Genomic DNA, 526,951 nt, shown 5'->3' with positions numbered 1-526,951 from the left:
GGGGTGCAGGTGGTATTAGTAAATGTGTATGTGCCAAATTGGGATGATGTGGAGTTTATAAAGAGGATGCTGGGGAAAATACCGGACCTGGACTCGCACAGGTTGGCATGGGAGGGGACTTCAACACAGTTATGGACCCTGGCTTGGACCGGTCAAGCTCGAAAATGGGCAGGGTGCCAGCGATGGCAAAGGAACTAAGAGGGTGCATGGAGCTGATGGGGGGCTGGGGGGGGGGGGGGGGATCCATGGAGATTTGGGCAGCCGAGGATGAAGGAGTTCTCCTTCTCACACGTGCATAAAGTGTACTCCCGGATTGATTTCTTTATTTTGGAGCAGGGCCTTACTGGCAGGGGTGGTGGACACGGGGTACTCGGCGATCACAATCTCAGACCATGCTCCGCACTGGGTTGACCTGCAGGTTCGTATAAACAGTAACCAGCGCCCGCACTAGAGGTTGGATGTGGGACTTCTGCCGGATGAAGGGGTGTGCGAGCGGCTGAGGAAATGTATTCAGAGCTACCTGCAGGTCAATGACACGGGGGATATTTCAGTAGTGGTGGTGTGGGAAGCACTGAAGGCGGTGGACAGGGGGGAGCTGATCTCGATCCGGGCCCATAGGAAGAAGGTGGACAGGGCAGAGGCGGACCGACTGGTAAAGGAGATACTACAAATCGATAGGAGGTATGCGGAGACCCCAGAGGCAGGGCTTTTAAGGGAAAGGCGGAGGCTACAGCGGAGTTTGGCTTGTTAACCACAGGGAGAGCGGTGGAGCAGCTGAGAAAGGTGAGGGGGGCGATCTATGAACATGGAGAGAAGGCCAGCAGAATGCTTGCACAGCAGCTTAGGAAGAGGGAGGCAGCTAGGGAGATAGGGAAAGTAAAGGACGGAGATGGGAACCTGGTTGGTGATTCAGTCGGGGTGAATAAGGCGTTTAGGGATTTCTACAGCAGGCTGTACAGATCGGAACCTCCTGCGGGGCCGGAGTGGATGAGGCACTTCTTGGAGGGGTTGAATTTCCCAAAAGTAGATGGGAAGCGGGTAGAAGGGCTGGGGGCCCCAATCGAGTTGGAAGAGGTAGTGGAGGGTCTGAAGGCCATGCAGGCGGGTAAAGCCCCGGGGCTAGACGGGTACCCAGTGGAATTCTATAAAAGGTCCTCTGGGATATTGGGGCCGGTGTTGATGAGGATGTTCAATGAGGCAAGGGAAAGAGGGGCGTTGCCCCCAACGATGTCACAGGCAACGATTTCGCTGCAAAGAAGTCGACGAATGGTTGCCACCTCCGTGTGAACACGGAGCTGTGTGGGTCCTACAGGCCGATATCCCTGTTGAATGTAGATGCCAAGTTGCTGGCCAAAATCTTGTCCTCCAGGACTGAGGATTGTGTTCCAGACGTTATTGGGGAGGACCAGACGGGGTTTGTTAAGGGCAGGCAGATGGTGGCTAATGTAAGAAGGTTGTTAAATGTGATCATGAAGGTAGGGGAGGTGGAGGTAGTGATCTCAATGGATGCGGAAAAGGTTTTTGATCGGGTAGAATGGGACTATCTGTGGGAGATACTGGGACGGTTCGGATTCGGGTGGGGCTTTATTGACTGGGTCAGGTTACTGTATCAGGCTCCTGTGGCAAGTGTATGGATGAATAGGACAACATCGGACTATTTTAGACTGCACCGGGGGACGAGACAGGGATACCCCCTCTCCCCACTGTTGTTTGCGCTGGCTATAGAACCGTTGGCAATTGCTCTGAGAGCCTCGAGGGGCTGGAGAGGACTGGTGTGGGGATGGGGGGAGGGGGGGGGGAGCACAGGGTTTCGCTCTATGCGGATGACCTGCTTCTGTACGTTTCAAACCCAATAGAGTGGATGGAAGAAATCACGAAGGCTCTAGGGGAATTTCGCCGGTTTTCGGGGTATAAGCTTAATATGGGAAAGAGTGAGATGTTTGTGGTCCAGACGAGGGGACAGGAGAGGCGACTGGGAGAGCTGCCGTTTAGGTTAGTAGAGGGAAGCTTTAGGTACTTCGGCATCCAAGTGGCACGGGAATGGGACCGGCTACATAAATTGAATCTGGCCCGGCTGGTGGACCAAATGAAGGACGATTTTCGGAGATGGGACGTGCTTCCATTGTCTCTGGCTGGGAGGGTGCAAACGGTGAAGATGACGGTTCTCCCGAGATTCCTATTTGTATTTCAGCGTCTCCCCATCTTTATTCCGCGGTCGTTTTTTAAGCGGGTCAACAGAGTGATCACGGGCTTCGTCTGGGCGGGCAAGACCCCGTGAGTAAGGAAGGTAATGCTTGAGTGGAGTCGGGGAAGGGGCGGGCTGGCGCTGCCAAATTTTAGCAACTATTACTGGGCTATATATTACTATAGCCATGATCAGGAAGTGGGTGGTGGGGGTGGGGTCAGCATGGGTGCGTATGGAAGCAGCTTCATGTAAGGGCACCAGTTTGGCGGTGTTGGTAACTGCGCCTCTGCCGCTCCCACCGGCACGGTATCCACCAGCCCAGTGGTGGTGGCATCCCTGAGAGTTTGGGGCCAGTAGAGGCGGCATGTGGGAGCAGTGGGAGCATCGGTCTGGGCCCCAATCTGTGATAATCACAGGTTTTCCCCGGGGAATATGGACGGGGGTTCCGGTTATGGCGGAGAGCGGGGATTGAGAGGATGGGGGACATGTTCATAGAGGGGAGCTTTCCGAGTATGAGGGCGTTGGAGGAAAAGTTTGGGTTGGCGAGAGGAAACAAATTCAGGTATCTGCAGGTGCGGGACTTCCTTCGTAAACAGGGATCAACCCTCTCGCTAAGGGGGATTCAGGACAGGGTAGTTTCCAGAGGGTGGGTAGGAGAAGGGAGTGTCTCGGACATTTATAAGGAGCTTATGGAGTCGGAGGAGATGCAGACCGAGGAGCTGAAGTGCAAATGGGAGGAGGAGCTGGGAGGTGAGATAGAGGATGGTCTATGGGCAGATGCGTTGAGCAGAGTCAATGCGTCCGCAACATGTGCCAGGCTCGGACTGATACAATTTAAGGTTGTACACCGGGCTCACATGTCAGTGGCCCGGATGAGCAGATTCTTTGGGGTGGAGGACAGGTGCGCAAAATATGCGGGAGGACCGGCGAACCATGTCCACATGTTTTGGACATGTCCAAAGCTTAGGGGATTTTGGCAGGGGTTTGCGGACGTCATGTCCACGGTGTTAAAAACAAGGGTGGTGCGGAGTCCAGAGATGGCGTTTTTCAGGATGTCAGAAGACCCTGGAATCCAGGAGGAGAAAGAGGCAGACGTTCTGGCCTTTGCTTCCCTGGTAGCCCGGAGACGCATACTATTAGCATGGAGGGACTCAAATTCCCTAAGTCGGAGACCTTGCTTTTGGACATGGCTAGCTTTCTCTGTTTGGAGAAAATCAAGTTCGCCTTGAGAGGGTCACTGTTAGGGTTCACCCGGAGGTGGCAACCGTTCGTCGACTTCTTTGCGGGAAATTAATCGTCAGCAGACGGGGTGGGGGAGTAGTTTAGATTAGAGTAGGGGGTCAATAAGGGTGGGTCCTGTACGAGAGGTAAATGACTTTTGCACTATGTTTATGGTTTCATGTATATTGTTTATTTTGTTGTTACTGTACCAAAAATGCCTCAATAAAATGTTTATTAAAAAAAAGTATGAGAATTGCAGGGAGCATAAAAAAACGACTGTAAAGCTTCTGTAAATATGTGAAGGCAAAAAGATTAGTTAAGACAAATGTCGGTCCCTTACAGTCAGAAGCCAGATAAATTATAATGGGGAACAAAGAAATGGCAAAAAATTGAAAAACTACTTTGGTCTGTCTTTACAGTCGACCGCCAAATAACCTCTCAGAAATGTTAGGGAACCAAGGGTCTAGTGAGCGGCACAATAGCACAGTGATTAGCACTGTTGCTTCACAGTGCGAGGGTCCCAGGTTTGATTCCCGGCTTGGGTCACCATCTGTGCAGAGTCTGCATGGGTTTCCTCTGGGTGCTCCGGTTTCCGACAAGCCCCAAAAGACGCGCTTGTTCGGTGAATTAGACATTCTGAAATCTCCCTCTGTGTACCCGAACAGGTGCCAGAATGTGGGACTAGGGGTTTTTCGCAGTAACTTCGTTGCAGTGTTAATGTAAGCCTACTTGTAACAATAAAGTTTATTTTTTAAAAAAGGACGGAATAGAAGAAAATCAGTATTAGTAAGAAAATGGTGTTGGGCAAATTCGGGATTAAAGGCTGGCAAATCATCCGGGCCTGATTATCTACATCCCAGAGTACTGAAGGAAGTGGCCCTGGAAATATTGGATGCATTGGTGGTCATCTTCCAAAATTCTATTGACTCTAAAGTAGTTCCTAAAGATTGGAGGGTGGCAAATAGCCCCACTATTTGAAAGGGAAGGAGAGAAAAAAAGGAGAATTACAGACCGGCTTACCTGACCTCCGTAGTGGTGAAGATGCTGAAATCTATTCTCAAATATGTAATAACAGAATATTAGGAAATAATTAACAAGTTTGGATGAAGTGTTACAACACCGTGGGCTAGTGCACGGTCAGTTCCAACCCCACAGACCCGGAGTCCCAACATAAGTGGATTAACCAATAATTCGTGTTTTTCTGAGATTTTTTTTTTTCTTTGAAAATTTAGAGTATCCAATTCTTTTTTTTCCAATTAAGGGGCAATGTAACGTGGCTAATGCACCTGTCCTGCACATTGTTTTGGGCTGTGGGGGTGAGACCTACGCAAATACTGGGTGAATGTGCAAACTCCATATGGACAGTGATCCAGATCAAACCCAGGTTCTCAGCGCTGTGAGGCAGCATTGCTAACCACCGTGCCACCTTTCCCCGGGATCGTTAACCCTTTTACTACTCTAGTGTGTTAGACACCAGATTTATAAGTAAAACATTAACAAACTGTTTATCAATAATAGAAGAGCAGCACGGTGGCACAGTGGTTAGCACTGCTGCTTCACATTGCCAGGGACCCGGGTTCAATTCTGGCCTTGGGTGACTGTGTGGTGTTTTCACTGTCTCCCCGTGTCGGTGTGGGTTCTATTCGGATGCTCCGGTTTCTCCCCACAATCCAAAGATGTGCAGGTTAGGTTGATTAGCTATGCTAAGCTGCCTTTGGTGTCCAAAAGGTTAGGTGGGGTTACTTGATTACGGGGATAGGGTTGGGGCTTGGGCTTAGGTAGGGTACTCTTTCCCAGGGTCGGTGCAGACGCAATGGGTCAGATGGCCTTCTTCTGCATTGTAAAGGTTCTATGTTCTATGAATATACATATCAAGAAATAACAGAGCAATATCTACAAATTCCCCAAACCCGGTCCCACCCTCCACCCACAAGACAAATGCAAGGTCATGGTTGGTGTAGATCAACAACAAAAACCGGGGATTAAAAGGAAAGGTTTCAGATGACTCTTCGCTGTTGCGGTTGCGGCCCTGGGGAATAGATTCAATCAAGTGTGTTTCAGGTTGGCACAGTTCCAATTTTCGACCACCAGATGTTCCAAGCCGGTGCAATTATGCCCTTCTACCACTAGATGGAGTTTTACACAGGATTCAGGTTGATGCGCTGCCACCCTTCTATCACCATATGGAGCTTCTGCCTCCTTGAGATATAACTGGACTTTAAATTTGAGTTTGGAGGCATTTTGTTTGCCTGATCACTATGGTAATTTAAAGAATTCTCTTCCCAGAGAGAGGTTTAAAAGGTTACAGACCTTGTAAGTGTTTCCTTACTCCAGAAGCCTTCCAAAAGCTGTTGGCCTTCTCACTAGGAGAGCCTCACAGAACTGGCTTGGAGATTTTAGATAGCGCTGGGCCAAAAGAGAGCAAGAGCAGCAGAGAGAGATGGCCTTCCAGCTGCGACCTGGCTGAAACCTTCTCAGAACTGAAAAAAAAGAGACGGAACTCTGCAGAAGACCTGCCTTCTTTCCTGAAAGTTTCTGACTGGTTTCACCAATCACAGGCAACAATAGGAGAGCTGGCTGAGAATCCTATATATACTGATTTGCTGCTTGCCAAGTCTATCAAACCAACATCACAGATTTTGCCACCGAACCTAGAGGGGACGGCTTGGCCTGGTCCAACAAGTGTCCCAAGACTGTATTTGAAACAGAAATCCCAAAGGGTGCAGTAATGTAACAGCTAACCAGAAGACTGTAGATCAAAGCAGGCAGGACAGGGGGAAAAAGGGGGACACAGGACAGACAAAAGGTTTTACAACAAAAGCCATGCATGGGTTTATGGAAGGCAAATCATGCTTAACAAATCTTCTGAAATTTTCTGAGGATGTAACTAACAGAATCAGTGGATGTGGTGTATTTGGACTTTGCTAAGGTGTGGCGGTATCCACTCTATATTAAAAACTGATCAGAACTGACTTTATATTAAATCATGTATTAACTCTATATTAAAAACTGATGACTGATGAAGTCATGTATCTCTTGCAAACCATTACTTATCGCAATAATGTTTTTTAACAAGTACTACAAACATTACCTTTGTAAAAGCCCAGCTGCAGTGAGCTCATTAAGTTTAGTGGCGTCGTCTAGAAATAAGCCTTACCAACTAAGGGAGGCGACTGCTTGTCTAGTGACCTTGGCAACTAAGGGAGGCTACTGTTTGTCTAGAAATAACTGTTGGGAGTTGATCTAGCATCTTCAGGAGCAGGTGCTCTGCTAAAACTCCCTTCGGCTCCCTAAGTAAGAAAACCTTATAAATGTTTAAGCAAAGGTTGCGAAAAGGAATTTGCTTCAAGAGCTGTTTAGGAGATTGCTGAGTGTTTACCTGACCAAACCGCTGCCTTTATCTCGACTCGTAGAATTCTGCTCTTAATTGAGTATTGAACTCCGAGGCTACTAGCCGTTGTAAGTATGAATTGTTTATAGCTTAAGCAATTATGTAGTTAGGGAGTTCAAAGGCTAACTCATCACATATCCTGTATTTGCCGAACTGTATCATTTATTAAAAACTTGTATTACCCTTATTCTTTAAATAAATTGCGTATATATTTTACCATACAGATCCGTGTCTATTTTCATAAATAAATGTGACATTTAACTAAGGCTCATCATATTCTCACCTCTGAGCCTACTGGAGGATGACTTACCCATACCCGGCTCTGAGAATAAGAAAGATTTAGCTGCAGTTAAGGATAAAGTAGCTCCCTAAGTGATAGTCTATCTCGTATATCAAAGGTAGTGAAAGCGAGGAACATTGTTGATACTATAATTAGACATCCCAAACAGCGAGTCTTACTTTAGATATTGACAAGACCTTGTCTAGTAGCTTACAACCTCAACTAATCGGGAAGATCTTAGGTAGAATACTCCTCGACTGTCACAAAGGTCCCTCATAAGAGATTGATGGGCAAATTAAAGCTCATGGAATAGGGTAATGTGTTGGCATGGGTCAAAAATTTGTTGACAGCATAGGGTCACCTCCACCTCCACATGCGCAAGGCTCAGCCTGACGCAATTAAAAGTAGTACATAGAGCCCACTTAACAAGAACTCGTATGAGTAGGTTTTTCCCCGAAGGTGGAGGTCAGCACGGTAGCATTGTGGATAGCACAATTGCTTCACAGCTCCAGGGTCCCAGGTTCGATTCCGGCTTGGATCACTGTTCTGCGGAGTCTGCACATCCTCCCCGTGTGTGCGTGGGTTTCCTCCGGGTGCTCCGGTTTCCTCCCACAATGCAAAGATGTTCAGGTTAGGTGGATTGGCCATGATAAATTGCCCTTGGTGTCCAAAATTGCCCTTAGTGTTGGGTGGGGTTACTGGGTTATGGGGATAGGGTGGAGGTGCCCAAGCACCTTGGGTAGGGTGCTCTTTCCAAGAGCCGGTGCAGACTCGATGGGCCGAATGGCCTTCTTCTGCACTGTAAATTCTATGAAATGTGAACGATGCCAAGGAGGCCCAGCCAACCACGCCCACATGTTCTGGTCTTGCCCCAGACTTACAGGGTACTGGACAATCTTCTTCGAGGCAATGTCCAAAGTGGTGGGGATAAGGGTGGAGCCATGCCCGAAAGTGACGGTCTTCGGGGTATCAGACCAGCCAGATCTATTCCTGGGGAGGAGGGCAGATGCCTTTGCCTCCCTGATCGCCCGCCGTAGAATACTGTTTGGCTGGCGGTCAGCAGCACCACCAAAGCTGCAGACTGGCTGTCCGACCTCTCGGAATCTCTCCAAATGGAGAAAATCAAATTCGCCATCCAAGGGCCAGGCGACGGCTTCCACAGAATGTGGCAGCCATTCACCCAATTATTCCAGGACCTGTTTGTGGCCAACGAACAGGCAGAAGAATAGCCAGGTAGCCAAGAATCAGGGGAAAGTAGCCGAGGCAGGGGAGGGAGGGATAGACCCGGGGGATAGCAGCTAAACCTAAGAGAAAAGAAAGGCGAATCTCAGAAGAGGAGGGGGTGGAAGAGGGAGGAGACAGGGAACAATAGAGGGGAACCGGGGGGGGGGGGGGGGGGGGGGAGGCAAGGGAATGGCAGCCAGAAGGAGGGCATGGGAAACAATAACAAACTTGGCATCTACAGGAGCAGAGAACAAGGAAAATCCGGGCGAAAGAACGAACGGCTGAAGCGGAGGTGATCGCGAGACAACGGCAGCGAAAACCGTCCGGGAGAAGCAAGCGACAACACCAACACCAGATCCATTCACGTATTGCCCTCTGTAATTATTTCCCCGGCGCCCAAATGTATATGTACCCCCTCCAGTTCCCCCCCTCCCCCCACAAACAGATGCCTACTTATGTGCTAAAAACAATACTGCCAATTGTACAGAGCTGCTGTTGTTGAGCCAGCACATAATACCCTACCAGTTATTTTGTTCTAACTTTTTTTATTTGTTGGTTTGCTGTTTAGCACAGGGCTACATCGCTGGCTTTGAAAGCAGACCAAGGCAGGCCAGCAGCACGGTTCAATTCCCGTAACAGCCTCCGTAATGTGGCGACTAGGGGCTTTTCACAGTAACTTCATTGAAGCCTACTTGTGACAATAAGCAATTTTCGTTTTTCATTTGTTGCTTGTTTTGTTTTTTGTGCGTGTTCCCTTCTCTTCTATGTATATATATGTATTCTATTCTGTGTACATAACGGTAAATATACTTTATTCAAAAACCCAATAAAAATCATTTATAATAAAAAGAATTCGTTGACAGACAGGAAACAGAGTGGGGAAAAATGGGTCTTTTTCCAAGCAGGCAATGTCTAGTGGGCACCCCAGAAATCAGTATCAGGGCCCTAGCTGTTCATAACACGTATAAATGACCAGGATGCGGGAACCAAATGTAACATTTCCAAGTTTACTGATGATAAAACTTGGTGGAATTGAGAGTTGTGAGGAGGATGCAAGGTGATTAAGATAAATTGAGTGAGTGGGCAATCACATGACAGATGCAGTACAATATGGCTAAATGTGAATTTTTACACTTTAGTGTGAAAACTGAAGAGTATTAATTAAATAGTGATATATTGGGAAGTGTAGATTGTTATGAAGCACGCTGATGTCATCTGCGAGGGTATTCCAACTTGGAACACCGGTTCTTGTGGATGTATAGTTTTGTTTTATTTGTTGTGAGGAGACAAGTGCAACCCCAGTGAGAATAAGCAGCCAAGTCATTGTGTAACAATTATTTAAGACTTTATTAAAGTAAAGACAAATACACATGAACAGGACTACTCTATCAAACAATTACGGTATATGAATTACTAAACAGTTTTATGTAGAATGTACCCCTTATTCCAAAGTACACCTACAGTACGTGAACTCCATAAACTTCCCCTGTTCTCCGAACCACCACCAAATTAAATAACCAGCTTATAGTTACTGCAAAATACAGGGATAATACTAGAGTCTGGGAAACGTCTTTTCCTCAACCATCAAGATATTTCAACTGCCTTTACGAAGGTTTTCTGCACTGCTTCGGCTCTGAGAATGAGGGGCACGATTGATGTAAACTTTACCTCTAGGCTGCTAGCTGGAAAACCAGCTTGTCCATTTTCTGGGAATACTGGGTGTGAACTGCTTCCCTGGCTTCTGATCTTCTGGCCAATTACACCTTTGTTCTTCTTTGATTATGCCTTGTGTATTCGGCTATCTGCCCCTATCAACCACCTTGAATATATATTAATATATGTATAGTTCATTGAGCTTCCCAAACATCTATGAGCTATTTATCCTCATAAGCCATTCACATTTGATCTTTATCTAAACAGCCTTCTAACTCGTTACTGAGGAGAAACACATTCATTAAGGCGATTTGAATACTGGCTACTGCTTATCTCTAGGCAAATTTCTACCTGTTGTTAGACATCTCGCATCCTATTTTGTTTATTTAAATTTGTTTTACTGCTTTTGCTCGGCACATTCATGACAGGATACACAAAGGATTCTGGGTGTCCTTGAACATCAGTCAATGAAAATGGAGAGGTAAGCATTAGGAAGGCAAGTGGTATGTTGGCCTTCAATACAAGAGGATTTGAGTTCAGAAGTAGGGATGTCTTACTGCAGTTATACAGGGCCTTGGTGAGACCACCCTTGGGGGTATTGCATGCAGTTTTAGCCTCCCTATCCATAACGGATATACTTGCCCTTGAGGGAGTGAAGCAGAGGTTCATGAGGCTGATAGCAGGGTTGGTGGGACCTTCCCATGAGGAAATATTGGTTCAACTGGGCCTGTATTCACTGGAATTTAAAAGGGTGAAAGGAGATCTGATTGAAACGAATAAAGTTCACACAGTGGTGGTCAGACTTAATGCAAGGAAGATGCTTTCCCTGGTTGGGAATCTAGAACCAGGGTACACAGTCTCTGAATACAGGGTAGACCATTTAGGAGAGATGAGGAAGTATTTCCTCATTCAAAGGGCAGTGAACCTGTGGAACTCTCTACCACAAATGGCTGTGGAGGCCATGTCACTCAATGTATTCAAAAAAATATTTTAATAGCATCAAAGGGGTATGGGGAGAAAGTGGGAATATGGCATTGAGATAGTGGATAACTATCGTCACATTGAATGGTGGAGCAGGCTCGAAGGGCCGAATGGCTTACTCTTGCTCCTAGTTTCTATGCAAGGCCAGTACTCTTTGCTCAACAAACTGATTAATTTTAAAAAGGATTACTTGAACAATGAAAGCCAATTTATTAACTTCACCACTGTTTAAATTCCTAAAGAAACCAGCAAACACAATAGCAAGGATTTTTAATTTTTTTCTTAAAAAAAAGAGTCCTGTTGAAGATTAAGTGTATCATCTGAAAAGGTCTTTAACACAGGAAACTGACAAAATCAAGCTTTAGAAACAACTTAAACCAAGGAAATATTTTTTAAAAATAGACATTTTCAAAAGTGTGATAAATAGACTTTAATTACATTCATATTACACATGCATTTTTCAACAAGAGCTGGGACAATACTCTAACAACTGAATGGTGCATGGTTGATTTATGCTGTGGTCTGTACATTCTTAAGTGCAACATATTCATTCTTCCCCAGAAAAAAGTATGTTTATATATTAAACCACCGATCAGAATGTTTCACAACAAAAAGCAGAGCTGGAAAGGAGCTTTCTTATTCCAAGAGGAATTCCAAGATAAATTCTCCAGCACAAAACAAAGTAACATTGAGCTGCTTATAGCCAAACATTTATTTTCATACCAGTAATTTTACATACCAATAAATTACAACTGGCAAAACATGACACTTGTATTTGTATTCCACCTCCCAGCCAACATTACACAACTGATAATTCCCTTCCCATTAAGGAAATATATACATATCCCCTCCCATCACTTTATAATCAACTCAAATATAAGGGGTTTTTAAACAACAGACTTCAAGAGTTACAACTGCTAAGGATATACCTCAGTGGTTTAAACACTCACAGTTACTCCCTTCTCAACAAACTTCTTGTGTACTCTACTGAAACACATCTACTCCTAGTTTTACCATCTGCAGATAGGTTGGTTGGTCTAGAAAAGGTACTACAATAATATTGGGTATAGGGGCTTTGGGAAATCAGCATAACTTGGAAGCTGCTTTACAGTATAAAATAATTTTGTAATATTTTGCATTGAAATATTAAGTTAATTTCAGTTCTGATCCTCAGCCTTAATTTCCAATTAGTTACTTATTTTTGATGTAATGTGAATGAATTCGATAAGGACAGTAAACAAAATAATTGCAAACTTTCATTCCCACGCCAAAGGGCAAACAGTTATCTCAGAGAACTAATTACCCATCATATGCATTTGCGTCTTACCGAACAATAACCTGAACTGGCGAATTTGTTAATGGTGTGTGGGGAAATACTCACTATATGTACAGGAAAGGACGTAGGTCTCCCTAGATCCTTAGCTGAACTTGCAGTCCACTGACAATTTCTGGTTGGCAAGTAAAAGCAAAAGTGCATTCATTTTACCACTGCTTAGGAAACATTAAAAGCGATTTATACCTCCAAGAATATTAACATCCATATGCACAGAAATTAAAATTTATAGCCATTAGCATTGATTGTAAAAAAAAAAACCAAACAATTCTGCACTACACTGCTTCACCTGCAAATCAAAAGGTTCTGAGCATACTTGAGAAGACAATCAAACACTGACAATGCACTGAAGACACAGCCAAATCTCATTTGTATAATAACTGATGTGGCTGTCTAAGATTTTCCTAAAGCTTCATCACACATCAGTACTCTGGATGGATGCACATGCAGTTAGTCTGTTGCAAAGATGCTATTAATTAGGAATGTCAGCACTGGTGTTGCGGTTCCCATATTTGTGGTGGATGATCAGTAGTACAACTCCCAGAAAGAAGCAGATGGAGCCAACAGTAATGTAAGCGATTCCAAGGAATGGATTCTTTCCTCCCATCCAGGAAATGGTGCTCAAGATCATTCTTTTTCGCCCATCAAAGCTGAGCACAGGATAATCTGAACACAGTATAGGAAGACTATGGATTGCATTTAACTTGAAACTTATACTTCTTCAACACTGGTTTATTTACTGGCTTTGGTTTTAAGAATACTATTTTTAAAATCAAACTTGAATTCAATTAACATTTGACCAAATTAAATCCCTCTTATAGGTTAAAATTTAATTTTTAAAATCTCTCACTCTACATCGTTCTGTGCTATGTTTCTATGCTGATAGTACACAGGGAACTGCTCAATTTTCTTTTGTGTTTCATTTTAAAAGATATACAGATAAAGTATGGGGAATACGCCATCCGACTTTCTATCATTCCCCCCTGGGAAGTACCTAACCTCTGCAATTTGACCATCAAAGTCATTAAATCTGAACCTAATCCAGATTTCCTCAAGAGGCACTTTCCAGCAGTGATCATGTCTTTCAGGACTTGAGAGAGGAAACCCACACAGACATGGGAGAACGTACAGACTCCACACAGTGACCCAAGCGGGAATCGAACCTGGGACCCTTGCGCTATGAAGCAACGGTGCTAACCACCATGCGATTCAAGGGTTACAAGTTTCAACTAAAACTCTCAAATTTAGTTCAGCTAACGCTCCCATAATGTGCCCACAATCACGACCTAGCACACATTTTTTAGTTTACAAAATTGATGCTGGGGCTTTGCACCACTGTATTTATTCATATTCAAAAGTAACAACTTGCATTTATAAAGCACCTTAGTGTAATAGAATATTCAGTGCTTCAAAATTGAACATCAAACCACATGAGATGAGGAAACTTGGTCAAAGTAGGTTTTCTGTGATGTTTTAACGGAAGAGAGGTAGAGAGACTTATGGAAGGAATTCCAGAGTTTTGGCCTAGATAGCTAAAGACACAGCTGCCAATAGTGGGTTGATGAAAATCTGGGATGCAGAAGAGGCCAAAATTGAAAGAGCACAGCGATCTCTAAAAGCTAGCGATAATTACAGGGACAAAGATTTCAGAGATTTAAAAACAATTATGAGAAACCTGCAACTAGCCAACAATATGTTCCCTAAAGAACCCTCTGAGGAAGGACAACCATAATACTGCAGTGCACGGAGAGTTGCAATCTACTTGCAGGATCTACCTACCGTGCAATCTATCATGCAGGATATCCAAACTTAAACAGCTGTTAAGATAGCAGTCAACAAAGACCAAATTAGTGATCATTTGTTTGCCAACTCGAAACAGAGGTGAGGGGAAAATATATGCAACTTTGTCATTTGTCACAAAATGTCAGGGACAAAATTATTAATGGAAGAGAAAAATGCAAACTAATATTTTCTTGTTTCCACAATTCAGATGTGCAACAAGGAACTATTTTGATAGTCAATACAGTAACTTACAAAATTGGTAAGTTTGTGATTTAATGGTTGAGATTAAGTCACAGCAAAAGCTTTTTGGATTACACTAGGACAAAGACCCATTTGCAAGTACAAAATGCAATAAAAATATTGCAACTTCAAATGGGCTGACTTTCAAAATTCCTACTCATACCAGCGCTGATGACCAGTTTCCTTTCCACTACACACTTAATCTGATATTTGTATCAATAATAGTCGATACAACGTTTTTATTCCTTTACTTTCCCATTTATTACTGCAAAGTAATTAGAACAGTGAAATAATAAGCACCAAGATGAGCCAATATGTTGCAACAATTCAGCATAAGCAGGTTTTTTCTAACGTGGTGCTGCAAACCTTTGGTCGTTGGAAGAATGTACGCCCATATGTACGAGATTGCTATTTAAACCAATGTGGTTCAGTATTGCAAACACACTCATCCTCAATAGAACTTAATGAAAATGAGAAACAGATAGAATCTTTATTTTATACAAAAAAGGATACTGTAGGTAACGTGCAATGTATAATTTCCTTGCTGCAGTGTCGGGGTCAATGAGTCCGTCTTCATAATAAGCCTGTACAGCTTGCGAAAAGTGGGTAAAGCTGCAGTACGCATCCACACAATGAAATCTTCGTTGATAAATCCATTGTTGTGTGGGTCAGTTGGATCCAGGTCATACACTGGCTTTGGCCAGTTCAAAGGTTTTGCAGTGTCTGTAACATATTCCCAAAACAATTTTATATTGTATATAACTTGACCAATTCCACAAGAGGAACTTTTTGAATTTGGACGTTCATTCTGGAAAATTTTGATTTAAGTGGTCAAAAATTGTAAGATAGCTATGGGTGGATAATTTATTCTTACACAATCTGAATAATAAACTAATAGATCCATATTATCTGTGTTTATTTTGCAACTGGTTTTAGGATTTCTATATCTATTATTCTATTAGGAAGCTCATTCCTCATGCTGATCATACACTGAGGAAACTGAATTTGACTTGCGCCTTACTGTCATGACTCGGGGGGGGGGGGGGGGGGGGGGGGGGGGGGGGGAGAGAAATCATGTTCCACAACTTCCCTATTCAGAGGGTTGATTTTTTTCACCTCTTTTCAAGACTGAATGGCCACATTTCTCCAGTCTTTCAACCCTATTACAATATGAATCAACCTACTGGCCATCAACAGACGGTACAATGATTAATGCTTTTCAACATGCTGAACCACCTTCAACTCAGATTGATTTCTAATTCTTCTCAGCTTCAGGAATAAGTGTGATATTCATTTTTCCCATCGTTGCTAATTTCCTATTTAGTGAATATTTTTTGCAGTGAATTCACACCTACTAAAAATTGGGTCAAGACCAACTAATTTACTGCTAACAGATACCAAGCTACATTCCATTAGATCCAAAACCAGAAAGGTAAAATAAATTGTGCTTGCCCCACTGTATCATTCGACCCTTGATTTCTTAATTATAGGTGAAACATAATTATTCCTAAAAAAACAATTTTGCAAATCATATTTAAGTTAGCTTTCAAGAAATTTCACTATAAAACAGTAATATGGATCAAGTTTACACTAATTTGAAATAATTTTCACAAAAACTTTATATCGAATCAAGAATACACCAAGTTTTGACGTAAAATTACCTTTAAAAATGGTTGATAAATTGCCATCCCCAGTTGGGTTTCTGAACTTGACATTCTTGTCTGTCCACCACGCAATACCATTACTCGTCAGTTGAATCTCTTTTCGAGTGCCATTGTCCATGTAGTACAGTACCAAAGTATCTAGCAATCAAAAATCAAAGATCTGAGGACTATACTACAAAGAATTAATAGGTAGACGTCAAAGCTTAATGCAACTGTATGCTGTCAGAGCATTAATTAAAGTACCCAACAGTATTTCAGCAAACAAATAATGCAAACAACAAAAATATTTTATGGAAATTTGGAAAACATAAAATAGAATCAAGACAGCACAAAATAATTTGCCCTCGGTAACTTTGTAGGTCAGGCAGTTTTACTAGGTAGATCCTATGTTCAGCCACTAGCAGATGCTGAGGCTGTGGAGGGAGCATTGCTGTTGCTGCCCCATGGGCATCAAAACAAGTCAGCCAGAGATTATGGACATTTATGGATGTTAATCTGAGTAATGTCACTATTTGGCTTCACTGTGATGATGTTGGTTAAATTTTCAGTAACACTCCCCGTCTCATGAATCAACAATGATATTCTCAGGTAGATACCAAATATAGTCCAGCGAATCATAACATTCAGCGAGATGAGGAGGAAATAAAATTAGATCTACTTATTTGAACATGTTGTAGTCTGTAAATCTATTCATCGCTGAGACTGCAAGATTGCTGATTTATCCATGTATATCATCTAGCACTGCCGAGCAATCAGATCTCAACAGTGGTCCGAGTGATTCAGGTTATCAGATAACTTTATAAAAAAACTATTTGTTCCCCAATCCTGGTAAAGCTACAACCCAGCATTCTGTTTATTCCACTGACAAAGAGTTTATGGACTCGAAATGTTAACTGTTTCTTTCCTCATAGATGCTGGCAGATCTGCTGAACTTATCCGCCATCCTCTGTTCTTGCTTCAGATTAAAGCTTCTGCTGTATTTTACTTACTTTTTCTTTTTACGCCACCTGGCCTCTGCCCCCTCCCTAATCAATTTCAAGGCCTCTGCTAAACGATGCTGCTCAAGTCTCTCATGTACCGGTTTCACCACCAGGGCATCAGTTCCAATTCAGCTTCTTTCCAATCTGGTCCCAGATCTCTACTGTGCTCACTCCCAGGCTTGAACTTCCCCCAGTACTCATTTCATTTCAGCTACCACCAAACCATGTACTCTCTTAGACTTATACATCTTGTAGCATCAGGGAATCTGGAAGTCAGGGTTGCCAACAGGCTGTGGTTTTCAGTTCGGCAGGCAGCATGCCGATAGAGGTCAAATGTCAAGGTAGGCTTGCACTGGGTGTGGGGTTTGCAATACCTCGGTTGGATAGGTGTGGCTGGAGGAGCAGGGAGAACTGAAGGCCTGGAAAGGAATGAGACACTAGAAAAGGAGGTCCAAGTTCTGGGGGAAGAGGGCAGTGTGTCTTGGGGGCCGAAGATTTGTGGAGATGAGTTAGTAGCCTTGGTGATGGAGGGAGTGATGCCCAGTTGCAGGTGGGTACCCAGGCAGACATACTGGGTACAGCAAATAGTGAAAAGGCACTTAAGGACCTTCCTGGACCCAGTATTTTCCACTTTGATATACCTGGCGTTATAGAGGCTCGGGAAACCCTTGGAATGGGATACTCACCTGTCCAACTTCCTGCCTCCATTAAAGGCAGAAGTGAATGTGTTGGAGTCCGGGGTTGAATTTTAAGAATTTAACACCCCATTAGACCCAAACCCACTTACTTTGTTTAAGAATCGCCCCTGCCCCTTAACTCAATTTGTCTCTCCATAGATGCTGCCTAGGCTTGCTGAATATTCCAGTACTTTGTTTTTATTTAAGATTTTCAACATCTGCATTCCTATTCTTTTAACAAAACGGTACGCTTTCCTCTCTTACGGCTTTCAAAAAGTTGAAATATGTAAGTATATTAAACCAATAATATATAGAAACAGAATGAGAAATATACTGACAGAAAATGAGACAAAGAATGAATGTACGATTAATTGGCAACAGGTGCAATAAAATGGGGAGAGAGAAAGATACACACAGAGAAAAGAATTAAAGAGAAGCAGACATATGGGAACACTTGAGCAACCCAGAGGAATTGAATTGTTTACTACTTTTTGATAGTCAACATTCTGAAGAGCACTGCCTATTTCCGGGTGGCCTACTGGAGTATTGGTTGGGATAGTTCAATACAGCATTCACCATGTAGCAAAAATGTAACATGATGAGTAAAGTACCTTCACTTATGTTTAAATTAACTGGGAATCCACTCTCTCTATTATTTTGATACGGGTTTCTGACATAAATCCTCAACTTAAGTGTTTACCAGCAATTTGCTCCTGTGTTCTGTAAAAGGCCATGGAGAAGTGCACATGTGGGATGCACCCTTGCTGACCCTCGACTTTAATTCAAAGTGGATCACTTCTACAGGTAGGGTAAGTAAGTCTGAATCTTCCTTTGTCTTAGCATGCTGTACCAGCAGGACATCAAGTGTTTTTGTAATATAATATATTAATCTTGCTTTTTAACGGAAGTGATGTACATTCACAGGTTCTTCTATCACTAAGCATATGACATATACAAACTATAGAATCCAATTTTTATTTGAGTTTACAGAAAATATCTTGTGCACTTACATACCATTAAACAGACTGTTTGCAATAGCTCCACAAGGGGCAATAGGTCGTCCATTAGACATACGATATGGCTCACATTCCTTACTTGGATCCTGGTGGGGTGGGGAAAGGTGATTTAAGATTAAAAGGCAAAAGATATTGCAAAACCAAAGACCATACTATACAATAGATGCTAAAGATGTCTCGCCTAGAATTCAGTTATAAATTGATACTGAAGTCAAATAATAGGGTCCATTTTCTTTTCCATGTTTGCATCAAGTGGAGTATTTCCTTTTGGAGTTTAAATGTTAAAAAATATTCTCAACCATTTCACTATTGAAAGGTGTTAGTGAACAGATGCCAGGCTGTGGATGAAAAGATAAGTAAGATGGGGGGGGGGGGGGGGGGGGGGTGGACAGACAAGAAATCAAACAAGTTTAAATATAAATAAAATGGGAACGGAGAGCATTGGACAAACAAAACCAAGTGAAGATATAAAAGTCCAAAGAATAAATAGATTTTTAAATGTATGTAGAAATAAAGGTTAAAAATAAAGTGAGAGGACCTGCTATTAACTGCACAGGAATGCAGTGTCTGTAGTAAATCCTGGGAACGTGATGTCCTATAAGGAACCAAATGATAGGGATAAATTCAGAACTGGGAATTAAAACATCACAAGGTATAACATATTTTGAAAAGATAGCGAGGGAAAAGGGGAGGTAGAACAGCTGTACATTAGAGATAACATAAATGGCAGTACAAAAACGTAATGCAACCACCAGTTAGACAGAAACAAAATGCATGTAGTTAGAAAAGATCTGAAACAATCAATCACACTAATAGGGGTAATCTGATCACCCGAACAGAACCATGCAAACAAATTAGAGTAATGAATAAAAGGCAGGAAATAATTGAGGAATTTTGATTATCCTGAAATTAATTGGTCAGAAGAGTTAGGTAAAGGAGACAAGGGAATGGATTGTTACAATGTATACAGGACTACTTTCTAACCGACTATGCAGGAATCCCAACCAAGGGAAGATTCATTGCAGGATTTAGTCATGGGGAATGAAGTAGGGCAGCTGGAGAGAAGCAAAAGGGGACATCAAGGTAACAGTGACCAGAACATAGTAAAATTTAGGAGAACAACTGAAGAACACACGCATTTCAAAAATTTGAGTAATAAATTGGAGAAAATCTGATTTTGAGGGGCGAGAGTAGAACCTGGGAAAATAAACAAAGAAATTGGCAAACAATGTACTAGAACTGTGGGAAACACTTAGAACAGTGTTGAATAGAGTCTTGGAAAAGGATACTCCATCAAAGAACACAAACAGACTAAACACTGCCATGGATAAGTAACAACATAAAAGAAATTGAAGATAATCAAGGAACATAAAAATATTAATATATTCTATATTCACAAATATAACAAGGGAAATTAGGATGGGAATAGGACCACTAAAACAAGTAGCAGAGGTGAAATAGCAAAAATATTAAATAATATTGTTTTGGTATTTACCAACTGAAGGATCAGATGGATACAAGATTAGACAAGGGTAATGTAGTGGATGTAATATATTTAGATTCCTAAAGGCCTTCAATAAGGTAGCACATAATACTGATGAAAATGCTCCTCTAATTATGGATGCTTTGACAAGTAGCAGAATGGTAGCGAGCTGGCTGCAAGACAGAAGTGATTAGAGATATAGGGAAGCTATTCAAAGTGGCAAAAAGTGGAACATGGGCCCTACAAGAATCAATGCTGGGACCACTGTTGTTCACAATTTGTATTTGTAAAGTTCCGAGCGAGTGACCACATGGAAGCGATAACTGTAAGAAAAACTCCAAGTTTATTTTATCTATTATATTACAACTCCTACTCCCCAAAGGGTCTCCCGTGTCTGGCTCACACTTGGGCCAGGGTATTTATGTCCCATGGGGCCCCTGGTTTAAGAGTGTAGCTCCGCCCCCTCTTATAGGGAGATGAGATTCAGGCGAGGCCACAGAGACTCTGAGGTTGCAGACCCAGTGGCCTCCGGTCGGGAGTTTAGTTCAGACCTTGAAATCAAAAATAGAATTTCTGAATTTGCAGATAACACCGAATTGGTAATAGTCAGTAATGAGGAGGACTTGACTGCAACAAATTACAAGTTGACATCAATAAATTTGAAGAACGGGCATACAATTGGGGAATTAATTTCAACATGAGGTATTGCATTTTTGTGAGTAAAGTACATGTCACATATTTCTTAGATAATAAGAATTTAAATTTAAACAAGCAAAGAGATCTGGTAGTACAAAGTAGTGACACAGGTCACTAAGGACAAAGCAAAAGTAGATGGCAAAAGGTGATTGCAGGGTAAAGCAGTAAGCAGTGCAGAGAGTCAGGGGCGAAACAATTATATAATTATAACTATATAATGCCTTTGAAGAGAAAAGGTACAGCAACCTAAATGCACCCTGCATGAAGAGGTTCCCAAGTTATTTAAATAGATAAGTAAGCAACAGTATTATCTTCTTCAGAGGCCATACTTGAAGAACTAAGATGCAAGTCAAGAATTCAGAAGTAAAATGAATCATGACAGAAAAGACAATAGATGTGCTGAAAGTAGTAGCGCAGCTTGAGTGAATATTAGCTGTTACTTGATAAGAAGCACCTACACATTGATATCAATACATTAAAGGAAATACTGTATTTAAGCCAAAAGGTTTCAGGTTGAGTGTTATGGGCCAGGGTTTAGAGAACCCCAAAATGTATCATGGAGTTCACCTGACCCACAACTTTTATTAGATTGTGGTTATGGGGAGCACATGGGCCTACTTTACAGGTTTAGTGCAACAGAGAGTTAAAGTACTTTTAAATTAAAACAATGTTTATTTATGAAACCAGCAAACACTTTATAAACCCACAGTAAACATCTTAACAACTATCAACACCAATCATCCCCACATATACAATATTCTATAAGTAACCCTTAATCTTTCCTTGCAACATGCATAAGACAAAATACCCTTTTTAAACAGAGATCAGGTTTAAATTCTCTACTGAGAGCAGTTATCACTTTGAAATCACCCAAATGATCTGGACACAGTCTTCAGATTGCAGAAGATACTTATACAGCTGCTTGCTTTTCCTGCAGCTATCCAGCTCTCAAAACAAAACTAAAAACACCCTGTAGCACACACTGTAGCTGCCTGTTCAAAAACGAAAGTGAAAGACAGACAGTCCAGCTCCACCCACACACTGACATCACTGCAGCTATTCGATAAACACCCATTTCTTAAAGGTTCTCTCACATGACACGAGTAATATCCTTAATTAATCTATTCCCAAACTATCACCCACTGGTACCTCAGTCTAGTGTTACACAATTTAAAACAGGTTTGCAAGACTTGTCTGAAAGCACAAAATTGTTAATTATCCCATTGAACAATAAACATCGTTCAAGTAGACGTAAAACATTAAAATTTAACACCATTACTTTTCACATAATACTGGATATTTTAGTCAAGGACTCGTCACCTAGTAGTATATGAATTGTCTCTTGCACTGTTTCCTCAATGATTGTACAGGGTAGTGTTAGCATTGTCATCACCTGTCACAGCAACTTCATGCGGTTTATCAATGCCCAGCAAAATTTTCAGATTTGCTAAGACCAGTTGCCAGAGTGTCCCAATGAAAAATAAAACTTTGCAAATGCGAGAAGTTTACATTGGGATTGTGGTTAGGATTGTATTGGCCTTGTAAGACCCAACACTGAGAACTCGAGCACTATCACTCAAACTAATAACTAAGCAGTTTAAACTGAAATTGGAATGATATATACAGAAACAGTGGGTCGAGTAGTTGCAGTGGTCTGAAATATTTTATAACAAGGAATCATGTCATTATAGCACTTCTTAAGGTCTGTAGTGAAATGCAAATAATTCTAGATCACTTCAAATGGGTGGAATTATTAGACTTCATGTGGTCAAAAACATTTTTGTTTACCTTCTATTGCCATCAAGACTGCAGACGAGTACACTTGTGTAAATCAGCAAAGTGATTTCAACATTCATTGTAGTTTGTGCATGTAATACAGGATCCATACGGACTAGTCCATACTAACAACAGAACATGGGGTGGCACAGTGATGCAGTGGTTAGCACTGCTGTCTACAGCGCTGAGGACCGGGGTTTTGATCCCAGCCCTGGGTACCTGTCCGTGTGAAGTTTGCACAGTCTCCCCGTGTCTGCATGGGTTTCACCCCCACAACCCAAAGATGTGCATGGTAGGTGGATTGGCCATGCTAAATTGCCCCTTAATTGAAAAAAAAATGTAATTGGGTGCTCTAAATTTAAAAACAAAACAACAGAAATGACCTTGCTTACATACACACAAAGCAAAGCATAGGGCTACAGCAGCGCTTCGCAAACTATTTTCCAATGTGATCCAATTTTATCTCACAACCACTTTCTCTTTTTTTTTATAAAATATTTTATTGAAAATTTTTGGTCAACCAACACAGTACATTGTGCATCCTTTACACAATATTATAACAACACAAATAACAATGACCTATTTTATAAACAAAAAATGAATAAATAATAAATAACAAAAATAAAAACTAGCCCTAATTGGCAACTGCCTTGTCACAAGTAACACTCTCCAAAAATATAATTTAACAGTCCAATATATAATTATCTGTAGCAACAACCTATACATACTATACAGTATATATTAACAACCCTGAGAGTCCTTCTGGTTTCCCCCCCGCCCCCGATCCTGGGCTGCTGCTGCTGCCTTCTTTTTCCCATTCCGTCTATCTTTCTGCAAGGTATTCGACGAACGGTTGCCACCGCCTGGTGAACCCTTGAGCCGACCCCCTTAGGACGAACTTAATCCGCTCTAGCTTTATAAACCCCGCCATGTCATTTATCCAGGTCTCCACCCCCGGGGGCTTGGCTTCTTTCCACATTAGCAATATCCTGCGCCAGGCTACTAGGGACGCAAAGGCCAAAACATCGGCCTCTCTCGCCTCCTGCACTCCCGGCTCTTGTGCAACCCCAAATATAGCCAACCCCCAGCTTGGTTCGACCCGGACTCCTACTACTTTTGAAAGCACCTTTGTCACCCCCATCCAAAACCCCTGTAGTGCCGGGCATGACCAAAACATATGGGTATGATTCGCTGGGCTTCTCGAGCACCTCGCACACCTATCCTCCACCCCAAAAAATTTACTGAGCCGTGCTCCAGTCATATGTGCCCTGTGTAATACCTTAAACTGAATCAGGCTTAGCCTGGCACACAAGGACGACGAGTTTACCCTGCTTAGGGCATCTGCCCACAGCCCCTCCTCGATCTCCTCCCCCAGCTCTTCTTCCCATTTCCCTTTTAGTTCATCTACCATAGTCTCCCCTTCGTCCCTCATTTCCCTATATATATCTGACACCTTACCATCCCCCACCCATGGCTTTGAGATCACTCTGTCCTGCATCTCTTGTATCGGGAGCTGCGGGAATTCCCTCACCTGTTGCCTCGCAAAAGCCCTCAGTTGCATATACCTGAATGCATTCCCTTGGGGCAACCCATATTTCTCGGTCAGCGCTCCCAGACTCGCGAACTTCCCATCAACAAACAGATCTTTCAGTTGCGTTATTCCTGCTCTTTGCCACATTCCATATCCCCCATCCATTCCCCCCGGGGCAAACCTATGGTTGTTTCTTATCGGGGACCCCACCAAGGCTCCAGTCTTTCCCCTATGCCGTCTCCACTGTCCCCAAATCTTCAGTGTAGCCACCATCACCGGGCTTGTGGTGTAGTTCCTCGGTGAGAACGGCAATGGGGCTGTCACCATAGCCTGTAGGCTAGTCCCCCTACAGGACGCCCTCTCTAATCTCTTCCACGCCGCTCCCTCTTCCTCTCCCATCCACTTACTCACCATTGAAATATTAGCGGCCCAATAATACTCACTTAGGCTCGGTAGTGCCAGCACCCCCCCATCCCCGCTACGCTGTAAGAATCCCTTCCTCACTCTCGGGGTCTTCCCGGCCCACACAAAACCCATGATGCTCTTTTCAATCCTTTTAAAAAAAGCCTTCGTGATCACCACCGGGAGGCACTGAAACACAAAGAGGAATCTCGGGAGGACCACCATCTTAGCCACCTGCACCCTCCCTGCCATTGACAGGGATACCATATCCCATCTCTTGAAATCCTCCTCCATCTGTTCCACCAACCGCGTTAAATTTAACCTATGCAATGTGCCCCAATTCTTAGCTATCTGGATCCCCAGGTAACGAAAGTCCCTTGTTACCTTCCTCAACGGTAGGTCCTCTATTTCTCTACTCTGCTGCCCTGGATGCACCACAAACAACTCACTTTTCCCCATGTTCAATTTATACCCTGAAAAATCCCCAAACTCCCCAAGTATCCGCATTATTTCTGGCATCCCCTCCGCCGGGTCCGCCACGTATAGTAGCAAATCGTCCGCATACAAAGATACCCGGTGCTCTTCTCCTCCCCTAAGTACTCCCCTCCACTTCTTGGAACCCCTCAACGCTATCGCCAGGGGCTCAATCGCCAGTGCAAACAATAATGGGGACAGAGGGCATCCCTGCCTTGTCCCTCTATGGAGCCGAAAATATGCAGATCCCCGTCCATTCGTGACCACGCTCGCCACTGGGGCCCTATACAACAGCTGCACCCATCTAACATACCCCTCTCCAAAACCAAATCTCCTCAACACCTCCCACAAATAATCCCACTCCACTCTATCAAATGCTTTCTCGGCATCCATCGCCACTACTATCTCCGTTTCTCCCTCTGGTGGGGCCATCATCATTACCCCTAACAACCTCCGTATATTCGTGTTCAGCTGTCTCCCCTTCACAAACCCAGTTTGGTCCTCGTGGACCACCCCCGGGACACATTCCTCTATTCTCAATGCCATTACCTTGGCCAGGACCTTGGCATCTACATTTAGGAGGGAAATAGGTCTATAGGACCCGCATTGTAGCGGGTCCTTTTCCTTCTTTAAGAGAAGCGATATCGTTGCTTCAGACATAGTCGGGGGCAGTTGTCCCCTTTCCTTTGCCTCATTAAAGGTCCTCGTTAGTACCGGGGCGAGCAAGTCCACATATTTTCTATAGAATTCGACTGGGAATCCATCCGGTCCCGGGGCCTTTCCCGCCTGCATGCTCCTAATTCCTTTCACCACTTCTTCTACCTCGATCTGTGCTCCCAGTCCCACCCTTTCCTGCTCTTCCACCTTGGGAAATTCCAGCCGATCCAAGAAGCCCATCATTCTCTCCCTCCCATCCGGGGGTTGAGCTTCATATAATTTTTTATAAAATGTCTTGAACACTCCATTCACTCTCTCCGCTCCCCGCTCCATCTCTCCTTCCTCATCCCTCACTCCCCCTATTTCCCTCACTGCTCCCCTTTTCCTCAATTGGTGTGCCAGCAACCTGCTCGCCTTCTCCCCATATTCGTACTGTACACCCTGTGCCTTCCTCCATTGTGCCTCTGCAGTGCCTGTAGTCAGCAAGTCAAATTCTACATGTAGCCTTTGCCTTTCCCTGTACAGTCCCTCCTCCGGTGCCTCCGCATATTGCCTATCCACCCTCAGAAGTTCTTGCAGCAACCGCTCCCGTTCCCTACTCTCCTGCTTTCCTTTATGTGCCCTTATTGATATCAGCTCCCCTCTAACCACTGCCTTCAGCGCCTCCCAGACCACTCCCACCTGGACCTCCCCATTATCATTGAGTTCCAAGTACTTTTCAATGCACCCCCTCACCCTTAGACACACACCCTCATCTGCCATTAGTCCCATGTCCATTCTCCAGGGTGGGCGCCCTCCTGTTTCCTCCCCTATCTCCAAGTCCACCCAGTGTGGAGCGTGATCCGAAATGGCTATAGCCGTATACTCCGTTCCCCTCACCTTCGGGATCAATGCCCTACCCAGCACAAAAAAGTCTATTCGCGAGTAGACTTTATGGACATAGGAGAAAAACGAGAACTCCTTACTCCTAGGTCTGCTAAATCTCCACGGGTCTACACCTCCCATCTGCTCCATAAAATCTTTAAGTACCTTGGCTGCTGCCGGCCTCCTTCCAGTCCTGGACTTCGACCTATCCAGCCCTGGTTCCAACACCGTATTAAAATCTCCCCCCATTATCAGCTTTCCCATCTCTAGGTCCGGAATGCGTCCTAGCATCCGCCTCATAAAATTGGCATCATCCCAGTTCGGGGCATATAAGTTTACCAAAACCACCGTCTCCCCCTGTAGTTTGCCACTCACCATCACGTATCTGCCCCCGTTATCCGCCACTATAGTCTTTGCCTCGAACATTACCCGCTTCCCCACTAATATAGCCACCCCCCTGTTTTTCGCATCTAGCCCCGAATGGAACACCTGCTCCACCCATCCTTTGCGTAGCCTAACCTGGTCTATCAGTTTCAGGTGCGTTTCCTGTAACATAACCACATCTGCCTTAAGTTTCTTAAGGTGTGCGAGTACCCGTGCCCTCTTTATCGGCCCGTTCAGCCCTCTCACGTTCCACGTGATCAGCCGAGTTGGGGGGCTTCCTACCCCCCCCCCCTGTCGATTAGCCATCACCTTTTTCCAGCTCCTTACCCGGTTCCCACGCAGCTGTATCTCTCCCAGGCGGTGCCCCCCCGCCCATCCTCTCCCATACCAGCTCCCCCCTCTCCCCAGCAGCAGCAACCCAGTAATTCCCCCCTCCCGCCCCCCCCCCCCCGCTAGATCCCCCGCTAGCGTAATTACTCCCCCCATGTTGCTCCCAGAAGTCAGCAAACTCTGGCTGACCTCGGCCTCCCCCCCGTGACCTCGGCTCGCACCGTGCGACACCCCCTCCTTCCTGCTTCTCTATTCCCGCCATGATTATCATAGCGCGGGAACCAAGCCCGCGCTTCTCCCTTGGCCCCGCCCCCAATGGCCAACGCCCCATCTCCTCCACCTCCCCTCCTCCCCCCATCACCACCTGTGGAAGAGAGAAAAGTTACCACATCGCAGGATTAGTACCCCTCTTTGCCCCCCACATTCGCCCCACCACTTTGTTCGAACGTTCTTTTTAATAACCCGCTCATTCCAGTTTTTCTTCCACAATAAAAGTCCACGCTTCATCCGCCGTCTCAAAGTAGTGGTGCCTCCCTCGATATGTGACCCACAGTCTTGCCGGTTGCAGCATTCCAAATTTTATATTCTTTTTATGAAGCACCGCCTTGGCCCGATTAAAGCTCGCCCTCCTTCTCGCCACCTCCGCACTCCAGTCTTGATAAACGCGGATCACCGCGTTCTCCCATTTACTGCTCCGAGTTTTCTTCGCCCATCTAAGGACCATTTCTCTATCCTTAAAACGGAGGAATCTCACCATTATGGCTCTGGGAATCTCTCCTGCTCTCGGTCCTCGCGCCATCACTCGGTATGCTCCCTCCAACCTTTCCACACATCGTTTCTGATGTGCCTCCTGCGTCTCCGTCTTCACCACCAGGCCCTGTATATCGTCCTCATTCTCGGCTGCCTTTGCCTTCACGACCCGAAGCTCCCGCTCCTGGGTCTTTTGTTCCTCCTTTAGCCCTTCGATCGCCTGTAGTATCGGGGCCAACAGTTCTTTCTTCATTTCCTTTTTGATCTCTTCCACACAGCATTTCAAGAACTCTTGTTGTTCAGGGCCCCATGTTAAACTGCCACCTTCCGACGCCATCTTGGTTTTTGCTTGCCTTCCTTGCCGCTGTTCTAAAGGATCCACTGCAATCTGGCCACTCTCTCCTCCTTTTTCCATCCGTATCCAGGGGGGATTCCCTTCTGGTTTACCGCACAGTGTTTTTAGCTGTCAAAATTGCCGTTGGGGCTCCTATCAAGAGCCCAAAAGTCCGTTTCACAGGGAGCTGCCGAAACGTGCGACTCAGCTGGTCATCGCCGCACCCGGAAGTCCACAACCACTTTCTCAAGGGCAGTTAGGGTTGGGCAACAAAGGCTGGCCTTGCCAGCAATGCCCACATTCCATAAGGAATATATTATATATATATAAATATATATATATACATATATATATATATATATATATATATATATAGAGAGAGAGAGAGAGATTTTATATATATATATATATATATATATAAAATATACATATATATATTGAAGCACAGTAAAATATAAAAATGTGTTTTTGAAGTATTTTGTGAACATTTTAGTCTATGTACTATGTAGGTTTCGGCTAAGCTCTTCATATTCCATGTTGACAGAAAACTCAATGAAGCTCCCCACATCTACATATCAGCTCCTCTCCCCACCACTACTCATTCCCCTCCCTATACAAGGAAGAGCAAGTCATCTCCCAATATCGCTAGGATCTCAGGCCCCAGGGATCAGACTCTAATGGGCCAGGGAGTGCAGATTATTCCATCACAGTGCTGAATTGAACCAGAGTCCTCAGTCAGAGCAGACACAAAGAGGTAACTGCTGCCGAAGGCGAGATGTGGTTGAGACACCAACTGGCTGGAATCTCCCTCCCTCCCAGTGCCGTAGTTAGAGTCAAGCAGTGGACTGTAGTTGAGCTGAGGCAGAGTTATTCTATAGGTAATGGGGCCTCAAATTCGGCAAGCAGGCGCAGCCATCTCCGCAAGAGATAGTGACTCCCACAGCAGAGACAGGTGACCCAGCACATGAAGACACTCTGCAGGCTGTGCATGGCAGCAGTAGCTACTGGGGGTAGGGCCTTTGCGGCTCCCAATCACAGCAAGTTAAAACCTGGTCAGAATTGGCGCTGGATTAATGAAATGGAAAGGAGTGATAGCAGCTTATACGAAGCAGAGGTCAGAAAGAAGATTAAAGGGGTGGAATTCTATGATCCAAATGTTGTAGTTCCAAACAGTGGAAATGTTCCATTCTTGCGGAAAACATTAATTGGTGATAATCAGCGATATTACAAGTCAGTTTACCCGAGGGTAAGCTGGGTGGAGAAAAGAACTAAGTAGTACTGAACGTGGCCAGAAGCACAAGAGAACTATTAAATAGTATCAAGAGACGACAAGTGGGGGTCTTCAGACATGTTATCCACGCAGAAGTGTTGAAACGCCCAATCACCACCAGAAAGATTCATGGAAGAACAGCAACTAGCCGACAGCAAATAAAGCAGCTAGACAACATTAAGCATGAGTTTAACCAGAACTCCAACAAGCACATCCACTATTGTGATTAGAAAGTTTGGAAGACAATGATCATCTGCTCCACTTGGCATGGCATTTAGAGGACGACAGGTTATTACTACCATTCCTGCCACCAAAAATATACATTAATGGAATTAACTCCAGCTAACTTTCACTATAGTCATACGAAATGAATAGATAAATTGGGAGTGATAACAAGGCAGAAATTTAATTTCATGGCTGAAATGACAGGAGGTAAAAATTGTTCCAGCCTTGCTCGTATGCCAAAATGAATGAACTGCCATGATTTCTCTATGTAACTTTACTCAGTAAATCTAACAGGGTGAAAAGAAAACAAGTCAGGGAGGTAGGAAGAAATTTTTTAAGATGGTGCTTAATTCTTCCATTCCATTTTGTGCTTGAATGATGCCAGAATCATTATTGTAGTTTTTTTGTAATGTTACTTACAGAATGAAATCCATTGTATAAATATAAACAGCTACCATTATATTCCAGGAGCAATTCCACTTATCTTACTTTTAAAGAGCTCTTATCACCATTAAGCTGACTGTCATCTCTTGATTTGACGTATCGTCTATGATTCTGGTAGAAATTTGATAATCCATAATACATGAAAACATTGCCCTGCAAAATACAAAAAGTATAAACAAGGGTTCAGTCACAAACTTAAAAAAAGAAAGCTTACATTTTTAAGAAAAGTGCACAGGACATCACGGAGGTAAATATTACAATCCATCTTGATTCAGTATAAAGGTATAATACCTGTACTATGTCCAGGGTGCAGTGACCAACAAACTGCACTACAATGAAAGAATGGTTGAGCTTTACCTGGTCTATCTCCAAGGCTAATGTTCTTTCCTTTTCTCAGACATCCATTGAGTAACTGAGAGTTAGGTTTTAAAAATAATTCAGTGGAGCTCCCCTTATCCCTCTTGCTTTATGTAACAATTTTTTTTTTTATTGAACATGCGGTGTCAAAATTCAGATTTTTTTTGACTCATGTCACTCTCGTCAATCATTCAGATTTAATATTACTTCTGGCTATGATGCCAAAACATCAGCACATAGAAAAAGGGCCTGAAATTATGGGAGGCCCAAGAGATAAGATTAAAACTGATTTATTTCCTCCACTGAATTTATTGCATAGAGCCAATTACTATTGCTGCTTCCTACTGCGCAATTTAAACAATTACTGCAACAAAAAAGCATCCAGCTTCTACTGTCGCTAAAATCATGTGAAAAGACTGTGCTGCTGAATCTATCAAGAGACAAGAATTTGAAGATCCATCACGTTATGTTAATAATCCTCAACAATCCCTGCTCTGTCTCCTCCTAAAAAAAAATTTAACGTTGGGTTATTCCCTGAAGGCTCTTGGGTTTGGTGTATAAATATGTTCACTACTCTGAAAAACATTCCCATGAACAATGAATTTTGGACAACGGCATTCTTCACACCGATATTTCCATTGTTATTTTATCTAATTACTGCAGCAACATTTTTCACATAAACTGTTTTCAAGGTCCAAATCAGCAATATTGTGTCATGCTGCTGTCAACATATTTAGTTGTTCCTTCACCACATCTTGCTTTTGCAGGAACAAGGGCATCAATCACAGTCTCGTACACCTGCCATTCTCTTCAATCAGAAAGATGAAAACTCAAACATAACCTACATACACCCAGTTTCAGCATCAGGCCACAGATCTAACTTCACATCAGGGCTTAGATCTTCCAGTTAACATAGGCGAGGGTGTGTATGATACGGACTGTGATTTAATCTGCCCACTTGACATTTTACACTACAACCTTTGCACCTTACAATGCAGGGATGAACAGAGTTGGGCGGCCAATTGCCAAGAGTAATTCCTGCTCATCCACATCCCCATTTCTCATCATGAACTGAAGACATATCCCTTCTGCCGGTCTTCAGTTCATTGACATACACTGTTTGAATGAACTATCAACCCCAACACAGCACAACCTCCCCTCACTGACAATGCTACCTCCCCTTCACCCCCGATAATGCTCACTCCAACATCGTTCAACCCTACTTCACCCCACCTCACAACGCTGACTCTTTCCATATCGGCTGCACAGGAGCCAAGGATTTCAGAAGGTGAGAAGATGTAGGAGGGGCTGTGGCCGGAGAAGTGTTCATTGCCGGGTTTCTTGGAGGTGTGCGTGTGTGTGAGGGGGGTTGTCACAGGTGGAGGTGGTTGTGACGGTCATCTGCATGTTTCTGGCCATCTGACCCCACTGTCGCAGGGATTCGTGGACCAACTGGGCAGGATAAAGCCGGTAATCGGAAGTTTAAAATTCCCGCACAAGTACTGTCAACGTGCGTGCTTTGGGACCTCCAGAGTCCTGACGTGTATTACCAATGTAAGTGTGTCGCAAGGTTTGGGCTCAGATTTTAATTCTCACTTCCTGTTGACAACCTCAAAATAATTCTGAAGGGCATGAACCCTGATCATCTGCTGCATGACTAACCAAAATTGAAATCAGGCCAACCATTCTCTTCACACCAGCAAAAGGAACCAGTTAAGAGTATTAAAAATCTCAGTCTTCAATTATCTAGTTTAATTTGAATTAGATTAAATTAGATCTCTAGTCTGTACTTTGAGTGCATGTTAAAGTAGTTTCCTTACATCTATATTATTAATTCCACCCAATCTTTATTTCAATTAAAACCAAATCAGCTTTGTAAAACGCTCTTAACCAAGTCTTTAAACCAACTCATGTTCAACACAAATGCCATCTTGAAGACAGATTGCTTGCTCAAAATGGCCTTCTAAGTATTTCAAATCTGGCTTTACCAGCATCCTAAAAAGTAATGAAAACCAATTAAATTTCTGTGCAACAATCAATAAATCGTAATACAAAGGTTTTCTACAGCTCTTAATATTTCAGTCTACTCTCGTGCTGTTTGCTATATTTAAGAGACAGAAATATTACAGGAAGAACACATTTCATTTATCTATTATGTGCAACAAAACTATTACTCAGGGACAGGGTCTCAATAAAATTAGTGTAAGCAAGATTACAGTAATGGAGAAATTAATGACACTGAAGAGCAACACATCCTCAGGACCAGATAGTTTCCACCCCACAGTTTTAAAAGTAGGCGGCAAGAATATTGGAATATTATAAATAGGACAACTGCAAAGTTATTTTGATTTGAGAACCGCTCTTTAGATTGGAAAATTGTGCATGTTGCTTTGCTATTTAAGGTGACAAGAGGGAAATCGGGGAATTATAGATCAGTTCACCTAACGGCTGTTGTCTGGAAATTGCAAGTCGATAATTGAATAGGTTTCTCACTATTACTTTCTCAAGGGCAATCAGGAATGGGCAACAAGATCTTGCCAACTATGCTCACATCCCATAAACAAATAAACATTTTTTTTCAAATTTAGAGTATCCAATTCTATTTTTCTAATCAAGGGGCAATTTAGCTTGGCCAATCCACCTAACCTATGAACAAATAAATATAAGGTTGCTCAACACCTTGAAAATTAACATGATCAGAGAGAGCCAGCAAGAGACCGTTAGCTAAAGCTGAGGCTCATGAAATTAAAAGCAAATTAATGACCGGTTACGAAATTGGCTGAATGACAAGAAACAGATATTAGAGATAATAAGTAAGTACTCTAATTGGCAGAATGTGATCTTTTGCAAGGGTCTGTGTTGGAACTCAATTATTCACTGTATTCATTGATGACTTAGCTGATAGAATGGAAATGATACAGGAAGAATGGAGAAAATGGCATAAGAGATAGATGATCAGCCGTGATGTTTGAATGGTAGAGCAGGTCCGATGGGCCAAATGACCTATTGCTGCTCCTATTTCCTTTGTTCCAAATCTACCAATCACAAAGATTTATAGTATTGTAAGCAGTGTAGATAGAAGTCTAAAATTACAAAAAGATATGGACAGATTAAGTGAATGGGCAAAATGGTGACAAAATGGATTTCAAAGTAGACAAATGTGAAGTCATCCACTTGGAACCTACAAAGGATAGATTATACAGGGTACTATCTAAATGGTGAAAAGTTAGAAACAGTGAAAATCCAAAAAGACTTGGGGCCTAGGTACATTAACCATTAAGATGTCATGGTAAAGAAAATAATCAAAAAGGCCAATGGAATGCTGGCCTTTACATCTAGTGGAACAAAATACAAGGGGGTAGAAGGCATGCTTTAGCTATATAAAATTCTGATCAGACCACAGCTTGCTTACTGAGCATCATAGCTGAGGAAGGATATACTGGCCTTGGAGAGTGTGCAGTTATATCTCGACGAGAAGGGTTAAGTCGCAGGGAGAAATTAAAACAAACTAGGGTTGTATTCCCTTGAATGTACAAGATCATGGGGTGATTTAACCAAAGTTTAAGTTATTTAAGGAGAACAAATAGAACAGACTGGGAAAAAAAATTAAGCTAGGCCTTTCCAGAGTGCAATTTTGTGCAATAACTGCCACGAGGTTAGTTATTGGCCGTCATTGAACGTTTGGCATGTATGGGGTTAAGTCCTTGTCAGATAATCAGCAGACCCCAGGAGCTCCCCCAACGGTGTGGAGAGCCAGCACATTAAAAAAAGGTAAAGTACAATGCCACCTTTATTCTAATCACTATGTGGACACACCTCACAGGGAACAGGCCCAGTTAAGAGGTGCACCGCATTCCTCTTCACAGCAGAGAGTGTTCCCTAGATATATGAACGTCTCATAATTGACCAATAGATACAGAGTTAATAAATCCAAACCTCGAACGGTTGATCCAGCCGGAAGTGAACTTCACATGTACACGTCGTATTCCAAGTACCGTTGTTAGCACAGATACCACACGGAGAATTCGGCTCAATACCAGTATAATCAATCTGGAAAGACATTTTAAAATTGTGTTAATGTAAAGAAAAGGAAATAGCACAATACCTCAAACATCATCTACAAAATTGGGAGGGGGGGAATGGAGGTGAGGCAGTTGGAAAAGCATTTATACTTAGGTCAAACCAAGACTACAAAATGGACCCAAAAGACAAAGAACTCACTAAACAAAGAAACTGACAGACAAATCTGAGGTAACAACCACAACTTTTCGATACTGCACATTTTTGTCGGGCAATATTGAGCAGAATATCCAAGCTGTACATAAAATGTAAATTTCATTTTCTGTTTCACTGTTAACTGGAACGTGCTTTCAAGCTTGAAGTTCGATCAAATAGCGCACTACCCCTGTAATTTCATCCTTAGATTTTGTATGGCCCGACTCAGCTCAAAGTGTATGTCCAGCATGCTGATCACTGGATAGGACACGAGGCTTCACTCTCCAATTCTTCCCTAATGCAACGTAGGCCAGGTTGCTGAGCCCCGAAAAATATTATTCAAGGCAAACTACAGCACCCTTACACACCATCTCCCAACCTGTCTCAGAAACGATTGGAGAGCAAGTTGCCATCCCACAATCCCAGTCAAAGAAAAGAACCAAACACAACAAATCAAAGTGAGGGCTTGTATCTTAGGGGAATCAAAAGTCTCAGAACTGTTTTCAATGCCTTACATGAAAATAATTTATTGAACATAATACTCAACAATCATTACATCACAATCTTTTGATGACATAATAGCATTCACACCTTGAATAAAGAATAGCCCAGACAAATATTACTTCACCTACAATTACAAATTAAAGCAAAATAACTGGTACAGTATTGATGATGCTGTGGCCCAATTGAATTGCACAGGATTTGATGTAACATTATGCCGGTTTTATTCCATTATAAAATGTTAACCTAGCGTTAAAAAGTTTTTTTACATCTCTGGATGGTCAGTCTTGAGAGTCAGTAGCGCCTTCTGACTAATAATAAATTCTTATTTTGAAACACTGGAACTTCCAACTATTCATTAAATTTTCCATGCAAACAAAATGTCATATTCAGGTGAACATCATAGCACATACATATATGATGGACAGATCAACGGACGAATCAACACACAACACGACAGCCAATCACAGACAAGAGCATACACAGTACAAAACAGGGAACACAACACTTCCTGGGCACTGGAGCAGGAGACAGCTCAGGGCACAGACCTCATTGCCAGCCACTCAGACATTCAACATGTGCTGAGTACCAGAGTTTACTATGTTAATAGTTGATTGAAATAAAACTGTGTTGTACCATTCGCATCAGTGTTGGTTCATCTGTGTATCAGAGTACCCAACACTTCACAAAACACAGAAAATAGTTATCAAAAACCCTTCACTCAACAAACTCAGTGGATGTATGCACACACGGAACAGCATGTTCCTAGGATGGGTCACTGTAGCTAGTTTGTTTTTCTCATTCTGGGCAGCTTCCATTGGTCTTAGCATCTATAGAACAGGAAGGTGAAAAATTGATCAGGCTTCTCATTTGTGGCATTTATCCAGATAAGCTGAGTAACAACTCCCCAGGGAATTTGATGTATGCGCAAGGGTTACAATATCTCTTCCCAAATTCCAATCTTTTAATCTCTCATCTGACATACAATGCTTGCTTTTCAATTATTCCAAGGTGTGTCTTTGTAAGGTACTCTAAGCCAGCACGTTTTTCCATCATTAACTTGCCAGGTTCCTTCAATTTTGAACAGTAAAGAAGAAATTCAAGTAAAAGACAGATTACAAATTTGTGTTCTACACAACATAAAAAGCCGATTTATGAAGTGGCTTCTTACGTCAGAATTCCCAAAATGATCCACAATAATATTGTTATGTATGCAGGGGGCAGAAGCCATTATGTACCCAGCAACACTGCACAAACAGTAGAAAGAAAGAACAGTTAATCTGTTTGTATTGATACCATGTAATTCTGCTGAGGTAATAGCTTCCTGTACGTTTCCAAAATGTGTGCCAAGCTAATTGTTGGCATTTCAGTTAAAATCTTGCTATTTAATAAATTTTAGATGATGCAGACAGCAGAAAAGCTTGATAAGGCTATCTTGCAAAATCCATTCTGACAGATACGAAAGGTCCAACATTCAAGTTTAATTCCTTTTGCTAGCTCCTCTTTCATGGTGACAATACTTTAAAAGGGTTGCATGCCTGTAGCATAACTTTCAATTGTTCATTTATTTTTGGTTCTCCTTTATTTTAAGCAATTTCACATTCACACTCAACCAGAAAGGTACCATAAAACTCCAGCACATTCCGCTAAGTGGCTAATAATCTATTCTACTCACTAGAAAATAGATATTACATTTTCACTATAATTTTGGTAAAGCATAATTGTACACCAGAAGGCTGATCTGCAGCATTTGTATTTATTCATTCCTACAATTCTGTGCATGTGATGTGACTGCAATAAAAATGAAACAGAATGGAAATTTTCAGGTGGTGCTCAATGCAATCTTGAATGTGTATTCAAAAGCAAGCAAGTACATGGTAATGATAAAGGGGAACAGGCACAGGAAGCGTACAAAACCAAAACACTGAAATTAATAAAAGTTAGAGGGAAGAATTAATATTAATGGCTATAACATATAAAAGTTGACAGGAATATCAATAATTGAAAGCCGTAGGGCATCTGCCACAAGTGCACCAACTTTTAATGTTACAGATGAAAAATATGCACAATTCGATATATAATCATTCTCAGCGTACTTTTCTTTAGTGACAATGCTGGATAGGTAGAACATCACGGCGCATTCTGTTCGCACTTATGATTAACTGCAATTTCATAGAATAAATTCACATGAGAATACTTCAAACTGTCTGGTTTGAAGAGTTGCAGAAAGGAGGTTTTTGCAAACAATTCTCTTCAACATCAAGAAATGTTTATCTTTAAGGATTGGCGCAAAAGTGATTATTTTCATAAGCATATGTTAGTACAAAACGAAAACCCTTTAGAGTTTACACAAAACACCGAACAAAATAACAGTGGCACACAACTGGACTTAGACACACCTTGAATAAACAGAACATTCCATTATTTAGAGCATACAGAGTTCATTAAACATCAATTTAGTCATCAAAATAGTCCAAGCTTCTCTGCATTTCCTACAAATTAACTTGTCTTTCTTTCAGTCAAAATAACCTTGGTTAAATTATACTCAAGGCAACCAGTTATAAACTATGCTGAAACTGCTCTGGGAATGACCCAAACCCTTAAATTATAGTTGTTATAATTGCTGCCAACTCTATGCAAACACACCAGCACAACTGATCTCTCCCAGTCAATTCAGAAGGCCTGTGTGTTCCATCTGTTTAACAGTCACATTTTCTATCATATATTCAGCGGTTTTAGGATTGTGGTCACTGTCTATATTTAAGGTGGTAATTAGTTCAAATCAACTTCAAACTGGGAAGTGTGGTTTTAAGCTGTATTTTGTAAACAAACATTTGTGAATTACCACTCATTTTGGCAGTTAGAATATGGTTCAGCCATACATAGAATATAGAACGATACAGCGCAGTACAGGCCCTTCGGCCCACAATGTTGCACCGAAACAAAAGCCATCTAACCTACACTATGCCATTATCATCCATATGCTTATCCAATAAACTTTTAAATGCCCTCAATGTTGGCGAGTTCACTACTGTTGCAGGTAGGGCATTCCACGGCTTCACCACTCTTTGCGTAAAGAACCTACCTCTGACCTCTGTCCTATATCTATTACCCCCTCAGTTTAAAGCCATGTCCCCTCGTGCCAGCCATTTCCATCCGCGGGAGAAGGCTCTCACTGTCCACCCTATCTAACCCCCTGATCATTTTGTATGCCTCTATTAAGTCTCCTCTTAACCTTCTTCTCTCCAACAAAAACAACCTCAAGTCCATCAGCCTTTCCTCATAAGATTTTCCCTCCACACCAGGCAACATCCTCTGCACCCGCTCCAAAGCCTCCACGTCCTTCCTATAATGCGGTGACCAGAACTGTACGCAATACTCCAAATGCGGCCGTACCAGAGTTTTGTACAGCTGCAACATGACCTCCTGACTCCGGAACTCAATCCCTCTACCAATAAAGGCCAACACTCCATAGGCCTTCTTCACAACCCTATCAACCTGGGTGGCAACTTTCAGGGATCTATGTACATGGACACCTAGATCCCTCTGCTCATCCACACTTCCAAGAACTTTACCATTAGTCAAATATTCCACATTCCTGTTCTTCCTTCCAAAGTGAATCACCTCACACTTCTCTACATTAAACTGCATTTGCCAGCTCTGCAGCTTATCTATGTCCCTCTGTAACCTGCTACATCCTTCCACACTGTCGACACCACCGACTTTAGTGTCGTCTGCAAATTTACTCACCCACCCTTCTGTGCCTTCCTCTAGGTCATTGATAAAAATGACAAACAGCAACGGCCCCAGAACAGATCCTTGTGGTACGCCACTTGTAACTGAACTCCATTCTGAACATTTCCCATCAACCACCACCCTCTGTCTTCTTTCAGCTAGCCAATTTCTGATCCACATCTCAAAATCACCCTCAATCCCCAGCCTCCGTATTTTCTGCAATAGCCTACCGTGGGGAACCTTATCAAACGCTTTACTGAAATCCATATACACATCAACTGCTCTACCCTCGTCTACCTGTTCAGTCACCTTCTCAAAGAACTCGATAAGGTTTGTGAGGCATGACCTACCCTTTACAAAGCCATGCTGACTATCCCTGATCATATTATTCCTATCTAGATGATTATAAATCTTGTCTCTTATAATCCCCTCCAAGACTTTACCCACTACAGATGTGATGCTCACCAGTCTATAGTTGCCGGGGTTGTCTCTGCTCCCCTTTTTGAACAAAGGGACCACATTTGCTATCCTCCAGTCCTCTGGCACTATTCCTGTAGCCAATGATGACATAAAAATCAAAGCCAAAGGTCCAGCAATCTCTTCCCTGGCCTCCCAGAGAATTCTAGGATAAATCCCATCAGGCCCCGGGGACTTATCTATTTTCAGCCTGTCCAGAATTGCCAACACCTCTTCCCTACGTACCTCAATGCCATCTATTCTAATAGCCTGGGTCTCAGCATTCTCCTCCACAACATTATCTTTTTCCTGAGTGAATGCTGACGAAAAATATTCATTTAGTATCTCGCCTATCTCTTCAGACTCCACACACAACTTCCCATCCCTGTCCTTGACTGGTCCTACTCTTACCCTAGTCATTCGCTTATTCCTGACATACCTATAGAAAGCTTTTGGGTTTTCCTTGATCCTACCTGCCAAATACTTCTCATGTCCCCACCTTGCTCGTCTTAGCTCTCTCTTTAGATCCTTCCTCGCTACCTTGTAACTATCCATCGCCCCAACTGAAACTTCACACCTCATCTTCACATAGGCCTCCTTCTTCCTCTTAACAAGAGATTCCACTTCTTTGGTAAACCACGGTTCCCTCGCTCTACGCCTTCCTCCCTGCGTGACCGGTACGTACTTATCAAGAACACGCAGTAGCTGATCCTTGAACAAGCTCCACTTATCCAGTGTGTCCAACACTTGCAGCCTACTTCTCCAACCTATCCCCCCCAAGTCACGTCTAATGGCATCATAATTGCCCTTCTCCCAGCTATAACTCTTGCCCTGCGGTGTATACTTATCCCTTTCCACCACTAACGTAAACGTCACCGAATTGTGGTCACTGTCCCCAAAGTGCCCTCCTACCTCCAAATCCAACACCTGGCCAGGTTCATTACCCAAAACCAAATCCAACGTGGCCTCGCCTCTTGTTGGCCTGTCAACATATTGTGTCAGGAAACCCTCCTGCACACACTGTACAAAAAACGACCCATCTAATGTACTCGAACTATATCTTTTCCAGTCAATATTTGGAAAGTTAAAGTCTCCCATAATAACTACCCTGTTACTTTCGCTCTTATCCAGGATCATCCTCGCCATCCTTTCCTCTACATCCCTAGAACTATTTGGAGGCCTATAGAAAACTCCCAACAGGGTGACCTCGCCTTTCCTGTTTCTAACCTCAGCCCATACTACCTCGGAAGATGAGTCCCCATCTAGCATCCTCTCCGCCACCGTAATACTGCTCTTGACTAGCAGCGCCGCACCTCCCCCTCTTTTGCCTCCTTCTCTGAGCTTACTAAAACACCTAAACCCCGGAACCTGCAACATCCATTCCTGTCCCTGCTCTATCCATGTTTCCGAAATGGCCACAACATCGAAGTCCCAGGTACCAATCCATGCTGTCAGTTCCCCTACCTTATTTCGTATACTCCTGGCATTGAAGTAGACACACTTCAAACCACCTACCTGAACACTGGCCCCCTCCTGCGACGTCAAATCTGTGCTCCTGACCTCTATACTCTCATTCTCCCGTACCCTAAAACTACAATCCAGGTTCCCATGCCCCTGCTGCATTAGTTTAAACCCCCCAAAGAGCACTAAAAAAATCTCCCCCCCAGGATATTTGTGCCCCTCAGGTTCAGATGTAGACCATCCTGTCTGTAGAGGTCCCACCTTCCCCAGAAAGAGCCCCAGTTATCCAGAAATCTGAATCCCTCCCGCCTGCACCATCCCTGTAGCCACGTGTTTAATTGCTCTCTCTCCCTATTCCTCATCATATTATCACGTGGCACGGGCAACCACCCAGAGATAACAACTCTGTTTGTTCTAGTTCTGAGCTTCCATCCTAGCTCCCTGAAAGCCTGCCTGACATCCTTGTCCCCTTTCCTACCTATGTCGTTAGTGCCAATGTGGACCACGACTTGGGGCTGCACCGCCTCCCCCTTAAGGACCCGGAAAACACGATCCGAGACATCACGTACCCTTGCACCTGGGAGGCAACATACCAAACATGAGTCTCTCACGCTCCCACAAAATCTCCTATCTGTGCCCCTGACTATCGAGTCCCCAATTACTAATGCTCTGCTCCTCTTCCCCCCTTCCCTTCTGAGCAACAGAGACAGACTCCGTGCCAGAGGCCCGTACCCCATGGCTTACCCCTGGTAAGTCCCCCCCCCACAAGTATCCAAAGCGGTATACTTGTTTCTCAGGGGAACGACCGAAGGGGATCCCTGCACTGACTGCTTCTTCCCAGTCCCTCTTACAGTTACCCATCTATCTCCAATCTTTGGTGTAACTAATTCCCTGAAGCTGCTATCTATGACCCCCCTCTGCCTCACGAATGATCCGAAGTTCTTCCAACTCCAGTTCCCTAACTCGGTCTTGGAGGAGCTGGAGATGGCAGCACTTCCTGCAGGTAAAATCAGCAGGGACACTAACGGCATCCCTCACCTCAAACATCCTGCAGGACCCATACCCAAAAGATGTTTTATTAACCCACAATACGTTTCGAAATTTACTTATCCAGGGGAACCCACTCTTCTGGTGGCTACCAGCATATTTGTTTGTCTGTCTGGCCTCTTAGTAGATTTTTTCTTTTTGATGTAGGAAAGCAAGTCAAAGATTAAATGATCTGTCATATCGATCGAGTTCCTTGTGTTTGGTAGAATCATAGCCCAAAAACGCCTGATCCTCTCCATATCCGGCACTAGTCTTTCTTAATTCTTATAGATCCCATACATCCAAAACAGATTGGGAAGCTTAGCAGCGTCCAATGAAAGCAAAAACAAGGAAAAATTGAAGAGTAAACAAAAAACAGTGGAATACAACAACTGGCCTTTCACAATTACTGCAACGGTGTTCATATTACTATTGAATCATAGAATTCCTACAGTACAGGTGACCATTCAGCCCATCGGGTCTGCACCGACCCTCTGAAAGAGCACCATACCCAGTCTCACTCCCCTGCCCTATCCCCGTAATCCCACTGAACCCGCACATCTTTGGATATTAAGGAGCAATTTAGCATGGCCAATCCACCTAGCCTTTTTTTTTCATTTATTCATGGGATGTGGGCGTCGCAGGCTGTGCAAGCATTGATTGCCCATCCCTAACTGCCTTTGAGGGGGCAGTTAAGAGTCAACCACGTTGCTGTGGATCTGGAGTCACATATAGGCCAGACCGGCCGGGCAAGGATGGCAGATTTCCTTGCCTAAAGGACATTAGTGAACCAGATGATTCATTACACGGCAGCGTGGTAGCACAAGTGGACAGCACTGTGGCTTCACAGCGCCATGGTCCCAGGTTTGATTCCCCGCTTGGTCACTGTCTGTGCGGATTTGCAAGCTCTCCCCGTGTCTGAGTGGGTTTCCTCCGGGTGCTCCGGTTTCCTCCCGCAGTCCCAAGACGTGCAGGTTAAGTGGATTGGCCATGATCAATTGCCCTTAGTGACCAAAAAAGATTAGATGGGGTATTGGGTTACGGGGATAGGATAGAAGTGAGGGCTTAAGTGGGTCGGTGCAGACTCAATGGGCCGAATGGCCTCCTTCTGCACTGTACGTTCTATTACAAGAGTCAACAATGGTTTAATAGTCATCATTAAACTTTTAATTCCAGATTTTTATTGAATTCAAATTTCACCATCTGCAGTGGCGGGATTTGAACTTGAGTCCTCTGTGCAATACTCTGGGTCCCCGATTTACTAGTCTTGCGACAATACCACTACGCCACCACCTCCCCTGCACATCTTTGGACTATGGGAGAAAGCCGGAGCACCCGAGGAAACCCACGCAGACAAGAGGAGAAAGTGCAAACTCCACACAGAGTTACCCGAGACCAGAATTGAACCCGGGTCCTTGGAGCTGTGATGTAGCAGTGCTAACCACTGTGCCACCATGCCGCCGCCCGGTATACTGGGAATAGAGACAGAAAAAAAGCTTGGTTTAAATTTAGAAAATGCTAATACAGGTAAGATATGATACGACCAAAAATTTTTTTAAAACAGGACAGGAGGGGGGATAAAAAGAAAGGAAACATTATAACGTGAGGCATTAAAGAGTTATATCTGATGTTTGAGAACTTCGCCAACATTAGATTGACTTCAGCATCACAATATACATGAACTAAAAACAAACAAGGGGGCTGGAATTACTCTTGGCTTTCAGTTAAAAGGCTTACCTCAAACTCTCTGCAGCTCATTTTTATGTAATTTAATATGCATCATTGTTTTTTGATAATGCCTCAAAAAAAATAATAGCTATAATGAAAGATATTCTTCAGAGTTAACAAGGGCAATTCAAACTGAATGATTGTAGAATCTTACACATCAGTCACAAAACAGATCCTGCACCTTGCATTTGGCTTTCAAGGGCCAACACAAATCATTTTTTGGTGGGATTATTTCAGTTACTCAGGAGTCCTAAATGTGACCATCAAGACTTCCCAGACAGCCCCATGTGGAAGAACACATGTATTTTTCTCTCTGTCTATTCTTGCTCCATATTTGTCTTGGGGATAAAAACTCTTGGAAAATGAGGCAATTTGCTACTGGAATATGCCCAACGTCATAACTGATTCTTTCCTAAGTAATTAAACCTTCTTCCCTTTAAGGGTGGGAGGAAAAGAATCTGCTGTGTGGAAATTACTTTTCCATAATGGCATGACAGTAATTATCTCTGTCATGGATGCATGCATCTTCATGCTTGACATTATAAGTCATAGAGCTCCAACAATGGGTAGCACTATATCACTCAATTTGATTCTGAATTCTCAAAGTTTATCTGCAATGCATTTACATACTGAATGAGACATACAATTTGACACCTGGTAAATACTTACATTTATTACACTGTCTTTATGTGAAATAGATCATTTCCTTCATTTATCAAAATCTACTCAGTTTTTGTCTATCCATATTGTTTTGATTGGTCTGTTGAAGGGGACCATCTGTTGGTGGATGGGTTCCTGGAGCAGTAAAGACTGGAGCACGTGACGCACATTCAACTACCAATGATTGGTAATGGCAAGACAGGGAGTTGGTGGAGAACAAAAGTAGTGGAAATCCAACAATCCAACAACAAAGTTACCAGAGCTGGAGTGATTGTTCCTATGAGGAATAGATGGAAATGATAGGAGGGATAGGGATGTCAACAGTAGGATGAAGGTGGTATGGGAGAGACGGAAGGAATGGGATAGGAATGGTATGAAGGGCACAATTATTTAATACAACTTATTATTCGGAAGCTATTATTTGTGCTAAAAATTAAGATTCACTAGATTTGAATGAAAAAGGTTTTCGAAAAGCTGTCAGGTGAATTAAAAGAATATATCGGCATTGACACTGCAGATAGGGACAATAACACACTTTATCCAAAGGCTACCCATACGAACTCTAATGAGTATGCCACTACACAAACAGACTCAAGCAGTTATAATGTTGCTATGAAACTTGAATCCTAAACAAAGATTGGGTCACGGAACAAGACCAGTAGTTAGAATGCTCTTTTCAATGGTAGGTTGAAATTATAACAAGCAAATTTTAAGAAAATAGAGAGTTCCTTTAATAATATTGAACCCATCAAGAGAATAAGATTTCCCAATTAACCTTTCAGATTCTATGATTCTAAATAAGTCACAGACAAAAGAAATAGATTGCAGACAGAATTTTTACTTATATTCCTAAACCTGCAAATGTTTTACAGGTCTCTTGTTAGGATGAAGATTATTGCATTTAACATCTATGCAGATTATGGCAAACGATAGGATATGGGGTTGATGTCTCTAATTATTACAAAAAGTGATTTTGAATCAGAGGCAATGATCAATCTCTGAAGGGAACCTTCTCCCCCCTCCCTCACGGGGGTTAATCCTGACACCCCAAATACCAACTGCTGGCCCTCTATATGGTACACCTTGCCCGTACCGATTGCCTTTTTGAACTTGCTAACAAAAGTGCAAAAAGTCAATATAAATGGATACAGTAAAAATAATTAATGTATAGTTTGTAAACGTGTGTGTGGGGAACTTTCAGATTGTTCCTGGATTATACAAAGGAGGCAATTCCATGAAGGAAATAGCTTCCAAATTGGATCCCAAATAGATTCAAGGTCTACAATTTAAGTTATCGGTCCCAAAGGATAGGTTGAAAGTGCTCACAGCCAATCCTTTAATAGGCAGCATAATCTACACAGATTACAGTCTGCATAAACAAGGCCAAATTCAGAAGCAGGGTGTCACCCAGCACGGACTAAAAATGTTCCCGGGAAAACATATCATTTGATGTGCTGTATGACATTTCAAAATGCCTGTGCCTAGTTTACAGTATATGGACCCTAAATATAATTCAGAGTTTTAATTCGGGGGCAAAACGGCATTCCCACAAAAGACTACATGCCAGTGGAATGTCATTTGGCAGATGAATTTACCATCTCAAATTTGCCAGTATGATTTTGCATTTGAAGGTGGAATATTACAACTTTAACTACTGACAAACTACAATACGGACATATGTATATGTGCCACACTGGCAGGGGAAAGGGGCATTTTAAGAGCAGCTGGCAGCGCTAAGGGAGGGGGGTGGGGGGGTGTTCTGGGCTAAATCCCACATTGGTGGAGAATTAACAGCTCCCCCTCCTTTGCCCCTTCCCCCAGCGCCCGGCCTGACACAAAGCTCGAGTTGCTCCCAGCGCGGCCTTTACCTCGAATTCCTTGATGTTGTTGGAGGTGACGAAGAGGCCGATGCCAATGGGGATGAAAACGAGGCCGATGATAAAGAAGGCAGGCAGGACGGTGCCGGCGGTGAGGATGGGCTGCCAGGCGGGCAGGCGCTGCTGCTTGAACGCGGTGTTGTCCGGCTTCCTGCTTTTGTGCTGCTCACCGTCATCGTCTTTGGGAGAATAATTGGTCGCCATTTCGACTCGGACACCCCCCCCTCTCCGTCACACACGCGCCCAGACCAAGCTTCACCAACCCCTCCGGGCCCGCTCGGCCCCAACACCGAGAGACACACACACACCCAGACCCCGGAAACCCCAACCCAGTCACGCATCCACGTGACGGAGTGACGCCATCGCGTCGCTACGTGCAAACCGACGTCGCCTTCGACGGACGTCATGGCGTCCTCCAGCGTTCGGCGCCGCTCCGTTTCCATGACGACCTCAACGGCTTTGTTTTGACAGGTGATTTGATATCAATTATGAACTGTCAACAGCTGAAGAATTGTTCGGACCGGCACTTAAGATGCCTGCGCAGCATTGGGACTTGACTGCTCCTGGCAAATGACATTCAATACTGGAATATACGACTGAAGTCGAAACAGAAAGTCACAGCCACGCTGGCAGGCACAGGTCAGCTGACCCTGGTGCACCATGCACGCCAAGTTCGCTCACCTTTAATGTGAACGTGGAACCTGCTTGGTCCTCACAATCTCACTCCAATCAGGTTCACAGGAGCAGAGGGCAACGCACATATCAGCTGCAGAGTGCAGCCGGTTCCTTTGTGCCAAATGTAACCTCACACATGTAGGTAGGTCGGCGTGAAGGGCAATAGCAACAAAATGCTTGTTTTACTCAGCACTGGATACTCCTGGGAAATGCTGCACCAGAATGCTGACAGCCTAATGAACTTCTGGTGTGTTTTTAATGTGCTATGATAGGTCAGGTACAGCAACTAAATCTTTTCATTTAAAGTCAGCTGTAAGTTAATAACTGACTCTGGTGCCTCAACCTCAAAAGGAACATTTTCACCCACCACCTCTCTTTCAAAATCTGAAACTTCTCCTCTCATTTGCCAATACTTCCCTGCATATAAACACATGTGGGCTTTATATCCTTATTTGCATTGGCACAATTGACAAACCCATACCTCAAGAAATCATCTTTATACTGCTTTGTTCCCGAGTTAAGTTTCTTCTTTGGAGGATGTAAACTAGAGGCCCTGGAGCTCTGTACAGAGCTAATACTAACACTGCTCTGTCCTGCCATGGAATATCCTGAGCGACTCTCTCCAGCAGATTCAGACGTGAGATCCTGACCAGTAGGTACACTGCCTAATTGTGTCTCTGGCTGTCTCTTACATGTAACAAAGCAATTCATCTGCACAGTCTTCTTGCCTTGCTTGCCAGCAGCTAGAAATTGGAAGACGTTCTCCTCCATGATTGGCGCCAAAAACACGTCCGTCAGGGTGCTTGACATCAAGTGTACATGCAGGGTGTGTGACCTGTTCAGTGCTGCTGTTTCTGGCTGGTAGACTACACACAGCATTATTTCCTTCTCATTTAAAAAGTGGCAGCAATTGCCATTCTCTTTTTTAAAGGGGCAATTTAGTGTGGCCAATCCATCTACCCTGCACATCTTTGGGTTGTGGGGGTGAGACCCACGCAGACATGGGAGAATGTGAAAACTTCTTAGGGTCAGTGACCCGGGACCGGGATCAAATCTGGGTCCTTGGCGCTGTGAGGCAGAAGTACTAACCACTGCGCCACCGTGCCACCCCTTGGCTGCAATTCTCAATACAATGTTGGTAGCAGCTGTTGGGCACGTTTACCTCGATTGGGAACACTGTGGAATGCTGCAACTGATCGCTCCTTGACCCTCCCAAAACCCACCTGTGGGTCGGGGCCTGCACTTTGAAAAACCCTGCTCTTTGAAAAACCCTGCTCTATGGGGCAGCAACAACGCAAGTGTCCTCAATTATATTACTTTTGCAGAGAACTATATATAATCTAAAGCACTGAAATATGCCATGCAGACAGATGTTTGTTCTCCAGCCAAGCCTCTTCATTCAGCCTGGTAAACACAGCCTTCTATTTCTTTCTCCCTCGTGTATTTATTATCTAGTTTCAAGTAAATGCGCCTGGGCTATTTACCTCAACTACTCCATGTGTAAGTAAGCAAGTTATACATTTTAAATACTATCTGGGATTGGTTTTACTGGTGGCAATCTTATATATTTCATGGATGCCAATTATTTTTGAACGCTCCTATATTTCCATCTACCTGATCAGACCAGAAGGGACAGTCTTATACATTATGACTGGACTTCTACGGCGGTTGGAATTCTCTGATCCCGCCAGCAGTGCACCCCCGCCCACAGGTTTCCTGGCGGCGAGGGATGGCTTCAATGGGCAATCCCATTGATAAGCTGCGAGAGTAGAGAATTCCACCTCCTGCTGAGAATCACGTGGCTGGGCGCAGAGAATACAGTACTATAATTGGCAACGTGGTAGCACAGTGGTTAGCACTGTTGCTTCAAAACATCAGGGACCCGGGTTTGATTCCCATCTTGGGTCACTGTGCGGCGTCTGCACGTTATCCCCGTGTTTCGTTAAAAAAAATTTTTTAGAGTACCCAATTCATTTTTTTCCAATTAAGGGGCAATTTAGCGTGTTCAATCCACCTACCTTGCACATCTTTGGGTTGTGGGGGCGAAACCCACGCAAACACGGGGAGAATGTGCAAACTCCACATGGATAGTGACCCAGAGACGGGATCGAACCTGGGACCTCGGCGCCGTGAGACTGCAGTGGTACCACTGCACCACCGTGCTGCCCTAGCCCCGTGTTTCTGTGGGTTTCCTCCGGGTGCTACGGTTTCCTCCCACAAGTCCCAAAAGACGTGCTTGTTTGGTGAATTGGACATTGTAGATTCTCCTTCAGTGAACTCGAACAGGTGCCGGAATGTGGCAACTAAGGGATTTTCACAGTAACTTCATTGCAGTGTTAATGTAAGCCTACTTGTGACACTAATAAAGATTATTATTATTATTTTATGTTTGTTTCTGAATCATTTTCAAAGATTTCGACATATGTTTTGATCCTCTTCATCAGTTGCTGAAAGGGTTGAAAATCATTGACTGCAACTGAATTCCTGGCAAACTGCTAGACCTGCAGTCCACAGGTACAATAACAATGGACAAGGGAGTTTTGATAGCCTAAGAGAGGGCTGTAAGCACATATCACTGCTTTCCAGATAACAACCCAGTAACAATAATTCACTCCACAGGGTCCAGACACTCAAGGACCATAAACATGTGTTTACTGATAGTGTGAGATTGGCATTAGCCTTGTTAACTATTGGATATTGTAATTAGGCAAGCATAGATTTTCTGTAAAACCGATGAAGTAATTAAGACTATTATTTATGATTGGATATTGATTATCTCCGAATAAGCACACAATTTTGATCGGTGTATGCAAATTACTTGTACCTGAAGCTAAAGGTATAATTGCTGCTGTATTCTTTTGTTCAGGGAGCTTGTGGGCCACATGTTGGCAAACAGGCAGCAGAATTCTCAATTCCTGAGATTGTGTTGTTGCCAGGGCAGGATTCGTGGACTTCTATGACAGAAAACCTGGCACAGCACCTGGACCGCCGGGGTATTCAGCGGCCATTGAGCTAGCACTGGCGCCACGTGGAACACAATCGATTCCAATGAGAAATGGTGTGGGATTTGCCGCATTTGTGATTGACACTCAGGAGGCTGACAAGCTGTAGCCACACACACACACACACTTCACTCTCCATAACAACAAGATGCAGCAAGGAGAGTGGCACCCCGTTTTATGGATGCCGAGCTTGAGTCCCTGCTAGACACAGTGGAGGAGAAGTGGGTGACCCATCCCTGCTGCCAGGGATACCGTCCCCTGTGGTATGCTCCGCAGCCCCCACCTGGCGCTCCCCTGCAGAGGCTACTGTGGACGTTGCCCTTGGGTGGCCCCGGCAGGTGGCAGCCGGTTGGGGGGGTGGTATGGTGGAGGGTGAGGTACGGGGGCTGGTGGGGAGGGAGCACCCATATGGCCAGTGGCACTCTGCAGAACCAAGGTCAAGGCGGGTGGTCAGTGGGGTACGCAGCAGGATGACTGCCTTGCCGGTCGCGGCAATGCGGTTTGTGCCTGGAAACCGCCCCAGTCCCATGTGTGTGTGTGTGGGAGGGGGGGGGCGGGGGGGAGTTCACCGTGCCACCTCCCCCCCCACAACCCTGGAAGACCCCCCACCCCAGCCAGTGTCAGCATCGGAAGCCCATGGTCGCGGCCTCTCCATATCCTACCTCCTCTCCCTCATCAGCCATAGTGCCTTATTCTCAATATTTAAAAGCACAAGTGAATATCGCTGTTGGGAATTCCCCCACTGGATGCGGAGCATTGCGGAGGCCCCTGAAAATACCTGGTCAAGCCCGCTGATGATATGCAAACAGTGTTTACTGTACGTGCTGAGTGGACCACATTGATGCCGCTGTTGAGGCACCGGAGAATTGCGAATTTGGCTTGAAACCAGCCCCCACCACGATTTCGGCATCAGAACCGATTCTCCGCCCAATCGCGTTTCCCGATTAAGACGTCAGCCGGCGAGAATCCCGCCCAAGATCTCTTGCCATAGCTTGAATAAAGATCTTGTGGTATTATTGGCATTACGGTACCTGATAGGCTAAAGCACCATTGGTGGAAACTGCATGCTTTCTATTGGCTAGAGTGTATGATAGCTCCGCCCTGATAGGTGGGGTATAAGAACCCGTGCCACCCCAGTAGCCCTCATTCTGTACCTGAGCCCCACGCGGCGAACTCAGCAGCAATCTTTAAGCACTGGCTGGCGTGCTTTAAAGGGTATCTCGAGACGGCCGAAAACGCACCCATGGGAGAGCAGAAACTGCACGTCCTGCACTCAAGGGTGAGCCCGGAGATTTACACCCTAATCGAGGAAGCGGAAGACTTCAATGCAGCAATAGAGCTGCTAAAAGGACACTATATTCACCCGATAAACCAGGTCTATGCCCAGCACCTGCTTGCAACACGGGGACAAACCCCTGGGGAATCGCTGGAGGAATTCTACCGGGCACTCCTAGTGTTGGGCAGAAGCTGCGGCTGCCCGCAAGGTTTGGCGAGCGAACACACGGAACTCTTAGTCCGGGGACGCTTTTGTGGCAGGTATGCTATCATCACAAATCCGCCAGCGCCTGTTAGAAAAGGACACCCTGGGTCTCAGGGAGGCACGGGCCATTGCAGGCTCCCTGGACGTGGCCTCCAGGAACGCCCGTGCTTACATTCCCGACCGCGCGGCAGCCCCCTGGGCAGCGTGGAACCCCTCCGCGGCCGACCCCGAGACTTCCCTCATTCCCGCACAGGCCTGCGCTGCAAGGCAGCCTGGCAACCCCGAGAGGCCCCGTTGCTACTTTTGCGGGCAGGCCAAGCACCCCCGCCAGCGCTGCCCGGCCCGCGCATCCACCTGCAAGGGATGCGGCAAAAAGGGCTATTTCGTGGGGGTATGCCAGGCCCGGGCGGTGGCCGCGGTCTCCAGCGGCGAATGCGGACCGCAACCACAAACTTCTCCACGGGCCCCGTGAGGCCAGCGGTCACCACCACCTCCATATCCCAGCGTCATGTGCGGACCCGCCATCTTGTTCCGCGGACGCCACGTTGGAGGGATGGGCGTCACCATTTTGTGCACCCCCAGCCATGTGCGACCAATGGGAGACGCCATCTTGGATGAACCCCCAGGACCCCAGCTCGGCTGACCACACACTGCACGAACAGAACTCTCAACTGCTGCGATTGGCCTCGGTGACTCTGGATCAGTCTCAGCCTCGAACACTCTCAACTGCTACGACGGCCGTATTCATCAACGGGCACGAGACATCCTGCCTAATCGACTCTGGGAGCACGGAGAGCTTCATACACCCTGACACGGTAATACGCTGTTCTCTCCTCACCCACCCCATTAATCAAAAAATCTCATTGGCCTCCAGTTCATACTCAGTGGAGATAAAGGGGTTTTGTGTAGCAAACCTCACAGTCCAGGGAAGGGAGTTTAAAAACTTCCGTTTCTACGTCCTTCCCCACCTCTGCACGGCTACACTCCTGGGTTTAGACTGCCAGTGTAACCTTCAAAGTCTGACCTTCCAATTCGGCGGCCCTACACCCCTTACTGTCTGCGGCCTCGCGACCCTTAAGGTCGACCCGCCTTTCCTGTTTACGAACCTCACCCTGGATTGCAAACCCGTTGCCACCAGGACAGACGTTACAGTGCCCAGGACCGGATCTTTATTAGGTCTGAGGTCCAAAGGCTACTGAGGGAAGGGGTCATTGAAGCCAGTAACAGCCGCTGGAGAACTCAAGTAGTGGTGGTAAAGACCGGGGAGAGGAATAGAATGGTCATCGACTACAGTCAGACCATCAACAGGTTTATGCAGCTGGACACGTACCCTCTCCCCCGCATATCCGACCTGGTAAACAGGATCGCGCATTATAAGGTCTTCTCCACGGTGGATCTCAAGTCTGCCTACCACCAGCTCCCCATCCGTACTAGTGACCGCAAATACACTGCCTTCGAGGCAGGTGGGCGGCTCTATCACTTCTTAAGGGTTCCCTTCGGTGTCACCAACGGGGTCTCGGTCTTCCAGTGCAAGATGGACCGAATGGTTGACCGGTACGGGTTATGGGCAACATTCCCGTATCTCGATAATGTCACCATCTGCGGCCACGACCAGCAGGACCACGACACCAACCTCCGAAAACTCCTCCAGACCGCAAAAATCCTTAATCATACATACAACAAGGATAAATGCGTGTTTAGCACCGACCATCTAGCCATCCTCGGCTATGTAGTGCGAAATGGAGTTATAGGCCATAACCCTGAACGCATGCGCCCCCTTATGGAGTTCCCCCTCCCTCACTGCTCCAAGGCCCTGAAGCGATGCCTAGGGTTTTTCAGCTACTACGCCCAGTGGATCCCCAACTATGTGGACAAGGCCCGCCTCCTCATCTAATCCACAGTTTTTCCCCTGTCGATAGAGGCCCGCCAGGCCTTCAGCCGCATCAAAGCAGACATTGCAAAGGCCACGATGCACGCCATCGATGAGTCCCTCCCCTTCCAGTCGAGAGCGATGCGTCCGACGTGGCTCTGGCAGCCACCCTCAACCAAGCGGGCAGACCCGTGGTCTTCTTCTCCCGTACCCTCCATGCTTCCGAAATCCGCCACTCCTCAGTCGAAAAGGAGGCCCAGGCCATAGTAGAAGCTGTGCGACATTGGAGGCATTACCTAGCCGACAGGAGATTCACTCTCCTCACTGACCAACGGTCGGTGGCTTTCATGTTTGATAATGCACAGCGGGGCAAGATAAAAAACGAGAAAATCTTGCGGTGGAGAATCGAACTCTCCACCTACAACTACGAGATCTTGTATCGTCCCGGGAAGCTAAACGAGCCTCCTGACGCCCTGTCCCGTGGCACATGTGCCACCGCACAAGTGGACCGCCTCCGAGCCATCCACGAGGACCTCTGCCGCCCGAGGGTCACTCGCATTTTCCATTTTGTCAAGACCCGCAACCTGCCCTACTCCATTGAGGAGGTCAGGACAGCCACCAGGGACTGCCAAATCTGCGCGGAGTGCAAACTGCACTTCTACCGGCAAGAGAAAGCGCACCTGACAAAGGCTTCCCGTCCCTTTGAACGCCTCAGCATGGACTTCAAAGGCCCCCTCCCCTCCACCGACCTCAACACGTATTTCCTGAACGTGATTGACGAGTACTCCCGGTTCCCATTCGCCATCCCCTGCCCCGACATGACCGCAACCACCGTCATCAAGGCCCTCCATAGCATCTTTGCACTGTTCGGGTTCCCCGCTTACATACACAGTGATAGGGGGTCCTCCTTTATGAGCGACGAACTGCGTCAATTCCTGCTCAGCAAGGGCATTGCCTCGAGCAGGACGACCAGTTACAATCCCCGGGGTAACGGACAGGAAGAGAGGGAGAGCGGAACGGTCTGGAAGACCATCCTACTGGCCCTACGGTGCAGGAATCTCCCAGTCTCCCGCTGGCAAGAAGTCCTCCCGGATGCCCTCCACTCCATCCGGTCACTGCTTCGTATGACCATCAATCAGACACCCCATGAACGTCTCCTTGTCTTCCCCAGGAAGTCCTCCTCTGGGACCTCGCTCCCGACCTGGCTGGCAGCACCCAGACCCATCCTGCTCCGAAAACACGTGCGGGCGCACAAGTCGGACCCGTTGGTCGACAGGGTCCATCTGCTCCATGCTAACCCCCAGTACGCCTACGTGGCGTACCCCGACGGCCGACAAGATACGGTCTCCCTACGGGACCTGGCGCCCGCCGGAACCCCACGCTCATTCCAACCACCAGTCCCACCCTCCCGTCCACCGCAGCACCTTACAGGAGGATCAGTCCTTCCGCCGCCCCCGTCTAGGCCCCCCCACCCACTGACGCCCCCCGCAGGCGCTCCCTTCCCAGGTCAGCCGTTTTCCCCACCAGCACCGTCTAGGGGTGACGAAGCTGCCATGGAGATCGAAGCCACGCTCCCGGCGTCACAGACGCCCGAGCCTCCACTGGAGTCACCACTGAAGCTCCGACGATCACAGAGGACGACCAGGGCCCCCGATCGACTGATTGCTTCATTTTAACGGTAATCTGTAAATATAAACCATCAAATGTACATAGCTACCAGACTTGTAAATAGTTACTAAACACTGTACGGAGGTATTACGGTACCTCCATAACTAATTATACCATGTTGTTATGTTTTGTAGTTTCTGGCCACCACCCCCGCCGGACTCTTTTTTTTTTAACAGGGGGTGAATGTGGTATTATAGGCATTACGGTACCTGATAGGCTAAAGCACCATTGGTGGAAACTGTATGCTTTCTATTGGTTAGAGTGTATGATAGCTCCGCCCTGATAGGCGGGGTATAAGAACCCGTGCCGCCCCAGCAGCCCTCATTCTGTATCTGAGCTGCTGGGGGAAACATCTAGCTTATTAAAGCATTCAGTTGGACTACAACCTCGCTTTAGTGGTCATTGATCGTGCATCAGATCGTAAACTAGAACTCTGTGTCATTTCAAGGGTCGTGAGGGACACTATATCCAAATAGCTGTGAAAGCCCCCTCAACAAAACCCCTTTATAATTTTTGAAGATCTCTATCAGGTCACCCCATAGCTCTTTTACGAGAGTCATTTTTCCATGTAAGTTAAGGCTAAATTAGAGATTGGGCTTCAGTTGTACGTTTCCTAATTTTGATTCTATCTTGACTGCTGTGTAATTTTAGTCAACAACCCATAAGGCAAACATCCAACCATGGAAGGCGTGGTACATAGAAGAGGCTCAGTCATCAGATTCATACCAGGGTATAGTTCCACACACATCAGTAACTTCCCAGTGAGGTAACGCAGGAACCTCATTTAAATCCATTTTAATTGATTTACACATGCCATATGTCCCCCCCGTGCCATATGTACCCCCCACATAAAGAATTTCCCCCTCACCGATGTCACATCAGCGAGGTTTACAATAGGTATTGAAAAACGTGAAGTAATCGAGGGGAATCACCAGGGGCGCAAAGCTAAGTATAGCCCCCAGGAGAGAGAGATATGCCCTGGCACTAAACAGGCAGTGCCAACCTCATGTGAGGGGTGGGTTGCCCTAGTGCTTGTGGGGGGTGGGGGTTGCCCTTTACCATGGCTGGAGATTTACCGGTGCTTGGTGCTTGTGGGGTGGAGGGTGCTGCTCTAGTGCTTGTTGCTCCTGTGCTTGTTGGGGGGTGGGGGGGGGGGGGAAGAGGGATTGCCATGTGCTTGTTGGGGAGGGGTTTGCCCGGTGCCTGTTGGTTGGGGTTGAGGGTGTTCCCACGGTGCTTGATGGGGATGAGTGGAGGGAGTTGCCCCAGTGCTTGTCAGGGGTGGGGGTTCGGTTACCCCGGTGCTTGTTGGGGGGGGTTCCTCATGAAGGGCAGTTGCCCAGGTCCTTGTTGGGGGGGGGTTTCTCCGGTGCTTGTTAAGAGCAAGGCTTGTTCCGGTGCTTGTTGGAGAGGTGGGGGGGGGGGCGGATTTGGGAGTTGCCCTGGTGTGCTTTGGGAGAGGGTGGCTGCGGTGCATTTTGGAGTGCAGGGGCTTTTCCAGTGCTTGTTGGGGAGGGGAGAAGGGCTGTTCAGTGCTTGTTTGGAGGTGGGGGAGGTTTGCTCCGGTGATTGCTGGGGAGGGGGTGATAGTTGCCTCGATGCATGTTGCAGCTTTGGCCAGAAGAGTTCGAGGAATCCCCCAAATATTTTGTGGTACATGGTTTTCGAAATGGAGCCGCCGTCAGGACGGGTGGGTTGGGGGGAACTGCAAGGCTTATAGGAAATCTGACAAATAACAGCTCCCACTAGGGGAGAATTGACATTTTAGGCAGGATTTTCCTGCAGACTTCTGAATGCGGATTTGGAAAACTCTGCATTAGCAGCTGCTGGATTCAGAACACTGTGACCCTTAGTTCTGCGACCCATCTGACACCCACCCACGACCCACCCGTGGGTCGCGACTCCCACTTTGAAAAACCCTGCCATAGAAAGTGAGTCTGAGGAATTAATAAGGAGATGGCAGATGAATTGAACAGGTATTTTGCATCAGTGTTCACTACAGAGGATACAATTAACATTCCAGATATAGCTGTGAATCATGAAATGGAAGGGAGTGAAGAACTCAAGAAAATTACAATCACCAGTGAGCAAATTGTTGGAGCTGCGGGTTGACAGGTCACTAGGTACTGATCGTCTAAGACCCTAGGATGAAGTCTGAGTAGCTACTGAGGTAGCCATTCCCACCGGCAGGATCGTCTGGTCCCACCAATTGTGATCCCTGCATCGGGTTTCCTAGTGGCACACCCAGCAAACAAGGCAAAATGGATAGGCATCAAAACCAGATGAACCCGCCACCAGTGGAAAACACATTGTGGTGAATGGGTGGGGGGATTCCCACCCATAGTTTATGCATTGGTTCTAATTTTTCAAAATTTCCTAGATTTGGGGAGGGTTCCATAGATTGGAAAATAATGTAACTCCTTTATTCAAAAGGGGAGGGAGACAAAAAACAAGAAACTACAGGACAGTAAGCTTAATATCTGTCATAGGGAAAATGTAGGAAGCTATTATTAAATACTTTATAGCAGTGTGCTTAGAAAAATTCAAGATAATCAGGCAGAGTCAACATAGTTTTGTGAAAGGAAATCACGGTTAACCAATTTGTTGTAGTTCCTTGAAGAAGTAATATGTGCTGTGGATAAAGGCGGTGTACTGCATTTGGATTTTGGGAAGATTTTTGAGATGATGCCACATCAAAGGCTATTGAGAAAATAAAAGCTCATGGTCTAGGAGGTAACATATTAGCATGGATAGGATATTGGCTAGCTACCAGGAAAAAGAGAATTGGCATATATGAATCCTTTTCTGGCTGGAAAGATGTAGGGGGCGATTCTCCAATATTGAGGCCAAGTGTTTGCGCCGTCGTGCACGCTGTCGTGTTTCACGACGGCGCAAACAGGACCCGGACACGACCTATTCTGGCCCCCATAGGGGGCCAGCACGGCGCTGGAGCGGTTCACACCACTCCAGCGTCCTTACGTGGCGCCAAATGTGCGCCGCGCCAACCCGCGCATGCGCAGTTGGGGCAGCCCAATCCTGCGCATGCGCAATTGGGCCGCGTCATCCTGCGCATGCACGGGGAACGTCTTACGCACGCCGGCCCCTCACCAACATGGAGCCGGTATTCTGGGGCCGCGCGCGGAAGGAGATAGGCCCGGGGGGGGGAGGCCGGCCCGCCATTCGGTGGGCCCCGATCGCGGGCCAGACCCCATCGGAGGCCACCCCGGTGAAGGAGACCCCCTCCCTCCACCACAGGCCACCTTCCCAGCGTTCCCGCAGAGTTCCCGCCGGCAGCGACCAGGGGTGGACGGCGCCGGCGGGAATCTGTCGTGTCGTAGCGACCGCTCAGCCCATCCGGGCCGGAGAATCGCCGCTCGCCGGTTCTCCAAGCGGCCCGGTGCGAATTGCGTGCCGCTGGTTTCTGGGGGGTGGGAGAATCGCGTGCAGGGGTCGGGGCCGCGTGGCGCGATTCGCGCAGCGCCCCGGCGATTCTCCCACCCGGCATGGGGGGGGGGGGGGGGGAGAATAGCACCTGTAATGAGTAGTGTGCCATAAGGATCAGTGCTGGGGTGTCAACTTTTACAATTAATATAAATTGAAAGGGACCGAAGGTATCGTTGCTAAATTTGCAGATGACTGTGTTACATGCCGCCCATAATCACCAATTAAATAATCACCATTAAAGTCAATCTCCAAACAATTAACAAGAATGGTCCCTGTCTCAGGGTTTTTCAAACTCAGGGTCGAGACCTGCAGGTGGGTCGTGGACGGATGTTGGGAGGGTGATCGGACGCGGCAATCCCGAAGCGGGAAGAACGTCTAATGGCCAACCATCCTGCACATGTGTGCCCCCTCAGCCAGATCTGGCAGTGCACAGGCCTGGAGCCCAGCACGGCTGTCTGCCTCCTCCAGATATCAGCACGCTATTCCAAGGCCAGTTTTTTAATGCAAACAACAGCATCCTCCCACTGGAAGCGGCAGTAGAGAGTAGATCACAAGCCCCATTCACTGACTTCAGGTGTTCTGGGTGGGAAAGCACCAAGCAGAGATTCCTCTATTTTGTAGCTGCCAGCACTGAAGAATTGAAAATAGATCATTTTGTAAGAAGGAAGAGAGGACCAGGGAGACAAACAAGCCAGGATCTCACAACTAAAATATGCTGGAGAGAGCAGCTCAGGAGTATACACAGCAGGATAAAGCAATGCTGGTGTGAGCTCCAGGGCCATTGGTGAGAAATCTCTTAAGAACAAGTTGAAATCAGGAACAAAGCCGCATAAAGATTATTTTTTTTTAAGGTATGGCTTTATTAATTGTGCCAATGCGAAACCCATGTATATTATATGCAGGGAAGTACAGGCAAATAGAAGTTTAAAACCCTCAAAACTTCAAAGGCATTTGAAGGCATGGCAAGTTTGAGGACAAACCTCTTGATTTTTTTCAAAAGATGCAACGAGAACTTAAATTGTCAGCTAAAGAGAAAATGCCCCACACTGTAGCAGAGAGATTAATTCTCCCTGCAGCAATAGACATAATTCATCTTAGATGAGAGGTGAGCTGAAAAAGTGAAATGCATCCAATACAGTGGCTCGCCGAATTGTGATATTGCTGAGAATTTAGAGACCCACCTTATTCCTCATTTAAAATCAGCACAGGAGTTAATAACAATAATAACCTTTTATTGTGACAAGTATGAAGTTACTGTGAAAAGTCCCTAGTCGCCACATTCCAGCGCCTGTTCGGGTAAACTGGTACAGGAATTGAACCCGTGCTGCTGGCCTTGTTCTGTATCACAAACCAGCTGTCTAGCCTACTGAGCTAAACCAGCCCAGTTGTCAATACAACTGGATCAAAGTACAGACCGTTCAGGTTGTGCAAACTTGCTACTTTATGTTAGGTATACTTGGCACAGTTAATTTGTTGAGGATTTGCTGTGCTGCCTGACATTACCAACCCGTACGACTGATGCAGAGATTAATGAAGCATTGAATAGTTGGGTAGTTGCAAAATGCGGGCTCAACTGGGTTCATTGCGGAGGAATCACAAGCAATGGAGCAGTCAACATGACTATGAAAAATATGGGAGTTATAATAAGGAATAAGGAGGCAGATGGCCAGGACATTGTTTGGAATCATTGTTTTATTCACCGTGAGGCATTGGCATCGAAAGGAATTCCATCTGATCTTGAAATGGTGTTGAAAGGAATAGTGAAAGTTGTGAATTTCATTAAACGTAGCGCACTCAATGCCAGGCTTTTTGAGACTTTGTGTTCCGATATTTATTGTTCCACACAGAAGTACGATGGCTGTCAAGGCATTGGGTGCTACTCAGATTTTACGAATGGAAGTATCAAATCCATGCTTTCGTCCTCGAGAAATTATCCTCTCTGGCTGAGTCGTTTGCTGATAAAACTTGGATGCTGATAAAACTTGGATGCTAATTATGTCTTACCTTGCAGACATCTTTTCAATTCTAAATGAACTGAACCTTAAATTGCAAGGCAAGGATGAGGATTGCTTTCGGCACCGTGAAGAAATCTATTCTTTCCAAAAGTCATTGAACGTTTGGCAAGTGCGAGTAGAAAGCTAAAACTACTACATGTTCCCCACACTACTACGACACATCGAAGAAAACAGTGTTAGTAAGGGGACTGTCAATAGACCATCAAGCCTTATTCAATCGCATCTAGGTGTGCTGATCAATAGTTTTTGTCCCTACGTTCCAGAGAAGTTCCAGATTTTGAGAGAGAAGAGGTGGGTGAAAAATCTCTTTTGAGTTTGAGATCCCAGAATCAATTATGAACTTACAGCTAATTCCAAATGAAAAAAACTGAACTTCTGTGTCTCACCTGTGACAGCACATTAAAACACACTACAAGTCACCCCCACACCCCAAAGATGTGCAAGTTAGGTGGATTGGCTATGCTAAATTGCCCCTTAATTGGGAAAAAAAACACACTTCAACTCAATGAGGTTGTCAGCATTCTAGAGTAGCGTCTCCGAGGAGTATCTAGTGCCGAGTAAAACAAGCATTTTGTTGCTTTTGCCCTTCACAATGACCGACATGTGCGAGGTTGGATTTTCTGTCCTCACAAAGTTGAAGACAGTACAAAGGAACCGGCTGAACTCTGCTCCTGATATGCGCATTACCCTCTCCTCATGGGAACCTGATTGGAGTGAGATCATGAGGACCAAGCAAGCTCACCGTCACATTAAAGGTAAGACAAAATGGTGGGTCATGAAGGTCAGCTGGCATGGGTCGTGAAGGTCACCCGGTGTGCATCGCGAAGGCCGCCTGGCGTGGGTCGCAAAGGTTGGCTGGTGTGATTTCCAAAGGATGATCGGTTGGTAAAAATGGATCCTAGGCAAAAAAGTTTGAAAAACACTGCCCTATCTAACGGTCTCCTGTGATCTAACCACCTCACCAATAAGCAGTCACATGGGTGCCGATTAGTGCACCTTTTAACAACGTGAAGCTGGCAGAGGAGCTGCTGTGGGGATCCAAGGAGATGAGTAACCATTTTCCAAGTCAGGCAATCAGCCTGGAAGCACTGGGTTGGCCCAGTGCTCGGGGTGGTCCCGAGTGGGACCCCAGGGATGGCCTCAGTTGGGGGGGGTGCAATGCCATGGGTCGGGGGAGGTCGATCTTGGGCTGGTGGGTGCCCCAGCACCCGCGGGTCCGCCATGCCATCTACTGGATCATTTGTACCCATAACGGGCAGATCCGACTATGGCCTATCTGTCCCCCCGGCCACCCATGATCCACACTGACCGTGGTGGCCTCCGGACACACAGCTGAAGGCCATTGCTAATAGGGAATTGGCAATTGTAGTAATGTGAGCACTTCACAGCCTCCAAGTGGATTTCCGTGGGTACACGTGCCATGTCGCAGGTGAGAGTGGCTGCCTCGCATCCCAACTAGACCATGAGCCCTGAACACTCTACCTGAACACCGGAGGTTTCAACACCACAGAGACAGAAGGCAACATCCTAACACCCAAGAGTTGGGCTCCAGCACTGGAAACATGCCCGCAACCAGAGGGTGGGTGTGTGTACCGGGGAGAGAACCAGCGCTCAGTCCAGGTAGCATTACCAGGGGGTGTCTGAGGTACAGGCTCTGGTGCCTAGGGGCTTTCACTGCAGCCGGGTTGCGGGTGTGTTGGGCAGCCTCCTGAGAGATGGCGGGGGGGGGCATGGGGGACTGGAGGGTACCAAGCTGGAGGCCATCGCTGATTGAATGTCCCTCCCTCACCTTTGTCAGTTCCTTACAGGTATTACACAGGATGGGTGATATCTTGGACCTCGTGGAGGCTGCCCTCGTGGTGCTGCTGGCAGGCCACGCGGCCAGACGTCGGAGCAGTCAGAGGCAGTCGAAGGCAGAGGCAGCAGCATCGACAGAGGCTCAAGGCGGTGAGTACAGAGATGCCCATCAGGCCAGCAAGGGACGCTGAGGGGGAGGCCAGTGACTGCCCAAGGTGTAAAGGCGTCGCTGGTCGTTCGAATAGATGACGGACAGTATGTGCCGCAGAAGGCTCCGCCTCAACAAGGCATCTGTGCTATGTCGAAAGAGAAAATGCTAGAAAATCTCAGCATGTCTGGCAGCATCTGTAGGGAGAGAAAAGAGCTAATGTTTAGAGTCTGATGACTCTTTGTCAAAGCTAACAGACAGAGAAAGTAGGAAATACTTATACTGAGAATGAAAGATGAGTCATAGCCACAGAAATCCAGGGAAACTGGGTGCTAATGGGCACAGAAACCAAGGGGGAAGAGTGCTAATGGCAGTCCCCAGAGAGAACAAAAGCTGTGAAAGGCCAAACAAGGGTCGATGCAGACTTCATGGGTCGAATGACATTCTATGATTCTATTCAAGTTAGTGATCTTGAGGACCAAAATGAAGAGATAGTATCACTGAGAGGTTACATCACAGTTAAGGTTGAGCTAAGTGAGCGTGGATCTCACCCCCACAACCCAAAGATGTGCAGGGTAGGTGAATTGACCACGCTAAATTGACCCTTAAGTGGGAAAAAATAATTGGGTACTCTAAATTTATTGAAAAAGAAAAAAAAGGTTGAGCTAAGTGGATAAACTGCAGAGTTACCACTCCATGTGCGGGATTCTCCAATCCCGCGGCAGAGTGTCCACGCCATCGTAAACGCTGTCACGACGGCATGGACGGGCCACTCCCACTACTAATTCTGGCGCCTCCAGGGGGCCAGCACGGCGCTGGAGTGGTTCGCGCTGCTCCAGCTGCATATCCCGGCACGAACTGTGTGCGGCGGGATCCGCGCATGCGCAGTTGTGTTGGTGCCAATGAGGACATGCACAATGGCACCCGTGCCAACGCGCACATGCGCAGTGGCCTCCTTCCAAGCGCCGTCCCCGACGCAACATGGCGCAGGACTACAAGGGCCTGCGCGTTGGAAAGGAGGCCCTCAGCCACAGAGGCTGGCCCGCCGATTGGTGGGTCCCGATTGTGGGCCAGGCCACATCGGAGGCCCCCCCAGGGTCGGACTCCCCCTCCCCCACAAAGGCCGCCACCCGACCCTTACACGCCGAGGTCCCGCCGGCCCAGAGCAGGTTAGAATGCCGCCGGCGGGACTCGGCTTTTTTCTTACGGACGCTCGGCCCATTTGGGCCGGAGAAACGGTGGGCCGGCCGCGCCAACCACGCCGGCGCCAATTCTCCGTTCTGCGGAGAATGCGTGCCGGCATCGGGGCGGCGTGGCCCGATTCCACGGCCTGCCGCCAATTCTCCGACCCGGCGTGGGGTCGGGAATCCCGCCCCATGTGTTCCGAGGAAGTTTTCCAGCTTTCTTTGGGTGCTCTTGGCTGGAAAGGATTAAACTGAATCGTAGCACTGTCAAAACCTTAGTTGAATCAAAGTCAGACTTACAGACTAGTATGGAAAAATACAGCAGTGTGTTTGAAGACAGAGTACGGTCCATGAAAGGTGTTCAAGCATCCCTAAGATTAAGGAAAATAGCAAGCTGAAATGTCTCAGGGCTAGAGCTGAACCCATGCAATACGTCCAAAGGTTAAAGCAGAACTACTGAATCTTGTGGAAAGAAGGTTTTTAGGACCCATCAATAGTAGTGACTAGGCAACCCTTATTGTACCTGTCATGAAGCGGGCAGCACAGCTGCTTCACAACACCGAGGAACCGGATTCGATCCCAGCCCCAACTCACTATTAGTGTGGAGTTTGCACATTCTCCCCTTGCTTGCATGGGTCTCACCCCCACAACCCAAAGATATGCAGGGTAGGTGGATTGGCCACGCTAAATTGCCCCTTAATTGGCAAAAAATGAATTGGATACTTCAAAATAATTTTTTTAAGTTCCTGTCATGAAATAGGATGGTACAATTCATACCTGCAGAGATTTTAAGACAACAGCCAATCCAATACTACATGCAGATAAATACCCGCTACCATTGATTGAAGATTTTATTACAAGCCGAGCAGGGGGATAGAGTTCAGCAAGATTGACCATCTCAGGCTTACCACCAAATGAATGTGACAACTTATTCTCAACACCTGCTCACTATCCTCACTCACAAAGGCCTATTCTGCTACAAGAGATTACCTTTTGGAATAACATCAGAACCAGCTTTATTTCAAAGCTCAATGGGCCAGATCCTTAGTGGTTTACAGGGGGTACATGTTACCTAGATGCTATATTACTCACCAGCACAAATGAGCAAGAACATTTACAACACTTAGGATCAACACTGAAATGATTTCAAATGCAAGGGTTGTGTGTCAGGAAAGATAAATGTGATTTCTTCCAGATATCTATACAATATCTTGGATATGTAATTGACAGTAAGGATCTGCATAAAGCGCCACAAAAGTGGAAGCCATTATGGAGGCTCCAAGACTAATGAACATCACTTACTTGGGTAATTCCGGACTTCCGGTGACAAGGATGTGCTGAGTAGTCGTGCATCAGGTGGCTCTCCTCCATAAGTCAACTAAATAGGCACTTTTGACCAAATTTAGCTCAAAATCCCACCCACCTCCTCCGGCGAGGCGATGGATGGAACACGTTCCTAACCAGGGAACTAAAAGCAATGAGGGACGACATCAAGGTCAAGATAAAGGCTGCAGTCAAGATGGTGGTGGTGGTAGCAGAGGCGCTAGCCGCCATGCCAGAAAAGGCATCGAAGAACCAAAGCGACCGAATCATCGCCCTGGAGGCCGAGATCAAGAGGTTGGTGGTGACCCAGGGAGTGTGAAAGGGAAGGTCGAGAACCAGGAGAATCGGTCGAGGTGGCAGAATATCCAAATAGTGGACCTGCCCGATGGAATCCAGGGCAGGGACCCAACTGACTATGTGGCCCAAATGGTGGGCAGCCTAGTTGGGAGAGATAGCTTCCCCAAGCCGCCAAAGATCAACAGGGCTCATAGGTCGCACCGACCAAAGCCCAAGGCCAGGGAGCAGCTGAAGCCAATAATAGTTCAGCTGCACAAATATCAGGACCGGGAGAGGCTCCTTCACTGGGCTCAACAGACAAAGCCATGCACTTGGGAGAGACTAAATTCAGAGTCTGCTAGGACATTGGTCGGGCCTGGCAAAGTGCAGGGCAGAATTTAATCAGGCAAAGTTAGCCTTATATAAGAACAAAGTCAGATTCAGGATGGTATTCCCAGCCGGGCTCTGGGTAACATCAGGCAAGGAACATTATTTTACTGCCCCTGCAGGGACGGTCAAGTTCATCCATAAGAATGGTTTGTACAGGCAGCAAGAGAGGCAGCGATGAAGAAGGCACAGAGGAGGTGAAGAGAATCGATGGTCAATTTTGCACGGGACTGCATCGCCTTGCTATAAACAGGGGAACCAGCTCATAGGAAGGAGGGCACGACAGCAGCAGAGCACAGGAGAGGGTGAGGAGGAGGTTGAAGGGACACTAGTCGAGTATGTGTAAGAGGGGGTTGGATTGACCCTGGGAGGGAGGACCACCACACTAGCAGGAAAGCTCGCCCCACGGGATATAAGTGAGAGGGGGGCCGCGGCACATCTCCCACCGGGGAGAGAGTGTCTGGCGGGGGGTGCAAAATGACAAGGTGTGGGGGAAGAGCTCTAGACTGGCTTCAGCAGGTCACTCTTGGAAACTTGGAACATGAGCAGACAGCTTGGAGGGTCCTAAATAAAGGGAAACCCCGGAATACAGGGGCTCACCCAAATGGCATACACACAGTTGGTGGCCATGTTGGGTGGCTCCTGGACAAAGGGAAATCCCAGAGTGCAGGGCCGTATCCACAAGGTAAGTATGGTTGACCCCACAGGATGGGGGTGGGTGGGTGGAGAGACCAAAAAAACCCACCAGGATAGTCACCTGGAACATCAGGGAACTTAACGGCCCAGTGAAAAGAGCCAGAGTCTTCGCCCATCTGAAAAGTCTGAAAGCTAGCACAGTCTTCCTTCAAGAGACGCATGTGAGGGAGGAGGACCGACTGCGGGTAAGGAAGGGCTTGGCGGGACAGACCTACCATTCCTGCTACGGGGCGAGAGCCAGGGTGGTAGCCACATTGATAAGTGTTTACGGCGATGAAGACAGTTACGGACAAACGGGGATGGTAAGTCATGGCCAGCAGTGTCCTAGACGGGGCATCGGTAGTCCTCGTCAACGAGTACGTGCCAACACGGAATTTGTAAAGAAGACCATGGCGGAAGTACCCGACATAGATACGTACCAACTGATCATTGGGGAAAGACATTAACTGTGTACAGATCAGACCAGCCAGATCTACTTATGGGGAGGAGGGCGGACGCCCCTGCCTTTGCCTCCCTGATCGCCCACCGTAGAATCCTGTTCGGCTGGCGGTCAGCAGCACCACCCAAAGATGCAGACTGGCTGTCCGACCTCTCAGAATCTCTCCAAATGGAGAAAATCTAATTCGCCATCCGAGGGTCGGACGACGGCTTCCACAGAACGTGGGAGCCATTCACCCCATTGTTTCGGGACCTGTTTGTGGGCAACGATCAAGCAGAAGAATAGCCAAGTAGCCAAGAATCTGGGGAAAGTAGCCAAGGCGTGAGATGGAGGGAAAGACCCGGGGGGGGTTAGCTAAACCTAAGAGAAAAGAAAGGTGAACCACAGGCGAAGGGGGTGGGAACTACCTCTGCTCCATTGGATGTGAGCTTCTCGTTCATCTACAGAAGAGATTGCACCAGAAATGCCTTCTACCACTTCCCTTGGTAAAAGAGACAGTAATATCTTCCAGAGTAGAGACATCTAAAGAACTTGAAAATATATCTAAGGTCAAGATGACAAAGCCTCGGACGTGCCCCGGCAACTAGCAAGAAATAGACAATAAGATTGTCTATCTTATTGACTGTGTTATTACAATGTATTATTATAATGCCTGCACTTGTATACAGATATAAGCAAGACCATAAGACATAGGAGCAGAATTAGGCCATTCGGCCCATCGAATCTGCTCGCCATTCAATCATGGCTGATATTTTTCTCATCCCCATTCTCCTGCCTTCTCCCCATAACCCCTGATCCTCTTACTAATCAAGAATCTACCTATCTCTGTCTTAAAGACACTCAGTGATATGGACTCCACAGCCTTCTGCGGCAAAAAGTTCCACAGATTCACCACCCTCTCTCTGGCTGAAAAAATACCTCCTCATCTCTGTTTTAAAGGACCATCCCTTTAGTCTGAGATTGTGTCCTCTGGTTCTAGTTTTTCCTACAAGTGGAAACATCCTCTCCACATCTACTCTATCCAGGCCTCGCAGTATCCTGTAAGTCTCAATAAGGTCTCCCTTATCCTTCAAAACTTTGTTAATATCCTAGTCATTCGTGACAGTAAAGGGGGAGGGATGTTATACGTGGGTTGTTGTACTTGTGTGCAATGTCTCTTTAAGATCCGAGTCACATGACTTACGTGATGTTACCAGCTGCTTTGCAGGCTTTTGGGGAGTCTAGCATGTACAGTGAAAACCTATTCAATGACCCCTCTGTTAATCTTGCGTCAAACCCATGTGCTTCGGCAATTCTATTTCTTTTGTACTGTTAGTCTAAAGATACAACACTCAGTAATCAATCTTTACCAATTAGTCTACAACAGACCCTGTTGCAAAAAAACCTAGTCATAAAAAGCATACACTATGTATCATTTCATGTCTCAAATTACTTATACACTGTATCCCAAGATATTATTTTCTGAAAGAAATCAATCTAATTTGTATTTAAATGAATCAATACTAACGATTGCCACCATCTCTCTTGACAGCCTGTTCTATAAATTAACCACTTTCTTCCTGAAATATCGGCTGGGATTTTACCAGGCTTAGGGAGATAGGTTAGCTAAAATGCTGGGTAATTGCATGGAGACCGTTTCCCAAAGCTATGCTGCTGTCTAAGTTTCCCAATGGTGGAAACAGAAATGGTTCAACTGCCCACCGACCAGACACAGGCGGCCATTTTGACAAATTAAAGGCCAGTATCCTGGGTTTTGGCATTTTGTCGACGGCTGAGCAGCCCCATTTCACGAGGCAGCTGTCAGTTGCATGGAGGTGGCCTCCAAGCAAGGGGCAGATATAGAAGGAAACTTCATGGCCCAACTAGAGGGGCAGGATGGGGGGTGGGGTGGTCACACGTACCACTGCTGGGGAAGATTTCCCTCTGAACACTTGGGGCCAGCTTGCTGGGTCCTGTCATGATATCCACATCAGCATATCATGGTGCAATCACACACACTGATGGACAGGCAGTTGGACCAACCAGCACACACATAATATTGCAGCCAATCACCAGTGAGAGCACACGCACTATAAAACAGGGAACACCACAGTTCCCGCTCATTCTACCAGGAGATAGCTCAGAGCACAATAGTTAAATGAATGTCGTGTTGGGTGTTCTGATGCACAAATGATTCAACACGGCTGTAGATGGTACAACTCAGTTTTGTCTAAACAACTGTAACATTTAACTACTGGCTTGGGTACGTGTTTCACCAGCTAACCTGTGGACCCAGCCCTATCACTATCTTAGTGAGGCACTCAGCACATGGTCTATGTCTGAGTGGCGCGCTGTGAGCTCTGGTTGGTCCAACTGCCTGTCCATCAGTGTGTGTGTGATTGCACCATGATATGCTGATGTGGATATCATGACAGGTCCCAGCAGAAAAATCAGCAACACTCCCCTACCCCTAAAATGGAGCAGCCCTCATGCTTCCACAGCCGTGATGTCACCCCTCTCACTGGTGCTGCCAAGGCTGCAGAGCTGCCAGCCCTCTGATTGGGCCAGTAGCATAGAAGACTGCCGAACTTCGGAAATTGGCTGCCTCCTTCATCTGCCATCTATTGTTTGCCTAATTCTGACAATATCCCAGGAGAAAGCAGCCTCCCACTCGAGCATGCTGGCCATCTGAGAAACTGATGTTAGGACAACATCTACATCCCTTCCAGAAAGATCTCACCTATTGTTTCCACAAATTACCTTTGAATTTGCCCCTCTTCAAGAGCAGACGGTGTCCTCGGGTTCTACATTCTGGACAAGGTGAAATAGCTCGTCATGGTCTATAATTACCTAACCGCTTTAAAATAAAACTCTGGTGAATTAACAGCACTTAACAACAGCACAAATCAAACAGATTGGCTCACCTGATTCAAAAATGTGTTCCATTTTATGCAGATAACACTCATGGAGTCTTCATTCGTTGTCTATCCTGCAAACCAATGGGTGGTGGTAGGCGTGCATGTTATCTGTTTTGTAGACAAGGCACTTCTTTGCCTACAAGGGAGTAATGATTTCAAGTTTGATTTTGTTGAAATGCTGGAAGGGTATTGTTGACTGTCAGAATGCTAGCAAATGTGAAGACTTGACTCCAGAGTCATGACTCATGTTCATGCAACAATTTCCATTGCTTGGCCAATATCAATACAATATTTTCAAAGAGATAGGAGAAGATTCACTGTAAAAGTAATTCAAGCGTATTCTTCCATTCCCAGTGTGTCTGCATGTGTGGGGAAAGTATACAATGGGCGGGATTCTTCAGAAATCGGCGGGGCGGGCAACTCTGGCGCGAAGGAGTGGCATGAACCACCCCGGCATCGGGCCATCCCGAAGGTGCACAATCCTCTGCACCTTCAGGGGCTAGGCCGATGCTGGAGTGGTTTGCGCCGCGCCGGCCGGCGCGGAAGAGCCTCCGCTGGCCGGCACATGCTTGGGAGCGCCAGCGTGTGCTGGCGTCATCCCAGCGCATGCGCAGGGGGGGGTTCATCTCCGCGCCGGCCATCAAGGACTGTTACACCAGCCGGCGCAGAGGAATAGAGTGCCCCCATGGCACAGGCCCGCCTGCAGATCGGTGGGCGCCGATCGCAGGCCAGGCCACCATGGGGGCACCCCCCGGGGCCAGATCCCCCCCCCCCTCCCCTTCACCGAGGACCCTAGAGGCTGCCTGCAGAGCTAGGTACCGCCGGCAAATACCTGTCGTAACATACGCAGGCGGGACACGCCAAAAACGGGCGGCCACTTGGCCCATTGCGGGCCGGAGAATCGCCAGGAGGGCCGCTGCCAGCGGCCGCCAACCGGCGGGGCGCGATTCCCACCCCCGCCAAATCCCCGGCCCCGGAGAATTCGACAGCCGGCGGGGGCAGGATTCACACCACCCCCCGGCGATTCTCCGACCCGGCGGGGGATGGGGGTGTTGGAGAATCCCGCCCAATGTGTGTCAGTGAAGTCTTAGCTGCAAGTAAGACAAAATGATGGTATGGACAGATAAACCAGCTATGTACCCCCCCTCTTGTTAACAATACATTTGAACTCAGTCACCTGATTCAGTGGTTCTCAACTTATGTTAGGCTGGGTCCCAGCAGGAACTCTCAGCCACTCAAGCTACAAGGTACTGGCAAGACTACTTAGTTGTTCTTTTGTGTCTCCGTAATTTCCATTTCTGTCCTTTCTCGTCACTTATTGCACTTTTTTTTTTGTCTTCTCTTTATTTCCAACATCATTGGATCACCTGTATGGGGAGACTGGGATGCTTTTTGGAAAGATAATAGAATCTTATAGGTTTCTCAACCAGCCAGCGAGTGGAGCTTTCAAAGCTTCCTGGGTGGGTTGGTCAGTACGTTTATTGTTTATATTTCACAACCAATTCCACCTGTATCATAAATGCATTACTCATTTAAACATAAAGGCAAATAAAACACATTTTTAAATAGGAGCTCACTTTAAGGAGGCAATATTATTACATAGACACATGGGGCGAAATTCTCCGTTATCGGCGGAAAGTCCGCCGATCGGCGCAAAAAACGGCGCAAATCCGACTTGCGTCACGTCGGAAAAATGGGTCGAAAGTCTCCGGCCCGAAATGGGCTAGCAGCGACGTAACGGGATCCGCGCTTGCGCAGTGGTTCACGCCGTGCAGCGTCATACGCGCCGCACGGCGTGACGGCTCATAAGGCCGCGCTGCTCCCCCCACCCGACCGGAACACCCGACCGGAACACCCGGCTGGATGGCTGGCCGCCGCTCAGCCCCGAGGTTCGAGTCACGGGATGTGGAGGCGCTCCTGGACGCGGTGGAGCAGAGGAGGGACGCCCTGTATCCCGGGCACGGCCGCAGAGTTGCCACATCCCCCCCTCCCCCATATCCCCCCCTCCCCCATATCTCCCCCATATCTCCCCCATATCTCCCCCCCTCCCCCATATCTCCCCCCTCCCCCATATCTCCCCCCCTCCCCCATATCTCCCCCCCTCCCCCATATCTCCCCCATATCTCCCCCCCTCCCCCATATCTCCCCCCATCCCCCCCTCCCCCCTATCCCCCCTCCCCCATATCCCCAAGTGAATCCAGCCCTAACCTTAACCTCTGCAATGCACGCGCAACCGATGGCGTGCATTCATATACCTGCCTAACAGTGTTGCCTTTTACCCCTGCCACCCCCCACCCCCCCCCCACAGGATAAGCGCGCACACACCAATAGGGAGCATGTGAGGACTGGAGGAGGCCCCGCTGATGAGAGGCCACTGACTGAACACGAGGAAAGGGCCCTGGAACTGGCTGGCGGACCTGACGACCGGGAGTTTGCTGATGCAGAGGTCGGGGGCGTAGTAGCAAGTGAGCCACCGACAGCCCGTCCCCATATCCCCCCTCCCCTATATCCCCCTCCCCCATATCACCTGATCACTGCCTGATGTCTAACCATGCATGCTTCATTGTGTATCGCAGGACCAAACGTCCAGGCACCCATCCCCGCAGATGCAGACCGCCCGCAGGATGCCCCTCGGAGGCCATGGGAGACGGAGAGACACTGACCCTCCAGCATGCGACGCCCGCAGGATGCCTCTCGGAGGCCACGGGAGACGGAGAGACCCGGACCCTCCAGCATGCGACGCCCGCAGGATGCCCCTCGCACACCACGGGAGACGGAGAGACCCGCACCCTCCAGCATGCGACGCCCGCAGGATGCCCCTCGCACACCACGGGAGACGGAGAGACACGGACCCTCCAGCATGCGACGCCCGCAGGATGCCCCTCGGAGGCCACGGGAGACGGAGAGACCCGGACCCTCCAGCATGCCACGCCCGCAGGATGCCCCTCGCACACCACAGGAGACGGAGAGACCTGGAGCAACAGGGAGACGACACCCCGTCACGTGCGGGAGCGACCACCCAGCGACGAGGGGGGCAGCCACAGGCCCCCGTCACATCCGAGCCAGGACACCACTACCCAGGACACCACTACCCAGGACACCACTACCCGGGACACCACTACCCGGGACACCACTACCCGGGACACCACTACCCGGGACACCACTACCCGGGACAGCACTGCCCAGGACACCCCTACCCGGAACAGCACTACCCAGGAAGACGAAATACCGGACAGTGACTCAGAGTGGATGGGTGGAGACGAACCCCCACCCCAAAGTGCCAAGGACTCAGTGTGGGACGAAGAGCACGACAAAACGCCACTGCTGTCACCAACACCCTCCACCATCGCAGAAACACTCACCTCGGTTGGGCACTTTAGTGATGAGGCGTCTGGTACACTCACTGGTGCGCACAACACAGCCGTCCCGGTACAGCAGGTGGAGGTAGGAGCAGCAGAGGGGCCGGGCGGTCGGAGGGCAGCCCAGCCCAAGCGAACATCTGCCGCCCAGATGGATCCCGGGTTCCTGGAGTTACCACACCCACACATAGATCCGATGTAACCACCGACCCGGAGACGAGCGAAGAGGATGACGGGCGGCTTGCGGCGGCTGCAGTCGCAGGTGGAGGAGTCCACCGCGTCCAGGAGCTGGGAGTGGTGCCGGTCATGCGTGCCACCCAGGCCGACATCGCACAGGTGGCGTCCGCGGTGGAGGCAATGGGTGCGATGGTGTCAGACATGGGGAACGGTTTGCGAGGCCTGGGGCTTTCCGTGCAGGCGGCATCTGTGGCCCAGGACATGGCTGCCCTCTCACAGGAGGCCATGAGCCAGTGCCAGCGCCAGGTGGCAGAGGCGCTCAACGCCATAGCCCAGTCTCTGCAGGCCATGGCCCAGTCTCAGCAGGCCATGGCCCAGTCTCTGCAGGCCATCGCTGAGGGCATCGGCGCCAGTGGACATGTGCGAGCCGGCGTCGCACTGTCACAGACAGGGTTTGCCAACCCCCTGGGCTCCATGGCTGCAAACCTGCAGACCCCTGTCGATACCAGCACGGGCCTCCAGGACTGGCAGCGCCAGATGTCGGGGGGGCGTCGGATGGCCAGTCCGTTCGCATCCCCTACCCATGTAGAGGCCTGGGGGCCATTGGGCACCCCGAGGGAGGAGGAGGTGGTGTGGTCCGTCCCGGCTCCCCCTGTAGGGGAGGTCCCGGTACACCGCGACACCTCGGACTCCCCCCCCGCCCCCCTTCCGTCCCAGGTGCATCGGGTGGGCAACGGGCAGGACAGGCTGGCAGCTCGCCATCCCAGTCGCCCGGGCCGCAGCCTGGCCCATCTCGGCCAGGACGCCACAGGAAACGGCCGCCAAAGGGATCCAGTGTCAGAGGGCAGGAATCACAGGAGTCCACCTCCAGTTCTGCTGTACCGTCTGGGGAACCACGTAGACGTAGTCAAAGGGCCCGTAAGGCCAAACAATTAGACACTGAGTAAGTTGGCACGGGTGCAGGGCACAAATGAGTTTTAGGGGCTAGGGCACGTGCATGAACTCCTTTGGTTATTAAAGTCAATGTTACACCTACAGAAGCTGCCTTTGTGCTCTGTCCAAAGCGTGCGGGGGGTGTCATGTACGTTGAGCGCAAGTGTGTGTGTGAGGGGTGGTCTTACCTCAGCCCCAGGTGAGTCTGCCCCCTTCCCCCTGGGCCGCCATCAACATCCCCCGGGCAGAGGACGGGACCGTGCGCTGCAGTGTCACAGCCGCATGCAGGGATGGTCCGGGTGGATGGTGGTACTGTGGCCATGGGTCAGACATAGTCCAACGATGTAGAGCCAGGAGCTCACCGCAGGGTGGGTTGTCATCATCCTCCATGGCCTGCAATAGACACGCGTCCACCCGCAACTGTGTGAGCCCGGCCCGTTGTGCCGCAGGTGGATCGGCAATGGGGGGGGGGGGGGGGGGGGGGGTGGTGTGCATGCGGGTGGGGTGGGTGGGGTTGGGGAGGGGGGTGAGGATGCTGGGTGGGTGGATGGGTGGGGGGTGTGGGTGGTCGGCTGTTGCCATGGTGTGCGGTCTGTGGCCATACTACCCGATTCCCACACCCATCTAGTCAGTGAAGCGGGCGGCTATCAGTCTGTCCCGTGCCCGCTGGGCCAGCCGGTAACAGTGGACAGCCACCCGCCTGTGTCTACCCCGTCTGCCCTGACCATTACCCCCATCCCCCTCATCTGGGGAGGACTGCGCCTCTTCCTGCTGCTCCTCCACTCCGCTCTCCTCTGCCTGCGGCACATCGCCCCTCTGCTGGGCTATGTTGTGCAGGACGCAGCACACCACAATGATGCGGCCGACCCTATCTGACCGATACTGGAGGGCGCCCCCAGAGAGGTCCAGGCACCTGAAACGCATCTTCAGCACGCTAAAGCACCTCTCTATCACTCCCCTTGTCGCTACATGGGCATCATTGTAGCGGTTCTCCGCCTCATTGCGTGGCCTCCGTATAGGCGTCATCAGCCACGATCGCAATGGGTAGCCCCTGTCGCCCAGCAACCAGCCCCTCAGCCGGGGATGGCGTCCCTCGTACATGCCGGGGATGGATGACCGCGACAACACGTATGAGTCGTGTACACTGCCTGGGTAACGGGCGCAGACGTGCAAGATCATCATGCGGTGGTCGCAGACCACCTGTATGTTCATCGAATAGGTCCCCTTCCTATTGGTGAACACAGCCCTGTTATCTGCAGGTGGCCGCACGGCGACGTGCATCCCATCGATCGCGCCCTGGACCATGGGGAACCCGGCCACGGCAGAGAAGCCCACGGCCCGGGCATCTTGGCTGGCCCGGTCCACGGGGAAGCGGATGTAGCGGTGCGCCATGGCATATAGGGCATCTGTCACTTCCCGGATGCACCGATGTCTGCGATATGCCGGACAGGTCCCCATTTGGTGCCTGGAATGACCCCGTTGCATAAAGGTTCAGGGCCACCGTAACCTTGATGGACACAGGGAGAGGGTGTCCCCCGCCAGTGCCACGCGGTGACAGGTGTGCCAGCAGGTGGCAGATGTGTGCCACGGTTTCCCGCTTCATCCGGAGTCTCCTCCTGCATTCCCGGTCCGTGAGGTCATGGTATGACTGCCGGGGCCGGGGCACACGGGGCGCCCTCGGGTGCCTCCGTTGCCGCGGGGCCGCGACGTCCTCCTCCCCTTCCTCATCCTGTCGGTCAGGTGTCCCTCCAGCCTGGGCGGCTGCCGCCTGTCCCTCTGCGGCAGCCTGCGCCGTCTCTCTGGCACGCTCCTCCTCCTCCTCATCCAGGGCAACATTGACATTAGCGGCTGCCGCCACGGCGGCCAACATCACTGGATGATCGGAAAACATGACGGCGGGGGGGGGGGGGGGGGGGGGGGGGGGGGGGACACGGACCCCAACCTCCACCCCAGCACGGACCTCCCCCCCCCCCCCCCCCCAACCTCCACCCCGGCACGGACCCCCCCCCCAACCTCCACCCCGGCACGGACCCCCCCCCCCAACCTCCACCCCGGCACGGACCCCCCCCCAACCTCCACCCCGGCACGGACCCCCCCCCCCCCCCCAACCTCCACCCCGGCACGGACCCCCCCCCCCCCCCAACCTCCACCCCGGCACGGACCCCCCCCCCCCCCCAACCTCCACCCCGGCACGGACCCCCCCCCCCAACCCCCCAACCTCCACCCCGGCACGGACCCCCCCCCCCAACCTCCACCCCGGCACGGACCCCCCCCCCCAACCTCCACGGACCCCCCCCCCCCCAACCTCCACCCCGGCACGGACCCCCCATCCCCCTCCCAGGCACTCCCCCGGAGCCCAGCCCACTCTAACCACACACACACACACACAGGAGGATATCGGCAGGCCGAAAATCGGCTGCCTTGCGCAGACCCGTGACATTCTCCGACGGCAGCGATGACATTAACACCCCGCCGACTTTTCTCCCTTCGGAGACTTCGGCAACCGGCGGGATTCACGGCGGCCAACGGCCATTCTCCGACCCGCTGGGGGGGTCGGAGAATGACACCCAAGATGTTCGAGGATGTTTAAAATATTGAGAATGCAATTATACTGAATGGTAGTATTTTCTTCAGTCTGTTTTTTCCATGCATCATCCTTAGCTTAGGAGACAATGAACTAATCTCAGGTCCTCTGCCAACAGTTTTTTTTAAAGCAACTGTTGGAAGCTGTTTAGAGGTAACCCCCGTCAGATTTTTTTTGTCTTTTGTGTAGGTAATTAGCTGGTCTCTTGTTAAGGCAACTGCCCAAAGTCCTATAGCTATCATCAGGAATACCCCAAGCACATTGAGAAAGAGAGAAGATAGCGGATGAAGGCCAACACCTTACCAGTCCTCGGTACAATGTATGAGGGCTTAACTGTCGACCTTTAAAAAAAATACCCATCAGCCTCAGCATTTTGTTGTAATATGTGCATTTATATATTGCCTGATCATGTTAAAATGTTTCAAACCACTTAAACGCTTCATGTGCATTGTTTTATGCAGGCAACTAAACGGTCAGTTAACTTGATTCTTTTGATGCCACTGAGTTCTGATGTGCACATCATCATTTTCTACTCTTCTCAAAAATAAGAATTTTTAAAAACACACTTGAAAAGGACTGTAGTTTAACAACATTAATTTAAATGGAGCTGCACCAGCATGGGTACAAAGAAAATGGCAGATTCGGCAGTTTTCCCAAAATGATCCATTTCCAGAGTAGCTTTGCCTCCACATCCCCTCAAAAATCTACGAGTCATTAGCCTTCCATTAGATTTTTATTTTCAAGTCTGTTTTTTACATAGGCAGTCATCTTGAGGCAAAAGAGAACAGTAAATTGTAATAAAAATAAAGTTAATCTTTAACCACTATCATTTAGACCAAAGGATAATCAAACACCTGTTGCAATCAAGAAATAAAGAAAAGGACCAGTGTGCAGAATTAAATATACAGGCTTTAATTATTTAAAACTTGGAATTGCAATCAGACACAATGTGCTGTAGATTTGTCAAACAAGATTGTTAGATGTGCAACATATTCATAAACAATTCCTCATAATAAGGCAGCGCCATGGCTTGGAGTACAAGGGACACTTTAAAATGACATCTTTTCAGTGTAAATCTGCTATAGGAACGAAACCAGGTGGGACAGTGCTGACCTAGTTAATCTGACCACAACCCGAAGTCCAGAAACACCACTGCAACTAGGAAATATGATTTTTTTTTTCCAAAAATAAAAAAGTTATTAAAATCAACAACCTTGTTGTAAAATTTCAAATTCAAAAGGAATTCCAGAATTTATGGGCAGAAGAAAATTTCAGTATACTTTTTCTTTTTAAAGGTAGAGACTGAGGCGTCACGGCAGAATTAAAATGGTTCACGCTGAATGCCAGAAATAAAAGGTAAATTATAAATCAATTTACACAGAGAATAATTTTAATTGCTTCTGAACGAGATTAGATCAGATTAACAGACCTGCCATTTATTCCTACACGCATGAGTTTTAAAGTGGTGTCACTCTGCCCATTCTACAAGGAGAAGAGTTGATCAATGTGCCATGTTGACATCAACCCATGACACCGTTAGGCACGTACAAATTAAGAGGATTTATTAAAAATAAACTTCCTCTTTAATAGAGCTGATCTATTGCGGCAGACCTGGACACAGTGCCTCTGTTCCTCTTTTCTTACTCACAGGGGAGAAATGATGGGTTAGTTCCATATACATCAAGTAAAACCATAATAAAATCTCAAATTTCTTCAAAAAATATACAGGTTATGATTACAGTGTCTCTGTGGTCAGTAGCATACAAGACTAGAGTCAGAGCCTTGGAAGCTGCAATCTCAGGCAGTGCTTCATTCAGCAGGCAGTAACGCAGTGCAATAAAATCACAGGCAGCAACGGGACGTTCCCATCAGTTAGAGGGCCATCATGCTGATGTCATCTGCACCTGATGAATGACTATGCTCTCTACAAAAAGACAGAGGAATAAGTGTGATTATAGCAGAAAAGAGAGAGTGGCAACTTTGAAAAGACACAGTATTCTCTTTTTGTAGGCACCAAGTTGTTAACAAAGAAAAAATTACTGCTGGAAATTAGATATAAAAATTGAAAATGTGCAGCATAGTTAACAATCAATTTTTTAACGTGGTATTCTACTGTCCCGGGATATCACATAGCTTCAGATGAGTGGTGAGTGTTTGTATAATGATACATAAGACACTGTGACTGTATGAGAAAAGTGAGATGGATCAGGAACGCGCAACCTTTTCCCATAACCCTCAACACAATTTAAGATTCTGCACTTTCTTGCAGGTCCTTATTCACGCTTACTCCCCACTTGCCTGGATGGGTGCAGCTAGAAGTTCAACACCAACCAGGACAAAGCAGATCGCTTGATTGGCACTCCTTCCACAAACATTCACCATCGATGCACAGTAGCAACAGCGTGTACCATCTACAAGATGCACTTGCAGCAAGGCTCCTCAGACAGCACCTTCCAAACCCATGACCACTACCATCTAGAAGAACAAGGGCAGCACACACATGGGGACATCACCACCTGGAAGTTTCCCTCCAAGCAACTCACAATCCTGACTTGGAAATATTTTGCAGTTCCTTCCCGGCCACTATCAAAATCCTGGAACTCCCTCTCCAACAGCACAGTGGGTGTACCTACACCACCACATGGGCTGCATGCAGTTCAAGAAAGCAACTCACCACCACCTTCTCGAGGGCAATTAGGGATGGGCAACAAACGCTTGCCTAGCCAGCAAAGCTCACAACCCACAAAAATGAATTTTAAAAGTGCTGACTGCCATCCCACTGGTGCCAAGATCCCTCCCCATGTGAGAACCAGCAATAACCTGCATTTATATAATGCTTTTAACATAAAACTTTGAGGTATTTCACAGGTGTGTTATTGGACAATGGCTAATTAATTACAACAGTATCATAACATAGCTTGATCATGTCCTTGTGAAAACACTACTGACTCACATTGAGCAGTCACATTTAAATTGCTAATCTACTCTTCAGTTGCTGATAAATTTACTGACATTTTTAATATCTTTTTTTGAAATAAAACTAACTATCTAAAAAAAAAAAAAAGAGACATTTTGATGGGGCATTTATTTTCAACTATTTCCATTTCCATTGAAAAAAGGATTGTGTCCAAAACTTCAATGATTCTGAACTATGTACTATGTATAATTCCCCTCAGGATAGTCCAGAATTATGTGAATCTATATACAGAATTACATTACTCTATGTACAATGTTGAAATTTGAGGCAGCTTCCCACAGAACTCCACCTTCCAAACCCACAACCACTACCATCTAGAAGGACAAGAGCAGCAGATACACTCCACCACCTGGAGGTTCATCTGCAAGTCACCCCGACTTGGAAATATATCGCCTTTCTTTCATTGTCACTGGGTCAAAATCCTGGAACTCCCTTCCTAGCAGCACTGTGGATGTACCTACACCATGGACTACAACGGTTCAAGAAGGCAGCTCATCACCACCTTCTCAAGGGCAACTAGGGTTGGGCAATAAATGCTGGCATAGTCAGCGATGCCCAGATCCCGTAAATGAACTTTAAAAAATGGGAACAAACAAAATGATAGGTTTTCACACCATTGGGGCAGGATGGGAAGGAGAGCGTGTGTGTGTGTGCACGGTGATGATGGGGGTGGGGGTGGTGGTGGGAGAACTCTTGCAGAGATTATATTACGCATGATTCAGTGACCCCTTTGCACTCAGGACGGATCCGGAAATGGATGAATCACGCGAGAGTCCCAAATTGCGCTCCGTGCCAGGCGCTGGGCTAATCGCAGGTCACTTTGCCCGGCACAATCTGGATCTTGCCCTTACTGTGATCCAGATCTGAATATTTAAATGAGCGTAATAGCTCCGGATTCACCCTGCACCAGGGACTCAATGGCCATGCCTGTGAGACCTCTCCAGGGTGCAGTTTAGCACTGGTCCACATTGTAAAGGCACCTCAGGGGGTCTCACAGGACATTAGAACCCCCAGCTGGTCGGGGACAGGGTAGGGTGGTACCCTGGCACTCCCCCAGGCACCCAGACAGTGCCAGTCAGGCACCCTGGCTTTAAAGGATGTAATTATTAAAGAACACTGTTCACTTTAATTAAGTTTTGAAAAAAATATTGATTATTAAACTAGCAGTAAATTTATAATAATAATAATCACTTATTGTCACAAGTAGGCTTCAATGAAGTTACTGTGAAACGCCACTAGTAGCCACATTCCGGCACCTGTTCAGGGAGACCAGTACGGGAAGTGAACCCACGCTGCTGGCCTTGTTCTGCATTAAAAGTCAGCTGTTTAGCCCACTGTGTTAAACCAGCCCCTTTATGCAAGTTTAGCCATTTTGCCCCATTAGGAATAGAAACATCGATCTACCTCTTTACCTGTATAATTTGTTCAAAATGACAAGGGAAATAAGACTGAGTTGAAGGAAAGCAGTTTGTTTCCTTCTGAAGTATTCAGTCTTCAGGATATATTTAGTCAGCTCTGTTTCTCAATATCAAAAAACTAACCACCAAATTATAAATAAGCTATCAACTTTTAAAATTAACTTCTTTCAGCTACAAAGCCCAGGTCTCAGAGGGATAAACAGTTGACAGCTGGTCAGACAATTAAGTCAACAGTAATTCAAAGGGATATTCAAAGTTGGTACAGTCACATTTTGTTGGTTCGATGGAATCACTGGGTTGGTTGGAAGGCAACCCAGTTTTTCATATGTTGGGGGTGTGTGGGTAGGGATTTTTAATTCATCTTGGGAATATGATGTGGAATTGCAGTCGCTGGATAGAAATTTGCAGTGTTTGTCACGTTGCAACTTCCCCTACCTTTCGTCACCGAGAATGCTTTGCTTCCAAAATCCACTAGATGGCATATTTGCTACTCAAACTAGCCAAAGCTCATGGTACCAAATCCAATTGCAAAACACATTTATAGCACTGGTCTCCTGGACTAGTTTCAGATGGGAATTTTCCAAGAGTTTTGTTCTGTCCATAATTGGCCTGGATTTTTGAATGTGGTATTGTACTCTCCTGGGATAGCATATGGCTTCAGATGGGCAGGGAGTGTTTGTATCGTGATACATAAGACACTGTGACGATATGAGATAAGCTAGATGGATCAGCAATGTGCAATCTTTTCATATGTTCATATAACCCTCAACACATTTGATGACTCTGCGCTCTTGAAAGTCCTCACTTGTGCTGACTGACATCTCACAGGTGCTAAGATCTCTCTCCATGCGAGAACCAGTACAGTGAGCAAATATCAGCAACAACTTGCATTTATATAATGCTTTTAACGTAAAACTTTAGGCATGTTATTGGACAAAGGCTATTTAATTATAAGAGCATCATAACAGAGCTTGATCACCACACACACACACACAATTTCCAATGTTGCCAATAAACTATCAGGAATGAGAACCTTAATTAATTTTTCCTTCCATCCCTCAAGAGGCATTCCTGCCAATATCCCAGATGACATCAGCTAACACAGCATGGGCCACGAATCAAAGCAGCACCAATTAGCCCCATTATTGCCAACTCTTTGATCAGTGTAGCATGTAAATTGGTCATCTGTAATGAAGGGTTCTTGTGACATTGAAAAAAAAAGGTCTGAATTTGTTTGCATTAATTTACGACTTCAGTACACCATTTGCTGATCAGAAAGTTGAATTTCTATCCAGCTTAATAAATAACAAGCTGTAAAGGAAAATAAAAACAGAATCTCACTTCAAAAAGATTCCAGACTGTTTCAATTCCATTACCTCATCAACAGAAACATTGACTGCAGCCTTCAATTAGTACCGGGACCCATTTTGCCTTTAACACCCAGAATCCTGGTAAACTATATTTGATTAACATTTACCGTGTGTTTGGGCCAATAAGCAAAAGGTTAGCACATTTACCTCGTGCTTGGGCCAATAAGCAAAATTAGCATGCAGGTGCAGCAAGTAATTAGGAACACTAATAGAATGTCACTGCTTATTTCAAAGGGAATTGAATACAATAGGGAAGTTATGCTTCAGTTATAAAGGACATTGGTGATGCCACATCTGGCATACTGGGTACAGTATTGGCCTCCTTATTTAAGGAAAGATATAATTAGAAGCAGTTCAGAGCAGGTTCACTAGACTAATACCTGGAATGGGCGGGTTGTCTAATAGGAAAGGTTGGACAGGTTAGGCCAGTATCCGCTGGAGTTTAGAAGAGTAAGAGGTGACTTGTGTGGTGATGTGCATCAATGTAAATGCATGTAGGCTAGCTAGACACTAGAGGGAGCACCAAAGACATCACACACACACACACTCAACCAATAGATCGGGTAGATAGGACACGACCAATGGACATTCACGATACACACGGAGGTGACACGGCCATAGGGGTGCATTACACCAACCCATATATAAAGGACACCACACACATGATCTGCCTCTTTCCAGTGGAGACGGTCAGTGAGTAGAGGCACAGGGTTGATTCAATATTACACCCACCATGTGGATTGCAGCAACTGGTTAGTCAGTCTGGGTAGCTATAGTAGGATTAGCAGTAGTGTCGAACGCGAGTAATAGAAGTGTAAATAGTTTAATAAACGTGTTGAAGTTATCTCCACGTCTGAACCTTCCTTTGTCAAGTGCACCACAAGGAAGCCGCTTATGTTAAACCTACAACATAACAAATCAACTTGATTGAAATATATAGGGTGCAATTCTCTGGTCATGTTGTGCTTGAGCAAACGGGCTTCCTGGCAGCCTCCGCGCCTTGTGGGATTCACCAAAGCTCCGCTTGGCGTCGGAATCAGAACACTGGCAAAAGGGACGGGACCAAATGACGCTCGCAGAAGTAGGTCGTAAACCTACTTAAGGCCTTCCTACCCGGGATACATCAGCCTCCCTCGATTCTCTGGCCTCCCCAGGGAGGCTATTCACGCTGGTGTGGCCCCCAATCTTTATGCCGAGTCTATGGGCATGACTAGAATATATTTGACGCGTGAAATTTAACTTATGAAGTTTCTTTAATCTAGAAAAATTCACTGCACAAGAGATTTAATGAAACAAAAATGGATATGGAGACTGGAGAAAGAGGTAGGTTAAGATGAGAGCTAATGGGAGGTAGAGAGGGAGAGAGGTTTGTGGAGGGAAATTCCAAAGCATGAGGTCTGAAGGCATGGCCACAAATAGTGGAATGAAGGGAGGGGACATCTACAAGAAGCTAGAGGAACAAAATATTCTGGGAGATTTGTAGTGCTGGAAGAGATCAGAGAGCTGGAGATGGATGAGGCCATGAAGTGGCTTAATGAGAATGAGAACATTAAATTGGTGAAGATGGATGCCTAGCAGCCAATGTAAAATAAATAGGTTATAACAGGTATGATGGGATATGGCAATCAGATTTTGAATGAGTTGGGAGATTAGAAGGTGGAAAATGTGCTTACTTTGAAAACAAAATGTTGCACAATACCTACTCAACTTAGCTGCAGTTCTTGAGATTTTCCATCCTCCACAGTTGAGGTTTTGACACATATGCAACACATCTCAATCCTGCTCCTCCAACATTTTACTCAGCTCAATGCCTTTACTAAAGGTGCAGAAGACCACTCTGTGATATGTGAATTTTATCAGGTCTTCTGTTCACCCCCACCCTCTGCCTACATGTCTCCCCCCCCCCCCACATGTCTCTCTCCCCCCCCCCCCTACATGTCTCTCTCTCTTCCCCCCCCCCTACATGTCTCTTCTCCCTCCCTCCTCCCCTCCCCCCCCCCCAGTTGGTCCATCCTTGAGCCATAGCAAATTTCTACAAAAGCCAACATGCACGAGGAACTTGGCAGAGATTAACCAAACTGAAAAGGAAAAAAAACAGGAATTTAAAATTAATCTCAAAAGACAGACATGGCCCACTGCAACAAGGGTGTTGTAGGAAAGCTCAATGGAAGGAGGTTGGTGGGGTGGGGAACGTTTTATTTTTAAAACTTCAAATAAGAAGCTACTGACTCGAAATATTGAAAAACGACCCAGTGGTGAAAAAACTCCCAAACTGGCAGCATTTGTTTACTCAGAAGAAAAAGAACACCTAACTACATTCTGCAGAAATCAAACGGCGATATTTCCTCTGTAAAGTGGTGCGATTGCTGCCATCAGAATAAGAAATATTAAAGCAATGAACTCATGGAAACTGCTGCCAGGGTCCATACTGGAGGGCAGCGATTTGCTTGGTGACTTACCTCTCGTTAACCGCAGCCAAACAGCGTACCTCAATTTACCTTTGTTCTTTAATTACCAACATGTTTGAAAGGCTCCACAAGAGCTGGGGCACAATCTCTTTGTTAAGCAGAAGAAAGCACCAGAGCCAGTAAATCAAGTAACACTGCATGAACGATAAATGTCTTCCAGTTCAATTGTAAAAGCCGATGAAGGGAAATAAGTGCCTGGAGTACTATTGCAAAGAATCAAATTGTCATTAATCATAAGCATAGGCCTTTCAATTGGTCAGAAATGAAGGAGTTATATTCCCCTGACACATATCCTCCCCAAATGTTTGGTGGAAACATAAAAAGCTTCATAAAACTCAGCAGGACAGGGATTCCATAAGCTGGGAGCCTCTGACAAATCCTGCATTATAGAACAGCACACACCTCACACTTGACTTCTTCTTGGCGTCATTATTATTTTTTGGTAATACTTTCATTAAAGGTTGATGGCATATTCCTTGCTACTTATAAGAGTATCATCTTTCCCCCAAACTGTTCTATTCTGGATTATTTATTTTGATTTAAACACCTTAAATGTAGACCGAACCATTAATGGGGATAACATGAAATAGTTGAGGATTAGACCCAAGGAGAGGTAGGTAGAACAAGTAAGGACTTGGCTGAAGATGTATGTTTTTAAAATAAATCTAGAGTACCCAATTCATTTTTCCAATTCAGGGGCAATTTAGTGTGGCCCATCCACCTACTCTGCACAGCTTTGGGTTGTGGGGGTGAAACCCATGCAAACGGGGGGGGGATTGTGCAAACTCCACATGGACAGTGACCCAGAGGCGGGATCGAACCTGGGACCTCGGCACCGTGAAGCTGCAGTGCTGCTCACTGCACCACCATGCTGCCCAAAGATGTGTGTTTGAAGGAGGCATTTGCAGGGTTTTTGGCAGCAGCTGAGGGTTGTGGGGGCATGGTGGTTGGCATGGATGTCAAAGTGTGAGCTGAGAGTTAGCTGTTCACTGATATTTGTTAAAGTTTCTCTTCTCTCACTTCAGGTATTGCACCCTTTGCTTCAAATCCACTGGCATCACATCCCTCCTTTAAAAAAAAAACCCTTGACCCCTCTGTTGAGGAAAAAGAGGCTGGAGATGGGGCAGTGGTTTATGAGGACAAAGTCCATGACCATGCTGTCACCTCCCAATCAGTGCTCAACTTTCCATGCTCGATATTCTCAAATCACATTTCTGACCCTGCCACAATATCAAATTGCTCTCAAAGTCACAAATAACATCTTGTGACAAGAGAAATCTCTCTCTCTCCTCATCCTTCTTGACCTGTCTGTAACCTTTGGCATGGTTGACCGCACCATCCTCCTCCAATATCTCTCCACTGTCATTCTGCTGGCTCGGACTGCTCCCAGCTGGTTGTAATTTACCCATCCAGTCATAGCCAGAGAATCACCGAGAATGCCTTCTCTTCCTGCACCCTCACAGTTACCTATAGTATCCCCCAAAGATGTATCCTTGACCTCCCCCTACCCCCTCCCACCCCACCTACTTCTTACCTTCATGCTGTCCCCTGGAGATATCATGCAAAAACTTAGCGTCAGTCTCTATGTGTATGCTGATGACTTCCTCATCGAATTTACAGTGCTGAAGGAGGTCATTCGGTCCATCTAGTCTACACTGGCCCCTGAAAGAGCATCCTACCCAAGTCCACACTTCTACCCTATCCTCATAACCCTGCAACACTACCAAACCTTTCAGGACACTATGTGGTAATTTAGCGTGACTAATCCACCTAACCTGCTAGACTGTGGGAGGAAATCGGAGCACCCGGAGGAAACCCATGCAGTCACGGGGAGAACGTGCAGACTCTGCATAGACAGTGACTCAAGCCGGGAATCGAACCCGGGTCCCTTGCGCTGTGAAGCAAGAGTGCTAACCACTGTGCTACCGTGTCGCCATCCAACTCTGGTTCACCAGTCACTGTCATTCGGTCTCTGCCACAAACTATGTTCCCTAGGCATCGACTCTACCCTCTCTCTAGAAATAGCACGAGGCTGAATCAGACTGTTTGCAACTTGTGTCATGTTTGACCCCAAGATAAGCTTCCAACCACATAATTACACCATCTCGAAGACATCTATTTAGACCTCCTTAACAACATCCAACTCTGTCCCTACCTCGGCTCATCTACAGCTGAAACCTTTATGCATGCCTCTAGACCCAACTCTTTCAACATACTCCTTGGAAAGCTCCCACACTCTACTCTCTGTCAAGTTAAAGTCTTCCAAAATTCACACCAACTCCCTTCACCCGTCAGCCCTGTGCTCGCTACCCTATATTGGCCCTGACGATTTCCCGAGAGGCATTTTCACTCTGAAATTGGGCCCTATGATTTTTCGATTTCTTTTAAACGCTGACCTGCCCGAAACGCAAGAGCCGATGCAGGTCTCGTCAGTGAGCACCCAGTGCCCCCCTGCGATTGGACTGCCAGCACGGAGCACCTGCCCATCATCCTTAATTGGATAGTGGGTCTGATGACGGTCATTTAGGAGGCCATTTCTGTGCAAATTACTAATGTGGGTCTTCTATCTGCCTGTGCGGGCTTGGGACAGTCATATGGTCCCAGCCTCGAGACCTCCAACCACCCCCAGAGTTACCTCAAACTGTGATATGGTTCCACCTTTTCTGTCATGGGTGGTGGGAGAATGGCTCAGAATTCCTCCGATGATAAATTCCCAAACTTACTATTGTCAAATGAGTTAAGAAAGGAGCCCAAGGATTATGCAGAACATCCATATTTCCTGTGTTCACCACCTACTGGATGCTTTAGGGTCACAACAAAGGGAGTGCCTAGGGTTGCAGGTTATGTTGAGAATGTGACTTCATAAAAAGGAAGTAGGGGGAGGAAATAAGAATTGCAGAAAGTATTTTATTACAGCTATTTTTCATGAAAGGCGTTTCCAGTCTGGCTGATTAAAACTACAATTCAATCAGTGTTGCATTAATGGGCATTGAGAATGATATTTCATGCATCGTGGGAAATCAAAAGTTCTGATATTTTCCAAGACAAAGTCCATTAATCCTATACCACATTTGTTGACCTACATAAAACTGACATAAAAATAATTGAAAAAAAGTGTTTTATAGCAACTCTGTGTATAATGTTCCAGACCGTTTCCAATCTTTTAGACAGCACATTTTAAAAGAAACTGGAATAGCTAATGGCTGGTTGAGGCAGCTGCACCCATCCGCACAGGGGCAGAGATGAACTATTGCAGACTCTGCATGCATTGTCCATGCAGGATTTGGTCCTGAACACTACTCAATGAATTGAATTTGGCCAACTTTTAAGAAAAGACACAATGTTGGGATTTTCTATTACCCCAACTGATGGGTGATATTCTATTCAAGATTTAGAACATGGTCCACTAAACTTTGCTGAATGAAACTGGATTAACTCTTTCCTAGTGACTAGTTTTTATATTTACACGTTGTCTTCTTTTATATAACAGGCTATTGACCTGAAGTAAGAATCAAAAATAATAGTTTGCACCGTAAATGTGTCACAACTATACTCTCTGCAGTCTCTTAGTTGGCATTGTGACTGCAGATACAAATCTACCGTTTTTTCAGGAATTAAACCAAAGCAAACAGGAATCTAGGATATTATAATTGGTAGCCGATGAGCGTCTGAGTGCATTAACATTCTGTGTAGTGTGGTACTCCATCTTGGAGACTTGGGAGACCAAGGTTATACGCAGAGTTAATCCATTGAACCCAAGGTGTTAATAGAAGATTTACAATTGGCCAATTACACATCAGAGCAATGAAGTACGAAACTACCCAAGGGGTCCAAACTCCTGATCCAATAACCATGCAGAGTCATGGGGCTGGATATAAAGCATTTTAATCACTCCCTGCACCTCAGAGCCACCCTGTATTTGAAGGCACTATGGTATAGTTTTGGTAAATACAATCCCCAAATCATAGCTGCTTTCAAAAAAAGTTACACGAGTGACAGAACATTCCTGTTTGAATAAAAGAGCCATAGGCTTCAAGATTGATCAACATGCTAAAATGAGTATAAAGCACACACATGACTGAGTTAGAATGTGATGTACAAATGGTAGGAAGCTCAGCATGCCCATTCACAAACATTAAACCAATTACTGTTGACCGTAATTTTACATCAGAAACATTTGATAATTTTACGTCCAGAGAAAAGCGCAATACCAACAATCTCAAGCTGACAGAATATGCTTAAGAATTAAAACCAGCCAGAAGTTAGCAATTTTAGGGAATTTTCCGTTAGTTTATGTTGGCCTATATCATGTTTGCCAGTGCAATCTAGATTGCGAACACCTTACTTTAAATGGAAATTTATATGTTAGAAAATGTCCACAGTTCATCCTTTAGTACTTTAAAACTCAAGTCAACCCAAAATCCAACTCCACTTTCAGTTAATCTAATAACTCTGATAACACCACCTCATATGAAAATGTGCAACATTTCTGATAATTAGTTTTCCTAATATTAGTTTTGAATTGACGTTTCACCGATTTGAACTAATACCTTCTCATCTTACTGATCTTACTTGATTTGAATTAATATTCTGAGTTCACCTTATCTAACCAGAATGATTGATTGTTGTAGTGGTAGCCTCCCCACCTTGGAGCCAGAAAGAGTAGGTTTCAAACCGCACTCAAGACAGTCCTGTCAAGTGGAGACTGGGGCTCTTAATTCAATTTTGGGTTGCTATCTAGCAGCACACTCACTTTGTGAGCATGGCCAACTCCCCATCTGTGCCAGCACCCCCTTATTGTTTGGGTTGTGGGAAACAATAAACCCCTCCCACCGAATAAGGCTAACTTTGAATCAGCTAGTTTAAGGATGGTCAGTATTAAATCATATTCGTCAGACAGTTGTCATCTCACTCATCCTTCAATTATGTCTCTCCATTCTTTCCAAAGGGAAGATAGCAAAACAAGTTTTCCAAACCATTGTCTTAAGACTGTCTACTACCACCGCCGCACCCCCCCCCCCCCCACCCCCACCCCCGCCCCATTCGAGATGGCAGGCTATGTTACGGAAACCTTTCTGTTATATATTTGGTGTAGCTGCTGTGTCGTTGCATGATCACCTCAAGAGCCTAATCATGTGTTTAGTTCATGACATTAGCGGCTGCTTTCTCGTAGTCTGAATCAAACCTTTGTAGAATTAACAGTTATTCAATAAACCTGTGTTGTTTGTATTCAAACGCATGTGCTACACCTTCACCTTCTTCTGCCCTGAGAGTGCAGAACATAACTGGATAATAAGTATACTGGCGATGAGGATGGATTCGATTCTTTTCAAGCAAGAATTAAAAAAATCAAACTTTTCAACGTTGGGGCAGAATTAACAGGTCAGCCGACTGTACCCGGTATCAGACTGTAAGCTTGTGGTGCAGGAAGAAAAAAAAACATACCTAAAATTATAACTGGCACCATGAGGAGCTCAGGCTGCAGAACCCACCATGTGCACAGTTGGATTAAGGCAAGGAGGTAGGGTGAGAGAGAAAGATTTCTTGCCTCACATTAAGTCCAAGACAATCTGCTACACACCTCAAGTAAAAAAACAAAATGAACTTAACCAAAAGAACTTGCAGTTAGGAAGAGAAAAATAATAACAAAGAATCAGCCATCAAGTTAAATGTACTTTCAGTTCATCGGTTCTGGATAGTTCCAAAATTAAATGGACAGCCTATGAGCAAAAATGTAATCACGGATTAAAGCCAGCAGGTGTCATCTTCAGGACCTACACCAAGGAAATAGCGCCTCTTAAGAGGATACATCATAGTCAAAGTAAAGTGGGAAACTGTGGAGCTGCCACTCCATGTTGTCCGAGGAAGTATCTCAGGTCTTTTTGGTCACTCTTGGTTAGAGAAGATAAAGCTGAACTGAAATGCTGTAAACAGGTTAGCTGATTCTACAACAGATCTACAGAACACCCTAGAGAAAGACAGTAGTGTAGTTGAGGACACACTGGGGTCCATGAAAGGAGTACAGGTGGCACTTAAGATCAAACCAAACAGCAGCCTCTAGAGCTGTACCCTATGCTATACATCCAAAGGTAGAAGCTGAACTAATGACACTTGTGGATAAAGGAGTCTTAGATCCTGTCACTACTAGTGACTGGGCAGCCTATACTGTGCCTGTAATGAAGCAGGACAAGACTATACACACTTGAGGAGATTTCAAAACAGCCACCAATCCGATCAGTACCCACTACTGTTGATTGGAGGATTTGTTCACCGGCCCAACAGGAGGACAGAGGTTCAGCAAGATCGACCTACTGCAGGCCTACCTGTGAATGAATGTTGCAGCTGAATCTCAACACTTGCGCACCATTATAACACAAAGGCTATTCTGCTATAAATGATTACCTTTCGGTATAACGTTGGCACCCGTTTTGTTTCAACAGTCCACGTTCTGCACAGGGTACAATGTTACCATCATTACATACTGATCACTGGTACCAACGAACAGGAACACTTACGTAACCTAGAAGCTACATTGAAACACCTTCTGATGCAAGGTCTCCATGTGAGGCAAGGTCCCATGTCAGGAAAGATAAGTGTGACTTCTTTCAAACATCAGTACAATATTCAGGCAAGGAAGACCAGCTTTTCGGTCAGGTTCCTTAACAAGTGCCGAATCAAATTACACCCAGTTGGAGAAGGAGGCACTGAGTATTATTTTTGGCGTGAGAAAAGGTTTACCAATTCTTCACTTCACATTGCTGACGGACCACAGGGCCGTAACAAGTACTTTTGGGCCACATATTGTTGTCAGCAAGCAGATGTCAACGATGATCTTTAATATTATCTGCACATTCCTACAAGATCAAATACTATTCATCGGAAAGCCATGTAATGCTGATGCATTGTCACGTTTGCCTTTGCCTGCTGGTCAGGTACCACTCAGGAGTGAAAATATCTTCTATTTTTCACAGATAGAACATGTCTCAGTGACTGTAGCTCAGGGTCAACGACATACCAGAAATTATCCCGTGATGGAGAAGGTGCTGGGAATGGAGTTAAAAGACGGGACAGCAGGAACACATCCTGAATTAAAGCCATATGTTTTCAGAAAAGTAGAATTGATAGTATACATGGGGAGATGCCTGTTGTGAGGGATGAGGTAATAATTCATCCAAATTTGCAATAATTATGAGGGATACCAAGATATACTTATGGTGGTCTGAAATCAATGCCCAGATTGAGGAAAAGTGCCAGTCATGTGCACGGGTGAGGAATGCGCTGTCGTTGTGCCCATTGAATCCATGGTGTGGCTTAAATGCCTTGGCCACGTGTATGCATTGACTTTGCAGGTCCATACGAAGGACACATGTTCATCATTGTCATAGATACACACTCCAAATGGCCTGAGGTGGTCCTAATGAAGTCAACAACTGTGGAACAAGCCATTGAAAATCTCAAATGAGATTTTTGTCAGATTTGGGAAACCAGAACAAATCGTGAGTGACAACGGTCCACAGTTTAAGGCTCAGGAGTTTGAGAACTATATAAAGATGAGTGGTATCCAACACACAAAATCAGCACCTTAACACCCATCCATGAATGGTTTAGTGAAAGGTTTGTCCAGTCCTTGAAGTGTGCACTAACGGCCTCCAAGGATCAAGGTTCATTAAATCGCCATCTAATCAGTTTCTTGGTGATGTATCGCAATACCACTCATGCCTCAGATTTCCCCAGCTTTACTACTACTAAAAAGGAAGCGGAGATCTACACTTAACACAGGAGATGCCAGAGATAATAGGACATAATCAGCAGTCAGAAATCTTAAGAGAAGGTATTTCCAAAATACACTTGTTTTGACAAGGAGAGCAAGTTTTGGCATGCAGCTATCCCACCAGCAGGAAGTGGGTTTCTACAACTGATCCTGTTTGCTATACAATGCTACACGCACTAATGTACCAATACTGTATATGCCAGAACTACCCAAGGATGAACCACCATCCATACTACAAGCATCATGTGACTGCGACTTCTGGTCAATCAGCAGAAACTAGTAACAAGAAATCAATAAATAAACAATAAAAGAAAATACACAATCAGGTAATAGAAAGGAAGGAATTTAGGACAAGCATCAATAGAGAAAAGTACTGAACAAACTATTGGGATTGAAGACAGACAAGTCTTCAGGGCGTGATGGCCTACATCCTAGGGTCTTAAAGGAAGTGGCAGTGGAGGTAGTGGATCCATTGGTTATTAAATTCCAAAATTCCCTGGATGTGGAAAAGGTTCCAGTGGAACCTTGGAAAAACAGAAAGTGGAATTGAGGCCGAGATGAGATCAGCCATGATTGTATTGAATTGCGGAACAGGCTTGAGGGCCTGAATTACCTACTCCTGCTCCTAGTTCTTGGGCACGATTCTCCGAGCCCCGCGCCGGGCCGGAGAATCGCTGCAACCGTGCCACGACGCCCCGGCGCGTGATTCTCCGAGGTGCGGGGAATCGGTGCCATTTGTGCTGGCCCGTTTGGCGCATCTCCGGCCACTGGAATTGGCAGGGTCGTCGATTCCCCGGCCCAGATGGGCTGAGCGGCTGCTCCGACATGACAGAGTCCCGCCGGCGCCGTTCACCCCTGGTCACTGCTGGCGGGAACTCTGCGGGAACGCTCGGGGGGCAGCGGGGGGGGGGGGGGGGCCCGAAGGGGTCTGGCCCACGACCGGGGCCCACCAATCGGCGGGCCAGCCTCTTCCACCCCAGCCTACTTTGCGCCGCGCCGGCCTCTGAACACCGACTCCATGTTGGGTCGGGGCCGGCGCGCGTAAGAAGTTCCCCGCGCATGCGCAGGATGTAGTGGCCCAACTGCGCATGCGTGGGTTTGCGTGGCGCCCATTTGGCACCGCGTAAGGAGGCTGGAGCGGTGTGAACCAATCCAGCGCCGTGCTGGCCCCCTGTGGGGGTCTGAATAGGTTGTGTCCGGGCCCTGTTCGCACTGTCGTGAAACGCGACGGCGTTCACAACGGGGCGAACACTTGGACACAATATCGGAGAATTGCGTCCCTTATGTTCTTAAATCGAGATGGCCATAGAATCCTTTGCTGCAACTAGCCTTCCTTCTGCAAAAGAGACTGTAACACCTTCCAGGGGAGAGACATCTCTCAAGTACCTCAAAGAGATATCCTCTAAGGTATAGAACAATCAAATCCCTGAAGTGCACAGGCAAGCAGGGTGGAATAAAGACCTACCAGATCATCATTCCCATTAACTGTCTTATTACTGTGTAATGATTCATTGCCTGCCCTTAACAGCTCTTCAATAAACCAGTGTTTTTGTTTGCATTCAACATAATGTGCTACAACTTCACATTATTTTGCCCTGAGAATGCAGAACATAACACTTTCCATCTCTTTACACTTAGGATCACTCTCCTTTTCTCACCAATGCACACGTTTATATCCCTTGGTTGAGCGTTGAACTTCTAGTCAGTAATAAATATACGCTATACACAAAGCAAACCTTATGTTCCTGGTACAACACATAATCAGCGTTATGGTGATTGTAATTTTAGTAACCACTTAAAAAATATAAAGGGCTGTTAGTATAATATTAGACAAATGAGGGAGTGGTTTCATCAGGTTAGTGTGAGGTGGGGAAGTCCACCCAGAAGTGGTGATCTCCATCGTAGCAGTAACACCTCCACCTACCCCCAAGATCTCCATCCTCAGCCCTTCCCCCCAGCCTGAGAGGTAGAATTGCTGACTGGAGACTTCTTCAGTTCAATTCTCATTAATTGGCTCTCAGCACGAGATTCATATTTTGCCACACCTCCTGCTCCAACGGCTGGCACTACTGGTTTTCCTGCTTTCATACCTTTTGACATGGGGATGCGGGTAGGTGTGGGCCGCTGTGCTGACCCCTCCTGCGCTGCCTAGAAAACAAAAAGACAGAGCATTAGATGAACATTCTGCCAGCAATCATTTATGAAGTAAAGCTTTGATTGGTGCTTATTGCTTTATAGAACTGAACGATTTCTGCAATGGCAAATCCATTTGCTAAGATTGATCATCCTTGGGAATTATATCAAATGCAGCTGTCCTGCCACAAAAGTTCAAAACAGGATCACACTGAAGCCAGTAAACATGGTGCAAAATAGCAGGTTTACAGTTCAGAGTCTGCTAGCCTTCGCCTTCATTGAAAGCACCTTGAAAAATAAGATTGCAGCTCCCCTATGTGTGAATTGACCACGCTGCTCTTCCCCCAGTTGCAGAAAGCAGTAATTTACAGCTGAAAGTTCAGCTCGGCGTTCTTGGAATTGGCTTTTATAGAAGCCACTAAACAGGTAACCAGATCAAATTATACAATCTTCCACTTCCGCCTTAACCGCAATGTTTCAACCACCTGAGATTTACAGTCTCTGTTCGTGGCAACAGGATCACTTTGTTTAATAATTTCCAGATATGTAAAGTAAAACTCTCATGGCACTGTTGCTGATTATGGTGATTTACAAAATAAGGAACACTAAACTATTGTAAACTTTGGGTACAGGTCCCTTTAAGGCAATAAAACACCGGGTAATAAACACCAATTGAATTCATTCATATGGCTGTAAATGCAAAAGGTGGAAGACATCTTGTTTTATTATTTGGCAATCTAGAAGCAAGTGCAACATAATCTATTCACCAAGTGCAACATAAATGTACGTGTCTGGGAAATTCAGTGGACAGGAAAAATTTGCTGGAAAATTTACATAATTTCTTACAGTTAGTGGAAGGCTTTGTTTTATAACAATTGGGGTTTCAAGAAGGGTGATAGGGAAAGGAAAAATGTTAAGGACACGTGTCATGTACATTGTAATATAAGCCAGGAAATATATTCTAATTAGAGATAGATGTCCATAATGGACTGGGTTTTCCCCACACAGTATTCAGATCGCAGGACATATTTTTGTTCGTTTCTTTTTGAAAGCAGCCAAACTGAATACAAGGTATCAAATTTAGCAGTTTTCCAGTACTTCAGGGTTTCCCATCAAACTGTTCCCAAGGTGTAAAGGCTTCAACTATCGATGCTGTAGCCATCTGGGATGGCCACTTACAAAAGATCCCGGGAAATATGGCCACCTGCAAAGGACCATGGGAAATATGGTCAACCCAGGACTCAAGACGCTCAGAGCTTATGTATATTGCCAACTCAGATAACTAGACTCTATCGAAACCCCAGCTACTTTGCATTCTAATGGCCCATTTCCCCAGAACAAAAGACCCTGTACTCAGGTAACAGATTCAGAAACAGACTCATCGGCGCCACTCCCTTTGCTCAGGGAGCCCAAAAAGCCAAGGTTAATGACTGCTCAGGACACGCCCCGCCCCAAGGCACCCGCCCCTTTATTGGCCAAAATCGAAGGCAGTAATCGAAGCCTGCCGAATTATTGGGTCCAAAGCCAAGGATCGCCCAAAAGAGCGCAAAACCCCAGAAGGTTAAAGAGAGATACTGCCATGTGTTCAGTCTCTCTTGGCCCCGGCGCTCGGTCTCTCTTGGTCAAGATCTACACCTAAAACCAAATGTAGCATCACGACCAGAAGACAAGTTCAAGACCAACGATTGCTACCAGACGGATGAGCCCAGCAGAAACAAAGTCACTTCTCCAGACCCAGCCATGCAAAATCCAAACAAAGGCCTTGTTCCTCTGCATAAAGCCGGGTGCCTGAAGTTAAGTACAGGTTGGTGTAGTGTTAGGTGTAATTTAGCTTGTAATGTTTTATGTTGCATATCGAAGTAATTCTTGTGTGTAAATAAACTATCATTGAACTTGAACTAACTAACTGGTTGTTTGGTCTTTGATCGATATCTGGTAAAACCTTGTGGTGGTATCACTTGATACCTGGCGACTCTGAAAAGCAATATCATCATTAATAACGGTCATATCAGTATCCGGTTAAAAAGAGCAACAATGCACATTCTTGGGCACTTTGGAGGTCTTGGAAGCGTGAATAGGTGAAACCCTCAGGAACAGAAAACTGGGGTCGGATTTTCAATGTGGGAGCAGGAACTCAATACCTCGATGAATTCTGGATCCGGATCTGCGCCCAGCCTGTGCCGCATTTTCAATGTGAACTTCAAATGCAAATAGCATAATTGGCCAGGAGGCAAGGTTGGCATCCCATTAAAGATGCCAAGTGCCTCCAGATGTTGCCTGCCTGGTGCCAACAGCCATAATGGGGGATGCCACTGCTTTATTGATTAGAGAGGTAACTCCTCAAGGTGAGAGGTGGTTGCAAGTGGCCATGATCAATTGAGGAAGTTAAAAGCAACACTCATGCCAACACTCATTGGATCCACCAAATAAATTTCAAAGCAAGTTATCCAAGCCAGTGGCGAGCCCTACAGCTGTGCACTCAAGTGCGGGGAAAAATGTTCAAATCTCATTCTATTTCAGACAGACCCCTTGACAAGCTCCTTAAGAAGCTTCAGGGGCCGCTAATTGGAGGTGAGCATCTTCATCGATCTCTACCTCTTCCCTAATGGCTAACTGAAAATCCAAGGCTATCTCAGAGGTGTCAGAATCCATCTCCAGGACTGTGATTTTCAAAGGCCACCTGTTCGCTCCTGACACCGTGGCCCTTTCAAAATCCTGTCCTCCTAAGCTAGAAGGAATCCATAAGCATTCATTTCTGGCACAAAAACACAATATAGCTAACCAAAGACATTGGGTGAAATTCTCCGTTTGGGAGACTATTGACGCGATTCTCCGGAAAACCTTCTAAGTTAATTTGTGGTGGGTTTTTAAGGAGTTTCCCGCCGGGCTCTGCCGGCGAGTTCCCCACTGCTATTCAATGGCACGTAGTCATTTATTTGGGCCCTGGGGAGTTTCTCACTGGTTTAGCCCACACTCAGAATTTTTTTCGCAGTGGGTAGCCAAACTCAGATCGCGCTGTTATTTTGAAAGGGTGTCCCAATCTCAAAGTGGGCTTGTGGTTCCCCCCCGACCCCCGGGCAATGTCACCTCCCACACACATGGATGGACATTACCCCACTCCCCCAAATGTGGATACCCTATGGGGTCCCCTCTCTTCAGGCCAACCCCAAGCCACCTACATCACCCCTTCCCTTCCAGGAACCCCAACCATCACCTCCCCAATCTTCCCGAGGCCCCTACTTGCCTGCCCTGGACAACCCCACCCTTCAAACTGCCCCTCTGCCCTCATTTCATGGACATAGCTGCCCCCCCCCCCCACATAGACCCTGACCCATGGCAGTGCCACTCTGACATCTGGGCACCTTATATATTTGCACCCTGACACCTGGGCAGTGATCCTGCCAGCTTCACAATGCCACCTGGGGCACTTTGGCAGTGCCAGGATGGCATATGGGCAGTACCAAGGTGCCCACATTCCAAGGAGAGGGCCAAGGGCCACCCTCCACTTATTCTGACCACCCAGGGGTCTCCAATGGTCCGGGAGATCCCAAGGTGCAGAGTAGTGCGCCTATTAATAACATTGCCACTTCTCTAGTAGCGATAGCCTTCAGCTGTGCGGCCAGAGGCTGCCATGGTCGGTGGGGGTTAAAGGTTAAAGTGACCTTCACCATATTACCAGGGACAGGGCTCTGTCCTTGGGGTGTTCAGTGGGACGGACAAGAAGTACAGCAGCTGAAGTTGGCTTGTTAGGGGTATACTCAATCCTGGGGGTGGCATGTCGGACCTGGGGCACTGAGCCCCCTACTGCCCCCTCACTAGTGGCAGCCGACACCCCAGCACTGGGGTCACCTTGGGACAGAGGGGCAGCTGGATTGAGCTCCAGAGGCCCCTATACCTTGTGAATCTGGCGTCTCCTCATTGTTTGCACCATGATGCCGATGCCCTAGCGATGCCCCTCTGTGACCGGGCCAGGCTCTGCAGTCCCTCACCAATGTCCCCCTGCATCTGGTACACATTCCTGAGTGACTGCGACATGCTCTGGAGCACCTTGGCAATGCCCACCTGAGACTGGGACATGCTCCACAGTACCTCGACAAGGCCCACCTGTGTCTAGGACACGTGCACCTGGGACATGCTGTCGAGGTCCTCAGCCATGGCCATTACTGACTGAGCAACGCCTTGAACACCACCACTTATGCTGCTGACGTCATGCTCCAGGCTTTCCACTGCCAGCCCAGCAGTGTTGGCCTTGGTGCCATGCATTGCTGATGCCATCTCCAATGCCTGTAGCCTTTGGGACTTCTCTAATTGGCTACGTACCGGCTGGAGTGTTGCTGACATCCCCCTCTGAATCTCAAGGCTGCTCTCTAGCAACTGCATCAGCTGCAGGCATAACCTGGTCTAGAGGCTTAGATCTGACTGGGACCCAGCTGGGTCCTGGGTTCAGCAGATCACAAACTGCTGCAACCTCCTTTTGGGCGTTCCTGCCTCCACCTGCTGTGGATCAGCAACTGTGTGGTGCTCACGAGACTGCGCTCCAGCAGCCTGTCCATTACTTTCGCCCACCCAGGTGTGTGTCTCTGCGCTGGTGAAGGGTGGGGTGTCAGCTGTGAAGCCTCGATGGTGGCATCCTTGGAGCTCTCTTCTTGGGAGGCGGTGTGAGACCACACCGGATGGGCCGCCACCATCGAATAGAGATCCTGCGGGAGAATGAACATGTGGTCAGTGACAGGATCATTATGTCTGGCATGAACAACACGTGTGACAGCTCAACTGGGTGGGCTGGTGGATACTCACTTCTGCAGCGCAGGCCGATCTGGATATCGGTGACCGATCTGTCCTCGGCCATCCCCACAACCTTCAGGGCCTGTTCCTTGTACGGGGAGAGATTCTGATTTCTAGCACCTCACCGCCCGTCTGGGCCTTTTCCAGTCTGTTGTGGGCCAACTTCTTCTGCGGGAACAAAGAGAGGGCATCGTAAGCGGCAAGCTTCATGCATTGTGGGGCATGGGGGTGCCATCAACAGGGTCATATGGCCGGAGGAGAGGCAGGCAGGACCGGTGCAAGTGTGCTGATGCCAACTCACATGTGCGGTCTGGTGGAGATCGTTGAGTTTCTTGCCCTCTTGGTGACACTCGCTGACGGCCACTGCCTCCCTGTGGCTAACCCTCCGCCACCCCCTCGGGGGAACAGGGTATCCCATCTGGGCTCCACTTGTTCAAAAGTCGGGCCAAGTCGGCATCACCAAAATGTGGGGCTGGTCTGCATGGTGGCATGGCTGTGTGCTGTCTGGGGTTTCCTCTGTGGGGTGGGGTGGGGTGGGGTGGGGTACCCCCCCACCCCCCCTCGGGAGTTGTCGAGTGCCGTCCAGGCAAATCAACTGGGGGGACAACCACTTCTGGTGTGAAGCCCATGGGCATAACGTTAGTTCCAGTGACGGCCTTGCCAGTTTGGCCATCGGGAAACACCCAGCAATACCTGCTCACTCCAACACTTCCATTAGATCGCGCCCTGGATGTCCAAAACAAAAAGACCAATTCTTGCAGCAAAGATAAAAGGAAGCAGTAGCAGAAGCAGTTACTGGGAATCAAGTAAATGAATTTGTTAAACCTACAGCCTTAGTGTTAATAGATCTTTGAATTTTCCCAATGTTACTGAGCTACTAATCAAAGATGAATAAATATTGGTAAGGGGGCATTTTATCATTAACTCTGAAGTCTTGTGCATGCATGCAGTGAACCTCTTGGCGGGAGGCGGGGGGGGGGGGGGGGGGGGGGGGATTTCCTAGCCCTCTCGCGGCATGTTTCACAGCAGCAGGAGATGGTCCGCCATTGGCTGGCAGTGGGATCTTCGGGTCCTACTGCTGTCAATGGGATTTCCCATTGAGTCCACCCCCATCACCGGGAATCCAGTCCATCCGAGAATGGGAAACCAGTAAACCTATCAAGCCTTTACAAAAGTTGGACCCAAAAATTACTCTGTGGTCAGGACTTTGTCTGTCACCAGGCAATCTGAAATCACAAGAAAGAGACTTATTCTGACTTCCCAACAGTCCTTGCACAAGGAAATGTCTTAGAATCAGGTTACTATTGTGCAGAAGCAGTCTGCATCGATTAAAAAGACAGGTAAGCAGATTTAAATCTTTTTAATCCTCGTCTTTGGAATTGGTGAGACTCCACTGATTAATGTTGCCAGCACCAATGAAAATTACTAAGTTGAAGTCCCAGAGAAAATCTTCTGACCAGTGAAACAGGCCCTCCAATCGTCGACCTTACTTGTTCACTTGAACCCAGACAAACCCATAATATGACGTGTAACAAATTAAACTTTTGGCATGGGGGCGGTACCTTTCCATAAGATGGAAGACGGTGTGGAGCAGTCTGTTGCCTTGGCTTCCAGAACCTTGTCGGAGCCAAAATGAAGTATTCACATGTAGAGAGAGTTTGGCAGTCAGATATACAGTCAAGAAATTCCATCAATATGTTTATGGCCGCCACTTCACCATCGTCTCAGACCATAAGCCATTACTTAGGAGGAAGTTTGGTCTGATGAAGGGAGGGATGCAGCAGACGATCAAATTGTCTCAATCTTAGTGACCAAAAACATCAATGAGCTCCTTGTGCTTATTGTTGTGATGAGTCTTAGATGATATCATTGCCAATAATGATGATCAACAACATAATAATCTTTATTAGTGTCACATATAGGCTTACATTAACACTGCAATGAAGTTACGGTGAAAAGCCCCTAGTCGCCACATTCCGGCGCCTGTTCGGCTACACTGAGGGAGAATCCAGAATATCCAAATTACCTAACAGCACGTCTTTCGGGACTGGTGGGAGGAAACCGGAGCACCCGGAGGAAACCCATGCAGACACGGGGAGAACATGCAGCCTCCGCACAGACAGTGACCCAAGCCGAGAATCGAACCCAGGTCTTTGGCGCTGTGAAGCAACAGTGCTAGCCACTGTGCCACCCATACAGTTGGTACTACAACATCTTCATCATGATGACCTGCATATTAACCTTAAAAAAAAAAATGTTGAAAAACGTTCTGTTCTTCAATTTGAATGGAGAAGGCTTTAAAAAAAATAAAGTGGATACTTTGCAGGTGCACGCCAACATAGCACTCCAACATAGACTGTCAACCCAACACATTCGTGCCTCATACTAACCATTTTATTTTTTTAAAGTTCTAGTTGCCGATTGGTCTTTTCCAACAGCAGCAGCGCCCCATGTTGATGTACGCCACAGTTGGTGATAGGTGCGGAATTCCAGTCAGTTTACTAACCCAAGAATGATGAGTTGATGGTATATACATCCAAGATAGGATTGTTTGCAAATTGGAAGCATTGGTTATTACATTATTGCTCTTGTCCTTTTCAGTGATGGAAACTGTAGGGACAAGGATTGTTGCCAATGAAGTTTGACAAGCTGCTGCAGTACTGCAAAGATGGCACAGATTGAAGCTACATTTCTTGCTAAGTTTATTTAATAGTTATGCACCATCTACTTAACTTACTGAATAGCACAATAAGACTGCAATTTGATGCAAACTCCAGTCAAGTGACCAACATTAGTTTTTGAAGCATTATGCTATTGTCGAAGATTCTGAGGAACTAACCACAATCTAGAGCATTGGTGGGTGCAACCATACGGAAACACCAACAAAAAGGTACAGGACTGGGAACAAAATCTTTGCTTTTACTCCACAACACAGAGCTCCATTAATAAATGCAAAAATTAATCTGAAAACAATCTGAAAAAACTCAAAACTTCTCATTTTTAGAATTTCTGCCCTATTTCAGTTATAGAATCCCTATAGTGCCATTCAGCCGATCGAGTCTGCATCACCCTTCAAAAGAGAACTCTACCTAGGCCCACTCCCCCGTCCTATCCCCTCAACCCGGCGCATTGATCACAGCCAATCCACCTAACCTGCACATCTTTGGATTGTGGAAGGAAACCGGAGCTACCCAAGGCTGGAATCGAACCCGGGTCCCTGGAGCGGAGTCATCAGTGCTAACCGTTGTGCCACCTTTCTGTCCATGCCTTACTTACATGTTTTATAGTGTGCATAATATGATTCCATCTCATTCTCTTTTTCTACTGATAATTAAACTCCACCCCCACACTTTCAAAACATCTTGAAGCATTTTATAACCAAAGTACGGCTATTACATTGTAGGAAACACAGCAACCAATTAGTGAGCAACACAGTCGTACAAATAGCAATTAAGTAAATGGCCAGACTATCAGCTTTAGGTGTTGGATAACTGATGGCCAGGAAATTGGCAGAACTCTTCAGATCCTCTCCGAATAGTTCAGGGAGATATTTAAAATCCATCACAAAGTGCAGATGAGGCCATGGTTTAAGATCCTATCCAAAAGACAGCATTTCCAATAGTGCAGTATTTCTTCAGTATTGCACTGAAGATATCAACCTTGCTTTATGTGCTGAAGCTTTAGAATAGGGCACGACTTTCTAATTCAGAGGTGAGCTTACTACCAATGAACTATACTGGACACCCAGAATAAATATGAGGAGTTGTAGGGGGCATTGGGGAGCAGGTAATGGTAGTCAACAGGAGTAGAACGTGTTAATTTCGTTGCCACAATTTTTTTTTCAAAATTTAGAGTACCCAATTATTTTTTTCCAATTAAGGGGCTAAATTGGTGGCCAATCCACCAAGCCTGCACACGCAAACACAGGGAGAATGTGCAAACTCCACACAGACAGTGACCAAAGCCATGATCGAACCTGGGACCTCGGTGCCGTGAGGCAGCAGGGCTAACCCACTGCGCCACCGTGCTGCCCCCACAAATTTTAACAAATTGTGAATGTCATGTCTCAGAAAAAACTCTCCTCAATCCCTCAAGCATCAACAATGCTTATATTTACAATTTGAGCAGGATCCCAATTGTTTTTAAACAATTAAACAAAAGTGCAGCCAGTCACTGATACCTGATGATCTTTTGCTAACATATTATCATCTAGAATCAGGCACAACGTGGAACATAATGTTTACCCATTTGTCCTGCAGAACTAATTGATGGTTAAATGTTGTCAAGGAAACTCATCATAAAACTCTTCTCTGCCATTGCCGGTCTGCATTTATGGGTGCATTAAAGTCATGGCTTGCTTTTCATTAAAAAAAACAAGTCAGAACACAGAGGTTGGGAATGTGCACATCAAAGAACAGCTAGGAGAAAATCCAAATGATGAATTATGGAAGATGTGTGAAATCAGAAAACATATTGAAAGAAAATCAGAGCCAACTAAATTGCTCCAAATGTTGTTTTGAAAATAGTTTGGCTGCCATTTTGTCTTCTTCAGATAATTGAGAACTTATGTTGTTATAAACTTAAATTTCCACTCATAATAAAAGACTAAAGAGGTAGACTTTAAGATTACGTACTGCATTGGGTGTTTGAAATGTCTCTAACATGTTCATTAGAAACCTCGAAAGGCATGAGGTAAGAGGTCAAGGAGATTCCCCCAGTGATCAGTCTGTCAGCCCAAAGTAAGCAAAACAATGGAGTATTATGTAGTTTAGTGTAAGCAGCCTGAGGAGAATTCTCTGAGCATGCACTTCAGGATGACTCCCCTCTGACTCAAACGCACATCTATATTTTTTGGCGACTGACAGCAAGAGTGGTCAGAGAGCGTACCAGAACTTGCTGTTTATATGCTTCAATTATCGGTCACTTATGTATAAATCAAAATTAACTGCGACAACAATCCCCAAGGAAACTATTTTAACAGCAGAGCTTTGAGGTTTTTTGCTTACACAGATTAAAATGAGGTGGAGCATGAACTCTTCAACTTTCTCAAGGAAAAGAAATACTATAGGTTTCTCTATTCAAGGAGTTGTTTCTTTGACATGCAATAAATGAAATTTTACAAAGATAATGCTTTCTAAAATCGTTACAACCCTCTATTGCGTTCACCAAACTTAAAAGCAACTAAAGTATAAATTCTGTGATAAACCAGCTTGGAGGTCGATTTAAAAATTCTCAATTTCAACATTGAAAGCAGCATGTTTCACAAACACAAAGTATTGTTGCGCAGCTATATGGCGAAGTGAAAGATGCAAATTAGCTTAAACTTTTCATAGGCATTTTGTGAATGGTTTCCTAGAGCACTGCAAGGCCCAATAAGGCTTGGTTAGCCATGAATAATCAAGTCAACTGTGCACCAAATATGTTCAAGTCTGCACCTCTTACTATTTGAGGAAGCCATACAAGGGCAAATAACGAGGGTAGGATAGAGCAAGGGAGCAGCTGACTAGATCTTTTCCAAACATTTTTGCCTGGGACCTATTTTCCGGGCCATCCTTCGGGACCCACACCAGCCGACCTTCGTGATACACGCTGGCCGATCTTTGAGTTGCACCATTTTCACTTACCTTTAATGTGACAGGTGAGCCTGCTCAGTCCTCATGATCTCACTGGCTTTTGTTATTCAATGTTACGTTCCAGATAATAACTTCAGCTGATGGTGTAAGATCTCACAGCATCCGTTGAAAAAATAAAGAGCTTTGACCTTGAACTTGCCATGTTTAGTCTTCAAATGTCTTTGAAGTTTTGAGGATTTTAAACTTTTATTTGCCAGTCCTTCCATTCATATAACACACATAAACTTTGAATTCTGATTTGTAAGAACAAAGAACAAAGAAAAGTACAGCACAGGAACAGGCCCTTCAGCCCTCCAAGCCTGCGCCGACCATGCTGCCCGTCTAAACTAAAATCGTCTACACTTCCGAGGTCCGTATCCCTCTATTCCCATCTTATTCATGAAAAAACAAAAAGTGGCACAATTAATAACCCATACCTCAAGTAATTATCTTTATGCTGCTTTATTCCGGTTTTCAGCTTCTTCATGGGTTGGTCATCAGAGGCCCAGGAGTTCTCACGGGCACTGCTGGCAGCTACAAAATGGAGGAATCTCTCTCGTGCCCAGAATATGTGGCATCAGTGTTTGGGGCACGTGCCCTGCTTTCTGCCACCGCTCCAGGCAGGAAGACTCCAGCGATTTATAAAAAGAATTTCTACAGGGTCAGCGTGCTGATGTCAGGAGGAGTTGTTCTGCTCCGCTGGGCTCCGGACCTGCGCATTGCTGAGGGGGCACGCATGCTTGGGAACGGCCAGCTTTCTGAAAGCCAGTTGCAACCGGCATTCAAGCTGGTCGCGCTGTTGGGCACTTCTTCCCGGGCTCAGCAATGCTGACGCATGGCGCCACGACCCTTGCGACACCCACCCATGACCCACACGTGGGTGGCGACCCTGGGTTTGAAATGACTGGAGTAAATCAACATATTTAGTTGCACTGTTGAAACAAAGAACTGAAGAGACAGTTGCAAGTGAGGGCATGCGGGGTGAGCGGTCCGAATAATTATTTTCAGGTCAGAAGGATTGGAAGCTGGGGGACCAATCTGGAATTAAATTCAGGACTTGGAAGGTAAAAGTGAAAATATCCCCACAGCAATGACATTACTAGAGATATTGGAGTTTGGTAAAAGAGTAGAACCTGGTGACAGGTGGATAAGGAAAGCTTGAAAGTCTGGTTCAACATGAAATATTGGTCCTAATTGATGATTACCCATCATTTGAACTTAACTGGAGGTATGAAATCAGACATCTGCAGGCTCAGCACTCGGGCAATTTATAGATGGAATTTTCATGGAGCAGTGTGTGTGTTTCATGTATTCACTACCAATGAAAGTATGGAGTGGGCTGGCTGACAATTTCTGATTTTAGGATTGATTGGGGTTTAAGTGAGAGGACATACACGTTCTCAGACATGACACTCAAGTTCCAGGTGAAGGAGGATGGATGTCCTGTACCTGCAGTGGGGCGGAAGTGGTTGACCTCACCTTCAAGCAGCAGTTCATGTTGCTATGCCTCCTGTTATTCCACAGGAAGCCACAGAGAACTCCTAACAGGAAGCACTCCCTTATCTGGTGAACCTGACAAGGTGTCGAATAAGGTAGAGAAACAAAACAAGGTTCTTTGGGGAGATCCTCAGCTAATTTTCATAACAAATGTTGATATAATGCTAATGAAGCCTTGACAAAGTCTCCCTCCTTCAAAAGTTCTCCTCAAACCTCCAGCAAGTGAACAGTAAAAAATGTTGAAAATATCCTGCTACAACTCGTTTACTCCAATTCAGATGCTTGCAGTTCGAGGGACAGTAACATCAAGCACCATCTACCAATAAGCAAAGAAGCCTCAAATTGGTCCCAGCATGGCCATCTCGAATTGAAACTACCCTGGGGGCACATTTGAATCAGGTTTTAATGTCACCTCTTGCACATACTCGGGTAGATCTTCTCCAATTCTATTTGTCTTGGTTGCAAAAGAGGAATCCCTAATTCTGCTGTGAGCATACTAAAAGAGATCACAGTCACATCAATATCAGGACAATCTTCTGCTATAAACGTATGTTCTCCAGGAATGATGTTGAGCATGATAGTCAGTTTAGGTTTTTCCTCATTAAACCTTTCTGCCTCTACCCATTTGTCCTCATTCAAGACACTCCCTAAAACTTCCCTCTTTGACCAAACTTCCCTCCTCACTGTCCAAGGCCCCAAACAGAATTTCACTTGTGCCTCCTTCAATTTGGTCTACTGCATTCTCTGCTCACGAAGTGGTCTCCACGACACCGGGGAGACTAAATGCAGACTGGGTGACAGCTTCACTCCATCTGCAACTATGACCCAAACCTTCCCGTCACTTGCCATTTCAATGCACTGTCCTGCACTCATGTCCACATGTCCATTCTTGGCCTGCTACAATGTTCCAGTGAAGCCCAACGCAAACTGCAGGAACAGCACCTCATCTTACAATTAGTCACATTAAGCTATACATTTTGAACTCTCGCCTCCACCCTGACCCCATTTCCCTCTTTTTTTAAATCCAAAGGTTTTTTTCATCCCAAAGTAAAGCACACATCCCACCCTCCCCCACTGGTTCATCTGATCTTAAGTTTTGCTTTCATGGAGTACGGATCTTCGCCATTCTGCTAACTGACCTTAATGCCACTATCAGCACCTTCTTTAGTGCTTAAAGCTGCCATTAAGGCATCCTTTTTCCAGTGCCCTAAACATCTCTCCTAGCTCTCACCTGTCACTGACCTATTTTGCTCAAGAGTATAAAATCCATCACATTTCTCCCTCTCTGTAGCTCTGAAGAGGAGTCTTACGAACACGAAAAGTTAGCTCTGTTTCTATCTCAACAGATGCTCCCAGACCTGCTGGGTTTTTCCAGCGATTTCGGTCTATATTAAAGGCAAGGTGTTGTTCAAACACGGGTGAAATCTAACTGCCGTGCCCAAACTGGGGCATGACGCAGCTGGTAAATCTCGCAAAAGCCTCTCGCAGGATTTACCCAGCTTCCCACATTTTGCAAGATCTAACGGGATCTTGTGAGACATTGCAATCTGGATCCAGCACCCAATGGGCGGGACATAATCATGTGCACATTCAGCGAGGGCATGAACCTGATCACCATAAATTTAAATATACTTAAACAGCTTAATGATGCTTTCGGAGACGTCAGATCATCGTCCAGCAGGCCTGAAGGTGGTGAGGGGGGCCTTTACTTTCACTTTGGGATCAGGGTGCCCCGATCTCGCCAGCTCCGAGGCCCCATCCCACCAGAGTGACGGCGCACTCTGCTTTTAGTTTGACAAAGTGTCAGAAGATCGGGAGAGAAAACCTGACGAAACACAACTGTTTCGATCAGAATCTGACACTTGCCATTTTCATCCCATAACACAGTATCGCAGCAAGACTGGAAGAAGGTGGAAACAGAGTTGAAAATCCTGTTAGCTGCAGTTGCCCTTGTATGAAATGACTCATTTCAGTACCAGACTTCCCGGATGACCACCATGTGAACCAGTTCCTCATATTCGCTGGCAGGTATGCATTGGGAGATATGGTAGGCAATGCAAAGATAGACGGAGGCAATATAGAAACATAGAAAATAAGAGGAGGCCATTCAGTCCTCAAGCCTGCACGACCATTCATTATGATCATGGCTGTTCATCCACCTCAATAGCCTAATCCCATCTACTCCCCATATCCTTTTATCCTATTTGCTCCAAGTGTTATATCCAACTGCTTATTGAAAACTTACAATGTATTGGCCTCAACCATTTCCTGTGGTAACGAATTCCACAGGCTCACCACTGTCTGGGTGAAGAAATTGCTCCTCATTGTAAGGAACCATCTTGTGAATCCCCTTTGGACTCTTGTTTCCTTTTAATTCCTTCACCTGAGCATTGCTGGGGTCTACCTCTTTCATTAAAAAAACACAATTGCAGGATATACTCTGACATCACTGATGATCCATTTTGACAGGCTGAGTCAGTAGTTAATCGGCTCTCCTAGCATTCCGGAACAACCCCCTGCAGTCGTTTGCGATTGGTGGAAGCCTTCAGAAGTTTAGATAAGCAGGTTGGCGCTCAATTTCAGTTTTGTTTTGGGACAGAGCGGAAACCATTGGGTTTTCTCTCCCTGAAGGCGTGGAATTCTTTTGAAAACCCCAGTTGGAGGCTGTGTTTTCTCCTCACCTGAGCTGGTGCGCATTCTCTGTGAGACTTTCTCCAAGTCAGTAAGAAGTCTTACAACACCAGGTTAAAGTCCAACAGGTTTGTTTTGAATCACTAGCTTTTGGAGCACTGCTCCTTCCTCAGGTGAATGAAGAGGTAGGTTCCAGAAACATATATATAGACAAATTCAAAGATGCAAGACAATGCTTAGAGTGCAAGCATTTGCAGGTAATTAAGTCTTTACAGATCCAGAGATAGGGGTAACCCCAGGTTAAAGAGGTGTGAATTGTCTGAAGCCAGGACAGTTGGTAGGATTTCGCAAGCCCAGGCCAAGTGGTAGGGGGTGAATGTAATGGGACATGAATCCAAGGTCCCGGTTGAGGCCATACTCATGTGTGCGGAACTTGGCGATAGGTTTCTGCTCGGCGATTCTGCGTTGTCACGTGTCCTGAAGGCCGCCTTGGAGAACGCTTACCCGGAGATCAGAGGCTGAATGCCCTTGACTGCTGAAGTGTTCCCCGACTGGAAGGGAACATTCCTGCCTGCAGACTGTCGCGCGATGTCCGTTCATCCGGTGTCACAGAATCTGCATGGTCTCGCCAATGTACCACGCTTCGGGACATCCTTTCCTGCAGCGTATGAGGTAGAAAACGTTGGCCGAGTCACACGAGTATGTACCACGTACCTGGTGGGTGGTGTTCTCATGTGTAATGGTGGTACTGTGGTAAACACCACTGGTAACACACTACGCGTATTATGGTACTGCCACCGTATTACAGGTACCACAATAATCCCAGCCTGCTGGCTCCTCCCAGCAGGCACCATAAAAAAAGTTTATGCTCTCCTGCGCTGCTCCCATTCTGGTTCCAGCTGCAGGAGGCTCAACATCTTGTGCAATAAGCCTCAATTGTTTCACCATTCTCGTCTCGTGGTCATTGATGGTACATCAGGTACCCATGTCGATGATCTGGCACGTCTTGCAGAGATTGCCATGGCAGGGTTGTGTGGTGTCGTGGTCGCTGTTTGAAGGCTGGGTAGTTTGCTGCAAACAATGGTTCGTTTGAGGTTGTGCGGTTGTTTGAAGGCAAGTAGTGGGGGTGTGGGGATGACCTTGGCAAGATGTTCGTCTTCATCGATGACGTGTTGAAGGCTGCAAAGAAGGTGTCGTAGTTTCTCCACTCTGGGGAAGTACTGAACGACAAGGGTGTCAGCTGTGTCCCGTGTTTGTCTGCTGAGGAGCTCGGTATGGTTTTTTTGCTGTGGTGCATTGGAACTGTTGATCGATGAGTCGAGCTCCATATCCCGTTCGTACAAGGGCATCTTTCAGCGTCTGTAGATGTCTGTTACGCTCCTCCTCGTCTGAGCAGATCCTGTGTATATGGAGAGCTTGTCCACAGGGGATGGCTTCGTTTAGGGTGGAAGCTGGAGAAGTGGAGCATTGTGAGGTTATCCGTGGGCTTGCGGTAAAGCGAAGTGCTGAGGTGACCATCCTTGATGGAGAGGAGTGTGTCCGAGAATGCAACCGATTCTGGAATGTAGTCCATGGTGAGTCTGATGGTTGGATGGAACTTATTGATGTCATTGTGTAGTCGTTTCAGTGATTCTTCGCCGTGGATCCAAAGGAAAAAAATGTCATCGATGCATCTTGTGTATAACATCGGTTGAAGGTCCTGTGCGGTGAGGAGGTCTTGTTCAAACTTGTGCATGAAGAAGTTGGCATTTGAGGTGCGAATTTGGTCCCCATGGCTGTTCAGTGTGTCTGGATGAAGAACTTGTTGTCGAAGGCAAAGACCTTCGACCAAGTCAGCGTTTTGTTTGGAGCTGCAGAGCTGAGCAGAAACCTTTTTGAATCTCTCCCAGCAGGGTGAAATTTTTTTTCAAATCTTAGCTGGAACTCCCTTCAGGGTAAATAGAGCAGTTAGTGAGCATCCAAAGCCTGAAGATAGAGCTGGGGAGGGGGAACTTTCCGGATTCCTCTCCCATAAAAAGGTCTCGCAAAAATTGCTGCTCTGATATCCTGCTTAGCTGAGACGAGCGGTTGTTGAGCCTGCTGAAGCTGACCACATCAGAAACTGAGCAGACTTGAAGTGCATCTTCCAAGGGTAAGGTTCAGCTCAACACAAGTTTAAGCATGTCCCTTGAGGATAAACCACAGCTAGAGAATCCAGCCTGAGTGGTCCAGCTTGAGGATCCAAACCAACCAATGGTTTTCCAACACCTCGCATTCTGAAGCGATCTGAAGGTAGATGAGAGCTATGCCTGTTTTGTGTCTGAGGGGAAATTGCATCGACCAAAGTAGCCAGATCCATAACAATTTTAACAGACACACGGGCTACTCAAACTCTTGTGCTGGAGAAGGATTTGGTTTTCCCTCCAGAGAGCTCAGTGAAAGCGGAGGTATTTGTGATGGGATGGATGGAAGTTGTATCCTAGTTCCATTGTACAAAGTGCAGTTGGAGTGCGATTTTGTGTTAGATCCAATAGTGGCTGGACTGGTCAAAGAATTCCCAGTGGAAGGATTGTGCTTAGTTTTGGGGAACGATTTAGCGGGAGTGAAGGTTGTTGCTTCACTCATGATTAAAGAGAGTCCGAAGGAAGTACTGCAGTTAGCACCAGAAATGCCAACCGTAGGACATGCAGGAGGGTGGAAAACACATTGGGTAGCAGAAGACAGAGATGCTAATCTCATGCCAAATTGACCCAGGTCCTGAGCATTGAGGCCAAAGATGACTATAGGGATGAGGAATTAGACAAGAATCGGGACTTTTATTTTGGTTCCGATTATGATGTACGAATAAACATTTGTCATCAGAGTGTTGGTAAGGAGGAGGAGTCAGAAGAAAGTTTGGACTTCGACCCGATTATGAAGCAATGGTAGATAGTTGTTGCAAGAGAGATAGTAGGGAGGAAGAGACAAACGACAGTCTTGACTTTGATCTCTGATGCGATGATAAACGGTTGTTCCCAAATAAACTCGTCACCAATTGAACTTGGACAATTGGCAAACAATTCTTCTAAAGCTAGTGAAGGAGTTAGCCACCCAGTAGAAGTAGGTGAATTGGACTTGCCTAAAAGTAATTTATTGCTGCCTCTTGCAATAAACCCATTGCCCTTTCCTTCAAGTGAGGGACGTTCCCAGAGCAGGTTTGCTCTATAGGAAAGTTCCCCTGACTGCACGGTATTGGTATGTCAGGATGAGGACAGTAAGGACTGTGAAGTGATACCAAGAGAGCAGCTGGTTGACCCACATCCTTTTGAAAGTTTACAGTGCCTCTTTGAGGTAGCAGAAGTAGATAGCCAGGAAGGTGAAGTAGTTGGCCATTAATCCCTTTTGAACATTAAGGGGAAGGTGGATGGCGAATTCTGTGGTGGTTCTGCAACCACAGAGGCTAAGGAAACCTAAACTGTGTGTGAAGTCAGTGATGTCCCATACTCAGGTTCAGAAATTGGAGATGCAGACGGTGGCAACGAAAACTTCACCCCAGGAATAGTGCCGTTCAGTCAACCAACTCTGAGAGGACCGACCCCTCAGCTGCTCTTGTTGCTGAGAGTGGCCATATGAAGGCCAGGAGAAAATGTAAATCTGGTGGGGTTGCCAAGATTCTATTGGTCAAAAGTGCACCCACTAATTCTCTCAGTGTTGACAATCCTACTTGTAGTTTCGGTGAAGGATATCCTTGAGATTTGAGTGAACGTTCGTTGACCTGTCAGTGTTATATGATGGACCAAAAGAGACAGGTATATAGAAGGTGCAAAAGGAGTGTAGACAAAGTTGTAGGGTGCATAAGGAATCCTCTTGTAAATCCTCGTTGGACTCTTCCTGTTCTTTTGGCTGTTATACTTCCTGAACCTGGGCATTGCTGGGGTCTACCTCTTTAAATTAAAAAAAAACCCAATTGCAGCTTATGCTCTGACATCAGTGATGACCTGTTTGGACAGGCTTAGCCAACAGCCAATTGGCTCTCCTAGCATTCCGGGACAAATCCCTGCTGTCAAGTGTGATTGGTGGAACCCTTCAGAAGCTTCTAGACAAGCAGGCTGGCTCTCAAGTTTCAGTCTTTGTTCAGGACAGAGCTCTCCCTGAAGGGGTGGAATTCTTAAAAAACCCAGTTGGAGGCAGTGTTTTCCGCTCTTCTGAGCTCAGGGATTGTTTGGAGCTGCAGAGCTGAGCAGAATCCTTTTGAATCTCTCCCAGAAGGTGTGAAATTTTCTCTCAAATCTTAGCTGGAACTCCCTTCAGGTAAATAGAGCAGTTAGTGAGCATTCGATGCATGATTATGGAGCTGGAGAAGGGGAACTTTATGGATTCCTCTCCCATTAAAGGGGCCAGGCCACTGAGAGGCCTCGCAAAAACTGCTACTCTGATATTCTGTTTAACTGAGAAGCAGTTGGTGAGTCTGCTGAATCTGACCACATATCAGAAACTGAGCAGACCTGAAGGCATCTTCCGAGGTTAAGGCTCAGCCCAACACAAGTTAGAATGTGTCCCCAGAGGGGATCCCACAGCCCGAGAAACCGGCATGAGTGGCCCAGCTTGAAGATCCAAACCAACCAATTTTTCAACACCTCACATTCCGAAGAGATTGCCGCTTACAAAAACCTCAATTTCAGCGGAGAAGATCCTCAAATCTCTCATACCCTTTAATCACTGGTATTTTTGAACCTTTCCTACACCCACCTTGTGTCTGTCTTGTGTGTGTCTGGGTGGAGGGTTGGATGGGGTTTTAAAAATGATAGACTACAAGACTAGACTACAAGACTATTGTTCAATTATCTGTTCATCATTTACTCGTTATAAATAAACAGTTCAAAAAAATGTTTTACTTATAAATCAGGTGCCTGTAACACATTGGAGCAGTCAAGGGTTAAAGATCTCAGGAAAGTACACAAATTATTGGTTAATTAATGTTGGGACTCCAAGGCTGGAATTGACCACGCACTCACCCAGGGTGGCATTACATCATCTCGGTCTTGAATGGTCTCGGGTCCACCCTGCATCCTTAGAATGTGACCATTAGTTCTGGACACCCCCACCATCAGGAACATCCTTCTTGCATCTACCGGTTAGAATTTTCTAGGGGAATTTTCTATAAATTTCTATGAGGTCCTCTCCTCATTCTTCTGAACTCCAGCAAATACAATCCTAACCGAGTATACAAGTATCAGGATAAAGATTGTTGAAGGACAGCCGGAATGTGGAGGTAGTCCAAGGGGTAGACAGGGAGGAGGAGGAAGAGGAAGTCGAATGTGGTTGCTGTAGGAAATCCAATCATTGGGGTAGATAGCATTATTTGTTTGGAATATGAATGAGAGTCCAAGATAGTTTGTTGCCTATGTGGTGCCAGGGTGAGAAACAAGGGGGTAGAAGTCATGTTTCTGCTATATAATGTGTAGTCTAGATCACATCTGGAATTTGAGAGCCGTTTTGAGCACCACAACCTAGGAAGGAAATATTGTCCTTTGAGGAATGAGAGGACAGAGACTTAATATTGCATATTTTATAGATATCCTCATGGCTCTTCCTAAAAATTAAAACGACACAGACCTTTTAAAATTGTTGAATCTATGTCTGTCTGTGGCCCTTGAACAAAAAGAGCTACCTGGCAGTATCAAAGAAACTTGCATCTCGTTATCTCTGAAGAGTCACTGGCGACACATTGTGGCCTGCAGAGGCCAAACTCAAAAGGCAATCTGCATTTCCTAACCCAGGCTGACTAACTGGAGTCTACTTGTCTATTAGGACAAAAGGGCATTGCAACCTCTCTTTCAATTCTTAATGTTTAGGACATTCAACAAGGAATACGGATCCCTTGTCAAAAAATGTGTGCTGTTAGGTGAATTGGACATTCTGACTTCTCCGTCAGTACACCCGAACAGGCGCTGGTGTGTGGCGACTAGGGGCTTGTCACAGTAACTTCATTGCAGTGTAAGTAAGCCTACTTGTGACAATAATAAAGATTATTATTATGTGGAGAGATAGGGCCATGTGATGTGGACCTCTAGTGTGTGAAATCAGTAATATTGCCTTGTGGAACTGCAAGCTCAGTTTGCCATTTACCATCTAACTGGCAGCATCACAGAAAAAGGAGCTTTACTAAGATCGAACCCTAGGTCCCATCTACACTTTCTGCTTGAACTTCTATACCATTGCATGCAAGACTGATTCATCTCTGCATGCCTATCTTATCGTGTGAACTCCACCAGAAAAGTAAATTATACAGCATCGCTTTTTAGCCTGTCGACCTCCATGAATGAATACCCCATTGAACCTGGATACCCATGTGCAACACTATTTCTTTTCTCTGTGGTCTCTGAATTGTAAACTTTCTCAATCCCTCTTTTACTGTATGAATGCAAAGGGAGCAACCCCTCCCCATTTAAACAGTACACAAGTAAAATAACCTTTTGAGTTCACCCTATCTTGCAGTTTGCTGTTGGGGTATTGATAGAAATTTGATCCCACCATCACAGAGGTGTTGGGAAATATGTTATGCTTAAAGAGGGAAGCAAATCAAAACCTCTCTGTTTACAGACAGGTTGGAATTAAGGGGAGAAATTAGTGCTGTTTAGTTTAAACTTTCCCCTCTTGGCCATAACAGGGAGTACAGCATAGGTTTTACTGGAATGATACCGGAAAACCAAAGGTCCTGAAGTGATTAAACAAACTAGGGCTGTATTCACTGGAATTTAGAAGGCGGATAGGTGATTTGATTACAGCTTTGAAGATATGAGGAACAGATAGGGTAGATTGAATTACACCTTTCTGCCAGTCGGGAGTATGAGCCAGAACTTTCAAAAGTGAAATTAGGAAATAAAGGGTGGGAGAAATTTGAAACTTTTGTGACAATGGCAAATTATGCTAGATCAGCTGTTAATTTTAAAACTAATACTGGTAGAATGTTGTTATTAAAGCTGGGTATATGGAATCATACAGATCAGCCATGATCTTATGGAATGTGGCTAAATACCCTGAGCGGGATTCTCTCAGCCCCGGGTCGGGCCAGAGAATCCCCACAATCGGGCCACGCCGCACCGACAAAGTGGAGAATTGGCGCCATTGGCGCGGCGCCGGTCGCGGGCTGCTCTACGCGGCCAGCCCGCCAATTCTCGGCCCGGGATGAGCCGAGCGGCTGTAGTGAAAACACGGAGTCCCGCCGGTGCCATCCACACCTGCTCGCAGCCGGCGGGAACTCTGCGTGGAAGGGTCGGGTGGCAGCCTGTGGGGGGGGGGGGGGGCTCCGATCCCCGGGGGGGGGGGGGGGCCTCCAATGCGGCCTAGCCCATGATCGGGGCCCACCAATCGGCGGGCCGGCCTCTGTGGCTGGGGGGCTCCTTTCCTACATGCAAGCCCCTGTAGCCCTGCGCCATGTTGCGTCGGGGCCAGCGCATTGAAGGAGGCCACAGCACATGCGCGCGTTGGTGCCGGTGCCACTGCGCATGTACGGATCCCGCGGCTCCCAGTTCGCGCCGGGATCGGCAGCTGGAGCGCCGTGCTGGCCCCCTGTAGGGGCCAGAATTACTCCTGGCAGCGGCCATTTATTGCCATTCCCGCCTTTTCCCAATACCCCCATTTCTATTCAAGAATCAAACGCCTCTTGAATGCCTCGATTGAACCTGCCCCTACCACACTCCTAGGCAGTGTGTTCAGGCTCGAACCACTCACTGAAGGAAAAATATTTTTCTCGCATCACATTTGCAAATCACTTTAAATCTGTGCCCTCTCGTTATTAATCCTTTAAGGGCGGGAATGTTTCTGCCCGTCTACTCTGCCCAGTCCCCTCAGGATTCTGAGCATCTCTATCAAATTTCCTCTTAGCCTTCTTCTCTCCAAGGAGAACAGTCCCAACCTCTCCAATCTATCCACACAACTGAAGTTTCCCATCCTTAGAACCGTTCTTGTAAACCTCTTCTGCATTCTTTCCAATGCGTTCACATTCTTCTGATAGTGTGGCACCCAGAACTGTTCACAATTCTCCAGCTGAGGTTAAACTAGTGTCTTGTATGCGGTCAGCATAACCTCTTTGCTCTTGTACACTCTAAAGCCCAGAATACTATGGGCAGGATTTACAGACCAACCCACCACATGTTTTTTTGGTGGTGGAGGCAGCCCGCCAGCAGGATTGTGTGGTCCCGCCATTGTCAATGTTTTCTGTGTTGACTGTACTCCCCGTCGCCGGCAAGCATGTGCGGCAGTGGGACTCCCGGAATATCCCGCTGGCATGAACAGCCGGTAGGTTCTGTCCCAGATGTTTATTAACTGCTCTGTCCAGCTGGGAGACGGTCTCATTGGCATTGCCATAAAGGCTCCTAATAATTGTGAGAAATGTAATAGCAAAATAATACAAAATGTTTAATATTTTCTCCCAATAATCTTAAGGCAGTTACAGACAGATATACAGTTACACAGCACCCTTCAGAACCTCAGGCAGTCCCAAGCTGCTTTCGAGCCAAGGTAATACTTTATTTTTGCAGTTTAGTCTCTCGTGACAAGAAATGCAGCAGCCAAATGTTGTGCACTGCTAGCTCCTACAAACAGCACTAAGATAATGAGAAACCAAACTGGTGCTCACGGTGGGGTGACTCTCCCGCTTTACTTTGAAATAGTGCCATGGGATCTTTTATCTTCACCGGAGGGCAAGCAGGACCTCAGTTTAATGAGTCATCTAAAAGACAGCGGGGTGTATTCTGCGTTTGAGAGACTATGTTTTCCCGCCAGAGCTGAATTTCACTAGTTTTGCAATACCCTTGTGGTCGTAAAACGGGATGCAATTCAATGTTCCACGCCACGCAGATTTATGCACAATGTGAAATACAAGGGGTTCCCAGGGATCCCGCTATCCACGTGCGGCCTAATAGCGAAGTCACGTGACCAGCAGCCCACCCCACGTATTGGCGCTTGCCACATGCTCTGGCACTGCTCGGCTACCCCCCTCAAATAGGGGAGTGACCCGACCCACCTCACCCACAGGGAACCCTGTAATAGGGGGAGCGCCCTCCCACCCACAGGGAACCCTGTAATAGGGGGAGTGCCCCCCCCCCCACCCACCAGGAGCTCCTGCCTCCATAGCATCCACCCCCACCCACAAACAGACCCCCCCCCCCCCCCCCCCAAAAGGAACTCCTGTCTGGAAGCTAGAGAGCAGTCCAGACAGGGACTGTGGGAAGTAAATGGAGAGGTAAGTGCATTACACACTTGAGTGGTTGGAGTGCAGGGCACTTGCATCTCTTTGATGTGGTCAATGTTTACAAACATTGGGGCTTCACCACTTAGACCACTCAAGCGTAAAGTGATATCAATGGATCAAAGCCGCAGATAGTTTTTACGAGCTGTCAATCACAGATCACATTTAAAATCTATGAATGGCTTGCAGATAGTGGATCTGTGGGAACCAGGCATAGGCACAGCTCTCCTTTGAGGAATGGACATGTGGAGCTGCAAGGTTAGTACTACAGCTATAATGCTTCCCAATGGCCCCGTCTGAACTGCTCTCTAGCATCCAGAGAGGTGTCCTTTTTCTGTAGGGGCGGGGGGGGCATATTTTTACTAGCTCTTGGAAGTTGGTGGTAATATGATGTAGTCATATTACGAATGCTTGTTATGGTCATGTAGTTGTTTAAAAAAATGCCCTGTGTGCATTACCAACTGGCTTCTCAGATGGTTAAAAACATGTTATATTGGGGGATGGTTGATCACAGGTTGCCTAAACACTGTAGGCTCGAACATGTACATCAATGTTCATCCATCACCTACATGGTTTTTGAAGGACTTTTTTCCCCTGATAGAAACCATCTCCTCAAAGCATTTTCTTTTCATTCCCGTAGTTTAGGTCTTCCTGAATGCACAGGCTCCCAGAGATAGACCATCATTGCCAATCTGAGAGCAACTGCGAGAGTAAGTACGCGAACTACTCCAGCCATGTCTTGCCATCTCTGCAGCAAAGTAGGTGGTGATGAAGAAGCCTTGGTGAACACTTCCTTGCAGCAACTTTACCACCAGGAGTTTCAACAAGTTAAATCATTCAAAGTCATTTAAATCTTATGGGGTAATAAATTAATTAGGAATTACATTTTTGAAAAAACATTGTGTCACAGTCATTTGGTGGTAGAGAACTCGAATATTGCTGAAAAAAAAGACATGTTCTCAAAGCTTTTCATCTAACACTTATCAGGACAATTTGCAAGAATACCAAATGTAAAGGGAACAACAATTTATACTTATAAGAAGAGAATGAGAATTGGGGATGGTTAACTGTCAGTCAACAGTTAATTGGCACATTCTCCATTGGGAATGCCTCTACCAAATCAACAGTCCACTTGCCAACCAATCAGCATTTTTTTCTCATGAAGTATAAATTATTGGGTCCTTTATATTTGATATTCTTGCCAACTATCCCAAGTGTTTTAACAATGTGTCTCTTTTTCAGCAATCATCATTATGTCAATGACTTTTTAATACTTTGGAAAAAAGCCTTTCGTCTATACCGCAATTCATGCATTAGTGACTGCATTATAATTTATTACAAAAAAGACCAAAAACTTTGGACAGATAGAGCAAATGGAGGTCATCACAGATAACTTGACGCAAGGTAGCAAATGGATATCACCACATTGCGAATAAAGAACAACTGAGTGAATGAAAGTCTTAACTCACCACTGACTGCGTAGTTCTGGAGGATGTAGTACTGGCTGGAGTTATAGTGATACTGCTGGTCATTTTGTTCGGTGAGCTTTTCGGGGGACTGCAGTTGCGAGGGGAGCGGAGAACAGTCCCCACTGTCTCGGCAGTGATAGACAAAGGCCGAACAGTTATCAAAGAGCTAGCCTCCTCGGTGTAGCTGCTCCCTGGCCTTTTAAACTGGCTGCCCAGGTGGATGTGAATCTTGTTGTCCTCGGTTGTAATGATGTTTGCGTTTGGACTGTACTTTCGGGTCGGCGATGGCGCTGCGGTTTTCTCGGGAGTCATTCTGAAGACGGCCCGTCCCATGGCCAATTCCTGGGATTCTGGAGGGACTGAGTTGTCTGGGGCCGCTGTTGTGGTCACAGTCATGATATGAATGGGGGAGGCAGCTCTCTCTGGCGAGACAGCCCTGCCTCCATCCGGCGAGGACTTGGTCCTGGAGAAGGTGGTGATGGTCACAGGCGAAGCTGCACGCTCAGGTGACAGGGAACAGTCAGAGAGTTTGCCCTTTTGGGGGGCCTTTGCCGCCAAGAACGGCGTGGGCATGATAGTGATGCAGGGTTTCTGGTGGCCCAGGGTTGGAATGACTGTGGCACTGGAGAAGAAGTCCTCGGCCGCTGGGCTGGTGATCTCCAGAGTGGCCGTGCTGTTGCTGTGGTCGGGAGTGACCCGAATGTGTAGGGGCTGGCCCTGCTTCGGCGACACGATCACCCCCCGGGAGGTCCGGCTGGGGTTCCCATTGGCTTGGGCTGTCTTCTCAGGCCCATGGTGTTGGGGCAGCTCCTTCCTTTTCATCCAGGGTATCCAGGACCTCCGGAGATTCAACTCGCTGGCAGCTGGCGGATACCGCTCCAGCACGGAGGGTCGTTCCAGGGCCTTCTTCAGCCCCCCTTGGCGGAGGTTGCTCATCAGGTGGTTTTCCTCTTGGACGGATTTCTGGATGAACAAGGCGGGGTTGTCTTCTTCCCCCGGGCCACTGGCTGGAGGATCGGTCTGGACAGCAGTGGCTGTCACTGGGACATCCACCATTCTCCTGCCGTTCATGCAGGGCCGGAGGGCCCGACTGTAGCGTTTCGACAACTCTAGCTCCTGGGCCAAGCCCACCAGCTCCTGGGCCAGCTCTTTGCTCCTGCTCTCTTCCTGCTGCCACTTTTTGCGGAGTACAGAATAGTCGGCCTGCAGCTGGGAGAGCTGGTCTTCCTTGTTCATCAGGTCGTGGATCTTCTCCTTCAGGGCCTGCACCTCTGCCACCAGCTCCTGGCCTCTGGCTTCTTCGACCCTCAGGCGCCCCCAGGCCTCGGCCTCCTGGCTCAGGCTCTCACTTTTCTCCGTGGCCTTGCCTCTGCTCACCTGACTCTGCATTTCTTCCAGCTGTTGGCTCAGGAGCTTGGCCTTGTCTTGCTCACTCTTGAACTTGCGCTCCAGCTGGTCGTACTCATTCTCAGTCTTCATCAGGTCGCCTTCCACTACCTCCAGCTCCTTTAGCCGAGACCTCAGTCGCTCCATTTCCAGAGTCAGCTCTTTGGTTTTCTCCTTGTCCAGCCGCCCCGTGTCTCCTGGTTGTTTCAGCAAGCCCTCCTTGACTTTATTGTGGAGAGTATCGCTTCCCGCCTCTTCCACGCGGTCAAGCCTCCTCTTCAGCAAGCCAACTCTGAAATTCAAATCACTTGACTTTAGCTCTTCATCTTTGAGTTTCACCTTCAGTTCATCCCTTTCATTGAGAAGGGTTGACACTTTCTCCTCCATCTCAGATTTTGACTTTAGGAGCTTCTTGGTTTCTTCGATCAGTTTCCCGGTCACCTGTGTCGTTTTACTCTGTTCCTGCTTCAGTTTGCTGTTCAGCTCATTCACTTTTTGCTCTTCCTGATTCAACTTGCCCGCAACCCCTCTCCTCTCCTCCACCAACATCACTGTGAAAGATTTCAACTTGGTCAAGTCGTCTTTCAAGATGAATTCACTTTTCCCCAGTCTGGCCTCTGACGATTCCAGTTCTTTCACTCGGCCTTTTACCAATTCCAACTCATTGATCAGTTCTCTGGTCAGATTTTTCTCTTTGTCCAGACTAATGTGCAGTTGGGAACATTCCAATTTGCTCTTGTTAAAAGCACCCTCCAGTTTCTCTAGGTCCACCATTCTTCTCTGGAGTTTTTCTACCTCCAACTTTAAACTCTTACTCTGCATCTCCTCCTCCTCCAACCTCCTCCTCAGCTCTCTGCCCTGATCTTCTGCCTTGGTTATCTCCTCGTCCTTCCCCTCCATCTCCAGTACCTGTTTCCGCAGGTTTTCCACTTCCGCCATCAGGCTGGAGTTGCCAGACTCACCCTGGCCAATTTTAACCCGCAATTCCTGAAGTTCCTCCTCGGCTTTCTGCAGACTCTTGTTGGCTTCCTCCAGCTCCTCTAGCCGGCGGTTGAGAGCAGCCAGCTTTTGGCGTAACTGGCGGCTCTGAGATTCCTGGTTGGCGAGCTTGGCTGTCATCGCCTCATGCTCCTGCAAAGACTTGGCGGACTTGTACCCCAGCTCCGCCTCCAGCCGGGTCACCTTCTGAGCCTCCTCTCTGACCCTCTCCTCCACAGTTTGGAATCTCCCTTGCTCCTCCTGGAGTTTCTGCACAAGCTCCTGCACCTCCTGCGTCTGCTGGCCCAACTGCTCGATGTGTTGTTGCCGTTCATCCACCAGCATCAGTGCGAATGATTTCAGCTTTCCCAACTCCTCTCGCACTTTGCCCAGTCGCTTGGTGTTCTCCTTCTCCTTCCGGGCCTGGTAGGACTTTTCCTGTTCGAGCAGCTTCTTCAACCTAGGGAAAAGAAAGGCCACGTCAGAAAAGGGATCACAAACTCTCAAAATGAAGTTTCTCATCTCTTGGGGTGCCTTGGAATTGTAAGGACAATTTTGGATAGTTACTGTTAATGGGAATGGTGACAAGCAGTGCAAGATGTGTCAATCAGAAACTGCTCTGGTTAAGTTTTTAAAAATAAATTTAGAGTACCCAATTATATATTTTTCCAATTAAGGGGCAATTTAGCGTGGCCAATCCACCTAACCTGCACATCTTTGTGTTGTGGGGGTGAACACTCAGGCACAGGGAGAATGTGCAAACTCCACGCAGGCTGTGACCCGGGCTGGGGTTGAACCCAGGTCCTCAGTGCCATGAGGCAGCAGTGCTAACCACTGTGCCATTGTGCTGCCCCTGCTGCAGTGAATTCAATCATGTTGTGATCATTATTTGAGTTTGGCTACTAATTAAATTTGGCTCAATTCTCAAAGAAATCTAACATTGGCTGTCCCTTGTTACATCTAGAACATATTGCTGCAGGAAACTATCCGCTACCTTTTTGACAGGTGCTTGCCTGCCTCTCCCACTAATCTGCGTGCAAGTTAAATTCCCCCATTAATACTACTCTGCCTTTGCTACACACTTGCCCAATTTGTCTATTTGAGGTGGAAAATCAAATTTAGGTAAAAAATTAAGTCTGGAAAATTAATAATGCAAAGAGGTGAGTTGGACATTTAAAGATATGCATTTGAAAAAGGATATTTGATAACTACTCATTTAATTTTTTAAAAAACATATTAAGATTGTATTTTGAATAGATCAATTCTACTAACACGATCCTTCCCAGTGCATTTGTGGTTGCTGATGATACTACTTTTCAAAGCCATTCATTTTGAGTCCAAAGATATGAAGGTTAGGTGGATTAGCCATGCTAAATTGCCCCTTTCCAAAGGTTAAGTGGGGGTTTGGGGCTTGGGGCAGGGGAAATCAGCATAGGTAGGGTGTTTTTCAGAGGGTCAGTGCAGACCTGATCGGTGGACTATAGGGATTCCTTGAATAGTGGGCAGAATGAAATAGCCCGTCTTGTTGATGGATTACTAATTTCCCATTTCCTGTGTTGGGGGTATACGAGGACCAGTGTAAGTGAGTTGTGTGAAGAAGGCAGACAAAGCTTTGAGCACCTTTGTGTACATGGCCTTCATCCATTGCACCCCCCAATGGGACACACCCAGAACTTCCTCATTCTACAGTGGCCTCCTCCCTCATGAATGTTATCTCTTGCCAGCTCAACTGCGTTAGCAACCATGTCAATGGAAACAGTGTGACCCTGCAGCTGCAACCCATCCATCTCCACCTTCCCAGTCATGAGCTTTCCTCCATCATTCTACAGCTCCCAACATCTCCCTATGCCTTCCCTCAATTACCCTTTGTCAGTGACCCTCGACCTTCCAACTCTCACCTCCAACCCTCCACCTCAACCTACCTACCATCATCCTGGAGCCTCTCTCCATCTCCTTGGCCTGCCTCTGAACCCTTGATCCTCACTCGAAAGCCCTCCCCTCCACTAAGCTTTACCTCCCTCTGACTGTAGAATTGCCATGTCGGGTTCAGCTGCCCCCCTTGGACACACAGGACCAGCACTCAAACAATGGAGTCCACCTATAGACCGGAGCCTGGCTCCATTTGGACACCATCTCCTCTCTTGACCTGCAGCATGCCATCTGTCATTGGATCCCTCTTGCCAGCACAGCTGTTGCGCCGTTTGAGGAGCTAACCATGACCATACTCTCTTCGTCCTTCCCCTCATCCTTACCACTACTGGACTGTTGAACGGCTCATGGTCCCTTACTCTGTGATCCTGAATTCAACAAAGACACAATCTCACCTCGCCTAGTGCATGCCACCGCTATGCTGTCAAGAAACAGAAGGCATGGGTTTCCCCTATGCCACTGCCTTAAATCTTGATGGTAGCACAGAGTTTGGTACCACTCCCACTTCGAGTATTCATGCTGTGCAAATGCATGGTAAATAGGATCCCAGCACCGGGCAGTGTGATGCCCATTACAGCACTGATGCACTCTCGACTTTATTTCGAGAACTCAAGCCGGCATTGGGAAACTGAAATTTCAGCTTCTGCCCAATTATATTCCCCCTGCCCACCACATTTTCCCCACTCCCATAGGCCTCACTAAATTCCACTCAAGTGCTTTGACATATTTCACCGCAGAGGTGTTATAAAATGCAAATACTATTCAGCAGGCATGAAAGCGTTCCTGAAAATGTACATACTGCAGTGCATCTGCGCTAACCTGACCACTGGCTAGGAGACACATTACCCTGTCCATTCACGTGCTCACATCAGCAGAACAGAATTTTTATTGAGAGTAAGTGTGGCCACATGTATGAAGGAATTTGGCAGACTTGTTTCATTTGTGTATCGAGAATCGTGCATTGCTGGTCAGTGACATCGCTCAAACATTTTGCGAAACATCAGTACGGCGGCTGGAGTTTGTCAGCTTACAATTTTCTTCCCATATAATCTTGAGCACAGAAGTGGAAATGCCGGAATCAGATCAAAGGAAATTCAGCATGTGGACAGCACAGAATCATTATTACATTTAGTTCATTTATAACCCTGGACCTCCCGACAACTCCTAACTACTTGTTAATGATTCCTCATATTGTACACTTTGAAGGTTTGTAGTCCGAAGACCTGTTCATAAGACACCCAAAAATGAACAAAAACAGCCTGGTTTGCGGTCCATTCTCTTCGCCAGCATTCCATGAGACCAACATATCCGAGATTGTGGCACAGTCCTGTTGTCGCACTCCTACTTTTCCCAGGATGGAGGAGACAAGTAGACAAATTTGAGACTAGCGATGGACCAAACTGCCACAACAGTTCTGGGCAATTTTGATTTTTTGACAAAATGATAACATTAGACCCAACTACAAACTTCAATAGCTTTCATGTGTTGGGAACCAAACAGCACCATAATTAGAATGTAATCATCCTTTCACCATGGAGCCTTTCCATCCACATGCAAGGCGAAGAAGAAGAGTCATGAACCCAAGCCCTGAATAAGGAGGAGGTGAAGATTTCAGTTGTGGGAAGTGCAAGAAAAAGTGACCTCAGAAACAAAAATTGAATGACAAAGAACAATCCTAAGCATTATTTCAGGTTAAATCATGATTCCAGCAGAAGGGAATATAATTGGATGAGAAAAGCCAAATTGGGAAGATCATAGGAACACAGAGTTCAGTGCCTGCAATGAATCTTTGAGTAAGACAGTGCAGACTCTATGGCCTGGATTATCACCAATTTAGGTTGACAAGGGAACCCTTTAAAAATGGCAGGTGGGTCTTGATTCCAGGATTCCCAACCCCATTCCCATACTGTCAAATATTTGGGAGTGCCTTTAAAGGGTGCAGGCTGCTTCTTGTCAAAAGCCTACATCCGGCATCCCCAACCTGTCCGGCTCCATTGTTAGGATAGGCATCTCCTACTCCTCCACAATTTGTGGCACGGAAGCAGTGGTTAGCACTGTTGCTCCACAGCGCCAGGGTCCGAATCCTGCTTGGGTTACTGTCTGTGCGGAATCTGCACATTCTCCCCGTGTCTCAGTGGGTTTCCTCCGGGTGTTCCAGTTTCCTCCCAAACGTCCCTAAATACGTGCTGTTAGGTGAATTGGACATTCTGAATTCTCCCTCTGTGTACTCGAACAGATGCCAGAATGTAGCGACTAGGGGATTTTCACAGTAACTTCATTGCAGTGTTAATGTAAGCCTACTCGTGACAATAAAGATTATTATTTTCATGGAGCCGGGCCAGGTTTAAAAAAAAATGAGTTGTGGTTCATAGCCCCTTAGAAGAGTCAGAAGCCCTGGTCTGCACGAGGTAACCCTTATTTTGAAGTTCAATAGTATCCCCTCATGCCCCCATGCCAAATTACCATCCACCCACCTCATGCCCCCTATGATAAGCTCTAGCACTTCCACAGACTTTGGGAACACCATAGGATGTGTAAAAAAAAAAACTTTGAAAAAATATAATCCATTAATAACTTAATCCTATGCTTGAAGAAGAAAGGTCTTGACCAAGCTAATAAAAGTGCCAATCATCCAGCCCTATGTTTCAAAAAACTCAAACCAAGAGCCTTGAATCCACTTAACCAGTGTCCACAAATATTGTGAAATGGACCACAGATATCAGAGAGTCCGAGCTGACAATTAAATGATATTTCCCCTGGGGCACAAGTGTTATTGCAATCTCTAAATTGTATTGTGCACACTTGACCGAGCGCTCAGACAGCTACTAGAATACTAGAACAACTCCTTTTCCCCAACTCCCCCTGCCCACCTCAAGGATCAAAATCTAGGCCAAAGACTTGGGAGTCATTAAAGAGACAGTGGATGGGGGTGTGGTGTGTAAAGAAACAATAGGATGTTATGATAGAATGAGCTGGATTCATAGAATAGCCTTCCTCACCTGTACATATTCAGGTGATTCATTCTAAATGTGCATCCAGTGTGACTCTTACTTCCTAGACATAATGGAACAGAAAAGCATTGCTTTGGGTGAGCCAGGCAAGAAGCTTGATTCAAAAGACCTGTCTCCATGGAAATGATCCCAGCATACATGATTGTAGCTCAAGAGTGCGTGTGTGTGTGTGAGGTGGGGGGGGGGGGGGGGGGGGGGGGCGATGTCATGATCCCCTGCACCTGCTCAAAAGGCAATCCAGAGGTGGCCACAGAGCAGGCATGTGCTGGGGTGGACTGGTTAGAAGGCCTAACTTGGTTCTGAGATTTTAGCCCCATTGTGCAGGCCTCATACCGCTCATTGTTCACTCTTCCCCCATACAATTTCAATGCCTCTTCCATACACCTCTCCACATTCCCTCATATTGCCAATACCACATCCAGTCATCCATTACCCACAAAGGACAGACCTCAGGAGCCATGTGAAGATGGAAAAAATCTTCTAACAATCTAATAGAGCTCTTACTCATACATACTTGACATATACTGGAAGGACTCATTACACTGGAAGGACTCATTCATGAAACCCATTCAAAATTTACAATCCCCTCAAGTGGGCAATTTGTAAAATCAAATTTCTATTTACTAACCACATCAAAGACAGCAAATCCTTCCACTGCTTCTTAAAACTGTCAATCAAACTGAGCTGCAGGCACCTGCTGAGATAAGTGGGTTTTAAACTCTTTGTAACTCAATCGAGCATTCATAACAAGCGCAGGTGTAATAACCGCCCTTGGGAATTAGTGAAGTCTATTGAAGCTGAAGGAATACATGACTATTTCTTTTCTACATCAGATGCTGGTCAATGTATACCTGCGTCAGATGTCTGCTTTTTTATTCTAACTAATAGTTGCAACCTGTTTGTTTTTCATTTTTGAAGGGCTTGGGTTGAAATAATTTGAGATCACACTTAGACCTTATCCACCCTCTATACAAGTGCTTACACCTCCTTCTGTAAAACCACGATTCCCACACTGCAAGTTAAGATGGAACAGCGAAAATGGCATCCGTTAGCACAAATTTCACATGGCCCTGCCATGTTTGTATTGCCCACCAGTGTGGTCTCTGTCCCTGTCTCAGCAAAAACAGGAACTTCCTAAAATTGGGGCAGGACATTGACATTAGGGTCCCACCTGCCATTTGTACAAGGCCTCCGGAGTCTATCTGACTCTTTGAAAATCTGATTTTCAATCTGTCAAGTATAAAATGTAGCCAGTTCCTGCCAACTTGGATAACTAGGTTTCTCTTCAAGGGGAGCAGCCAACAGCTGCCTAACAATGGGGCAACTTCTTGAGCAACAGCATAGCCTCTCAACCGCAGTGTCGTGTTGGGTGCTCTGCTACACAGACGAACCAACACGGTTGCAGATGGTACAACTCTGTTTTATTACTATCATTAACAACATCTGTAAACTGGTTACTGTGGTTCGTTCATTACCCTTTAACCTGTGGACCCAGCCCTAACACTATCTTAGAGAGGCACTCAGCACATGGTGAATGTCTGAGTGGCTTGCTGTGAGCTCTGTGCCCTGAGCTGTCTCCTGCTGGAATGAGCGGGAACTGTGGTGCTCCCCGTTTTATAGTGCGTGTGCCCTTGCTTGTGATTGGCTGTGATGTTGCGTGTATGTTGATTGGTCTGTTGATCTGTCCATCAGTGTGTGTGTGTGTTTGCACCATGATGTTTATCTGAATATCATGACACGCAGGGCATACTGACAGCAATTTACCCCATGGAGTCGTTCAGCAGGAAGGAGATTTATAGCAAGGAATCAGGCTGGGTGAAACACTACTCTTGTGTCACCGATAGTCTTTTCATAAGGCAGGTTTCAATTAGGAAATAGCTATAAGATTGCAATCATTACCTCCGATATTATTTGTGTTGTACAAAGCAAAATAACTATAAAATACCACATCCTCCTTTTTACCATAAGCAATACCACAGACAATCCACCTCCAGATGTGCTCTTATATTGTTAACTTGGAGGTTCCCTAAGAAATGATGACATCTCTGGGTCATTGAACCTGGAGGAACCCTGGGAAGAATAAAGCCTGTGGTCTTACCAAAGAGAGGTGCAGAACTTAAGCAATATTTTGGTGGCAGTAGGAAAGCGGTCTCAGGGTATATTGGAAGGAGGAACTCTGAAGAAGATCATATGGACACAATGTTTCTCTCTCAAAACGAAGTCAGACCTGCTGGGATTTGCCAGCATTTTCTGCTTTTACGTCCAACTTCCAGCAGCCGCAGTATTTTGCTTTTATCCAAGGCCCTAAATGAATTATTGCAGGTTTTCAAGCTACGCACAAACCTCAGAAGCAATGTAAAATGAGAGCCATGAGATAGAGTCCGAAGCAACGAGCAAATAAAGGCAGGAAGGAAGGACTTACATTTCTATTGTGCCTCTCACACCACGAGACATCTCAAGGCCCAGTAATCAGTACTGTAATGGAGACAACATACCCCAGCCCAGCCTACATAAAACATTCAATCTAATGCAACTCACCTAGAGTCCAAGTTAAAAGCTTTTTAGAAAATGTCATGGCTGTGGCATCCTTTGTCATATGTGGCCAGCACAGTGATTAGCACTGCTGCCTCACAGCACTAGGGACCCGGGTTCATTTTCAGCCTTGGTGACTGTCTTCGTGGGTTTCCTCCAGGTGCTCCGGCTTCCTCCCATGGTCCAAAGATGTGCAGGTTAGGTCCCTTCATGTTTAAAGATGCATAGGTTAGGTTAAGTAGTTATTGGGAGATCGCTTCCGGTGGGGGCTATGGAGGAGTAAATCGCACATTTGGTGGCTCCCACTCAGGTCGGACTTTTGGACCTTTTCCCCCGATTTGAATTGTAAAACTGATGACAGAGGCAATTGTGTACTGAATTCCCACATCGGTGCATGGAGAGAAGGACTAGAAGTGCTCGTAAAGGCAGAAACAGAAAGACAGCGAAGGCTTGGGCTGAAGCTGCAGCGGGAGACAGCATGGCGGAGGACCGGACCTCTGGTTTGTCGACCCAGCGGTCAACGGAGCAGCTGATCCAAGTTATTCAGGAAGGCTTTGCTAAGCAGAAACGAGACTGCTTGGACCTGATAAAATAATCAATTGAGCGGCTGGAGCTTAGGTTGGACGCCCAGGATCGGGCAATCCAGAAGGTTGAGAAGGCGCTGGCTGCGGTGGAGCTGGAGGTGGGGATGCTGAGAGACCAGCAGAAGAAGCTCCTGGAAAAAGTGAAGGACCTAGAAAATAGGACCCGCCGGCAGAACTTGAGAATCATTGGACTCCCGGAGAGGTCCGAAGGAGCGGACGCTGGGGCATACATCGCAGACATGTTTGAGAAGCTGCTGGGGGGAATGGAGCATTCTCCCTACCCTTGGAGGTGGACAGGGCTCACAGAGCACTCGTGAAGAAGCTACAAATGGGAGACCCGAGGGCAATGGTGGTGAGATTCCACAGGTACTTGGATAAAGAGCGCATTCTACAGTGGGCCAAACAGACACGGAGCTGTAAGTGGGAAAATAGTATCCTGCGGGTCTACCAAGACCGGAGTGTGGAGGTGACCAGGAGAAGAGAAGGCTTCAACCAGATTAGGTCGTTCCTTTTTAAGAAAAAGGTGAAGTTCGGACTGTTGTATCTGGCTCGTCTCTGGATCACATACGAGGAACAGCACGTTTATTTCGAGTCGCCTGAGGATGTGCTGGACTTCGTGAAAAGGAAAGGACTGGTGGTGGACTGAGAACTTTTGAACTTTGCTGCAACGTTCATGGGGGCGGGGGGGTTGTTTTTCGGTTCTTTAAAAAAAAAAGTTTCCCGTTAAGTGGAAGCTGTTTGTAATGCCTACTGTATTGATTTGGGGCCAGTGGCAGAGCTGAGTGAGTTAAGGTTTTCATTTGCACTGTTGGGGGATGGAGGTGTGCTTGTTTAGATTTTGGTGTTTTTCTGTTGGGCAATTGTTTGATGTTAGAGTATGTTTGTGTGGTAATACCAGGTATTGCAGTACCAGAGAGGTGAATGACCATTGGCTAGACTTAGGGGTCTACCATTGGCTAATGTACATAGTCCCGCCCTGAGAGGCGGGGTAGAAGAACCAATGCCATCCCAGCAGCCTTCACTTTCTGTATCATCGCTGCTGGGTACAGTTCTAGCTGATTAAAGCCGATTAGATATGACTCCTCTTTGTCTCGAGAGTATTGATTGTGCATCAATTTAATCAGCTAGTACTTTTGAAGGATGGATCTCCACATCAAGGGGCGTGCCTTCAGCTCAGCCCCCACGGAGACAACTCCGCTGCTATTTTTAATCATTGGCTGGCGTGTTTTGAGAGCTACCTCGACATGGCTGCCGACACCCCCACGGAAAGGCAGAAGCTCCTACGCTCGCGGGTCAGCCCGGCGATCTACCCCCCGATCGAAGGGGCGGCGAACTATGCTGCAGCTATGGAGCTGCTAGAAGGACATTACATCCGTCCACTGAACCAGGTCTACGCCCGTCACCTGCTGGCAATGAGACGGCAGAGCCCAAATGAAACACTGGAAGACTTCTACCGGGCACCGATAGTGCTGGGCCAAAACTGCGGCTGCCCAGCAGTGACGGGGAATGAGCACACGGAACTTTTAATTCGGGACGCTTTCGTGGCAGGTATAGCTTCCCCCGACATCCGCCGAAGGCTCCTTGAAATGGACACACTGGGCCTTACTGAGGCACGGGCCCTGGCAGGATCCATGGACATTGCGTACAAGAACGCACTTGCTTATGCCCCCGCTCGCACTGCGCCCCCCTGGGCTGCGTGGCACCCCGCCGCGGCAGCCCCCCAGACTTACCCGCTAACCCCGCAGGCCTGCGCGGCAAGATGGCCCGCTACCCGCCGCCGGCCAACGCCGCTTCTTCTGCGGCCAGGCGAATCACCCGCGCGCGCGCTGCCCGGCCCGCACCGTCACCTGCAAAGGGAGTGGCAAGAAAGGCCACTATGCCGCGGTCTGCCTGGCCCGCGCCGTGGCCGCGGTCTCCAGCGACTACCAACAGCCTTTCTTCCAAGTCCCGGCCGTCCAAGGCCCACCGCAGCCATTCTTTCAGGCCCCGGCAGCTAAAGGCCCTCCGCAGTCTTTTTTTCAGGTCCCGCCAGCCCAAGGCCCACTACAGTCTTTCTTACAGGTCCCGGCCGTCCAACGCCCACCGCAGCCTCTCTCTCTCCAGGCAGCGTGCGACCCGCGGCCGTGGCCATTTTGCCCCCCGGCAACCACGCTGGATGGGTGGGCGCCGCCATTTTGTCCCTCGCCGCCGCCATCTTCGGAATCCCCGTCCCCGGTCTCCATGTGCGACCCATGGCCAGCGCCATCTTGGATGGGGCCTCAAGCCCCCAGCACAGCTGAATACGCGCTGCCCGACCAGAACTCCCGTTTGCTGCAGCTGGCCTCCGTTACGCTGGATCAGAGTCGGCCCCGGACGCTAGCGAAGGCCACCACAACGATCGCCATCAACGGCCACATGACGTCGTGCCTGATCGACTCCGGGAGCACGGAAAGCTTTGTCCACCCAGACACTGTAAGGCGCTGTTCTCTTGTCACCCATCCCGTCAAACAAAGGATCTCCCTGGCCTCCGGGTCACACGCAGTGCAGATAAAGGGGTTCTGCCTAGCGAACCTCACTGTCCAAGGCAGGGAATTCCGCAATTTCCGCCTGTACATGCTGCCGCACCTCTGCGCAGCCACCCTTCTCGGGCTGGATTTCCAGTGCCACCTACAAAGCCTGACTTTTAAATTTGGAGGCCCTATACCCCCCTTACTGTCTGCGGCCTCGCGACCCTTAAGGTCGACCCGCCTTCCCTGTTCGCGAACCTCACCCCGGATTGCAAACCCGTCGCCACCAGGAGCAGACGGTACAGTGACCAGGACCGGACCTTTATCAGGTCCGAGGTCCAAAGGCTGCTGAAGGAAGGGGTCATCGAAGCGAGCAACAGCCCCTGGAGGGCTCAAGTAGTGGTGGTAAAGACCGGGGAAAAACACAGAATGGTCATCGACTATAGCCAGACCATCAACCGGTTTACGCAGCTGGACGCGTACCCTCTTCCCCATATAGCCGACCTGGTAAACAGGATTGCACAATACAAGGTCTTCTCCACGGTGGATCTCATGTCCGCCTACTACCAGCTACCCCGCCGTAATAGTGACCGCCAGTACACTGCCTTCGAAGCAGATGGGCGGCTCTACCACTTTTTAAGGGTTCCCTTCGGTGTCACGAACGGGGTCTCGGTCTTCCAGCGTGAGGTGGACCGAATGGTTGACCGGTACGGCTTACGCGCAATGTTCCCGTATCTTGATAACGTCACCATCTGCGGCCATGACCAGCAGGACCACGACACCAACCTCCAAAAATTTCTCCAGACCGCGCACCTCCTTAATCTGACCTACAATAAGGAAAAATGCGTGTTTAGCACCAACAGTCTAGCCATCCTAGGCTACGTAGTGCAAAATGGGGTCATAGGCCCTGACCCTGAACGCATGCGCCCCCTCATGGAGTTCCCCCTCCCTCACTGCCCCAAGGCCCTAAAGCGTTGCCTCGGCTTTTTTTTTAAGCTATTATGCACAATGGGTCCCTAATTTCGCCGGCAAGGCTCGACCCCTGATCCAGTCCACAACCTTCCCCCTGTCGACGGAGGCCCGCCAGGCCTTCTGCCGCATCAAAGCGGACATCGCAAAAGCCACGATGCGCGCCATCGACGAGTCCCTCCCCTTCCAGGTCGAGAGCGATGCGTTCGACGTAGCTCTGGCGGCCACCCTCAACCAAGCGGGCAGGCCCGTGGCTTTCTTCTCCCGCACCCTCCATGCTTCCGAAATTCGCCACTCCTCGGTCGAAAAGGAGGCCCAGGCCATAGTAGAGGTTCTGCGACACTGGAGGCATTACCTGGCCGGCAGGAGATTCACTCTCCTCACGGACCAATGGTCGGTAGCGTTCATGTTCGATAATGCGCAGCGGGACAAGATAAAAAACGACAAGATTTTGCGGTGGAGGATCGAACTCTCCACCTACAATTTCGAGATCTTGTACCGTCTCGGGAAGCTGAACGAGCCTCCTGATGCCCTGTCCCGCGGCACTTGTGCCACCGCACAAGTAGACCGCCTCAGAGCCCTCCACGAGGACCTCTGCCACCCGGGGGTCACTCGGTTCTTTCATTTCGTTAAGACCCGAAACCTGCCCTACTCCATCGAGGAGGTCAGGACAGTCACCAGGGGCTGCCGAATCTGCGCCGAGTGCAAACCGCACTTCTACCGACCAGAGCGTCAAGTAAAGGCACCTGATAAAGGCTTCCCGTCCCTTTGAACGCCTCAGCATGGACTTCAAAGGCCCCCTCCCCTCCACCGACCGCAACACGTACTTCCTGAACGTGATTGACGAGTACTCCCGGTTCCCTTTCGCCATCTCCTGCCCGGACATGACCACAACCACCGTCATCAAGGCCCTCCAAAGTATTTTTACACTGTTCAGTTTCCCCGCATACATTCATAGTGATAGGGGGTCCATCTTTATGAGCGACGAACTGCGTCAGTTCCTGCTCAGCAAAGGCATCGCCTCGAGCAGGACGACCAGTTATAACCCCCGGGGAAACGGGCAGGTAGAAAGGGAGAATGGAACGGTCTGGAAGACCGTCCTGCTGGCCCTTCGGTCCAAGAATCTCCCAGTCTCCCGCTGGCAAGAAGTCCTCCCAGTGGCCCTTCACTCCATTCGGCCGCTGCTATGTACTACCACAAACCAGACACCTCACGAATGTCCCCTTGTTTTCCCCAGGAAGTCCTCCTCCGGGACCTTGCTCCCCACCTGGCTAGTGACACCCGGACCCATCCTGCTGCGGAAACATGTGAGGGCGCACAAGTCGGACCTGTTGGTCGAGAGGGTCCACCTGCTGCACGCTAACCCCCAGTACGCCTACGTAGCGTTCCCCGACGGCCGCCAAGACACGGTCTCCCTTCGGGACCTGGCACCCACCGGAGCCCCCACGCGCACGCCCCCCGCCCCCCCCCCCCCCTGCAGCACCTGACCGGAGGGTCAGCACTGCCGCCGAAGCCCCTACCCAGTGCCGAACAGGCACCGACACCCCTACAGGCACCCATCCCCCCTGACCACTTTTCGCCCCAACAGCGCCGCCTAGGGGTGAAGAAGCTCCCTGGGAGGAAGACACCATGTTCCCGGAACCACAACCGTCGGGGCCCCCACCAGGATCGTCGCCGAAACTCAGACGCTCCAGAAGGACGACCAGGCCACCCGATCGTCTGATTGCTGCACCATAGACTCTTCTTCTGTTACCCTCGACATCACAGTACCTCCATACCTGGTCCTACCATGCAAAAGGCGACAGTAATAGCTGGCCATCACCCCGCTGGGTTCTTTTTAACAGGGGGTGAATGTGGTAATACCAGGTATTGCAGTACCTGAGAGGTGAATGACCATTGGCTAGACCTAGGGGTCTACCATTGGCTAATGTACATAGCCCCGCCCTGAGAGGCGGGGTATATTGGTTTTTGCCATTTATAAATTATTGGATATAACATGAAATCTCAATGAAAACATTTGTTTTTTAAAAATTGGTGAGATTGTGCCATTGCTTCTTGTGCCATTGCTCCTTTTTTCCCCTTTTCTTTCTGCCTTTCCAAACACGCGAACATGAACATGCGTATAAGGTTTGGGCTGGATTTTGAGACCCCAGTAGGGCCAGAAATGGAGGCAGGGATGCCCAACTAGCAGCATTGGGTCATGTGCCAGTATACCTGTCCCTATCATGTCCCTCTGCAGCTATGTTCGCAGATCTATTTGCCTGCATTCATTGGGTAGACGACTAAAGTAAGAAATGGCCTATTAAAGCCCGTTAACAGAGGCTGACTCGGATTTTCCAGTTGGCTCCCAGAGTCCCAGAGGAAGCGAGTAATTCAGCTGGCTGAAAGCAGCCCCCCAGCAGCAAATCAGGATGCCTGCCAGCATTTCAGGCCGGGCTAAAGGCCCTCCCTACCTGTCTGGGTGCAGCAGGAGCCACAGCCTACTCTGTAGATGGGTTCCCCAACTCTCTCTGCCCCCCCCCCCCCCCCCCCCCCCCCGCTCCTCCCCCAACCCACAAGAGACGACCTGGCTGCAAAAGCCAGTTTTTACACAAAAAAGCTTTTTCAAAAGTTGGAGAGAGGGTGCCTCCATTTTGAAGCAGTCTTTCCATCACTTGTCTCCCATTCCATCCTCCTGCTGCGTTCAAGCTGGAAGGCCTCCGAAGGGTCCCCAGGCTTCCAGACCCGGCCTTAATTGGACAGAAAGCCCACCCTCTGCCATTAATGGCTGCCCCGGGAAGAGCACTGAGTGACTGTGATCCCAAACAGTGCAGACGCCTGACCCCAATACGAGTCCGACAGGTCCACAGGGAAAATCTATCCTTGTTTTGTCCTTAGATTTGAGTGTATTTTTCTATTTGTTTAATCTGAACGGTTGACATGGAAACACATTCACTTTTTCTCCCTCCCATAAGGAGGTCACATCTCGAAGGATGGCGTGGCTGCTGCAGGATAAATACCCACTGGACTGCAGGAATGAGGAGCAATCCAGGAAAAAGTTAAGTGCTCTTGGCAGTGCTGTCAGTGGCCACCATTCCCCTCCCCGCCCTGCCACCTTCCCCACCATGTCCATGCCCTCAGTCATGCACAGATTACTGCAGATTGTGGGGTGTGCCAATTTAAAGGGATGGAAGCAGGGTGGGGCAGGGAGATCAGCCTTGGACCTTCCCACCCAGAATTTACCTCCAGAGGTGTGAAAGCATTTGGAATCAGTCTCGATAGCAACTTGTCAAATTCACAGGCCCGCCCACCTCTTACAGGGGCAGAAGATTCCAGCCAAAGCCGCAGCCCTATCTCAATTGTCAATTGTAACATGCAGGCTTCAATACAACATATTTATAGAATCTCTACAGTGCAGAAGGAGGCCATTCGGCCCATCAAGTTTGCACCAACTCTCCAAAAGAACACCCTACCTAGGTTCATTACTACACCCCCCCCCCCCCCACTTTCTCCATAATCCCACCTAACCTGCACATCGTTGGACTGTGGGAGGAAACTGGAGCACCCGGCGGAAACCCATGCAGACACGGGGAGAACGTGCAGACTCCACACAGAGAGTTGCCCAAGGCAGGAATCAAAGCAGGGTCGCTGGCACTACGAAGCAGCAGTGCTAACCACTGTGTCAACCTCTTCACTTACATACAATTGGTGATAGCGGGCATGCATACCAGTAGAAGAACTGAGGTTTCTCGGTGCCAATTCTCTCCCATGTCTCAACATAAAGCACAGGAGCCAAGCAGTCTGCCACTGATTCCAACATTTGGAAAGGGAAAGTTTTCAACAGGAGTTTTACAGTCTCTCTCTCCATAAATCAGATGCCATTTAGCATAAACTAGCCACCATTTATAAAATCAACTGGTGCCAGTTTGAAAATAGATATCTCTGTCAACGATCTGGTGGCAATTTGGATACCCAAGTTGCAGCCTTCAATTGCACACAGATACCAAGTTAGATCACACTTTCAGTATTAGTATATCTTAGAATTTGGGTAATAGCAAAGCTATTATTGCAGGACAGGCACGTAGCCAACTTCAACTCATTGCTTCAAAACAAAGTCAGGGTCATGGGGCATGTTTTGTCTGGTCCATTTCCGAAATTACACAAAAAGTGTGATAGGGTCGTCCATCCATTCCATGAAACCTCTTAAATAAAGTTACCAGGACAGTATAACTCACTTCAATCTACACAGACTTAGGAGCTGCAATCTACACAGGCTTAGGAGCTGCATTTTATTCGGGGCAGGCATGGACGTGGGCAGGTATTCAGCAGTACCCCGGATCCATCCTGGGCCATTTCCCGGAGACGAGATGTGGGGGTGGGGGGTTGGAGGGGAACATGAGCCTACCAACCCGCAAGAAGTGAGCCCCCATTTCACCTTGTTAAAAGCCTAGGCTGACTGGAACATTTCCAGTCTGTCTCCAAGTCCCAGGAGACATGGGTAACAGCGTAGCTAGTTGCCCCAAGGCAGATTGGGGCCAACGCCCCAGACAAACAGAAAAGGTCCTCTTCGCCTGCCAGGCTTCAGCTGCAGCCAGAGGCCTCCCCATGGAAGCACTCCTCCCTGGGGCCATCACTTACCCTGAAAGGCCAGCTCCTGTTTCTACTGAGCTGGAGGGCCAGTAGGAAGCCCTTCCATCTTAGAGCGTCCACATTCCAGCCATTAACTGGCCAATTCAAAGAAGATCACAAATGAGTGACTATTTCCCCACACAAGAGGGATCTTCTTAACTCCATATGAACCCCAATGGCAGTGTTCTGAACCCTGTGGGGAGAATCCTGCCCTTAAGAGTCAGCAACTAACACCACCATCTTAATGATTGACTGCAACTGGGATTCCATCGACTATATTGGTCATCAAAACGTTTACAAATAAATTAAAGCTTTCATGAACACACATGATGGAGAACTTGAATTGAAAAGCATAAGCACATAGCATGAGTATCAGCAGGTATGGCACACAACTCTGCTCATTCGGCTTTGCACAAATTGATCAGCAAACCCAGTCCTATCTTTCAGAGTTATGAGGGTCTCAGTGAAGTGGCACACAAACAAACAGAGCCCCAGTATATTCGCGCAACATCCCCGCGTCATGATATTCAAACATACATCATAACACATACATAATGATAGACAGACCAATTAGCACACATAACACGACAGCCAATCACAGACAAGAGCAGACATAGTATAAGACAAGAAACACGACACCTCCTGGCCAGTCCATCTGGAGACAGCACAGGGCCAGGACCTCATTAGCAAGACACTCACACAGTCACAACATGCGGAGTACCAAGTCAGATGTGTAAATAGTTAGTTGGAATAAAACTGCGTTGTACCAATCGTAACCATGTTGGTTCGTCTGTACCTCAGAGCACCCAACACCTCATGGTACCAGTGAGTGAATCGATACCTACCGGCAAATCTGCCATCCTGAGCCATGGACACCCGCAACAAACCGCAGCCGTTGCAAGTCGCTGGGAACCTGGGCACAAATTGGAAGCTCTTCAAGCAGCGATTCGAACTGTTCATGCAAGCCAATGAAAAACAGGGCGCCTCGGACGAAACAAAGATTGCCATGCTCCTCACTACCGCAGGTCAGCACGCCATCGATGTATACAACTCCTTGGTGTTCGCGGAAGGCGAGAACAAATCTAAGTATGACACGGTCCTCCTCAAGCTCGACCAGCACTTCAACGTTGAGGTAAATGAAAGCTTTGAGAGGTATGTCTTTCAGCAGCGCCTGCAAGGTAAGGATGAGCTCTTTCAGTCCTTCCTGACGCCATCTGGAGACAGCACAGGGCCAGGACCTCATTAGCAAGACACTCACACAGTCACAACATGCTGAGGACCAAGTCAGATGTGTAAATAGTTAGTTGGAATAAAACTGCATTGTACCAATCGCAACCGTGTTGGTTCGTCTGTACCTCAGAGCACCCAACACCTCACCCCGCAGTTTACTTTAGTTGACGGCAAAGCTCCAACAAAGGTCAATTGGGAGGTGGAAGACATGCATTATTCGAGACTGAAAGCAGGGTTCGGCGGGACGTGGACACCAAACGCTCCCTCTCCAGGAACATCCGCTGGGAATAAAGTCGCTGATGATGGACAGGCAGTTCGGTCGGACAACCCCCTCAGTCGCCCGCTGTCCAGACCTGTTAATGATGTGTTTCACCCGACCCAGGTTCACAAGGAGGTCCTCCACCTTCCCCGCCCCGGATGCCCGTAGATCAGGAGAGTGGGGCTGAAGTCGTAGATCAGGAGAGTTGGGCTGAAGTCGTAGATCAGGAGAGTTGGGCTGAAGTCGTAGATCAGGAGAGTGGGGCTGAAGTCGTAGATCAGGAATGTGGGGCTGAAGTGCAAACAAAACCTCAATAAAAGATTTTTCAAGAAACCAAAAAGGGAGTGCAGCCTAGGACATTCAACATAGACATGATACATGGACTCCACAAGACCATAAAAATGTCCGGGCTCTTAAACATCCGTGAAAACAGAAACATGGAAAATAGAAGCAGGTGGAGGCCATTCAGCCCTTCAAGCCTGCTCTGCCATTCATTATGATCATGGCTGATCATCAAGTTCAATACCCTCATCCCGCCTTTTCCACATATCCCTTTAGCCCCAAGAGCTCTTGAAATTACACAATGTTTTGGCCTCAACTACTTTCTGTGGAAGCGAATTCCATAGATTCACCATTCCCTGGGTAACAGGATTTCTCCTCAGCTCAGTCCTAAAAGGTTTACCCCTAATCCTCAAACTATGACCCCTAGTTCTGGACTTCCCCACCATCGGGAACATTCTTTCTGAATCTACCCGGTTTAATCCTGTTAGAATTTTGTAAGTTTCTATGAGATCCTCCTCTCCCTCTTCTAAACTCCAATGAATATAACTCCAATGAATACAATCCTAACCAATTTAGTCTCTCCTCATACAACAGTCCCCCCGCCACCCCCCCCCCCCCCCCATCCCAGGAATCAGCCTGGTAAACCTTCACTGCACTCCCTCCATAGCAAGAACATCCTTCCTCAGATAAGGACACCAAAACTGCACACAGTAATCCAGATGTGGCTTCACCAATGCCCTATCCGATTGCAGTAAAACATCCCTATTCCTGTACTCATTTCCTCTGGCTATGAAGGCCAACATATCATTTACCTTCTTTACTGCCTGCTGTACCTGCGCGCTTACTTTCAGCGACTGATGCACGAGGACACCAAGGTCTCGCTGAGTATCTCAATTTATCAAATAATCTGCCTTCCTATTTTTGCTACCGAAGTGGATAACCTCTCATTTATCCGCATTACACTGCATCTGCCATGCATGCGCCCACTCACTCAGCCTGTCCAAATCCCCCTAAAGCACCTCTGCATCCTCCTCACAGCTCACCCTCCCACCCAACTCTGTACCATCTGCAAATTTGGAGATAATACATTTAGTTCCCTCGTCCAAATCATTAATATATAATGTGAACAGTTGGGATCCTAGCACAGATTCATGTGGTACCCCACTGGTCACTGCCTGCCAATCAGAAAAAGACCCAGTTACTCAAGCGTTTTGCTTCCTGTCTGCTAACTGGTCAACTCTACTAGTTACATCCACAAAATAATTCCAGTAGATTTGTCAAGTATGATTTTCTTTTCATAAATCCATGCTGACTTTGTCTGATTACTCCACTGCTTTCCAAATGCTGTGCTATGAAATCCTTGATAATGGACTCCAGCAACTTCCCGACGTTAGGCTCACTTGGTCTGTAGTTTCCGGTTTTCTCTCTCGATAGTGGGGTTCCATTCGCAACCCTCCAATCTGTAGAGCCATTCCAGAGTTCAAAGAATTTTGGAAGATGTCCACCAATGGATCTACTATTTCTAGGGCCACTTCCTTAAGTACTCTGGGATGAAGATCATCATGCCTTGGAGAATTGCCCACCTTTAATCCCATTAATTTCCTCAAAACCATTTCTTTACTAATACTAATTTCCTTCAGCTCCTCACTAAAACTTGTGTTTCTTAGAACTTCCAGTACGTTATTCATGTCCTCCTTTGTGCAGACAGAAGCAAAGTACACATTTAGTTCCTCAGTAATTCCTTTGTTCCCTGTTATGAACTTTTATAGTCAGTTTTTATGTTCCCTACTCGTTTACTTTCAATTTGTATTTTCCCCGTCTTAATCAATCCCTTGGTCTGCCTTTGCTGAATATTAAAAACTGTTCCCAATCCTCAGATCTATTGCTTTTTTGTATGCCTCTTCTTTGTATCTAACACTATCTCTAATTTCCCTTGTAAACTATGGTTTGGCCACAGTTCCCTTTCTACTCTTGCGACAAATAGAAATAAACAACTTTTGGAGTTCACCTATTCGTTCCTTTAATACTTGCCATTGCCTGTCTACTGTCCTTCCTTTCAGTAATGATTCCCAGTCCATCATAGCCAGCTCATGCCTCAGATCATCAAAGTTACCTTTATTAAGGTTCAGGAACCTAGTCTCAGAATCAACTACCTCATTATTCACCTTGATCAAGAATTCAACCATATCGCCGACTAATCCTTTCTCATTGCCCAACACCCAGTCCAAGATGGCCTGTTCCCTTACTGGTTCCTCAACATACTGGTCCAGAAAACCATCCCATATACACCCCAGAAATTCCTCATTTATGTACTCAAATGTACTCATTTGAGTACTCAAATGTACTCATTTGAGTCACCCAATCTATATGCAGATTAAAGTCACCCATAATCACTGATGTTCCTATATATCATTTGCATCTCTGATTTCCTGTCCATTGCTGATTCCCAACATTACCACTGGTCTATATACCACTCCTACAAATGTTTTTTCATAACTCGACCCATTCAGATTCCACATATCTGTACTAATATCTTTCCTCAATATTGTATCAATATCTTCTTTAATCAACACTGCAACTCCGCCACCTTTTCTTCTAAAAACTGAATAGCCCTCAAACGTTTAGTTCCCATTCTTGGTCACCTTGGAGCCATGTCTCCGTAATCCCAGCTATATTGCTTTACAATTACATCTATCTGCGCAACTAATTCATCAATTGTATTTTGAATGCTCCACGAGTTCAGGAACAAAACCATAAGGCTAGTTCTTTTAATGTTCCTTGTCCCATCTCTACTTTTTTTCTCCCAAATAGTGTCATTATCTGATACAGCCCTTAATTTCTCTGCCTATCACTTTTCTTATTCTCCTTTCTATCTTTTTCTTTTGTTTGTGATCCCCCCTTGTTCTGAATCATTACATAGGTTCCCAACCCCCTGCCATATTAGTTTAAATCCTCCCCAACCACCCTCACCCCCCTGTCATATTAGTTTCAACCCTCCCCAACCACTCTAGCAAGAACCCCCCCCACCTTCCACGGTCCTGCCTGGGTGTACAAGTCCCACCTCCCCAGAACCAGTCCCAAAGCCCCAGAATCTGAAACCTTCCCCTCACACCATCTCTTCAGCCATGTTTTCATCCAATACTTTTCTCTTCTGACTAGCACATGGCACTGGTAGTAATCCTGAGATCACTACCTTTTGAGGTCCGACTTCTCAACTTTCTTTCTAACTCCGTATATTCTGTTTTTAGGATCTCATCCCTTTTTTTTAAACCTATGTCGTTGGTACCGATGTGCACCATGACCACTGGCTGTTCATCCTTTCCCTCCAGAATGTCCTGTAACCAATCCGAGACATCCTAGACCCTAGCACCAGAGAGGCAACATTCTGTCCTGGAGTCTCGTTTGTGGCCACAGAAACACCTGTCTATTCCCCTTACAATCAAATCCTCTATAACTATTGCACTGGCACACTTTTTACTTCTCCCCACTGCAGCAGAACCAACCATGGTGCAATGAATTTAGCAGCTGATGCTTTCCCCAGAGGGGTCAATCCTCTCAACAGTACCCAAAATGGTATCGGTTTTGTAGAGGAATGGATACGGGAAATTCCTGCCCTGACTGCCTAACTCTCTTGCTCTGCTTGGTGGTCACCCATTCCATTCCTGCCTGTGGAGTCTGAGCCTGCAGTGTGACCACCTCCCTACACTTTCTATCCACGATACTCTCCACTTCATGGATGCTCAACAGAGTCCCCAGCTGCGCTCCAGCTCCAAAACGTGGGCTTCCAGGAGCTATAGCTGGAGGCACTTCCTGCACACATGCTGGTCCCATGCACTGGAAACATTGCCGGCCTCCCACATGGAGCAAGATGAGCAAACCAAGGCTTTGAGTTCTCCTGCTATGACTTACCCTTTTAAATAAAACCAGTACAAACGGTGATTGCATGGCACTGCTGCATGCATCATCCTCCACCCCCAGGTCCCTCAGAGTGAGGGGGAGGACACACCAAGGTGTCTCTGGGCAGCAGGCGAGGGGAGGACACGCCAAGGTGTCTCTGGGCGGTGGGCAAGGGCAAGGAGGTGGAAGGTGCGCAGCAGCAGCCCACTTTTTATTTTTTTCTTCTTTTTGGTCAGAATCCAGTTTGGTGCACTTAGCGATAATGAGACCAATTGAAATGTTGGGACGCTATCTACCCGAATGGAAACAGAGTCCTGTAGTGAGCGCGTTTAGCCAGGTGTTTCCCAGCACTTGGAGCACTGAGAAACACCACGCTATTTCACTCTCATTCGGGTAGATACGGGATCTCAGTGGGGTACACCCTGATGAGGGCGCATTTAATCCCGTTTTCTGAACTGTGGAGCTCCTCTCACCGGACCCCCTCCATGCAGAAAGAGATCGGACGCCATTTTTAAATGGTGTCCCAATCTCTCGGCCCCATGACACGATCCCCAAACATGCTGACATGGGTGTCCTCAGGACCCTCCGCAATCCCCCGCACCAGGTATCCCCAGGCATCCCCAGGCCCAATCCATCGCATGGGAAAAATGCCAGCTGGCAGTGCCACTTGGGCACATTGGCAGTGCCAGGTTGGCACTCAGGTGTCACTGCCAGGGGGCAAGCATCTGGGGGCCTCCAAACCGCTGGCAGGCCCTCATGAGTTCTGTCCCGTCTGGTCGCCATTTGTGGAAACCAGCACTGAACGGCACTCGCCCAAAATCTCCTAAGGCAAGTGGGCTAGATCCTATTGCCTTGGGTAGATCGTGGGATTGCATATTAGAGTGAGACTAGCTGTCTCCTCTAATATGCAGATTTGCCCAAAAAGTGGGTGGGATTCACATCACGATGTCTCGTGAGATTGCGTTAGATCTCGCAAGGAGTGAAGAGCTGGGTAGATCGCAGAAGACGGATCCCCCAGCATTTACCAGCCACGTTGCGCCTTCAGGCATAACGCGGCCGGTAGATCGCGCCATTTGTCTCTACCCAACCTCTGGTGGCAAGAGTTCAAGGAGTCCGGTATTGGCAGCACTCTTTCAAATGTAAAAAAAAAAGTACCTTCAATCAAAGTTTGCATTTGCACACTCCAAACTATCCAATACAAACCACCAGTAGATTTTAAAAGATTCAAAGTACAATTTCCTCAGACATGGTATTATTTGGACTCGCAGAAAACATAATGAAAAAAAAGGCAGGATTGATCAATTCACCTCAAGTGGGCATCAAGCAGTAAAACAATTGGCTCGAGGCTGCAACCTTACGTTAATCATTATTAATATTTAAGAATTACCTCACACACTCCAGGAAGTCTACTGCTTACAGTATGTACACAATCACAAACTACCACCCAACTACTTATAAAAGTACAACTTCACAAGATCAATACACTTTGGAACAACTTAAAAGCCTTCAGTTACAAGTCTCCCACCCTTGAAGCATTTTTCCTGCCTTAATTGTCAACAGAAGTTGACAACCCCACCATTTTAAAGAAAACGTCTATCAGTTGTGTATGTGTGAGAGAGGCGGGGACAAACTGGAAGAAAACATTTGACAAAGCAATAAAACACACCAGTACAATGTGAAAGCTAGAGTATTGGGCACGGCATCTAAAAACACAGAACAAAGGAGATTTTGATTAAACAAGTGCATTCTCCTCTGATCCTCAGAGTGAAGTTACCATGCTTGAGTGAGTACGGACTGTGAAAGGAAAGAGAACATCCAGAGATCTCCCACAAAAACCGAGCAGGCAAGTCAGCTGAGGACATTTACTAAACTCTCAACACAGCAACTGAACAGTCATCCCACAACAGAAAACTTGGTTCAGCTGGTACTGCATTTCCACAGAACTTCTTCACACTTGAATTCAATTGCCAGGTTAGTTTATCCACTTACACCACCACCCCCAGCTGACAGAAAAGGTAAGCTGTGCATAGCAGCTTAAACCCAAAACAAGGGAGAGAGGGGGGAAAAAAAAAGAGAAATCCTTTCTTACCTTAGAGGTAGGATACAGTTAACCCCATGCCCAAGAAGTTTTCACTGCATTAAACTGTGCTCACAGACCATGCAGGCATTGGTCCCAACCCACTGGGAATTATCCATAACATTCCAGCCATGTCATTAGACAATGAAAGGTGAATTTTACAGTATGTAGAAGTCCTGGACCAAAACTAATGATGTCATCCCTTCCTTATATGGGGCAGCATTGTACAAATTTACTTTGGTCAGTGAGAAGGCGGAGTTTTAGCTCTGAGTGCAAGCAGCTTGAACTAACAGAAGAAACCAGCTGGAACAAAGCTTAAATCCCAGGCTAGGCTACACTTAAATAAGGGGGGGGCTCTTTCAGTGTGAACTTTGCCTATCTTTAACTTCATTCATATGCTGTCAATAAAAGGTAAGCTCTGAATAACCCTATTTAGAACTTCTAAGAAAAAGCAAAATGATGTTTAGTTGTTAACTGAATGCATGTACACCTCCAGCACCAACAGACAGAGGAGGTGGAACTAATTTAGTTGCTTGATTTAGTTTAATTATGTGCTAATGGGGTGCACATTTCTCTTGCTTGTAATTGCATAATCTTTGATACCCTAACTGCCTCTCATCAAAATTCTTGCTACACACCTCAGTATTATTTGTTTAGAAGCTCAATCTGTATCAGACTATTATCACACAAAATTCAAACAGAATGAGTGAATCTGTGTTGCCACAAACACGGGAGTTTATTTTTTGAACTTTAATCTTTTTTTTAAATGGCAAAAATGTAAACATAACGTGTTTTTCAACCACATACCTTGGAGGTGCAACCACTGTCATTTTGTAGGCAAGCGTGGTAGCCAATTTATACACTGCAATATCCTTTGACAGTAAATTAAGTGAACAACCAAGTAATTGTTTTTGGCAGTGTTGGTTGAGGGATAGCGCCAGCAAAGATGCTTGGAGAACAAAAGCAAAATTCTGCAGATGCTGGAAATCTGGGTTAAAAAGAGAAAATGCTGTAAAACCTCATGAGGTCTGGCAGCATCTGTGGAGAGAGACACAGAGTTAACGGTGTGATCTACTGGCCGCGTTGCGTCTGAACAGCAGCATGGCAGTCAGGACATCCCTTTTCCAGGATCTAGTTGATTCACCAAGCCTTGCAAGATCTAATACGATCTTGCGAGATGTTGCGATCTGGCAAATCTGCATACTAGAGCGAGACAGCTAGTCTCATTCTAATATGTGCTCGCTGATCTACCAAGGCCCTGGGATCTAACCCCTTCACTTCAGCAACCTCGAGCAAGCACTGTTCAGTGATGGTCCCCACAAATGGGGACCAGACGGAATGGCACTTGGGGAGGTCTCCCAGGGGATCAGAGGCCGCAAGGTGGTTTCCCTCTGGGCAGGGTGGCACTCTGGCACTGCTGGTGCTCCCAGGTCCCCTTGGCACTGCCAGCCTGGCACTCTGACAGTGCCAGCCTGGTGCAGCCAAGGTGCCCAGGTGGCACTGCCACCTGGCAGGGGCACTGCCAGGCTGGTGGTGCCAGGCTGGCATTTTTCCCACGCCAGGAATTGGGCCCGACGGGTTCCCTGTCAATGTGAGGTCGGGTGCGGGTGCAGTGGGGGGTGGGGGGTGGGGGGGGCACCTGAAGACCCCTTTTAGGTGGGTTGAGGCTTTGGGGGTGTTCAGGGGTCCTGTCTCTTTTTATTTGGAGACCCCTCTGTTCTTCCTTCAGGAGTGCCATGCAATATTTTATATCCAATGCAACAGACAAATGGAACGCAGCTTTGACAGCTGAAAGAATGCGCCAATTTCATCTTATTGCACTGGAGTGCAGTTAAGGTTATGGGCCAGATTTCTGAGGAGTCATTTGGACTCTGGAGCCATTTAAAAGTGGCAGGCAGGACCCAATCCTTGATTCCCACCCCCATTCGCAGCACCGCCAAGTTTCAATGATGCATGATCATGAACATGAACTGGGGGACCAAAATCTCTGCTTTTCCCTCCACAATTCCGTATTTTGGAGATACCAGTTATTCAGCTTCTCAATACGTTTTCAACATCAGTAGCAGCAGAAACGTAGGTCTAGAAATGGTCTCACTCCCTATCTCAGCATTGTAGTGTGAAGTTGGCAAAATGTGGAGTCTCCTGATATTAACTACTTCTGCAATTCCTGGTTTCTAATAGGCTGGAAACTGATCTAAATTGGTTTTTTTTAGTCAATATAGAACCAGGGCCGGGATTCTCCCCCAACCGGCGGGCGGGCTGTAACGGTGCCAAAGAGTGGCGTGAACCACTCCGACGTCGGGCTGCCCGGAAGTTGCAGAATCTTCCAACTTCCGGGGGCTAGGCCGGTGCTGGAGTGGTTGGCGCTGCGCCGAAGGGCCTCCGCGGGCTGGCGCGAGTTGGTACATGCATGGGAGCGCCAGCGTGTTTCCTGCGCATGCGCAGGGGGTTTCTTCTCCACGCCAGCCGTGGCGGAGCCTTACAGAGGCTGGCGCAGAGGGAAAAAGTGCCCCCATGGCAGGCCCACCTGCGGATCGGTGGGCCCCGATCGTGGGCCAGGCCACCGAGGGGACCCCCCCTGGGCCAGGATCCCCCCGCACCCCCCCCCCCCCCGAGGACCCCACTAACCGCCCTCAGAGCCAGGTCCCGCTGGTATAGACCTTGTGTATTTGACACCAGCGGGACCGGCCGAAAACGGGCGGCCGCTCGGCCCATGGGGGCCCGGAGAATCGTCGGGGGGGGGGGGGGGGGCGACTGCCAACGACCCCCGACCGGCGCAACGCGATCCCCGCCCCTGCCAAAAAACCGGCGCCGGAGAATTCGGCAGCCGGCGTCAGAGTGGCGGGGCGGGATTCACTCCGCCCCCCCCGGCGATTCTCCGACCTGGCAGGGGATCGGAGAATCCCGCCCCAGAACTTTTAAATGTGACTTGACTATTATTTGAGGAAGCAAATTAAACTTGTGGGTCCTGAATGTCCATTTGTGTATGTGTAACAAAGCAAACATCGCTGATCTCTTCTCCTGAGGCTGTCAGCCTATCATTAGTCAGAGTACGGTCAAAACCATTTAAATTCCTTTGGTGGGCAACAACATCAAAATGTTAGACAAATGTTAGGAAATGCGGCACTGGGATGGAGTGGTGAGACCATTATGTGGCACAGAGCTCCTAGAGTGGATAATGTGATGCTGAAAAGCTATAGGAGGTCTTGGCTGTGCCCTGACCCTAGTCCAGAGTCTCCATCGGGTTACCTCTGGCTATTCAGCTGTTCCTTGTGTCCAGATCATTGGGGAGGGGGATCCCAGGTGAAAAGAAGTCCCCAGAAATGAAAATCCACCCTCTCCCATTTGGCCTGCCTCTTTTGATTTTGTTCCCTATTTTCGGAGCAGATGATAATTGCATCTAACCCAGGCGCAAATGTAAAGTGTTATCCGAGGTGAAGTGGGACATTTCCCACCACGGCTTCAGTGCATGGTATCTAGAAGATGGAATGCAGCTATTCAATTAAGCTTCTTTAACAGCACCTCTTAATTCTGCGCCTCCACCACCTAGAAGGGCAAGGGCACATGGGAACTCAGTCACCCCCAAGTTCCCCTCCAAGCCACAAAGCATTCTGGCTTGGAAATATAGCATTGTTCTTTCAAAGTTGTTGGGTAAAAATCCTGAAACTCACTCGCTCCCTAATAGCTCTGTGCGTGTACAGAAAGTAATTAGGGATGGGCAATAAATGGTGGCCTGCCTAGTGATTCCCACACCCGATAAATGAATAAAAAATAGCTGCAGGTGTATTTTGGATAAAACGTTAAACCATGGTCCTGTCAGCCCTTCCATGGTCAATACTGCAAGAGAGTTGTCTCTATTGTCCTGACCAATATTCATCCTTCAATCAAAAACTGATTAATTGGTCATTATCAAATTGCTCTTTGTGGGCATTTGCTGGGCATAAATTGGTGATCAAATTACCTAGATTACAACAATGACTACACTTGAAAAGGTATTCATTGATTGTAAAGCACGTTGAGCCATCCCATGGTAGTTAAAGTGCTCTATAAATGCAAGTCTTCTTTCTTTTTCTTTTTCTCTCTCTTTCTTTCTTTCTCTTTCTTTCTCCCTCTCTTTCTGGCACTAGGAAAGTTAACTCCAGTTCATTTTTAGTGACATGAAGAGCTTGAGCCACTTGGGTTATGAACTCTCAGGAAATGTACCTCCTTCCATGCAGCACTTAATCAGAAAGGAAACAAAATATTTTCTTCCTAGAGAATAAAGGCCACCAGTAAAACAACGGACTCTAATATTGGTAGATATATTTTAAGTGTACATTTTTAAAGGACTCATTTACGGAATGTGGGCATCACTTGCTAGGTCAGCATTTAATGCCCATCCCTAATTGTCTACGTTGGTGGTGAGCTGCCTTCTTGAACCGCTGCGGTCCCTGAGGTGTAGGTACACACACAGTGCTGTTAGGGAGAGAATTCCAGGATTTTTACCCAGAGACCGTTAGGGAACAATGATATAAACTCGATCTACAAGTTTGCTGACGACACGACTGTAGTGGGTCGGATCTCGAACAGTGATGAGTCAGAGTACAGAAGGGAGATAGAGAACCTAGTGGCGTGGTGTAATGACAACAATCTCTCCCTCAATGTCAGCAAAATTAATGAGCTGGTCATTGACTTCAGGAAGCAAAGTATCGTACACACCCCTGTCTGTATCAATAGGGCCGAGGTGAGATGGTTAGCAGTTTCAAATTCCTAGGAGTGCACATCACCAACAATCTGTCCTGGTCCACCCATGTCGACGCTATGAACAGGAAAGCACAACTGCTCCTATACCTTCTCAGGAAACTAAGGAATTTTGGCATCTCCACATTGACTGTTACCACTTTGTACAGATGCACCATAGAGGCATCCTATCTGGCGGCATTACAGCAACTGCTCGGCCCAAGACCTAACAAACTACAGGGAGTTGTGAACACCGCCCAGTCCATCACATGAACCTGCCTCCTATCCATTGATTCTGTCTACACCGCCCACTGCCTTGGGAAAGCGGGCAGCATAGTCAAAGACCCCTCCCAGCCGGGTTATTCTCTCTTCCAACATCTTCAATTGGGTAGGAGATGCAAAAGTCTGAGAACACGCACTAACAGATTCAAAAACAGCTTCTTCCCCACTGTCACCAGACTCCTGAATAACTCTCTTATGGACTGAATTGATCTTGCCACGCATCTTCTCTACTGAGTAGTACTACACTCCGTATGCTTCACCCAATGTCTGTGTCTATGTATTTACATTGTGCATTTATATATGTCCTATGTTTTTTTATGTATAGAACTATCTGTGCGCAGAACAATACTTTTCACTGTACCTCAGTACACGTGACAATAATCCAAATCTAAATATTTTCAAGTTAGGGTGGTGAGTGACTTGAAGAGGAAGCTCCAGGTGGTAGTGTTCCCAGTTATCTGCTGCTCTTGTCCTAGATGGGAGTGAGTTTGGTATCTGCTGCCTAAGGAACATTGATGAGTTCCTGAAGTGCATCTTGTAGATGGTACATATGGCTGCCACTGTCCATCGGCGGTGGAGGGATCGAATGTTTGTGGAAGGGGGTAGCAATCAAACGGGATGATTTGTCCTGGATGGAGTCATAGACTCTGAGAATCACACAGCACAGAAAAGGCCCTCAGGCCCATTGCATCTGCGTCGCTCAAAAACAACTACCTAACTATTCTAATCACATTTTCCAGCACTGGGCCTTGTATGTCCTGGGATCGCAATTGCACATCTAAATACTTCTTAAATGTTATGAGGGTCTCTGCCAACACCACCCTTTCAGGCAGAGAGTCCCAGACTCCTACCACCCTCTGGGTGAAAAAGTTTTTCCTCACATCCCCCTGCCCCTTACCTTAAATCTATGCCCCCGGTCATTGACCGCTCCACCAAGGGGAAAAGTTTGTTCCTGTTTACTCTATCTATGCCCCTCATAATTTTATACATTTCAATCATGTCCCCCCTCATTCTCCTCTGCTCCAAGGAAAACAATCCAAGTCTATCCAATCTCTCTTCATAACTAAAACTCTCCAGCCCAGGCAACATCCTGGTAAATCTCCTCTGCACCCTTTCCAGTGCTATCACATCCCTCCTATAATGTGGATTCCAGAACAGCACACAATACTCTGGCTATGGCCTAACCAACGTTTTATACAGCTCCAGCATAACCTTCCTGCTCTTAAATTCTATGAATCTGCTAATAAAGGCAAGTATGCCTATGCCTTCTTAACCACTGTATCTACCTTAAGGGTCAGGTGTACATGCATACAAAGGTCCCTCTGATGCTTGGTGCTTCCCAGGGTCCTGCCATTTATCATGTATTCTCTTGTCTTGTATGTATTCTTCTTGCCCAAATGCATCACCTCACACTCATCTGGATTGAATTCCACCAGCCCATCTGACCAGCCCGCCTATATCCTCCTGTAATTAAGGGCTATCCTCGCTATTTACCACCCTGCCAATTTTAGTATCATCCACAAACTTATTGATGAACCATCCTACATTCATATGTATATCATTTATATAAACCACAAGCATCAAGGACCCCAACACTGATCCCTGTGGGACCCCACTGGACACAGGTTTCCAGTCAGAAAAACACCCCTCGACCATCACCCTCTGCTTCCTGCCACTCAGCCAATTTTGGATCCATTTTGCCAAATTTCCTTGGATCACCTACCTGGTCATCTCTTCGAAAAGTTCAATCAAGTTGGTCAGACATGACCTCTCCTTAACAAAACCACGCTGACTGTTCTTGATTAATCCCTGTCTCTCCAAATACAGATTAATTCTGTGCCTCAGAATTGCTTCCAATAGTTTCACCACCACTGAGGTTAGACTGACCGGCCTATAGTTTCCTGGTTTATCCCTTCCTCCCTTCTTGAATAATGGGACCACATTGGCTATCCTCCAGTTCTCCAGCACCTCTCCTGTGGCCAGAGAGGAATTAAAATTTTTTGCCAGCGTCCCTGCTATTTCCTCCATTGCCTCATTCAGCAGCCTGGGATACATTTCACCTGGTCCTGGAGATTTGTCTCTTTTAAGCCTGCCAGACCACTCCGAACCTCCTCCTCCTCTCTGTCTATGTTAATCTCTTTAATTTTATTGCAGTCCTTTTCCCTGATTTTTATACCCTCAGTATCCCTCTTACGAGTGAACACCGACACAAAGTATTCACTTAGAACTCTACCTACATCCTCTGGCACCACACACAAATTACCACTGTGGTCCTTAAAAGGCCCTATTCTTTCCCTAAGCATCCTTTTCCCCTTAATGTAGTTGTAAAACAACTTCGGATTTTCCTTTATTTTACCTGACAGTATCCTTTTGTATTCCCTTTTTGCTCTCCCAATTTCCTTTTTAAGTTCCTTCTTGCACATTCTATGGGTGGAATTCTCCCTGCAACCCCCCCCCCCCCACGCCGGGTGGTAGAATCGCCCAGACACCGCACGAGTCCCGCCACGCCGTCCCGACACCCACACACGATTCTTCCACCCCCCCCCCCCAAACCGGCGCGGCGTGAATCACGGCTGGCCACTGGGAGAATCGCCGCTTGCCGTTTGTAATGGGCGAGCAGCGATCCTCTGGCCCAGATGGGCCGAGCGGCCTGCCCAACACAACAGGTTCCCGCCGGCACCATCCATACCTGGTCGCTGCCTCTGGGAACAGCGCGGGAACGCTGGGGGGGCGGCCTGTGGGGGGGGGGGGGGGGGGGCGAGGGGGGTTCCTGCACTGGGGGGGGGGCTCAAAAGGGGTCTGGCCCGCGATCGGTGCCCGCCGATCGGCGGGCTGGCCTCTCTGAAGGAGGACCTCCTTTCCTCCGCTGCCCCGCAAGATTGATCCGCCATCTTCTTGCGGGGTGGCCGCGGGGAGGACGGCAACCGCGCATGCGCGGGTGATGTCATTTACGCGCCGCCGGTCGCGTCATTTACGCGGCGCCGCTTTTATGCGGCGCTGCTCCTAGCCCCCAGGGGGCGGGAGAATAGGGGGCTGGGAACGGCCTCCGATGCCGGACTGAAACACTCCGGCGTCGGGACTTAGTCTCCCGATGGGAGAATTGCGCTCTATATGTCTCTAGGGTTTCTGATGTTTTGAGCCCTCGATAGCTGCCATAAGCCTCCCTTTTTTTCCTGATCCAATGCTGTATATCTCTTGATATCCAGGGTTCACTGGATTTGTTTGTCCCACCCTTTTTCTTGATTGGAACATGTTGACCCTGTACTCCCCCTATTTCCTTCTTGAATGCATCCCACTGTCTGTCACAGATTTACCTAAAGGTGTCTCCTCCCAGTCCACTCTGGCCAAATCATATCTGATCTTATTAAAATTTGCCTTCCCCAGTTTAGAACTTTGATCTGGTGAGCAGTACGGTGTGAAGTGACTGTTGGGCGCAGACAGTGACCAGGTGTTAGGCTGGCTGCGTATCTGCAGCGCGACCATCCCACCGGGGCACACAGGTATCCCATGCAGCCTGGCTGGCGAGGTGTGGAAGAACCTCCGTGTAACATGTCGTTTCTCTGCCCCCACCACCCTCCTGCAGGTCACCATGTATGCCAACCAGACAGCGATGTTCACTGCCGCAGCTCTGCAGGTGGCCATCCGGCAGCATAGAGTCGGACAGCCCACAGTGGCTGCAGATGCAGCGGTTGCTGCTGCAGCAGAGGGGATGGCTGCGGAGTGGCCCATCGTCGCCGCGCAGGCCACAGGCGCTCAGGACCCGAATGTCCAGGGGGATGCCGAGGGGAACATTGACCCCCCGACGGCGAGGAATGCACAGGAAACGGGCACTGATATCGAAGCACATGGGGGGAGGAGGAGGATCCACTGATGGTGGTGCCAGGGTGCCACAGGCGTCCAGCAAGGCCGAGGGTGTACCGCGACAGAATGTCGTTCGAGGCCCTACCGGACATCACATGCAGGAGGAGACTACGGTTCAGCAGGGAGACGGTCGCACATATATGCCACCTCGTGGCGCACCTCGCACCACTTGGAATGGGTGGAGGACACACTATACCAGTCTCCGTCAAGGTAACGGTGGCCCTAAACTTTTACGCTACCGGTTCCTTCCAGCGCCGGGCGGGGACCTATCCGGGATCTCTCAGGCATCGGTCCACAGGTGCATCAGGGCCGTGACCGATGCCTTGTCCGCCATCGCGGACATCGCGGAAAGGTACATTCAATTCCCCGAGGACCGAGCACAGCAGGAAGCACGGGCACGTGGATTCGCCAAGGTGGTCGGGATACCGATGGTCCAGGGTGTCATCGATGGTGTGCACGTCCCCATGCGCCCACCTGCACACAACAGGGAAGTGTTCATGAACAGGATGGGCGCGTACTCCATGTACATTCAGGTGGTGTGCGACCCCTACATGAAGATCATGCACGTGTGTGCAAGGTACCCCGGGAGTGTGCATGACGCCTACATTCTGGCACAGTCATTCATCCCCGCAATGTTCGACAGATGTCCCGCCCCCCCGGCTTAGGGGCTGGTTGCTGGGCAACAGGGGCTATCCGTTGCGGTCATGGCTGATGACGCCAATATGGAGGCCTCAGACCATCGCGGAGAGCCTATACAACGAGGCCCATGCAGCAACCAGGGGTGTGGTGGAGCGGTGCTTCGGCTGCTGAAGATGCGATTCAGATGCCTGGACCCCTCCGGAGGGACTCTGCAGTACCAGTCCGACAGGGTCGGTCGCATAGTTGTGGTCTGCTGTGCCCTGCACAACATTGCCATGCAGAGGGGAGATGCACTGGTGGAGGAGTCGGAGGGCGGACCCCAGGCAAACTAAGGGGAGGAGGAAGAGGAGGAGGAGGATGGCGTGCATCAGGGTGGGGGGAGGGGTGCAGGACACAGACACTGCCCGGGTGCTGGTTACGCGTTGGTGGCCACATGGTTCACGCACCGTGGGGGAGGGATTCGCTGAACACTGCCACTTGCACCGCCAGTCCTGCACACAGGCACCACACAGCACCCCCCCTAACCCCGCACCGCGTACACGGCACCATTTCCACATCATCTTACCACTGCGGCACTACGGGATTGCACAACATTGATGATTGTGTAAGCGGTTGTGATCAGTGCCATGTTGAATGATGACAGCCCGCTCTGCGATGAGCTGTGAGCTCAGATTCGCCAGCCAAGTTGTGACTCATGGCTATAGCTGAACCATGCACTCCGGTGGTCACAGCCTTCGTAACGGACATTTCATCACGTGCCCGTGTGGGGTAGCTGGCGTCGGAGTGCCGAGGACAACGGTGTCCGATTTTGGGAGGCGGGGGGAAAGGGACAGCACATCCGGCACCGACGTTGAACCGCTCGTTAACCACAGCGGCACTCGGTCACCCTCACGAGCCCCATGGCACCGGACATAGCACACAGTCTTACAAGTTAAGTGCAACAGTGAATTTATTTGTGACATTCACATACAGATAGATGCCTTACCCCCTCCAACTAAACTGTGCCCTGCACCCGTGCCAACTTATTATGTGCCTAACTTCTTTGCCTTACCACTACGTCTAGATGTCTCCCCAGATGGTACAGCAGGAGTGGAGGCGGACTGCTGTGAATCACGCCCTTCGACATGGCTCCCCTTCGGCACACGTTTCCTGGGGCGGCCCGGCTTCGATGGGCCAGGCTGCTCTGCGGGCGTGCTGGATGGCGTGGTGCCACCCTGACCTGCCCGCTCCCCACCAGATGCGCCAGGGATGGAACGGAGGGAGGCCGAGTGTTTTGGGACGTCCCTTGCTGGAGGTACCGGGCCGGGCCCCAGAACCTCCTCCTCCCTCGGGGAGCCCGGTGGCCCCCGGGCCTCACTGTGGGACGGAGATGCGATCAGAGACATGCCCCGTCGCACCCCCGACACCTGGCGCTGCCAGTCCTGGAGGCCTGCAGCGGTATCGGCCATGATCCAAATGTTCGCAGAGACGGAGCCCAGGGAGTGCGACATTCCTGCCATGGACTGTGCTATCTCAACCTGTGAGTGTGCTACGCCATCCATCACGTACGCCAGGCAGCCTATGCTCTCCGCGACTGACTGCTGGGACTGTGCCATCGCTTGCTGGGACCGGGCCATGGCATGGTGAGACTCAGACAGGGCCCCGAGAGCGGCGGCAATGTTGTGTTGGCTCTGTGAGATGGCTGCCTGTGAGAGGGCAGCCCTCTCCTGGGCCATGGATGACGCGTGCACGTGAAGCCCAACGCCTTGTAGAACCTAACCAATGGCCGAAACCGTTTCACCCATTGCCTCCACCGCGGACGCCAAGCGTGCAGTGTCGGCCTGGGTGGCTGCGATGAGCGGCACCACTCTCTGCTCCTGGACGTGAATGGACTCCTCCAACTGCATGTGCAGGTCCTGGAAGATGGCCCTCATCCCGTTATTCAGTCCCTCGGTGTCCACATGCATCGGTTGTCCGGGTGGGTCAAGTACATCCAGGAACCCGGGAACCGTCTGGGCAGCAGCTCTTTGCTGGGCCTGGGCTGCCCTCTGACCGTCCAACCCCTCGGCTGCTCCAAACTCTACCTGCGCACCAGACCGTGACCCGGGAGCCTCATCACTTATCTGCCTAACCGAGGTGAGTGTCTCTGCGATGGTGGATGGTGTGGGAGACAGCAGTGCCGCTAGCTTGAGGTCATCGTCCGTTAGGAGGTCTGGTGTGTACTGGTCCCCCTCATGGCCCGGCGCAAGGTGCATGCGGCCCATGTCATGTTGCCCTCCAGGTGAATCCGTGGACTGTGTGGCCGTTCTCTGTGCGTCATCGTCACTGTCCGTCATGTGCCCCTCAGTATTGTCTCTGTCCGTCGTATGTGCGTCCCCGTCCAGCATCCCAGACTGAGAGGATGGCCCTCCTGTCCGACCGACTGTCACCCTCTGGCGTGCGTCCCTGGGTGCGCTTGAGGTTGAAGATGGTCAGCTGTGTCTTGGCCGAGACGACCCTGGACGTTCGGCGGCTGGCCCTGGGGAACACAATGATACGGGATTCGTTAGACACGCTGGGCCGGGTGTATGGTGGTGGTGGGGGCAGTGTGCGAGGGGGGGCGGGGATCGAGGGTGCAGTGGCCAGAGTGTGAGGGGGGAGGGGATCGGGGGTGCAGTGGCCAGAGTGAGGGGGGAGGGGACCGGGGGTGCAGTGGCCAGAGTGTGAGGGGGGGCGATGACGGGTTGGGTGGGGGGGGTGGGGGTGAGGACATGCAGGGTTGTCTCACTTGCTTCTGCGCCTCCGACCTGGAATGTCGCGACCTCCCGGGTGGCGGATCCCCCAGCGAGGTCCAGGGCCCCCTGCTCGTGAACATTTAGGGGGTGCAGCACAGGGGAACCCCCTCCGGTTCTCATATGCTCACGTTGGTTGTGAGCTGTCTTGTCCTGGGGGGGGGGGGGGGGGGGATGGATAAAGCATCACAATTAGGCGGGTATCATCAGGGCGTGCAGATATAGGCTATATTAATGCTGGGTGAGGAGACAGTTGGAGCCACGCCATGGCATCTCTCCGGGGGGGGGGGGGGGGGTCCCGGTGCTCATGTGGGTCGAGTACAACGTTGTGCACCCTGAACTCCCCCCCTCCCCCCTCCCCCCACCCCACTTACCCCCCTCGTGCGGGGGGGGGGGGGGCGGTTGGTTGTGACCCGGGGGCACCTCATGGCACTTACCCTGGCAGCCCGAGTGAGGTCGTGCAGCTTCTTCCGACTCTGCTCCCCGGACCGGGGGGTGTACGCCACAGCACTCACAACGGTGCCAACTTCACGCCAACCGTGCCTCACCGTGCTGGACGGCTGGCGATGCCCACGTCTTCGGCAGAGGGTGGCCCTTCGGCTTTCAACCTCATCGAGGAGGGTGTCCAGGTCCGTGTCCCGGAACCTCGGTGCGGCTCGTCGGGACTCAGCCATCTCTCCTCCTTCTCCTCCTCCTGGGTCCTTCCGTGCACGGAACGCGGCATTCATGGCGCAGCGCCGCGTCATTCGGGCGTCACGCGCTTACGACGCTGCTTTCGCGCCACGCCCCCCGAGTTCCTCGCGGCCCCGCTCCTAGCCCATTTTCGGGCCCTGAATCGATCGCGATCGGGGCCGTTTCGACGGCGTTCATGACAACGTGGGCACTTAGCCGCGGGAGCGGAGAATCGCGCCCCAGATGTTTTACTGAGTTTATAATTCACCATCTGCCATGGTGGTGTTTGAACCTGGGTCCCCAGAGAAATACCCTGGGTCTCTGGATTACAAGTCCAGCGACAATACTACTTTCAAGGAAGGCGTTAGCTGCGTATTGAAAAATGTGCTATTCTGTCATAAAACAAGACTCTGAACAAACTGACATCAGTGTTATTTATTTACAGAGCATTACCTCATACACTAATAAATCATCTCAGCCTTGGAAAAAGAGACAATCATTTTGTTTTTAAACACCTAAAAAATGAGGTAATGGTGTCAGAGTGTGATTAACCTGTTGCAAAAATATAAATGTTATGTCCCAGAAGCACAAATTATCACTCCCCTATTGTTAAAGGACCCAAAGATTTTTTTTTTTTTGCAGTCTGTACGGTGACTATTTAGGTAACTCGGTTATAAAGATTAAGAAAAATGTTCAGGAAGTATTTCTGAAAGCAAAATGAACAATTGAATGCTGCTTGATTATCAGTCATTACTGATATGATTTTGTAATGGTTCAGCTGTGATTAAAACTTATGTTTGCATTTGACTTAACCCTTTAGTAACCAAGCTTTTATCCTCTCAAAATATAATGAAGGTTCCCCTGTTAGTTATAGAATAGAAGAATCGTTGAATCTCTACAGTGCCCGTCAAGTCTGCACCGACCCTCTAAAAGAGTCCCCGACCTAGGTTCATTACCCCGCCCTATCCCCGTAACCCCATAACCCTACCTAACCTGCACAGCCTTGGACTGTGGCAGGAAACCAGAGCATCTGGAGGAAGCCCACGCGGACACTGGGAGAAAGTGCAAACTCCACACAGTCACCCAAGGCCGGAATCAAACCCACGAACCTGGTGCTGTGAGGCAGCCGTGCTAACCACTGTGCCACCATGCCACCCAGTTCTCTGATCAAGGTAGTAAAGAAGCAGAGGAAGGCTTAATGTCCCCTTTTGTGCCGTTTGTTGATGGTTGGAGAGGATTTACTATTGGCCTCAGTGCTTCTGGATTAGGGAGGTGAAAACCAACGAAAGTCTTTGACTCTGATCTCTATCCAGCAATCCTTGCTGGAAATGTATGTGAAGAAAAGTTCATATTCCTCCCAAGCCAAATAGCCTACAATTTAATTGTGCAGAAAAACCACCGAGAATCGCAGAATGTTGGCCCATCGCTTCTATGCCAGCTCTTTGGTAGAGCTAACTAATGAATTCTACACTCTGCTGTTTATCCATAGTCTTGTATTTTTTTTCAAGTATTTTATCCAGTTCAGATTTGAATGTTTTATTGAATCTGTATACACCATGTTATTTCCTTAGAGTATTGACAATGGGTCTAATGCATTCAATTAATGCTTCTTTGCCACACATTTGCCCTTCAGGAAACCTCATTTTTCCTGGTCATTTGCTAATGACAGCCTGCATCTTTTTGGCTCTTATGTTCTTGGACCCCATTTACTTGTGATTCTGAAGGAGCTATAGCTACTCTTCTGATCTCATGGTATTGGGAAATCCTCACCCTCAGTGCACATTCAGAATCTTTATTCAACCATTGTTGTAAAATTTGAGTAGGTATCCAGAATGCAATCTTGTGGAAAGGAAATAATGCTGAGTCAATTAGCTTCTGTAAGAGGGATTTAATCAATATCTGGTTGTAACAATAAGCATAGGTCACGACGATTAATGCTGATGAGGGAGGTCATGTGACATATCTAGCTCATCGTGATAATATAAATATCATCTTCTAATCACACTCCTAGCTGCCTGTCAAATGTTTTTGGTGTTTTCACTTCAATTCCCTTATTTAGACGATTATTCAAAATATTAACCACTCTTGGTATGAAGAAATACTTGCCAACACAATTCTTTATAGGAGGGATGTGATAGCGCTGGAAAGGGTGGAGAGGAGATTTACCAGGATGTTGCCTGGGCTGGAGAGTTTTAGTTATGAAGTGAGATTGGATAGAATCATAGAATCCTTACAGTGCATTAGGAGGTCCATTTGGCCCATCGATTCTGCACTAACCATCCGAAAGAGCACTCAACCTAGGTCCAAATCCCTGTAAGTAACCTTTCAACACTAAGGGGCAATTTAGAATGACCAATCCGCCTAACCTACACATTTTTGAACTGTGGAAGGAAACCGGAGCACCCAGAGGAAACCCATACAGACACGGGGAGAACGTGCAAACGCCACCCAGACAGTTAGCCAAGGTCGGAATTGAACCTGGGTCCCTGGCGCTGTGAGACAGAATGTTAGCCACTGTGCCGCCATAGATTTGGATTGTTTTCCTTGGAACAGAGAAAACCAAGGGGGGACAAGATTGAGATGTATAAAATTTCCTTGGACCATAGACTTGAATTGTTTTCCTAGGAGGAGAGGAGACTGAGGGGGAACATGGTTGAGATGTATAAAATGATGAGGGTGCATAGATAGAGTAGACAAGAAGAAACGTTTTACCTTGATGGAGGGATCAATGACCAGTGGGGATAGATTTAAGGGGCAGGAGGTTTAGAGGGGATGTGAGGAAAAACATGATTACGCAGAGGGTGGTGGGAATTTGGAACTCACTGCTTGAAAGGATGGTGGCGGCAGAGACCCATATAACGTTTAAGAAGTATTTAAATGTGCACTTGCGATCCCAAGGTATACAAGGCTATGGGCCAAGTGCTGGGAAATGGATCAGATTGGTAGGAGTTTGTTTTTAACCGGCGCAGACGCGATGGGCCGAAAGGCCTTTTCTGTGCTCTATGACTCCATGCACGCGATTTTCCCAAAAGGGAACAAAATACCCTATTGAGCGTGTTTAGTCACGTATTTCTTGTGCGACTCGGGTCGAATAAGGGGCCTGCGTGGGGAATATGGGGCTGAGGTGCACATAGCCCCATTTTGTACAGTGGGGATCTCTGATCGCCGGAACTCCCCATTGTAACAAGAGATCGGGACGCCATTTTTAAATGGCATCCCGATCTCCGAGGCCCCCAAAACAATCACCGACCTCCAGCCCCAGCTGAACACAATATGGGAGGGACCACGTCCCCCCGCACCTGCCCAAAACCCATGCTGGGTTCCCCCGGCCCGATTGGCACCTGACCTGGCACCCTGGCAGTGCCCATGCCACCTTGGCAATGTCACCTGGGTTCCAGTCTGGCACTGCCAGGGTACCCAGGTGACACCAACAGTGCCAGGGCACCACCCTGCCCAAAGCGCATGCAGCTGGGGGCCTCCGATCCTATTGGAGACCCCCACGAGTGCCGTTCCGTCTGGTCTCCGTTTGTGGGTACCAGTACCAAACAGCGCTCGCCCGAGGTCTCCAAGGTGAAGGGGTTGAAACCCCTTCAGGTACCTCGAGAATCTGCACTTTACAGTGAGGCAAGCTGTCTCGCTCTAATATGCAGATTTGCTAAAATGTGATGCCGCCCATTGTGGGCAGGATTCACATCGCAACGTCTCATGCGATTATGTTGAGTCTCATGAGGCGTTGCAAGCCGGGTAGATCCTTAGAGCGGGGTCCCCCAGCTTTCAACGGCCATGCTGCACTGCGGCAAGCTGCTTTTCCGGCACAGTGTGGCCGTAGGATCGTGTCCTAAGACTTTATGACTATGGGTCCCTCGAGCTTACCTGCTGTTAACTTTGCAAAACTTTACATTGCAACAATATTCAAGATACAGCTTGCCTTTTAGAACAAAGAACAAAGAAAAGTGAGCAAAGGAATAGGCCCAATGGCCCTCCAAGCCCGTGCCGACCATGCTGCCCGTCGAAACTAAAACCTTCTACACTTCCTGGGTCCGTATCCCTCTATTCCCATCCTATTCATGTATTTGTCTAGATGCCCCTTAAACGTCACTATCCTCCCTGCTTCCACCGCCTCCTCCGGCAGCGAGTTCCAGGCACCCACTACCCTCTGTGTAAAAAAACTTGCCTCGTACATCTCCTCTAAACCTTGCCCCTCTCACCTTAAACCTATGCCTCCTAGTAATTGACCCCTCTACCCTGGGGAAAAGCCTCTGACTATCCACTCTCTCTATGCCCGTCATAATTTTGTAGACCTCTATCAGGTTGCCCCTCAACCTCCGTCGTTCCAGTGAGAACAAACCAAGTTTATTCAACCTCTCCTCATAGCTAATGCCCTCCATACCAGGCAACATCCTGGTAAATCTCTTCTGCACCCTCTCTAAAGCCTCCACATCCTTCTGTAGTGTGGCAACCAGAATTGAACACTGTACTCCAAGTATGGCTTAACTAAGGTTCTCTACAGCTGCAACATGACTTGCCAATTTTTATACTCAATGCCCCGGCCAATGAAGGCAAGCATGCCGTATGCCTTCTTGACTACCTTCTCCACCTGTGTTGCCCCTTTCAGTGATTTGTGGACCTGTACACCTAGATCTCTCTGACTGTCAATACTCTTGAGGGTTCTACCATTCACTGTATATTCCCTACCTGTATTAAACCTTCCAAAATGCATTACCTCACATTTGTCCAGATTAAACTCCATCTGCCATCTCTCCGCCCAAGGCTCCAGACAATCTAAATCCTGCTCTATCCTCTGACAGTCCTCATCACTATCCGCAATTCCACCAACCTTTTGTGTCGTCCGCAAATTTACTAATCAGACCAGTTACATTTTCCTATAAATCATTTATATATACTACGAACAGCAAAGGTCCCAGCACTGATCCCTGCGGAACACACTAGTCATAGCCCTCCAATCAGAAAAGTACCCTTCCATTGCTACTCTCTGCCTTCGATGACCGAGCCAGTTCTGTATTCATCTTGCCAGCTCACCTCTGATCCCGTGTGACTTCACCTTTTTTGCCAGTCTGCCATGAAGGACCTTGTCAAAGGCCTTACTGAAGTCCATATAGACAACATCCACTGCCCCACCTGCATCAACCATCTTTGTGACCTCCTCGAGAAATTCTATCAAGTTAGTGAAATACGACCTCCCCTTCACAAAACCGTGCTGCCTCTCGCTAATACGCCCACTTGCTTCCAAATGGGAGTAGATTCTGTCTCAAAAAATTATCTCCAGTAATTTCCCTACTGCTGACATAGGTCTCACCGGCCTGTAGTTCCCTGGATTATCCTTGCTACCCTTCTTACACAAAGGAACAACATTGGCTATTCTCCAGTCCTCCAGGATATCACCTGAAGACAGTGAGGATCCAAAGATTTCTGTCAAGGCCTCAGCAATTTCCTCTCTAGCCTCCTTCAGTATTCTGAGGTAGATCCATCAGGCCCTGGGGACTTATCCACCTTAATATTTTTCAAGATGGGCAGCACGGTGGCGCAGTGGTAGCACTGCAGTCTCATGGCACCGAGGTCCCAGGATCGATCCCGGCTCTGGGTCACTGTGTGTGTGGAGTTTGCACATTCTCCCCGTGTTTGCGTGGGTTTCGCCCCCAGAACCGAAAGATGTGCAAGGTAGGTGGATTGAACACGCTAAATTGCCCCTTAATTGGAAAAAATTAATTGAGTACACTAAATTTTTTTATTTTTAAATATATATTTTTCAAGATGCCCAACACCTCGTCTTTTTGGATCTCAATGTGACCCAGGCTATCTACACATCCTTCTCCAGACTCAACATCCCCCAATTCATTCTCTTTCATGAATACTGATGCAAAGTATTCATTTAGTACCTCACCCATTTCCTCTGGCTCCACACATAGATTCCCTCCCATGTCCTTCAGTGGGCCAACCCTTTCCCTGGCTACCCTCTTGCTTTTTATGTACGTGTAAAAAGCCTTGGGATTTTCCTTAACCCTATTTGCCAATGACGTTTTGTGGCCCCTTTTAGCCCTCCTGACTCAGAAGAAATTAAGAACTAGGAGCAGGAGTAGGCCATCTGGCCCCTCAAGCCTGCTCCGCCATTCAATGAGATCATGGCTGATCTTTTGTGGACTCAGCTCCACTTTCCAGCCCGAACACCATAACCCTTAATCCCTTTATTCTTCAAAAAACTATCTATCTTTATCTTAAAAACATTTAATGAAGGGGCCTCTACTGCTTCACTGGGCAAGGAATTCCATAGATTCACAACCCTTTGGGTGAAGAAGTTCCTCCTAAACTCAGTCCTAAATCTACTTCCCCTCATTTTGAGGCTCTGCCCCCTAGTTCTGCTTTCACCCGCCAGTGGAAACGACCTGCCCGCATCTATACTATCTATTCCCTTCATAATTTTATATGTTTCTATAAGATCCCCCCCCGCATCCTTCTAAATTCCAACGAGTACAGTCCCAGTCTACTCAACCTCTCCTCGTAATCCAATCCCTTCAGCTCTGGGATTAACCTAGTGAATCTCCTCTGCACACCCTCCAGTGCCAGTTCGTCCTTTCTCAAGTAAGGAGACCAAAACTGAACACAATACTCCAGGTGTGGCCTCACTAACACCTTATACAATTTCAGCATAACCTCCCTAGTCTTAAACTCCATCCCTCTAGCAATGAAGAAGAAAATTCCATTTGCCTTCTTAATCACCTGTTGCACCTGTAAACCAACTTTTTGCGACTCATACACTAGCACACCCAGGTCTCTCTGCACAGCAGCATGTTTTAATATTTTATCATTTAAATAATAATCCCTTTTGCTGTTATTCCTACCAAAATGGATAACTTCACATTTGTCAACATTGTATTCCATCTGCCAGACCCTAGCCCATTCACTTAGCCTATCCAAATCCCTCTGCAGGCTTCCGGTATCCTTTGCACTTTTTGCTTTACCACTCATCTTAGTGTCGTCTGCAAACTTGGACACATTGCCCTTGGTCCCCAACTCCAAATTCATCTATGTAAATTGTGAACAATTGTGAGCCCAACACTGATCCCTGAGTGACACCACTAGCTACTGATTGCCAACCAGAGAAACACCCATTAATCCCCACTCTTTGCTTTCTATTAATTAACCAATCCTCTATCCATGCTACTACTTTACCCTTAATGTCATCCATCTTTATCTTATGCAGCAACCTTTTGTGTGGCACCTTGTCAAAGGCTTTCTGGAAATCCAGATTTACCACATCCATTGGCTCCCCATTATCTACCGCACTGGTACTGTCCTCAAAAAATTCCACTAAATTAGTTAGGCATGACCTGCCCTTTATGAACCCATGCTGCGTCTGCCCAATGGGACAATTTCCATCCTTGCTTAAGTTCCTTCCTACTTTCCTTATATTCCACACAGGCTTTGTCTGTTCCCAGCCTTCTAGCCCTGACAAATGCCTCCTTTTGTTTTTGACGAGACATACAATATCTTTCGTTATCCAAGGTTCCTGAAATTTGCCATATTTATCCTTCTTCCGCACAGGAACATGCCGGTCCTGAATTCCTTTCAACTGACATTTGAAAGCCTCCCACATGTCAGATGTTGATTTACCCTCAAACATCCACCCCCAATCTAGGTTCTTCAGTTCCCGCCTAATATTGTTATAATTAGCCTTCCGCCAATTTAGCACATTCACCCTAGGACCACTCTTATCCTTGTCCACCAGCACTTTAAAACTTACTGAATTGTGGTCACTGGTCAAGAAATGTTCCTCGACTGAAACTTCTACCACCTGGCCTGGCTCATTCACCAATTCCAGGTCCAGTGTAGCCCCTTCCCGAGTTGGACTATCTACATATTGTTTTAAGAAGCCCTCCTGGATGCTCCTTACAAACTCCACCCCGTCTAAGCCCCTGGCACTAAGTGAGTCCTAGTCAATATTGGGGAATTTAAAGTCTCCCATCACAACAACCCTGTTGCTTTTACTGCTTTCCAAAATCTGTCCACCTATCTGCTCCTCTATTGCCTGCTGGCTGTTGGAGGCCTGTAGTAAACCCCCAACATTGTGATTGCACCCTTCTTATTCCTGATCTCTACCCATATAGCCTCGCTGCCCTCTGAGGTGTCCTCCCACAGTACTGCTGTGATATTCTCCCTAACCAGTAGCGCAACTCCTCCAACCCTTTTACCGCCCCCTCTATCCCTGGAACATCTAAATCCTGCAACGTTTAGCTGCCAATCCTGTCCTTCCCTCAACCAGGTCTCTGTAATGGCAACAATGTCATAGTTCCAAGTACTAATCCAAGGTCTATGTTCATCTGCCTTACCTGTTATACTTATTGCATTAAAACATATGCACTTCAGGCCACCAATCCTGCTGTTTTCAGCAACATCTCCCTGTCTGCTCTTCCTCAGAGCCATACTGGCCCTATTCCCTAGTTCTCCCTCAATTTTTTCACCTTCTGACCTATTGCTCTGGTACCTACCCCCCTGCCATACTAGAGCTTCGGCACAATAGCACAGTGGTTAGAACTGTTGCTTTACAGCACCAGGGTCCCAGGTTCGATTCCTGGCTTGGATCACTGTCTGTGCGGAGTCTGCACGTTCTCCCCCTGTCCACGTGGGTTTCCTCTGCGTGCTCCCGTTTCGTCCCACAAGTCCTGAAAGACGTGGTAATAGGTAATGTGGACATTCTGAATTTTCCTTCAGTGTACACGAACAGGCGCCAGAATGTGGCAACTTCACAGTAACTTCATTGCAGTGTCAATGTAAGCCTAATTGTGATAATAAGGATTATTATTGTTATTAGCTGGTGGCTGTGCCATGTGGTTTGCAAATAACATTGATGGGCTCTCCTTCTGCATGCAAAGGTTGCAGGCTGCATTCAGGGTGGACACCAGTGTGGGGGCTATTGGTCAATACAAGAATTATTCAGAAGAAATGGCTGCCACCGAGATTGCGAATCGTGACCCCCATGCGCGAAAAATGGGCTAACGGATTTCTCTACCCCACCCCACCCCCTCCCCAAGATGTTAGCTAAGTGTTCAGTCAACCCAAGCTTCCTGGTTCCATGGCACCAGCACTTGATTGAAGGATGATGACCATTATTGCATAAATAACTCATACAGTCACTTTTGCTACTGTTGATGCACTATGAGACTCTGAATATGGATTCCTGCTTTCTGCCATTCCAGATGTCCAGAATTCTCCTTTTATCTTTATCCAAAGGTATACAAGCAAAGTGATTCTCAACACGGACAGGTACGTTTAAAGTTGTCTGTATTTAAATTGTTGATATTGCTAAGCAGTCTGAGTTTGTTCACATCACTATAGTAACAGATTAGGATATTGAAATATATACAATGCACCCACCTTTACTCTCTTGAAGAAAATAAATGGCGCTGTCCCTTTGAATGTTGAGAAGAATGTAAAGAACTGTCAGTGACAATTTTATCCAATTGTAGCTAATTTGTTCAATCATCCTTGACACAAGCAGGAACTGGAAGATTGTGGACACAAGTGGTTCTAAATGTTGAACGCTACACAGCTTGTACCACATATAGAATCTGCATCTCCTGTTAAACCTCAATTTATTTCCGCAAGGCTCAATTTATAAACACTTTAATTAAATGCACCTTACACAGCCCACAATGTTGTTGAATGTATGATGCCTACAGAGTTATATAAGGTTTCCAAGAGTACAGAGACTGACATATGGAATTTCCTTTATGTCTCTGACTTCTCACAGGTGCAGACATTTTGTGCAATTAAATCCTTTACCTTTGAAAATGGTTACACAGTATTCTCTCGCAGCTGTGCTTTTGTACTTCGATAATCAGCCACCACTCATAACGCTGCTGAGTTATAAGCAGAGCAGCAATTTTAATATTTGATTACTAAGTAATGAACTAGGTTAATAAGTCCTTTCTGTGTTAAAACAATCATGGAAAACAGGGCCTTTTCGGTACCCAGAGGCGTTTGACCAGTGTCCCATGGCGTAAGGTTAGATAAAACCAGGCAGGAATGTTGTGGAGACATGGGCAAAGGTTCCCATGAGAGTGTGTCTGTGGGAACAAATAACATTTCTATACCATTGGTAAGTTGCCATCTCCTTCACAAGACTTGACTAGACATTGTTGTCAATAAAAGATTGAGTAATTGAAGTTTTGGCAACAATCTCACCAAAACATGTCCAATGTTTATTTTGTACTTCGTGCTCAGCGAGTTGAGGAATAAGGGTGCTGAAAAAACACTTTTTGTCTCCAATATCAGTATCAAATACTCCCAGCTCAGGTAAAGCTGCAGTTGAAAGTTCCTTTTCTGTGGCCCTGCTTTCCTTAATCCCAACCACAGGACAACAACCATTAATGGAATATTTCCCACAGCAGCCATTCTTGTAGCCTTGCTGACTGCCTAATCAAAGTCCGATTGTGGACAGCTTTCTGGTCTGGAATTACTCCCACTACATTTTGCTCAAACTTAATTTTGCATAAAACGCTTACAGTGGAAGAAGTGAAAGAAAGGCGCAAGCATTTCATTCTTCAGTCTTAGATTAATTGAAATTTAAAGTCAGAGGATCATTTCAACCCACTCTATGGCTGAAAATTTCCAACCTTTCATGTCGGCGGGTGTGATGAATGTAAGAAATTGATATATATTATAGTTCATATTTGTTGCAGTAATGCTATTAAAAACCCTGGTGTAAAATGCATACAGTCAGTATGTCTCCTAAAGCTGCAATTAAGGACTGGGATTCTCCGATCCCCCCGCCGGGTCGGAGAATCCCCGGGGGGAGGCACCCTATTCTCCGGCGCCGTTTTTCAGGTGGCGACAGGATTCCCGCCACGCTGGTCGGGGGCCGTTGACAGCCGCCCCCCCGGCGATTCTCCGGGCCCCGATGGGCCGAGCGGCCGTCCAGTTTTGGCCAGTCCCGCCGGCGTCAATTACTCACCTCACGCACGCCAGGACCCACTAATATGTGTTAGTCTGCTCATCAGGAAACTGATGGGATTGGGTACAATGCTCATTTAACACCTTGTCCAATTTACTTTCCAAAAAAGTTCATGGCCAGGGTGATTTTTTGAATCACTGAAATTGGGCAATATTGAAGAAAACAAAATTGTAGGATTGGTTCCATTATACATGGGGCTTTAAATGGACTGTGTGAGATGCTTGAGAGAGGCAAACTGGACACCCCACCCAAAGGTGGCTGGTGTTGGAATTTCCAGGAGCATGGAGCAGATGGGCACTCAAGGTTTGTCTGCAGTGACATCTGTGGGCATCATCATGACATTACAGCCAGGATCTTGGCCTGCGTATCTTTGGAAGTGTAATATTTGTAATACGTCATACTGTCACTTTACAGAAACATTTAGAAAATGCAAGTAAAATTGTTCTCTTCACTCCCCAAAACCTCCTCTTCTCAGTTACTTAAAATATTATTTCTTTGTTCAACCTTCAAACTATAATAATAATAATCTTTATTCTCACAAGTAGGCTTACATTAACACTGCAATGAAGTTACTGTGAAAAGCCCCTAGTCGCCGCATTCCAGCGCCTGTTCGGGTACACTGAGGGAGAATTCAGAATGTCCAAATGATCTAACAGCGTATCTTTCGGGACTTGTGGGAGGAAACCGGAGCACCCGGAGGAAACCCATGCAGTGACACAGGGAGAACGTGCAGACTCCACCCAGACAGTGACCCAAGCCGGGAATCAAACCTGGAACCCTGGAGCTGTGAAGTAACAGTGCTAACCACTGTGCTACTGTGCCGCCACAGTCCTGACCTTGCGATGGAAGTAATGTTCTTTAATATTATCCCTCACCATTCAAAATTCTAATTCATGTTGAAGTTTGGATGTAGGTTTTTAAATGTATAGGCCAAGAAATCAACTCACACAGTTTCATGGTAGGGAACATTGGATAGTGATGAGTTGTATAAACACTCACAGGCTTTCACCACTCTCTAGCCTAAGAAGGAAAGCTGGCATTTATATCAGTCTTATATGACCTCAGGATATCTCAAAACACATTACAACCAATTAATTACTTTTGAGGCATTGACATTAACATAAGAGACACTGAACATCCCCATAGTTGCCCAGGCTGAGATACGTTGACTCAGTATAGACTAGAATTCGATCATATCTGAATTTCTTGGTGCATGTGATTCAGCGTTGGCATCAAGTGAGGGAATCAGATACAACAATTACTTTCTCAGTATCTCTTTGACCAGCAAGCACGGCCATTGGACTCGTGGATAGTGTGCTACCGAGCTGCCATGGATTTGCAGTTTTTGCTTAAGTTGCAAATACTTTATTATTGTTCTCTCCTTTCTCCCTCATGGAACTTCCTTTATTTTTCCATTGTTTATGTAACCTAGGACAGATCTGGGCACCCCTTGGCCCCTGGGGTCATTTTTGGCTGCAGGAACTTCCAGTTCAGCCAGCAGCTGCACCAGGGGAAAGCATGCAACCAGACCAGCTAAGTGAAGAACTGACACCAATGAATGGGAGTAGATATCTATGTGAAACACAGCCACAATTGTTCCTGATGCCAGGCGAATGACCTCAGGAATTACAGTGTAAATACATTGCTGATCCTGTGTGGAGCTTTGAAGGAACTACTTCAAGACAAATGATGAAGTTCTCCTGGTTATTTTGGAATGGCCAATGATTAGAGGCCAGAGGCGGGATTTTATTGGGGAGTGTGTCGCCACGAAGGATGCAAATGCACGTGGAGACAAGATTGGAAAAGGCAGCCAGAAAATGTCAATTTAAGGACCAAAATAAAAGGCCACTAGAATAGCTAATTCGGGACTCTGCACGCCCTAAAGTACAAAAGCATTGAATTGGAAAGACAAGCTCAGAGTATCAGTCTGTTGACACTGCCAGAACACATGAAGCTAGGAGTAGACAGATGAGGACATTGGCCACCCAAATGGCTAGTTTTCAGTTAAGTCAAGAGAAAGGCAGCAGGATGGATGCAGTGAAACAGCAACAAATGAATGTACACCAACCAGAGAAAAACATCTGCAGGAGCTTTGGATGAGCGCATGGGTTCACAGGGCAGAAGAAAATGTCCTGCATATGGATCAAACTGCAGAGCTTGTGAAAAACCAAATCACTGGGAAAAGATGTGTAGAACAAAGAAAATAGAAAGGTAAATGGATTATCAGAGACAGAGCAACAGGGCAAATTATAAGGGAAAGTAACTAAACATACACACCCTCGAAGAGGACGATGTGTTTGAGGATAAAATAGGATTGGAATCAGCCAAGAACACAAGAACTAGGAGCAGGAGTAGGCCATTCAGCCCCTTGACCTTTCTCTGCCATTCGATAAGATCATGGCTGATCTCATTGTAGCCTCAACTCCACTCTTCTGCCTGCCACCCATGACCCTTGAATCTGTTGTCGGTAAGCCTAATTCAGTATTGAATATATTCAATGACCCAGCCTCCGCTGCTTTCTGGGAAGAGAATTCCACATACTAATGGCCCCTGAGAGAGAAAAGAATTCTCCTCATCTCTATCTTAAATGGGAAACCCCGAAGTTATAAACCGTGTCCCCTTGTTCTAGACTCCCCAACAAGGGAAACATCCTCTGATAATCGACCTTGTACAACTGGAGCAACACTTCCCCACTTTTATACTGGAGTTCCTTATAATAAATGCCAACATTCCATTTCCCTTCCTAATCACTTGCTACATACTAACCTTTGTGATTAATGTACCACAGCATTCAGATCCCTCTGTACCATAGAGTTCTGCAGTTTATCTCCATTTAAATAATAGTGTGTTTTTTCATTTTTCCTGCCAAACTGGACATATTCACATTTTCCACTTCTTTGAAGACGTCCACAGTACTTGTCAGCCTTTGGTTGCATTTGTTTTCCCAGTTTCTTTTGCCTTGTGATTATGATTGTTTTTAGTTTCTTCCTCTTTCACCTTCTGATTCTGAAGTATTCTTGGGATGTTTTTTGTGTTTTCTACAGTGAAGACAGACACATTTTTCTGTTCACTACTTGCCCGATTTCCTTGCTTCCCATTGCTAATTCCGCAGTCTCACCCTCAAAGGGGCCAATGCTGACTTTAGTTACTCTTTTCCTTTTTAAATACTTGTAGAAACTTTTACTATCTGTTTTTTATATTGCCAGCCCCTGGTTGGCATTAGAATGTTCTGCTCCAAGGAAATACCCTAAGTAAACACTAAAATTAAATCTTTCAGGCTTTCTTTGCCAATCAGATCCAGCCAATCAATATGAATTACAATCACCCATGCTTATTGCAGTACCTTTCTTACAAGCTCTCATTCTTTCTTCCTGCGTATTCATTCTACAGCGTACTGTGGGAGAGCCTATAACCAATCAGATCAGTAGGGGTATGGAGTTTGGAGTGATGGGAACTCCAAACTCCATACAAGGTCAGTCCGGTGCAGAGACCGGTTGTGTGAAAGGCCAGCCTCAGTTCTCGGGGAATTGTAAGAAAAAAAATAAAACATAAAACAGCCTTCTAACCCTCATGACTCATACCTCTCATCTCCCCACCCACTCCCCATCCATGTCAACTCATGCCCCTCCATCCAACCCTAATGATACCTGATAATGTCCATGCCAACCTCTGCCCTTCTATCTATCCCCATGAAATTTTATAACTCTTAATACTATCAACCTATGTCCTCACCCACCACCCTTTGTCCTGACATGATCCATGTCAACTCACCCAGTATCTACCAGGGGCCTGCAGAGATTAAATAAAATAAAGCTCTTAGTCAATATTGCAAACTTTACATTTAAACAAAACATTCTCATTCATTCATAAAAAAACATTCAATACATTTAAATTCCTTCAACAACATAATCCATTGTATAAGCAAACGTTTCTATCAACTTATTTTCCCTCATGAAAACACACATTTGTATTCATGGTCCCGAAACAAAGATTTTATAACAACTTGGAACTGTCAATCAATCTGTGAACTGACAGGCTCACTGTGATAACGATAGGTTGTGGAATCAGTCATGCAGCACTAATCCTATAATGATAACCCTCAGGCTTATGTCCACAGATAGAGTAAAATTGCAAGAACATTTTTTTTTAAAACTGCAAACTTTTAAGTTGAAATGATGGGAGATTTAAATGCCTTGACAGTTCCACATAATTTATCTTCCTTTTACACACATTTATGTCTACTCTTACAAAACCTAAAGGGCACCTTACATTTCCCAAAGGGTATCTCATGGGGAAGCAGTGGTGTAGTGGTATTATCACTCGACTCGTCATCCAGAGACCCTGGGTCTGGGGACATGGGTTTGAATCCCGCCAGGGCAAATGGTGGAATTTGAATTCAATAAAAGTCTGCAATTAAAAGGTCCAATAACGACCATGAAACCAGTGTTGATAAAGCCATCTGGTTCACTAATATCCTTTAGGGAAGGAAATCTGTCATCCTTACCTGATCTGGCCTACATGTGACCCAATGTGCTTGGGTCTTACATACCCTCTGGGATAGGCAACAAATGCTGACCCAGCCAGCGACACCCACATCCCACGAACAAATAAAGAAAAAAAACTTCTCCCAAAGTGGTTTCTGAACCTCTCCAAAAGGGCACCCAAGTTCTTCAGGTAACATTAGTTGAGCTTCTGATCACATATCCATGTCATCACTAAGACTATCCATTGTCACCTCTGTAACATCACCCAATTCAATCCCTACTTCAGCTCATCTGCTACTAAAAATCCTCATCCATGCCCCTAACACACTCCTAACCTACCTACCACATTCTATCCTCAGTAAACTCCAAACTCAGGTGCCTGTGTCCTCACTCATACAGTCCCATTTTCCTTATCACCCCTTCACTCACTGACCTACATCCCATTTAAGCATGCACCTATGTGAATCTCCAGTTAATGCCCACCACCTACATACAATTAAGCACAATTTATATACAATGAGCACTCATAACCTGCCAACACTACTCTAATTCTTGAAGATCCCTGATTTTAGTTGCTCCACCGCTGGTGGCTGTTTCTTAAGCTGTCTAGACATATTCTCTGTCATGTATTAGAGAATACATTCTTGCTGATTCTGCATCATGTGATGTCAGCAGAGTTTTTGTGTGGGCTTTGAGAAAATTACCATTTTGATTGTATTGAGCAACACCTTTAATAAAGCTTCCATTGTGTTTTACAAGAATACAAAGTGTGGGCACCTCCATAACTTTTCTCTTTGTGGCAACAAAGAAATATAACAGGAGAGAAAACTAACAATGAGAATTGTGTCATAAATTTGCTGGAAAGAAGATTTTTGTTGACTAACCGTGGGACGGCACTGGGGGCAACGGAAGATTCAGGGGACTGTACTCCATACTCGCACACACAGCATCGGGCAAAGCACTGCCACTGATGTGAAGGTTTAACAGAAGTGTTTGACAGCAACTGTGAGTAAGAAGACTGACAGTCGGGGAAGACTTGCTTGCGTTGAACTGAGTGGGGTTTGGGCTGCAGCCACCGTGCACGTGGTGAAGCGACATGGGCTGCGGGGAATGGGGATTTCGAAGTCCGCTGCCTCTGAACGGGCCACTACTTGGGCAAAAAGGCAAAATAGTCAGGCATACAAGGGGAAAGATTCCCTGGCATCTTGTTCAAGGGATTGTTTGTGCCATACTTTCCAACAGTCAGAAAGGAGGAAGTGTAGACCCTCGGAGCCAGGATCCAGAAGTGGTCGGAAGAATGGACACATTTGATGAGGATTATGAAACATGGAATTCATATATAAAAGTTTCCAATTGTTTTAATAGCTAATCAGACAACGGAGGACCAAAAGGTCGCAACATTTCTCAGCTTAGTTGGCCATAAAACATTTATGCTGCTCCAGTATCTTGTTGACCCAGCAAAACCCAAGTTCTTCAAGGAGTAATTAAAATTTTAGGGGGACATTTCTCTCCTAAACAGTTATTGAGTACAGAAAGGTTACAATTCCACCGCTGTAGTTAGGAAGAAGGTAAAACCTTTTTGACGTTTGTAACATCTTTAAGAAGATTAGCTAGATATTGTGAATTTGGTATACCATTTGATAATACTCTTCCACACAGGCTGGTTTGTGGGTTATTCAGTAAAAAAATTCAGACAGAGCTACTCTAAAAGCTACTGTAGAAGTTGTCACATCTATGGAGCTTGCAACAAGAGAAGCTTCGCAGACTGGGACTGGAGCAAAGATCCACTTAATGGATACCTCAAGGAACAGGACTGCAAAGTTGTAACCATTTCACGGTTGTACACAGGTTGGACACTCAGTGGGAGAATACTGGAGTAAATTGAATACATGCACAGACTGTGGCAAGAAGGGCCATATTGTCAAGGCTTGTTGGGCTCAGAAAACATCTATACCAAGAGAGTGCAAGAATAACAGCACAAGTAAATAATCTAGTCATGATGATAAATCAGTTGATGAAGCTAATGATCACTCAAAAGAAAATTGAAACTGAGCTACTGCAAGAGTTAAGCTAGGTGTCTTGCCAATGCAGGGAGACCAACAAGGGTTTTGGGCATATCCAAAACTTGAAGGTGATTAAATTAAAACAGAAGTGGATATGCCTCCAGCAGTATTGTTAATACCAGAGATAATTTATCATCAAAAACTGAAGCATCTGCCTTTAGAATTGTCAAATGTGATCTTAAGGACGTACACTGAAGAGGTTGCACTATTAAAAGGATGGATTATGGTGAAATAGTGATTTTGAACCACATCCGCACTATCTAGACGTGAGAATTGGTTCGGGTGAAGCGCAGAGGCCAGGGTGGAGGTTAGATTCAGGGCTTCTGGCAAAGAAAGAGTTCTGTGGGAATTATAATTATGACCCCGTCGGGGATGGGCGTTGCCAGAGGTGATTGTGTCAATGGATGTGGAGAAGGCCTTTCACTGGGTAGAGTGGAGGTATTTTTTAGAAATCATGGGAGGTTTGGGTTTGGGCTGAGGTTTGTGGCATGGGTTCGGTTGCTGTCTGCATCCGCCATGGAAAATGTGCGAACAAATGAGACAAACTTGGGGCATTTGGAGAATAAGGCAGTGGTGGCTGCTCTCCCCACTGCTATTCACACTGGCAATGGAGCCCTTGGCGATGGCACTTTGGGCCTCAGCTGAGTGGCGGAGGAATGAGAAGGGGACAGGGAGCATCAGGTGTCATTGTATGTTGATGACCCGTTGCTGTTTGTGACGGACCCGCTCGCATGGGCAGAATCATGGGTTTACTGGAGAGGTTTGGTGCCGTCTCAGGGCTGTAAATTGAATGTTGGAAAAAGCGAGGCGTTCCTGGTCAAGGCTTCAGGGGGGTACGAGCCTGGATTTTTGTCATTTAAAATGCTGACGGAGAGGTTCTGGTATCTGGGGATCCAGGTAATGCATGAGTGGACCACGATGCATACGTGGAACTTGACGGGTTGCTGGAGGAGGTTAAGAAAGACATTAAACAGTGAGCCTGACATTGGTGCGGAGGGTACAGATGGTAAAGATGAACGTACTGCCAAGATTCCTGTTTGTGTTTTAGTCCCTACTGGTTTTCCTCCTCCAGGCCTTTTCTCGGCAGGTAGATGCGTTAATCTTGGAATTTGTATGGGCCGGGAGGGTGCCGAGGGTTAATAGGACTCTGTTGCAAAGGCAGAGGCGGGAAGGGGGGCTGGCGCTCCCAACTTTGTTGCGTTATTATTGGGCAGTGAACATGATAAGGTGGGACGATGGTGGGGAGGGGCAGATTGAGTCAGTTTAGAGGAGTGGTCTTGCGAAGGGACGAGCCTGAGGCCCGTTTTAACGGCCCCGCTGCCATTCACTCCAAGGAAGTACACGGAGAGTCCGGTGGTGGAGTCATTTGGAACCAGCTGAGGAGGCACTTTAAATTGGGTCACCTGTCTGTGCTGACTCCACTGTGTGGGAATCATCGGTTTACACTGGGGATGGAGGGTGGTGGGAGGGGGGGGGGGGGGGGGGGTTGTAGAGGAGATGGAGGGAGGAAGGGTTAGTGTGGGTCAGGGACATGATTGTGGAGGACAGGTTTTCTGTGCTAGTGGCGCTGTGGGAGAAGTTTGAGCTACCACGCGGGAGAAGTTCGAGCTACCAGGGGGAGTGAGTTCAGAATCTGGCATGTGCGGATCTTTGCGCGCAAGGAGCTGCCTTCATTCCCTCAGGTACTCAAATGTACATTTCTGGGGAAAATGTTGCTCCCAGAAGAAGTGGGTGGGGGTTTGGCAGGATTGGGGACATATATGGGTGGTTGGGAGAGAAGAGCACAACCTTAGTAAAAAGGATTATGAGGAAGTGGGAGGGTGAGTTGAGGAAGGAGATAGGATGGGGGCTTTGGTGCAAAGTAATGCTGTGAGTGAACTCAACTACTTCCTGTGCAAGGATGAGTCTTATACACTTTAAGATGTGCATAGAGCCCACATGACTCGGGTCCAGATGAATGGGTTTTTCCCAGAGATAGTGGACAGGTGCGAGAGGTGTGGGAGGCGCCAGCAAACCATGATCATATGTTTCGGGGGTGTGAGGAGTTGGAGAATGTTTGGGATGCGATGTTTAGGAACCTATCGAGGATTGTAGGGTTTGAGGTGAAGCCGGACCCTATGGTGGCAACCTGTGGGGTATTGGAGGTGCTGCAGCTGCTGGAGGGTAAGGGACCGATGTCATGGCCTTTGCCTCTCTGATTCTCTGGCGACGGATACTTTTGAATTGGCTACTCTGCCAAGAGTCATGGCATGGTTGGGCGACTTATACAAGTTTCTCAGGTTGGGTTGGAGAAAATCAAATTTGCCCCAAGGGGCTCGGAGGAGGGCTGTGAGGTACGGTGGAGGCTGTTTATGGCTTTATTTGAGGGGCTGTTTGTCACGTTGTGGGGTGGGGGGGGGGGGGGGGGGGGAAGTACAAACTGTTTACGCTGTTGGCAGCATGGTGGCGCAGTGGGTTAGCCTTGCAGCCTCATGGCGCCGAGGTCCCAGGTTCGATCCCGGCTCTGGGTCACTGTCCGTGTGGAGTTTGCACATTCTCCCCGTGTTTGCGTGGGTTTCGCCCCGCAAACCAAAAATGTGCAGGATAGGTGGATTGGCTACGCTAAATTGCCCCTTAATTGGGAAAAAAAATGAATTGGGTACACTAAATTTATTTTAATAAAAGAACTATGACTGAGCAAACTTTTGAAAAACTATTCACAAATATTCACAAGATTTGGAGCAGACTGTCAATGGTATGCAGTTTCCTTTGAAGGAATTTGAGAACTACCTAAAAGGGAACGGTACACACCATATCAAGTCAGCTCCATATCATCCAGCAATGAATGGGTCGGCTGAACTTTTTGCGCAATCATTAAAGCATTCTATCAAAGTATCAAACGTCCAGGGAACATTATAAAGAAGATTAAACAAATTTCTAACATCTTATTGGAACACTGTACATGCCACCACACCAAGATCAGCAGCAATGCTGTTATTTATGAGGAAACTACGAACACTGTTTGATTTGTTAACTCCACCTGATACTTCAGAGACTGTAAAACGACAAAACAACAAGCACAAATTGCTAGGAGGGAGAAAACTTCTCAAAGACTAGTATTTAACCAGGGAGAGAGAGTTAGCTAGGAAGTACACCACTAACAAGAAATGAGTACCAGCTATGATCCCCGCGAAGACAGGTCCAATATCATACCCGTACAGATGATTAAAGAGTTTGGCGATGTCGTGCTGATCAGCTACTTGCTGCACAAAGTGAGTTTGCAGAAACTTCTGAAAGAATCATAGAATTTACAGTGCAGAAGGAGGCCATACAGCCCATCGAGTCTGCACTGGCTCTTGGAAAGAGCACCCAACCCAAACCCATACCTCCACCCTATCCCCATAACCCAGGAACCCCGCCCAACACTAAGGGCAATTTTGGACACTAAGGGCAATTTAGCATGGCCAATCCACCTAACCTGCACATCTTTGGACTGTGGGAGGAAACCAGACCACCCGGAGGAAACCCACACACACACGGGGAGAACATGCAGACTCCACACAGACATTGACCCAAGCCGGGAATCGAACCTGGGACCCTGGAGCTGTGAAGCAATTGTGCTAACCACTATGCTACCGAGCTGCCACCCTTAAAAGATCTAGAGAACAATACTTTGTTACAGAGAGCAGAGACAGTGACGAGTTCAGATCTGTTTCTGAAGACTTTTCAATGCCTATAGTGACAGACACTGAAATAACTACACAAGAAGTACCTTCTACAGAAAGGAATTAGGACACTTACAAGGTCCCAAGTAGCCGAGTTCAAGAACGCCGAATCCTACCAAAAAGGAATAGATGTCCACCACAGAGACTGTCTTATTTAATTGTGTATATTGTATAGAAATGACATAACAGGGAATCTCTTGTAAATATTAATTGTTGTTGTCGCACTAATGAAGTGGAGAGGGAGGGGTGTTGTGTATCAGGAAATACATTCCTGCTAGTTATGTGTCAAATGATGTGTAGTGATGTCAGCAGAGTGTTTGCATGGGCTTTGAGCAGATCACCATCTTGATTGTATTGAGCAACACCCTTAATAAACCTCTCATCGTGTTTTACAAGAATCCAGAGTGTGGGCACCTCCAGACCTATTTTCTTTGCGGCAACAATGAAATATAACACTTTCCCTCTTTACTTCCCTCTCATCCTTTAAGATCATCTTTATAATCCTACCTCTTTGATCAAATATTTGCCCTAATGAGTCCCTATGTGGTTCAATGTCATGATTTATTTTATAATATCCCTGCAAAGTACCTTGAGCTATTTTGCGACATCCAAGGCACTAGATGAATATAAATATAATTGTGCAGTTGCAATTTAAAGGTTGAAGGGTTATCTGATCAATGGTTTAAAATGGTGACAGAATTCAATAGCCATTTTGAAATGTTTGCAAAGTTCTTTCAGATATTTTACAAATAATGTATATTTTTGCAAATAAACGATCTATGTAAACAACCTAAATGTCATTGCACTTTTTGTAATGAACATTTTTAAATGTCTGTAATATTCTTTTGAAGCACCTCAGGGTGAAACATGATCTGTGCAGAAAACTCGAATATCTTTGCACTTTCTGTAATGGCCATTTTCTAAGGTTTGTGATGTCCTTTCAGATATTTCACAAATAAATTATATTTTTGCAACTAAAAAAGACAGGATTCAACAGAGTGGATACAGGGAAAGCATTTCCTGTTTGTGGGTTAACCCAGAAAGAGGGGCATAGACTTAAATTAAAGTTAGGCCTTTTCAGAGTGGAATTCGTGAATAGTCTTTTTTACACCAAGGACAGGAGAAATCAAACTCTCCTTTCCAAAAAGCTGTGGAAGCTCGGTGAATTGAAATTTACAAGATTGAGATTGATAGTTTATTTTGGTTAGGTAACAATATCAAGGATAATGGAGAAAAGGCAGCTAAATAGAGTTATGGGGCGGATCAATGGAGCTGGCTGAATGGCACAACAACTTTGAGGGACTGAATGGTCTACTCCTGCTCCTATTTCTGCCTTGCAACATCTTTCTCCACCTTCAGAAGTCACCATGCATCTTCGGCTGTATATTTCACCATCTCCTCCAGCTGCTTCACTACTCATGTTGTTTTCTTGCAACGCACCTTGGAACATTTTTCTATGTTTAAGCCACTATATAAATCCAAGTTGTTATGATGCCATCTCCCCCACCACGTTCCCCCCCTCCCCTATCTCTTTTGGCAAAGAATCGGATTTGTTAAGGGACTTTATAGTTGGGCATGTTTAGCTTAGATCACAAGAGAGTGACATCCATGTGCAGCCTACACAAGCAATTAAAACTGCCCCTTTAATTTGCTGCTAGAGTTGTCAACCCACTTGCACTACATAATATACAGTTCATTGCTGTGTATTTTGTTGCTTTGCATGAACTTATCGCAGTAAAATATCAGCTGGTTCATAGAACTAAGGTGGAATCTTCCCATATTTTTTCAAAAGTGTCAGGCTTGGACTGAAAACTGTTGTGTAACGCTCCCCAGTTGCACAGACCAGTTTTCTCTCCCGATCTTGAGCCTCTTTAAAGAAATAAAATGAGTAGGCGTGGTTTACACCGTCACTCTGGTGGGGCAGGGCCTGATAGAGCTGGTACCCAGCTCCACAGAGATCGGTGTGCCATCTTTAAAGGGCACTCTGATCAGAACTGATGTGGAACTCCACCCGCTTCATCACCACGTAGGTATTGGGGCTCCTCCTCTCCCGGCCTCCCCCACTGGCAATCATCCCTAACTGCCCATGACCATTTTCTTTTCTTTGAAATTTTTTTTTCCAATTAAGGGGCAATTTTAGCATGGCCAATCCACCTGCCCTGCACACCTTTAGGTTGTGGGGGTGAGACCCATGCAAACACCGGGAGAATGTACAATCTCCACATGGACAGTAACCCAAGGCCGGGATCGAACTTGGAACCTCGGTGCCGTGAGGCAACAGTGCTAACCACTGTGCCACCATGCAGTCCCGAGGCAGCAGTGGTAACCACTGCGCCAGCGTGCCACCCTTTGCTAGGCCATTTCAAGGGGCAGTTAAGAGTCAACCACATTGTCGTGGGTCTGGACCAGGTAAAGATGGCAGATTACACCTGTTGATTCCTTTATTCCCCATTTCTTTATTGTTGATGTCCATGTATATGTCCACTAAGCATCCATGGATCAAAATGATAACAGCAAAAGTAAAGAAATGGGAAATAAGGGGTGGGATTCTCCGACCCCCTGCCGGGTCGGAGAATCACGGGGGGGCGGGGTGAATCCCGCCCCCGCCGGCTGCCGAATTCTCCGGCGCCGGGGATTTGCCGAGGGCGGGAATTGCTAGCAGCGGCCCCCCCCGGCGATTCTCTGGCCCGCGATGGGCCGAGTGGCCGCCTGTTTTTGGCCAGTCCCGCCGGCGTATAATCCACCAGGTATTTGCCAGCGGGACCTGGCTGCGCGGGCGGCCTCCGGGGTCCTCGGGGGGGCGCGGGGGGATGTGGCCCCGGGAGGTGCCCCCACGGTGGCCTGGCCCGCAATCAGGGCCCACCGATCCGTGGGCGGGCCTGTGCCGTGGGGGCACTCTATTCTTCCGCGTCGGCCGCTGTGGTCCTCTGCGATGGCCGATGCGGAGATGAACTCCCTCTGCGCATGCGCTGGGATGACGTGGCGCTCCCGCACATGCGCCAACTCGCGCTTGCCGGCGGTGGCCCTTCGGCGTTGGTTGGCGTGGCGCCAAGCCCCTTCCCCGCCGGCCAGCGTGGCACAAACCACTTCGACACCGGCCTAGCCCCTGAAGCTGCGGAGGATTCTGCCGGAGTTGCCCGCCCCGCCGATTACCGCAGAATCCCGCCCAAAGGAATCAACAGGAAGGACCCTTGCAGACTTTAAGTCGAGCAGGGAAAATGAGGAACTCAAAAGTTACAAAACAGAACACTGTACTAGCAACTGGACAGCAGAACTCAGACTTTCCGGCACCTGAGAGATCGGTGGGATCTGTTCAATTTGTTGCCTGGTGGCCAATGAATTGGTTAAAAGACCGTGCTCTGCCTGGTAAAAGGCGGTGATTGGATCCTGCCTGAATGGGATGTTTTTTGTTTTAGAGAACTAAGGAAGGACAGTTGGGTCCTGGACACTCAAAGGAAAGAAGCTATTCTCTCTCTTTCTCTCTTGTCTTTCTCCAGAAAGGTGCATAGCTGCACAGAGACCTGAATGAATCTACAGTGAAAATCAATACCGATTGAAAGCAGAAACCTCAAACTGAAAGTATAAATTGAAGAAAGGTGTGCTAGAAGACAACCATCTGAAACAAAGATTATTTTCCTTTTTATTTTTATCATTATTTTCAAACCCTCTTTTCCCTCTGTGTTTGTCTGTCTTGTGTGTCTGTAGAGGGTGAGGCGAGTTTAAGTGTGGGGAGGGGGGGGGTAGGAATCAATAATAGTTAACCTAATATTTGCTGTATATTTAATTATAGTTATTGTTAACATAAAATTAATTGTGTTCAAATTTACAAACCTAGTTATTTGGCAGACAAGGGCCAAAGACTCCGAGTGTTTTTATAAGAATTATTTATTAATTTCACTTGTGTTGCGACTCTGGGTCAAGTGGGGCTGGAATTGACCGTGCATTAATCCAGGTATTGTCAAAGTCGGGGGTACGACCCGCAGGTGGGTCACGGGTGTCGGGAGTGTCGCAGAGCTGTCCGTCGCGGCGCTCCAGATCGCGCAAATCTGCGTGCAACAGCCGCAGCATCCGGCTTTTAATAATGCGGCAGAATCCTCCGCATTATTAAAATGGCCACGAACATATAAGAAAAATGCGGCCGAACTGTGCATGCGTGCCCGCTCATCGGTGCGCATGCGCAGAGTTTTGCGCATGCGCACCAATGAGCGGGCATGCATGCGCAGTGCAGCCGCATTTTTAAAAATCTGGTCGCAGGCTTTTAGAAGACTGCAGAAGCCGGCATTGTTAAAATGCGGCTGCAAAACGTTTGGGGAGAATGATGTGATTGGTTGCTTTCTGAACTTTGATGCTGATTAAGTGGAAGTCTCTTACGCCAAGAATGGTGAGTGATCCAATTATAGTTTCACCGCAGCTGTAACTTCAACCAAGAGATGTCAACTTTTAAAATCTGATTTTTAAACATTTCAGGTTGTATTTAGAAGCTTTATCAATTAATTGATTTTTAAGCGTCTTTTATTTTTTTTACATTTTTAATTGTAATGTTTGGGTGAAATTTGGTGAACCTCCAATTTCTAGAGGATGAAAACATTTTCAGTTTCTGCATTTTTTTCCTGTTAAATTTTATCAAATAAAACCCCCCTGAATTTGTATAAAAAAAGCTGGCTGCTGTGGCTGTTGCCCACAAATTTGCGCAATTGGAGACGCAGAAGATTTGAAAATAAAATTCTATGTAATTTTCCTGCCTAAAGGGAGGCAGAGAGCAGGTCACGCCCCCCGAACATTGACATCACGGGCTTTGGGCGCGATTGCGATTCCTCCATTTTGTCAACAGCAAACAAGGTAAGAGAAAATGGTGGATCGCGAAGGTCGACCGCCGTGGGTCGAGAAGGTCGGCCTGCGTGGGTCACGAAGGTCGGCCGGCCAGGTTCGCGAAGATCGGCTGGGTTGGGTCCCGAAGGTTGACCGGTTGGTAAAAATGGGTCCCCGGAAAAAAAAGTTTGAAAAATACTGCATTAACTCCCTAAAGCACATTAGTGAACCAGATGTTTTTTTAAATAATAATCAATAATAGCTGTCGGTCACCATTGCTAAGATTAGCTTTATATTCTAGATTGAATTAAAATTCCATCAGCTTCCTTGGTGGGATTTGACCCCAATTCCTGGACGTTTGGATTACTAGTCCAGTGACATTCCCACTATGTCACCATCTTCCCTGTTGTTATGGGCCAGGATTTAGAAAACTCCAAAGTATATCATAGAGTTCATCTGACTTACAGCTATTTATTAATTTTGGTTACGGAGAGCACAATGGTCTACATTTCAGGTGTTATTCAACAGAGGCCTTTTAATCAAAAACAAAGTGTATTCTATGAATTTAGTTAACATTCTTATAAACACAGACAGTAAGCATTTTTATCAACTACCAACATATATACCTCACACAGCTACAGCACCCTTGTATAACCTTTAATAAGTACCCCTTAACTGTTTCAATTTAATAACAACATCCCATAAACCAGAAAACCCTTTTACCAAAACAGTAGGTTTGAATTCCTTCCAGAAAACCGTTATCACTTTTAAGTTATCAAGTCATCTGGAGAGAGCTTTTAAACTGAAAGTAGAGAGACACTTCAAGATACTTTTCTGTCTGAATACGGCAGCTGAATGTGAAAATGGAAGCAAAAAATCTCAGGGCCACAAAACAGCTCCCAGCTCAAAAACAAAAGTAAAACCAGAGCCACAGCCCAGCTCCACCCACACAATGACATCACTGAAGCCATGTGATAAGACAAAACATTTCTTAAAGGGACACTCCCATGACACTGTCAATCTGTTTAGCTGTATCTTCTGTTGCTAACAAGTCCTGAAGTGAGACTTGAACCCAGAACCTTTGGCTCAAAGGTAGAGACAGTTTTCACTGAGCCACAAGACCTAACCTACTCTCTGGTAACTTGTCCAACTGGTCATTCCTGAGACACCAGGGCGAGTAGTGAATGCCCAATAAGTATCATGATCCTTCCTCACCTAACATCCAAATTTGTATGTCTTCCAGTTGGAGTTACTGGACAGATGAAAAGTTATGGAGATCTTGGCTTATATTTTTCCCTTTCCTAACACATCATTGTAAGATCAATTGGAGTTATTTTACTGCCAAGAACAGATTAAATCAACAGACCAAAGATTAAGCATGATATCCTCCTGATTTGCATAGCTTAATTCCACAACTAAGCTCATTCCTCACATAAACTGTTGAATAAGATTCAATCTTATTGATCTTTGTATACAAATAACACCATGTAGAAGATGTTGGGATTGTCCAAATAAATTTGAGCATGACCTTTGAATTTATTAGGATATTCAGGCCCCACCTGCCACCAGGACATTTCAGTGCCGCCAAAAAGCAATGGACTCTTCATTGGCCGCCTCACCACCCCCCCCCCCCCCCACTCCGCCCTCCGCACACCAAAGGCGGGGTCTGAAACTCTCAGCCCTTGTTTCACTCAATCAATCTGCATTCGAACCCAGGTGAGGACCAAATGTAATATTTCCACATTTGCTGATGACACAAAGCTCGGTGGGAATGTGAATTGTGAGGAGGATGCAAGGAGGCTTCAAGAGGATTTAGACAGGTTAAGTGAATGGGCAAGAACATGGGGCTTGATTTTCCAAAAATGAGACTATGTCCCATGCCGGTGCACAAAGGGTGGAGTTTTACCCCCGAAATTCCTATAAAAAAGATGAATTAATTCAATGCCCTGCAAGGGGCTAGCAGGGACCCAGAGTGAATCTCACAGCTTTAGCTGCGGATACGGGCCCCCGCACTTCCGGTTTGGAGTCCACGCATGCGCACGGCGGCCTCCAGCGGCCGCACTGGGCTCCATTGCGGACTCGGACCGCGGAGCCACACTAAGAAAAGAGACCCCCGATTAGCCGCGAGCCCAAGCCTGAAACCGCGCAGATCTAATCTCCGGCCGTTTATAAGCCCCCCCCCCTCCCGGCCTCTGCTCCCCTGGCCCCCAACCAGGGCGGCCGTGGACTGAGTCCGCAGCCGCCACGCCAGCAACCCGACCGGCAATAGGTGGTTAGTTCCACACTGTCGGGAATTTGGCAGTCCGGAGCGGAGGTTTGCTGGGCAGGCCTCTGGCAATGGCTCCCGGCGGCGCGGCGCACTCCGTGGTCACGCCGATTTTCGGGGCCCGGAGAATCGCCGGACTGGCACCGGGTCCAATTACAGCGTGAAAGTGGACTCTTCGCCCCCGCGCAGGCCGCAATTTCAGCGTGAGGCTGCGGAGAATCCAACCCATAGAAGATGGAATTTAATGTGACGAAGTGTGAAGTTATCCACTTTGGTAAGAAAATAACAGAACAACAGAATCTCCTCTGAGTTCAGTTTATATACATGGATCTGGTGTTGCCATCTAGTGGTTGTCTATCACTATGATACAGTTGTAACCCTTTACGTACCGGCAGATATACAGATCACTACACTGGTTTCTCTGTTGCTGAATTTAATGGATCCGTATTTCCTGCAGCAGGGCACCTAAAGGTCGTTAGCTAGACTTGCTCTTACATTGTTCAGATCGTAAGAACACAAAGAATAGGAGCTGGAGGAGACCACATGCCCCGTCAGCCTGCTTCATTATTTAATCACTAGCTTTCGGAGCACTGCTCCTTCCTCATTCACCCGAGGAAGGAGCAGTGCTCCGAAAGCTAGTGATTCGAAACAAACCTGTTGGTCTTTAATCTGGTGTTGTAAAACTTCTTACTGTGCTCACCCCAGTCCAATGCCGGCATCTCCACATCATCATTATTTAATATGATCATGGCTGGCCTTAGGCTTCAACTCCATTATCTCGCCAACTCCCAATATCCCTTAATTCCCCATGAGCCTCAAAATCTGTCTATCTTAGCCTTTAATATATTCAACGATGGAGCATCCACAACCATCTGGGGTAGAGAATTTCAAAGATTCACAACCCTTTGAAAGAAGTAACTTCTCCTCATCTCAGTCCTAAATGGTCACCCTCTTGTCGTGAGATTTGCCCCCGTGTTTTAGACTGCCCGATCAGCAGAAACAATCTCTCAGCACCTACCCTGTCAGAGCTTCGTATATTTCAATGAGATTGCCCCTCAGTCCCCTAAACTCCACAGAATATAATCCCAATTTACTCAGCCTCTCATCGTAGGACAACCACCTCATTCCAGGTACTAATTTAGCAAACCTTCGCTGTGCCACTTCCAATGCTTTCTTAAATATGAGACCAAAACGGCACATGGTATTGCAGATGTGGTCTCACCCAAACCCTGAGCACCTGCAGGAAGACTTCATTATTCCAATCCCCTTGCAATAAAGGCCAACATGTCATTTTGCCTACCTATTTGCTTGTTGTACCGGCATGCTAACTTTCTGTATTCCTTGTGCAAGCACACCCAAGTCTCTTTGAACAACAATACTTACTAGTTTCGCACCTTTAAAAAATATTCTGTTTTTCTATTCTTTTGACCAAAATGAATAATTTCACACTTCCCTACATTATACTCTATCTGCCATCTTGTTGCTCTCTCACTTAATCTGTGCATATCTCTTTGCAGTCTCTTTCCCAAAGCTTACCTTTATACCCAATTTTGTTTCGTCAACAAACTTAGGTGCATGGTTCTCTGCCTGTTCATCTCAGTCATTAATATAGATTGTAAATAGCTGAGGCCTCAGCACTGATACTTACGGCAATCCACTATTCACTGCCTGCCAACTTGAAAAAGCCCCATTTATGCACACTCTCTGCTCAATCCTCTATGCATGACAAAATATTACCCAACACCATGGGCGCAATCTTCCCAAAAGGGAACAAAGTAAGCACATTTAGCCATGTGGTTCCTGGCACTTGCAGTGCCAAGAAACACCTTCTCAACACAACTCTCTTTGAATAAGGGGCCTGAACAGGAATGCGTGGCCGAGGCCGCACATAGCTCTGTTTTTTACAATGGGAGCTTTGCTCGCCAGAACTCCTTGTTGTAATGAATGGCCCCCAAAAGAATCCCTGACCTCCCCAGCCCAAATGTAATATGGGAAGGTCCCCCGAGCCTCCCAACACTCACGCTGGGCAACCCCGGTCCAATCACGCGTGCGCACAAAATGCCAGCTTGGCACCTTGGCAGTGCCTCTGGCAGTGCAACCTGGGCACCAGGCTGGCACTGCCAGGGTACCCAGATGGCACCAGCAATGCCAGGGCACCACCCTGCCAATAGGGCATGCAGATGGGGGCCTCCGATCCCCTTGGAGACCCCCATGAGTGCCATTCTGTCTAGTCCCTGTTTGTGGGGACCAGTATCAAACTGCGCTTGCCCGAAGACCCTGAGGCGAAGGGATTGAATCCCAAAGCCTCAGGTACCTCGGGAATCTGCACATTAGAGTAAGGTTTACTGCCTCACTCTAATATGCAGATTTTTAAAAAAGTGATCCCGCCTATTGTGGCTGGGATTCACCTTGCAACATCTTGCGAGATTGCGTTGAATCTCGCGAGGTGTTGCGAGCCAGGTAGATCCCGGGAGCGGGGTCTCCCGGCTTTTAACGGCCACATTGTTCCACGGTGCGCTGCTTTTCCAGCACAGCGTGGCCGGAGAATCGCACCCCACGAGTCCTTACCTTGACTATTAACATTTTGTGGCACCTTATCAACTGCCTTTAGAAAATCCAGGTAAACTAGATCTACTGGCTCCCCTTTATCTACTTGTTGCATCCTCATAAAAGTGCAAGTAAATTTGTCAAACAGGATTTCCCTTTAGTAAAGTCATGCTGACTTGTTCTAATCGTGTCCACAAATATTGTTGAGAAAGCATGTGCTGACAACATTGCCGTGAGTAGAGTGCTCTCTCACAGGGTTGGTGCAGACTCAATGGGCTGAATAGCTTCTGTCTGCGCTGTAGGGATTCTGTGGGTTTGGGAATTAAACGCAGGAAGGACTGGAGACCAGGGTGAGCAAAATGGGATGAATGCAATGCCAAATTCAGAAAGAGAAATAAAGAGGGAACGAACAATTGGATTAAGAGAGTGAAACCAGAAGACAGAAAAGTACGGAAAGAATGGAACATTCAAAATTAGAAACTTGAATGAGATTTCACACTTGTAGAAGCTAATTGTTGGTGCCAGATGGGTTGATTGGCAGTCGTGAACACTTATCGTGCTGCTAAATGATGTAATGATAATTAGTAATGAAAAGACTAAAGTTTCAATGGAGAGTGTAATAGGCACGTTGTGGGTAAATACAGCAGGTACCTAAAAAAAAGGAAGGCTAAAAATGCAATGTCCTTCTCGTAAAACTAACAATAAGGTAGCATTACCCAGACAGTAATCTGTGGATATTCACATTTAACAGCACATCTGCTCCTCACCTGAAGTTGCTGTACCATTTGCCCATAAATAACAGCGAGTACCATTAGCTCTGCCATTATTTTGACAGCAATTTCTGGCCCATTACTTTTTTCTGTCACTGTGCACCAAACCGTTCTTAATACTAACATAAATGATGGAGGGGGGAAATTGAACCTCATATCTTTCAAGTCAGTCTTCTCTAAGTACAGAAAGGAGAAATATTGAATAAGTTAGAAAAAATAGCCCAGAACGAGAAATCACTTCAGACAGTGTGATAGGTGGGATGTGAGAGGTGATGGGGCTGCATTCTTGTATTACTTATGGATTAGTGTACTCTGTCTTGAGTGACCTGGTCCGAAGATTACATCATCAGAAGGGCAGCCAGAATGATGGCAGCAGAGGGGAATGTGCAATCATGCATTGCTCAGAGCCCAGCTTGTGTGTGCATTCCTGAGGGGACAGAGAATCTGCAGAGAGAATCATGAACTGCACGGGGAGAATGAGAATTTACTACCAAGGATTCTGCTGTTTCACCCTGAATAGGCATTGCTACAGCACCCAATGTAACGACAACACAATCAGACTGCAAACAAGAACACACTCTTTAAACAGACAGTGCTCCTTTACAGCACAAAACACACGTCAAAAACCTTCCCACAAGGTGCATGCTCTTCTCTGCCCATTGAGGGTCCTTTTAATCAGTTACCGCAAAGAGAATGTTAACAGAATAAATAAGCCAGAATATTTTTTGGCCCATAAAGTGCAACTTTGAATCATTATGAGTAAGTTCTAAAAGAAGCCACAAAAGGAATTACACATCTCAGAAAGAATTTACTTCTCTCGTGCAACATAATGTATAGGGCTAATTGTATATAATTTCACTCATTCATGTAACGAGCTTGGCTGCAAAAGTAAAAGTCAAATTACAGTGTATATTTTCCACCTGAGACTCAAATTTGTAAACCATACCGTCAACCTGTGATTTCCTTGGAATTTAGTCAGAAAAAAATGGGACATGGATGAAGTAACACAGCCATACACATTGTTGTCAGAATTAGTTTTGGAAATTTCATAATTCAGAACCGATGTGTCACAGCGACATGGATCATAGGAGCCAAATTTTGTAATCTCACTAATGGAAGCACAATCAGGCATGAAACTCAGAGTTCGATTCTCTCAGCTCTTAGCTTGTTGAACATTAACATGAATTTGTAAATCATGCAATAGTTATATTCTTACCTGGGAACAACAGGTATACAATGGACATCGATCATTAATATGAATAATGTTTTATGTGGATGAAGCCTTGGGCCTGGGAAAACTAGATAGTGGTTTTGGGAGTGGCACACTAGCCTGTTGAGTGTGAACAACTGAGTTGGAAGGTAAATTTTAACATTTTAGGCTAGTTGTGCAAACTTTTAATGCTTTTACATATACATAAACATGCCGATGACACTCAGCTCTACCTCACTACCACGTCTCTCGTCTCCTCCCCTGTTGTCAAATTATCAGTAAGAAGTCTTACAACACTAGGTTAAAGTCCAACAATTATTCACCTGAGGAAGGAGCTGCGCTCCGAAAGCTAGTGATTTGAATCAAACCTGTTGGACTTTAACTTGTTGTTGTACGACGTCTTACTGTGCCCACCCCAGTCCAACGCCGTCATCTCCACATCATGTCAAATTGTCAGACAGCTTATCTGACATCCAGTACTGGATGAGCTGAAATTTACTTCATTTAAATATTGGGAAGATTGGTCCCTGTTTCAACCTCTGTTCCTGACTAATCGACTCCATCCCTGTCCCTGGCAATGGTCTGAGATTAAGGCAGATTATTTACCTCCTTGGTGTCACATTTCACCCTGAAATTTTTGCCTCATACTTGTGCCATCAATAAGGCTGCCTATTTCCGTCTCTTCAACATTGCCCGACTTTGCTCCATCTCAGCTCATCTAATGCTGAAACCCTCAATTATTCCTTTGTTACCTACATATACACTCCTGGCTGGTGTCTCACATTGTACTTACTCTCTGTAACATATTGCCTTTAGCCAAGCAACTTTTGGCAACAGGATTTGAGTTTTGCCAAAGTGAAGAAAATTTGACATACAAAATATCCAGCATCTAGACATCTGAATGAAAAATATAGCACCTTAACATAAAGAAATGTCACAAGGCACTTCACAGAATTGTCATACAAAACAAAGTATGACACAGATCCAACATCGTATCCAATCCGTGAGTGCCGCCTTCAGACGTCTAAAGATGAGAGTCTTTGATGACCATGACACCCCAGAATGGCGGGGTATTATGAGGGGACAGAGGGAGCATCGGATGTCGCTCTATGCCGATGACCTCTTGCTGTATGTTTTGCATCCATTGGAGGGTATGGGAAGGATTATGGGCCCGCTGGGGAGGTTTGGAGGTTTCCCAGGGTACAAGCTGAATGTAGGGAAAAGCAAGGTTTTCCGGTGAATGAGCTGGCACAGCGGGCTAATTAGGGGGGTGCCATTTACAGTAGCGAGAGATAGGTTTAGGTATTTGGGGATTCAGGTAGCGAGGGAATGGGCAATGCTCCACAAGTGGAACTTAATGAAGCTGGTGGAGGAGGCGAGGGAGGATCTTAAGAGGTGGGATACATTGCACTTAACGTTGGCGGGGAGGGTCCAAGTGTTGAAAATGAATATTCTGCGAGGTTCTTGTTTATCTTTAAAGCTCTTCCCATCTTTATACCAAAGGCCTTTTTTCGGAAAATGGACACAATCATTTCGGACATTGTATGGGCGGGGAAGATGCCGAGGGTGGGGAGGACTCTGCTACAGAGGCAGAGGCAGCAGTGGGGGGGGGGGGGGGGTGGCGTTGCCGAACTTGCTTCATTATTATTGGGCGGCAAATGTGGACAAGGTACGGCGGTGGTGGGAAGGAGAAGGGGTAGAGTGGATGGAAGGGGAATCTTGTAAGGGGTCTAGTTTGAGGGCTATGATGACGGCAGCATTGACATTGGCTCCGAGTAGGTATTCAGGCAGCCCGGTGGTGCAGTCCACGGTGAAGTTATGGAATCAGCTGAGGAGGCATTTTAGGGTGGAAGGGATGTTGGTGCTAACGCCGCTGTGCGAGAATCATGGGTTTGAGGGGGGGGGTGAAAGTGTATACAGGAGGTGGAGGGAAGTGGGGCTGGTCAAGGTGAGGGATCTGTATTTGGAGGAAGGATTTCCCAGTCTGGAGGAGCTAAGGGAGAGGGTAGAGCTACCGAGGTGGAGTGAGTTCAGGTATCTGTGCGAAAGGTCTGGAGGAGGTTCCCTAGGTTGCCAGGATACACCCTGCTGGAGTGACTGCTGCTTTCAGATGTGGAAGGGGAGGGAAGAATTGGGGATATATACATGTGGCTGGGGGAGCAGGGAGGCGAGCGGATGCTGAAGATCAAGGAGAAATGGGAAGCGGAGTTGGGAGGGGAGATCAATTGGGGAGTAGTGAGGCACTGCGTAGGGTAAACGGGACTTCCTCTTGTGCGAGGATGAGCCTGATACAGTTTAAGGTGGTGCACAGGGTGCACATGACTCGGGCGAGAATGAGTGGATTCTTTCAGTGGGTAGCAGATGCTTGTGAGAGGTGTGGGCGGGGTCATGCGCACATGTTTTGGGGTGGCGAAAAATAGGGAAGATTCTGGGCGGAAGTGTGTGCGGTCTTAGCCAGGAAAGTGGAGGAGGAGGTGGACACGGACACTTTGGTGACGATATTTGGGGTTTCAGAGAAGCCCATGGAGAGGTGGAAGGCCAATGTCTTGGCCTTTGCCTCTCTGATTGCACGGCGGTGAATTTTGCTGGAATAGCGGTCGGCATCGCCACCAGGAGTAGTGGCTTGGTTGGGTGACCGGTACAACTTCCTGCGATTAGAGAAGATAAAGTATGAGTTAAGGGGCTCTTCAGGGGGGTTTGAAGAAAGGTGGGATGTTTGTGACCATATTTGAGGATTTGTTCATCGTGGGGGGAGCGGAGGTGGAGGTAAAAAAGGGGAAGAATCTGTACAGACTGTATAGTTGACTGTTGGCAAATATGTTTCCCGGGGTGTTTATTCGCTGTAACCGTTTTGATACATGTTTGTAATAAAATACATTTTTTTAAAAACATTCAGCATTGACTGGTGTCATGTGAGAGTATCTTTAAGAAATAGGTGCTTAAGAAAAGTACGTTTAAGAAATGGGTATTTATAAGTGATGTCAGAGTGTGGGTGGAGCTGGGCTGTCTGTCAGCTTTTTACTTTCGTTTTAGGCTGTTTGCTGCAGGGTGTGTTTTAGTTTTGTTTTCAGTGTTGGAACTGAAGCCAGACAGAGCAGGTGTACTGTTGATCTCTCTGCCATGAAAAGACTATCTCTTGATCATTTGGTGAATTCAGAATTATAAATGTTCTCAGTAGTGAATGTAAACCTGATGTGCTTCTGGTAAAAGGTGTTTCTTTTGTCTTCTGGATGTTATCTGGGAAGTTATTAAGGATTACTTAGTGTTGTATTCTTTGCGGGTTGTATTTGAATTGATGGTTGCTAAGATGTTCACTGTATGTTTTAAAAAGGTTAACTTGAGTTCATAGAATAAACATTGTTTTGCTTTAAAAAATACTTTTCCATTTCTGCTGTACCACACCTGTCGAGTGGGCCGTGTACTCCCCATACCACAATCCATTAAAAGTTGTGGGTCAGGTGAACTCCATAATACACTTTGGGGTTCTCTAAACCCTGGCCAATAACAAATTGGGGGCTCGAGGGGAATAAAAGTTTATCTATTGGATTGACTTAGTGAACCTAAAGACAGTGAGGGGTGAGCATATTGTGGTTGCTTTTCAGGTGTGGTATTCTAGTTGAAGTGGGGAGTGTGTTGTGGACAATGGCTCTTTCAGAGGCTCTGAAGTTTTTGGGGGTGGAGACGGTCACACGCAGTCCCTTATGGACAGAGACTAAAAGCAGACTGTTAGATTTGGCAAAAGCATTGCAGTTAACATTACCTGACAAAATGCGAAAAGGTGAGGTAATTATGGCGGTGGTTAAGCATTTAAAGTTGCCTGAGATTCAGTTTGACTCATGGAAATGGCAAAAAGTCAGTTACAAATTAAACAAATGGAACATGAGAAAGAATTAAAGCAACTTGAATACGAAAGAGAGAGAGAGGAAAAAAAGAGAGAGAAGAAAAGAAAGAATAGCCCTAGGAGAACAAAAAGAAAGAGAAAGAGAGATACCGATCAGTGAAAAAGATAAAGAAAGAGAGTTTGAACCTCAGAAAATGGCCATGAAACATGACAGTCAGTTAAAATTGGCAGACGTAAAGGGAAACGTACAGTTGGATGATAGTGATGAGGATAGTGAGAAAGAGCGTCATAGTCAAAGGCTTGGTGGGGATCTATTTAAATATGTCCAAGCATTGGCAAGGTTTGATGAGAAGGAGGTAGAAGCCTTTTTCATTTCATTTGAGAAGGTGGCTAAACAAATGAAATGGCCACAGGACATGTGGGTATTACTGATTCAAACAAAGCTGATAGGTAGGGCTAGTGAAGTGTTTGCATCACTACCGGAGGAGGTATCTGGGACGTATGAGGAGGTGAAAAAATCCATCTTAGGTGCATACGAACTGGTGCCTGAAGCCTACAGCCAAAGGTTTAGAAATTTTAGGAAATAATTTGGTCAAACATACATGGAGTTTGAAAGGATTAAACAGAGTAATTTTGTTAGGTGGATAAGGGCTTTGAAAATAGACCAAACGTATGAAGCTCTCAGAGAAATTCCTAATGTAGTGAGAACTCATGTGGAAGAACAGAGGGTTAAAACTGCGAGATTAGCAGCAGAAATGGCAGATGATTATGAATTAGTTCATAAATCAAAGCTTGGTTTCCGACATCAGTTTCAGCCTGTGAGGAATAGAAACTGGGGACATGAGAAATACTCAAGTGGTAAAGGTGATCTGATGGGAGATAATAAGGAGAGTGTACCTCAAACTAAAACAGAACTCCAAGAGGGTGGAAGAGACATGAAAAGTTTCAAATGTTTTCACTGTAATAAACTAGGCCATGTAAAGTTACAGTGTTGGTGGCTGAAGAAAAGCACTGGGAAGGCTAATGTGGTAAAACAGGATAAGACAGTGGAGTTTGTTAAAGTGGTAAAGGAAAGCCCAAGTGAAGCGAAGGAGGTACTAATGATTGTACAGCCTGATCAAGAGGTGATTGATAAGAAGGTGCCAGATCTCTTTAAAGAATTTACTTGTGTGGATAAAGTTTACTCATGTGTATCAGGAGGAGCAGGTAAAGAAGTCACAATTTGAAGAGATACGAGGAGCTAGTCAATCTTTAATGGTAAGAGATGAGGAGTTATGTAGTTTGGGAAGAATGTTGCCAGAAAAGGTGGTAATATGTGGAATTCAGGGTGAGAGGAGTAGTGTTCCATTATATAAGGTAAGGTTGGAAAGTCCAGTGAAGACAGGTGAAGTGATAGTAGGAGTAATAGAGAAACTATCTTGTCCAGGAATACAGTTTATCTTGGGTAATGATATAGCTGGATCACAGGTGGGAGTGATGCCTACTGTGGTTGATAAGCCAGTGGAAAATCAGACAACTGAAGTGTTTAAGGACGAATATCCTGGGATTGTTCCTGGGATTGTTCCGGATTGTGTAGTAACAAGGTCGCAAAGTCATAGGAGGAGAAATCAAAGAGTGAAGATGAAGTAGAAGTGCAATTATCAGAAACCCTTTTTGATCAGATGGTTGAAAACAAACAAGAACAGGTGGAGGATGAGGCGGATATTTTTAGTTCAGGAAAATTGGCGGAGTTACAACAGAAAGATATAGAAATAAAATGGATGTATCAGAAAGCATATACGGAAGAGAAATCTGAGTGTATACCAGAGAGTTATTACCGTAAAAGTAATGTCTTGATGAGAAAATGGAGACCTTTACATATGCAGGCAGATGAAAAGTGGGCAGAAGTTCATCAAGTAGTATTGCCGGTAGGGTATAGAAAGGAGGTGTTGCGAGTTGCACATGAGGTACCAGTGGGAGGTCATTTGGGGATAAGGAAAACTCAAGCTAAAATCCAGAAACATTTTTATTGGCCTGGACTACATAAAGATGTCATTAAATTTTGTCAATCATGTCACACATGTCAAGTGATAGGGAAACCTCAAGCAGTGATAAAACCAGCGCCCTTAAAACCCATTCCAGCATTTGAGGAACCTTTTACAAGGTTCCTAATTGATTGCGTAGGACCGCTTACTAAAACAAGAAGTGGGAATCAATATCTTTTGACTACAATGGATGTGTCTACTAGGTTTCCAGAGGCCATTCCAGTACGTAATATTACAGCTAAAAAGATTGTGGAGGAGTTACTTAAATTCTTTACTAGATATGGACTACCCACAGAAATACAATTGGATCAAGGATCAAATTTTACCTCAAGGTTATTCAAAGAAGTTATGGATAGCTTAGGAATAAAACAATTTAAATCAACTGCGTACCATGCAGAATCGCAGGGAGCGTTAGAAAGGTGGCATCAGACATTAAAGACAATGTTGAGGGCTTATTGTCATGATTATCCAGAGGATTGGATAAAAGAATTCCATTCGTACTGTTTGCAATTAGGGATGCACCTAATGAATCAACCAAATTTAGTCCTTTTGAACTAATTTTTGGTCATGAGGTAAGAGGACCACTTAAATTGATTAAGGAAAAATTGGTGAGTGAGAAATCGGAACTTATATTATTGGATTACATGTCAAATTTTAGGGTACAATTAAATAGAGCAGGTGAATTGGCTAGACAACATTTAAAAGTTGCACAACATGTGATGAAACGGGTAGCGGACAAGAAATCCAAAGTTCGTAGTTTTGCCTGTGGAGATAAAGTTTTAGTATTGTTACCAGTGGTAGGTGAACCTATAAAAGCAAGGTTTTGTGGACCTTATCAGATTGAAAGGAAATTAAGTGAGGTGAACTATGTGGTAAAAACACCAGATAGAAGGAAGACCGCGTGTGTCATGTGAATATGCTTAAAAGGTACTTTGAAAGGGAAGGAGAGAAAAAGGAGGAGGTTTTAATGATTCTAACTCAAAGTGATGAACCAAATCCAGATGACTGTGAATTTGACATACCTCAAATTAAATTGGAAAATGAGGATGTTCTTAAAAATTGGGATACATTGTTGAGTTACCTTCCAGAGAAAAAACGGACTGACCTGAAAGAGTTATTGATATCACTTGGGCAAGTTTGTGGAGATAAATTGGGAGGTACTATAATGGCTATACATGATGTAGATGTGGGAAAGGCTGTTCCAATCAAACAACATCCATACAGACTTAACCATTTAAAATTGGCACAGGTTAACAAAGAGATTGTGAGTATGCTTAAAAATGGCATAATTGAAGTAGGTTGCAGCCAATGGAGCTCACCCATAGTGATGGTACCTAAACCAGACGGTAACAAACGGTTTTGTGTGGACTATAATGCAGTTACAAGAACGGACTCTTATCCTATCCCACGGTTGGAGGACTGCATTGAGAAAGTGGGACAATCAGCTTTTATTTCTAAACTGTATTTACTTAAAGGTTACTGGCAGGTACCTTTATCCGAATGGGCGAAGGAGATTTCAGCTTTTGTGACTCCAGATGGTATATACCAATTCAAAGTTATGCCATTTGGCATGAAAAACGCCCCAGCCACATTTCAACGGTTAACTAATAAAATTGTTTCAGGATTACCCAATTGTGCGGTATACACCGACGATCTGGTAATTTTCAGCCAGACATGGACAGAACATTTAAAACATCTGATGGAGTTATTCGATCAACATCAGGAGGCGGGTTTGGTGATAAACTTAGCCAAAAGTGAATTTGGAAAAGCCCAGGTCACTTTCCTTGGCCATATTATCGGATAGGGTCGAATGGTCACACAGGATGTGAAGACACCAGATGTTGAGGAGTTTCCAATAACCTCAAGACGAAGGAAAATAATGCAATTTCTTGGCATGAGTGGATTTGATCGAACATTTGTGCAAAGGTTTTGTAGCGTGGTTGCTCCACTGATGGACTTGCTGAACAAACGTCGAAAATTTCAATGGACAGCGGAGTTTCAACAGGCATTTGACTGCCTGAAAGCTGTGATAACTAATGCTCATGTGTAGGAGAATTACAAGGGACTCTGTGATCAGATTGAACTAAAGTATCTGACTTTAAAGAGAAATGCTGAGGCGTAGAGAAATGGACGGATCGTGCAAGGACCTTCTTGCTCAAAGAGACTGTCAATCGAGAAGGATTTCAGTTGGAGGAAGAAGAACAAAAATGGACTATATTATTATACTTGTTTGCGTGAGTTGTTTTTTGAAACAAAAAAGTATATTTACTGGGGCTGGTTTAGCACACTGGGCTAAATCGTTGGCTTTTAAAGCAGACCAAGGCGGGCCAGCAGCACGGTTTGATTCCCGTACCAGCCTCCCCGGACAGGCGCCGGAATGTGGCAACTAGGGGCTTTTCACAGTAATTTCATTTTGAAGCCGACTTGTGACAATAAGCGATTTTCATTTCATTTCACTGTGTGCATTTCTTAAAGGGTAGTGAAAAGGTGAAAAATGAAACCATCTTGAAGTTGATGCTTTATTTCTTTTTCTTGGGGGGAGTTGTCATGTGAAAGTACATTTAAGAAATGGGTGCTTAAGAAATGTACCTTTAAGAAATGGGTGTTTATCAGTGATATGAGTGCGTGGGTGGAGCTGGAGCTTTTTACTTTCATTTTAGGCTGTTTGCTGCAGGGTGTGTTTTAGTTTCGTTTTCAATGTTGGTGATGAAGACAGACAGAACAGGTGTACTGTTTATCTCTCTGCCATGAGTGGGCTGTGTGCTCCCCATACCACAAACTATTAAACGTTGTGGGTCAGGTGAACTCCATGATACACTTTGGGGTTCTCTAAACACTGGCCCATAACACTGGGATACAGCTGTGGCCTATATAATGGGAAGCTTGTACAAAAGTTTGAAGTATTTCCCAGCAAGTGCCATTTGGTCTGTACAATAAATCGTCTTTCAAGGATTACAATAATGTCAACAACTCTACATTCAGGTTTTCAGCATATCTGTGACAGCTTTGGAATTTCGACAGAGCAAAATGTCACACTCATGCCTTACAAACCTATGAATTTACTAAGAACTTATGAAGTATAAACCTGAAATATTCTTTCCTGCAAAACAAAGTGGAGTTGCGAGGTCAGGTGACTTTTTATTTCTTGCCAATACAGACGGAATTACGAAGCCCTGAGTTAATCGCCACATCTGGACAAGTCTTGACAAAGTAATTAAAATGTAAATGACCTGGGGCAACATTCTCCGACCCCCCGCCGGGTCGGAGAATCGGCGGAGGCTGGCGTGAATCCCACCCCCGCCGGTTGCCGAAGTCTCCGGTACCGGATATTCGGCGGGGGCGGGAATCGCGCCGCGCCGGTTGGCGGCCCCCCCCGCTCGATTCTCCGGCCCGGATGGGCCGAAGTCCCGCCGATAAATTGCCTGTCCCGCCGGCGTAAATTAAATCACCTACCTTACCGGCGGGACAAGGCGGCGCGGGCGGGCCCCTGGGGGGGGGGGGGGGGGGCGTGGGGCGATCTGACACCGGGGGGGTGCCCCCACGGTGGCCTGGCCCACGATCGGGGCCCACCGATCCGTGGGCGGGCCTGTGCAGTGGGGGCACTCTTTCCCTTCCGCCTCCGCCACGGTCTCCACCATGGCGGAGGCAGAAGAGACTCCCTCCACTGCGCATGCGCGGGAAACTGTCAGCGGCAGCTGACGCTCCCGCGCATGCACCGCCCCGAGATGTCATTTCCGCGCCAGCTGGCGGGGCAACAAAGGCCGTTTCCGCCAGCTGGCGGGGCGGAAATTCCTCCGGCATCGGCCTAGCCCCTCAATGTTGGGGCTCGGCCCCCAAAGATGCGGACGCAATGCCCGTCTGATTGGCGCCGTTTTGGGCGCCAGTCGGCGGACATCGCGCCGTTTCCGGAGAATTTCGCCCCTTATTTTATTTCAGCTGCCTTGATAACATATTGCAGCATCAATTTTAACTATAGCCTCTCTGACCACCTTTCAAATTGAAATTTAAATTATTTCAAATTTTTTATTCTACCCCGATGTATATTTGCGTATTGAAGGCAAGCTGGATTTGCACATAAACATCGACTCTAAGCAGAGGGGACAGGATTTGTTCTTATTATCTGTCATTTGTTCTTCTATATTCACGACATGGCAGGGAATATCAAACTCAAAAGAGAGTTATGAAAAGTCAGTGATTTAATTTTTAAAATATTTCTACACAAACTATCTTGTGCCTTAAATGGAGAGTCAGGTATCCCCATCAGCAACATTACAGAATTCAATTGGTACTAATAAATTACTCAAGGTTATCTGCCATGGTGTAGAGTACCTGAAAACCTTTGCTATGTTACAGGCAATGTAAAGTCATGCCATCAATGGTTTGTTGCGAAGTTAGCTGTTCCACTTATCTTACGAAGGCAGGGCATAATGAGTGAATGCAGTGAAAGACGATGGTAATACTACTGTCCCCTTTGTCCTTACCTCTCTCGATCCTGCTCAAGAAGGTTGGTGAAGTCGTCACTCTTGTTCATGTAATCTGTGTGCTTGTGTTTTTCATTTTCCAATTCATACACAGTACGCCTGTGACACTTTTCAGCCAGAAGTAATTGCTCCAACATACGCCGATATGTCTCTCTGTGCTTCTCCACCAGCAAGTCCAACTGCGGTCACAGAGAAGAATTATTACAATCAGTCTGGACTCCCTAGTCTATTACATTACCTGTAAACGGATTCCTCCCTCAATCTTGGTTTCCAATTAACCCACAGAAAGACATTTGCAAATTCCAGTGGCTGATTTCCCACCCTCCCTCCCGAATACCTCTCCCCTCTCGCCTTTGGGTGAAGACTCATGGGTTCTAGGAGGCATCCAGCAACCCATCCAAGTGACATTTCTTAATACCTGAACTTAACTGGTTGTCAACCTCCAACTATAGCAGGCACCACAGCAAAATCTGATCCTCGCCTTCAGCAACATCCACACTGCAAACTTTCCAGCGAAGGTTCTCTGGAAGTCACCCAGGAATGACAACCCCAGCTGAGATTCTTCCTCCTTCCAGCAGTGCTGGGACCAGCTCTGACCCCTGATGAGATCAGCCACATTAGCAGAAGGCAGTCAGCTCACCAGAGATCCTCCCAAGCTCTGTGGCTCAACACCAGATGGTACATTTACACATTGCCATGGAGGTGAATCAGAAGCGGATGTGCTAAATGGAACAGATTAGACAGATTTTTACATCCCACTGAGCAGTACAGCTACGATGCCTTTAAGTTAAAACCTTGCAGTAATGTGAGCAGGTTTTTTAAAAAAACTTTCTTTTGTTTCACTTTCCATTTTACATGAATTGTGAACTGGATAATTTTTTATTTGTTCATGGGATGTGGCTGTCGCTGGCTAAGCCAGCATTTGTTGTCCATTCCAAATTGCCCTTGAACTGAGTAGCTTGCCAGGCCATTTCAGAGGTCATTTAAGAGTCATTGCTGTGCACCTGTAGTCACATGTAGGCCAGACCAGGTAAGGACGGTAAATTTCCTTCCCTAGAGGACATTTGTGAACCAGATGGATAAAACATTTTTTTTAGAGTACCCAATTATTTTTTTCCCATCAAGGGGCAATTGAGTGTGGCCAATCCACCTAACGTGTACATCTTTGTGTTGTGGGAGTGAGACCCACACAGGCATGGGAAAAATGTGCAAAGTCCACACGGACAATGACCTGGGACCGGGATCGAACCACTGCACCACCATGCCGCCCTAACTAGATGGGTTTTTATGACAATCGACAATGATTTCATGATCATCATTGGACGTTTAATTCCAGATTTTCATTGAATTCAAATTTCACTATCTGTCATGGATTTGAACCCAGGACCCCAGAGAATTACCCTGGGTCTCTGGATCACTAGTCCAGTGACAATACCACTACGCCACCACCTCCCCTTTTTCTCTCGCTACCTCGGTTTCTCTGTACGTGTGCCAACATGTGGTGCAGGGTGGGGGTTCGGAAGCCCTCCGGGTGATGGGGGGTGGGGTTACGGATGTTTGGGATGGGGGTTGGTGCCAGGGACACAGTGCTGCCTACACACACTGGCCGCCCTGAGGAGGTTGTGCAATTTCTTACGGCACTGCTGGCCGGTCCAGACTGTGTTGCTGACGGCGCTCACAGCCTCTGCTACCTGTGCCCAGGAACGACGAACAGTGGCAGCTGGTAGCCTCCTTGGCGGGGTACAGAGTCATCCGCCTCTCCTCCATAGCGTCGAGTAGGGTCTCAAACTCAGCATCCGTAAAATGGGGTGCCACGCTCCTATCTTGTTGGCTGGGATGGTGTGTGTGGGGAGTGCAGTGTGCATATGCAGCCTCAGCTTGTCAGCCTTCTGAGTGTTAATCGCGAATCCGGCAAATCCCACACCGTTTCCCATTGGAATTGATTGTGTTCCACGTGGAGCTGGTACTAGCCTCTTAACCGTCGTTGAATAGGTCCTGGGTACGGCAGCATTTTTGCTGTCATAGAAGTCTGCAAATCCTGCCCCAGCGTCAACATTTAGCCTCAAGAATTGAGGATCCTCTGCTTATATCTACTGGTTCCCCATATCTATCCTGCTTGTTACATGATGGAAAAAAGCCACAATGGTCCCAGTTCCACCCCAAATTTTACCTCCCCAACCACCCCTTGCCAAAACCCAAAAGCAGCAAATCTTATGTTGGTTTTACAGCCTTCCCCATCTCTGGAATCCTAAGGTTTTGGTTCTTTTTTATGCTGTAGATAGATTGTACATGCTTCCCATTCTTTTAGCCCAAAGATGTACAAAAACATTGCTAACTGCGAGGCTAGCCCTTCTCTGCCAGGTATTACAGAATCAGAAAGGTATTCACAAAGACAACATTTTACTGCACCAAACTCAGAGGAAACCATTTCACACATATCGATAAGAAAGCGATTTTACTCCGAATCATGAACTCTCAAGAAATCTGATACCATCGAACTGGGTGTAGATAATTTTAATTTCGCCAGTAGTGGTGAGACTTGTGTGTGTACTGAGGTGAACCAAATTGAAGTAAGATTAAGAATGGAGGCTGGATTGAGAAGCAAGCATTTTATTGATATCTATTTGAAGGTCTAACTCTACAACATTGTGCAGAAGGGCATAAGAACATAAGAACTAGGAACAGGAGTAGGCCATCTGGCTCCTCGAGCCTGCTCCGCCATTTAATGAGATCATGGCTGATCTTTGTGGACTCAGCTCCACTCTCCGGCCCGTACACCATATCCCCGAATCCCTTTATTCTTTAGAAAGGTATCTATCTTTTTCTTAAAAACGTTTAAAGAAGGAGCCTCAACTGCTTCACTGGGCAAGGAATTCCAGAGATTCACAATCCTTTGGGTGAAGAAGTTCCTCCTAAACTCGGTCCTAAATCTACTTCCCCTTATTTTGAGGCTATGCCCCCTAGTTCTGCTGTTCCGATCAGTGGAAACAACCTGCCCGCATCTATCCTATCTATTCCCTTCATAATTTTATATGTTTCAATAAGATCCCCCCGCATCCTTCTAAACTCCAATGAGTACTGTCCCAGTCTACTCAACCTCTCGTCATAATCTAATCTCCTCAACTCTGGGATCAACCTAGTGAATCTCCTCTGCACTCCCTCCAGTGCCAATATGTCCTTTCTCAGGTAAGGAGACCAAAACTGAACACAATACTCCAGATGCGGCCTCACCAACACCCTATACAATTGCAGCATAACCTCCCTAGTCTTGAACTCCATCCCTCTAGCAACGAAAGACAAAACTCGATTAGCCTTCTTAATCACCTGTTGCACCTGCACACCAACTCTTTGCGACTCGTGCACCAGCACACCCAGGTCCCTCTGCACAGCAGCATGTTTTAACATCTTACCGTTTAAATAATAATCCATTCTGCTGTTATTCCTCCCAAAATGGATAGCCTCACACTTGGCAACATTGAATTCCATCTGCCAGATCCTAGCCCATTCACCTAACCTATCCAAATCCTTCTGCAGACTTCCGGTATCCTCTGCACTTTTTGCTTTACCACTCATCTTAGTGTCGTCTGCAAACTTTGACACATTGCACTTGGTCCCCAACTCCAAATCATCTCTGTAAATTGTGAACAACTGCGGGCCCAACACTGATCCTTGAGGGACCCCACTAGTTACAGGTTGCCAACCAGAGAAACACCCATTTATCCCCACTCTCTGCTTTCTGTTAGTTAACCAATCCTCTACCCATGCTGCCACTTTACCCTCAATGCCATGCATCTTTAGTTTATGCAGCAACCTTTTGTGTGGCACCTTGTCAAAAGCTTTTTGGAAATCCAGATATACCACATCCATTGGCTCCCCGTTATCTACTGCACTGGTAACGTCCTCAAACAATTCTACCAAATTAGTCAGACACGACCTACCCTTTGTGAACCCAGGCTGCGTCTGCCCAATGGGACAATTTCCCTCCAGGTGCCCCGCTATTTCCACCTTAATGATAGATTTCAGCATTTCGGCATGAGTGTTACCCTCAGAGTGATTAGAGTGCTGCCACATGGAGCTGTTGAGGCCAACAGCATAGACATGGGGAGAACTGATCAGGGGGAAAGGGATTGAAGGACATGTTGAGATGAAGTCAGATGGCAGGTGACTCGTGTGGTGCATAAAACAACAGGCCTGTTGAGCTGAGTGGCCTGTGGCTATACTCTAAATTCTATGAAATTAGAAAATATCTATCACACAAGGTACTTGGCACAACTGAATTTGTGTTTCATCAAAGTCCTGGTGCGTAAATGGGAATTTTCCTCATTTTGTGGAACCATTGCACACAGCTGCCAGTTACATGGGTGAAGTGGCTATTTTGTTATTTGACAAAGTGCCAAAGCAGCATTCTCACACATAGGGCACGATTTAACTAAAAAAATATAGAATCAGTTTTGGGCGGGATTATCGGGGTCGTTCCTGGCGTTGTTTCTGGGCTCTGGTGGGGAACGCCCCCCTCAGTGCAGGAAGAGATCGGGGCACCATTTTAAAATGGCACTCCAATCTCTCCCCCCCGATCCGGACACCCAAGGTGCCCCAACTCACCTGTTGGGGGGTCCTCGCCTTTTGGGGGGGGGGTTCTCGATCACCCTGCACAACACCACATACTATTTGGGCACCCCTGGGCCTGGGCCCTATTCCCAGCATGGGCAAAATGCCAGCTTGGCAACTTGGCACTACCGGCATGGCACCCTGACAGTGCCCCTGCACAAGTAAATTAAAACATGATCCATGGGCTGATCGGTTGGGCAGGATACAAAACTATCAAAAGGGTAGGAAAGTCTAGCAAAGTTATTTCTAGTTCCCAACATTCCTGTAATCGCCGTGTAATATATACAATGTTCCCCAGCTAGTAAGAGGGCTTCCTGCAATCAGGTTAATCCAACCAGCTCCAGAGATGTGATGAAGTTCTGGCTTCTGTTAAAATGAAGGGAGACCCTATCTGGCCGCAGGCTGCAACTCCCCCCTGGCAATTTCACCAAAGAAGCCCAGAGAGATCATAATGAGATGTGGGGTGGGAATTTGTTCAGATTATTATAATGATAGGTTTATTTCATTGCCCATATTTTTATTTAATCTTGCATAGGAACTGACTGTTGCTCAGGTGAACCTCCATAGATAACAAGAGCCCTCCCTACACTTCACTGAATGCTGGTGGATAATTTAATCTTGGAAGCATCTCAGGTGAGCGCATACCTCTTTTACTGCAAATTCCATGGGTGCACGTACCAGCAAGGACACCTGAGGCTGGATTCTCCGGTGGCCGACGCCAAAATCCCTTTCGGCAATCGGCCGGAGAATCAAAGTTCCCGACCAAATCGAGGGCGGTGCCGCTTTTGTGATGCTCCGCCCCCTCCAAAGCAACGTACTCTAGGAGTACGCCACACCATGTATCGACGGCCTCAGGACATTGCCTGAGGCCCGCCCCCGATGCTCCACCCCCGACCTGCCGAGTTCCCGACGGCGTCGGTTGCGTGTGCTCTCATCTGTCGGGAACTCAGCGTGGCTGCTGTGGACTCAGTCCAGCGGCGCCACAGTCGGGGGAGGACCGATCCGCGGATAGGGGGGACTTCATTAGGGGCTGGGGACACTGCGGGGGAGGAGGGGGGGTCCAGAGCGCGCGAGCCAACCGAGGGGGGACGGGCCTATTTCATGGTCCGCGAGCGGCCACCGCCATGTAGCACGGCACGGCCCATGCAGACTGCCGCCGTGCGCATGCGGCTCAGCCATGGACCTGGCAATTTTCCAGGGGGTATCGGCAGCTAGAGCTTCCTGCTTCCTGCCTTCCTGCTAGCCCCCAGCAAACAGGGAATCGGTGGCCATTTTATGCCATTTTTTTCTGGCGGAAAACGCCACGGTTCCCATGCCAGCAAGGGGACATAGCCCCAGAATCGGAGGATCCAGCCCCTGGTCTCAGGGTCCTGGCCTTTAGACTATCAACTTTCATACTTGCCACTTTTACCAATGTTGAAGGTGGTACTTAAATGGCAATTGTTGCTGTTACATTATGCAGAAATTGGTGAGGAATTCGAATAAAAATATGGACGCATGAGCTTCTGATGGGATATTGTGGAGGATAATGTATGATTGTGCTCATACTTCTTCTGAATACTCAACTTTTTATATAGGTTGTGTGAAATGGAATATCCTATTCATCACAGTACTAAGCATTGTAAATCTCCACCATCTCCTTATGACCATCCACCAATATTCTGCATATGTACTACACAGGAATAAAATGGCCGCACCCTATCTCACAAAGTTTCTAAATATTGATTTTGAAACTCTGGCATCATTTAGATCTGACAGGGATGCTGTTCTACAGTGGTCCAAACTGCACAGTGTAGTTCTGATCTAAAATGGATATTGAGACATCTTTAATATTCTGATATTAAAAGTGGTTACTATTGCCCATTAACCCCATGTGAAAACAATGAAAATCAACCCCGGTGTCACTAACGTATCTGGCAGAATTGCTCAGATGTGAAGCTTCAAATCAACTGTTTCCTGAAAAGCATATACATAATGCAAACTTGAAACCTTACCTCTGCCATTGGCTTTTCATAAACATCTTCCCCTGGCTTCTTTTCCTGCGCTTGATTTGCATCCCTGTACAATGTCCGCAGAATCTTTTCGGGAACAGCCAGACCATAGTATGCCTCTAGAGACACTGGATTAATCTTGTTTGACTTCAGCAGGTGAATAACATCCTCTCGTGCCTGTGGAGATTGAGGAGAACATGCTTAAATTTACCTCACAAAATAATGCTTTATTTCAAGGGATAAGGGCAAGCAAATAAAAATAATGCAACAGATTTGGGGTTCAGTCAACTCTGTAAAATGCAGTACTTTGCACTGGATTTTCATGGAGTCTGGGAGACTCAGTGGAGAGTTGAAAATCATAGCCGGCTCTAAGTCTTGAATTCCTGGCCACATTCCTGTAGTTACCAATTTTAACAGGGTCTTTTATGGATGTGAGCTGGTTTGGTTCATGAATCTCATCATCCACACTTGGTTGTGAACCCAGGCATCCATTAGAGTACTGAAACACCAGAGCCCTAGGGAAAACATTCCTTGTCTGACTGCTCATAATCTCTGATCTCTGCTGTTAATTTCAGAATGTTTATTTACATGAGTTAAAGACCTTTCCCATGCTTTCAGTTTCAGCTGTTGATACTTTAAAGGGTATGGGTTATTAAGACTTTCGTTGGACTTTAGTATTGCTGAAAAATCAGACATGTTGAAGCTTTTCATCTTACACCCACCATGACACTTCACAAGAATACTGCCATAAGGGGAAAGGAGCAATTTATGCTCTATGAGAAGAGAGTGTTGAGAGTAGGATCTGATTAGTAGAGGCACTGCCATGGAGAATTGCACCAGGTGATTGACAGTTAACTGTCAAGCATTGTTTGAAATTTAAACTCGCCAGCTTGACCCTGATTGGTCAAGGCATTGCCTTGCAGGATTAGCCAGTGATGGCAGTCACTTATTTTGTTTAACTGAATCAAAATAAGTGACAACCATTTGCCGACTCATTCCTCAAGGCAATGCCTTAACCAATCAGGGTCAAGTTGCCTGGTCTAAATTTCAAATAATGCTTGGCTTTATATTTCTTCGTGAGTCCAACAACTCCTTATCTACATTTGTAAGCCTTACTATGCATTTATTAACACTGTGTCCATGGCAGCTGCACCTGAACAGATCCCAGACCTTCCAATTTCCCCATGTTTCTCAAACTGCTACTTCAAAGACTGTTAACGAGCTTCACAACAAGCTCTTCACTGGAGACGTCCATGTTTCTGGATCCCAGTTTCCACCCTCTTTTCGGAAATTGAGTTGCGTCACAGCGATGGTGGCATTCAGCAATGCCGTCTGAGATTACGATTTTCATGACTGATTGCTCCAACCCGGTAGGTCTCGTGTGAGTTAGAACACACTACAAACCCGTACCTCCCCTCACATAACTCCGGATGATGAGCTGGAATTTTAATCAGGGTGTGGGCACACAATGAAAATCGTAATCTCAGATGACATCGCTGAACGCTAACATCGCTGTGACGCAACTCAAGTTCCAAACAACGTTCTTACTCTAGGCAATTAATGACACAATGTCAATGGTTGTGAGGTTAAAATCATGAATTCTCATTATAACGTAGATGAAAATGAAATGAAATGAAAATGCTTATTGTCACAAGTAGGCTTCAAATGAAGTTACTGTGAAAAGCCCCTAGTCACCACATTCCGGCGCCTGTTCGGGGAGGCTGGTACGGGAAATCAGACTAGACAAAGACGCTCCTTCGCTGCCTGTGTGAAAACACATGGAATCTATGTGGTCACCCAGTATGAAACCCTCCTGTCAACTGAATGAAACATGGAAATGAGATCACTAGAAAAGGAAATGTCTTCACATGAACTGAAATGGTTGCCTGTTGAAAAATCTAAATTGGTATCACAGCATCCCTTGTTCACTATGTCTGTACCTCCCAACCTCCTTTCTGTATGGTTTATATAAAGGGCAAATGAAAGGGAGCAGGGACGCATTGAAAAATAAACAATTGAGTGGGATCAGGAAGTATATGCCATTCATAGATATGTTTTTCAGCAAACCAATCAGCTTTTGACTGAGCTGTACTTTGCACTTCTGAAACCTGGCAACAAATTGACAGGGGATTACCTTGTGTAAAAAGAAATGTCAGTAATACCTGCGATGACAAGTGAAGCAAGGTCTCACAGAAATCATAATTGTGGCAAAATTACCCACATTGTGTAAAGGTGGAAATGATTCCCAGCAGCATGTGAACACTGAATGTGTTCAGGAGAAAAACCTCCCATTGCTATTCAACAGAGTCATTAGTGAGGATGTATGAGGAGGAGGAACCATTAGGTTTCCATCAAAAGGTGGAGATACAGGGCGGAATTTTTCCATTCTCTGCACAGAGTGCCGGCGGAGGTGAGCAAACCGGCGTGCAGCTCGCATGCTGTACAGCTAACGTTTCTCGCCCGATAATCCAGCACTCTGTGCGGAGAAAATCTGCAAGTGTGGCCAACGCAATCACACTGGTGGAGTGGGCTCGAAAAAAGCCGGCAACACCGGGAATACTGAGCGATCTCATATAGAAACAACAGGAACACCCCCACACGCTCAAAGGGAACCCCGCCCACTGATAAGGGGAGCCCTACCCCTCAATGGACACCCCTGCCACTGCCGTCACGTACTGTCGCTTGGTACCCGGTTACTGTGCCCTGGCAATACCCCTGGCATTGCCCCTTGGCAGTGCCATGGGGAAGCTCTGGGATGCTGAGGGCAGTGCCAAAGTGCCAGGGGGCAGGGCCATGGGGCAGTGCCAGGTGGCAACGCCAGAGCACTGCCCGGGAATGTCCCTCTCGCCCTGGCAGGTAACCTTAGCTTGGTTTCCATTTTTAACTTGTTGCAAATCTCGCTGATGTGAAGTCACATTAGCGAGGGGGGATATCCAAATGTGGGGGGACGATACAGTGGGGAAGGCATTTAATTAGACAATCAGTTATTTGAATGACGGATGGGGACATCATTATGTCACCTGCGGGGGCAGGGAGAATCGGAAATCGAGATCTTGCCAGCGAGATTCTCATTCTCTTGATATCGTGATTTGGACTCGCCGCATATGAGAGCACAAAGTCATGGCCATGAATTTGGTACTGGAGCATGTTCCAACAGGGACACTGTCAACAGTCATTCGCAGTGTTGTGAATGGCGATCACCATTGCCCAAACCTTCCAATGAATTTTCCATTCTGCCTCGTTTGATTTCTATGTTTCCCCCTACACACACCCACACACTCTCCCCAGTGGGGAGCAGGCTCTTCGGTAGATCCATTGAGATGGTGGCATAATGGTATTGTCAATGGGCTAGTAATCCAGAGACCAGGGGCGGGATTCTTCGACCCCCCCGGCGGGTCGGAGTCCCACGATAATCTCCGGCCCCCCCAAAATCCCGTCGTCGTGAATCGCGCAGCGCGCCCCGCGCCTCGGAGAATGTAAAGGACCGGCGTGACGCATCGGGCCCCGGAGCCACCCCAATTCTCCGGGCCGGATGGGCCGAAGTCCCGCCGGCATGACCACGGGTCACGCCGGCAGAAATCAAGCCACCTATTTAACGGTGTCAACCAGTCATGATGGTTGACGCCGGCCAGCGCGGAGGTAGGGGTCGGCGTGGGGCGGCCGCTGGACAAGTGACGGCACGGCTGCAGGTGGTGGGGGTGGGGGGGTCGCAGGAGCCGTTGGAGTGTGCGTGCCGGGGGGGTAGGGGCTGGGGAGGAGGGGCTGGGGGGGAGGGGGGGCTGAAGAAAGAGGGAGGGGCTGGGGGGTGAGGGAGGTGCTGGAGGGAGGGGCTGGGGGAGGGGTGGGAGGGGCTGGGAGTGTGAGGGGGAGGGGCAGGGGGGAAGGGGCTGGGGGAGGGGAGGTTGGAGAGGGTGCGTGATGGAGAGGGTGCGTGATGGAGAGGGTGCGTGATGGAGAGGGTGCGTGATGGAGAAGGTGCGTGCTGGGGAGGCGAGGGAGGTGGGTTGGGGAGGGTACATGCCGGGGAGGAATGGGGGGGGGTGCCGAGTGATGGCGAGGGTGCGTGCTGGGGAGGAGAGGGGAGGGAGTGTTGTGGAGGGTGCGTGCAGGGGAGGAGGGGGGGGGGGCGGGGAGGGCGAGTGACGGAGAGGGTGCGTGCCGGGGAGGAGAGGGGGCGGGTGTGGGGACGGTGCGTGCCGGAGAGGGGAGGGGGGTGTCTGCCTGGCCATGTGCCAGCTGCCGACAGTCGCGACCATGCAGCCCATGGCACCTGGCTGCGGGGCGTGGGGGGGGGGGACTATGGGCAATGGTGACATGTCGTCTATCCCCCCCACCCCCACCCCAACCCCCCACCACCTGCAGGCCATTATGTTATCATCACCCAGCGACGTTGGCCACCGTGGCGGGAGCCGCACTTCTACATGTTTCCCTGGGGGAGCTGGAGCAGGAGCGTGCGAGGGAGGCGGTGGAGGCTGCCGCAGAGGAGCGTGCCACAGGGAGCCAGGTGGCAGCCACCCAGGTTGGAGAGCCGCCCGCACGGCAGGACAAGGAGGAGGTGGTGGTGGTGCCACGGCGAGGGAGACGCGCGATGAGGCCCCGTGTGTACCGGCCCCGCTCGTCCTACCAGGACCTCACAGACCCTGGATCAGCCGGGAAACCGTGGCACACATCTGCCACCTGGCACCGCGTGGCACTGGGGGCGGGCACCCTCTCCCCGTGGCCGTCAAGGTTATGGTGGCCCTGAATGTCTATGCCACGGGGTCATTCCAGGCACCGAGTGGGGACCTGTCCGGCATCTCGCAAGCATCAGTGCATCGGTGTAACCGTGCAGTGACAGACGCCCCATATGCCATTGCGGACCGCTACATCCAGTTCCCTGTGGACCGGGCCAGCCAGGATGCCCGGACAGCGGGCTTCGCTGCGGCAGCCAGGATGCCCACGGTTCAGGGGACGATCGATGGGATGCATGTCGCCATGCGGCCACCTGCGGATAACAGGGCCGTGTTCACGAATCGGAAGGCGACCTATTCCATGAACATTCAGGTGGTCTGTGACCACCGCATGAGGATCCTGCACGTCTGCGCCCGGTACCCGGGCAGTGTACATGACTCATCCGTAATGGCGCAATCTTTCATCCCCGCCATGTTCGAGGGATGCCTCCCCCGGCTGAGGGGCTGGTTGCTGGGCGACAGGGGTTACCCGTTGCGGTCGTGGCTGATGATGCCTATACGGAGGCCACAGACTATCGCGGAGAACCGCTACAACGATGCCCATGCAGCGACCAAGGGTGTGATAGAGAGGTGCTTTGGGCTGCTAAAGATGCGCTTCAGGTGCCTGGACCTCTCTGGAGGGTCCCCCCAGTTCCCGTCAGATAGGGTCGGCCGCATCATTGTGGTGTGCTGCGTCCTGCACAACATAGCCCAGCAGAGGGGCGGTGTGCCGCAGGCAGAGGAGGGCGGAGTGGAGGAGCAGCAAGGGGAGGCGCAGACCTCCCCAGATGAGGAGGATGGGGGCAATGGTCAGGGCTGGACATGGACGGGAGGCTGCCCACCATTACTGGCTTTGCCAGCGGGCACGGGACAAGCTGATAGCCGCCCGGTTCACGGACTAGGGGGGCGTGGGAATCGCCGAGTATGGGCACAGACTGCACACCACGGCACTACCTACCACCCTCACCTCACCCACCCAACAACACCAACCACCCTCACCCCACCCACCCAACACCAACCACCCTCACCCCACCCACCCAACACCAACCACCCTCACCCCATCCACCCAACACCAACCACCCTCACCCCACCCACCCAACACCAATCACCCTCACCCCACTCGCATGCACACCATCCCTCCATTTCACATCCACCTGCGGCACAACGGGCCGGGCTCACACGGTTGCCGGTGGAAGCGTGTCTATTGCAGGCCATGGAGGATGATGACAACCCGCCCTGCGATGAGCACTTGGCTCTACATCGTTGGACAATGTCTGACCCATGGCCACAGTACCACCCTCCACCCGGACCATCCCTGCATGTGGCCGTGACACTGCAGCGCACGGTCCCGTTGTCTGCCCAGAGGGATGGCGAGGGCGACCCGGGGGGAGGGGGGTGGGCACACTCGCCTGAGGCCGACGTGCTATCACCCCTCACACACACACTGGTGCTCATCTCACACCACACCCCCGCACACATCGGACAGAGCACAAAGGCAGCTTCTGTAGGTGTGAAAGTGATTTTAATAACAAACAGTTCATACACGTGCCCGAGCCCCTCTAACTAATCTGTGCCTTGCATCCGTGCCAACTTACTCAATGTCTAATGTTTTGGGCCCTTTGACTATGTCTAGGTGGTTCCCCAGACGGTACAGCAGAACTGGAGGTGGACTCCTGTGATTAGTGCCCTGTGACTAGGCACCCCTTTGGCGGCCATTTCCTGGGGGGCCCAGCCTAGATGGGACAGGCTGCGGCCCGGGTGACTGGGATGGCGAGCTGCCAGCCTGTCCTGCCCGTTGCCCACCAGATGCACCTGGAACGGAAGGGGGTGAGTCCGAGGTGTCGCGGTGTTCCGGGACCTCCCCTACAGGGGGACCCGGGACGGGCCCCAGCACCTCCTCCTCCCTCGGGGTGCCCGATGGCCCCCGGGCCTCTGCATGGGTCGGGGATGTGAACGGGCCGAGCATCCGACGCCCCCCAGACATCTGGCGCTGCCAGTCCTGGAGGCCCGCCCTGGTATCAACAAGGATCTGCAAGTTAGCAGCCACGGAGCTCAGGGAGTTGGCCATCCCTGTCTGTGTCTGGGCGATGCCGGCCAGCACCTGGGCAATGGCGCCGATGTCCTCAGCCATGGCCTGCTGAGACTGGGCCACGGCCTGCAGGGACTGGGCCATTGCCTGCTGGGACTGCGCCATGGCCTGCAGAGACTGGGCCACGGCGTTGAGCGCCTCTGTGATCTGCTGCTGGCTCTGGCTGATGGCTTCTTGTGAGAGGGCAGCAATGTCCTGGGCCACGGACGCCACCCGCACGGAACGCCCCAGGCCTTGCATTCTGGGACCCATGTCTGACACCGTCGCACCCATTGCCTCCATCGCGGACGCCACCTGTGCAGTTTCGGCCTGGGTGGCACGCATGACCGGCACCACTCCCTGCTCCTGCACGCGGGTGGACTCCTCCACCTGCGTCTGCAGCTGCCGCAAAGCGGCCGTCACCCCCTTCGATCGTCCCTTGGTCCGTGACTGCATCGGGTCTATGGGCGGGTGTGGTAACTCCAGGAACCTGGGACCCGTCTGGGCAGCAGATGGTTGCTTGCGCCAGGCTTCCCTCCGACTGCCCGGCCCCTCGGCTGCTCCTGCCTCTGCCTGCTGTAACGGGACGGCTGTGTTGTGCGCACCAGTTAGTGTCCCAGATGCCTCATCGCTAAAGGGCCCAACCGATGTGAGTGTCTCTGCAATGGTGGAGGGTGTAGGAGATAGCAGTGGCGTAGTGTCATGCTCCTCATCCGACCCAAAGTCCAGGGTCCCCAGGAGTGGTGATTCCTGTCCATCCGTCCCTTGTGTGTGGGTGTCGTGTGCGTCAGTGTCCTGGGTAGGGGTGTCCTGGATAGGGGTGTCATGGGTAGGGGTGTCCTGGGTAGGGGTGTCCTGGGTAGGGGTGTCCTGGGTAGATGTGTCCTGGGTAGGTGTGTACTGGGTAGATGTGTCCTGGGTAGGTGTGTCCTGGGTAGGTGTGTACTGGGTAGATGTGTCCTGGGTAGGTGTGTACTGGGTAGATGTGTCCTGGGTAGGTGTGTACTGGGTAGATGTGTCCTGGGTAGGTGTGTACTGGGTAGATGTGTCCTGGGTAGGTGTGTACTGGGTAGATGTGTCCTGGGTAGGTGTGTACTGGGTAGGTGTGTCCTGGGTAGTTGTGTACTGGGTCGGCTGCGGCGGGGGCCTGTTCCTGTGGCTGCCCCCCTCGTCACTGGGTCTGGCCCGCCGGCGTCGCCGCACTCGCGCTAGATGGGGGCGTCGTCTCCCTGGTGCCGTGGGTCTGTCCCTGGCTCTTGGTCGCCCTGGATCGTCCTGTGGGCGTCGTATGTCTGATGGGCCGGGTCTGTCCCTGGCTCATGACTGCCCTGGATCGTCCTGGGGGCGGTCGACATTTGGTCCTGCAATACACAATACAGCATGCATGGTTAGACACGCAGACGTGGATAGGGGGCAGGGGGGATTTGGGGGAAGAGGGGATATGGGGGAAGGAGAATATTGGGGAAGGGGAATATGGGGGAAGGGGAATATGGGGGAACTGGGATATGGGGGAAGGGGGGATATGGAGGAAGGGGGATATAGGGGGTATGAGGGAAGGGGGATAGGGGATATGGGAGATTTGGTGGATATGGGAGAAGGGGATACGGGGGATATGGGAGAAGGGGGATATGGGGATCTGGGGAAGGGAGATTTGGGGGATATGGGAGAAGGGGATACGGGGGATATGGGAGAAGGGGGATATGGGGATCTGGGGAAGGGAGATATGGGGGATATGGGGAAGGGGAATATGGGGGAAGGGGATATGGAGGAAGCGGGATATGGGGGAAGGGGATATGGGGAAGGGGGATATGGGGGAAGGGGATAGGGGGAAGAGGGATATGGGGGATATGGGGTAAGGGGGATATGGGGTAAGGGGGATATGGGGGAAGGGCATACAGGGGAAGGGGGATATGGGCAAGAGGGATATGGGGTAAGGGGGATATGGGGAAGGGGGATATGGGGGTTATGGGGAAGAGGGATATGGGGATATTGGGGAAGGGGATATGGGGGAAGGGGATATGGGGAAGGGGGATATGGGGGAAGGGGCTATGGGGGACATGGGGGCAGGGGGATATGGGCCATATTGGGGAAGGGGGATATGAGGGTTATGGGGGAAGAGGGATATGGGGATATTGGGGAAGGGGGATATGGGGGAAGGGCATATGGGGAATATGGGGGCAGGGAGATGGTTTAGCACAAGGATAAATCACTGGCTTTGAAAGCAGACCAAGGCAGGCAGCAGCACGGTTCAATTCCCGTACCAGCCTCCCGAACAGGCGCCGGAATGTGGCGACTAGGAGCTTTTCACAGTCACTTCATTTGAAACCTACTTGTGACAATAAGTGATTTTCATTTCATTTTTCATATGGGCGAAGGTGGATATGGGGGTAGGGGGATATTGGGAAGGGGGATATGAGGGAAGGGGGATATGGAGGAAGGAGGATATGGCAGAAGGGGTAAAGGGGCAGGCAGTGGGGGGTCTCACTTGGTAATGCGCCCCCCGACCTCTTGATCTTCAACCTCCCGGTCCTCGGGTCTGCCTGAAAGTTCCAGGGCCCTCTCCTCATGGATGGTGAGTGGCCGCAGTTCGGGTGGACCCCCTCCGGCCCTCTCACGCTCCCGGTTGTTGTGAGCGTGCTTCTCCTGTGGGGGGGAGGGAGGGTGGCAGGGATAAAGGGCAACAGCGTGGTGCGACCCTGCGGCCGTGTCCGAGGTACAGGGACTCCCTCCTCTGCTCCACTGCGTCTAGGAGCGCCTCGATGTCCTGCTCCTGCAACCTCGGCGCTGTGCAGCGTGCGGCCATTTTGACGCGGGTGGACGTCCTTTCTGCTGCGACGGCGTGCGCGTCCGTGATGGGTGACGCTGTCGTGAATGTTGTCACGCCGCTTCTAGCCATTCTGAGCTGGAGAATTCGCGACATTTCAGGGGGCCCGACGCCAGAGTGATTCGTGCCGTTTTTAGCGCCGGGTTCAGGCCATTGCGCCGATTCATGGAGAATCCCGCCCAAGGGGTTCCACTGCAGCAGATGGTGAAATTTGAATTCAATAAAATCTGAATTAAAAGTCTAATGATGACCATCAAATCATTGTCGATTGTCGTAAGAACCCACCTGGTTCACTAATGCCCTTTAGGGAAGGAAATTTGCACTTCTCACCTATCCAGGCCTATATGTGACTCCAGATCCACAGCAGGCTGGTTGACACTAAATTGTCCTCTGAAATAGCTCAGCAAGCCACTCAGTTGAAGAGCATTTAGGGAATGGACAAAAAATGCTGGCCCAGCCAGCGAGGCCCACATACCATGAATCAATTATAATAATTATGGACAGCCTAGGCGTGGCTGTATTTAACCTCTGTAGTGTGGTAGTCACCACTAGTTATATTACATGTATTACGGCAGTGCCCGTATAGTAGAGGTACATGGGTAAATCCCTGCCTGCTGGCTCCGCCCAGTAGGTGGCGTATAAATGTGTGTACTCACCGGTGCTGCAGCCATTCTGGTTCCAGCTCCAGGAGGCACAACATCTTGCTCAATAAAGCCTCGATTATTCCACTACTCTCGTCTTTGTGGTAATTGATAGTGCATCCTGTAGTGAAACACAGGAAGCTGGACATTGGGCCCCAGGCATCACGTTAGAGAGTTGTGGTCTCCCAACTTCTGTTGTGTCTTCAAAGGCAGCTCGTGCATTTATTTCAGGGAATATCAGCATATTTGCATCACAGCAGAGATCCAAAGGGAATTCTTGAGTGGGTAATGTAGGGAAGAGGTAGTGGAGAAACCGGGGAGGGGGGGGGGGGGGGGGTGCATGATGACAACTGTGGAAGCGGAAGCTTCCCAATTTCTGTGAGGGGACTTCAACTTGGCGTTAGGAACCACATTTACACAATGAAGGAAGCTAACATCTGTAGCGACCTAAAACCTCCCAGCTCCTTTGCCATCTTCAACCTCCCCATTGACTTGGGGCATGACCTATCCACCCTTGGTTCCATCACACAATTGAAGTCTCCACCCATAATCAATTGGTGCATATCCAGATTTGAGATCGCTCCCAGCAAGCCCCTCACAAACCCCACATCATCCCAATTTGGTGCATATACATTAGTTAGCACCAGAGGCGACCCTTTCAGCATCCACTCACTATTATATGCCCCCCCCCCCCCCGGGTCAAGTACCTCCTTAGCTCCCACAAACCCCATTCTCTTATTCAGTAGAATGGCCACTCCCTCACAACTTCGGGACAATACCTGTCCCACCCATCCCTTCCTCAGCAGAATTCGGACCTTCACTCGGAGGTGCGTCACCTATAAGATCACATCCGCCTTCAAACTCCTCAATTGTGAAAATTGGACCATTTAGCCCCTGAACATTCCACATTACAATTCTTACTGGAGGCTTACGCCTCCACTCTCCTCTATCGTCCGCCATCACCCCCTTCTGGCTCTGCCTCCTCTAAAACTGCCCTATATTGGGCCCATCCAACTAGGCTCCCCTCTTCGTCCATGACCATGCTTAGTCTCCAGCTCTGACACGTCGCAATTGTCCCTCCCTCCTCCTCCCTGCCCCTCCCTCGCTGCTCTCCATGCCCCTCCCGCGCCCCACCTCTCCCTGCCCCTCCCCCCACATCCCCTCTGGCCACCTCTCTCGGCCTCCTCCCCCACTTCACTGTTCACCAGCATAACCTGCAAGCGTGGCAGCTCCCGCTCAAATGCTCTCATCCCTTCCCCCCCCCCCCCCCCCCCACCCCGCCCCCAGCTGAAAAAACAACCAAAGTCACTATCCGCCCGGTCCAAAAAGGAAACCACAAATGCCGGGTGTGGGGAAGGGGAACAATTACCCCCATTAAAAACGTATAAACTTGGAACTCCGAAAAATACAATATGAAATAACAACAATCATCTTATTTTATTAGTGTCACAAGTAGGCTTACATTAACACTGCAATGAAGTTACTGTGAAAAGCCCCCAGTCGCCACACTACGGCGCCTGTTCAGGTACACAGGGGTAGAATTCAGAATGTCCAAAATACCGAACAAGCACGTATTTCGGGACTTGTGGGAGGAAACCAGAGCACCTGAAGGAAACCCACGCAGACACTGGGAGAACGTGGAGACTCCGCACAGACAGTGACCCAAGCCGGGAATCGAACCCGGGAACCTGGAGCTGGAGCAACTGTGCTAACCACTGTGCTACTGTGCTTTCCGGCAGCTCAACAAGCAAGACAAAAAGAGCCCCCCACCCTCCGGCAACAAACATCGACTATACCCTCCAACATTTACAGATGCAGCACGTCCATCTTGCACCAACTCTCAGTTCTCCCCCAGTTTATCTTCTCTTATAAAATCATTTGTTTCTTCTGCCGTTTCAAGATAGTACTCCTGGCCTTCAAACCTGACCCACAGTTTCGCTGGGTATAACACCCCAAACCAAATTTTCGTTCAGTACTTTACCAATTTGGCCCTGTTGAGTTCTGCACGCCTCTTCCCCAGATCCGACCCAATATCCTGGTATATTCGGATCCAGTTCCCTTCCCATTCGCAGTCTCACTTCTCCCAGGCCCATCGCAAGATCCTTTCCTTCTCCAAGAATTTGTGCATCCGGACAATCACCGCCCGCAGCAGCTCCCCCATTCTTGGCCTTTGCCTTCTGGGGCCTAGTCCAGTGGTCCCTGCTCCACCAGCCCGGCCAACATCTTGTTCCATATTTTGTCATATATTTTGTGGCGCTCGTCCCTTCCACACCTTCTAGCAGCCCTACGATTTGAAAGCTCTGCCGACTGGACCTGTTGTCATGCTCATCCACCTTCACCCTCATCGACTTACACAGGTGCCCCAGGGCCCCCACCTCCGCCTCCAGGGGCACAATCTGGTCGCTCTGGTCGGACGCCACCATCTCCATCTCACGCAACTTCGCCCCTTGTGCCTCAAGGCACTTCTCCACTCGGTCCATCACCCCTCTCAGAGGTCCTCCCTCGATGGCCTTTGACCAGTGCCCTTGCATCTCTTTCCTCTGCTGTCAAAGTTAATCTCTGATGAAGGTCATCAGCTGCTCCATCTGAACCTTTCCCACTGGCGTCGACCCTTCCCCCTCTGCCATTTGCTCAATTGTTGCTGTGCCACGGGTTCCTCCAATTCCTTAGCCAGGTTTTTGACCGATCTTTGCCGGGTCCGGTAGCCAGCAGACATACCAATCTTCGGAGAACCTCACCCTCTTCACCTTCTGCATCCCTTTCCTGCCGGAGCAACCCCACTAACGGGTATAAAGCACCCAAACCAACACCTTCGAGCCGGAACTGCCCTGTGTGTGACCACTCACTCCATGGCCGCCACTAGAAGTCTCTTATGTTCAATTCTGACAGGAAGCCACCTTGGTAAAGGCTGAATATATAAGAGATATCCCTTGGACACATCTGGAGCTGATATCGGAGTCAAGGACTTCAATACCTGGTTCAATGGCAGATCGGTGGCACAGTGGTTGGCACTGCTGCCTCCAGTGCCAGGGTCCCAGGTTCAATTTTGACGTCAGACGACTACCTGTGTTAAATTTGCACTTTCTCCCCGTGTCTGCGTTGGTTTCCTCCGGAGGCTCTGGTTTCCTCCCACAGTCCAAAGATGTTCAGGTTAGGTGGATTGGCCATGCTAAATTGCTCTTCAGCTATGCTCTTCAGATGGTGCCAGAGCGAGGCGACTCTCTGCGAGCTCTCCCCAACAGATTCACTTTTTACTTAACTTACACTCGTTCGAACCTTTTAAAATTTAAATCTAAGACTAACATTATTACTGACTGATGTGTTGGGTGCTCTGGATCCGTGGAACACATACAGGCCACCAACACTTAAAATAGTACAACACTATTTTATTAAGTTAGAAACTGTTGAACATACTATAACTGTGGGTTAACACGATGTTAGATTAAACTAAAGACCTATGCCTGTCCTAACCAGTCTATGCACTCAGCACATGGTGAAGATCTGTGCTGCAGGCTGTGAGCTCTGTCCTTGCAGGAGGCTGCATCCCGAATGAGCGGGAACTCTGATGCCCCCTGTCCTTATAGTGAGTGGGCTTTAACTGGTGATTGGCTGCGGTTTTGTGTGTGTTGATTGGCTGCGGTGTTGTGTGTGTGTTGATTGGTCTTGCTGTGTGTCCATCAGTGTGTGTGTCTGCACCATGATATACTGGTGTATATTATGGCATCGCCCCTTTTATGAAAAAATGTATGTGTGTGGCAATAAATAATGCGTGGTGAGAATGTCCCTGACTACGTGTGGGGTGCGAAGACATATTTACAGGACTATGTACATGAGAACTAAGCTATTTACATGGGAAGGTGTCTGGTACAGAGAAGCAGTATGCAACAAGAGTAATGAGATCAACACTATATACAAGCCAGGGAAATGATCAAACAAAGCAACGAAACAATTCAGAGAGTCCATAAATTCGAATAGTTCATAAATTTAGTCTCTGAGGTGGGCGACGAATTCTGGTTGACCGCCTCAAGGGTGGGTCGAGAGCCGCCGGTTCAGGAGCAGGTTGGACTGCGTCAAAGTCAAGGGGAGGCAGAGTGACAGGGAGCTCTGCATAGTCCGTGGCAGGGTCAGCAGGAGGGCGAGGCGACACTGGAGGAATACGTGGCGAGCGTGGAACGAGACGAAGGGCGCATCGATTGCGGCGCAGAATAGAACCATCCGGTAGACGAACCAGGAATGAGCGGGGGGCCACCTGCTGAAGGACAACAGCGGTTGCAGACCAGCCACCATCCGGAAGATGGATGCGGACGTTGTCATCTGGAGCCAGAGCAGGGAGATCAGCTGCACGGGAGTCATGAGCCGCCTTGTGCTGTGCACGAGACAGCTGCATCCGGCGAAGGACCGGAACGTGGTCGAGGTCTGGGACATGGATGGACGGCACCGTCGTCCTCAGGGTGCGACTCATGAGTAACTGGGCTGGCGACAGGCCAGTGGACAGTGGGGCCGAGCGATAGGCCAGCAGGGCGAGGTAGAAATCGGACCCAGCATCGGCAACCTTGCATAGGAGCCATTTGACGATATGCACTCCCTTCTCTGCTTTGCCTTTGGATTGGGGGTACAGGGGACTGGATGTCACATGGGCAAAATTGTACCGCCTAGCAAAGTTGGACCATTCTTGGCTGGCGAAGCAGGGGCCATTGTCCGACATAACCGTGAGTGGGATGCCGTGTCGAGCAAAGGTTTCTTTACATGCACGAATGACTGCAGATGAGGTGAGGTCATGCAACCATATCACCTCCGGGTAATTCAAAAAGTAGTCCACGATCAGGACATAGTCTCTACCCAGCGGGTGGAACAGGTCGATGCCCACCTTGGTCCATGGTGACGTGACCAACTCATGGGGCTGAAGGGGCTCACGTGGTTGGGCCGGCTGGAAGCGCTGTAGTTGTTCCAGGACAAGCTGGCGCATGCTATGCGGGGTGACAATGCAGTCCAATTTTAGAAGAACCCCATCTACTACTGCCAGATCATCTCTGACATTATAGAATTGAGGGCATTGGCCCTTGAGCCACCCGTCCGTTAGATGGCGCATGACACGCTGTAGCAAGGGGTCAGCCGCCATCTCGCAGCGAATTTGGACGAGGGGTTCATCCAAGGCAGATAGATTGGAGGCCGCGAATGCCTCATGGGCGTCAACCTGGCAGACAAATCCCGCTGGGTCACATGGAGTGTTGACTGCCCTGAAGAGAGCGTCAGCAATGATGAGGTCCTTGCCTGGTGTGTATACCAGCTGGAAGTCGTATCGCCGGAGCTTGAGATGAATACGCTGGAGGCGAGGCGTCATGTCGTTCAAGTCTTTCTGTATTATATTGACCAGCGGGCAATGGTCGGTCTCGACGGTGAATTGAGGAAGTCCGTAGACATAATCGTGAAACTTAACAACACTGGTCAGAAGGCCCAGGCACTCCTTTTATATCTGCGCGCAGCGCTGCTCCGTGGGGGTCATCGCACGTGACGCATATGCAACGGGGGCCCATGATGAGGCCTCATCGCGTTGCAGGAGCACTGCCCCAATGCCGGATTGACTGGCATCGGTCGAAATTTTGGTCTCCTTTGCTGGATCAAAGAAAGCTAAGACCGGGGCCATGGTCAGTTTTGCCTTGAGTTCTCTCCATTCGCGCCCGTGGGCAGGGAGCCATTAGAAGTCTGTCGTCTTCCTGACCAGGTTCCTGAGAGCCGTGGTATGAGAGGCGAGGTTAGGGATGAATTTCCCTAAAAAATTGACCATGCCCAGAAATCGGAGGACCGCCTTCTTGTCCTCTGGTGTTTTCATAGCTGTGATGGCAGCTACCTTGTCCACATCCGGCTGCACACCCAATTGGGAGATGTGGTCCCCGAGGAACTTAAGTTCTGTCTGACCAAAAGAGCATTTGGCCCTGTTGAGGTGGAGGCCTTCTCATGTATACGTCTGAATACGCGCTGGAGGCGACTAACATGCTCCTGCGGGGTGGTGGACCAAATGATTATGTCATCAACATTGACGCAAACACCTTCAATACCTTCCATCATTTGTTCCTTAATCTTATGGAACACTTCTGATGCAGAGATGATCCCAAACGGCATCCTGTTGTAACAATATCTTCCAAAGGGGGTGTTAAATGTGCAGAGTTTTTGCTGGATTTATCGAGCTGGATTTGCCAGAATCCTTTTGAGGCATCGAGTTTGGTAAAGAGCTTGGCGCGAGCCATCTCACATGTGAGCTCTTCGCGCTGGGAATTGGATAGTGCTCTCTCATAATATTGCGATTTAGATCCTTGGGATCAATGCAAATTCTCAATTCACCGGAAGGCTTTTTTACACATACCATGGAACTGACCCAGTCGGTCGGTTCTGTGACTTTGGAAATCACTCCTTGGTTCTGGAGGTCCTGCAGCTGCTGCTTGAGACGGTCCTTAAGGGGTGCTGGGACCCTGCGAGGTGCATGCACCACAGGCGTGGCATTCTGTTTTAATAAAATCTTGTAGGTGTACGGGAGTGTGCCCATGCCCTCGAAGACGTCATGGTGCTGGTTGATGATGGCGCCGAGTTGCGTCCTGAAGTTAGTGTCCTGAAAGGCAGACGCGTCAGCAGGAGAGAGAGAGTGAACTCTCTGAACTAGGTTCAACAGCTTGCATGCCTGCACGCCAAGCAGGGAGGCTTTCGAGGAGCCCACGATTTCAAAGAGAAGGATGGCTTTGCGTGACCTGTGCGTCATTTCAAGTTGGGCATGAGCCGCTGGCAGCAATGGCATTGCCATTATAATCTAATAGCTGGCAGGCTGATGGCAGGATGGCTGGTTTGACCCGAAGGCTTTGGAGATCAGACTGCACAATGAGATTGGCAGAGGCACCAGTGTCCAGGCGGAATCGTATTTGGGACCGGTTGACCGTAAGGGTGGCACACCACTCATCGTCCGGATCGATGCTGTATACCGATAGAGGCTGGATTCTTTGCTTCGGGGACACCCTGTTTTTTGTAACGATACCGACTCTAAAAGGCGCCTTTGGGTCCTTGGTGTCAATATCGGGTAGCAGGACCGAATTGGGCTCGGTGACCGTGGGTTGAATGGCCCAGGCATTCCTGCGAGGCTGGCTGGAGCGACAAGAGTTGGCAGGCTGAGCTGATCTGCATAAAGCAGCATAGTGGCCAAGTTTGCCACATCACAGGCATCGTCGGGATTTGGCAGGGCATTGCCGCTTTAAGTGGGAGGAGCCACAGTTGCCGCACGTTGTAGTGCCAGTACGTTCGCTGCGCCACCGCGCATGCGCGGTGCGGTCGTACATGGTGCACGCCTGCGCAGTACGTTCATCGACATCGCCGCCCCCTCGTTCGGTGCGCACAAGCGCGTGAGTCCGCGAAAAGCGCGCAAAATGGCCGCCCTCATCCAGGCTGAGGCCCTGGAGTTGCTCAATTGCTTGGACCCGTTCTGCCTCATGGGGACCTTGCCGCGCCGTTTCAGTCACTTGGATGTGGGAATACCGACTAGTGGCGTGTTGATGTAGCACGCAGGTTTCGATGGCGGTCGCTAGGGTGAGCTGCTTTACCTCGAGGAGCTGCTGGTGTAGGGGGTCCGACTGAACACCGAAAACGATCTGGTCGCGTATCATGGAGTCGGAGGTGGGCCCGTAATTACAGCACTGCGCAAGGATGTGGAGGTGGGTGAGAAAGGACTGGAAAGGTTCATCCTTACCCTGCAAACGCTGTTGGAATACATAGCACTCAAAACTTTCATTCACCTCTATGTTGCAGCGAGTGTCAAACGTAAGGAGGACCGTCTTGAATTTTGGTTTATCTTCACCATCAGCAAAGGTGGGAGAATTGAAAATGTGGATGGCATGTTCTCCGGCCATGGGTAGGAAGAGAGCGATCTTCCTGGTGTCTGAGGCAGCTTCCCGGTCTGTGGCTTCAAGGTAGAGCTGGAAGCGTTGTTTGAATATCTTCCAGTTGGCCCCCAGGTTACCGGTGATGCGGAGCTGCGGCAGTGGGCGGACGCTGTCCATTTTGCAGGATGGCTGTATGCTGGTGGAAGGCAGATCATTTACAGGTAGGTCTAAGAAGTTCTAACATCCCTCAACTCCTGGTACCATGATGTGTTGGGTGCTCTGGATCCGTGGAACACATACAGGCCACCAACACTTAAAATAGAACAACACTATTTTATTAAGTTAGAAACTGTTGAACATACTTTCACTGTTGTGGTAATACCAGGTATTGCAGTACCTGAGAGATGAATGACCATTGGCTAGACCGCAGGGTCTACCATTGGGTAATGTACATAGCTCCGCCCTGAGAGGCGGGGTATAAGAACCGATGTCATCCCAGCAGCCTTCACTTCTGTAACATCGCTGCTAGGTACAGTTCTATCTGATTAAAGCTGAATCGATATGACTCCACGTGGACTCAAGCGTATTGATTGTGTATCAATTTAATCAGATAAGTACTTTTGAAGGATGGATCTCCGCATCAAGCCGGCGTGCCTTCAGCTCAGCCCCCACGCAGACAACTCCGCTGCTATTTTTAATCATTGGCTGGCGTGTTTTCAGAGCTACCTCGATATGGCTGCCGACACGCCCGCGGGTCAGCCCGGCGATCTACCCCCTGATCGAAGGGGCGGCGAACTATGCTAAAGCCATGGAACTGCTGGAAGGACATTACATTCGTCCACTGAACCAGGTCTACGCCTGTCACCTGCTGGCAACGAGACGGCAGAGCCCAGATGAGACACTCGAAGACTTCTATCGGGCACTGATAGTGCTGGGCCAAAACTGCGGCTGCCCAGCGGTGACGGGGAACGAGCACACTGAACTTTTAATTCGAGACGCTTTAGTGGCAGGTATGGTTTCCCCCGACATCCGCCGAAGGCTCCTCGAAATGGACACACTGGGCCTCACCGAGGCCCGGGCCCTGGCAGGGTCCATGGACGTGGCGTACAAGAACACACTCAAGTATGAGAACTAGAGTTATCTTGAGAAGGAAGAGAGGTTAAAGTTTAGAAAAATAGTGTTCACGCTACAACCAATAGATAGAATGATGGGAGGGATTCATGATTTGGCTTATTTGGAGTGGACCATAATGGAAAAGTAGAATTTCTTCCAGGCCCACAGCCAGCAATTGACCTTCCACTTCACTGTCTCTGTTATGATGTCCTTTCCCTGAGGATTTGGAGAACTTCCTCCACATAATGAGTTAGTGGGGCTGAGGTTTGGGGGGCAGGGTGGTGTCAGCCAGTTATCAGATCTCCCTTTCAGCTATTGTGGGCATTCATGTCTTTGGGAAACACTCGGCCAGAGTGGGGAAGCATTAGGTCAGAATGGAGAAACATTAGGCCAGAATGGCCAGGGGAGGGAGGTTATGGCAGGTGCATGTAACATGCAGTACATACCATGTGAGGCTTTTATTGGAATAATGAACGTGAGGCTGTGCAGGTGGGAACACTCCCAAGTGAAAACTCAGTCTGTGGCCATTTGAGGGGAAGCCATTCAAGCATTCAAACACTGTGTGAGCTGGGGAGATGATTGCCAGTAGCACATAGGCTCTGCAACTTAAATTTTTACAATGTATGGCGGGCTTCACTTATCTTGGCATTTACTGTCTGCCTTGCAATGCATCGGATCATGAAGCTGGCAGTGACTAACCTGGCCGTCTTCTTTGATCGTTCCTTTGCCACTTTGTGCAAATAAAATCTCCCTCCTCTGCACTACATCCCTGCTGCCCTGGCTGCATCTGAAAACCCAGGGGCTCGCTGGCCTCCAGCAAACCAGCCAGAACATTATTTTTAAACTGAAATTGACGCTGTGCCACCAGTTTGCTTTATGGATGCCTTTAAGTCCTGCAGGGTCAAGCTAGCTCCTGCCCACAATGGCGACCACCCCAAATATTTTAATGAGGCTGACCCACCAGAACCTATCGATGAAGCCAGCACACTCTAGATTGAGCAGATGCTGATTACACTCTGCCCTATTTGCAGTTGTGATTTCAGCCAAGAAGTAAATTTAGTCTAATCCATCTGTTCTCCACACTCTGCCAGCCGATGAGGGTAGAAACTGCGAGAGAATGAAACATTACACGAGTGTAGTGTTATAGTATTAGGGTTGAGCCCACTATCAAAGCCGGGCAGCTCCGCACGATATTTGAGTTGGCCAACTCCTGACCCGGTAATCCGTGAAAGAATTATTAATTGGAAAGTGGAGACATTTTTCCATTCCCTGGTGGAGTCATCTGTCACCTTGATAAACGTGCTCCAAAATAACGTCTCCTTCACAACTTTCTTTTGTTCTTTAATCTCTACTTGACTATAAATGGTTTTGCACCATTTTGCATGGGCTTGTTAAGCACTTGGAGACATTTGTCTTTTTTTATAGATTTCCTGCCCACGTAGGTTTTTTCTGCTCTGCTGCCAAAGCACTCCATGGGATGATGTCACTTTTCTCAGAAGAATGTAGTCAGGCAGGGAGTTTTGCTAATGTAATTAATTATCTGCATGTTAGCCTTCTGCCAAACCATAGGCTGGTGCATAAAATGTCCCCGAAGATGAACCCTAACAGTGTGGTATTTCTGAATGAGTGACAAGCAGACTGTCTGGTCAGCAATCACAACAACTCTACTGACAGCAAGCTGTGCTACATGTTTCGTTGATGAGATTGAAGTTGGCCAATGAACATAACAGACTGTTTACATGTCACAAGCACTTTGTGTTATCAAAAGATCCAATGCGGTTTTCTGCTGGATCTCAATAATTTCTCAGATGTCTGCAGTTTGGTTACAAGAGTCATTTGGCTGGATTCCCCCAAAATGGGGCTAATAATAATTGCTTATTGTCACAAGTAGGCTTCAATGAAGTTACTGTGAAAAGCCCCTAGTCGCCATGTTCCTGCACCTGTTCGGGGAGACCGCTACGGAAATTGAACCCGCGCTGCTGGTATTGTTCTGCATTACAAGCCAGCTGTTTAGACCACTGCTAAACCAGCCCCCAATTAGGCTTGTAAACCCAAATTGTAAACCAGCTATGTTCACACGCCAGCGTAAAAACACTGGTGTTTCACACCCGAGTTTCCAATAAAAAACAACAGTCGATTCACTGACCTGCAAGGGGCTAGCAGGTATCCAAAGCGATTCACACAGCTTTAGCTGCGGATACGGGCCCCTGCACTTCCGGTCTGGAGTCCGCGCATGCGCACAACGTGGCCTCCAGCGGATGCACCGAGCGCCATGGTCAACATGGACTGCGGAGGCAGCTTCGAAATGTAGGCCCTCCCGATTGGCCATGTGCCCGAAGATCCGTCCGGCCCAATCTCTCCCCCGGCCGCCCATAAGGCCCCCCCCCCCCCCCCCCCCCCCCCCGCCGGTGCACGATCCCCCGCCCCTCACCAGGGCAGCTGCGGACAGAGTCCGCAGCCATCAGGCAAGCATCCTGACCGGCCATAGTATGTTAGTCCCGCGCCGTCGGGAACTCGGCCGGTCGGGAGCAGAGGTTCGCTGGGCGGGCCTCTGACAATGGCCCCCCAGCCGCATGGAGTACTACATGCACACGCTGATTTTGGGGGCCTGGAGAAACGGCAGAACGGCCGTGGCAGCAGAGAGCAGGTCACACGCCTGACACTATACTGGTGTCACCCGCCTTGTATGTCCATGCTTTTGCCGTAAAATCACCGAGGAGCGATTGCTCCATTCTCTATCAGCGAGCTAGCTAGGCGGTAGGACTGTGAAGAACTGAAGATGGATTGTTTTAAACAAAGAAAAACTCAAATCGGGAACAAAGCAGTATAAAGATGATTTCTTGAGGTATGGCTTTATTAATTGTGCCAATGCAAACCAGGATCCAAAGCCCACGTGAAAGGAACTACTGGCAAATGAGAGTTTAAAACCGTCAAAACTTCAAAGGCAATCAAAGACAAAGCATGTCGAGTTTGAGGACAAGCCTCTTGATTTTTTGAAAGGATTCAGTGAGAACCATCAGTTGATGTCCTTGTAGGAATGTAATATTGACTGACAAAGCAAGTGAGATCAAGAGGACCAAGCAGGCTCACCTGTCGCATTAAAGGTAAGTAAAAATGGTGTGCCGTGAAGATCTGCTGACAAGGATCGTAAAAGTCGGCTGGCGTGGATCGTGAAGGTCGGCCGATGTGGGTCGTGAAGGTCGGCCGGCTTGGGTTGCGAAGGTCGGTTGGCGTGAATCCTAAAGGTCGGCCGGTAAAAGTGGGTCCCAGTAAAAAGAAGTTTGGAAAACTAAACTTACCAATTGAGCCACAAGAGAGCGTGCAGTGACAGCTCAATTATTAATTTATAGAGCTGGAATTTCCCTACATAAGCAGGAAAAAGAAGCTGGGCCTGTGCCCTGGTGCCGAACCCGCCCCGGGTGCCAGGGTGTGGGGGCTGGGGAATTGGAGGATGGAGGGAGCAGTCACTCATTGGAATTTTCACAAAGGCGCTCCCAAATTGGGGCGGAGTCAGTTCCCTGTCCAATTAAAGGAGACGAGTGGGCTCACAAAGCTGAAAGCCAATCAAGATCTTCCATCCAGATAGGAACAGCAGGCTGTGAGGGAAGGTAAGTAACAGAGTGAGCACTTCAACATGGAGGTCACTTCTCCCAGCTTTTTAAAAATACTTTAAGTAAAAAATGGTGCTTTCAATTATTGTTGGGGAATTGGGATGTAGGAGCCCCTCAGCGAGTGCAGTGCTCCAACTGTAAGATGTGGCAGATCTGTGATGCTTCCAGTGTTCCGGTCGACTATATCTGCAGCAAGTGTAACCAATGGCAGCTCCTTACAGACCGCGTGGTTCAGTTGGAGCAGCAATTGGATGCACTTAGGAGCATGCAGGTGGCGGAAAGCGTCATAGATAGGAGTTATAGAGACGTGGTCACACCCAAGGTGCAGGCAGAGAGATGGGTGACCACCAGAAGGGGCAGGCAGTCAGTGCAGGAATCCCCTGTGGTTGTCCCCCTCTCTAACAGGTATGCCGCTTTGGATAATGTTGGGGGCTATAGCCTATCAGGGGAAAACAGCAGCAACCAGAGCAGTGGCATCACGGCTGGCTCTGATGTTCAGAAGGGAGGGTCAAAGCGCAGAAGAGCAATAGTCATAGGGGACTCTATAGTCAGGGGCACAGATAGGCGTTTCTGTGGATGTGAAAGAGACTCCAGGATGGTATGTTGCCTCCATGGTGCCAGGGTCCAGGATGTCTCAGAACGGGTAGCGGGCATCCTGAAGGGAGAGGGCAAACAGGCAGAGGTCGTTGTACATACTGGTACTAACAACATAGGCAGGAAGGGGCATGGGGTCCTGCAGCAGGAGTTCAGGGAGCTAGGCAGAAAGTTAAAAGACAGGACCTCTAGGATTGTAATCTCGGGATTACTCCCTGTGCCACGTGCCAGTGAGGCTAGAAATAGGAAGATAGAGCAGATAAACACGTGGCTAAACAGCTGGTGTAGGAGGGAGGGTTTCCGTTATCTGGACCACTGGGAGCTCTTCCGGGGCAGGTATGACCTGTATAAGAAGGACGGGTTGCATCTAAACTGGAGAGGCATAAATATCTTTGCTAGTGTCACATGGGCGGGTTTAAACTAGTATGGCAGGGGGGTGGGCACCGGAGCAGTATGTCAGAAGGTGAAAACATTGAGGGGGAACTAGGGAATAAGGCCAGTATGGCTCTGAGGAAGAGCAGACAGGGAGAAGTTGCTGAACACAGCAGGTCTGGTGGCCTGAAGTGCATATGTTTTAATGCGAGAAGCATAACGGGTAAGGCAGATGAACTTAGAGCTTGGATTAGTACTTAGAACTATGATGGTATTGCGATTACAGAGACCTGGTTGAGGGAAGGACAGGATTGGCAGTTAAACGTTCCAGGATTTAGATGTTTCAGGTGGGATAGAGGGGGATGTAAAAGGGGTGGCGGAGTTGCGCTACTGGTTCGGGAGAATATCACAGCTGTACTGTGGGAGGACACCTCAGAGGGCAGTGAGGCTATATGGGTAGAGATCAGGAATAAGAAGGGTGCAGTCACAATGTTGCGGGTTTACTACAGCCCTCCAACAGCCAACGGGATATAGAGGAGCAGATAGGTAGACAGATTTTGGAAAGGAGTAAAAGCAACAGGGTTGTTGTGATGGGAGACTTCAACTTCCCCAGTATTTACTGGGACTCACTTAGTGCTAGGGGCTTGGACGGGGCAGAGTCTATAAGGAGCATCCAGGAGGGCTTCTTAAAACAATATGTAGATAGTCCAACTAGGGAAGGAGCTATACTGGACCTGGAATTGGGGAATGAGCCCGGCCAGGTGGTAGAAGTTTCAGTAGGGGAGCATTTCGGGAACAGTGACCACAATTCAATAAGTTTTAAAGTGCTGGTGGACAAGGATAAGAGTGGTCCTAGGATGAATGTGCTAAATTGGGGGAAGGCTAATTATAACAATATTAGGCGGGAACTGAAGAACCTAGATTGGGGGCGGATGTTTGAGGGAAAATCAACATCTGACATGTGGGAGGCTTTCAAATGTCAGTTGAAAGGAATTCAGGACCGGCATGTTCCTGTGCGGAAGAAGGATAAATACGGCAAATTTTGGGAACCTTGGATAACGAGAGATATTGTAGGCCTCGTCAAAAAGAAAAAGGAGGCATTTATCAGGGCTAGAAGGCTGGGAACAGATGAAGCCTGTGTGAAATATAAGGAAAGTACGAAGAAACTTTAGCAAGGAGTCAGGAGGGCTAAAAGGGGGTCACGAAAAGTCATTGGCAAATAGGGTTAAGGAAAATCCCAAGGCTTTTTACACGTACATAAAAAGCAAGAGAGTAGCCAGGGAAAGGGTTGGCCCACTGAAGGATAGGCAAGGGAATCTATGTGTGGAGCCAGAGGAAATGGGCGAGGTACGAAATGAATACTTTGCATCAGTTTTCGCCAAAGAGAATGAATTGGTGGATGTTGAGTCTGGGGAAGGGTATGTAGATAGCCTGGGCCACGTTGAGATCCAAAAAGATGAGGTGTTGGGCGTCTTGAAAAATATTAAGGTAGATAAGTCCCCAGGGCCTGATGGAATCTACCCCAGAATACTGAAGGGGGCAAGAGAGGAAATTGCTGAGGCCTTGACAGAAATCTTTGGATCCTCACTGTCTTCAGGTGATGTCCCAGAGGACTGGAGAATAGCCAATGTTCTTCCTTTGTTTAAGAAGGGTAGCAAGGATAATCCAGGGAACTACAGGCCGGTGAGCTTTACGTCAGTGGTAGGGGAATTACTGGAGAGAATTCTTCGAGACAGGATCTACTCCCATTTGGAAGCAAGTGGACGTATTAGCAAGAGGCAGCACAGTTTTGTGAAGGAGAGGTCGTGTCTCACTAACTTAATAGAGTTTTTCGAAGAGATCACAAAGACGATTGATGCAGGTAGGGCAGTGGATGTTGGCTATATGGACTTCAGTAAGGCCTTTGACAGGGTCCCTCATGGCAGACTGGTACAAAAGGTGAAGTCACACAGGATCAGGGGTGAGCTGGCAAGATGGGTACAGAACTGGCTAGGTCATAAAAGGCAGAGAATACCAATGGGAGGATTATTTTCTGATTGGAGGGCTGTGACTAGTGGTGTTCCGCAGGGATCAGTGCTGGGACATTTGCTGTTCGGAGTATATATAAATGATTTGGAGGAAATGTAACTGGTCTGATTAGTAAGTTTGCAGATGAACCAAAGGTTGGTGGAATTGCGGATAGCGATGAGAACTGTTAGAGGATACAGCAGGATTTAGATCGTATGGAGACTTGGGCGGAGAGATGGCAGATGGAGCTTATTCCGGACAAATGTGAGGTAATGCATTTTGGAAGGTCTAATGCAGGTAGGGAATATACAGTGAATGGTAGAACCTTCAAGAGTATTGACAGTCAGAGAGATCTAGGTGTACAGGTCCAAGGTCACTGAAAGGGGCATCACAGGTGGAGAAGGTAGTCAAGAAGGCATACGGCATGCTTGCCTTCATTAGCCGGGGCATTGAGTATAAGAATTGGCAAGTCATGTTGCAGCTGCATAGAACCTTAGTTAGGCCACACTTGGAGTATAGTGTTCAATTCTGGTCACCACACTACCAGAAGGATGTGGAGGCTTTAGAGAGGGTGCAGAAGAGATTTACCAGGATGTTGCCTGGTATGGAGGGTATTAGCTATGAGGAGCGGTTGAATAAGCTCAGTTTGCTCTCACTGGAACGACGGAGGTTGAGGGGCGACCTGATAGAAGTCTACAAAATTATGAGGGGCATAAACAGAGTGGATAGTCAGAGGCTTTTTCCCAGGGTAGAAGGGTCATTTACTAGGGGGCATAGGGTTAAGGTGCGAGGGGCAAGGTTTAGAGGAGTTTTTTTACACAGAGGGTAGTGGGTGCCTGCAACTCGCTGCCGGAGGAGGTGGTGGAAGCAGGGACAATAGTGACAATAAGGGACATCTTGACAAATACATGAATAGGATGGGAATAGAGGGATACGGACCCAGGAAGTGTAGAAGATTTTAGTTTAGACGGGCAGCATGGTCGGCACATGCTTGGAGGGCCGAAGGGCCTGTTCCTGTGCTTTACTTTTCTTTGTTCTTTGTTCTCTACAGATTAGTCCGTTGCTATTCTCATACACGGGCTCGCTGAGTGGGCCCTAGACCTCTCTGGCCTGCTGCTGAGTGCCTGTCTCCAGCCACCTAAAAAGACCCTGGCCGGTGCAAGAAACTGGAAACAGACTGCAAATTTGTGTTTGGCTTAACAAGGCTTTTAACGAGCCTAATTGGCTACCTGCCACGTGGAGGCAGATAGTCCTGTTGGCCCCAATCATGACTCCTTTAGAATGGCCAGTGCTGGAAATGATATTGGGAATCTGACACACAAGCCGGCACTGGCACTTTCAGGCCCCATCCACCTCCATTGCCGCCCCCAGCAGAGGCCGGACATACTGCAGAGACCCATAGTTAGAACTTGCTGACACTCTCCAGTGGTCCAGTGAACAAAAATACCATCCAACATGCTGCTAAACTGGGGAAATCAGAAGGTCCCTGTTCTGGGCCCAGTTTGTCATTCGGCTCCTGAGGGATTAGCTAAGTCAATGTTTGGAGGAGAGAGGGAAAGTATTCGGAGGGTGGATGGGAGGGAGGTAAGATTGCTTAAATGTTTCTTTTATTTTGTCAATGGAATAATAATTTGATACAACAGATTAATCCAATGACCTGGCAATCAAAATAATGAGTTCCTCAACAAACTTGTTAACCACAAATCTGTTGTTGAACATTCCTGTAACCAGAGTCATTGGCGGAATAAAGGGTGAAATGGAGAGATTCTGAATCCAGTAAAATGAAACCGGCCAAAGGCCATTTTTATTGTTCAGGGCTGCGAGGCAGAAATGTCTGCTTTTCCCACTATATTAGTTTTCCTTTGATGTTGATGACATTACCTCATCATCAATGCTGCTGTTCAGCGAGCAGCAGATGCCCTGTGGAAAAGCCAGTCCCAGTGTAATTTTTACAATAAGAATCTATTGGGACAACTAAACAAAAAACAAATGTGAAAGTCGTATGAAAGATTTCATTGTTGAGGCTGCAAATCAAATCCATTTCTGAAAACAATGACACTTCAATTTTTCACCCTGACCCATTGCATTAACAGTTCAGATACAGCACATACATACAAGCTGTTACTACAAGATCAACCCAGTACATGCTAAGCTGCCAACAGCTAAAATGTCTTGGGAGACTCTTGTAACACCTCATTCACACTTTTGAACAGGCAACAAAAAAAAAGGCATTGTTTGATGGCTGTTCCCTCTCTTACCTTTGGCATCCACGTCTCAGTCATTTACTGCTCTTCTCTGCTGGGGTGGCACAGTAGCACAGTGGTTAGCACTGCTGCCTCACAACACCAAGGACCCTGGTTCGAGGTTTGCAATTGCTCCCCCCCGCCCCCCCCCCCCCCCCCCCCCCCACCCCGGTGGGTTTCCTCCGGGTACTCCGGTTTCCTCCAACAGTCCAAAAATGTGTAGATTAGATGGATTGGTCATGTTAAATTGCCTCTCAGGGTGGGGTGGCAGGAATAAAGTGGGGGTTTGGGCCTAGGTAGGGTGGTCTTTCACAGGGTCGGTGCAGACTCGATGGGACAAATGGCCTCCTTCTGCACTGTAGAGATTCTCTGATTCTCTTTTTTTACCAATGTTACTATTCTTCATTGCTTGTCTGAATATTGTTCATCCTTAGCACCAAATATATTGCCCTGCGCATCTTCCTGCTCCCTGCATCCTCATTGTGTTGCCTCAATTTTTATTGTACAGGATTCTACTCTAATTTATACTTTCCACAGGGCTGTGGAACCAATGCCTCTTTTAGTTTTCTTTCCTCTTATTCTCTATAAGATTGGCATCACTTATTCTTCCCTACTCTTAACCACTTTGGTGGTGCCCCGCATTGGGGGCCTTGATCCTTCCGACCCTATTTCAAGCAACCCAATGCATCGAATGTCTGTCATATGGGCAGAAGCCAAACAAAGCATAATAAACCTGTTTAATACTTATGAAGAAAAAACAATTTGTATAGAAGTCAACTTCCTGAAACTGCACCACGTTCTAACCACTTTTTTTGGCTAAAGAGGTTCCCCCTAAATTCTTTTGGGTTTATGAATGACGATAAAAGCAAATTACTGCAGATGCTGGAATCTGAAACTAAAAAGGAAAATGCTGGATATTTATACTGTCTTTCTTTATATATATATTTAACCCTCCACTGTTTCCCCCTATCTTATCCCCCCTTTCCTTACCTTTTCTCCCCTTTGCTGCCCGCTTCCTCCCCCTTTTCTCAGTTTACCTCTCTCCCACCCATGTCCCCCCTCCCCCCACATCTACATCTGTCAAAACTTACCCTCTGATTTTAGTGTCTCTGCTGTTTGGCCTTTCACATCTTTTATTTTTATCCGGCGGGACTGGCAAAGAGCAGGTGGGACTTCGGCCCATCGCGGGCCGGAGAATTCGGTCAGCCCCGGGGCCCATTGAGTCGCGCCGGACCCCGCCATTCTCCGAGGTGGGCGGCGCGACTCACGCCGGGGCAATTTTTGGGGAGAGGGATAATTAGAAGGACGGCGGGGGCGGGATTCACGCCGACCCCCAGGGATTCTCCCACCTGGCGGGGGGGGTCGGAGAATCCCGCCCCAAATCTCCCACTTTCTATGCCTTTTAGTTTTGACAAAGGGTCATCTGGACTCAAAACGTTAGCTCTTTTCTTTCAACAGTTGCTGCCAGACCTGATGTGATTTTCCAGCATTTTCTCTTTTGGTTTATGAATTATTATCTTGGACTCGATTCAACTGAATGGGAACAAAGTCCCATGGCGAGGGCATTTAGGCACATGTCTTTAAGACAGAAGTTGATAAATTCTTGATTTCTCGAGGAATTAAGGGCTATGGAGAGAGAGCGTGTAAATGGAGTTGAAATCAGCCATGATTGAATGGTGGAGTGGACTCGATGGGCCGAATGGCCTTACTTCCGCTCCTATGTCCTATGGTCTTATGCTGCTTGGCGCTCGCAGCGCCGTGAAATACATGGCTATTCAACACCACTCGCATTAAATAAAGGGCCTCAGCGGGGTTGTACAACGGTGTGCTCCCATTTTTAAATGACGTCCTGATCTCTGAGGCCCCCAAGGAGATCCCTGACGTCCCTCAAGTCCGAAAGCACTATGGGAGCATCCCTGGCCCGCCCTGCACCCACCCCAACATCGATGCAAAGCACCACGGCTCGATCATGCACAACAAATGCCATCTTGGCACCTTGGCAGTGCCCATGGCAGCTGGGTCAGGCTGGCACCCAGGTGGCACTGTTAGGGTATGAACATCGAACATACAGTGCAGAAGGAGGCCATTCGGCCCATCGAGTCTGCACCGACCTGTCATGATATTCAGATAAACATCATGGTGCAAACATACATACACACTGATGGACAGATCAACAGACCAATCAATACACACACAGCCAATCACAGGCAAGAGCATACACACTATAAAAGGGGGAACACGACACTTCCGGGTCATCCCAGCAGGAGACAGCTCAGGGCACAGAGCTCACAGCAAGCCACTCAGACATCCACCATGTGCTGAGTGCCACTCCAAGATAGTGTTAGGGCTAGGTCCACCCGTTAGAGAGTAATGAACGAACCACAGTAACCAGTTTACAGAAGTTGTTATTGTTAGTAATAAAACTGAGTTGAACCATCCGCAACTTTGTTGGTTCGTCTATGTAGCAGAGCACCCAACGCGACACGACTCATTTAAGCCCTCACTTCCACCCTATCCCTATAACTCAATGAACCCAATAATCCCTCCTAACTTTTTTGGACACGAAGAGCAATTTAGCATGGCCAATCCACCTAACCCACACGCCTTTAGACTGTGGGAGGAAACCAGAGCACCCGGAGGAAACCCACACAGATACGGGGAGAACGTGCAGACTCCGCACAGACAGTGACCCAGTGGGGCGCTGTGAAGCCACAGTGCTAGCCACTTGTGTTACCGTGCTGCCCAGGCTGGTACTACCAGGGTGGGGACCAGTACCAAACGGCACTCGTCCGAGGTCTCTGAGGCGAAGGGGATGAATCCCAAAGCCTCAGGTACCTCGGGAATCTGCACATTAGATTCTTGGACATGCCCAGAAAATATGGACATGATTCACGGGCTCCCTCACACACTGTCCCACCTATCCTTCAACCCCTCAAAAAACCTGCTCATCCTCGCCACCATCATGTGGGCCCTATGCACCACTTTAAACTGGATAAGGCTTAACCTCACACATGACGAGGACACGTTCACCCTCCGCAAGACCTCAGTCCATGTCACAGCCTCCAGCTCTTCCTTCCACTTGCGCTTAACGTCCTCCACCAGGGCACCCTCCATTCCCAACAATTCCATATAAATATCCAACACCTTCCCCTCCCCTATGTTGTCTTCTGACAAAAGCTCATCTTGCAGCACCGGAGGCAGCTGCCCCGGGAAAGACGGCATTTCTCTCCTCACAAAATCCTGAACCTGCAGGTACCTAAACCCATTCCCCTTGGGCAACTCATACAATTCCTCCAACTCCTCCAGCCCTGCAAATGTGCCCCCTATAAACACGTCCCTAAAGTACTCAATCCCCACCTGCCACCAAACCTCACTCTTTCCCATGTTCAGTTTATATCCCGAAAACCGGACAAATTCCCTCGCCTCATTATACGTCCTCACCAGCAGTGCCCCCAGCTCCACCCCAAACGTTTTATAAAACACGACAGGGGACCCATCAGGACCCAGGGCCTTCCCCGCCCCATGTCATCCATCACCTTCCACGGGACAATCAGGGCGTACAATCCCTGAACCCACCTCTCCTCCACCTTGGGAAACTCCAAAACGTCCAGGAAATGCCTCTTCACCTCCTCCCCCATCGAGGGCTCTGACTCATAGAGCCTCCTATAAAAGGCCTCAAATACCCCTTTCACCCCCTCCGGGTGCATTACCACCTTACCCCCTCCCCTATCCATCACTCTACCAAATTCCCTTGCTGCTGCTTGCTTCCTCAACTGATGGGCCAGCATCCGACTTGCCTTCTCCCCATCCTTGTAAACTGTCCGCCGGCCCCCCGCAACAGCCCCACCGTCTTCTCCGTAGACACTAATCCAAACCCCATCTGGAGCCTCTGTCTCTCCTTTAACAACGCCTCCTCCAGCGCCACAGAGTACGTCCAATCCCCCCTCAAGATCTCATTGACCAGCCTTGCCAACAGCCCCACATCTAACCTCCATTGAGGCCATTGGGCCTCCCTCTGAACCACCTGCAAATCCACCGAATACCCCAAGTCCCATACCCCCGCCAACAGTGCTTCGTCCATCACAAAGAAATTGGGATTGGGAAACACACTCGGTGCACATGGGAGAAATATGAAAACTCCTTCGCCCTCAGCCTCCCAAACCTCCACGGGTCTGCTCCCACCTCCTCCCTCACGCCCCCTCCCCCTCCCCCACTGTTATATTACTTCACGTATTACATATATTACTCTTTGAACCAGCCGAGTTGATGAAATCAACAATAGTCTTCTTTTAAAGATTAACTAATTAAAAAATATAGATATATTTATTCAAGTTTTTTAACACAATTTTTCTCCCTTACAAACAATAACCCCCCCCCCGCAACAACAAAAAAAATGGCAAAATGATATATTTACACAGCTTTGTACACTGGCCCTCACCCGTACATGCCAGTTTCCCCAACCCTTCATGTTATCTCTTGCTCATCCACCCTCTCAGGCAGTCCCCCCCCCCAGGATGTCCCCTCCACCCCCCCCCCCCCCCCCCCCCACAAGGTTGCTGCTGCTGCTGACCGACCTTCCTCTAACGCTCCGCGAGATAGTCTAGGAATGGTTGCCACCGCCTGTAGTACCCCTGCGCAGACCCTCTCAAGGTGAACTTAATCCTCTCCAACTTTATGAACCCAGCCATATGATTTATCCAGGCCTCCATGCTGGGGGGCTTCGCCTCCTTCCACATTAGCAAGATCCTTCGCCGGGCTACTAGGGACGCAAAGGCCAGAATGCCTTTTTGCCTCCTGCACTCCCGGTTTGTCCACTACTCCAAATATTGCTAGCCCCCAGCTTGGCTTGACCCGGACTTTCACCACCTGAGATATTGCTCCCGCCACTCCTCTCCAGAACCCCTCCAGTGCCGGGCATGACCAAAACATATGGACATGGTTCGCCGGGCTCCCTGAGCACCTTCCACATCAGTCCTCTACCCCAAAGAACCTACTCAACCTCACCCCCGTAAAGTGCGCTCTGTGGACCACCTTAAATTGTATCAGGCTGAGCCTGGCACACGAGGAGGAGGAATTAACGCTACCTAGGGCATCAGCCCACAGACCTTCCTCGATCTCCTCCCCCAGCTCCTCCTCCCATTTACCCTTCAACTCTTCTACCAGCGCTTCCCCCTCTTCTTTCAATTCCTGGTGTATTTCCGACACCTTGCCCTCCCCGACCCATACACCCGAGATCACCCTATCTTGAACTTCTTGAGCTGGGAGCAACGGGAATTCCCTCACCTGTCGCCTCACAAAAGCCCTCACCTGCATATATCTAAAGGCATTTCCCGGGGGTAACTCGAACTTCTCCTCCAGTGCCCCTAGACTCGCAAACGTCCCGTCGATGAACAGGTCCCCCATTCTTCCAATCCCCGCCCGATGCCAGCTCTGGAACCCCCCGTCCATCTTCCCCGGGACAAACCGGTGGTTACCCCTGATCGGGGACCACACCGATGCTCCCATTGCACCCCGGTGCCGTCTCCACTGGCCCCAGATCCTTAGCGTTGCGGCCACCACCGGGCTCGTGGTATAATTTGTCGGCGAGAGCGGCAGCGGTGCCGTCACCAACGCCCCCAGGCTCATTCCTTTACAGGCGCCATCTCCATCCTCTTCCATGCCGCCCCCTCTCCCTCCATAACCCACTTGCGGATCGTCGCCACATTTGCTGCCCAGTAGTAGCTCCCCAGGTTTGGCAGCGCCAACCCTCCTCGGTCCCTACTGCGTTCCAGGAACCCTCTCCTTACTCTCGGGGTCTTATTCGCCCACACAAACCCCATAATACTCCTGCCTACTCTCTTAAAAAAGGCCTTAGTGATCACGATGGGAAGGCACTGAAACACAAACGGAAACCTCGGAAGGACCACCATTTTGACCGACTGCACTCTATCCGCCAGCGTAACATGTCCCATCTTTTGAAATCCTCCTCCATTTGCTCCACCAACCTCGTCAGATTCAGTTTATGTAGGGTCCCCCAACTCCTGGCTATCTGGATCCCCAGATACCGAAAGCTCCCCTCCGCCCTCCTCAGCGGTAGATCCCCTATCCCCCTTTCTTGGTCCCCCGCCTGTAATACAAAGAGCTCACTCTTCCCTACATTGAGCTTATAGCCCGAAAACTCCCCAAACTCCCTTAGAGTCTGCATGACCTCCACCATCCCCTCCATTGGATCCGCCACGTACAGCAACAGGTCATCCGCATATAGCGACACCCGATGCTCTTCTCCCCCTCGGACCACCCCCTTCCATTTATTAGACTCCCTCAATGACATGGCCAATGGTTCGATCGCCAATGCGACCAACAGGGGGGACAGGGGGCACCCCTGTCTCGTCCCTCGGTACAGTCGAAAGTACTCCGACCTCCGCCGGTTCGTCACTACACTCGCCATCGGGGCTCTGTCAAGGAGCTTAACCCAATTGATAAACTCTACCCCGAACCCAAACCTGCGCAGCACCTCCCAGAGGTACTCCCACTCTACTCGGTCAAAGGCCTTCTCCGCGTCCATAGCTGCCACTATCTCCGCCTCTCCCTCCTCCGATGGCATCATTAGCACGTTTGAGAACCGCTGCACATTGGTGTTTAGTTGCCTGCCCTTTACAAATCCTGTCTGGTCCTCGTGGATTATCCCCGGGACACAGTCCTCGATCCTCGTGGCCAGCACTTTTGCCAGCAACTTTGCATCCACATTGAGGAGCGAGATCGGTCTGTACGATCCACAGTGCAGTGGGTCCTTGTCCCGCTTTAGGATCAAAGAAATTGTTGCTTCCGACATTGTTGGGGGCAGGGTCCCCTCCTCTCTTGCCTCATTAAAGGTCCTCACCAGTAGCGGGGCCAACAGGTCTGCGTACTTCCTGTAGAACTCCACCGGCAATCCGTCCGGTCCCGAGGCCTTCCCCGCCTGCATGCTCCCCAAACCCTTGCTCAGCTCCTCTAACCCAATTGGTGCCCCCAAACCAGCCACCTCTTGCTCCTCCACCCTCGGGAATCTCAGCTGATCTAGGAATCGTCTCATCCCCTCATCTCCCGCTGGGGGCTGGGATCTGTACAGCTCTTCATAAAAGGCCTTGAATACCTCGTTTATTTTCGTCGCATTCCGAACCGTGGCTCCCCTTCCATCTTTGACTCCCCCTATTTCCCTCGCTGCCATCCTCTTACGGAGCTGGTGTGCCAGCATCTGACTAGCCTTTTCCCCATACTTGTAGGTCGCCCCCTGCGCTTTCCTCCACTGTGCCTCCGCCTTCCCTGTGGTCAACAGGTCAAACTCCGTCTGGAGCCGTCGTCTTTCCCCAAGTAATCTTTCCTCCGGGGCCTCTGCGTATCTCCTGTCCACTCTCAAAATCTCCCCCACTAACCTCTCCCTTTCCATACCCTCTGTCTTCTCCCTATGAGCCCTAATGGAAATGAGCTCTCCCCTGATCACCGCCTTCAACGCCTCCCATACCACCCCCACCCGCACCTCCCCATTGTCGTTGGCCTTCAAGTACCTTTCGATACACCCCCTCACCTTCCCACACACCACCTCGTCCGCCAGCAGTCCCACATCCAGCCGCCACAACGGGCGTTGGTCCCTCTCCTCTCCCAGCTCCAGTTCCACCCAGTGTGGGGCATGGTCCGAAACGGCTATATCCGAATACTCCGTCCCCTCCACCCTCGGGATGAGCGCCCTACCCAGAACAAAGAAATCTATCCGGGAGTAGGCTTTGTGTACATGGGAGAAGAAAGAAAATTCCCTGGCCTGCGGCCTTGCAAACCGCCATGGGTCCACTCCCCCCATCTGATCCATAAACCCCCTAAGTACCTTGGCCGCCACCGGCCTGTTTCCAGTCCTTGATTTGGAGCGGTCCAGTGCTGGATCCAACACTGTATTGAAGTCCCCTCCCTTTATCAGGCCTCCTATCTCCAGGTCCGGAATGCGCCCCAACATGCGCTTCATGAATCCTGCATCATCCCAGTTCGGGGCGTATACGTTTACCAAAACCACCCACGTCCCTTGCAGCCTACCGCTCACCATTACATATCGCCCTCCATTGTCCGCTACAATAGTCTTGGCCTCAAATGACACCCGCTTTCCCACCAATATTGCCACCCCTCTATTCTTCGCGTCCATTCCCGAGTGGAATACCTGTCCTACCCATCCCTTTCTTAGCCTGACCTGGTCCGCCACCTTCAGGTGTGTCTCTTGGAGCATGGCCACGTCCGCCTTCAGTCCCTTTAAGTGCGCGAACACTCGAGCCCGCTTCACCGGCCCATTCAGGCCCCTCACATTCCACGTTATCAGCCGGATTGGAGGGGCCCTCACCCCCCCCCCCCCGCCCCGCCGACTAGCCATCTCCTTTTCTGGGCCAGTCCCGTGTACACGCCTCCCTCACCCTCCAGTCCCCCAGAGGGGGGATCCCCATCCCGACCACCTCTTCTGTGTCCCATTCCCTTTCGGCCAGTGCAGCAGCAACCCTTTTTCCTCCCCCCTTCCCCGCCTCCTCTCCCCCCCGCTAGACCCCTGTCTAGCTTTTTTGCTCCCCCCACGTCTCTCCCGTAAGTCAGCTGACGCCTGCTGACCCCAGCTTCCCCCGCTGTCCCATTGACCTCCCCGCGTGGGAGTCTCCCAATCCATATGCATTCCTTCGTTCCCCTTCCCGCCTTTCTTCCCGCTTTGGGAGTTGACTTCCAGATTTGTGTTGATGTAACCTACACGAGACCCATGGGGCCCAGGCGTTTAGGCTCCCCGTGAGTCTCGGGGAGTACGAACTTCCCCGCTGAGGGGCAGAGCTCCCTCATCAGTGGGAGAGAAAACCAGGAGATTAAACCTCTGGCCCGAGTGTGGATCTGGCGCGGGTAGCCCCTTTTGGGACCAGTTTACATAGAGTCTTCGTTCTACTGTAAAAAAATCTTTTGTTCCTTACGTTTCCTGTGTGGCTGCTTCCTTGAACTCAACACGTATGAAAAAATGCTGCTTGACACCAGCCTTGAATGGCCTCATACTAATTTCAAGGTTATGCCCCCTTGTATTGGGAAATGCATGGGGGGTTGGGGGGGGGGGGGTTGCGGGAGAAGGGAAAGAGGATAAATTTACCTCTAAACAGGCATTCCTCTGGAGCTGCTGGGCTACCTTCATCAGTCCACCCTCGTTAGGCCTCAGTTAGCAGATCTCTTGGCAGCTGAAAGCGAGTAAGAGTTCCGTTCAGAGCTTTGGAAAGGCTGCGGGAGCATCCTGGACAAAACTCTGGAGGGATTAATTATCTTTGTAACACTGGCAAATTATTCTCTTGGGGCCTACAGCTCTTAAAACTTACCTTCATCTTTATCTCGGAAAGACCTTTATGGCCTGTGTCTTCAGGCTGCTCTGAGTTACGCCAATCAACCAGGGCAGGTATTGCTGCTTCATGTTTCAAGGTGCAGCCCATCTGTCCCTGCCGCACATATAAACCAACCCCATCATTTGAGGGGAGTTCTGGATCAGCTGTGATCGGTGGACTTATGGCTTTCCCACTATACTTCTGCTGGTAGATACAAACTATCAGAAATTGGGATCTGGGATATTTAAAATATTATTGACTGCTGCCATTTGCATTCAAGTATAACAAAGAATTAAATAGCAGCAGTGTTCAATAAAATGTAAAAAAACAACTCGTCTATGAAGTTAGAAATACTTTATAAATGATTGTGCCATATCTTGGGGGGGATTTTGTTTCAAGAATGCAGGGGTATAGGAGAAACTCATCGACATTACATGTTGGAAAATCATGAGTTCATGAGGGATGTTGCTTTTGGAGCTCAGAATAACAAAAGAGATAGGTTCAGCCATAGTGCTATTAATAAAATGTGGTGAAAGCTGAAGAGAAGTTATAACGGAGAGATTGCAGACTACAGGTGAGTGATTGCCTGTCAGATGACAAACATTTTCCTCTATTATGTCCAAGGATATAAAACAGAGGTGCTAGAAGAGAGTCTCCAGATACGGGTGCATTATTTATTAATAGCAGCAGGACGTTACATTACCTGTCAAGATTAAATGCAATTGTTATCGGTATGCACAGCCCACTGTCTATGTACCAAAGCCACAAAGGACCAGACGTTTGAACGATTTATGACTTGTTTTATGACTTCTAATTCTTCCAAACTATTCATACCAGAGGTCTCTCTCACTCCAGCATTGTTCCAGTTAGAAGCTGCTCTGATGTAAATCCCTGTGCACTTTGCAAAGTTGTACTGTCATGCAAATTGCAGGCTCGTACGGAAATTGCTTAAATCCATATGAAATCCAAAATATCCACCAGGATTATACGGCGGCAGATGAGAGAGAAAATGGTATTCTTGCACAGGAAGACTGCTGAAATACTCAGTCTGAGGGTAACACATGAAAGAATTACCTGAAGGAGCAAGGCTTCGGTGGCTTTTACTGGAACCCACATCCAGGCAGGCAGAGAGAGCCTCTAGGCCTGGAAGGAACATTAACTTACTGAAAAATCAGTTTGCCTCTTTTACACCAGGTTAAAAAGTCTCTTCTTCATGAGCCTAATTGGCTGCCCACCTCGAGGGGGGGGGGGGGGGGGGGTGGAGGGAGGTGAGTGTAGCTCTGCTGACCCTGATCCCGCCTCAGCTAAAATAGCTAATGCCAGGAACAGGATGAATAAACCGGCATGCCAGCCGTTGCGGGGTATTTTGGGCCCAATCCACCTCCATTCCTGACCTTGGCAGGGTCTGAAAATTCATCCCTCTCTGTCACCTCTTCAAAAATTTCAGTAAGATTGGTCAAGCTAAATCGACGGATTTATTATTACCATTCATTATTAGAATTTTAAATTCTAGATCTTCTTTTATTCTGCCCTTTATTAAAGAATCTATTATTTTTTCTTTCATCAATGTTCTTTCATTAAATAGCATGTTAGCTATCCGCCAATCCTCGCTCTTTTTAATGAATTATTACATTTGCGTAGTAATGCCACTGCTATCTCTTGGCTGGATTGTTTTAAAGCACATGGATGCAATCCACCTGGAGCAGGTTTTTTATCCTCTTTGGGTTTGTTTAGGTTACATCCACCGATACATCCACTTTTTTATTTTATATGCATTAATCTCATTACACATCTCATTATTCAATGCAAAGTCTACCTGTTCTAACTCCCTGGTATATACCTAAGTTAAATTGATATTTAATATTTCTGCCATGTCGCTATCGTTAGCTGTGATATTATCTTGTTTATCCCTGAATTTTCCTGCTCCTATCACAGCCTTCCTTTGTTTATTGATGTGCCTGTTTTTTATGACTCTTCTTTTAATTTATTTGTATTCTCTCCTATCCTGCCCTCCCCTGCTGTCTATGCATTGCCTTTTTCCTAACCTTAAGTCCTAATTGATTCAGTTTGTCCTTTCCTTCTAGCAGAATATTTTTTTTCTGGTATCTGTTGAACACCACTTCAAATGTTTCTCATTATTATTCAGTTTTGCTCAGAGTGACCAACTTTGGGAGAAAACACTCACCTTTTCTGCAACTCTGCTTGAAGTTCTCCAATCAGGTTTCAGCTCTTGCTGGTGTAGTAAAATGGCCATTATCAAAGTCACAATGTGATTGTGAGCAAGGTAACTGACCCCTTCTCATTTTTCTCGGCCTGTCTGCGGCCTTTGACATGTTTGACTACGCCATTCTCCCCTCACTACTCTTTCGCTTTGTCCAGCTGTCTGGGACTACACCTCCCCTGGTCCAGCTGTCTGGGACTACACCTCCCCTGGTTCCACTTCTATCTTTCTAGTCACAGCTAGGGAATCATTTGCAATGGCTTCTCTTCCTGCTTCTGCACCATATTCTCTGGAGTTTCCCAAGGATTTGAAACCTTGGGCGGGATTCTCCATTTGAGAGACTAAGAGCTGACGCCGGGACTGAATCTTGAGTGTTCAGGACACATTAATGGGCTAGCACCGGCACTACATGGAGCGAGTGCAATTCCAATGCATGCCAGCGTGTGATACAACGAGGTTGGGATTGGCACTGGGGATGCTAACAAGCAGGAGCTGCAGACAAGCACTCCACTCCACATGGTGGAGAGGGTGGCCCTCGGATGGATTTTGGGGGCAATTCCCTTGAGGACTTACCCCCTTGGCCCACCACGAGATCTACCGCATCAGGCTCACGTTTCATAAGACCATTTGTAATCCTCCACCAAGCGCTCCCCAGCCCTGGGAACCCGAGAATCACGCAGGGCCAGAGAATAGGGCACCGTCCCGCTAACAGGGGCGAAATTCTCCCGAAACGGCGCGATGTCGCCCCAAAGGTGCGGAATGCTCCGCATCTTTGGGGGCCGAGCCCCAACATTGAGGGGCTAGGCCGGCGCCGGAGGGATTTCCGCCCCGCCAGCTGGCGGAAACGGCCTTTGGTGCCCCGCCAGCTGGCGCGGAAATGACATGTCGGGGCGGCGCACGCGCGGGAGCGTCAGCGGCCGCTGACAGTTTCCCGCGCATGGGCAGTGGAGGGAGTCTTTTCCGCCTCTGCCATGGTGGAGACCGTGGTGGAGGCGGAAGGGAAAGAGTGCCCCCATGGCACAGGCCCGCCCGCGGATCGGTGGGCCCCGATCACGGGCCAGGCCGCCGTGGGGGCACCCCCCCCCCGGGGCCAGATCGTCCCGCGCCCCCCCCAGGACCCTGGAGCCCGCCCACGCCACCTTGTCCCGCCGTTCAAAAGGTGGTTTAATCCACGTCGGCGGGACAGGCAATTTATCGGCGGGACTTCGGCCCATCCGGGCCGGAGAATCGAGCGGGGGGGCCCGCCAACCAGCGCGGCCCGATTCCTGCCCCCGCCGAATATCCGGTGCCGGAGACTTCGGCAACCAGCAGGGGCGGGATTCACGGCAGCCCCCGCCGATTCTCCAACCTGGCGGTGGGTCGGAGAATGACGCCCCAGGATGCAAATGGCTCATTAAGACCCATTTTCATCCTCCCGCTGCACGCGGTGGTGAACCCTGATCCCGTCACCAGCGGCCGCTGATCCCAATTTTCCCCCAACGCCCAATTCTATGTCACATCGGGAAACGTGCTTCGGGTGTCCTGGGACGGAGTATCCAGCCCCTTGTATTTTTCAACCGCATGCCATTCATTGACATCATCTGAAAAAAACAATGTCAGATTTCACATTGATGCTAATCACACTCAGCTCTACATCGGCACCACGCCTCTCGATTCTTCCATAGGCTGATTTGTGATGCTTATCACTGAGCAAAAGTATCCTCCAATTAAATATTGGAAAGATGGAACCCACATGTGGCCAGGATTTCCGAGGGGTGGCAATCACAGTCGGTTTGCCGCTCTGCTTCCTTTTTCTGAGCTTAGTCAGGAGCTGGACCATCCTCATCTGCAGCGGGATTCTCCGACCCCCCCCGCCGGGTCGGCGAATCCCTGGGGGCGGCACGAATCCTGTCCCGCCACCCCGACGCCAGCTGCCGTATTCTCCGGCGCCGGCTTTTGGGCGGTGGCGGGGTCCACGCCACGCCGGTCGGGGGCCGTTGGCCCCCTTGCAATTCTCTGGGCCCCGATGGGCCGAGCGGCCGCCCGTTTTTGGCCAGTCCCTCCGGCGTGGATTAGACATGGTCCCACATGGTGGGACCTGGCATGTAAGTCGGCTGGGGGGGTTCCTCGGGAGGGGGGGGGGGCGCGGGGTATCCGACCCCGGGGGGGGGGGGGGGCCACGGTGGCCTGGCCTGCGATTGGGGCCCACCAATCTGCGGGCGGGCCTGTGCCTTGGGGGCACTCCTTCCTTCCGCGCCAGCCCCTGTAGGGCTCCGCCATGGCCGGCGCGGAGAAGAGAGCACCCGCGTGTGCGCCAGAACACGCCGGTGGTTCCGCGCATGCGCGAGATCACGTCGGCCCTTTGGTGCATGTGTGGACTCACGCAGTCCCTTCGGCGCCGGCTGGCGCAACGCCAATCCCTCCGGCGTCCACCGAGCCCCTGGAAGTGCGGAGAATTCTGCACTTTCGGGGGCTGTTGACGCTGGAGTTTCCGCTGAGTTTGCGTTGGTTTTCCCGCCGGCGTGGGGACTTGGTCCTTGGAAAGGAGAATCCCGCCCCAGATCTTCGCCTCGGACCAGGTGTGGAAAAATGCAGTGCATCGGGTTCATGAGGCCTTCCATCTCGGGCAACAGTATCGGGGAAGTGAAGCCACGCTTCTTTAAATTACATTAGTTGCCAAGTGGGGAGTAGCCGGGAGGTTTGTCTGGGATTTTAGGGGTGGCGGTGCAGTCAGGGCGGGGAGGTTAGCTGGGGAGGTCAGGAGGGTCGCCGGGGCATGGGATAGTCAGGGGTTTTGGCAAGCTCGGGATGGGTGGGAGTATTGGGGGTGGTGGGAGTGGAATGCAATGTGGTGGGAGTGGTCAGGGTGTGGGCGTAGTTGGGTGGTGTAGTTGGGGGTCCTTGGGGGCCAGAGATGGGTAGTTACTCAAAAGTTAGAAGTTGTTTTAATTCTAACTTTTCCCAGGTAACTAATCTGCTAAGTGAGTTGGAATCATCCAAAGTCTTGAATTTAAGTTGGTGTTTGGATGGTTCCCAATGCAGGGTAATTGCCCATTAGAAGTTTAAACTCTCTAGGCAATTCCTGTGCTTTCCTTGCTTCGACATTTTCAGGGGGTCCCCAGTGCATCTTCCTGGTATGACCCATTGGAGATTAGAAGTTCTGGGCCTTGGTCCCCATTACAAACTCGCTCCTTCTCCCTGGCCATGATCTGAAGCTGAATGGGAATGTTCACAGCTTACACTGTGAGATGAGCTGCTACCTGCATGGGTGGAACCGTACCATATTTTTTCGGTGTCAGGCTCTGCCTGAAAACCAGCGTGAAGCTCTCCAGCTGCCCAGACCAATTTTATCTCCTTATCTTGAGCCTTTCTGAGAAAAAAAGAATGTGTGGGCGGAGTTTATGTTGTCACTGTGGTGAGGCGGGACCTGAGAGAGCCTGCAGCCAGTTCCACAGAGATAAGGGTCCAATCTTTAAAGGGTGCCCCGATCAAGATTGAAGTAGAACTTCACCGCCCCCATCCCATTAGTAATAAAGTAATGTTGAATCTGTCTAGCAATAATCTATAATCTAGTCATCATTAATGATATCCTCGTGTTAACTCTCTCTAATCTAAAGTATATTTTGTGCCGTGATCAGTCTCTCTCCTTTGCTAACTCTTACTAAACCACCCAGTATTCCCTGAGGTATGATATTTATATTGAGAACTGGTGGTGCCCTCTAGTGTTTGAATTACACTGAGATGTACTAATTAATCCTTCACTGGCGTACCTATAGACATATCATTGCACCCCCAGCCGGATAATTATCGGGGGTCCCCCCCGAGACACTCATTGGGTGCTCACCCCACACCACTTTGGAAGTATTGCCAGTGTTACCCCCCAGCCCATGCCTGCTCCCCCAAAGTTCCCCCCTCATAGCTCGCCCTCCCCACCAAACGTAACTGGACACCCCCATGGGGCGCCCATAAGGGCCTGCCCTTGCACTGACCCCGACACTGTCCCTTGTCACAGGTTGGCACTGTGCCAACGTATCTCCTGGGGACTATACTTATTGTGCCAGCTGGAGGGTTCCCCTCAACTGAATCTCATTTTTCAAAAACTGTTGTAACCCTCGTATGTTACACCAGTGTGATTTGAATATTCATTGAGGGGGGAATCAAGCAGCAGGGGGTGGGGGACAGGATAATGATATTTAAATTCATGCAAAACCATTAAATTGAGGTTCCAGCCCTTTGGGACGTGAACCTCATGATGTTGTTGGCAGAGGGCAGGGAAAATCGAGATCTTTCCGGAGAGAATCGCGTTTTCCGATTCTCTCTGGATTGTCCGCTCCCTTTTCCGTTCTCACTGATGGCGAATGCGGGCTGAAAGTCACGCCCCATATCTTTGCCGTTCCTAAGATTTCTTACTTCCATAACATTGTCTGTCTCTACCCCTGCCTCAGCTCCTCTGCTGCTGCCATCCTCTTTTCTCCGTCGTTGGTGGTGGTACTTTCAGCTCCCTCAGCCCAGAGATGTGGGGTGGGATTCTCCCCTACCTGGCAGGCCGGGGGGGGACCGGCGGGATGGAGTAGCGTGAACCACTCCGGCGTCGGACCGCCCCAAAGGTGCGGATTTCTCCGTGGAAGGCGTTTGGCGTCACGCCAGCTGGGGCCGAAGGGACTCTGCCGGCCGGCGGAAGTCCGCTCAGCGCGGGAGCGTCAGCGGCTGCTGATGTCATCCCCACGCATGCGCAGGGGGGGTCACCTATGTGTCGGCCATCGTGGAGACCTACACGGCCGACGCGTAGTAAAAGAGCGCACCCACATCACAGGCCCGCCCGCGGATCGGTGGGCCACGATCGTGGGCCAGGCCACCGTGGGGGCACCCCCCGGGGCCAGATCGCCCCGCACCCCCCCCAGGACCCGGAGCCCGCTCGCGCCGCCTGGTCCCGTCGGTAAGGGAGGTGGTTTAATTCATGCCGGCGGGACCGCCATTATAGCAGCGGGACTTCGGCCCTTCGCTGGCCGGAGAATCGCCGGGGAGGGCCCGCTGACTGGCGCAGCGCGATTCCCGCCCCCACCAAATCTCTGGTGCCAGAGAATTAGGCGGCCGGCGGGAGTGGGATTCACGCCACCCCCCAGCGATTCTCCGACCCGGCGGGGAGTCGGACAATCCCTCCGTGGAGTGGCGCTCCCTGAAGCTCTCCATCCCTCTGTCTCCTCCTTAATACCCAATTCTTTAAGCAGGTTTTTGATTACTTGTCCTTTCATCTCTATGTGACCCAGGGTCAAATCTTGTTTGACAATTGCTCCTATGAAGAATCTTGGAGAGATTTTACTCTGCTTAGGGTGCTATATAAATGCAAGTTGTTATTGGTCACAAGGAGTCTGCAGCACCATGGAGCTCCAGCATGCAGACAACATTCACATGGACAGAAGACTCAGAGGTAGACACCGTTTGATATTTATGTAGGTGCGTTGACCTATTTGTCTGTTCCTTCACCAGCATTTTAATGAATGTCTGTTTATTAAATTGGTTTTGTTAATTGGCTGGAAAAACTGCATATATATTTGGTGACATATTGGTTACTGATATGTGCAATTCTTATCTCCTTTTGTTTTGAAAGAGAGAGGCTACTGTTATTCTCAAAGGAATCACTCACTCAGCTCGGTCTATTCTTGGAGAATGAGATCATTCCAGTGAGAGCATTACAATAACAACAAATTATTGCAATCACCAGCAAATAAACCTCATCCTGCTCCAGTAATGATGAACCCTGACTCTCACATTCATTGGGCACCAGCAGCTTGAGGAACAGCACCTCATTTTTCAATTTACACCTCTGCCAGACACTTTTTGTGTTTTTCATTGTCGCATTACCATCTCTTTTCATCTCGCACCATCATCACTTTTCATTATCTCTCTCACCTTCTGCCCTATCACAGAGTTTCTCTTTCGTTCCTTCTTCCCTTCCCCATTTCCTATAAAATGGCCCTAATAGTCGCACTGTGTATATAGCATCAATCCTTTAATGTTACCTGGAATTTACCTACAATGTATTGTAATTGTCTGTGATCACTGCAGTGAGGTGTTAACACGCGTTTTTGATAGTAAGGAGTTAGAAACAGGTGGGCCTGTGGAAAAGCTGCTGTGAAGTTAGGGATGGAATTTAATGTGGTCCACTGGAGTGGGTTGCAAGGCTGGGGAGCCTGAGAATCTGGAGGGGAGGCTGGGGTGAAGTGCCCATTGCCTTCCCACAACATGCTGTCATCTCAGTGGTGCAGGCTGTGGACCGAGTGCTGGCAAATGGGATTATGTAGGTAGGCCAGGTGTTTTTTGTGTGTCAGTGCAGACTCAATGGGCCAAAGGACCTATGTATTTTCTGTGATTCTGGAGGAAGATGGGGGTGACCCCCCCCCCAATTAGAAGTCAATTGAGATCCTTAAGCGGTCAAGTTAGGACCGCATAAGGGTCTCTTCCGTCCACCAGGTAGGGAGACCATCCAGTAAAGTTGGTGACCTCCCTGCGGCTCTGGGGAGGGGGACCTTCTAAATGGGCACCCTGTAGCCCAAAGATGGTCTCCCCGATGGTAATGTCCACCCCCCTGGAAATACCAATCCCTGTCCTTGTCAATGACCCCCCCGCCCAACCTCGCTGCAGCCTGCCTGACTGGCCTTGCATCCCCTACCCCAGTCACCTGGCTTCCAGGGCAGTGGCCATAATGCTGTCTCAGCAGTGGCTACCACTCCCAGTGGAGGTGCTGAAACTGAGCAGCTTCCAGCCCTGCAACTGGCTGGCAGCTTTTGCAGGTAGGATCTCTGCCATTATAGTGACGGGAGCCCCGATGCCAGGCAGTTAATTACCTGTTGGACCCTGAATTGAATCAGGGCTCTTGGGAACAAGAGAGGCAGAGTTAGCACTATCTTTGCAACCTGCCATCAGGGCCACCAGCATTGTATTAAATTCGATCCTCAGATTAAGAGGTTAAAGTTTGGGGGACAAGCTTGTGAGCAGTAATTGGAAAAAGACTGAATTTGCTATATCCTAACGTGGAATTTCTTGACTATTTAACAAAACTCTAATTCAACCAGAAGTTGGTCTGATGAAAAGTAACTACCTTTTAAAATGTTCTTGTGTTGATGTTATACATAAGGATTTATTTAGTCTTCTTTATCATGTTGATCTTCCCTCAGTGAGTGGGCAGGACAGAGAGTCTCTACAACAGTGTTGTACTCCTGTCTGCTACCTACACTCCTGCCCAATCAGGCTCCCTGTTGAGTGTCAGGATCCAAACAAATAAGACTAGAAAACTAAGTCGAATCTTCCTGATATATTTTCCCTTTTGTATACAATTATAATGCTTAATATTGCTAACTAGTAATAAAGTCACTTCCTTTATTGTGCAATGCAGTGATCTTTGTGCTAATATTTGCTTCTGTAAGTGAAATTGCCCATGCAGCAAGGATATATGTTAAATCCAATAATCAAATTAGCACAAGTAGGACCATTATTGATCCCTTGGATATTCTGTAAGGACTATAGAAAGTAGATGCAGTGTATAAGGTATCAAAAGTATGCTTGGTTAGATGGCAGAGAGGGAAGATAGTGAAAGGAAAGATCATAAAGTAGGAAGACAGCAAAAAAAATGTAAGTGCAATGCATAGTTGAAGGTGAATCAAATATCTTTAATTATATAAAAAGGGAGACATCACAGTAATCAGTGGGGAATGAAGGAATGATCAGGAAAATGCTAGCGTCTGGTTTTGACTACCAACAAATGTTCCTTTTTTTGCTTTTACTTGCAGAAGGAATAAAAAGTAATTGTTGTAAATCCTCTGTTATGCTCAGTTCCCTTTTGAATAATGTTCAATCCCTTCTTTATTGTTCGGCACTGGTGCCAGATTTCTCTGAATTTACATAAGAATCCAGCATCCATTTCAATGGCCAACAACCCAAGAATCAGGTGAGATCTAGATTCTGGCTGTCCTGACCCAGTTCTGTAACTGAAAGTCCTGTTGAGTAGCATGATAGAGTTCTGCAACGGACTACTCACAACAGACAGCATGACTTAACCATGCTTACAGTAATATCTGTTAGTCAACATGCCAGACTTGGCCATCACCATCCATAGGCATGTCTGTTTAGGTGGGGAAACAGTGATATATAATCAGGTAGGCTTGGCCCTCAGTATTGACTTCAAATCTACATTACATCCTATGGCTTCAATTCAACCAAGACCAAGGAGGCCTCTTGCCTATCAACATCTACTCTCCTCCCACCTTTACCCCAGAGTGATGAATCAACATTCTAAATGGTTCTAAAATGAACAGAAGGTTTTCAGCTTTGTCCTAAAAAAAAGTTTGTCTCTCCAAGGACTCTACACAAGTAAAACCTGGTTGTTAACTTCATACAAGTGATATTTTAAATATATGGGTTTGCTTAATTTGAAGGGAGATGCAGGTTTTTTTGTTGCTAATGTGCTTACTTCTGTGTTCAAATTAAAGTTTGTTTTAGCATAAAAGCTGTCTACTGATCAGTGTTATCACTCCTGTGTTGCAGTAACATTTCCTCACAGTTTTATCAAATGCAAATAGTTGGATTCTAGTCCAGGACCTTAACTAAAATTGGGTTCTGGTCCGGACCCATAACACAGGGTAGTGTGTGAGGTACCTCAATATTCACCATCAAGGTTGGTTTGCACAGTCACTGACTAAACTAGTCAGGAACTTGAAGGAAATAACTGCTGTATTTGGCTTATTTCAGGTATTGAATAAATCAGTAGGGAATACTTACACTGGATACAGCCACAGTAACACTCAGGATTAATCCGATCCAGAGCATTGTAGTTGGCGCCTTTGTGTTGGAATACAATATCCACAACCACCACCATTTGGTGCACTGTAACTGTAGTATTTACTATCTACAGTATTGCAGTAACTCACCAAATGATTTCTGTAGTACCTATCAGCCACAAGGAAGGACAATAGCAGCAGGATTTTGAGAACATCATCAACTCCAAGATACATACCATCGTAACTTGGGCCCGAATTACAGTTGATGGGTCAATATCTTGGAATTTCATTCAAATCACCATCACTGGACTGCAGAAGTTCAAGCAGAAAGCTCACCACCACCTTCTCAGAGAAACGAGGTGAATACAACCTTGTCAGTGTTGTTCACGTTCCAAAATGATCTTTTAAAAAATGTGCTGACTTTTGAGAGTCAGCCTGTTGATGCCTTGTTTTATACATATGGCAGCTCTTCTACTGACCTCTCCCAATCATCTTGCTTTTGTATCATAGAAATTATAGAATCCCGACAGTGCAAAAGGAGGTCATTCAGGCTATCGGTTCTACATTGAACCTCTGGAAGAGCACCCCGCACAGGCCCATTCCCCCGCCCTATCCCCATGTATCCAGCCTATCTTTGGACACTAAACGACAATTTAGCATGGCCAATCCACTTAATCTGCATGTCTTTGGACTGCGGGTGGAAAGTAGCACCTGGAGCAAACCCACGCAGACACGGGGAGAACGTACAAACTCCACACTTACTGTCACCTAAGGCTGGAATTGAACCTCAGTAACTGGCGCTGTGAAGCAGCAGTGCTAACCACCGTGCCACCGTATCCCCAGGGTAGGCTTTGGTTAAGAATAAAGAGGAGAAATTATTTAAAACCCAGAATCATACAATACTCACGCACATACACATCATGTTTGCCTATCTCATGACATATACCTATTATTTTTCATTTTAACTTTGGCAGCAGTATATGCAGGAAAAACTGGAGTTTGTGCCTTTGAGTAGGTGTTAGCTGTAATGTCTTTCCCAAAAGTTAGAATGATTGGGATTTGAACAGATGATTTTCCAAACCCTCTCTCTTTTCCCTTTTCCCCCATTTTGTTTTATTCTTTCAAGAGATGTAAGTGTCGATGGCCAGGCCAGCATTTATTATCCATCTCTAATTGCCCTTCAGAAGCTGATTCCCTTGAGGAGCCACCTTTTTATATTGCTGAAGTTCATGTGGTATAGCAACACCTCACAGTGCTGTTAGGGAGGGAGTTCCAGGAATTTGACCCAGTGACAGTGAAGGAACAGCGATATAATTCCAAATCAGGATGGTGAGTGATATGGAGGGAAAAGTGCAGGTGCTGGGGTTCCCATGCATCTGTGGCATTTGTCCTTCCAGGTGGTAGAGATCACGGGTTTGGAAGGTGCTGATGAAGGAGCCTTGGTGAGTTCCAGCAGTACATCTTGTAGATGTATCTCTTTGACCAGCAAGCATGGCCATTGGGCTCATGGGTAGTGTGGGCCACAATTCGGGTTCTGTTCTACAGGAGCGATTCTGAAGTTCTTTCTATTGTATTTCTATGTTTGCTCAATAAAAACACAGGGCTGGTAAACTAAATGTAGATATGTTTTATTTGAAGATGTAGTACTGAATTGCTCATCAGACATATTTACTATAAAGATGTGACAGCTATTGTTAACAAGAAAGTACAGCTGCAATTCCTTCACATCACATGCTGCTAGCTAATCTGAAAGCTTCTCGGAACAATGTATGCTGGTCAAATGGTTTACATCCTGACTACTTACTTTTTTCTTAAATAAATTTAGAGTATCCAATTCATTTTTCCAATTAAGGGGCAATTTAGTGTGGCCAATCCACCTACCCTGCACATCTTTGGGTTGTGGGGGCAAAACCCACGCAAACACGGGGAGAATGTGCAAACTCCACACGGACAGTGACCCAGAGCCGGGATCGAACCTGGGACCTCGGCGTCGTGAGGCAGCAGTGCTAACCACTGTGCCACCGTGCTGCCATCCTGACTACTTTCTCAATAGCATATTCTGTCTTAAGACGATGTCACAACAGTTTCCTTTTCTCTTGTGTACATAGCACCTTTGAATTAGTGCATTGAGTGACATCTGTACTTCTAGGGAATGCAAGTTACCTGGAGGTGGTACTACATGCAGAGGTCGTGGACAGTCTTTTGGTAGGAGAGCTTTCATGATGTTACATTCAGCTAAATATGCTATAGTTTAAGTAGTCCTTATTTTTGCATTCACTGTAGTGATGTTTGAGGACTGCTTATCTGAGCTGTAACAATATTTGTCGAGTCTGCTAAATTGATCAGATTAAAAGAAGATAATCTTTAATAATGGGAATTTCAAGCCTTTGCTTGGGAATCAGTGAAAACATTGAAAACATGAGGAGGTCGTTCAGCCTACCATGCCTGTCCTAGCTCTATGCCGGAGCAATTCACTGAGTGCCACTGCCCTGCCTTCTCCCTACAGCCCTATACATTTTCCCTTTAAGATTATGCCATAATTCCCTTTTGAAAGCCTCTATTGATTAAGTTTAATATATTGATTAACTATAATGTCCATTATTCTGAATTATTTTTTATTTGTTTTTAAAGAAATTGAAAGCAAACATTCTTGTTTAAATTACTTTCTATTTGAGCTATTGGGGAATCCTTCCTATTCTTTAAAAAGTGGTCACTAATTGTAGAATGCCGATACTTTTAATGATTCGCATGAATGGCTGAAATGGCTTCAGATAATCTTGAGGCCTCTGAAAGATTCACATCATTAATGAGGTTGTGCAGTGCGACCCTTTTGAGATCCATGCTCGTTCAGTGGTGCTGATAAAAAAACATGAATCAAAAACCCCCTCAGCCCCACCCATCCACCTTCTCTCTTCACCTGCTGCAATTTTTCACATCCCTGGTGTTTTATTGTACCTCTGGATTGCAGCATTGAGTAACAGTAAAATTAAAAGTGTTAAATCCCAGGAGCTGCGCAACTCTGACGCCTTGTGGTTCGCTGTATGGCCAATCACAGGGAAAATTTATGCCCCAATAATGTTCTGAAGTTTGATAAAAAGCAGGTCCTGCAACTCAACATTCTCATCACATCTCCAGCAAGCCAAGTCATTTGCTCTGTGTGATTCCCAAATGTTTTCAAACAAATCACAGTCTTTTTTTCCCTCCTACATTTGAAAAGTTTCAATGGGAAAAGACAGACCCAAACTCTCCTAGCGTTCTTCACTTGGCCTTTCCAGAAAAGGCAAACCTTGTGCCCAATAAATATAGATCCAGATGGATGCGTATTGCTCATGGGAGTCAAGTATTTCGAAATGACCCTCCTTACCAAAAGGAGAAGTGATGGCTGAGGAGTTTGGTCAGAAAAAAAACTACACATTGTTTCCTGTTTCCTTTCAGGCCTCTGACCGTGGATTAATAGCTGCTGTTTGTGGAGCCTTTAGGGAGCATTTTCTTGCCAACAGAAACACTCATTTTGTCAATCTGAGGCCTGCACTTTGCAGATAGTGTTTGACCTCCATGGGAAAGACCTACGTCTACTTGAGGATGAGATCATACTCTCTTGGCGCTGAAGTTCAGCACTGTTCTCAAACTTCTACTTGGCCAGAACTATCCTTGGCTACCTCAGCACATACAACATTGTCAATAGAGTAACTCATGGAGGTAACCAAATGCAGGAGCATGTGAATGAGCCTGCAATAGATGATACGATCTTCACGATAGTAGGTGAGTCTGTGAACATTAAAATGAAGTAGTCGTGTCTACTGGGTGACTTGGGTTGTCAGCAATCAGCCAACAGAAAAACATTCACGCAACATTTTCTAATCGATTGCGCGTCATGTCGGAATTATTACGATCTGGTATTCATTGGTCTGGAATTTGCTGCGGGAATGGTAGTGAAATGTCGGTGGCCACTGTCATTCCTTCACTGGCACTGACAGCAACTTTGGAAGTTTGGGCACATGTGAGTAACTAGGCCTGAATTTTTGGGATGGTAGGAAATCATCCCAGCTGACTCCAACTGCCTTTGCTGCCACTTTACGCTTTAAAGAGCATTGATTGGCATTAGGCCGGACTTCCACCCTTCACTCGGGTGGAAGACCACCCTGGAGATGGGCCGACCAATCTAATTGGCTGGAGGTGCTCCAGTCCCTCCAGCAACAATGCCGCAGTAGCTGGAAGAGGAACCGCATGGAGCTGCCTGAGACTAGGTCCTGAGAACCGGAGACCCAGTTCTCAGGGCAGGGAGGGTAGGGAAGGCCTTGAGGGTCATGAGGGGGCAAAGAGATTTTGGGAGACAGGCCAGGGGATGTAGAGGCTCAGAGGCCTATGGGCTTTAAGGGTAAGACACCCCGGTCAGGAAGGGGCTTCTTGTGTAGGCAACCCCCCCCCCCCCGGCCCCTGCCCCCCAATCGTCTCACGTAAGATATAACTTGTTTTATATCTGGGTGTCCCCCTGGGAACAATCTGCCCACCAACCTAAAAATTGATACTGGGAGGAAAACAGTCCTTATGGCCCCACTGGTGCAAGGGTGGACCTCCCATCCAAGGCCTTGCCCACCATAGCATAAAATTGCTGCAAGGTCGGGCCGATTTACATTTATGTACAGCCTTTCACAATCTCAGCATAGATACATCAAATTTAAGTTTGAACTCACTTTTAACTCAACCTTCAGATCCATGGGACAATAGTTTATTATGGTATGTGGTAGTTATTATGGTGTCACTGCACTCTTGACACTAGCCATAATAGGATTAATAGTTTTGAAGTATATTGTCGATATGTAATGTATAGAACTGATGGACCGGCCACAACGTGAGCTAAATGGCATTTAATGAATTACTGAGCAGTACAGCAGAGAATTGTAGATTAAAGGCCCATTTCAGGACATGTTCCAGCTGCGTACTACTGGAGTGTGCTGCACTCTTATACATGGGCTATGAAACCAAGTTCTCATCTGCCTATTCAGGCAGGCATAAAAATCCCACAACAGTATTTGAAGAAGAGCAGAGTTTTTATTTTTCCCAGGGTTCTGACTACCATTATCTCTCAGTCAACAATATCCAAACAGATTAAGTGGTAATTCATCACAGTGGTGTCAATGTAATTTTACTGCATGCAAATTGTCAGAAATACAACGACCGAACATCAGAAATAATTCATTAGCAGTAAAGCATTTGTCCTAAAGGATGTGAAAGTCACCATATAAATGCAAGTCTTTTCTTAACTTTTGTAAGCTGCTTAATGCCGAGAAATTATTTTTCAAATTATATGGGTAGACCTTTGTTCAATATTGTAGCCATCTAAGATGGCCACCTGCACAGGATCATGGGAATTATGGCCAACCCAGGATACAGACAGAGACAGAGCCTATGTGTATTTGAAACGCAGGTAACCAAGCCTGATCGAAACCCCCGCTCGTTTACATTTCAATGGCCCATTTTCCCAGGACAATAGAACTCCAATCAAGCAACCGGTACAGCCACAGACTGATCGGCGCCACTCCCTTTACTCAGAAAACACAACTGCCAAGGTCAATGACCGCTAAAGACCCGCCCAGCCACCAAGGCACCCGCCCCTTTATTGGCCAAAAAGGGATAAAAGAGAGTGCAGCCATGTATTCTGTCTCTTGAATCCAGCCTGTGCCAGCCAACTGTAGCAGGAACATCCAGCCAAGTTCAAGACCAAGGATCGCTACCTGATGGATGAGCCAAGCAGAAACGCAGCCACTTTTTTCGAACTAGCCAAGTGAAATCCAGATAAAGGCCTTATCCATTTGCACAGTGCTGGTCGCCCTGAAGTTAAGTATAGGTTATTGTAGCTGATAGGTGTAGTTTAACTCGTAGTAAATATTGTGTTTGCACATCGAGGTAACTCTTGTGTATGTAAATAAACCATCTTTTGAACTAACTAACTAGTTGTGTGGTCATTTGATCGATATAAGGGAAGGCTTGTGGTTCACCAACATTATCATTAATATTAGCAACAGTATTGGTGACCTCTGACGGGACTCGATTAGGAGTGACTTCGTCACTCCGAGAGAACCCACAAACTTTGAATCCAATTGCGAGAAAGAGAAAGAACCACAAGTGCAAGTCCCATATCGACCAAATAACCGAATTTCGGAAGTGTGTACTAACCCGCATGCGTACCTCACAGGAAGAGTAAGGTAAACTCGTTAGAATTGTGTACAACTATCGAGAGATTGTGAGCCTGAAAATAGCTTAAGCCATACCCGCTGTTCAAATCGCCGCCTTATTCCCCTGTCCCAAATTAAAAGTCGACAAAGAGATATGAGAAGTAATGGCCACTAAAGCAATGGAACGATTGATGAATCCACAGGAACCCGAGGTCAGAGCGACTAACAGAGCAGAGCAATGCCCCATATGGGAGGAAGAGTTAAGGAAATACTTAAAGGGGAAAGGATGGCCCCTTTGGTCAAATTTTTGTGCTAATGATGAGTCAGGTCCAGGAAAGAGAGGACAACCTTGGTGGGAGAACCTAAGCGAGGTCCACAAGAAAAATGTAGGGAAAGTCAGAAAGCCGATGGCAATAGTGTCTTGTTTGGCACAGTTGTGAGGCACAGAGGAGGTTGTGAAGATGCTCTGTAGACAGTTAATTGAGAAGGAAGAAAAGAACGAGGGAAACAGTAACGAAAGCGAGAAGATAATTGCGCAACTCCGGGAACAGTTAGCAGCTAAGGATAAGGAAATGGCTGATGTAAAACGTGCACATCAATCTTGTCTAGTTCAGCTTAGTAGCTTCCAGACCCAGAACGATAAAGCCTACCAAGATACACAGCGCGCAGTCCTGGTAAGAGAAGAAACAGAACAATAGGTCGCCCAGCTAAGTGGCAAAAGCGCAGATTTAAAGGCAGCTTTGAGAGCGCTCTACAGCTCCACCAAGGAGTACCGTTGACCATGCTAAATGCCGTCAGCAGATAGAAAAGTTACAGTCGCTACTCTCAGTACAGAATGGCTTCAGGTCCACTTTTGGGAAGGATTTAGATGAGGAAGATGCTCCCGATTGGTAAGAGTTAAACAAAAGCGCCCAAAGATACGTAGAGGACACGGGAAATCAAAATCGAGCCCCCCATGCCCCAAAGAGAAAAGCACCCCCACCACCGACTGCACAGGCAGCACACACCCCCACTCACAATTCGACCCCCATGAATCCGGTTACCACAGAACGCAGGTCATCGGAGGATGAGCCTGATATCATTTACACCACCCCACTATCCATAACCCAATTAAGAGAGGCTTGCACGAAAATTATTCCATTCCAGCCCACCGCAGACCCGCACAGCTTCTTTGAGGATGTGCGCCAAAAAAGATTATGTACGGCCTAGATGAGAGAGAGGAAGTAAAGCTAATAATTATGAGCCTTAGGCAGTCCGTAAGATCAGCTTTGCCAGAACCCCAAAATGTAGCAGGAGGAACACTACAGGAAATGAAAACAGCCATATTAAATGCAATCGGGTATAACAAAGGAGATCCAGTCGAGGATTTAAATCACTGCAGGCAAAAAAAGGAAGAGCATCCGACCACATTCGCTGGTCGTCTATGGATTCATTTCATGGCAGTCTATGGACAATTGCACCGCGGACACCTAAATGAGGAGGACATCACTAAATGGTCCCGCACCTTACTCTCGCATGCCACAGACTCAGGTCAAAAGGCTTGTGTAAACTACGACCCCGCAGACCACACACACAATGATGTTTGGGTATTGAAACGCCTTTCCAGAGCATGGGAACAAGCCCTACACCGACAGACAGATCAGGACGAGATAGAAGCAAACATGCACCCAGTTAGGACTAGCCAGGACCCAGCATGGATAAACGAGGGTAGACACGAGGGACAGCACCCCAGAGCACAGGCACCGCGAGGTTGTTACAATTGTGGCCACATGTGATATTATGCCCGCGATTGCCGACAAAGCCCCCCGAACCAGCACCGATACCAACAACCAAACCCCCCATCTCGGAACAATGTTAGGCCCATGCATAGTGTTGGCACCCATGCAGCTGACTTAGCGTTTAACTCCAGATTGACAGTGTTCAGACTCCCCAACTTGGGTCTGTGACACACACTGTGACAAATCAGGCAGACCAGTAGGTACAGGCACAGTCCGGGGACATACAGTCAATTTCCTTTGGGACACAGTAAGATCCCATACCACTTTAAACTCCTCCACCATGTTTCAAAGTGACAAATGGCCCACCACAGACACCATCACCCTGTAGCCATGTAAAATGGCTGCGTTCCAATTAATCTGGCCAAAACCCAGTTTAAAACGGTTAACCGAAAGACTGCTGGGAAAAGCAGCCAAGAAGACACAAGCAGGCAGCTGCAGACAGGTTTGCATATTCAGCTCTGGGAACGTAGCCCAGATCGATACTCAGGGCTATCAACAGCCCATCAACCCAGGTATTCGCAGTTGCATTCAGGACTGTTTACACCTAATCTATTCAGACATCCACAGTTAAATCGGCTATCCCCGGGAACAATTGCAACATATTAGCAACTGAATACCGGGCCAGACCTGTTGGCGCCTGCAGTGGCCGAAACAAAGACAGGTGAGCGACCACCCCCCCGATCGAGGAATCGCCTCACCATTGGACACATCGACCCCAGAGATTGGGGACAGAATCCAATCACTTGGGACTCAGGGTCAAGGGCCGCCCCGGGAGGCGGGAAGCCCCTGGGCCCTATAAAAGTGAAGGTCCAAGTTCAGATCTCTCTCTCTCTCATCTTCGCCTGCTCGAGACCTTCGCAAGACCAGCCACCGTGTATCGTAAGTTTGAATCCAACGATCACTATCCGGTAGAGAAACCTAGCCACCGACTTGTAGCAGCCTTTTGAATCTCGCGGGCCAGATTTGATTGGACAAGCCATTCGTTTCCCTGACCTGGTGGGCTCTTCCTAAGTTAAGTATTGGCCAGTAGTGATAGGTTTGTTATATAGAAAGTAGTATTAGGGTATTAATATTGCTTGTTGTATATAATAAATGACCGTTGTTTTAATCCTTACTAAGCGGTGTGCTGTGTTATTAATCATAACCTGAACTTGAACCACGTGGCGGTATCATAAAGATACCTGGCGACTCATGAGCAAAGGTGACCTAAACAGAGCAAATAGAATAAAGCTAGAAAGAGCAACAACCCTGAGTGGATTCACCGGCCACATACAGCAAGGATATATCACAGCTCCCGTACCCATCCAACTAGGCACCATTAACACCAGACACCCAGTTGTTTTAGTTGACTAACCCCAAACAGCAGAGCACATTTTAGGCATTGATTTTATGAGCTCCCATAACCTTTCATTTGACCCAGTAAACAAATGTGTATGGCGAATGGCCAAAACAGCTTGGGCTCCCGCTACACTCACAGTCGGGGATTATGAAAACAAGATTTGCTCAGTAGGGGTCTATGGGTTTAATCCGCAAACAATTAGTGCAGACCAGACGATTAGAGAAGTCCTCATAAAACACAAAGCTTTGTTCGCACAACACAAACACGATTGTGGGAAGATCCCAGGTACAGTGAAGATTTCAGGTCCCGGTCCAAAGCCGCAAAAGCAATACGGTTTCCCACAGCAAGTCGAGGGTGAGAGTTTGAAGATTATTAACAGTTTATTGGACCAAGGAGTTATTCGACCCGTAGCGTCCACAAATAATGCCCCAATTTGGCACGTAAAAAAGCCCAATGGTTCATGGCGACTTACGATCGACTACCGAGAACTTTAACAAGGTAACCCTTTCAGCAGCCCCCACTGTTGCCACGAGTCCCGAGACCATGCTCAAAAAGGGAGTACAGGCAAACTATTTCAAAGCGCTGGACATCACCACTGGGTTTTGGTCCATCCCGTTAGACAGGGCCTGCCAGTATAAATTCGCATTTACGTTTCAAGGGCAGCAGTACACGTGGACATGCCTCCCACAAGGATTCCATAACTCCCCCTCCATTTTCCACCGACAATTGGCCAACGGACTTTCTAAATTTTCCCAACCCGAATGCCTCATACAATATGTAGACGATCTGCTCTTGCAAACGGACACAAAAGAGCAACACGTAGAGCTCTTATCGGAATTACTAGGTCTACTGCAATCCATCGGATGTAAGGTAAACCCCAAAAGGCCCAGATTTTAAAGGAAAAGGTTCTTTGTTTAGGCACCATCATCATCTACGGGAAGAGAGAAATTGAGCAAAAATGGATCGAGTCCATTGTTAAATTGCCCCTGCCCCAAAATGTCACTGCACTCCGGTCATTCCTAGGTTTGGTAGGATATTGCAGAAATTATATAGATGGTTTTGCCACAAAAGCAGCCCCACTCTCAGAGCTCCTTAAAAAGAACGCCCCATGGGAATGGCTTCCGCAGCACACAGACGCCATTGATGATTTAAAACGCACCCTAGGCATAGCCCCGCTTTACAAGTTCCAGACCCAGACTTGCCCTATGCCATAGAAGTAGCAACCACCGACCAAATCCTATCAGAAGTACTCCTGCAAGAACGACACAATCACATAGGACCCAGAGCCTATGCCTCAAGATTATTAGACCCCGTAGAGCAAGGATTCTCAGCCTGCAAACGGCACTTGCTGGCAGTCTTTTGGGCAGTACAGTACTTTGTGTACATAACAGGCCTCAACCCAGCCACGATCTTGACCGAGCACACCCCCATGGAACTATTACTAGACGGTAGATTAAAGGACAGTTCAGTCAGCCAAATCAGAGAAGCTCGCTAGACACTACTATTACAAGGCAGGGACATTACGGTAAAACGCACCAAAACCCACACATTTCTGGCCGATATCTCCAATATGCAGGGACCCCATATGAGTGCCAGATCATAGCAGCCCAACACCACACAGGACCCTTTATCCCAAAGTCACTACACCCACGAGCAGGCAGGAAGACACAGGATTCCCAAACCACAGGGGGTACTTAAAACATTTATGTAGACGGTTCCTCCACAATCAAAAATGGAGTTAGAATTACTGGTTGTGGAATTTACATGGCAAATGTGCAGAGACACCCACTAGAAGAGATCTCTTTAAAATTGCCCGGTCACCTAGGTTCACAAGCAGCAGAACTCACAGCCATAGCCTACGTAATTCAGCACCCCGACTCTTTTCCAACCCCCGCAGACATACACTCAGACAGCCTGTATATGTGCAACAGCTTAACAGAATTCCTGCCCCTGTGGGAATCTCGAGGTTTTGTTTCAGCCGATGGAAAACCCCTACCCTCTGCCCCGTTGTTAAAGCACATTCTCAAGACAGCCTCAGATCGCACATATGGTATTATTAAAGTAAGAGGCCATCATCGCACCTCCCCACCCGGTAATGTAAAGGCAGACGCCTTAGCTAAAGCAGGATCACGCCATGGTCACTTCTGGCAGCCACCCGAAAGTGAACCGATACACTCAGTCCAGGTTTCCCAGACCAATATTGAGGATCTTTCTCAAACCCAAAAAGCAGACAAAACCCTCAAACAGGTTTTAGACGGCAACTTCCCAGCCCCCTATGATAAATGGAAGGTCGTACTGACTGTACAGGACGGCATAGTTTTAAAAAATTTATGTGGTCCCCACCCAGGACAGAAACCTGCTCATTTACCAATTTCATGACGGACACGGACATCAGGGGATAGACAATACCATTGCCCATTTAAGACCTTTGTGTTGATGGCTCAATTTAAAAAGCGATGTAACCCATTATGTCGCGAATTGCCTTATCTGTGCACAAAACAATCCTGAACGTTACTCAAAGAAAGGACAATTACGTCACACCCGACCTGTGAATGGCCCTTGGACAAATTTGCAACTCGAGGACATAGGCCCCCTTCCCCCTTGCAGAAACGGTTTCAAGTATGTGCTGGTTGTAATCGACACCTTTACAAAATGGGTAGAAGCACTTCCCTCACGGACAAATACAGCAAAGGCCACCGCAAAGATTTTGACCCAACAGATATTCACACGCTGGGGTCTCCCCCCCAGCATTGAGTCAGACCAAGGTTCCCACTTCACCAGCAGAGTCATGCAAAATGTATTAGCAAATCTTGGGATCAGGCAGAAATTCCATATAGCATATCACCCCCAATCCAGTGGCATTGTCGAGAGAATGAATCGAACTCTAAAAGCGACCATTAGGAAGATGGTGCAACAGAACAATACCACGTGGGACACGGTCCTCCCATTTGCTCTCAAGTTTATTTGTAGCACCGTTTCCAGTTCAACAGGTTTCACCCCCCCACATTCTCATGACCGAACGGCCTATGAAAGGTATTGAATATTTATTAGGCCTCGATTTGGCAAGCCCCACAGTTACTGCCCTCATCCACGAAAAACTAGTCCAACAGGTTACAGATAACATTAAAGCAGCAAAACTCGCTGCAGCTGTCCGATTAGGCGCTAGAAAGAAGCAGAGTAAAGCCTGCTTTGACAAAACCGTCCACCCCGTAGAGTACACAGTCGGACAGCAAGTAATGGTTTCACTTTACAACCCCAGTTCTTTCCTCTCCCCTAAATTTGCAGGACCCTACTCCATTTCTGACAGAGTGAGCCCCTCCGTTTGCAAGATAACGTACCCCAACGGTAAAACTGGTTGGTTCCACATTGACCAACTCAAAGTCTACGGATCACAATGTAGCCACTCCCACCACATCTCTCTGGCAATAGGAGATGACCACGCCCCGCCATGTCGGCATTTATCCCTTGTCTATGCCCACAGACCCAAATTTGTCTCCGCCCACAGGTACGGACTTTCACCTTGAACTTGACTCCGACGACAGCGAGATCCTCCCGGATTTGATTACTATCCCTGTACACTGGCACAATCTCTCTGCCACCAGTCACCCCAGCCCCGGAACCATGACTTGATATCTTTGACCCCCTATATGCCCTTCCCCAGCCACCGCCACAGCCACTGCCCGACTACAGTAACTTGCCCTCCACTCCCACCGCTCCTACGTCTCACGACAAACAAGCCCCTCTTTGGCACCACGCCATCTCTTGCAGACTAGTAAGGCATGACGATTTGGATTATCCGACGGCCCACGCGGCCAAGGCACAGAAACGGCAGACACGGGTCTGGCAACCGGGAGATGGTGATAATTCAGATACTGACTCTCGTTTCGGTAATGCTTTTACAACACTGTTTGGTACAGAACCCTGAGGTGTCCAGATGATGAGAAAGAGACACCGCCTAAGTATTAAGGTGTCCAAGTTCTGATGGAGCCTGCCCGCTTTTTTTCTTCTTCTTTTTCTACTACATGGTTTTAATTCATGTCGCCCGACACAAAATTACTCTTCTGATTCGAGGGTACGATGCCCTATGACAGTTAAAGGCACAAGTTTGTCGAGAAACAGGTCACTGTTCTCCCAGTCTTTATGACAAGTTTCCACACAACTACAAATTCTTACCGTCCACTCAGGTCACCCAGGTAGGGAGTAACGGCACTGATCCCCGCCCTACCTGAGGACCCCAAATGCATCCGGTCAGTTAAGCTCGGGTAGTGGAGTAACGGCACTAACCCCTGCCCTACCCGGGGATTCCACCCATTCTTATCCTGCAGCGGCCCACACGCACCTCATGTTCCCGTCACTTCATACATCTGGAATGGTTCTCTACACTCTGCACTGTCTTTTTTAAAAAATATATATTTTATTGAAATTTTTCATTCACAATCTTTTCCCCTTACACATCAAACAAAAAGAAAAGTTAACAGTACAAGTAACACGATAACTACAATCTAATAAAGAGTAACTAACTAACATGGTAAACTAACCAAATAACATAAAATGAAACTTACCCCCCCCCCTCCCTCCCTTCCCCGCCCCCCCCCCCCCTGGGTTGCTGCTGCTGGTCATCTATCTTCCCTCTAATGTTCCGCTAGGTAGTCGAGGAACGGTTGCCACCGTCTGGTGAACCCTTGAGCCGATCCTCTCAGCGCAAACTTAATCTGCTCCAGTTTTATGAACCCCGCCATATCGTTTATCCAGGCCTCCAGTCCGGGGGGTTTCGCTTCCTTCCACATGAGTAAAATCCTACGCCGGGCTACGAGGGACGCAAAGGCCACGACATCGGCCTCTTTCGCCTCCTGCACTCCCGGCTCTTCCGCAACTCCAAATAGAGCTAACCCCCAGCCTGGTTTGACCCGGGCCTTCACCACCTGCAAAATCACTCCCGTCACTCCCCTCCAATACCCCTCCAATGCCGGGCACAACCAAAACATATGCATGTGGTTTGCCGGGCTTCCGCCGCACCTCCCACACTTGTCCTCCACTCCGAAGAACCTGCTCAACCTTGCTCCCGTTATGTGTGCTCTATGCAGCACCTTAAATTGAATCAGGCTAAGCCTGGCACATGAGGAAGAGGAATTTACCCTGCTTAGGGCATCAGCCCACAGACCCTCCTCTATCTCCTCCCCTAGTTCTTCTTCCCACTTTCCTTTCAGTTCGCCCACCAGCTCCTCCCCCTCTTCTCTCATCTCTCGGTATATCTCTGACACCTTGCCCTCCCCGACCCACACCCCCAGAGCATTCTATCCTGGATCCCCTGTGTCTGGAGCAATGGAAATTCCCTCACCTGTTGTCTTGTGAACGCCCTCACCTGCATATACCTAAAGAAATTTCCCCGGGGCAGCTTATACTTTTCCTCCAACGCTCCCAAGCTCGCAAACGTCCCGTCTATAAATAAATCTCCCACCCTCCTAATTCCCAACTGGTGCCAGCTCTGGAATTCTCCATCCATTCTCCCTGGGGCAAACCTATGGTTGTTCCTAATTGGGGACCCCACCAAGGCTCCCAGCACACCTCTCTGTCGCCTCAATTGCCCCCAGATATTTAATGTTGCCGCCACCACTGGGTTCGTGGTAAATTTTTTTGGTGAGAACGGTAGTGGCGCCGTCACCAGCGCCTCTAGACTCGTCCCTTTACAGGACTTCCTCTCTAATCTTTTCCATGCCGCTCCCTCTCCTTCTATCATCCATTTACGGATCATCGCCACATTGGTGGCCCAGTAGTAGTCGCCCAAATTCGGCAGCGCCAGTCCCCCTCTGTCTCTACTACGTTGTAAGAACCCCCTCCTTACCCTCGGAACTTTCCCTGCCCACACGAAGCTCGTGATGCTCCTGTCTATTTTTTTAAAGAAGGCCTTAGTGATCAGTATAGGGAGATATTGGAATACAAATAGGAACCTAGGGAGGACCATCATCTTAATTGCCTGCACTCTGCCCGCCAGTGACAGTGGCTGCATGTCCCACCTCTTGAAGTCCTCTTCCATTTGTTCCACCAGTCATGTCAGATTGAGTCTGTGCAAGGTTCCCCAGCTCCTGGCTATCTGAATCCCCAGGTATCGAAAGTTTCTTTCCACTCTCCTTAAAGGCAGGCCATCTATCCCTCTACTCTGGTCCCCAGGGTGTATCACAAAAAGTTCACTCTTTCCCATGTTAAGCCTATATCCCGAGAAATCTCCGAACTCCCTCAATGTCTGCATGACCTCTGTCATCCCCCCCACTGGGTCCGTCACATACAGCAATAGGTCATCCGCGTAGAGTGACACTCGTGTTCTTCTCCCCCTCTAATCACCCCTCTCCATTTTCTGGAGTCTCTCAGCGCCATGGCCAGTGGTTCAATTGCCAACGCGAACAGTAATGGAGATAGCGGGCATCCCTGTCTTGTTCCCCTGTATAGTCGGAAATACTCCGATCTTTGCCGACCCGTGACCACACTTGCCGTTGGGGCCCCATAGAGGAGTTTGACCCAGCTAACAAACCCGTCCCCGAACCCGAACCTCCTCAGCACCTCCCATAGATACTCCCACTCCACCCTATCAAATGCCTTCTCTGCTTCCATTGCCGCCACTATCTCTGCCTCCCCCTCTGCTAGGGGCATCATTATCACCCCTAATAGCCGTCGCACGTTGACATTTAGTTGTCTCCCCTTTACGAATCCTGTCTGGTCTTCGTGCACCACCCCCGGGACACAGTCCTCTATCCTCATTGCCAGCACCTTTGCTAGCAATTTGGCGTCCACATTTAGTAGTGAAATAGGCCTATAGGACCTGCACTGCAGCGGATCTTTATCCCGCTTCAAAATTAGCGATATCGTCGCCTCCGACATTGTCGGGGGTAGAGTCCCCCCTTCCCTGGCCTCGTTAAAAGTCCTCACCAACAGCGGGGCCAGCAAGTCCACATATTTTCTATAAAATTCCACCGGGAACCCATCTGGTCCCGGGGCCTTCCCTGCCTGCATGTTCCCCAGCCCCTTGGTAACCTCGTCCACCCCAATTGGTGCCCCCAGGCCTTCCACCTCCTGCTCCTCCACCCTCGGGAACCTTAATTGGTCCAAAAACTGCCGCATCTCCTCTTTTCCCTCCGGGGGTTGGGACCTATAAAGTCTTTCGTAAAAGGTCTTAAACACCTCGTTTATCTTCCCTGCTCTCCGCACCGTAGCTCCCTTTTCGTCTCTAATTCCCCCTATCTCCCTCGCCGCTGTCCTCTTTCGCAGCTGATGGGCCAACAGGCGACTAGCCTTTTCCCCATATTCATATCTCATCCCCTGTGCCTTCCTCCACAGCACCTCCGCCCTCCTAGTGGTCAGCAGGTCGAACTCCGTCTGGAGTCGTCGTCTCTCCCTGTATAGTCCCTCCTCCGGGGCCTCCGCATATTCTTTATCCACCCTTAAAATCTCCCCCAGTAATCTTTCCCTTTCCTTGGCCTCTGTTTTCCCTTTGTGGGCCCTGATGGAGATCAGCTCTCCTCTGACCACCACCTTTAGTGCTTCCCATACCACTCCCACTCGGACCTCCCCTTCGTCATTGGCCTCCAGGTATCTCTCGATACATCCCCGCACCCTTCCACAGACTCCCTCATCCGCCAACAATCCCACATCTAATCGCCAGAGTGCACGCTGCTCCCTCTCCTCTCCTAGTTCCAGGTCCACCCAATGTGGGGCATGATCTGGGATAGCTATGGCTGAATACTCAGTTTCTTCCACCCTCGAGATCAACGACCTTCCCAAAACAAAAAAATCTATCCGGGAGTACACCTTGTGAACATGGGAGAAGAAGGAGAACTCCCTGGCCTTCGGTCTAACAAATTGCCATGGATCCACTCCCCCCATTTGGTCCATAAACCACTTAAGCACCTTGGCCGCTGCCGGCCTTCTTCCGGTCTTAGATCTAGATCTATCTAACCCTGGGTCCAGCACGGTGTTGAAGTCTCCCCCCATTATCAAGTTTCCTACCTCCAGGTCCAGGATACGTCCCAGCATCCGCTTCATGAATCCCGCATCATCCCAATTCGGGGCATATACGTTAACCAACACGACCTCCGTTCCCTCCAGTCTGCCACTCACCATCACATATCTGCCTTCACTATCTGCTACAATGCTCCTAGCTTCGAATGATACCCGTTTCCCCACAAGTATGGCCACCCCTCTATTCTTTGCATCCAGCCCTGAATGGAACACCTGTCCCACCCATCCTTTCCTTAATCTAACTTGGTCCGCCACCTTCAGGTGCGCCTCCTGAAGCATAGCCACGTCTGCCCTCAGTCCTTTCAAGTGCGCGAACACTCGGGCCCTTTTAATCGGTCCATTTAGCCCTCTCACGTTCCACGTGATCAGCCGCACTGGGGGGCTACCTGCCCCCTTCCCGTGTCGACTAGCCATCACCCTCTCTAGGCCAGTCCCACGTCCCGATTCCGCGCTCCCACCCGTTCCCCAGGTGGCGCATTCCAGCCCCGACCACCCTTTCTTGAACCAGTTCCTCTTTGATTTCTGCAGCAGCAACCCAGTTATCCCCCCCCCCCCACTAGATCCCCATCTAGCGTGATTGCTCCCCTCATATTACTTCCGAAAGTCAGCTGACTTCAACTGACCCCGGCTTCTCCCGCTCACTCCTTGACCCCCGCGTGTGGGGAACTCCCATCTACCTTGCGCCTGTCTTCCCGCCATCACCTTTCTGGCGCGGGAACAAGGACAGTAGGCCCCATATTCTCTGTAGTTGTCCCGCCCCTTGTGGCGCAGCTCCCTCTACCGCCCCACTCCCATTCCTCATCCCCCGCCTATGTCTCTTCTTTCCCCCCACCGGCACCCACATTTCTTAGTGTCCCCCCCTTCCCAATTTACATCCCTATATACACCGATATATTTCCCCTCTAAGATCAGTCCCTCAGTTCCGATCCAGTTTCTCGTCTTTAATAAAGGTCCATGCTTCTTCCGCCGTTTCAAAGTAGTGATGTCTCTCCTGGTACGTGACCCATAGTCGCGCCGGCTGCAGCATCCCGAACTTCACCTTCTTCTTGCGTAGCACCTCCTTGGCTTGATTAAAACTCGCCCTCCTTCTCGCCACCTCCGCACTCCAGTCCTGGTACACCCGTACCACCGCATTCTCCCATCTACTACTCCGTACCTTTTTGGCCCATCTCAGAACCACTTCTCTATCATTGAAGCGATGAAATCGCACGATTGTCGCCCTAGGTGGTTCTCCCGCCTTTGGTCTCCTCGCAGGGACCCGATGAGCCCCCTCCACTTCTAAGGGGCCCGAAGGGGCCTCAGCTCCCATCAGCGAGCTTAGCATCGTGCTCACGTAAGCCCCGCAGTCCGCTCCTTCCACTCCCTCGGGGAGACCCAGGATCTGAAGGTTCTTCCTTCGAGCTGTTTTCTAGGGCCTCAATCCTTTCAATGCACTTTTTGTGGAACGTCTCGTGCGTCTGTGTTTTGACCGCCAGGCCCAGGATCTCGTCTTCATTATCCGTCACCTTCTGCGCCACCACGCGGAGCTCCGTCTCCTGGGTCCTTTGTGCCTCCTTTAGCCCCTCAATTGCCTGTAGCATCGGGGTCAGCACCTCCTTCTTAAGTAGCTCCACACACCTTCTTAAGAATTCGTCTTGATCGGGCCCCCATGTCGCCTGGGCTTTCTCCGTCGCCATCTTGCTTATTGTTTCCTCCTGTCCCTATCCTCGAGAATTCTTCGCGATGTAGCCACCGCCGCCGATATTTTTCTCTTTCGTTGGGGGGAACTCCCTGTTAACTCACCCCACACCGGGTTTCGTCCTGAAAAAATTCCCCGTTGGGGCTCTTAAAAGAGCCCGAAGGTCCGTTTGAGCTGGAGCCGCCGAAACGTGCGGCTTAGCTGGGCATTGCCGCAACCGGAAGTCACTCTGCACTGTCTTTGACAGGCCTTAGTTTCACCTTCTCTGCTCTCCCTTTGGTTGTGGTATAAATAATGCATTTTGCCACGTTCCGTACATTCACCCCTTCTTTCCTTTACCTTCCGCGACCCCCTGGTCGCTTCCCACCTGCTATTTACACATACGACACAATTGGTTGCTATACACGCTGCTAAACGCTAACTACCTCTGAACCCTGGGACGAAACTCTATAAAACCGGCCGTCCATAAATTTGTCTGGTTAAGATAAGCCTCAACCACCACTGGTTGCAAGTAAAGAAAAGACTGGTCGGAGAAATTGTCCGCCCACTCCCCGCATCGACCACAAGCTTCGAGAGTCTCTGTACTTTAAAAATTTGTATTTCTTCCCTCTCAAAATGGTATTTCAAAAAAAAAAATGAGGGAATCACACATGGTGACAATCATAACGGGTAATTGGAGTAAGGAGAGAAAGACTAATAAAACAAGATATTAACCAAAGATAATAACAGGTACTATGCTTGCACCCCCAGGATTACACGGAAAACAGAAAACACAGGATGAAGCAAGGACTGCTGACATGCGTTTGGATCATCGCTGGACTTCTGCAACTGCGCGCGCAACAAACTCTTGTTACAATCCCCACACCAGCCCCGAACACTACCACCCAACAGGCCACCACCAGCCCGGACACTACACCACACATAAAGACAGACATCGAAACCCCCACCTGGTGCGAAAACATTGCCAAATGGAACCCCCTTTCATACATAGTAGAGGCCCTTCCAGTAATTGCAAAAATCTGCAGTGTCATTCAGACACTTCCACTCCGTAAATGGCAAAAGCCTCCCGCTGCCCGATATATACAGTCCGATCCCCCTTCTTTGGAATTCAACAAATTTGAATTCATGGAGCAATCGCTGCTAAGAATAAACCATGTACCTCTTTAACTTTATTAGGATTAAGTAGAAATGTGCGGATAAATTAAATGTTTAAGAGTGATCTAAATTATAGTGACTGTTAGAGATTAATTAATTTATGAACGTATAAAACGAAATTTTAGGTAAATGTCCCAAACCATAGGATAGAGTAGAATAGAACCTTGCCTTGACCAAGGGTGACCGGGCCACCAAGGATGAACATGATCAATAGTGTGATCCACCATGTTTCACGTTCGGGATCAAGAGGATGGGATGGAGCCATCTGCAAAGGACCATGGGAATTATGGCCAACCCAGGACTCAGACAGAGACAGAGCCTATGTGTATTTGAAACGTAGGTAACCAAGCTTGATCAAAACCCCCGCTCAATTGCATTTCAATGGCCCATTTTCCCAGGACAATAGAACTCCAATCAAGAAACCGATAGAGCCACAGATTGATCGGCGCCGCTCCCTTTACTCAGAAAGCCCAACTACCAAGGTCAATGACCTCTAAGGACCCACCCAGCTACCAAGGCATCTGCCCCTTTATTGGCCGAAATCGAAGATCAGAGCCCTGTCGAACTATTGGGTCCAAGGTTAAGGACGGCCCCAAAGAGCGCAAAATCCCAGAGCGATAAAAGAGGACACAGCCATGTGTTCTGTCTCCTTTGGATCCGGCCTGTGCCAGGCAACTGTAGCAGGAACAGCCAGCCAAGTTCAAGACCAAGGATTGCTACCTGCCCAGCAGAAACACAGCCACTTTCTTTGAACCAGCCAAGTGAAATCCACATAAAGGCCTTATCCATTTGCACCGTGCTGGTTGCCCTGAAGTTAAGTATAGGTTATTGTAGCTGATAGGCGTAGTTTAACTCGTAGTAGATATTGTGTTTGCATGTCGAGGTAACTCTTGTGTATGCAAATAAACCATCTTTTGAACTAACTAACTGGTTGTGTGGTCATTTGATCGATGTAAGGGAAGGCTTCTGGTTCACCAACATTATCGTTAATATTAGCAATAGTATTGGCGACGCTGTTGGGATCAAAAACGAGCAACAGTATCCATGTATACCAGATGCTACTTAATATTCCGTTAATATGGGCAGCGCGGCCACACAGTAGTTAGCACTGCTGCCTCACGGCGCTGAGGTCCCAGATTCGATCCCGGCTCTGGGTCACCGTCCATGTGGAGTTTGCACACACTCCCCGGGTTGCGTGGGTTTCGCCCCCACAACACTAGGTGGATTGGCCACGCTAAATTGCCCCTTAATTTGAAAAAATGAATTGGGCACTCTAAATTTATTTAAAAAAAGATTCCGTTAATACTTTCTTGATGTGTTCGTGGTCAATGTTTCCAAATTGTGATAAAACTACTATCATAACTGTGAGTTATCCTGAACATTTTTAAGTGTTCCCCTGGCTGAGACTTACCTTAGGATCAGAAGGCATAGAATCTCTGTGGGTAGAGTTGAGGAATCGCAAAGGTAAAAAGACCCTGATGGGAGTTATGTACAGGCCCCCTAGCAGTAGTCAGGATGCAGGGCAGAATATAAATCAGGAGATAGAAAAGGCATGTAAAAGAGGCAATATTACAATAATCATGGGGGACTTCAATATGCAGGTGGACTGGCAAAATCAGGTTGGTAGTGGATCCCAAGAAATGGAATTTGTGGAATGTCTAAGAGATGTTTTTTTTGGAGCAGCTTGTGACAGAGCCTATTAGGGAACAGGCAATTTTGGATTTGGGAGGCAGACTTGATTAGGGAACTTAAGGTGAAGGAACCCTTAGGGAGCAGTGACCACAATATGATAGAATTTACCCTGCATTTTGAGAGGGAGAAGCTGAAATCAGATGTAACGGTATTACAATTAAATAAGGGTAACTACAAAGACATGAGGGAGGAGCTGGCCAGAATTGATTGGAAAAGGAGCCCAGCAGGAAAGACAATGGAACAGCAATGGCAGGGGCTTTTGGGGGTTATTAGGGAGGCACAACCAAAATTCATCACAAGGAGGAGGAAACATGCTAAGGGGAGGACAAGACATCCATGGTTGACGAGGGATGTCAAGGACAGCATTAAGGCTGAAGAAAAAGCATACAAAGTGGCGAGGATTAGTGGGAAACCAGAGGATTGGTAAGCCTTTAAAAGCGAGCAGAGGACAACTAAAAATGCAATAAGGGGGGAGAAGATGAAGTACGAGTGCAAACTAGCTAGTAATATAAAGGAAGGTAGGAAGAGATTTTTTTCAATATATAAAAGGCAAGAGAGAGGCAAAAATAGACATTGGACGACTAGAAAATGTGGCTGGAAAAATAATGATAGGAAACAAAGAAATGGTCGACGAACTGAATAGGTACTTTGCATCAGTCTTCACGGTGGAAGACACCAGCGGGATGCCAGAGCTGCAGGAGAACCAGGGGGCAGAGGTGAGTGCAGTGACCATTACTAAGGAGAAGGTTCTGGGGAAACTGAAAGGTCTGAAGGTGAATAAGTCACCTGGACTGGATGGATTACACCCCAGGGTCCTAAAAGAGATAGCTGAGGAAATTGTGGAGGCATTAGTGATGATCTTTCAGGAATCACTGGAGGCAGGAAGGGTCCCAGAGGACTGGAAGGTGGCTAATGTAACACCACTGTTTAAGAAGGGAGGGAGGCAGAAGACTGGAAATTATAGACCGGTTAGCCTGACTTCGGTCAATGGTAAGATTTTAGAATCTGTTATTAAAGATGAGATCGCAAAGCACTTGGAAGTGCATGGTAAAATAGGACTGAGTCAGCACGGCTTTGTCAAAGGGAGGTCGTGTCTGACAAATCTGTTAGAGTTCTTTGAGGAGGCAACAAGGAAGTTAGACAAAGGAGAACCAGTGGACATGATTTATTTAGATTTCCAGAAGGCCTTTGACAAGGTGCCGCATAGGAGGCTGGAAGTAAGTTAAGAGCTCATGGTGTTCAGGGTAAGATCCTGGCATGGATAGAGGATTGGCTGACTGGCAGAAAGCAGAGAGTGGGGATAAAGGGGTCTTTTTCAGGATGGCATCCGGTGACTAGTAGTGTGCCTCAGGGGTCTGTGCTGGGACCACAACTTTTTACAATATACATTAATGATCTGGAAGAAGGTACTGAAGGCACTGTTGCTAAGTTTGCAGATGATACAAAGATCTGTAGAGGAACGGTAGTATTGAGGAAGCAAGGGGGCTGCAGAAGGATTTGGACAGGCTAGGAGAGTGGGCAATGAAGTGGCAAATGAAATACAATGTGGAAAAGTGTGAGGTTATGCACTTTGGAAGAATTTAGGCATAGACTATTTTCTAAATGGGGAAATGCTTTGGAAAGCAGAAGCACAAAGGGACTTGGGAGTCCTTGTTCACGATTCTTAAGGTTAATGTGCAGGTTCAGTCGGCAGTGAAGAAGGCAAATGCAATGTTTGCATTCATGTCAAGAGGGCTAGAATACAAGACCAGGGATGTATTTCTGAGGCTGTATAAGGCTCTGGTCAGACCCCATTTGGAGTATTGTGAGCAGTTTTGGGTTCCGTATCTAAGGAAGGATGCGCTGGCCTTGGAAAGGGTCCAGAGGAGGTTCTCAAGAATGATCCCTGGAATGACGAACTTGTCGTATGAGGAACGTTTGATGACTCTGGGTCTGTACTCATTGGAGTTTAGAAGGATGAGATGGGATCTTATTAAAACTTACAAGATACTGCGAGGCCTGGATAGAGTGGACGTGGAGAGGATGTTTCCACTTGTACGAAAAACTAGAACCAGAGGACACCATCTCAGATTAAAAGGACGATCCTTTAAAACAGAGATGAGGAGGAATTTCTTCAGCCAGAGGGTGGTGAGTCTGTGGAACTCTTCACCGCAGAAGGCTGTGGAGGGCAATTCACTGAGTGTCTTTAAGACAGAGATAGATAAGTTCTTGATTAATAAGGGGATCAAGGGTTATGGGGAGAAGGGAAGGAATGGGGCTGAGAAAATATCAGCCATGATTGAATGGCGGAGCAGACTCGATGGGCCAAGTGGCCTAATTCTGCTCCTATTTCTTATGGTCTATGGTCTAATTATAGCAATTATTGTCACTTTAAATCTACCTTGATCTAAAAGCAGGTGGGGGAGGGGAGTCAACTCAGGCCAATTTAAAAAGAGCAACTTGTAACTTCTCCCAGTGAGTTCTCCCAGTGAGCCAGAGAAGACACAGCAGAGAGAGACAGAAAAGAGTGAGTTTGGGAATTTGAATCTAGGTGGGAATTCGAAGCTGGGTGGGGAGGAAGTGCTTTTTATCCCTGGTAAGTGATGGGTAAGTAGTTTTTCTGTTTTCTTTTTCTTTTCATTTGTATATTTATTAATTTTTTCTTCGTTGTTTATTTTTTGGGGGGGAAATTGTAGTTGCTGAAGTTAACCGAAGGTTTAAGACATGGCAGGAGATCTCAGATCCGTGTCATGCTCCTCGTGTGCAATGTGGGAGCTCAGGGACACGTCCACTGTCCCTGGCTCCTTCACGTGCAAGAGGTGTGTCCAGTTGCAGCTCCTGTTAGACCGCTTGACGGCTCTGGAACTGCGGATGGACTCACTTTGGAGTATCCGCGATGCTGAGGACGTCGTGAATAGCACATTTAGCAAGTTGGTCACACCACAGGTGAAAGGTATTGAGGGTGATAGAAAATGGGTGACCAAAAGACAGAGCAAGTGCAGGAGGGCAGTGCAGGTGTCCCCTGCTGTCATCTCCCTGCAAAACAGATATACCGCTTTGGATACTGTTGAGGGAGAAGGCTTACCAGGGGAAGGCAGCAGCAGCCAGGTTCATGGCACCGTGGGCTGGCTCTGCTGTGCAGTTGGGCAGGAACAAGAATGGCAGGGATATAGTGATAGGGGACTCAATCGTAAGGGGAACAGACAGGCAGTTCTGCGGATGCAATCGAGACTCCAGGATGGTATGTTGCCTCCCTGGTGCAAGGGTCAAGGATGTCTTGGAGCGGCTGCAGGACATTCTGGGGGGGGGGGGGTGAACAGCCAGCTGTCGTGGTGCACATAGGCACCAACAATATAGGTAAAAAACGGGACGAGGTCCTACAAGCTGAATTCAGGGAGTTAGGAGTTAAATTACAAAGTAGGACCTCATAGGTAGTAATCTCTACCAGTGGATTGCTACCAGTGCCACGAGCTAGTCAGAGTAGGAATGTCAGGATAGATAGGATGAATGCGTGGCTCGAGAGATGGTGCAAGAGGGAGGGATTCAAATTCCTGGGGCATTGGAACCTGTTCTGGGGAGGTGGGACCAATACAAACCGGACGGTCTGCACCTGGGCAGGACTGCAACCGATGTCCTAGCGGGGGTGTTTGCTAGAGCTGTTGGGGAGAGTTTAAACTCATGTGGCAGGGGGATGGGAACCGATGCAGGAAGTTGAAAGGTAGTAAAACAGGGACAGAAACAAAAGGCAGTAAGGGGGAAAGTGTAAGGCACAGAAGCCATAGTCAAAAATCAAAAAGGGCGACAGTACAACGTACAGTGACTGAGAAGAGCTCAGTGAACAGGACCAGGAATACTAAAAGGAATAAAACGGGAAGTAGAAACATTAATGGTAAGCAACGCGGCAGGTTGTTACATGAAGATATGGGTTCAACGACAAGGAAAATCAGGAGAAAAGTTAAGAGGAAATATAACTTAGGAGAGGTTACTGATCGAGGTGTTAAGATTCAGAACAGAGGTAAAAAAGCCAATAATAAGTGTACTTTACATGAATGCTCGTAGTATTCGGAATAAGGTAAATGAGTTGTTGGCGCAAATCATCGTGAACGACTATGATTTAGTGGCCATTACTGAAACATAGTTAAAGGATGGTCACGACTGGGAGTTAAATATCCAAGGGTATCAAACTATTCGGAAGGACAGAGTGGATGGTAAGGGAGGTGGTGTAGCTCTGTTATTTAAGGATGACATCCGGGCAATAGTAAGGGATGACATCGGTGCTATGGAGGATAAGGTTGAATCCATTTGGGTGGAAATCAGGAATAGTAAGGCGAAAAAGCCACTCATAGGGTTAGTCTATAGGCCACCAAATAGTAACATTATGGTGGGGCAGGCAATAAACAAAGAAATAACTGATGCATGTAGAAATGGTACAGCAGTTATCATGGGGGATTTTAATCTACATGTCGATTGGTTTAACCAGGTCGGTCAAGGCAGCCTTGAGGAGGAGTTTATAGAATGTATCCACGATAGTTTCCCAGAACAGATGTAATGGAACCTACGAGGGAACAAACGGTCCTAGATCTGGTCCTGTGAAATGAGACAGGATTGATTCAGGATCTCATAGTTAGGGATCCTCTCAGAAGGACCGATCACAATATGGTGGAATTTAAAATACAGATGGAGGGTGAGAAGGTAAAATCAAACACTCGTGTTTTGTTCTTAAACAAAGGAGATTACAATGGGATGAGAGAAGAACTAGCTAAAGTAGACTGGGAGCAAATACTTTATGGTGAAACAGTTGAGGAACAGTGGAGAACCTTACAAGCGATTTTTCACAGTGCTCAACAAAGGTTTATACCAACAAAAAGGAAGGACGGTAGAACGAGGGAAAATCAACCTTGGATATCTAAGGAAATAAGGGAGAGTATCAAATTGAAGGAAAAAGCATACACAGTAGCAAAGATTAGTGGGAGACTAGAGGACTGGGACATCTTTAGGGGGCTGCTAAAAAAGCTATAAAGAAGAGTAAGATAGATTATGAGAGTAAACTTGCTCAGAATATAAAAACAGATAGTAAAAATTTCTACAAATATATAAAACAAAAAAAGAGTGGCTAAGGTAAATATTGGTCCTTTAGAGGATGAGAAGGGAGATTTAATAATGGGAGATGAGGAAATGGCTGAGGAACTGAACAGGTTTTTTGAGTCGGTCTTCACAGTGGAAGACACAAATAACATGCCAGTGACTGATGGAAATGAGGCTATGACAGATGAGGACCTTGAGAGGATTGTTATCACTAAGGGGGTAGTGATGGGCAAGCTAATGGGGCTAAAGGTAGACAAGTCTTCTGGCCCTGATGGAATGCATCCCAGAGTGCTGAAAGAGATGGCTAGGGAAATTGCAAATGCACGAGTGATAATTTACCAAAATTCACTAGACTCTGGCTGGTCCCGGCGGATTGGAAATGAGCAAACATGACACCACTGTTTAAAAAAGGAGGTAGGCAGAAAGCGGGTAATTATAGGCCAGTGAGCTTAACTTCGGTAGTGGGGAAGATGCTGGAATCTATCATCAAGGAAGAAATAGCGAGGCATCTGGATGGAAATTGTCCCATTGGGCAGACGCAGCATGGGTTCATAAAGGGCAGGTCGTACCTAACTAATTTAGTGGAATTTTTTGAGGACATTACCAGTGTGGTAGATAACGAGGAGCCAATGGATGTGTTATATCTGGATTTCCAGAAAGCCTTTGACAAGGTGCCACACAAAAGGTTGCTGCATAAGATAAAGATGAATGGCATTAAGGGGAAAGTAGTAGCATGGATAGAGGATTGGTTAATTAATAGAAAGCAAAGAGTGGGGATTAATGGGTGTTTCTCTGGTTGGCAATCGGTAGCTAGTGGTGTCCCTCAGAGATCAGTGTTGGGCCCACAATTGTTCACAATTTACATAGATGATTTGGAGTTGGGGACCAAGGGCAATGTGTTCAAGTTTGCAGACGACACTAAGATGAGTGGTGAAGCAAAAAGTGCAGAGAATACTGGAAGTCTGCAGAGGGATTTGGATAGGCTAAGTGAATGGGCTAGGGTCTGGCAGATGGAATACAATGTTGACAAATGTGAGGTTATCCATTTTGGTAGGAATAACAGCAAAGAGATTATTATTTAAATGATAAAATATTAAAACATGCTGCTGTGCAAAGAGACCTGGGTGTGCTAGTGCATGAGTCGCAAAAAGTTGGTTTACAGGTGCAACAGGTGATTAAGAAGGCAAATGGAATTTTGTCCTTCATTGCTAGAGGGATGGAGTTTAAGACTAGGGAGGATATGCTGCAATTGTATAAGGTGTTAGTGAGGCCACACCTGGAGTATTGTGTTCAATTTTGGTCTCCTTACTTGAGAAAGGACGTACTGGCACTGGAGGGTGTGGAGAGGAGATCCACTAGGTTAATCCCAGAGCTGAAGGGGTTGGATTACGAGGAGAGGTTGAGTAGACTGGGACTGTACTCGTTGGAATTTAGAAGGATGTGGGGGGATCTTATAGAAACATATAAAATTATGAAGGGAATAGATAGGATAGATGCGGGCAGGTTGTTTCCACTGGTCGGGGAAAGCAGAACTAGGGGGCATAGCCTCAAAATAAGGGGAAGTAGATTTAGGACTGAGTTTAGGAGGAACCTTTCACCCAAAGGGTTGTGAATCTATGGAATTCCTTGCCCAGTGAAGCAGTAGAGGCTCCTGCATTAAATGTTTTCAAGATAAAGATAGATAGTTTTTTAAAGAATAAAGGGATTAAGGGTTATGGTGTCCGGGCCGGAAAATAGAGCTGAGTCCACAAAAGATCAGCCATGATCTCATTGAATGGTGGAGCAGGCTCGAGGGGCCAGGTGGCCTACTCCTGCTCCTAGTTCTTATGTTCTTATGTTCTTATAGTCTCTTAGTGGTACAGAACCTGAGTATTGCTGAAGAAAGAGACATATTGTCAATGCTTTTCAACTTGCACTCATCAGGACTAATGTGCAGTGCACCTTTTTTTAATAAACAAAAGAATGGGGACAATAGCTCCCAGGTGCATTCATCGTAGCAACACCTTGACCAATCAGAAATGGCTTGCCACCCGATCAGGACCTTATTTCTCATGCAGTGTAAGAGAAATAAGAGCCTTTGAAATTTGGCATTCTTGCATCTATCCTGATAAGTGCAAGATGAAAAGCTTCAACAGTATGTCTCTTTTTTTAAGCAGTAGTATAGTAATATGGTCATATTTTTATGGGACTTTGAATCAATTACAGTTTGTTCTTTGGGGCACATATGCCCTTCTCTTTCTTTCCAAATTATTTGCTCTCTCCTCTTTTCCAGTCTTCCAAGCCCACAATATCCGTTGCATCCAAGGGAACAAGATGGTTCCAGGTCTCTGCTCACACTGATCCTAAAAGTATGTCGCAATGATCAACTGACGACGTTCACCCTGAATTTGCTCTCTGTACAAGATTAGCATCTCAACAGGATGTCAACATACATTGCATTTCAAATGTCCTGGTTCATCATTTGACAGTAGTTTTTAACCTACAAATGAGCTTGTAAATGGTAAAGACATTGTTACATCTCACCTCTATTTCTCCTTCCATTACACTGAGCAGACGCAGAAGATCATCTTTGGAGAGCTCCAGTAACTTCTTTCTTCGCTCACTTTCTTCAAAAGGTTTCTGCTGTTTCTTTACAGGGCTGGGCACCCCTATTGACTTCTCTCCATCATTCTGACGGTGAGTTTTCTTTTTCTTTTTGCTGCCTATAGAAGTACTTTCTCCATCTTCATGATTGTTATCACCAGAAGAACGTCCATGGGACGGAGATTCTCCACTGCTTCGGGACCTCATCCCAACCTATATTGGAGAAAACATACAGAGGGATAAGTGGCCACTTCATTGTAAGTCGACAATAATTTCAAAGTCCATTTTCTGGTTAAAATCAAAACAAAAAATAATTATATTTCTAAAAATGAAGAGTCTGTAATACTTTTGCAAACGCTAATTCCATTTGCAGTCAGAAATACAACACAGCTGACTAATTTAAATGGCTTATATATTCAGCCACACTCCCTCCTACAGTGGTACTTATTTCCCCTCATCCCTTAATCTGTAACTCATGTTCTTTTAGATATGACCTGAATGGGTGTCAGTTGAAACACTCAGCACAAACCTTGTGTTTTCTAGCTGATGTAAAGCCCTGGTTTTAGTGGCAATTTAAATTTAAATGCGTTATTTATATATCAACAACGATGAGTCAGAATACAGGAGGGAGATAAAGAACCTAGTGGAGTGGTGTAACGACAACAATCTATTCCTCTATTGCCAGCAAAACTAAGGAACTGGTAATTGACTTCAGGAAGCAAAGTACTGTACACACCTCTGTCAGCATCAACGGGGCCGAGGTGGAGATGGTTAGCAGTTTCAAATTCCTAGGGGAGCACATCTCCGAAAATCTGTCCTGGTCCACCCACATCAACACTACCACCCAGAAAGCACAACAGCACCTATACTTCCTCAGGAAACTAAGGAAATTCGGCATGTCCACACTGACTCTTACCAACTTTTACAGATGCACCATAGAAAGCATCCTATCTGGCTGCATCACAGCCTGGTATGGCAACTGCTCGGCCCAAGACCCCAAGAAACTTCAGAGTCGTGGACACCGCCCAGTCCATCACAAGAACCTGCCCCCCATCCACTGACTCTATCTGCACCTCCCGCTGCCTTGGGAAAGCGGGCAGCATAATCAAAGACCCCTCCCACTCGGGTTATTCTCTCTTCCAACCTCTTCCATCGGGCAGGAGATACAGAAGTCTGAGAGCATGCACGAACAGACTCAAAAACAGCTTCTTTCCCACTGTCACCAGACTCCTAAACGACCCTCCTATGGACTTACCTGATTAATGACACCCCTATATGCTTCACCAGATACTAGTGTCTATGCATTTACATTGTAGTATAACATGTACCTTGTGTTGCCCTATTATGTATTTTCTTTTCTCTTCATGTGCTAAATCATCTGTTTGAGCTGCTCGCAGAAAAAAATCCAAATCCAATACAATCACATTTATTACTTTTTTGTATGACTGATAAGGGGCGGGATTCTCTGGTCCCCCAGATACGTGTTTTTCGGAGACGCTTCTTTTGCTGGTGGCAGGATTCTCTACTCCCACCGCTTGTCAATGGGAATTCCCATTGAAGCCACCCCACGCCACCAGGAAGCCCCTGGGCAGTGGTGTGCTGCCAGCGGGAAAAAGGAATCCCAACGGATGAAGAATTCCGACCCTCAAGATATTCACTCATACAGAGTATGATGAGCTGCCCTTGCACTAATCAGACAGCATCGGTGTCTACAAGGTTAGAAAATGTTTATTCCAAAATTTCTTTTACGTGAATTGTGTTCAAAGGAATTACATAAATCTCAGAGTAGATCTTTGTTTTATGGTTGTCTGAACACTTTGATTATAACATGTAACCAATCTACCATTTTATAATTTGAACAAATGATACAGAATTGCTCAGTGGACTGCAGGTACCATTGCTGTTTATTCACAGGCAGGGTGGTTGGGTGGAATCCAAGGTAACATGCCAACTGAAATATAACTCGGTGTCACTGCGGGACACTTTGTACAAACGTATTTGTAGGTTTCAAAATGAATTACTGTGTGATACTCACCTGGCAGGGGTGAAACCATGATTAAGAAGGTGGTTGGCCCAAGACTAGCCCATTGCACTTCAGGTGTGCTGACACTTGCGATGTCCCTAAATGCAGGATACTTGACTGCAAAATTTGTGGCATGGAGTGAGCATGTCCCAAAACCTGGCGCAATCGAATTGGCATCCGTGGCTTCCCACTGATGAGATTTAGGGTGCGATTTAACTGGAAAATTGTGTCATTTTGGGCGCAATTAGTGGGGTGTTTCTCGAAGGCTGCATTGACGAGATCATGGCCTGTATCTAACGGCTCTTACTGCTGTAAATTAGTCCCCACGAGCTTCTCGCCATTACTGGCTGTATCATCATCTGATTCGCGCCTCAGCATCTCGCCGCTAACAAAACGGAGATTGCGGGGTTGACTGAGGAGACAGCAGTCACCAACATCAAGGTTGGCCTGCGCCACAGAAGTGAGGAGCAACTGCTCCTTCACTTGGATGACCTGTTTCAAGTGAGTTGTTCCTGTCAGTCAAAATGGTTCTTCCCTCTCACTGACTATGGTAGTCACCACTGTTGTATTGTATATAATGCATACAAAGGTATTACGGTAAGGCCCCTGTACTACAGGTATGGGGATAGATCCTGCCTGCTGACTCCACCCAGTAGGCGGAGTATAAATGTGTGGGCTCTCCGAGCTGCAGCCATTTCGGCAGCAGCTGCGGGAGGCTCCACATCTCTATATAATAAAGCCTTGATTACTCTCTACTCTCGTCTCGTCGTAATTGATAGTGCATCAATTTATTACGCAGAGATTTTACAACTATGGATCTCCGCATCAATCCGGATCGCCTGCAGCTGCACCCTCAGGCAGACAATGCCAAGTCGGCCTTTGCACATTGGCCAGCTTGCTTTGAAGCCTACATTGGATCTGCGACAGACCCACCCTCAGAGGCACAGAACTCCAGATCCTCTACACGCGGCTGAGCTCCGATATTTTTCCCCTCATCCGGGACGCGCCGACCTACGCTGAGGCCATGGCACTACTGAAGGAGAACTACACTCAGAAGACCAACAAAATCTACGCCAGGCACCTCCTGTCCACGAGGCATCAACTCCCCAGTGAGTCTGTGGAAGATTTCTGGCGTACCCTGCACGTCCTGGTGAGAGTCTGCGATTGCCAGGCCGTTTCGGCCGCTGAACATTCTGACCTGCTACTTAAAGATACGTTCGTTACGGGCATAGGGTCGGCCTACATCCGCCAACGCCTCTTAGAAGGGGCTACCTTCGACCTCGCGGTGACCAAGAAACAAGCGCTCTCGCTCAGTCGCCTCACGCAATATGGAGGCGTATGCCCCCCACCGCACGGCCCACCCCTCCTGTGCATTGTAGCCCCCGCCAGTGAACACCCCACCGTGGACCCCATCAGCGACTTCCCCCAGCCAGCCCCAGGCCTGCGCGTGCGGCAGCCAACCAACCCCGGGGGACCCAAGTGCTACTTCTGCGGGCAGCCAAAACACCCCAGGCAGCGCTGCCCGGCGCGGAGCACGCTCTGCAAAGCCTGCGGGAAGAAAGGACATTTCGCTGCAGTGTGCCAGGCCCTCTCGATCGCCGCTATTGTCCCTGCACCCCCCACGTGCGACCTCTGGGCGCCGCCATCTTGCTCCCCTCACAACACGTGCGGCCCGTGTGCGCCGCCATCTTCCCCACCTCAGGACACGTGCGGCCCGTGGCCGCCGCCATCTTCCCCGCCTCAGGACCCCTGCTCGTCGGGCATCTCATCGGGCCGCTCTTCGCCTGCAACCGCCGCCGACCAGCCACGTCTGGCCTCCATCACGATCGACCAGTCCCGACCGCACAACCTCGCGACCGCGTCGACAACAGTGAAGGTCGATGGGCACAAGATAGCCTGCCTTCTGGACTCTGGGAGCACCGAGAGCTTCATCCACCCAGATACGCTGCTCCCTCACGGTACATCCCATTAACCAGAGAATCTCCCTGGCCTCCGGATCCCACTCTGTGGTGATCCAGGGGTACTGCACCGCCACCCTCACATCCAGTGCGTAGAGCTCAGCGGCTTCCGGCTCTATGTCCTCCCCAACCTCTGCGCTGCCCTGCTACTCGGCCTGGTCTTCCAGTGGAACCTCCAGAACGTTACCCTGAAATTTGGCGGGCCCCTACCACCCTTTACTGTCTGCGGTCTCATGACCCTTAAGGTCGACCCACCTTCCCTGTTTGCGGACCTCACCCCGGATTGCAAACCCGTCGCCACCAGGAGCAGACGGTACAGCGCCCAGGACAGGACCTTTATCAGGTCGGAGGTCCAGCGGCTGCTGCGGGAAGGTATTATCGAGGCCAACAAAAGCCCCTGGAGAGCCCAAGTGGTAGTGGTGAAAACTGGGGAGAAACACAGAATGGTCGTTGACTACAGTCAGACCATCAATCGGTACACGCAGCTCGGCGCGTACCCCCTTACACGCATATCTGATATGGTCAATCAGATAGCACAGTATCGGGTCTTCTCGACATTGGACCTGAAATCTCCCTACCACCAGCTCCCCATTCGCAAGGTGGACCGCCAGTACACCGCGTTTGAAGCGGCCGGCCACCTTTACCACTTCCTTAGGGTTCCCTTCGGCGTCACTAACGGGGTCTCGGTCTTCCAACGGGAGATGGACCGAATGGTTGACCGGTACGGATTGCGGGCCACTTTCCCGTACCTGGATAACATCACCATCTGCGGCCACGACCAGCAGGACCACGACGCTAACATTTCCAAATTTCTCCACACCGCCAAACTCCTCAACCTAACCTACAACAAGGAGAAGCGCGAACTGATTAGCCATCCTCGGCTATGTGGTTCAGAACGGAGTTCTAGGGCCCGACCCCGATCGCATGTGCCCCCTCATGGAACTCCCCCTTCCCCAATGCCCCAAGGCCCTCAAACGATGCCTGGGGTTCTTCTCGTACTACGCCAAGTGGGTCCCTAACTATGCGGACAAGGCCCGCCCACTCATCCACTCCACCGTTTTCCTGGTAAGAGAGGAAACAAAACAACAGCGCAGCCATGTATTCTGTCTCTTTTGGATCCGGCCTGTGCCAGCTCAATTGCAGCAGGAACAGAAAGCTAAGTTCAAGACCAAGGATTGCTACCTGATGGATGAGCCCAGCAGAAACACAGCCACTTTATTCGAACCAGCCAAGTGAAATCCAGATAAAGGTCTTATCCATTTGCACAGTGCCGGTCGCCCTGAAGTTAAGTATAGGTTATTGTAGCTGATAGGTGTAGTTTAACTCGTAGTAGATATTGTGTTTGCATGTCTAGGTAACTCTTGTGTATGTAAATAAACCATCTTTTGAACTAACTAACTGGTTGTGTGGTCATTTGATCGATATAAGGGAAGGCTTGTGGTTCATAAGATAAATAGAAATACCCACAGTATTGGCGATGCTGTTGGAACCGAAACAGAACAACATTATTGGCGACCTCTGACGGGACTCGATTAGAAGTGACTTTGTCATTCCGAGAGAACCCACAAACTTTGAATCCAATTGCGAAAAAGAGAAAGAACCACAAGTGCAAGTCCCATATCGACCAAATAACCGAATTTCGGAAGTGTGTACTCACCCGCATGTGTACTTAACAGGAAGAGTAAGGTAAACTCGTTAGAATTGTGTACAACTATCGAGGGATTGTGAGCCGGAAAATAGCTTAAGCCATACCCGCTGTTCAAATCGCCGCCTTATTCCCCTGTCCCAAATTAAAAGTAGACAAAGAGATATGAGAAGTAATGGCCACTAAAGCAATGGAACGATTGATGAATCCACAGGAACCCGAGGTCAGAACGACTAACAGAGCAGAGCAATGCTCCATATGGGAGGAAGAGTTAAGGAAATACTTAAAGGGGAAAGGATGGCCCCTTTGGTCGAATTTTTGCGCTAATGATGAGTCAGGTCCAGGAAAGAGAGGACAACCTTGGTGGGAGAACCTAAGCGAGGTCCACAAGAAAAATGTAGGGAAAATCGGAAAGCCGATGGCAATAGTGTCTTGTTTGGCACAGTTGTGAGGCACAGAGGAGGTCGTGAAGACGTTCCGTAGACAGTTAATTGAGAAGGAAGAAAAGAACGAGGGAAACAGTAACAAAATCAAGAAAATAATTGAGCAACTTTGGGAACAGTTAGCAGCTAAGGATAAGGAAATGGCCGATGTAAAACGCGCACATCAATCTTGTCTAGTTCACCTTAGTAGCTTCCAGACCCAGTACGATAAAGCCTACCAAGATACACAGCGCGCAGTCCTGGTAAGAGAGGAAACATAACTACAGGTCGCCCAGCTAACTAGCAAATGCGCAGATTTAAAGGCAGCTTTGAGAGCGCTCTACAGCTCCACTAAGGACTAGAGGCAGAGTACCGTTGACCATGCTAAATGCCGACAGAAGATAGAAAAGTTACAGTCGCTACTCTCAGTACAGAATGGCTTCAAGTCCACTTTTGGGAAGGATTTAGATGAGGAAGATGCTCCCGATTGGCAAGAGTTAATCGAAAGCGCCCAAAGATATGTAGAGGACACAGGAAATCAAAATCGAGCCCCCCACGCCCGAAAGAGAAAAGCACCCGCAGCACCGACTGCACAGGCAGCACACACCCCCACTCACAATTCGACCCCCATGAATCTGGTTACCACAGAACGCAGGTCATCGGATCAGGAGGAGCCTGATATTGTTTACACCACCCCACTATCCATAACCCAATTAAGAGAAGCTTGCACAAAAATTATTCCATTCCAGCCCCCGCGGACCCGCACAGCTTCTTTGAGGAGGTGCGCCAACAAAAAGTTATGTACGGCCTAGACGAGAGAGAGGATGTAATGTTAATAGTTATGAGCCTTAGCCAGTCTGTAAGATCAGCTTTGCCAGAACCCCAAAATGTAGCAGGAGGAACCCTACAGGAAATGAAAACGGCCATATTAGATGTCATCGGATATAACAAAGGAGATCCAGTCGAGGGTTTAAATAACTGCAGGCAAAAAAAGGGAGAAAATACGACCGCATTCGCTGGTCGCCTATGGATTCATTTAATGGCAGCTTACGGACAATTGAACCGCGGACACCTAAATGAGGAGGACACCACTAAATGGTCCCGCACCTTACTCTCGCATGCCACAGACGCAGGTCAAAAGGCTTGTGTAAACTACAACCCCGCAGACTACACACACAATGAAGTTTGGGTACCTGAACGACTTTCTAGAGCATGGGAACAAACCCTACACCGACAGACAGATCAGGACGAGATAGAAGCAAACATGCACACAGTTAGGACTAGCCAGGACCCAGCATGGATAAATGAGGGTAGACACGAGGGACAGCACCCCAGAGCACAGGCACCACGAGGTTGTGACAATTGTGGCCACAGAGGACATTATGCCCGCGATTGCCGACAAAAGCCCCCAAACCATCAACGATACCAACCAGCAAACCCCCCACCGAGGAACAATGTTAGGCCCATGCATAATGTTAGCGCCTGTTAAGACGCTTAACTCCACAGATTTACGGTGTTCGGACTCCCCAACTTGGGTCTGTGACACACGCTGGGACAAATCAGGCAGACCAATAGTTACAGGCACAGTCCGGGGACAAACAATCGATATTCTTTGGGACACAGGAGGATCCCGCACCACTTTGAACTCCTCCACCATGTTTCAACAGGACAAATGGCCCACCACAGACACCATCCCCCTGAGTGGATTCACAGGCCACATGCAACACCGATATATAACAGCTCCCGTACCCACCCAGATAGGGCACATTAGCACCAAACACCCCGTCGTTTTAGTTGACTTACCCCAAACAGCAGAGCACATTTTAGGCATTAATGTTTTGAGCTCCCATAACCTTTCTTTTGACCCAGTAAACAAATGTGTCTGGCGAATGGCCAAAACAGCTCGCGCTCCCGCTACACTCACAGTCGGGGATTATGAAAACAGGATTTGCTCAGTAGGGGTCTATGGGTTTAATCCGCAAACAATTGGTGCAGGCCAGACGATGAGAGAGGTCCTCATAAAACACAAAGCTTCATTCGCACAACACAAACATGATTGTGGGAAGATCCCAGGTACAGTGAAGATTTCAGGTCCCGATCCAAAGCCGCAAAAGCAATACGGTTTCCCACAGCAAGCCGAGGGTGATATTTCGAAGGTTATTAACAGTTTGTTTGACCAAGGAGTTATTCGACCCATAGCCTCCACAAATAATGCCACAATTTGGCCAGTAAAGAAGCCCGATGGTTCATGGCGACTAATGATCGACTACCGAGAACTTAATAAGGTAACCCCTTTCGCAGCCCTCACTGTTGCCACGAGTCCCGAGACCATGCTCAAAAAGGGAGTACAGGCAAACTATTTCAAAGTGCTGGACATCACCACTGGGTTTTGGTCCATCCCGTTAGACAGGGCCTGCCAGTATAAATTCGCATTTACGTTTCAAGGGCAGCAGTACACGTGGACATGTCTCCCACAAGGATTCCATGACTCCCCCTCCATTTTCCACCGACAATTGGCCAACGGACTTTTTAAATTTTCCCGACCTGAATGCCTCATACAATATGTAGACGATCTGCTATTGCAAACGGACACAAAAGAGGAACACGAAGAGCTCTGATCTGAATTACTAGGCCTACTGCAATCAATCAGATGTAAGGTAAACCCCAAAAAGGCCCAGATTTTAAAGGAAAAGGTTCTTTGTTGAGGCACCATCATCACCCACGGGAAGAGAGAAATTGAGCAAAAATGGATCGAGTCCATTGTTAAATTGCCCCTGCCCCAAAATGTCACTGCACTCCGGTCATTCCTAGCTTTGGTAGGATATTGCAGAAATCATACAGATGGTTTTGCCACCAAAGCAGCCCCACTGTCAGAGCTCCTTAAAAAGAACGCCCCATGGGAATGGCTGCCGCAGCACACAGACGCCATTGATGATTTAAAACGCACCCTAGGCACAGCCCCCGCTTTACAAGTTCCAGACCCAGACTTGCCCTATGCCATCGAAGTAGCAACCACCGACCAAACCCCATCAGCAGTGCTCCTGCAAGAACGACACAATCACTTAGGACCCGTAGCCTATGCCTCAAGATCATTTGACCCCGTAGAGTAAGGATTCTCAACCTGCGAACGGCACTTGGTTGCAGTCTTTTGGGCAGTACAGTACTTTGCGTACATCACAGGCTCAACCCAGCCACGATCTTGACCGAGCACACCCCCATGGAACTATTACTAGACGGTAGATTAAAGGATGGTTCAGTCAGCCAAATCAGAGAAGCTCGCTAGACACTACTATTACAAGGCAGGGACATTACGGTAAAACGCACCAAGACCCACACATTTCTGGCCGATATCTCCAATATGCAGGGACTCCACATGAGTGCCAGATCATAGCAACCCAACACCACAAACGATCCTTTTTCCCAAAGTCACTACACCCACGAGCAGGCAGGAAGACACAGAATTCCCAAACCACAGGGGATACTGTAAAAATTTATGTAGACGGTTCCTCCACAATCGAAAATGGAGTTAGAATTACTGGTTGTGGAATTTACATGGAAGACACGCAGGGACACCCACTAGAAGAGATCTCTTTAAAATTGCCCGGTCGCCTAGGTTCACAAGCAGCAGAACTCACAGCCATAGCCTAAATAATTCTTCACCCCGACTCTTTTCCAACCCTCGCAGACATGCACTCGGACAGCCTGTATGTGTGCATCAGTTTAACAGAATTCCTGCCCCTGTGGGAATCTCGAGGTTTTGTTTCAGCCGATGGAAAACCCCTACCCTCTGCCCCGTTGTTAAAGCACATTCTCAAGACAGCCTCAGGTCGCACATATGGCATTATTAAAGTAAGAAACCATTATCCCTCGTCCCCACCCGGTAGCCTTAGCCAAAGCAGGATCACGCCATGGTCACATCTGGTAGCCACCTGAAAGTGAACCGATACACTCAGGCCAGGTTTCCAAGACCAATATTGAGGATCTATCTCAAACCCAAAAAGCAGACGACACCCTCAAACAGGTTTTAGACGGCAACTTCCCAGCCCCCTACGATAAATGGAAGGTCGCACTGACTGTACAGGACGGCATAGTTTTAAGAAACGGAATTTATGTGGTCCCCACCCAGGACAGAAACCAGCTCATTTACCAATTTCATGATGGACACGGACAACAATACCATTGCCCATTTAAGACCTTTGTGTTGGTGGCCCGATTTAAAAAGCGATGTAACCCATTATGTCGCGAATTGCCTTATCTGTGCACTGAACAATCCTGAACATTATTCAAAGAAAGGACAATTACGTCACAAGCGACCTGTGAATGGCCCTTGGAGAAACTTACAACTCGACTACATTGGCCCCCTTCCCCCTTGCAGGAACAGTTTCAAATACGTGCTGGTTGTAATCGGCACCTTTACTAAATGGGTAGAAGTATTTCCCTCACGGACAAAAAAGCAAAGACCACCGCTAAGATTTTGACCCAACAGATATTCACACGCTGGGGTCTCCCCCGCAGCATTGAGTCAGGCCAAGGTTCCCACTTCACCGGCAGAGTCATGCAAAATGTTTTAGCAATTTTTGGGATCAGGCAGAAATTCCATATAGCATATCACCCCCAATCCAGTGGCATTGTCAAGAGAATGAATCGAACTTTAGAAGCGCCATTACGAAGATGGTGCAACAGAACAATACCACGTGGGACACGGTCCTCCCATTTGCTCTCATGTTTATTCGGAACACCGTTTCCAGTTCCACTGGTTTCACCCCCCAACACTCTCACGACCGGACAGCCCATAAAGGGTATTTATTAGGCCTCGATCTGGCAAGCCCTACAATAACCGCCCTCACCCACGAAAAAAACAGTCCAACAGGTTACAGATAACATTAAAGCGGCACAACTCGCTGCAGCTCTCCGATTAGGCGCTAGAAAAAAGCAGAGTAAAGCCTGCTTTGACAAAACCGTCCACCCCGTAGAGTACACAGTCGGACAGCAAGTAATGGTTTCACTTTACAACCCCAGTTCTTTCCTCTCCCCCAAATTTGCAGGACCTTACTCCATTTCCGACAAAGTGAGCCCCTCCGTGTACAAGATAACGTACCGCAACGGCAAAAATGGTTGGTTTCACATCAACCAACTCAAAGTCTATGGATCACAATGTAGCCAGTCCCACCACATCTCTCTGGCAATAGGAGACGATCATGCCCCGCCCATCGACAACCTAGTTCGTCTCCTACGCCAACCCTCCCCCAGCCATGCTGGCATTTATCCCTTGTCCACGCCCACAGACAGACTTTCACCTTGAACTTGACTTTGACAACAGCGAGAGCCTACCGGATTTGATTACTATCCCTGAACACTGGCGCGATCTCTCTGCCCCCAGTCGCCCAAGCCCCCGGAACCACGACTTAGATATCTTTGGCCCCCTATATGCCCTCCCCCAGCCACCGCCACATCCACCCCCGATCACAGTAACTTGCCCTCCACTCCCACCGCCCCTACGCCTCACGACAAACAAGCCCCTCTTTGGTACCGCGACAGCTCTTGCAGATTAATAAGGCATGACGATACGGATCATCCGACGGCCCACGCGGCCAAGGCACAGAAACAGCAGACACGAGTCTGGCAACCGGGAGATGGTGATGATTCAGATACTGACTCTCGTTTCGGTAATGCTTTTACAACACTGTTTGTTACAGAACCCTGAGGTGTCCAGATGATGAGAAAGAGACACCGCCTAAGTATTAAGGTGTCCAAAGTTCTGATGGAACATGCCCGCTTTTTTCCTTCTTTTTTCTACTACATGGTTTTAATTCATGTCGCCCGATACAAAATTACTCTTCTGATTCGAGGGTACGATACCCAATGTCAGTTAAAGGCACAAGTTTGTTGAGAAACAGATCACTGTTCTCCCAGTCTTTATGACAAGTTTCCACACGACTACAAACTCTTACCATCCACTCAGGTCACCCAGGTAGGGAGTAACGGCACTGATCCCCGCCCTACCTGAGGACCCCAAATGCATCTGGTCAGTTAAGCTCGGGTAGTGGAGTAACGGCACTAACCCCCGCCCTACCCGGGATTCCGCCCATTTTTCTCCCGCAGCGGCCCACACGCACCTCATGTTCCCGTCACTTCATACATCTGGAATGGTTCTCTATACTCTGCATTGCCTTTGGCAGGCCTTAGTTTCACCTTCTCTACTCTCCCTTCGGTTGTGGATTAAAGAATGCATTTTACCACGTTCCGTACGCTCATCCCTTCTTCTCTTTTCCTCCCGCGACCCCGTGGTCGTTCCCCACATGCTATTTACTCATATGACACAATTGGTTGCTAATCATTGCTGCTATACACACTGCTACACGCGAACTACCTGTGAGCCCTGGGATGAGAATTTATAAAACTGGCCGCCCTGAAATTCGGCTGGTTAAGATAAGCCTCAACCACCCCTGGTTGCAAGTAAAGAAAAGACTGGTCGAAGAAATTGTCCGACCACTCCCCTCATCGACCACAAGCTGCGAGAGTCTCTACTTTAAAAAAAAAATTTTTTTGCATTTCTCGTCTCTCCAAAATGGTATTTAAAACAAAATACAAATGAGGGAGTCACACATGGTGACAATCATAACAGGTGATTGGAAAAGGAGAGAAAGACTAATAAAACGGGATATTAACCAAAGATAATAACAGATACTATGCTTGCACCCCTAGGATTACCCGGAAAACAGAAAACAAAGGATGATGCAAGGACTGCTGACATGCGTTTGGATCATCGCTGGACTTCTGCAACTGCGCGCGCAACAAACTCTTGTTACAATCCCCACACCAGCCCCGAACACTACCACCCAACAGGCCACCACCAGCCCGGACACTACACCACACATAAAGACAGACATCGAAACCCCCACTTGGTGCGAAAACATTGCCAAATGGAACCCCCTTTCATACATAGTAGAGGCCCTTCCAGTAATTGCAAAAATCTGCAGCGTCATTCAGACACTTCCACTCCGTAAATGGCAAAAGCCTCCCGCTGCCCGATATATACAGTCCGATCCCCCTTCTTTGGAATTCAACAAAATTGAACTCATGGAGCAATCGCTGCTAAAAATAAACCATGTACCTCTTTAACTTTATTAGGATTAAGTAGAAATGTGACGCTGCTGTTTTAAATTTTGTACTGTATATACGTTCTTTGATATTCACCAGCAGCATGAGAGTAGCTTAGATAGCGTTAGCTAGAGATCAACTGTGCGGATAAATTAAATGTTATAGTGACCTAAATTATAGTAACCGTTAGAGATGAATTCATTTATGAATATATTAATAGAATATTAGGTAAATGTCCCAGACCATAAGATAGAGTAGAGTAGAACCTTGCCTTGACCAAGGGTGACTGGGCAACCAAGGATGAACAGGGATCAATAGTGTGATCCACCACGCTTCGCGTTCAGGATCAAATGGATGGAATGTAGCCATCTAAGATGGCCACCTGCAAAGGACCATGGGAATTATGGCCAACCCAGGACTCAGACAGATACACAGCCTATGTATATCTAAAACACAGGTAACCAGACCTGTTTGAAACCCCCGCTCGTTTGCATTTTAATGGCCCATTTTCCCAAGACAATAGAACTCCAATCAAGCAACCGGTACAGCCACAGACTGATCGGCGCCACTCCCCTTACTCAGAAAGCACAACTGCCAAGGTCAATGACCGCTAAGGACCCGCCCAGCGACCAAGGCACCCGCCCCTTTATTGGCTGAAATCGAAGACAGTGATCAGAGCCCTGTCGAACTATTGGGTCCAAGGTTAAGGACCGCCGCAAAGAGCGCAAATTCCCAGAGGGATAAAAGAGAGCACAGCCATGTGTTCTGTCTCTTTTGGATCCAGCCTGTGCCAGCCCAAATGCAGCAGGGACAACCAACCAAGTTCAAGACCAACGATCGCTACCTGACGGATGAGCCCAGCAGAGGCAGAGCCACTTTCTTCGAAACAGCCAAATGAAATCCAGATAAAGGCCTTATCCATTTACACAGTGCCGGTCGCCCTGAAGTTAATATAGGTTATTGTAGCTGATAGGTGTAGTTTAACTCGTAGTAGATATTGTGTTGCATGTTGAGATAACTCTTGTGTATGTAAATAAACCATATTTTGAACTAACTAACTGGTTGTGTGGTCATTTGATCGATATAAGGGAAGGCTTGTGGTTCACTAAGATAAATAGAAAAACGCACAGTATTGGCGACGCTGTTGGGACTGAAACAGTGCAACAACTCTCACATTCACCCAGAAGAAGCAGCATGGCCTCCTCAGTAGATGTCCTCAAGACCACATCAGATGGTTGCAATGACAGGTACTTCAATTTTTGATGGTATATTGATTCAGGTGTCAGTGATACTGCAGCACCCGGATCGACTTCCATCTTAATAGTGTTCCCATTTAATTTTGGAAAGACCCAAAATCCTTATTGGTCCCCTTATACTGCAGAATGCCGAGCTTACTTTCCTTAAACTGATTTGACACTTTGGTATTCGGTGAGTCTTCAGTTGGATCATTTAACTGGTAAACGTGCCCTGTCGACTTTGCAGTATTTTTCTTGGTACACTTTGTGTGTGCTGATGAAGGTTGGCGTGACCAACATGCCTTGGCAATGTGACCAACATTACCACAATTTTTACATTTCTTCTCCAACAATCTCCATCCATATGTCCCATTTGGTTGAAGTGCGGACATGTAGGTTCTTGATGAACCTACTTCTCTCATGGCACCAGGGACCTGGGTTCGATCCTGGCTCCGGGTCACTGTCCATGTGGAGTTTGCACATTCTCCCCTGTCTGTGTGGGTTCCACCCACAGAACCCAAAAAGATGTGCAGGGTAGGTGGACTGACCATGCTAAATTGCCCCATAATTGGAAAAAAAGAATTGGATCCTCTAAAAAAAAATTTTTAAAGAAGGACCTGCTCTCACAGAATCAATTTTATGGACCTTAGCTCGAGCTCCAATCACCGAAGCTTCTCTCGCAGCAAGTTCCACAGACGTTGTGATTTTTTATAGTAGATTTTAGGGTGAATGCACCTTCAGACAACAATTTCCTTTGGCTGGCTTCATTCCTGACGCCACAAAGTAGTCGGTTGTGAAGTGTATCATCCAAAGTCTGGCCAAATGCAAGACAGGAAGCATGTCTCATAGATTATCATCGAATTTACAGTGCAGAAGGAGGCCATTCGGCCCATCAAGTCTGCACCGGCTCTTGGAAAGAGCACCCTACCCAAGGTCCACACCTCCACCCTATCCCCATAACCCAGTAACCCCACCCAACACTAAGGGCAATTTTGGACACTAAGGGCAATTTATCATGGCCAATCCACCTAACCTGCACATCTTTGGACTGTGGGAGGAAACCGGAGCACCCGGAGGAAACCCACGCACACACGGGGAGGATGTGCAGACTCCACACAGACAGTGACCCAAGCTGGAATCGAACCTGGGACCCTGGAGCTGTGAAGCAATTGTGCTATCCACAATGCTACCATGCTGCCCCTCCTCCTTATCAAACACATCCATGGCACCTTTTTTTCCTGCCATTTTTGGATTGCAGCCCCCCGATCTGTGCTACTCAGCCTTCAGCCTGTAGTCTCTGACATTTATTTTCTCTCCGTTTGAAACAGACAAGCCCTTTTACTTGCTCTGGCAGTTGTTGGATCATTCGCGAACCCCGTGCTACAAACTGTACGGTGTCCAAATATTTACTTGAGAGTTGTTTTTACCGGCCACAGCAATGATTTTGCCTGGAAGTTCACAACATTTTTCTTGACCTGTGTGTGTGCCTGGATCTCCATCGATGATTCCTTCTTCTGGCTCACAAAACAGTCATCAAAAGTCATTTTTCTCCCGTTTTGTTTATGGCCCAGACCTTGCCCCCAGTTTTTCTTTTGTTATGTTCTTTGTTGTGGCCGCAAAGGGAAAGAATCAGAGGTGGCACATGTCGAGCTCATGTAACATAGCTCAAGGGGTTTAATCACAAGAAGCTGCTCCAACAGGGTACAATGGTGAACTCCACAAAAACCCGCAAAGCACTCTCGGGGCTTTTCACATTAACTTCACTGAAGCCTACTTGTGCCAATAAGCGATTATTATTATTATAATTATTATGAGTCATTGCGTCATATGTTATAGTCCACCAGCCAATGATGTTACTCTAATATATAACACTACTGCATGGAATAGTTTGAAGTAAAGCTTCAATAATAATAATATTATAATAATCTTTATTGTCACAAGTAGGCTGACATTAACACTGCAATGAAGTTACTGTGAAAATCCCCTAGTTGCCACATTCCGGCGCCTGTTCGGGTACACAGAGGGAGAATTCAGAGTGCCCAAATTACCTAACAGCACGTCTTTCAGGATTAGGGGTAGGAAACCAGAGCACCCGGAGGAAACCCACGCAGACACGGGGGGAACGTGCAGACTCCACACAGACAGTAACCCAACGGGGTATCGAACCACTGTGCTACCGTGCTGCCCTCTAAGGGCATGATATCACTGTCTATTAGAGTGTGACATTTTCTGTCACTCACAGACGTATCAACACTAACATCTCTATTAGCTTGGCCTGACTAGTTTGGGCTACTGATGATATTTCCATAATCACAGGTACACTGGCAGCAGAATGGCAAACCAACTGGTGCAGGGAACAAAGATGGAAATTTGTGTTCACAGCTTCAAAACATTGGCTGGGGAACAAAAAAAATGGGATCTATAGCTTGAAATTTTCTATATTTTTCAATTCCTCTGATTTAAAGAATTGGACTATGTAAATTATGGAATTTATCCTTCCCTTTTTAATTTTACTTGTATTAATGTTGTTGTCTTTTCCTTTGACTCCACCCATGATTTGAAGATAACGCTGTATCAAGCGGCTCTCTTTGAACAAACGTGCATGGGGTTCAAATTAGAAAACCTCTTGACAGTGGGACATTAAAGGAAATGACAATTCAATGTAATGCAAACAGCACAAGAACTTTATGCAGCCTGCTAATTATAATGATTTCTGAGTGCAGCCAGCACTGCTCATTGACATTACACATCAGCATGGGGCCTAATATGGTCACTTCTTAACACTTATTAAAGGCGAGTCTGCATTGCCGTATCCAATCATCATGGGGTGGATAATTAAACAAATAAAGGGAGGAGGAGGCTCCATGAACATCCCCATCCTCAATGCTGACAGTGCCAAATATACAAACATACGAAATAGGAGCAGAATTAGGCCATTTGGCCCCTCAAGCCTGTTCTGCCGTTCAATAGGATTATGGCCGATCTATTTGTGTTTCTAGTCCCACATTCCCATTTACCTTCGATAACCTTTGATTCTCTCACCGAACAAGAACCTATCTACTTTGGCCTTAAAAATACTCAATAATCCCAACTCCACTCCTTCCTGAGGCAGAGTTCCAAAGTCGCACAACCTCCTGAGAGAAACAAATTCCCCTCATCTCTGTGCTCTCAGGACAACCCCTAACCTTAAAACAGTGCCCCCTCGTTCTGGACTCACCCACAAGAGGAAACATCCTTTCCATGTCCACCTGGTCAAGACTATTCAGGATCTTATATACTTCAACCAAGTAACCCCTCACTCTCCTAAACTCCTGTGGAAACAAGTCCAGCCTGCATGCTGCACCTGCATACTACCTCATGCAGGGGAACACCTAGATCCTTCTGCACCTTGGCATTCTGCATTCATTCTCCATTTAACTAATGTCCTGCTTTTTTATTCATATGAGTGCAAAACATATCAGTCCAAAGATGTGCAGGTTAGGTGGATTGGCCACACTAAATTGCCCCTTAATTGGAAAAATTGAATTGGGTACTCTAAATTTATTTTTTTTAAAAGGTTATGAGGATGGGGTGGAGGTGGCAGCAAGGGCATAGGTGGGGTGCTCTTTAGGAGGGTTGGTGCAGACTCGATGGGCCAAATAGCCTCCTTCTGCATTGTTGTGATTCTATGAAAAGAGAAGGCTCAAATATTGCAAGCAGCTTCAGCCAGAAGTGTCAAGTTAATGATTCACCTTGGCCACTCAACATCAGCATCACAGATTCTAGTCTTCAGCCAATTTGATTCACTCCAATTGATATCAAGGAATTGAGTACATTGATACAGCAAAGCCAGTGGGCCCTTACATTATTCTAGCTGTAGTTTTGAAGACTTATGCTTCAGAATCTAGCCAAGCTGTTCCAGTACAGCTAAGACACTGGTATCTATCTAGCAATGTGAAAAATTGCCTGAGTATATCCCGTCCAAAAGAGGCAGGAAAAATCCAATCTGACTAAATACTCCTCCAATTCATACACTCAATCATGATGGAACTTGTCTTCGATAGTCCTAACAAGCGGCACTTACTTACCAATAAAGGTAAAGGTAAAGTGGCCGTAGACCCAGATGACCATAGGCTGCTTTCCCCTTTCAGGAGGAGAGCTGACTGGTGGTGATTTAACCTGAGGATCGCCACACCTCAGGCAAAGGGCAAGGTTGAGGAGGCGGGCCTTCATAAATAACTGGGGATAAACTGCTCGCTGATGCTCAGTTTGGGTTCCACCAGGATTACTTCACTCCTGACCTCATTACAGCCTTCGTCCAAACATGGACAAAAGAGCTGATTTCCAGGGACGAGGTAAGAGTGACTGCCCTTGTTATCAAGGCAGCATTTGGCTTCAAGTGTCATCAAAGAGCCCTGACAAATTGAAGTCAATAGTTAATCAGGGGACAAACTCTCCACTGACCTGGAGTCACAACTTGTACAAAAGAAGATGGTTGATGTTATTGGAGGCCAATGATCGCAACCTTAAGACATCATTTCAAGAGTTCTTCAGTGTATTGTCCCGGGCCGAAGCATGTTCAGCTGCTTCATCCATCCGTCAAAAGGTGATGGTGTTTACTGATGAATACACTGTTGCCACCTCAAAACACATCTTCCCCTCACCCTGCCCCCTCATCAGCATTCTGCAAGGACCACTCCTCCATCACCCCCTACTCCTCATTCTCTTCCCACGGCACTTTTCCTTGCAACCTCAGAAGGTGCAACACCTGCTCCTTTACATCCTCGCTCCTCGCCGTTCAGGGCCCCAAATATTCTCCTCTACATTGAGATCTTTGCTTTGTGGAACACATTAGCTCAGTCCGTAAGTATGACCCCCACCTCCTGTCATTTGCCATATTACCTCAGCATCTTGCTCTCAGGCCCACATGTCTTCTGTCCTTGACCTGCTGCACTGCTCCAGTGAAGCCAATACAAACTGGAGGAAGAACATCTCCTCTACCAACTAGGCTCGTTACAGCCTTCAAGACTCAACATTGAGCTCAATAGCTTGAGACTGTAGCTTTTCTCCTCCATCATCACCATTTTTTAAATATCCAAAACACTTTCTGGTCCCAATGCAATACCCCTCTCCCCCTCCCGCACTGGGCCACCTGCCACGTGTTATTAGGTTTTGCTTTCATTAAGCACTGACCTTTATTCTCCCATTAACTCATTCTTATATCTTACCTTTATGCAACTAATGGCACCTTCTCCTATCATTAACGCTTCCTCTGTCTTGTGACCTACATACTTTGTTGCAATCTCTCTCCTAGCTCCCATCAATCACTGACCTTCTACTTTGCTCCAGCTGCCCCACCCCTCTTTACAGTATATAATCCATCACACTTCTCCCTCTCTTTAGCTCTGGAGAAGAGTCGTATGAACTTAAAAAGTTAACTGTTTTCTCTCTCCACAGATGCTGCCAGACCTGCTGGGTTTTCCAGAATTTTTCTGTTTTTGTTTCAGACTCCAGGATCTGCAGGATTTTGCTTTTATTTTAATATACAGTTAACATAGGAGCACTAGGACAGCTAATCACACACTGAAGGCAGATGCTAAGGAATGCATAAGGTTGATTAGTTTACGTTTGTATACAAAATGACAAGAATTGATTTGGAAATTTAGTTTGGAATATGTATTTCATGCTCATTTTCATTTTTGTGTTTTGACTAGGAGAACGATGTGGCAAAGAGAAATGCAGCATTGTTGGTGAATGGCGATTTGGTGTTGAGGCTGCTGGTATTACACTTGAATTAGATCTTCACATACATCCTGTGAGGTGCAGGCATCATAGATCTGGAAAGTGACCTTGAAGCTTGACAATCACTGTGTTCAGAATGTTACACACTGCACAGGGAGGATGCCTTGGATTACAACCCCTGCCCTCATTTTGTGTAGGAACCAAGGTTTCACATCTGACTGCCACAAACACTGCTCATCATAGCAAGGAGCCATAGGCAAGGAGATACTCTTGGGAGTGTATTTACAATGGTCAACATTATGTACAAGTAATCAACACCTATGCCGATGTTGTGCAACCTATCCTTCTTGGCCTTTCTAACCTTGCCGATAGGTCTTGGTCCATCCCCAACATCCACAGTGGAGGTGGAGGCAGCCTGCTGCTAGCTTTGCCCTGTTGTCTGTGATGACCTTGGCAGGTGACCTCTGGAGGGCTGAGAGCTGGAGGGCCCCAGCCTGCTTTCAGGGTCCTGCTGTGTGGCAGTGCCATCCTCCTCAGCCTGTGGAGCTGGAGCTGAAGCAGTCACAGGAAGAGGGGATTTGGATGGGCTGGCATTCCCGGGGTTACTTGGGCAGATGGTCCAGGGTGTGCACCTGTTCATCCTCCTTGCTAGGAGTGCCCAAGGACCCTGGCTGCCTCCTTAAGTGGAAGGGGCAGCTGGAGTGAAGTTGAGATGTCTTCCCTCCCCTTGGCACTGATGGATGCCAGCAAGTGCCTCAGTGAGGCAGCTCCTACAGCAGTGCAAGACCAATGTCCTGGACCAAAGTCGCTACAGCGGCCACCACACGACCAGTGTTGACCTGAGTGCATCGGCATGTCAGCACTATCACCTCAGTCTCAAGGCGGACGGACTCCTCTATTGTGCCTTGCAATCTGAGAACTGCAGCAGACATCCTTTCCTGATTTTCCTGAGTTTGTCTTTGAAACTCCAGCAATTGAGGCATGTCTGAGTCCAGAGACTCCTCATCTGCCTTGGAATTGGTGGATTCCTGGCCTCCAGCAATCCTTCGAATGCTGGCACCCTGGGATGTCCCTGCCTCTGCCTGCTGTGGATCAGACAGTGCGATGTGCTCACCAGACTGTGACCCTGTGGCTATTCAAGATTGAGGACACGCTGAGGAATGTGTGTCTGCAATGGTGGACAATGTGGGTGAGAGCTGTGATGGGTCAACAATGTCAGTGTCTGCAGATTCCTCTTCTGTGCTGCTGCCGAGACTGGAGTCGGGGGCAGCACAATGACACAGTGGTTAACATTGCTGCCTCACAGCGCCAGGGACCAGGGTTCAATTCCGGCCGTGGGTGACTGTCTATGTGGAGTTTGCACGTTCTCCCATTGTCTGCGCGGGTTTCCTCCAGGTACTTCGATGTTCTCCCACAGCCCAAAGATGTGCAGGTTAGGTGGGTTGGCCACGCTAAATTGTTCCTTATTGTCCAGGGATGTGCAGGTTAGGCAGGATTATGTGGATAGGGCGGGGGAGTGGGCCTGGGTAGTGTGCTCTTCAGGAGGGTCATTGGAGACTCGATGGGCCAAATGGCCTCCTTCTGCACTGTAGAGATTCTATGACCTTCTCTGTGACATGGCTCATGGACCCTCTCGGTTGCTTTCCAGATGTGCCTGTGAAAGAAAGGAGAAGTCATAGTGCATGGCAGGGACCTGAGAAACAGGAGACGTCACTCACAGCATGGCTTTCTGATTGGTGCTGCCGTGCTGAATCATCATTCGGTTCAGCGCTGGCAGCCTTGCTATCACCACAGCAACGGTCCACTTCCTCACTGCCTGGCACATGTGGATGGTGAGTGGTCCATGGACGGGATGAGGACATGACCCACACGGGAGATGAAGGTGTGTGAGAGAGGGTGAGTGGTGATGTTCCTTGAGCTGGCAAATGAGTGAGATCCCTGTGGATGTGTGATGGGTCTGTTAGTGTGTGAGTTGATACTGATGAGAGGAGTGACTTACCTTGGCATTATGGAGGAGATCATTTGTTCTCCTTCGGCACTGGGTGGCATTTTCCTTTTGGACAATATCGGCATTGACCAATGCTGCCACGGCCTCCCATGTTGCATTGATGACCTTGCTTCGTGGTCTTCGCCCAGAGTGGCAGTAGAGGACGTCATAGCAAACATCCACTGTGTCTAGTAGGCGCTGAAGGGAGGCAACGCTAAATTTATAAGTCAACCAGAGGCAAGCCAGGTACAACATTCCGAAGTTCACTACATTCTTAAAGAGGGCAGCCTTCACCCTGTTGAATCCTGCTCTCCTCTTGATCAGCTCCACATCCAGGTCCTGGTACAGTCGAAGTTCGCTGCACACCTGGGTACACTGCCTCGTCTGCCTGGCCCACCTCAGGATCCATTCCTTATCCAAAAACCGTTGCAGCCTCGCCACCATCGCCCTCGGCAGCTTGTTCCCCTGCGGCTTCCTCATCAGCGCCCTGTGCGCTTGGTGCACCTCCAAGGGGCGTTCAAAGGCCCCACTCTCCCAGCAACGTCTCGAACATCCGAGCCACGTACGAGCCAGCGTCCGCTCCCTCACTGCCCTCCAGCAGCCCCACGATCCTCAGGTTCTGTCTCCGGGACCGGGTCTCCAAACCCTCCACCTATTGCTGCAGCTGCCTCTGAATATCCCTCATCGCCCCCGACTCGGCCGCCATCGAGGTGAGCTGCTCCTCGTACTCCCCCAACACTACTCCACTTTCTGGATCGCATGGTTCTGAGCCACCAGCCTCGTTTCTAGGCGGTCGATCCCCGCCTTAATCGGGTCCACCGTCCTTGCCAGGTCCTCCAGAATCTCCTTCCTCTGCTGGGTGAACTTCTCGTTCAAGAAGTCCACCAGCTGCTCCATTGACCACTGAGACGTTAGGGCTTGTCCCTTACCCTCCGCCATCTTCCCCTGTGTCACAGGTACAGCTTCCCGCTCCAACTGCTCCTTTATCTTAAAACCACTCCTGGTCCACGAATCCATCCACCGGTGGGACACCCTCTCCTTCCACCACTCCTGCACCTTTTTGCCTCAACAAGTCCACCCATTAGCTTGGGAAAAGGTCCAAAAACACCGGCACAAGCAGGAGCCACCAAATGAGCGACCACTCACTCCATGGCCACCACCGGATGTCCCGTGCTTCTGCATTTTTAAAACAAAGTGCTGCAGTACAGAGTGGAAAAAGCCGCTATTACGTTGGCGGGTAAAACACCGCTTTCCCAACAGCTCTTTTACATGATGCTTTAATTAATAATCTGATGATTGAGCAATTAAACTGTTTTGCTTGTGTTAAGGAGCCATGTGAGCCAGCAGAACAAGAAAGCCCCTGCTGTGTCATTGAAAAGTTGCCACAGGGGGTGGGTTTCCCCAGCCTCCCAGCCGCGTGGAGGCGCAGCACGGTTTGCTAGCGGTGGGATCCTCTGCTCCCGCCGCTGTCAATGGGCATTCTCATTGAAGCCACCCCACACCCACGGGAAACCCGTGGGCGGGGGTGCGCTGCCTGCGGGACCACAGAATCCCGCCTCCAGCGAACGGCCGGACAATTCAGGCCAGGATCTTTTATATTTGACTGAACGACATGTTGGGCCTCAAGTAAACATCGCATGCAAAAGCCAATACCTTTTCCAATGTAGCATTCCATCAATGCTAAAGTAAACATCAGCCGAGATATGTGCTTTAGTCTTGGGGCTTAAACATAAAACAACCTACCTCAGGACAAAAGTGCTACCAAGTCAAATTTTAACAAGTTAATGGGTTGGCTCTGGAGGGGAATTCCCTGCAGTTGGATAGTTGACCTGTTGACTGTTCTGCCTCTTAATAAATCGGCTTCTGACATGTGGCTGCTTCCTCTCGCTTTTTTTTTCTCGCACATGTCTGGGCCTCTTGGGCATGATGTCATCATGAGAAATGCTCAAATGCCAAACATGTGAGCCTGCTGTTGTTAAATATGTAAAAGGGCACCTTTGAGATTTGAAGACTCAGGCACCTTTGAAAGATTTGAAGACTCAGAGAGTCTTACTGTTAAGCCTCAGTTTATCGCAATAATGCCATGCACAAGTGATGCAATGATGTGTTTCAGAGATTTGTGCATCATAGCTTTGCAAGTTTGTGAACAGAACAAAAATGCGGAGGGGTTGTCAAACATATTTTCCTTGACAATTACAGATACTTCACTAATGTAGCCAAGGCTGAAAGGGAATGAGAAGATTGTGAAATAATTACAAAAGCTATTCGAAAGCTGGAACAACTTGGTGAACAAAGATTACAAACAATGCAAAGCCGTTGGAACAAACTGGAGGAAATTTACTGACGATGACTTTGCTTATAATTAAACAGATCTGCGTCCCACTAATCACCGCTCCATGTTCATCTTTCTTCCCTTTCATCCCCCCTAAACCTTCCCTCCACGCAGAACAGGGTGACAGGTTGGCACCATGCCACCTGGGACACACGAATGACTGCCGGGCACCGTCCAGGTCCAGTATTTCCAGAGGATTGCTGCCAAAGGAGTCCCAGGTCACAGGGTGGGATTCACAGCAGGCCATCTCCACACCTGACGTACCGCCTGGGGACCCACCTTGATGGAGTGTTAGGGTACAGAAGGTCAGAATGCTCGACACCATTTAAGCTTGCATGGGTGCAGCGAATAATAATAATAATTGTCACAAGTAGGCTTCAATGAAGTTACTGTGAAAAGCCCCTAGTCGACACATTCCAGCACCTGTTCGGGGATGCCGGTTGTGGCATCATTGATAACATACAAGGCGAGACGTAGTGAACTCAATCGAGGCTTTATTGAGCAGACTTGTTCCCCAGCAGCTCAGTTACAGAATGCGGCTGCTGGGAGAACCTGGGCCCTTACCCCCCCTTTCTGGGTGGAGCCCAGTAGGCGGCAGATCCAATCAGGACCCAGTATCTATCCACCAATAGCCTCTCGGCATCATGGTGTACCGTATTACCCCTAATACATACCACCACATTCACCCCTTGTTAAAAAAGAACCCGGCGGGGTGGTGGGTCATATGGTGGTAGGGGTTTACAGGGTCGGTATTGTGCCTTAACCATTAACTATGTACAATAATGCCGCTTTTACTGGGCCACTGAATTATTTACATTACTTAAACCGATTCGATGAGCCGAGTGGGTGCCCTGGTCGTCCTTTTGGATCGTCTCAGCCCGGGTGGTGGTGGTGGTGCTGGCTCGGCTCCTGTCGTCTCTGCGAGCGTCGCGCTGTCCGTCCCTGTTTCCTTACTCCTGGGCGGGCCTGGGAGGAGAACCGATCCCCCCGGGAAGGGAGTGGCTGTGGGATGCACCGGCGGGAGTGAGGGGGTGATTGGTGTTGGGGGGGCGTGGGGAGCTCCGGCGGGCGCCAGGTCCCGCAGGGAGACCATGTCCTGTCGGCCGTCGGGGTACGCCACGTAGGCGTACTGCGGGTTTGCATGGAGGAGATGCACCCTTTCCACCAACGGGTCTGATTTGTGCGCCCGCACATGTTTCTGGAGCAGGATGGGTCCCGGGGCTGCCAGCCATGTCGGAAGTGACGTTCCAGAGGACGACTTGCTAGGGAAAACGAGGAGGCGTTCGTGAGGCGTTTGGTTAGTCGTGGTGCACAGCAGGGACCGGATAGAGTGAAGGGCATCTGGGAGGACTTCCTGCCAGCGGGAAATTGGGAGACTCCTAGACCGTAGGGTCAGTAGGACGGTCTTCCAGACCGTTCCGTTCTCCCTTTCTACCTGCCCATTCCCCCAGGGGTTGTAACTGGTCGTCCTGCTTGAGGCTATGCCCTTGCTGAGCAGGAACTGACGCAGCTTGTCGCTCATGAAGGTGGACCCCCTGTCGCTATGGATGTAGGCGGAGAAACCGAACAGTGTAAAGATAGTGCAGAGGGCTTTAATGACTGTGGCTGCGGTCATGTCGGGGCAGGGGATGGCGAAGGGGAAACGGGAGTATTCGTCAACGACGTTTAGAAAGTATGTGTTGCAATCGGTGGAGGGGAGGGGGCCTTTGAAATCCAAACTGAGGCGTTCAAAGGGTCGGGAAGACTTTATCAGGTGCGCTCTATCTGGCCTGAAAAAATGCGGTTTGCACTCTGCGCAGATTTGGCAGTTCCTGGTGACTGTTCGGACCTCCTCGACGGAGTACGGGAGGTTGCGGGCCTTTATGAAGTGGTAGAAACGAGTGACCCCCGGGTGGCAGAGGTCCTCGTGGAGGGCTTGGAGACGGTCCACTTGTGCGTTGGCACATGTGCCGTGAGATAGGGCATCGGAAGGCTCGTTTAGCTTTCCGGGACGGTACAAGATCTCATAATTGTAGGTGGAGAGTTCGATCCTCCACCGTAGGATCTTGTCGTTTTTTATCTTGCCCCGCTGTGCATTATCGAACATGAAGGCTACCGACCGTTGGTCAGTGAGGAGAGTGAATCTTCTACCGGCCAGGTAATGCCTCCAATGTCGCACAGCTTCCACTATGGCTTGAGCCTCCTTTTCCACTGAGGACTGGCAAATTTCTGAAGCGTGGAGGTTCCGGGAGAAAAAGGCCACGGGTCTGCCCGCTTGGTTGAGAGTGGCCGCCAGAGCTACATCGGATGCGTCGCTCTCGACTTGGAAGGGGAGGGACTCTTCGATGGCGTGCATCGTGGCCTTTGCGATATCCGCTTTGATGCGGCTGAAGGCCTGGCGTGCCTCTGTCGACAGGGGAAAAGTAGTGGACTGGATTAGTGGGCGGGCCTTGTCTGCGTATTGGGGAACCCAGTGGGCGTAGTAAGAAAAGAAGCCCAGGCAGCGTTTCAGGGCTTTGGCACAGTGGGGGAGAGGGAACTCCATGACGGGGCGCATGCGTTCAGGGTCGGGGCCTATCACTCCATTACGCACTACGTAGCCCAGGATGGCTAGACGGTCGGTGCTAAACACGCATTTTTCCCTGTTGTAGGTGAGGTTGAGGGCGTTAGCGGTCTGGAGGAATTTGCGGAGGTTGGCGTCGTGGTCCTGCTGGTCGTGGCCGCAGATGGTGACATTATCGAGGTATGGGAACGTGGCCCGTAAACCGTACTGGTCAACAATTCGGTCCATCTCCCGTTAGAAGACCGAGACTCCGTTCGTGATGCTGAATGGAACCCTTAAAAAGTGGTATAGCCACCCGTCTGCTTCGAAGACAGTGTACTTGCGGTCACTGGGGCAGATGGCGAGCTGGTGGTAGGCGGACCTAAGGTCCACAGTGGAGAAGACCTTGTATTGTGCAATCCGATTGACCATGTCAGATATGCGGGGGAGAGGGTACGCATCTAGCTGAGTGTACCTGTTGATGGTCTGACTATAGTCGATGACCATCCTCTGCTTCTCCCCGGTCTTCACGACTACCACCTGGGCTCTCCAGGGACTATTGCTGGCCTGGATTATGCCTTCCTTCAGCAGCCGCTGGACTTCTGACCGGATAAATGTTCGGTCCTGGGTGCTGTACCGTCAGCTCCGAGTGGCGACGGGTTTGCAATCCGGGATGAGGTTCGCAAACAAGGAAGGCGGTTCAACCTTGAGGGTCACGAGGCCGCAGATAGTCAGTGGGGGTATAGGGCCACCAAATTTGAATGTTAAGCTCTGGAGGTTGCATTGGAAGTCCAACCCCAGGAGGGTGGGCGCGCAGAGGTGGGGGAGGACATACAGCCGGTAATTTTTGAACTCTCTCCCCTGTACCGTTAGGGTTGTGATGCAGAACCCTTTGATTTCAACGGAGTGGGACCCTGCCGCCAGGAAAATTTTCTGGGTGCTTGGACAAATTACAAGGGAACAACGTCTTACCATGTCCGGATGAATAAAACTCTCCGTGCTCCTAGAGTCGATCAAACACGGCGTCTCGTACCCGTTCACCAGCACTTTCGTCGTTGCTGTCTGGAGCGTCCGGGGCCGTGACTGGTCCAGGGTCACCGATGCCAAACGTGGTTGCTGCATCTGGTCATTGTCTTCATGCAGCGTGGAGCCGTTCATGCTGGGGTCCTTGCCTGTCAGCCAAAATGGCGTCGTCCATGGATCGCACGTGGTCGGGGGTGGACAAAATGGCCGCTCCCATGGATCGCACGTGGCCCGCAGGTAGCAAGGTGGCGGCGCCCATCCCCCCCTCGTGGGAGTCCAAAATGGTGGCGGTTGAGTCCGTGGTCCCGTTTCTTCCCCGGAGATAGCGGCGACCCCCCGGGACTGGCACACCGCTGCGTAGTGCCCCTTTTTGCCGCAGCTTTTACAGGTGGCCGGGCGGGCCGGGCAGCGCTGCCGGGGGTGTTTCGGCTGCCCGCAAAAATAGCAGCGGGGCCCCCCCGGTGGTCTGGGGTTCTGGCCGCGCAGGCTTGCGGGGGGGGGGGGGGGTGGGGGGTGCCGGGGAGTCGATCGCGGCGCGGGTCCACGGAGCCCAAGGGGCTGTAGTGCGGTCGGGGGCGTAGGCGCGGGCGTTTTGCGAGGCCACTTCGAGGGAGGCCGCCAGGGCCCGAGCCTCCGTGAGTCCGAGAGAGTCTTTTTCTAAAAGTCTCTGGCGAATTTGAGATGATGCCAAACCTGCCACATAAGCGTCTTTGATCAGGAGCTCCGTGTGCTCATTCGCCGTTACTGCCGGGCAGTTGCAGTTTCTTCCCAGGATCTGTAGAGCACTGTAGAATTCGTCCAGCGATTCCCCGGGGATTTGTCGTCTCGTCGCGAGCTGGTAGCGTGCATAGACCTGGTTGACGGGCCGAATGTAGGTCTCTCTCAGCATGGTGATCGCCGCTTCGAAATCTTCCGCGTCCTCAATGAGCGAATAGATCTCGGGACTCACCCTGGAATGTAGGACCTGCAACTTCTGGTCTTCTGTTGGTCTGCCGGGGGCCGTTCGGAGGTATCCCTCAAAACACGCCAGCCAGTGCTTAAACGCCGATGTTTCGTTAGCTGCTTGGGGGCCGATTCGCAGGCACGCCGGGGCGATCCGGAGCTCCATATTCCTTTTTAGTCTACTCAATAAATTGTGGCACCATCGATCACACACGAGGCGAGACGTAGAGAACTCAATCGAGGCTTTATTGAGCAGACTTGTTCCCCAGCAGCTCAGTTACAGAATGCGGCTGCTGGGAGAACCTGGGCCCTTACCCCGCCTTTCTGGGTGGAGCCCAGTAGGCGGCAGATCCAATCAGGACCCAGTATCTAACCACCAATAGCCTCTCGGCATCATGGTGTACCGTATTACCCCTAATGCATATCACCACACCGGTACGGGAATTGAACCCACACTGCTGGCATTGTTCTGCATTACAAGCCAGCTGTTTAGCCCACTGTGCTAGGGTACATTGGGGCTATGGTATTGAATAAGTAGCGTTAGGGGCTATGGGCACATGTATATATCACAATAAACATCTCTGTACACTGACGTTCCGACCTGCCTCAGCGCTCTGTCTGCAGCATTTGAGGGATGGGCTAGGCTGGAAGCACAGGGTATGCGGGTGCGGGGTGGTGGGAGGCCGCTGCTGGGGGGGACGGGCGTCAGAGATGGGTACCAGCCAGCATCCCCAGGGAGTCCCACCCCCGCCCACTCTCCCCCCGCCCGTCTCACTCCGGAGTCTGTCCCCACCTCCGCCACCCCAAGAGTTCGATGGGGCCGTTCGGTGGAATGGCCTGCTCGCATGCAGTGATCACCTGGGTAGATGGTGGAATGTGCTATTAAAGGCAGACGTCTGACTCCGTCCAATGATGCGGAGCAGGTCGTCATCATCTTTCATCCCATGGACCAGACCGGCTGATACTGCCAACCCAGGGTCAGCACCTTGGAGTGAAGCAGGTGGGGTGGAGGGGTGGGTGGGTGGTTGGTGGATGCAAGGAGGGTGGACAGGTGTGATGGTGATGGGGGCTGGTGCAGGGAGGGTGGATGGAGAGGGGGTTATGTGGGGTGGGGGGGGGGGGGTGGGGGCAGTAGGGCTGGCAGCCAAGCCCCTGGTCGGTGAACTTCAAGGCAATTAGATTGTCCAGTGCACAGCGGCCCAGGCGTACACGTTGTGCGGCCTCCTGTGTCTGCTCGGACCCCATACCCTGCCCATCATGGCCCTCTTCTGTATCCTCCTCGTCGAATGAGGCCTGGCTTTCATCCTCCTCCTTCTCCAACATGTCGCACCTCTGCTGCGCGATGTTGTGGAGGATGCAAAAGGTCACCATATTGTGGGAGCCTCTCCTAGCACATTATTGGAGGGCCCTGTCAGAGCAGTCCAGGCACCTGACCCGCATGTTGAGCACGATGGTGCAACACTTGATCACGCCCCTAATCGCTGCATGAGCATCGTGTTGCAGTTCTCCGGGTCGGTCTGTGGCCTCCAGATAGGCATCATTGGCCACCACTGCAGGGGATAACCCCTGTTGCCCAGGAGCCAACCTCGAAGGTGTGGGGAACCATCAAGTGTGCCATGATGAATGCATCATGCACACTGCCCGGGTATAGCCCGAAGACGTGTATGATGTGCATCTCGTGGTAACACCCCAACTTTCAGTTCATGAAGACCATCCCCTCAAGCGCCAGTTCTCGTAGGGGGAACATGCGTCCCGTCAATCATCCCCGGCACCTTGGACATACTGGCGATTGCGGCAAATCCCGCTGCCCAGGAACCTTGTGGGCTCAGTTCATGCCGAAGGTAATGCATTGTGCCAACCCGGCATACAGGGCCTCCACTACGGCATGGACGCATCTCTGTCCTGAGGTCTGTGAGATCATTGGCAGGTCCCTACTTGGCACGTGGAAGGACGCCATGGCATAAAGGTTCAGGGTGACCATCACCTTGACGACCACCGGTAGGTACCCCATGCCCAATTAGGCACCAACAGACTGCACAGTGCCCCTGGCCTGCATTGCAGGCCCTTTCCCTGCATGTCCCATTCCCAACCTCCCCTCCCATCCCATCCCAACACCCACCCCTGGCAGTTCTCCCTTGCACTCTGCCTTCAACACTGCATCCCTGGCCCCGTCAGTGTCGGGCACCTGTAGGACCTTTGGCCCCGGCAACCATCCCTGCCGGCATGGTGGCTAGTCCTACACATGCCTGCTGTACGCTCTGCGACCCCTCTCGAGCACCCTCCTGTGGGATATACTGTGGGTGTCCACCTTGGGCGGACCGCATGATGTTCCACCAGCAAGATGGGGGGGGGCGCCCGTATGGCCAGTGTTGCTCGGTGGGCGGTCTGTGGGGTGGGCAGCAAGATGGCTGCTTTGCAAGCGGCGGCAATGGTGGCATGCACCTGGACATACCGGACCCGAGGGGTCACCCTAACTCCACGGTCCATCCCCTAGTCACCCCTCACTATTCCCCTTGGCCCTCCCGTAGCCACCGGCAGTCCACGGTTGTGCCTTTGGGAACATGCCCTACCTCCTCGCCCGCCTTCAGCAGCCACGGAGCCTGTTTCCCAATTTTATATACCACGCGTGAATCTCGCCATCGGTAATTCCTCCTGGTGGAGTCGAAGCATCGCTGGAGGCCCGGAGAATACCAGGGCAGGCCATTAATGATATGCCAAAGGCGTTTACTGTACAATTTGTATGGCCACTCCGACTTGCAGCGTAGAACGCATTCAGGCCGCTGCCGAGGGGCCGGAACGTGGCATGCTGTTTGGCGCCCGGTGCCAGCCATGATTTCTGGCTGACATGTGATTTTCCGCCCAATCGTGTTTCCTGATTCCAACGTCAGCTGAAGGAGAATCCCGCCCATGGTGCCTAGAAACGGTGCCACATAGTCAATATGCAATCTGATCCCAGGGTGGTCAGGCCATTCCCATGGGTGACAAGGAGCTGAAGGAGGCTGCTGGCAAAGGGAATGTCGTTCAACCATATTTTCAATGCCACTGTCTAACTCTGGCTGCCAGACATAACCACGTGCCAACATCTTCATCCTTAATGTGTCTGGGTGTGCACTGTGGAACTTTGCCACGGGTACCTCTGTGTCCTGGGAAGGGACTACGACTCTGGGACACCACAGCAAGATGCCAACCTGGTAATTCACATCAGTGCTTCTGGGTTGAAAGGGGTGCAGGTCATCAGATGCAATTGTACCTGATCAGCCTTGCAAGGCAAAGTATTCAACATTTGATAGTACTGGGTCTCTGCTCGTCCAATTCTTGATTTGTTTAGCATATAGAGGTGATAGAGCAGAACTAGGGGGCATAGCCTCAAAATAAGGGGAGGTAGATTTAGGACGGAGTGTAGGAGGAACTTCTTCACCCAAAGGATTGTGAATCTCTGGAATTCCTTGCCCAGTGAAGCAGTTGAGGCTCCTTCTTTAAACATTTTTAAGAAAAAGATAGATACCTTTCTAAAGAATAAAGGGATTCGGGGATATGGTGTACGGGCCGGAGAGTGGAGCTGAGTCCACAAAGATCAGCCATGATCTCATTAAATGGCGGAGCAGGCTCGAGGGGCCAGATGGCCTACTCCTGTTCCTAGTTCTTATGTTCTTATGAATCCAAGAAATTTTACAACAACAGTAACTCTTGTGGAAAGACTGTGTTGACAATGGAAGAGGACTGAGTGCGTCTGCATTGGCTACATGTGACCCAGGGCGGTTCATGTCTGTGTACTCAGAAGCTGATAGCATCAGGCCCAATGTGGGTTCTCACTGAAGCTATAGGTAGAATAGCTTTGTCTTCACTGAACAAGCCTGCCAGTGGCTTTTGGTCAGACACCATTGTAAAATGTCGCCCATCAGGTATTGGTAAAACCTCTTGACACCAAACACAGCCGACAGCACTTCTTTCTCCAGCTAGTAATTTAGCATCCCTTGGATTGACTTAATCTCTGTCACATTACAGGCTGATGGTGCACCTTTAATGACTTGAACCTTGTCTTCAACAGGATGCAACCCTATAGCAGCCACACTGTGGCCCAGGTAGGATACCTCAGGTGCCTGGAATGTGCATTTTTCTCACTTCAAGCACACACCTGCTTCAATAGATCTTTTCAGCACTTCCTCAAGGTTGGTTAAATGTTCAACTTCAGTTGGTCCAGTGACGAGGACGTTATCTAAGTACACGACCACACATTGATGTTCCTGTATTGTTCACTGAGAAATGGCACATGAGGATGAAACTCCAAAAGGTTGCCGGATGCATTGGTAGAGGCCTCTGTGAGTATTGATTGTCACACACTCTCCTGATGTATTGTCCAGTTCCAACTGCTGATGGGCATGACTCATATCTAGCTGCTAACCTGGTGTACAAGTCAGCAATTTTGGGAATGGAGTACAGATCTAACTTTGCTGTTCTGTTGACCATCAGTTTATAGTCACCTGATAGATGTATGGTCTGATCTCTTTTGAGAACTGGGATAATGGATGCAGCCCACTCAAAAAATTAGAAAGGCTGAATCATTCCCAGGTTTTCCAACCTACACATCTCTGCTTCTACTTTTTATCTGAGGGAGTAAGGCATCAATCTGGCCTTGTAAATGCTTTGTGTTCCTGGAGATCTACATATATTTTAGCTGGTATGCCCTTCAGTTTTCCCAATTCATCCTGAAAAATGGTGTCATATTTCTTCAAAAGCTTCAGAATTCCATCGGACACCAAATGGAATATTTCAGATGAGCCTAGTTTTATTTCTTGCAGCCAATTTTGACCCAGATGTTTGGGTCCCTCCTCCTTTTACCACCTTCACAGGAAGCTAGGCTATCTGCTATTTGTAGCAGACTGAAACCGTAGCAGTACCTTTGACATGAATGAGCTCTCCGGTGTATATTCTCAGCTGGGTGGACGTGCGCTCCCATATCAAAGGTTTGCTCCCTTTACTGAGGTACTTGAACATGTGCTCCCCAACAACAGTAGCTGCAGCACTGGTCTCCGCCTCCATTTGCAGTTGTGTGCAATTCACCTGCACTGGTCACACAGATTTAACACCAGGAACCTGATTCAGAGAGTATGTAGCAACAGCAGCAATTGTCAGGTGTCCTCTCTTGTGGTAATTGGAGGACTCTGCCTCTCTAAATCTGCATGAATCTACTCTATCATTCCCTCCACACCTATAACAAATGTGTACTTTGTCAGCTGACGCATTGTAGATAGGCTTCCTGAGGTTATTCATGAAGGTCCCGCCTTCTCAACCTTGTCCCTCGCCTCATATGTGCTGTTCCTCAGGTTGAATCACCACCATTCAGCTCTCCCCCTCAAAGGGGAAATCAGCCTATGGTCATCTGGGACTATGGCGACTTTACCTTTACCTTTAGACTTCCTGACTTGTCCTTTGGTGGACAGGGAATGGTGCTGAAAATTGCTGTGCCGCCCTTAATGCTGTCCTCAGTGGCTGGCTTCTGTGTAACGTGGTGCAGTGCTCCATTGTTCACTTGCTGCAAATCCGGAGAATCCCTTGTGCCACTCTACAAGGGGAGAGAAAGTTCTAGAACATGTTTGAAATCAATATCTGGTTCAGCAACAAGCATGGGGTTGCCGTTTTAACAATGTTGTAGTCCATCTCGATCAGCAACAGAGTGTTCAAATTTCTCATCTGGGGCCAAGCAAAGGTTGATATTTACTGTCTTAAAGACTGGGAGGCTTTTCCCCAACTCCACAGAGGAATGAAATGCATTGTACCATGCTTCCTCTAACATTTCCCCCCTGAAGCAAGAATCTGGTGACACTGATTTCAGCTTGCTTTCATGGGGGACTCCAAGGTGGATTTTCTTTTTGGGTTAACACACTCAATGACCTCCCTTTGGAATGAGATAATTGGGAAATATGACATTGCTGGGAAAGCAGTATGTTGAGGATTTATAACTATTCATTTTATATATATCATGGCTTCAGCAAGATTGTGCTGCCTATGCTTTGTATCTGTGCAATGTCAGGGAAATTAAACTGCAAATCGTTCCTTGTTGTATTCCAACATGGTACCAGTGACTAATAAGATCATCTGTGTGATTCAGAACAAAATAATTCCATCCAAATCTTTCAAAATTAATTGAAAGAAATCTGCCCAAAAAATAGGTTTGCAATGTAAACTTTTTGATCTATCTTAAACATACATCCTCCAGTTACGAAGTATTCACTTTCAAGGTATCCTATCAAAGAAATGCTGCTTAATTATTTATTGTGTTATGATCCCAATAGAGACCGATAACGTTTTAAAATAAATTTGAACTTCCAATTAAAGCTGAACAATGAATCAACAAGATTCCATTTGTGTTCACATATCAGACAGACTGAACTCTTGACTAAACACTATTTTGTAGGAAACTTACACTTTAAACTACAGAACAGATTTATTAACACACCTGAAAGAAAATCTATCAAGGAAAAATCTCACTTAAGTCGACCTTCGGTACTCTCAGAATCAGCCCAAAATGATTCCCACCTCCTGGAGAGATTACTTCTGATCTTCTTTCCCAGCCTGGAAACTTTTAGCACCAGAACATGTTTCTCATGCTGCGATTTTCCTGGAGACATCTCCCTCTACTTAAAGTTAGGCAAATCTTCCAGTCTCATTTTAACTCCCCACAAATTCTGGTCTTTCAAGTCTGAGCGCAAGTCCCCACCTGTATTCATCTCAGTGAACTATAGAGACTTTCAGCCTTTTGCTGCTCTCTCTCTCTCCCAGACCCTGGCAGACTCATCTGTTTGTGATTTACTGTGATATTTTAGGACAGCTTGTCACCCGATAACACAATGATGTCGTCTGTACCCTTACCATCTCAATGTTTGTCACCATGGCAATGTGAATCATTGAGACCCTAACTCTCTTTTATCTTGGACGTAAATAGGCAGTTTAAACACAACTGTTTACAACCCAATATTCTCAACACTTTTCTGGGACTTTGGAGACTATAGCAAATTCACTGTTAGCACATTGGCCACTGTCATTGGCTCCTTGCACCTTCTTTCCATCAAAAACAATCGGTGCTCCCTTTAATCTGTAGCAATCAAACTACCCAGGCTTGCTGTCAGACTGACTTCCGAACTGTTCACGTGACTCACTTCATTTGACCTTAAATTAATTCTGAAAACATAATGATTTCATAAGCTTCATAATTGTAGCAATTGGAACTGCAGTTGTTTTATTCATGAAGCCAAAGCATTTACTATGAATATTAGTGAGCAACAGTTATTTGAAAAAAACCTTCCCGACAATTCCAAACTGTTTAGTCCAGTTTTTAATTTTGTTTTGGATCCATGATGTTGGTTGAGAACAATTTGCAGACATCCTGTCTGACCCCACACATTATGTAGCGGGGAACAGAAAATGAATTATGCAAAACTCCATATCTGCAGATAAGGGAAGGTAACTGGAGCCAAGAACCAATCCATACAATCTACTTTGTGATTAAGTAAACATTTACAATATTCCCCCCCACCCTCATTCCACACCACTGCCATTTGTATTTGCCAATTGTGCAATGTTTCAAATGCTACAGTACATACTTTTGGTTTTTGGAACAGCAATCTTTAATTTATTCTGATCTCTGAATCAAATTTAGCTGACTTTGACCCTATTCGTTGTTACGGGTGACCTATTTTTGGTTTTAGTTCTATGAATACAGAAGGGTATTAGGAAACTTATTCAGCACCGGATTGCATTATAACCTAATACACTGTAACACAGAACAATACTTGGACTTGATCAATATCACACTTAATTAGATTACCTACTTGGCCTAAAAGAGATTGTTGTGTTATGCTGCTTCGAATAACACAGGCTACTACTTGATGCAATCTTAACTAAAGGATGCTCCAGACTCTGAAATGAGTTCAACGTGTTTATTGAACTATTAACACAGTTCTCAAATGAGTTTGACTCTCTGCTAATCTAACTGTAGTAACTCAGTCTAACTGTACCAGCTTGCTCTAAGCCACGTGCTGGGGTGTGATGCTGTTGATCAACCCTGTCTAACTCTCTAGATGTCTGTCTGTGGAAAGAGGCAGGGTGTGAGTGCCTCATCCCTTTTATCGTGTTTATGTCATGCCCCCTTATGGTGATGCCACCTCTGAGTGTCCTGACTGCCCATTGGTTGTGTCCTATTCTGAGTGTTCATTGGTTGCATGTTTGCATATCATGACATCGCCCACTTTATTTTTTTAGATGTCTATACATGTGAATGTGTCTGTCTAATGTGACTGACTGAGGAATGCAGAACAGAACAAACGAAACAAATGCTCATAAGACCAGTCTCTGAGGCTTGTGTCTGATCCTCGTCGACCGCCGGAGAGGTGGTGGAGGGGATGACGGTGTCTTGACAGGCGAGTGGGAGGCACGACTGGTGGCCTCGTGGTTCGAGGTGTCTGGAGGTGGCAATTCGACATGTGGAAATGGAGGGGAAAGTGGTTGTGGGCAAACAACTTTTCACAGTGCCCTTCGATTCCTTCGCACAATGGAGCCATCAGCCATACGTATGACATAGGATCTGGGATCTGTCGAACAACGACAACCGGAGCAGACCACCCACCATCCGGTATCTTGATCCTAACCGTGTCTGCCGGGGATAGCACATCCAGATCGGTGGCATGTGCGTCATAGCCCTGCTTCTGGCTGTTGTGAAGCTGCTGCATCTTCTGCAGCACCGGGAGGTGATCAAGGTTCGGCAGGTGTATGGCTGGAAGTGTCGTCCGCAGGTCCCTGTTCATCAGCAGTTGAGCTGGTGACAGCCAGTGGACAAGGGAGTCGCCCGGTACACCAGTGCAAGGTGTATGTCGGAAGCAGAGTCCGAGGCCTTGCGGATGAGCTGCTTAATGATGTGAACCCCTTTTTCGACTTTGCCATTGGACTGCGGACAGTGCGGACTGGAGGTGACATGCCTGAAATTGTAGCTCTTGGCAAACGTGGACCATTCTCGACTGTGGAAGCACGGGCCATTGTCGCCCATGACGGTGTTCGGGATGCCAAGCCGTGAGAATGTCTCTTTACACGTTTTGATGATGGTCTGTGAGGTGAGGACTGGCAGCTTCAGCACCTCAGGATAGTTCGAAAAGTAATCGATGATTAAGATATAGTCGCGACCATTCACGTGGAATAGGTCAATGCCAACCTTGGACCACGGAGAGGTCTCTAGGTCATGTGGTTGGTGCGTCTCCTTGCTCTGCGCTGGTTGGAACCTCTGACAGATTTCGCAGTTCAGGACCATGCCCGTGATGTCCTGGTTGGTGCCGGGCCAGTAGACAGCTTGCTGGGCCCTGCGTCTGCACTTTCCTACGCCCAGGTGTCCCTCATGAATCTGCCGCAGCACCATGCTCTTGAGACGTAGCGGGATGACTACCCTGTCCAGCTTGAGCAGGATGCCGTCGATCAGCATCAGGTTGTCTTTGATGTTGTAGAATTGAGGGCATTGCCCTTTCTGCCAGTCATTGCTGAGGTTGTGGATGACTTGCTGCAACAGGGGGTCTTTGGCCGTCTCTCCTCGGATGAGAACGATCTTCTCATCTGTTGCTGGGAGAGTGCTTGCACACAGTTGTACCTGCAATTCGATGTGCTGGATGATCTCCAGTGGTTCACTGCAAATGAGGCGTCTTGTCCATTGTGCCTGTATTCAGTAGCTGGTTGTCACGGATCTTGCTGAATTGAACTAAATAGATTGAACAGTCACACCTGGTATCATGTTGTGTTATGCGGCTTCGGATAACACAGGCAGCTACTTGATGCAGTCTTAACTAAAGGACGCTCCAAGCTCTGAAATGAGTTCAACGTGTTTATTGAACTATTAACACAGTTCTCAAATGAGTTTGACTCTCTGCTAATCTAACTGTAGTAACTCAGTCTAACTGTACCAGCTTGCTCTAAGCCACGTGCTGGGGTGTGATGCTGCTGATCAACCCTGTCTAACACTCTCGATGTCTGTGAGGTACCCTCAATAATGACACTTAGAGATTAAACTGTAAAGAAGGCTTTATTAGACTAATAACTATGCTAGAGCTAGAGAAGAGAGCTGACTGTTACAGACCATGAGGCAGCCCTTATGTATGGCTCCCAGATGGGCGGAGCCAGAGGCGGAGTCCCCAGGGTTACAAGCCCGGTCTTAAAGGGGACATCACCTTACATGATGATAAGGCAGTAACCGTTCATCACATTCACCCCCTGTTTAAAAAGGAGTCCGGCGGGGGTGAAGTGCCATCATAGGTCCATCCGTCTTGGTGGCGGGATCGTCCTCCTCACCTCTTCAATTCGGGCGGTGGTGCGGCGGGCACGGATGTCCCGGTTGAGGGCACATCCGGGAGCACAGCGGTCGGAGCTTCGGTCCGGGTCGGGGCAGGGGAACTAGGCAGGGCCGGGGGTAGCGGAGCCGGCGCCGGCGGGGTGTGTAAAGGGGGGGCACGGTAGGGGCTCACCAACGGGTGGTAGGGCCGGAAGGGGGTGTGTTGTAGGGGGCGACGGGTCCTGCAGGGGAGCGGCGCGGGAAGAGGCGTCTGTGGTGGAGGATCCAGCGGGTGCCAGATCCCGGAGGGAAACCGTATCTTGCCTGCCGTTGGAGTACTCCACGTAGGCGTAACTGGGGTTGGCGTGGAGCAGTTGGACCTTTTCAACTAGGGGGTCCGTTTTATGGCTCCTCGCGTGCCTCCGGAGAAGAACAGGTCCCGGAGCCATCAGCCAAAGTGGAAGCGAGACCCCGGAGGTAGACTTCCTGGGGAAGAGAAACAATCGGTTGTGAGGGATCTCATTCGTGGCAGTACAGAGGAGTGACCTAATGGAGTGTAGGGCATCGGGTAGGACCTCCTGCCAGCGGGTGATTGGGAGATTTCTCGACCGCAGGGCCAGAAGGACAGCCTTCCCCACAGTCGCGTTCTCCCTCTCCACCTGCCCGTTTCCCCGCGGGTTATAACTGGTCGTTCTGCTCGAGGCGATGCCTTTGCTGAGCAGATACTGACGTAGTTCATCGCTCATGAACGATGTACCCCGGTCGCTGTGGATATAAGCGGGGAAACCGAACAGGGTGAAGATGCTGTGCAGTGCCTTAATCACAGTGGCTGAGGTCATGTCGGGGCAGGGAATGGCGAATGGGAAACGGGAGAACTCATCAATCACGGTGAGGAAATAGGCATAACGGTTGGTGGATGGGAGGGGCCCCTTGAAGTCCACGCTCAGTCGCTCAAAGGGGCCCGAGGCCTTCACGAGCCGAACCTTGTCTGGCCGGTAGAAGTGCGGTTTGCACTCCGCACAGACTTGGCAGTCCCTGACCATGGCCTTGACCTCCTTGGTTGAGTAAGGTAGGTTGCGGGACTTGATGAAATGGATGAGCCGGGTAACCCCCGGGTGGCAGAGGTCATTGTGGATGGCTTGCAGGCGGTCCTCCTGCATGTTGGCGCATGTGCCGCGGGACAGGGCATCTGGGGGCTCGTTGAGCTCCCCTGGACGATACTTGATATCGTACGAGTAGGTGGAGAGTTCGATCCTTCACCTCAAAATTTTATCGTTTTTTATTTTGCCCCGTTGCGTGTTATCGAACATATAGGCGACTGACCGTTGGTCGGTGACGAGGGTAAACCTCCTACCGGCGAGGTAGTGTCTCCAGCACTGCACAGCCTCCACAATGGCTTGTGCCTCCTTTTCGACTGCAGAGTGTCGAATCTCGGAGGCGGTGAGGGTTCGGGAGAAGAACGCTACTGGTCTGCCTGCCTGATTGAGGGTAGCAGCCAAGGCGATGTCTGATGCATCGCTCTCTACCTGGAAAGGGATGGTTTCGTCCACCGCGTGCATGGCGGCCTTGATGATGTCGGCCTTGATGCGGTTGAAGGCCAATTGAGCCTCAGCCGAGAGGGGAAAAGTGGTGGTCTTTAGGAGTGGGCGGGCTTTGTCCGCATACTTGGGGACCCACTGGGCGTAATAGGAGAAATGCGCCAAGCACCGTTTGAGGGCCTTGAGGCTGCGGGGGGGAGGGAGTTCCTTAAGGAGGCACATGCGATCGGGGTCGGGACCTAGGACCCCGTCTTCCACGACATAGCCGAGGATGGCCAGCCGGGTGGTGTGGAAAACGCATTCACCCTGTTATAGGTCAGGTTAAGGGCTCGGGCGGTTGGAGGAACTTTTTGAGGTTAGCGTCATGGTCCTGCTGATCATGGCCGCAGATGGTGACATTGTCCAAGTACGGGTATGTAGCCCGCAAACCGTACTGGTCCACCATTTGGTCCATCGCCCTTTGAAAGGCAGAGACCCCATTTGTGACACCAAAGGGGACCCTGAGGAAGTGGAAGAGCCGGCCGGCTGCTTCGAAGGCAGTATAGGGGCGGTCTTTTGGTCGGATGGGGAGCTGGTGGTAGGCAGATTTGAGGTCGACCGTGGAAAAGACTCGGTATTGGGCGATCCGATTTACCATTTCCGCGATGCGAGGAAGTGGGTACGCATCAAGCTGCGTGAATCGGTTTATGGTCTGGCTATAATCCACGACCATCCGTTTCTTCTCCCCGGACCGGACTACCACCACTTGTGCTCTCCAAGGGCTGTTGCTAGCCTCGATGACCCCTCTCCCAGTAAACGCTGGTCCTCTGACTTGATAAAAGCCATATCTTGGGCACTGTAGCGCCGGCTCCCGGTGGCGACGGGCTTACAGTCAGGAGTGAGGTTCGCGAATAGCGAGGGGGGTGCGACTTTCAGTGTCGCAAGGGTCCGCCGAACTTCAGTGTCAGGCTTCGGTGGCTGCACTGGAAATCCAGTCCGAGCAGCAGTGGGGCACAGAGGTGAGGGAGGATATAAAATTTGAAACGGGTGTATTTGGCACCCTGGATCGAGAGATCCGCAATACAGTACCCCGTGATTTGTACCGAGTGGGAACCAGATGCGAGGGCTATGGTTTGGGATGCGGGATGGGTGCGTAGGGAGCAGCGCCTTGCCGTTTCAGGGTGGATAAAGCTCTCCGTGCTCCCGGCGTCGAAGAGGCATGCAGTGTCGTGCCCGTTGACCTGGACCTGCATCATGGAGTTCTGCAGGTGTTTTGGCCGAGTTTGATCGAGGGTGATCGCACCCAGTCGCGGGTAGTCGGAGTCGTCAGCCGAGTCGGACTAGTAAAATGGCCACCGCCGCCAGCTGCGCGTGTCGGGTCGAGAAGATGGCCACCGACAAGATGGCCGCTCCCATGATTCGCACGAGGCTGATGACGCATCAGAAGAGGGCGTGTTGGGTCGGTGCGCAGCAGCATTGCGAGGTCTGCGGGCCTGAGAGCCTGATTTTCGGGCCGGCTGTTCTTTGTTTTCTTGGCCCCTGGGTCTGGACAGGCAGACCCTTGCAAAGTGCCCTTTCTTCCCGCAGTCGCTGCAGATCGTGGAGCGGGCTGGGCAGCGTGGGCGTGGATGCTGGCCCTGCCCGCAGAAGTAGCATGGTGTGCCCCCATGGTGAGCGGGTCGCCGCGTGGCGCAGGCCTGGTATACGGTTGAGTCTGAGGAAGTCCGGAGGGGGTTGGTAGAGTCCGCGAGGTACGTACCTAAGTTATGTCGGGCCACCTCCAGCGAGGAGGCGAGCGTCAGCGTCTCCTGGAGGTCTTTTGCCCCGTTTTCGAGCAGTCGCTGCCGGATGTAGGTTGAGCGGATGCCGGACACGAAAGCGTCCCTGATGTGCAGGTTCATATGGACTTCCCCTGTCACATCCTGATGGTCACAGTCCCTGGCCAGCGTGGTGAGTTTCTCAACAAACTCGTCGAGCGATTCCCCCGAGCGCTGCCGGCAGGTAGAGAGCAGATGCCGGGCGTGCACCTCATTGATGGGTTTGACAAACAGCTTGCGGAGCAACTCGATCGCTTCCTCATAAGTCGTTGCCTTTTCGAGCGTGGCGGAGATTCTGTGACTCACCCAGGCGTGGAGTAGATGCAGTTTGCGTGGCCCCAGAATGGGAGTCTCTGCGGAATCCAGGTAGGCCTCGAAGCACCGCAGCCAGTATTTAAACATTTCCTTCGACTCCGGCGTTCGTGCTTCCAGATTGAGCTTCTCTGGTTTTCATGCCTGCGTCCATCCTGAATCTAGTTTAGTCTAATAAATTGAGGTACCCTCAATAATGACACTTAGAGATTAAACTGTAAAGAAGGCTTTATTAGACTAACAACTATGCTAGAGCTAGAGACGAGAGCTGACTGTTACAGACCATGAGGCAGCCCTTATGTATGGCTCCCAGATGGGCGGAGCCAGAGGCGGAGTCCCCAGGGTTAACAAGCCCGGTCTTAAAGGGGACATCACCTTACATGATGATAAGGCAGTAACCGTTCATCACAGTCTGTCTGTGGAAAGAGGCAGGGTGTGAGTGCCTCATCCCTTTTACAGTGTTTATGTCATGCCCCCTTGTGGTGATGCCACCTCTGAGTGTCCTGACTGCCCATTGGTTGTGTCCAATCTGAGTGTTCATTGGTTGCATGTTTGCATGTCATGACAGGGATTTTGTTTTAAATTGTATTATGGCATTGCCTTAATGTTTATTCAACCTAAAACGTGGGTCGCTCCAGTGCCATGCTGGCCTACTGAGGGGCTCGGAATCGCTGCTCCTGAGGGCCTGTTTACGCCGTTGTGAAACGCGACGGCGTTTACGACGGCGTCAACACTTAGCCTCAGGATCAGAGAATCCCGCCCCCTGTTTGTGGATTTTAGGAAAGCAGTAAAAATGAAGTGCAATGAGTTGGGAGACTGAAGTTGGAGACTGTGGAAGGAAGATCTCCAGAGGAGATCTGGGGCGAAATTCTCCCCCAACGGCGCGATGTCCGCTGACTGGCGCCAAAAACGGCGCCAATCAGACGGGCATCACGCCGTCCCAAAGGTGCGGAATACTCCGTACCTTTGGGGGCCGAGCCCCGGCATTGAGGGGCTAGGCCGGCGCCAGAGGGATTTCCGCCCCGCCAGCTGGCGGAAATGGCGTTTGTTGCCCCGCCAGCTGGCGCGGAAATGCGGTGCATGCGCGGGAGCGTCAGCGGCCGCCGACAGTTTCCCGCACATGCGCAGTGGGGAGAGTCTCTTCCGCCTCCGCCATGGTGGAGGCCGAGGCGGAGGCGGAAGGGAAAGAGTGCCCCCACAGCACAGGCCCGCCCACGGATCGGTGGGCCCCGATCGCGGGCCAGGCTACCGTGGGGGCACCCCCCGGGGTCAGATCGCCCCACGCCCCCCCCCCCCCCCAGGACCCCGGAGCCCGCCCACGCCGCCTGGTCCCGCCGGTAAATACCAGCTTTGATTTACGCCGGCGGGACAGGCAATTTCTGGGCGGGACTTCGGCCCATCCGGGCCGGAGAATTGAGCGGGGGGTCCCGCCAACCGGCGCGGCCCGATTCCCGCCCCCGCCCAATCTCCGGTACCGGAGACTTCGGCGGGGGCGGGGGCGAGATTCACGGCAGCCAACGGCCATTCTCCGACCCGGTGGGGGGTCGGAGAATGACGCCCCCGGTCAGTGACAGTGCTGGAAACAATTGCTTAATGTTTGGTGGTGGGGTAATGGTCTGGGGAGGAAGTAAATGATCATTTTATGAACGTAGAAAGGCAAGAAATAGGGGCTTGATTCTCCGTTATCCAGCGAGGCGTAAGCCACTCCGGCGTCGGGCCGCCCGGAAGGTGCAGAACCCTCCGCACCTTCAGGGGCTAGGCCGGCGCCGGCGGGATTGGTGCCACGCCAATCAGCGCCGAAGGGCCTCCGCCGGCCGGTGCGAGTTGGCGCACGCTCGGGAGCGCAAGCGTGTACCGGTGTCATCCCTGTGCATGCGCAGGGGGGTTCTTGTCCGCGCCGGCCATGTTGGACCGTTACAGCAGCCGGTGCGGAGGGAAAGAGTGCCCCCACGGCACAGGCCCACCCGCGGATCAGTGGGCCCCGATCACGGGGCCAGTTCTGCCCGCGTCCCCCCCCCACCCCCCACCCCCGACGACTCAGCAGGCCGCCCGCAGAGCCAGGTCCTGCCGGACGGACCTGGTGTAATATACGCCGGCGGGACTGGATGAAAACGGGCGGCCACTCGGCCCATCGCGGGGTGGAGAATCGCCGGGGGGGGGGGGGGCGCGACCAACGGTCCCCGACCGGTGCGATGCGATTCCCGCCCCCGCCGAAAAACCGGCGCCGGAGAATCCGGCGGCTGGCATTGGGGCAGTGGGGCGGGGTTCATGCCGCCCCCCCCCCCCCCCCCCCCCCCCCGGCGATTTTCCAGCCCGGGGGGGTGTCAGGAGGAGAACATTTGGCTCTTTGAGTCTGTTCCCCATTCAACAAAACCATGTCTGCTCTTTTAATTCAACTCTAAGTTCTTGCAGAATCTCCAATTTTCTTGATTCCCATAGTATCCTAAAATCTCTGCCGTTGATACTTAATGACCTTGGCAAGCATCCAAGGCTCTGTGGGGTGGAGAATTCCAAAGATTCATTATCCTCCGAGTGAAAAAATGTTTCCCATCTCAGCCTTAAGTGGCGTTATATTCTAGATTCCCCAGCAAGGGGAAATGTTTACTCAACATCGACCCCGTCAGGCCCCAGCGAGGGGGTGATCCAGATCATGCCGTGCGTAGCGGGTCAGGTGACTCATAATCGGCCCGGCGCGAAGCCTGACTTGGGGGTCGCCCGGGCGCAACGCAGTGGCTGAATCGCACCCGTCATTACTAAAGTAAATGTTCACATTAATTGCTGGATTGAATGCAACAAAAGCAATACAAAAGCTGACACTCAAGGCAGTAACTTTCACTATGTATGGCAGTGTTCATCAAACGTGGAGGATCACCAACCCGTTGGCTTCAATAGAAATGGAAAGGAGAATGGGAGAAATTTAATACAGGTGGTTAATTCACTATCATCTATTTTGCAATATTGCACCATCTCCACATTGTCTCTGATGACATGTATTACCTGTTCAAACTGTAACTTGTGACAGTGTTAGATATTAACTGCTGTATAAAATGTCAGCTTGGTTCGGTTCAGTGACGGCACTTTTGTCTCCCAGTTAGTAGGTGCTGGGTTCAGGCCCACTGCAGGACACAAATCGACACTTTCTTTCACCACCAAAGCATCTACCCAGAACAGCTAAAAGTGATAACCATTACTATTTGCATTAACTTGAATCTCAAAGCTTCCTCCGGTTACAGTGTCTTCAGTGCTCCATTTCTCTGGGCTGAAAAAGCTGTTTGCTCACCAGCCCACACTTCATTAAGGGGCATAGAATTCAAGAACAAACATAAATAAACTACACTTTGTTGAAGTGCACGGAATGTAATAAAAAGGTAATAAAAGAGCTTTATTAAAGAGAGAATTCCTTTACCTTTCCAGTGAATTTGCGCATACAGTCCATTAGCTGTAATAAATGGGCTAGATTTTAACGTCATCCGGTAAATGCAGACCACAAGTAACACTGGGCTATTTCTTGTTACACTTTCAGCTATAAAATTCACAAAGTACACAAACTAAATCACAGTTGAATTTAAGCTGTTTTCTAAATCATGAATATGTGTTTTAATTACTTGGAAGACTTGTCCTTCTTCTTCGGGTACCATGACCCAAGAGGACGTTGGTGACTATGGACTTCCATTGATTTTGCTGGGCAAAGTACTGCAGTGTTATGCCATTGCCTTCTGCAATATGGCTGACCAGGACTTTCTCTCACTTTTTATCGCCTGTCACCAGGTATATTGGAAGTATTTACAGTCTGATAATCAACCTGTTTGGTCGTGTTATGAACATGGAAGTCTATAATCCCTGAAATGAAACCTGCTCCGGAGTGCTCCCTGCCCAACTGGAAACAGAGTTTATGTCAATCAGGTGGTGGCACACTGCTGCCTCACAGCTCCTCACAGTGACCCGGGGCTGGGATCGAACCCAGATCCTCAGCACCGTGAGGCAGCATTGCAAAACACTGCACCACCGTGCCATCCCAATACATGTAATTTAATCATTGTATATGCAATTTCTGAATTCCACCAGAAACACTTGTCAATTTGTCAAATGCAACTCCCAATAGTTTTTGTTTTGGTCAATTTTTTTAAAATGTTCTTCAGTTAAAAGGTTGTGATCCCTGCGGTGAATAAATGCACAAGATGTTTGTTCGCAAAAGTGACCGTATGTACTGCAGTACAATAAAAAAATTTAAATTGCAATACCACACATGCATAGAAGTTCCATTATTTCCAGAAATGCGATATTTAGGAGGAATTTTTAAAGATATAACCTTAAAAAGTTACCCAAAGCCTCAAGAGTTCATTTGGCAAAATTAGAAAACAAGAGAATGTGTCATTCTCCACAATCATCATTGCTTACCTTATTGAACATCAACAGTAGATCAAAATCTAATGTAAAAGATGTAATATATCATTATTTCACAAACCTCAGACATGTACAGATTAAAATTTGACTTTAAAAGATAAATTTAAGTCGTACAGAGGGCAGAGATTTTTCTGTTTCACAAGCAAGTTGTTCATGAATGCATCAAAGTTTTGAAGATTCTGTTCTAGACTTGTGCTGTTGCTTTATTAACCAAATTAAGGTGAAGAATCCGAACTTTAGTGTATTTGTGCATCGTGACTGGTAATGGCAATGAAACTTCCCACAAAACTTTCAATGAGTTTTGAATTCAATTGTCTGGGATAACTTCCCCCCACCTCCCCGCCAACAACCAGAAACTGCTGCAACCACATGGCGGACCTGCCAGGGGAGAAAGCTTGAGAGTTTCAGTTGAGGCACTCAACTAGAACAGGCAACAACAAAAAAAATCTATGGGTCATGATTGAGATAATAAAGCAGAACAAAGGGCAAAAATCACGAGTTCAGATATGTGAACTACGTTTACAATGTGGCTGATGCGCAATCAATTACTCTCGAGACAAGGTGAGGCATAACTAATAGGCTTTAATCTGCTAGAACTCTTCCCCAGCAGCTTCGATACAGAAAGTGAAGGCTGCTGGGACAGCATCGGTTCTTATACTCCGCCTCTCAGGGCGGAGCTATGTACATCAGCCAATGGTAGACTCCTGGGTCTAACCAATGGTCATCCACCTCTCAGGTACCGCAATACCTGGTATTACCACAGTGGCAACTACAGATAAAAGCACTGAAAACCTGCAAGATATTGGAATCCAGAAGATTTCTAACTACATTCCCTACCATCCCTTTGATAGTGACCATCACATTATCCTCTTGACCACAAAGCAAAAGTGAAAGTGAACCCAAAATATGCATAACAGGCATGTATAAATTTGATCATCGCATACAAATGTAAACTAAAAACCTGTGGATGTTCCCTATTTCTGCCTCCATATGTGTTTGCCTGCCCTGGATAGCACTCCTATAAATGTTATCCGCGTGGCTGCAGCATGGCTGATGGAAGGCTGCTGATTTTCACTGGGGAGGCTGCAGACATTCTTGGAGTTTGACTTGGGCATCAGCTGGCCTAGAAGGACCGGCTTTTGGCTGCACCATCTATACAGTAACCTGGACAGGCTAGCTAACAGACAGAAGGTCAGGGGCTGGATCACAAGTACTGTCGTCTTGATGATGGCAGCAGGTTCATGCTCCATGGAGTGACAGTCTCTCCCCTGGGGCAATAATCCTACTATGAAAGAGAAAATGCTGGAAAATCTCAGCAGGTCTGGCAGCATCTGTAGGGAGAGAAAAGAGCTAACGTCGCGTCCAGGTGACTCTTTGTCAAAGCTAACAGACAGAGAAAGTGGGAAATATTTATATTGTGGAGTGAGAATGAAAGATGAGTCATAGCCACAGAAACCCAGGGAGACCGGGTGCTAATGGCCACAGAAACCAAGGGGAAAGAGTGCAAATGGCAGTCCCCAGAGATAACAAAAGGTGTGAAAGGTCTTTTACCATTTCTTCCTTTCTTAATATATATTTAATCCCCCCCCCAATCTTATCCACCTTTCCTTCACCTTTCTCCTCTTTGCTTCCCCCTTCCCCACCCCCCACATCTACAGTTCATCCTCTGATGTTAGTCTCCCTGCTGTTTGGCTATTGGAATCTCCAATAATGTGCGTTCCCACTGAGCACCTTTTGATATGTTTGTAAAGTTTATTGGAAAGCATGTGCATACTAATTAGTGGGGGAATTCACCCAAATTGACATTTGAATTGTCATTCCTCAGCTGGAGTACACGCTGAGGCAAAGATGGTTTGTTATAAGAAAATACTTTGCAGAGTATTTGTGTAGACCTGCATAGACTGCGTGATTTTTGAATGAATATTGACTCGACTCGTATACGATGAGGTAGCGTGATGGAGTAAAGTAAGATACTTCCCCCAAAGAATAAACGTTCATATGTTCGTTTGTATGAAAGGAAAGTTGGAAACAGCCTACAATGTTCTGTTTAAATTCTGTAGCCTGTTATAGGTCACAGAACAATGCATTGGCCTTCCCTGCTGATTGAAGGACATGCTGCAGGTTGAGTATAGCACATGGTGATGGAAGGGAGAGGCTTTGATCATAGTCACAACATAATTAATGTAAGTACATGAAACATGTCTGTACATTTTCATCTACTGTCTCAATCGAAAAGGCAAGCAAAAATCATATGTGCAGTGTGGAACACATACCAGCTTCTCAGACAAATTTGATTCTTTACAAAGGTTATGAAAGCAACTTGTGGCAGTTATAATTAACCCAAATACCTCTTGGGAAGGGAAGGGAGATGGTGCACGTCTGTTCATTGTCTAGTGAAATAGGATAGAAAAAGCTATAAGTGGTAGACCACGGGTCGGCGGGGTTGGAGGACCATAGTCGGAGGTGGTGGGGTATAAGTGGCAGGTGGGTGGGATAAAATTAAGCTCGGCAATGATGCCGACCACAATCAAATAGCCTGTGCTTGCCATTGTCAAGTGGCAGTAACATGAAGCATGACCGTCTATTAAGTATAAGAGGGCAGCTGGAACTCATGGATCTGTTACCCCAGCAAGGAAAGAACTTTTGAAATCAAAAAAGAGTGGAGGCCAGTTGAGAATTTATTTTTAATGTGTCGTTTATCTGAAGCTACAGAATGGGCAGAAAACTGTTGCGAAGACAGGTTGGAAGCATTTCAGGCCATCGACTTTCAAAGTATGATTTTCACATGAAGCCTGTCTCAAAGGAAGCCAGGCAGCTGTAGCTGTCAGCTGAGTATAGGAGGCACAGCAGCTGCAGCTTTCTGTCAGAGGAATCCTGCGCACTGGACCACAAGCACCCACACAGTGTTAGCCGATGTTTTCATTGAAAGTTGCTAGCAACCGTTACCTTGTTGGAGTTTGCAGGAGCTTGTATTTTTAAGCTTGCTGAGCATTCACGTAATCCACTGCCATCACGTAACAGAATGTGGTGGTAGCCAGTCAATCTAATGTTAAGTTCAAATATGTTTCCCACAGACTGGGTTGAATCAATGCTTTTCCCTTTCCCAGCCATCCCCCACCCATGGCCTCCATTACAGAGTAGATTTACACAGTGCCATCCACTCTCTGTTATCCGTCATTCATGGGACAGCCTTGGCTCTTGTGTCAGCACATGGAACACCACAAATATGTCTGATCCTGTTTTCAACCAATGTGCATGCCCAAGTACTCCCACCAGGAGTTACTGGATAATGAATAAGAGCGAGAAACCTGGCCAATTTTCCCCACCCGAGCTTAGCGATGCTGAGGCCAGATAACTTACACAGACCACAGGGTACAACCGGAATGTTCTGGAATCCGTTTCACGAAGCTATTAATTGGATATGCGTGCTCAAACACTTGGTGTGTCTGTGTGTGTGTGTGGGGGGGGGGGGGGGGGGGGGGGGGGTTGCACTGCACTGCACTGCAAGTGAAGTACAAGTCATTTCATACTTCTTTAAGACCATCAGAGCATGAAAATAGGAGCTGTAAGATTATGACTGAACTTTTTGCATCAATGCCTTATCCTAATATCTCTTGATTTTCATGAGTGCAAAAATGATCTCAGTCTTGAATATACTCAACAGTTGCCCCTATGAGTTAGAGAACCCACTGAGTAAAGAAAATTCTCCTTCTGTCAGTCCTGAATGATTGACCCGTTATTCTGAGACTGTGCTGCCTAGTTTGAGACTGTCTAACCAAGGGAATAGCCTCTTACTGCTGTGTATACCTGGCCAAGTCTCCAGGACTTTTATATATTTCAATTAGATCACCACTCATTTTTTGAACCTCCAAATAATCTAGGCCATCCCTACTCAATCTTTCCTCATAGAATAGAATTCTCATTCCCGATATCAATCCAGTGAACCTTCATTGCATGTCTTTGAGGGCAAGTATATTGGGCAGGATTCTCCGTTTCTGTGACTAAGTGTTGACACCAATGCAGAATTCGTGGACTTTCACGACAGACAAACTGGTGCCACACATGGACGGATTCCACTACCATTAAGGCGCCACGTGGAACACAGTCAACTCTAAACAAAAATGGTGCCGGATTCGCCTTCCGTGATTGACACTCAAGAGGCTGACATGTTGCAGCCGCATATACACACTTCACTCCACACACACACCATCCCAGGCAACAAGATGGCAGCGAGGAGAGCGGCCCCGATATTTACTGATGCTGAACTGGAGACCCTCTTGGACACCGTGGAGAAGAGAGTGTGCCCCTGTACCCTGGCCCAGGAAGGAGGTTGCCAGCTGCTGCCATTCATCATGCCTGGGCGGAGATGGCAGAGGCGGTCAGCGCCACCAGGAACACTGTCCGGACAGGACAGCAGTGCCAGAAGAAACTGCACAAGCTCCTCAGGGCGGCCAGGGTGATTAGGCAGCACTGCGCCCTTCGCACTAACCCACCTCCCACACTACCCTCCCCCAAACCGGAGGGTGGCTAAATTCCCCCTCTGTCCCACGTGCCGGCACCCATACCGGCCACCATGGCCAGGTGCCCTGGCCACTGAGGCCACCAGCTGTCAACCCCTTTGGCCGCATGCGTCGAACTGTCTAACACTGTTGTTTTCTGTCACTGCCCCCCCCCTCCCCAACCAGGAGAAGGCCGCACACAATCGCTGGGAGCGGGAGAAGACAGGAGGGGGACCGCCGGACCAATGACACCTCACTGTGTCCAAGCAGAGGGCCCTGGATGTGGTCGGCGGCCTGGAAGAAAGGGATTTCGCCGAGGTGGAGCTCGGCCGCGGGCAAGGAATTGAGACTTCCGCATGACATGTGTACCAACTGAACTTCACACCACCCCCACACCACCCTCACCCTACACCACCCACACACCTACCCTCACCCCCCCACTACCCTCACCTACCTCCCACCCTGCACCACCCTCACCCCCACTACCCTCCGGCCCGCAGTCTAATCATGCGTCTTGCCTTGTGTCTTACAGGACCTGCTGGAGATGGAGCTGGTCCATCAGGATTCCCCCGCCCCCCAGCCAGTGCCACTGCCAGAGCCCCCCTGTGAGCCAAGCACCAGCGCTGAGAGCAGCTCGGACACCAGCCCTCCACCCGAGACTCAGGAGATCCTGGAGCTCCTCCGCCTCCCATCCTCGCACCCCTGGTCCTGTCGGCGGCTGGTGGCCAGCACCGTGGGGGCATCTGACCCAGGCACCCGTTTCTGATGCCACGGATACCGGCGGCTGGCACTGCCCTTGCCAGGCATATGCACTGCAGTGTTTGGAGAGAGGCTATTGTGGGTGTTGGCCTGGTTGGGCCTCCGGTGGGTGGCGGCCGGGTTGGGGGAGGGGGGGGGAGTGGGGGGGATGGGCACCATATGGCAAATGTCACTCTGCAGAACCAGGGCCAAGGTGGGTGGTCAGTGGGGTGTACAGCAAGAAGACCGCAGTAGTGGCGGTCCGTGCCGGGGCATCGCCCCAGTCCAGTAGAGGTCTCCCATGCCACTGGGCCTGCTCCCCCCGTCACCCCCTTTGCCCCGCCCCTGGCAGGGCCCCAGCTGCCCGGCCAGTGTGCGGCCCGGCAGCCCACAGTCACTCGTCTCTGTGTCCTCCCCTCTCTCTCTCCTTCATCAGCCACGACGCGGTTTCACGATTTTTAAAAGCATAAGTGAACCGCGCCATTGGGAACTCAGCCCATTGGAGGAAGAGAATCGCGGAGGCCCCGGAGAATACCGCCCATTGTTCCTTATGTAAGGAGACCAAAACTGCACATAGTACCCCAGCTGTGCTTTCAGCAAACCCCGATATAGTTGCATGAAAAGTTCCGAACATGCCATTTGATTTCCATTTGCTGGATCTGTGTGTTCAGTTTCTGAGATTTGTGTAGAAAGGTGCCCGATTCCCTCTGAATGCCAACATTTACCAATCTCTCACCTTTTTTAATTATTCTGATGTTTTATTTCTTCCTGTCAAAGTGCATAATTTTGAGATACATTTTACTCCATCTGTCACCTCCAATCTGTTATATGTCAATATTTATACCTTTTCACTCTGTGTCCTCCTCACAGCTTATTTTTTCACTTGGCTTTGTAGTGTCAGCAACGTGGATATGTTGGGCTGAATTCTCCGCACCCTGATGCCGAAATCGCGGCCGGCACTGTGGCGCAGAATCCATTTCCCCGCATGGAATCGGGACTGGTGCTGGTTTCCCGATTCTCCTGGCCCCAAAAAGTGGAGTATTCTCCGAGTGCCGCGTATCACCTACCTACGGCCATTGTTGGAGACCCATCCCGCCATTCCCCAATCCCGATCTGTGGATCTAACATGGTCCTGCCGGTCGAGATGCTAGCGTGGCGGCTGCAGACTCAGTCCGCAGCCGCCCTTGTCGGGAGCGGGCTAATCGGAGGGCAGGGAGGGCTTTATACACGGCCGGGCAATTTTTGGGTGGTCAGTTAGGGTCGGGTGCGCGGCCAATCGGGGGCAATATGTTTAGGGTCCAGCTCCGCGGTCTGAGTCCGCCATGGAGCACGGCACGGCCACCGGCGGTCGCCACCGTGCGCACGCATGGCCTCCGACCCGGAAGTGCGGGGGCCCGTATCTGCAACAAAAGCTGCTAGTTTTACGCTGGTTTTACTCAGGGCTAGGAATATGTGACCCTTTCACGTCAGATTTTCTGGTGTGAAAGTCCACAGTTTTTACGGCTGTGTGAAGGAAACTGTTGCATATGTGTCCAGTGAAGAAAAAAAACTGTTCCCAGATTCGTATTAATTCCCTTGAGGACACCAGTGAATGCCCTGTGTCCATGGGATGGCTCCAGGAGGCCCACCAGTCTCACTCACCTTTCTGGCTTGGGAGAGGGTCGTCAGGGAGTCAGCTCATCGGATACTCACCCAAGAAACAGAATCCAGTGCAGGAAGAGGCTGAATGAGCACATCTGTTCATTGGATATGGGAGTCACTGGCTAGGCCAGAATTTATTACCTATCCCTAATTGCTCTTGAGAAGGTGGTGGTGAGCTACCTTCCTGAACCACTGAAGTCCCTCTGGTGTAGGTACACCCATAGTGCTGTTAGGAAGGGAGCTTCATGGTTTTGACCCAGTGACTGTGAATGAACGGCGATATATTTCCAAGTCAGGATGGTGTATGGCTTGGAGGGGAAATTGCAGGTGGTGGTGTTCCCAGGTATCTGCTACCATCGTCCATCTAGATGGTGTGGCCGTGGGTTCTTTTGAGGAGTCTTGGTGAGTTCCTGCAGTGTGTCATGAGAATGTCGCTTTAAGAAATGTTTGGCTGCTCATGCTACTGCAGTGATGTCAGAGTGTGGGTGGAGCTGAGCTCTGCTTCTGCTTTTTAGTTTCACTTTGAGAAAAGCTTGGGTGTGTCTGTCTGTTTGGTTTCGTTTTTCAGTGTGTTGCAGCTGAAGTCAGCCAAAGCAGCTGTACTGTTGAGCTCTTTGCCATGAAGGACTATCTCTTGATCATTTGGTGAATTCAGAAATTTAAATGTTTTCAGTATTGAATGTAAATCCTGATGTGCTTCTGTTTAAAGGTTAGTTAAGTCTTTTGGATGTTAAAAGGAAAGCTTAAAGGATTACTTTGTGTTGTATTCTTTGGGGGGTTATCTTTGAAATAATGGTTGCTAAGATATTCTGTTTGTTTTAAAAAGGTTAACTTGAGTTCATAGAATAAATATTGTTTTGTTTAAAAAAAATACTTTTCCATTTCTGCTGTACCACACCTCTAGAGTGGGCCGTGTGCTCCCCATACCACAATCTAGTAAAAGTTGTGGGTCAGGTGAACTTCATGCTACACTTTGGGGTTCTCTAAACCCTGGCCCATAACAAGTGCATCTTGTAGATGGTGTGCACTGCAGCCACTGTGGTGTGCCAATCAAGCAGACTGCTTTGGCTTGGATGATGTCAAACTTCCTGAGCATTGTTGGAGGTGCACTCATCCCAGCAAGTGGAGAGTATTCCATTACACTCCAGAATTGTCTCTTAAAGATGGTGGACAGGCTTTTGGGGGGGGTCAGGAGGTGAGTTACTCGCCGCAGGATTCCTAGCCTCTGACCTGACCTGGTAACCAGAATGGTTATATGGCTGGTCCAGTTCAGGTTCTGATCAAAAGTACCCCCCACCACCTCGGGGTGTTGATAGTGGGAGATTCAGTGGTGGTAATGCCATTGAACGGTAAATGGTGATGGTTAGGTTCTTTCTTGCTGGAGATGCCAATTGCCTGGCACTTGAGTGGCATGAATGTTACTTGCCATTTTTCAGTCCAAGCCTGGATATTGTCCAGGTCTTGCTGTATTTGAACATGGACTGCTTCATTATCTGAGGAGCCACAAATGGTTCAGAATATTGTGCAGTCATCAGCAAACATCCCCACTTCTGACCTTATGATGGAAGAAAAGTCATTGATGGATCAGATTGTTGGGATTAGGACACTACAGTGAGGAACTCCTGCAGTGATGGCCTGAAACTAAGATGATCATGGAATCATCGAATTTACAGCGCAGAAAGAGGCCACTCGGCCCATCGAGTCTACACCGGCCCTTGAAAGAGCACCCTTCTTAAACCCACATCACCACCCTATCCCCGTATGCCAGTAACCCCACCTAACCTTTGGGCTCGAAGGGGCGCAAAACCAAAGCACCCGGAGGAAACCCACGCAGACACGGGGAGAAAGTGCAAACTCCACACAGTCACCCGAGGCCGGAATTGAACCCGGGGCCCTGGAGCTGTGAGACAGCAGTGCTAACCACTGTGCCACCATGCCACCCAGCAACCTCAACAACCACAACTATCTTCCTTTGTGCCAGGTATGACTCCAACCAGCGGAGAGTTTTCCCCCTGATTCCCATTGACTCCAGTTTAGCTCGGACTCCTTGATGCCATACTCAGTCCAATGCTGCCCTGATGTCAAGGGCAGTAATGCTGACCTCATCGCTGGTGTTCAGCTCTTTTGTCCATGTTTGAACCAAGGTTGTAATAAGGTCAGCAGCTGAGTGACCCTGGCGGAACCATCAGTGAGCTTCAGTGAGGAGGTTATTGCTGAGTAAATGCCGCTTGATAGCACTGTTGATGACTCCTTCCATCAATTTGCTGATGATTGAGAGTAGACTGATACGATGGTAATTGTCCAGATTCTATTTGTCCTTCTTTTTGTGGACAAGACTCAACCTGGGCAAATTTTCACATTGCTGGGTAGGTGCCAGTGTTTTAGCTGTACTGGAACAGCTTGGCTAGGGGCGCGGCAAGTTCTGGAGCACAGGTTTCCAGTATTATTGCCGAAGTTTTGACAGGGCCCATAGACTATGGAGTATCCAGTGCCTTCAGTTGTTTCTTGATATCCTTAATGAATCAAATTGGATGACGACTGCCATCTGCAATGCTGGGGACCTCCATTTGAGGCCGAGATGGATCATCCACTCAGCACTTCTGGATGAAGATTTATGCAAATGTTTCAGCTTTGTCTTTTTACAGAATCACATAATTAGTATCGCACAGAAGGAGGCCATTTGGACAATTGTGTCTGCACTGGCTCTCCAAATGAGCATTATGACTTAGTGGCTTTTCCATGTAACCCGGCACATTGTTTCTATTCACATAATGTTCTAATGGCCTCTTGGATGCCTCAATTGAACCTGCCAGACAGTGGATTTCAAAACCTAACCATCACTGTGTGCATACGAACAGAAGTTGGCCAATCGGACTCTTGAGCCTGCTCCACCATTTAATAAAATCATATCTGATCTGGTAGTAACCTCAAAGCTGCATCACGCTTACCCCTGATAACCTATCACCACATTTCCTACAAAGAATCTATCCACCGCAAAAATCTTCAAAGGCTCTCCTCGCACCACCTTCTCAGGAAGACAGGTCCAAAGATTCACAACATTTGAGAGAAAGAATTTCACCTCATCTCCATTTCAAATAGGTGACCGCTTAAGTTGAAATAGTGACCCCTAGTTCAAGGTTCTCCTGTGATGTAGCACTTTATCAAATGCCTTCTGGAAATCTAGATACAGTACATCCACCAGGTCCCCTTTATTTACAGCATGTTACTTATTCAAAGAACTCCAATAAGTGGGTTAAACATGATTTCCCTTTCACAAAACCATGTTGACTCTGCCTGATTACATTGAACTTATCCAAGTGCCCATTAATAATAGCGTCTAACATTTTCCCAATGACAGATGTTAAGCTAACTGGCCTGTAGATTCCCACTTTCTGTCTCATTCTTTTTGTTTTAAATGTCTACTTCTTGGGATTTCAATTTTTAACAAAAAATTCACCTCAAACAAACAAAAACAGAAAACGGAGAAAGATAGTTACGGGTTTCAATGTACAGCACAAAACAATAGTCATTACATAATTGGGAACAAATAAGACCGTAGGAATCAGGGCAGCACGGTGACATAGTGGTTAGCACTGCTGCCTCACAGCACCAGGGACCCGGGTTTGTTTCCGACCTTTCTCCCCGTGTCTGCGTCGGCTTCTTCCGGGTGCTCCGGTTTCCCACAGTCCAAAGATGTGCACGTTAGGTGGATTGGCGGTGCTAAATTGCCCCTAGGTGGGATTGCGGGGATAGTGTGGGGGAGTGGGTCTGTGCAGGATGCTCTTTCAGAGGGTCGGTGCCGACTCGATGGGTCGAATGGCTTGCTTCTGCCCTGTACGGATTCTATGAAAATTCCAAACATGCGCCTCACTCGGATAAATGGCTTGTCTGCACTCAAACAGGACACAGGTAAAATTATAAACCTACATCACACCCACAGCTACAAACAAAATGTCAGAAGAAAACAATCCCCGGGAACCCCAGCGCTAAGGGGGAATCGGCTAACTCTTACAGAGCAACTTAAACTCCAGACCAGAACCGGCAGCCATCCTACACCTTCGAGATGACAAAATGACAAAAACAATGACAAAGTGAGGACCGGGCACAACCAAACCTTAGTACTCAGCCCAGAGTCTCCCATAGAAGAAGTCAAAAGAGAGCAAGAACAAGAACCAAGAACAAGAATCCAAACTTTCGCAATCCCATCGCCCAGCCCCGGTTCAAAGGACAAAACAGATCATTGGACCACAAATACACAGTTCAGAGGGCTACAGGATATCATGGGGTCAAAGACCAAAAGGAATATAAACTGATCCCAAGTGTAAAATAGGGGGATAGCGCACTCCAGGCCCAAAGGGTCGTCAGAGCGAACCGCAAACTAGGGAGAGCCCTGGGTAGATTGACCTACCCCCACCGCAAACAACAATACCGCACCCCCCACACACACACCCAACCAGGACCATTCAAACAAAGAAAGGAGTAGCCCACCCAACATAGTCAGCGTAGGTCCATATCTTAGTGTCCATGACACCACGGCTCACCATCCATCATCACCACAGACACCACAAACACCAGTAACAGTCAGAGCAGGGGACCCACATCAGGAGAAATCACCGACTCCCATCTATAGGGGAGCCCAGCAAAGCCCAGCCCTCAACAGGGTAATATACAGTCTGCCTGAGCCGACAGAAGAGAAGGTACAGCCAAAATCTCACTGGCGAGATCTCGTTTTCCGATACTTCCTGCCCCCCACACCGCGCTGGCGATGTAACGAGGTTTCTACCCAGGAAGGTCGGAACCTCTTTTCAGTAAATGTAAACATAAATAACGGGCTTCTCCGCCATATTGTCCCCCCACATTTGCAACTGCTTTTCAAAAATGGGAACCAGGTAAAGTGCACAGTTAAGTATACCCCAGGTGGAGCGGAACATGGTTGGGCAGTACCCCAGCTTAGCCCTCTGGCACTGGCTCTGCCACTACTCCCTGGCACTGCCCCTGGCACCTTGGAATTGCCCCTTTAAAAATGGTGCCCCGATCTCGGGATTCCCGGCTGCCGGCCTTCTCCAGCCCCACCAGTATGATGCCATGGGCCGCACCTCCAGATTTTTTCTCCACAGAGTGCTGGATTATCTGGAGAGAAAACCTGGCTGTGCAACGTGGGAGCGACACACCAAAAATCTATCAATGGAAACATTCTGTGAAACACGACCTTTGTCCATCTGATTTTTCCATATATGTAGATTTAAATCTCCCATCATTATCACTGAGCCTTTCTGACAAGTTTCCATTATTTCTTCCTGAATGCTCCACCCTACCAGGCTACCCCCCAATTGTTGAGCTCCGTCACAGCCCCCCAGATTGGCATTGCCAGAGAGCCAGGGTACTACCCTGCTATGTCCCCAACCACCGGGAGGCTCCAATGGCCTCCGAGCCCACCGGCATTGTCATCATGTCTGATCTCCGTTGATGGAGACCAGTAGTGATTCCCGCTGGCCTCACACTGCGCCAGCAGGGACAGATAATCCTGGCAGCCAGGAGACTCCGTCTTGAAACCTTCAAAGCATATTTAAATATGGGCTGGATTCTCCGGTTACCGACACCGAAATCGCGTTCGGCGATCGGCTGGAGAATAATGGGGCGGGATTCTCCGACCCCCCGCCAGGCCAGAGAATCACCAGGGGAGCAGCATGAATCCTGCCCCGCCGCCTCGACGCCGGCTGCTGAATTCTCCGGCGCCCTTTTTTTGGCGGGGGCAGGAATCGCGCCGTGCCAGGCGGGGGCCGTCGGCAGCGGATCCCCCGGTGATTCTCCGCTCCGCGATGGGCCGAGTGGCTGCCCGTTTTCGTCCAGTCCCGCCGGCGTAAATTACACAAGGGGCGAAATTCTCCGTTATCGGCGGAAAGTCCGCCGATCGGCGCAAAAAACGGCGCAAATCCGACTTGCGTCACGTCGGAAAAATGGGTCGAAAGTCTCCGGCCCGAAATGGGCTAGCAGCGACGTAACGGGATCCGCGTTTGCGCAGTTGGTTCACGCCGTGCAGCGTCATACACGCCGCACGGCGTGACGGCTCATAAGGCCGCGCTGCTCCCCCCCACCCGACCGGAACACCCGACCGCAACACCCGACTGGATGGCTGGCCGCCGCTCAGCCCCGAGGTTCGAGTCACGCGATGTGGGGCCGCTCCTGGACGCGGTGGAGCAGAGGAGGGACGCCCTGCATCCCGGGCACGGCCGCAGAGTTGCCCCACGCCACAGCCGGCGTCTGTGGAGGGAAGTGGCAGAGGCCGTCACTGCTGTGGCCCTGACACCACAGACAGGCACCCAGTGCCACAAGAAGGTGAACAACCTCGTCAGAGCAGGCAGGGTGAGCCTCCCCCATATCCCCCCTTCCCCATATCCCCCCTCCCCCATATCCCCCCTTCCCCCATATCCCCCATATCCCCCCCTCCCCCATATCCCCCCTCCCCCATATCCCCCCTCCCCCATATCCCCCATATCCCCCCTCCCCATATCCCCCCTCCCCCATATCCCCCCTCCCCCATATCCCCCCTCCCCCATATCCCCCCTCCCCCATATCCCCCCTCCCCATATCCCCCCTCCCCCATATCCCCCCTCCCCCATATCCCCTCCTCCCCCATATCCCCCCTTCCCCATATCCCCCCTCCCCCATATCCCCATATCCCCCTCCCCCATATCCCCCATATTCCCCCTCCCCCATATCCCCCCTCCCCCATATCCCCATATCCCCCCTCCCCCATATCCCCCCTCCCCCATATCCCCCCCTCCCCCATATCCCCCCTCCCCCATATCCCCCCTCCCCCATATCCCCATATCCCCCTCCCCCATATCCCCCATCCCCCATATCCCCCCTCCCCCATGTCCCCCATATCCCCCCTCCCCCATATCCCCCATATCCCCCCTCCCCCATATCCCCTCTCCCCCATATCCCCCATATCCCCCTCCCCATATCCCCCCTCCCCCATATCCCCCCTCCCCCATATCCCCCCCATCCCCTATATCCCCAAGTGAATCCAGCCCTAACCTTAACCTCTGCAATGCACGCGCAACCGATGGCGTGCATTCATATACCTGCCTAACACTGTTGCCTTTTACCCCTGCCCCCCCCCCCCCCACAGGAGAAGCGCACACACAACAATAGGGAGCACGTGAGGACTGGAAGAGGGCCCGCTGATGAGAGGCCACTGACCGAACACGAGGAAAGGGCCCTGGAACTGGCTGGCGGACCTGAGGACCGGGAGGTTGCTGATGCAGAGGTCGGGGGCGTACTAGCGAGTGAGCCACCGACAGCCCGTCCCCATATCCCCCCTCCCCTATATCCCCCTCCCCCGTATCACCTGATCACTGCCTGATTTCTAACCATGCATGCTTCATTGTGTATCGCAGGACCAAACGTCCAGGCACCCATCCCCGCAGATGCAGACCGCCCGCAGGATGCCCCTCGGAGACCACGGGAGACGGAGAGACCCGGACCCTCAAGCATGCGACGCCCGCAGGATGCCCCTCGGAGACCACGGAAGACGGAGAGGCCCACACCCTCCAGCATGCGACGCCCGCAGGATGCCCCTCGCACACTACGGGAGACGGAGAGACCTGGAGCAACAGGGAGACGACACCCCCGTCACGTGCGGGAGCAACCACCCAGCGACGAGGGGGGCAGCCACAGGCCCCCGTCACATCTGAGCCAGGACACCACTACCCAGGACACCATTACCCAGGACACCACTACCCGGGACACCACTACCCAGGACACCCCTACCCGGGACAGCACTACCCAGGAAGACGAAATACCGGACAGTGACTCAGAGTGGATGGGTGGAGACGAACCCCCACCCCAAAGTGCCATGGACTCAGAGTGGGACACAACGCCACTGCTGTCACCAACACCCTCCACCATCGCAGAAACACTCACCACGGTTGAGCACTTTAGTGATGAGGCGTCTGGTACACTCACTGGTGCGCACAACACAGCCGTCCCGGTACAGCAGGTGGAGGTAGGAGCAGCAGAGGGGCCGGGCGGTCGGAGGGCAGCCCAGCCCAAGCGAACATCTGCCGCCCAGATGGATCCCGGGTTCCTGCAGTTACCACACCCACACATAGATCCGATGCAACCACCGACCCGGAGACGAGCGAAGAGGGTGACGGGCGGCTTGCGGCGGCTGCGGTCGCAGGTGGAGGAGTCCACCCGCATCCAGGAACTGGGAGTGGAGCCGGTCATGCGTGCCACCCAGGCCGACACCGCACGGGTGGCGTCCGCGGTGGAGGCAATGGGTGAGACGGTGTCAGACATGGGGAACGGTTTGCGAGGCCTGGGGCCTTCCATGCAGGCGGCGTCTGTGGCCCAGGAAATGGCTGCCCTCTCACAGGAGGCCATGAGCCAGTGCCAGCGCCAGGTGGCAGAGGCGCTCAATGCCATAGCCCAGTCTCAGCAGGCCATGGCCCAGTCTCTGCAGTCCATGGCCCAGTCTCAGCAGGCCATGGCCCAGTCTCTGCAGGCCATCGCTGAGGGCATCGGCGCCAGTGGCCATGTGCGAGCCGGCGTCGCACTGTCACAGACAGGGTTTGCCAACCCCCTGGGCTCCATGGCTGCAAACCTGCAGACCCCTGTCGATACCAGCACGGGCCTCCAGGACTGGCAGCGCCAGATGTCGGGGGGGCGTCGGATGGCCAGTCCGTTCGCATCCCCCACCCATGTAGAGGCCTGGGGGCCATCGGGCACCCCGAGGGAGGAGGAGGTGGTGTGGTCCGTCCCGGCTCCCTCTGTAGGGGAGGTCCCGGTACACCGCGACACCTCGGACTCCCCCCCTTCCGTCCCAGGTGCATCGGGTGGGCAACGGGCAGGACAGGCTGGCAGCTCGCCATCCCAGTCGCCCGGGCCGCAGCCTGGCCCATCTAGGCCAGGATGCCCCAGGAAACGGCCGCCAAAGGGATCCAGTGTCAGAGGGCAGGAATCACAGGAGTCCACCTCCAGTTCTGCTGTACCGTCTGGGGAACCACGTAGACGTAGTCAAAGGGCCCGTAAGGCCAAACAATTAGACACTGAGTAAGTTGGCACGGGTGCAGGGCACAGATGAGTTTTAGGGGCTAGGGCACGTGCATGAACTCCTTTGGTTATTAAAGTCAATGTTACACCTACCGAAGCTGCCTTTGTGCTCTGTCCAAAGTGTGCGGGGGTGTCATGTACGTTGAGCGCATGTGTGTGTGTGAGGGGTGGTCTTACCTCAGCCCCAGGTGAGTCTGCCCCCTTCCCCCTGGGCCGCCATCAACATCCCCCGGGCAGAGGACGGGACCGTGCGCTGCAGTGTCACAGCCGCATGCAGGGATGGTCCGGGTGGATGGTGGTACTGTGGCCATGGGTCAGACATAGTCCAACGATGTAGAGCCAGGAGCTCATCGCAGGGCGGGTTGTCATCATCCTCCATGGCCTGCGATAGACACGCGTCCACCCGCAACTGTGTGAGCCCGGCCCGTTGTGCCGCAGGTGGATCGGCAATGGGGGGGGGGGGGGGGTGGTGTGCATGCGGGTGGGGTGGGTGGGGTTGGGGAGGGGGGTGAGGGTGCTGGGTGGGTGGATGGGTGGGGGTGTGGGTGGTCGGCTGTTGCCATGGTGTGCGGTCTGTGGCCATACTACCCGATTCCCACGCTTATCTAGTCAGTGAAGCGGGCGTCTATCAGTCTGTCCCGTGCCCGCTGGGCCAGCCGGTAACGGTGGACAGCCACCCGCCTGTGTCTACCCCGTCTGCCCTGACCATTGCCCCCATCCCCCTCATCTGGGGAGGACTGGGCCTCTTCCTGCTGCTCCTCCACTCCGCCCTCCTCTGCCTGCGGCACATCGCCCCTCTGCTGGGCTATGTTGTGCAGGACGCAGCACACCACAATGATGCGGCCGACCCTATCTGACCGATACTGGAGGGCGCCCCCAGAGAGGTCCAGGCACCTGAAACGCATCTTCAGCACGCCAAAGCCCCTCTCGATCACTCCCCTTGTCGCTACATGGGCATCATTGTAGCGGTTCTCCGCCTCATTGCGTGGCCTCCGTATAGGCATCATCCGCCACGATCGCAATGGGTAGCCCCTGTCGCCCAGCAACCAGCCCCTCAGCCGGGGATGGCGTCCCTCGTACATGCCGGGGATGGATGACCGCGACAACACGAATGAGTCGTGTACACTGCCTGGGTGACGGGCGCAGACGTGCAGGATCATCATGCGGTGGTCGCAGACCACCTGTACGTTCATCGAATAGGTCCCCTTCCTATTAGTGAACACGGCCCTGTTATCTGCAGGTGGCCGCACGGCGACGTGCATCCCATCGATCGCGCCCTGGACCATGGAGAACCCGGCCACGGCAGAGAAGCCCACGGCCCGGGCATCTTGGCTGGCCCGGTCCACGGGGAAGCGGATGTAGCGGTGCGCCGTGGCATATAGGGCGTCTGTCACTGCCCGGATGCACCGGTGCACCGATGTCTGCGATATGCCGGACAGGTCCCCACTCGGTGCCTGGAATGAGCCCGTTGCATAAAAGTTCAGGGCCACCATAACCTTGACGGACACGGGGAGAGGGTGTCCCCCGCCAGTGCCATGCTGTGACAGGTGTGCCAGCAGGTGGCAGATGTGTGCCACGGTTTCCCGGCTCATCCGGAGTCTCCTCCTGCATTCCCGGTCCGTGAGGTCCTGGTATGACTGCCGGGGCCGGTACACACGGGGCGCCCTCGGGTGCCTCCGTTGCCGTGGGGCCGCGATGTCCTCCTCCCCCTCCTCGTCCTGTCGGTCAGGTGTCCCTCCAGCCTGGGCGGCTGCCGCCTGCCCCTCTGCGGCAGCCTGCGCCGCCTCTCTGGCACGCTCCTCCTCCTCCTCATCCAGGGCAACATAGACATGAGCGGCTGCCACCACGGCGGCCAACATCGCTGGATGATCTGAAAACATGACGGCCTGGTGGGGGGGAGGGGAACGACGACATGTCATCATTGCCCATATCCCCTCCTCACCCCAGACAGGTGGCATGGACCACATGGGTCAAACTGTTGGAGGCTGGCACCTGGCCAGGTGGACCAACTCACTTGCCCTCCCATCCCCCTCCTCGGCACGGACCCCGCCCCAACCTCCACCCCAGCACGGACCCCCCCCCAACCTCCACCCCGGCACGGACCCCCCCCCCCAACCTCCACCCCAGCACGGAACCCCCCCCCAACCTCCACCCCGGCACGGCATGGACCCCCCCCAACCTCCACCCCGGCACGGACCACCCCCCCGACCTCCACCCCAGCACGGACCCCCCCCAACCTCCACCCCGGCACGGCACGGACCCCCCCCCAACCTCCACCCCGGCACGGACCCCCCCCCAACCACACCCCGGCACGGACCCCCCCCCAACCTCCACCCCAGCACGGACCCCCCCCAACCTCCACCCCGGCACGGACCCCCCCCCAACCTCCACCCCAGCATGGACCCCCCCCCCAATCTCCACCCCAGCACGGACCCCCCCCCAACCTCACCCCGGCACGGACCCCCCCCCCAACCTCCACCCCAGCACGGACTCCCCCCCAACCTCCACCCCGGCACGGCACGGACCCCCCCCCCAACCTCCACCCCGGCACGGACCCCCCCCCCCCCCCAACCTCCACCCCAGCACGGACTCCCCCCCAACCTCCACCCCGGCACGGCACGGACCCCCCCCCCCCCAACCTCCACCCCGGCACGGACCCCCCCCCCCCCAACCTCCACCCCGGCACGGACCCCCCATCCACCTCCCCGGCACGGACCCCCTCCCGGCACTCCCCCGGAGCCCAGCCTACTCTAACCACCGCCCCCCCCCCCCCCCCCCGCCGCACACACACACACACACACAACCCGAGACACACCTCTCCTCACGCATTCAGACTGCGGCCACGCCATTGCCTGCCCAGAGCCAACCCCCCAGGCCGTCACTCACCTCCACGCTGGTCGGCGTGAGCCTGGAGCACCGGGTCACGCCGATGAAAAGGAGGTTTAATTTACGTCGACGTGAACGGTCATCACGTCGACGGGACTTCGGCCCATCCGGAAGGGAGAATATCGGCAGGCCGAAAATCGGCTGCCTTGCGCAGACACGTGACATTCTCCGCGGCAGCGGCAACATTAACGCCCCGCCGACTTTTCTCCCTTCGGAGACTTCGGCAACCGGCGGGGGCGGGATTCACGGCGGCCAACGGCCATTCTCCGACCCTCTGGGGTGTCGGAGAATGACGCCCAAGGTTTGTACCGGTGGGACCTGGCTGTGCGGGTGGCCTGCGTGGTCCTCGGGGAGATCTGGCCCCGGGGGGGCCCCCACGGTGGCCTGGCCCGCGATCGGGGCCCACCCATCTGCGGGCGGGCCTGTGCCGTGGGGGCACTCTTTCCCTCCGCGCCGGCCGCTGTAAACATGCTGGCGCTCCTGCGCATGCGTCAACTCGCACCGGCCGGCGGTTGGCACGGCGCCAATCTCTCCAGCGCCGGCCTAGCCCCTGAAGGTGCGGAGGATTCCGCACCTTCCGGGCTGCCCGACGCCGGAGTGGTTCACACCACTCTTTGGTGCCAGTACGGCCTGCCGGATACCGGAGAATCCCGCCCATAGTTCCCGCCCAAATTGGGGACGGAGCCGCTTTCACGATGCTCCACTCATTCCAATGCGCCCTACTCTAGGAGTAGGGCGCGCCACGTATTGACAGCCTCAAGACATTGCCTTGAGGCCCGCTCCCCGATGCTCCGCCCACGACCAGCCACGTTCCCGACACGTGTGGTCCCATCCGTCGGGAACTCGGCATGGTGGCCGTGGATTCAGTCCAGGGGAGGGACGATCCATGGGTAGGGGGTCATTGTCAGGGGCTGGGGGCACTGTGCGGGGTGGTCTGGGGCGCACAAGCTGGCCAAAGGGGGGGCACCAGCTCGCGGGCCGGGTCCGTGAGCAGCCTCCGCCATGTTGCATTGTGCGGCCGCTGCAGGCTGCCGCTGCGCGCTTGTGCGACCACGGGCCCAGCAATTCTCCGAGGCTTATCGGCAGCTAGAGCCGGGTGCTCTACTCTGACGGCATGCCCGCCCCCAGCAAAACGGGGAATCGGTGGTCGCTTTACGTCATTTGTTCTGGTGTAAAATGTCACCGTTCCCACACCGGCGTGCGGACATAGCCCCAGAATCGGAGAATCCGGCCCTCTGGTTCAAGAATTAATTGTGCCAGGTGCTGCGGATCGGATGCATCACGCTCCATTCGGCAACCAGCGCGTCCCGGGGCTCTCTATTCTCTCTATTCTCCTGACACGGGGTCGGAGAATTGCCTCTATTACCTCTTTTTTAAAAAATTTGTAGAGTACCCAATTCATTTTTTCCAATTGAGGGGCAATTTAGCGTGGCCAATCCACCTACCCTGCACATCTTTGGGTTGTGGGGGCGAAACCCACACAAACACGGGGAGAATGTGCAAACACCACGCGGACAGTGACCCAGAGCCGGGATCGAACCTGTGACCTCGGCGCCGTGAGGCAGCAGGGCTAACCCACTGTGACACCGTGCTGCCGCTCGCTTCTATTACCTTGGGAAAGAAGTTCATGTGCGCATACCTAATGAACACCAACAGCATGAGTGAGATTTTAATGCAAATCAGTACGTTTATAGTGTCAGCTTTGCCATTTTCCAACCACACCGTTGCTCCCATGCCTGTTTTCAGCTATTGGACAATGTAAACACAGGGGTGGGATTCTCTGATCCTGAGGCTAAGTGTTGACGTCGTCGGAAACGCTGTCGCGTTTCTCGACGGCATCAACACGGCCCCAGGATAATCAATTCTAGCCCCAGGGGGCCAGCAGGGCGCTGGAGCGGTTCACGCCACTCCAGTCATGGAATGTGCGCCGGGGGATGGGTGCATGGGCAGTGGGTCCGCCGCAAACCCGCGCATGCGCAGTCCCACCGGCACGATTTCCGTGGTGTCTCCCTTGCCCACGCCGCGCCCGACCCAACATGGCGCAGGAGTACAGGCACCGGCGCGGAAGAAAGGAGGCTGGGAGACAGAGAGGACGGCCCACCGATCGGTGGGTCCCGATCGCGGGCCACGCCACATCGGAGGCCCCCCTCGCGGTCGGACCCCCCCTCCCCCCACACAGGCCACCAGCCGACCCTTCAACACAGATTCAGAGCAGGTTAGAACGGCGCCGGTGGGACTCGGTTTTATTTTACGGCCACTCGGCCCATTTGGACCGGTGAATCGCGTGGGTTGGCCACGTAGAGCGGCCCCCGACCGGCGCCGCGCCGACCACACCGGCCCCAATGGTGCTCATTCTCCGCTCTGCGGAGAATCGCGTCGAGGCGGCGTGGCGCGATTCGCGTGGAACCCCGGCGATTCTCCGACCCGGCGCAGTGTCGGAGAATCCCGCCCCGTTTCTTTTCAGCAACACTTTACCCAAATGGGATCCACAAATAAAAAGGAAACAGAAATCTAATACTTAATTCTCATTCCCTTTTTAATATAAAACTTCTTGATTTTGGTTTGTGATGTTTACAACCAACCCCTAAACTGTGCGGCAATCTGCACTTTGAGAATATATTGTCAATCATTCTCCAGCTTACAGCTTAATGCATCATGGAACGTGTACTAAAATAGTGCTTCGAACTCACATCATGTGCTTCCTTTATATTTCCCTCTCCCACTCTACAGGGTAGATATTAGAACTTCATTATCTCCTAGTGCTGTGCCAGATTAATGAGATGAAGACAAGAGTAAGAGATATTTGGCCTATATGCGAGTGCAGTGTGAGACACAGTACATTCCCTCGAAACTTCAGAGCAAATTAGGCAATTGCCACTCTGCTTTGCAAAGCATTTCACTGCATTGTCAAAACACATCAGAACATTATTTAAAAATATGACCTAATGGTTCCTGGCAATATGAAACATACTTTCAGCATCTATAAACGCAGTGCTAAAATGGCTATGATTATTTAACTGTGATATTGTGTCCTTGAGTCGGTCAATGTACTTGGGCTGACACAATGGTGTCAGCCTAGGCCACTCCCTCTGCTTCTGAAGGTCTCATTCGCACTGATAGCAGTTAACTCCTTCTCCTGTTACGAGCTGAAGCTTGCATTCTTCTTTTTCTTCTCCTTCTTCTTCCAGCACTTCTTTCACGGAGAACCATTTTATTTGCAGCCACAATGCTGGGTAATCACCCTTCAAGTCTCCTCCTGTCAGTCACCCGTTCCTCTCCCAATCCCACTTCGTTAACTCTCTTCCCACCACATCTTTCCATCTGCTCTTATGCTTGTAGCACAATCAATCACTCACGAGACGAGATGAGAAGGAGTCAATCGATGGCTTTATTACTCAGACTTGTTTCCCAGCAGCACAGTTACAGAATGCGGCTGCTGGGAGAACCCGGGCTCTTATACTCCGCCTTACTGGGTGAAGCCAGTAGGTGGCTGATCCAATCGGGACCCGGCATCTATCCACCAATAGCCTCTCAGCATCATAGGGTACCGTAATACCCCTAATGCATACCACCACATTCACCCCTTGTTAAAAAAGAACCCAGCGGGGATAGTGGGCCATATGGTGGTAGGGGTTTACAGAGTCGGTACCTGGGATGCCACTAACACAGCGGCTATGCTCCAATATCAAACTACTAGCACTATTTACAATGCCGCTTTTACTGGGCAACTGAATTATTTACAGAGGCATTTCTTGCTTTGTTCTAAAGATTCGATCAGTCGAATGGGTGCCCTGATCGTCCTCCCCGATCGTCTCAGCCCTGGTGGTGATGCAGGCGCTGGCTCGGGCACCGTCGTCTCTGGGAGCGTAGCGATATCTCTTCCTGCTTCATTACCCCTAGACGGGGCCGGGGGAAGGACCGATCCACCCGGGAAGGGGGAGGCTGGTGGGAGAGAGGGGGTGATTGATGTTGGGGGGATGTGTGGAGTTCCGGCGGGTGCCAGATCCCGTAGAGTGACCGTGACCTGTCGGCCGTCGGGATATGCCACATAGGCGTACTGAGGGTTCGCGTGGAGGAGATGAAACTTCTCGATTTGTGCGTCCGCACATGTTTTCGGAGCAGGATGGGTCCCGGGGCTGCCAGCCAGGTCGGGAGTGACGTTCCGGAGGAGGACTTCCTAGGGAAGACAAGGAGGTGTTCGTGAGGTGTTTGATTTGTTGTGGTACAAAGCAGCGACCGAATGGAGTGGAGGGCATCCGGGAGGACTTCTTGCCAGCGGGAGACTGGGAGATTTCTGGACCGAAGGGCCAGCAGGACGGTCTTCCAGACCGTTCCGTTCTCCCTCTCGACCTGTCCGTTACCCCAGGGGTTGTAACTGGTCGTCCTGCTCGAGGCAATGCCTTTGCTGAGCAGGAATTGACGCAGTTCATCGCTCATGAAGGAGGACCCCCTATCGCTATGGATGTAGGCGGGGAAACCGAACAGTGTAAAGATGGTGCCGAGGGCTTTAATGACCGTCGTGGCCGCGGTCATGTCGGGGCAGGGGATGGCGAATGGGAAACGGGAGTACTCGTCAACCACGTTCAGGAAGTACGTGTTGCGGTCGGTGGAGGGGAGGGGGCCTTTGAAGTCCAGACTGAGGCGCTCAAAGGGACGGGAAGCCTTTATCAGGTGCGCTTTATCTGGCCTGTAGAAGTGCGGTTTGCACTCCGCGCAGATTTGGCAGTTCCTGGTGGCTGTTCTGACCTCCTCGATGGAGTAGGGCAGGTAGCGGGTCTTCACGAAGTGATAGAACCGAGTGGCCCCCGGGTGGCAGAGGTCCTCATGGAGGGCTCGGAGGCGGTCCACTTGTGCGTTGGCACATGGGCCGCGGGGACAGGGCATCAGAAGGCTCGTTCAGCTTTCCGGGACGATACAAGATCTCATAGTTATAGGTGGAGAGTTCGATCCTCCACCACAAGATCTTATAGTTTTTTTATCTTGCCCCGCTGTGCGTTATCGAACATGAAGGCTACCGACCGTTGGTCAGTGAGGAGAGTGAATCTCCTACCGGCCAGGTGATGCCTCCAGTGTCGCACAGCTTCCACTATGTTGTGGGCCTCCTTTTCCACTGAGGAGTGGCGGATTTCTGAGGTGTGGAGGGTGCGTGAGAAAAAGGCCACGGGTCTGCCCGCTTGGTTGAGGGTGGCAGCCAGAGCTACGTCGGACGCGTCGCTCTCGACTTGGAAGGGGAGGGACTCATCGGTCGCGTGCATCGTGGCCTTTGCGATATCCACTTTGATGCGGCTGAAGGCCTGGCGGGCCTCTGTCGACAGGGGAAAGTCAGTGGACTGAATTAGCGGATGGACCTTGTCCGCGTAGTTGGGGACCCACTGGGCGTAATAAGAGAAAAAGCCCAGGCAGCATTTCAGGGCTTTGGCACATTGGGGGAGAGGGAACTCCATAAGGGGGCGCATGCGTTCAGGGTCTGGCCTATAACTCCATTTCGCACTACGTAGCCAATGATGGCTAGGCGGTCGGTGCTAAACACGCATTTCTCCCTGTTGTATGTGAGATTCAGGGCGTTTGCAGTCTGGAGGAATTTGCGGAGGTTGGTGTCGTGGTCCTGCTGATCGTGGCCACAGATGGTGACATTATCGAGGTACGGAAACGTGGCCCGCAAACCGTACCGGTCAACCATTCGGTCCATCTCCCGTTGGAAGACCGAGACTCCATTAGTGACGCCGAATGGAACCCTTAAAAAGTGGTAGAGCCGCCCATCTGCTTCAAAAGCAGTGTATTTGCGGTCGCTCGGGCGGATGGGGAGCTGGCGATAGGTGGACTTAAGGTCCACCGTGGAAAAGACCTTGTACTGTGCAATCCGATTGACCATGTCGGATATGCGGGGGAGAGGGTACGCATCCAGCTGCGTGTACCTATTGATGGTTTGACTATCGTCTATGACCATCCTCTGCTTCTCCCCGGTCTTTACAACTACCCCACCTGAGCTCTCCAGGGTCTATTGCTTGCCTGGATTATGCCTTCCTTCAGCAGTCGCTGGACTTCTGACCGGATAAAGGTTCTGTCCTGGACGCTGTACTGTCTGCTCCTAGTGGTGACGGGTTTGCAATCCGGGGTGAGGTTCACAAACAGGGAAGGCGGGTCGACCTTGAGGGTCGCGAGGCCGCAGATAGTGAATGGGGGTATAGGGCCGCTGAATTTAAACGTTAAACTCTGGAGGTTGCATTGGAAATCCAACCCCAGGAGTGTGGCAGCGCAGAGGTGGGGAAGGACGTAAAGCCGGCAGTTCTTGAACTCCCTCCCCTGCACTGTGAGGTTCGCGATGCAGAACCCTTTGATCTCTACAGAATGGGATCCTGCTGCCAGGAAAATCTTTTGATTACTCGGGTGGATCTGAAGGGAACAGCGTCTTACCGTATCGGGATGTATAAAACTCTCCGTGCTCCCAGAGTCGATCAGGCAGGGCGTCTCGTACCCGTTTATGAATACCGTCGTTGTTGCCGTTTGGAGCATTCGGGCCGCGACTGGTCCAGGTTCCCCGAAGCCAGTCGCTGTTGCTGCATCAGGGCGTTTTCCTCAGGCCCCGTGGGGCCGTCCATCCCGGGGTCCTTAGCCGTCAGCCAAGATGGCGGCGTCCATGGGTCGCACACGGTCGGGGGTGGACAAGATGGCGCTGCCCATTGATCGCAATTGGCCGGAGGAGCAGAAAATGGCGGCGCCCATCCCTCCCACATGGAGTCCGGGACCCAAGATGGCGGCACCCGTTGGCCGCACATGGATCGTTGGGGGGGGGTTGAGGTTGGGGTCCTGGTTCTCCCCTGGAGATTGTGGTGACCCCCGGGCCTGTCACACTGCTACAAAGTGCCCCTTTTTGCCGCACCCTTTACAGAGGGCTGAGCGGGCCGGGCAGCACAGTCGGGGGTGTTTCGCTTGCCCACAAAAGTAGCAGCAGGGCTCCCCCCCCCCCCCCCGGTGATCTGGCCCTCTGGCAGCACAGGCTTGCGGGGGGGCGGGGGGTGCCGGCAGTTCGGTCGCAGCGGGGGTCCACGGTGCCCAAGGGGCTGCCGTGCGGTCGGGGGCGTAGGCACGGGCATTCTGTGATGCAGCGAGGGCCCGTGCCTCCTTGAGGCCTAGTGAGTCTCTTTCCAGCAATCGCTGGCGAATTTGGGACGAAAGCATACCTGCCACGAACGCATCCCGAATCAGTAGCTCCGTATGTTCATTAGCCAAAACCGGTGGGCAATTGCAATTTCTCCCCAGTATTAACAGCGCACTGTCGAATTCGTCCAGCAATTCCTTGGGGATTAGCCGTCTCGTCGCGAGCTGGTGGCGTGCGTAGACCTGGTTGATAGGCCGAACGTAGAGTCCTCTCAGCATGGCGAGCGCCGTCTGGAAATCGTCCGCGTCCTCTATGAGAATGTAGATTTCCGGGCTCACCCTGGAATGCAGGACCTGCATTTTCTGGTCTTCTGTAGGTACGCAGGTGGCCGTTCGGAGGTATTCTTCAAAACACGCTAACCAGTGTTTGAAAGTGGCCGCTGAGTTTGCCGCGTGGGGGCTGATTCGCAGACACTCCGGAGTGATTTGGAGCTTTGTGTAATAAAAGTTTGCATAATAAATTGTAGCACAATCAATCACTCACGAGATGAGATGAGAAGGAGTCAATCGATGGCTTTATTACGCAGACTTGTTGCCCAGCAGCACAGATATAGAATGCGGCTGCTGGGAGAACCCGGGCCCTTATACTCCGCCTTACTGGGTGAAGCCAGTAGTCGGCTGATCCAATCGGGACCCGGCATCTATCCACCAATAGCCTCTTGGCATCACAGGGTACGGTAATACCCCTAATGCATACCACCACAATGCTTTCCTCTTCTTCCAGGCAATCCCATCTCCATCATGCACCTCACCACATTTCCTCTCTCTCTCTCACTGCAACAGATGACCGCACCATCTCAATCTCTTCTCGGCTGCTTTCTTCGATGCTCACACAATCTTCACTGACCCTGTAATGTGCTGGTTCCTAATTTTGTCCTCTCCTGTCACTCCACAAATCCATCTCAGCATCTGCATTTCATTTATATCCAGTCATTGTTCCTCTCTTCGTGACGTTGATCAAGATTCTGCGCTATAAAAGAAGGCTGGTCTCACAGCTAATCATTGGCCAAAGCACTTCCCATCTCTCTTGCTCAGTTGGAATATTCTTTTCTTTTTAATATTTTATTCAGACATTTATATAAACAAAACAAATAAAAGCAGAAGTAAAATTCTACAATGTAATAAATAACCAATGCCCACTCCCCCCCTGCCCTACCTCTCCTCCCATCCTGCCTTCCCCATTTTAACCTCTTTATCTCCCCCCTCCTCTCCTTCCCCTTTTGCTGACTCCTCAATCCTCACCCACACCCCTGCGTTAGGCGGCTCCGAGTCCCTCCACCCAAGTAAGATCCATCTCCGGGCTTCAGGGAGGCAAAGGCCAAAACATCAGCCTCTCTCGCCCCTGGACTCCCAGGTCTTCCGACACCCCAAATATCCTTACCTCTGGGCACGGGGCCACCTTCACCCCCAGCACCTCGGACATTATATCCGCAAACTCCTGCTAGAACCACTTCAGTTTTGGACATGCCCCAAACGTGTGGACATGGTTCGTGGGCCTGCCCGTGCACTGCCCACACCTATCCTCTACTCTCTCAAAGAACCTACTCATCCTGGCCACCGTTATATGCGCCCTGTGGGCTACTTTAAACTGAATAAGACTGAGCCTCGCACATGACGAGGATGCATTTACCCTTCGCAGGGCCTCCTTCCACATCCTACCCTAAACCTTGCCCCCTGCCACACCCCCCCCCCCAGCTCCTCCTCCCACTTCCATTTAATGTTTCCCATTGGGGTCCGCTCCCAATCCATCAGCTCCATGTAGACCTCGGACACCTTCCCCTCCCCTACCCCGTCCCTTGACAACACCTTATCTTGCAGCCCCAAGGACGGCAACCATGGAAAGGAAGGTACCATAATATGCACCCATGTACATCATAAGGTAAAAGCAGGCAGTGACAGACACCCAGGGGAGCCAATCAACGTACAGAACAGAACATGAACAATCACCAGACAGAGCATCAGAGGGGGGCTTCCAACTATAAAACACACGCGGCATCAGCACTCTGCCTCTTTCCACTGGTGACAACTGTAGTGACAGTCAGGGTGTACAAATCATTCAACACCTTCTACACGTGGATCAGAGCTAGCCTGGTCTAGATAGCTAATGTTAGTTTACTTAGAGTAGTAGAGAGTCAACCCACAGGCAGCTGTGTGCTTCGTTACTGAAGTTCAATAAATCTTATTGAACCAACGCCTACGTTTGGTGTATCCTTGATCAGTTAACTGCATCATGTGCAGTCCGTGTTACCCCAGGGTGAACAACACGACAGAAGCCACATCCCTACTCACAAAGTCCCAGACCTGCAAGTACCTAAAGCCATTTCCCCTACGCAGCTCACATTCTTCCTCCAGGTCCTCTAATTTTGCAAAGCTGCCCCCGACAAACAGGTCACTGAATTGCTCAATACCCGCCTACCACGACCCCCGAAACTCGCAACCAGCCTCCCCGGTGCAAACCTATGATTATCACAAATCAATGCCCACACCGAGGCTTCCTCCAGTCTCAAATGCTGCCCCCACTGCCCCATTGCCTCAAGGCCGACACCACCACTGAGCTCACAGAGTATCTGGCCAGCAAGAACGGCAGAGGCGCTGTCAACAATGCCCCTAAGCTCTTTCCCCTGCAAGAGGCCGCCTCCATCCTCCCCCATACCGACCCTTTCCCCACCACCCATTTCCTGACCATATCAATATTAGCCGCCCAGAAATAATTCATTATATTTGGCAGTGCCAACGCCCCCCCCCCCCCCCCCCCCTCACTGCTCACTCCCACTCCAAAAGAACCCTATTGACCCGTGGGTTCTTCCTCACCCATACAAACCCCAAGATCAACGCATTGACCTTTTAAAGAACGAATGCGGCCAAAGATTGGAAGGTATAAACAGGAACCTTGGCAGAACCGTCATCGTCACTGTCTGCACCCATCCCGCCAACAACAGTGGCAGCGCATCCCACCTCTTAAAATCCCCCTTCAGCTGTTCCACCAATCGAGTAAATTTAACTTTTGCAGTGGTGCCCAACCCCACGTCACCTGAATGCCCAAGTACCTGAAACTCGTCCCCACCACCTTAAACGGCAGCTCCCCCAACCTCTTCTCCTGCCCTCTGGTCTCAATCGGGAATACCTCGCTCTTTCCCATGTTCCCATGTTGTACCCTGAGTCCTCCAAAATCCCCATAATGCCCCAATGCCACCTAGTGGGTCCGAAATATATAACAACAGATCGTCTGCGTACAGCGAAACCCTTTGGTCCGCACCCTCCACCCCCACACAATCCCTTTCCAATCTCTCGATGCTCTAAGCGCCATTGCTAATGGCTCTATTGCCGAGGCAAAAAGCAATGGGGAGACCGGACACCCCTGCCTCATCCCATGGTGCAGCCCAAAATATGCCGAGCTCACCTGGTTCGTCTGCACACTTGCGACCTCCACTCTATACAGCAATCGGACCCAGTCCACAAACCCCTGCCCAAACCCAAACCAGTCCAGCACCTCCCACAGATATTCCCACTCCACTCGGTCAAATGCCTTCTCCACGTCCATCGCCACTGCCACTTCCACTTCCTGCCCCTCCGGGGGCATCATAATCACATTAAATAGCTTCCTCACATTGGCCAACAACCGTCTCCCTTTCACAAACCCCGCGTGGTCCTTACCTATCACCCCTAGGTCACAGTCCTCAATTCGCGAAGCCAACACCTTCACCAACAACTTGGCATCCACATTCAGCAGAGATATCGGACGGTACGATCCACACCGCTCTGGATCCTTACCTTTTTTCAGTATCAGGGAGATGGATGCCTGCGACAGTGCAGAAGGGAGTTCCCCCCTCTCCCTAGCCTTATTGCATGCCCTCACCAGCAACGGCCCCAGGTCCCCCCCAAACTTTCTATAAAACTCGACCGGGAACCCATCCGGGCCCGGGGCCTTCCCTGCCTGTATCACCCCCATGCTCTCCATCACCTCCCGCAACCCAATAGGTGCCCCCAACCCTGCACAACCTCCTTTCCTGGGAAACTCCAACCCAACCAGGAACCACCGCATTCCCTCCCACCCATCTGAGGGCTACGACTCATATAACCTCTCATAAAATTCCCCATTCACCCCCACCGATCAAGCACCACCCTTCCCAACCCGTCCTTCACTCTACCAATCTCCCTCACTGCCTCCTGTTTCCTCAGCTGGTGGGCCAGCATCCTATTTGCCTTCTCCCCATACTTGTATATTGCCCCCCCTGGGCCTCTGCAGATGCCCTACTGTCTTCCCCGTGGACACCAATCCAAACTCCATCTGCAGCCTTTGACTCTCCCTCAACAACTCTGCCTCTGGGGCCTCCAAATACCTCCTGTCCACTCTCAAAATCTCTTCCACCAGCCTTGCCGTCTCTGTCCGTTCCGCCTTCACTCTATGTTCCCAAATCAAAACAAACTCCCCCCGAACCACCGGCTTGATTACCTCCCACAGCGTGGTGGCCGTGATCTCCCCCGTGTCGTTCAGCTCCACATATCCCCGAATGCCGGCCCACACCCGCTCGCACACCTCCTCACCCGCCAACAACCCTACATCCAGCTCCACTGCAGGGGCTGGCACCCCCATCCCTCCCCCGGTCCTCTCGCAAATCCACCCAGTGCGGCGCGTGGTCAGAGACCACAATCGCCAATAACCAATCCCGCCAGCAACACCTTGTCCACCAGAATGAAGTCAATCTGGGAGTACACCCTGTGCACATGAGAGAAATTCAAAAATTCCTTTGTCCTCGGCCTCCCAAACCTCCACGGGTCTATCCGCCCATAGGCACCATAAACCCCTTCAGCTCCTTTGTCACCGCCAACACGGGGCAGCACGGTAGCATTGTGGATAGCACAATTGCTTCACAGCTCCAGGGTCCCAGGTTCGATTCCCGGCTTGGGTCACTGTCGGTGCGGAGTCTGCACATCCTCCCCGTGTCTGCGTGGGTTTCCTCCGGGTGCTCCGGTTTCCTCCCACAGTCCAAAGATGTGCGGGTTAGGTGGATTGGCCATGATAAATTGCCCTTAGTGTCCAAAATTGCCCTTAGTGTTGGGTGGGGTTACTGGGTTATGGGGATAGGGTGGAGGTGTTGACCTTGGGTAGGGTGCTCTTTCCAAGAGCCGGTGCAGACTCGATGGCCCGAATGGCCTCCTTCTGCACTGTAAATTCTATGAAACACCTTCCCTGACCTCGTGCTCGACCGGTCCAAACATGGCTCAATGACTGTGTTAAAATCCTTCCCCATGGTCAAACGGTGTGAGTCCAGGTCAGGAAACTTCCCCAGTACCGGGCTCATAAACTCCACATCTTCCCAGTTTTGGGCATAAACATTTACCAGGACCACCGGCATCCCCTCCAGCTTCCAAATAACCATCACAAACTCCCCCCCCCCCCCGCCGAATCTGCCACAAAGTTCCCCATCCACACTATCCATGCCCCTCATAATCTTGTAGACCTCTATCAGGTCGCCCCTCAACCTCTGTCGTTCTAATGAAAAATGTCCAAGTCTATTCAGACTCTCCACATAGCTAACACTCTCCAGACCAGGCAACATCCCGGTTAACCTCCTCTGCACCCTCTCCAAAACCTCCACATCCTTCTGGTAGTGTGGCGACCAGAATTGTGCGCAATATTCCAAGTGCGGCCTTAGCAAGGTTCTATACAACTATAGCATGACTAGCCAGTTTTTATACTTGATGCCCCATCCAATGAAGGCAAGCATTCCACATTCTTTCTTGACTACCTTGTCCAATTGTGTTGCCACTTTCAAAGATCTGTGGACCTGCACGCCCAGATCTTTCTGACTTTCTATATTCCTAAGAGTTTTACCATTTACTGTATATTCTCCCTTCTGGGGTCTAAGTCCCGACGTCGGCGTGAAAACCGGCGCCAACCACTCCGGCGTCAACAAACCCCGAAAGTGAAGAATTCTCCAAATTTTCGGGGGCTAGGTTGATGCCGGAGTGGTTGGTGCCGCTCCAGCCGGCGCCGAAGGGCCGGCGCAAGTTCACGCATGCGCGGAATGGCCGGCGTGATCTTGTGCATTCGCGGACCGGCCGGCGTATTTCCGCGCATGCGCAGACCGGCCGGCGTATTTCCATGCATGCGCAGGGGTTCCCTTATCCGTGCCTGTCCCCGGGCAATATGGCGGAGTCCTACAGTGGCCCAACGCGGAGGAAAGAAGGCCCCCACGGAAACAGCCCGCCAGCAGGATCAGTAGGCCCCGATCGTGAGCCAGGCCACCATTGGGGTCGGATCCCCCTGCCTACCCCCCAGGACCAGCCCCGCACACTTACCTGCGAGGTCCCGCCATGCGTGAGGTGAGTATTTCACGCTGGCGGGACAGGGCAAAACTTCACTGGGGAGGCCGCTGTCAACGACCCAGAGCGGCATGGCAGGAATCCCGCCGGCCCCCGGAAAACAGCGCTGGAGAATAGGGCAGCCGGCGTCGGTGCGGCGGGGCGGGATTCGCGCCTCCCCCCGGGGGTTCTCCGACCCGGCTCAGGAATGGAGAATCCCGGCCCATTCTCCAACCTATATATGTCCTGCTGTATCCTCTGACAATCCTCAACACTATCTGCCACTTCACCAATTTTGGTGTCATCCACAAACTTACTAATCAGACCGGCTACATTTTCCTCCAAATCGTTCATGTATACTATAAACAACAAAAGCCCCAGCACCGATCCCTTTGGAACACCAACAGTCACAACCTTCCATTCAGAAAAACACCCTTCTACTGCTACCCTCTGCCTTCTGTGATCGAGCCAGTTCTGTATCCATCTTGCCACCTCACCTCTGATCCGTGTGACTTCACCTTTTGTAGTAATCTGCCATGAGGCACCTTGTCAAAGACTTTTCTGAAGTCCATGTAAACAACATCCACTGCCCTCCCATCATCAATCATGTTTGTCACTTCCTCAAAAAAACTTCATCAATTTAGTGAGGCACGACCTCCCCTTCACAAAACCATGCTGTCTATCGCTTATGAGTCCATTTGTTTCTAAATGGGTATAAGTCCTGTTCCTGAAAATTCTCTCCAATAATGTTCCTACTACCGACGTTAGACTCACCGGCCTATAGTTTCCTGGATTTTCCCCACTGCCTTTCTCAAACAGTGGTACCACATTAGTTATTCTCCAGTCCTCTGGGATCTCACCTGTAGCCAATAAGGATACTAAAATGTCAGTCATGGCCCCAACAATTTCCTCCATTGCTTCCATCAGTCCTCTGAGGTAAATCCCATCTGGCCCAGGAGACTTATCTATCTTAATGCCTTTTAAAACACCCAATACCTCCTCCTTTTCGATGTTAACATGATCCAGACTGTCCACACACCCTACTCAAGAATCTTCTTCGACAAAGTCCTTTTCTTTGGTGAACACTGATGCAAAGTATTCATCTAGTCCCTTGCCTATTTCCTCTGGCTCAATACATAGATTCCTCCCACTGTCCTTAAGTGCTCTATTCCTTTCCATGGCCACCCTCTTGCGTTTTACAAATGAATAAAAAACTTTGGGATTCACCTTAATCCTCCTTGCCAAGGATTTTTCATGACCCCTCCTAGCCCTCCCAATTTTCCACTTAAGTATCTTCCTACTTCCTTTATACTCCTCAAATGTTTTGACTGTGCCCACCCTTCTAGAACTTACAAAAGCCTCCTTTTTCTTTTTGACGAGGTTCATAATATCCCTCGATATCCAAGGCTCCCTAAACTTTCCACACTTATCCTTCGTCCTCTCAGGAACGTGACTTTCTTGAATCCTAATCAATCGTCGCTTGAAAGTCTCCCACATGTCCGATGATGATTTACCCTCCAACAGCCGCACCCAATCCAAATTCTTCAATTCTTGTCTAATGTTATCGTAATTTGTCTTTCCCCAGTTTAGCACCTTAACGCGAGGGTTACCCTCACCCCTGTCCAAAAGTACTCGAAAACCAACGGAATCGTGGTCACTACTCCCAAAAGGTTCCCCTACTGAAACCTCAACCTCCTGTCTGAGCTCATTCTCCAATACCAGGTCCAGTAATGCCCCTTCCCTAGTTGGACTATCTACATATTGCATCAAGAAACCTTCCTGGATACACCTTACAAACTCTGTCCCATCCAAGCTCCGAGCAGTAATTGAGTCCCAGTCAATATAGGGGAAGTTAAAATCCCCTTCCACAACAACCCTGTAACCTTTGCACTTTTACACTTTCTCCTGGCACTCCAGGACACACACCATCCCAGCCAACAAGATGGCAGTGAGGAGACGCTGAATTTGAGACCCTACTAGACAGCGTCTAGGAGAGGCGGGTGACCCTGTACCCCGGCCCTTGAAGGAGGCTGCCAGCCGCCACCTTTTGCAGTGCAGAGGTGGTCAGCAGGTGGCAGAGGTGGTCAGAGCCGTGAGCAACACCATCTGGACCGGCCAGCAGTGCCAGAGGAAACTGCATATCCTCCTCCGGGAAGCTTGGGTGAGTAGGCAGCACTGTGCCCTTCGCACCAAACCTCCGTCCCACACATCCCTAATCCTCCCCCCTCCCCACCTCCACCTAGAGGGCGATTGAACCCCCACCCTGCACCACATGTTGGCACCCATACCATCCACCATGGCGAGGTGCCCTGGCCACTGAAACCACCAGCTACCCACCCCCTGGGCTACATGCAGTAGACAGTCTTACACTGTCTGTTTTCTGCTCTCCCCTGCTCTGGACAAGACAGGAGGGGGACCGCTGGATCAGCAGCCTCTCATCATGGCAAAGCAGAGGGCACTGGACATGGTCGGCGGGCCCCAAGAAAGGGCAGTCGCCGGGGTGGAGGTCGGCTTCGGGTGAGGAAGTGAGACCCCGCTGAGTTACGGTTCCCTGTGACACATGTGTCACCTCCCCCCCCCAACACCAGCAGCAGCACCCTCACCCCCACTCCACCACCCTCACCCCCACTCCACCACCCTCACCCCCATTCCACCACCCTCACCCCCACTCCACCATCACTCACACCCCCCCACTCCACCACCATTACCCCTACTACCCCCTCCCAAAACATCTCCCCTCCCAACACCAACAGCACCCTCACCCCCACTCCACCATCACCCACACACCCCCACTACACCACCATTACCCCTACTACCCCCTCCCAAACCCCCCCCCTTCCCAACACACCCATACCACTCCCACTCCTTCCCAGTCCACGGTCTAATCGTGCACCTTGTCCTGTTTCTTGCATGACCTGCTGGGGATGGGGCAGGTCCTTCTGCTGTCCCCCACCCCCGACACCAGCCACTGCCAGAACCCCAGGTGCTGACCAGCGACGAGGACAACACCGACACAGACAGGAGCCATTGACCCGAGACCCAGGACACCCCAGAACCCGAGTCCGAAGATGACACAGAATTCCCGTGACACCTGTCTCCAACCCCCTCCAACATCCCGGAGACACTCACCTCGGTTTGGCACTTTAGTGACGAGGCTCCTGGGGCACTATTTGGTGCGCACCACACAGCAGGTGGAGGAAGGAACTCCCGAGGGGCCGTATATTTGGCGGGTGGGCCGACCCAAGGGACTAGCTTCCATCCAGGTGGGTTTTGGGCTTCTGGAACGGACAGTCCCATAAATTGTGGAGTTGCAGCCATAGGGTCTACATGGGTTGCTCACGAGCATCCAACATTTGCAGGTGCAGTTGGAGGAGTCCAGTCGCGTGCAGGTGCAGGAGGTGGTGTCGGCCATGTGTGTCACCCAGGCCAACACCGCACGGTTGGCGTTCGCGGTGGAGGCCTTGGAGGGTGAAGGTTTCGGCCGTGGATCAACATGTCCAAGGCCTGGGGCATTCTGTGCAAGCGGTGACCGAGGCTCAGGACAGGGTTGTCGCCTCACAGGCGACCATGTGCCAGAACCACATGGACATTGTAGCGGTGCTCTTGAGAGTGGCCCAGTCGCAGCGGGCCATGGCTGAGAGCTTCTGCAGCATTTCCCAGGCGTGGCACTGACACAGAGGGAGGTGACCCCGCCCCAGAGGGAGATGGCGCAGTCGCTGGCTGATGTGCCACAGATGAAGAAGATGGTGGCACAGTCAAAACCTGGTGTGGTGCAGTCTGAGATGGAGTTAGTCCACTCTCTGTGCTCCATGGCTGCGAGCGTGCAGACCCTGGCCGAGATGGCAGCGGGCCTCCAGGACTGGCAGTCCCATGGAATAGCCGGGGGGGCCATCAGGCACTTCGCAGGAGGAGTGACACCCGCAGGGGAGGTGCCAGAACACCACAGCACCTCGGACTGCACCCTCCCCACCCCTTCCTGTCCCTGGTGCATCACATGGGCAACAGGGAGTACAGGACGGCACCACGCCACCTGGGACAGCCTAGCAGCAGCGGGCCCATCCAGGCCCAGTTACACCAGAAGACGGCCGCCCAAAGGGGACCCAGGTCGCAGTGCAGGAATCACAGCAGACCGATTCCACTCCTGATTTAATGTCTGGGGGTCCAGCTAGACGTAGCATTAGGTCCAGTAAGGCCAGAAAAGTAGACACCAGTTAAGTTGGCAGGGTGTTTAGTGATAGGGTCTCGGGCACAAATCTGTATGTATGTTTTCATATTAAATACCTGTGCACGGACGGCACAGTGATGGTTAGTACTACTGCCTCAAGGATCCGGGTACGATCCCGGCCCCCGGTCACTGTCCTTGTGGAGTTTGCACATTCTATCCGTGTCTGCGTGGGTTTCACCCCCACAACCTAAAGATGTGAGGGGTATGTGGCTTGGCCACGCTAAATTGCCCCTTACGTGGAAAGAAAAATAATTGGGTATTTTAAATTTATAAAAATAAAAAAATCTGTGCACAACTTTATAACCTGCCTCAGTGCTCTGTCAGAAGGGTGTGAGGGGTGGGTTGGTCTGGGCTGGCTGTAGAGGAGGCGCTGGGGGGTGGGTGACAGAATGGGCTGACGTTGGGGATGGGCTTGGCTGAGGACCACATCAGACAGCATTCACCGCTCCGGTGTCCCACCCCCATCACCTGGCATTCATTCTCCTCCTCCAGCACGCCGTCCCTCTGCTGCGTGATGTGCTGGAGGAGGCAGCAGGCCGTCATGATGTGGGTGACCCTCCCAGCACTATACTGGAGGGCCCCCCAGTGCGGTCCAGGCACCTGAACCCTATCTGCAGGATGACGTAGCACCGCTCGATCACACCCCTGGCCGCCGCATGGGCGTCGTTGTAGCGGGTCTCAGCTTCGGCTTGTGGCCTGGGGCTGTTTAGCACAGGGCTAAATCACTGGCTTTGAAAGCAGACCAAGGCAGGCCAGCAGCACGGTTCAATTCCCGTAACAGCCTCCCCGAACAGGCGCCGGAATGTGGCGACTAGGGGCTTTTCACAGTAACTTCATTGAAGCCGACTTGTGACAATTTCCGGATAGGCGTCACCAGCCACGACCACAGTGGATAGCTCCTGCCACCCAGGAGCCAAGCCAACAGCTGGGTGTGCACCACGAAGAGGCTGGGAATCGTCGAGTGTGCCAGGTTGAAGGTGTCGTGCACATTGCCCGGGTAACGGGCGAGGACGTGTATGTCGCGCATCGGATGGTCACACACCAGCTGCTCGTTCATCGAGAGGAACACATTTTGGTTTGAGTAGAGCGGCGTGTCATCTGCAGGTGCTCGTGGGGGACATTCTTCCTGTCGATCACCCCCTGGCACCTCCGTTGCACCTCCTCCTTCTCGGCCTGTTGGGCGACCAGGTCTCCACCTCTCCGACTGCCACCTGTTCCTCTGGGGCAGGTTCCATTGCTGCAGCTTCCTGCTCCTCGAGCAGCTCCAGCTCGTACAGCCGCAGGGCATCACCCATGGCTGCAGCCACTAGCAGGAAGGCTACCATTGCTGGTTGAATTCTAATATCCATTGTCTGCAGGGGGTGAAAGGCCAATATGTTAGACTGGTGCGTACCCCCGTGTACAACCAGGTCCAACGGGCTACATGGTGGCCCCGGTTTGCACTGGGGACTCTATCCCCGCATGTTCCCCCCCTCACCCATCCCCGCACCCCAGGCCCCGTCCGTGCCAGGCACCGTGGTGGCCTCTGGTCCTGGTGCCCGCCCCTGCTGCCAGCGCTACCTTCAGCTGGTGCAGGTCATGCCAGCGGTATGCTCCGTGGCCCCGTACAATACCCCCATAGGGGCTACTGTGGGCAATGCCCTTGAGTGGGCCGTGTGATGCCTCACTGGCGGGTGGCTGTCAGTTGGGGTGGGGAGTGATATGGCGAAGGGTGGGTGCGGCGGAGGTGGGGTGGGGGCACCCATACGGCCGGTGTCACCCTGCAGAACCAGAAGCCAAGGTGGGTGGTCAGTGTGGTGCGCAGCAAGATGGCTGCCTTGCAGGACATGACAATGGCGGCCTGTGCCTAGACACCACCACAATCCCGTGGTGGTCACCCCGACCCCACGGCCCATCACCGACTGGCCGGCCCCGGCAGAGGCCCCCCCACCCCAGCCAGCCCGGCCTGTGTCAGCATTGGCAGCCCATGGTCGCGTCTCTCTGTGTCCTACCTCCTCTCTTTCCCTCATCAGCCACAGCGCCTGTTCCTCAATATTTAAAAGCAAAGTGAACCTCACCGTTGGGAAATCCCCCTGTGGAGGCGAAGAATTGCGGAGGCCAAGGAGAATACCTGGGCCGGGATTCTCCGACCCCATTCCGGTCGAACCCCCGGGGGGACGCGGGAATCGCTACACGCCGCCTAGACGTCGGCTCGCCAATTCTCCGGCGCCAATTCTCGATCGCCCGCGGGATCACCTAATGTCTCCTCCTTGAGCAGCTCCAGCTCGTACAGCCACAGGGCATCCCCATGGCTGCAGCCATGGACGCCCGCAGGATCACCGCCGTGCCGGTCAGGGGCCGTTGAAAGTAGCCCCCCTCCCCCACGATTCTCCGGGTCTCGTGCCCGCCAAGTTCGGCCGAGTCCCGCCGGCATGGGTTACTCTGGTCCCACCTGGCGGGACCTGGAAGTTCTGTCTACGGGGGCCATCCTGTAAGGGGGGGGGGGGTTCGACCCCGGGTGGGGCCTCCACGGTGGCCTGGCCCGCGATCGGGACCTACCAATCGGCAGGCGAGTTGGTTCCGTGGGGACCTATGTTGCTCCGCACCGGGCCCATGTAGGGCTCCACCATATTGCCCGGGGGCCGGCGCGGACACGGGGACCGATGCGCATGCGTGAAATCGTGCCGGCCATAACGCGCATGTGCGAACTCGCGCCGGCCTTAGCATGTATGCACGGACTCGCGCCGGCCATGCCGCGCTGGCTGGAGCAGCGGCGACCACTCCGCCACCGACCTAGCCCCCTCGGAAGAGGTGAATATCTGACAATCGAGGACCGTTGACGCCGGAGTGGTTTGCGCCGATTTTCACGCCGGCGTCAGAACCTGGCCGTGGGATTGGAGAATCCCGGCCCTGGTCAGGCCCGCTGATGATATGTAAACGGCATTTACTGTACATGCGGAGTGGAATGCATTGGCTGTCGAGGAAGCAGAGAATTGCGATTTGGGGTGAACCTGACGCCCACCATGATTTTGGCATCAAAACTGATACTCCGCCCAATCGCGATTCGCGATTCTGCCGTCAACCGACGGAGAATCCCATCCAGGTCATTCGGCCTAACTGCTCTGTTGTTTTTTCTGCCCCATGCAAACCTTTTCTGCTACATGTAACCTTCGCAGCATATCCTTTCATTCCTGTTCCCTCGTTCTTATCTCGCTTCCTATTAAATACAACTATTCCATGTGCCAGCAAGTTCCACATTTTAAGTGCTAACTTGCTAAAGAAGTCATTTTGTCCACTCCGTTTTTTGTTCCAGTTTCTCAGGTCTGAATGAAGCATGCATCACTATCTGGCCAAAAAGGTGCCCTTCGTGCCTTCAAACTATGACGAGTAACTGTCACCTAAAATGATACCCTGTCCATTCCATTTTGAGATTCCTATCGGGCCTTCAGCAACCAATGGGCAATGTTGGACACCAGCTGCATCATTTCTCAGGTGTGTTTAGAAATAACACAGCAACAAACTAGGCATGGAACATGAGCACATCATTTTCACGTGGCATGATGTCGGACGGGATTTAATGGAAACATTTCTGAGTGTCACTTTGGATCCGATGGGCAGCGTGTTTCTTGCCAGCCACTCAGTGCCTTAAATGAGCCCCCGCAAACTTCATGCCATTACTGGCTGTTTTGCCCACTGATTCGCCAGTCTTGCACATCAACGTCTCTCCACTAACAAGGGAGAGCTGCTTTTAAACGCTCCCTCACCACTCACTCAGTCAACACACCAACATGGCAGCAGACAGACCTGCTCCACGCTTTGGGATACCAACTTGGCAAGGCTTCGCGACGCTGTGGATGTGACATGGGACATCCTGTTCACCACCTCTCTCCTGGCACCAGTTCCGCCTGCCACCCCTCAAATTCCATCCCCTCCAAATCACTGCACCCTCCCACATCCAAACTTCAAGCTTGCTCCTCGGAACCCACCAGAACAACCCCTTCATGTCCAGGTGTGGTACCCATACATGCCACCTGCTATAGACCATCCCCAACCCATCGAGCGTGTGGCTCACAATGCCCTCTCTTTGTCCCTGCAGGAGAAGATAGCCCATAATAAGTGGGAAAGGGCCAAGATGGGGGGACGAATCCCAGTGATTCGAGTCCTCACCCTCTATGAGGAACAGGCCCTGGAAATCACGGGGTTGTCCGACGAGAGAGCAGCCACCAACAATGAGGTTTTTGCCTGCGCTGCAGAGGTGAGGATCCATTGACCCTTCATCCAGATGACCTGTCTCAAGTGAGTTATTCATGTCAGACAAAATGATCCTTCTCTCTCACTGACCACATGTCCATTGTCTTGCAGGAGCTCCATCTGATGAGGAGAGCCATGCAGAGTCGTTCCCCCACTGCTCCAAGAGACCACCTCAGAGGAGAGCTCGGAGGATATCACTGGCGAGGCGTCACAACTATCATCCGTGCCCTCCACCAGCGCAGAGACACACAGCTCGGTGGGTGACATCAGTGGACAGGCTTCTGGGGCACAATCTGGTGAGCACCCCACAGTTGCTGATGCACATCAGGTGGAAGCAGAAACATCCAATGGGAGACAGCAGTCTGAGGTCTGCTGGATCCCAGGACCCAGCTGGGTCCCAGTCAGATGCTGAGCCTCTCGACAAGGTTCTCCCACAGCTGATGCAGATGGACCCAGCCATGAGATTCAGGAAGGGATGTCAGCAACATTCCAGCTAGTTGCGAGCCGATTGGAGATGTTCCAAAGGCTACGGGCGCAGGACATGATGCCGATAATGCGTGGCACCGAGACCAACACTTCTAGGGTGGTGACTGCAGTGGAGAGTCTGCAGCACAAGGTCAGTGTCTTGTATTCTGGTGTCCAAGGCATGGCTCAGTGTGTGATAACCATGGCTGAGGGCCACCACATCATGTCATAGTCAATGGCAGACATGTCCCAGATGCAGGTGGACATTGCCAAGTCACTCCAGAGTGTGTCCCAGTCCCTGAGGACGAGGGCGTCGACACCATGCTGCAAATAATGTGGAGCCACCAGGACTGATGGAGCCAGATGATGCAGAGGCCTTTGGGGCTTACTTCAGCTGTTCCTCCATCCCATAGAGACCCCCAACGCCCTTTAGGCATGGTCAGGGAGGAGGAAGTGCTGGAGGCCAACACAGGGGCCTTCCACCAAGGAGATGAAGGCAGTCGCCAGCTCTTCCGAATCCTCCCTCCTGACACCGGTGCCTCTCAAGGGCAGCGGGCAGAACAGGGTGGCAGGGTAATGCCAGTGATTCTGGGAGGTTGGCCGGGGCCCTCAGACCCCAGGCCCTCCAGAAGACATCCGTCAAGGGCATCAAAGGTCATAGGGCCCAGAAAGCAGCAGGCTGCATCCACCTCTGATGTGCACCCTGGGGACACACTAAGACATAGCACTAGACCACGAAAGATCAAGGAGAGGAACTCTGAGTGGGCACTGGGGGGGGGGGGGGGGGGGGGGGAGCAGTGCCGTGAGGCACTGTCTGTAGAAATGGGAATGGAAAATGTTCACTATTAAAACATTTTATATCTGATACACGTGAAGCCTCTGTTACATCAATCTTGTCTGTACCCGCACACCGTGTTGCCCTCCACTCCCACACCCCCCGCCCCCCAGCACAATGGTCCACGATCAAACGTCCCCGACGCAGACCCCGTACAGAGGGTGGGTGTGAGCGCTGTCAGCAGAAAGACAGGAGTCGGACTCTTGCAGAAACTGAGGAGCACCAGAGCTTTCCCCACAGCGAGTGATCGTCACTCTCCTGCCTTGTATAGTGACCCACTGACAGTGCTGACACAGGCCCATCACGCTGGAGTGATGTTACACCTACCCTTGGAGGGTGGAACAGGCTTCTCGGGGATGAGGGGGATGGGGAGGGTGTGGGAGGGTCGGGGAATGGGGAGGAAGGAGGGAAATAGGTGGGAAGGAGAGGAATGGGGGTGGGGGAATTGGGGGAAGGAGGGGGATTTGGGGGGAAGGAGGTATTGGGGGGAACTGACAGACAAATCCATGTCCTATGAGAATCGGGCAAGGTTGTGGGTCTCTGATTCGCCGGGCATGCCGGACCCTTGCTGCTGCCTGTCCTCCATCCTCCAGCACCTCCTGCAGCTCCCCACTGGGCTTGTCCTCCAACCCCTCCTGATCCGGCTTCTCCTCCTCCTCCTCAGACAAGGCCACATGTCCCTCCTCCTCCAGCATGTTGGCCAGTGCTGTGCCAGGTTGTGGTGTGCACAGCAGACCACAGCGGGAGGATGGCATCAGGAACGCCATTTTAAGCAGCCCGATGTACCGCTCAATGACAGCACGGGTGGCAATATAGCCTCATTATATCAGGTCTCCCCCTTGGTCTCCAGCCTCCGCACCGGCATCATCAGCCAGGACCTCAGCGGGTACCCCTTGTCTCCCAAGAGCCAACCCATCATCCTGGGATGGTCCATGAAGATGGCAGGGATTTCCGAGTGTCCCAGGATGTAGCTGTCATGCATGCTCCATGGAAAGCATGCACACACGTGCATGATCCAGAGACAGTGATCGCACACGAATTGAACATTTAGCAAGTGGAACCCTTTCTTGTTACCCCCTGATTCCCTGGCGTGCACAAGGCGACATGCGTGCCATCGATTGCCCTCTGGACCTGGGGGATTCCGGCGATGGCAGAGAATCCTGCAGCCCGGCCATCTTGGTGGGCCTGGTCCAGCTCAAAGTTGATATAGTCTGATGCCCGGACTTACAGGGCATCCGTGACCTCACAAATGCACATGTGGGCTGTAGCTTGGGAAATGCTGCACAAGTCCCTTCTCAAGCCTTGGACTGTACTGCTTGCATAGAAGTTCAGGGCTGTGGTAACCTCCACGGCCACCGGGAGCTGGTGTCCTCCTCCTCCATGGAGTGCCAAGTCTGTGAGGACATGGCACAGGGGCCGCACTGTCTCTTTGTTGAGACGGAGTCTCCTGCGGCACATTCTATCTGTCATCTCCTCAAAAGTTCAATGATGCCTACACACCTTGGGCCATCACCAGCATCTCCCTCTGGGTTCCTCCTTGGCCTGATGAGTGGCCAGGTCTTCAGGATATTTGGCACCCCCTGCACATGGGATGCTGCCTCCAGCCTGTGTCAGCACTGCTGCCACCTTCTCTGTCATATGGCCGCTTGGGCTGCCAGCAGCTCTGCAAGGGCAGCCTCTGCGGGACTGACATATGTTAAGTAATGGGTTAAGAGACATTCCAATTAGTTGTCTCATTTATGTTAATTATCCAATAATTGACACTGATATGTAAAGGGGCTTCAGTTGGATTTTGTGTCAGGTGATGTGATGTTAGAGTTTTGTGCAAAATCTGTTGAAGTAAATTAAAGGTGTTTGTGGAAAAGCAGCAGAACCTTTGACTCTATATACAACAGCAGCTAAACGTCTAACAAATGGTAGCAGATGACGGTTGCTGTGCAAATGTGAAGGGTTGAAAGATACAACTTTTCCAGATCAAACCAAGGAGTGAGTGAGAAGAAAAAAACCCAAAACAGATATATGGCTGAACCTAGGATAAAGATGGCCGGATATGACTTATTTACTGAAAGGGGATCGTATGATCAATGGAGAAGTGCAGTAGTTATTGGACTAAGGTAACTGCCTTGGGAAAGAGAAAACAAGGTATGGCATTGGCTCTTTCTCTACCATATGGCAGTAAAATCCGAAACAAAGTGTTTTCGGAGCTGGAATTGGAAGAGTTAGATTCAGAAGAAGGTCTGGAGACTTTATTAGTTTCTATGGATAAGATTTATAAAAAGGATGACTTGTTAAGTGCGTATGAAGCATGGTCAGATTTTGATAGGTTCCGGAAAATAGAGGAATTCTCCATGGAAGGATATATAATGGAATTTGACAGACTATATAAAAGGCTGCAGAAACACCAGCTGGAATTTCCACAGTCTGTGTTAAGCTTTAAATTACTTGACTGTGCTAGAGTGAGCAACATGGATAGGCTCCTGGTTTTGACAGGAGTTCAGTTAGCGGAAAAGGATACTTTATTCGATCAGATGACAGAAGCTTCAAAAAAGTTTCTGGGGAATCATTCGATTCTGGTGGCTTTGATGACCCACATAGGTCAGTCTGCAATAAAGCACAATATGGAAGACACACTACTAACAGGATGGCAAAATGGCACGGCTACAAACAGGTTCCAAGACTATAGAGGGAGATCGGGACCCAGAAAGTATGAAGACAGAAACCCAGTTAGAACCTACAATAGGAAGATGAACACCAGAAACACCCGGGACCGTAGTTTATCAAGATCTCGGAACATGAGTAAGACTACAAATACTAATAGGAGTAGAAGCTCACATGCACGTGAGATTTTGGTGGCTTCCAATAAATTAGATGAAAAAGTTATCAAAGATGCCAAACAGCAAGAACTGAGTGAATTTGGGGTATGCACGGAAGTACCGGATAGGGGACAAAGAGCTCTATCCCACAGATGGATTTGCACCGAAAAGGTTCTTCTAGATGGAACTTATAAGGCAAAGGCCAGGCTTGTGGCAAGGGGATTTGAAGAAAACTTCAGGATTTAAGGGTAGATTCACCTACGACAGGAAAAGTTATTTTAAAAATCTTCCTGGCTCTAATAGCCACAAAGGCATGGAATGCAAATCTATAGATATAAAAGCTACCTTTTTGCAGGGGCATCAGCTCCAGAGAGACATTTTTCTCTGTCCTCCTAAAGAGGCAGCTAACACAGAAGGGGTACTCTGAAAGTTGAACAAATGTGTATATGGATTGAATGATGCGTCTAGAGTCTGGTACTTTTCGGTAAGGTCAGTTTTGTTAAAGTTAGGCTGTTGCCAGTTGAAAGCAGATCCGTCAATGTTTTACTGGCACTATAAAGGAAATCTTTCTGACATCTTTATGATGCATGTCGATGATTTTTTCTGGGGTGGGACTAGTGATTTCGAAGCTATTGTACTCTCTGGTTTGAGGAAAGAATTCAGGGTTGGAAGTCAGGCTTCCGGTGCATTTAAATATATTGGACTGGAAATCAGACAGACTAAGTTAGGGGCAACTTTACGTCAGCAATCTTATTTGGAAAACATCAACCCAATAGCAATTAGTCGTGGCCGGATTTCACAAAAAGATGCAATGGTTTCAAAGATGGAAAAAGAGCAACTGCAAAGTTTAATTTGGCAACTGAATTGGTTAGATAGACAGACTAGACCGGACATGAGTTTTGATGTCTTAGAGTTGAGTACAAAAATGAAAGATCCCAAAGTGGAAGACATAATAAGAGCAAATAAAGCGTTGGTCAAACTAAAAATGCAGGAGTGTGTTTTGAGGTTCCCGGTTTTAGGTGACCTTAGGCACTTGAAACTCTTAGTTTATAGTGATGCGTCCTATGCAAATTTATGTGATGGGGTTTCAAGCGCAGGAGGTTTTATAATTTTCCTTTTGGGGAACAATGGTAAATGTTGCCCTCTTGTGTGGGAAACAAAGAAAATAAGGAGAGTGGTCAAAAGCACTTTGGCTGCTGAGACGTTAAGCCTTGTAGAGGTGGTAGATATAGTCTTTTATATATCTCAGATACTGACAGACATTTGGGGATTAGGGGATTTGTACCTATTGAATGTCACATTGACAATAAATTGAGGAAAATGTGCACTCTACAAAATGTGTCAATGAAAAAAGGTTAAGGATAGACATCGCAAGTTTGAAGCAGGTGTTGGACGAGGGGAGATAGCAAAAATTAAATGAGTTGACAGTAGCTATCAATTGTCAGACTGTTTTACAAAAACAGGGGCTAGCTCACAGAAACTTTTGGATATTGTTAATGAAGGGCGCCTGTTTCTCTGACTGTTTTGTTTTCTTCCAAAAATGAAAAAAGGGGGGGGAAATTGCATGTATGTTTTTGAGTTTCTTGTAATTTCACCTAATTTTTTTTTCTGCAAGGAAGGGGAGACTGTTAAGTAATGGGTTACGAGACATTCCAATTAGTTGTCTCATTTATGTTAAGTATCCAATAATTGATGCTGATATGTTGCAGGCAGGGGATTCCACGCCCTTACTACTCTCTGAGTAAAGAACCTACCTCTGACATCTGTCCTATATCTATCTCCCCTCAATTTAAAGCTATGTCCCCTCGTGCTAGACATCACCATCTGAGGAAAAAGGCTCTCACTGTCCACCCTATCCAATCCTCTGATCATCTTGTATGCCTCTATTAAGTCACCTCTTAACCTTCTTCTCTCTAATGAAAACAGCCTCAAGTCCCTCAGCCTTTCCTCATAAGATCTTCCCTCCATACCAGGCAACATCCTGGTAAATCTCCTCTGCACCCTTTTCAATGCTTCCACATCCTTCCTATAATGCGGCGACCAGAATTGCACGCAATACTCCAAATGCGGACGCACCAGAATCTTGTACAGCTGCAACATGACCTCATGGCTCCGAAACTCAATCCCTCTACCAATAAAAGCTAACACACCGTACGCCTTCTTAACAACTCTCTCAACCAGGGTGGCAACTTTCAGGGATCTATGTACATGGACACAGAGATCTCTCTGCTCATCCACATTGCCAAGAATCTTACCATTAGCCCAGTACTCTGTCTTCCTGTTATTCCTTCCAAAATGAACCACCTCACACTTTTCTGCATTAAACTCCATTTGCCACCTCTCAGCCCAGCGCTGCAGCTTATCTATGTCCCTCTGTAACTTGTAACATCCTTCCGCACTGTCCACAACTCCACCGACTTTAGTGTCATCTGCAAATTTACTCACCCATCCTTCTACGCCCTCCTCCAGGTCATTTATAAAAATGACAAACAGCAGTGGCCCCAAAACAGATCCTTGTGGTACACCACTAGTGACTGGACTCCAGTCTGAACATTTCCCATCAACCACCACCCTTTGTCTTCTTCCAGCTAGCCAATTTCTGATCCAAACTGAAATCACCCTGAATCCCATGCCTCCGTATTTTCTGCAGTAGCCTACCGTGGGGAACCTTATCAAACGCTTTATTGAAATCCATATACACCACATCAACTGCTTTACCCTCATCCACCTGTTTGGTCACCTTCTCAAAGAACTCAATAAGGTTTGTGAGGCACGACCTACCCTTCACAAAACCGTGTTGACTATCTCTAATCAAATTATTCCTTTCCAGATGATTATACATCCTATCTCTTATAAACCTTTCCAAGATTTTGCCCACAACACAAGTAAGGCTCACTGGTCCATAGTTACTGGGGTTGTCTCTACTCCCCTTCTTGAACAAGGGGACAACATTTGCTATCCTCCAGTCTTCTGGTACTATTCCTGTATTTAAATGATAAAATATTAAAACATGCACTGTGCAGAGAGACCTGGGTGTGCGAGTGCATGAGTCACAAAAAGTTGGTTTACAGGTGCAACAGGTGATTAAGAAGGCAAATGGAATTTTGTCCTTCATTGCTAGAGGGATGGAGTTTAAGACTAGGGAGGTTATGCTGCAATTGTAAAAGGTGTTAGTGAGGCCACACCTGGAGTATTGTGTTAAGTTTTGGTCTACTTACTTGAGAAAGAGTGTACTGGCACTGGAGGGTGTGGAGAGGAGGTTCACTAGGTTAATCCCAGAGCTGAAGGGATTGGATTACGAGGAGAGGTTGAGTAGACTGGGACTGTACTCGTTGGAATTTAGAAAGATGAGGGGGGATCTTCTAGAAACATCTAAAATTATGAAGGGAATAGATAGGATAGATGCGGGCAGGTTGTTTCCACTGGCGGGTGAAAGCAGAACTAGGGGGCATAGCCTCAAAATAACGGGAAGTAGATTTAGGACTGAGTTTAGGAGGAACTACTTCACCCAAAGGGTTGTGAATCTATGGAATTCCTTGCCCAGTGAAGCAGTAGAGGCTCCTTCATTAAATGTTTTTAAGATAAAGATAGATAGTTTTTTGAAGAATAAAGGGATTAAGGGTTATGGTGTTCGGGCCGGAAAGTGGTGCTGAGTCCACAAAAGATCAGCCATGATCTCATTGAATGGTGGAGCAGGCTCGAGGGGCCAGATGGCCTACTCCTGCTCCTAGTTCTTATGTTCTTATGACGACATAAAGATCAAAGCCAAAGGCTCTGCAATCTCTTCCCTAGCTTCCCAGAGTATCCTAGGATAAATCAATCCGGCCCAGGGGACTTATCTGTTTCACCCTTTCCAGAATTGTTAACACCTCCTCCTTATGAACCTCAATCCCGTCTAGCCTAGTAGCCTGAATCTCAGTATTCTCCTCGACAACAATGTCTTTTTCCTGTGTGAATACTGACAAAATATATTCATTTAGCACCTCCCCTATCTCCTCGGACTCACCGCACAACTTCCCACTACTGTCCTTGACTGGCCCTACTCTTACCCTAGTCATTCTTTTATTCCTGACATACCTATAGAAAGCTTTAGTGTTTTCCTTGATCCTACCTGCCAAAGACTTCTAATGCCCCCTCCTGGCTCTTCTTAGCTCTCTCTTTAGGTCCTTCCTGGCTAACTTGTAACTCTCAACCGCCCTAACTGAACCTTCACATCTCGGGCGAAATTCTCCCCCATCGGCGCGATGTCCGCCGACTGGCGCCAAAGACGGCGCCAATCAGACGGGCATCGCGCCAGCCCAAAGGTGCGGAATGCTCCGCATTTTTGGCGGCCTAGCCCCAACATTGAGGGGCTAGGCCGACGCCGGAGGGATTTCCGCCCCGCCAGCTGGCGGAAATGGCGTTTGTTGCCCCGCCAGCTGGCGCGGAAATGCGGCGCATGCGCGGGAGCGTCAGCGGCCGCTGACAGTTTCCCGGCGCATGCACGGGAGCGTCAGCGGCCGCTGTCAGTTTCCCGCGCATGCGCAGTGGGGAGAGTCTCTTCCGCCTCCGCCATGGTGGAGGCCGTAGCGGAGGCGGCAGGGAAAGAGTGCCCCCACGGCACAGGCCCGCCCGCGGATCAGTGGGCCCCGATCGCGGTCCAGGCCACCGTGGGGGCACCCCCCGGGGTCAGATTGCCCCGCGCCCCCCCCCCCCCCCCCCCAGGACCCCGGAGCCCTCCCAATACCAGGTTTGATTTACGCCGGCGGGACAGGCAATTTCTGGGCGGGACTTCGGCCCATTCGGGCCGGAGAATCCAGCGGGGGGTCCCGCCAACTGGCGTGGCCCGATTCCCGCCCCCGCCCAATCTCCGGTACCGGAGACTTCGGCGGGGGCGGGGGCGGGATTCACGGCGGCCTACGGCCATTCTCCGACCCGGCGGGGGGTCGGAGAATGCCGCCCCTCATCTTTACATAAGCCTCCTTCTTCCTCTTGACAAGTGATCCAACTACTTTAGTAAACCATGGTTCCCTCGCTCGACCACTTCCTCCCTGCCTGACAGGTACATACTTATCAAGGACACGCAGTCGTTGTTCCTTGAACAAGGTCCACATTTCCATTGTGCCCAGCCCCTGCAGTTTCCTTCCCCATCCGATGAATCCTAGGTCTTGCCTAATCGCATCATAATTGCGTTTCCCCCAGCTATAACTCTTGCCCTGTGGTATATACCTATCCCTTTCCATCGCTAAAGTAAACGTAACCGAATTGTGGTCACTATTACCAAAGTGCTCACCTACCTCCAAATCTAACACCTGTCCTGGTTCATTACCCAGTACCAAATCCAATGTGGCCTCGCCTCTCGTTGGCCTATCTACATACTGTGTCAGGAAACCCTCCTGCACACATTGGACAAAAACGGACCCATCTAAAGTACTCAAACTATAGCGTTTCCAGTCAATATTAGGAAAGTTAAAGTCCCCCATAACAACTACCCTATCACTTTCGCTCCTATCCAGAATCATCTTTGCATCCTATCCTCTACATCTCTGGAAGTTTTCAGAGGCCTATAGAAAACGCCCAACAGGGTTACCTCTCCTTTCCTGTTTCTAACCTCAGCCCATACTACCTCAGTAGACGAGTCAAACATCCTTTCTGCCACCGTAATACTGTCCTTGACTAACAATGCCACCCCTCTCCCTCTTTTACCACCTTCCCTGAGCTTACTGAAATATCTGAACGCCGGCACCTGTAACAACTATTCCTGTCCCTGCTCTATCCATGTCTCCGAAATGGCCACAACATCGAAGTCCCAGGTACCAACCCATGCCGCAAGTTCACCCACCTTATTCCGGATGCTCCTGGCATTGAAGAAGACACACTTTAAACCACCTTCCTGCCTGCCGGTACACTCCTGCGACCTTGAAACCTTACTCATGACCTCACTACTCTCAACCTCCTGTATACTGGAGCTACAATTCAGGTTCCCATCCCCCTGCTGAATTAGTTTAAACCCTCCCGAAAAGCATTAGCAAATTTCCCCCCCAGTAATATTTTATTGGCAAAAACGGTCAACAGTAACAAAGATTTGAAAATTGACTATGTCACATTCCACATATCACACTAACCATTAAACAACAAGGAAACATCACCGTTCCACATATCACACTAACCATTAAACAACAAGGAAACATCACCGTTCCACATATCACACTAACCATTAAACAACAAGGAAACATCACCGTTCCACATTGGTACCAATGCAAAGCTATACCAGCTAACTTTTACAAAAAAAAACACAAGGTATCACCCGTTGTGAGTTCCTCAATAGAAACGGAGGAAAAGCCAGAGAATGTGTTATCATGTCCAGAATTTTGACGTAGAAATGATCTGTCCATCAATCTGTGACTTGTTCCACTAACGTCCAGGTGCCGCAGCTATGCAGGCCCTCCCACACGGCCCAATCTCACCGGAATCAAATCCTAGCATCCACACATTCCACTGGTGCTCAAAGTGCAGTTGAACATACTGGACTTCCAGCGGGTTTAACCCGTGGTGACATGCCAGTTACATGCAGCACTCACCACACCAGCAACAAAAGCATCAACAATCTGCAAAAGCATTTCTTCAACATTTTAATTGGGTGGCCCATTTGGATCAATGTCGTGCACCAGGTCAGGCAGCGTCTTCTTGCTTCAAACTGGATTGCCTTCTGGACTCATATATCCCCCTGAGCTCGGTGTTCCAGGTTCTAGGTGTCTTAGAAAATATTGTCCTTCTTTCAGGCTACAGAAAAGGAAGGAAACAGAACAGCAACCTCAAGGCTCCTGCAGGCACCAGCAGGTCCGAGCAGCAAACACAACCTGCAGCTGTGACATGCTCTCACAACTAACAAGGCCAATTCCTCATTAGCAATAGCCTTCAGTACTGAAGCTAGGGGCTGCTCACAGTCAAAGGGAGTTAAAGTGACATTCAGCATAGCACCAAGAGCGGGTTCTATCCTGGACAAACAGGCAACAGCTGTAGTTACCCCTGTTAAGGGTATCCACAATATTTAAAGATGGCCTGAAGGCCTCACAGACGGGCAGACCCTCATCCCCTCTCCCCCCAGCCCAGGGACGATCCCCAACCTGGAATGCTTCAGCCTCCCAACCAAGCCCAACCCTTCCCCCAAGCACCAGAGCAGCAGCTCCAGTACCCTTGAGCTACAGTCCGTAAAATGGAAATGGCTACTCACCTCCTCAGTTCCCCTCAGCAGACACTGCGGCAGTTTCTAAAAAGGAGTACTTAACGACGCCCGCGTGATTTCTCGCTGAGGAGCCGGTTAATTCCCGGAAGGTCATTGCATTTGACTTCAATCTCGCTAATGAGATGGAAATTAATACAAATGAGGGTTAATGATATGCTCGCCATATTTGCTCAAGATCTGGAACTCGCCATCGGCTGCAGGCCAGTTAGCTAGCAAACTGAATTGCGCCTCGAATATCGATTTTGACCTTACCTGCTATTTAACTGGCGTGCCCAGATCCATGCCGGGCGTAACACACAGGCTAAATTACACCCTATAACTAAAACATAGTGGTCTTCTTTCTTCAGAAACAAATATAAATGATTTCCAAACACTTTAGTGTGAATACAGTGCTCTTTATTATCATGCTTAACAGATCATCTGGACCAGCCTAAGTCGTATCATTATAAATTAAACTTTATTTGAGAGCGCAAAAATTTTAATGACAGAATGATTTCTGACACCACATATTGCTCATAGTATTGCAGATTTCTCCTAAAGTGGGGGATTGTGGTTACTTTTTTTTGTGTCCAGCAAAACAATGAATGTAAAAAGCTGGGGGATTAAATATTTTCCTATTTACAGCACCCAGTGTCAACAGTAAGTATGTGTCTCCCATAGTCAGCGACAGAGAAAACGTCTGCACTAGCCCAATAATCTCCCTTAACTACATCGTCAGAAGAGCACAGAAACAGGATTGGAAACACTATCAAATGAAATCTTCAGCTACTGATGTTCCCAAAGAAAAGGCAAACATGATGGCACATTGTGTTCTTCTTTCATTGTGTAATAGTGTGGAATGTAGAGATATACAGATGTTTCACTGGGGAGTGAGGATAACATCCACTCAGGGTTGCGGGTTTCAGACGGGTCGTCAAGTGACTAAGCAGGCTGATTCTCGGCCCATAGATCCTTGTGCACATGGGACAGGATGTCCTGCAAAGTAGCGAGATCCACAGTGCAGGATTGGCTTCCTTTTCTTCCTGTCTCTGTCACTGCTCTGTCTCATCATTAAGGCCTTTGGACCCAAAGCACAATGCTGCTTGATTAACAATCGGTAGTAAGTCCCCCCCACAGTGGTTAATGTCAAAGCTGCTGCACTTCAAAGAGAGCTTCAGAGTATCTTTGGAGTGTTCTCTTTGTTCACCCCTTGAACTTCGGCCTGTTGAGTGTGAGAAAAGAGGACCTGGCGGACTTCAAGAAGGATGCTAGCATTTATTCATCAGTCCTCCTGTTGAATCCAGAGGATGTGGTGGAGGCCTTGTTGATGGAATTTCTCTGGTGTTCTATGTGTCTCACCTCAGTACAGGGGTGTGGTGATGATGACAGCTGTCCGGCAGTTGGATGGTCGAACCACACAAAATGGCGTAGATGTCGGCGGGACCAGGGGATCCCACTAGCGGCTAATGGCAAGCCACCTGTGCCCCCAGAAACATGCGCGGGGAGGGGAATCACTCCCTCTTTGACTTTTGTTAACTCACGGAGGTCTTTCTGTAAAACACTCCCTGCCGTAGTTTATAGAGGGCTGAGCTGGTGCAGCTGATCTGATGCTGGATCTCCTTGTCAATGGTGGTCTTTTGAATGCGGTGGTTGCTAAGATGTGAAAAGTGCTCAATATATTCCAGTGCCACTCTTTCAACATATATGGAAGGTGGACTATTTGGCTGAACAGGCCTGGGTTGTTGTATAAATTTTGTTTTGGCAACATGCAAGGACAGGCTGACCTCCTTATATGTAGAATTGAAGAGGTTGAGAGTCGTTTACAAATCTGGTTCAGAGTGGGGAATAGCACTGCCATCATCCACAAACTGTATGTCAAACGTGGTTAGTTTAACTTTGACATGGAGGCGGCTGAGGTTAAAGAGGTTTCCATCTAGACTGTATTTAATACTCACACAAGAGGGAAGCTGATCTTTGATGGGGTGAACAGCCACTGCCAAGTAGATTGTAAATAGTATGGGGGTAATCACACAGCGACTCCGGCCCAGATTTTATAAGAACTGTTTCAGATCTTCCACTCAAGACAGTTGCAGTCATATGATCATGAAGAAATTGCTGGATTGTGCTAAAGTTTCTTCGACATCCAAATCTTTGGACCACAATCCACAGGACCTCTCGATTTATTGAGTCGAATGCTTCGGACAGGTTGTTGAACGCAACAAAGAGTTCCTGGTATTGTTCTCAAAATTTTTCTTCGATTTGACTGTCAACAAAGACTATGGGCGTGATTCAACAAAAAGTTCGAAAGTGCTGTTTTGGGTGGGTTTGGCGGGATGTTTCACAGCGGCTGCAGCGCCCAGAATAATCCAGCTATTCAACGGCACCTTGTCGTTTTTCTTTTGCCTAGGAGAGTTTCTCCCTGTCGAGGCCACACTTAGGCGGCATCTTGCACTGGCGAGTCCTCGAATGCCCCTATACCCTACTCTTATGGGCAAGGGCCCCCTGGCCCAACCATTGACACTGCCAACCTGGCAGCCGGGCACCTAGACCGTGCCCCTGCCAGCCCCGGACAGTGTCACCCTGGCGCCCTGGCAGTGCCAGGTTGGCATCTCAAACTAAGATCTCGCCGGTGTAAATCCTATTATAGCCATCCTGCGAGATTTAATGGCCCTAACTGGATTTGTGTCCGCGGCAAACAGTCCCTCTAAATTTCACTCCTAAAGTCACGTCATGACTCTGGAAGGAATTCCACAGCTCCAGGGAGTAGGTGATTCAGGATAATGTGTTAGGATTTTACTTGTTGTGGACAACATACATAGAAACATACATATAAATAGAAGCAGGTTGAGGCCATTCGGCCCTTCGAGCCTGCTCCAAAATTTGTTCTGATCATGGCTGATCATCGACTTCAATAGCCTGATCCCGTCTTCCCCCCATATCCCTTGGTCCATTTAGCCTCGAGCTATATCTAATTCCTTTTTGAAATTACACGTTTGACCTCGACTACTTTCTGTGGTAATGAATTCCACAGATTCACCACTCTGGGTGAAGAAATTTCTCCTCACCTCAGGTCTAAAAGGTTTACCCCTTGTCCTCAAACTATAGCTCCTAGTTCTAGACTCCCCCACCATCGGGAACATTCTTTCTGAAACTACCCTGTTTAATCCTGTTGAATCTTTTAAGTTTCTATGAGATCCTCTCCCAGCATACAAAGTGGCAAAGATTAGAGGACTGGGAAATCTTTAGGGGGCAACAGCAAGCTACTAAAATAGCTATAAAGAAGAGTAAGATAGATTATGAGAGTAAACTTGCTCAGAATATAAAAACAGATAGTAAAAGTTTCTACAAATATATAAAACAAAAAAGAGCGGCTGAGGTAAATATTGGTCCTTTAGAGGATGAGAAGGGAGATTTAATAATGGCAGATGTGAAAATGGCTGAGGAAGACACAAATAACATGCCAGTGACTAATAGAAATGAGGCTATGACAGGTGAGGACCTCAAGATGATTGTTATCACTAAGGAGGTAGTGATGGGCAAGCTAATGGGGCTAAAGGTAGACAAGTCTCCTGGCCCTGATGGAATGCATCCCAGAGTGCTAAAAGAGATGGCTAGGGAAATTGCAAATGCACGAGTGATAATTTACCAAAATTTACTAGACTCTGGGGTGGTCCCGGCGGATTGGAAATTAGCAAACGTGACACCACTGTTTAAAAAAGGAGGTAGGCAGAAAGCAGGTAATTATAGGCCAGTGAGCTTAACTTCAGTAGTAGGGAAGATGCTGGAATCTATCATCAAGGAAGAAATAGCGAGGCATCTGGATGGATATTGTCCCATTGGGCAGACGCAGCATGGGTTCATAAAGGGCAGGTCGTGCCTAACTAATTTAGTGGAATTTTTTGAGGTTATTACCGATGCGGTAGATAACGGGGAGCCAATGGGTGTGGTATATCTGGATTTCCAGAAAGCCTTTGACAAGGTGCCACACAAAAGGTTGCTGCATAAGAAAAAGATGCATGGCATTAAGAGGAAAGTAGTAGCATGGATAGAGGATTGGTTAATTAATAGAAAGCAAAGAGTGGGGATTAATGGGTGTTTCTCTGGTTGGCAATCAGTAGCTAGTGGTGTCCCTCAGGGATCAGTGTTCAGCCCACAATTGTTCACAATTTACATGGATGATTTGGAGTTGGGGACCAAGAGCAATGTGTCCAAGTTTGCAGACAACACTAAGATAAGTGGTAAAGCAAAAAGTGCAGAGGATACTGGAAGTCTGCAGAGGGATTTGTATAGGTTAAGTGAATGGGCTAGGGTCTGGCAGATGGAATACAATGTTGACAAATGTGAGGTTATCCATTTTGGTATAAATGACAGCAAAAGGGATTATTATTTAAATGATAAAATATTAAAACATGCTGCTGTGCAGAGAGACCTGGGTGTGCTAGTGCATGAGTCGCAAAAAGTTGGTTTACAGGTGCAACAGGTGATTAAGAAGGCAAATGGAATTTTGTCCTTCATTGCTAGAGGGATGGAGTTTAAGACTAGGGAGGATATGCTGCAATTGTATAAGGTGTTAGTGAGGCCACATCTGGAGTATTGTGTTCAGTTTTGGTCTCCTTACCTGAGAAAGGATGTACTGGCACTGGAGGGTGTGCAGAGGAGATTCACTCGGTTAACCCTAGATCTGAAGGGGTTGGATTACGAGGATGGGTTGAGTAGACTGGGACTGTACTCGTTGGAATTTAGAAGGATGAGGGGGGATCTTATAGAAACATATAAAATTATGAAGGGAATAGATAGGAAAGATGCGGGCAGGTTGTTTCCACTGGCAGGTGAAAGCAGAACTAGGGGGCATAGCCTCAAAATAAGGGGAAGAGGATTTAGGACTGAGTTTAGGAGGAACTACTTTACCCAAAGGGTTGTGAATCTATGGAATTCCTTGCCCAGTGAAGCAGTAGAGGCTCCGTCATTAAATGTTTTTAAGATAAAGATAGATAATTTTTTGAAGAATAAAGGGATTAAGGGTTATGTTGTTCGGGCTGGAGAGTGGAGCTGAGTCCACAAAAGATCAGCCATGATCTCATTGAATGGTGGAGCAGGCTCGAGGGGCCAGATGGCCTACTCCTGCTCCTAGTTCTTATGTTCTCTCAGTCTTTTGTACTCCAATTAATATAATCCTAACCGATTTATTCTCTCCTCATATGACAGTCCCGCCATTCCAGGAATCAGCCTGGTGAACATTCACTGCACTCCCTCCATAGCAAGAACATTCTTCCTCAGATAAGGACACCAAAACTGCACACATACTCCAGGTGTGGTCTCCCCAATGCCCTATACTGTTGCAGTAAAACTTCCCTATTCCTATACTCAACTCCTTTCGCTATGAATACTAACATACCATTTGCCTTCTTTACTGCCTGCTATACCTGCATGCTTACTTTTAGTGACTGATGTACGAGGACACCAAGGTTTCGCTAAGTATCCACCTCTCTCAATTTACACCCATTTAAATATAATCTGCTTTCCTATTTTTGCCAACAAAGCAGATACCCTCACATTTATCCACATTATACTGCATCTGCCATGCACGGGTGCCCACTCACTCAGCCTGTCCAAACCCCGCTGAAACATCTCTGCATCCTCCTCATGGCTCACCCTCCCACCGAATTCTGTGTCACCTGCAAATTTAGGGATAATACATTTAGTTCCCTCTTCCAAATCATTAATCTATAATGTTAACAGTTGGGGTTCCAGCACAGATACCTGCGCTACCGCACTAGTCACTGCTTGCCAATCGGAAAAAGAACCATTTATTCCAACTTTTTGCTTCCTGTCTGCTAACCAGCTTTCTATCCATCTCAAGACACTACCCACAATCCCATGCATTTTGATCTGCTTTGTAAGACCTTGTCGAAGCCTTCTGAAAATCTAAATAAACCACATCTACCAGTTCTCCCTGGTCAACTCTACTAGTTGAATTCTCAAAGAATTCTAGTTGGTTTATCAAGCATAATTTCCCTTTCGTAAATCCATGCTGACTTTGTCTGATTATACCATTGCTTTCCAAATGCTGTGCTATGAAATCCTTAATAGTGAACTTCAGCAACGTCCCTACTACCAATATTAGGCTCACTGGTCTATAGTTCCCTGTTTTCTCTCTACCTCCCTTTTTGAATAGCGTATATTAGTTACCCTCCAATCTGTAGGAACCATTCCAGAGTCCAAAGAATTTTGGAAAATGACCACCAATCACCACAATTTCTATAGCCACTTCGTTAAGTATTCTGGGATAAACATTTTCAGGGCTTGGAGACATATCCGCCTTCAATCCCATTAATTTCCCGAAAGCCATTTCTCCAAAATTTCCCCATTAATTTCCCCAAGAGGGAAATACCTCAAGAGTCTCCACAGGAAGATTTATTTCCCTATTGAAGTTAGTTCCAATTGGTGCATTCCTCACTTTGGAATTAATTTTCCCCCCCCAATTCCATTGGACGAGTGCATGGAGTCCTGTGGTGAGCAAAACTCCATCCGTTTTGAAGACGACAGCTGGAATATCATCAGGATCATGGGCTTTGTCATTTTTAATCATTTGATAGCTTTCCTCAGCTCTGGATGATGATTCTACCACGGGTTACTGGGGCAATAGCGTGGAGAGTATCAGCTATCACTGTGGATTCACAGTTGAAGAGTTGCTGAAAATATTGTTTCTAGTGTTGATGGACAAAACCAGGGGAAAAGTCACCAGAATTTTAACATTTCTTTAAGGTGAACTATCATTCTGGGATGGAAGTGAATGTTGCATCTTTTGTCTCAGTGAAATCCTTTTGCAACAATGGCAGGAGTGCTGGATTGCCAACAGAACTGTTGTCAATAAGTGAAGCTTTGCAGCGACTAACCAACACTGATCTGCTTTCTCTACAATCCCTCAAATTACAATCAGAAAAAGTTCATGTATATACATATATATTGTGGGTTTTATACAAAGATGAAAAACAGAGTTTTGATAGATCATAGAACTTACAGTGCAGAAGGAGGCCATTTGGCCCATCAAGTCTGACCGGCCGTTGGAAAGAGCACCCTATCTAAGCCCACACCTCCACTCTATTTTCACACCTCCATCCTATCCCCGTAGCCCCAGCTAACCATCTTTGGACTGTGGGAGGAAACCTGAGCACCCGGAGGAAAACCACGCAGACACAGGGAGAACGTGCAGACTCCACACAGACAGTGAGCCAAGCCGGGAATCGAACCTGGGATCCTAGAGCTATGAAGCAACTGTGCTAACCACTGTGCTACCGTGCTGCCCAAACTATGTAAAATATTTAATTCCATACATTTATCAAACTAGTCCTATTGTCTGATATATTGCAACTCCAAACTAAACCCTCTGTGCAAGCAATGGAATGCTTGGGACTACATTCTTCCCCCCCCCCCCCCCCAAAAAGAAACTCTCGAAACACAAGCTGATTCAATCTGGATTACTGTTTGGAAGCAATAGAGACACCACAGTGCAACAGCTCTGATAATTGATATGTGGTTATGTGTCTCATCATTTTTTCAGAGCTTTTCACACTTTTCCTGAAGCAAAGATTACAAAAACGTCTTTGTGTCAAAAACTGTTCCTAGCGATTTAATCTCTGCACCAGCCACATAATTCAACTCCAAACAAAAGCTCACTCAATGCTACAGTCCATTGTTCCTTTGTGTGTGGCCCAGATATATCTGATGGCTCATGCCAGATCTGTGCTTCAACCACTATTGAGTTTCACTTTTCTTGTGAATTAACCCCTTCGCCAGGGCAAAACTACATTCGGATAAAGAGAAATGTGCTCTTGCCGCGATTAATTTAAATATCGGGGTCAGTATCGTTAAGATAATGCACTAGACCATTCCAGTCACATTAATTATAATGCAGTTATTCAATGGGTTTAATTTCCAAAAGTAGGAGGGTGTCAATGTTAAAGAAATTACTTATCGATGTAGATGTTGCTTGTTGTTATTTATGAATCAACAATCCAATGTGAGTAAAGATCAATTTCCAAGAGCCGGTGCAGACTCGATAGGCCGAATGGCCTCCTTCTGCACTGTAAATTCTATGAATTGGCGTGGGTAGTTGAGGCAATCTCAATATTCATCTTGAGGTAGCTTATGTTTGTTGTCAGTATCTTTATTAACATTGGCCAACATTTTATATTCGGGGGTTGGGCACACGATTGACCAGGCCAAAATCAAAATTTTGTCAAATGGCGTTGGGCGCACTAACCAGCAATTAAAGGGCGAATTAAAACCATTAGCAATCCAATCAACGACCATTTTATGGTCCCGTGTCATTTTCGGCTCGTCTCACAGGCAGAACAGGTGGGCGTTAATGGCATTACTTTTTACATTTCCTCATCCAAAACAAGATAAAAAGCCCCAAGACCTGCATCCTATCTGGCTGCATCACAGCCTGGTATAGCAACTGCTCGGCCCAGGACCATAAGAAACTACAGAGAGTCGGAAACACAGCCCAGTTCATCTCACAAACCCGTCTCTCATCCATTGACTCTATCTACACCTCCCACTGCCTTGGGGAAGTGGGCAGCATAACCAAAGACCCCTCCCACCTGGGTATATTGCCCGATTACGTATTTTCTTTTCATGTACTTAATGATCTGTTGAGCTGCACGCAGAAAAATACTTTTCACTGTACCTCTGTACACGTGACAATAAACAAATCCAATCCAGTTATACAAAACAGGCCCTGCTAGGCCTGAGAACAATGCTACCCATAATGACGTCTCCAGGTTGTCTGCAAATTTCAATAGGTTTGAGGGCCAGCCTATGTCTTGTAAACTATCTCGATGGGAAAACGATTAACACTTTCTGAGGCCCATCAAAACTATTTTGCACCCCATCAGCTCAAAGCACTCACATGAATTCAACAGACCAGTGGGAGGAGCTGGCCATGATTGTAAAGGCTTCACCTTTTGAAGTTGAAAAGGCAGTCCTCTTGGGAGTTCACTTCGGGGCTTCACTTCTTGAGTTCACCTCTTCATGAACACAGCTTGGAGCTCTTCTTGCCTGGACTGTTTTCCTGAGGATTGGAGCACAGTGATCCCTCATTTGTAAGGCACTGGTCCACTGCACCTGATCCAATGATTATAGTGGACACTGCTGGTGAGACCTCCTCCAAAGAGGAAGAGAGGCACAGGAGGGAGGGAGGCAAGGTGAGCACTGGCAGCTTCCCAGAGACCTTCATGAGGAGAGGCACTTGCTCCATTGGTGCACAGCCAGCAGGTAGGCCAAGGTGGGAGGGGAGACTGAAGACGCCACTACCCAACAGCTAAAGTATACAAGAGGTGCACTAACTACCCGCAAATGTCTGAGGTCCAGTGCTGCAGAAGTCTACGCCTTCCAGTGGCATTGTGAGAGCAATATTCTATATGACAAGTCCTGAAATGGCCTCCAACTGAGTGGACAGTCACCCTATATGGATGGTTTTGAAGGCCACAGTGGCCGTCAACTTCTACACCTCTGGTTCATTTCTGGGCTAATTGGGCTAATCTCTCAATCAGCTGCACACAGTTGTGTCAAGCTAGTGACTGATGTCACACATCCATCCACTATTGGGCAGACTAGAGCAGCCAAGCAGAGACAGCATGAGGCTCTGTGATGATGGTCAAGTTCCCCCGCAGCCAGTGTGTAATAGACTACCCTCATTTTGCCATCAAGCTGCCAGCAGGTGAGCCAGGAGCTTTCATCAACAGGAAGGGGTTCTGGTTGTCTGTGACCACAGGAGACTGATTCTGCACGTCTGTGACCATTTCCATGGAGCGCACAAGATTCGTACATCTTGTGGCACTCTCGGTTACCAAGGCTGTTTGTGGCTCCTGCATGATTGGATGGGTAGCTCCTTGGTGACAATGGCTATCCCTTGAAGAGGAGGCTGATCTCATAGAATTTACAGTGCAGAAGGAGGCCATTCGGCCCATCGAGTCTGCATCGGCCTTGGAAAGAGCACCCCATTTAATCCCACACCTATCCCCGTCACCCAGTAACCCAACTTAGCCTTTTTTTTGGACAGTTCGGGGCAATTTAGCATGTCCAATCCACCTAACCTGCACATCTTTGGACTGTGGGAGGAAACCGGAGCACCCGGAGGAAACCCACGCAGACACCGGGAAAATGTGCAGACTCCGCACAGACAGTGTCCCAAGCCGGGAATCAAACCTGGGACCCTGGAGCTGTGAAGCAACTATGTTAACCATTGTGCTACCGTGCTGCCCGTGATGACCCTGCTCCTGGCTGAGGAGAGATACAACAGGAGTCACGCATCCACAAGAGTGATGATGGAGAGGACCATCAGGCTGCTCAAGATGCACTTAAGGTGCCTGGACCAATCCAGGTGAGCATTGCAGTGTCCTCCATTCCGTGTCTCCCTCATTGTTGCCACATGCTGCACCCTGCATAACTTGGCTCTGCCAGGGGGGGGATCCAGTGAAGGTTCAGGAAAGTGAGGCAGCTCCACAGGCCCAGGAGCTGGCTCCAGTGAAGGGTCAGAGGAAGAATCAGAGGACGCAAGGCAGACAACGGGAACAATCAGGGGTCAGGGACTCCAGGGATGCTATGATACTGCTAGGTAACCAAGATATTGATGCTCACTTGAGCCAATGGTACTGTCTCCTTCGCAAACAATCATTAAATGAGAGCCGAACTCAGAACACCAATATCACACAATACATGCAGTTAAAGCCTGTGCAGCATCTGGCACCTATTCAAGCATCAAGCCAACTCAGCCCACTAAAATAAAGAAAATAGCCTGAATTCTCCGGTCGTTCAAATTTAAAAAAAAATTAAATTTCCTAATTAATTGACGCAATGTCAGTTAGAGGGGTGCAGTGCTCTGACTGTGAGATGTGGCAGGTCCGGGAGGCTTCCAGCGTCCCGGATGACTTCATCTGCAGAAAGTGCACCCAACTGGAGCTCCTCACAGACCGCATGGTTCGGTTGGAGCAGCAATTGGATGCACTTAGGAGCATGCAGGTGGCGGAAAGCGTCATAGATAGCAGTTATATAAATGTGGTCACACCCAAGGTGCAGGCAGAGAAATGGGAGACCGCCAGAAAGGGCAGGTAGTCAGTGCAGGAATCCCCTGTGGTTGTCCCCCTCTCGAACAGGTATACCACTTTGGATACTGTCAGGGGGAATAGCCTATCAGGGGAAAACAGCAGCAGCCAGAGCAGTGGCACCACAGCTGGCTCCGATATTCAGAAGGGAGGGTCAAAGCGCAGAAGAGCAATAGTAATAGGGGACTCTATAGTCAGGGGCACAGATAGGCGCTTCTGTGGACGTGAAAGAGACTCCAGGATGGTATGTTGCCTCCCTGGTGCCAGGGTCCAGGATGTTTCAGAACGGGTAGCGGGCATCCTGAAGGGGGAGGGCAAACAGGCAGAGGTCATTGTACATATTGGTACTAACAACATAGGCAGGAAGGGGCATGAGGTCCTGCAGCAGGAGTTCAGTGAGCTAGGCAGACAGTTAAAAGACAGGACCTCGAGGGTTGTAATCTCGGGATTACACCCTGTGCCACGTGCCAGTGAGGCTAGAAATAGGAAGATAGAGCAGCTAAACACGTGGCTAAACAGCTGGTGTAGGAGGGAGGGTTTCAGTTATCTGGACCACTGGGAGCTCTTCTGGGGCAGCTGTGACCTGTATAAGAAGGACGGGTTGCATCTAAACTGGAGAGGCATAAATATCCTGGCCGCGAGGTTTGCTAGTGTCACACGGGAGGGTTTAAGCTAGTATGGCAGGAGGGTGGGCACCGGAGCAATAGGTCAGAAGGTGAAAACATTGAGGGAGAACTAGGGAATAGGGCCAGTATGGCTCTGAGGAAGAGCAGACAGGGAGAAGTTGCTGAACACAGCGGGTCTGGTGGCCTGAAGTGCATATGTTTTAATGCAAGAAGTATTAAGGGTAAGGCAGAGCTTGGATTAGCACTTGGAACTATGATGTTGTTGCCATTACAGAGACCTGGTCGAGGGAAGGACAGGATTGGCAGCAAAACGTTCCAGGATTTAGATGTTTCAGGCGGGATAGAGGGGGATGTAAAAGGGAGTTGCGCTACTGGTTAGGGAGAATATCACAGCTGTACTACAGGAGGACACCTCATAGTTCAGCGAGGCTATATGGGTAGAGATCAGGAATAAGAAGGGTGCAGCCACAATGTTAGGGGTTTACTACAGGCCTCCCAACAGCCAGCGGGAGATAGAGGAGCAGATAGGTAGACAGATTTTGGAAACGAGTAAAAACAACAGGGTTGTTGTGATGGGAGACTTCAACTTCCCCAATATTGACTGGGATTCACTTACTGCTAGGGGCTTGGACGGGGCAGAGTTTGTAAGGAGCATCCAGGACGGTTTCTTAAAACAATATGTAGATAGTCCAACTAGGGAAGGGACTGCACTGGACCTGGTTTTGGGGAATGAGCCCAGCCAGGTGGTAGAAGTTTCATAAGGGGAGCATTTCGGGAACAGTGACCACAATTCAGTAAGTTTTAAAGTGCTAGTGGACAAAGATAAGAGTGGTCCGAGGGTGAATGTGCTAAATTGGGGGAAGGCTAATTATAACAATATTAGGCGGGAACTGAAGAACCTAGGCTGGGGGCGGATGTTTGAGGGTAAATCAACATCTGACTTGTAGGAGGCTTTCAAATGTCAGTTGAAAGGAATTCAGGACCGGCATGTTCCTGTGCAGAAGAAGGATAAATACGGCAAATTTTGGGAACCTTGGATAACGATATTGTAGGCCTTGTCAAAAAGAAAAAGGAGGCATTTGTCAGGGCTAAAAGGCTGGGAACAGACGAAGCCTGTGTGGAATAGAGGAAAGGTAGGAAGGAACTTAAGCAAGGAGTCAGGAGAGCTAAAAGGGGACACCAAAAGTCATTGGCAAATAGGGTCAAGGAAAATCCCAAGGCTTTTTCCACGTACATAAAAAGCAAGAGGGTAGCCAGGGAAAGGGTTGGCCCACTGAAGGATAGGCAAGGGAATCTATGTGTGGATCCAGAGGAAATGGGCGAGGTACTAAATGAATACTTTGCATCAGTATTCACCAAAGAGAAGGAATTGGTTGATGTTGAGTCTGGAGAAGGGTGAGTCGATAGCCTGGGTCACATTGAGATCCAAAAAGACGAGGTGTTGGGCATCTTAAAAAATATTAAGGTAGATAAGTCCCCAGGGCCTGATGAGATCTACCCCAGAATACTGAAGGAGGCTAGAGAGGAATATGCTGAGGCCTTGACAGAAATCTTTGGATCCTCACTGTCTTCAGGTGATGTCCCGGAGGACTGGAGAATAGCCAATGTTGTTCCTTTGTTTAAGAAAGGTAGCAAGGATAATCCAGGGAACAACAGGCCGGTGAGCCTTACGTCAGTGGTAGGGAAATTACTAGAGAGAATTCTTCGAGACAGGATCTACTCCCATTTGCAAGCAAATGGACGTATTAGCGAGAGACATCACTGTTTTGTGAAGTGGAGGTCGTGTCTCACTAACTTGATAGAGTTTTTCAAAGAGGTCACAAAGATGATTGATGCAGGTAGGGCAGTGGATGTTGTCTATGTGGACTTCAGTAAGGACTTTGACAAGATCCCTCATGGCAGATTGGTACAAAAGCTGAAGTCACACGGGATCAGGGGTGAGCTGGCAAGATGGATACAGAACTGGCTAGGTCATAGAAGGCAGAGAGTAGCAATGGAAGGATACTTTTCTGATTGGAGGGCTGCGACTAGTGGTGTTCCGCAGGGATCAGTGCTGGGACCTATGCTGTTCATAGTATATATAAATGATTTGGAGGAAAATGTAATTGGTCTGATTAGTAAGTTTGCAGACGATGCAAAGGTTGGTGGAATTGTGGATAGCGATGAGGACTGTCAGAGGATAAAGCAGGATTTAGATTGTTTGGAGACATGGGCGGAGAGATGGCAGATGGAATTGAATCCAGACAAATGTGAGGTAATGCATTTTGGAAGGTCTAATGCAGGTAGGGAATATACAGTGAATGGTCGAACTCTCAAGAGTATTGACAGTCAGAGAGATCTAGGTGTACAGGTCCACAGGTCACTGAAAGGGGCAACACAGGTGGAGAAGGTAGTCAAGAAGGCATACGGCATGCTTGCCTTCATTGGCCGGGGCATTGAGTATAAGAATTGGCAAGTCAGGTTGCAGCTGTATAGACCTTAGTTAGGCCACACTTGGAGTATAGTATTCAATTCCGGTCGCCACACTACCAGAAGGATGTGGAGGCTTTAGAGAGGGTGCAGAAGAGATTTACCAGGATGTTGCCTGGTATGGAGGGCATTAGCTATGAAGAGCAGTTGAATAAACTCGGTTTGTTCTCACTGGAACGACGCAGGTTGAGGGGCGACCTGATAGAGGTATACAAAATTATGAAGGGCATAGACAGAGTGGATAGTCAGAGGCTTTTCCCCAGGGACACACATCACTCATAACTGCCCACCCGCCTTCCATGACCTCCTGGCACTCATGCCATTACTGTTCATAAAACTCCTTGTAGTTATTGAATTAAGCTCCCTCAGCTCCCCCCACAACTCCAAGCAGCCTTCCGGGAGCTGCCTCCTCCAATTTCAAAGCCCACCCAACAGGTCCTCATTGGACTCAGCGCCCAAAGCCTTCTCGCCACATTCTGTACAAACCCAACTGGCAATTGCATTACACACTTAGTGGGCCTAAATTGGCCAGCCAGTGTGATATTGTGTTAACTGTGCGATCTCGGGCGGGAGGGAGTTTCACATCCGCTACCACCTGTTATGTGAGAGTATCCTTTAAGAAATGAGTGTTTAAGAAATGTACCTTTAAGAAATGGAGCTGCTAATGTTACTGGAGTGATGTCAGAGTATGGGTGGAGCTGAGCTCCACTTCTGCTTTTTAAGTTTCAGTTTGAGAAAGCTTAGGTGTGTCTGTGAGCTGCACTGCTGTTGATCTCTGCCATCCAAAAACTATCTATCGATCATTTGGTGAATTCAGAAGAAGTATAAATGTTTTCAGTCTTGAATGTAAACCCTGATGTGCTCCTGTTTGGGGGTTTATTAAAGTATTTTGGATGGTAAAAGGACAGCGTACAAGTTATTTAGTGTGGCATTCTTTGGGGGGTGTATTTGATTTACTGGTTGCTAAGATGTTCACTGTTTGTTTTAGAAAGGTTAACTTGAGTTCATAGAATAAGCATTGTTTTGTTTTAAAAACCACTGGTCCATTTTCTGCTGTACCGCACCTGTAGAGTGGGCCGTGTGCTCCCCATACCACAATCTATTAAAAGTTGTGGGTCAGGTGAACTCCATGATACACTTTGGGATTCTTTTAACCCTGGACCATAACAATATTTAATTATCTCATCAAGAGGCACATCTTTGTTTTTCTCTGATTTCCTCAAACTTTTCTAGAATCCCTACAGTGCAGAAAGAGGACATTCGGCCTATCGAGTCTGCGCTGATCCTATAAACCCTGGCCCATAACAAACACACCCACGCCGAACGTAAAATTCATTGTCTGCGTTTCAATCAGATCATTTTTGACAGCTTCATAGTTGCAGCACCATGCAAATTCAGAACATGGAAAGATCTGCGCATCTCAGAGTAATTCCGAGTAAAAGTAAGTAATTACAAGGTCACTAACTATTCTACTTCTTAGGTTCGGTCAAAGAGTTGGAATGTCACTAGATCAAAGGTTGAACTAATTGCCAATTAAAGAATTTCTAAATATCTTTGAGATAATTGGAGGAAAATCCAGCAAATAAACCTCAAGTCCTTCCTTATAAGTTAACTTACACTTGCCATCATAGTATGAAGGCTGTCATTCATTCTGATATATAGACTGGTCTTTTATATGGTTTACACATCAGTTTGCAAAGTTTGTGTTCAGCAGACTGCCTTCGAATTATACTTTCTCCCAGAGTTAATCCTCCACTTCTGTGTCGCCTGGAGTGATGCATCAAAGCCAATATTTGCAAGCTTCTCAGAACTCTGTTCATTATTTACAATGAAGAAAAGTGGGCTCACCTCGATGATTTTAGTCCTCCAATTGTTAATTAGCTTTCAAAATGCACTCACGGTCCTTATGATAAAATATGTACAGAATTGATTTTCCTTGGAGCTCCGATAATTAAATCTAAATTCCCAGAACAACATTGCATTCAGGGAATTGGAAGACTTTAAAATTATTATTGTATTTTTTTTTGTTTATGGTACATAAAAGACTCAATATGGTTTTCAAAGGGTTAATGTTTGTAAGATGATCCCTCCGGCATTGATGGCTAGTTACTGCTAAATAACTGCTGTATAATCAGCAACAATGACACAATGGTGTGAAAACTGCAGGCTACAACACAAAAAATGAATCATTCCAAAGGGAAAGATAAATCCTGGGAATACTGTATCTTGATTGTTTCAGAATAACGGAAAATCTTCAGCCTCATAAAAAGATCTTTGAAATGACGAATTGACTAAAAATTTTGTATTAATACTCCTAAACACAGTACATTTGTGGACTCGTTCCAGATCTAATTTACATATCTATTAGTTTGAAATTGACAGTCTTTTCAACCATCTCGGGGAATGGGCCAATGACAACTTGCATCTGCTCGGGCTAGTATTTCTATTGCTCCAGGATTGGCCTTTACATAAAAGAGTTGGCTAAGATTGCTAGTGAAAAAATATCTACGCAGTCCATGTGACCAATCGCATCCATAATGTCTGTCCGGGATATTTACTGCAAAGCAGAACAAAACATTAAACAGATGGTAGTTGCTTGAGCCACAATGCTATCTATAGTTCCCCATGCAATATCCAAATTACAAAGAAGTAAATTGAAAAGGATTTCAGACAGTTTACATTATGAGAAATTGTTTTTGCTTTATTTGGCGGCTTGAAGGATACCAAACATGGTTCGAAATATGCTTTTTTTTAAAAACTGAAACATTTTTACTTGTAAAAACCCTACAATGTCAAAGAGGTCCCAGTGCAGTACTCAGAAATGTATGTTGGTCGATTGAGAAGGCAAGGGTGTTGATAGGAATAAGAGAATAACAGTTCTCAGTTTGGCTGACATGTTTATTTTGTTATCAAAACTGTTCCAAATTTTGACGTAGGCTGAGGCTACTTTACATCTAGTTTATGAGCGTTTGAATGGTTGCACCGACACTATTAGAAAAATTATGCCTCCCCGTTGGCAGTTTCAGTTTGGAACGGAATTATGCACAGTATCAACTTTCTCACCATTAGAAAGATGCAAAGTGGCAAATTTATTTTTCACCATCCGTAAACTACACAACTTGTTTCATGACAGAACCTGTGATTATTCATTTTACTTATTTTTAAAGAGAGATAACAAGAAACTTCACTTACCTGAGATTAGTGCTATTGAGGTACAGACAGAACAAATCGAATGGGTCAGTAACTAAGGTGTGATTGCTCCATAATCTAAGAGGTCAGGCAAACATTTCCACAATATAGAACAGGTGGAGATGAGTTCCTCAATGCTGTTGAGAACATGCAGGAGAAGTGGAGAACAGGGCGAGAGTATGTTTCTTCTTTCAGAAAAACTGGCCACCATAAAAGGTCCACATAGGCTGCAGATCAAAAACTGTTGCTGTTTGGAAAATGAAGTCTGTTGCTCTCCTGTTTAATGTCTCACTGCTGTGTTTCCCCTGCCAGTGCTGATACAGCCCTCAGACACTGTGACACTGGTGGCTATGTGGGAATCAATTCTCCCTCCTGAGTTATATTTAACTGACGTTCTCAGCAAGTCAAGCCTGTCAACAGCTGAAAACTTTGTAGCAGTTCTCTTTGCTATTGAACAGCTGAGCTGTTCTTATTTATGAAGAGTTGCAGCCAAACGGCCACATACTGAGGGAAGAAGGAGTGAAACCATCAAATCCTTCTGTGGCCTCTTGCCAAATATTTCATCTGCATGCAGGCACTATTTTAGGTTGCACAGCTTTCCTCTTAATGTCAGCTCCTATTTGATCAGTCAAAATCGACACTGTGCACAAATACAGAGCTTCTGGCTCTCTGCGGACGCCATCAACAGACAGTGAGCAAAGATTCCAAGTGACAATGAATCTTGTTTGTTGGATAATTTACATTAAAAAAAGTGAAATATTTTCTGGTCTGCACAGACCAATGTGCAACGACTCGTATGTTTTCAGAGATCAGAAACTTGCAGAAACCTATAAGGAGCTGCAAGGGTACAAATTCAGTGGAATTGCATTTCATTCTTTTTGCTGCCACTTTAAACTTTTGAACCCTTTCAGTGTGGAATGCACAAATTTGGTCTATTCTGGTGCCCCTCTTATCTGTCACTGTTGTCTTAAGACTTAACGCAATGACAAGACCCTTGGCTTTATCACATAAACATGTGCACTGCAACTACCTTATTCATATGGCTGACAATTGAGGAACCCCATCCACTGAACACACCAGAGACCACAAACGTGCTGTTCACCATTTTCCATTCAATGATTTTAATCAGCAGAAAATGATGGGCATCCTGCCTGTGGGTGATGTTGTCAGAGACTTCAAGAAAATTGGCCTTATAAGGGAATGCAAATGTTGAAAATATTAGGCAGGGAGGGTAGACGCAAAGGGGAGCCTACAAGATGATGAATTGATTGCAAATTCCTATTTTGTTCAAGACCTTTAACGTGTGTTGAATGTGGGCGCAGTAGCTGGTGTTTGCAGTATTTACCTTTTTGTGAGTCTAATGGTTCAGTTGTAGAGACTACTACACAGGAGGCACTACACCTAATTCTGGTGTTTTCAGTCCTCCTTCGTAAGTAAATTCCTTTCTGTGTTTCTTTCTCTCACTCTGTTGCTGTACGTATCTCTGCTTTTCTCTCTACTAAGTCACTTAAAACAGCCCTTTCGAATACCCACCTGTCTAGTATTTGGCTCTCCATTCACCCCGACATTTCTGCAGCTGTAGACCTGCTCAATTACATACTCACCTCCACATTCGATGCTCGTGTCCCTATTTAAACCATTACTCTTTCACCTTGATCAATGCCCTCTGCTACGCCCACCATCTCTTTTCCCTTAAGTCCAAGGAATGCAGACTGGAAGGGGTATTACAGACAACAGGTTCAACCATTTATTGTCAGATCATGCTGGACCATGGAAAGTACTATGGAGTGCTGAGCTGCTCTGCCAAGACTGCTCACGATTTTTCCAGATAATGTTGGGATGCTTTTTGACAGCACCTTCCGAACCTACAACAACTTACACCTTGAAGAACAATTACGGCAGAAGCATGGGAACACCACCTCTAAGTTGAACTCCAAGTCACTCACCATCCTGACTTGGAATTATATCGTTGTCCCTTCACTGTTGCCGGCTCAAAATCCTGGAACTCCATCCTAACAGCACTGTGGGTGTACCTACACCTCACGGATTGCAGTGGTTCAAGAAAGTGGCTCACCACCACCTTCTCAAGGCCAATTACAGATGGCAAATAATTGCCAACAATGCTGAAATCAATTGGACAAATAAAAACAATAACTTCAATTTCTCTTCTCCTCAACAAATTGTTTTCATGAACTCATCTGCCTTTTCTCCTCAAGTCTCACCACCAACAAGTGTGAGGAGCTCATAGGAACATTAGAAATAGAAACTGGAGTAGGCCATTTGGCCTTTTGATTCTACTCCATAATTCAAGAAGATCATGGCTCTCCTCTAACTCCCCATGTCCCTTAATTCCCTTAGTGCCCAAAAATCTATTGATCTCGGTCCTGGAAATATTCACCAACAGGTCTGAGATAGAGCATTTGAAAGACTCTCAATTCTTGAGTGAGGATGTCTTTTCTCATCTTAGAATGCACTGAGTTGAGCGAGAGGGTGCTGAGAATGCACTGAGATTGAGGACACAGTGATAAGAATGCACTGATATTGAGGGAATGGTATTGAGAATCATATCATAGATTATCATAGAATTTACTGTGCAGAAGGAGGCCATTCAGCCCATCGAGTCTGCACCGGCTCTTGGAAAGAGCACCCTACCCAAGGTCAACACCTCCACCCTATCCCCATAACCCAGTAACCCCACCCAACACTCAGGGCAATTTTGGACACTACGGGCAATTTATCATGGCCAATCCACCTAACCTGCACATCTTTGGACTGTGGGAGGAAACCGGAGCACCCGGAGGAAACCCACGCACACACGGGGAGGATGTGCAGACTCCGCACAGACAGTGACCCAAGCCGGAATCGAACCTGGGACCCTGGAGCTGTGAAGCAATTGTGCTAACCACTATGCTACCGTGCTGCCCCGAATGCTCTGAGAGTGAGGAAAGGGTATTGAGGAAATGGAACTGAGACTGCACTGAGATTGAGAAAACAAGGCTGAGAATGATGTGAGACAGAGAAAAGGGAGCTGAGAATGGACAAAGATAGTGAAAACTGTGCTGGGAATGCACTGAGATTGAGAAAAAGAGCTCGGAATGCACTGAGTTGGAGGACGCAAGTGCTAAGAATGCACTGAGATTGAGGGAACGGTGTTGAGAATGCACTGAGATTAAGGAAATGGAGCTGAGAATGCACTGAGATTGAGGAAATGGAGCTGAGAATGCACTGAGATTGAGGACACAGTGCTGAGAATGCACTGAGATTGAGGGAACGGTGTTGAGAATCGATTGAGATTGGGAAAGGCGCAGAGAATGCACTGACATTGAGGATACAGAGCTGGGAATGCACTTAGATTGAGGGAAAGAGGCTGAGAATGCACTGAGAGTGAGGAAACTGTGTCGTGAATGTACTGAGATTGGGAAACGGTGTTGAGAATGCACTGAGATTGGGAAACGGTGCTGAGAATTCACTGAGATTGGGAAACTGTTGAGAATGCACTGAGATTGGGAAACGGTACTGAGAATGCACTGAGATTAGGAAACGGTGTTGAGAATGCACTGAGAAGACTTCCGGGTGCGGCGATGACCAGCTAAGTCGCACGTTTCAGCAGCTCCCGGTGGAACGGACTTTTGGGCTCTTAATAAGAGCCCCAACGGCAATTTTAACGGCTAAAAGTACTGTGCGGTAAACCAGAAGGGAATCCCCCCTGGATACGGATGGAAAAATTAGAGGAAAGTGGCCGGATTGCGGTGGATCCTTTAGAGCAGCGGCAAGGAAGGCAAACAAAAACCAAGATGGCGTCGGAAGGTGGCATTTTAATATGGGGCCCTGAACAACACGAGTTTTTGAAACGCTGCGTGGAAGAGCTTAAAAAGGAGATGAAGGAGCTGTTGCCCCGATATTACAGGCGATTGAAGGGCTAAAAGATGAGCAAAAGACCCAGGAGCGGGAGCTTCGGGTCGTGAAGGCAAAGGCTGCCGAGAACGAGGACGATATACAGGGCCTGGTGGTGAAGATGGAGATGCACGAGGCACACCATAAACGATGTGTGGAAAGGCTGGAGGTGCTGGAGAATAATGCGAGGAGGAAGAATTTAAGGATTCTTGGTCTTCCTGAAGGTGCAGAAGGGGCGGACGTCGGGCATATGTGAGCACGATGCTGCACTCGTAATGGGAGCGGAGGCCCCGACGGGTCCGTTGGAGGTGGAGGGAGCATACCGAGTGATGGTGCGAGGACCGAGAGCAGGAGAAATTCCCAGAGCCATAGTGGTGAGATTCCTCCGTTTTAAGGACAGAGAGATGGTCCTCAGATGGGCAAAGAAAACTCGGAGCAGTAGGTGGGAGAACGCGGTGATCCGCGTATACCAAGACTGGAGTGCGGAGGTGGCGAGAAGGAGGGCGAGCTTTAATCGGGCCAAGGCGGTGCTTCATAAAAAGAAGATTAAATTTGGAATGCTGCAGCCGGCAAGTCTGTGGGTCACATATCGAGGGAAGCACCACTACTTTGAAATGGCGGATGAGGCGTGGACCTTTATTGTTGAAGAGAAATTGGAATAAGCGGGTTATTAAAAAAGAACGTTTGAGACAAAGTGGTGGGGCGAATATGGGGGGCGAAGAGGGGGGAAAAAGGGGGGAGAGATGATTTTTATGTTGTTAATCCTGCGACCCGGTAACTTTTCTCTCTTCCACAGGTTGTGGGGGAGGGAGGAAGGGAGATGGAGGAGCTGGGGGCGTAGGCCATTGGGGGCGGGGCCAAAAGGGAAGCGCGGGCTTTGTTCCCGCGCTATGATAATTATGGCGGGAATAGGGAAGCAGGAAGGAGGGGGCGTCGCACGGTGCGAGCCGAGGTCACGGGGGGAAGCCGAGGTCGGCCAGAGTTTGCTGACTTCTGGGAGCAACATGGGGGGTGTAACTACGCTAGTGGGGGATCTAGCAGGGGGGGGTGGAAGGGGGGATTTACTGGGTTGCTGCTGCTGGGGAGAAGGGGGAGCTGGTATGGGGTGGGGTGAGCAGGGCGGGAGGGCACCGCCTGGGGGGGACGCAGCTGCGTGGGAACCGGGTGAGGAGCTGGATAAAAGGGGATGGCTAATCGACAAGGGGGGGGGGTAAAGAGCCCCCCAACCCGGCTGATCACGTGGAATGTGAGGGCTGAACAGGAACAGGCCGATAAAGAGGGCACGGGTACTCGCACACCTTAAGAAACTTAAGGCAGATGTGGTTATGTTACAGGAGGCGCATTTGAAACTGATAGACCAGGTTAGACTACGCAAAGGATGGGTGGGGCAGGTGTTTCATTCGGGGCTAGATGTGAAAAACAGGGGGGTGGCTATACTAGTGGGGAAGCGGGTAATGTTTGAGGCAAAGACCATAGTGGCGGATAGTGGGGGCAGATACGTGATGGTGAGTGGCAAATTACAGGGGGAGGCGGTGGTCTTGGTGAACGTATATGCCCCGAACTGGGATGATGCCAACTTTATGAGGCGCATGTTAGGACGTATCCCGGACCTAGAGGTGGGGAAGTTGGTAATGGGTGGAGATTTTAACACGGTGCTGGAACCAGGGCTGGACAGATCGAGGTCCAGGACTGGAAGGAGGCCGGCAGCAGCCAAGGTGCTTAAAGACTTTATGGAGCAGATGGGAGGAGTAGACCCATGGAGATTTAGCAGACCTAGGAGCAAGGAGTTTTCCTTTTTCTCCTATGTCCACAAAGTTTATTCGCGAATAGACTTTTTTGTTTTGGGAAGGGCGTTGATCCCGAAGGTGAGGGGGACGGAGTATACGGCGATAGCTATTTCGGATCACGCTCCACACTGGGTGGACTTGGAGATAGGGGAGGAAAAAGAACGGCATCCACCCTGGAGAATGGACATGGGACTAATGGCGGATGAGGGTGTGTGTCTAAGGGTGAGGGGGTGTATTGAAAAGTACTTGGAACTCAATGATAATGGGGAGGTCCAGGTGGGAGTGGTCTGGGAGGCGCTGAAGGCAGTGGTTAGAGGGGAGCTGATATCAATCAGGGCACATAAAGGAAAGCAGGAGAGTAGGGAACGAGAGCGGTTGCTGCAAGAACTTCTGAGGGTGGACAGGCAATATGCGGAGGCACCGGAGGAGGGACTGTACAGGGAAAGGCAAAGGCTACACGTAGAATTTGATTTGCTGACAACGGGTACTGCAGAGGCACAGTGGAGGAAGGCACAGGGTGTACAGTACGAATATGGGGAGAAGGCGAGCAGGTTGCTGGCCCACCAATTGAGGAAAAGGGGAGCAGCGAAGGAAATAGGGGGAGTGAGGGATGAGGAGGGAGAGATGGAGCGGGGAGCGGAGAGAGTGAATGGAGTGTTCAAGGCATTCTATGAAAGATTATATGAAGCTCAGCCCCCGGATGGTTTTCTGGACCAGCTGGAATTTTCTAAGGTGGAGGAGCAGGAGAGGGTGGGACTGGGAGCACAGATCGAAATGGAGGAAGTAGTGAAAGGAATTAGGAGCATGCAGGCGGGGAAGGCCCCGGGACCGGATGGATTCCCAGTTGAATTTTACAGGAAATATGTGGACTTGCTCGCCCCGCTACTGATGAGAACTTTAAATGAGGCGAGGGAAAGGGGACAGCTGCCCCCGACTATGTCAGAGGCAACGATATCGCTTCTCCTAAAGAAGGAAAAAGACCCGCTGCAATGCGGGTCCTATAGGCCAATTTCCCTCCTGAACGTAGACGCTAAGATTCTGGCCAAGGTAATGGCAATGAGGATAGAGGATTGTGTCCCGGGGGTGGTCCATGAGGACCAAACTGGGTTTGTGAAGGGGAGACAGCTGAATACGAATATACGGAGGCTGCTAGGGGTAATTTTTTTTTTTAAATTAAATATTTTATTGAAAATTTTTGGTCAACCAACACAGTACATTGTGCATCCTTTACACAATATTATAACAACACAAATAACAATGACCTATTTTATAAACAGAAAATGAATAAATAATAAATAACAAAAATGAAAACTAACCCTAATTGGCAACTGCCTTATCACAAGTAACACTCTCCAAAAATATAATTTAACAGTCCAATATATAATTATCTGTAGCAACGACCTATACATACTATACAGTATATATTAACAACGTTGAGAGTCCTTCTGGTTCCTCCTCCCTACCCCCCCCCCCCCCCCCCCCCCGATCCTGGGCTGCTGCTGCTGCCTTCTTTTTCCCATTCCGTCTATCTTTCTGCGAGGTATTCGACGAACGGTTGCCACCGCCTGGTGAACCCTTGAGCCGACCCCCTGAGGACGAACTTAATCCGCTCTAGCTTTAAAAACCCCGCCATGTCATTTATCCAGGTCTCCACCCCCGGGGGCTTGGCTTCTTTCCACATTAGCAATATCCTGCGCCGGGCTACTAGGGACGCAAAGGCCAAAACATCGGCCTCTCTCGCCTCCTGCACTCCCGGCTCTTGTGCAACCCCAAATATAGCCAACCCCCAGCTTGGTTCGACCCGGACTCCTACTAATTTTGAAAGCACCTTTGTCACCCCCATCCAAAACCACTGTAGTGCCGGGCATGACCAAAACATATGGGTATGATTCGCTGGGCTTCTCGAGCACCTCGCACACCTATCCTCCACCCCAAAAAATTTACTGAGCCGTGCTCCAGTCATATGTGCCCTGTGTAATACCTTAAACTGAATCAGGCTTAGCCTGGCACACGAAGACGACGAGTTTACCCTGCTTAGGGCATCTGCCCACAGCCCCTCCTCGATCTCCTCCCCCAGCTCTTCTTCCCATTTCCCTTTTAGTTCATCTACCATAGTCTCCCCTTCGTCCCTCATTTCCCTATATATTTCTGACACCTTACCATCCCCCACCCATGTCTTTGAGATCACTCTGTCCTGCACCTCTTGTGTCGGGAGCTGCGGGAATTCCCTCACCTGTTGCCTCGCAAAAGCCCTCAGTTGCATATACCTGAATGCATTCCCTTGGGGCAACCCATATTTCTCGGTCAGCGCTCCCAGACTCGCAAACTTCCCATCCACAAACAGATCTTTCAGTTGCATTATTCCTGCACTTTGCCACATTCCATATCCCCCATCCATTCCCCCCGGGGCAAACCTATGGTTGTTTCTTATCGGGGACCCCCCCAAGGCTCCAGTCTTTCCCCTATGCCGTCTCCACTGTCCCCAAATCTTCAGTGTAGCCACCACCACCGGGCTTGTGGTGTAGTTCCTCGGTGTGAACGGCAATGGGGCTGTCACCATAGCCTGTAGGCTAGTCCCCCTACAGGACGCCCTCTCTAATCTCTTCCACGCCGCTCCCTCCTCCTCTCCCATCCACTTACTCACCATTGAAATATTAGCGGCCCAATAATACTCACTTAGGCTCGGTAGTGCCAGCCCCCCCCCTATCCCTGCTACGCTGTAAGAATCCCTTCCTCACTCTCGGGGTCTTCCCGGCCCACACAAAACCCATGATGCTCTTTTCAATCCTTTTGAAAAAAGCCTTCGTGATCACCACCGGGAGGCACTGAAACACAAAGAGGAATCTCGGGAGGACCACCATCTTAACCGCCTGCACCCTCCCTGCCATTGACAGGGATACCATATCCCATCTCTTGAAATCCTCCTCCATCTGTTCCACCAACCGCGTTAAATTTAACCTATGCAATGTGCCCCAATTCTTAGCTATCTGGATCCCCAGGTAACGAAAGTCCCTTGTTACCTTCCTCAACGGTAGGTCCTCTATTTCTCTACTCTGCTCCCCTGGATGCACCACAAACAACTCACTCTTCCCCATGTTCAATTTATACCCTGAAAAATCCCCAAACTCCCCAAGTATCCGCATTATTTCTGGCATCCCCTCCGCCGGGTCCGCCACGTATAGTAGCAAATCGTCCGCATACAAAGATACCCGGTGCTCTTCTCCTCCCCTAAGTACTCCCCTCCACTTCTTGGAACCCCTCAACGCTATCGCCAGGGGCTCAATCGCCAGTGCAAACAATAATGGGGACAGAGGGCATCCCTGCCTTGGCCCTCTATGGAGCCGAAAATATGCAGATCCCCGTCCATTCGTGACCACGCTCGCCACTGGGGCCCTATACAACAGCTGCACCCATCTAACATACCCCTCTCCAAAACCAAATCTCCTCAACACCTCCCACAAATAATCCCACTCCACTCTATCAAATGCTTTCTCGGCATCCATCGCCACTACTATCTCCGTTTCTCCCTCTGGTGGGGCCATCATCATTACCCCTAACAACCTCCGTATATTCGTGTTCAGCTGTCTCCCCTTCACAAACCCAGTTTGGTCCTCGTGGACCACCCCCGGGACACATTCCTCTATTCTCATTGCCATTACCTTGGCCAGGACCTTGGCATCTACATTTAGGAGGGAAATAGGTCTATAGGACCCGCATTGTAGCGGGTCCTTTTCCTTCTTTAAGAGAAGCGATATCGTTGCTTCAGACATAGTCGGGGGCAGTTGTCCCCTTTCCTTTGCCTCATTGAAGGTCCTCGTCAGTACCAGGGCGAGCAAGTCCACATATTTTCTATAGAATTCGACTGGGAATCCATCCGGTCCCGGGGCCTTTCCCGCCTGCATGCTCCTAATTCCTTTCACCACTTCTTCTACCTCGATCTGTGCTCCCAGTCCCACCCTTTCCTGCTCTTCCACCTTGGGAAATTCCAGCCGATCCAAGAAGCCCATCATTCTCTCCCTCCCATCCGGGGGTTGAGCTTCATATAATTTTTTATAAAATGTCTTGAACACTCCATTCACTCTCTCTGCTCCCCGCTCCATCTCTCCTTCCTCATCCCTCACTCCCCCTATTTCCCTCGCTGCTCCCCTTTTCCTCAATTGGTGTGCCAGCAACCTGCTCGCCTTCTCCCCATATTCGTACTGTACACCCTGTGCCTTCCTCCATTGTGCCTCTGCAGTGCCTGTAGTCAGCAAGTCAAATTCTTCATGTAGCCTTTGCCTTTCCCTGTACAGTCCCTCCTCCGGTGCTTCCGCATATTGTCTGTCCACCCTCAAAAGTTCTTGCAGCAACCGCTCCCGTTCCTTACTCTCCTGCTTTCCTTTATGTGCCCTTATTGATATCAGCTCCCCTCTAACCACCGCCTTCAACGCCTCCCAGACCACTCCCACCTGGACCTCCCCATTATCATTGAGTTCCAAGTACTTTTCAATGCACCCCCTCACCCTTAGACACACCCCCTCATCTGCCATTAGTCCCATGTCCATTCTCCAGGGTGGGCGCCCTCCTGTTTCCTCCCCTATCTCCAAGTCCACCCAGTGTGGAGCGTGATCCGAAATGGCTATAGCCGTATACTCCGTTCCCCTCACCTTCGGGATCAATGCCCTACCCAGCACAAAAAAGTCTATTCGCGAGTAGACTTTATGGACATAGGAGAAAAACGAGAACTCCTTACTACTAGGTCTGCTAAATCTCCACGGGTCTACACCTCCCATCTGCTCCATAAAATCTTTAAGTACCTTGGCTGCTGCCGGCCTCCTTCCAGTCCTGGACTTCGACCTATCCAGCCCTGGTTCCAACACCGTATTAAAATCTCCCCCCATTATCAGCTTTCCCATCTCTAGATCCGGAATGCGTCCTAGCATCCGCCTCATAAAATTGGCATCATCCCAGTTTGGGGCATATACGTTTACCAAAACCACCGTCTCCCCCTGTAGTTTGCCACTCACCATCACGTATCTGCCCCCGTTATCCGCCACTATAGTCTTTGCCTCGGACATTACCCGCTTCCCCACTAATATAGCCACCCCCCTGTTTTTCGCATCTAGCCCCGAATGGAACACCTGCCCCACCCACCCTTTGCGTAGCCTAACCTGGTCTATCAGTTTCAGGTGCGTTTCCTGTAACATAACCACATCTGCCTTAAGTTTCTTAAGGTGTGCGAGTACCCGTGCCCTCTTTATCGGCCCGTTCAGCCCTCTCACGTTCCACGTGATCAGCCGAGTTGGGGGGGCTTCCTACCCCCCCCCCTTGTCGATTAGCCATCACCTTTTTGCAGCTCCTCACCCTGTTCCCATGCAGCTGTATCTCCCCCAGGCGGTGCCCCCCCGCCCATCCTCTCCCATACCAGCTCCCCCCTCTCCCAGCAGCAGCAACCCAGTAATTCCCCCCCTCCCACCCCCCCCCCCCCGCTAGATCCCCCGCTAGCGTAATTACTCCCCCCATGTTGCTCCCAGAAGTCAGCAAACTCTGGCTGACCTCGGCTTCCCCCCGTGACCTCGGCTCGCACCGTGCGACGCCCCCTCCTTCCTGCTTCTCTATTCCCGCCATGATTATCATAGCGCGGGAACCAAGCCCGCGCTTCTCCTTGGCCCCGCCCCCCAATGGCCAACGCCCCATCTCCTCCACCTCCCCTCCTCCCCCCATCACCACCTGTGGGAGAGAGAAAAGTTACCACATCGCAGGATTAGTACATAAAACCCCTCTTTGCCCCCCACATTCGCCCCACCACTTTGTTCGAACGTTCTTTTTTAATAACCCGCTCATTCCAGTTTTTCTTCCACAATAAAAGTCCACGCTTCATCCGCCGTCTCAAAGTAGTGGTGCCTCCCTCGATATGTGACCCACAGTCTTGCCGGTTGCAGCATTCCAAATTTTATCTTCTTTTTATGAAGCACCGCCTTGCCCGATTAAAGCTCGCCCTCCTTCTCGCCACCTCTGCACTCCAGTCTTGATAAACGCGGATCACCGCGTTCTCCCATTTACTGCTCCGAGTTTTCTTCGCCCATCTAAGGACCATTTCTCTATCCTTAAAACGGAGGAATCTCACCACTATGGCTCTGGGAATTTCTCCTGCTCTCGGTCCTCGCGCCATCACTCGGTATGCTCCCTCCACCTCCAACGGACCCGCCGGGTCCTCCGCTCCCATTAACGAGTGCAGCATCGTGCTCACATATGCCCCGACGTCCGCTCCCTCCACACCTTCAGGAAGACCAAGAATCCTCAGGTTGTTCCTCCTTGCGTTGTTTTCCAGTGCCTCCAACCTTTCCACACATCGTTTCTGATGTGCCTCCTGCGTCTCCGTCTTCACCACCAGGCCCTGTATATCGTCCTCATTCTCGGCTGCCTTTGCCTTCATGACCCGAAGCTCCCGCTCCTGGGTCTTTTGTTCCTCCTTTAGCCCTTCGATCGCCTGTAGTATCGGGGCCAACAGCTCTTCCTTCATTTCCTTTTTGATCTCTTCCACACAGCATTTCAAGAACTCTTGTTTTTCAGGGCCCCATGTTAAACTGCCACCTTCCGACGCCATCTTGGTTTTTGCTTGCCTTCCTTGCCGCTGTTCTAAAGGATCCACTGCAATCTGGCCACTCTCTCCTCCTTTTTCCATCCGTATCCAGGGGGGATTCCCTTCTGGTTTACCGCACAGTGTTTTTAGCCGTCAAAATTGCCGTTGGGGCTCCTATCAAGAGCCCAAAAGTCCGTTTCACAGGGAGCTGCCGAAATGTGCGACTCAGCTGGTCATCGCCGCACCCGGAAGCCGACCTGCTAGGGGTAATGATGATGCCCCCACCAGAGGGGGAAGCGGAGATAGTGGTGGCGATGGATGCCGAGAAAGCATTTGATAGAGTGGAGTGGGATTATTTGTGGGAGGTGTTGAGGAGATTTGGCTTTGGAGATGAGTATATTATATGGATACAGCTGCTGTATAGGGCCCCAATGGCGAGCGTGGTCACGAATGGACGGGGGTCTGCGTATTTTCGGCTCCATAGAGGGACGAGGCAGGGATGTCCTCTGTCCCCATTATTGTTTGCACTGGCGATAGAGCCCCTGGCAATAGCATTGAGGGGTTCCAGGAAGTGGAGGGGAGTACTCAGGGGAGGAGAAGAACACCGGGTATCTCTGTATGCGGACGATTTGTTGTTGTATGTGGCGGACCCGGCGGAGGGGATGCCAGAGATAATGCGGATACTTGGGGAGTTTGGAGAATTTTCAGGATATAAACTGAACATGGGGAAAAGTGAGTTGTTTGTGGTGCATCCAGGGGAGCAGAGCAGAGAAATAGAGGACTTACCACTGAGGAAGGTAACAAGGGACTTTCGCTACTTGGGGATCCAGATAGCCAAGAATTGGGGTACATTGCATAGGTTAAATTTAACGCGGTTGGTGGAACAGATGGAGGAGGACTTCAAGAGATGGGACATGGTATCCCTGTCACTGGCAGGGAGGGTGCAGGCGGTTAAAATGGTGGTCCTCCCGAGATTCCTCTTTGTGTTTCAGTGCCTCCCGGTGGTGATCACGAAGGCTTTTTTCAAAAGGATTGAGAAGAGTATCATGAGTTGTGTGGGCCGGGAAGACCCCGAGAGTGAGGAAGGGATTTTTGCAGCGTAGTAGGGATGGGGGGGGCTGGCACTACCGAGCCTAAGTGAGTACTACTGGGCCGCCAATATCTCAATGGTATGTAAGTGGATGGGAGAAGAGGAGGGAGCGGCGTGGAAGAGATTGGAGAGGGTGTCCTGCAGGGGGACTAGCCTACAAGCTATGGTGACAGCGCCGTTGCCGTTCTCACCGAAGAAATACACCACAAGCCCGGTGGTGGTGGTTACTCTGAAAATTTGGGGGCAGTGGAGACGGCATAGGGGGAAGACGGGAGCCTCGGTGTGGTCCCCGATAAGAAATAACCATAGGTTTGCTCCGGGGAGAATGGATGGGGGATTTGGAACATGGCAAAGTGCAGGAGTAACACAATTGAGAGATCTGCTTGTAGATGGGACGTTTGCAAGTCTGGGAGCGCTGACTGAAAAATATGGGTTGCCCCAGGGGAATGCATTCCGGTATATGCAACTGAGGGCTTTTGCGAGGCAACAGGTGAGGGAATTCCCGCAGCTCCCGATGCAGGAGGTGCAGGACAGAGTGATCTCAAAGACATGGGTGGGGGACGGTAAGAGTGATCTCAAAGACATGGGTGGGGGATGGTAAGGTGTCAGATATATATAGGGAAATGAGGGACGAAGGGGAGACTATGGTAGATGAACTAAAAGGGAAATGGGAAGAAGAGCTGGGGGAGGAGATTGAGGAGGGGCTGTGGGCTGATGCCCTAAGTAGGGTAAACTCATTGTCCTCGTGTGCCAGGCTAAGCCTGACACAATTTCTGGTGTTACACAGGGCGCATATGACTGGAGCACGGCTCAGTAAATTTTTTGGAGTAGAGGATAGATGTGCGAGATGCTCGAGAAGCCCAGCGAATCACACCCACATGTTCTGGTCATGTCCGGCACTACAGGGGTTTTGGGTGGGGGTGACAAAGGTGCTTTCGAAGGTGGTGGGGTCCAGGTCGAACCAAGCTGGGGGTTGGCTATATTCGGGGTTGCAGAAGAGCCGGGAGTGCAGGAGGCGAAAGAGGCTGATGTTTTGGCCTTTGCGTCCCTAGTAGCCCGGCGCAGGATACTGTTGATGTGGAAGGAAGCCAAGGTGTGGAGACCTGGATAAATGACATGGCAGGGTTTATAAAGCTGGAACGGATTAAGTTCGTCCTAAGGGGATCGGCTCAAGGGTTCATCAGGCGGTGGCAACCGTTCGTCGAATACCTCACAGAAAGATAGAGGGAATGGAAAAGAAGACAGCAGCAGCAACCCCGGGGGGGGGGGGGGGGGGGGGGGGGGGGGAGGAACCAGAAGGACTCTCAGGGATGTTAGTGTATAAGTATAATATGTATAGGTTGTTGTTATAGGTAATTGTACACTGGACTGCTGAATTGTATTTTTGGAGAGTATTTATTTGGGACAAGGCAGTTGCCATTTAGTTTTGTTTTTTAATTTTGATGTTGTTTATATATTATTTATTTCTTGATTAAAAAACTGGCCATTGTTATTTATATTGTTATATTACTGTGTAAAAGATACACAATGTACTGTTATGGTTGGCCAAAAATTTTGAATAAAATATATATTTTTTAAAAAAGAGAATGCACTGAGATTGGGAAACGATGCTGAGAATGCACTGAGATTGAGGAAAGGGTGCTGAGAATGCACTGAGATTGAGGGAACGGTGCTGAGAATGCACTGAGATTGAGGAAAGGGTGCTGAGAATGCACTGAGATTCAGTAAAGGGTGCTGAGAATGCACTGAGATTGGGAAACGGTGTTGAGAATGCACTGAGATTAGGAAACGGTGCTGAGAATGCACTGAGATTGAGGAAAGGGTGCTGAGAATGCACTGAGATTGGGAAACAATATTGAGAATGCACTGAGATTGAGGAAAGGGTGCTGAGAGTGCACTGAGATTGAGGAAACGGTGCTGAGAATGCACTGAGAGTGAGGAAACTGTGTCGTGAATGTACTGAGATTGAGGAAAGGGTGCAGAGAATGCACTGAGATTGGGAAACGATGTTGAGAATGCACTGAGATTGGGAAACGGTGCTGAGAATGCACTGAGATTGAGGAAAGGGTGCTGAGAATGCACTGAGAGTGAGGAAACAGAGCTGAGAATGCACTTAGATTGAGGGAAAGAGGCTGAGAATGCACTGAGTGAGGAAACTGTGTCGTGAATGTACTGAGATTGAGGAAAGGGTGTTGAGAATGTACTGAGATTGGGAAACGATGTTGAGAATGCACTGAGATTGGGAAACGGTGCTGAGAATGCACTGAGATTGAGGAAAGGGTGCTGAGAATGCACTGAGATTGGGAAATGGTGCTGAGAATGCACTGCGATTGGGAAACGATGCTGAGAATGCACTGAGAGTGAGGAAATAGAGCTGAGAATGCACTTAGATTGAGGGAAAGAGGCTGAGAATGCACTGAGAGTGAGGAAACTGTGTCGTGAATGTACTGAGATTGAGGAAAGGGTGTTGAGAATGTACTGAGATTGGGAAACGATATTGAGAATGCACTGAGATTGGGAAACGGTGCTGAGAATGCACTGAGATTGGGAAACGATGTTGAGAATTCATTGAGATTGAGGAAATGGAGCTGAGAATTCACTGAGATTGAGGAAATGGAGCTGAGAATTCACTGAGATTGAGGACACAGTGCTGAGAATTCACTGAGATTGAGGGAACGGTGTTGAGAATCGATTGAGATTGGGAAAGGCGCAGAGAATGCACTGACATTGAGGATACAGAGCTGGGAATGCACTTAGATTGAGGGAAAGCGGCTGAGAATGCACTGAGAGTGAGGAAACTGTGTCGTGAATGTACTGAGATTGAGGAAAGGGTGTTGAGAATGCACTGAGATTGGGAAACGGTGTTGAGAATGCACTGAGATTGGGAAACGGTGCTGAGAATGCACTGAGATTGAGGAGCCGGTGCTGAGAATGCACTGAGATTGAGGAAATGGATCTGAGAATGGACTGAGATTGGGAAATGGTGCTGAGAATGCACTGAGACTCAGTAAAGGGTGCTGAGAATGCACTGAGATTGGGAAATGGTGCTGAGAATGCACTGAGATTCAGTAAAGGGTGCTGAGAGTGTACTGAGATTGGGAAACGGTGTTGAGAGTGCACTGAGATTGAGGAAACGGTGCTGAGAATGCACTGAGATTGAAGACAGTTCTGAGAATGCACTGAGATTCAGGAAATGGAGCTGAGAGTGCACAGGGAGTGAGGAAACTGTGCCATGAATACAGTGAGATTCAGAAAACGTTACTGAGAATGCATTGAGATTGAAGACAGTGTTGAGATTCAACTGAGGTCAGTAAAGGGTGCTGAGAATGTACTGAGATTAAGGAACTGGTGCTGAGAATGCACTGAGATTGAGGAAAGGGTGCTGAGAATGCACTGAGATCGAGGAAAGGGTGCTGAGAATGTACTGAGATTAAGGAACCAGTGCTGAGAATGCACTGAAATTGAGGAAAGGGTGCTGAGAGTGCATTGAGATTGAGGAAAGGGTGCTCAGGATGCACTGAGATTAAGGAACCGGTGCTGAGAGTGCACTGAGATTGAGGAAATGGAGCTGAGAATGCACTGAGATCGAGGAAAGGGTGCTGAGAATGCACTGAGATTGAGGAAAGGGTGCTGAGAATGCACTGAGATTGAGGAGCAGGTGCTGAGAATGCACTGAGATCGAGGAAAGGGTGCTGAGAATGCACTGAGATTGAGGAAAGGGTGCTGAGAATGCACTGAGATTGAGGAGCCGGTGCTGAGAGTGCACTGAGATCGAGGAAAGGGTGCTGAGAATGCACTGAGATTGAGGAAAGGGTGAAGAGAATGCACTGAGATCGAGGAAAGGGTGCTGAGAATGCACTGAGATTGAGGAACCGGTGCTGAGAATGCACTGAGATTGAGGAAATGGAGCTGAGAATGCACTGAGATCGAGGAAAGGGTGCTGAGAATGCACTGAGATTGAGGAAAGGGTGCTGAGAATGCACTGAGATCGAGGAAAGAGTGCTGAGAGTGCACTGAGATTGAGGAAATGGAGCTGAGAATGCATTGAGATTGAGGAAAGAGTGCTGAGAATGCACTGAGAAAGAAGAAAGTGAGCTGAGAATGCACTGAGAATGAGGAACCGGTGCTGAGAATGCACTGAGATCGAGGAAAGAGTGCTGAGAGTGCACTGAGATTGAGGAAATGGAGCTGAGAATGCATTGAGATTGAGGAAAGGGTGCTGAGAATGCACTGAGATTGAGGAAAGGGTGCTGAGAATGCACTGAGATTGAGGAGCAGGTGCTGAGAGTGCACTGAGATTGAGGAAAGGGTGCTGAGAATGCACTGAGATTGAGGAAAGAGTGCTGAGAATGCACTGAGATTGAGGGAACGGTGCTGAGAATGCACTGAGACTGAGGAAAGGGTGCTGAGAATGCACTGAGATTGAGGGAACGGTGCTGAGAGTGCACTGAGATCGAGGAAAGGGTGCTGAGAATGCACTGAGATCGAGGAAAGGGTGCTGAGAGTGCACTGAGATTGAGGAAAGGGCGCTGAGAATGCACTGAGATTGAGGAAAGGGTGCTGAGAATGAACTGAGATTGAGGAAAGGGTGCTGAGAATGCACTGAGATTGAGGAAAGGGTGCAGAGAATGCACTGAGATTGAGGAAAGGGTGCTGAGAATGCACTGAGATTGAGGAAGGGGTGTTGAGAATGCACTGAGATTGGGAAACGGTGCTGAGAATGCACTGAGATTGAGGAGCCGGTGTTGAGAGTGCACTGAGATCGAGGAAAGGGTGCTGAGAATGCACTGAGATCGAGGAAAGGGTGCTGAGAGTACACTGAGATTGAGGAAAGGGCGCTGAGAATGCACTGAGATTGGGAAACGGTGCTGAGGATGCACTGAGATTGGGAAACGGTGCTGAGAATGCACTGAGATTGGGGAAAGGGTGCTGAGAATGCACTGAGATTGAGGAAAGGGTGCTGAGAATGCACTGAGATTGGGAAACGGTGCTGAGATGGCACTGAGATTGAGGAGCCGGTGTTGAGAGTGCACTGAGATCGAGGAAAGGGTGCTGAGAATGCACTGAGATCGAGGAAAGGGTGCTGAGAGTACACTGAGATTGAGGAAAGGGCGCTGAGAATGCACTGAGATTGGGAAACGGTGCTGAGAATGCACTGAGATCGAGGAAAGGGTGCTGAGAATGCACAGAGATTGAGGAAAGGGTGCTGAGAATGCACTGAGATTGAGGAAAGGCTGCTGAGAATGCACTGAGATTGAGGAAAGGGTGCTGAGAATGCACTGAGAGTGAGGAAAGGGTGCTGAGAATGCACTGAGCTGGAGGAACTGGTGCTGAGAATGCACTGAGATTGAGGAAAGTCTGCTGAGAATGCACTAAGAACGAGGAAAGGGTGTTGAGAATGCACTGAGATTGGGGAACCGGTGCTGAGAATGCACTGAGATTGAGGAAAGTCTGCTGAGAATGCACTAAGAACGAGGAAAGTGAGCTGAGAATGCACTGCGATCAAGGAAAGGGTGTTGAGAATGCACTGAGATTGAGGAACCGGTGCTGAGAATGCACTGAGATTGGGAAACGGTGCTGAGAATGCACTGAGACTGAGGAAAGGGTGCTGAGAACGCACTGAGATTGAGGAACCGGTGTTGAGAATGCACTGAGATTGAGGAAAGAGTGCTGAGAGTGCACTGAGATTGAGGAAATGGAGCTGAGAATGCATTGAGATTGAGGAAAGGGTGCTGAGAATGCACTGAGAACGAGGAAAGGGTGTTGAGAATGCACTGAGATTGAGGAAAGGGTGCTGAGAATGCACTGAGATTGAGGAAAGGGTGCTGAGAATGCACTGAGATCGAGGAAAGGGTGCTGAGAGTACACTGAGATTGAGGAAAGGGCGCTGAGAATGCACTGAGATTGGGAAACGGTGCTGAGAATGCACTGAGATCGAGGAAAGGGTGCTGAGAATGCACAGAGATTGAGGAAAGGGTGCTGAGAATGTACTGAGATTGGGAAATGGTGCTGAGAATGCACTGAGATTGAGGAACTGGTGCTGAGAATGCACAGAGATTGAGGAAAGGGTGCTGAGAATGCACTGAGATTGAGGAAAGGGTGCTGAGAATGCACTGAGATTGAGGAAAGGGTGCTGAGAATGCACTGAGATTGAGGAACTGGTGCTGAGAATGCACAGAGATTGAGGAAAGGGTGCTGAGAATGCACTGAGAATGAGGAAAGGGTGCTGAGAATGCACTGAGATTGAGGAAAGTCTGCTGAGAATGCACTAAGAACGAGGAAAGTGAGCTGAGAATGCACTGCGATCAAGGAAAGGGTGTTGAGAATGCACTGAGATTGAGGAACCGGTGCTGAGAATGTACTGAGATGAGGAAATGTAGCTGAGAATGCACTGAGATTGAGGAAAGGGTGCTGAGAATGCACTGAGATTGAGGAAAGGGTGCTGAGAATGCACTGAGATTGAGGAAAGGGTGCTGAGAATGCACTGAGATTGAGGAGCCGGTGCTGAGAGTGCACTGAGATCGAGGAAAGGGTGCAGAGAATGCACTGAGATTGAGGAGCCGGTGCTGAGAGTGCACTGAGATCGAGGAATGGGTGCTGAGAATGCACTGAGATTGAGGAAAGGGTGCTGAGAATGCACTGAGACTGAGGAAAGGGTGCTGAGAATGCACTGAGACTGAGGAAAGGGTGCTGAGAATGCACTGAGACTGAGGAAAGGGTGCTGAGAATGCACTGAGATTGAGGGAACGGTGCTGAGAGTGCACTGACATTGAGGAAAGGGTGCTGAGAATGCACTGAGATCGAGGAAAGGGTGCTGAGAATGCACTGAGATCGAGGAAAGGGTGCTGAGAGTGAGGAAAGGGTGCTGAGAATGCACTGAAATTGGGAAACGGTGCTCAGGATGCACTGAGATTGGGAAACGGTGCAGAGGATGCACTGAGATTGAGGAACCGGTGCTGAGAATGCACTGAGATCTAGGAAAGGGTGCTGAGAATGCACTGAGATCGAGGAAAGAGTGCTGAGAGTGCACTGAGATTGGGAACCGGTGCTGAGAATGTACTGAGATTGAGGAAAGGGTGCTGAGAGTGCACTGAGATCGAGGAAAGGGTGCTGAGAGTGCACTGAGATTGAGGAAAGAGTGCTGAGAATGCACTGAGATTGAGGGAACGGTGCTGAGAGTGCACTGAGATCGAGGAAAGGGTGCTGAGAATGCACTGAGATTGAGGAAAGAGAGCTGAGAATGCACTGAGATTGAGGAACCGGTGCTGAGAATGCACTGAGATTGAGGAAAGGGTGCTGAGAATGCACTGAGATTGAGGAAATGGAGCTGAGAATGCATTGAGATTGAGGAAAGGGTGCTGAGAATGCACTGAGAACGAGGAAAGGGTGTTGAGAATGCACTGAGATTGAGGAAAGGCTGCTGAGAGTGCACTGAGATTGAGGAAAGGGTGCTGAGAATGCACTGAGATCGAGGAAAGGGTGTTGAGAATGCACTGAGATTGAGGAAAGGCTGCTGAGAGTGCACTGAGATTGAGGAAAGGGTGCTGAGAATGCACTGAGAATGCGGAAAGGGTGCTGAGAATGCACTGAGATTGGGAAACGGTGCTGAGGATGCACTGAGATTGAGGAACCGGTGCTGAGAATGCACTGAGATTGAGGAAAGGGTGCTGAGAATGCACTGAGATTGAGGAAATGGAGCTGAGAATGCATTGAGATTGAGGAAAGGGTGCTGAGAATGCACTGAGAACGAGGAAAGGGTGTTGAGAATGCACTGAGATTGAGGAAAGGCTGCTGAGAGTGCACTGAGATTGAGGAAAGGGTGCTGAGAATGCACTGAGATCGAGGAAAGGGTGCTGAGAGTGCACTGAGAGTGAGGAAAGGGTGCTGAGAATGCACTGAGATTGAGGAACCGGTGCTGAGAATGCACTGAGATTGAGGAAAGGGTGCTGAGAATGCACTGAGATTGAGGAAAGGGTGCTGAGAATGCACTGAGATTGAGGAAAGGGTGCTGAGAATGCACTGAGATTGAGGAAAGGGTGCTGAGAATGCACTGAGATTGAGGAAAGGGTGCTGAGAATGCACTGAGATTGAGGAAAGGGTGCTGAGAATGCACTGAGATTGAGGAAAGGGTGCTGAGAATGCACTGAGATTGAGGAGCCGGTGCTGAGAGTGCACTGAGATCGAGGAAAGGGTGCAGAGAATGCACTGAGATTGAGGAGCCGGTGCTGAGAATGTACTGAGATCGAGGAATGGGTGCTGAGAATGCACTGAGATTGAGGAAAGGGTGCTGAGAATGCACTGAGACTGAGGAAAGGGTGCTGAGAATGCACTAAGACTGAAGAAAGGGTGCTGAGAATGCACTGAGACTGAGGAAAGGGTGCTGAGAATGCACTGAGACTGAGGAAAGGGTGCTGAGAATGCACTGAGATTGAGGGAACGGTGCTGAGAGTGAGGAAAGGGTGCTGAGAATGCACTGACATTGAGGAAAGGGTGCTGAGAATGCACTGAGATCGAGGAAAGGGTGCTGAGAGTGAGGAAAGGGTGCTGAGAATGCACTGAAATTGGGAAACGGTGCTCAGGATGCACTGAGATTGGGAAACGGTGCAGAGGATGCACTGAGATTGAGGAACCGGTGCTGAGAATGCACTGAGATTGAGGAAAGGGTGCTGAGAATGCACTGAGATTGAGGAAAGGGTGCAGAGAATGCACTGAGATTGAGGAAAGGGTGCTGAGAATGCACTGAGATTGAGGAAAGGGTGCTGAGAATGTACTGAGATCGAGGAAAGGGTGCTGAGAATGTACTGAGATTGAGGAACCGGTGCTGAGAGTGCACTGAGATTGAGGAAATGGAGCTGAGAATGCACTGAGATTGAGGAAAGGGTGCTGAGAATGCACTGAGAACGAGGAAAGGGTGCTGAGAATGCACTGAGATTGAGGAAAGGGTGCTGAGAATGTACTGAGATCGAGGAAAGGGTGCTGAGAATGTACTGAGATTGAGGAACCGGTGCTGAGAGTGCACTGAGATTGAGGAAAGGGTGCTGAGAATGCATTGAGATTGAGGAAAGGGTGCTGAGAATGCACTGAGAACGAGGAAAGGGTGTTGAGAATGCACTGAGATTGAGGAAAGGGTGCTGAGAATGCACTGAGATTGAGGAAAGGGTGCTGAGAATGCACTGAGATTGAGGAGCAGGTGCTGAGAGTGCACTGAGATTGAGGAAAGGGTGCTGAGAATGCACTGAGATTGAGGAAAGAGTGCTGAGAATGCACTGAGATTGAGGGAACGGTGCTGAGAGTGCACTGAGATCGAGGAAAGGGTGCTGAGAATGCACTGAGATCGAGGAAAGGGTGCTGAGAGTGCACTGAGATTGAGGAAAGGGCGCTGAGAATGCACTGAGATTGGGAAACGGTGCTGAGAATGCACTGAGATTGAGGAAAGGGTGCTGAGAATGAACTGAGACTGAGGAAAGGGTGCTGAGAACGCACTGAGATTGAGGAACCGGTGTTGAGAATGCACTGAGATTGAGGAAAGAGTGCTGAGAGTGCACTGAGGCTGAGGAAATGGAGCTGAGAATGCACTGAGAACGAGGAAAGGGTGTTGAGAATGCACTGAGATTGAGGAAAGGGTGCTGAGAATGCACTGAGAACGAGGAAAGGGTGTTGAGAATGCACTGAGATTGAGGAAAGGGTGCTGAGAATGCACTGAGATCGAGGAAAGGGTGCTGAGAGTACACTGAGATTGAGGAAAGGGCGCTGAGAATGCACTGAGATTGAGGAACTGGTGCTGAGAATGCACTGAGATTGAGGAACTGGTGCTGAGAATGCACTGAGATTGAGGAACCGGTGCTGAGAATGCACTGAGATCGAGGAAAGGGTGCTGAGAGTGCACTGAGATCGAGGAACTGGTGCTGAGAATGCACTGAGATTGAGGAAAGGGTGCTGAGAATGCACTGAGATCGAGGAAAGGGTGCTGAGAGTACACTGAGATTGAGGAAAGGGCGCTGAGAATGCACTGAGATTGAGGAACTGGTGCTGAGAATGCACTGAGATTGAGGAACCGGTGCTGAGAATGTACTGAGATTGAGGAAAGGGTGTTGAGAATGCACTGAGATTGAGGAAAGGGTGCTGAGAATGCACTGAGAGTGAGGAAAGGGTGCTGAGAATGCACTGAGATTGAGGAACTGGTGCTGAGAATGCACTGAGAACGAGGAAAGGGTGTTGAGAATGCACTGAGAGTGAGGAAAGGGCGCTGAGAATGCACTGAGATTGGGAAACGGTGCTGAGAATGCACTGAGATTGAGGAACTGGTGCTGAGAATGCACTGAGATTGGGAACCGGTGCTGAGAATGCACTGAGATCGAGGAAAGGGTGCTGAGAATGCACTGAGAACGAGGAAAGGGTGCTGAGAATGCACTGAGATTGAGGAACCGGTGCTGAGAATGCACTGAGAGTGAGGAAAGGGTGCTGAGAATGCACTGAGATTGAGGAACCGGTGCTGAGAATGCACTGAGAACGAGGAAAGGGTGTTGAGAATGCACTGAGATTGAGGAAAGGGTGCTGAGAATGCACTGAGATTGAGGAAAGGGTGCTGAGAATGCACTGAGATTGAGGAAAGGGTGCTGAGAATGCACTGAGATTGGGAACCGGTGCTGAGAGTGCACTGAGATTGGGAACCGGTGCTGAGAGTGCACTGAGATTGGGAACCGGTGCTGAGAATGCACTGAGATTGGGAACCGGTGCTGAGAATGCACTGAGATTGAGGAGCCGGTGCTGAGAGTGCACTGAGATCGAGGAAAGGGTGCAGAGAATGCACTGAGATTGAGGAGCCGGTGCTGAGAATGCACTGAGATTGAGGAAAGTCTGCTGAGAATGCACTAAGAACGAGGAAAGTGAGCTGAGAATGCACTGCGATCAAGGAAAGGGTGTTGAGAATGCACTGAGATTGAGGAACCGGTGCTGAGAATGTACTGAGATGAGGAAATGTAGCTGAGAATGCACTGAGATTGAGGAAAGGGTGCTGAGAATGCACTGAGATTGAGGGAACGGTGCTGAGAGTGCACTGAGATCGAGGAAAGGGTGCTGAGAATGCACTGAGATTGAGGAAAGGGTGCTGAGAATGCACTGAGACTGAGGAAAGGGTGCTGAGAATGCACTGAGACTGAGGAAAGGGTGCTGAGAATGCACTGAGATTGGGAAACGGGGCTGAGAATGCACTGAGATTGAGGAGCCGGTGCTGAGAGTGCACTGAGATCGAGGAATGGGTGCTGAGAATGCACTGAGATTGAGGAAAGGGTGCTGAGAATGCACTGAGACTGAGGAAAGGGTGCTGAGAATGCACTGAGACTGAGGAAAGGGTGCTGAGAATGCACTGAGACTGAGGAAAGGGTGCTGAGAATGTACTGAGATCGAGGAAAGGGTGCTGAGAGTGAGGAAAGGGTGCTGAGAATGCACTGAAATTGGGAAACGGTGCTCAGGATGCACTGAGATTGGGAAACGGTGCAGAGGATGCACTGAGATTGAGGAACCGGTGCTGAGAATGCACTGAGATTGAGGAAAGGGTGCAGAGAATGCACTGAGATTGGGAACCGGTGCTGAGAATGTACTGAGATTGAGGAAAGGGTGCTGAGAATGCACTGAGATCGAGGAAAGGGTGCTGAGAATGTACTGAGATTGAGGAACCGGTGCGGAGAATGCACTGAGATCGAGGAAAGGGTGCTGAGAATGTACTGAGATCGAGGAAAGGGTGCTGAGAATGTACTGAGATTGAGGAAATGGAGCTGAGAATGCACTGAGATTGAGGAACCGGTGCTGAGAATGCACTGAGATTGAGGAAATGGAGCTGAGAATGCATTGAGATTGAGGAAAGGGTGCTGAGAATGCACTGAGAACGAGGAAAGGGTGTTGAGAATGCACTGAGATTGAGGAAAGGGTGCTGAGAATGCACTGAGATTGAGGAAAGGGTGCTGAGAATGCACTGAGATTGAGGAGCAGGTGCTGAGAATGCACTGAGATCGAGGAAAGGGTGCTGAGAATGCACTGAGATCGAGGAAAGGGTGCTGAGAATGCACTGAGATTGAGGAAAGGGTGAAGAGAATGCACTGAGATCGAGGAAAGGGTGCTGAGAATGCACTGAGATTGAGGAAAGGGTGCTGAGAATGCACTGAGATTGAGGAAAGGGTGCTGAGAATGCACTGAGATTGAGGAAAGGGTGAAGAGAATGCACTGAGATCGAGGAAAGGGTGCTGAGAATGCACTGAGATTGAGGAACCGGTGCTGAGAATGCACTGAGATTGAGGAACCGGTGCTGAGAATGCACTGAGATTGAGGAAAGGGTGCTGAGAATGCACTGAGATTGAGGAAAGGGTGCTGAGAATGCACTGAGATTGAGGAACCGGTACTGAGAATGCACTGAGATTGAGGAAAGGGTGAAGAGAATGCACTGAGATCGAGGAAAGGGTGCTGAGAATGCACTGAGATTGAGGAACCGGTACTGAGAATGCACTGAGATTGAGGAAAGGGTGAAGAGAATGCACTGAGATCGAGGAAAGGGTGCTGAGAATGCACTGAGATTGAGGAAAGGGTGAAGAGAATGCACTGAGATCGAGGAAAGGGTGCTGAGAATGCACTGAGATTGAGGAACCGGTGCTGAGAATGCACCGAGATTGAGGAAAGAGTGAAGAGAATGCACTGAGATTGGGAAACGGTGTTGAGAAGACACTGAGATTGAGGAAAGGGTGCTGAGAATGTACTGAGATTGAGGAAAGGGTGCTGATAATGCACTGAGATTGAGGAAAGCGTGCTGAGAATGTACTGAGATTGAGGAAAGGGTGCTGAGAATGCACTGAGATTGGGAAACGGGGCGGAGAATGCACTGAGATTGGGAAACGGTGCTGAGAATGTACTGAGATTGGGAAACGGTGGTGAGAATGCACTGAGATTGGGAAACGGGGCGGAGAATGCACTGAGATTGGGAAACGGTGGTGAGAATGCACTGAGATTGGGAAACGGGGCGGAGAATGCACTGAGATTGGGAAACGGTGCTGAGAATGTACTGAAATTCAGGAAAGGGTGAAGAGAATGCACTGAGATTGGGAAACGGGGCGGAGAATGCACTGAGATTGGGAAACGGTGCTGAGAATGCACTGAGATTGGGAAACGGTGCTGAGAATGTACTGAGATTGGGAAATGGTGCTGAGGATGCACTGGGATTGGGAAATGGTGCTGAGAATGCACTGAGATTGGGAAACGGGGCTGAGAATGCACTGAGATTGGGAAACGGTGCTGAGAATGCACCGAGATTGGGAAACGGGGCGGAGAATACACTGAGATTGGGAAACGGTGCTGAGAATGTACTGAGATTGAGGAAAGGGTGCTGAGAATGCACTGAGATTGGGAAACGGGGCGGAGAATGCACTGAGATTGGGAAACGGTGGTGAGAATGCACTGAGATTGGGAAACGGGGCTGAGAATGCACTGAGATTGGGAAACGGGGCGGAGAATGCACTGAGATCGAGGAAAGGGTGCTGAGAATGCACTGAGATTGAGGAAAGGGTGCTGAGAATGCACTGAGACTGAGGAAAGGGTGCTGAGAATGCACTGAGACTGAGGAAAGGGTGCTGAGAATGCACTGAGATTGGGAAACGGGGCTGAGAATGCACTGAGATTGAGGAGCCGGTGCTGAGAGTGCACTGAGATCGAGGAATGGGTGCTGAGAATGCACTGAGATTGAGGAAAGGGTGCTGAGAATGCACTGAGACTGAGGAAAGGGTGCTGAGAATGCACTGAGACTGAGGAAAGGGTGCTGAGAATGCACTGAGACTGAGGAAAGGGTGCTGAGAATGTACTGAGATCGAGGAAAGGGTGCTGAGAGTGAGGAAAGGGTGCTGAGAATGCACTGAAATTGGGAAACGGTGCTCAGGATGCACTGAGATTGTGAAACGGTGCAGAGGATGCACTGAGATTGAGGAACCGGTGCTGAGAATGCACTGAGATTGAGGAAAGGGTGCAGAGAATGCACTGAGATTGGGAACCGGTGCTGAGAATGTACTGAGATTGAGGAAAGGGTGCTGAGAATGCACTGAGATCGAGGAAAGGGTGCTGAGAATGTACTGAGATTGAGGAACCGGTGCGGAGAATGCACTGAGATCGAGGAAAGGGTGCTGAGAATGTACTGAGATCGAGGAAAGGGTGCTGAGAATGTACTGAGATTGAGGAAATGGAGCTGAGAATGCACTGAGATTGAGGAACCGGTGCTGAGAATGCACTGAGATTGAGGAAATGGAGCTGAGAATGCATTGAGATTGAGGAAAGGGTGCTGAGAATGCACTGAGAACGAGGAAAGGGTGTTGAGAATGCACTGAGATTGAGGAAAGGGTGCTGAGAATGCACTGAGATTGAGGAAAGGGTGCTGAGAATGCACTGAGATTGAGGAGCAGGTGCTGAGAATGCACTGAGATCGAGGAAAGGGTGCTGAGAATGCACTGAGATCGAGGAAAGGGTGCTGAGAATGCACTGAGATTGAGGAAAGGGTGAAGAGAATGCACTGAGATCGAGGAAAGGGTGCTGAGAATGCACTGAGATTGAGGAAAGGGTGCTGAGAATGCACTGAGATTGAGGAAAGGGTGCTGAGAATGCACTGAGATTGAGGAAAGGGTGAAGAGAATGCACTGAGATCGAGGAAAGGGTGCTGAGAATGCACTGAGATTGAGGAACCGGTGCTGAGAATGCACTGAGATTGAGGAACCGGTGCTGAGAATGCACTGAGATTGAGGAAAGGGTGCTGAGAATGCACTGAGATTGAGGAAAGGGTGCTGAGAATGCACTGAGATTGAGGAACCGGTACTGAGAATGCACTGAGATTGAGGAAAGGGTGAAGAGAATGCACTGAGATCGAGGAAAGGGTGCTGAGAATGCACTGAGATTGAGGAACCGGTACTGAGAATGCACTGAGATTGAGGAAAGGGTGAAGAGAATGCACTGAGATCGAGGAAAGGGTGCTGAGAATGCACTGAGATTGAGGAAAGGGTGAAGAGAATGCACTGAGATCGAGGAAAGGGTGCTGAGAATGCACTGAGATTGAGGAACCGGTGCTGAGAATGCACCGAGATTGAGGAAAGAGTGAAGAGAATGCACTGAGATTGGGAAACGGTGTTGAGAAGACACTGAGATTGAGGAAAGGGTGCTGAGAATGTACTGAGATTGAGGAAAGGGTGCTGATAATGCACTGAGATTGAGGAAAGCGTGCTGAGAATGTACTGAGATTGAGGAAAGGGTGCTGAGAATGCACTGAGATTGGGAAACGGGGCGGAGAATGCACTGAGATTGGGAAACGGTGCTGAGAATGTACTGAGATTGGGAAACGGTGGTGAGAATGCACTGAGATTGGGAAACGGGGCGGAGAATGCACTGAGATTGGGAAACGGTGGTGAGAATGCACTGAGATTGGGAAACGGGGCGGAGAATGCACTGAGATTGGGAAACGGTGCTGAGAATGTACTGAAATTCAGGAAAGGGTGAAGAGAATGCACTGAGATTGGGAAACGGGGCGGAGAATGCACTGAGATTGGGAAACGGTGCTGAGAATGCACTGAGATTGGGAAACGGTGCTGAGAATGTACTGAGATTGGGAAATGGTGCTGAGGATGCACTGGGATTGGGAAATGGTGCTGAGAATGCACTGAGATTGGGAAACGGGGCTGAGAATGCACTGAGATTGGGAAACGGTGCTGAGAATGCACCGAGATTGGGAAACGGGGCGGAGAATGCACTGAGATTGGGAAACGGTGCTGAGAATGTACTGAGATTGAGGAAAGGGTGCTGAGAATGCACTGAGATTGGGAAACGGGGCGGAGAATGCACTGAGATTGGGAAACGGTGGTGAGAATGCACTGAGATTGGGAAACGGGGCTGAGAATGCACTGAGATTGGGAAACGGGGCGGAGAATGCACTGAGATTGGGAAACGGTGCTGAGAATGTACTGAGATTCAGGAAAGGGTGAAGAGAATGCACTGAGATTGGGAAACGGTGGTGAGAATGCACTGAGATTGGGAAACGGGGCGGAGAATGCACTGAGATTGGGAAACGGTGCTGAGAATGTACTGAGATTCAGGAAAGGGTGAAGAGAATGCACTGAGATTGGGAAACGGGGCGGAGAATGCACTGAGATTGGGAAACGGTGCTGAGAATGCACTGAGATTGGGAAACGGTGCTGAGAATGTACTGAGATTGGGAAATGGTGCTGAGGATGCACTGGGATTGGGAAATGGTGCTGAGAATGCACTGAGATTGGGAAACGGGGCTGAGAATGCACTGAGATTGGGAAACGGTGCTGAGAATGCACTGAGATTGAGGAAAGGGTGCTGAGAATGCACTGAGATCGAGGAAAGGGTGCTGAGAATGCACTGCGAGTGGGAAACGGTGGTGAGAATGCACTGAGATTCAGGAAAGGGTGAAGGGAATGCACTGAGATTGGGAAACGGGGCTGAGAATGCACTGAGATTGAGGAACCGCTGCTGAGAATGCACTGAGATTGGGAACCGGTGCTGAGAATGCACTGAGATTAAGGAACCGGTGCTGAGAGTGCACTGAGATTGGGAAACGGTGTTGAGAATACACTGAGATTGAGGAAACAGAGCTGAAAATGCACTGAGATTGGGGAAAGGGTGAAGAGAATGCACTGAGATTGGGAAACGGTGTTGAGAAGACACTGAGATTGAGGAAACTGAGCTGAGAATGCACTGAGATTGGGAAACGGTGCTGATAATGCCCTGAGATTGACGAAAGGGTGCTGAGAATGTACTGAGATTGAGGAAAGGGTGCTGAGAATGCACTGAGATTGAGGAAAGTGTGCTGAGAATGTACTGAGATTGAGGAAAGGGTGCTGAGAATGCACTGAGATTGGGAAACGGTGGTGAGAATGCACTGAGATTCAGGAAAGGGTTAAGAGAATGCACTGAGATTGGGAAACGGGGCTGAGAATGCACTGAGATTGGGAAACGGGGCGGAGAATGCACTGAGATTGGGAAACGGTGCTGAGAGTGCACTGAGATTGGGAAACGGTGCTGAGAATGCACTGAGATTGGGAAACTGTGCTGAGAATGCACTGAGATTGAGGAAATGGTGCTGAGAATGTACTGAGTTTGGGAAATGGTGCTGCGAATGCACTGAGATTAGGAAACGGTGCTGAGAATGCACTGAGATTGAGGAAAGGGTGCTGAGAATGCACTGAGATTGAGGAAAGGGTGCTGAGAATGCACTGAGATTGAGGAAAGGGTGCTGAGAATGTACTGAGATTGAGGAAAGGGTGCTGATAATGCACTGAGATTGAGGAAAGCGTGCTGAGAATGTACTGAGATTGAGGAAAGGGTGCTGAGAATGCACTGAGATCGAGGAAAGGGTGCTGAGAATGCGCTGCGAGTGGGAAACGGTGGTGAGAATGCACTGAGATTCAGGAAAGGGTGAAGGGAATGCACTGAGATTGGGAAACGGGGCTGAGAATGCACTGAGATTGGGAAACGGCGCTGAGAATGCACTGAGATTGGGAAACGGTGCTGAGACTGCACTGAGATTGAGAAAAGGGTGCTGAGAATGCACTGAGATTGGGAAACGGGGCTGAGAATGCACTGAGATTGAGGAACCGGTACTGAGAATGGACTGAGATTGAGGAAAGGGTGAAGAGAATGCACTGAGATCGAGGAAAGGGTGCTGAGAATGCACTGAGATTGAGGAACCGGTGCTGAGAATGCACTGAGATTGGGAACCGGTGCTGAGAATGCACTGAGATTGAGGAAAGGGTGCTGAGAATGCACTGAGATCGAGGAAAGGGTGCTGAGAATGCACTGAGATTGAGGAACCGGTGCTGAGAATGCACTGAGATTGGGAAACGGGGCTGAGAATGCACTGAGATTGAGGAACCGGTGCTGAGAATGCACTGAGATTGGGAAACGGGGCTGAGAATGCACTGAGATTGGGAAACGGTACTGAGAATGCACTGAGATTGGGAAACGGTGTTGAGAAGACACTGAGATTGAGGAAACGGAGCTGAGAATGCACTGAGATTGGGAAAGGGTGAAGAGAATGCACTGAGATTGGGAAACGGTGCTGAGAATGTACTGAGATTGGGAAATGGTGCTGAGGATGCACTGGGATTGGGAAATGGTGCTGAGAATGCACTGAGATTGGGAAACGGGGCTGAGAATGCACTGAGATTGAGGAAAGGGTGCTGAGAATGCACTGAGATCGAGGAAAGGGTGCTGAGAATGCACTTAGATTGAGGAAAGGGTGCTGAGAATGCACTGAGATTGTGGAAAGGGTGCTGAGAATGCACTGAGATTGGGAAACGGGGCTGAGAATGCACTGAGATTGGGAAACGGTGTTGAGAATGCACTGGGATTCAGGAAAGGGTGAAGAGAATGTACTGAGATTGGGAAACGGGGCTGAGAATGCACTGAGATTGGGAAACGGTGCTGAGAATGCACTGAGATTGATGAACCAGTTGTGAGAGTGCACTGAGATTGAGGAACCGGTGCTGAGAGTGCACTGAGATTGGGAAACGGTGCTGAGAATGCACTGAAATTGGGAAACGGTGCTCGAATGCATGAGATTGAGGAAAGGGTGCTGAGAATGCACTGAGATTGGGAAATGGTGCTGAGAATGGACTGAGATTAGGAAACGGTGCTGAGAATGCACTGAGATTGGGAAACGGTGCTGAGAATGCCCTGAGATTGAGAAAAGGGTGCTGAGAATGCACTGAGATTGAGGAAAGGGTGCTGAGAATGCACTGAGATTGACGAAAGGGTGCTGAGAATGTACTGAGATTGAGGAAAGGGTGCTGAGAATGCACTGAGATTGAGGAAACTGTGCTGAGAATGTACTGAGATTGAGGAAAGGCTGCTGAGAATGCACTGAGATTGGGAAACGGTGGTGAGAATGCACTGAGATTCAGGAAAGGGTTAAGAGAATGCACTGAGATTGGGAAACGGGGCTGAGAATGCACTGAGATTGGGAAACGGGGCGGAGAATGCACTGAGATTGGGAAACGGTGCTGAGAGTGCACTGAGATTGGGAAACGGTGCTGAGAATGCACTGAGGTTGGGAAACTGTGCTGAGAATGCACTGAGATTGAGGAAAGGGTGCTGAGAATGCACTGAGATTGAGGAAAGGGTGCTGAGAATGTACTGAGATTGAGGAAAGGGTGCTGAGAATGCACTGAGATTGAGGAAAGTGTGCTGAGAATGTACTGAGATTGCGGAAAGGCTGCTGAGAATGCACTGAGATTGGGAAACGGTGGTGAGAATGCACTGAGATTCAGGAAAGGGTTAAGAGAATGCACTGAGATTGGGAAACGGGGCTGAGAATGCACTGAGATTGGGAAACGGGGCGGAGAATGCACTGAGATTGGGAAACGGTGCTGAGAGTGCACTGAGATTGGGAAACGGTGCTGAGAATGCACTGAGATTGGGAAATGGTGCTGAGAATGCACTGAGATTGAGGAAAGGGTGCTGAGAATGCACTGAGATTGGGAAACGGGGCGGAGAATGCACTGAGATTGGGAAACGGTGCTGAGAATGTACTGAGATTGGGAAACTGTGGTGAGAATGCACTGAGATTGGGAAATGGGGCGGAGAATGCACTGAGATTGGGAAACGGTGCTGAGAATGTACTGAGATTCAGGAAAGGGTGAAGAGAATGCACTGAGATTGGGAAACGGTGGTTAGAATGCACTGAGATTGGGAAACGGTGCTGAGAATGTACTGAGATTCAGGAAAGGGTTAAGAGAATGCACTGAGATTGGGAAACGGGGCTGAGAATGCTCTGAGATTGGGAAACGGGGCGGAGAATGCACTGAGATTGGGAAACGGTGCTGAGAGTGCACTGAGATTGGGAAACAGTGCTGAGAATGCACTGAGATTGGGAAACTGTGCTGAGAATGCACTGAGATTGAGGAAAGGGTGCTGAGAATGCACTGAGATTGGGAAATGGTGCTGAGAATGCACTGAGATTAGGAAACGGTGCTGAGAATGCACAGAGATTGAGGAAAGGGTGCTGAGAATGCACTGAGATTGAGGAAAGGGTGCTGAGAATGCACTGAGATTGAGGAAAGGGTGCTGAGAATGTACTGAGATTTAGGAAAGGGTGCTGATAATGCACTGAGATTGAGGAAAGCGTGCTGAGAATGTACTGAGATTGAGGAAAGGGTGCTGAGAATGCACTGAGATTGGGAAACGGGGCGGAGAATGCACTGAGATTGGGAAACGGTGCTGAGAATGTACTGAGATTGGGAAACGGTGGTGAGAATGCACTGAGATTGGGAAACGGGGCGGAGAATGCACTGAGATTGGGAAACGGTGGTGAGAATGCACTGAGATTGGGAAACGGGGCGGAGAATGCACTGAGATTGGGAAACTGGGCGGAGAATGCACTGAGATTGGGAAACGGTGCTGAGAATGTACTGAGATTCAGGAAAGGGTGAAGAGAATGCACTGAGATTGGGAAACAGGGCGGAGAATGCACTGAGATTGGGAAACGGTGCTGAGAATGCACTGAGATTGGGAAACGGTGCTGAGAATGTACTGAGATTGGGAAATGGTGCTGAGGATGCACTGGGATTGGGAAATGGTGCTGAAAATGCACTGAGATTGGGAAACGGGGCTGAGAATGCACTGAGATTGGGAAACGGTGCTGAGAATGCACTGAGATTGAGGAAAGGGTGCTGAGAATGCACTGAGATCGAGGAAAGGGTGCTGAGAATGCACTGCGAGTGGGAAACGGTGGTGAGAATGCACTGAGATTGGGAAACGGTGCTGAGACTGCACTGAGATTGAGGAAAGGGTGCTGAGAATGCACTGAGATTGGGAAACGGGGCTGAGAATGCACTGAGATTGAGGAACCGGTACTGAGAGTGCACTGAGATCGAGGAAAGGGTGCTGAGAATGCACTGAGATTGAAGAACTGATGCTGAGAGTGCACTGAGATTGAGGAACCGGTACTGAGAATGCACTGAGATTGAGGAAAGGGTGCTGAGAATGCACTGAGATTGGGAACCGGTGCTGAGAATGCACTGAGATTAAGGAACCGGTGCTGAGAGTGCACTGAGATCGAGGAACCGGTACTGAGAATGCACTGAGATTGAGGATCCGGTGCTGAGAATGCACTGAGATCGAGGAAAGGGTGCTGATAATGCACTGAGATTGAGGAAAGGGTGAAGAGAATGCACTGAGATCGAGGAAAGGGTGCTGAGAATGCACTGAGATTGAGGAACCGGTGCTGAGAATGCACTGAGATCGAGGAAAGGGTGCTGAGAATGCACTGAGATTGAGGAAAGGGTGCTGAGAATGCACTGAGATTGGGAAACGGGGCTGAGAATGCACTGAGATCGAGGAAAGGGTGCTGAGAATGTACTGAGATTGAGGAACCGGTGCTGAGAATGCACTGAGATTGGGAACCGGTGCTGAGAATGCACTGAGATTCAGGAAAGGGTGAAGAGAATGCACTGAGATTGGGAAACGGTGCTGAGAATGTACTGAGATTGAGGAAAGGGTGCTGATAATGCACTGAGATTGAGGAAAGGGTGCTGAGAATGTACTGAGATTGAGGAAAGGGTGCTGATAATGCACTGAGATTGAGGAAAGCGTGCTGAGAATGTACTGAGATTGAGGAAAGGGTGCTGAGAGTGCACTGAGATTGGGAAACTGTGCTGAGAATGCACTGAGATTGAGGAAAGGGTGCTGAGAATGCACTGAGAACGAGGAAAGGGTGCTGAGAATGCACTGAGATTGAGGAACCGGTGCTGAGAATGCACTGAGAGTGAGGAAAGGGTGCTGAGAATGCACTGAGATTGAGGAACCGGTGCTGAGAATGCACTGAGAACGAGGAAAGGGTGTTGAGAATGCACTGAGATTGAGGAAAGGGTGCTGAGAATGCACTGAGATTGAGGAAAGGGTGCTGAGAATGCACTGAGATTGAGGAAAGGGTGCTGAGAATGCACTGAGATTGAGGAGCCGGTGCTGAGAATGCACTGAGATTGAGGAAAGGGTGCAGAGAATGCACTGAGATTGAGGAGCCGGTGCTGAGAATGCACTGAGATTGAGGAAAGTCTGCTGAGAATGCACTAAGAACGAGGAAAGTGAGCTGAGAATGCACTGCGATCAAGGAAAGGGTGTTGAGAATGCACTGAGATTGAGGAACCGGTGCTGAGAATGTACTGAGATGAGGAAATGTAGCTGAGAATGCACTGAGATTGGGAAACGGGGCTGAGAATGCACTGAGATCGAGGAATGGGTGCTGAGAATGCACTGAGATTGAGGAAAGGGTGCTGAGAATGCACTGAGACTGAGGAAAGGGTGCTGAGAATGCACTGAGACTGAGGAAAGGGTGCTGAGAATGCACTGAGACTGAGGAAACGGTGCTGAGAATGTACTGAGATCGAGGAAAGGGTGCTGAGAGTGAGGAAAGGGTGCTGAGAATGCACTGAAATTGGGAAACGGTGCTCAGGATGCACTGAGATTGGGAAACGGTGCTGCGAATGCACTGAGATTGAGGAACCGGTGCTGAGAATGCACTGAGATTGAGGAAAGGGTGCTGAGAATGTACTGAGATCGAGGAAAGGGTGCTGAGAATGTACTGAGATTGAGGAAATGGAGCTGAGAATGCACTGAGAACGAGGAAAGGGTGTTGAGAATGCACTGAGATTGAGGAAAGGGTGCTGAGAATGCACTGAGATTGGGAAACGGGGCTGAGAATGCACTGAGAACGAGGAAAGGGTGTTGAGAATGCACTGAGATTGAGGAAAGGGTGCTGAGAATGCACTGAGATTGAGGAAAGGGTGCTGAGAATGCACTGAGATTGAGGAGCAGGTGCTGAGAATGCACTGAGATCGAGGAAAGGGTGCTGAGAATGCACTGAGATTGAGGAACCGGTGCTGAGAATGCACTGAGATTGAGGAAAGGGTGCTGAGAATGCACTGAGATCGAGGAAAGGGTGCTGAGAATGCACTGAGATTGAGGAACCGGTACTGAGAATGCACTGAGATTGAGGAAAGGGTGAAGAGAATGCACTGAGATCGAGGAAAGGGTGCTGAGAATGCACTGAGATTGAGGAACCGGTGCTGAGAATGCACTGAGATTGAGGAACCGGTGCTGAGAATGCACTGAGATTGAGGAACCGGTACTGAGAGTGCACTGAGATTGAGGAAAGGGTGAAGAGAATGCACTGAGATCGAGGAAAGGGTGCTGAGAATGCACTGAGATTGAGGAACCGGTACTGAGAATGCACTGAGATTGAGGAAAGGGTGAAGAGAATGCACTGAGATCGAGGAAAGGGTGCTGAGAATGCACTGAGATTGAGGAAAGGGTGAAGAGAATGCACTGAGATCGAGGAAAGGGTGCTGAGAATGCACTGAGATTGAGGAACCGGTGCTGAGAATGCACCGAGATTGAGGAAAGGGTGAAGAGAATGCACTGAGATTGGGAAACGGTGTTGAGAAGACACTGAGATTGAGGAAAGGGTGCTGAGAATGTACTGAGATTGAGGAAAGGGTGCTGATAATGCACTGAGATTGAGGAAAGCGTGCTGAGAATGTACTGAGATTGAGGAAAGGGTGCTGAGAATGCACTGAGATTGGGAAACGGGGCGGAGAATGCACTGAGATTGGGAAACAGTGCTGAGAATGTACTGAGATTGGGAAACGGTGGTGAGAATGCACTGAGATTGGGAAACGGGGCGGAGAATGCACTGAGATTGGGAAACGGTGGTGAGAATGCACTGAGATTGGGAAACGGGGCGGAGAATGCACTGAGATTGGGAAACGGTGCTGAGAATGTACTGAAATTCAGGAAAGGGTGAAGAGAATGCACTGAGATTGGGAAACGGGGCGGAGAATGCACTGAGATTGGGAAACGGTGCTGAGAATGCACTGAGATTGGGAAACGGTGCTGAGAATGTACTGAGATTGGGAAATGGTGCTGAGGATGCACTGGGATTGGGAAATGGTGCTGAGAATGCACTGAGATTGGGAAACGGGGCTGAGAATGCACTGAGATTGGGAAACGGTGCTGAGAATGCACCGAGATTGGGAAACGGGGCGGAGAATGCACTGAGATTGGGAAACGGTGCTGAGAATGTACTGAGATTGAGGAAAGGGTGCTGAGAATGCACTGAGATTGGGAAACGGGGCGGAGAATGCACTGAGATTGGGAAACGGTGGTGAGAATGCACTGAGATTGGGAAACGGGGCTGAGAATGCACTGAGATTGGGAAACGGGGCGGAGAATGCACTGAGATTGGGAAACGGTGCTGAGAATGTACTGAGATTCAGGAAAGGGTGAAGAGAATGCACTGAGATTGGGAAACGGTGGTGAGAATGCACTGAGATTGGGAAACGGGGCGGAGAATGCACTGAGATTGGGAAACGGTGCTGAGAATGTACTGAGATTCAGGAAAGGGTGAAGAGAATGCACTGAGATTGGGAAACGGGGCGGAGAATGCACTGAGATTGGGAAACGGTGCTGAGAATGCACTGAGATTGGGAAACGGTGCTGAGAATGTACTGAGATTGGGAAATGGTGCTGAGGATGCACTGGGATTGGGAAATGGTGCTGAGAATGCACTGAGATTGGGAAACGGGGCTGAGAATGCACTGAGATTGGGAAACGGTGCTGAGAATGCACTGAGATTGAGGAAAGGGTGCTGAGAATGCACTGAGATCGAGGAAAGGGTGCTGAGAATGCACTGCGAGTGGGAAACGGTGGTGAGAATGCACTGAGATTCAGGAAAGGGTGAAGGGAATGCACTGAGATTGGGAAACGGGGCTGAGAATGCACTGAGATTGAGGAACCGCTGCTGAGAATGCACTGAGATTGGGAACCGGTGCTGAGAATGCACTGAGATTAAGGAACCGGTGCTGAGAGTGCACTGAGATTGGGAAACGGTGTTGAGAATACACTGAGATTGAGGAAACGGAGCTGAAAATGCACTGAGATTGGGGAAAGGGTGAAGAGAATGCACTGAGATTGGGAAACGGTGTTGAGAAGACACTGAGATTGAGGAAACTGAGCTGAGAATGCACTGAGATTGGGAAACGGTGCTGATAATGCCCTGATATTGACGAAAGGGTGCTGAGAATGTACTGAGATTGAGGAAAGGGTGCTGAGAATGCACTGAGATTGAGGAAAGTGTGCTGAGAATGTACTGAGATTGAGGAAAGGGTGCTGAGAATGCACTGAGATTGGGAAACGGTGGTGAGAATGCACTGAGATTCAGGAAAGGGTTAAGAGAATGCACTGAGATTGGGAAACGGGGCTGAGAATGCACTGAGATTGGGAAACGGGGCGGAGAATGCACTGAGATTGGGAAACGGTGCTGAGAGTGCACTGAGATTGGGAAACGGTGCTGAGAATGCACTGAGATTGGGAAACTGTGCTGAGAATGCACTGAGATTGAGGAAATGGTGCTGAGAATGTACTGAGTTTGGGAAATGGTGCTGCGAATGCACTGAGATTAGGAAACGGTGCTGAGAATGCACTGAGATTGAGGAACCGGTACTGAGAATGCACTGAGATTGAGGAAAGGGTGCTGAGAATGCACTGAGATTGAGGAAAGGGTGCTGAGAATGTACTGAGATTGAGGAAAGGGTGCTGATAATGCACTGAGATTGAGGAAAGCGTGCTGAGAATGGACTGAGATTGAGGAAAGGGTGCTGAGAATGCACTGAGATCGAGGAAAGGGTGCTGAGAATGCGCTGCGAGTGGGAAACGGTGGTGAGAATGCACTGAGATTCAGGAAAGGGTGAAGGGAATGCACTGAGATTGGGAAACGGGGCTGAGAATGCACTGAGATTGGGAAACGGCGCTGAGAATGCACTGAGATTGGGAAACGGTGCTGAGAATGCACTGAGATTGGGAAACGGTGCTGAGACTGCACTGAGATTGAGAAAAGGGTGCTGAGAATGCACTGAGATTGGGAAACGGGGCTGAGAATGCACTGAGATTGAGGAACCGGTACTGAGAATGCACTGAGATTGAGGAAAGGGTGAAGAGAATGCACTGAGATCGAGGAAAGGGTGCTGAGAATGCACTGAGATTGAGGAACCGGTGCTGAGAATGCACTGAGATTGGGAACCGGTGCTGAGAATGCACTGAGATTGAGGAAAGGGTGCTGAGAATGCACTGAGATCGAGGAAAGGGTGCTGAGAATGCACTGAGATTGAGGAACCGGTGCTGAGAATGCACTGAGATTGGGAAACGGGGCTGAGAATGCACTGAGATTGGGAAACGGTACTGAGAATGCACTGAGATTGGGAAACGGTGTTGAGAAGACACTGAGATTGAGGAAACGGAGCTGAGAATGCACTGAGATTGGGAAAGGGTGAAGAGAATGCACTGAGATTGGGAAACGGTGCTGAGAATGTACTGAGATTGGGAAATGGTGCTGAGGATGCACTGGGATTGGGAAATGGTGCTGAGAATGCACTGAGATTGGGAAACGGGGCTGAGAATGCACTGAGATTGAGGAAAGGGTGCTGAGAATGCACTGAGATCGAGGAAAGGGTGCTGAGAATGCACTTAGATTGAGGAAAGGGTGCTGAGAATGCACTGAGATTGTGGAAAGGGTGCTGAGAATGCACTGAGATTGGGAAACGGGGCTGAGAATGCACTGAGATTGGGAAACGGTGTTGAGAATGCACTGGGATTCAGGAAAGGGTGAAGAGAATGTACTGAGATTGGGAAACGGGGCTGAGAGTGCACTGAGATTGGGAAACGGTGCTGAGAATGCACTGAAATTGGGAAACGGTGCTCGAATGCATGAGATTGAGGAAAGGGTGCTGAGAATGCACTGAGATTGGGAAATGGTGCTGAGAATGGACTGAGATTAGGAAACGGTGCTGAGAATGCACTGAGATTGGGAAACGGTGCTGAGAATGCCCTGAGATTGAGAAAAGGGTGCTGAGAATGCACTGAGATTGAGGAAAGGGTGCTGAGAATGCACTGAGATTGACGAAAGGGTGCTGAGAATGTACTGAGATTGAGGAAAGGGTGCTGAGAATGCACTGAGATTGAGGAAACTGTGCTGAGAATGTACTGAGATTGAGGAAAGGCTGCTGAGAATGCACTGAGATTGGGAAACGGTGGTGAGAATGCACTGAGATTCAGGAAAGGGTTAAGAGAATGCACTGAGATTGGGAAACGGGGCTGAGAATGCACTGAGATTGGGAAACGGGGCGGAGAATGCACTGAGATTGGGAAACGGTGCTGAGAGTGCACTGAGATTGGGAAACGGTGCTGAGAATGCACTGAGGTTGGGAAACTGTGCTGAGAATGCACTGAGATTGAGGAAAGGGTTCTGAGAATGCACTGAGATTGAGGAAAGGGTGCTGAGAATGTACTGAGATTGAGGAAAGGGTGCTGAGAATGCACTGAGATTGAGGAAAGTGTGCTGAGAATGTACTGAGATTGCGGAAAGGCTGCTGAGAATGCACTGAGATTGGGAAACGGTGGTGAGAATGCACTGAGATTCAGGAAAGGGTTAAGAGAATGCACTGAGATTGGGAAACGGGGCTGAGAATGCACTGAGATTGGGAAACGGGGCGGAGAATGCACTGAGATTGGGAAACGGTGCTGAGAGTGCACTGAGATTGGGAAACGGTGCTGAGAATGCACTGAGATTGGGAAATGGTGCTGAGAATGCACTGAGATTGAGGAAAGGGTGCTGAGAATGCACTGAGATTGGGAAACGGGGCGGAGAATGCACTGAGATTGGGAAACAGTGCTGAGAATGTACTGAGATTGGGAAACTGTGGTGAGAATGCACTGAGATTGGGAAACGGGGCGGAGAATGCACTGAGATTGGGAAACGGTGCTGAGAATGTACTGAGATTCAGGAAAGGGTGAAGAGAATGCACTGAGATTGGGAAACGGTGGTTAGAATGCACTGAGATTGGGAAACGGTGCTGAGAATGTACTGAGATTCAGGAAAGGGTTAAGAGAATGCACTGAGATTGGGAAACGGGGCTGAGAATGCTCTGAGATTGGGAAACGGGGCGGAGAATGCACTGAGATTGGGAAACGGTGCTGAGAGTGCACTGAGATTGGGAAACAGTGCTGAGAATGCACTGAGATTGGGAAACTGTGCTGAGAATGCACTGAGATTGAGGAAAGGGTGCTGAGAATGCACTGAGATTGGGAAATGGTGCTGAGAATGCACTGAGATTAGGAAACGGTGCTGAGAATGCACAGAGATTGAGGAAAGGGTGCTGAGAATGCACTGAGATTGAGGAAAGGGTGCTGAGAATGCACTGAGATTGAGGAAAGGGTGCTGAGAATGTACTGAGATTTAGGAAAGGGTGCTGATAATGCACTGAGATTGAGGAAAGCGTGCTGAGAATGTACTGAGATTGAGGAAAGGGTGCTGAGAATGCACTGAGATTGGGAAACGGGGCGGAGAATGCACTGAGATTGGGAAACGGTGCTGAGAATGTACTGAGATTGGGAAACGGTGGTGAGAATGCACTGAGATTGGGAAACGGGGCGGAGAATGCACTGAGATTGGGAAACGGTGGTGAGAATGCACTGAGATTGGGAAACGGGGCGGAGAATGCACTGAGATTGGGAAACTGGGCGGAGAATGCACTGAGATTGGGAAACGGTGCTGAGAATGTACTGAGATTCAGGAAAGGGTGAAGAGAATGCACTGAGATTGGGAAACGGGGCGGAGAATGCACTGAGATTGGGAAACGGTGCTGAGAATGCACTGAGATTGGGAAACGGTGCTGAGAATGTACTGAGATTGGGAAATGGTGCTGAGGATGCACTGGGATTGGGAAATGGTGCTGAAAATGCACTAAGATTGGGAAACGGGGCTGAGAATGCACTGAGATTGGGAAACGGTGCTGAGAATGCACTGAGATTGAGGAAAGGGTGCTGAGAATGCACTGAGATCGAGGAAAGGGTGCTGAGAATGCACTGCGAGTTGGAAACGGTGGTGAGAATGCACTGAGATTGGGAAACGGTGCTGAGACTGCACTGAGATTGAGGAAAGGGTGCTGAGAATGCACTGAGATTGGGAAACGGGGCTGAGAATGCACTGAGATTGAGGAACCGGTACTGAGAGTGCACTGAGATCGAGGAAAGGGTGCTGAGAATGCACTGAGATTGAAGAACTGATGCTGAGAGTGCACTGAGATTGAGGAACCGGTACTGAGAATGCACTGAGATTGGGAACCGGTGCTGAGAATGCACTGAGATTAAGGAACCGGTGCTGAGAGTGCACTGAGATCGAGGAACCGGTACTGAGAATGCACTGAGATTGAGGATCCGGTGCTGAGAATGCACTGAGATCGAGGAAAGGGTGCTGATAATGCACTGAGATTGAGGAAAGGGTGAAGAGAATGCACTGAGATCGAGGAAAGGGTGCTGAGAATGCACTGAGATTGAGGAAAGGGTGCTGAGAATGCACTGAGATTGGGAAACGGGGCTGAGAATGCACTGAGATCGAGGAAAGGGTGCTGAGAATGCACTGAGATTGAGGAAAGGGTGCTGAGAATGCACTGAGATTGGGAAACGGGGCTGAGAATGCACTGAGATCGAGGAAAGGGTGCTGAGAATGTACTGAGATTGAGGAACCGGTGCTGAGAATGCACTGAGATTGGGAACCGGTGCTGAGAATGCACTGAGATTCAGGAAAGGGTGAAGAGAATGCACTGAGATTGGGAAACGGTGCTGAGAATGTACTGAGATTGAGGAAAGGGTGCTGATAATGCACTGAGATTGAGGAAAGCGTGCTGAGAATGTACTGAGATTGAGGAAAGGGTACTGAGAGTGCACTGAGATTGGGAAACGGTGCTGAGAATGCACTGAGGTTGGGAAACTGTGCTGAGAATGCACTGAGATTGAGGAAAGGGTGCTGAGAATGCACTGAGATTGAGGAAAGGGTGCTGAGAATGTACTGAGATTGAGGAAAGGGTGCTGAGAATGCACTGAGATTGAGGAAAGTGTGCTGAGAATGTACTGAGATTGCGGAAAGGCTGCTGAGAATGCACTGAGATTGGGAAACGGTGGTGAGAATGCACTGAGATTCAGGAAAGGGTTAAGAGAATGCACTGAGATTGGGAAACGGGGCTGAGAATGCACTGAGATTGGGAAACGGGGCGGAGAATGCACTGAGATTGGGAAACGGTGCTGAGAGTGCACTGAGATTGGGAAACGGTGCTGAGAATGCACTGAGATTGGGAAATGGTGCTGAGAATGCACTGAGATTGAGGAAAGGGTGCTGAGAATGCACTGAGATTGGGAAACGGGGCGGAGAATGCACTGAGATTGGGAAACGGTGCTGAGAATGTACTGAGATTGGGAAACTGTGGTGAGAATGCACTGAGATTGGGAAACGGGGCGGAGAATGCACTGAGATTGGGAAACGGTGCTGAGAATGTACTGAGATTCAGGAAAGGGTGAAGAGAATGCACTGAGATTGGGAAACGGTGGTTAGAATGCACTGAGATTGGGAAACGGTGCTGAGAATGTACTGAGATTCAGGAAAGGGTTAAGAGAATGCACTGAGATTGGGAAACGGGGCTGAGAATGCTCTGAGATTGGGAAACGGGGCGGAGAATGCACTGAGATTGGGAAACGGTGCTGAGAGTGCACTGAGATTGGGAAACAGTGCTGAGAATGCACTGAGATTGGGAAACTGTGCTGAGAATGCACTGAGATTGAGGAAAGGGTGCTGAGAATGCACTGAGATTGGGAAATGGTGCTGAGAATGCACTGAGATTAGGAAACGGTGCTGAGAATGCACAGAGATTGAGGAAAGGGTGCTGAGAATGCACTGAGATTGAGGAAAGGGTGCTGAGAATGCACTGAGATTGAGGAAAGGGTGCTGAGAATGTACTGAGATTTAGGAAAGGGTGCTGATAATGCACTGAGATTGAGGAAAGCGTGCTGAGAATGTACTGAGATTGAGGAAAGGGTGCTGAGAATGCACTGAGATTGGGAAACGGGGCGGAGAATGCACTGAGATTGGGAAACGGTGCTGAGAATGTACTGAGATTGGGAAACGGTGGTGAGAATGCACTGAGATTGGGAAACGGGGCGGAGAATGCACTGAGATTGGGAAACGGTGGTGAGAATGCACTGAGATTGGGAAACGGGGCGGAGAATGCACTGAGATTGGGAAACTGGGCGGAGAATGCACTGAGATTGGGAAACGGTGCTGAGAATGTACTGAGATTCAGGAAAGGGTGAAGAGAATGCACTGAGATTGGGAAACGGGGCGGAGAATGCACTGAGATTGGGAAACGGTGCTGAAAATGCACTGAGATTGGGAAACGGGGCTGAGAATGCACTGAGATTGGGAAACGGTGCTGAGAATGCACTGAGATTGAGGAAAGGGTGCTGAGAATGCACTGAGATCGAGGAAAGGGTGCTGAGAATGCACTGCGAGTGGGAAACGGTGGTGAGAATGCACTGAGATTGGGAAACGGTGCTGAGACTGCACTGAGATTGAGGAAAGGGTGCTGAGAATGCACTGAGATTGGGAAACGGGGCTGAGAATGCACTGAGATTGAGGAACCGGTACTGAGAGTGCACTGAGATCGAGGAAAGGGTGCTGAGAATGCACTGAGATTGAAGAACTGATGCTGAGAGTGCACTGAGATTGAGGAACCGGTACTGAGAATGCACTGAGATTGGGAACCGGTGCTGAGAATGCACTGAGATTAAGGAACCGGTGCTGAGAGTGCACTGAGATCGAGGAACCGGTACTGAGAATGCACTGAGATTGAGGATCCGGTGCTGAGAATGCATTGAGATCGAGGAAAGGGTGCTGAGAATGCACTGAGATTGAGGAACCGGTGCTGAGAATGCACTGAGATCGAGGAAAGGGTGCTGAGAATGCACTGAGATTGGGAACCGGTGCTGAGAATGCACTGAGATTCAGGAAAGGGTGAAGAGAATGCACTGAGATTGGGAAACGGTGCTGAGAATGTACTGAGATTGAGGAAAGGGTGCTGATAATGCACTGAGATTGAGGAAAGCGTGCTGAGAATGTACTGAGATTGAGGAAAGGGTGCTGAGAATGCACTGAGATTGGGAAACGGGGCGGAGAATGCACTGAGATTGGGAAACGGTGCTGAGAATGTACTGAGATTGGGAAACGGTGGTGAGAATGCACTGAGATTGGGAAACGGGGCGGAGAATGCACTGAGATTGGGAAACGGTGGTGAGAATGCACTGAGATTGGGAAACGGGGCGGAGAATGCACTGAGATTGGGAAACTGGGCGGAGAATGCACTGAGATTGGGAAACGGTGCTGAGAATGTACTGAGATTCAGGAAAGGGTGAAGAGAATGCACTGAGATTGGGAAACGGTGGTGAGAATGCACTGAGATTGGGAAACGGGGCGGAGAATGCACTGAGATTGGGAAACGGTGCTGAGAATGTACTGAGATTCAGGAAAGGGTGAAGAGAATGCACTGAGATTGGGAAACGGTGCTGAGAATGTACTGAGATTGAGGAAAGGGTGCTGATAATGCACTGAGATTGAGGAAAGCGTGCTGAGAATGTACTGAGATTGAGGAAAGGGTGCTGAGAATGCACTGAGATTGGGAAACGGGGCGGAGAATGCACTGAGATTGGGAAACGGTGCTGAGAATGTACTGAGATTGGGAAACGGTGGTGAGAATGCACTGAGATTGGGAAACGGGGCGGAGAATGCACTGAGATTGGGAAACGGTGGTGAGAATGCACTGAGATTGGGAAACGGGGCGGAGAATGCACTGAGATTGGGAAACTGGGCGGAGAATGCACTGAGATTGGGAAACGGTGCTGAGAATGTACTGAGATTCAGGAAAGGGTGAAGAGAATGCACTGAGATTGGGAAACGGTGGTGAGAATGCACTGAGATTGGGAAACGGGGCGGAGAATGCACTGAGATTGGGAAACGGTGCTGAGAATGTACTGAGATTGGGAATTGGTGCTGAGGATGCACTGGGATTGGGAAATGGTGCTGAGAATGCACTGAGATTGGGAAACGGGGCTGAGAATGCACTGAGATTGGGAAACGGTGCTGAGAATGCACTGAGATTGAGGAAAGGGTGCTGAGAATGCACTGAGATCGAGGAAAGGGTGCTGAGAATGCACTGCGAGTGGGAAACGGTGGTGAGAATGCACTGAGATTCAGGAAAGGGTGAAGGGAATGCACTGAGATTGGGAAACGGGGCTGAGAATGCACTGAGATTGGAAACGGCGCTGAGAATGCACTGAGATTGGGAAACGGTGCTGAGAATGCACTGAGATTGGGAAACGGTGCTGAGACTGCACTGAGATTGAGGAAAGGGTGCTGAGAATGCACTGAGATTGGGAAACGGGGCTGAGAATACACTGAGATTGAGGAACCGGTACTGAGAGTGCACTGAGATTGAGGAACCGGTGCTGAGAATGCACTGAGATCGAGGAAAGGGTGCTGAGAATGTACTGAGATTGAGGAACCGGTACTGAGAATGCACTGAGATTGGGAAACGGTGCTGAGAATGTACTGAGATTCAGGAAAGGGTGCTGAGAATGCACTGAGATTGAAGAACCGATGCTGAGAATGCACTGAGATTGGGAAACGGTGCTGAGAATGTACTGAGATTCAGGAAAGGGTGAAGAGAATGCACTGAGATTGGGAAACGGGGCGGAGAATGCACTGAGATTGGGAAACGGTGCTGAGAATGTACTGAGATTGGGAAACGGTGGTGAGAATGCACTGAGATTGGGAAACGGGGCGGAGAATGCACTGAGATTGGGAAACGGTGGTGAGAATGCACTGAGATAGGGAAACGGGGCGGAGAATGCACTGAGATTGGGAAACGGGGCGGAGAATGCACTGAGATTGGGAAACTGGGCGGAGAATGCACTGAGATTGGGAAACGGTGCTGAGAATGTACTGAGATTCAGGAAAGGGTGAAGAGAATGCACTGAGATTGGGAAACGGTGGTGAGAATGCACTGAGATTGGGAAACGGGGCGGAGAATGCACTGAGATTGGGAAACGGTGCTGAGAATGCACTGAGATTGGGAAACGGTGCTGAGAATGTACTGAGATTCAGGAAAGGCTGAAGAGAATGCACTGAGATTGGGAAACGGTGCTGAGAATGTACTGAGATTGAGGAACCGGTGCTGGTAATGCACTGAGATTGAGGAAAGGGTGCTGAGAATGCACTGAGATTGAGGAAAGGGTGCTGAGAATGCACTGAGATCGAGGAAAGGGTGCTGAGAATGCACTGAGATTGAGGAAAGGGTGCTGAGAGTGCACTGAGATTGGGAAACGGTGTTGAGAATACACTGAGATTGAGGAAACGGAGCTGAAAATGCACTGAGTTTGGGGAAAGACTGAAGAGAATGCACTGAGATTGGGAAACGGTGTTGAGAATACACTGAGATTGAGGAAACGGTGCTGAAAATGCACTGAGATTGGGGAAAGACTGAAGAGAATGCACTGAGATTGGGAAACGGTGTTGAGAAGACACTGAGATTGAGGAAAGGGTGCTGAGAATGTACTGAGATTGAGGAAAGGGTGCTGATAATGCACTGAGATTGAGGAAAGCGTGCTGAGAATGTACTGAGATTGAGGAAAGGGTGCTGAGAATGCACTGAGATTGGGAAACGGGGCGGAGAATGCACTGAGATTGGGAAACGGTGCTGAGAATGTACTGAGATTGGGAAACGGTGGTGAGAATGCACTGAGATTGGGAAACGGGGCGGAGAATGCACTGAGATTGGGAAACGGTGCTGAGAATGCACTGAGATTGGGAAACGGGGCGGAGAATGCACTGAGATTGGGAAACGGTGCTGAGAATGTACTGAGATTCAGGAAAGGGTGAAGAGAATGCACTGAGATTGGGAAACGGGGCGGAGAATGCACTGAGATTGGGAAACGGTGCTGAGAATGCACTGAGATTGGGAAACGGTGCTGAGAATGTACTGAGATTGGGAAATGGTGCTGAGGATGCACTGGGATTGGGAAATGGTGCTGAGAATGCACTGAGATTGGGAAACGGGGCTGAGAATGCACTGAGATTGGGAAACGGTGCTGAGAATGCACTGAGATTGAGGAAAGGGTGCTGAGAATGCACTGAGATCGAGGAAAGGGTGCTGAGAATGCACTGCGAGTGGGAAACGGTGGTGAGAATGCACTGAGATTCAGGAAAGGGTGAAGGGAATGCACTGAGATTGGGAAACGGGGCTGAGAATGCACTGAGATTGGGAAACGGCGCTGAGAATGCACTGAGATTGGGAAACGGTGCTGAGAATGCACTGAGATTGGGAAACGGTGCTGAGACTGCACTGAGATTGAGGAAAGGGTGCTGAGAATGCACTGAGATTGGGAAACGGGGCTGAGAATACACTGAGATTGAGGAACCGGTACTGAGAGTGCACTGAGATTGAGGAACCGGTACTGAGAATGCACTGAGATTGAGGAAAGGGTGCTGAGAATGCACTGAGATTGAAGAACCGATGCTGAGAGTGCACTGAGATTGAGGAAAGGGTGAAGAGAATGCACTGAGATTGAGGAAAGGGTGCTGAGAATGCACTGCGAGTGGGAAACGGTGGTGAGAATGCACTGAGATTCAGGAAAGGGTGAAGGGAATGCACTGAGATTGGGAAACGGGGCTGAGAATGCACTGAGATCGAGGAAAGGGTGAAGAGAATGCACTGAGATTGAGGAAAGGGTGCTGAGAATGCACTGAGATCGAGGCAAGGGTGCTGAGAATGCACTGAGATCGAGGAAAGGGTGAAGAGAATGCACTGAGATTGAGGAAAGGGTGCTGAGAATGCACTGAGATCGAGGCAAGGGTGCTGAGAATGCACTGCGAGTGGGAAACGGTGGTGAGAATGCACTGAGATTCAGGAAAGGGTGAAGGGAATGCACTGAGATTGGGAAACGGGGCTGAGAATGCACTGAGATTGAGGAAACTGAGCTGAAAATGCACTGAGATTGGGGAAAGGGTGAAGAGAATGCACTGAGATTGGGAAACGGTGTTGAGAAGACACTGAGATTGAGGAAACTGAGCTGAGAATGCACTGAGATTGGGAAACGGTGCTGATAATGCCCTGAGATTGAGGAAAGGGTGCTGAGAATGCACTGAGATTGACGAAAGGGTGCTGAGAATGTACTGAGATTGAGGAAAGGGTGCTGAGAATGCACTGAGATTGAGGAAAGTGTGCTGAGAATGTACTGAGATTGAGGAAAGGGTGCTGAGAATGCACTGAGATTGGGAAACGGTGGTGAGAATGCACTGAGATTCAGGAAAGGGTTAAGAGAATGCACTGTGATTGGGAAACGGGGCTGAGAATGCACTGAGATTGGGAAACGGGGCGGAGAATGCACTGAGATTGGGAAACGGTGCTGAGAGTGCACTGAGATTGGGAAACGGTGCTGAGAATGCACTGAGATTGGGAAACTGTGCTGAGAATGCACTGAGATTGAGGAAATGGTGCTGAGAATGCACTGAGTTTGGGAAATGGTGCTGCGAATGCACTGAGATTAGGAAACGGTGCTGAGAATGCACTGAGATTGAGGAAAGGGTGCTGAGAATGCACTGAGATTGGGAAACGGGGCTGAGAATGCACTGAGATTGGGAAACGGTGCTGAGAATGCACTGAGATTGAGGAAAGGGTGCTGAGAATGCACTGAGATCGAGGAAAGGGTGCTGAGAATGCACTGCGAGTGGGAAACGGTGGTGAGAATGCACTGAGATTCAGGAAAGGGTGAAGGGAATGCACTGAGATTGGGAAACGGGGCTGAGAATGCACTGAGATTGGGAAACGGTGCTGAGAATGCACTGAGATTGGGAAACGGTGCTGAGAATGCACTGAGATTGGGAAACGGTGCTGAGACTGCACTGAGATTGAGGAAAGGGTGCTGAGAATGCACTGAGATTGGGAAACGGGGCTGAGAATGCACTGAGATTGAGGAACCGGTACTGAGAGTGCACTGAGATTGAGGAAAGGGTGCTGAGAATGCACTGAGATTGAGGAACCGGTGCTGAGAATGCACTGAGATTGGGAACCGGTGCTGAGAATGCACTGAGATCGAGGAAAGGGTGCTGAGAATGCACTGAGATTAAGGAACCGGTGCTGAGAGTGCACTGAGATTGGGAAACGGTGTTGAGAATACACTGAGATTGAGGAAACGGAGCTGAAAATGCACTGAGATTGGGGAAAGACTGAAGAGAATGCACTGAGATTGGGAAACGGTGTTGCGAATACACTGAGATTGAGGAAACGGAGCTGAAAATGCACTGAGATTGGGGAAAGACTGAAGAGAATGCACTTAGATTGGGAAACGGTGTTGAGAAGACACTGAGATTGAGGAAAGGGTGCTGAGAATGTACTGAGATTGAGGAAAGGGTGCTGATAATGCACTGAGATTGAGGAAAGCGTGCTGAGAATGTACTGAGATTGAGGAAAGGGTGCTGAGAATGCACTGAGATTGGGAAACGGGGCGGAGAATGCACTGAGATTGGGAAACGGTGCTGAGAATGTACTGAGATTGGGAAACGGTGGTGAGAATGCACTGAGATTGGGAAACGGGGCGGAGAATGCACTGAGATTGGGAAACGGTGGTGAGAATGCACTGAGATTGGGAAACGGGGCGGAGAATGCACTGAGATTGGGAAACGGTGCTGAGAATGTACTGAGATTCAGGAAAGGGTGAAGAGAATGCACTGAGATTGGGAAACGGGGCGGAGAATGCACTGAGATTGGGAAACGGTGCTGAGAATGCACTGAGATTGAGGAAAGGGTGCTGAGAATGCACTGAGATCGAGGAAAGGGTGCTGAGAATGCACTGAGATCGAGGAAAGGGTGCTGAGAATGTACTGAGATTGAGGAACCGGTACTGAGAATGCACTGAGATTGGGAAACGGTGCTGAGAATGTACTGAGATTCAGGAAAGGGTGCTGAGAATGCACTGAGATTGAAGAACCGATGCTGAGAATGCACTGAGATTGGGAAACGGTGCTGAGAATGTACTGAGATTCAGGAAAGGGTGAAGAGAATGCACTGAGATTGGGAAACGGGGCGGAGAATGCACTGAGATTGGGAAACGGTGCTGAGAATGTACTGAGATTGGGAAACGGTGGTGAGAATGCACTGAGATTGGGAAACGGGGCGGAGAATGCACTGAGATTGGGAAACGGTGGTGAGAATGCACTGAGATTGGGAAACGGGGCGGAGAATGCACTGAGATTGGGAAACGGGGCGGAGAATGCACTGAGATTGGGAAACTGGGCGGAGAATGCACTGAGATTGGGAAACGGTGCTGAGAATGTACTGAGATTCAGGAAAGGGTGAAGAGAATGCACTGAGATTGGGAAACGGTGGTGAGAATGCACTGAGATTGGGAAACGGGGCGGAGAATGCACTGAGATTGGGAAACGGTGCTGAGAATGCACTGAGATTGGGAAACGGTGCTGAGAATGTACTGAGATTCAGGAAAGGGTGAAGAGAATGCACTGAGATTGGGAAACGGTGCTGAGAATGTACTGAGATTGAGGAACCGGTGCTGGTAATGCACTGAGATTGAGGAAAGGGTGCTGAGAATGCAATGAGATTGAGGAAAGGGTGCTGAGAATGCACTGAGATCGAGGAAAGGGTGCTGAGAATGCACTGAGATTGAGGAAAGGGTGCTGAGAGTGCACTGAGATTGGGAAACGGTGTTGAGAATACACTGAGATTGAGGAAACGGAGCTGAAAATGCACTGAGATTGGGGAAAGACTGAAGAGAATGCACTGAGATTGGGAAACGGTGTTGAGAATACACTGAGATTGAGGAAACGGTGCTGAAAATGCACTGAGATTGGGGAAAGACTGAAGAGAATGCACTGAGATTGGGAAACGGTGTTGAGAAGACACTGAGATTGAGGAAAGGGTGCTGAGAATGTACTGAGATTGAGGAAAGGGTGCTGATAATGCACTGAGATTGAGGAAAGCGTGCTGAGAATGTACTGAGATTGAGGAAAGGGTGCTGAGAATGCACTGAGATTGGGAAACGGGGCGGAGAATGCACTGAGATTGGGAAACGGTGCTGAGAATGTACTGAGATTGGGAAACGGTGGTGAGAATGCACTGAGATTGGGAAACGGGGCGGAGAATGCACTGAGATTGGGAAACGGTGCTGAGAATGCACTGAGATTGGGAAACGGGGCGGAGAATGCACTGAGATTGGGAAACGGTGCTGAGAATGTACTGAGATTCAGGAAAGGGTGAAGAGAATGCACTGAGATTGGGAAACGGGGCGGAGAATGCACTGAGATTGGGAAACGGTGCTGAGAATGCACTGAGATTGGGAAACGGTGCTGAGAATGTACTGAGATTGGGAAATGGTGCTGAGGATGCACTGGGATTGGGAAATGGTGCTGAGAATGCACTGAGATTGGGAAACGGGGCTGAGAATGCACTGAGATTGGGAAACGGTGCTGAGAATGCACTGAGATTGAGGAAAGGGTGCTGAGAATGCACTGAGATCGAGGAAAGGGTGCTGAGAATGCACTGCGAGTGGGAAACGGTGGTGAGAATGCACTGAGATTCAGGAAAGGGTGAAGGGAATGCACTGAGATTGGGAAACGGGGCTGAGAATGCACTGAGATTGGGAAACGGCGCTGAGAATGCACTGAGATTGGGAAACGGTGCTGAGAATGCACTGAGATTGGGAAACGGTGCTGAGACTGCACTGAGATTGAGGAAAGGGTGCTGAGAATGCACTGAGATTGGGAAACGGGGCTGAGAATACACTGAGATTGAGGAACCGGTACTGAGAGTGCACTGAGATTGAGGAACCGGTACTGAGAATGCACTGAGATTGAGGAAAGGGTGCTGAGAATGCACTGAGATTGAAGAACCGATGCTGAGAGTGCACTGAGATTGAGGAAAGGGTGAAGAGAATGCACTGAGATTGAGGAAAGGGTGCTGAGAATGCACTGCGAGTGGGAAACGGTGGTGAGAATGCACTGAGATTCAGGAAAGGGTGAAGGGAATGCACTGAGATTGGGAAACGGGGCTGAGAATGCACTGAGATCGAGGAAAGGGTGAAGAGAATGCACTGAGATTGAGGAAAGGGTGCTGAGAATGCACTGAGATCGAGGCAAGGGTGCTGAGAATGCACTGAGATCGAGGAAAGGGTGAAGAGAATGCACTGAGATTGAGGAAAGGGTGCTGAGAATGCACTGAGATCGAGGCAAGGGTGCTGAGAATGCACTGCGAGTGGGAAACGGTGGTGAGAATGCACTGAGATTCAGGAAAGGGTGAAGGGAATGCACTGAGATTGTGAAACGGGGCTGAGAATGCACTGAGATTGAGGAAACGGAGCTGAAAATGCACTGAGATTGGGGAAAGGGTGAAGAGAATGCACTGAGATTGGGAAACGGTGTTGAGAAGACACTGAGATTGAGGAAACTGAGCTGAGAATGCACTGAGATTGGGAAACGGTGCTGATAATGCCCTGAGATTGAGGAAAGGGTGCTGAGAATGCACTGAGATTGACGAAAGGGTGCTGAGAATGTACTGAGATTGAGGAAAGGGTGCTGAGAATGCACTGAGATTGAGGAAAGTGTGCTGAGAATGTACTGAGATTGAGGAAAGGGTGCTGAGAATGCACTGAGATTGGGAAACGGTGGTGAGAATGCACTGAGATTCAGGAAAGGGTTAAGAGAATGCACTGAGATTGGGAAACGGGGCTGAGAATGCACTGAGATTGGGAAACGGGGCGGAGAATGCACTGAGATTGGGAAACGGTGCTGAGAGTGCACTGAGATTGGGAAACGGTGCTGAGAATGCACTGAGATTGGGAAACTGTGCTGAGAATGCACTGAGATTGAGGAAATGGTGCTGAGAATGCACTGAGTTTGGGAAATGGTGCTGCGAATGCACTGAGATTAGGAAACGGTGCTGAGAATGCACTGAGATTGAGGAAAGGGTGCTGAGAATGCACTGAGATTGGGAAACGGGGCTGAGAATGCACTGAGATTGGGAAACGGTGCTGAGAATGCACTGAGATTGAGGAAAGGGTGCTGAGAATGCACTGAGATCGAGGAAAGGGTGCTGAGAATGCACTGCGAGTGGGAAACGGTGGTGAGAATGCACTGAGATTCAGGAAAGGGTGAAGGGAATGCACTGAGATTGGGAAACGGGGCTGAGAATGCACTGAGATTGGGAAACGGTGCTGAGAATGCACTGAGATTGGGAAACGGGGCTGAGAATGCACTGAGATTGAGGAACCGGTACTGAGAGTGCACTGAGATTGAGGAAAGGGTGCTGAGAATGCACTGAGATTGAGGAACCGGTGCTGAGAATGCACTGAGATTGGGAACCGGTGCTGAGAATGCACTGAGATCGAGGAAAGGGTGCTGAGAATGCACTGAGATTAAGGAACCGGTGCTGAGAGTGCACTGAGATTGGGAAACGGTGTTGAGAATACACTGAGATTGAGGAAACGGAGCTGAAAATGCACTGAGATTGGAGAAAGACTGAAGAGAATGCACTGAGATTGGGAAACGGTGTTGAGAATACACTGAGATTGAGGAAACGGAGCTGAAAATGCACTGAGATTGGGGAAAGACTGAAGAGAATGCACTTAGATTGGGAAACGGTGTTGAGAAGACACTGAGATTGAGGAAAGGGTGCTGAGAATGTACTGAGATTGAGGAAAGGGTGCTGATAATGCACTGAGATTGAGGAAAGCGTGCTGAGAATGTACTGAGATTGAGGAAAGGGTGCTGAGAATGCACTGAGATTGGGAAACGGGGCGGAGAATGCACTGAGATTGGGAAACGGTGCTGAGAATGTACTGAGATTGGGAAACGGTGGTGAGAATGCACTGAGATTGGGAAACGGGGCGGAGAATGCACTGAGATTGGGAAACGGTGGTGAGAATGCACTGAGATTGGGAAACGGGGCGGAGAATGCACTGAGATTGGGAAACGGTGCTGAGAATGTACTGAGATTCAGGAAAGGGTGAAGAGAATGCACTGAGATTGGGAAACGGGGCGGAGAATGCACTGAGATTGGGAAACGGTGCTGAGAATGCACTGAGATTGAGGAAAGGGTGCTGAGAATGCACTGAGATCGAGGAAAGGGTGCTGAGAATGCACTGCGAGTGGGAAACGGTGGTGAGAATGCACTGAGATTCAGGAAAGGGTGAAGGGAATGCACTGAGATTGGGAAACGGGGCTGAGAATGCACTGAGATTGGGAAACGGCGCTGAGAATGCACTGAGATTGGGAAACGGTGCTGAGAATGCACTGAGATTGGGAAACGGTGCTGAGACTGCACTGAGATTGAGGAAAGGGTGCTGAGAATGCACTGAGATTGGGAAACGGGGCTGAGAATACACTGAGATTGAGGAACCGGTACTGAGAGTGCACTGAGATTGAGGAACCGGTACTGAGAATGCACTGAGATTGAGGAAAGGGTGAAGAGAATGCACTGAGATTGAGGAAAGGGTGCTGAGAATGCACTGAGATCGAGGCAAGGGTGCTGAGAATGCACTGCGAGTGGGAAACGGTGGTGAGAATGCACTGAGATTCAGGAAAGGGTGAAGGGAATGCACTGAGATTGGGAAACGGGGCTGAGAATGCACTGAGATTGGGAACCGGTGCTGAGAATGCACTGAGATTGAGGAAACGGAGCTGAGAATACACTGAGATTGAGGAAACTGAGCTGAGAATGCACTGAGATTGGGAAACGGTGCTGATAATGCCCTGAGATTGAGGAAAGGGTGCTGAGAATGCACTGAGATTGACGAAAGTGTGCTGAGAATGTACTGAGATTGAGGAAAGGGTGCTGAGAATGCACTGAGATTGGGAAACGGTGGTGAGAATGCACTGAGATTCAGGAAAGGGTTAAGAGAATGCACTGAGATTGGGAAACGGGGCTGAGAATGCACTGAGATTGGGAAACGGGGCGGAGAATGCACTGAGATTGGGAAACGGTGCTGAGAGTGCACTGAGATTGGGAAACGGTGCTGAGAATGCACTGAGATTGGGAAACTGTGCTGAGAATGCACTGAGATTGAGGAAATGGTGCTGAGAATGCACTGAGTTTGGGAAATGGTGCTGCGAATGCACTGAGATTAGGAAACGGTGCTGAGAATGCACTGAGATTGAGGAAAGGGTGCTGAGAATGCACTGAGATTGAGGAAAGGGTGCTGAGAATGCACTGAGATTGAGGAAAGGGTGCTGAGAATGTACTGAGATTGAGGAAAGGGTGCTGATAATGCACTGAGATTGAGGAAAGCGTGCTGAGAATGTACTGAGATTGAGGAAAGGGTGCTGAGAATGCACTGAGAGTGAGGAAAGGGTGCTGAGAATGTACTGAGATTGGGAAACGGTGGTGAGAATGCACTGAGATTGGGAAACGGTGCTGAGAATGTACTGAGATTGGGAAACGGTGGTGAGAATGCACTGAGATTGGGAAACGGGGCGGAGAATGCACTGAGATTGGGAAACGGTGCTGAGAATGCACTGAGATTGGGAAACGGTGCTGAGAATGTACTGAGATTGGGAAATGGTGCTGAGGATGCACTGGGATTGGGAAATGGTGCTGAGAATGCACTGAGATTGGGAAACGGGACTGAGAATGCACTGAGATTGGGAAACGGTGCTGAGAATGCACTGAGATTGAGGAAAGGGTGCTGAGAATGCACTGAGATCGAGGAAAGGGTGCTGAGAATGCACTGCGAGTGGGAAACGGTGGTGAGAATGCACTGAGATTCAGGAAAGGGTGAAGGGAATGCACTGAGATTGGGAAACGGGGCTGAGAATGCACTGAGATTGGGAAACGGTGCTGAGAATGCACTGAGATTGGGAAACGGTGCTGAGAATGCACTGAGATTGGGAAACGGTGCTGAGACTGCACTGAGATTGAGGAAAGGGTGCTGAGAATGCACTGAGATTGGGAAACGGGGCTGAGAATGCACTGAGATTGAGGAACCGGTACTGAGAGTGCACTGAGATTGAGGAAAGGGTGAAGAGAATGCACTGAGATCGAGGAAAGGGTGCTGAGAATGCACTGAGATTGAGGAACCGGTGCTGAGAATGCACTGAGATCGAGGAAAGGGTGCTGAGAATGCACTGAGATTGAGGAACCGGTGCTGAGAATGCACTGAGATTGGGAAACGGTGTTGAGAATACACTGAGATTGAGGAAACGGAGCTGAAAATGCACTGAGATTGGGAAAGGGTGAAGAGAATGCACTGAGATTGGGAAACGGTGTTGAGAAGACACTGAGATTGAGGAAACGGAGCTGAGAATGCACTGAGATTGGGAAAGGGTGAAGAGAATGCACTGAGATTGGGAAACGGTGCTGAGAATGTACTGAGATTGGGAAATGGTGCTGAGGATGCACTGGGATTGGGAAATGGTGCTGAGAATGCACTGAGATCGAGGAAAGGGTGCTGAGAATGCACTTAGATTGAGGAAAGGGTGCTGAGAATGCACTGAGATTGGGAAACGGGGCTGAGAATGCACTGAGATTGGGAAACGGTGTTGAGAATGCACTGGGATTCAGGAAAGGGTGAAGAGAATGTACTGAGATTGGGAAACGGGGCTGAGAATGCACTGAGATTGGGAAACGGTGTTGAGAAAGCACTGGGATTCAGGAAAGGGTGAAGAGAATGTACTGAGATTGGGAAACGGGGCTGAGAATGCACTGAGATTGGGAAACGGTGCTGAGAATGCACTGAGATTGAGGAACCGGTGCTGAGAATGCACTGAGGTTGGGAAACGGTGCTGAGAATGCACTGAGTTTGGGAAACGGTGCTGAGAGTGCACTGAGATTGGGAAACGGTGCTGAGAATGCACTGAAATTGGGAAACGGTGCTGAGAATGCACTGAGATTGAGGAAAGGGTGCTCAGAATGCACTGAGATTGGGAAATCGTGCTGAGAATGCACTGAGATTAGGAAACGGTGCTGAGAATGCACTGAGATTGGGAAACGGTGCTGAGAATGCCCTGAGATTGAGGAAAGGGTGCTGAGAATGCACTGAGATTGACGAAAGGGTGCTGAGAATGTACTGAGATTGAGGAAAGGGTGCTGAGAATGCACTGAGATTGAGGAAAGTGTGCTGAGAATGTACTGAGATTGAGGAAAGGCTGCTGAGAATGCACTGAGATTGGGAAACGGTGGTGAGAATGCACTGAGATTCAGGAAAGGGTTAACAGAATGCACTGAGATTGGGAAACGGGGCAGAAAATGCACTGAGATTGGGAAACGGGGCGGAGAATGCACTGAGATTGGGAAACGGTGCTGAGAGTGCACTGAGATTGGGAAACGGTGCTGAGAATGCACTGAGATTGGGAAATGGTGCTGAGAATGCACTGAGATTGAGGAAAGGGTGCTGAGAATGCACTGAGATTGAGGAAAGGGTGCTGAGAATGCACTGAGATTGACGAAAGGGTGCTGAGAATGTACTGAGATTGAGGAAAGGGTGCTGAGAATGCACTGAGATTGAGGAAAGGGTGCTGAGAATGTACTGAGATTGAGGAAAGGCTGCTGAGAATGCACTGAGATTGGGAAACGGTGGTGAGAATGCACTGAGATTCAGGAAAGGGTTAAGAGAATGCACTGAGATTGGGAAACGGGGCTGAGAATGCACTGAGATTGGGAAACGTGGCTGAGAATGAACTGAGATTGGGAAACGGGGCGGAGAATGCACTGAGATTGGGAAACGGTGCTGAGAGTGCACTGAGATTGGGAAACGGTGCTGAGAATGCACTGAGGTTGGGAAACTGTGCTGAGAATGCACTGAGATTGAGGAAAGGGTGCTGAGAATGCACTGAGATTGGGAAATGGTGCTGAGAATGCACTGAGATTGAGGAAAGGGTGCTGAGAATGCACTGAGATTGAGGAAAGGGGGCTGAGAATGCACTGAGATTGAGGAAAGGGTGCTGAGAATGTACTGAGATTGAGGAAAGGGTGCTGAGAATGCACTGAGATTGGGAAACGGGGCGGAGAATGCACTGAGATTGGGAAACGGTGCTGAGAATGTTCTGAGATTGGGAAACGGTGCTGAGAATGCACTGAGATTGGGAAACGGGGCGGAGAATGCACTGAGATTGGGAAACGGTGGTGAGAATGCACTGAGATTGGGAAACGGGGCGGAGAATGCACTGAGATTGGGAAACGGGGCGGAGAATGCACTGAGATTGGGAAACGGTGCTGAGAATGTACTGAGATTCAGGAAAGGGTGAAGAGAATGCACTGAGATTGGGAAACGGTGGTGAGAATGCACTGAGATTGGGAAACGGGGCGGAGAATGCACTGAGATTGGGAAACGGTGCTGAGAATGTACTGAGATTCAGGAAAGGGTTAAGAGAATGCACTGAGATTGGGAAACGGGGCTGAGAATGCACTGAGATTGGGAAACGGGGCGGAGAATGCACTGAGATTGGGAAACGGGGCGGAGAGTGCACTGAGATTGGGAAACGGTGCTGAGAATGCACTGAGATTGGGAAACTGTGCTGAGAATGCACTGAGATTGAGGAAAGGGTGCTGAGAATGCACTGAGATTGGGAAATGGTGCTGAGAATGCACTGAGATTAGGAAACGGTGCTGAGAATGCACTGAGATTGAGGAAAGGGTGCTGAGAATGCACTGAGATTGAGGAAAGCATGCTGAGAATGTACTGAGATTGAGGAAAGGGTGCTGAGAATGCACTGAGATTGGGAAACGGTGGTGAGAATGCACTGAGATTGGGAAACGGTGCTGAGAATGTACTGAGATTGGGAAACGGTGGTGAGAATGCACTGAGATTGGGAAACGGGGCGGAGAATGCACTGAGATTGGGAAACGGTGCTGAGAATGTAGTGAGATTGAGGAAAGGGTGAAGAGAATGCACTGAGATTGGGAAACGGTGGTGAGAATGCACTGAGATTGGGAAACGGGGCGGAGAATGCACTGAGATTGGGAAACTGGGCGGAGAATGCACTGAGATTGGGAAACGGTGCTGAGAATGTACTGAGATTGAGGAAAGGGTGAAGAGAATGCACTGAGATTGGGAAACGGTGGTGAGAATGCACTGAGATTGGGAAACGGGGCGGAGAATGCACTGAGATTGGGAAACGGGGCGGAGTATGCACTGAGATTGGGAAACGGGGCTGAGAATGCACTGAGATTGGGTAACGGTGCTGAGAATGCACTGAGATTGGGAAACGGGGCTGGGAATGCACTGAGATTGGGATACGGTGCTGAGAATGCACTGAGATTGGGAAACGGGGCGGAGAATGCACTGAGATTGGGAAACGGGGCTGAGAATGCACTGAGATTGGGTAACGGTGCTGAGAATGCACTGAGATTGGGAAACGGGGCTGGGAATGCACTGAGATTGGGATACGGTGCTGAGAATGCACTGAGATTGAGGAAAGGGTGCTGAGAATGCACTGAGATCGAGGAAAGGGTGCTGACAATGCACTTAGATTGAGGAAAGGGTGCTGAGAATGCACTGAGATTGTGGAAAGGGTGCTGAGAATGCACTGAGATTGGGAAACGGGGCTGAGAATGCACTGAGATTGGGAAACGGTGTTGAGAATGCACTGGGATTCAGGAAAGGGTGAAGAGAATGTACTGAGATTGGGAAACGGGGCTGAGAATGCACTGAGATTGGGAACCGGTGCTGAGAATGCACTGAGATTGAGGAACCAGTAGTGAGAGTGCACTGAGATTGAGGAACCGGTGCTGAGAGTGCACTGAGATTGAGGAAAGGGTGCTGAGAATGCACTGAGATTGGGAAACGGTGTTGAGAATGCACTGAGATTGTGGAAAGGGTGCTGAGAATGTACTGAGATTGGGAAACGGTGCTGAGAATGCACTGAGATTGGGAAACGGTGCTGAGAGTGCACTGAGATTGGGAAACGGTGCTGAGAATGCACTGAAATTGGGAAACGGTGCTGAGAATGCACTGAGATTGAGGAAAGGGTGCTGAGAATGCACTGAGATTGGGAAATGGTGCTGAGAATGCACTGAGATTAGGAAACGGTGCTGAGAATGCACTGAGATTGGGAAACGGTGCAGAGAATGCCCTGAGATTGAGGAAAGGGTGCTGAGAATGCACTGAAATTGAGGAAAGGGTGCTGAGAATGCACTGAGATTGACGAAAGGGTGCTGAGAATGTACTGAGATTGAGGAAAGGGTGCTGAGAATGCACTGAGATTGAGGAAAGTGTGCTGAGAATGTACTGAGATTGAGGAAAGGGTGCTGAGAATGCACTGAGATTGGGAAACGGTGGTGAGAATGCACTGAGATTGAGGAAAGGGTTAAGAGAATGCACTGAGATTGGGAAACGGGGCTGAGAATGCACTGAGATTGGGAAACGGGGCGGAGAATGCACTGAAATTGGGAAACGGTGCTGAGAGTGCACTGAGATTGGGAAACGGTGCTGAGAATGCACTGAGGTTGGGAAACTGTGCTGAGAATGCACTGAGATTGGGAAACGGGGCTGAGAATGCACTGAGATTGGGAAACGGTGCTGAGAATGCACTGAGATTGAGGAAGGGTGCTGAGAATGCACTGAGATCGAGGAAAAGGTGCTGAGAATGCACTGTGAGTGGGAAACGGTGGTGAGAATGCACTGAGATTCAGGAAAGGGTGAAGGGAATGCACTGAGATTGGGAAACGGGGCTGAGAATGCACTGAGATTGGGAAACGGTGCTGAGAATGCACTGAGATTGGGTCACGGTGCTGAGAATGCACTGAGATTGGGAAACGGGGCTGGGAATGCACTGAGATTGGGATACGGTGCTGAGAATGCACTGAGATTGAGGAAAGGGTGCTGAGAATGCACTGAGATCGAGGAAAGGGTGCTGACAATGCACTTAGATTGAGGAAAGGGTGCTGAGAATGCACTGAGATTGTGGAAAGGGTGCTGAGAATGCACTGAGATTGGGAAACGGGGCTGAGAATGCACTGAGATTGGGAAACGGTGTTGAGAATGCACTGGGATTCAGGAAAGGTGAAGAGAATGTACTGAGATTGGGAAACGGGGCTTAGAATGCACTGAGATTGGGAAACGGTGCTGAGAATGCACTGAGATTGAGGAACCAGTAGTGAGAGTGCACTGAGATTGAGGAACCGGTGCTGAGAGTGCACTGAGATTGTGGAAAGGGTGCTGAGAATGCACTGAGATTGGGAAACGGTGCAGAGAATGCCCTGAGATTGAGGAAAGGGTGCTGAGAGTGCACTGAGATTGGGAAACGGTGCTGAGAATGCACTGAAATTGGGAAACGGTGCTGAGAATGCACTGAAATTGGGAAACGGTGCTGAGAATGCACTGAGATTGAGGAAAGGGTGCTGAGAATGCACTGAGATTGGGAAATGGTGCTGAGAATGCACTGAGATTGGGAAACGGTGCTGAGAGTGCACTGAGATTGGGAAACGGTGCTGAGAATGCACTGAAATTGGGAAACGGTGCTGAGAATGCACTGAGATTGAGGAAAGGGTGCTGAGAATGCACTGAGATTGGGAAATGGTGCTGAGAATGCACTGAGATTAGGAAACGGTGCTGAGAATGCACTGAGATTGGGAAACGGTGCAGAGAATGCCCTGAGATTGAGGAAAGGGTGCTGAGAATGCACTGAAATTGAGGAAAGGGTGCTGAGAATGCACTGAGATTGACGAAAGGGTGCTGAGAATGTACTGAGATTGAGGAAAGGGTGCTGAGAATGCACTGAGATTGAGGAAAGTGTGCTGAGAATGTACTGAGATTGAGGAAAGGGTGCTGGGAATGCACTGAGATTGGGAAACGGTGGTGAGAATGCACTGAGATTCAGGAAAGGGTTAAGAGAATGCACTGAGATTGGGAAACGGGGCTGAGAATGCACTGAGATTGGGAAACGGGGCGGAGAATGCACTGAGATTGGGAAACGGTGCTGAGAGTGCACTGAGATTGGGAAACGGTGCTGAGAATGCACTGAGGTTGGGAAACTGTGCTGAGAATGCACTGAGATTGAGGAAAGGGTGCTGAGAATGCACTGAGATTGAGGAAAGGGTGCTGAGAATGTACTGAGAATGAGGAAAGGGTGCTGATAATGCACTGAGATTGAGGAAAGCGTGCTGAGAATGTACTGAGATTGGGAAACGGGGCGGAGAATGCACTGAGATTGGGAAACGGTGCTGAGAATGTACTGAGATTGGGAAACGGTGGTGAGAATGCACCGAGATTGGGAAACGGGGCGGAGAATGCACTGAGAATGGGAAACGGTGGTGAGAATGCACTGAGATTGGGAAACGGGGCGGAGAATGCACTGAGATTGGGAAACGGGGCGGAGAATGCACTGAGATTGGGAAACGGTGCTGAGAATGTACTGAGATTCAGGAAAGGGTGAAGAGTATGCACTGAGATTGGGAAACGGTGGTGAGAATGCACTGAGATCGGGAAACGGGGCGGAGAATGCACTGAGATTGGGAAACGGTGCTGAGAATGTACTGAGATTCAGGAAAGGGTGAAGAGAATGCACTGAGATTGGGAAACGGGGCGGAGAATGCACTGAGATTGGGAAACGGTGCTGAGAATGCACTGAGATTGGGAAACGGTGCTGAGAATGTACTGAGATTGGGAAATGTTGCTGAGGATGCACTGGGTTTGGGAAATGGTGCTGAGAATGCACTGAGATTGGAAACGGGGCTGAGAATGCACTGAGATTGGGAAACGGTGCTGAGAATGCACTGAGATTGAGGAAAGGGTGCTGAGAATGCACTGCGAGTGGGAAACGGTGGTGAGAATGCACTGAGATTCAGGAAAGGGTGAAGGGAATGCACTGAGATTGGGAAACGGGGTTGAGAATGCACTGAGATTGGGAAACGGCGCTGAGAATGCACTGAGATTGGGAAACGGTGCTGAGAATGCACTGAGATTGGGAAACGGTGCTGAGAATGCACTGAGATTGAGGAAAGGGTGCTGAGAATGCACTGAGATTGGGAAACGGGGCTGAGAATGCACTGAGATTGAGGAACCGGTACTGAGAGTGCACTGAGATTGAGGAACTGGTGCTGATAATGCACTGAGATCGAGGAAAGGGTGCTGAGAATGCACTGAGATTGAGGAAAGGGTGCTGAGAATGCACTGAGATCGAGGAAAGGGTGCTGAGAATGCACTGAGATCGAGGAAAGGGTGCTGAGAATGCACTGAGATTGAGGAAAGGGTGAAGAGAATGTACTGAGATTGAGGAAAGGGTGCTGAGAATGTACTGAGATTGAGGAAAGGGTGCTGAGAATGCACTGAGATTGGGAAACGGTGCTGAGAATGCACTGAGATTGAGGAAAGTGTGCTGAGAATGCACTGAGATTGGGAAACGGTGCTGAGAATGCACTGAGATTGAGGAACCGGTGCTGAGAATGCACTGAGATTGAGGAAAGGGTGCTGAGAATGCACTGAGATTGAGGAAAGGGTGCTGAGAATGCACTGAGATTGAGCAAAGGGTGAAGAGAATGCACTGAGATTGGGAAACGGGGCTGAGAATGTACTGAGATTGGGAAACGGGGCTGAGAATGCACTGAGATTGAGGAAAGGGTGCTGAGAATGCACTGAGATTCAGGAAAGGGTGAAGAGAATGTACTGAGATTGGGAAACGGGGCTGAGAATGCACTGAGATTGGGAAACGGGGCTGAGAATGCACTGAGATTGAGGCAAGGGTGCTGAGAATGCACTGAGATTGAGGAAAGGGTGCTGAGAATGCACTGAGATTGGGAAACGGTGCTGAGAATGCACTGAGATTGAGGAACCGGTAGTGAGAGTGCACTGAGATTGAGGCAAGGGTGCTGAGAATGCACTGAGATTGGGAAACGGTGCTGAGAATGCACTGAGATTGGGAAACGGTGCTGAGAATGTACTGAGATTGGGAAACGGTGCTGATAATGCACTGACTTCGAGGAAAAGGGTGCTGAGAATGCACTGAGATCGAGGAAAGGGTGCTGAGAATGCACTGAGATTGGGAAACGGTGCTGAGGGTGCACTGAGATTGGGGAAAGCGTGCTGAGAATGCACTGAGATTGAGGAGCCGGTGCTGAGAATGCACTGAGATTGAGGAACCGGTGCTGAGAATGCACTGAGATTGGGAACCGGTGCTGAGAATGCACTGAGATTGGGAACCGGTGCTGAGAGTGCACTGAGATTGAGGAACCGGTGCTGAGGATGCACTGAGATTGGGAACCGGTGCTGAGAATGCACTGAGATTGGGAACCGGTGCTGAGAGTGCACTGAGATTGAGGAACCGGTGCTGAGAATGCACTGAGATTGAGGAGCCGGTGCTGAGAATGCACTGAGATTGGGAACCGGTGCTGAGAATGCACTGAGATTGGGAACCGGTGCTGAGAATGCACTGAGATTGGGAAACGGTGCTGAGAATGCACTGAGATTGAGGAAAGGGTGCTGAGAATGCACTGCGAGTGGGAAACGGTGGTGAGAATGCACTGAGATTCAGGAAAGGGTGAAGGGAATGCACTGAGATTGGGAAACGGGGTTGAGAATGCACTGAGATTGGGAAACGGCGCTGAGAATGCACTGAGATTGGGAAACGGTGCTGAGAATGCACTGAGATTGGGAAACGGTGCTGAGAATGCACTGAGATTGAGGAAAGGGTGCTGAGAATGCACTGAGATTGGGAAACGGGGCTGAGAATGCACTGAGATTGAGGAACCGGTACTGAGAGTGCACTGAGATTGAGGAACTGGTGCTGATAATGCACTGAGATCGAGGAAAGGGTGCTGAGAATGCACTGAGATCGAGGAAAGGGTGCTGAGAATGCACTGAGATCGAGGAAAGGGTGCTGAGAATGCACTGAGATCGAGGAAAGGGTGCTGAGAATGCACTGAGATTGAGGAAAGGGTGAAGAGAATGTACTGAGATTGAGGAAAGGGTGCTGAGAATGTACTGAGATTGAGGAAAGGGTGCTGAGAATGCACTGAGATTGGGAAACGGTGCTGAGAATGCACTGAGATTGAGGAAAGTGTGCTGAGAATGCACTGAGATTGGGAAACGGTGCTGAGAATGCACTGAGATTGAGGAACCGGTGCTGAGAATGCACTGAGATTGAGGAAAGGGTGCTGAGAATGCACTGAGATTGAGGAAAGGGTGCTGAGAATGCACTGAGATTGAGCAAAGGGTGAAGAGAATGCACTGAGATTGGGAAACGGGGCTGAGAATGTACTGAGATTGGGAAACGGGGCTGAGAATGCACTGAGATTGAGGAAAGGGTGCTGAGAATGCACTGAGATTCAGGAAAGGGTGAAGAGAATGTACTGAGATTGGGAAACGGGGCTGAGAATGCACTGAGATTGGGAAACGGGGCTGAGAATGCACTGAGATTGAGGCAAGGGTGCTGAGAATGCACTGAGATTGAGGAAAGGGTGCTGAGAATGCACTGAGATTGGGAAACGGTGCTGAGAATGCACTGAGATTGAGGAACCGGTAGTGAGAGTGCACTGAGATTGAGGCAAGGGTGCTGAGAATGCACTGAGATTGGGAAACGGTGCTGAGAATGCACTGAGATTGGGAAACGGTGCTGAGAATGTACTGAGATTGGGAAACGGTGCTGATAATGCACTGACTTCGAGGAAAAGGGTGCTGAGAATGCACTGAGATCGAGGAAAGGGTGCTGAGAATGCACTGAGATTGGGAAACGGTGCTGAGGGTGCACTGAGATTGGGGAAAGCGTGCTGAGAATGCACTGAGATTGAGGAGCCGGTGCTGAGAATGCACTGAGATTGAGGAACCGGTGCTGAGAATGCACTGAGATTGGGAACCGGTGCTGAGAATGCACTGAGATTGGGAACCGGTGCTGAGAGTGCACTGAGATTGAGGAACCGGTGCTGAGGATGCACTGAGATTGGGAACCGGTGCTGAGAATGCACTGAGATTGGGAACCGGTGCTGAGAGTGCACTGAGATTGAGGAACCGGTGCTGAGAATGCACTGAGATTGAGGAGCCGGTGCTGAGAATGCACTGAGATTGGGAACCGGTGCTGAGAATGCACTGAGATTGGGAACCGGTGCTGAGAGTGCACTGAGATTGGGAACCGGTGCTGAGAGTGCACTGAGATTGGGAACCGGTGCTGAGAATGCACTGAGATTGGGAACCGGTGCTGAGAATGCACTGAGATTGGGAACCGGTACTGAGAGTGCACTGAGATTAAGGAACCGGTGCTGAGAATGCACTGAGATTGAGGAAACGGAGCTGAGAATGCACTGAGATTGGGGAAAGGGTGTTGAGGATGCACTGAGATTGAGGAAAGGGTACTGAGAGTCCACTGAGAGTGAGGAAAGGGTTCTGAGAATGCACTGAGATTGAGGAAAGGGTGCAGAGAATACACTGAGATTGAGGAAAGAGTGCAGAGAATGCACTGAGGTTGAGGAAAGGGTGCAGAGAATGCACTGAGATTGAGGACACAGTGCGGAGAATGCATTGGGGAAATGGTGTTTAAAATGCACTGAGATTGAGAACAGAGGGCTGAGAAAGATCTGAGACAAACTAAAGGGTGCTGAGATGCAGAAGGATAGAGAAAATAGTGCTGAGAATGCACTGAGATTGAGAAAACGAGCTGGGAATGCACAGATTTTGAGGACACAGTGCTGGGAATGTGCTGAGATTGAGGACAGCGCTGAGAATGGACTGATATTGAGGAAATGGAGCTGAGAATGCACTGAGAGTGAGGAAACTGTGCCATGAATACTGTGAGATTGAGGAAACGTTGCTCAGAATGCACTTAGATTGAGGACAGAGTGCGGAGAATGCACTAGCATTGGGGAATTGGTGTTGAAAATGCACTGAGATTGAGAACAGAGGGCTGAGAATGATCTGAGACAAAGTAAAGGGAGCTGAGATGCAGAAGGATAGAGAAAACAGTGCTGAGAATACACTGAGAGTGAGAAAGGGAGCTGGGAACGCCCTGAGTTTGAGGACACAGTGCTGGGAATGTGCTGGGATTGTGGAAACAGTGACATGAATACAGTGAGATTGAGGAAACGGTGCTGAGAATGCACTGAGATTGAAGACACAGTGTTGAGACTGAACTGAGGTCAGTAAAGGGTGCTGAGAATGTACTGAGATTGAGGAACCGGTGCTGAGAATGCACTGAGATCGAGGACAGTGCTGAGAATGCACTGAGATTGAAGAAAGGGTGCTGAGAAGGCACTGAGATTGAGGTCACAGTGCGGAGAATGCACTGAAATTCAGGGTACGGTGCTCAGAATGCACTAGAATTGGGGAAATGCATTGAGGTTGAAGGCACAGTGTTGATAATGCACTGAAATTGAGGAAATGGAGTTGAGAATGCACTCAGAATGAAGACACGGTGCTGAGAATGCACTGAGTTCGAGGAAAGGGTGTTGAGGATGCACTGAGATTGGGAAACGGTGCTGAGAATGCACTGAGATTGGGAAACGGTGCTGAGAATACACTGAGATTGGGGAAAGGGTGCTGAGAATGCACTGAGATTGGGAAACGGTGCTGAGAATGCACTGAGATTGGGAAACGGTGCTGAGAATGTACTGAGATTGGGAAACGGTGCTGAGAATGCACTGAGATTGGGGAAAGGGTGCTGAGAGTGCACTGAGATTAAGGAACCGGTGCTGAGAGTGCACTGAGATTGGGAAACGGTGCTGAGAATGCACTGAGATTGGGAAACGGGGCTGAGAATGCACTGAGATTGAGGAAAGGGTGCTGAGAATGCACTGAGATTGAGGAAAGGGTGCTGAGAATGCACTGAGATCGAGGAAAGGGTGCTGAGAATGCACTGAGATCGAGGAAAGGGTGCTGAGAATGCACTGAGATTGAGGAAAGGGTGCTGAGAATGCACTGAGATCGAGGAAAGGGTGCTGAGAATGCACTGAGATTGAGGAACCGGTGCTGAGAATGCACTGAGATCGAGGAAAGGGTGCTGAGAATGCACTGAGATTGGGAACCGGTGCTGAGAATGCACTGAGATTGGGAACCGGTGCTGAGAATGCACTGAGATCGAGGAAAGGGTGCTGAGAATGCACTGAGATCGAGGAACCGGTGCTGAGAATGCACTGAGATCGAGGAACCGGTGCTGAGAATGCACTGAGATCGAGGAAAGGGTGCTGAGAGTGCACTGAGATCGAGGAAAGGGCGCTGAGAATGCACTGAAATTGGGAACCGGTGCTGAGAATGCACTGAGATCGAGGAAAGGGTGCTGAGAATGCACTGAGATCGAGGAACCGGTGCTGAGAATGCACTGAGATTGGGAACCGGTGCTGAGAATGCACTGAGATCGAGGAAAGGGTGCTGAGAATGCACTGAGATCGAGGAACCGGTGCTGAGAATGCACTGAGATTGAGGAAAGGGTGCTGAGAATGCACTGAGATTGAGGAAAGGGTGCTGAGAATGCACTGAGATTGAGGAACCGGTGCTGAGAGTGCACCGAGATCGAGGAAAGGGTGCTGAGAATGCACTGAGATAAGGAATTAGAGCTGAGAATGCGCTGAGAGTGAGGACGCAGTGCTGAGAATGCACTGAGATTGAGGAAACTGGGTTGAGAATGCACTGAGAGTCAGGACACAGTGCTGAGAATTCACTGAGATTGAGGGAACAGAGCTGAGAATGTGCTGAGATTGTGGAAACGACCCTGAGAATGTACTGAGATTGGGAAACAGAGCTGAGAATGCGCTGAGATTGTGGAAACGACCCTGAGAATGCACTGATATTAACAAAGCTGTGCCGAGAATGCACTGAGATTGAGAGAACAGTGCCGAGGACGCACTGAGATTGAGGAAATGGTGCTGAAACTGAGGGCACAGTGCTGAGAATTCACTGAGAGTGAGGAAAGGGAGCTGAGAATGTGATGAGAGTGTGGAAACTGTGCCATGAACACAGTGAGATTGGGAAAACTGTGCCTAGAATTCATTGAGATTGAAGACACAGTGTTGATAATGTACTGAAATTGAGGAAATGGAGCTGAGAATGCACTGAGATTGAGGAAAGGGATCTAAGAATGCATTGAGATTAGGAAATGGAGCTGAGAATGCCAAGAGATTGTGGGAAAGAAGCTGCGAATGCACTGAGATTGGCAAAACTGTGCCGAAAATGCACTGAGATTGAGAGAACGGGGCCGAGGATGCACTGAGATTGAGGAAATGGTGCTGAAATTGAGGACACAGTGCTGAGAATGCGCTGCAATTGAGGACACAGTGCTGTGAATTCACTGAGAGTGAGGAAAGGGTGTTGAAAATGCACTGAGATTGGGGAAAGGATGCTGAAAATGCACTGAGATTGAGGACACAGTGCAGAGAATGCACTGAGATAAGGAAACTGCCGAGAACCCATTGAGGAAATTGTGCCGAGAATGCCCTGCGATTGAGGAGAATGTGCCGAAAACACACTGGGATTGAGGAAACAGTACTCAGAATGCAGTGAGATTGAGGAAATGGAGCTGAGAATTCACTAAAATTGAGGAAACGGTGCTCAGAATGCAGTGAGATTGAGAAAGAAAACTGGAGAAAGACCTTTCATTGAGAAATAGGTGAATAGACTGCCCTTGAGCAACATCCTCCGAATAAATGGCACTGCCATTGTCTTGCTCTTAAGTAACAGATGTAGAGAATGCCCTGACATTGTACAATGCATGCTGAGAATGCCTGAATCCAGTGCAGTCGATGCTTAGAATGCCCTTATAGTGAGCAGAGGATAGAAGTGCTTGAGAAGCAGCAGTACTGCTGAGCACGCAACAATATTGAAGAATTGGTACTGACAATAAGCAATGGATGCTTAACATGTCCTGCTCTTGAGCAATTATTGCTGAGAATAACTTGTTCGTTAAAAATAGGTGCCGAGAATGTATTGATTTGAGTAACGCATCCTTCCAAAATAAAGCCATAGATACAGAGAGTGCCATGACATTAAGCTCTACATCATGAGAGTGTCCTGAGATTGTGCAATAGATGATGCAAATGCCTTATCTTTGAACGATAGATGCAGAGATATCGATGATATTATGCAAGAGATACTTCAAATATCCTGATATTTAATAATAGATGCTATGATTGTCACAATGTTGAGTTATACACCCTGAGAATGCCTGACTAGGAGTAATGCATCCTCAGAATGCCCAGATGTCGAGCAACAAATGCTGTGAGCGCCCTGAGACTAAACAACAGGTGCTGAAATTCCCCTCACATTAAGCATTGTATGTTGAGAATGTGCTGATGTTCAACAACTGAATCCTTGAAATTCAGCATGAGACTGAGGACTGTGTTTTTGCTGAGGAGGGATGGTTTGGGAGCCCTTTACAAATGGTGGGCAGGCTGCGATGCGAATATCGGAACCTATTCCCCGGTTTTTGATTTTCAGGAGTGCCTTTTAAGGTGTGTGCGCATCATGAACCCTCACCCTGGACCTCTGACCTGGCTGGGTCCATTGCAGGGATAGACATGTCCTAGTCCTCCCTAATTTCCATGGAATCGGGCCAGTTTTTCAAAGAGTCGTGGTTCACAGAACCGCAGGGCTGCCGTCAACCATTGTTTGCATTAAGTAGCCTTTTGAAAGGCAATTTTAAAAGATTTTTTCATGCCCCACCATACCAACCTGATGTCCCCCACCCACCCCATATGGCCCTCTCACCCTTCATGCCAAGGCATGCTCTGTCAACCAACACCTATGGCCCCTCATGCCCCATATCATGGTGCGCCCACCCATCAATACCCATGGCACCTCATGCCTCCATGCCAAGATATGCAGTCACCCATATGATCGCTCATGCCCCCATGCCAGTCTATGCCCCCCATGCCTCACACCAAGCTATAGGTCTTCCATGTCCATTCACCCACTGTACATTGTCTCGAACCAATTAACCCCATTGTGACAAAAGTATATGTGAAATAAAGCTCTAAAAAACAGTAATTCATTGATAATTTTCCACTTACTTAAAAAATGCATTTTTATTATACCCTAATAAATGTATCTATTATCCAGTCTTTGAAATATAAATTTCTGAAACTGAAAGCACTTGAAACCTCTTTATCATGTGTAAATAAACATTATACAATTGACAACAGAGCATAGAGCTGTGAATCAAGTTCTGTTTTCCCCAGGTTCAGATGTTTGAACAAGTTAATGGATTTCTGAGCATTAGCCAAGCCTCATTATGTATTCTTGGTTGAGAGCCCAGATATCCATTAGAGCACAAGGCAGCCCCCAATTGGCTTGCATGAGCGGAACCCACACCTACCTGCTCCCCACAATGAAAACCCACCTTTGCGGACTCTTTCTTCCAAGGTAGGTGGGCCGAGCTGGGAATTTTCCCAACTCCTGCTACTTGCCTCAAGGATGAAAGTCCAGCCCCGAGAATCCTCTGACATTGAGCAATGGTTTCTGAGGATGCCATGACATGGATCATTAGCTGTTGAGAACAAATTGCTGTTTAGCAACAGATACTAATAATCCTCTGATATTGAGAAATATATGCATAGAATTCCCTGATAGTGAACAATAAATGCTGATTCCCTTGACGTTGAGCTATAGGCACTTGGATTGCCCTCCCATTGAAGAACACATCCTGAGAAGCCTCTAATTCTGAGCATTAGATGCTGAGAATGACCTGACATTGGATCATAGAATGATTACAGCTCAGAAAGAGGTCATTCAGCCTGTCACCTCTGTGCCAGCACTCCATAAGACCAACTCACCTTGTCGCCTGCCTTTTCTCTTGGCCCGGCAAATTTTTTCAATTCTAATAATTCCAATTCCCTTTGCAAAGCCATGATTGACTCTGCCTCCAACATCATCCTTGAGCAGCCCATTCCAGATTTTAACCATCAACTGTACAAAAACAATTTTCCTCATGTTGCCATTGCCTCTTTTGTCACTCACCTTAAATTGGTATCCTATGGTTCTCCATCCTTCCATCACTAGGAACAGTCTCTCTTTATCTATTCTGTCCAGACTTTGAAAACCTCTATCACATCTCCTCTCAATCCCTCTTTTCTGAGAGAAACAACCCACGTTTCTCCAATCTATCCACATAACTGAAGTTCCTCATCCCTGAAACCAGTTTCATAAATCTTTTCTGACCCCCCCCTAATGCCTTCACATCCTTCCAAAAGTGTGGTGCCCAGAATTGGACGCAATACTCAAGTTGAGGTTGAGTCAAAGTTTAGTAAAGATTCACGATAACATCTTTGCCGGTTTTTTGACTCTATGTCCTCATTTATAAAGCCCTAGATACTGTATGTTTTATAAACCACTCTCTCCCAATCGAGGCTGGAATTCTTCGGCCGTTCACTGGTGGCGGGGCGCTCTTGTCCCGCTGGCAGCGCACCCCCGCCTGCGGAATTTCTAGCAGGGTGGAGTGGCTTCAATGGGAAATCCCATTGACAAGCAGAGGAAGTGGAGAATACCGCTGCCAAATTCTCCGTCCTCGCTAGCAGCGATAGTGGGGTGGACTCGCAACCTCTGTCACCTACAATAATTTGTGCACATATACTCTAGGTCTCTCTGCTCCTACATCCACTTTATAATTGTATCCTTTATTTCATAGTGTCTTCTCCCATTCTTTTTAACAAAATGCATCACTTCACACTCCTCTGTATTAAATTTATCTGCCAGGGGCAGCACGGTAGCATAGTGGTTAGCACAATTGCTTCACAGCTCCAGGGTCCCAGGTTCGATTCCCGGCTGGGTCACTGTCTGTGCGGAGTCTGCACGTTCTCCCCGTGTCTGCGTGGGTTTCCTCCGGGTGCTCCGGTTTCCTCCCAGAGTCCAAAGATGTGCAGTTTAGGTGGATTGGCCACGCTAAATTGCCCTTAGTGTCCAAAATTGCCCTTAGCATTGGTTGAATGGGGTTACTGGGTTATGGGGATTGGGTGGTGTGGGCTTGGGTAGGGTGCTCTTTCCAAGAGCCGATGCAGACTCGATGGGCCGAATGGTCTCCTTCTGCACTGTAAATTCTATGATATGTATCTGCCCATTTCATCCACCTGTGTATGTCCTCCTCAAGTCTATTACTACCTTTCACATTGTTCACAATTCTCCCAGGTTTTGTGCCATCTTCAAATTTTGAGATTGTGGCCTACACACCCATGTTTAGATCAGGAAACACAGTCGTCCTAATACCAATTCCTGGGAAACTCCACTATATACCTTCCTCCAGTCCAAAATATAACCATCCACCATTGTTCCGAAGAAGAGTCACACGGGACTCCAGATTTTAACTCTGTTTCTCTCTCCACAAATTCTGCCAGAGCTGCTACGTTTTTCCAGCACTTGCTGTTTTTATTCCATTCACCACTATTCCCTGTGTCCTGTCACTCAACCAACTTTGTATCCATGCAGCCGCTGTCCATTTTATTCCATGGGCTGTAACTTTGCGGAGAAGCCTGTAATGTGGCATTTTATCAAACATCTTTTGGAAGTCCATGTAGCCCACATCAGCTGCATTACCTTCATCACCCTTCTCAGTTACCTCATCAACAAACTCAATCAACTTAGTTAAACATGGCATTGAAGAGCAGATGCTGAGGATGCACAGACACTGAGTAATGATAATGAAATGAAATTAAAACCGCTTATTATCACAAGTAGGCTTCAAATGAAGTTACTGTGAAAAGAACCTAGTCACCACATTCCGGCGCCTGTTCGGGGAGGCTGGTACGGGAATTGAACCGTGCTGCTGGCCTGCCTTGGTCTGCTTTCAAAGCCAGCGATTTAGCCCAGTGTGCTGAACCAGCCCCTAATCGAACCTGAGAATGTCTTTAGATTGAGCATTACATGCTGAGAATGTGATGATACTGATCAATTCATGCAGGGATTGCATTGTCATTAGGGAATGTATCTTGAGAATACCCTGGCGCGAGCAAAACATTCTGAGAACACCCAGACATTGAGTGACTGATACTAAGGATCCAGCGGGAGAGGTGAGCGGGACCTCGGCATCCAGGCACCTGACTTTGGTGTGGGCTGGATGCTGGGCCTTTGCCACTGTGGGTTATTCCCTCTTGGGCACTGAGTCCCCACCATCAGAGGTTATCAGCCCGGGAGGAGGTCAGGCAGAAGAGTATCGGCCTGCCCTGTTGGCGCCCACCCGTCCCTCCCCTCAGGATAAGAGGGTAAACCCTCAATAGGCTGAGGGTGGAACCTAACCCTGGAGCATGGGCTGAAGAAGAAGGCAGAGCAAGTAGGCATTCTGGAGAAAGAAGAGAACGGAGCAGCATCAAGGAGCAGGAGGCGGAGTCTGGGACTGATGAGTTGCAGTGTTGAGGAGCCAATTCCACAAAAAGGGTGGACCAAAACTTTTGATATTGGCTAGAGAACCAAGAAGTGCCCGTGAAGCAAGCAAACAGCTCCTGGTGACCTGGACAGGTCCTGAGTTCAGAGGTCATGAGGAGAGGAGGATCCTCTTTGTGTCTGGGTGACAAGGTAAATTGGGTCACATGGTCACAGGAAATCAGCAATAGGAGTTCCCCCAACCGAACTCTGCTGCTCAGCTGGCTAGAGATCAGGAGTTAAGCTTTTGATCGCATCCTGGTGGATCAGGAGTATTGACAGTGAATGCCCATTGTGAATAGCTAATTTCTCTGAATTAAGCTTTCCCATGGGTGTTTATGAAGATTTGGTACTAATGGAGTAAAGGATGCCTGTTTTATCACCTGTGTGCAGTGCGGATGCAATTCAGCCTTGAATTGCACATACCAGTAACAACAAAAACTTATATTTATATGGTGCCTTTAACATAATTAAATGTGCCAAGGACTATAAAACTAAATATGACACAAAGCCACAGAAAGAGATATTAGGCTCAACCAGGACCTGGGATTCATGTCGCATTACATTCACCCCCCACCATCTGGCCTGGGCTTGCGAAATCCTACCAACTGTCCTGGCTTGACACAATTCACACCTCTTTAACCTGGGGTTACCCCTCTCTCTGGATCTGTAAATACTTAATTACCTGCAAATTACCTCGCATTCAAAGTATCGTCTTGCATCTTTTTTTTAATAAACATTTTATTGAGGTATTTTTGGTATAATAGCAATAACAAAATAAACAATGTACATGAAACTATAAACATGGTGCAAAAGCCGTTTTCCACCCTTACCGGTCCCACCTTTATTAACCCCCTACTCTAAGCTAAACTATCCCCCCCCCCCCCCTTCTGCTGACGATTAATTTTCCGCGAAGAAGTTGACGAACGGTTGCCACCTCCGGGCGAACCCTAACAGTGACCCTCTCAAGGGGAACTTGATTTTCTCCAAACAGAGAAAGCTAGCCATGTCAGATAGCCAGGTCTCCGAATTCGGGGGCTTTGAGTCCCTCCAAGCTAATAGTATCCGTCTCTGGGCTACCAGGGAAGCAAAGGCCAGAACATCTGCCTCTTTCTCCTCCTGGATTCCCGGGTCTTCCGACACCCTGAAAATCGCCACCTCTGGACTCAGTGCCACCCTTGTTTTTCAAACCGTGGACATGACATCTGCAAACCCCTGCTTCGGACATGTCCAGAACATGTGGACATGGTTCGCTGGTCCTCCCACACATTTTGCACACCTGTCTTCCACCCCAAAGAATCTGCTCATCCGGGCCACTGTCAAGTGAGCTCAATGACGAGTTTGAATTGTATCAGGCTGAGCCTGGCACATGTTGCGGACGCATTGACTCTACTCAACGCGTCCGCCCATAGACCATCCTCTGTCTCTCCTCCCAGCTCATCCTCCCACTTGCGCTTCAGCTCCTCGGTCTGCATCTCCTCTGACCCCATAAGTTCCTTGTAAATGTCCGAGACGCTCCCTTCTCCTACCCACCCTCTGGAAACCACCCTGTCCTGAATCCCCCTTAGCGGTAGGAGCGGGAAGGTCGACACCTGATTACGTAGGAAGTCCCGCACCTGCAGGTACCTGAATTAATTTCCCCTCGCCCACCCAAACTTCTCCTCCAGCGCCCTTATACTCGTAAAGCTCCCCACTATAAACATATCCCCCATCCTCTCAATCCCTGCTCTCCGCCATATCCGGAACCCCCCATCAATACTTCTCGGGCAAACCGGTGATTATTACAAATTGGAGACCAGGCCAATTCTGCTCTGCTCCCACATGTCTCCTCCATTGCCCCCAAACTCTCAGGGCCGCCACCACCATGGGGCTGGTGGAGTACCGTGCCGGCGGGAACGGCACAGGCGCAGATACCAACGCCCCCAAAGGGGTGCCCTTGCATGAAGCCGCCTCCATACGCTCCCATGCCAATCCCTCCCTCACCACCCACTTCCTGATCATGGCTATATTCGCCGCCCAGTAATAGTTACTAAAATTTGGCAGCGCCAGCCCGCCCTCTCCCCGGCTCCGCTCAAGCATTACCTTGCCCGCCCAAACAAAGCCAGTAATCACTTTGTTGACCCGTTTAAAAAAAGACCGCGGAATAAAGATGGGGTGGCATTGAAACACGAACAGGAATCTCGGGAGGACCGTCATCTTCGCCGTCTTCACCCTCCCAGCCAGTGACAACAGAAGCGCGTCCCACCTCTGAAAATTGTCCTTCATTTGGTCCACTAGTCGGGCCAGATTTAATTTATGAAGCCAGTCCCATTCCCACGCCAGTTGAATGCCTAGGTACCTAAAGCTTCCCCCTACTAATCTAAACGGCAGCTCCCCCAATCGCTTCGCCTGTCCCCTCGCCTGGACCGCAAACATCTAATTTTTCCCCATATTTAGCTGATACCCCGAAAACCGGCCAAATTCCCCTAGAATCCTCATGATTTCTTCCATCCCCTCTATTGTCTGCATAGAGCAAGACTCTGTGCTTCACCCCCCCCCCTTCCCCGGACCAGCCCCTTCCAGCCCCTTGAGGCTCTCAGAGCAATTGCCAACGGCTCTATAGCTAGCGCGAACAACAGTGGGGAGAGGGGGCATCCCTGTCTTGTTCCCCGGTGCAGTCTAAAATAGTCTGTGTTGTTTTATTTGTCCGCACACTTGCCACAGGAGCCTGGTACAGCAACCTGACACAGTCAATAAAGCCCCGCCCAAATCCGAACCGTCCCAGCACCTCCCACAGATAGTCCCATTCTACCCGATCAAAAGCCTTCTCTGCGTCCATTGCGATCACTACCTCAACCACCCTATCTTCCGGGGGCATCATGATCACATTTAACAGCCTTCTTATATTGACCAACAACTGCCTACCCTTCTACCCTCAACAAACCCCGTCTGGTCCTCCCCAATAACGTCTGGAACACAGTCCTCAATCCTGGAGGACAAAGTTTTAGCCAGCAATTTGGCATCCACATTCAACAGGGATATCGGCCTGTAGGACCCACACAGCTCCGGGTTCTTGTCCCGCTTCAGAATCAGCAAAATTGTGGCCTGTGACATCGTCGGGGGCAGCACCCCTCTTTCCCTTGCCTCATTGTACATCCTCATCAACACCAGCCCCAATATCCCAGAGAACTTGTTCTAAAACTCCACTTATTGATCAGGATCGCGACCCCTCTAGTCTTTGAATCCAGTCCTCAGTGAAAGACCTGACTGACCCAGCCTTTCCTCAATCTAATCTGGTCAGTTACTCTAAGGTGCGTCTCCTGCGACATTACCACGTCCGCCTTCAGTCCCCTAAGATGCGTGAATACACGTGCCCCCTTGACCAGCCTATTTAACCCTCGAACATTCCAGGTGATCAGCCAAGTTGGAGGGCTCATTGCCGCCCCCCCCCCCCCCCTCCATCTCCTTTATTGGGCCATGCTCCGTTCCTCCATCGGTCCACCAGCCTCCGCCCCCAACCTCCTCTCTGTCCCTTAGCCCAAGTCCCTCCCTCGTCAGCAGAACATTTATCCCGCCTCCCCCCCCCCCCCCCCCCCCCAGTAACAATACTCTGTAATCCAAACCCTTTACTAAACCAAACATTTGCACACTCCCCACTGCGCTTCCGTGAGCTAGCCCGCACAGATAGCTTGGTGGCACACATCCCTGGCACCAGATAGTCTCCCACCTATTGTTCCCTCCTCATCCTCCCTCCCGTTCATACAAACATACTCCAACATCAAACAATCTCCACACAATTGCCCGACAGAAAAACACCAACCCCTGATTCGGCCAAAGCTCGGCACAACATCGAGGGCCGAAGGGCCTGTTCTGTGCTGTACTGTTCTATGATCTATGTTCTAAGATCTAAACAAGCACACCTCCATCCCTCAAAAGTGCAAATGAAAACCTTAATTCACTCAGCTCTACTGCTGGTCCCAAATCAATACAAAAGGCATTACAAACCGCTTCCACAAAACGAAAAACGAGAAAGATTTTTTAAAAGAACAGAAAAAGAAAAAAAAAAAAGCATGAACGCTGCAGCAAAGTTCAAAAGTTCTCAGTCCACCACCAGTCCTTTCCTTTTCGCGAAGTCCAGTGCAACCTCAGGCGACTCAAAATAAAAGTGCTGTTCCTCATGCGTGACACAGAGACGGGCCGGATACAGCAGTCTGAAATTCACCTTTTTCTTAAAAAGGATCGACCTAATCTGGTTGAAGCCTGCTCTTCTCCTGGCCACCTCCACACTCAGGTCTTGGTAAACCCGCAGGAAACTGTTGTCCCACTTACAGCTCCGTGTCTCCTTGGCCCACTGTAGAATGCGTTCCTTATCCAAGTACCTGTGGAATCTCACCACCATTGCCCTCGGGGGGTTTCCCGTTCGCGGCTTCCTCGCGAGTGCTCTATGAGCCCTGTCCACCTCCAATGGCCGGTAGAATGCCTCATCTCCCAGCAGCTTCTCAAACATGTCTGCGATGTATGCCCCAGCGTCCGCTCCTTCAGACCCCTCCGGGAGCCCAACGATTTTCAAGTTCTGCCGGCAGGACCTATTCTCCAGGTCCTCCACCTTCTCCAGGAGCTTCTTCTGCATGTCTCTCAGCTTCCACACCTCCAACTCCACCGCGGTTTGATGTTCAGCCAGCGCCTTCTCTACGTTCTGGATTGCCCGGTCTTGGGTGTCCAATCTAAGCTCCAGCCGTTCAATTGACTCTTTTATCGGGTCCAAGCAGTCCCATTTCTGCTTAGCAAAGCCTTCCTGAATAACTTGCATCAGCTGCTCCATTGACCGCTGGGTCAACAAACCAGAGGTCCGGTCCTCCGCCATGCTGTCTCCCGCTGCAGCTTCAGCCCAAGCCTTCGCTGTCTTTCTGTTTCTGCCCTTTACGAGCACTTCTAGATCTTCTCCCCATGCACCGATGTGGGAATTCAGTGCACAATTGCCTCTGTCATCAGTTTTACAATTCAAGTCCGGTAGAAAATCAGGGGAAAAGGTCCAAAAGTCCGACCCGAGTGGGAGCCACCAAATGTGCGACTTACTCCTTCATAGTCGCCAGCGGAAGTCATCATCGTCTTGCACCTTTGACTTTGTCTATATATATATGTTTCTGGAACCTACCTTTTCATTCACTTGAGGAAGGAGCAGTACTCCGAAAGCTAGTGATTTGAAACAAACCTGTTGGACTTTAACCTGGTGTTGTAAGACTTCTTACTGTGCAAAGAAAAGGACAGCACAGGAACAGGCCCTAGTGCCCTCCAGGCCTGCGCTGATCACGTGTCCTAACTAGACCAACCATCTGTTTATGTGTCTATCTATATAAGTCTTAAAGGTCACTCACGTATCTGCCTCAACCACCTCACTTGGCAGTGCATTCCAGGCCACCACCACCCTCTGTGTAAAAAAAAAAAAACCCCGCACATCTCCACTGAACCTTCCCCCCCCCCTCACCTTGAACCTGTGCCCCTTGGAATTGTCATTTCAGCCCTGGGAAAAAGCCTCCAACTGTTCACCCTATCTATACCCCTCATAATTTTATAAACTTCTACCAGGTCGCCCCTTAGCCTCCGTCTCTCTAGGGAGAACAATCCTAGTTCAATCAATCTCTTCTCATAGCTAATACCCTCCATACCAGGCAACACCCTGGTAAACCTTTTCTGTAATCTGTCCAAAGCCTCCATGTCCTTCTGATAGTGCGGAGACCAAAATTGGACACAGTAGTCAAAATGTGGCCTAACCAACGTTCCATAAGACTGTAACATAATTTTTGAGCTTTTATACTCGATACCTCGTCCGATGAAGGCAAGCATGCCACATGCTTTCTTTACCACCATTTTCACATGTGCTGCCACTTTTCAGGAACTGAACAATAAATGCTGATAGTGAGCAGTAAATGCTGAGAATACCAGTGGTCTTGGAAAATAGGTGTTTTGTTCCTGTTGACATCCAGCGATACATCCACAGACTCCCCTGACATTGAATAATACATTTTGAGAATGCCTTCAATTGAGAAATACAGTAGATACTGAGATCACACTGAATTTGAGTAATACATCTGAGCAAAAATGCTGAGAATATTTTGAGATTGAGTGACAGATGCTGAAAATAACATGCTATTGTGTGACAAGATGCTAAGATTCCCTTCACATTAAGTCTTAGAATGTAACAGGAGGTGAGAATTTTGTGCAGATGTTAACCAGTAGATGCTGTGAATGTTATTGATAAATGAATGAACTTTCATTCTTTTGTTCTTACTCATATTGCACCTTTCACCACTTCAGAACGTCCCAAAGCTTTTTACAATCAATGGAGTACCTGAAAAGTAAAACAGGAAATTCTGCAAAAACTCTGGATATCTGGCAGCATCTGTGGGGAGAGAAGGAGAGTTAATGTTTTGAGTCCATATGACTCTTCTATGATGGAGTTGAAACATTGGGCAGGATTCTCTAATAATGGGGCTATGTCCCCACGCCGGCGTGAAAACCGGCACCAACGACTCGGGCATCAATGGCCCCCGAAAGTGAGGAATTCTCACCTTTCTTGGGGGCTAGGTTGCAGCCGGAGTCATCCCACAGCTCCAGCCGGTGGGAAACGGCCCGTGCAAGTCCGCACATGCGCGGAACGGCCAGCGCATTGCCGCGCATGCACTGAACAGCCGGCGTATTTCCGTGTATGCGTGGGGGTTCCCTTCTGCGCGCCAGCCCCCGGGCAATATGGCGGAGCCCTACAGGGGCCCGGCGCGGAGTGAAGTAGGCCCCCACGGAACCAGCCTGCCCGCCGATCGTTAGGCCCCGATCGCGGGCCAGGCCACCGTGGGGGCCCCCCGGGGTCGGACCCCCAAGCCCCCCCCTCCAGGACGGCCCCCCGCACACTCACCTTCCAGGTCCCGCCGTGTGGGAGCTGAGTCATCCACGCCGGCGGAACTCGTCCAAACTCGTCGGCCACTCGGCCCATCGGGGTCCGGAGAATCACCAGGGGGGGGCCGCTATCAACGGCCCCGAGCAACGTGGCGGCGATCCCGCGGGCGCCCAAAAAACGGCACCGGAGAATGAGGAAGCCAGCGTCGGGGCAGCGGCCCGTGATTCTCGCGCCCCCTCCCAGGAGATTCTCCGACCTGACGCCGGGTCGGAGAATCCCGGCCATTAACTCTTTTTCTCTCTCCACGGATTCTGCCGACGTGCTGAGTTTTTGCAGCATTTCCTGTTTTTATTTCAGATTTCCAGCATCTCCAGCAAAGTAAAAGTATTTTACTTTTATTTGAGTATTTCAGAAGTGTGGTCACTGTTGTAATATATGAAACACGGCAGCCAGGTTGTTCATAGCATGGCCCTGCATACAGCAATGAGATAAATGGCCTAATAATGAAGGTGAATATTGGAAATGGCAGGAAACATAAAATAGGCACTTGTTACCTTCCATATGACATTGAGATACGCGATACTGAATACGAATGCTGAAAATGATATAATGGACAATCAGAAGCTGCCCAAAACTGGATCCATGTTTTAGGCATGATCCACAGATTGAATACAGCAAATTTGCATTATTAACAGAAAAGCTCCTGGGTTGAAACATAACTGTGAGGCTGCCCTCCTAGATTGTCAAACAGATCTCCCACTGGTCTTCACACAAAAATGCTGTTGGATATTCTGAACGCAGAATATATAGGCAAGAATCAAAAGATCAGGGACTATAAACAGACCCACACTGAAAGCACGCTTCTGGTTGTGAAAACAGAAAAAGCAGCAGAAATTGACAAGGAAATTGGGAAGAACATTCTAGAACAAATGTAGAATGCACCAAGCTACAAGGAATTAATTCTGTGTGGATCAGGATCATTGGAAAGACCTGATACAGGCAATGAAGGGAAGGTTCTTTTGTGTTGCTTATTTAGGATGGTTGGCGTAGTGTTCCACAAAGACCACAGAATAGCTTTTACTTAAACAAAGCTCTGATTTTATTTACACTACTAAACTGGGTTTCGACACTTAGTCCTTATTAGAATACAGAACTGATCAGTAACATCTAACTACACTCACCTACTGTTAATCTCACTACTGGTATAACTTTAATCTAACCTTCTCACACTAACTGCTCTGATGACCTTCACTACGAACTCCTGAACACACTCCTGCCCTAAGGTCTAGCATCACTGCTTTATATAGATATCTGCATCTCCCTCTAGTGGCTATTCGTGTTACTACATTAACCCTTATAATGTTGATAATTATGATAATACCACATCCCCCTTCTTTGTAAAAGAAAATATTATTACAGTGGTTGTGATATCTTCTTTAACCCTGACCTTCTAGGCATATTGCTGTCTAAATAACTAGTAACTATCACTATCTTATTATCATACAATACAGTATTTTTGTAATAACAGTTACATCACTTAGATGAGCATTGGTTAAATGAATAATTGCAAGTTCAGCCTCTCTGGAGGTCGGCTTCTTCTGGTAGAACGCCTCAGTGGGATGTTCAAGGCGTTGGATTGTTCTGCCACATCATCTAGCTGTGTCTGTGCTGAACATGGATCTGGAAAGGCAATGTCCTTGAATATGTCATTGCGTGGTACACTGTTGAGATTGAACCTTGTGCTTGACATATAGCAATGCTCATCTGTTTCTCCTGAACAGCGATCCCTGTTCTGTTCGGACTTAGTAGGACCTAGGTGTTACCTGTTTCAGAACATTTGCAACATTTTGTCAGCCACCTTCTGGATTCTGAATTCTCACGAAATCACCTTCTTGAAGTGCAGCCAGTTTGTGGTTGTGAATCTTTCACGTATCTTCTTGTTATAAGTTTCTGGACTGATGATTTGTGGTAAAGTGGTTCGTAGTCTTCTCCAAATCAACATTTGAGCAAGCGAGAGACCCGTCGATAAAGGTGTTGCTCGGTATGCTAACAACGCTAATGACACGTCTTGACCATCTTTGCTCCCTTTGCGGAATAACTTGTTAATTATCCCAACTCCTTTCTCTGCTTTCCCGTTAGACTGAGGATAACATGGGCTGGACGTCACATGGTTGAAATGATATTGCTCTGCAAACTGTGTCCATCCCCAACTCGAGAAACAGGGACCATTGTCAGAGACAACGTTAAGCGGAATACCATGGCGTGCAAAAATCAATTTTGTTGCCTTTATTACTGATCTGGCAGTCAAGTCTTTCAACAACATCACCTCTGGAAAGTTGGAGTAATAGTCTATGACTATCAAGCTGTTATGACCCTGGAAATGAAATAGATCCATGCCCACTTTGTTCCATGGACTGGTCACAATCTCCATCTGTTGCATGGTTTCTTTCCGCTGTACAGGCTGATGCATCTGACAAATTGGACATGCTTGTACATACTGATCGATCTCTCTGTTTATTCCTGGCCAATACACCGATTGTCTGGCTTGCCTACGACACTTTTTGATGCCTTGATGACCCTCGTGAATCTGCTGCTGAATCCCTAAACATAAACTGGAAGGTATCACTATCCTGTGTCCCTTGAGCATGATCTGTAGTCAGATCATCTCTTATCTCTTGGCGGGGTGATTTTCATCCAGCAGACCATCCTTCTCTCAGGGATTGTTCACCTTCTGGAGCGACAAGTCCTTTTCTGTTTTGGCTTTTATGATCTGTAGTTTGCGATCAAATACTGGTAGTATCTCAGAAATTAAACAAGCTTGCGATTCCATTATTCGGACTAACTCGGCTTCTGATGTTTCAGCATCAGGAGTAGCTATGTTTTCTGTTATTTGAGCATGAGTCGAAGCTTTGTTTTCTGATGGTTCATCATCAGTATTAGCTTTGGAGAGGTCGTTCACATCATCTAAGTCTTCCCTGGACTCTTCATCTGTGCCATCTGAAGTACTGATAGTAGCCATGATGTGGAGATGCCGGTGTTGGACAGGGGTGAGCACAATAAGAAATCTTACAACACCAGGTTAAAGTCCAAAAGGTTTGTTTCAAATCACTAGCTTTCGGAGAACTGCTCCTTCCTCAGGTGAATGAAGAGGAATGTTCCAGAAACATATATATAGACAAAGTATATATGTCTATATCATCATAGAATTTACAGTGCAGAAGGAGGCCATTCGGCCCATCGAGTCTGCACCAGCTCTTGGAAAGAGCACCCTACCCAAGGTCAACACCTCCACCCTATCCCCATAACCCAGTAACCCCACCCAACTCTAAGGGCAATTTTGGACACGAAGGGCAATTTAGCATAGCCAATCCACCTAACCTGCACATCTTTGGACTGTGGGAGGAAACCGGAGCACCCGGAGGAAACCCACGCACACACGGGGAGGATGTGCAGACTCCGCACAGACAGTGACCCAAGCCGGAATCGAACCTGGGACCCTGGAGCTGTGAAGCAATTGTGCTATCCACAATGCTACCGTGCTGGGGACATGTCCTCGGCCAATATATATTGTCTATATATTGTCCAAGCATTGTCTTGTCTTGTCTTGCATTGTGATGCATTGTCTGGCATCTTTGACTTTGTCTAGATATATGTTTCTGGAACATACCTCTTCATTCACCTGAGGAAGGAGCAGTGCTCCGAAAGCTAGTGATTTGAAACAAACGTGTTGGACTTGGTGTTATAAAGACTTCTATCTGAAGTACTGGTTGAGTGAATCCTTTCAGATAGCTGCAATCTTTCACATACATCAACACTAATCAATGAAGATTTCTCACCCTCTAACACCTCGAAGTCGATGGGTATCTCAATTTTCCCATTCGTCACGACAAGACAGCATGATCCCTTTGTAGCTATCGTGTCACCATTGTAATCTATGAGCTTACAGGCGGACTGCTTTATCAGAGGCTTTCTGATTGCTTGCTTTAAAGATCAGTACGTGATAATATTTGCGTGCGCTCCTGTATCAATCTTGAATGGGATGAATTCTCCATTTATTTCAAGTGAGACAGTCCATTCCTTTATTATCTTTGAGTGTGCTTTTACTGGTCATTCTTCTCGATTTAGTAAATCAAGCTAAGTGATAGCTTCAATCATGAAGGTATCTGAAAGTGAAGATGGTGAGCAATCCGCTCTATCCTCTATGATTTTGGGCGTCGACACCATGGTGCAGACATTGGGGAGCCACCAGGTCTGGCAGAGCCCGATGATAAAGGAGCAGCTAGGGTTCAAACCAGTTGCTCCTCCATCCCAAGGTAAACCCCAGGGCCCTATGGGCACCGACTGGGAGCATGGGGCACTGAGTGCCAACCTGGACCCATCCCATGGAGTGGGGATGGTGGCCACTAGCTACCCCAAGTTCCACCCCTCTGATGACGCCGCATTTCGGGGTCAGCACATGGGACAGGGCGGCACAGTTGTGCATGTGCCGTCGACTGGTGAGCGCTCCACTCCCCTACCCAGAACGCCCTGCCCATGTATTCCCAGCTGCAGCAGGCCCCCCTCACTGGGCCCCAGACCCTGTTTCCCGGACACCCACTCACAACATCAAACATCACCCAGACCGGGCGCTGGCCCCCTCCCCATGGCACTCACCCACCCTCTGGCCGAGGACATGTCCCCAGGAGCTATGTCCCATCCCTGGGTGTTTGGATGTTGACTGCTGCGTGTGTGGTGTTGCCTCCCGTAGTGTTCAGGCACAGTGTCCAGGCATTTCGGTCTGATAGGGATGCTAGGCAATGACTCCTACATGCTACATGATCCATCCGCCCACGGGAATCCACTTGGGTTGTGTGAACAAAGAAAAAAGAACAATACAGCCCTCCAAGCCTGCGCCAACCATGGTACCTGCCGAAACTAAAACCGTATGCACTTACGGAGTCTGTATCCTTCCATTCCCACCCTATTCATATATTTGTCTAGATGCCCCTTAAATGCTGCTATCGTACCTGCTCCCATCACCTCCCCAGGCAACGCGTTCCATATATTTACCACCCTCTGTAAAAATGTTGTCTCGCACATCAGTTCTCAACTTTTCCCCAAGCACTTTAAACCTGTGTCCCCTCGTACATGACTCTCCTGATGTGTTGGGTGTTCTGGATCACACACAGGTCACCAACACTTGAAATAGTGCAACACTATTTTATTAAAAGGTTGACTATTTAAACATACTTGAACTGTGGGTAAATACGATACTTGCTTTAACTAAAGACCTTTGCCTTGTCCTAACCAGTTGATGCACTCAGCACATGGTGAATGTCTGTGTTGCAGGCTGTGAGCTCTGTGCTCCTAGCTAGCTGCTACTCGAATGAGCGGTAACTCTGATGCCCCCTGTCTTTATAGTGCTTGTGCTCTCACTGGTGATTGGCTGTGGTGTTGTGTATGTTGATTGGTCCCACTGTGTGTCCATCAGTGTTTGTCTGCACCATGATATACTGGTGTATATTATGACATCCCCCCTTTTATATTAAAAAAAGTGCCTGCGCGACAATAAATAGTGTGTGGTGAATGTTTCTGACTACGTGTGTGCAAAATATTTACAGGACCATGTACATAAAACTAAGCTATTTACATGGGAAGGTGCTTGGTGCAGAAAAAAACAGTGTGTCACACAAATAACGAGATGGACACTATATACTAACCAATTGAATGATTAAACGGAAGAACAGAACAGACCAGAGAGTCCATTAGTGCACAAAGTTCACAAATTAAGTCTCTGAGGTGCGCGACGAATTCTGGTTGACCACCTCAAGGGTGGGTCAGGAGCCACCGGCTGAGGAGTGGGCTGGACTCCGTCAGAGTGAGGAGGATTCAGAGTAACCGGAATCTCCGCATAGTCCAGGTGACAGACAACAGGAGGGCATGGCACTGGTGGAGGATCACGGAGCGAGCGCGGAACGAGACGAAGGGCACGTCGATTACGGCGCAGAATGGAACCATCCGGTAGACGAACCAGGAACGAGCGGGAAGGCACCTGCCGAAGAACCACAGCACTTGCAGACCAGCCACCATCCAGAAGATGGATGCGGACATTGTCATCTGGAGCCAGAGCAGGGAGATCAGCTGCACGGGAGTCATGAGCCGCCTCGTGCTGTACACGAGACAGTTGCATTCGTTGAAGGACCGGAACGTGGTGAAGGTCTGGGACGTGAATGGACGGCATCGTCATCCTCAGGGTGCGACCCATGAGCAGCTGGGCTGGCGCAGGCCAGTGGACATTGGGGCCGAGCGATAGGCCAGCAGGGTGAGGTAGAAGTCGGATCCCGCATCCGCAGCCTTGCAGAGGAGCCGTTTGATTATGTAGACGCCCTTCTCTGCTTTGCCATTGGATTGGGGGTACAGGAGACTAGATGTCACATGCACAAAGTTGTACCTCCTGGCAAAGTTGGACCATTCCTGGCTTGCGAAGCAGGGGCCATTGTCCGACATCACAGTGAGTGGGATGCAATGACAAGCAAAGGTGTCCTTACAGGCACGGATGACTGCAGATGATGTGATGTGTAAACGTACCACCTCCGGGTAGTTTGAAAAATAGTCTACAATCAGAACATAGTCCCTGCCCAGCGCGTGGAACAGGTCGATGCCGACCTTGGACCAAGGGGACGTGACCAACTCATGGGGCTGTAGGGTCTCACGTGGTTGGGCCGGCTGAAAGCGCTGACAAGTGGGGCAGTTGAGCACTGTGTTGGCGATGTCGTTATTGATGCCGGGCCAGTACACTGCCTCTCGGGCCCGTCGGCGGCACTTCTCCACGCCAAGATGGCCCCCGTGTAGCTGTTCCAAACGAGCTGGCGCATGCTGTGCGGGATAACAATGCGGTCCAGTTTCAGGAGGACACCATCAACTACCGCCAGATCGTCTCTGATGTTGTAGAACTGTGGGCAATGGCCCTTGAGCCACCCGTCTGTTAGATGGCGCATGACACGCTGTAGCAGGGGGTCAGCCTCCGTCTCGCGGTGAATTTGGACAAGGCGTTCATCCGTGGCCGGTAGATTGGAGGCCACGAAGGCCACATGGGCGTCAACCTGGCAGACGAATCCCGCTGGGTCACATGGGGCGTTGACTGCCCTGGACAGAGCGTCGGCTATGATCAGGTCTTTGCCCGGGATGTATACGAGCTGGAAGTCGTATCGCCGGAGTTTGAGCAGAATGCGCTGGAGGCGAGGCGTCGTGTCGTTCAAGTCTTTCTGTATTATATTGACCAGCGGGTGATGGTCGGTCTCGACGGTGAATTGGGGAAGGCCGTACACATAATCATGAAACTTGACAACACCGGTCAAAAGGCCCAGGCACTCCTTTTCTATCTGCGCATAGCGCTGTTCCATGGGGGTCATGGCGCGTGACGCATATGCAACGGGGGCCCATGATGAGGCCTCATCGCGTTGCAGGAGCACTGCCCCAATGCCGGATTGGCTGGCATCGGTCAAAATTTTTGTCTCTTTCGCTGGATCAAAAAGCGCCAATACCAGGGCCATGGTAAGTTTGGTTTTAAGTTCTCTCCATTCGCGCTCGTGGGCAGGAAGCCATTGGAAGTCTGTCGTCTTCCTGACCAGGTTCCTGAGAGCTGTGGTATGAGAGGCGAGGTTAGGGATGAACTTCCCTAGGAGGTTGATCATGCCCAGAAATCGGAGGACCACCTTCTTGTCCTCTGGCTTTTTCATGGCTGTGATGGCAGCCACCTTGTCCGCATTCAGCCGCACACCCAACTGGGAGATGTGGTCCCCTAGGAACTTGAGTTCTGTCTGGCCGAAGGAGCATTTGGCTCTGTTGAGGCGTAGGCCCTGCTCCCATATGCGTTTGAACACGCGCTGGAGGCGACTGATATGCTCCTGCGGGGTGGTGGACCAAATGATTATGTCGTTGACATAGACGCGAACACCTTCAATGCCTTCCATCATTTGTTCCATGATCCTGTGGAACGCTTCTGACGCCGATATGATCCCAAACGGCATCCTGTTCTAACAATATCTGTCAAAAGGGGTGTTAAAGGTACACAGTTTCCTGCTGGATCTGTCTAGTTGAATTTGCCAGAATCCTTTCAAGGCGTCAAGTTTGATGAAGAGCTTGGCGCGAGCCATCTCGCATGTGATCTCTTCGCGCTTGGGGATTGGGTAATGCTCCCTCATTATGTTGCGATTCAGATCCTTTGGATCAATGCAGATTCTGAGCTCGCCGGAAGGCTTTTTTACGCACACCATGGAACTGACCCAGTCGGTTGGTTCCGTAACTCTGGAGATCACTCTTTGGTCTTGGAGGTCCTGCAGCTGCTGCTTGAGGCGGTCCTTGAGGGGCGCTGGGATTCTGCGAGGTGCATGCACCACAGGCGTGGCGTTCTGTTTGAGTAGGATCTTGTAAGTATATGGGAGTGTGCCCATGCCTTCGACGACGTCGCGGTGCTGGTCGATGATGGCGTTGAGTTGCGCCCTGAAGTCAGCGTCCTGGAAGGCAGACGCGTCATCAGGAGGGAGAGAGTGAACTCTTTGAACGAGTTTTAGCAGCTTGCACGCCTGTGCGCCAAGCAGAGTCCTTCGAGGAGCCCACGATCTCGAAAGGAAGGATGGCTTTTTGTGACTTGTGCGTCACTTCGAGTTGGCACGAGCCGGTAGCAGGAATGATGTTGCCATTGTAGTCCAATATCTGGCAGGCCGATGGAAGAATGGTTGGTTTGACATGAAGGCTTTGGAAATCAGACCACGCCATGAGATTGGCGGAGGCACCAGTGTCCAGGCGGAATCGTATTTGCAACCGGTTGACCGTCAGGGTGGCACACCACTCATCGTCTGGATCGATGCTGTATACCGACAGCGGCTGGTGTCTTTGCTTCGGGGACAGCCTGTTTTTCGTTACGACACTGACTCGAAAAGGCACCTTTGGGTCCTCGGTGTCACTGCTGTGTGGAAGGTCGGAATTGGACTCGGTGACTGTGGGTTGAATTGCCCGAACATTCCTGCGAGGTTGGCTGAAGCAATATGAATTGGAAGGCTGCGCTGCTCGACAGCAGGCAGCATAGTGGCCAAGTCTTCCACATCGTAGGCATTGTTGAGATTTTGGGGGGCATTGCCGCTTTAAATGGGCAGAGCCACAGTTGGCGCACGTCGTGACGTCAGCACATTCGCTGCGCCACCGCACATGCGCAGTGCGGTCATGCGTGGTGCGCGCCTGCGCGTTACATTCCTCCACGTCGCTGTCCCCTCGTTTGGTGCGTACAAGTGCGGGAGTCCGCGAAAAGTGCGTGAAATGGCCGGCCTCATCCAGGCTTAGGCCCTGGAGGTGTTCAATCACTTGGACCCGTTCCGCCTCGTGGGGATCTTGCCGCACCGTTTCAGACGTTTGTATATGGGAGTACTGATTGGTGGCATTTTCATGTAGGACACAGGTCTCGATGGCGGTCGCTGGGGTGAGTTGCTTTACTTTGAGGAGCTGCGGACGTAGGGGGTCCGACTGAGCACCGAAAACAATCTGGTCGCGTATCATGGAGTCGGAGGTGGGCCCGTAGCTGCAAGATTGCGCAAGGATGCGGAGGTGCGTTAGAAAGGATTGGAAAGGTTCGTCCTTACCCTGCAAACGCTGCTGGAACACATAGTGTTCGAAACTTTCATTCACCTCTACGCTGCAGTGAGTGTCAAATATGAGGAGAACCGTCTTGAACTTCGGCTTGTCTTCGTCATCTGCAAAGGTGAGAGAGTTGAAAATGTGGATGGCATTGTCCCCGCCCGTGGAGAGGAGAAGAGCAATCTTTCTGGTGTCCGAGGAGCCCTCCCTGTCCGTGGCTTCGCGGAAGAGCTGGAAGCGCTGTTTGAAAATCTTCCAGTTGGCCCCGAGGTTGCCGGCGATGCGGAGCGGCGGGCTGGTGTTATCCATGTTGCAGGTTGATGGAATGCTGGCGGAAGGCAGAGCACTTGCAGGTAGGTCTAAGAAGTGCTAGTATGCAACCACTCCTGGTATCATGATGTGTTGATGTTCTGGATCATACACAGGTCCCCAACACTTGAAGTAGTGCAACACTATTTTATTAAAAGGTTGACTATTTAAACATACTTGAACTGTGGGTAAATACGATACTTGCTTTAACTAAAGACCTTTGCCTTGTCCTAACCAGTTGATGCACTCAGCACATGGTGAATGTCTGTGTTGCAGGCTGTGAGCTCTGTCCTCCTAGCTAGCTGCTACTCAAATGAGCGGGAACTCTGATGCCCCCTGTCTTTATAGTGTTCTCACTGGTGATTGGCTGCGGTTTTGTATATGTTGATTGGTCCCACTGTGTGTCCATCAGTGTGTGTCTACACCATGATATACTGGTGTATATTATGACATCTCCTACCCTAGGAATGAGCACCTGACTATCCACTCTGTCCATGCCACTCATAATCTTGTAGACCTCTATCAGGACGCCTCTCAATCTCCGTTGTTCCTGTGAGAACAGACCGAGTTTAATTAACCTCTCCTCATAGCTAATGCCCTTCATACCAGGCAACATCCTACTAAACCGCTTCTGTGCTCTGTCCAAAGCATGCACATCCTTCTGGTAATGCGGCGACCAGAATTGTACACAATATTCAAAGTGAGGCCTAACTAAGGTTCTGTACAGCTGCAACATGACTTGCCAATTTTTATATTCAATGCCCCAACCTATGAAGGCCAGCATGCCGTATGCCTTCTTGACCACCTTATCCATATGTGTTGACACTTTAAATGGTCGGTGGACATGCACGCCCAGATCTCTCTGTCTGTCAGTATTCGCAAGAGTTCTACCATTTATTGTGTAATTCCTACATGCATTGGACCTTCCAAAGTGCATTACCTCACACTTGTCCAGATTAAACTCCATTTGCCATTTCTCCGCCCAAGACTCCAACCAGTTTATATCCTGCTGTATCCTCTGACAATCCTCTTCACTATCCGCAACTCCACCAATTTTTGTGCCATCTGCCAACTTACTTAATCAGACCAGCTACATTTTCTTCCAAATCATTTATATACACCACGAACAACAAAAGCCCCAGAACTGATCCCTGTGGAAAGCCGCTAGTCACAGCCCTCCATTCAGAAAAGCTCACTTAACCAAGATTGACAATTCCCGAGAGGCTATAGCCTTCAGCTGCACGGCCAGAGACCTCGGCAGTCGGTGGGGGTTATTGGTGGTTGTTGGGGCAGACGGGCAGGGGCAAGGGGTTGGCTTGGTGGTGCTGCGAGAGGTGGCCCCCTGGTTGCCCCCCTCCCACCCTCCCATTGCGGCCCACCGCTGCGGAGGGTCCCCCACTCTCAGCCGAGGGTCCACCATCTCCCACCGAGCACTGGGGCAACAAACCCAGCGCCCCCAGGTTCTTTGCTACTCACCTCCTCACCTCCCCACAGAAGCTCTTTCGCCAGGTTCACGTTTTTAAAAAGGAGTGCTAATCGGCCCTAGCGTGACTACTTGCTGGGGGGGCAGCTGAATGACGGGAGGTCGTTGGATAAGGGATGGCAATCATTAATTGTACGGAAATGGGGCTTAAGTGGTGATAATTGGTTTCTCGCCACGCTACAGCGAGATCCCGATTTTGCCTCGGGGAACGGGCTAGGTGCATCGCAAACTGTTTGGCGCCTGGCACGAATCTTGTTTTTGGTCTCTCCAGCTATTCACCAGCCTCGTTTCACTTGAGCAAGAGTATAATGAGGCCGTAAGATCGCGCCCAATCCTTCCACGAGAGAGTTTTACAGCACAGAAAGAGGTCCTTCAGTCCATTGTGTCTGTGCCGGCCATCAAGCACCTATCTATTCTAATCCCATTTTCCAGCATTTGGTCCATAGCTTTGCATGCTATGACAGCACCAGCAGCAGCCTCCTTCAGCTCCTTTTCATCCATGGGAATGGCCTGGCCATCCTGGGATCAGATTGCATATTGACTATTTGGCACCGTTTCTAGGCACTATGTTCCTGTTATTCATCGACACACACTCAAAGTAATATTATGTCTGTGAGGCAAACACGCCAACTTCAGCTGCAACTATTGAGAAGCTGTGTAACCCCATGGTTTGCCTGAAATCATTGTCTCTGACAATGGAACAGTGTTCACCAGCACATGCTTTCAGAGGTTCACAGACCTTAACGGCATCTGGCACATAAAGACTGCTCTCTGGCATCCTTTGTTAAGTGGTCTCGCCGAAAGAGCTGTCCAGACCTTTAGAGCCAGTATGAAAAAATTGTCTGGAGGTATCTTGGAGTCTCGCTTTTGCAGATTCCTTTTCAATTTCTGCACAACGCCACATATACTACCGGCTCCACGCCATCAGAGCTGCTGATGAAACGTTGCCTACGCACACATCTAGATTAGGTGTTTCCCAATTTGATGGAGAAGGTAAGACAGAAGCAAAGAGATCAGAAACTAAAAGATGACATGCACAAGTTATCGCTTATGCAGCATGGGGAATCTTTCAAATCAATTCACAAATCACACATAGAACTAAATCAACATAATTTGGAATGTGGAGCAGATTTGCATCAAGTTGCATCAAATGACAGATAGGAGGCAGAAAAGGAAAGGCTTACAAATTATAATGGAAGTCTTGGTCAGTGCAAAGCTTAACCTGAAACATTTAGAGCATGTGATACAGGATCTGATGCTAAATTAAAATGACTTTAAAAATTACCTGAATTTCCTAATATAGGTTTTCTGTAAACTGGGATGATATACACCAAACTAATTACAACAAGGAATTACAGATAAATCCAATAATTTGCACATTACATTGGTGAATGTTATATTACACAGGGACATAATTCATTCTCTGACAATTCATTGCTTTATTAAACTTAGACCAATTAATGCAAGTGAATTATTGTCACAGCTTCTTGAGGGTATTGTGACTGCAGGGTAACAATTGAACCTCAACAATGCAGCTCAGTCTGTGTGTAGCAAGAAGGAGATGCTGCATATTGGGGCATTAACACTGAATTAGAAGGTTACAATTTCCCTCATTCTGCATAGGTCCTACCCGAGTTGGAAGTTGCTGATTGAGTTTCCCACCCTCCTGGAATGTCCAGGAGTCTCTCCCAAGACTCCACTACTGGAAAGGTGTTTTGTATTCCTGGTAGTTTGCCTCTATTGTTTCTATTTGAAATCTTGCAATTCTAGTCCTCACTATTAGACCTGGCAGTGCCCAAAGACCCTGCCTGTGGTCTCAGCCATTCCCTGCAACTAGAAGCCAGGAGTTTCTTCATAGCTGGCCCCACTAATTGTGCATCTAGTTTAAAACAAAGTATTATGGCATAATTATCTTCCTTTACCTTTGGAGAACGGTGGGATACTAAGACATTCAACTATGTAGAATAACATTTGTCAACTGTGGGAAGTATCACATAATCAGATGTCATGTACCAAATAGAGTTGGCAACTCTCGTTGCTGGGTGGAGGCCATGGTGTCAACCTATAGCTGGGTGAAGAGCTGAATGGAAATGTCTTGAGTACTACCTTATCTCTCCTCATAGCCAGCCAAGGAAAACATGAGCACATGTTTTAGAACAGGTTTCCTCTCTACACTCAGCACCAGAGGTTTGAACATATCATCTATTCCTTGCCTATTTTCTGACCTCTTTCTTTTTAGGTCCTTTCAATGTGTAATACACCATTTCCAGGTTGCTTGTTCCCAAATCTTTCACACTGCTTATTGCAATCAGCCAGTAGAAGTGTAGAAGAACACGTGGGTAACCTGCATTCAGATTGCCCTTCCTCTGGGTGACAGTTTTAGTTCTCCATGTGCCATGACTCTCAGATAGTCCAAGGGAGATGAGAACGTATCTTCTGTGAAATCAACGTGGCAGCCAGACAGTCAAAATTAACATGGGACATAATAATAATAATAATTGCTTATTGTCACAAGTAGGCTTCAATGAAGTTACTGTGAAAAGCCCCTAGTCGCCACATTCCGGCACCTGTTCGGGGAGGACATGCCTGTTCTGTGTGTCTCACTTAGGCTCATGGGAGGCTGGGAGCGGAAACTTTGACAGACCATTTAAAGATCCTTGGCCTTGGGTGGGAATTTCCTGTCCTGGGGTAGGAGCAACTGGAAAATCCCACCCACGGTCTCAACTAACTGATCACTGGAAGCCATGATGCTGCAGTGCACTTGGAGCTTCAAGGCCCTGCTATGCATCTAGTGCATATCAGGACAGATCCCACAGCACAAATCAGAAACTTGCATTTCTCCCTCTGCTTTTTCTCCCATGACAAAAGATTTAGCCTGTGCAGGTGGCCTGAGCATCAAGTCTATCCTTGTTAATATAGAAAGGGGTGTTTTTCGTTCTCAGAAAAAAAATCTTAAAATCTCTGAAGCAGTAGTAACAATGAAAATTCTGCTCTTTAAATTCCTCTGAAATCAGTGTCATCCCCAGCAGCTGATCAATTGTATTTTGTCCTGGTCTAAAACTAACATTTACTTTCCACAGCACCTCTCTACAGTGACTTAGTAAATATTTTTTCAGGTGTACACAATAGCTGATTCTTCTCAAATTGCTGCGTTCATTCATATCCTTTTTTCATTTTTGTTATCTTTATTACCTTTCCCCACGGCTTCAGGCACTTGCTTCTCTTCAGAAACTTTGTGAAAAGGCCTTCGTAGTACTTTCACAGTATGTGCCTCACCCACCTGCAAGTTAATGTTCTCGATACCAGAAGCCTTTTCTGTTGTTATTTACATACTTGCATTTAATGCTCTCAATCTCAGCCTTACTGATGCCAGAATTAAAACAGAGTCAGGTTGGCAATCAACTGCAAAGGATTCGCGTGGAAGTACAATTGATTACCATCTACTTTACAGTGCTGGAATCAATCTGATTTCTTATCTGATCCTTGGTCTGCCATTAACACATTCTACCATGTGACCTTTAGGCCACTATTCACATCTTCTTTAGTCTTTAGCACTTTCATTAACACTCCCTTTGTCTTGTGTCCGTGACATCTTTGTCGATGCTCTCCTGAGCACCCTGCATCCTTGACCTTCTATTTTGCTCCACCTCTTCCACAGAATATAATCCATCCCCTTTCTACCTCTCTTTAGCTCTGAAGAAGAGCCATAAGCACGCAAAACATTGTGCAGAATTCTCCCATCTTGTCTATGATGGGATCTGTTGTTTGCCCCAGCCAAACTCCGTTCACTTCCAGCGGCACTGGAAAATCCCAGCCGCGAGCGAGGACGGAAGATTTGGGCCGCCAACTCTGTTTCTCTCGCCACAGATGTTGCCAGCATCTGTGAGTTTTTCCAGCATTTTTAGTTTTTATTTCAGATTTCTTACCAGTTGGGTGAAAGAATAGATTAATGAACAAAATTGTCAGAAGTTTCAGCTTTAAAAAGGGAAATTCATGAAAGCATCTCTGATATTGGTGCAACTGTTGTTCGGGCATCCTTCCAGAATTTTATTGCAGGAACAATTTCACCACACTTCGAAGGTTGTAGGTTAGTAGGGCAGCACGGTGGCGCAGTGGGTTAGCCCTGCAGCCTCACGGCGCTGAGGTCCCTGATGTGGTGGGTGTTTTGGATCACAAACAGGTCACCATCACTTGAAGTGGTGCAACTCTATTTTATTATAAGGTTAACTATATTAACATACTTGAACTGTGGGTAAATGCAATACCAGCTTTAACTGTTGACCCTTGCCTAGTCCTAACCAGGTGATGCACTCAGCACATGGTGAATGTCTGTGTTGCAGGCTGTGAGCTCTGTGCTCCGAGCTGGCTGCTACTAGAATGAGCGGGAACTCTCCTGTCCCCTGTCTTTATAGTGCGTGTGCTCTCACTGGTGATTGGCTGCGGTGTTGTGTATGCTGATTGGTCCCACTGCATGTCCATCAGTGTGTGTGTGTGTGTCTGCACCATAATATACTGGTGTATATTATGATATCCCCCCCTTTTATATAAAGAATATGTGCCTGCATGACAATAAATATTGTGTAGTGAATGTACCTGACTACGTGTGTGCGTGTTAGTTACATGACTATGTACATGAGGCTAATCTATTTACACGGGAAGGTGCCTGGTGCCGAGAAATAGGGTGTCACACCAACAACGAAATGAACATTATACACAAACTACTGGAACGATGAGACAGGATAACAGAACAGATCAAAGAGTCCAACATCGTAAAACTCATAAGTCAAGTCTCTGAGGTGGGCGACGAATTCTGGTTGACCGTCAGGGTGGGTCAGGAGCCATCGGCTTAGGAACGGGCTGGGCCACAGCAGAGTGAGGAGGATGCAGAGTATTCTATAGTCCAGGTTGGGGACAACAGGAGGGCGTGGCACCGGTGGAGGATCACGTAGCGAGCGTGGAACGAGACGAAGGGCACGCCGATTGCGGCGGCGAATGGAACCATCTGGCAGACGAACCAGGAACGAGCGGGGAGACACCTGCCGAAGAACCACAGCAGTTGCAGACCAGCCACCCTCCGGAAGATGGATGCGGACGTTGTCATCCGGCGCCAGAGCAGGGAGATCAGTCGCCCGAGCATCATGCGCCGAGCATCATGCACGAGACTGTTGCATCCACTGAAGGACCGGAACGTGGTCGATGCCTGGAACGTGAATGGACGGCACCGTGGTCCTGAGGGTGCGACCCATGAGCAGCTGGGCTGGCGATAGGCCCGTGGAGAGTGGGGCCGAACGATAGGCCAGCAAGGCGAGGTAGAATTTGGATCCTGCATCGGCAGCCTTGCAGCGGAACCGTTTGACGATGTGGACGCCATTTTCCGCTTTGCCATTGGATTGGGGGTGCAGGGGACTGGATGTCACATGCACAAAATTGTACCTGCTGACAAAGTTGGACCATTCCTGGCTCGCGAAGCAGGGGCCATTGTCCGACATCACAGTGAGTGAGATGCCGTGACGAGCAAAGGTCTCCTTGCAGGCACGGATGACCGCCGATGATGTGATGTCGTGCAGGCGTACGACCTCCGGGTCGTTCAAAAAATAGTCCACAATCAGAACATAGTCCCTGCCGAGCGCATGGAACAGGTCAACGCCTACCTTAGACCAAGGGGACGTGACCAACTCATGGGGCTGTAGGGTCTCACGTGGTTGGGCCGGCTGGAACCGCTGACAGGTGGGGCAGTTGAGCACTGTGTTGGCGATGTCCTCATTGATGCCGGGCCAGTACACAGCCTCTCGGTCCCTCCGTCTGCACTTCTCCACACCAAGATGGCCCTCGTGAAGCTGTTCCAAAACGAGCTGGCGCATGCTGTGCGGGATCACGATGCGGTCCAGCTTCAGGAGGACACCATCGACTACTGCCAGATCATCTCTGATGTTGTAGAACTGCAGGCATTGGCCCTTCTGCCACCCGTCCGTCATGTGGCGCATGACACGCTGTAGTAGGGGGTCAGCCACAGTCTCGCAGCGAATATGGATAAGGCGTTCATCCGTGGCCGGCAGATTGGAGGCCGTGAAGGCCACATGGGCGTCAACCTGGCAGACGAACCCCTATGGGTCACACGGGGTGTTGACTGCCCTGGACAGAGCATCGGCTATGATCAGGTCCTTGCCCGGGGTGTATAGGAGCTGGAAATCGTACCGCCGGAGTTTAAGCAGAATGCGCTGGAGGCGAGGGATCATATCATTTAGGTCTTTTTGCATAATGTTGACCAGCGGGCAATGGTCGGTTTCTACAGTGAATTGGGGGAGGCCGTACACGTAATCATGAAATTTGTCGATCCCAGTCAACAGGCCCAGGCACTCCTTTTCGATCTGTGCGTAGCGCTGTTCCGTGGGGGTCATGGCACATGACGCATATGCAACGGGGGCCCATGATGAGGCCTCATCGCGTTGCAGGAGCACTGCCCCAATGCCGGATTAGCTGGCATCTGTTGAAATTTTTGTTTCCTTCGTGATAACAAAAAATGCCAATACCGGGGCCATGGTAAGCTTGGTCTTAAGCTCCTCCCATTCGCGCTCGTGGGCGGGAAGTCATTGGAAGTCTGTCGTCTTCCTGACCAGGTTCCGTAGAGCTGTGGTATGGGAGGCGAGGTTGGGGATGAACTTCACCAGGAAGTTGGCAATGCCCAAAAATCAGAGGACCGCCTTCTTATCCGCTGGCTTCTGCATGGCCGTGATGGCTGCCACCTTGTCCGCATCTGGCTGCACACCCAACCGGGAGATGTGGTCCCCGAGGTACTTGAGTTCCGTCTGGCCGAAGGAACATTTGGCTCTGTTGAGGCGAAGGCCTTGGTCCCGTATTCGTTTGAAAACGCGCTGGAGGCGACTGATATGCTCCTGCAGGTGGTGGACCAAATGATGATGTTGTCAACATAGACGCGCACACCCTCAATGCCCTCCATCATTTGCTCCATGATCCGGTGGAATACTTCTGATGCCGATATAATCCCAAACGGCATCCTGTTGTAGCAGTATCTGCCAAACGGGGTATTAAAGGTACACAGCTTTCTGCTGGACCTGTCTAGTTGAATTTGCCAGAATCCTTTCGAGGCGTCAAGTTTGGTGAAGATGTTGGCCCGAGCCATCTTGCACGTGATCTCCTCGCGCTTGTGGATAGGGTAATGCTCCTTCAAAGAATTTACAGTGCAGAAGGAGCCGTCTGCACCGGCTCTTGGAAAGAGCACCCTACCCAAGGTCCACACCTCCACCCTATCCCCACAACCCAGCAACCCCACCCAACACTAAGGGCAATTTTGGACACTAAGGGCAATTTATCATGGCCAATCCACCTAACCTGCACATCTTTGGATTGTGGGAGGAAACCGGAGCACCCGGAGGAAACCCACGCACACACGGGGAGGGTGTGCAGACTCCGCACAGACAGTGACCCAAGCTGGAATCGAACCTGGGACCCTGGAGCAGTGATGCAATTGTGCTACCCACAATGCTACCGTGCTGCCCCAAACGGCATCCTTCATTATGTTGCGAATCAGATCCTTTGGGTCAATGCAGATCTGGAGCTCGTCGGAAGGCTTCTTTACGCACACCATGGAACTGACCCAGTTGGTTGGTTCTGTCACTCTGAGGAGCACTCCTTGGTCCTGGAGGTTCTGCAGCTGCTGCTTGGGGCGGTCCTTGAGGGGTGCTGGGACTCTGCGAGGTGCATGAACCACAGGCATGGCGTCTTGTTTGAGCAGGATTTTGTAAGTGTATGGAAGCATGCCCATGCCTTCGAAAACGTTGCGGTGCTGGTCGGTGATGGCATTGAGTTGCGCCCTGAAGTCCGCATCCTGGAAGGCAGACATGTCCTCTGGAGAGAGAGAGTGTACTCGTTGAACGAGGTTTAGGAGCCCACGATCTCGAAGGGAAGGATGGCTTTTCGCGAGTTGTGCGTCACTTCGAGTTGGCATGAACCGGTAGCAGGAATGACGTTGCCATTGTAGTCCACTAGTTGGCAGGTCGACGGAAGAATGGTTGGTTTAACCCCAAGGGTTTGAAAGTCTGACCACGCTAGGAGATTAGCGGATGCACCAGTGTCCAGGCGGAATCGTATCTGGGATCGGTTGACCGTCAGGGTGGCACACCACTTGTTGTCTGGATCAATGCTGTGCACCGACAGCGGCTGGTGGTTTTGATTTGGGGACAGCCTGTTCTTTGTTATAACAGCGACTCGAAAAGGCTCCCTCGGGTCCCCGGTGTCACTGGTCTGCAGGAAGTCGGATTCGGACTCGGTTTGGGCGTAGGTAACTGCTTGTTGCAGGGTTCTTCGGAGGTTTATTTCATTTCCTGGTTCAATTTGAGACATTGTGCTGCCATTCCAGGTGAAGGAAGGTTGTTTTACAGCTTTAAAAGATTTTTTCTTTGATTTGGGACGTTTCCCCTTTAAATGGGCGTGGTTCGGGGCCTCTGACGTCATGACGCACGTGACGTAGCACGTAAGAGACGTTTGCACATGCGCAGATCGCGGTTCCTTTACTGATGGCCATTTTCGTGATTGCGCATGCGCGGTGTCGCGCAACTGCGCAAGTGCAGTCCCTTTAGAAAGATGGCCGCCGACCAAAATCGTTCTCTGCTCCGGGATTTCGGCCTCGATGTGAGCACTGGCACTTCTCTTACCTTTCCTTGCTGGTTGGAGTGTGTTTTCCTCACAGTATTTGCCGAATTTGTCCAGGACTGCCTGGAGGTCGCTCCTGTTTTGCCCCTCGGAGAACTTGAATTTTAAAAAGATTTCTTCTGCTCTGGCACTGGCGATGGTGAGGAGAAGCTCTGTTTTTTCAGGATCGGCCAGGTCTTCTAGTTCGGCTGCCAGCAGGAAGATTTCAAACTTTTGCCGGAATGCCAGTTTTCGCGGAGATCGCCATGGCACTGGAGCTGCTGCGGAACCCGGATCTTGAACATCTTGCCTGGGTATCGTTGCTGGTTGTCACTGTACGCTGAGGTATGGCTATCTGGACTGAACCAGTTCATTCCTGGTATCATGATGTGTTGGGTGTTCTGGATCACAAACAGGTCACCAACACTTGAAGTGGTGCAACTCTATTTTATTATAAGGTTAACTATATTAACATACTTGAACTGTGGGTAAATGCAATACCAGCTTTAACTGTTGACCCTTGCCTAGTCCTAACCAGATGATGCACTCAGCGCATGGTGAATGTCTGTGTTGCAGGCTGTGAGCTCTGCTGCTACTAGAATGAGCGGGAACTCTCCTGTCCCCTGTCTTTATAGTGCGTGTGCTCTCACTGGTGATTGGCTGCGGTGTTGTGTATGCTGATTGGTCCCACTGCATGTCCATAAATGTGTGTGTGTGTGTGCATTAGGGGTCATGTGGGACTGTGAAGCCATGATGTAATTGGCTGACAGATCCCGGGTCCTGGTTGGACGTTGACCTCTAGCTCCGCCCTGAAGGCGGAGTATAAGTACCTGGAGCCCTCCCCCGCAGGTAGTCTACTACTGAACTGCGGGGGAAACAGTCACGCTTAACAAAGCCTCATCGACTTCACTCTATTCGTCTCTCGGAGTCCTTGTGCGCTACAATTTATTAAGCGTGACTAAAAAGGACTATGGAGCTCAGGATCATCCCGGAATGCCTGAGGATCAGCCCCCACGCAGTGAACGCGGCAGCAGCTTTCAAGCACTGGCAGACTTGTTTCGAGGCCTATCTCAGAACGGCCACCGGCCGGGTCACAGAAGAACAAAAACTACAGATCCTGCACTTGAGGTTAAGCACGGAGATTTTCTCTTTCATCGAAGACGCAGAGGATTTCCAGACGGCGTTCGCAGCACTGAAAAGTCTCTATGTCCGCCCAGTAAACCAGATCTACGCTCGCTATCAACTCGCAACGAGACGGCAAAGTCCCGGAGAATCGATAGATGAATTCTACGCCGCGCTACTAATTTTGGGACGAGCCTGCAGCTGCCCGTCGGTGAACGCAATTGAACACACGGACATGTTAATGCGCGATGCTTTTGTGGCAGGTATGAACTCCTCCCAAATCCGCCAAAGACTTCCAGAAAAAGAGTCGCTAGGACTCTCAGAGGCACGGGCCCTAACAGCCTCCCTAGACGTGGCCGCGCGAAATACCTGCGCCTACAGCCCCGACCGCGCGCCAGCCCATTGGGCTCCGTACGTACCCGTCGCGACAAACCCACCCCCCCCCCGCCCCCGGACACCCCACAGGCTTGCGTGGTCCAAACGCCAAGTTGCACCGGGGGTGCCCGCTGCTATTTCTGCGGCCAGGCGAAACACCCCTGGCAGCGCTGCCCGGCCCGCGCAGCGATCTGCAAGAGCTGCGGGAAAAAGGGCCATTTCGCGGTTGTGTGCCGGTCTCGCGAGGTCGCCGCTGTCCCGGGAGAACAGGGAGCCCTGCACGCCGCTTACGCTCCCCAACCCCCCGTGCGCCCCATGTACGACCCGCAGGCGCAGCCACTTTGAGTCCCGACCACCGCTCTCCCCGGAGAAGAGGGAGTTCTGCGCGTTCCTAACGCTCCCCAACCCCCCCAGCGCCCCATGTGCGACCCGCAGGCGCAGCCATTTTGGGTCCCGGCCACCACGAGGGGGGGAAGGGCGCCGCCATCTTGGACCACCCCAGACCTGTACGACGCATGGGGGCGGCCATTTTGTCCACCCCCGCCGCCATCTTGTGACCCCCCAGCCATGTGCGATGCATGGGGGCAGCCATTTTGTTCAACCCCGATGCCATCTTGGGCGGCAACAACGGACCCCAGTGTCGACGGCTCCACGGGTTTCGAAGATGACGCTCAACTACTACAACCACGTCTCGCTTCAATAACACTGGACCAAGCTCGGCCCCGGACACTCCAGACGACGACGACAACGGTGCTGATAAACGGGCACGAGACACCATGCCTAGTCGACTCCGGGAGCACGGAGAGCTTTATCCACCCCGACACGGTAAGACGCTGTTCTTTGACCACCCACCCCAGCGCACAAAAGATTTCCCTAGCTGCAGGATCCCACTCCGTACAGATCAAAGGCTTCTGCATAGTTACCCTAACGGTGCAGGGGAGGGAGTTCAAAAACTACAGGCTGTACGTCCTTCCCCAACTCTGCGCCCCCACATTACTGGGATTAGACTTCCAGTGCAATCTACAGAGCCTTACCTTCAAATTCGGCGGCCCAATACCCCCACTCACTATCTGCGGCCTCGCAACCCTCAAGGTGCAACCCCCGTCCTTGTTTGCAAACCTCACCCCGGATTGCAAACCCGTCGCCATCAGGAGCAGACGGTACAGCGCCCAGGACCGGACCTTCATTCGGTCCGAAGTCCAGCGGCTACTAAAGGAAGGCATAATCCAGGCCAGCAATAGTCCCTGGAGAGCACAGGTGGTAGTAGTAAAGACAGGGGAGAAGCAAAGGATGGTCATAGACTATAGCCAGACCATCAACAGGTACACACAACTAGACGCGTACCCTCTCCCCCGCATATCCGACATGGTCAATCGGATTGCCCAATATAAAGTCTTCTCCACCGTGGACCTCAAGTCCGCCTACCATCAGCTCCCCATCCGCCCAAGTGACCGCAAGTACACAGCCTTCGAGGCAGATGGGCGATTATGCCATTTCCTAAGGGTCCCATTTGGCGTCACAAACGGGGTCTCGGTCTTCCAACGAGAGATGGACCGAATGGTTGATCAACACGGGTTGCGGGCCACGTTCCCGTATCTCGACAATGTAACCATCTGCGGCCACGATCAGCAGGACCACGACGCCAACCTCCAAAAATTTCTCCAGACCGCTAAAGCCTTGAACCTCACGTACAACGAGGACAAGTGCGTTTTTAGCACCAACCGGCTAGCCATCCTGGGCTACGTAGTGCGCAATGGGATAATAGGCCCCGACCCCGAACGTATGCGCGCCCTCATGGAATTTCCCCTCCCGCACTGCTCAAAAGCCCTGAAACGCTGCCTGGGTTTTTTTTCATACTACGCCCAGTGGGTCCCCCAGTACGCAGACAAGGCCCGCCCCCTAATACAGACCACGACCTTCCCGCTGTCGACAGAGGCTTGCCAGGCCTTCAGCCGCATCAAAGCAAAGGCCACGATGCGCGCCATCGACGAGTCCCTCCCCTTCCAGGTCGAGAGCGACGCCTCCGACGTAGCTCTAGCGGCCACCCTTAACCAAGCGGGCAGACCCGTGGCCTTTTTCTCCCGAACCCTCCACGCTTCAGAAATCCGCCACTCCTCAGTGGAAAAGGAAGCCCAAGCCATAGTGGAAGCTGTGCGACATTGGAGGCATTATCTGGCCGGCAGGAGATTCACTCTCCTCACGGACCAATGGTCGGTAGCCTTCATGTTCGATAATGCACAGCGGGGCAAAATCAAAAACGACAAGATCTTAAGGTGGAGGATCGAGCTCTCCACCTTCAACTACGAGATCTTGTATCGTCCCGGAAAGCTGAACGAGCCGTCCGATGCCCTATCCCGCGGCACATGTGCCAAAGCACAAATTAACCGCCTCCAAACCCTCCACGAGGACCTCTGCCACCCGGGGGTCACTCGGTTTTTCCACTTTATCAAGTCCCGCAACCTCCCATACTCCTTAGAGGAGGTCCGTACAGTCACAAGGAACTGCCACATCTGCGCAGAGTGCAAACCGCATTTTTTCAGGCCGGATGGTGCGCACCTCATTAAGGCTTCCCGCCCCTTTGAACGCCTTAGTCTGGATTTCAAAGGACCCCTCCCCTCCACCGACCGCAACATATACTTCCTTAATGTGGTGGACGAGTACTCCCGCTTCCCATTCGCCATCCCCTGTACTGACATGACCGCGGCCACAGTCATTAAAGCCCTGAACACCATATTCACACTGTTCGGTTGCCCCGCATACGTCCACAGCGACAGGGGGTCCTCTTTCATGAGTGACGAGCTGCGCCAGTTCCTGCTCAGCAACGGGATAGCCTCGAGCAGGACGACCAGCTACAACCCCCGGGGGAACGGGCAAGTAGGGAGGGAGAACAGCACGGTCTGGAAGACCGTCCTACTGGCCCTACGGTCCAGGGACCTCCCAGTTTCCCGGTGGCAGGAGGTCCTTCCGGACGCCCTCCACTCCATCCGGTCACTACTGTGTACTAGCACTAATCAAACGCCTCATGAGCGCCTCCTTGTCTTCCCCAGGAAGTCCTCCTCTGGAACGTCGCTGCCGACCTGGCTGGCGGCCCCAGGACCCATCTTGCTCCGAAAGCACGTGCGGGCGCACAAGTCGGACCCGTTGGTCGAAAGGGTTCACCTCCTTCACGCGAACCCGCAGTACGCCTACGTGGAGTACCCCGACGGCTGACAGGACACGGTCTCTCTGCGAGATCTGGTGCCCGCCGGCAACACACACACCACCCCGACACCAATCAACCAACCCCCCCCCTTCCTGCCACCGCCGCACCCCGCGACCGCCCCCTTCCCAGGAGGATCAGTCCTCCTCCCAGGCCCGACCAGGAATAAAGCCCAAGCTGAAACCGTAAGGCTCCCAGAGAAGACAACACCGGAACAAGCACCACCACCACCGGGGCCGAGGCGATCGACACGGACGACCAGACCGCCCGACCGACTCGTGGCATCGATCTAACAGTACAATGTGGACTTTTAACGAGAACATTTTGTCTTTTCCTGACGATTACTGTAAATAGTTTGAAACAAAAAAAAACCTTGTACATACTGTTATAACATGTGAAAGTTTTCCTCCCAGGACCAGCCTTGTAAACCCTTACCACCATGCGAAGCATCACCCCGCCGGGTTCATTTTTAACAAGGGGTGAATGTGGTAGTATGCATTAGGGGTCATGTGGGACTGTGAAGCCATGATGTCATTGGCTGACAGATCCCGGGTCCTGGTTGGACGTTGACCTCTAGCTCCGCCCTGAAGGCGGAGTATAAGTATCTGGAGCCCTCCCCCGCAGGTAGTCTACTACTGAACTGCGGGGGAAACAGTCACGCTTAATAAAGCCTCATCGACTTCACTCTATTCGTCTCTCGGAGTCTTTGTGCGCTACAGTGTGTGTCTGCACCATAATATACTGGTGTATATTATGACAGTCCCAGGTTCGATCCTGGCTCTGGGTCACTGTCTGTGTGGAGTTTGTACATTCTCCCCGTGTTTGCGTGGGTTTCGCCCCCATAACCCAAAGATGTGCCGGCTAGGTGGATTGGCCACGCTAAATTGCCCCTTAATTGGAAAAAATGAATTGAGTACTCTAAATTTTAAAAAAATAGGTTAGTGGAGTAGTGAAACTATTTTATAGGATAGCAGATTATTCAATAACCACGCCTGGCGAGGTGAAACATAAAAGGAAATTAAAGTTACAGGCTGCAGATTTTCCGATATGAAGCTGGAACGTAAACAGAGGAACCTGTGGCATCAGTTGCTCACAGTGGGGTAAGCTGAAATCTGTTGATTGGAAAATGAACCAAGCTCTCCTAAAAAATAAATACAAACAATAGGTTCTTCTGTTCCTGCTAACACCACCACAAAGTATTAGCTGGTGCATAACCAAAACCATATTATAAGAACATAATTGATCCAAACACAATCAGCATTTATGTCACCAGAGATACCAGGGTCTGTGTTGAATGACTTGAGTGAAGCTGCCCACCAGCAACATTCTGTACTGAATAGAATGTTCCCTAGAAGCCAGCACACTTATTTGAAACACTGTATTGCTTCTGGAGATAATATTCCCCTTCACGTCATTGTGTAGAATTGTCAGCAATTCTATCGGAGAAACTGATATTTTACACATCTACAGTGTGGAAAAGTAGCCATGAAACGATTAATGTGACAGTTTTTCTTTTATAGTGTTTCTGTAATTAAGGGGAAGGTGGTGGCAAGGACTAGCAATCCAGTGTCCCAGGAACCTAATGTGCTGGGGGCACGGGTTCAAGTCCCACCAGGGCAGCTGCTGGAATTTAAATTCAATTCATAAATCTGGATTTAAAAGATGGTCTCATAAATAGCAACCATTGTCATTAAAACCCATCAGGTTCACTAACGTCTTTGAGGGAAGTAAATCTGTCATCCTTACCTGGTCCGGCCTACATGTGACTCCAGGCCCACAGCAATGCCGTTGACTCTGAAATGCCCCAGCAAACCACTCAGTTTATTCAAACTGCTACAAAGTCTAAAGGAGATGAAAATGGATGGACCACCTCCATTGACTTAGGCACCAAAAATGACAACGGCAAACCCAGCCCTGTTGATCCTGCAAAGTCCTCCTTACTAACATCTGGAGATTTGTGCCAAAATTGGAGAGTGTCTCACAGACCAGTTAAGCAACAGCCTCACACAGTCATACTCACAGAATCATATTTTACAGACAATGGCCAGACACCACTATCACCATTCCTGGGTATATCCTGTACCACCAACAAGACATATGTAACAGAGGTGACCGCACAATGGTACGCAGTTGGGAGGGAGTTGTTCTGGGAGTTCTGAACATCAACTTTGGTTTCCATGAAGTCTCTTGGCGTCAGATCAAACAATGGCAAGGAAACCTCCCTCAGCCGATGAATTGGTCCTCCTCCATTTTGAAAACTGAAGAGCTGAGGGTGGGAAGGATGCAGAATGCACTGTGGGTAGTGGACTTCAATGTTCATCACCAAGAGATGCTCAGTAGCACCACTACTGACTGATCTGGCCAAGTCCTACAGGACATAGCTGCTAGATTGGGTATGTGGCAGGTGGTGAGGGAACCAACCAGAGGGAAAATCAAACAACCTCTTCTTCACCAATCTACCTGTCAAAGATGCATCTTTCCATGGCAGTGCCAGTAGGAGAAATCACCGCACAGTCCTTGTGGAGACAAAGTCCCATCCTCACAATGAGGATATCCTCCATCGTGTTGTGTGGCATTACCATTGTTTTAAATGGGATAGAGTTTGTATAAATTCAGCAGTTCAAGATTGGGCAACCATGAGGCGCTGTGGGCCAGAAGCAAGAGCTGAATTGTATTCACCCACAATCTGTAATCTCATGGTCCGGCATATCCCTACTCTATCGTCACCACTAAGCCAGGGGGTCAACTCTAGTTCAATGAGAAGTGCAGCCTCATTGCAGCACCAGGCTACCTAAAAATGAGGTGTCAACCTGGCGAAGGTGCAGTACAGGACTACTTGCATGCCAAACTGCATCAGCAGCATGCAACAGACAGAATAAAAGTGAGCTCAAAACCAATGGATCAGATCTAATGTCTGCAGTTCTGCCTCATCCAATCATGAACAGTGGTGGTCAACTAACAGAAGGAGAAGGCTCCATAGGTTTTCCCATCCCCAATAATGAAGGAGCCCAACGCATCAGTGCAAAAGGTAAGGCTGAGGAATTTTCAACCATCTTCAGCGAAACATGCAGAGTGATGATCCATCTTGGTCTCCTCCAGAGGACCTCAGCATCACTGATGCCAGTCTTCAGTCAATTTGGTTCATTAGGGAGATCAAGAAACATCTGAAGCCACTGGGTACTGCAAAGGCAATGGACCCAGGCAATATTCCAGCAATAGTACTGAAAACTTGTGCTCCAGAATTAACCACGCCCTAGCCAATCTGTCACAATGCAGTTACATTGCTGACATCTACCCGGCAACAAAAAGGCAATTACCGCCTCCTCAGAGTACTCTGGCTCATCAGTAAAGTGATAGAAGGGATCATCAATAGCATTGTCAAATGGCAGTTATTTAGCGATAACCTGCTCATGGATTCTCAGTTTGGGATCCGCCAGGGTCACTCAGCTTCTGACCTCATTTCAGCCTTGGTTCAAACATGGACCAAAGAACGGAACTAAAGAGGTGAGGTGAGAATAACTGCCCTTAACATCAAGCATTTACCAAACGTAGTGCAGGGAGCCCTGGACAAACTGGAGTCAATGGGAATGGGGGGAAAGCTGGTTGGAGTCATACCTAGCACAAGTGAAGATGGTTATGGTTTTTGGAGGTCAAACATTGCAGTTCCAGGACATCACTGCAGGAGTTCCTCAGGGCAGTGCCCTAGGCCCAATCTTCTTAAACTGCTTCATCAATGACCTTCTCTCCATCATAAGGTCAGAAGTGGGGATATTCGCTGGTGACTTCACAATGTCAGGAATCATTCGTGACTCCTTAGATACTGAAGCAATCCATGCTCATATGGAGCAAGACACGGGCAACATTCAAGGTTGGGCTGATAAGTGGGAAGTAACATTTGATTGTTGCCAGGCAATGATCATCTCGACCAAGAGAGATTCCAACCATTTCTCCTTGACATTCAATGGCATTACCATCACTGAATCTTCCACTATCAACATTTGGGGCTTACCGTTGACCAGATACTGAACTGGACCAGCCATATAAATACTGTGGCTACAAGAGCAGGTCAGAGGCTGGGAATTCTGCAGCGAGTAACTCAACTCCTGAGGCCCCAAAGCCTGCCAATCATCTTACAAGGCGCAAGAATGGAAGCTGATGGAATACTCTCCACTTGCCCGCATGATTGCAACTCCAACAACACTCAAGAAGCTCAACACCACAAAGCAGACCACTTGATTAACACCCCATTCACCACCAACACACAGTAGCAGCGTGGTTACCATCTACAGGATGCACTTCAGCAATTCACCAAGGCTCTTTCCAAATTTGAGAAATTCCTTCGGTCCTCAACAGGCTTAGGATCTTGAAGGACTGTTTTTACTTTCGTGATTAAATATTTATCTGTATTCCATTGCTACTATTTGAGCAACATGTCACAATACGTGATTCAAAAGTTGTACACAACTTCACAATGAATGGTTTTACTCACCATGGTCACAGTTAACAGCTTTCCGAAGATTGCCTGGTGTCAGTCACACGCTGAAAACAAGGATGATCGTCTCAAAAAATTGAAACGCAAGAATAACCATAAATCAGCTAACAGTTCATGTAGAAATTTACAAACAATGTAGAAATATAAAGTCACTCTATTGAAGCAACAGAAATAATCCTTTGATATTGGTTCATACGACACAAATGCAGCCCGGAGAATGTTAGATATTCGACCAATGCTGAAATATTTACAGTTCTGCAGAACTATAATAGATATTGTGCGGGAAGTTAATGCATATTCACGGTATAGGTGGGTGTTAAATCTGCATTGAAGAAATGCCTGGCATCTGCTCATGCAATTTAATAACCATCTATCCTTGCAGTGCACCGCTATACACGCTGTTGCTGTCAGGATGAGCTGATAGCTTCAGGCAGGCCAGAAGCATGCAGTGGGCACAATGAGAGGCATGTGGACTAAACTGGAAATAAACTGAAATGATTGAAACTGAGGGAGACACAGAAGAGTATTGTACAGTCTGGTCACCTCCCTCCCACTCGCAGTAACCCTATGTTGTACCTCAGGGCCCTGCTGTGAATTGGACTTCAGATACACCATTGGATTGAACGGTTGATGGCAATTAACAGAATAATTTATCCATTCATTAGCTGAAAGACAAAGTCTGGAGGCTGAATTGTTCATTTTAATAAAGAGGATGACATAAATATAGTATTACTTTTGTTTTCATTTAAAGGATTACAACTGATGCCCATTTTGAGTGCAGGCAGATGACCAAAATCAAGCTACTATTCATTTCCTTCAAACTGTTGAGTGTTTAGAATGTGATGTGCCGTTCTTGTGGATCAAATGCTCGTTTCAAGCTGAACACTGATTTCTGACCACGTACATCTTAAAAGCTCTTACAAAAAGGACGTTTTTATTATTTAATTTTCCATATGTGTTCTCCTATCAGCACACAGATTCCCTCGATATCAGGGAGGCATTTTCCTGTGACTGTAATACTTAACATTTGCGCTGACACTTTTGTGAATGGTCTCACACTCTTATTGCCAACTGAAACTTTCAGGAAATTAAGCACAATTATAAAGCTAATCCATTCTTTGTGTTTCCTTTGTTTGCTTCATAATTAATGGAGCAAGTGCTATTGCACAGCAACAAATCCAGACATTGCGGGCAGCCTCAATGGATACATTTCCTGAATAAGTGAATCAGCCCTAAGTGCTATCTTTCCTCACTGCTACTATAATTCTAATCAGTATCACTTTTCAAAATTCCAGAGCTCCAGCACCCTCCGCCCACTGAAAAATGTAGTAAGCTGCTCGCTAATAGTGGATAGCCAGTGAACCCTCAATTCAGCAGAACTGTGGAGGGAAACAGGTCATCACTCAATACGTCTCATCCAAATGTAAAATAAACCAATGCATTTATTCGCCTAAACTCAATTGCAAAGAAAGGGACCAGTGTTTGGATCCTAAAAAGGTTAGATAGGGTTACTGGGTTGCAGGGACGGGGTGGAGGTGTGAGCTTAGGTAGGGTGATCTTTCCGGGGGCTGGTGCAGTCCCGATGGGCCGAGTGGCCTCCTTCGGCACTGTAAATTTTATGATTCTATGATTCTCACTTTTCTCATCAACATTAATGAACAGACACAAATTGCAAGCTTGCTAAATGTGCTGGCAATGCTAAAATAGAGAGTGCAGAGGGAGCTGAGAATGCAGTTTAGATTTCAATCTGTCACACAATTGGGGAGGCAAATGGCAAATGAAATCCATTACTGTCAAAAGGCAGGTAATTACAACCATAATCTTATTAAAGGGTGGAACAGGATCAAGGGGCTGAATGGTCAATTCCTGTTCTTTTTTCTTATGTTCCTCAAATTAATCATTAATTTTATTAATTGCGTGTGGGTCACTGCTGTGCATAACTTGCATACACGGGAGGAATTTTAACTGCCGCGTTGTTGCCAACGGAGGTACAGGAAATGGGCGTCACTTCCACCCTTGCTTTTTGCTTGTTCCCACACAATGACAATGAAAATGTAAAGAGCCAGTGCCGTGCGCAGGAGAGATGTGTGATCACATGGCAGGGAAAAGCTTCTCAGTGGTGAAACCTGCTGTCAGCTGGCAATGTGACAGGCACAGGCAGGCTTTCAAATTTAAATTTCACTTATAAATATTTCACATTACATTATGGTTTAAAATTACTCATGGATGCACCATCGTTATTTGCTGAGATTCGCTTAGTCAGAGAGCTAAATATACTGGCACACCTCATGGTTGGCACACGTTTACAAGTGACATTTCTTTATTGTGGAGGAAACATTAGGGTGGAATTTTCTGGCGCCGTTGTTGGGGGGCAAGGCCGTAAAAGGCAATCCACTGACTTTGGCGGGTTTGGAAAATCACACTGGCAGGAGGGCGGTAAAATACCACCCCATGATGTGTTTTTGAGCTCTCTCTTTTTGATGCGGGAAACTTGCAGGCTCAACTGGCACACCCTTCTAGAGATTATGAAGGGGATTATCTGAATTCACACTCCGCAGGGAGAATTGAAATGTTGTAGGTGAACTCAAAGCCTTGTCAGGACTCTGCCTGCCAACACTCTGAGATGGACACCCATCCTTTTGGCCTCTTATTTTCTTACATTGACTGACAGTTCTCACCTCCCCCTCCCCACCCCATCCCTGCCACTCATCTATTGCCAGGATACAAGGCCTCCCTCTTCAACTCCTCCATGCCCCGATCCCACTCCACACTCCCTCCCTCACCATTTACTCACCCGAGCTGACCTGGAACTTCCATGCAAACTGCCATTCTCCTGCTCCCTCCCTTGAGCTGCAAAGTTCAACAAGGCAAACCACTGACCTCAGATACAACGGCACAAAACCAACTGTTGGACGCCACTTTTAAACCAACATGAACCAAGTGCCACGAGATTCCCGGGCACCGATGACTTATTTTGAAGTAAGGACTTTACATTAAAAAGTTTTGCACTAATGGGTTTTTATTATACAAAATGTCTTACATGCCGCAAACACACAGCCAACTTAATCTCTGCATCTAAACCTACCATCGGGAAATTGAAATTTTGGCTGCAACTGAATTTAGTCACCCCATGCACCTGTTTCCCACTCTTTCGGGCTCCTTAAGGTCCCACCAGCACCATCCCCCCCCCCCCCCCCCCTCCACCCCCTCCTCCCCCCTCCTGCCCCCGCCCCCCTTACAAACAGCAATTACAATTTTAAGATAATCCACTCATAATATAGCACCTTTGAAGATCTGCGAACGCTCCAAAAAGATAGGCAGAAATAATCAGCTGGTCAATTGAGTTTACATTGGGCTGGATTCTCCTATTCTGCAGCTATGTCCGCAGGATCCGACTGGTCTTACGACCTGAAAGTCGGTTCTGCCGCAGCACCGATCCTCTGCCCGGTGGGGGCTAGCAGCCACGCCGCGTAAAGCCCCCGGCTTTACCTGCGGATACGGCAGCAGAATGGCTGGGTCCGTGGCAGCACATGCGCAGGGCATGGTGCCGGCTGTGCGCAGACCTGGCCTGCCAAAATCTGCCACCCTGTAACCCCCCTCGCCACCCCCCACCAGTCCCCGCCAAACCCCCCCTGCCAGCGGAACGGCTCACCCTCGACTGTGGCGGCGCTGGACACAGTTTGCAGCCACCACGCGAGGTCCCCGAAAGTTGTGAGCACACGTGTCCCACGCCGTCGGGGACTCAGCCCATTGGGTGTGGAGCATCGGGGGAGGGCCTCAGGTGATGTCCTGAGGCCGTCCCGACGACGTGCGGCGTACTCCTCGAGTACGCCGTTTTTGAGGGGGCGGAGCATCGGAAACACGGCGCTGCCCCCCGATTTCACTATAAACGTGGATTCTCCGGCCGATTGCCGAATGTGATATCGGCGTCGACGATCGGAGAATAAATTCCATTGGGTGTGATTCTCTGGAAAGGTTTGTATGTGTAGTAGCGAGTGGGAACTGCCACGTGCTTCCCGTTACTCAGACCAGTGAGGCCGGCAATGCTATTCAACGTTAAGTGGTCCACTTAACTAGGCCTCAAGGGCTTCACGCCACAAATGAAGGCTTGCCAGCCGATTCTCCGGGACCACGTTCACCAGCCGCTCCCCCCCTCGCTAACAAAGTCGAGCAGCACTTAAACAGCACTTGCACAACCAATCCCACTCAGCTCACAGCCATGGCAATGAGACGAACGGCACCAAGGTTTGGAGACATTGACCTGGAGAGGATCCAAGATGCGGTGGAGGTCAGGATGGATGTCCTGTTCCCCTGAGGGTCCCAGAGGGTGAGCCACAGGGCAGCCAGTGCCGCCTGGGATGAAATGGCAGTGGCAGTAAGCTCAGGCAGCTGGACCAGGAGGATCCAGTGCTGCAAGAAGGTCAATGATCTACACCTACCCCAAAACCTTCCCACTCCCCAATGCGACCAGCCCCCCCCCAACCCTCCATCTGACCCAACCCATCCTTCACCCCCTCTTCACCTCAACCCTCCCATCACCCCAACCCTCCCTTCACACCCGTCCCCCACCACTGTGAACCATGTGTGCGGCTAACTATGCTTTCTCTGTGTCTCCGCAGGAGAAGCTCTCCCACAAAGGCTGGCGAGAGCCCAGACTTGTGGAGGCGTGCCGGATATATGAATCCTCACCACCTTCGAGGAACGGGACCTGGAGGTGACGGGGATGGCCGAGGACCGAGCAGGCACCAATGCAGAGGTCGGCGCTCGCCGCAGAGGTGAGGATCCACCGGGCCCCACCCGGAGGACCTGTCACATGTGAGTTGTTAATGCCAAACAGACTAACCCATCCCTCCCATTTACCACATGTTCATTCCCCCACAGGTCCTCTAGCCGACGGAGCCAGCCCACCCAGGGTGGTTCCCTCCACTGCCTCCCAGGATAACACCTCGGAGGAGAGCTCTGAGGATGTCACAGTCGATGCATCACAACTGTCATCCCCACCCTCCACCAGCGCAGAGACATGAACCTCGGTGGGAAACGTTAGTGGACAGGCTTCTGGGGCACAATCTGGCGAGCACCAGACAGTCGCTGATGCACATCATGCCCCCAGCCCTCCATGGCGGCACTGCCCCAACTGGGGTTGCACCCCCCCCCTGTTGCCCCCACTTCCCCCCGAGCACAGGGACAGCATGCCCAGTGGCCCCGACCTCATTGCTTGTGAGCAAAGATGACCACTCACCTCCTGGGCTCCCCGCAGCAGCCCATCCGCCAGGTTCACGTTTATCAAAAGGAGCACTAATCGGCGTCAGTGTGAGCACTTGCTGGGGAGGCCGCTGAAAGAGGGGAGGTCATTGGTTATGGGGTGGCTCCTGGTAATTGTATGGAAATAGGGCTTAAGTGGTGATAATTGAACCTGGCGAGATCCCGATTTCACCTTCGGGAGCGAGCCGGTTGAATCACAAATTGTTTGCCGTCCAGCGCGGTTCTCGGTTTCCACCTAATCACCGCGGTTGTTGTAGAGGGGGGGGGGAAATGTTGGGGTGGGACGTGGTGTCCGTGCCCCTGGCCAATTCCCCCCACACCCCAGATGTCAGGAGTGTCCCTGGCATCTCCCTCCCTAACGCCTCCATCAGCTCGGGGAAACCCTCTTCCACAAGCTCAGCATCAGGCTGGGATCCAGCAGACCTCTGACTCGCCTCGCCTGGGGGTACCTGCCTCCACCTGATGTGCATCAGCAGCAGTGTGGTGCTCACCAGATTGTCCACAAAACCCTGACCACAAACATTTCCCACCGAGGTGTGTGTATCTGTGCCAGTGAACGGTGGGGATGACAGCTGTGCCGCGACTATTATGGTGGCTACCTCGGAGCTCTCCTCCGAGGTGGTGTCCTGGGAGGCTTGTGAGAATGGACATGTGGTCAATGGGAGGGATGGGTCAGTCAGTAAGGCAATAACAACTCACGGTTGACAGGTCCTACGGGTGGAGCCCGGAGGTTCCTCACCTCTGCGGCGTCCGCCTGCCTCTGCATTGGTGAGCGTTCTGTCAATGGCCACACGGGTCACCTCCAGGGCCTGCTCCTCGAAGGTGGTGAGGATTCTTACGCCCGTCACCCACCGCCAGTCTGGGCCCTCTCCCGATGATTGTGGGAGAGCTTTTCCTGAGGAGACACAGAGAGGGCACTGTTAGCCACACGCGTGGTTCACAGTGATGGTGGGGGGGGTGAGGGGGGGTTTAATGAGAGGATGGGCTGGGTTGAATGGGGAAGGGGTGGAGGAAGGGTTGGGAGGGGAGAGGGGGTAGACTTCCATGCGTGGGGGGAGAGGTCTCGGGCAGGGGGTGGGGCAGGGGGGCTAAGGTGTCTAATCACTCGTGGTGCCCAGTGTAGGTCATTGACCTTCCTGAACTGGAAGCCAGTCCTCCTGGTCACACTCCCCGAGCTGACAGCCGCTGCCACCTCAGTCTGAAGATTCAGCTTTAACCTAATTAAATACACTATAATGTATTCAAATTGATGCACAACATCAGGGAGGGTCTGGGAACTGATGTATTAGGCAGGTTGGTTCGGTGTGGACTGCACTTGATGCAGCGATGCGAGTAACAGACCTCGAACACTGTAGAAGATCCAACACGGTTTTATTGAACGATAGAACTAACATACATATTTAACTGTGGGTCGACACTATACTGAACTGACTGGAGACCTTGTACTAGCCTGACCAGACTTACTAGCTACCGCATGGTGTTTGCATTGTGCTGGCTCGTGGACTCTGACTGTCTCAGTGGCTGGGTCCCGAGAGAGTGGGAAACCTAGTGCCTTCTGGCTTTATAGTGGTGGTGTCCTATCTGGTGATTGGCTGCACTGTGCTGTGTGCTTACTGGTCATCCTGTGTGTCAATTACTGCCTGTCTGCACTTCATTATATACATGCGTGGATATTATGAGATCTCCCCCCCTTTTTTTTCTAAAATAAATACTAACGTGTGGATGCTTATAAATATATATATATATATGTGCCTGACTATATACAGAAAGATGTCTAAACAAACGTATATACATAGGAAGGTTGCGATAGTGCAGATACATGGCAAACAAAACGATATTTAATGAGGTCCAATTGGTGAAGTCACAAAAATGTACAGAAGCTCAGTCTATAGATTTAGTCTTTGTGGTGGGCGATGAATTCTTGTTGATCGCCGCAAAGGCGGATTCGGAGCCACCTGCGCTTGGAGAGGCGGGATCGCTGGCATCGCAGTGGGCGCGTGGACCGGCAGGATTGCTGGTAGATCGGTGGCCTCGTGGTTGGGTACGTCCGGAGGAGGCATCGTAGGCAGCGGGGCACGCCGGTCAGGTAGTGGGCGTGGAACACTTCGCAGTGTCCGTCTGTTGCGCCGGAGCAGGCAGCCATCAGCCATGCGCACAAGGAACGATCTTGGGGCCACTTGTTTGAGCACAACAGCTGTGGTTGACCAGCCGCCCTCAGACTTGAGGACCAGCCTATTCTTGAGGTGTCACAGGTGCCTGAATCAGGCCACCTCAATGAAGTCGACAAACATGTTCACGAGGATACAGAACCAGAAAATGGGACGGATATTTGTAATGCCGGAAATGAACAAACAGAAGTTGACCAGGCTTGCACATCAGCCGGTGGTTCTTGACCCACCTTGAGGCGGTCAACCCGAATTCATCGCACACCTATTAGACTGGACTTATAACACTGCTCATACGTTTAAACGTTAAACACTGCTGTATTATAACCTGTTGTTGTTGTTTTATCGTTCCAGATATCGTTTGACCGGACCACTCATCAAAGTTTTTTGCATTCATGTTTTGTTACGGTACAACCTCATTAGCATGACGCACCCGACATCGCCCCATATATATAGTTACGTCGTATGCACATGCTGTAAATAACACACACACTCTTAGATGCACACACGACACGATCATATTTATAACCAAGTAGGCACATGTCTTTGTAAAAAGGGGGGATGTCATGATATTCAAACACACACATCATGATAGACACGCCAACAGACAAATCAGAACACACAACACCACAACCAATCACAGACAAGGACAGGGACAGTATAAAAGGACAAACACGACACCTGGTGGCCAGTATTAGCTGGAGACCAGGACAAGGACCACCACACACCACACACTCAGGGAGACACAACGTGCAGAGTATCCAGAACGAACTGTATATAGAAGTTAAAATAAAATAGAATTGTACCAAATACAACTGTGTTGGTTCATCTGTGCATCAGAGCACCCAACACCACAGTTTTGGTATCGGGTAATGCTCCCTCATGATGTTGCGGTTTAAACCCTTAGGGTCAATGCAAATGCGAAGCTCCCCTGACAGCTTCTTGACACAGACCATGGAGCTGCCCCAGTCTGTGGGCTCTGTAATCTTTGATGTGATGCCCTGGTCTTGGAGGTCCTGTAATTGCTTCTTCAGACGATCCTTGAGGGGTGCTGGCACCCGGCGAGGTGCATGAATTACAGGGGAGGCGTTCGGCTTGAGCAGGATTTTGTATCGGTAAGGGAGCGTGCCCATTCCGTTGAACACGCTGTGGTACTGCGTGATGATGTCATCTATGTCGGCTTGCAAGTTTCCATCGGGCGAGGCCGTCGCCGGTGATGATGACATGGTGTGGACTCGCTGAACAAGGTTCAGGAGTTTGCAGGCACGAGCACCGAGCAGAGATGCTCTGTCAGGCCCGACGATTTCAAACCGCAGTGTTGCCTTGATCGCCTTATTGGATACCCCCAGTTGACACGAGCCACTGGCAGCTATGGCATTGCCATTGTAGTCAAGGAGCTGGCAGGCCGGTGGAAGAATGCTTGGTCTGGCGCGGATGGTGTCGAGGTCGGATTTCGAGATGAGGTTCGCCGATGCGCCGGTGTCCAGTCTGAACCGGATGCGGGTCTTGTTCACTGTGAGGACAGCAGACCACTCGTCATCGGGATCCACACTGAGGATCGAGAGGCGTTACGCAGGTGTGGTGGAAGGCAGCGCATGTGTAGTTATGATGCCCACCCAGTATGGGGACTTGAGGCACTCAGCATCAGGGTCCGTTGGGATCATAATCTGGCACGCCTTGTATTGAGCGGACACTTCTGCGACACAGCTGGGATCGCTGGCTGCTGAGCGGTGGAGCAGATCTGCAAAGGGCTGCGTAGTGGCCAAGAGGAACTTTTGCTTGAAGATCTTCCAATTTGCGCCGAGGTTGCCGGAGATGCGGAGCTGCGGAGGAGGCTGGATGTTTTCCATGTCACCAGATGGCTGCTTGCTGGTCAATGCTGATTCACTCGAGGTAGGTCCGTCAATTTTCAGTATCACTCCGTGGTCCCATGATGTGTTAGGCAGGTCGGTTCGGTGTGGACTGCACTTGATGCAGCGATGCGAGAAACAGATCTCTAACACTGTAGAAGATCCAACACGGTTTTATTGAACGATAGAACTAACATACATATTTAACTGTGGGTCGACACTATACTGAACTGACTGGAGACATTGTACTAGCCTGACCAGACTCACTAGCTACCGCATGGTGTTTGCACTGTGCTGGCTCGTGGACTCTGACTGTCTCAGTGGCTGGGTCCCGAGAGAGTGGGAAACCTAGTGCCTTCTGGCTTTATAGTGGTGGTGTCCTATCTGGTGATTGGCTGCCCTGTGCTGTGTGCTTACTGGTCATCCTGTGTGTCAATCACTGCCTGTCTGCACTTCATTATATACATGCGTGGATATTATGACAGGAACATCACAGCAGAAATCTCACCGGTGCAAATCCTGTTTTGGCCTCTCGCGATATTTTGCAGCCATGATGGGATTTGCACCTGCAGATAACGGGCCTGTTAAATCCCAATCCTTTGTTTGTTTCTGTCCATGCATTCTAAACCTGTCCTTGTATTTCTCTTATTCCTTCTTAGTCCATTCCTATCTAATATGGTATAATTTCTTTCTTTAATAAAATCCAATACTTTCACTCCTTTATGGACCTTATTCTTCTTTTCTACTTCTATATGCTGGCACCCACCTCCCTGCCAATTTCATTCAAACCCTCTCCAACCACACAGTAGTGACCCTACCCATGAGGACATTTGTCCCAGTCCTCTTTTTTTTTTAATAAACATTTTACTGAGGAATTTTTGATATAGTAACAACAACAAAATAGACAATATACATGAAACCATAAACAGTGCAATAGCCGTTTACCTCTCGTACAGGTCCCACCCTTATTACACCCCTACTCTAACCTAAACTACCTATCGAAGAAGTTGACGAACTGTTGCCATCTCCGGGTGAACCCTAACAGTGACCCTCTCAGGGCGAACTTGATTTTCTCCAGACAGAGAAAGCTAGCCATGTCCGATAGCCAGGTCTCCAGATTCGGGGGCTTTGAGTCCCTCCAGGCTAATAATATCCGTCTCCGGGCTACCAGAGAGGCAAAGGCCAGAACATCTGCCTTTTTCTCCTCCTGGATTCCCGGGTCTTCTGACACCCCGAAAATCGCCACCTCTGGACTCGGTGCCACTCTTGTTTTTAACACCGTTGACATGACATCTGCAAACCCCTGCCAAAACCCCCTAAGCTTTGGACATGTCCAAAACATGTGGACATAGTTCGCTGGTCCTCCCGTGTATTTTGGTCCCAGTCCTCCTGTTCCTTTTGAATGTACACCATGCTTCACGCTACACAATGATCCCCCCACTACTCCACCCTACCCCTGTAACCCCAACTAACATGCACATCCCTGGACACAAAGGGGCAATTTCAGAATGGCTAATCCATCTATCCTGCATATCTTTGGGCTGTGGGAGGAAACCGGAGCACCCGGAGGAAACCCATGCAGACACAGGGAGAAAGTGCCAACTCCACACAGTCACCCAAGGCGGGAATTGAACCCGGGTCCCTGGCACTGTGAGGCAGCAGTGCTAGCCGCTGTGCCGCCGTGCAGCCCGAATATTCTGCACTCGCTCCATGATGTCCATTATTGTGGGACCGGGGACACACCATGTGGGACTCATGATGGCAGTGACAGAGGTGCCTCTCTGTCCACCTCACTATGAAACCCCCCCTATAGGAATTGCATTTTGCCTCTTTGCTATTCCCCCGATGCAGTCCATTGCCCATTGTTGTCATAGAGTCAGGACTGCACTCCTTCAAGGTGTATAATTGGCATGTACAGATGGCAGTTGGACAACTGGAGAGATCGGGGGGGGAGGGGGGGGGGAGTTGTGATTGTTATCATAGCTAAACAGTATAGAAATATTTGCACTTTGAAAGTCCCATTTTTCTCTGGCTGTAGCAAGATTGAAATGACATATTGTAAAGTGTATTACAAAGCAAATGGATCCACATCAGCACAATGCACTGGGCTGCTAAGTCCTGTTAAATCTAATGCCAGCACAGCTGGGAGTGGAGTCACTGCAGCACTGTACGTGGTCAGAGTAAACTTGCGGTGGAGGAGTTAGGGTGCAGGGGGTGTCGGTGGGAGTGGGGTGGAATAATAATAGTAACCAACCAGTGTTTCTGCTGCTTATTCCTATCATTGGCCCCTGATTAAAAGCATGCTTCGGGACAGCACGGTGGCACAGTGGGTAGCACTGCTGCCTCACGGCGCTGAGGTCCCAGATTCGATCCCAGCTCTGGTTCACTGTCTTGTGGAGTTTGCACATTCATAGATTATCATAGAATTTACAGTGCAGAAGGAGGCCATTTGGCCCATCGAGTCTGCACCGGCTCTTGGAAAGAGAACCCTACCCAAGATCAACACCTCCACCCTATCCCCATAACCCAGTAACCCCACCCAACACTAATGACAATTTTGGACACTAAGGGCAATTTATCATGGCCAAT

General features: G+C 48.9%; 2 protein-coding genes, 1 long non-coding RNA gene and 1 pseudogene across 6 annotated transcripts; 2 read left to right on the top strand and 2 right to left on the bottom strand.

The window, feature by feature from the left end:
• Window positions 1-11,350: 11,350 nt before the first annotated feature.
• Window positions 11,351-46,604, bottom strand: LOC140419502 (cell cycle control protein 50A-like). The gene is made up of 7 exons (XM_072503381.1): window positions 46,255-46,604; window positions 34,541-34,654; window positions 30,293-30,400; window positions 18,626-18,713; window positions 15,952-16,092; window positions 14,804-15,013; window positions 11,351-12,934 (listed from the first exon to the last, which is right to left on the bottom strand). The coding sequence occupies exons 1-7, from the start codon at window positions 46,465-46,467 to the stop codon at window positions 12,741-12,743; spliced, it is 1,068 nt and encodes a 355-aa protein (XP_072359482.1). The 5' UTR covers window positions 46,468-46,604; the 3' UTR covers window positions 11,351-12,740.
• A 30,904-nt stretch (window positions 46,605-77,508) lies between these two features.
• filip1b (filamin A interacting protein 1b) lies at window positions 77,509-403,804 on the bottom strand. Of its 3 annotated transcripts, none has more exons than XM_072503372.1 (7): window positions 403,418-403,804; window positions 286,640-286,912; window positions 208,881-209,054; window positions 202,279-202,457; window positions 119,960-122,783; window positions 94,712-94,769; window positions 77,509-78,541 (listed from the first exon to the last, which is right to left on the bottom strand). In XM_072503372.1, exons 2-7 carry the CDS (start codon window positions 286,904-286,906, stop codon window positions 78,501-78,503), a joined length of 3,543 nt encoding a protein of 1,180 aa, XP_072359473.1. In that variant the 5' UTR covers window positions 286,907-286,912; window positions 403,418-403,804; the 3' UTR covers window positions 77,509-78,500. The 3 variants fall into 3 exon arrangements, with proteins under 3 accessions (XP_072359473.1, XP_072359463.1, XP_072359479.1); XM_072503362.1 differs by having other exon boundaries at window positions 94,546-94,769; window positions 403,418-403,803; XM_072503378.1 differs by lacking the exons at window positions 202,279-202,457; window positions 208,881-209,054; window positions 286,640-286,912; window positions 403,418-403,804 and adding an exon at window positions 146,200-146,373 and having other exon boundaries at window positions 94,546-94,769.
• Window positions 145,762-184,041, top strand: LOC140419501 (uncharacterized). Of its 2 annotated transcripts, none has more exons than XR_011945829.1 (3): window positions 145,762-146,081; window positions 168,323-168,389; window positions 183,828-184,041. It is a non-coding gene; the product is annotated as an uncharacterized lncRNA (long non-coding RNA). The 2 variants fall into 2 exon arrangements; XR_011945830.1 differs by lacking the exon at window positions 145,762-146,081 and adding an exon at window positions 146,502-146,598.
• Window positions 288,727-288,875, top strand: LOC140430580 (U1 spliceosomal RNA; annotated as a pseudogene).
• Window positions 403,805-526,951: the final 123,147 nt, after the last annotated feature.

This window comes from Scyliorhinus torazame, chromosome 1 (assembly GCF_047496885.1).
Source record: "Scyliorhinus torazame isolate Kashiwa2021f chromosome 1, sScyTor2.1, whole genome shotgun sequence".
NCBI classification, from domain to species: Eukaryota; Metazoa; Chordata; class Chondrichthyes; order Carcharhiniformes; family Scyliorhinidae; genus Scyliorhinus; species Scyliorhinus torazame.
Note: the sequence above shows the minus strand (reverse complement) of the source record. Positions and strands in the feature narration are given on the sequence as shown.

Coding starts and splice junctions, on each gene's coding strand:
- filip1b (XM_072503362.1), bottom strand. CDS start 286,906: ATGAGGTCCCGAAGCAGTGGAGAATCTCCGTCCCATGGACGTTCTTCT. Junction 122,784..202,278: donor CTTGAGCAGGATCGAGAGAG/GTAAGGACAAAG, acceptor TCTTTTCCCTAG/GTTGAAGAAGCTGCTCGAAC. Junction 94,770..119,959: donor CCAGAACTACGCAGTCAGTG/GTGAGTTAAGAC, acceptor TTTGTTTTCTAG/GCAGCGCAGGAGGGGTCAGC.
- LOC140419502 (XM_072503381.1), bottom strand. CDS start 46,467: ATGGCGACCAATTATTCTCCCAAAGACGATGACGGTGAGCAGCACAAA. Junction 34,655..46,254: donor ACAACATCAAGGAATTCGAG/GTAAAGGCCGCG, acceptor ATGTCTTTCCAG/ATTGATTATACTGGTATTGA. Junction 18,714..30,292: donor GTGATAAGAGCTCTTTAAAA/GTAAGATAAGTG, acceptor CCACCCCACCAG/GATCCAAGTAAGGAATGTGA.